This window comes from Muntiacus reevesi, chromosome 14 (genome assembly GCF_963930625.1).
Source record: "Muntiacus reevesi chromosome 14, mMunRee1.1, whole genome shotgun sequence".
Classification (NCBI taxonomy): domain Eukaryota; kingdom Metazoa; phylum Chordata; class Mammalia; order Artiodactyla; family Cervidae; genus Muntiacus; species Muntiacus reevesi.
Window position 1 is genome coordinate 16,921,666 of NC_089262.1, and position 576,716 is coordinate 17,498,381.

At 36.4% G+C, this 576,716-nt stretch overlaps 1 protein-coding gene and 1 non-coding gene across 2 annotated transcripts; one reads left to right on the forward strand and one right to left on the reverse strand.

Annotated features, from left to right (window-relative positions):
• The first annotated feature begins 63,106 nt into the window (after positions 1-63,106).
• Positions 63,107-63,179, forward strand: TRNAC-ACA (transfer RNA cysteine (anticodon ACA)). The gene has a single exon. It is a non-coding gene; the product is annotated as a tRNA-Cys (tRNA).
• Positions 63,180-72,118: 8,939 nt separating this feature from the next.
• CDH18 (cadherin 18) lies at positions 72,119-448,994 on the reverse strand. The gene is made up of 11 exons (XM_065905363.1): positions 448,767-448,994; positions 352,262-352,556; positions 325,906-326,025; positions 209,919-210,086; positions 180,898-181,085; positions 163,204-163,457; positions 148,695-148,831; positions 123,733-123,854; positions 106,184-106,301; positions 82,747-82,998; positions 72,119-73,014 (listed from the first exon to the last, which is right to left on the reverse strand). The coding sequence occupies exons 1-11, from the start codon at positions 448,992-448,994 to the stop codon at positions 72,524-72,526; spliced, it is 2,373 nt and encodes a 790-aa protein (XP_065761435.1). The 3' UTR covers positions 72,119-72,523.
• Between the last annotated feature and the right edge of the window lie 127,722 nt (positions 448,995-576,716).

Here is a 576,716-nt window from a genome sequence, read left to right on the forward strand (position 1 = left end):
TTTAAGTTTGAAAATTAAAAAAAGTTGAAACAAAAGAAACTGTATCAACCTAAAAATATCAGAGAAAGGAAGAGAACATTGGTGAATACAAAATTTAAAAATAAAAATTCTAAGTAAATCAAACAACAACATGAATGTAATATTGTCTATTATAAATATACATTAGATGCAGGTTTGTCCAGTGACTCAGCAGTAAATAAACTGTCTGCAATGCAGGAAAGGCAGGAGACACTAGTTCGATCCTTGGGTTGGGAAGATCCCCCAGGGGAGGGGGTGGCATTCCACTCCAGTACTCTGACCACAAAATCCCATGGACAGAGGAGCCTGGTGGGCTCTGGTCCCTGGGGTTGCAAAGACTCAGACACAATGGAAGTCACTGAGCATGCATGTGCATGTACAGACATATGTATGCATGTGTCTTTATCTAATCTAGGCAGAGAATCTAAGAGTGACTTACACATTTATGAGTCCAGTTCAGTTCAGTTGCTCACTTGTGTCTGATCCTTGCAACCTCATGGACTGAAGCACACCAGGCTTTCCTGTCCATCACCAATTCCCAGAGCTTGCTCAAAATCAAGTCCATCGAGTTGATGCCATCTACCCATCTCATGCTCTGTCATCCCATTCTCCTCCTGCTTTCAATCTTTCCCAGCATCAGGGTCTTTTCCAATGAGACAGTTCTTCTCATCAGGTGGCCAAAGTATTGGAGCTTCAGCTTCAGCATCAGTCCTTATAATGAATATTCAGGACTGATTTCCTTTAGGATGGACTGGTTTGATCTCCTAGCTGTCCAATGGACTCTCAAGAGTCTTCTCCAACACCACAGTTCAAAAGCATCAATTCTTTGGCCCTCAGCTTTCTTTATGGTCCAACTCTCACATCCATACATGACTACCAGAAAAACCATACCTTTGACTAGATGGACCTTTGTTGGCAAAGTAATGTCTCTGCTTTTTAATATGCTGTGTAGGTTTCTTACAGTTTTCTCCCAAGGAGCAGTCAGTCAGGTTAGTTGCTCAGCTGTGTCTGACTCTTCGAGACCCCACGGACTGTAGTACACCAGGCTTCCTGCCCATCAAGTGTCTTTTAATTTCCTGGCTGCAATCACCATTTGCAGTGATTTTGGAGCCCAAGAAAATAAAGTCTGTCACTGTTTCCATTGTTTCTACATGTATTTGCCACAAAGTGATGAAACCAGATGCCATGATTTTAGTTTTTGAATGTTGAGTTTTAAACCAGATTTTTCACTCTCCTCTTTCACATTCATCAAGAAGTTCTTTAGTTCCTCTTAGCTTTCTGCCATAAAGGTGGTGTCATCTGCATATCTGAGGTTATTGATATTTCTCCCTGCATTCTTGATTCCAACTTTTGCTTCATCCAGTCTGACATTTTACATAATGTACTCTGCATATAAATTAAATAAGCAGGGTGACAATATACAGCCTTGATGTACTCCTTTCCCAATTTAGAACAAGTCCATAGTTCCATGTCCAGTTCTAACTGTTGCTTTATAAGAGTACCAGCTCAAATGGCTTTCTACTGAATAATTCTCTTCTACTTTAAATCATAGGATCTAAAGGAAAGTAGCTCAGGATGTTTTATATCATGAGAAATCTTTCTTTTTCCATATTTTTCTCTCAGAGTCTTTTTCTTTCTTGGGCATTTTTTAATTTCTTACCTAGTCTCATTTGTTGGTGTTCTCTCTCTTTCTATTAATCTACACTAATACACCCACACACTTATGCACAGATATATTTAGAAGCACATGTTTAGTATTTCAGACATTTCTTTACAATGGTAGTTTTTAGTAAAAGCCTATAAGGGTCATGATCTTTTAATCCTGATTTTAAAAATTAAAGATAGCAAACCATAAATTTAGCAAAATAAAAGTCAAATAAAAATCAATCTTTGGAATATATAAATCCTAAATAGAATAATAAAGATAATTTATATTTCATTTATTATTTTATTAATAACAAGCATAATATTAAGAAAATCAGATACTTTTAGTGATACAAGTGTGCCTTGTATAGTATCATGATATTATTATTTGTATTAATTTAAAAAATTATTTAAAAGAATTTATAACCTATATTGAAGCAATATTTCACCTATATTAAGATAACCTATTTATTGTACAACTAATAAAAATCTCCAATGATTTTAGTTAATGCTAAAACATATTGAATAAATTTCAAAATCCACAACTATAAACAACAAACAAGGGAACAAATCAAAAGACTAATAATAGAAGCTACTTCCTTAAGGTGACAAAATATAATTGTCCCAAAATAACAACAAATGCTCCTCCTCGTGATGAAATGCTAGTAACATTACCTTTGAAAGTGAGAATAAATAAACTTGCTTATGATCATCACCCCGTTTTCTTTTGTTAAATTCACCATATGTAAGGAGCAATACATAAAAGTAGGAACTGTGGCAATAATGTTTAAGAAATATTAGTTTTTACAGAAATAGAGATCCAGATATAGAAAACAAATGTGTGGATACCAAAGGGGGGAAGATGGGGAGAAGTGGGATGAACTGGGAGATGGGGATCAACATATATAAACTACAGATACTACGTATAAAATATAGCTATCTAATGAGAACCTACTGTGCAGCTCAGGGACCTGTACTCAGTGCTCCGTGATGATCCAAGTGGAATAGAAAATTTTTTAAAAAAGGAGATATATGTATACATAGAGCTGATTCACCTTGCTGTATAGTAGAAATTAACACAACAGTGTAAAATATGTATGCGTCAATAAAAATTACTTTTGAAAAAAGAATCATTTGTTTTCAAATATATCAGAAAATGCAGTTAGAGGACAAACTGAATGGATTGTTCCACTGAAAGTAGCAACTTAAAAATTAGAATACCTAGATGTGATCCCAAAAAGAAATGATAAGGATTTTTATGAAGGCAATTGTAGTTCTTCAATGTAAGTGGTAATCTTGTGTGTTTGTACATGTGTGTGTACGTGTGTGTGTGCGTATGTGTGTAGAGCCGGGAGAGAGAGAGAGAAAACACCAACAATTTGATTGAGAAAGAAAATTAAAGAATGTCCAAAAAAGAAAAATATTGCAAGAGAAAGATGTGTACAAAGAAAAAAGAAAACAGAGAAGAGAGCGAGAGAGAACATGAAAGAAAGGGGTGGAAGGAAGGTGGGTAGGCAGTATTATGAAAAAATGGCAGGGAAGGTTCATGACTGGACAGATTCTGAAAATAAGATCTCTTCAATTGATAGAAGAGTTTTATATATTATTTGCAATAATATTCTGAATTTTGCAAATTTTGATATGGGTGCATCAATTTTTACAATTCAGAGACTTGAAAATTTTGTCAAATGCATTAAAGAGTAATTATATAAAATAAAATAAAAATAAATAAAACACAGCATAAACATAAGTCAAAAGACCTGAGTAGTGAGACTTACTTTAGTACATACATGAGAGGAAATCAGAAGATTGTAGGAATTTATAGGATGTGGTGTTTACTTAGACAAACATTCTCTGAATGGTGGGCCAGGTTTTGCTCTAGTTACATATTTAACTCACATAAGGAGGCAGAGGTGGAAATGAGTTTTCCTGGGTGGGTGTTTTCACCCAGAGCTGAAGACATTATTAAGTATAAACACATAAACACAGCTTCTCATCTGAAGCATCAGTTGGAGTTAATTTGGTTTATGACCATGCTTGAGAGAAATGACAGTCTTCAAATAGAGATTAGATGCACCATAATGAGTAATTTAATACTTTCTAGGAGGACTTTAGTCCCCATTTGTATTACAGGCAGGTTCTGTTTTCAAAGTTGTATGCAAGATATTTGTAAACAAGTTACTCCCACCCAGCTGGGACATTTGTAGGTACTTCGATGCTATGAAGGAAAGGGTATGTCTGTTCTCTAACTTCTCATAAAATGATCTCACATTGCTATACATATTAACAAATCTTCTAAACTTTGTGGAATAATTCTAAACCTCAGAAAATATACAAATCTGAAATTATCACTGAGCAAAGCTATTCAATACTGACTTTGAAGGAAGAGGAATAAGATCAGTTCTTATATTTCAAACCATTCAAAATGCTTGATGTCGAAGAATAGCATCTATTTGAGAAAATCCTGGCCAGGGTGGTATTGGACTTGTCTCTCCATTGCCTCTCTTCATTCATATCCATTTGTAGGGCCTATTTAATCTGTGCTCCACATTCTTTAAAGTACTTGTGTTAATGTGCCTTCATGAGAAATTGATCCCTTATGACATATTCTTAGCAGCTTTTGACAAAACAGGAAAACAAAACTAAGCCAGACAATGATGACCTCTGAATGAGTTTCAAAGGTAAGGAGAAAAGTGGGGGGAAAAAGTGGAGGGAAAATGAGCAGTGGAAATTACTTCAGAAATTTTATATTTGAAATATCCAGAGGGTATTGGAAATGTCACAGACAAAGAAGCCCTGTGACTCATTAGTGGGATCTGCTTGGAGTTCATGATTCAATGTCAGCACGTGTGAGTCATTGTTTTCCACTTTGTTTATTGGTTCTAAAATAACATATTGTGGGTCATTGTGAGGATGATTAAGATATTTTACACATGGCAAATTAAAGGGACTACTAATTTTAAAACCACTGAAAATGGAATCATAGTGTATTACAGAGATTGTTGCATTTTGAGATGCAAGGCCTAACAGAGAAAATTAATGTCAAAATCCTCCATTCTGATTTTTATTATTATTTAGAAAATCATTCTTCACTCTGTTGAATAAGAAAAGGCAACTTTTAAAAAAATACTTTAACTCCTCAGATATTGTTCAGGTTTGAATCCATGTTTCCACCTGCACCTTTAGGCTCTGAGTTCTGTGAAACGCTACTCTTCTGCAAATGCCTGTACTGAAAATGAATCCTCTCTCTTATTCATTTTGGTTTCTTAGAGCAAATGCTACAGGGAAGAGAGAGAGAAAAAAATCAGGAGAGTGACGAGTGTAGAAGGAGCTTAATGAAGGACCACAGAGGGTGGGAAGAGAGGTTAGCACTGAAACGAGAGGCAGGAGCAATTTGCCCCATTGCACTTGGCCTGAGGAAAGTCTTGCTAATTTTTCTTGTGACCAAGCAAATAGTTAGAAATGGACATGGAACAGCAGACTGATTCCAAATTGGGAAAGGAGTACATCAAGGCTGTATATTGTTACCCTGCTTATTTAACTTACATGCAGAGTACATCATGAGAAATTCTGGACTGGATAAAGCACAAGCTAGGATCAAAATTGAAATGAGAAATATCAATAACTTCAGATATGCAGATAACACGACTGCTAGGGCAGAAAGTGAAGAAGAACTAAAGAGCATCTTGATGAAAGTGAAAGAGGAGGGTGAAAAAGTTGGCCTAAAACTCAACATTCAGAAAACTAAGACCATAGCATCTGGTCCCATCACTTCATGGCAAATAGATGGGGAAAAAGTGGAAATAGTGAGAGACTTTATTTTGGGGGTCTCCAAAATCACTGCAGATGGTGACTGCAGCCACAAAATTAAAAGACGCTTGTTCCTTGGAAGGAAAGTTATGACCAACATAGACAGCATATTAAAAAGCAGAGACATTACTTTTCCAACAAAGGCCTGTCTAGTCAAGGCTATGGTTTCTCCAGTAGTCATGTATGGGTATGAGAGATGGACTATAAAGAAAACTGAGCACCAAAGAATTGATGCTTTTGAACTGTGGTGTTCAAAAGAAGACTTTTGAGAGCCCCTTGGACTGCAAGGAGATCCAACCAGTCCATTCTAAAGGAAATCGGTCCTGAATATTCATTGGAAGGACTGATAGTGAAGCTGAAACTCCAATGCTTTGGCTACCTGATGAGAAGAACTGACTCCTTGGGAAAGACTCTGATGCTGGAAAAGATTGAAGGCGGAAGGAGAAGGGGACTACAGAGGATGAGATGGTTGGATGGCATCACCGACTCAATGGACACGAGTTTGAGTAAACTCCGGTAGTTGGTGATGGACAGGGAAGTCTGGGTGCTGCAGTCCAGGGGGTCGCAAAGAGTTGGTCACGACTGAGCGACTGAACTGAACTGAAGCAAACTGACAGTGTGTTTGCCATGGGGACCCAGGTTTTTACTATGTATAGTGTTCAAAAATACACAGCCATTATTAAAAGTGATAAAGAGAAATTTAAAAAAGTTTCTGTATATGTAGTCTACTTGGAGAAACTGAAAATAATAACACCACCTCTAAATTGAGTTATAAGTAAAATTGAGTCTTGGCTGTTCTTTAGTCGCTAAGTCCTGTCCAACTCTTTGTGACCCCATGGATGTAGCCCACACGATTGATCTTGTGAAGATCATAAAACATATAATGGCATATTTGATGTGATAAATATAAAGAGCTGACAGAAAGTGAAATTATACAACTCTAGTTTATGCCTCCATTTTTAAGTTAAGGAAATCAACCCTGAATACTAACTGGAAGGACTGATGATGAAAGCTCCAATGCTTTGGCCACCTGATACAAATGGCTGACTCATTGGCCAAGTCCTCATGCTGGGAAAGATTGAAGGCAGGAAGAGATGGGGATGACAGAGGATGAGATGTTTGGATGGCATCACAGATTAAATGGACATAAACCTCGTTGAACAAACTCTGGAAGAAAGTGAGGGACTGGGAGGCCTGGCATGCTGCAGTCCACAGGGTGGCAAAGAGTTAGACATGACTTAGCAACTGAACAAGAAGAAGTAAGAAAAATGATATTCCATATATAAAAAAATAAATGAATGCAATGCAGATGATGGAACCACAGCTTATGGCCACCTGTGTTTTATGTGTGTTTGTGTGTGTCACTGCATATGGTCTGCTTCTCTATAGAATGTATTGTACAGGACTCATTGGTAAAGACCCTGCAGTGATTTTAGAGACCTAGAAAATAAAATCTTTCACTGCTCCCCCTCTTACCATCTATTTGTCATGAAATAATGGGACCGGATGCTGTGATCTTAGTTTTCTGAATGTTGAGGTTCAAGCCAGCTTTTTCACTCTCTTCTTTCCATCCTCCTCAAGAGGCTCTTTAGTTCCTCTTCATCTTTTGTCATTAGAGTGGTATCATCTGCATATCTCTGTTTATTGATATTTTTCCTGGTTATCTTGATTCCAGCTAGTGATTCATCCAGCCTGGCATTTTGCATAATGTACTCTGAATATAAGCTAAATAAACCGGGTGACAATATACAGCCTTATTAAGCTCCTTTTCCAATTTTGAACCAGTTAGTTTTTCCATGTCCAGTTCAAACTGTTGCTGGAAATTTACCAATTTTTAAAAACATAGTTAAGATAATTTTATAGTCTTATAGTAAAGGTTATATAATGAAGAATATTTTTTACTAAATATTAAGCAAATTAAAAATTATTTCAATAGTAGTAAAAAGTTTTTTAAAATGATACAGGATGAAGAATTCAAAATTAGATGCTAGGTTGCATGTAGATTTAATTTATAACATGATGGCATTTCATTTCTATTAGAATAGTACTTTTGCTGAAAAAAATGCTATACATCTGAAAAAAATGTGTTTAAAATTTTATTTCATATTGCAGAGAGATGAATGCAAATTGTATGAATGGCTAAACACTTTTAAAAGAATCAAAGATAAAGATTAAATGTTAATGAAATAAAAGCATGCCTTCAGTTCAGTTCAGTCGCTCAGTCGTGTCCAGCTCTTTGCGACCCTATGAATCACAGCACGCCAGGCCTCCCTGTCCATCACCAACTCCCAGAGTTTACTCAAACTCATGCACATCGAGTTGGTGACGCCATCCAGCCATCTCATCCTCTGTCGTCCCCTTCTCCTCCTGCCCCCAATCCCTCCCAGCATCAGGGTCTTTTCCAATGAGTCAACTCTTCACATGAGGTGGTCAAAGTATTGGAGCTTCCGCTTCAGCATCAGTCCTTCCAGTGAACACCTAATCTCCTTTAGGATGGACTGGTTGGATTTCTTTGCAGTCCAAGCGACCCTCAAGAGTCTTCTCCAACACCACAGTTCAGAAGCATCAATTTTTCAGCACTCAGCTTTTCTCACAGTCCAACTCTCATATCCGTACATGACCACTGGAAAAACCATAGCCTTGACTAGATGGACCTTTGTTGACAAAGTAATGTCTCTGCTTTTTAATATGCTATCTATTAGGGAATGCAAAATTTAGAAATAAGAGAATAAACCCAGACACAATCAAATATATATTTGACTATATAAAATACATTTTTGACTATATAAAATTTGACTAAATACAAAGTATACTATATGTAGCTTCAAAGAAAGGTGATTAGCAAATATTTAATAGAAATAAATATTGATAATTTATATTGTCCAAATACCTGCTATGAATTAAGAGAAAAGATTAAAATGGCAAAGCATTTAAATATCCAAGGTAATCCCCAAGCTCCCAGTAGACCACAGAAAAATTAGCCAATATTAGAGGTTTCCCTTGTGTCTCAGATGGTAAAGAACCTGCCTGTAATGCAGGGACCTGGGTTTGATCCTTTGGCTGGAAAGATCCCCTGGAGAAGGGACTGGCTACCCACTCTAGTAGTCTTGTCTGGAAAACTCTGTGGAGAAAGAAGCCTGGCAGGCTATAGTCCATTTGTTGCAAAGAGTCAGACATGACTGAGAGACTAACACTCAATATTAGAGGCTGTAAAAGAAATTAAATAAAAGAAAAAAATGTAATAGACTTTTTGTCATTTGAAAAAATTGAATAAACTTCAGCAGTTTTTGCAAGAATATTAGGAAAGCAGCATTCTCACATACTGCTATTAGAACTGTGCATTGGTAAAGTGGTTCTTTAAAGCAATCTGATGATAGCTATTAAGCTTAAAATATAAATCCTTTGCTTGCTTCCCAGGTGGTGCAGTTGGTAAAGAATCTGCCTGCCAGTGTAGGAGATGCAAGAGACTCAGGTTTGATCCCTGGGTTGGGAATATCCCATGGAGTAGGAAATGGCAAACTACTCCATTATTTCTGCCTGGAAAATTACATGAGTGGAGGAGCCTGGCAGGCTACAGTCCATGGGGTCACAAAAAGTCAGACACAACTGAAGCGACTGAGCATGCGTAAATCCGTTACTCAAAAATCCCACTTTATATAAGAATCTAAAGATATTAAAATATCACTGCATAAAAAATATACAGTGGTTATTTTGGCATCTTTCGTAGCATGAGAAACCTGGGAACTTTTGGAATATCCATCAACAAGAAGTGGTTAAGTAAACTGGGGTCCTTCTTAAAGGTGAAAATTATTCAGGTTTTAAAAATTATATTGGCAGGAGGCTTAGAAGCATTTTCACGATGTTTTGTTAAGTAAGAAATATAAGAAAAAATAATGTAGAATGATACTATGTTCATTTCCAAATCTCCATTTACAGAGAACTGTTGAAATTGCTTACCAAAAATATAATGGCTTGAGTGGGGGAGAGTGTAAATTATGAAAGATGATAATTTTGGTGGTTCAGTGGTAAAGACTCTGCCTGCCAATGCAGGAGACATGGGTTCAATCCCTGATCCAGGAAGATCCCACATGCTAAGGAACAACAAAACCTGGGTGCCACAGCTATTGAGCCTGTGCTTAGAGCCCAAGAGCCACATCTACTGAGCCCAAGTACCGCATCTACTAAAGCCCATGCACCCTAGGGCCTGCGCTTCACAACAAGAGAAATCACCGCAATGAGAAGCCTGCACACTGCGACTAGAGAGTAACCCCCACTTCCTGCAACTGGAGAAAAGCTCAGGCAGCAATGAAGACCCAGTATAGCTAGAAACAAATAAGTAATAAAAATAAAATTTTAAAAATTTAGAAAGAGATAATAGAGTAATTGATTGCCTATCATTATGAAGTTCCAATAAATGTTAAAAATGCAATAATTTTATGAAAGTATTATAAATATAGAAACAATGTGTACTGAACATTGTCATTGACAAATGAAATGGTTGACCACACAGAATGAAACGCTACATCATTTTCTGAATGCATTTCTGCTATTTCAAAGCAGTTTTGTATAATAGGATCACAAGTAAGTAATAACTGTGAAATGCAAAGTGTGATGTGTTTCTGTCTTCAAGAAGGATGGAAGGGTTCCATTATAGCCTCTCAACACTTAAATGCCACGAAGGCAACTGTAGACAGGAAACCACATCTATTAATTATCCAAACCTTGAAGAGGTAGCTAATATTCTGTGAAACTTACTAATCCATTATGTTAATAAAATACAGAAATATAGGGATAAAATTTCACAGGGAAGTTTTGAATTGGCTTAATACTGGAATGTGACATTACAGGGCTGCTTCTCAGGTGGCACTAGTGGTAAAGAACTTGTCTGCCAATGCAGGAGATATAAGAGATGTGGGTTTGATCCCTGGGTTGGAAAGATCTGTAGGAGAAGGGCATGACAACCCACTTCAGTATTCTTGCTGGAGAATCCCATGGGCAGAGGAACCTGGCAGGCTACAGTCCATAGTGTTGCAAAGAGCTGGAAACAACTGAAGCAACTTATCATACACACATCATGCAACACTGGAAGGTGACATTACAGGATTAGAGTGATGGATGAGTACTGTAGGGAAGATTGGACAGAGTTAGAACAGGAGGTTGTGGGTCCACACAAAGTAGGTTTGCTCAGCGTGAATACTTGTAATATAGATTTGTTGAAATCAGAGCAGTTTGTGGAAGGCACTTTTCCCAGATCATGTTTTTGCTGTCATTGGAAAACACTTTCAGCATATCCTGAAAAATGACCCATGGCAGAGCACATCTCACATGTCGGTTGTTACTGGAGTGTACATAGATGAGCAGAGCAGCAAACTGCACATAGGACTCTGCCCAGTGGATTTTCCCACATCGCAATCCTCTTTCCACCTTCCTTGGCAAGCCCTTGTATCCAAATGCTTTGATTCAGAAGTTAAAATTTGTGAGTTTCTGCTTTGTTAGATTTCCATTTCTTAAAACTTTTATTGGTGTATGGTTACTTTTTACAACAGTATTTTAGTTTGTGCTATACAACAAAGTGAATCAACTATATGGACACATATATCCCCTCCCTCTTAGACCTTCTTGCCACCCTCTAGCCCACCCCTCTAGGTGATTGCAGAGCATGGAGCTGAGCTTCCTGTGCTAGAAAGCAGTTTCCCACTAGCTGACTGTTTTACTCATGGTGATGTGTATATGTCAGTCCCAACCTCCCAACTCATCTCATCTCTTACCTTCTCCTCCATATCCACAAGTCTATTCTGTCTGTGCATGAGACTTTGATTCCCATCAAGACTTTGGCTCTCACCAGCAATAACATTTGTTGTCTTCCAGAACACATTTCTCTATGATTTCTAATGCTGATAACACTTTGTTTCTCAAATGTTTATGGACATTTCAATAGAAACAGAGTCAGAGACATGGGATTGAAGAGTTTGTCTTCACATTTTTACCAAGCGTTATCTTCAACTCCAGAACTGTGAGTGAATAGATTTTTGCCTTTTTTTTTTTTCAAGCCAGCAAGTTTGTGGTAATTGTTTATAGTGACCACCAAAAATAAATAGAGGTGATAAGTTAGAAATAGATAGCTTTGACTCAGATGAACAAACAGGCTTGAAAGAATGGGTTCCTATTCCTTCTAAGGGAGATTGTCAAAACAGCATTAGCTAACTAAAACAATATCAAGTGCAAACACAATCTGGACATTATCAGTATATAAACAGGGCAAATTCCATTTTGTGGCAATGACAAGATGTTTCATTGCTAGAGTTGATGCTGGAATCTTGGCAAAGATAAGAACATTTTCACGTGTAGGTGTAATGTGAAGTAGTATTCATGCCAGTTGCTAAGATTTTGGTTCAAGGAAAATGCTTCAGGGAGAAAGATTTATCGTCTCATAAGATATCCGAATTTATTAGTCCAAATGAATTTAGAATGATTATTCTGCCTCCCAGGCTGATAATTTTCCTGCAAACAAAATCACAGCAGAGGCTTTTTCATAAGTGAATATTGACACCACAAATGCAAGTTTTAAGATACAAGATTAAGCCCAGAAAAAGAAACCACAGACTCCTGAGTCTGAGGTTATCAATTTGTATTCATATTGAAGACTGCTGCTTGACAGCTGATAGCTAGGAAGGGCAGTGAGACTACAAGACTGTGACTTCTCATATTGACAAAAATCTGTTAATGTAGCCAGAGTACATAGGGATTGTTCAACCCATGTCTCACCTTGTTGAACTGTCTTCAGCTGAATTTTTCACATCAGCTACTGCCAATGTGTGCCTCAATCATGCATTGAATTTGTGAAACTCAACGGCTTACATTTAGATCATTGCTCTTTTAGTCATTTGTGTTATTCAAGTATATTTCTGGCTCTCCATCTTCCATGTGCATGGTCAGATTATACTTCCTTTCACTTTTGAAGTTTCATTTGACTAGGGGATTTGTTCTGACAAATGAAAGGTCAGCAGAAGTGCCTGGTATATTTTCCAGAAGGCACCTTGAGAAGCCTCTATTGAGTTGCCATGATTCCATTTTCCTACCTATGAAATCAAGGATGCATGGAGTGTTAGGCACCCTGAGACTTGGTCCTTTAGGAATGAAGAGGTGAAGCAAAACCCCAAACTAACCTTAAAGGAAATGTGTGAGAAAGAAAAGAATAATAGGCTATTTTTTAATCCACTGAGACTCTGAGTTTGTTTACTGCAGCAAAATAACATAACATGTTTAATAATTCACACTGTCAAACATTTTAATTTTTGGTTTTAAGCTATGATTCTAGATTAATAAAATTATTTTACTTACAATCTTATAATTGCACTCAGAAAATATTCACTTCATATGCATATTCTGTTTTCAATCACATTCTATTTAATGAAATCATGGCTTATTTTTAATTATCTGTTGAATATGATTAAATCTTCATATTTTTATAGGGTCCTCAAAAATTAAAGGTGAAGCTTTGGAAATGCTTTCTTGAAATCAGTAGCACCATGCCTTTTAAAATTGTTCACATCGATTCTCCAGCTTTAATGAAAGCAAAATATTAACTTTGTTCCAAGTAGCATACCTTTAGTTGGAGGTAAGGTTTTGTAAAACTGCTTTTTATTTCATGCATTGTATCATACATTAGTGATATCAAAATAAATAACTTCTGGCTTACATTTATTTTTTTATTTTATCTGTCTCTGTTTCTCTCTTCATACAAACAACAAACAGACACACACACATACACACACACCCAGGAACATACGTACTCACATATACATATATATTTATATAGATGGGTTCCCATATCTGATCGAAATATTATAAAAAGGAATCATAATGATGAAGTTCATCCCCCACTTGTTCACTATTTGATGTCAGTGTATATTGCCCAGAGCATCGAACAGGACAGAAAGAAAGGAGGAGGAAAGAGGGAAGGGAAGAGGTGAGAGATGGTGGGAGGCATGAAGAACTAGCTTGAATTCAATCAGTTACAGTTCAGAAAAAAAGTAGGGTGGAAAGAAGATAGCTTGAGTTTGCCCAGGAAGATTTCATTTGACACATGCACATATATTTTTTCAAAGTTTTTACTACTTTCTTTAAGTTATTCAACTGTAGTTAGATTCAAATTACACAACCTCTTAGATGATTTTAAAGACTCAGGACTGGCATTTTTGTGAATGTGCTATGGTGTGACAAATTGGATTTTACAAATAAATTAACCCTTTTCGATTCAGTCACATTCACACAAGTTTTTAATGAAGTGAAGTTAGAGAAAGGTTATCCTGACAAATTTCACCCTTATATAAATTCAAGCATTGCATGCAAAGGTAACCAAATAAAGGATATGGGCCAAATATTAAAAATCCTGCACAATTTCTTGATTGTAAAATCATTTTGACATTTTGACCTCCATTTTTTAAAATTTACCAAACAACCAGCCAATATCTTCTGCCTCTAGCTATGTGCATGCAGGCTAAGTTGCTTCAGTCATTTTGACTTTTGTGACCCTATGGACTATAGCCCACCAGCCAGGCTCCTCTGTCCATGGGAATTCTTGAGGCAAAAATACTTGGATTGCCATGCCCTCCTCCAGGGGAATCTTCCTGACCCAGGGATCAAACTCATGTCTCTTGTCTTCTGCATTGGCAAGTCTTCTTTATGAATAGGGCCATCTGGGAATCCCACATCTACCTATACTATAATGAAATAATATACACTGATTAAGTGGTAACATAAATAATGTACATTGAGTAACTGATGACTTAAAGAGATATATCTGTAACTAAACATCTGTTGGTGCTCTTTTAAAACATTGAAAAATAATTGTGTTTTTTTTTAATTCAAGAATACATAATTCTTCAGGCTGTATGGTACTGTTTTGAACTAAAAGTTACAAATAAGGTGGAACAGACAATATTATTTGTGTACTGAACTTCTAGTCTAGAATAACTGAGTGATAGTAATCACCATGGTCATACAAAAAAATAAATTTTTTTTAAAAACATGAGAAATGTTCTTTTTTGAAATATCAAGACATAATATATTATTCATCTGTAGGGGAAAATTCTGATTCTCACAAATTGAAGCTCATTTCAAATTTTGACAAATGTATGTCATACATTATGTATTTCTAAATTATTTCAAGTCATTCTTCAATCCAAATGAAATGATATGCATTTTTAAAAATCCTATTCTTGAAAAATAAAATTATCATGTTTAAATCTAAAATTTTATATGCTAAGGTTTAAAAATAAAACTTATATTTTCACTGAATAAAAGTATGATGGCACATTTACTAAATGTTATCTAAGATAGCCTCCTATTCATACTGTGATTCAAGATGCTTTACATTTAGCATGATTTCTTGAAGCGATTACACAAAGTTGTATGGAGGGCTGTCTTATTCTACTTTAGAAATGTGTAGCAATTTGTTCTTTGTATACAAACAAAATTTAATTATTTGAATTAGTGCTTTGTGGTTTGCATTTACATGGCTGATGCAAAAATCGCTATTTCTCCTTTTTCAATACTCAGATTTCCAATATGACTTTGTCCATACTTAATAGATCATTGCTCATGTTTCTATTTTTCAAATTCCCTGCTTCATTTTGTTTTAGGTACATCTTTTATAGAGAAAAATAATCAGATTTCTGATGTATTCAATCTGAACTAAAATTCAATAGGTGAATTAAACACGTGTAAATTTATTGAGATGACAATACATATGTTTGATCTTAGTTCCTTTTAAACTTTCATACTATGTTTTACATTTTTATGATATTTTTAATGATATTTTTCTAAATGAACATTTAAAAAAATAGACTTTCTCAGACAAAAGAAAATTTAGAAAGCCAGAAGAATTCATTTTAAGAAGACTTGAACTAAATTATAAAAGATATTACAGACAATTCTTCAGGAAGAAAACATGTGATACCAGATAGAAATTATTAGCCCTGAGGAGTCTTAAAAATGAGTAAACATAGACTACATATTTTCTTATCTTTAGGTCTATGAAAATAATCGACTGTCTAAACAAAAAGAAATAGCGATGCTTTGTGTGACATGTAACATATGCAGACATAAACATGAATGAGTGCAATGATTGGAAGAGAAAATGAAAGTTTACAATTGTAAGCTCCTTAAGCTAAATATGAGGTGCCATATCATTTGAAGTCAGACTGTGCCAAAGAAGGGAGATAGCAAAACTCAAGAACATTGATTTAAAAAAAAAAAAAAAATCTTGAGTAGAAAAGTCAAGCATGGTATGAAATCACACACACACACACACACACACACATACGCACACACAAAGGAGAATAACGGTAAAGGGACAAGCATGTGAAATGCTGCAAATACTTTAATTAATGTGAAGAATAAAAGTTGATATTAAGATTTAGCAGTGAGGAAGTTATTGGCAACCTAGCTTAGAATCATTTAATGCACTAGTGGAGATAATTTTCGGAGTAGAGTGATTTGAAGAACAAATGTAAGGTAGGTATATACTATCCTTTTCATTTCAGTTCAGTTCAGTCGCTCAGTCGTGTCCGACTCTTTGCGACCCCATGAATCGCACCACACCAGGCCTCCCTGTCCATCACCAACTCCCGGAGTTTACTCAAACTCATGTCCATTGAGTCAGTGATGCCATCCAGCCATCTCATCCTCTGTCGTCCCCTTCTCCTCCTGCCCCCAATCCCTCCCAGCATCAGGGTCTTTTCCAATGAGTCAACACTTCGCATGAGGTGGCCAAAGTATTGGAGTTTCAGCTTCAGCATCAGTCCTTCCAATGAACACCCAGGACTGATCTCCTTTAGGATGGACTGGTTGGATCTCCTTGCAGTCCAAGGGACTCTCCAGAGTCTTCTCCAACACCACAGTTCAACCCTTTTAAGAAACTGTAAAAGCTTTAAAGGAGAAAAAAGAGACTGGGAATTACAGTGAGATGAATTGGAATAAAATAAAGTTTAATTCTTTTTGTTCTGATACGATGAAAGAGAGTAAGAATAATGAACGGATTGAAGGTGATAAGGAAATAGAAAATACAGTATACAAAACAGAAGCCAATCAACATTTTGCCTCAGTGGTAAAGAATTCTCCTGCCAATGAAGGAGCTGCAGAAGACATGGGTTCAATCCCTGGGCTGGGAAGATCCTCTGGAGGAGGACATGGCAACCACTTCAGCATTCTTGCCTGGGCAATCCTATGGATAGAGGAGCCTGGCAGCCCCCAGTCCATGATGTCACAGAGTCAGATATGACTGAACATCTAAGCACTAAGCATTGCAGCACAAAGAGAGGGCTAATTTCATAGAAAGAGAAGCAGGCACAACTGATTGTGGATAAAAACGTGAGGTTTTTGTTTGCTTCTTTTTCTTTTCTTTCTTTCTTTCTTTTTTTTTTTTTTTTGTTGCATAGGTGTTGAAAAGATAACAGTTTTATTAGTGAGATGATGGATGGAAGTATTCATGTGAACAGGATGGTAAGTTCACACAGAAGAGCAGAATCCACCTTCTACAAAGAATGAAGGGTCCAAATTGATAACCCAGGACTTGATACATTTTAAAGAGATACCAAGGAAGATTAGAGAAAGTAGGTGTATAGAAGGAAAGAGTCATTTGAGACTAAGGCAGATTGAATAAAAATCTCCTATAAAATGAATCAATGTATGAAGCCTCATTCACATATAAATAACATGCAACTATTTTCTTCCCTGGTGGCTCAGATGGTAAAGAATCTGCCTGCAATGTGGGAGACCTGGGTTTGATATCCAGGTTGGGAAGATAACCTGGAGAAGGGAATGGTAATCCACTTCAGTATTCTTGCCTGAAGAATGCCATGGACAGGATATCCTGGCAGGCTACAGTCCTTGGGGTTGCAAAGAGATGACATGACTGAGCGACTAATACTTTTCATATATAAATAAATGCAACTATTTTATTCTCTACTTATGATACATTACCTTATTAGCCATAACCAGCAATAAGCAGCAAAAAAGTTAGATTTTAAAGCAATAAATAATGATAACTTCATTATAACATTTATCTCAAAGGTTTGCTTCATGTGTAATAATATTACTTTAGTATCGCATAGTTTACAGATGAAGCCATAAAGTAAAATGAAGTCTTTCACTCGGAAAAAAGTAAACAAGCTGTATCTCACAGAACTTAAGGAACAGATAGCCCTCTATGGCCACCATTTTGTAGTATTCTCCAATAAACTGTAAGAAAGCATTAAGGGAAACTTTTGAAATCCTAGTTTTACTAATTGTTATCTTTGTTAGAAATATGTTACTCAAATACTCTTTACTTTTCTAACTTGTAAGGTAATATCTATGTGGCAAAGCTACTGTCAAGAAAAAAAAATAACTCACATAGGACTCTGGGCAAAGAATGGATTCTAAATGAAGAATAATTTTTTGCTCATTCCTTTATAGAAATAATTTAAGTTAATTTTTTTTTCTTCTTTTTACAGAACTCAGTTTCATTGTAACAATTTAGTACTGAAAATAACAACACAGAGGAGAGAAAGAGAAAACTTATTAGATAGAAATGGGTCCCTTTTATCTCCCTCTGAAGTGTTCCACAACTATATTTTCTTTAATGTAATGTAATCAAAGAAAGGCTATTAGCGATTTGAAATTTTGGCAATGTTATTTTGTATATGAGAAGCTTCTTGGATCAAAGTATTAAATGAAGATAGTGATGCAGATTCTTTTTTTCCTTGGCTAAAGAAAATAACTCAGAACCATTTCTCTGCATCTGAGAAGGTCCTTTGAAGACATGTATGTGCACCATTAAAATAAAATCATTTACGGATTAAGTATCACATTCTAATACCCACTTTGTAGAACTCATTAGAGCAGTTTAAATTGTTTACTTCTCATCACATCCATGCATGTCCTTAATCTTTATCCTGGGACTCCTGCTTCAGCTTTTGTTCTTTCTAGCAATATCATTAGTGGATGTCATGCTAAGATCTCTGGCAGAGTGTGACAAGGAGCAGAGCTACAAACACTTAAAGGGAGCCAGCATTTCAAAAATCAGCAAAATATCAAAAAGTAACATTCTTTGCATTTTGGCAGTACAGAATATAAGACCTAAACTTACCAAAACTCTTACAAGGATATATCATTTTGAGCACTGTATTTAAAACAAGTTTCCTCCTAGGTGTTCCTGTTTATCAATAGACAAATAATTAGGAGACTTAGGTAATACTGGAAAAATGTGCTAGCATGTTTTCATAATTTAAAATACTAAAAAATAAGCCAATAAAAATTAAAAAAAAATAAAAGCAATGACTCTAAAGATAAAAATCATTAAGTCTGCTTTAATTATAGAACTGTTTTATAATTTATATTTGAATTTAATGTAATGAAGCTGAAACTCCAATATTTTGGCCACCTAATGTGAAGAGTTAACTCATTTGAAAAGACCCTGATGTTGGGAAAGATTGAAGGCAGGAGGAGAAAGGGACAATAGATGAGATGGCATCACCTACTCAATGGACATGAGCTTGGGTAAACTCTGGGAGTTAGTGATGGACAGAGAGGCCTGGCGTGCTGCGGTTCATGGGGTCGCAAAGAATCGGACATGACTGGGCGACTGAACTGAACTGAACTGAGCCATTTACTTTTAGAAACGTTAAATTATGCAGTTGACAAAACCTGTATTTAAGTATTGATTCTACCATTAAATAACTGTACAATATAGGTATCATTTCACCTAATTTCAATTAACTCAGTAATAAGATGTTAATATATAATTATCAATGTCATTACAAAATATGAAAAGTGTTAAATAAAGCTTTGCAAACTATAAGAATATTTACACACATTTTTGCTGTGCTATGCTCAGTCATGTCCAACTCTTTGCAGCCGTATGGACTGTAAGCCTGCCAGGCTCCTCTGTCCATGGAATTCTTCAGGTAAGAATTCTGGAGTGGGTTGCCATTCCTTTCTACAAGGGACCTTCCTGAACCAGGATTGTACTCAAGTCTCCTGAATTGCAGGCTGTTTCTTACTGTCTGAACCAGCAGGAAAGCACTACACATATTGTTAGTAGTAATACTATTAAACATGCAGCAATATTCTGCTTGCTAAAGTATATGTGGAATAAATAATACATGTCAGTCTTTAAAGCAAAAGATACCAATTCAACTAGTCAGGTAAAGGGATATCATAGATAAACAATTAATAGCAATTAATAAATCAAGCAAAAGACTTGGAATTCAAAGCAAATATCAAACCAAGTTACAAATACTGGATGTAAAGTACAAAGAAGTACACAGTGTGAGGATGTTAGAATTAGGGACCAAAGTGAGAATGAGACCAGTAGAAAATCTAAGAATGGGATGAACTGTCCTCCTCTGATGAATTTTAAATTCTTCCATTTCTCTGAAAGGAGAATGAACCCAACAATGAAAGTGGAACTGAAGTGCATTTAAATGATATGGAAATAAAAGTCATGTACAGACGGATCAGTCATAGAGTCCATGTTCATACATAGACCAATAAGTTGAGAGATGAGGCATTTTGGCAAGGAAAAGGAAACATTATTTGGAAATCCAGCAGATCCAAAGTTGATGATGGACTACTGTCTCAAAGAATCATCATACCCACGTTAGAATCCAGACTTCTTTTATACTAAAAGGGGAGGGGAGTAGTTGGTTTCTGTAGACTTCTTGGTGCTGGAATCCTTTGCTTTTTCAGCCATCCACATAGGTCTGGTCACAATCTTGCTGTAAACCTCTAATAAGAGGCAGTCACTATTTTCTATTCTATAATGTTTGATCTTTATTTGAATGGAAAAGTGTTATGCCTTTCAAGGTTAAGCAGGAGAAGCAGAGGACTGAGAGAGTACTATATGAATATTTCAGGTCATGGCAACTTTCTTTTACAAAAGGTCCAGAGTTAGCATGACTAAGCACAGAACACAAAGATTAAAGTTAAAGGAATAGATCCAATATGGTATCAGATTTGTTCTTCTCTGTCACAGATACTTAAAATAATAGTCAAGTTAATAGTGTCTTTTCTTAATATTAAAATAAATCTTTATCTTTTAATTAAAATATAATCTTTGCCCAATGCCAATTTTTGGTTTTCCATCAAATAATATCAAAGAGTGATAACACAGAGCATCTTAATAAGAGCAGTTTGAACTTCTTAGTTTGGATGAACACCAGTAATGTAGTGAGGCTCTGGGCCTCCTTGAGGAAGAACCTGTGAATATTGATTCCCTTGTTGCTAATAAAACAGATTTGTGAATTCCTATAAACAGATCCTGAGTATTCTAAGTAGGAACCAAGAGATTAAAAAATTAGAAGACTATGGTGGTCAGTAGGCCCTAGCATGTCTGTCACTAATGCCCACCTCCTGATATCCATAGTCTTGTCTATTCCCCTTGAGTCTGGGCTGCTTTATAGCTAATAAAATATAGCAGAAATGGCATCATGCAACTTCTGATATTAGGCTATAAAAATCCATTGTTTCATCTCGGTTTGTCTTTCTCATTGTCTTTTGGATTGTTTGCCCTGCTGGGAGCTAATTGCCATGTTGCGGGATAGTTTGCTGCCATGTCGTGAACAGCCCTGTGAAGGCACCCAGGTAACAAAAGACTGAAGCCAGCCCACACTCTTAACGGTAATCTTAGTGGCAGATAATTTCCCTGCAGTTAATGTCTCGGGGAGATCCACATCACCCGCCAGCAGTTTAACTACAAAAGCATAAGGGACCTTGAGCCACAGGAAACCGACCAACTGATGCCTGGATTCTCACTCTCAGAGCTGCTGCTGTCTTAAGTTGCTACTAAATTGTGAGATGATTTTTTATGGAGCAATAGATAGGCAATATAAACTTCAAGTAAAACAAAGATGGTTTTGATTTGTCAATTTAGGTGAAACTATGCTGATTTTCTTTTTGTTATTCTTCTTAACTTTCACTCATGAGCTCTCTGAAAAATAACTAGTGATTATGGGAACTTGTACAATGTAGTAGAGTTCTAACATCATTAGAGGACCAGAGGCTGTGCATGAGGGAAAGCAGCGACTAGAGACAAGCAGGAAAGTGTCTCCAATAAGACAGGGAAAACAACTTATGCCACACTAGAGGCTCTATGGCAGACATTATTCTCTGAGAATACATCTTGATATGCAAGAAGCCTTATATACCTCTTGGCTTATCCTTACAAACTCAGATTTACGTTAAGATTATTAGGTTAAATTGAGTTTTCATACCATTCATAGGGTTCTCAAGGCAAGAATGCTGAAGCAGCTTGCCATTCCCTTCTGGACAACCACAGTGGTGTGGCCACTCACCTAGAGCAAAAATTCCTGGAATGTGAAGTCAGGTGGGTCTTAAGAAGCATCACTATGGACAAAGCTAGTGGAGGTGATGAAATTACAGTTGAGCTAGTTCAAATCCTCCAAGATGATGCTGTTAAAGCGCTGAACTCAATATGTCAGCAAATTTGTAAAACTCAGCAGTATCCACAAGACTGCAGAAGGTCAGTTTTCATTCCAATCTCAAAGAAGGGAAATGCCAAAGAATGTTCAAACTACCAGAAAATTGCACTCATTTCATATGCTAGCAAGGTAATGCTTAAAATCCTCCAAGCTAGGCTTCAACGGTATGTGAACTGAGAACTTCCACATGCAAAAATTAGATTTAGAAAAGGCAGAGGAACCAGAAATCAAATTGTCAACATCTGCTGGATCATAGCAAAAGCAAGGTAATTCTAGGAAAACAACTACTTCTGCTTCTTTGACTATGCTAAAGACTTTGACTGTGTGGATCACAAGCTGTGGATAATTCTTAATGAGATATGAATACCACACCACCTTACTTGCCTTCTGAGAAACCTGTATGCAGATCAAGAAACAGCAGTTAAAACGAGACATGAAACAATGTGTGCATGCTAAGTCACTTCAGTCATGTCCAACTCTTTGCGATGGCATAGACTGTAGTCTGCCAGGCTCCTCTGTCCGTGGGATTCTCCAGGCAAGAACACTGGAGTGTGTTGCCATTCCCTTCTTCAGGGAATCTTCCCAACCCAGGGATCAAGCCTGTGTCTACTGCATCTCCTGTATTGCAGGTAGATTCTTTACCACTTAGCCACTGGGGAAGGCCATGAAACAAGGGACTGGTTCAAAATTGGGAAAGCAGCACATTAAGTTTGTATATTGTCACCCTGCTTATTTAATTTGTATGCAGAGTACATAATCTGAAATGTCCGGCCAGATGAATAACAAACTGGAATCGGGATTTTCAGAAGAAATATCAATAATCTCAGACATGCAGATGACACCACTCTTATGGCAGAAAGTGAAGAAGAGTGAAAGAGTCTCTTGATGAAGGTGAAAGAGGAGAGTGAAAAAGTTGGCTTAAAACTGAACATTCAGAAAACTAAGATCATGGCATCTGGTCTCATCTCTTCATGGCAATTAGATGGGGAAACAGTGGAAACAGTGACAGATTTTATTTTCTTGGGTTTCAAAATCACTGCAGACTGTGACTGCAGCAATGAAGTTAAAAGGTGCTTGCTCCTTGGAAGAAAAGAAAGTGAAGTCGCTCAGTTGTGTACGACTCTTTGTGACCCCACCAGGCTCCTCCATCCATGGGGTTTTCCAGGCAAAAATACTGGAGTGGGTTGCGATTTCCTTCTCCAGGAGATCTTCCTGACCCAGGGATTGAACACAGGTCTCCTGCATTGTAGGCAGACGCTTTACCTTCTGAGCCACCAGAGAAGGATCTTGGAAGAAAAGCTATGACAAACTTAGACTGTGTATTAAAAAGCAAAGACATCACTTTGCCAACAAAGGTCCATATAGTCAAAGCTATTATTTATCCTTTAGTCATGTACAGATGTGAGAATTGAACCATAAAGAAGACTTCAGCGCTGAAGAATGGATGCTTTTGAACTTGGTGCTAGAAAAGACTATTGAGAGTCCCGTGGGCAGGAAGAAGTTGAAACCAGTCAGTTTTAAAGGAAATGAACATTGTATGTTCTTTGGAAGAATTGATGCTGAAGCTGAAACTCCAATACTTTGACTATCTGATGCAAAGAGCTGACCTTGGTAAAGACCCTGATGCTGGAAAGACTGGGGGCAGGAGGAGAAGGGGGCAACAGAGGATGAGATGGATGGATGGCATCATTGACTCAATGGGTGAGTTTGAGCAAACTCAGGGAGATAGTGAAGGACAGGGAAGTCTGGAGTGTTGCAGTCCATGGGGTCACAAAGTGTTGAATATTACTGAGTGTCTGAACATCAGCAACAAGGTTAAATTAATATTGCCAACCAAAATGTAAAAGTGATTCATAAAACTCTTTATCCTCAGGGTTACTTTTTTTAAGTTTTCTCTTGATAACTTTTTCCAAAAATTGGCTGAAGTTTTACCATTTAAATGCAATCGTAGTATCTTTCAAGAGTACTGATTCAAGTTCAACATATGAAATAATATAAAAATCTCTTCTTGTACCATATTATGTTAATACTTTCTGCTTACTAATTATCATTATTTTCAGCTTTGTTTTGAAAAAAAATATTGCTTTATATTACTCCTGTCAAAGTGAAAAAATGTAAGAATAAGGAAATTTTGAAAATCTACATATCAGCTCTCACAGAGTTACAGAATATCAGTGCTGGATAGGAATTTCCAAGGCCACTTCTGACAAGGAACACTTATAAGATGTTGGGGAGCAATATTTCTGTATATTTTGGATAACTCTGCTGATGATCACTTCTAAGTAAGTAATGCATTTCATCATTATAATGCTGTGATTTCCAATCACTAAAATCTTCTTTGTAATTTTTAGTTGGAAACTGTTTCTGTAAAACTTGTCTATTTTCAAAAAGAGGGTAATTAGGTCTATTCTCTTTTCTTTACTTTTGGCTTCAGATATTTAAGATAAGACTTATTTTGAATACTTTTTCTACAAGTAAAATTGCAGTACTAGGAACTGAGAAAAATATTGTTCCCAAGAGTTGGTGACCACTGGAGATTTATCAAATTTTTGTCACTACATTACACTTTCAACAATGATAAGTCTTTTCAGTTAGATAGGTTCTGTTTCTGAACACACTGTTGGCACATAATAGTTCTGACAAATAAGTTTGCCCAGGTATGTTTTACATGAATCACCATTGAGAAAACTTATAGTGTTCTTGAGCATGGGCAGTTTGTTTAAAAATTATAAATGTATCTCTTATAGATAACATGGTTATCACTTGAGTTCAGTCGCTCAGTTATGTCTGACTCTTTGTGACCACATGGACTGCAGTGTGCCAGGCCTCCCAGTCCATCACCAACTCCTGAAGCTTGCTCAAACTCATGTCCATCAAGAAGGTGATGCCATCCAACCATCTCATCCTCCGTCATCCCCTTCTCCTAAAACCATCAATCTTTCTCAGCATCAGGGTCTTTTCCAAGGAGTCAATTCTTTGTATCAGGTGGCCAGAGTATTGGAGTTTCAGCTTCAACATCAGTCCTTCCAATGAATATTCAGGACTGATTTCCTTTAGAATGGACTGGTTTGATTTCCTTGCAGTCCAACAGACTTTGAAGAGTCTTCTCCAATACCCATGATTGAAAATCATTAATTATTTGGTGCTCAACATTCTTTATAGTCCAACTCTCATGTACATATTTGACTACTGGAAAAATCATAGCATTGACTAGATGGACATTTGTCAGTAAAGTAATATCTCTGTTTTTTAATATGCTGTCTAAGTTTGTCACAGCTTTGTTTTCAAGGAGCAAGCATCTTTTAATTTCATGGCAGTCACCATCTGCAGTGATTTTGGAGCCCGAGAAAATAAAATCTCTCACTGGTTCCACTGTTTCCCCATCTATTTGCCATGAAATGATGGGACTGGATGCCATGATCTTAGTTTTCTGAATGTTGAGCTTTAAGCCAACTTTTTCACTCTCCTCTTTCACTTTCATCAAGAGGCTCTTTAGTTCTTCTTCACTTTCTGCCATAAGGGTGGTGTCATTAGCTTATCTGAGGTTATTGATATTTCTCCCAGCAATCTTGATTCCAGCTTGTGCTTCATCCAGTCCACCATTTCACATGATGTACTTTGTGTATAAGTTAAATAAGTAAAGTGACAATATACAGCCTTGATGTACACCTTTCTCAATATGGAACCAGTCTGTTGTTCTATGTCCAGTTCTAACTGTGCTTCTTGACCTGCGCATAGATTTCTCAGGAGGCAAGTGGGGTAGTCTGGTATTCCCATCGCTTTAAGAATTTTCCACAGATATTTTTGTGATCTACACAGTCAAAAGCTTTGGCATAGTCGATAAAAGAAGTAGATATTTTTCTGTAACTCTCTTGCTTTTTCTATGACCCAGCAGAGGTTGGCAATTTGATCTCTAGTTCCTCTGTCTTTTCCGAATCCAGCTTGAACATCTGAAAGTTTACGGTTCATGTACTGTTATAACATGGCTATAGATTCACATTAAGACGTGAAATCTGAGATTATACAAATCAGTACTCAGATTAAGCTCATAATACATCCCTGAAAGCTTTCAGCCATTAGTATCATCATTCACAAAGGAAGAAAAATATACAGTAGAGACAAAGACAGTCTCTTCAGCAAATGGTGCTGGCAAAACCGGTAAATTGCATGAAAAGAATGAAATTAGAATACCTCTTAACACCATACACAGAAAATAAACTCTAAATGGATTAAAGAACTAAATTTAGGACCAGAAAGTATAAAACTCTTAAAGGAAAACATAAGTAGAACTCTCTCTGACATAAACAACAGCAAGATTCTCCATGACTCACCTCCTAGAATAATGGAAATAAAAGCAATAATAAACAAATAGACATAACATAAAACAAACTAGCAAACATAAAACCTTTTTCACAACAAAGGAAACTGTAAGAAAGGTGAAAAGACAACTCATACAATGGAAGAAATTCATAACAAATGAAATAGCTGACAAAGAATTAATATACAAGCAGCTTATGCAGTTCAATCCCAGAAAAGAAAAATTAAAAAATTAAAAAGTGGGCAGAAGACCTAAACAGGCATTTCTCCAAAGTAGACATACAGATAGCTAATAAACACGTAAAAAGTTCAACATCACTCATTATTAGAGGAATGCAAATAAAAACTACATGACGTACCATCTCACTCTGGTCAGAATGGCCATCATCCAAAAGTCTATCAACAATAAGTGTTGGAGAGGGTATGGAAAAAAGGGAACCCTGTTACACGATTGGTGGGAATGCAAAATGATATAATCACTATGGAGAAAAATATGGAGATTCGCTGAAAAACTAGGAATAAAGCCACCATATGGCTCAGAAATCCCATTACTGTGCATGTAACCTGAGAAAAGCAGAACTGAAAAAGACACATCAATGTTCATTGCATCACTATTTACAAGAGCTAGGACATAGAAGCAAGCTAGATATCCATCGACAGATGAATGGATAATGAAACTGTGGTACATATACATAATGGAATACTACTCAGCTATAAAAAGGAAACCATTTGAGTCAATTTTACTGAGGTGGATGAACCTAGAGCCTGTTACAAAGTGAAGTAAGTCAGAAAGAGAAAGACAATATTGTATATTAATGTATATCTATGGAATATAGAAAGATAGTACTGATGATCTTTCTTGCAGGGCAGCAAAGGAGACAGTTATTTTGGACACAGTGGAATAAGGAGAGGGTGGGATAATATGAGAGATTAGCACTGAAACATAGATATTACCATCTGTAAAATAGATTGCCAGTGGGAGGTGACGTATGACATAGGGGACCAAAACTAGTGCTCTGTGACAACCTAAGGAGTTGGATAGGGAGAGAGGTGGGAGGGGAGCTCAAGAGGAAGGGGGTATACGTATACTTAATGATGATTCATGTTCATATATGGCAAAACTGTCACAATATTGTAAAGTATTTATCATCTATAAAAATTTTAAATAAAATTATCATTCAAAGTATAGTTGAAAATCTTAGGTGACATCCATGCCACAGTCTGTGGCTATTTATTCATAATTAATCCCTTTTTCTGATGATTTAAGTGTACAACCCATTCAAGTTTGAATATACTATCTGTCTTGTTTACTTTTCAGTTGAAGACCCTGAAATCATACAAGGGCAAACAAATGCCTACCCAGAATTGCACCCTGCAAGAATATCAGCTTCTTTCTTCAGGTAACTTTCATTATATCTCTTTCTTCATGTGGCAACAAAACTAGAAGACTCGCAGAATAAAATTCAATAGAGAATCATCAGATAGTAGTCTTGAAAGTAAAATTATGAGGCTCTAATTGCATAGTAAGACAAGGAAGTCAGCTTGCAAATCAGTGGGGTTACTATTAAAGGGGGTGTAAATGAAGTTCTTACACATAAAAGGGAAATTGCAAATAGACTAAATAGAGTTCTCTCAATTGCTTGGCCTGTGGAAAATGTCAGGGAAATTCTTACACATTGATCAGTTCCTGAAATGGGCAATTAGCAATATTATACTGATGGGTGACATGCTTTTGTCAGTAATTTATATTTCAACATGCATTAATCATTTATGTACTAAGTATGCTAAAATGCTCTTATCAAGTCATCAACTCTTTTTTGAAAATGTGTAATTCATATTGTCTATTACTTGATATCAGATTTGACAACTAGAAGAAAATTCATTTAGATTATTTTTATTCCATCTCTGAGAGTTGAAATGTCATAGATGATGTGATCTGATTTCAAGATGAAAATGTAGTTCTGGAGAAATGATAAATATTATTTCATTTAGAAATGACAAATAAATGTCATTCTTTGTCATGAATCATATGATTACTTCTTGATTCTTCAATCATTTGAATCATACACAAAATCATCGTCAGTTCAGTTCAGTCACTCAGTCGTGTCCAACTCTTTGTGACCCCATGGACTGCAGCACACTAGGCTTCTCTGTACATCACCAAATCCCAGAGCTGACTCAAATTCATGTCCTAGTACAGCCACTATGGAAAACAGTGTGGAGATTTCTTTAAAAACTGGAAATAGAACTGCCATATGACCCAGCAATCCCACTTCTGGGCATACACACCGAGGAAACCAGATCTGAAAGAGACACATGCACCCCAATGTTCATCGCAGCACTGTTTATAATAGCCAGGACATGGAAGCAACCTAGATGCCCATCAGCAGACGAATGGATGAGGAAGCTGTGGTACATATACACCATGGAATATTACTCAGCCGTTAAAAAGAATTCATTTGAATCAGTTCTAATGAGATGGATGAAACTGGAGCCCATTATACAGAGTGAAGTAAGCCAGAAAGATAAAGAACATTACAGCATACTAACACATATATATGGAATTTAGAAAGATGGTAACGATAACCCTATATGTAAAACAGAAAAAGAGACACAGAAGTACAGAACAGACTTTTGAACTCTGTGGGAGAAGGTGAGGGTGGGATGTTTCAAAAGAACAGCATGTATATTATCTATGGTGAAACAGATCACTAGCCCAGGTGAGATGCATGAGACGAGTGCTCGGGCCTGGTGCACTGGGAGGACCCAGAGGAGTTGGGTGGAGAGGGAGGTGGGAGGGGGGATCGGGACGGGGAATACGTGTAACTCTATGGCCGATTCGTGACAATGTATGACAAAACCCACTGAAATATTGTGAAGTAAATGGCCTCCAACTAATAAAATAAAATTTTAAAAAAAAATTAAAAAAAAAAAAATTTCACGTCCATTGAGTCAATGATGTCATCCAACCATCTCATCCTTTGTTGTCCGCTTCTTCTCCTGCCTTCAATCTTTCCCAGCATCAGGGTCTTTTCCAATGTGTCAGCTCTTTGCATCAGGTGTCCAAAGTATTGGAGTTTCAGCTTCAGCATCAGTCCTTCCAATGAATATTCAGGTCTGATTTCTTTTAGGATAGACAGATTTGATCTCCTTGCTGTCCAAGGGACTAGATGATGGGAATGGATGCCATGACCTTAGTTTTTTGAATGTTGAGTTTTTAAACCAGTTTTTTCACTCTCCTATTTCATTTTCATCAAGAGACTCTTTAGTTCTTCTTTGCTTTCTGTCATAAGGGTGGTGTCCTCTGTGTATCTGAGGTTATTGATATTTCTCCCAGCAATTTTGATTCCAGCTTGTGCTTCATCACATGATGTATTCTGCATAAAAGTTAAATAAGCAGGGTAACATTATACAGCCTTGACTTAGTCCTTTCCCGATTTGGAATCACTCTGTTGTCCTATGTCCAGTTCTAACTGTTGTTTCTTGACCTGCATACAGATTTCTCAGGAGGCAGATAAGGTGGTCTGGTATTCCCATCTCTTTAAGAATTTTCCACAGTTTGTTGTGACAAATGGTCATGCTGCCGCTGCTAAGTCACTTCAGTCGTGTCCGACTCTGTGCGACCCCATTCCTGGGATTCTCCAGGCAAGAATACTGGAGTGGGTTGCCATTTCCTTCTCCAATGCATAAAAGTGAAAAGTGAAAGTGAAGTCATTCAGTCATGTCCAACTCTTTGCGACCCCATGAACTGCAGTCTACCAGGCTCCTCCATCCATGGAATTTTCCAGGCAAGAGTACTGGAGTGGGGTGCCATTGCCTTCTCTGACAAATGGTCATACTTTTTGATAAAAAGAAATAAATGTCAAATTCTTTGTTCCCAATATAATTCTTATAGGATATGTATTCATTTTTATGTTTTCCAGGTAAAATGCATGTGAGATTTGCAATAAAAGTAATCAGTGTTACTGATGGGCATGGATATGCACTGAATTTTCCTGTTGAGAGACATTTTTTAAAAAAGATTTTATTATCTGAACCATCTTTAAATACTTTATTGAATTTGTTACAAAATTTCTTTGTTTGTTTGTTTTTTAACATTTTGGTTTCTTGGCCATGAGGCACTTGAGATTCTCCCCAACAGGGACCAAACCTACACAGAAAGACAAAGTCCCAACCTCTGGATGCCAGGGAAGTCTTGAGAGACAATTCTTAATGGATATCTTGCATTTCTGAAAATCTTGTGAAGAAACTTTGATATGAGTTTCCAGATTATTTATTTCAAGGCTGTTTGCATAGCAGCCTTGAAATATAGAGTACCTCCTTCTGAAACAGAGGATATATTTTTGTTTCCTGATCAAGATAACAAATAATGCTTCTCTCCAGGGAAATGATGGGCAGGTTTGCTCCTAGTACCCTAATAAATTGGGGATTTCCTAAACCTGGGGATCATTCAGCTGTGACTCAATCCCACATCCTGCATTGGCAGGCGAGTTCTTTACCACTGACACCACCTGGGAAGCCCGGCCGCAGATATAGTTTTAAGAAATAATCTAATTAATTTTCTCTTCTAAAGCCTGAGGAATATTATTACAGGTTTTTGAGAAGAAAACAATGGGACTGAAAATGTAGCAACATCGTAGCCAGGAACAAATAATAAATGCTATCTTTTGATCTTATGACATCTGATGGTTTATCTTCATATCCCCTGCATTTTAAAAATAGCTCTATAAATTCAGGTAATGTACATGGAAAAGTTGTTTAATACATATCACCACCAAGGGATTCATGAGTACTTCTACAACTTACAGGGTATTTTGAAATTATTTAGTGCTATTATCAGAACTATGCTACTTCTTGAAATAAATGATATTTATAAGTGAAATGTATTGCTAGAAAATAATGTATATTAAATAATAAACAAATGAATGAGAGTATAATATTACTTACTATTTTGAAATGAATGACAGTGTGAACACTATATTTTAAAACTAGTGTGATATAAGTAAAACAGCACTTGGATTTGTTTCTTAATCTTTATGTAGAAAATTTAGAAAATAAGAAAGCATTGAAAGTAAGAGATCTGTAAATTTATACAAGCAACAAGTTAACCCTTGGAAAATAGAGGAGGGAAAAGTTATCATAAAAGAAATAAATAAAATACAAAAAATAGAATATGGAGGTAAGGGGAAAGGTAGACAAAGAAGTGGAAAAGAAAGAATAAGGAGAAACCAAATTTAGTTCTTTCAAAGGAGTAATAAGATTTTAAAACTTTAAGACAAATTAAAAAATATAGTTGAAACAAATAATTTGAGGAATATAGTGGCACAGTTGGTAAAGAACCCTGCCTATCAGTGCAGGAGACATAAAAGAAGATGGTTCGATCCCTGGTCAGGAAGATCCCTGGAGGGCATGGCAACCCACTCCCATACTCACGCATAGCAAATCCTCTGGACAGAGGAGACTGGTGGGCTACAGTCCATAGGGTTGCACAGAAGTATAATAATATGCCCGAGTTAAACTACTCATAAAGATAGCTAATAACTGTACTCAGGCCTGCCTAATTTTAAATCATATGCTTACTTATAACAATCTTCATGATGTCGTTGTTCTTATTTTTATCCATAAGTGGTAAGCAATTCCATGTGTGTTTTATTTTTCTGTGTGTTTAAAGATTCTACAATCCTGATAATTACTTTTCAAATATGTTTGGGGTATTTTTCACAATGTTTTCATATTAAAATATCTACTTACAGACTCTTGTCTTACACAAGTTGAAAATACTTTTCAAATTGAAACATAAACTAGATAGTTTGATAATTTCCATGGTCAGTTAACTGCTTCTTGCTCTGAACAGTTTTTGAAAGCATTAGGGAACCTTTACTAAGAATCAAATACAATTCTAATATCATCATTAATATAAAATTTTGAGAAGTAGATAAGATTTATGCATCTATCTACCTCAGATAATTTTAATTTTTTGTTATAACCTAAGAATCACATTAATAATATAATATTACCTTTAGTATGTATTGATCTTTCTTTGCTTTCTGTCTGTAGGACTGGCATGGAGTTGTATGATTCAGCATAGATCCCTTACAGTATTTCTATAAAGTAAAAATCATGAATCAGGATTCTTAGGAATAGTCCATTAAAAAATCAGGAAATCAAATGATATACAAGTAAAATAAGAGATAGGTTTTCTTTCCTGTAGACATCTCCTTAAGCTTGGCAGTCACAGGTGAAACTGAGATATCACCACTCACCTGATGATTTCAATTATTTTCTGACTGACAATGCCTGAGAAAAATAGCTACTCTTACTGCCTCATTCTATTACAATAGTGCAACTGTATAAATTGAACATGTGGATTGCTTTTCTATTTTTAGCTGTTTTTAGGTTAGCGGCTGTGCCAAAGAGGGGTGCATTCATATTTTCTTTTGGAATGAGATAAAGACAGTTGATTTTTACATATGCCCCTTGATGATTTGCCAGAGTGTGTAAGTTCAATCATTTTTGTTCCTTTTGGAGAGGCAGGTAAATAAAAAGTCTATCTAAAGTCATCTAAGAGATTAGAAAAAAAGTATTTGAAATTTTCCAGGCTTAACATTCCATTGTGGCTTGTATTTTTTATTTTCTTTCTTACATTTATGTAAGAATCTTTAGATTCAATGATGGATATTTGGAAATACCAGCTTGAAAACAGCATTCTTATACTCCCTTTAATATGGGGATTTAAGGTTCATTTTAATGTTTTTCCTTATGGAGCTAACCCATGAGTATTTGCTGAGGAAATCTGTTAAGTACTCCCAGGGTCCACTACTGTGATATGGTTGAATAACAGTCTACTCTGAGAAGTAATAGTTAGACCCTCCAGCTCTCATAAGAGGATTCAGTCAGTCATGCAACAAATATTTATTGAGTATGGACCATATGTCAGACACACCATTCAGCAGGATTATATCAGCAAGTAAATAGACAAAATAGACAAAAATAGACAAAAAATATTTGCCCTTGTGAAGCCTATCAGTAGGGTTACAGAAAGTTAAAACAAAACACAGGGTCTTGAAACACAAAAAAACTTAACTTCCGGTATTTCCCAAAGCTCATATCCTCAAAACAACAACATAATATTCATCAAAAACATGGTAAAGAGAGATAATGTATGTTTTAATTTACTAAAGTGAAAGTGTTAGTTACTGCATCGAGTCAGACTCTTTGCGACCCCATGGATGTAACCTGCTAGGTTCCTCTTGTCCGTGGGACTTCCCAAGCAAGAATATGGAGTGGAGTACCATTTCCTCCATCACGGATCTTCCTGACCCAGGGATTGAACCTGGCTCTCCTGCATTGCAGGCAGATTCTTCACCCTGTGAGCCGCCAGGATGAGTCCACTAGTTTGCCAGGACCACCACAGAGGAGGCGGTTTGCACATCAGAAATGAACTATCTCACATACTTGAAATCTAGAAGCATGAGATCAAGGTGTTAGCAGGGTTGGTTTCTTGCTGGTAAAACTATCACTCCATCTGCCTCAGCGGTCACATGGAGACAACTGTGTCTCCTCACCTTGCCTTCCCTATGTGTATCTCCCTGTCCAAATCTCTCCTTCTTAGGACACCAGTCACAGTGGACTAGAGTCCACCCTGAGGACATCATTTTAATTTGACTGATTTTTCCTGCAAAGACTCTATTTCAAAATAAGTTTACATCCTGAGTTACTGAGTTTTGGAAGTTCAACATGAATTTTCTGGGATACTTATAACTCATAACCATGTTGGCAGAAGAATATCTAGATTAAGGATTAAGACAAATTAGCAGGCTTGTGTGGGCTTCTCTGAGAGCTCAGTTGGTAAAGAGTCAGGCTTGTGTACCTGATTTATATAAAATGCCATCTTTCACATCTTTTGCTCCAACTATAAAAAATAACTTTTGACTTTGTGGTATTATTCTATACTGAGGGATTTTAGACAAAAAATATACAAATCTTTCTCATATTTACTACAAGAGGTTTATGGGTTAGTTACTAATTATACAATAATGTCTAGAGATGCAACGGAGGTTCCACCTAAGACACTATTTAGATATCTCAGTATTAAGAATAATTGTCATGTTAAATATTTGACTAATATTTTTTGCTTATGAAAATATAACTTAACAGCCAGTGGTGATTTTTGTCCTTTAGTTTGAATTTTGGAAACTACAATTATTTAATTGATTTGATGCTGAATTTTTTTCCCATAATATATTAGCCATGCATTACCATTTCTGTCTTTGTTCCACTGATGTCTTCTTTCATTGGTTCCTATTTGTTGAATTACTGTTAACCTGATATAGTGTATGTATTTTGCATAATGTTTTTCTCTATTTGGTAGTGCTAGTGGTAAAGAACCTGACTGCTAAAGCAGGAGACATAAGAAATGTGAGTTTGATCCCTGGGTCAGGAAGATTTCCTGGAAGAAAACATGGCAACCCACTCCAGTGTTCTTGCCCAGAGAACCCCATGGACAGAGGAGCCTGGTGGGCTATGGTCCACAGGGTCACAAAGAGTTGGGTCACGCCTGAGCTGAGAGTAGCGGTAGTGTTGGCCATGTATTACCATTTCTGTCTTTATTTCATTGATATCTTCCTTCATTGATTCTTATGTGTTGAACTGTTGTTAACTTGATATAGTGTGTGTATTTCGCATAATGCTTTATCTCTATTTGAAAAAAATGGTTTGTAAGCAATTATTCTAAATATAATCATCACTGAACTTGTCATATGAGTAATAGATAATGTTTTACTTTTATTAATATGTGAGAAGAAACATGTTTTTCACTCATAATTTAGGTCTATTATCAAAACTTTGATAAACATTTTTTATTCTATGATTGTTTTTCTGTGTTAAATGTTTTTCACTCATTGCTGAAATATGCCATTTATGTCCCAAATTTTTTCATGGCTTGGTTTACTATTAATACAAATATGTCTTTTATGAGGACTGTGCTGAAACATATTTCTGTTTCCTTTTCAATGTAAGATATCAGAGGAGTGTTGTTAATTGAAAACTACCTCCATTTAATTCACGGAACCATTTTTTCCAATAGTTTCCACCTTGCTTTATACCATTCAAGATCAATGAGTTCAATTCCTCTATCATTCAAAATCATTATAGTTGTCTACACATGTGAGTTAGAAGTATTTAAAAACATCACGACAGACTATTTCTCAAACTAACAAGTACCGAGAAGGATACAATAGATACAAGCGTTAGCTTCTACTTGTGTTCTGCTTTTTATTTTAAATGACATAAACCCAAACTCAAAATTATATAATTACAGTCACATGAATGGACATTACTAGAGTAGACCAGAACCTAAACAGTAAATTCCAACAATTATGAATATCCTAAATATATTCTTTTGTTTAAATTAACTTTTTTTTTCAAATGAGAAACTAAAATACACTGAATGTTCATTGTAAAAACAATAAAGTTGTTTCTAGAACAGAAATTGTATTCCTTGTCTTCCTTCTTGTTTTTCTGCAAGCAGTTTCAGTTCAGTTCAGCCGCTCAGTCATATCCAACTCTTTGGGACCCCATGGACTGCAGCACACCAGGCTTTCTTGTCCATCACCATCTTCTGTAGCTTGCTTAAACTCATGCCCATCAAGGTGGCGATGCCTTCCAACCATCTTATCCTCTGGTGTCCCCATTTCCTCCTGCCTTCAGTCTTTCCCAGCATCAGGGTCTTTTCTAAGGAGTCAGTTCTTCCCATCAAGTGGCTAACGTATTGTAGCTTCAGCTTCAGCATCAGTCCTTCCAATTAATATTCAAGACTGATTCACTTTTGAATTGACAGGTGTGATCTCCTTGCAGTCCAGGGGACTCTCAGGAGTCTTTTCCGACACCACAGTTCAAAAGCATCAATTCTTAGGATACTTAAATATTAAGCTTTATATTTCTTGCATTTATTTGTTTATATGTATTGGAATTTAAGTGTCTATGTAAATAGCTATATGCGTGAGTGTCTCTATTTTTTTTCATAATGGTAGTAGTATAGAACTACTAATTGGTTTTTCAAGGAACAATATGGCATCTTGGTGAATATCTCGTTTCAAAATATTCAGGCAAAACTACTTTTTTTTTTTTTATCTGCTTCATAGTTTCACTATCTTCTTGTTTAAGAGAGACTTGTTTTAAACAGCATCTACCCTGATTATGCTTTCTTAGATTTTTGATTGTCATATAATCAAAACAAATATTTTTTAGGGCTCTCTTGATCTATTCACTCCAATCATTTCCTACTCAATATTGATTGTGCTTTTACTATATAATATTCTTCCCTTGGATTTCCCTGTTGAGGCTGACAGTAAAGAATCTGCCTGCAATGCAAGAGACCTGGGTTTGAATGTTTGGGTCGGGAAGCTCCCTTGGAGAAGGAAATGGCTACCCACTCCAGTATTCTTGCCTAGAGAATTCCATGGGTTATAGTCCATGGGTTCACAAAGAATTGGACACAGCTGAGTGACTAACACACATGACACATACTTTCCTTATTGTTACTATTCTCTTTGCCTATTTTATTCTTGATCTAACAAGTGGTTTTAAAATGTCTATGCCTCCTTCATTTCTAAAATGTGATAGACTTTTTAAAAATATTTATCAGAATGTGAAATTAAATAATGATCATACCTGTCAAGAAAATATTTTAGTAACTTTTACTTCCAAATCCTCATAGAACTTTTTCAGGTGTTAATATAGTTATTACATTTGTAAACTATTTGCAAATTATTATATTTGTAAGCTAAAATTATATTTTAAATTTATTCTCTTTAATTCTTAGATTACAGTTTAAACTCAAATTGTATAATTTCATTATGTTTAACTGAAAATACTCCAGTTTTGTTCACTGAAATGTTTCTGCCTCTCTGTTAAGGTCTTTTCTGATTTACTGTTATAGTGACTAGGTTTCAACCCCCACCTCAATAATTTTCCTCACCCAGTCAGTTATGTTTTCTTGGTCCTTCCATGTATGAAATATTTTTCTTTGCCCTTCTCACATATGATAGAATAGAATACCACACATGACATCTTTATGAAAGAGATTTTTGCTGACTGGGCAAAATTAACTGGCAGTAGAGTCTAGAGAAGGAAATTTATTGTACAGGAGAAAACAGGTTATCTAGGTATGATAGAAGAAATAAAATGAATTAATATAGTGGATTCAGGAAAACTGGAAAAGTCAACAAAATCTTAACCAGAAAAGTGATAAATGTAACACAATGAAATAAATTCACAAAAGCACAAAGTAGGAGAAAAGACAGACTACCCCAGTTTCATCTTGAATTTGTTAGGCAATCTAGGGACTCAAGATTTTCAGGTAGAACCATACATGTACTCCCCACTCTTAATGGCATATTATAAAAAAGGGGGGGTCAAATGCATTATGCATATACTTACAGTAATTTATATTGATCTATCATTCCATTTTCAGTTGAGAAAACTGAAGTTTGGAAATTATTTAGCAGCTATCCTAAGTTACACATGTGAATAGAGCACCAGCTATTCAAAGCAACAGTTCATTTGAAAAGGCAGAAATAAACATTGCTTTCCACAAGGTCAAATAATACAGTTTCAAATAAATGCTAACTTTCCATACTTCTGCTGAAAAGACAACATTTGATGAGAAATCTCTCAAATCACCCAGGAAGATCAGTAGCTTACTGAAGAGTTGGAAGTTGGGGAAAATACTGCTATTAAAGAAAAGTAGCAATGTGTGATATAACATCAAACAAAATATAAAAGCTTGCTTGAAACAACCTGTTTCAAAATAAGAGATGTTCGTGAAACTCTGCCTCTGGCTCAAAGAATTGCTTGAGGAAAAGTGTGGTGATGAAAAGCTATGTTCTCTACTCCTTCAGTTCTGTAAGGAAGGCTCAGAGAGTTCAAAAGTGAAGCAAAGCCATTCTTAACAGAGGTTTGAATCAAGGAGGATGTCATAGGTACTTGGATGCAATCCCCTATTCCCACCATCCTTTCTTCAATGAAAGTCTTTTATGGATGATACAGATTCGAGGTGAGGAGGTTGGTGAACACTGCATCAAAAGGCTTCAAACGTAATACACTTGCTAATAACGTTCCAAATCTTGCCAGCCAAAGAAGCAACTTCAGGAGACTGTAATAAACACATGATTCATAACAAGTAATCATTTTCATGTAGACATGCTACTATTCTTATTTATCAGTATACATAAAACCATTGAGAAGGACGTAAGATTTACTTAACTGTTTACACAACTAGTTAAACATATGTGCGTGCATGTGTTGTTGCTTCAGTTATTTCTGACTCTTTGCAATCCCATGGACTGTAGACCACCAGGTTCCTCTGTCCATGGAATTTTCCAAGCATGAAAACTGTAATAGGTTGCCATGCCCTCCTCCAGGGGGTCTTCCCAACCCAGGGACTGAACCTGCATCTCTTAAGGATAGTTTGATGTGATTAATGGTTAAAATAGTGAACTGTAGGGCTTAGGTCTTTAGCGGGGATTTTGGTGTGGGGAGAGCTGGTATGAAAAGTGTCTGCATTTGGTAGCTAAGCCATGTCTGACTCTTTACTACCCCATGGACTGTAGCTTGCAAAGTTCCTCTGTCCATGGGACTTCCCAGGTAAGAATACTAGAGCAGGCTGCCATTTCCTTCTCCAGGGGATCTTTCTGATCCAGGGATTGAACACCCATCTCCTGCATTGGCAGGCAGGTTCCTTAACACTGAGCTACCCCGGGAGGATGATGTGAGTAGTAGTTTATTTTCATGCTTTTTTTAAAAAAAATTCTAAATCAGATCCTGCTCAGTCAAGAAATGCCTCATTCCTACCGAAGAAGGAATTAAATTATTTCACAATTCAGGAAAGTTCAAGAATACAGAAGAAAAGTCAAGAGTGAAAGAAAAGGAGTTCAGGAGAAGAGCCATAGAAAAAAGTAACTGCCACCCAAAAAGAGAAACCCCATGTTTTATAGAATGCAGTTTCTCAAATACCAGTAAGATGTGTGCTATAGAAAATGTTAATAAAAATTCACTGATTGAGCAAGTAAGGATGGAAAAAATTCAGTGACTAAGGTCTCAAATCCTGACGTCAATTCTGATGGAGATGGCTGCTGGAGGGAGTATTAAAGAGTGGAAGAGAAGTCGATCAATGCAATCCAGAATGACTAAAAAGGAGGAAAACACACATACCTAATCAACATATCACTTTGAAAATAGGTTTTGATACATCTCCATATAGAAGGCTTGGGCTTTAGATTCAACCTACTTTACTATACCTGATGTACAATTTTATTTTTGTTTTATCTTGTTTTAGTAATCTCTATATGTCTTCCATGATTTCTTTTCCTTATAAAACCCCTTGATTTATCTGTTCTACACATAAGTATTGAGCATTTATTATCCACTTGAAAGAATAATTCTAACTTCTTTGTATAATAGACCAAAATTTATTATTTTATTAAGATTTTTATTAAGATTCTAATGCCCAGGATGAGAAAACTTTAGTAATATCCTTGAGGAGGTGTTATCTTAAACATTTTACTTCTGTTCCCGTGGATAATATATTTATAGCATTTGAAAATCCCAGTTTAAGAGATACTGGAAGCATTTTCTCTCATTTTAGATACTCAAGAACTTAACTAAATTTCAGAAGCATCCACAAAGTAAAATCCATGAGTGACCTCTCAATATGCTTTAAATCCTAATAAGTTTTAAAATCCTAAATGAATGCCTGGCAAAGGATGCTGTGTAGTCATTTTAATAAGATGATTCTAATGCCTTTGGTTTTTTTTTTCCCCCCTCAATATAAAGTCCCAAATAGAAGTAAACCATTTCCTCCAGCATAATGGGATAAAAACACTATCTTTTTAACTGCTCTGTGCTTTAAACTGACGGAAAATGTTAGTCTCTAACATGTAATTTGACATTTTTTTCATACTTTTGCAGCATTGAAAAGTAGCTGGGTCTAAATGTATATGGTTTGTTTTGCTTTGTAGATTTGCTAGACAAAATATTGCTTATTCAAAATGGAAGCAAATTTGACAGTGATGTCTAAGCCACCATCAGTTAAGCTGTGGTTAAACAAAGTCACTGATCTCAAAAGAGAGAAATCTGAGGAGTCATAGTGTTAGAAAACAATCATGTAAATGGATAGAGCAGAAACAAAAGGTAAACTGATTGGAATCATGTTATAGGTAGTAGGGTGGTTTGGGAGTGGAGAAGAAATAATGAGTAAGATGTGAGCAGACACATTTTATTAGAGCCTTAGGTGCAACATGGTAAACTTATGGATCCTGAACTTTTATTTACTCATTTTTTTTTTCCTAAAAGGTTCTCTGCATATTAGCAACAATAGCACAACTTATAAAAATAATTTACCATTACTGGATATTTTATCAAATGGGTCAGCTAGATGAGAAGCTATTTTACCCTAAAATAGCCTCCAACTAAAACATCTAGGAAAAGTAACTCACTGTGGATTTGCCAACATCCTTTCTGCCTATCAGAAATCTGTTTCTGTGTCAGAAATCTGATACACTCTTAAGTGAAAGAGTGCCAGTAATGGGTATGTCTGAAATACACCATTTGATCCTCTTAGAAATATTTCTGACATTATTTATGACAAATAATAATTGTTTTGCTCATTTTGGAATGATAGAAGCATATTGTAGCTTTTGCTTTTAAACTCCTATAACCCACGTGTGACTTTTGTCTTACTAGATCGACAGAATGGAGGTAGTTCTGAAGAAAATGCATCCTGCAAACTGAATCTCTGGAATTCTAAAAAGGTTTATTGGAAAATTTAGTTAAATTCAATAGATTGTTGTTGGAACAACTGGTTTGAAATTCAGCTTTATGAATATGAGCTATTTATGATTCTGATTAGATTTTTTTCAAATAAAGCCCATCCGTTTGAATAAGATCAATTTCAAAAGCTGGAAAACTGGCTGAGCATTACTCTGAAAGTCTTGAAAATGTATTTTTTTTTTCCTTCTAAATTTGGTGGTGCCATTTGGAGTTTTACACTTGATATTCTGTAAAGTAAAATTGAAACATCTTTAACCATCTGGTAGTTTTGTGGATAATTTAGCATATATCCACTTGTGGCAGTTTATTTCAAAGTGGTTCCCATTAAATACTGATCTTTAAGTATTGGAACTCCATTTTTAAGTACAAATTGTTGTAATTATGTATCTCTAGTTGTTCGTAGGCTTTACTATAATTGAGGTAATTACCGTCAATAAAAAGATAATTTGAGACTCTTTATCATTATGGAATTGCTGCTGCCTACATGTGGTGGATAAAATATGGTTAACCAGTAGTTCCCCAGTTGCTGGAACCACAGTGCTATTTGGGAGAAATACACAGAGTTGGCTTTTTTTTTTTTGCCCCCCCAGGTTTTACTCAGTTTAAATTTGCTTTCTTCCTGGGGGAAAGGAAACAAAAACAAAAAAATCTTCCAGGCTTTATAAATCCTCAAATCCTTTGATAATTCTGATAGTATATGGTAATTCTGAGACTACACCCAAAAAGTTCTAGTGAGATCATTCACAAGTAGGAGATGCCACTGTGACATGCATACTCATTTCTAGAGTAAAAATATTGAAAAATAAAAAGCAACAGAAACACATTTGTAATATTAGCTAAATAACTTCAAGAGGTTATATTTTTTCTTTAATACAGAGGGTTCAAAATTGGCAAAAGAGTACAACAAGCCTGTATGTGTCGGCTTGCTTATTTAACTTCTCTGCAGAACACATCATGCAAAATGCCAGGCTGGATGACTCAAAAGTTGGAATCAAGACTGCAAGAAGAAATCAATAACCTCAGATATGCAGATAACACCACTCTAATGGCAGAAAGCAAAGAGGAACTCAAAAGCAACTTGATGAGGGTGAAAGGGGAAAGTGAAAAAGCTGGTTTAACACTCAACACTGAAAAAATGAAATCATGGCATCCGGTCTCATCAAACAGATGAGGGAAAAAGTGGAAACAGGGGCAGATTTTATTTTCTTGGACTCCAAAATCACTGCAGACTGTGACCACAGTCCCAAAATTAAAAGATACTTGCCGTTTGGAAGAAAAGCTATGACAAACCTAGACAGCATGTTTAAAAGCAGAGACATCACTTTGCTGACAAATGTCCATATAGTCAAAGCTATGGTTTTTCCTGTAATCAAGTATGGATGTGAGACCTGGATCATAAAGAAGACTAGGTGCTGAAGAACTGAGGCGTTTGAATTATGGTGCTGAGGAAAGTGAAAGTCACTAAGTCATGTCTGACTCTTTTCGCACCTCATGGACTATACAGTCCATGGACTCTCCAGACTAGAATATTGGTGTGGGTAGTCTTTCCCTTCTCTAGGGGGTCTTCCCAACCCAGAGATTGAACCCAGGTCTCCTGCATTGCAGGTGGATTCTTTACCAGCTAAGCCACCAGGGAAGCCCCAGAATACTGGAGTGGGTAGCTTATCCCTTCTCCAGCAGATCTTCCCAACCCAGGAATGGAACCAGGATCTCCTCCATTGCTGGTGAATTCTTTACCAGTTGAGCTACCAGGAAAGGGAGAATCTTGAAAGTCCCTTGGACTGCAAGGAGAACAAACCAGTCAATCCTAAAGGAAATCAACCCTGAATATTCACTGGAAGGACTGATGCTAAATCTGAAGCTCCAATCCTTTGGCCATCTGTTACCAATAACTGACTCTGGAGAAGCTCCTGATGCTGGGAAAGATTACAGGCAGGATGAGAAGGGGACGACAAAGGATGAGGTGGTTGGATGGCATCACCAACTCAACAGGCAAGAGTTTGAGCAAACTCCAGGAGATAGTGAAGGACAGGGAATCTTCGTGTGCTGCAGTTCATGAGGTTGCCAAAAGTCAGACATGAATTAGCAAATGAACAAACATACAGAGGGAATTATCCAAGGAAATGATCGCTTCATTTTGAATTGCTCTAGCAGTCTAGCATAGTGGAGAGTAGAACCTAAAGCACAGGTTAAAAATGATGTCAAAGAAGGCTGAGATAAATTTCTTCAGGTGATATTAGTTATTGCTGTTTAGTTACTAGGCAATATCTCCTGCACTGGCAGGAGGATTCTTTTTCACTGAGCAACCAGGGGAAGAATTCCACATGGGAGCAGGAACATGGATTTGGTACCAGAATCACAGTGCATCTTCCTTGTAGCAAGGATGGCTAAGGGAAATGATGGACATTAAAACTCATTACTGTTATACCAAACACACAGCAAACGGTGAAGATATTTGGATGACTCCTTCACATTTAATTTTTAGTACCAGTATCTCAGTTGGTAAAGAATGTGCCTGCAATGCAGGAGACCCGGGTTCAATCCCTGGGTTAGGAAGATCCCTTGGAGAAGGGAAAGGCTACCCACTCCAGTATTCTGGCCTGGAGAACTCCATGGGGGTCACAAAAAGTCAGATACAACTGAGTGACTTTCACTTTCACTTTTTACTCTATTTTAAAGTGTTTTTCTGCAATGATGGTACCTGTTTTAACCAACTTTTTGAAAACATCAAGTAATAAATGTGTGTGTTCTGCTTATGGTTAAATTTAAAAATGAAGGAACATTAAAAATCAGCCTTGTTCTAAAGGCAAGATGCTAATTTAAGTTAATTGATGTGTTTGGTAATTTCTATGCTGAGGTCCATCACAGAAGTTGAACAGTTCCTCATTATAGAAAGAACATAATTACCTGAATTTTTCAAATGTCAAGTTCAGGGAATAATTTCTGCCAAAAAGCAGAGCAGAGTAAAAAGTATTTGATGAAGTATATTCACAATTTGGCCATGAACAGACTAATAGTAAGTTATGTGGTCTCATTAGGTCACAGTTGGTTTTTGTTTTTGTTTTTCTTTAATATGATGCTGAAACCCATGCTACAATCCTTAAAACACAAAGAAACTAACTCATGCTGTCTTCTTTGCAAAAAATTTGCCTAAATTGTGAATTAAGGACTGACCTGTAATTCACATTGTAATTCTAAGTTAGCAAGCATTTATTATTTTGCTTTCGCAGGAGACGGAGATGTAAGAGACACAGGTTCAATCCCTGGTTCAGGAAGATCCCCTGGGGAAGGAAATGGCAACTCACTCCAATATTCTTGCCTGGAAAATCCCATGGATAGAAGAGCCTGGTGGGTACAGCCTATGGGATCTCAAAGGATCAGATGCCAATGAAGTGACTTAGCATGTATGCAAGGGAAATACTGAACACATGTAGTTTTAGCCTTCCACTAAGCCAGAAATCCAAGTCTCAAACCTCACCTTTGCCAAGATAAAGATGCAGGATATGGGAATTTTTTTATCTAAATATTAACACCTAACTGATCAAATTTAATGAGGATTAGGTGACATCATCTTCCTATGTTATCTAGCACTTTACTTGTTTTTCTGAATGCAGACTGTTTCAAATGTCCCATCTAAACAGTAACATTTACAAATACATTTTGGGACAAGATTATTTACTGTCCTGGGCTTTCCTGGTGGTTCAGACAGTAAAGAATCCACCTGCAGTGCGGGAGACCTGGGTTCGATTCCTGGGTCAGGAAGATCCCCTCTAGAAGAGAAAGGCTACCCACCTCAGGATTCTTGCCTGGAGAATTCCAGGGACAGAGGATCTTGGTGAGTTGCACCCATGGTGTCACAGAGTCAGACACAACTGAGCAACTTTCCCTCTCACACACACTACTTACTGTCTTAGGATGGTGCATTTCTGTCATTCTGTCCCATTTGAAACACTTAGAGAAGGAGGCTGCCTTCCAACACTGGGAGCCAGGGCTGAGCTCTGCCAAAACTGAAACCCCACAGTTACAGTGCCACGGAGTTTAGCATTCTTTAACTGGGGCCAGTAGACTTATGGCTACTTTCTTTCATCACAGTGCTACCATTCAGAAATATTCAATTAATCAGATGTGTAAAGCAAATAAATATATATCAAAATGTCCAAGGCATAAAACATAATATGTTTAGGTATGAGACCTATAAAACAGGCACTGGCACATATATTAGTTATATTCACCTGGGACTAAATCTAAAATACCTAAGATACAGTCTGAGTTATTAATGTTTCGCAGACTTGAGAATGAAACTCAGTTGTGAAGTACACATGTAAACACAGAACATGCAATCATTTATCCAATAGCTAACTGAGGCCTACCTAAAAACTGTACACATTTTTGTTTAAGTGTGAAAAACGAGTTGACTTCCTGTAGAAGGGAACATCTGTGCTGAAAACAACAGCAACATACTCCCAGTTGAGAAACAGTAAGCCCTTCATTAGTGCAATCAAGGTAAATCAAGGGAAGACTGTGTTCAGCTCTCTCCTTATTAAAAGTTATGTATTGCATGTTATTAAATAGCTCTGTTGAATGTTCTCATGGAAGAATTTGTCAATATTTTTCATGTTCCTGTTTGTTCACATACTCCTTACATTTTTACACACTTCCCATGACTAGCATGGAAAGTTTGGGAAAGTCTCTTTGGAATTAAGGAGTTCTGAGAAAATTTATATAGAATTCTCCAATTGGCACATAAAGTTTAGTTTATTGCTCTTGTAATGCAGTCAAGATGTTGAATTTGGAAGGTTAGTAAGCATCACTTATTACTTCAAGGAGTTACACTTGACATTGGGTGGCACAGATGGCAACAAGCAATTAATCATTTCCTGGCCTAATTTAAAAAATACACATGGCTTTATTTAAAATGGAGAACTGACAAGGACCTGCCGTAGAGCACAGGGAACTCTGTTCAATGTTATGTGGCAGCATGAATAGGAGGGGGTTGGGGGAAGAATGGATACATGTATACGCATGACTGAGTCCCTTTCCTGTACATCTGAAACTATCACTATAACAAACATTAACATTGTTAATAGGCTATACCCCATACAAAAAAAAAGTTTAAGATTAAAAAAATTAAAAAGTAGTCATAGATACAAAAAAAATCACAAACAAATTATGGCAAAATAAACTCAAAATTTCAGAACATATTAATAGGTTTTAGCATGTAGGAATCACCGACAAAATGCCTGTACCTAACTAGGGAGTGCAAACACTTGCTCATTAATAGGTTTTAGCATGTAGGAATCACAGACAAAATACTAGGGAGTGCAAACACTTACTCAGAAAAGTTAGTTTCAGGAAATATGGAAATGGGCATGCTAATGAAAGAACTAAAGTTTCCAGGTATACATCCTTAGGAATATCCATTCTCTTTCATGATGACAATGATTAAATGCTAAAAATAATACACCTTAAATTGAGTGAAATCAGATAAGAAAATGAAAAATGAAAAAAACTATTAAATATTTAATTTTTGAGGTGTGTACAACTTAGTACATGCCACAACTCCACTTTACAGATGAATACAGATGAATACAGATGAATCCATAATACTGAGTCACGTCACACTATACAGCTTCTCATTCGGGATACAGCACTTCATACAGTCTCCTCACTTGTTTTCAGTCTGATACTTGTTCACTGTATTATGCCACTTTCACATCATTGCTTATTTGACAAGATACTATCAGTTATTAGACATTCAGTCATTCATATCATGCAGCTGCTATTTATATTTGGAAGCTAGTTCAGTTCAGTTTAGCCCCTCAGTTGTATCTGACCTTGTGACCCAACAGACTGTAGCATGCCAGGCTTCCTTGTCCATCACCAATTCCTGGGGCTCACTCAAATTCATGTCCGTCGAGTTGGTGATGCCATTCAACCATGTCATCCTCTGTTGTCCCTTTTCCCTGCCTTCAATATTTCCCAGCATCAGGGTCTTTTCCAATGAGTCAGTTCTTCGAATCAGTTAGGCAAAGTATTGGAGCTTCAACATCAGTCCTTCCAATGCATATTCAGGACTGATCTCCTTCAGGACTGACTTGTTTGATCTCCTTGGAAGCTAAGTTACATTTATATTGAATTAATGACACAGGGAACGGAGTCCTTAATATGAGAATAAAAACATTTTTCTCTAGCCCAATCCCTATTATATATATTTTTTATTCCTGACTTTCAGTTTCCTCTCTTGTAAAATTGGAAAAAAATAATGCAATCAAAGATAATTTTACAAGTTGTAATGGCCTAGACTAAGTTTATCCTTAGCCATAATGAGGTTTGCTATAATGATTATACCACATTTCTTAAGACCAGATATGCCAATGTATTAAAAAAAATTAATGAAAAGGTAGTTGTAGTACTGGAAAGGCAAATGAATGATGCAATATTGTGAGACATCTTTAACACACACATCTATGACAATGTTAATGAATTGAATTAAATATGAGTCTACACACAATTCCAAAAGACATAACACTTCTCATTGTACACTACCACTCAAATTTCATAAAATGAAATATCATTTTCCTTCAGAATGGTCATTTTCCAACACTTGTGGATTAATATTGTCACTATCTCCCTGGGGACACATAAAATGACATCTCATATAAGTTTGACTTCTTTCGGCAGGAAGCCAAGTTTCTTATTCTGTCATTTTTCAAGTGCCTTCAATTTCATTCTACAAATGCTTATGGAGCATCAGCTAACCATGATGAGTGACTGTTTTTAAATGAAATTAGCATTGGTTGACAAGGGATTACTTTCTCTCTTCTCCGTATAATGTGGTGATTTAGTACTTATTCTAAAGGTTAGATCTTAAAAATGAAATGGAATACTATTTAGTGATATTATTTTCCATTGGTAATGGAGACATTACTTATTCTATGTAAAATGTTAAGTCCTGAAATATCTGACTTCTTTAGCTTAGATTATGTTTCTGCTAACTATGCAATTCAACTTTAGTAGAGAATTTTGGCATTTTGACTCTAATAATGACTTAAAAGATATGCACATATATCAAAACTTATCAAAATAAATAATTTAAACATGTGAACTTTATTTTATGTTAATTGTGTATGCTCAGTTGCTCAGTCATGTCTGATTCTTTGTGGCCCCATGGATTGTAGCCCACCAGGCTCCTGTGTCCATCCATGGAATTCTCCAGACAAGAATACTGGAGTGGGTAGCCATTCCCTTTTCCAGGGGATCTTTCTGACCCAGGGATTGAACCCCATTCTCCTACATTGCAGGCAGATTTTTTACCATTTGGGCCAACAGGGAAGCTCCACTGATTTATGTTAATTATGCTTTGATAAAATGGTGTTTTTAAACAAATTCTATAGCCATCTGGAACATGTGAATTTAAGATTCTCATGATAGTTATGTTGGTGTTGGTCAATCATGAAGTCCTGTCTGATTCTTTGCGACTCCATTGACTGCAGCAGACCAGGCTTCCCTGTCCTTCACTATCTCCTGGAATTTGCTCAAACTCATGTCCACTGAGTTAGTGATGACATCCAACATAGTCATTGTTAGAGGAAAACAAAGCAAAGCAAACAAACAAAAACCAGAACATTGCAATTTATTTTGCTTTACCCTCAGTGATTTATTTGGGGCTTCCCATGGGGGTCAGTGGGTAAAGAACCTGCCTTCGATGCAGGAGACACCTGAGATGTTGGTATGATTCCTGGGTCAGGAAGATCCCCTGGAAGACGGCACAGTAACCCAGTCTGGCATTCTTCTCTGGAGAATCCCATGAACAAAGGATCCTGGCAGGCTACCGTCCCTAGGTCGAAATAGTCAAACATGACTTAAGCGACTGAGCAGAGCACAGTACAAGTGATTTCTTTAATTAATAGAATATCTGGAGATGCTATAAACATACATTAGACCACCTTGTAAACCTAAAATGATTCACACATGGTATCATATTACTTATGCCTATTATGAAGAAAAGGAAGCATGGCATATACTTGTGCATTTTCCTGAATTTTAAGTTTGGGAGATTATCCAGATCTACATCATAACTTGTTGAGAGCAACACAGTATCAAGACACAATCTTTTAGTGTAAGTCCTGTCCAACTCTTTTCCCACCCCGTGGACTGTAACCTGCCAGGCTCCTCTGTCCATGGGATGCTCCAGGCAAGAATACTGGAATAGGCTGCCATGTCCTCCTCCAGAGGATCTTCCTGACCCAGGGATCAAACTTGCATTTCCTGCATTCACAAGCAGGTTCTTTACCACTGATCCACCAGGAAAACCCTTATATGCTCTAAATGAATCCTAAAAGGTTCTATTTTTTCAATAAAGAAAACTATTGCCTTAATGAATTTATTGGTTCACAGAATTCTTTTCAATATATATATTGAAAGCACTGCATCTCTTGCACTCAGATAAACACTCCCACATATCCATGGAATATTTAAAAGAATATTTATCAGACCATTCAGTTATAATATTTTGAATATTTAAACATTAAAGTCATATTTCCAGATTATAACATAATAAATTACTAATATAATAATAAAAATGTGACCTAAAATATTAAATACTTAGAAGTTAAAAACACATAACTAAGTAATTCTATTAATTATTTTAAAAATGGATGAATGTACTAATGCACTTATTTCTATGGTTTAGCAGGGATTTGTGGTTGATAATTATAGGGAATTCTAGTTCTGCGTGTGTGTATGTGTGGGCACATATTTTCAGCCAGGAAAGAAACTAAGTGGATAAAATAAGAGGAGGTTCAAAGCTGAGCCTGCACCTTCCTTTTGGGAAAACAAAATTTATGTAGATTCTTAAGCAAAGAGAGTACTCCCAAGAGAAGTGTGAACTATGATAAGAATTTTCCCTGTGAAGTGATAGTAGTTAACTGCTGCAAACTCAAATTGCTTCATGACCCCTGAATATCCTCACTAAATGAACGTTCCACTAAAGAACAGAAGCAAGTGATGGCAATGAATATATTTTCAAGATAAAAATGATTGAACAGAGTTGACTATTACCTTTTCACTTACTTTTTTTTTAATTTCAGGTTTAATATAATAACAACTGCTCTATGTGTGTGTGTTTGAGATATATCTAGTATGATTGGTTACTAGCCTTTAGAGAATTGTTCTGAAATAAGAACTTTAAAAGAAGAGTATAGAAATGCAAACCAATTCTCTTTCTGGCAGCAAGGGAATATGATGTGTTAAAAAACAAAAATGTTTCTTTGTGGAAACCACTTCATATATTCGACAAAATAAAAAGACATACTTTTAAGACACCACTGAGCAGACAAATATATAAAGTGAATCTTCGCAGCTTCCAAACAATGAAAAAGCATGAATCCACAAAGGAAAACAAGTTGTCTAGCCGGCAGTGGTCCCAAGGGTTTTCTGACCCAGAAATTGGATGATAGGGAGACAAGACAAAAGGCTTATGGGCTCATAAAAGTGGGGACTTCAGATTAGAAATCTCCTCATAGGCTAGGAGCAAGAAAAGTCAAACATCAGTGAAAGTGAGAATTATAAAAATCACACTAGGAAAGGAGATGGAGAGAAGAACAGTCCATCACAGTTGGGGTCTGGATCTAAGAGGTCAAAGTGAGATAAACAATTTTCCTCTAAGAACTGATAAACACATTCTAGCCATGAAAGAAGGCTGAAAAAGGACTTCAAATACAGGTGTTATCAGATTATTTAGCTTGAGATAGTTGATGGTAATTTTAGTATTGGATAAGATAGCAACAACAAAAATCTCCCCTTAATCTACACATTCTAGTGTTTTATTAATTCATATGAATCACATCAAAGTCAGAGTTTGCCATAGAAACAATCATTTATTTTACTTACAAATCTGTAATTTGGGCAGAATTTATGATGAGAGCTTGTTTTCTCTAATCTTCATATATCACCAGGGTCACCTGGAAGACTAGAATTCTGAAAATTTTAAAAAATACTAGTGAAATAGATGCAATCAATATGTTAAACTAAACTAAAGGGTTGAGGAAATGCATGATAATAGAATGTGTATATTGAAAATGATCGGATTTCTCAATCTCAGCCTCCACATATGAAAATTTTTGAACTCACTCTTCCTGTCCGACTGGTTCCAAATAGGAAAAGGAGTATGTCAAGGCTGTATATTATCACCCTGCTTATTTAACTTATATGCAGAGTACATAATGAGAAAAGTTGGACTGGAAGAAGCACAAGCTGGGATCAAGATTGCCGGGAGAAATATCAATAACCTCAGATATGCAGATGACACCACCCTTATGGCAGAAAGTGAAGAGGAACTAAAAAGCTTCTTGATGAAAGTGAAGGAGGAGAGTGAAAAAGTTGGCTTAAAACTCAACATTCAGAAAACTAAGATCATGGCATCTGGTCCCATCACTTCATAGGAAATAGATGGGGAAATAGTGGAAACAGTGTCAGACTTTATTTTTGGGGGTTCCAAAATCATGGCAGATAGTGGTTGCAGCCATGAATTTAAAAGATGCTTACTCCTTGGAAGGAAGGTTATGACCAACCTGGAGAGCATATTTAAGAGCAGAGACATTCCTTTGATAACAAAGGTCCTTATAGTCAAGGCTATGGTTTTTCCAATAGTCATGTATGGATGGGAGAGTTGGATGGTGAAGAAAGCTGAGTGCCAAAGAATTGATGCTTTTGAACTGTGGTGTTGGAGAAGACTTTTGAGAGTCCCTTGGACTGTAAGGAGATCCAGCCAGTCCATCCCAAGAAGATCAGTCCTGGGTGTTCATTGGAAGAACTGATGCTGAAGCTGAAACTCCAATACTTTGGTCACCTCATGCGAAGAGTTGACTCATTGGAAAAGACCCTGATGCTGGGAGGGATTGGAGGCAGGAGGAGAAGGGGACGATGGAGGATGAGATGGCTGGATGGCATCACTGACTCGATGGACATGGGTTTGGGTAGACTCTGGGAGTTTGTGGTGGACAGGGAGGCCTGGTGTGCTGCGATTCATGGGGTCACAAAGAGTTGGACACGACTGAGCAACTGAACTGAACTGGACTGATTCGTATCCTTCCAAGAAGAAAAAAAAAAAAACACTCAGTAAATTAAAAATCAATTAATTTTTGGACCTATGAGAGAAATGAGGCCTTAGGAAAAAACTACCACACAGAAATCTAGAAAGAAATGCAAATACAGAGAATAACAGCCAAGATTTGCTCACCTATATCAGAGGTCACTGGACTCAAACCTTAGTAAGAATGGTTAAATGGTAACTTTGACAAATTCTTTGAATTCATTCTGGACTCTGGTGAGCGTGAAAAAATTCCTGGTACTGAGTTTGAGGGGGTCCACAATGTTGTGTTTTATTTACAGGAAATCCATCATATTCTTGATAGAAGTGCCAAGAAAGATTTCTTCCTGGCTCTGGCAAGGTGAGGAGAAATAAACAGATTATATTCCATGTAACAAGGCAAAAAAATAAAAAATGGCCAGGAGCTGGCTGTGGCTTAGATCATGAACTCCATATTGCAAAATTCATACTTAAATTGAAGTAAGGAGGGACAACCACTGGACCATTCAGGTATGACCTAAATTAAATACATTATGATTATACAGTGGACATGACAAATAGACTCAAGAGATTAGAGATTAGATCTGATAGAGTGCCTGAAGAATTATGGACAGGGGTTTCTAACATTGTACGGAAGTGGTGATCAAAACTATCATCAGGAAAAAGAAACAAAAAAATGTTCTCTGAGGAGATCTTACAAATAACTGAGAAAAGAAGAGAAGCAAAAGGAAAAGGAGAAAAGGAAAGATATATTCATCTGAATGCAGATTTCCAAAGAATAACAAGGAGAGATACGAAAGCCTTCCTCAGTGATCAATGCAAAGAAATAGAGGAAAACAACAGAATGGGGAAGACTAGCAATCTGTTAAAAAAATAATTGGAGATAACAAGGAAATATTTCAAGCAAAGATGGGCACAATAAAGGATAAAAACAGTGTGAAACTAAAAGAAGCAGAAGCTATTAAGAAGAGGTGGGAGGAGTACACAGAACTGTACAAAAAGATCTTAATGACCCAGTTAACCACGATGCTCACTCATCTAGAGCCAGATATCTTGGAGTGTGAAATCAAGTGGGCCTTAGGAAGCATCTCTATGAACAAAGCTAGTGGAAGTGATGGAATTCCAACTGAGGTTTTTCAAATTCTAAATGATGATGCTGTTAAAATGTTGCAGTCAACATGCCAGCAAATTTGAGAAACTCATCAGAGGCCACAGGACTAGAGAAGGTCAGTTTTCATTCCAATCCCAAAGAAAGGCAATGCCAAAGAATGCTCAAATTCCCACACAATTGTACTCATCACACATGCTAGGGAAGTAATGCTTAAAATTCTCCAAGCTAGGCTTCAAAAGTATATGGATAAAGAAATTCCAGATGTTCAAGCTGGATGTAGAAAAGGCAGAGGAATTAAAGATCAGATGGCCAACATCTGTTGGATCACAGCAAAAGCAAGAGAATTCTAGAAAAAAATATCTACTTCTGCTTCATTGACTACACTAAAGCCTTTTACATTGTGAATCCCAACAAACTGTGGAAAATTCTTAAAGAGATGGGAGTACCAGACTACCTGACTGCCTCTTGAGAAATCTGTATGCAGGACAAGAAGCAACAGTTTGAATGGACATGGGACAACAGACTGCTTCCAAATTGGGAAAGGAGTACGACAAGGCTCTATATTGTCACTCTGCTTATTAAACTTATATGTAGAACACATTATGCAAAATTCTGGGCTGGATGAAGCACAAACTGGAATCAAGATTGCCAGGAGGAATATCAATAACCTCAGATATGCAGATGTCACCACCCTTATGGCAGAAAGTGAAGAGGAATTAAAGAGCCTCTTGATGAAAGTGAAAGAGAGTAAAAAAGATGGCTTAAAACTAAAAACAAAGATCATGGTGTCTGGTCTCATCATATCATGGTAAATAGATGGGGAAACAGTGAAAAAAAAAGTTACAGACTTTAATTTCTTGGACTCCAAAATGACTGAAGATGGTGTCTGCAGCCATAAAATTAAAAGACACTTTGGCCAACTGATGCGATGTACTGACTCATTGGAAAAGACCCTGATGCTGGGAAAGATTGCAGGCCGGATGAGAAGGGGATGGCAGAGGATGAGATGGTTGGATGGTATCACCGCTTCGATGGAGGTGAGTTTGAGCAAATTCCGGGAGATAGTGAAGGACAGGGAAGCCTGGTTTGCTGCAGTCCATGGGGTCTCAAAGAGTCAGACAGGACTGAGCGACCTACCACCACCACCAACAGGGAAACAGGGAAAGGCTTCATCAGAGTATTATTCAACTTAAATTATTCATCTCCAGGGTTAGACTTAAGAGAGGGGTTAAGCTGAGAAGCATTTGTGAAAAAAATCACATCTTAAGAAACCCAGGAAACTGCATAGATTGAATCATGGGATTATATGGCATTTCCCCTTCCACACTCCTTATCACCATATCAACATGGCTACCATATATTACAACCAAAACAGTGGATTAGAACCAAAAGAGCTGCAAGGAACAGACCATTTGAAGGGGAATTCAGGACATCAGGAAAGACAAAAACAAGGACAACAAAAGATTTTTAATTCTCTGGCATATGCCTGTATTACAAACATTAAACAGTGTCCAAATTCTAACTAGAAGATCGTAAAGCCTCAAATTGTACATAAGCCCCACTTACCCAATTAACCATATCTAACTTCCAAGAAGTTACTAGACATATTAAAAGACAAGGACAAAATACAGTCTGAAGAGACCAAGAAAGCATCAGAACTGAAGATGACTGTTTTCAGAATATAAAATAATTGTAATTAATATGTTAAAGGCACTAATGCAAAAAATAGAGAATACACAAGAAAAGAAAAATGATGTAAGCTGAGAGAAAGCCATGGATATTATATGGATAATAGAGGAATATTGTAAACAGCTCAACAAATTAGATGAAATGAGCAGTTTCTTGAAAGTTAAACAACTGAAAGTGACACAAGGAGAAGCAAATAATTTCAACAGAAATTTAATCAATATTTAATAACCATCCAAAAAAGAAAGAACCAGATCCAGATGGTTTCACTAGTGAGTTCTACTGAACACTTGGGGACTAAATGATAGCGCTTGTTGACAATCTGTTTCAAAAAACAGTAGCAGTGGGAACATTTCAGAACATATTTTATGAGGCCTTATTACCTTAACACCAAAACCAGATATTGCAAGGAAGGAAAACTAGACTAGCATCTCTCATAAACATAAATACAAAATTCTTCACCAAAAATTAGCAAATTGAATCTAGCATGTTATATGTAATACTGTAATATAATTCTGTCATTAATTATCCAGAGTCAGCACAGACTCAAGCTAAAGGGCACAGTTTCCACCAAGACTGCTCTCAATTCCCACACTGACCACAAGTTCAGAGGTTCCCACAACATCTATCCTTCTGACCAAATGGCTGAAAATTCTAGGGTCCCTATAACTTGATCAGATTTTATAGTTTAGCAGTAGGACCAGCCAAATGAAGAGACCTACAGGAAGTCTAGGAGGATCTCAAATGTGTAGCCATTACACATCACATCATTCTCCTATTGAATCAGAATGTATCACCCTTCTGACCTATCCATGTGCCTACCAATCAGAGAGCTCAAATAGTTTGATGTCCAGATGTTGGAACTCACTGTGTGTCTAGTGTAGAGGACAGGGAAACCTAGCGTGCTGCAGGCCATGGGGTCCCAAAGAGTCAGACAGGGGTTAATGACTGAACAACAACAATAGTGTATGTACAATTGATTGAATTAATGTCTCAGAGGCTCTGTTATGTATCAAGGTATAAGGTGCTTTTAAATGAGACTAGCATTTAAGTTCGGAGAAGGCAATGGCACCCCACTCCAGTACTCTTGCCTGGAAAATCCCATGGACAGAGGAGCCTAGTGGGCTACAGTCCATGGGGTAGCTAAGAGCTGGACACAACTGATGGACTTTACTTTCACTTTTTACTTTCCTGCACTGGAGAAGGAAATGGTAACCCACTCCAGTGTTCTTGCCTGGAGAATCCCGGGGACGGTAGAGCCTGCTGGGCTGCCGTCTATGGGGTCGCACAGAGTCGGACACGACTGAAGCGACTTAGCAGCAGCAGCAGCAGCAGCAGCATTTAAGTTGGTGAACTTTGAGTAGGTAGATATCCCTCCACAATGTGAGTGATCTCATCCAATCAGCTAAAGACCCAAGTAGAATAGCATCAACAAAAAAAACAGCCTTCTAGAATAAAAGAGTTCTTCAGCAGAATGTCTTTGGGCTTCACCTGGGCCATAGGCTCTCTCGACTCTACAACTTGCCACCCACATGTCTCAGATGTTGGACTGGCTACCATCCACAATTGATTAAGTCAATCCCTTATAGTAAACATACATATACATATACATGTGCATTGGGCTTCCCAGGTGACATAGTGGTACAGAATCTACCTGCCAGAGCAGGAGACACAGGAGATGCAGGTTTGATCCCTGGGTCAGGAAGATCCCTTGGAGGAGGAAATGGCAACCCACTCCATTATTCTTGCCTGGAAAATCCAGTGGGCAGAGGAAACTGGTGGGCTACAGCCCACAGGGTTGCAAAGAGTTTGACATGTCTGATGTCCAGATATTGGGACTCACTATGTGTCTAGTGTAGAGGACAGGGAAGCCTAGCGTACATACATATATTTGTGTGTATGACTTAGCACACATGCACGTATTTATATGCACATCCTATTGGTTCTGCTTCTCTAAAGAACTCTAATACACCCATTTATGATAAATACCCTCAGCAAGCTAGGAATACTTAGGAACTTTCTCGACTTAATGAAAAATATCTATAACAAAACTCTCAGTGTAGCATAGATAATAGTGAAAAATTGGACATTTTTCCTCAAAAAACAAGGCAAGCTTGCAGAAAATAATTAGCCTAGTAAACCTAAAACTGCTTTCCTTACAAAGGCCTGCTTATGATTTGGCCCTTAGCTGGCATTTGAAAATTTAGATTTTAGGAGACTTCCCATTTCCCCTGAGAATCATGGTTTATGATACCTAAATGTGCAAAAGCTATGTTTTTTTTTTTTTTTTTAAACATCTCCTTTACGTCTGAGTATCTGAATTTTTGACCTATGTAGGTAGAGGATGTGTATGTGACAAGTTTCCAATGAGTACCTTGGGCATTGAACTCTAAAGCACTGCAATAGCCAGTGATGTTTCATACCTTTTCTTGCATCAAGATGAGGCATGGTACCAGGTCTCACCAAATAGTTTGTGTGTGAATCAGTCTGTCTTTCATGGGCATCTGGGGAAGAGGGTCCAGCATTTGTCTCCAAAACCTAGGGTATATCAGAGATATAAAATGAAAGGTGACTGGATTCATGGACCATTAGTTGGGGTAGACACAACTACATTTAAGGAACACTTACTTAGACTTTACTAGAGCAAGAAATAAACTTCTATTCTGATACCAATGTCATTTGGACTCTTGTCTGTAACAGTATATAGTATTGCTCTAATAAATACAGATAGAACAGTGATAGGGTGGGAGAGAGATTTGTATCTTGAAAAGATAATATTAGAAAATAAGAAAATCTGAATTTAAATTATTAGGTATCAAACTTAAAATGCTCAGTAAACATCAATTTACTGATGTAAATTATAGAGTAAACATCTGACTCTTTGCAATCCCATGGACTATACAGTCCATAGAATTCTCCAGGCTAGAATACTGGAGTGGGCAGCTGTTCCCTTCTCCAGTAGATCTTCCCAACCCAGGGACTGGACCCACTGCAGGCAGATTCTTTACCAGCTGAGCTAGCAGAGAAGTGCAAACATTAGTTAATAAAGTCAAATAAGCCAGAAGGAGTTTTAAAGAGCATAAAGTGGGAGCAGAAATTAAGTAATGAAAAGGAAACACTATAGAAAGAAATATGAAAATTCAAACTATTCATTAAAAGTTGAAAAAATTCAAGTTTGATAAAAGGAAAATAACAGAGTAAGAAATATTTTAAAATAAAAAGGAGATAAATGCATATTCAGGAATAATTTTAAAGATAATAAGATAATTTGAAAAATCTTAAAATTTCAAAACTTCTTTAAAAAGATAAATATCTAGAAAAGTGTAGCTTTATTAAAACTACCTCAAGAATTTAAAAATTGAATATTTCTATATCATTAAACAATTGAGTCAAGAATTAAGTCTTACTCTTTTCCAACATCCCCTCCCCCCACTATAGGCACAGATAATTTTGAGGATGACTTCTACCAGGTTTCCTAAGAACAGGTGTCCCCAATCTAATATAGAGTATTTCAGAAAATAAAAAATAAGATTAAGTCCCTGATTTTTATTTGCATTCTAAAATAACCTTGACACCACAATTAGAAAAGGCAATTTGTGAAATTAAAATAGTAAGCAAATTTCATTCATGAACATAGATATAGAAAACAATCAAAGTAGTAGCAAATCAATTCCATCATCTTTCATAAGACATACAATTTGCATCTCTTTTAGAAAGTTTATTAACATTAAGAAACTGCCAGTGAGCAGACTAGAGGAGGAGAACTCACATCCTGCTGATGATCATCTAGCAGGATCCTCTTTACTGGTGAAAATGAAAAAGCAAAAGTGAAGCCATTCAGTCGTGTCTGACTCTTTGCAAACCCATGGACTGTAGCCAGCCAGGCTCCTCCGTCCATGTGATTTTCCAGGCAAGAATACTGGTGAGCACCCCTATTAAAAGCGGCTCTTAGTGTCTTGTATGCATAAGTCTCCCTGAGTTGACAAGAACAGCCTGTCTGGGAGATTCCTGAAAATGTTTCCCTGAGCACCAAATCACAAATACCAGAGCACAAAAGCCAGGAACACTGGCTTCAAATATGGCATCATTTATGGTCCAGAAACATCCCCCACATCAGGATTGAGGACAGTAATTTCGGCCAATGATAAAATATATGCTTTCAGAAACATATATTAGTAACAGAAAATCAAAGAAGAAATTATCCTTCAATTTAAATGTTTCAAAAAGACAGAAATATAGATCAATGGAATAGAATAGAAAGCCCAGAGATAAATCCACGAACCTATGGACACCTCATCTTTGACAAAGGAGGCAAGGATATACAATGGAAAAAAGACAATCTTTTTAACAAGTGGTGCTGGGAAAACTGGTCAACCACTTGTAAAAGAATGAAACTAGAACACTTTCTAACACCATACACAAAAATAAACTCAAAATGGATTAAAGATCTAAATGTAAGACCAGAAACTATAAAACTCCTAGAGGAGAACATAGGCAAAACACTCTCCGACATAAATCACAGCAAGATCTTCTATGACCCACCTCCCAGAATATTGGAAATAAAAGCAAAAATAAACAAATGGGACCTAATGAAAATTAAAAGCTTTTGCACAACAAAGGAAACTATAAGTAAGGTGAAAAGACAGCCCTCAGATTGGGAGAAAATAATAACAAATGAGGAAACAGACAAAGGATTAATCTCAAAAATATACAAGCAACTCCTGAAGCTCAATTCCAGAAAAATAAACGACCCAATCAAAAAATGGGCCAACGAACTAAACAGACATTTCTCCAAAGAAGACATACAGATGGCTAACAAACACATGAAAAGATGCTCAACATCACTCATCATCAGAGAAATGCAAATCAAAACCACAATGAGGTACCATTACACGCCAGTCAGGATGGCTGCTATCCAAAAGTCTACAAGCAATAAATGCTGGAGAGGGTGTGGAGAAAAGGGAACCCTCTTACACTGTTGGTGGGAATGCAAACTAGTACAGCCACTATGGAAAACAGTGTGGAGATTTCTTAAAAAACTGGAAATAGAACTGCCGTATGACCCAGCAATACCACTTCTAGGCATACACACTGAGGAATCCAGATCTGAAAGAGACACATGCACCCCAATGTTCATTGCAGCACTGTTTATAATAGCCAGGACATGGAAGCAACCCAGATGCCCATCAGCAGATGAATGGATAAGGAAGCTGTGGTACATATACACCATGGAATATTACTCAGCCGTTAAAAAGAATTCATTTGAATCAGTTCTAATGAGATGGATGAAACTGGAGCCCATTATACAGAGTGAAGTAAGCCAGAAAGATAAAGAACATTACAGCATACTAACACATATATACGGAATTTAGATAGATGGTGGCGATAACCCTATATGCAAAACAGAAAAAGAGACACAGAAGTACAGAACAGACTTTTGAACTCTGGGGGAGAACGTGAGGGTGGGATGTTTTGAAAGAACAGCATGTATATTATCTATGGTGAAACGGACCACCAGCCCAGGTGTGATACATGAGTCAAGTGCTCGGGCCTGGTGCACTGGGAGGACCCTGAGGAGTCGGGTGGGGAGGGAGGTGGGAGGGGGGATCGGGATGGGGAATACGTGTAACTATATGGGTGATTCATGTCAATGTATGACAAAACCCACTGAAATGTTGTAAAGTGATTGGCCTCCAACTAATAAAATAATATTAAAAAAAAAAAATACATATTGCTGAAGTTATAATGATATATAATGCTCAGACTGTCTGACTCTTTGTGGCCCTGCGGCATGGATTGTAGCCCGTTATGCTCCTCTGTCCATGGAATTTTCCAAGCAAGAATATTGGAGTGGGTTGGTACTTCCTACTCCAGGGGATCTTCTCAACCCAGGGACAGAAACTGCATCCCTTGAGCCTCCTGCATTGGCAGGAGGATTCTTTACCATTAGTGCCACCATTATAAGAGAAAAAAAATCAGGATAGTGACTACCTCTTGGAGGGCAGAAGATAATGTAATTGGGCATATCCTCCTGGGAAACTTTAAAAAGACTATATTATTTCTTTTTCTTTATTCATACATATATAAATGATTGTTTATAAAATTGATGTATATTTCATGACTAAAATGTAAGTCATGAACTATTAAATCTGACTTTCCTCAATGACAACGTACTATTTCCCCCTTGTAGACAGTCTCTTTCTTGTTCTGTAATGATTGCATCAACTCAACATTCAGTAGCATTCATGCTCTAGCGTACTTGACTCTTTTGTAAAGTGAAACTACAAATATATGCATCTGGTAACTTCAGGGAGCCCCACTCAAATCTGGGAGCTCAGGGTACTATAGGGGCTCTATCAATATCACAAAACTCCGTTAATGCACAACGATTATTAAACCCCCAGCTAAAAGAAACAGGGGCTTCCCTGGTGACTCAGATGGTAAAGAATCCACCTGTAATGTGGGAGACCTGGATTTGATCCCTTGGTTGAGAAGATTCCCTGAAGGAGGGCACTACCCACTCCAGTATTCTTGCCTGGAGAATCCGAACGGACAGAGGAGCGTGGCAGGCTGCAGTATATGGAGTCACAAAAAGTCAGGTCCGTATAGTCAAAGCTATGGTTTTTCCAGTAGTCATGTAAGGATGTGAGAGTTAGACAGTAAAGAAAGCTGAGCACCAAAGAATTGATGCTTTCGAGCTGTGGTGTTGGAGAAGACTCCAGAGAGTCCGTTGGACTGCAAGGAGATCCAACCAGTCCATCCTAAAGGAGATCGTCCTGAATATTCATTGGAAGGACTGGTGCTGAAGCTGAAACTCCAATCCTTTTGCCATTTGATGCAAAGAACTGACTCCTTAGAAAAGACCCTGATGCTGGGCAAGATTGGATGGCATCACCAACTCAAAACATGAGTTTGAATAAACTCCGGGTGTTGGTGATGAACAGAGAAACCTGGCATGCTGCAGTCCATGGGGTCGCAAAGAGTCAGACTCAACAGAGTGAATGAACTGAACTGGCCAGTAGCATTTTATAAAACAATCTCTGTTTACTTTCCTTTCCCAACAGTTAGGCTCTGTTCTGTTATAAGCAATATTATAAAAATGTTTATTTTGGATATTAAAAAAATTCATTTCCCTCTAATTTTTTCTTCTTCAAGATATTGAGTGCAACCTGGCTAGGTTGTTTGTTGGTCCTCTTAAGAAAAACAAACACATACACACTGGTAAAGAAATGATTAAATGTGCCAGGGAGTAACACTCTTGGGATCTGTATAATTTCACCAACACTGACAAAATTTGGGGTACATCGTTTTTGTTTATTTTTTGGAACTTCTTCAATGGTCTTTTTGTGCAAAGGCTGAAAGGAAATTTGAGAGGACAACTCTTTAAGTAACTGACAGAATAATATGTAGCTATGGATGTAGACTTCAGGGGAATCTACAGAGTCCTAGATGTTAAATTTGTTTGCTGAAACAAAACAATATTTGGTAGAGAAAATGGGAATGTTGTAGAATTCTATTATTGACTCACCTAGGGATTTCTACCCTGTCAGTGAACAAGAAGAATACACTGACATTTAACAGAAAGGCTGGTATGTGATTAGGATATTGAGAAGAGCAGAAATTTTCTCAAAATGTATTATTGTTTCCAGTAAGTCCTTTTTTAATACTATTAAATTGTTGTGTACTAATAAAGTTTACTGATGAAAACTTCCTCAAAAGAAAGCTATGTTTTATTGAAACAAGTGTATCTTTTCCTATATGTGAAATATTTTTTATTGTCTAGCAGGTGAAGGATGAGTCTCTAGAAATATCATTTTTACTTTGTTTAATACTTCCTAAAACTGTAGCATTTTCTTTGGTTGAAATTGGAGAATAGATTCCATTATCTATTGGAGATATGATTCTATCACAATTGATAACTTTTCAATTAAAATTAACACCCTGGTATTTTGGGGTTGTGGATAAATTGGAAGATAAAGAGTTTGGAGGAAATGCCAAGTTGTTTTTTTTTTTCCTCTAGATCCTGCATCCTATCTATTCTATTTAAGAATTTCCAAGCACTAGATAACATTTGAGTGTTTATTATATTTGGTTGTTTATTAATTATTAAATATGATTTCCCTGATGGCTCAGATGGTAAAGCGTCTGCCTACAATGCAGGAGACCTAGGTTCGATCCCTGGGTCAGGAAGATCTCCTGGAGATGGAAATGGCAACCTACTCCAATACTCTTGCCTGAAAAATCCTATGGACAGAGGAGCCTGGTACACTACAGTTCATGGGGTCACAAAGAGTCAGACACGACTGAAAATCACTTCACTTCACTTTTCAATTATTATATAATAATGCTATGCTATTATCTATGATAGGGTTCCTGTAATTTTTAAATGAAAAGTGCCCCCAGATATCATAGAAGTGTTTTCTTAGTCATGAAAATTGTGCTTCATGGCTATGCTAATGAGTTTTGTTTCTCTTGAATTTTTGGAGTTTTTATGAACCTCCAAATATCCTTGCTGTAAATATTTCAATTATATCTCTTCCCCCAAATCACAAAAAATACTTTTATTATTTTTGAAATAAGTATATCAACAAGAGAAACTGATTTTTATTTTAAAAATATTCTGAAACACAGAAGTAAAGAGTAAGTATAATTTATAACACAATTCTAACTTATTCAATTCAGTTCAGTTCAGTTGCTCAGTTATGTCCAACTCTTTGCGACATGCTTTCCTGTCCATCACCAACTCCCGGAGCTTTCACAAACTCATGTCCATCAAGTTGGTGATGTCATCCAGTCATCTCATCCTCTGTTGTCCCCTTCTCCTGCCTTCAATCTTTCCCAGCATCAGGGTCTTTTCTAATGAGCTAGTTCTTTGCATCAGGTGGTCAACTAAATTATTAATCTTATATTTAGAGTTTTATGTACTAAAGTTATTAAAGGAACTCTAAGACACACAGTGATACAGAGATTGCAATTTTCTTTGTCCTCTGTATGGTGAAAAGAAGGCTTCAATGTACTAGATAGAGTAGAATGGTCCTTTACTTTGCCTGCTTGGATGGGGACTATATCATCGTGCTTAGTATGTATGGAAACTTTGTACCTGTGATATATAGCCTATGTCACAATTTTCTGAGGCCAGAAGTTGAGTTGAGGGAACAAAATGAAACCATAATAAAATTACTCAATTTGTCAAGAACTTTACTCATTTCTGTGTTTCAAACACTAGATTGCATCTGATATGCATGGCAATTCTGTGAGGTAAATATAAAGATATTATTTCTAATTTAAATCAAAGAAGAATTGAAACCATGTTTAAATTGACATTTAAATTTACAAAATTAGAGTCACAGATTCCTGACATATTTTAAATCCTAGATTTCAAACCCTAATTTTTTTCCCATGTTTAACCTAGGTATACATATTTTCTGTTAAAATTTTCCCGTTTCATGTTTTAATACAAAATATTGATTACAAATCAGGAAAGTTGAGTTGTGACCCTTTTTTCCAAGTTATTTACCCAATCAGGTTTTTCATTTCCCTGGATTGCTCATTCTCTCAAACTAAATCCGAGACAGCTGAGGAAAGGCAGGACAGTGAATTTAAGTCTGGGCAGTGAAGTGATAGGGCTTCCCTGGTGGTTCAGTGGTAAAGAATCTGCCTGCCAACACAGGAGACCTAGGTTCGATCCCTGGGTCAGGAAGATCTGCTGCAGTGTTCTTGCCCGGGAAATCCCATGACAGAGGAGCCTGGCGGGCTACAGTCGATGGGTTGCAAAGAATTGGACATGACTTAAGTACTGAACAACAACAGCGAAAACAAACAAAAGAAAAAGATCAATGTTGATAAGAGGCAGGCAAAGAATGCTAATCTTTCCATACTTTGGAAATCATATTCTGAGGGGAATTTATTGAAACACAACTTGAAAGAAGTTTAACCTAAACTAGAAAATATTACTAAAAGTAAATTTCAATTAAGTATTTTATTGATATGCTAACTTCCATGTATTGTTATTGTAGAATCAATGCAAAATTATGTGCAACTGAAGAGAAAAACTACACTTAAGTGATGAAATTTGGGAGCCTTATTTATAGTGTTAGTTTTCCTGAAAAAAACAGTTTTCTAAAATTTCTTCAAAGTAATGGAAAAGGTATTCATAAAATTACACTGAATTTTTAAAAAAAATTATACTTTAAACTTCTAAAATATGACATTAAAAATGTTTTTAAAGGAGAAAGCACTATTTCAATTTCATTTTTAATTTCAGTGGTTTATGAAATGGATCATCCAAACCATTTGAAATATTTGAGACACATTCATATGAACAAAAAAATGACTTTCTCTCCAGCTATCTTTGAAAGAATGAAGACAGGATGACGTCCAGGAGATTGGAAATACACAGTACTAGCTATAAGAGCTAAAAATCCAAACCACATCATGGAAGGGAACCTCAGGCTCACAGGAAAGTGACTGTCACAGACTATTTTTCTGAATGCAATTTTCTTTTATTACTTTTTGGTGAGGAAGAGCATGATTAGTGACAGAGGGAAAGAAAATGTGATGAAACTCTAAACCTTGAAAACAGCATGATAACTGCCTTCTATTTCTGAAAAACATTTTCTTGAATTCATTCTGAAAAATACATGAGATATAGAAATTGCTCAAATATAGCTTTTCAAGGGTTGTTTTCAAAAAGCAAGCAAATGTGAAAGACAAAAAAAAGTGAGAAACAAGATTTAAAAGTGGGAATTTCTAAGAAGTCTACCTTTATCATTGCATCTTCATGCTTATTATCATGATCACTTTTTGGAAACAAATTCAAATGGAATCTTTAATATAGTGAAACACTAAATCACGTGACATATTTTGTGTTAAGTATTAAAAGTAACTCGTGTAATTTTAGTAAGGCATCAATTTGGTCTTTGGTTTTCAGATATTATTTCTTTTCAGTCCAGAAATATTTTTACACCTAAAAAAATGACTATAGAGTTTGGACACATTTATCCAGTTAAGAAAAAAATATTGTTCTTAAAAGTATCTCCTTTGCCTTCTTTCAAACTTATCTTTATTACAATGAATGAATTTATAAAATTAAATGACTCCAACAATTAAACCCTGAAATGTATATAATCTATGACTTTTTTTAACCTTCTTAAGATATGTTTTTAAAATCTTTTGGAAACAATTACAATAGTCTAATGGTCATCCCTGGTGGCTCAGAAAAATAGTCTAATATTCTTTCTGTATGTACATGACTCAATGGTCTTTCTTTAAGATGTCTTTACAAGAATAAACCTGGAATCCAGGAGACTGCCTGCAACCAGGAGACATGGGTTCAGTCCCTGAGATGGGAAGATCTCTTGGAGAAGGAAATGACGACCCATTCCAGTATTCTTGCCTGGAAAATTCCATGGACAGAGGAACCTCGAGGGCTACAATCCATAGGGTCACAAGAGTCAGACACAACTTCGTGACGAAACCACCACCAACTAAACCACCACTGAATGGTAGACATTAATGTAGGATTGAGTTTTTTAAAAAAGATGTTTGGCCACAGTCATTTTTCTCTTTAGGAAAACAAAACAAAACTCACTGACATTGATTAAAGCATAAATGACATTGGGTTGTCTTAAACCTAAATGTAACTTCTAATATCTTATCTCTAATGTGCCGCATGAGTCCTCTATTCCACACGAAATGATATAGCTTTGGACAATCATTTAAGTGGCTCACTCTGCACTTGTATCATTCTCCATGTCCTGTAGAAAACCTCAAGATTGTACTCCACTGACATAGTTTTCATGTGACCCTTCAACCTTTCCTGGCATATATATGAGTCTATCTAAGAACTTTTGCCACTTTTTGCTTTCTATTTATTTATAGCTTTTTATGTGTAACTCTTAACTCTCAAGCAAGACTTTTATTTCATTGGTAACACCTACCACCAAAACACTTTTCTTTATATCTTTCACAGTGCCTGAAATAGTATCTTAGGTATAATGCATGTTTAGAAGAGCTTACTCAATAAATCACAATGTTAGATTATACGAACTCCTGCTTGAAACTAAGGCACTTGAAGTGGCACTGGAAAATGGCAATAAATGCTTTAGAATAAGAATTTGATGTATTTTGACACAAGAAAAATTGCCTTGATAAGATCATTAGGGTGACAGTAACTATCATAGCCATTTATTTATCTCCTAAGGTAATATTGTTGGGTAATAAGACAAAGCCATATGAGGAATCCACTTTTACCTCTAAATGGCACATGCCTTTCTCACAGCATATCATTTCAAGAGTCTGAATTCCTATCCCATTCACTTTCACTTTGCTTTAAAAACAAATTATTTTGGTTTGATGCCTCTGTAATGTTGAAGGGCAAAAATCCTTCATTTCCATAGACTCAGCAAAGTGGATAAATGTAACCATGCTTCAATATCCTAAAAGTTTTTTTGCATCGATGCCTCAAAGAAGAACATACTTTTTATTTCTTATTACAACAAAAATAACACAAAACAAAAACAAATTCCTCACTACATCACACATTGGTATAAGCCGAGGGCAGAATACGTCTTTCAACATGTTAAAAACTGTTGTTATTAGTGTCTTCATTTTAAAATGCTGAATTTGTAACCTGAAGAAAAGAGTGGGTTCTGTGCTACTTTTGTCTTCAAATGATGGTGAACTACTTTTGACTGTTGGGTTTATAATTTCTAATCTTTTATTTAAAAAAAATTACCTTCTGCAGATGATGTAGAAAATAAAAGCTGAAGTGGTTTTGTTTTCTTCAGATAATATTTAATTTGCCTTTAATCCTAAAGGATAAAAAAGAGAGAGAATTTAAATTTGAGTCACATATCTTTCAGGAACAGTTCTGGGATTTGTTCTATTCTTGAAAGTGAAAGCCAAGTATATTAATTGAATGTTACCATACCTTGAAGCTAAGTACAATTTGAGTTTGAAAAATGGGACTCTTGCCTCTTTCCAGAATGATCAGCTTTAGAGTTTTGCTTTGTTGAATAACTAATCAAGCACTGCCCACACTAAAAAGCAGATGAAGGCTTAATCCAAAAGTATTGGATCTCATGAATTCACCTCCTCACTGGGATGAGTTGCCTTTTTTTTTTTTTTTTTAAATATAATGTTATTTATTTTAAATAATGTTATTTTAAAAAAATAATGTTATTTCTGTATGTCTGGTGTACCTATATTCACACTCATTTAATCAGGATACTTTTTGATGGTTGCTGACATGAACAAGTCTACCTGAATTTCTGTGTGTATTACCTGTATATTCAGCTAAACCAAAAGGGAAATGGACCTAACTATGGATCTAGGTCCACAGGAACAAATAAAATAATGACTAATCACTTATGTAACTTTCAGCATTGCTGAAAATGATTTAGTACATTGCCCTTCTTTGATCCAGACTTCTACACTGTAGTACACTAAGAATCTAAGCCAAAGCACTTATTTGTATTTAATTGCCACAGTGTGTGCATTAAATCATCATTTCTAAAATTTTGATTTATCATTATTTGATAATTTTTTTTGCTCTGTGAAATCACTTCTGTGAATCAGCTTCAATCATGGCCAGTACTGAAGCTTAGGCTGAGGCTACATATAAAATAAAAGCTCCCCCCAAAAAAAATGTTCCTTAACTTCTTACTGAATTTTCCATATACTGGGTACTTAAATTTTGTATGCATATCATATTTAAATCATATCAATAGCTAAGTCACTATTTTGAGTAGTCTTTTATCTAAGTATTCTTCATGAAGACATATATGGATGCACATGTGTATGTGATTGTGTGGTTACATGAAGATCATTTCCCAGCATATTTTCCTTCTTATACTTAATAATGGAAAAGGCATAACTTTATATAGAACTTCATCTTAGGACAGTTTCCTCTTCAATTTCCACTTTGAATCTATATATGTTCACATTTATCATAGAAATAATTTAAAGTGATCAGTCTTTGGTAAAGCCTGCAAGACCTACATTTGCACAAAGGTAATTTGGAAAATATAGATTTTAATAAGAAAGACATTGAATAAAAAATAACAGTTTGTATTTCCTCTAACTTAGCAGCCACCACATTGTATAAGATCTGTCTGTGGAAAATTCTTTTATTGGAAATAAGTAAATTGATTTCAAAGTTATATTTTAACTAGATATATATAAATATCAATCAAGGTTTACTGATTATATGCTGAGACACATTAGTGATTCCGTGGTGGAATCCATAAGGAATCACATAGCCTATAGCTGATTATCTGAGCCTAGAGAGGGCTCAAAGTATGTTCAAACTCTTTGCTCACTGAACTACCTGAGAATTATTTTCAAACACTGATAAGTTGAATAAAGAATAAAGTATTAAGTGTGGTGGCTCAGGTGGTAAAGAATTCACCTACAATGCAGGAGACCTTGGTTCTATTCCTTGGTTGGGAAGATTCCCTGGAAAAGGAAATGGCTACCCAATCCAATATCTCTGCTTGGAGAATTCCATGGACAGAGGAGCCTGGAAGACTGCAATCCATGGGGTCACAAGGAGTCAGACCCAACTGAGTCCTAAATGACTCAGTTCATTGGCAGAACATTTTTAAATACTTTGGCCACGTCATTCAAAGAACCATCTCATTGAAGAAGACTCTGAGGCTGGGAAAGATTGAAGGCAAAAGGAGCAAAGGGCAGTAAAGGATAAGATGATTAGCATCACCAACTCAATGGACATGAGTAAACTCCAGGAGATGGTGAAGGACAGGGAAGCCTGGTGTGCTGCAGTCCATAGGGTGGCAAAGAGTTGAACATGGCTTAGCAACTGAACAACACCACTTGTTTTTCAGACTCAAAGTAGCACAGTAAAAAATATGAGACCCAATCCATACTTATAATAGTTATATAATTGCCTCATTTTAGAATTTATATAAAAATTATATTTTGAATGCTTGCCTTAACAAAATTCTGAAATAAATCAACAACAGAACATATAAATTAATAATACAGAAGCTCCATTTTGCCTCTATATGAGATTTAATATCAGGGGCTGAGAAACAATCCATTATCATTCTAATGTGTGATTAAAAATGGATGAACCTGGGTGTTTTCCCACAAAATCAGAGGAATACTTCCAGTACTCACAACCATGTAGAGGACCTTGGCTTTTAAGTTTGAATAGTTTGCCTTATACACACATTCTCATCTTTCAAGCCTTTATCTGTAAAGTTGCCAAATGAATATTAAAAAACAAAAGAAGCAAAAAAACTGTGAATAGTTTATCAAAATTATAAATCCAAAAGCCTATTCGACTTCCAAAACCTGGTTTCCCTGGTCCTCTTTGCATAGGAAAGTCCAAACACCAGTATTCACAGTTGTTCTTCAAAGATGTACCCTTCTGTCAGGGTGAGTATAGTCCAGCATTTACATAACCAGTATGGATCTCCAGAGGTTGTTCCCCAAAGCCCCTGAGTGTCTCTTTCAATTTAACTCTATACTGGAATGTATACCACTATGAGATTAAAAAATGATCAAGCAGCATCTGGAAAGCTAAAATGTTGTAAAACACTTAAATTACATTTTATTCCTCAAGTTTCAAACACAAATTGAGAAATATTCAAATTAAATTTACTTACTTCCCGTACTTAAAAACTGAAAAATAATAATAGCACAGGGCAGTTGTGAACAGAGGTAAAATTCAAAATTTTGCAAATGAGTAGAATCAGACAGAAAATGTCCTATAACTTTTGAGGATTCTCGATTATAATGACCTAAAGAGCAAAGGAAAACTTGCCCTTGAAGTAAATTTTAATTTGAGGACTTCAAAATTCCAATTAATCTGAAATACAGATATATTCAATTTTTAGAATAGGCTCATTATGTTATAAATTTTTATTTCACAACCAATATCAACAACAGCAAATTGTTATCTAAGTAATTTAGGGGGAAAAATTCCAATAAATTCTAAAAAAATAAGATTAGATCAGAAAAAAATCAGATTATTAGGGAAAATATTAAAAGAATTGAACTTTTATATATTAAGTTAGCAATTGCTTTACTGTTGACAGTTTTATTAAATTCTCCTAAGAAAATGTATTATTTCATTTACAAAGTATGTAACTATGTAATTATGAACCAATAGAATTAGAAAATTAGTGTCTGTGAGCCTTTACATAACAAACTACTTTGCAATTGGGAAAACATTTTTATAGATGCTTATTGATCTTCATATAAACTGTAAGATAGGCAGGAAAGTCTTTGCCATCTCTGTTTTCTAGTTTGGGACCCTAAAATTCAGTGATATTAAGAGTCATGTCTGAGAATAATAAGTGTGAACCTCCAATTTTTTGCTACTAGACCTCCATATTTTTTGTAAGTCCCAAACATAAAAGTCTAATCAGATAGTGAGATGGGGGGGGGGGGGGAGTCTGAGCCTCTGTGAGGAATAAAGGCAAGTCAATCAAAAGTCTATGAAGTCTATGTAAATTAGAGGATAATCTTTTCAGACTACATAGTTATCATGTAAGGTACACTTTTTTTTTAATGACTGCCATGTTAAAAATAAGCAAATTACACAAGTATAAACCAATTATGAAATTTTTGACAACCAATTTGAGGTACAAGAATGATCAGAATTGTTGATGTAAATGTCCTAAAAACAAATGGAAAAGAAAAAGAATAGAGTTCCTTAATGTTTTGTACAGGATAAGTTTTATAGTTTGCTTTTTTTTAAATAAAATCTTTCCCTGACATATCAGATGGTCTGAGTATATCTTAAAACATTCATTCGATCCACTTAAAAAAGGGGGTTCTCCTGTTAAAGGGGCACAGGCAGGACAGAGACCATTGTCTCCATGATTCAGAGCAGTGCACGACTGGTGCACAGAAGTTGCATACATCATAGTGCAAGCAGCAAATCCCCATGCTCCATCAATTCCATATGGAGAAAAGAAGTGGGGAGGGCAAAGAAAAATGGTACGTACAAGTCCATGAAGGAGTGGCCTGGTAGGTTGGAAATGCTTCCTGTCCTTTCAAGAAGACAAAGCTAATGAGCTGTGTCATAACAATAGGGTGTGGATCTCAAGTCCACCCAAAAAGGTGGAAAAAGGTCATGATTACCTTCACCACCACATGAGTATCAGTGTACCACCCCTAGAAATCAGAGTCATAAGTGATTTGGAAACTTTCTGTTTAGTTTTGATTTTGAAAAGAAATCACAAAATATTGAAATAAATATCATTGTTTGGCTTAATTCAGGTATTCTTCATTAAACAGTACACAGACTTTATTGAGCGATTGAAAATATACACAAGGAACAATAGCTTTTTCTCTGATTTTTTCTTTTTTTTTTTTTTAATTTGACTTTCTTCCCTTTAAATAACCCAGTTTCAATCATGAAAAGGGCACTTGTTTCTACAGTAGCTGTGCTCTGCTTGTTCAGTTCCAAGTACTGTTTCCAAGCTTCTTCCTTGCCATTGCTGAGGTTACATCACCATTTGCTCAGGAAGCAAATTCTAGAAGGTTGCAAGGATTGACCCCCTAAGTTGTTCTTTCAGATTCTGTTTCTCCATAGAGTTCAGCTAATTTTTTAAACTCGGGCCCCCAGTCTCCAAGGTACTGATAATCCTGGTCTGATTGAGTAGTTGCTGAATCCAGGGAGCTGATGGATCCAGCTTCTGATCTCTGACCCTCGTAGGCGTAAGTCTGCAGAGAGTCATAAGGAGGGACGCTGGGATCTAGGTCGGCTTCCGCTAGTCTTTGCTTAATAAACTCCTGAACATCTATGCTTTCCAGGGTGGACAATGTCTGGTGCCTGGGGGTAAGTTTCACTTCCGGTCTGATATCTCTGCGGTACTTGAGCTCCTCTGCAGCAGATGGATTCCTCAAGGCGGTGATGTCAAAGGCCTCTGTGTCTTCCTCGCCGCCCCCTTCATCATCGTAGGTGACCACATTCTCCCGCACATCCTCCTCTGAAATGATCAGGGGCTCTTTTTTGCTGCGTCTCAGAGTGATGAAAAGTACAACAATCGCTAAGCAAAAACAGAAAGAGGATAAAGAGTTAGAAAAAAGAACCTTCTTGGAGATTGGACATCAGCAATTTCCAACCATTCTCATCAGCTATGTTTCATTAGGGCTTACACTGTGATCTCTGCACTCTCTGAATACCACCACAAGAATTTTTAATATCCCGAAGGATGTAGAAAATGATTATCCGTACAAAACAATGGGAATCGTTGATCTTCTGGTGAACGCCATGATTTTCTCATTTGCCAGGCTATGCTTTCAGGATTCCTGACTTGTGATCAAGTCTAACCACTCATTGTTTACACTGAGGGGAATAGATGATGGAAAAGCAATATGAAATTCTGACTGGAAAAATAATTGTGCATGGGGGGGTCAATCTATAGATGTTAATTCATCTAAAGATGCATACACTAAAAGCAGGGTATTTTAAGTTTTTGTAAAACAGGAAGAAGGAGCCCCTATCTTTAACCCTTTCTTTTTGATTCTGTGTAGAAATAAAAGCAGGAATATTTTAGATGGTTCATCTCTTTTTGTTCATTATCCTTTAGAATGATATTATCAGGCATTAATTATTGCTTTTAAATATTAGATTGCAAAATGTCATTTATATGATCATATAGAAATATTTCCATTTACACAATGCTCTTTACATAATATTTTTATTTAATGCTCAAAATAGAGCTGGGATTTCCTCATTTTTAAAATGAAGAAAATGAGACTCAGGAAAAAATTACCTGAGTAAATACTGTGTAACTCTGGGTCATACAAATGGTGGGTGGAAAAGCTTGGACTCTAGTTTATGACTTTTCACACTAAAGGTGATGATGTTTCCATTGCCATATTCAACTTTAGTATTTTAAAAATATAGAACATGAAAAAATACTTCAGTATTTTAAAAATATAGAACTGAATGACCTGTAGGATGTGTGTCTTAGGAAAATTTTTCCACATACAGTGAATATTTTCTTATTACCAGTAATGTTGTAGCTACTGGGTAAATTGATAGAAATTCATCTTAGGTATTTTACTTTGGTTGTTCTTTCATCACTTTCAAATTATTCAATTGGATGGCATTAAACCATTACTAAACAGAATTATCTCATTTCTACTTTTTTTTGTTAGGTCCAGTGTCTTTTACTTCATCTCTACAGACTGTTTTCTTCTTGGTTAGCTGATATTCTACATTTTATTATAACAATTATTAGGTTCACTATTATTTTAAATATCACAATATGATAATCAGAGAAGTATATTCAAATGGAATGCAGGGTCACTAGATTTAACAAATAATTCAGGACACCCAACTAAATGTGAATTTGAGATGGGTAACAACAACAAAAATATACTATATGTATAACGTGAGATGAAACAACAAAAATACATGTATATATACATGTATATACACATATACATATACATGTATATGTGTATACATAAATGACATATATTGTGTAGTGTGTGTATATATACACATACATATATATGTATATATAATCAATTATGTCCAAAGCAATATGGATATATTTTATGGAAACATTAAAATATATATATATATAATATGGATTTATCTCACTATTATGCATGGGGGCATATTTTTGCTTAAAATTTAAGTATGAAAGTGAAAGTGTTAGGCGCTCAGTTGTTTCTGTTTGTGACCCCATGGACTGTAGCTTGCCAGGCTCCTCTGTCCATGGGATTCTCCAGGCAAGAATATTGGAGTGGGTTGCCATTCCCTTCTCCAGGGAATCTTTCTGACCCAGGGATCAAATCTGGGTCTCCTGCATTGCAGGCAGATTCTTTACTGTCCAAACAATCAGGGGATATATATATATATAAATACAACTTTATATATATTTTTATATACATGTATATATATAGATACAGATATATACATAACTATGTTTTGTTCAATATATCTGAAGATGTGTAAGTGCATATATTTACACACATGCATAAACACCTACAGATCTATAATTTTATACAAATTTCACACTTCTATGCTGTATTTTGTCTATTTATCTATTTATTTATATATATATATTACTATATTTTATTTGGATATCCTGATTATATGTAAGCTTTAATAAATGATCATAAAGCAAACAAATACCAGGTTAGCTATCCTTTGATAAAGAACATACCTGACACACTATAAACAACTCCTTCTATACCTCTCTTCTCCTCTAAAAAGAAACTTCTATTCTTCATTTTGTTATTACTTCCTTGCTTGTCTTCATATAGTTTAACCCCTTTTTATGATAGCCCTAAACTTGATAATTGTTGCTTCATTTGAACTATATATCATAGTGTGTACATACTTTGAAGTCTTGAAAATATGGACAGGAAAAGGAATAGGTATTCAAGCCAGAAGTGGATAGAATAATTACGAGAGGGAGGTCTACCATATGTGGAAAGAGAGGGCCACAATACTGGGAGGAATCTAATTTTGCAAAGAGGCAGGTGGAAGACTGTGGGAATAAAGAAAAAAAGAAAAGACAAAACATCTTTACGGAGTGTCAAGGAATCATCTGGAAATGTAAGGAGTAAAAAGTTACTGACTGGGTAATGTGAAAATGCAATGTGGAAATTAGAATTGACATGGTAAAGCTTTGATCACTGTGTTTGGAAGGGCGTGATCACAGAAAAGGCTGGAAATGAAATGCAGATTCTACATATGACCTGGCTTCATAAATGCTCTGTTACAGAATACAATATGTTTCTATTCACATGACTTATTTTTGCTGAATGCCATCAGTAAGTATTTGGTATCTCACTATTTATTTTAGTGTAAATTCAGCCTATAGCTTTTAAACTCAGTAGCCCAAGCAGAATCCTCAGGTAACATACTTCATTCTATCCAGAGGCTTATATTTATCATCCACCATATATTCCTGCTCATCATTATAGTTAATTGAGGAGGCTGTTCTAGATTAAAACATCTATTGATAGTTCTACACACTGCCTAATTTATTATAATAAAACTTCTTAGTAGTTTCAAAAAATCAAGCTATTTTTCTTTATGTTGAAATGGTTGATGATGGATGCCAAGGGACTTAATGTGATGTATAACAGGGAGAATGTGATCAATACTATTACCAAAGTGTGGGGGTAATATACATCCCTTACTAATGCTAGTATTCTATTTGCCTAATGAAACATACTTGATAATGCTGGATTTATTGTCATGATAGCTTCTAGTTGCTTAAAAAGCTATCCCTGACTTATATGGGTTGATTCAAAATAATAGATGCTAGTTAAATTTGAATGTACAGTTTTACATCTATTTCTTTCTAGGCAAAGAGAGTTACTTGCCAGTGACAAATGATCCCTAGATTTGTTGCAAACCTATTTATTATAAAGATCAATATATAATTAGCCATACAATCTGGGACACTTTTTAAGGGTGGAAAGGGACTTCACTTATAATGACACCAGAGTATCAGGACAAATAGGGACATACAGTCCCTTTGAAAGTGACAGGGTGCGTCTCAGTCTTGTCTGACTCTTTGTTGACCTGATGAACTGTAGCTTGTCAGGCTCCTCTGTCCATGGAATTCTCCAGGCAAGAATACTGCTGTAGGTAGCCACCCCCTTCTCCGGGAGATCTTCCCCACCCAGGGATCGAACCCAGGTCTCCTGAATTACAGGAAGATTCTTTACCGTCTGAGCCAAACCGATCTAATTAGCGTGAAACCGTCATGTGTGCGTGCTCAGCCGCTTCAGTCACGTCCAACTCTGTGAGACACTATGAACGATAGCCCACCAGGCTCCTCCGTCCATGGGGATTCTCCAGGCAAAAATACTGGAGTGGGCTGCCAAGCCCTCCTCCAGGGGATCTTCCCCACCCGGGGATCTTCCCCACATCTCTTTATGTCTCCTGCATTGGCAGGCGGGTTCTTTAGCACTAGCGCCACTTGGGATAGTCAATGACAATTTAAAATCAACTCAAAGAAGAATGTGGATACAAAGAATGTGGAAGGTACATTCCTAATGACTTTCTTTACACTCATGTTTGTTTAGTAGATGTTTCTGGAGCAGATGGCACACAGCAGATACTCCATAAACAATCCTTTTGTGGATGAACAAAAGAATGATTTTTCTGAGATGACAGTGTGACACTGGGTTAATTGAGTCTTCATGAATAGTAATTGTCTCACTAGGAAAATAATTTTTAAATACTTTAAAAAATCAGCTTACTGTTTCTATAAATTCCAAACACCTAATTTTGCTTGAAAGTATTTCTTAAAGTTTGAAAAACAAAGTGCTTCCCCAAAATCACAAGGCCAAATTTATTTAAAGAGAATGAAGATAATAATCATGCATATATACTTGACAGTTAAACCCAATTTTAAAACTGACAGGCAAGTAATATATTTGAATTAGTCCCTCACAGTATATCAAACTATTGATGTATAACAGGGAGGACTTCTTTCAGTGGTTCTTCTGAGAAAATATACTATGATAGAGCCATGGAGTTGTTAAAAAAGAGAAAGAGAGATACAGAGCTTGTCCTCTGTTCAAAATTACATTATAAATGATTTCTGGTATTTTGAAGTTTAGTTATATGAACTGAAATGAAATGAATAAGTTGTAGCATTTTTAGATGTCTTTATTCTGATGAATATTTTATTCTTGGTTAGTGTATTTCTTTTTCTTTTCTTCTCATTAAGTGTGACCAGGATTTTAAACCTATATGATTCATTTCATTTAAGAAAATAAAAATGAATTCACTCTATCATCATTTTATTCATTAAGAGATTCAAATTTGTGGAAACAGTTTTCTCTTTGTTTTCTTCTATATTATATTTACTTACTCATATAATTTTTCCAGTACCCAGAGTACAAAGGGGCTTTGAATTTTCATGATTTAACTGACATACAACTTACATTTGAAAAAATTATGTATTGACTCCTAACATACCCCCCAAATACTTTTCATAGCAGATATTTTTACCCCTAAATATCACTTGATTCTTTTTTTGTATCATCATATGTTTGTACTAAATTTGGTAGGATGAAGTGGCTCAAGTCAGGGAGATTATTTTTATTAGCTTCTGTAGCCATAATTGGTAATGACACTTCTCACTGCAAATTATATTTTCACACCCAGGGGAATCCATAAAGTCATTCACAATAACTCTGAGGGCAAACAGGTTTGACACTTATCTTCTCATCAATTTCACTTCCTCTCCTAGCCCCTCACTCTCCTCTCACCACATCCACCTTGATTCCCATGCAGGAGGAAATTTACATCCCCAAATAGGAGCAAACTACTTGGTGACTTCATCTAAGTCAGCTGATTATATGCGATGTGTGGACTATGAAGGTAGCTGGAAGAAGTCCGTCTTAGATCCTGATTAAATGATCTCTTGCCCTGGTTTGCTCTGCCCACAGTTCTGGACCTTGACAATTAATGGAGTGGGTTGGGAAAAAGATGTCAGATGCCCAGGAGAGGAAGGGAATTCCAACAACCCCATCCTCTAGCACCAAACCTATTGCATCATGATGGCAAACTGTAAATTGTTGCCTATACGTTCCTTAAAAGGGATCTGAAAAGTTAATCCTGACAAAACATAACTCATAAGGTGCACATTTGGCACTTAAAGTTAGACTCTTTGGTTTTCAAGCACCATTTTCTAGTAATCAATGTATACATAGATGGAGTCTAACCAAACTGCAAAATATTGAATAATATTTAGCCTATAAAACATAAATAAGCAACACAAAATTTTACAGATGACTATAAGGTTATTCTAGCTGAAACTTCATTTTCATAGGTTCAGAAATAGAAGCAAAGAGACTTTGTGGATCTTAAGATCACACAGTTAATTAGTGGCAAAACTAGGGTTGAATTTCCACAGTCACAGTCATGTTCACAAAGAGCTACTAAGTGAAACATTTCAGTATCAAAATATTAGTTTCATGATTTATTTAGCTGTTGAAGTTGAATGCAAATTCAGAATTACAAGTTCTAAAATAAAGTATTGGTACCTCTGATATTGTTGATATTTTTCTTGCAGACTATGAACTCAATATTTCAAAATTACAAATGTCTACGTTTAATGTTTGTGAGCCAGATATTTTCTGAATAACAATATATGCCCTTACATGCCATGAAAAATATAAATTACATTATAAATAATGATTGCTTAAGCCCAAGCTTAAGAAATTCTGCAACTTTTGAATTATAGTGTAAAGACATTTGATTTTCAATAAAAATTGAAGGAGCGAACATATCAAATGTAACCTTTGTTTCATTAGCCCTGATGTATAGCATAATTTTTAGAAATGTTCTCTTATTTACCTCAAAGGGGGAAAAAACATTTTTATAAAGTCAATTAAAGGAATGTATTGTTTCATGAAATAATAAAATGTTGTTTTATGTAATATAGGGGCTTCTCTGATAGCTCAGATGGTAACGCGTCCTCCTGTAATGTAGGAGACCCCAGCTTAAGTCCTGGGTCGGGAAGGTCCGCTGGAGAAGGGATAGGCCACCCACTCTAGTATTCTTGGGCTTCCCTTGTGGCTCAGCTGGTAAAGAATATTATATTATGTAATATACCTAAATGTACCTTACATTGATATCTGTCAGTTTTAAAGGTTTTAGTCTTAGTGTGCAAAATAATTCTCTGATGATAAATGAAAGTAAAAGCCAAAGGTAACAGGCTTCCACCAACTGAAATATCTTTCAGAATAAGGACTTGGAAGAACGTATATTAATGTCAGAGTGTTTTTTTTTTTTTTTTTCTTTAATTGAAGCATAGTTGACTTACGAAAAGTCACTGAGTTCTATTCTTTGTAGTTTCAGTTAAGATATCTAGAGGATTCAATGTTTGTAGCTGTTTATTCTTTGGGGTTTTTTTTGGTTGTTGGTTTTGAAAAATACCATATGATATCACTTATATGTGGAATATAAAATATGGCACAAATGGCCCTATCTACAAAACAGAAACAGACTCACAGACATGGAGAACAGACTTGTGGTTATCCAGAGAGAGAGGATTGGGGGAGAAGGTGAGAGAGGAGTTTGAATTAGGAGACATAAACTATTATATATAGGATGGATAAAGCACAGGGTCCTACTGTATAGCACAGGGAATAATATCCTATGATAAATCATAATGGAAGAGAATATGAAAAAAAAAATACATGTGTATAACTGTCACAGCATTTCATATCAACTATACTTAAAAAACTTAAAGAAAAAAGAAAAAAAATCTGATTTTCCTGGTTGCCTTCATCACCATGCTTCTACTACAAAAGACTATACTACAGTGAAATAGCTCTTGTTATGAAGAGTCAAACCTCCATGCTCCAAATTGTCAAGTGCAATTGACACTTTTTGTTGCTCAATTTACTCAACTTTTAGGCAGTTTTTGCATGGTTGAATGCTCTGTCCTTCTTGATACACTGATTTTCTTTGATTTTAGGATCTCACTCTTACTAATTCTGTTCCTTCTTCTGTGATTTCTGCTTTGTTCTCTCTGGTATTTCATCCTTCTCGACTTGGTGATCACACTGGAGTTTATCACAGCTCAGTCCTGGTCTATCCTTTCTCTCTTCATAGTCTCTGGATGTGGTGACATCAACAAAATGCATTTCTAGTGTCCCCCAGCTCTGGGAAGATCAGGGAAGATCTTAAAGATCCACATTTAGCAAGAGATGAAAAGTCTTTGATATTGTTCTAACTCAGCTGCATATCTAGTTTATCCAAGATTGTTTGTTGCTTGTTTGTTTTCTGTAATTTTTGGCTATTATACTCAGCCTTTGGATACTTGTTTCTAGAAAAAACACCATATCATAAATATTAAATGTTTGCTTACTGACCTGAAATAATTAACACTGCAAGGTTCAAATGGAATCTCAGGTACTTCCAATACACATTCAGTGAAGAATTTGGGAAATATTTTCATCCTGTGATTTGCATCCTGTTACCCAATATCTCCTTCGATTTCCCCTAAAGCATCTTGATATTATCAAGCTTTCTTCACTTCCACTCTGAGTGAGAGTGAAAGTGAAAGTCGCTCAGTCCTGTCCCACTCTTTGCGACCCTATGGACTATACAGTCCTTGGAATTCTCCAGGCCAGAATACTGAAGTGGGTAACCTTTCCCTCCTCGAAAGGATCTTCCCAACCCAGGGATCAATCCCAGGTCTCCCACATTGCAGGCAGATTCTTTACCAGCTGAGCCACGAGGGAATGTGCTGGTTCAAATTATGCTGTGTCTGAGTGAGACAAATGCATCATATTCCTAACTGTTTTGCCTACCTGCTCTCTTGTCATCATGAGATCTGTTATCCACTTCATTCATAGCTGTCTTTTTTAAGCATACAAGTTTTATGATGGGACACACTTACTTTAAACTTCTCCTTACACTCCTAAAACAAAACCCACCATTTTTTTTTTTTTTTTTTCATTTTACTCCATCCTTTCTACTCAGTCTCATGTCACCTTGATCTCCACTCCTCTGTACAGGTAATTTGTCTTCTAATCCAGGAACAAAACAAGGGACATTCCTTGCAAGAATATCTCTGTCTCACCAAAGTATGCATTTTGTTTGTTTTTCTTACATATGCACATAAGAACAGAGAACAGAGCAAAATATATAGCTGCTATGAGAAAGCTAGAGGGTGAAGATACACTGGAAACATATATATGTACCCATTTAAACTCTAAATCAAAACATTCTTTGCATCTACCTTTCTTATAAAAAAAATCTGAATTTGCTGTCTCACTTTGTATAGTAATTCTAAAAAGTTTATAGTAATATTGGCTTCAAACGCAGTTGGTAAGATTTTGCCTTATCAAAGATAACATAAAACTCGAGAAATTATTTTCTTTTACAATCAAATGTAATGCAAGGAATAAACTAAAATACATTAGTTTTAATTTAATAATAATATCTGATATCGCTGAGACCAAAAATTATTTTAGACTTAGTCCTTTTTTTTTTTTTTTCATCTTTATTTTTTTTTATTTTATTTTATTTTATTTTTTAAATATTATTTTATTAGTTGGAGGCCAATCACTTTACAACATTTCAGTGGGTTTTGTCATACATTGACATGAATCAGCCATATAGTTACAATTCAACTGAGGTTGATGACCAACTAATATTTTAGGCTGATAAAAGTTTCTACAGGACACTTATTCTCTTTATTTAGTGGTCAGATTCATTGTAAATAATGTCCCTTTTGTTCTTTGAAATAAATTGGAAAAGCCCTTTCAGTATGGGATTCAGAATACTTAATACCAATTCTTTCTAAAGTGGATCTTTTCTAAAAAGATTTTGCTTATCCTATCTTTTCTTCTCACATTTCAATTCTTTCATCACATTCGAACCAAATTATTTCAAGATTAATTATGGTATCAAGAAAGTTATTTAATGGGAAGACCCGGAGGGATCGGGTAGAGAGAGAGGTGGGAGGGGGGATTGGGATGGGGAATACATGTAGATCCATGGCTAATTCATGTCAATGTATGACAAAAACCACTACAATATTGTAAAGTAATTAGCCTCCAATTAATAAAAATAAGTAAAAAAAAAAAAAAAAAAAGAAAGGAAGTTATTTAAAAGAAAATCAGTGCAGTCAAGCTGTGGTATTACATAAAGCATTCCTAGCTCTAAAGTCTTGTCGAAATGACTCTGTCTCTGCATGCCTCTGCCTCTGTTTTTGAACACACCACTGCAGGGTACACTCGGAATGGCCATCATCCCTTAGGATTTAGTGACTTACCTAGGAGAATGACCACACACAGAAGGATAGCGATTAAGGCTCCTGTACTCAAACCAGCCGAGGACAGGAAGGCTTCGGCATGGCAGGTCCGCACGCGCCCATCTCTCTCGCACGCACAAACCCTGATGGTGAGGGTGCTGCTGCTGCTGAGAGAGGGGATCCCACCGTCAGACACCATAATGGGCAGATAATACACATCCTGAACACTTCGACTAAATCTCCTCCGCCTGGTCAGAATGCTGGCTGTGTTATCTATGACAGACACAAGCAGAACAAAATGTACTCAGTAAAGCCGCCGTCAAAGAGTCACATCGCCTTTAATGGATAACATGGGTATGTGTATTTTTTTTTTCTTTTATGAAATGGAGAAAGGAATGTGAAGCGAGGTTACTAACCAGTTACTAAAACTGGTTATTAAATGGAGAAAACTATGTGAAAAATAAGGCCTGGACTAAAGGGGAGAGGAAATAGTGGATGACAGATGAGGTAGAAGCAATAAGCATTTGGGGTGTGTGCACATTTTAGCCAAAGAATTGAAAGGGATTCCCGGACACCAAACTGTGGGGTGAGCCCGTGTCCCTATCCCAAACCTGGTGACTCTGATAGAAACAGATATCTATATTTTTAGCAAACTTCAAGTGAGGTTAATATACAAAAATGTTTAAGAACCATTAGAACAGGTAATATATTTAAGGAGACACCAGATAAATCGATACATTGTTTTACACTTGTGATCTGAAGAACTTTTGTTATAGTAGGAACACCATGGGAAAGTAAATGATGAATAAAATAGTTAATTCCATTTTTATGTGCTTTTTTAAAATGCCATATGCTATGGTAAATAATTGCATGATGGCTTTTGATCAATGCATACAACCGTAAAAGGGAGAGGATGCCAAATTCCTTACATTTTAGGGAAATTCATTTTTATTAGGAATAATACTTTTAAAATGAATAACCTGAGTCCCATGGGGTAAAATGCCCCAAATCACAGAGCCAGAAAATAAACAAGCTACACCCCAATACATTCTAGAACCTGCTCAAAACCAGGATGCCATACTGACGCTTCACCAGTTCACTTGCAGTTCATGTTGATGGCCTTGGATGCACTTAGGACATGTTTATTTCAGCATTGTTATTTCTCCTTCTGCATCTATTAGCTAAAAGATCCTTTAGGTGCACATTCACATGTGCTGTTCAGAACTCCTACATGGAGTGACTCATTACCTGAACTGTTGGTTGCTACCTGGCCCAAGGTCACATCCTTCTGGAGCAGCACATAATCAATGACTCATTAATGCAAGGTTATAAAGATCAAGTCACTTCTGTTAAATGCAGAAAACCTTGAAGGACAAGCTTAGTTCCAGCTTTCCCGTAGGGTCAGCTATAGACATGTTCAAATTTTATGGTCGCTCAATTGCTCACTCTGCCCTTTCTTCCACTCTCACTGTGATCCACAGCTGCTGATCATGAAGGAAGACTGTAAGAAGCATCCTGTCCTCTAAGCTCCAGTCCAGAGCCTGCTTCCCAGAGAATCCAACCTCTGGCTACAGTTGTCAATTAGTTATTTTTCACTAAAAAGTTAGTAAATTGTTAGATAATTACTTCTAAGAATTCTTTTTCTCATATCAATTTCTATTATTCAGAAAATTGGAATTCTATTACTTATGGATATGCTTATGATAATCTTGATATAACACCCTATAGATATATTTTTGATAGTATATTGCCAAACTAATCCAAGAGACAGATAATATTTCAAATATTCAATGGAATACAGAAAATAAAACATATGAGTTATTTATATATGTAAAATTTACATATAGATCTATATGAGTATATACATTTATATGAGTTGTTGAAGGTATGTTATAGAATATAAATAACCTAATAAGTTACTATAAGTATTTTCTTACTTGGAAGAAGAGAAATTTAAAGAAAAGCGTATTGTCTACTCTGAAGCAGGTTTCAGAATGATGAAAAAAAGAGGATAAATTGCATCATATGTGTTTTTAAGAGTAAAACCATCACAGGTACACTCTCAGAAACCCAGATCTTTGATTAAGCACATCTATCAGGTGTAGAATGTTGCATAGTGATAATATAAAATTGCCTCTATTCACAATTCCTTAGTCTAAGGAAAAGGTATGAACAGATACAGACACAAACATGTTTGAGGATCTCACAGTCAGTCCTCTGAAGAAAATATGGAAGACACTGGTCCCTAGTCCCAAGAAACCTCATAATGTGTGGAATGACATGATAACATATAAGGGTAGATGGGGACTCCCCTTTAGGACTCTAGGCTTGTGTCCACTTTACATTCTGCATCTGGTAGCATGTTCTTTATCAAGATAATTATTGGAAATACAATCAGAAACATGATGAGAAAGGAGAAGAAAACCAGAATACGTTTCTAGGGCACTTGAAGTTCTCAAATGGAAAGCTGTCAGACATGGAGACATGACAATATTCTTTCATTTTCCCAGCTGAAGTTCTGACTTTTGAAAAGAAAGAGGATTCAGAAAGCAGAAGTTTCCTACCTAGAAAGGCTTAGAATAGCAGAATAATGAGCTCTTGACAAGGGATATTGTGCTCCTCTCTCAACCTGTAGAAAATGTACTTGGCAGTAGGCTCACTGAACTTGACAAGCAAATTTTGAACTAAAATGAAAGAGATAAGAAGGTACATCTATATCTACATACATATAAATATATATGAGAACAAACTTTATCTCACATAAATTGCAATATTACATGATGAGTAATGCCTCTAAACTTGAAATATAATATGTAAAAAATAAACCAGTCCCAAGTATTGGGACTTCCCTGGTGGTCTAATAGATGAGACTCCTGGTGCTTCCACTGTTAGAGGCACAGGTTTGATCCCTGGTTTGGGAGCTAAGATCCCACACACCTCGTGATGCAGCCATTAAAAAAAAAAAAAGAATTATTACAGAAAGTCTTGAATAACTTTAAAGCAGACAAAAATTAATATGAATTGAATAAATGGAAACCATACCAGGATGTTAAATCTGTAAATAAGAAGTATTAATTTTCAATGCCAAATAAAGGATAATCTCTAATAATGTGTACTCAAGATTGGTTCTTAATTCTAATTCTTAGGAATTTGGATGAAGACAGAGAATAATAGAATGGTTGGAAGCCAAGCTAATATAGCTAACCCTGGATTAGGATTCAAGGAGATTTTGAACAGCTAGCTAGCACAAAGAACTCAAACTAATAAGACAGAAAATAAAGATGCATATTAGATGTAAACTTTGACGGGTATCATATGGGAGAGAACTCGAGTACCATCTTTTGTCTTCAAATACATACAAATACATATCTGAATGCACTAATGAAGCAATACATCTGAAGCAGTCTCAGAAGCATTCAGTAAAGTTGTGGAATTTCTATGCAATTCTTTATTGGGGATATTCCATTAAATACTGTCCATAAGTTTGGATCTACTATCTTAAAACTGATGTTTTAACTCAATTTTAAAGTCTTTGACTGTGATAAAATATTTAGAAACATATGTCATATGAAGAATCTTTGAAACAAAGAGTGTCAGAATTCTACATGTCTTGTATGAGTTTAGGTGCCCAAAATGTCTTGGAAATTTTCCAGAAAATTTTGAGAAGTTCTCGGAGTAATTATTGTCTTTCTGAATGTAATCCTGACATTCCCAGCAACTATATTTCAATGCAATGTCAAAAAAAATATCCTAAATGTGTTTTAATATTTCAAAAAAGATGACAGTACATTATTTATTTTGTCATATATTCCATTTCTTGTTCAGAAAAGGGTGTGCACACATATAGGAAGAACCAGGGAGACTGCCATGCAAATATATAATAGCTGACTCAAGTAGATATTTATAAATATCATTGTGATGACTGTGAAGTAATTGAAACTTGAAGTCCTTTTTTACAAAAATAATAACTTATTGTTGCAGCTATAAGAAGTCTAGGGATTTTATAATTGATAATTTTGGAAGGATCTTTCACACAAGTTATTTATAGTAAAATGTAAGGTTGGATAGGAATAACTCCAACCTTTATATTTCTACAGGGACAGAAGGCTACAGAATACAATAGTATAATACAAAAAGCAAAGTGCTTCCAAAATTCAGATAAATTGTCTTGAATCAGTAGTATGTGCTCTACTATCGCTTTGGTCAACATCTTGAACGATCTTGAATGTTTCTGATCTTTGTGCTACTTTCATAAACTGTACTACATAAACTGTACTACAGTTTATGTTAAAATGAGGCATGCTTTTAAAATACTCCCAAGGGCAACAAATGTCTTTTATTAAAGTCCTAAATTACCTTTTATCTTAGAAAGTATTAAATCCATGCGTTCCTCAAAACTCTTGTTATTAGGTGCCCATACACTCCCTGACATTTCAACTGGTTCCTGATTTGATCATGCAGGGATAAAGATAAACTTTATCTCAAGCATAGCCAAGCAGACAATTAAAGTGTTATTTCCAAATCTATTACAATAGCAGAAAAGTTTGAGATCTTCAGATGTATCTCTTTAATTGAACTAAACTTTATTTCCTTTTTTTTTAATCTGAAGAAAACACTAGGAGATAGAACCTTAATTTCCACCAGAGAGATAAATATGCATGGCTTCATTTCATTTTCATTTTTATCTGGTCTTCCAGCAGCACTAAGATCCATTCATAATTTAACTATTATCAGAGTCCATGCAGGAAACAATGCTCTTTTGCTTTCCTGCAAAATACCCTTCCACATAACAGGTACGTGGTAAATAATGATTTGAACTACACTTGGCAGGAAATTGTCTTCTGCTATAGTTTCCTTATTATGTTATGCATTAAGAAATTAAAACCAAAATGAACTAATCTATCTTGATCTCCTCATGGTCTCTGCTTAAGCGTCAGTCTTATTCTTCTCCTGTTTCCTGACTTCCCATTCTTTTAATCCTAGAATTGCCCTAATCTCAGTTTTTGAGACTCTGGGTTCTGCCCATTCATTTAAATTTGTAAACATCCTCCTGGCCTCACTGTGTTTCTGCCAAACCACAAAACTCTGATCCAATATGTCATTATGTTCCTATTTGCACCCTGGAATGTCACCCTTTTCACCATCTGCCACACTCCTTCTTGATAGCTTTTAAATCCCCGATAAACACAACCATCCACTGTCTAAAGATTCAGCTTTCAAATTCACAAATAATGCTGTTAAATAGTTACAACCATCATAAATGACCCTAACAAGTATAGAGGGTAACACTATGTTCTCAATGGAGATGAGTAATCAGTTTATTAAAATTCATATTTCATCAGATGCCATAGAGTAGCTATTCTAAGCTTATTTTGCCATTTTCTCTTGAGCCTCAGTCCCCCATGCACAGCGGGAAAACATCTATTTCTGAAAAGAAGCTCCTATCTATTATCAACATATTAAAACCACATTTGAAAACTGCTCAACCCTTCACTGCTACTAATAATGTCTATCTATATATACAAGACTCTGTATACTATTCGCTTTAAAAAGAACGTGAATACATATGAAACAAAAATATGAATCTTGTAGAATATCAGCAAATTTGCTCATGAAAAGCACATATAAATTTGCATAAGAGTGTTAACTTAGGTGAATAGGGTGGTAAAGAAGAAAAACAGGAGTTTTTTAAAATAGAAACCTGAATCTAAAATAATTCATAAGCCTGTCACAAGAATATAACTGCAGAAACTGTAGGAGTACAGATAAGAGCAGCAGTTTATCCACTGCCCCCAAAAGGAATCTGAATTGCAGCAGAAAACCTGTAGTCAATATTTATCACATACCTTTAAATTATAGTAGGAAATGAATGAATCAAGTATTCTACAATAAATTATGTTTGGACTTGGTATTTATAAACACTGAAGGACACTGTTAAGATGAATTCTTAGAGTGCTTGAAAAAGTGAACACATAATCCTGTTTAAGAATTATTTAAGATTCTATGTTTCAAGTTTCCTCTGCCTTAAGGCAGAGAGTAGAGTTGACGACTCCTGCAGCATTTTTGTGATTCTGAGCAAGGAAGGAATTAAGGCAAGAGTGTAACCTACATTTTCACAACAGGAAAGCAAAGCAAAGTGGTGCAGAATAGCAAAATCAGTCATATTTTTATTGCTTAGAATATGTGTCAGCTGTTTTTTGCTTTGTTTTGTTTTCCTTTTTTTTTTTTTTTGCTGATACTGTGAGTAGGTGTATAAGACAGTGATAAGGTGTGGGTTGACAAATTCATATACATACATGTATGAGTATATATACATATATGTATATATATATATGAAAGTAAAAGAAATCAACAGAGGTTAAAATCACTAAGGAGAGAACAAAAGCATATTTTTCTATCTAGAGCAGAAGATTCATTAAATCTTCTGTAAGTTACCCTTTCCCATTTTAGAGTCATGGTGGCTTACAGACTGTTTGCCTTCTCGTTAGTCAAGATTTGAGTCTCTCCCTTCCTATGAAGAATAGTGTGATTCTGCCAAGTGTGACTGAGTTAAGACTGAGACTCGACCAGGAGGAGAAAGGAAATTCGTAGCTGAAGAAAAACAATGTGTCTTGAGTGTCAGCCTCATCACTGATGGTAGTGACTCTGGGCGCAGCTGCGCCCACATCCACTAGAGGATGTTTGAGGCATCATTTGCAACTATATTCTCAGGACAGACTGTGCATGTGCTATTTTATTTAGGAATGGGAGGAAACGCTAAATGGTCTCTTGAAGTCCTGCGGATAAAAACAGAATTTTAAATGGTTATAATCTGTAGAGAAATTAAGCATATTACAACACCAGCTGTGAGTTCTCATTTGAAGGACAAAATAAATGATGGGAATATTGACTGCTTGGGATCTGACAACGCCGAAGAAGTGCAAAATAAACATAAAATCTCTTATGGTTTCCAATATGTATCAAAGTAAATAACTGCATTTCACTACCAGTGGAGTGTGAAATCTGAAAGAAAATGCCCCAAAAGATATTTTCTTCACAGCTCCTAGTCAAATTTGAAAACATCACATCTTAAAATCAATGCAATGTAAACTTAGATATTCTTTATCAAACCCAAACAGCCACAAGGAAAAACAGTGTTTTCTGAAAATAATATTAAGTATTTTGCTAAAAATGATAAAATTTATAAATAATATAACCTTCACTTTTAGAAGTAATACTATAAAGAAACAATAAAATGTAATAAAACCAAGGAGGGAAAGTCTTCAAGATTCTGCAACAAGCTGAAAATGACAGTCTACAGAATCTTCCATTTAACATAATTTAAAGTGGTCATTTTCATTGCAGTTTATTCATTATGTTAAAAAGAATGTGCTATTTGAAGTCATTCATTTTTAAAGAATGGAAGCATCTACAGAAGTGGGAAACATATATCTAAAGAAGATAACCTAGAGAGAAATATGAGTAACAGATGTTTTTGATAGTAAATTATCAATAAAAAGTAAGATAAAAATTTCAGTCTCAAAGGCACATGAAGTGTGATTTAGCAAACTGAATATAGAGATACAAATATACACATAGTTAAAATGATCTTTTCTCGACTAAAATCTGTAAGATTTACAAATGCACTTGATAATTGGAATTAAGCCTAGGAATTAGTCTGGCAAATCTCCTTGCATCAAATAAAGCCTAGTCTTCCCAGAGGCAATATAAAGATCATGAAGCAGAAAAGACTTGTAGACTAAGGATGATTTTATATTGGTGGATTAGGCTACACTTTGCTACTACAAGATGAATGAACAGAAGCATTGTATGTTCAGACCTCTGGGGTAAGCCTAGAATCGTAGATTTTAAGACATTATGGCTATGGTTCATTTGCTACAGATACTTAGTTAAGAAGCTGAAATTATACAGTGGATTATTTTTTTAAATGTCAAAAAGAAAAGTTTACCTATCACAATTTAAAGAGAAGATGGTTGTAGGAAAAACTACATTTTAATCAGAAAACATATCATACTTTCATTGTTGTTTTAAGGTAATAAAACTTTTAAATTCTAACTTAAAAACTATCATCTGAATTCCTATTTTTCATTTAAACTAAAATTGTGCTATTACTAGTATATTAGTTAATGATAAAAATAAGGTCATTATCAAACAATGTATTTACATTATACTTTTTGCTGTATATGTTGTCAAAAAAATAAAAATCCATCACTTGGGCTATTTTCCAAATCAGTTTTTTTGTTTTTCTTTTTTAATAACTAATCAGTCATAACTTTCCAGATAAATATTGAAGACTCTTGTTTAATAAAATTTTTTCTATCTATCACAATTTGGTACTAGAGCAACTAAAGAATTAATGGCAGAATATCTTGTCTATTTTGGGGGGCACAAAATACAGCACAGAGTTTCATGCTTAGTGTTTTTAAGAGCGAATTAAAATGCACATGTGTTTGCTTTGTCATCTCTCTGGCTAAATTCTGAAGACTAAAGTCACATTCTGTCATCTCTATGCTGTCTTCATTCCCCATATCATTGAAAAGTATTCTCTAATCCGCTCCAGCTAGGGGAACAAGGCTCCATTCTATAAAGGCAAATCATGTTCCACTTCTTTTAATGATAGGACTTCCAGTCATCCCTCTAAAGAAACTCACATCTCACTGCCTTGAGCTGTGAGTTACATTTCATAACATTGTTATTTTCCTAGGTAGGTGGAGAGTCCTTTGAAAGCAGGAGCTGTGTGTTTTATTTTCTTGCATTCTAAACAGCCTATATCACTGCCTCAAACACATCACAGTGCCTTGAAGACTGAATGGCAGGAGGGAAAAAAACAACAACAGCAATGCTAACTTAAGAGCTGATTATAGAATTTCTTTTAGAAGAAAACATCCTAAAAAAGAGAGCAAGAATGGTGGTGATTAGTAATACAGTGTGAGGTTGGAAAAGAACATGCTGGTCAGGCCAGTGTAAAGTGTCAGGGGTGGGGATAAGGCTGTGTGTGTGTGTGTGTGTGTGTATTTCAGGCATTTTTCTATATTTTTAACTCTATGCAATACCTGAGTACTTTCTTACTGAAAATATTCAAAGTGTGTTGAAAAACATATCTTAAAAAGTATTCTATTTTCCAGCATAATAAATTATTACTTTTCCATGTAAATGTATGTGGCACTTAAATAATTTCTATTTGATATTTAATCATATATATTTTTGTTTTATACTGTCTTTACTTTTTCAGAAATTAATTTTTATATCATGTTCATTTGGCTGTTGCAGTTGCAAATATTTTATCAATAGGATTTTACTATGATTGACAAATAGTTTTTATATTTTCTGAGGCATTCAGCATTTTAAAATACCCTTCCTTAACTGTCACATGAGCATTATCTTAGATAGGAAGAGATGTATTTGATTGTAGTTCTCTTTTTGAAATGTTACCAAAAGAAAGTCCCTGAACTATTAGCTTGTAATTTTGCAAATGAGTATTTCAGCATCATTTAATCTGTTTACAATTTAAATCCATTGTCTGGAAATTTGTAAAATTATTTCTTATCTCTTAAGTTAGGGAATTTCTCTGGGATTATATACATAATTTTTTATCTTAAACCCATATATACCTTCACATACATTCCTTCAGATATTTCATTGTTATTTTCCATGTATTTATTTATTTAATTCTTAGTTATTTTCAATGTGCCCTTTAAAACATGTAGCATTTTGTACATGATCTCAAATTCTTTATATTTTGATCCCTCTTCACAAAAATGAAATAGGAATAACTGTCTTGGTATCTCCGTTTGATGAAAGAGGAAACTGAGGCACGCAGCCCAAGAACATGGCTATGTCCTCACACATAATTATTTAGCAGAAGAAGCAGTTTTCAATTTGAGGCAACCTGTTTCCTGAGTAGAGCTCTGAAACATTCTTCTATGTTGCTTCCTTCACCTTCTTTTTCTTTTTTTAATTTAACAGTTTTTAAAAAATCTAAAATATCCTCTGTGTCTGGCTCTCCGGTAGCAGTTGAGTGAGTGAGTGAATGTCACTCTGCTGTGTCCAACTCTTTGTGACCCCATGGGCTGCCACCCGCTTGGCTCCTTCCTCTGTTCACGGAAGGTCTCCAGGCAAGAACACTGGAGTGGGTAGCTATTCTCTTCTCAAAGGGATCTTGCTGACCCAGGGACTGAACCCAGGTCTCCTGCATCGCAGTTAGGAATATATTAACAGCAGCAAATAAGTCAGACAAAAATCCCTCCTTCACAGAACTTATCATCTAAATGGAGAGAGCTCACATGCTGGAAGTACTATAATGAAGGAGGTGCAGGGTATCAAACAACCACAGGTGTCATTTAAAGACATGAACCTGCTTTGGCATCACTGCTGGGTGTTGATTGTTGGGTGAATAATGTGCTGGCCAACTTGCTCTTTGGGGCATTGAATTTTTCCAGAGTTAGGATTCTGAGTATGGGTGGAGAGAGTGCTCCCAAGACTGACAAAAAGGGGGAAGTGACTGGAGGTCAGTAGGTGACAGGAACCAAGAGACATGGCAAAATGTCACAAGGCTCAAAGGGGCAGAGAGAAGGTACCCATGGACACTGACTCCACACATACTGCTGAAAACTAAATTAGTAAAAAGGAAGCAACAGCTGCCCAAGAGAAGCTGGCTTTCTCTATCACATTTCAATATTTTTTTTTGGCTCTGTCCTTCCACCTGCACGACCCTGCAGTGTTCTGTGATCATCCACTTAGGGAGGTCCTTCAAGCTGATTCCCAGGGATTGCTCCAATAGGGTAAAATTTATTGGGTACAATTGGGCCAGTACTTAATTTTTTTTGGAACACTGCCTCGGAGGTGATTTTTCAGGATCCATTCAGAGGTTTAGTTTATTTAGCAGTACATGTGATCCTGGTAAAGAGTTGTTTTGTTTTGTTTAATATGATTTTTGACATAATTTTTAAGCTATAATTTCCTTCATCTGTTATCCATTTCAGATATCTGCTAAGCTGGGTTGCTCTTTCCCTGCACTCTGTTACCCTACCTTTGGTAAAAGTTTGGGCTTTGAGTACATAACAGGTATAGGGGAGTAACACAGGGAAAACAAGAGCCAGAGAAATAGGAGAAAACTGGTTAAATTGGTGAACGGCACAAAGAGTAACAATGTTGTATGGTCTACTCTCATAACCAGAATTTTTGCAGAGATTCTTGGTTTTTCTCAGTACATAGGATGGGATTCTGAACCAGTTTTAATCATATTTTAAAGAACAAATATCTCTCCAATATTAATGAACAGCCAGGCTGCCAGCATCTTAATGATAACTAATGAACTGTGTCCTTTCTTCTAAGCCCAGTTTATAACCCAACTCTTTAATGAAACTAGCCAAATGGTTCTTGTGATATAAAACACAGTCTGGATAAAATAGTAGTTTTTGACTAATCAATAACTAAGAGAAAAACCTGAAATCTTCAAAGACATTTCTGTTTAATGACACTAAAAAGTTGCTGAGGCAAGGTAAGTAGAGGGATGAGATGCTTGAGAGGGCAAAAATGGGTGGAGCTAAACTGTGGATTACAATGTAATTGATTATACAAGGAGCTAACAAGAGGCTGGGATACCAAGCTAGGGACAGAGAAAGAACTTTTAGAAGTCTCCTGGGCCTACAGTCATACTGAAAATTGCGGGGTCTTAACAGGGCTGATACTCCCTAAAGACATTTGTTACATTGAAATTTTAAATTGCAAGTTAAATTGAAAGTTTAGTAGAGATTTAAAACTATACGTGAAAAAGCAGAAAGAGACTCATTATTTTTATCCCCCCACCATCTCTTCCTGTTGAACAGACAATGATTAATGAAGGGGACAGAGGTGAAGGCCCCAGTAAACAAAAAATCTTAGTTGAAAGCCCTAGAGGGTCACGCCTTAGGGATGAGAATAAATCAAAAACAGAGTGAATTTCAAGAAAACTGCATATTAGCCTTGACTTAGTTCAACCCTGATTGGATTAATGTACATTGCATCAGTTCATTCACTCAGTCATGTCTGACTTTTTGCGACCCCATAGACTGCAGCACACCAGGCCTCCCTGTCCATCACTGACTGCCAGAGCCTAATCAAATTCATGCCCATTGAGTCAGTGATACCATCCAACCATCTCATCCTCTGTCGTCCCCTTTGCCTCCCACCTTCAAACTTTCCCAGCATCAGGGTCTTTTCCACTGAGTCATTTCTTCTCATCAAGTGGCCAAAGTATTGGAGTTTCAGCTTCAACATCTGTCCTTCCAATGAATATTCAGGACTGGTTTCCTTTAGGATGGACTGGTTGGTCCCCCTTGCAGTCCAAGGTACTCTCAAGAGTCTTTTCCAACACCACAGTTCAAAAGCGTCAATTTTTCAGGGCTCAGCTTTCTTTATACTCGAACTCTCACATCCACACATGACTAATAGAAAATCCATAGCCTTAAATAGACAGACATTTGCTGGCAAAGTAATGTCTCTGTTTATTAATATGCTGTCTAGGTTGGTCATAACTTTTCTCCCAAGGAGAAAGAGTCTTATAATTTCATAACTGCAGTCACCACCTGAAGTGATTTTGGAGCCCAGAAAAATAAAATCTGCCACAATTTCCACTGTTTCTCAATCTATTTGCAATGAAGTGATGGGACTGGATGCCATGATCTTAGTTTTCTGAATGTTGTGCTTTAAGTCAACTTTTTCACTCTCCTCTTTCACTTTCATCAAGAGGCTCTTTAGTTCTTCTTCACTTTCTGCCATAAAGGTGGTGTCATATGCGTATCTGAGGTTTTTGATATTTCTCTGGCAATCTTGATCCCAGCTTGTGCTTCATCTAGTCCAGTGTTTCTCATGATGTACTCTGCATATAAGTTAAATAAGCAGGGTGACAACATACAGCCTTGATGTACTCCTTTTCCATGTCCAGTTTTAACTGTTGCTTCCTGACCTGCATACAGATTTCTCAGGAGGCAGGTCAGGTGGTCTGGTATTCCCACCTCTTTCAGAATTTTCCAGAGTTTATTGTGATCCATACAGTCAAAGGCTTTGGCATAGTCAATAAAGCAGAAATAGAAGTTTTTCTGGAACTCCTTTCCTTTTTCAATGATCCAGCAGATGTTGGCAATTTGATCTCTGGTTCCTCTGCCTTTTATAAATCCAGCTTGAACATCTGGAAGTTCGTGGTTCACATATTGTTGAAGCTTGGCTTGGAGAATTTTGAACATTACTTTACTAACATGTGAGATGAGTGTAATTGTGTGGTACTTTGAGCATTCTTTGGGATTGCCTTTCTTTGGAACTGGAATGCAGAAAACTGACCTTTTCCAGTCCTGTAGCCACTGCTGAGTTTTCCAAATTTGCTGGCATATTGAATGCAGCACTTTCACGGCATCATCATTGAGGATTTGAAATAGCTCAACTGGAATTCCATCACTTCCACTAGCTTTGTTCTTTGTGATGCTTCCTAAGGCCCACTTGACTTCACATTCCAGGATGTCTGGCTCTAGGTGAGTGATCCCGCCATTGTGATTATCTGGATCATGAAGATCTTTTTTGTACAGTTCTTCTGTGTGTTCCTGCCACCTCTTCTTAATATCTTCTGCTTCTGTTAGGTCCATACCATTTCTGTCCTTATTGAGCACATCTTGGCATGAAATATTCCTTGGTATCTCTAATTTTCTTGAAGAGATCTCTAGTCTTTCCCATTCTATTGTTTTCCTCTATTACTTCGCACTGATCACTGAGGAATGCTATCTTATCTCTCTTTGCTATTCTTTGGAAAACTGTATTCAAATGGATATATCTTTCCTTTTCTCCTTTGCTTTTGGCTTCTCTTCTTACCACAGCTATTTGTAAGGCCTCCTCAGACAGCCACTTTGTTTTTTTGCATTTGTTTTTCTTGGGGATGGTCTTGCCTCCTGTCTCCTGTACAATGACGTGAACCTCCATCAATAGTTCTTCAGGCACTCTGTCTATCAGATCTAGTCCCATAAATCTATTGCTTACTCCCACTGTATAGTCATAAGGGATTTGATTTAGGTCACACCTGAATGGTCTAGTGGTTTTCCCTACTTTCTTCAATTTAAGTCTGAATTTGGCAATAAGGAGTTCATGATCTGAGCCACAATCAGCTCCCGGTCTTGTTTTTGCTGACTGTATAGAGCTTCTCCATCTTTGGTTGCAAAGAATATAATCAATCTGATTTTGGTGTTGACCATCTGGTGATGTCCAGAGTCTACACAGAAGATGTGTAGAGTCTTCTCTTGTGTTGTTGGAAGAGGATGTTTACTATGACCAGTGTGTTCTCTTGGCAAAATTTTATTAGCATTTGTGCTGCATCATTCTGTACTCTAAGGCCAAATTTGCCTGTTACTCCAGGTGTTTCTTGACTTCCTATTTTTGCATTCCAGGCACCTATAATGAAAAGGACATCTTTTTTGGGTGTTAGTTCTAAAAGGTCTTGTAGGTCTTCATAGAACCATTCAACTTCAGCTTCTTCAGCATTACTGGTTGGGGCATAAACTTGGATTGCTGTGATATTGAATAGTTTGCATTGGAAACGAATAGAGATCATTCTGTCATTTTTGAGACTGCATCCAAGTACTGCGTTTCAGACTCTGTTGTTGACTATTATGGCTACTCTATTTCTTCTAAGGGATTCCTGCCCATAGTAGTAGATGTAATGGTAATCTGAGTTAAATTCACCCATTCCATTTCATTTTAGTTCACTGATTCCTAAGATGTTGATGTTCACTCCTGCCATCTCCTGTTTGACCACTTCCAATTTGCCTTGATTCATGGACCTAACATTCCAGGTTCCTATGCAATATTGCTCTTTACAGCATCGGATCTTGCTTCCATCACCAGTCACATCAACAACTGGGTGTTGTTTTTGCTTTGTCTCCATCTCTTTATTCCTTTTGGAGTTATTTCTCCACTGATCTCCAGTAGCAAATTGGCACCTAATTGATGGGGGAGTTCATCTTTCAGTGTCATATCTTTTTTCCCTTTCATAGTGATCATGGGGTTCTTAAGGCAAGAATACTGAAGTGGTTTGCCATTCCCTTCTCCACTGGACCACATTTTGTTAGAACTCTCCACCATGATCCATCTGTCTTAGGTGGCCCTACATGGCATGGCTCATAGTTTCATTGAGTTAGACAAGGCTGTGGTCCATGTGATTAGACTGGTTAGTTATCTTTGATTGTGCTTTTCAGGTATCTGCCCTCTGATGGAGAATGACAAGAGGCTTATGGAGTGGTGAGCGGTGGCTGCAAGGCACTGGACAGGCCGTGTGGAGATACCCCATGTCCAAGGTCAGAGAAACCCCAGTAAGATGGTAGGCACTGGAGTGGCTGTGAGAAGATACCCCACATCCAAGGGCAAAGGAGAGACCTCTGCAAGATGGTAGATGGGGCAAATTCTCATTTAGAATCAAACCCATTCCCGCCAGAGATGTTCAGAGGATTCAAATAAACCTTGTGCACACCAGGACCCAGGGACCCCCACAGAGACTTAAGACAGAACTGTGTTTGAGCATCTCCTATGGAGGTATGGGTCAGTGGAGGTACGAGTCTGCTGCAGGGATGCAGGCTGTGGGTGCAACAGACCTGGGTATGCCATAAGCCCTCTTGGAGGAGGTTGCCATTACCCCACCATAGAGCTGCCAGAATTTACACAGGACTGGGAAATAGACTCTCAGAGGGCGGCACAACAGAACCTTGTGCACCAGGACCCAGAAAACAGGAGCAGTGACCCCACAGGAGACTGCCCAGACTTGCCTGTGGGTATCCAGGAGTCTCCGGGGGGGTGTGGGTCCGTGGTGGCCTGCTGCAGGGTTGGGGGCACTGAAGCTAGCAGGACATGCATGGGATCTTTTGAGGGAAGTCACTGTTATTTTCATTTACCTCCACCGTAGTTTGGCCCCAGGTAAATAGCAGGGAGGGAACCCAGCTCTACCCAGCAACAGAAAATTAGATTAGCCATTTACTGAGCATGGCCCCGCCAATCAGAACAAGGCCCAGTTTCCCCCTCAGTCAGTCTCTCCCACCCGGAAGCTTCCATATGTACAGGCATAGTCCCTTTAGTCTTGGTTTGCTTTACTGTGTTTTGCAGACACTGTGTTTGTTTAAAAAATTGAAGTTTTTCGACAACCTTGTGTCACACAAGTCTATTGGCACTATTTTTCCAACACCCTTTGCTCACTTCCGGTCTCTGTGTCACATCTTGGTAATTCTCACAATATTTCAAACTTTTTCATTATTAGTATATTTGTTATGGTGATCTGTGATCAGGGGTCTTTGATGTTACTATTGCAAAAAATATTACGACTCACTAATTACTCAGATGGTGATTATTGTTTTTTAGCAATAAAATATTTTAATGAAATTATGTATATTTTTTAGACATAACATTATTTCATACTTCCCTGGTGGCTCAGACGGTAAAGCATCTGTCTGCAATGTGGGAGACCAGGGCTTGATCCCTGGGTTGGGAAGATCCCTGGAGAAGGAAATGGCAGCGCACTCCAGTACTCTCGCCTGGAGAATTCCATGGACAGAGGAGCCTGGTGGGTTACAGTCCATGGGGACGCAAAGAGTTGGACACGACTGAGGGACTTTCACTTTCTTTCTTTCATACTTAATAGATTAAGTAAAATGTACACACCATTTTTATATACATAGGAAAAAAACCATGGGACTCGTTTTATTATAATTGCTTTATTGTGGTGGATAGGAACTGAACCCATGATGTCTCTGTGGTTCACCAGTAATAATGTCCCTCTCTAATTACTCATTCAATAAAATGACAAACTCTCTCTGAAGAAATTTATTACCACTTGAGATTCTTCTAGGTTTAGACATTATGTGTGAAACCCAACTAAAAATGACAAGGGACTAACAAACCAAACCATAATACCTCAGTCCTGTCTCCCCAGTCTCCTTGATGAAAAACAAAAAACCTATCACTTCATTGAGAAAGTAGAGTTAGTTAACAATGATTCTAAAATCATTAAGATTAATATGTTCAAGAAAATAGAAAGAAAACAAAAGAAATGATAGAGAATTTCACTAGAGATCTACATCTCTGTAAAATAAAATAAACAAATGAAAAATACATGGCTATCACCCAAAGCCAAGTGAATGGACCTCATTTTCTCTGATGAGAGATCTGCACCCTTGAGTAGCATATTAGCTTCACGTTAATGTTTTCTACCAATATATTCTTAGCATATGTCATAGAGAATAATAATAATAATAAAAAGATTCTCTAAACAACAAAATTTCCACATACCTTTGGATGGGACATTAAGAAGACATCTTTTCACTAATGTTCAAATCAATTTGCAGATTTCATATCAATGAGGAATAAAACATAGGGCAAGAAACATCTAACAAAGATGGCAAAGATATGGAACAACATGAAACATTATCTTGAATTTAAATATTTATCAAGCAGACCTGGGCTGTAAATTGGAGAATTTCATCAGGGCATAGATTGAGGAAGATCTTTTTAGTTGATATGAGAAAGTTAGTTATGATTCCAGGCAGGAATATTATTAAGTAATCTATATTATCTTGCAGTTCAGCTTTCATTGTGGTCAAGGGAAGAAGCTGAGAGTTTCTCAAGCTCTCTCTTTAAGGATGAATTTAAAACATAAGAGCAGGAATTTAAAGTTGAGGAAAATAAAAAACAAACCAAAAAAACCAAAAACAAGTCCAAGGTATCAGTTACTGAAATCATCCAAAAATCTCTAAAACAAAGGGAAATGGGGGAGCTGACTTTTCATCTATCAGTGGCTAGCAATGTGTTTAGTCAAGACTTCCATCTTTGAAATGGGTGCCTCTTTGAAGTGGATCCTGTCAATCAATCAAATTTTAGTCAGTTAGTTGCATTACAAAAAGAAGAAAAGAAGAAAGAAAAGACAGCTGTCAGGGCTCATATTGCCTTCATATTTTTATAATTGGAGAAGGAAATGGCAAGCCACTCTAGTACTCTTGCCTGGAGAATACCATGGACACAGAAGCCTGGAAGGCTACAGTCCATGGGATTCAAGAGTCAGACATGACCTAATGACTAAACCACCACCATACTTAACTTTCAAATTAACATGGGAATTTTAGTGTTTTGATTTACTAATTGCATTAATACATTATTTTTCTGCTTTTAAACAAATATTTTCAGTAGCATTGCTTTTGATAATTGTGAACTTCATCATTATTTATTGGACATTTTCCTCATGATCTAGAAGATTTCTTGTTAATTTGTTTGACTTGTTTTTATCATTTTAAATTTACCAATGCTATTTATTCATATTTTTCATATAAGAAATGTGGATATTTGGGGCTTTAATTTGTGTTCCAGAATTTGTCAATATGTCTTATTGTTTCTTAAGACATTTCTATGGGTGCTTTCGACTTTTCATAGAGACAATTGCATCCCATTTGCTAACAATGATAATCTTGTGTTTTGTTTCTATTTATTATTGTTCTTTAGTTTTTGATTTCTCTTTTTGTACTGAGAGGAACATTCAGTACAATGCTGATTAGCTAATTTCAATTAGTAGTGATTGAAAGTATCCTAAGATCAAAACAACTGCCAGTTGGATGAACTCATATGTAACTGCTAACTCTAAGAAATGCAGGTAAACACAGGAATGTGTTTTAAGAAAAGAAGTTTGTGATTTGTTTTATTCTTCAGCAATAGCTCAATATTTCTACCTTTTTATATAAAACTTCCTATCACATTTTGAATTTGATATTTGTCTTGTAAGCAGCATATAACACTATATTTTTAAAATATAATAAATATCTTTAAGGATGATATTTAATCTGAGTGTGACTATCATATATTTGAACTACTTTCTACACAAAATATTGTCATTGTTTCTATTTGAATCTTTTCTTCTACTTTCTGACCTCTGTTCTATTGATAAAGTAAGATTGATTAGCTTTTTCAAAACTGTTTTCTTTGGAAATTACAGATTCTTATTCTATTAATTTAGTGTTAACTCTTCAAATTTCTTTGTTAGAAATCTAATATCAATTATAAGCCTTTTTTGTCTATTATTTCTTGTAGAGATCATGAAGGCAAAGATTAATATAATATTTGTCAAAATATCAGTAGCTAAAAATAAATATCTTATTTTCTTATACACTGGAAAAAGACTTTACTTACTGTCCTCCCTTTATTCCTGATAGTTTACCACTGTTAACTAAAGATAGAAAAGGTTGATAATGGAAATTTTTTTCCTTTAGCAATTTGATTATATAATTGCTATCATTTCTGTCATATAGTTTTTCTAACAGGAATCTATGTTAGAGCTGAGCAAATTATTATTACTTTTAATGTATCCATCCATTTCTTTTAATATTTTTTATCTTTATCTTTAAGGTTTAGCACTTTTAAATTGGCATATTTAAGTATATAATTGAATTTCTACTTCTTTCATCATGAGGATCCACATATTTTTAACTTTAAAAAATTGCTGTACAATTTAATCTATCTATATATTGCTTGTTGATGTAATTTATTTCTAATTCTTCTGAATAGATTATATTCCATATCTAAGTGTTCTCACAGTATTTTAAAATTTTGACCTATCCGAACTTAGCTTGAATTAATGGATTTTCCACCTGGCTTGTTAAATCTCTCTTTGTGTCCAGTCTAAAAGTAATGATGTTAATTTTTCTTTGTATTGTTCTCTCTTTTGATCTGTATGTGTGCTTGTATGTATACATATATATATGTGTTCACACATAATTAAATTTTAAATATATGGATAATGTATATATATGCTCAGTGTGTGTATATATATATATATTTATATAATTAAATATAAATTTATAATATAGCTTTGTATACATTTTATATATTTAATACCTATATTTTAATATATATCTTATGGATATATGATATACTGGAGAAGGAAATGGCAGCCCACTCCTGTTTTCTTGCCTGTAGAATCCCATGGACAGAGGAGCTCGATGGTCTATAGTCCATGGGGGTGCAAGAATCAGATATGACTTAGCAACTGAGCACGCATGCATGCATACATGATATATACATGTGCATAGTATATATAAAATGAAAGTTTAACATCTGCTTATAGGTTTATACAGTTATGTATATAACACTATATATATATTTTCATATAACTTTATATGTTTTTTATCTATGAGAAAACTATAGCTTTATTTTGATAAAGATTTTTAAATTATATTTATGCAAAAATTTATTTGTCTCATTTCATATAACTTCTTAGTCTTTGTCAGAAGATGCTACTATTTTTTAAATTTTTAAAATGCCAAACATTAAAACATTAATATTCACTTTTTCTGTTCATTTATATATTTTGCATTATTCAGAGTTAATTCATTTTCTCATTATCTTATTATCTATTGACTATCTTAATATTTTGATTTTCAGACTTATCAATATAATATGCATTTCTCTGTGTCTAACTTTTGAAACAGCTTTTTCTCTGCAGTAACTCTTTGCCATAAAACAGTTTTGGAGATGCCACTAAACTGATGACTTCCTGATCACTCATCCTGACTTGGAGGATCTGTCTGCTTTCTGTTGTTCCTCTCAGCTACAAGCAGTGGGCACAGAAAAATAATGGTATTAATTTTTTCTTCAAGATGTCTCTGTCTTCTGATGGCATATAAATGTGTACTAACTCACAGAATGCAATGCTCAAGCTGTAGGCCTAGATTTGGCGACTCTTACTTTCTTTGTTTTTGTTCTGGTTGTTGTCCTGAGAGCTGTTTATATACCCACGAATATATATATATATATATATATATATATATATTCATTTTGGTATGGGTATTCTAAGACTCTTGAGAGTCCCTTGGACTGCAAGGAGATCAATTCAGTAAATCCTAAGGGAAGTTAACCCTGAATATTCATTGGAAGAACTGTCACTGAACCTGAAGCTCCAATGCTTTGGACGCATGATGGGAAGAGCTGACTCATTGGAAAAGATCTAGTGCTGGGAAAGTTTGAAGGCGGTAGGAGAAGAGAGAGACAGAAGTTGAGATGGTTAGAGAGCATTACCTACTCAATGTACATGAAACTGAGCAAACTCCAGGACATAGTGGGGGACAGAGGAGTCTGGCAGGCTACAGTCCACAGGGTCACAAAGAGCTGGACATGACTTAGCTACCGTCCTGTCCAATTCTTTGTGAGCCCATGGACTATACAGTCCATGGAATTCTCCAGGCCAGAATACTGGAGTGAGTGGCTGTTCCCTTCTCCAGGGGATCTTCCCAATACAGGGATCAAACCCAGCTCTCCCGCATTGCAGGTGGATTCTTTCCCAGCTGAGCCACAAGGGAAGCCCACAATAAATCCCATATTAAATTTCATCTTTATAAATTATTATACATAACTGTTTTCAGTTTGGAGGAAAAAGTCATCTTAACTCTAATACTTTGACACAAAGTGTCATTTATTCCCCAATGCTACAAAGTAAATAATTCAAACCACAACTTAATAGATGTAAGAATAGGTTGAGAGAAGTTGGGTGGCTTGTCTAATCTAGCATAAACAAAACTGTTTGCTCAAGCACATGTATTTATTGCTGTATTAGCATTTCTTCTTTTTTTTTCCTTCAGAATTTTGTTGCTTTTTTATCCAAAGTAAATTATTGGTGCTATTTATAATTTCATCAACTCCCAAATATGTTTAAAAAAATTAAATCCATTTAAAAATAAATTACATCTTTACCCCTACACAACTGTCTGTAGGTATCACATATTTGATATGGTATAGATGATTTAAAACATTAATATACATGGTTAAAATAAATGTTAAAACATTTACATTGGCATAAATATTTCATAAGTGTGTATATATTTGAGGGGGGTTTCTTCAGTGTGAATTAAAAGGACTGGTAACATTGTCAAATACCTGAACTGAGATCTTTTGAATATATTCATTAATTAAATTGAAAAATGTCAGATGTAATAATCTTGAATAAAGGACTTTTAATCACTAATGTGGGTTTAAAGAAGTAAAACTCTCTTGTTTTTCTAAAATACTTTGGGGATTATTTAGGTTAAATAGCTTGACTATAACACATCATTAAATCTAAGTCAATTTTTATTTATATCATCACCCTAAAATTACTTTTAAAATGTATAATAAAATGTTATTGGAATGGAAAAATTCAACTGAAATATAAATATGCTTCCTAAATATGGATTTCTAAACATGGTAATTTCAATCTACTAAGGCAGAAAGTTTAATGCTCTCTAAATATGCAATTATTTGAATATGAACAATATGAATTTATTTTTACATATTTAGCATAGTTAATTATAATAAATACATTTGGGATTTTTGGGTGAGATGTACATATGTAAACAAATATACAACAGTCAATTAATATGATTTGTCATACACAAACATGGATAAGAATGTATTGCCATAAGTAGAGCTGACCACAGGGATATTGTAAATGAGAACAACACACAAGTTTGGTATTTTTGGATGAATTTTGCAACAGCCACATGCACAATTTAATATCCCTATTATAATAACTTAAAGAAGCTTGGGGTAATGGTAACTGTTCACTGGGTTGTCAGGGATTTCTTTTGAATTTGAAAATGTTTCTCCATGAAGACTACAGAGAAGAAGTCAACTGTTTACTCCAAAATGTTATGTGTCATTGTTTCTTTCACGTGATTCAGAGGCAATTGTTAAATCCTAAATAATAGCATATTCAGATAAATGTGATCAAAAACAGTTATGACAAGAAAGTTGATGCCAATCAGAACACTGTATATATTGAATAACTTGCTGCTTCCCTTCCATACAGAAGAATAAATTTTATCCAACAAGGGAATCTAAATCTTGGTAAATCTTCTCTAGTTATAATGGTGTTATTTTTCTCCCACACAATAGAGAAAGTTAAACAAAAATAATTCAAAAAATTCCACAATGTTCTGTAATTATGCATATGTATCTACCCATATTTTAGAAAAGGAGTCATAATAACAAGAGGAAATATAATTTGTACATCACATCCTGATAGCCTGGCTAATGCAAGATGATTTCAAACATCACATTTCCTTTCCTAACTGTCCCTAGGACCTATTTTTCATTTTTCCTAATTTAAATTTTTCTACCTCGTAGCAGTTTTAGCAGCTCTCATAAACATGTTTGTCAGCTAAGATTTCTCTTAAAATTTGCCCAAGAGCATATTACGTGCACATTTCTTGTTTAAAGGGATGCTTCTGAATAAACTCAATGGAAGTTATTTGTACATATGGCTCAATTTTAAATACAAGCTATTCACAGATCATAACACATTAACGTCAAACTGACTTTGAATGTTGATTTGCAAGCTGTTCATGGGTTGATCAGAATCGAGCAAAACTGCTCAGCCCTACTCCATATCAAGTCAAAGCAGATATCACAAAGATAAAAAAATATATGAATGCATGTTCACCTTCATTATCTTTCAGAGTGAAGTTTGGGTTTATAGACAGATGTTCATCAAGAAAGAAATTAAACCTTGGTCCATTGGCAAAATCGTCTTTATCAGTGGCACTGATGGTATGAATAACCTAAAGAAAAAACAAAATTAACAGTAAATTTAATTTAGCTCTTCCCTTGATTTCAATTATAACATTTCAATATCCAACGTGAGTGTTTTCAAATTCTTATTCTAATGACAGAATTAACTAATTTGCTCTCCCTTGCATTAGACTTTAAGAAATGTAGTATGGCATGCTTTACAATCATTCACAATTTTTTTTTTTCTGGAATGGCACAAATATTTAATGTGTGTGTGTGTTTTCCTTTATTACCCACAGTACCTTGGGACCAATTAATTGTAAGGCTTTGTGCGAACACCTGTTTGGGGAGACATGAAGTATTGTTTGTACAAATACAAATATCCCAGTGTTGATGTAGAACAGCCTTTCAGTACATGTTGGGCTCAGTCAGTAAACACAAAGGCACTAGAGTCATAATTTTTGTTTCAGGAGACCTTTGAGATCATGATCTAGACCCTGAATTTTAGAGACGAGGACTCTGAGTCCCAAAAGGAATGTGATGTGCCTCAAATCTGTAAAACAGTGACAGAAGTAAAACTAAACCACTCAGAGCTTTACGATATATTTTTCATCTCTGGTGGTTGAGAGAAAGCAATGCCATAATTTGGACTTTATGCACTTTAAGGAACAGAGAAAGTTAGAATACATAAATACAATAGTCCAGGTAGCTTAAAAGCAATACACACATTCCAATATTTATACTCATCACAACCTTTAAAAACAATATTTGAAACAAATAAAATATTTTCCTTATGAAAAAAAATAGTATCCTAAAGCTTAGGTATCCTTGTTGCAGTGTTTCTGTAGAGAAACTGAAAAAGACAGAGGGGAAGTAGAGCCAGAAAAATAGTATTTTCTGCATGTGAAATATAGTACATGCATTTCAAAAACTGACATGGTTACTAAGAATATTTTACCCATTTTCATTCACACCATTTCAATATTTTACAAGTGAAACAAACCACCAATATGCATCAGAATTAAAAGATAAATTCCTCGCCAAGTACTGAGCCCAATATTTGCGAGGGAGAAGCAGAGAAATATTGAAGTAGTGAGAATGAGTGGTCATCGAAGTAGTGAGAATGAGTGGTCAGGAGAAGTAGGACCAAGAGGATGTGCTTTCACAAAGTGAAAGAACTTTGAAGAAAGGACTTCAAGATACAGAAGTGATTTACTTCCTCCATATAGTTCCAAGGGTCACTCCTTATATTCTTTTCCATCACCACTCAGCCCGTATTTTCTCAGCAAGAGATCCTGGTAAGAGCCCCCCACCCCCCCAAACACACACACACATATTCTATCCTTCTTCTCTTCATTATTTCACTCCATATTACCGTATCATTTATATATGAACTGAACATTTACAAAATTGCTGATTTTTTTTCCCCTCACTTGAAGTACAACTAGTCTCTAGACAGAATTTTGTTGTTGTTGTTATTGCCTTCTGACTATAAATACAATACATTTATGAATAATCAGAAGGAAATGTGATGATTTTTCTCAAGTGCAGGAAAAGTTCTATAGTTTATTGTTGATGTTTGGTCCTGTCATGTCTGACGCTTTGCAACTCCACTGACTGTAGCACGCCAGGCTTCCCTGTCCTTCACCACCTCCCAGAGTTGCTCAAACTAATGTTCATTGAGTCAGGGATGCCATCCAACTATCTCATCCTCTGTTGCCCGCTTCTGCTCCTTCCCTCAATCTTTCCCAGCATCAGGGTCTTTTTCAATGAGTTGGCTCTTTGCATCAGGTGGCCAACATATTGGAGCTTCAGTTTAAGCATCAATCCTTACAGTGAATATTCAAGGTTAATTTCCTTTAGGATCGACTGGTTTGATCTCCTTGATTACCAAGAGACTTTCAAAATTCTTATCCAGCACCACAATTAGAAAACATCAATTCTTCAGAGCTCAACCTACTTTATAAAGGTAGAGCTCTCACATCCATACATGACTACTGGAAATGCCATAGCTTTGACTATATGGACCTTTGTCTTCAAAGTAATGTCTCTATTTTTTATTTTGTCTCTGCTTTTTAACAGACTGTGTAGGTTTGTCATAGTTTTTCCTCCGAGGAGCAAACATCTTTTTATTTTGTAGCTGCCATCACATTCACTGTCCATACTGATTTTTGAGTGCAAAAAAATAAATTTGGTCGCTGTTTCCATTGTTTCCCCATCTATTTGCCATGAAGTGATAGGACCGAATGCCATGAACTTAGTTTTTTGAATGTTGAGTTTTAAGTCAGCTTTTTCGCTCTCCTCTTTCACCCTCATCAAGAGACCTTCCCTCTTTGCTTTTTGTCATTAGAGTGGTATCATTTGCATATCTGAAGTTATTGGTATTTCTCCCGGCAAGCTTACTTCCTGTTTGTGCTTCATCCAGCCCAGATTTCACTTGATGTATTCTGCATATAGGTTAAATAAGCAGGGTGACAATATACAGCCTTGATGTACTCCTTTCCCAATTTGGAACCAGTGCATTGTTCCATGTCCAGTTCTAACTGGTCCTTCTTGACTGGCATACAGATTTCTTAGGAGGCAGGTCAGGAGGTCTGGTATTTCCATCTCTTTAAGAATTTTCCACAGTTCGTTGTTATCCACACAGTTAAAGACTTTAGTGTAGTCAAGTTTAGTTTAGAATGTGCAGATTCTAAAAACACAATTGCAGTTTCTACACATTAGTTACTTAGTATCAAGCAGAAATAAAACATCACATTTTCAGGGATAGGTAAAACAAATATAGTCAACCCTTCATATCCATGGTTCTGAGTCTGTGATTCAACCACCATGGACCAAAAGTGTTTTTAAAAACTTCAGAAACTTCCAAAAAGTGAAACTTGAAACTGCCATGCACTGGCAACTATTTAGATTGTCTTTATGTTGTAATTACAACTATTTACACAATATATACATTGTATCATATATTGTAATTATCAGAGACGATTTTAAAATATATAGAAGGATATGCGAAATTTATATACAAATACTACACCATTGATATAAAGGATTTAAGCAATTATGGATTTTGGTATCCCAGGGGGAGAAGGGGGATGTTGGAATCAGTTGCCCACAGAAATTGTATAAATTTCTGGGGACAGCTGTGTAAATTTTTTAAGAGGAGAAATAAATGTTTCCCCACCCCTATTCTTCATTCATTATGATTCTTAGATGGGCAATATTATTTCCTCAATGTTACCTCATAATTAGCTGACATACTTGCAAGTTTATCTCTTATCTTAGAAAGCAATTTTGTAGGGAGTTGGTAAAGAACAATTAACTTAAATAAACTGAGCTGTTATATGTTTATTGGTAATACTTCTTTGAAACAATTTTCTCCTTTCAAAGTTAATTTATAAGTTTTTTAAATTTTTAAAATATTTTTACAAACATGACCCAATTCAATTTGTTAAACATTGGTATAATTCATATTATAGTATATTTATGCTTTTTTCTATTAATTTTAAAATATAAATCTTCCCATTTTTATTCAGGTAATTTCAAATCTCAGTTTACCAGGATGTTCACATAGAACAAATTTGTTTTCCTCAGAAAGGGTTCAAGGTCTCATCTACATAATAAATGATAATTTGGTTCACACATTTTGCTTAAGAGTGAACCATACATCTTGAACTTCTGTAGAATTGCTGGACATGCATCTATACTTAAATATTTTTCCATAATACTTTTGAAAGATGCTTCCAAAAACCTAGTATGTTGGTCTTTTTTTAACCTAGCACTCCTAGATATTCTCTTGATGAGAGAAAGCATGTTTAGTTTCTCTATTGGTTATTTTATTATTAACTTTTTCTCTTTCAATAGGAAATGAGATTTCCATTTGTTTCCTTAGACATTTTTAGAAAACATACTTGAAAGTTATCCATGATTCTGATTTTTAGGAGATTTAAACTTCTGGCAGATATCTAGATAATTGTTATATCACTTTTATCAATATTTTCCACACTTTTCTCAGACTTACTGATTTATCTACTCTGTGCTACCTGTGTGCTTTCTGTTTGTGCAACTGGTTGGTGATGTACGATCCATAAAAATTTACTTTCTGACTCTCATACCTTCTAACTGAACTCAAATGTTTTCTTATCACTTGCACATTATATATTAAGTGTGTAAAGTGTTTGATTACTTTGAAAGACCTGAGATTTACTCTAACAAAAGGAGAAAAATTCAAATTGATGAGTTGTATTTATAAATACTTACTATAATTTTTTGATAGTGCCCATGAATAAGGATACACTTTTGATAGAAACTAATTAAAACCAATTTTATATTTCTTTTATTAAATAAATGTATCCTCTTGTTTGGGTTTCTCTAGTGGTTCAGATGGCAAAAATTCTGCCTGTAGTACAAGTAGACCTAGGTTCAATCCCCTGGGATAGGAAATGGCTAACCACTCCTGTTTTTGTCTGGAGAATTCCATGGACAGAGGATCCTGGTGGGCTATGGTCCATGGGGTCGCAAAGAGGTGGACACGACAGAGCAACAAACACTTTCACTTTCAATCCCCTTGTTTACATATGTTTAAAACATATTAAATCTATTACTTCTAGAGTAATTTATTAGGAAAAATAGTGCCAGAAATTTATACAAATAACATAGTTTTCTATTTGGGAAATGTGCTAACTCCATTTTAAACTTAAATAAAAATGAAGAAAAAAATCTATGGAATGCATTGCATATTCTTTAAATTAATTGAGTTTGCTTTACAATGTGATCTTAAATGATCATTGAAAATAATACCAACTTTTGTTACTTAGTTAAAGTTTAACTTTGACAAGAAGTTTTACTATTAATAATTGGATATTTTGTAGGCAGAAGTTGGTGTTATGTAATGAAATATTTTCTTTTATATGTTATATTTTCTAAGTTTACTTCTAAAAAGAAAAAATACAGAGGAAAAGTTCAATATGAATAAGATAGAAAGAATTCCCTTTGCTATTTTTCAAAATTTCTAGTTATTGGCATGTCTTAAGTATTTTGAATTTACTCTACTTTGAGGAGTGATTTAAAATTTCATGCATGCATGATTTTCTTTTTAATAATTTTTCATAAAACATACACAAAATATTTTTCCAGAGCAAGAAAATATATTAACTCAGAGAAATATATTGTTGAAATTTATATTGATACCTGACTTGACCAGAACTCTACTATTACATGTGTTTTGAACCTCTGCTTTCAGAAAAGACTAGTCTCTGTCATAGCCACATGCTGTTATATTTAAATGCACAACATCCATAATAGAAGTGCCTGCAATTCTAAAAGCAATTGTCACAGAAAGGGGAACTGTTGCAATACAAATACACTTAGGAAAACCTATTTCACAAATCATTATTTGAATAGTTTCATATTCCAACTCTGCCTCAAAATATATAGTTTCTCCAGAAATGCTACAACACTAAGATTAAGTGAACCAAAGACTGTAAAATTAAATAACAGAAAGATTAACATTTTTCTGTATAATGGGTTACTCATAGAACTGAATGGGTAGTGATTTGTTTAAATACAGGTGTAACAAACAATACTTTAAACATGATGTTTTTATCCCCTCAATGAAGTCTAAATTCATTCTGGTAAAAGAATTGGAAAAACCTCAGACACAATAAAGAATTATTTCCTTAGAGTGACAATTAAAATCATGTGATACTGTGATACTAAAGATAGCAATTGTATTAAGTGTGAATATAGTACTTAAAGAATGCAAAGAAATCACATAACTTAATTAAAATATATTAGAACATAATCCTCAATGGTGAAAAATTGAAAGCATTTCCGCTAAGGTCAGGAAAAAGACAAGGGTGCCCACTCTCACCACTACTATTCAACATAGTTTTGGAAGTTTTGGCCACAGCAATCAGAGCAGAAAAAGAAATAAAAGGAATACAGATTGGAAAAGAAGAGGTAAAACTCTCACCATTTGCAGATGACATGATCCTCTACATAGAAAACCCTAAAGACTTCACAAGAAAATTACTAGAGCTAATAAATGAATATAGTAAAATCAATGAATATAGTATTTACAGGATATAAAATTAACAGAAATCCCTTGCATTCCTACTCCTATACACTGAGAAAACAGAAAGAAAAATTAAGGAAACAAGTCCATTCACCACTGCAAAAAAAGAATAAAGTACTTAGGAATATATCTACCTAAAGAATCAAAAGACCTATATGTAGAAAACTATAAAACACTGGTGAAAAAAATCAAAGAGGACACAAACAGATGGAGAAATATACCATGTTCATGGATTGCAAGAATCAATCGAGTGAAAATGAGTACACTATCCAAAGCAATCTATAGATTCAAAGCAATCCCTATAAAGCTAAAAACAGTATTTTTCACACAACTAGAAAAAAGTAATCTCACAATTTGTATGGAAATACAAAAAAGTTTGAATAGCCAAAGCAATCTTGAGAAAGAATGGAACTGGAGGAATCAACCTGCCGGACTTCAGGCTCTACTACAAAGCCACAGTCATCAAGACAGTATGGTAATGGCACAAAGAAATATAGATCAGTGGAACAAAATAGAAAGCCCAGAGATAAATCCATGCACCTATGGACACCTTATCTTTGACAAAGGAGGCAAGGATATACAATGGAGAAAAGACAATCTCTTTAACAAGTGGTGCTGGGCAAACTGGTCAACCACTTGTAAAAGAATGAAACTAGAACACTTTCTAACACCATACACAAAAATAAACTCAAAGTGGATTAAAGATCTAAATGTAAGACCAGAAGCTACAAAACTCCTAGAGGAAAACATAGGAAAAACACTGTCCGACATAAATCACAGCAGGATTCTCTATGACCCACCTCCTAGAATATTGGAAATAAAAGCAAAAATAAACAAATGGGACCTAATTAAACTTAAAAGCTTTTGCACAACAAAGGAAACTATAAGCAAGGTGAAAAGAGATCCTTCAGAATGGGAGAAAATAATAGCAAATGAAGCAACTGACAAAGAGTTAATCCCAAAAATATATAAGCAACTCCTGCAGCTCAATTCCAGAAAAATAAATGACCCAATCAAAAAATGGGCCAAAGAACTAAACAGACATTTCTCCAAAGAAGACATACAGATGGCTAACAAACACATGAAAAGATGCTCAACATCACTCATTATCAGAGAAATGCAAATCAGAACCACAATGAGGTACCATTTTACGCTAGTCAGATGGTTGCTATCCAAAAGTCTACAAGCAATAAATGCTGGAGAGGGTGTGGAGAAAGCGGACCCCTCTTATACTGTTGGTGGGAATGCAAACTAGTAAAACCACTATGGAGAACAATGTGGAGATTCCTTAAAAAACTGGAAATAGAACTGCCATATGACACAGCAATCACACTACTGGGAATACACACTGAGGAAGTTAGAATTGAGAGAGACAAGTGTACCCCAATGTTCATCACAGAACTATTTATAATAGCCAGGATATGCAAACAACCTAGATGTCCATCAGCAGACGAATGGATAAGAAAACTGTGGTACATATACACAATGGAATATTAACCATTTAAAAGAATATATTTGAATCAGTTCTAATGAGGTGGATGAAACTTGAGCCTATTATACAGAGTGAAGTAAGCCAGAAAGAAAAACACCAATACAGTATACTTACGCATATATATGGATTTTAGAAAGATGGTAATGATAACCCTATATGCGAGACTGCAAAAGACACAGATGTATAGAACAGTCTTTTGGACTCTGTGGTAGAGGGAGAGGGGGGGATGATTTGGAAGAATGACATTGAAACATGTATATTATCATATGTGAAACGAATCGCCAGTCCAGGTTTGATGCATGAGACAGGGTGCTTGGGGCTGGTACACTGGGATGACCCAGAGGGATGGGATGGGGAGGGCGGTGGGAAGGGGGTTCAGGATGGGGAACACATGTATACCCGTGGCAGATTCATGTCAATGTATGGAAAAACCACTACATATTGTAAAGTAATTAGCCTCCAATTAAAATAAATAAATTTATATTAAAAATATTAGAACTTTGGGGTGTCAAGTCTAGCAATTACTTCTCAAAAATAATAACAGTTATATGAAGAAAAAGGGCTTCCCAGGTGGCACTAGAGCTAAAGAACATGACAGCCAATGCAGGAGACATGAGATGCAGGCTCAATCCCAGGTTGGGAAGATCCCCTGGAGAAGGAAATGGCAACCCACTCCAGTATTCTTGCCTGGAGAAAACCATGGACAGAGGAACCTGGAGGGCTACAGTCCAAAGGGTTGCAAAGAGTTGGACACGATTGAAGCGACTTAACACACATATGAAGAAAAGATAAATATATAAATTGTTGATGGGATTCACAAAAGAAAGAATTTGCCATAAATTTAGTCATCTCTAAAAAACAGAATAGCTTTTCTTTAAGGAGAACGTTGCTCAGCTTCTTAGTTGTGTGTGACAATTTGCGACCCCATGAACAGCAGCAGGCCAGGCTTCCTTGTCCTTCCCCACCAGGCTTCCCTGTCCCTCAGCATCTCCCAGGGCTTGCTCACACTCATGTCCATTGACTCGGTGAAGCCATCCAAACATCTTGTTCTCTGTCATCCCCTTCTCCTCTTGCCCTCAATCTTTCCCAGCATCAGGGTCTTTTCCAATGAGTCGGCTCCACATCAGGTGGCCAAAGTATTGGAGCTTCAGCTTCAGCATCAGTCCTTCCAATGAATATTCAGGGCTGTTTTCCTGAGGATTTACTAGCTTGATCTCCGTGGAGTCCAAGGGACTCTCAAGAGTCTTCTACAACACCACAGTTCAAAAGCATCTATTCTTTGGCGCTCAGCCTTCTTTATGGTGGAACTGTCACATCAATACATGACTACTGGAAAAACCAAAGCTTTGACTACATAGACTTTTTCCGGCAAAGTATGATGTCTCTGCTTTTTAATACCCTGTCTAGGTTTGTCATTAATTTTCTTCCAAGGGCAAGCATCTTTTAATTTCATGGCTGCAGTCACTGTCTGCAGTGATTTTGGAACCCAAGAAAATAAAGTCTGTCACTGTTCCCATTCTTTCCCCATTTCTTTGCCATGAAGTGATGGGATTGGATGCCATGATCTTTGTTTTTGGAATATTGAGTTTTAAGCCAGCTTTCTCTCTCCTCTTTCAACTTAATCAAGAGGCTCTTTAGATCCACTGTGCTTTCTCCCATTAGGGTGGTGTTGTCTGCATATCTGAGGTTACTGATATTTTTCCCCACAGTCCCGATTCCAGCTTGGACTTTATCCATCCTGAATTTCACATGATATACTCTGCATATAAGTTGAAAAAGCAGGGTGACAATATACAGCCTTGATGTACTCCTTTCCCCAATTTTGAATTAGGCCTTAATCCCATATCTGGTCCTAACTGTTGACCTGCATACAGATTTCTCGTGAGGCAGGTAAGGTGGTCTGGTATTCCCATATCTTTAACATTTTCCCACAGTTTGTTATGAACCACACAGTCAAAAGCTTTAGGGCAATCAATGAAGCATAAGTGGATGTTTTTTCTGTAATTTTCATACTTTTTTGATGATCCAGTGGATGTTGGCAATTCAATCTCTGGTTCCTCTGCCTTTTCTAAATCTTGCTTGCACATCTGTAAGCTCTCAGTTCACATACAGTTGAAGCTTAGCTTGGAGGATTTTGAGTATGACCTTGCTAGCATGTGAAATGAGTGCAATTGTGAGGTAGATTGAACACTCTTTTGCATTGCCTTTCCGTGGGGTTGGAATGGAAACTGACCTTTCCCAGTCCTGTGGTCACTGCTGAGTTGTCCAATCTGCTGGCATATTGAGTGAAGCACTTTCACAGCAATATCTTTGAGGACTTGAAATAGCTCAATTGGAATTCCATCACCTCCACTGTTTTTTTTTCCACAGAGATAGGCCCACTTGACTTTGCACTCCAAGATGTCTGACTCTAAGTGAGTGGTGATCACACCATCATGTTTATCCAGGTCATTAAGATCTTTTTTGTATAGTTCTTTTGTGTATTCTTGCCATCTCTTCTTAATGTCTTCTGCCTCAGTTAGGTTCATACATATTCGGTGCTTTATTAAGGTATTTCATATTTAAACAGAGAAGGCAATAGCACCCCACTCCAGTGCTCTTGCCTGGAAAATTCCATGGATGGCGGAACTTGGTAGGCTGCAGTCCATGGGGTCGCTAAGAGTCAGACGTGGCTGACCAACTTCACATGCATTTTTCACTTTCATGCATTGGAGAAGGAAATGGCAACCCACTCCAGTGTTCTTGCCTGAAGAATCACAGGGATATGGGAGCCTGGTGGGCTTCTGTCTATGGGGTTGCACAGAGTTGGACATGACTGAAGCAACTTAGCAGCAGCAGCATATATAAAGGAATTTGAATCTTATCTAGGCCTATACTAATAGAATCCCAACTGTTTGAATTCTATAGATATTTGGATTCTAGAGATGAAGAGAGCATTTGCCAACAAACACATAAAATCATTTATTAAAAAGGCTACTGAGTTTGCGTGGTCAGTGTGGACAGTGAAACAGCAGGACTCAGGATAACAAACAACGTGACATGAGAGTGGCATGACTAGTGATAATGTCTGAGTGAATGAACTCATGAGCAATTAGTGGACAACATGAGAGGTCAATGGAAAATCTCAAGGTCCTATGCCAGTATGAAGAGAGTTCAAGCCAGAAGACAGACTGGCATTTCTGATTACAGAGAACACATATATATCCACAGGGAAAGCATTAACAGATCTAAGATCAAGGGCTGAGTATCTTCAGCTCTAAAATTCAGTGATTTCACTTACAAATACAAAGCTGGAACTTATGAGCTGCTCCTAATACAAGATCACATTTATCCTTGAAGTTTTGAAATTACCTTTAAGTAAAAGTTATTAATTAATTAAAACAAAATTCAAAAAAGAAATAATCCAAATGAAAACACCTACAAATAGGTGATGATTTTGACTCCTTATGTCACATGTCAAATGATTCAAGTTAGAATTCTCTGAATTACCTAGGAGCCAAAAAAACTAAGATTCAGTGGAGGAAAGGTCTTATGCTTACTAAAAGATGTAATTTATAGATGAGGCAATTGAAACTAAGAAAAGCAATACTTATAGATATTTTATGTTCTTAAGGTGATATTAAATGGCATAGTATTTTAAGTTTCATTTTCTAATCATTTCAGATATAGAGAAAAAGTAGAAATAAATTTATATTGACCCTATGTTTAACAGAATTATCAATGTCATTCACAAATTCAGTTGGACTTCCTAGGTGACTCAGTGGTAAAGAATCTGTCTACCACAGCAGGAGATGTGGGCTTGCTCTCTGGGTCATAAGATCCCTTAGAAATTGAAATGGCTACCCACTCCAGTATTCTTGCCTAGGAAATGCCATGGACAGAGGAGCCTGGTGGGCTATAGTCCATGGGGTCACAAACAATAGCAACGTAGTAGTATTACCACTACTATTAGTAGCAATGTTATTAATAATGAGTATTTAACTTTATCAAAATATTTGGCTTCATCTATCAAAATGAGTTTTAATTTTTCTCCTTTCCAGTTTAAAGTATTATTTTTTCTGGATTCTCTTTGACAATATTTTGTCTATAATATTTCTATGTTCATGAAAGAGAATATAATTCAAACTATAATCTTCAAAGTTTTGATTTCAAACTTTTGTCATCAGTATAAAATGAGTAAAAAAACTGAATTTTTTCTTTTTTGATATAGTATATGTTGATTATAATTCCACTGAAATAGTTTCAATTTTTATTACTTCATTGGCTCATGCTTATTTAGAAATGACTAAAATTTTGGTGGAATTTTTCTAATAATATTTTTGAATTAGTGTTTAACATTATTTTATTGTAATAAAATGAAGTCAATTATTGACAATTACTAAAACTTGCTTAGTGGTGCTGAATATGGAAAATTTTTGGTCAATATTTATGTAAAATTTTAACCAATGCAATTTAAATTTGTTCACTGCAATATTCTGTATGTATTAAACAGTAAAGCTTGGTTAATTGTGGTGCTCAAACTTTTAGCTTAATACTTACTAAAATTTTATGTTATCATTCTATCAGTTTCTCATAAAAGCATACTAAAACACATAATATAATAATAGGCTTGTATATTTTTCTTTATTTGTCTATCCATTTTTGCTTTACTTATTTTGAAGAAATTTTGATAAGTATATAAAATTTAAAATTGTTTCTATCTATTGCATTGACCCTTTTTATCCCAATAAGTGTGCTTCTGTATATTACTAATATTTCCTGGGATAATTTGTATCTTAGTATATGTGTGTATGTGTAGTTGGGTGAGTATATATGTGGCAATTATGCAAGTAACTCCATGATTTTTCTTTCAAGCTTTTTATTATATTGACTATGTATCTCATAAACAACATTAAATTGACATTTTTTCTTACCTATTATGAGAATAGATATTTTTAAAGTATTTTGGCTATGTTATTTTAATATAAATGCTGAAATATACTTCTTAAGTTTACATTATTTAATTTTTTTTTTTTTACATCATGAGAAAAACTGGGCTGGATGAAGCACAAGCTGGAATCAAGATTGCTGCGAGAAATATCAACAACCTCAGATATGCAGATGACACCATCCTTATGGCAGAAAGTGAAGAACTGAAGAGTCTCTTGATGAAAGTGAAAGAGGAGAGTGAAAAAGTTGGCTTAAAGCTCAACATTCAGAAAACTAAGATCATGGCATCTGGTCCCATCACTTCCTGGCAAATAGATGGGGAAACAGTGATTGACTTTATTTTGGGGGGCTCCAAAATCACTGCAGATGGAGATTGCAGCCATGAAATTAAAAGATGCTTTCTCCTTGGAAGAAAAGTTATGACCAAACTAGATAGCATATTAAAAAGCAAAGACATTACTTTGCCAAGAAAGGTCTGTCTAGTCAAAGCTATGGGTTTTCCAGTAGTCATGTATGGATGTGAGAGTTGGACTATAAAGAAAGCTGAGAGCAAAAGTATTGATGCCTTTGAACTGTGGTATTGGAGAAGTCTCTGAAAGTCCCTTGGACTGCAAGGAGATCCAACCAGTCCATCCTAAAGACAATCAGTCTTGAATATTCATTGGAATGACTGATGCTGAAGCTGAAACTCCAAAACCCTGGCCACCTGATGCGAAGAAGAACTGACTCATTGGGAAAGACCCCAATGCTGGGAAAGACTGAAGGCAGGAGGAGAAGGGAACGACAGAGGATGAGATGGCTGGATGGCGTCACCGACTCACTGGACATGAGTTTGAATAAACTCTGGGAGTTGATGATGGACAGGAGGCCTGGCATGCTGCAGTCCATAAGGTCGCAAAAAGTCAGACACGGCTAAGTGACTAAACTGAACTGGACTCATTCTATATTTATTATCTTATTTTTTTTTTTTTTAAATTGCCATGATTCTACCTACCTATTATAATTTTATGTACTAAACCTTTCCCTTTTATTTTGCCTATCTTTTGTTAAAAAATAAAACTATATCTCAAGAGCAAATATGAAAATTTGTCACTTTAACTTTCAGCTTTAAAAAATTCACAGAATTTTCTGGATTGTTTTGGAAATATTAAATTGGTTATAGATTTCATATTTTATTAGAATTACATCCTATTTTTGAATATTCCCTTCTATAATCCTTTAAAATAGATCCTATATAAAAATCATTTTCCTCTACCTTTGTATTGTAAAATATGAAGAAATAAAAATAAAGCCACATGCAATAATATTGTCAGTGAGCAAATTATTTAAACAAATGAATATTTTAATTAATTTCAGATCAGTTCAGTTGCTCAGCCGTGTCCAATTATCTGTGACCCCATGAACCGCAGCATGCCAGGCCTCCCTGTCTATCACCAACACTCAAAGTTTACTCAAACTCATGTCCACTTAGTGGGTGATGCCATCTTTTCTAGTGAGTCAGTTCTTTGCATCAGTTGACCAAAGTATTGGAATTTCAGCTTCAATATCAGTCCTTCCAATGAATATTCAGGACTTAATTCCTTTAGGATGGACTGGTTGGAACTTCTTCCTGTCCAAAGGACTCACAATAGTCTTCTCCAATAGAACAGTTCAAAAGCATCAATTCTTCAGTGCTCAGCTTTTTTTATAGTCCAGCTCTCACATCCATACATGACTACTGGTAAAATCATTGCTTTGACTAGATGGACATTTGTTAGTCAAGAAATGTCTCTGCTCTTTATTATGCTGTCTAGATTGGTCATAACTTTTCTTCCAAGGAACAAGTGTCTTTTAATTTAATGGTTGCAGTCACCATCTACAGTGATTTTTGGAGCCCATGAAGTGATGAGACCTGATGCCATGATCTTAATTTTATGAAAGCTGAGTTTTAAGTCAACTTTTTATCTCTCCTCTTCACTTTCATAAAGAGGCTCTTTAGTCCTTAAATTTTAATTAATGTAATAAGGATAAAAAAAAAACTTTAAAATCACTTTATTTAGGAATATTTTAAATTCTAATTTCTATTATGTTGTTGGTTACACAGACTTTTACCATTTCGTCACTTAAAGTTACAGTTTTCATTCTTGACACATACAATCTATTATAATTTAGAAGTTTATCAATTACCCCAAATTTAAAGTGTTTTAAAGGGGCTATTTACTTACCAATAATTTAACATTACCAATATAATTACAAATTGCTTTGATCTTTAAGAATTCTTGCCACTTCAAACTGCCTATTTGATTACCTTCCCTTCTCCCCCTCAAAAAAAAAAAAAAAAGAAAGAAATCATTAGTATGCTTATTATGGTAAGAAACTTTCTCTCTCTCTCTCTTTTTTTTTTTTTGGTCTAAATATGAACTCTTGTTATCGTTATTTTTGAGGAACATTTTTGGGAGAAAAAGAATTTATGGTTACCAGATATGATCTTCTGGCTCTTGGGAATTATCTTCCCTTAGGGAGGGATTTTATTCTTCCTGATTAAATAATCAGCTTTTAAAATTGTCCTTTAGAAAGTTTTGAGTATTCTTTTTATATTGTACATGCTAATCCTTCATTGGATAAATGGTTTACAAATATATTTTTTCATTCTATGATTTTACTTCTCATCCTCTTAACAGTCTTTCAGAAAACAGAAATGCTTAATTTTGATCAAGTCAAATTTACTGACTTTTCAATTATGCTTTTGATGTCATCTTAAGACCTCTGCCTGGCATTACATTCATTTTTTTCTTAACAGTATAATGCTCTTTTCTCTTGATATTTTAAGTTTAACTTTATTTTTGAAATTTTATTTCAATTTATCTAGGTAAAATTATTTTTATAAACAGTTGCTCAGTTTTTTGTTTTTCTCTGTTTCTTGAATTCTTGACTTGGATGTTTGTCAACAGTATGGAAAATTTTACAGTCATGATCACCTCAAATATTACTTATGCCCAGTTTTCTTTTTTAATATCCTTCTGAGAATTGATTAATTTGTATATTAGATCTGCATGTTCTATATTTTTCTTATTCTTATTTATACTTTCTACCTTCTTGTCTTTCCATTCTTTAACATGAATATTTTAATCTAATCTAATTTGCAGTTCTCTACTTGTACTATTTTCTCATCAGCTATGTCTAATCTGATACTATTACCAAAACTGAAATCCCATATTAAATGACTTTTTTTAAATCTAAATTTTCTATTTGAATGTTTATCATTTTCCTATTCAATTGTATTTGTATAATATATGCTAATAAAATAATTTTAGGATGTGTGAATCCATTCCTAGCACTATTAAAGTGTGATTTGGTAAGTAAATAATTTTATATATGTACCACAAAACTCTGTTTTTTTTTTCACATGGTAAAGTGGGGAAAAAAAAATTTAAGCAACAGAAGTGATAATCTTAATATATTGCTAAGAGTAAAACAGATAACCTGTTAATACCTAAAAGTAATATAATTTTTAATCATTTTGTTCTCACTCATATTTTCTAACTTTCCTGTGAGAAATAGACATGAGAAAACTTTATGTAAGCTCTATACAGAGTCCTGCATTTATATGTATGTGAATATCTCCCCTGGAGATATTAAAAACATATAAGCAATGATTATTTTAACAAGCCATACCTGACTGTCCTCACACACAAATACACAAGCCAGTGTTTCTCACAACCATAATTGTATCACAAGTTTCAAAGTGATTTAAAATAATTTTGTATGATATATTTATTCTGGTTTACCAAAGACAGTAGCTATCTGACTGAACTAGACCCAGACCATTTTCACTTCTCTTGATTCATGTGACAGACAGACTTCAAGGTGTCCATCATGGAATCCATGCCTCCTTGTGATCCCTTTTCTTGAATTCTAGGTGTGTCTTGTTTCTTGCTTTTGACCAACAGAATATGGAAATAGGATATATCACTCTGGTAACACTACATTACATTGTATGAAACTGTCAGACTCTTCAGAAAGACTCTCTACTTATTTGAAGTGGCCATATTGGGAAAGCCTATATGACCAAAAAACAAACAAACAAACAAACCAAAAAAACAGACACAAAAGGAACAACAAACAAGCAAAAACAACTGTGGAGGCATCTCAGAACTCTGGGGAACACTGAAACTCTCAGGTCTGCAGTTGAAAGTAGCTGAATGTTACCAACGTGAGCAGGGAAGAGTTCTCCCAGTCTCAGGGAAGAACACAACTTGATTCCATCTTGTGATACCCCCACAGAGGCTGAGCTAAGCTGTGAGCAGAATTCTGACCTGCAGAAAATATGGGCTGCTAAATAGGGGTTTGAAGTTGCTAAGTTTGTGTAATTTGTTACACAGCGGAGAAGACAGAGGCACATCCCCTTCCCATAGCTCACTTGCTTTATGGGCATCAATGACATTGGTCTCCCTATGGAATCACCATGCTCCTTTAACTGGCTGCCACACTACATCCAAACTCATGTTCCATGTTCCAGTTCTTCTGTCCATCCTTCATTCTCCCTACCTCCTCAAAACATATACATTCTTCATGTTGAAACCTAATCACCTTCTAGTATCAATATTACTCAATGGCCACTGTAAGCTGCTCCCACATTCCCCCCAAAATAGACCAGGCCATTTTCTTCTCCCCACTCTAGTTTATAAGCTTCATCAGGGCAGGAAAGTTCACTGTTTCCTCCTCACTTAATACAGGACTGTATGCAAATCATTCAGTATAATTCTACTGGCATAAAAAATACATGAATGAAGGAGTTCATTTGTTGAATTGCATTTGTGATCCAGAGAACATTTATTTTCTGTGGTTCTCAAGAAATCTATTTGGTACTTAAAGCTTTATAAAATTTTTTGTACTAAGCACAAAAATAACACTGAGGGATTTTTGAGGATTATACCTAAGAATAATAGAAACAGAGCTGCTTACTTTTCACCCATTCAAATTATTTGGAAGGAAACAATTAACTTACCTGACCAGGCTTAGAATTTTCACAGACAACAATATCATATTCCCTGGCAAGCTCGGGTGGATTGTCATTGACATCCAGAACTCTAATACCCACTGTGACATGGCTCAGCAAGCTCGGATTGTCTGCAAAACACATAGGGATGCATTCAGTATTTTCATGCACACTTTAAGAGACTTAGTTTAAAACCAATCTCCTTAATACTGTAGCTTGTCACTAGCCCACATGCTGCCGCAGGACTTTTGGCAAAAGACAACTTTATGAAGGCACTCTTTGTTAGAACTCATTAACTTACAGAAAAATGAAAAATGAACACCGTGGCATGACATGAATGCTAAAATGATACTTTGTCATATCAAGGAAATTACATGTTATTCAGGAACTGGAGTGGGAGAAAGTTGTCAGAACTCACTGTATGCTGTCAAAGTCCAAGGGATGAACAATTGGTTTTATCATTAATCTAAGAAAAGCACAGTAGTTGGAAAAAAATAAGATAATCTTTAAAACGTTCAAGGTTTCAAGTCTAAATCAACTTGGAGAAAATAAAGTTCTTTACACAAGGATAAAATTCTTTTTACAGGACAATCTATGCAGTCTGTAGTGTCAAATCATACTTGGGGAAAAATAAAGAATAATTTAAATTAGAATTTAGCATAGAATTCATATAAAACCCTGATTAAATATCAAAATATTAGAGCTACTATTTTAAAATATTTCTAAAGTGCAGTCTTACCATTTTTCAGTAAGTTTATTAGTTATGAGATATAACAAAAGAAATGTTTAGTTTATTTTATATGTCAAAGCTAAAAATATAGAATTCATAATGGAAAAATAATGAAAAGGCAAAAACAAAACATATTAGGAAAAAAAGAATCAAAACACATATACAGAAATATTAAAGAAAATGAATGTTTAAGTGATCCATTATTTATTACACATGACATAGGTGCTTTTAAAAATGTAGGAAATCAGAATGCTACTACAATAACTAAAGAAGATAAATTTTAGGTTAAAAATATTTTTCAAAGATAAAAAATCAGTCCTAGATAATTTCACTTAAAGAAAAAGATATCTTCAATCTTATAAATCTTTTCTCGAGAAGAGAAAGGATGAAATATGCTACAACTTGTTCTCTGTGGCCAGTAAAGTTTTACTATCACTATCAGATACTCCCACTCATGAAAGGTATTATCTGTCAGTGGATTAAACAATATAATACCAAACTCATTCCATTGGTATGTAAAAGAAAACTGTTACTTGTTTAGTTCCAGGAAATGTTTCTTAGTTCATCATTAAAGGAACAAAACAAAGAAGGAAGGAGAGAGAGAGAGAAGAAATTGGGGAAATTTTTTAAAAAAATATAAAAGTTATCTAAAAGTCAAAGCATTAAAGGAGGAAGAAAAAATACAGAGATACTTCTCTTAACATACATAGCAAAAAGTAAGATATAAAATGTAATATCCATACATTCTAAACAAACAAACAAACAAAAAATGGACCTTAGGACGCATCACTATGAACAAAGCTAGTGGAGGTGATGGAATTTCAGCTTAGCCTGTTCCAAAACCTAAATGATGTTGCTGTTAAAGTGCTGCACTCAATATGTCAGCAAATTTGGAAAACTCAGCAGTGGTCACAGGACTGGAAAAAGTCAGTTTTCATTCCAGTTCCAAATAAGGAAATACCGAAGATTGTTCAAACTACAGCAAAATAGCACTCATTTCATATGCTAGCGAAGTAATGTTCAAAATTTTCCAATCTAGACTTTGCCTATATGTGAACTGAGAACTTCCAGATATACAAGCTGGATTCAGAAAAGGCAGAGGTCCAAATGTCAAATTGTCAACATCTGCTGGATCATAGAAAAAGCAAGAAAATTCCAGAAAAGAAAAAAAAAAACACCTACTTCTGTTTTATTGACTATGCTAAAGCCTTTGACTGGGTAGATCACAACAAATTGTGGAAAATTTTTAAACAGACGGGAATATCAGACCACCTTATCTGCCGCCTGAGGAACCTGTATTCAGGTCAAGAAGCAACAGTTAGAATGGACATAGCCATGAAATTAAAAGACACTTGCTTCTTGGAAGAAAAGAAGTGACACACCTAGGCAGCATACTAAAAAGCAGAGACATCATTTCGCCTACAAAAGTCTATATATTCAAAGTTATGGTTTTCCCGGAAGCCATGTCAGATGTGAGAGCTGGACAATAAAAAGGCTGAATGCTGAAGAATTGATACCTTCAAAATGTGGTGCTGGAGAAGACTCTTGAGAGTCCCTTGGACAGCAAGGTGACCCAACCAGTCAATCCTAAAGGAAATCAGCCCTGAATATTCATTGGAAGGATTGATGCTGAAGATGAAGCTCCAATATTTTGGTCACCTGATGAAAAAAACTGACCCATTGGAAAAGAGCCTGATGCTGGGAAAGATTGAAGGCAGGAGGAGAAGTGGATGACAGAGGATGAGATTGTTGGATGGCATCACTGACTCAATGAACATGAATTTGAGCAAACTCAGGGATATGGTGAAGGACAGGGAAGCTTGGTGTGCCACAGTCCATGGGATTGCAAAGATTTGGACATGACTAAGTGACTATAAAACAACAATGAATCAAGGACCCTAGGATCAAACCTGTGTCTCCTGCACTGGCATGCAGGTTCTTTACCATGGAGCCACCAAGGAAACCTAAATATACAGAAAAAAGTTATAAAATATTAAAATTAATATAGTGTATGAATAGCTTAATATAATGACCAATAGAATAGGCACTTATTTTTGTCAATGTACAATAAAAGATAATGGGGTGCTGATGTGTCATATTAGTCAACTTCATATTATAAAGACAATTAGATCTATGAAATTAAAGTAATCTCAATGTTGATTAAAATATTTGCTTATTTAGAGTGACTTATTATGAAAAAGGGGCTTCCCAAGTGGCATAGTGATGAAGAATCCACCTGCTAATGCAGGAGACACAGGAGATGTGTGTCTGATCCCTGGATTGGGAAGATATCCTGGAGTAGGAAATTGCAACCCACTCCAGTATTCTTGCCTGGAGAATCACATGGACTGAGGAGCCTGGAGGGCTATAGTCCATGGGGTCAAAAAACAGTTGGATACAACTTACTGACTAAACAACAACAAAGCTAGAAGTCTGTATATTTAACTCAATATCAACAAAGAAGATATTGCAAAGCATAATAATAAATATATTTTATATCACTGTACTCAAGAATTAATAGTATTAAGAAGGTTATCCTCAACAATATACTACTTCATTTTGCAATGAATTATTTAGTTTTGCATGTGTTTTTTTTTTCATCTTTACAAAATACTACAATTTTAAATGCAGTCTTCTGAGATATGTCTGAAAATTATATTTCAATCAACATTTGGTTCCTAAGATTTTAACTATTGCTGTAGCTCTGCTGCTATTCATCCTAAAGGAAATCAATCCTGAATATTCATTGGAAGTACTGATGCTGAAGCTGAAACTCCAATACTTTGGCTAGTTGATGTGAAGAACTGACTCATTTGAAAAGACCCTGACACTGGGAAAAATTGAAGACAGGAGGACAAGGGGAGGGCAAAGGATGAGATGATTGGATGGCGTCACTGACTCAATGGACATGAGTTTGAGTAAACTCTGGGAGTTGTTGATGGACAGGGAGGCCTGGCATGCTGCAGTCCATGGGGTCGCAAAGATTTGGACATGATTGAGCGACTGAACTGAACTGATGATATAAACTAACCACAGTTATTGCATCTATTCAGACTTTGTTGGAAAGAGTCAGACACAACTGAGCAACTAACACGGTAACACATTATGAAAAAACGGCATTGCTAAGCTTTTGTGGAAGCTGATATTGATCATACTTGATCTTTTTATAATTTTAAAAGTATAAAAGAATATTCAGTATGAATTTTCATTTTGCAAATTACCAAAGTGAAACTGACACATTTTAAATGGCTTATCTTGGCAAAGTCAGGGTTATGAATTACTTCTCAGACCTTATATATATGTGCTAGTTTATTCCTATAGTTCACAACCGGATATTTGTTCACTTTTAAGAGCAGACAAAAGAAATCTGTTCTAGAAATCTGAGGCAAGAATAATATCATTAGTTTGAATCATTGGTATCAGCAGCCTTAAATTGCATCAAAATTCTCTGCTCCTTATCTGAATGAGAAGAACTAGATGTTATCTTGCTGTATCAGAAAAATGTTTTCAGGAAAGACATGTATCCCAATGTTCACTGCAGCACTATTTACAGTAGTTAGTACATGGAAGCAACCTAGATGTCCATCAGCAGATGAATGGATAAAGAAGCTGTGGTACATATATACAATGGAATACTACTCAGTCATAAAAATGAATACATCTGAATTTGTTCTAATGAGGTTGATGAAACTAGAGCCCATTATACAGAGTGAAGTAAGTCAGTAAGAGAAATACAAATATTGTATACTCTCTCTCTCTCTCTCCCCCTCTGTCTCTCTCCCTCTCTCTCTCTCTCTCACACACACACACAAACACATACACACACACATATATATATATATATGGAATCTGAGAGATGGTACCGATGAATTTATTTTCAGGGCAGCAATGTAGAAAGAGACATAGAAAACAGACCTATGAACAAGGTGGGAAGAGAGGAGGGAGAAGGGGAGATGTATGGAGACAGCAACATAGAAATTTATAACACCATGTGTAAAACAGATAGCCAACGGGAATTTCGTGCAGGACTCAGAGAACTCTAACAGGGGCTGAAACAGGCTGAAGTCTGGGGTGGGGAGGCAGATGGGAGGGAGGTTGGAGAGGGAAGGGACAAGGGTGTATGTATGGCTGATTCTTGATGTGTGACAGAAAACCACAAAATGCTGTGAAGTAATTATCCTTCAATTTAAAAAAAAATTAAAAAGTTTTTAGGAAAGCATTCTGGGAAGACTGTGTCTTGAGGAAAGACTAGAATAAAAGAAGGACTAAGCATTTGACTGTTTTCAAATATCACCTTCTCACTGCCCGACCTCTGCATTGCTCGTGCTGTCCTCTGGAATTGGCATAGCCTTGCCCATACTCCGCACTCGGGCACAGGAAACTAAATCCTCCTGGATGGAAACAGACTCTCTCCATGTTTCTCTAATGTTATATATTGTATCTCCAGTGTACAATTACTATTCTATCACTTAAGGATTAAATGTACAGAGCTGGGATCAAACAGATACTTATTTGTATGTAGGTGTACTATCATTTTCTGTTCCCTAGGGAAAAGAATCTAACCTTATTGTGGATGTAACCAGTGATCTGTAGGGCATGCATTGTCAGGGGAATCTCAAGGGATACTGATGAAGAGTCATGAAAAACCGTCTCAGAGTAAACTTAATTCCAACACTGATGCAAATTGAATAATTGCTATTTCCTAAAAGTAGGATGGTGTATAAAAACTATAATTTCAGATAATTAGAGTGGAAAACTCATTATAGCTTTGTAGCCAATTGTGGCTTACCTACACTCATTCTAGTATTTCTGCTCAATAATGAAATTAGCTAAATCTATATTAGTAAATTAGCAAGCTCCTTTGGTATTTTTTTTTTAATTTCCCTCAGTCCTACGGTTAGTATTCTGTTCTTTGAATGTCAATCACTTTATCTATAAATGCAGACATATTTTTATGTGTGAGAAGTATTTTGTTATGGTAAAAACTGGATAATGTCCCAGGAATTCTTAATGCAACATTTCTGTTATTGCTACTATTAATTTCAGGCTCATGCTGCATTTCTAAAAATAAGTGTTCATTCCTTTTGATGGCACAGTAAATAAAAATATGCTGTCTTCAGACAACTTATTCAGTAGGAGCCACTTTCCAGAACCCTTAAGGAATATGAACTTTGGAAAGTTATTTGTTATTTCTATAACTTAATTATTTAATCATAAACAGGAGTTAGAATGGTGCTATGGGCCAAACTGTACTTTTCAGACACAATTAAGGAAGTTATGTAAACTTTAAAACACTGAGACTAGGAGACAGCAGAATATTGAATTTAATCCTTTCCAAAAAAAAAAAAAAGGGGGGGGGGCACACTGACAATCCTATTCATGTGATTTTCAGTAGAAACTATACTATGCAAAAATCATCCAGGCTTTATGCAATAACAAGGTAACAAGCTGGATGAATCACAAACTGGAATCAAGATTGCCAGCGGAGAAATAACAACAACCTCTGATATGCAGATAATACAACTCTAAGGCAGAAAGCAAAGAGGAACTAAACTACCTCTTAATGAGGGTGAAAGAGGAGAATGAAAAAGCTGACTTAACATTCAACATTAAAAAAAAAAAAACTAAGATCATGACATAGGGTCCCATCACTTCATGGTAAATAGATGGGGAAAAAGTGGAAACAGTGACAGATTTTATTTTCTTGGCTCTGAAATCACTGTAGATGGTGACTGTAGTCATGAAATTAAAAGATGCTAGCTCCTTGGAACAAAAGTTATGACAAACCTAGATAGCATACTAAAAAGCAAAGATATCACTTTGCCAACAAATGTCCATATATAGCCAAAGCTATGATTTTTCCAGTAGTCATGTATGGATATGAGGAGATGACCCATAAAGAAGGCTTAGCACCAAAGAATTGATGCATTCAAATTGTGGTGCTGGAGAAGAATTTTCAGAGTCCCTTGTACAGCAAGGAAATCAATCCTGTCAATTCTAAATGAAATTAACCCTGAATATTCATTGGAAGAATTTATGATGAAGCTCCAGTACTTTGGCCACCTGATGTGAAGAGCAGACTCATTGAAAAAGACCCTGATGCTGGGAAAGACTGAACAGAGGAAGAGAAGGGGCCATCAGATGATGAGCTGGTCAGATGGCATAACAGATTCAATAGACATGAGTTTGAGCAAACTCCATGAGATAGTGAAGGGCAGGGAAGCCTGGCATGCTGCAGTTCATGGGGTCACAAAAAGTCAGACACGACTTAGTGACTCAACAACAACAACCCAATCTTCTATACTTTTAGATTGTATTTATATGAAATTCTAGAAGTGGCAGAAATAAATGACAATATTGCTACCTCTGAGGGGTGAAGGGTAAGAGAATTCACTGTAGAGGAGAACTTATCTGAGGTTACAGAAATGTTCAGTAGCTTGATAAGGATGTGATTACCATGGAAGTGTGCATTTGAAAGCCCATTGAAATGTGACAAGATCTGTACAACCTAGGACATTTCAACATTAGCCACATTAAAAACAAAAAACAAAACTCTTAGTTAAGGAGAATAGAATTCTCATACATCCTAGAGAGAATCTGATTATGATTACTAACATACAGTTGATTATGGACATTTACTTAAGTAAGTTTCATATAAAATCAATCACAGTTAAGAGAGTTTAATGAATGTATTGTAACAGGTCTCCAGTTAAAAATTGCTTTTAAAATGTTGATAGAGGTACTTGAATAATTTATCATTGTATACAAAAAATTTTAAAAATGCATTTCAATTTTTTCATCTGCATGCTACTTTCTAGTGGTTTCCAAAATGTAATTTTGTCTCAAGCCCCATGAAGATATAACAAGTAATGACAGATACTGATTTAGCACATAATTCATTCATATTTATGGTAATTATAAGAGCTGTCACTTGTTACGACACCATATGCCAGATACTAGGTAAAGGTATACTTCATTTAATTCATAGTCTAATCCTTTGACTGACCGCTCAGAAGCGTGGCCGTGAGGAGCTACCCCTCGCCCAAGGTCAGGGACGGCGACCATGAGCGCCAGGCTGCGACAGCACAGGAGCGGCCAAGAGGAGCTTCCCCACATCCGAGGCCAGGGGCGGCGGCCAAGAGGATCAACCCCACGTCGGAGGAGTAGCGGGTGTGCCGGCTCAGGAGGGCTGAGAGGAGCTACTCCACCTTCAGGGACAGGAGGATCGACCTCCTCCAAGGTAAGGAGCAGAGGCTGCGCTTTGCTGGAGCAGTCGTGAAGAGATACCCCACGTCCAAGGTAAGAGAAACCCAAGTAAGAAGGTCGGTGTTGCAATAGGGCATCAGAGGGCAGACTCACTGAAGCCATAATCATAGAAAACTAGCCAATCTGATCACACGGACCGCAGCCTTGTCTAACTCAATGAAACTAAGCCATGCCTTGTGGGGCCACCCAAGACGGACGAGTCATGGTGGAGAGGTCTGATAGAATGTGGTCCACTGGAGAAGGGAATAGAAACCACTTCAGGATTCTTGCCTTGAGAACCCCATGAACAGTATTAGAAAGCAAAATGATAGGATACTGAAAGATGAACTCCCCAGGTTGGTAGGTGCCCAATATGCTACTGGAGATCAGTGGAGAAATAACTCCAGAAAGAATGAAGGGATGGAGCCAAAGCAAAAACAATACCCAGTTGTGGATGGGACTGGTGATAGAAGCAAAGTCCGATGCTGTAAGAGCAATATTGCATAGGAACCTGGAATGTTAGGTCCATGAATCAAGGCAAATTGGAAATGGTCAAACAGGAGATGGCAGGAGTGAACATCAACATTTTAGGAATCAGTGAACTAAAATGGAATGGAATGGGTGAATTTAACTCAGATGACCATTACATCTACTACTGTTTACAAGAATCCCTTAGAAAAAATGGAGTAGCCATGATGGTCAACAAAAGAGTCTGAAATGCAGTACTTGGATGCAATCTCAAAAATGACAGAATGATTTCTGTTCATTTCCAAGGCAAACCATTCAGTATCATGGTAATTCAAGCCTATGCCCCAACCAGTAATGCTGAAGAAGCTGAAGTTGAACAGTTCTTTGAAGACCTACAGGACCTTTTAGAACTAACATCCAAAAAAGACGTCCTTTTCATTATAGGGGACTGGAATGCAAAAGTAGGAAGTCAAGAAACACCTGGAGTAACAGGCAAATTTGGCCTTGGAGTACGGAATGAAGCAAGGCAAAGGCTAATAGAGTTTTGCCAAGAGAACGCACTGGTCATAGCAAACACCCTCTTGCAACAACAAAAGAGAGGATTCTACACATGGACGTCATGAGGTGATCAACACCAAAATGAGATTGATTATATTCTTTGCAACCAAAGAGGGAGAAGTTCTATACAGTCAGCAAAAACAAGACCGGGAGCTGATTGTGGCTCAGATCATGAACTCCTTATTGCCAAATTCAGACTTAAATTGAAGAAAGTAGGGAAAACCACTAGACCATTCAGGTGTGACCTAAATCAAATCCCTTATGACTATACAGTGGGAGTGAGCAATAGATTTATGGGACTAGATCTGATAGACAGAGTGCCTGATGAACTATGGATGGAAGTTCGTGACATTGTACAGGAGACTGGGATCAAGACCATCCCCATGGAAAAGAAATGCAAAAAAGCAAAATGGTTGTCTGAGGAGGCCTTACAAATAGCTGTGAAAAGAAGAAAAGCAAAAAACAAAGGAGAAAAGGAAAGATATTCCCATTTGAATGCAGAGCTCCAAAGAATAGAAAGGAGAGATAAAAAAGTCTTCCTCGGTGATCAATGCAAAGAAATAGAGGAAAACAACAGAATGGGAAAGACTAGAGATATCTTCAAGAAAATTAGAGATACCAAGGGAACATTTCATGCAGAGATGGGCACAATAAAGGACAGAAGTGGTATGGACCTAACAGAAGCAGAAGATATCAAGAAGAGGTGGTAAGAATACACAGAAGACCTATACAAAAAAGATCTTCATGACCCAGATAACCACCATGATGATTCACCCAGAACCAGACATGCTGGAATGTGAAGTCAAGGGGGCTTTAGGAAGAATCTCTACTAACAAAGTCAGTGGCGATGATAGAATTCCAGTTGATCTAGCTCAAATCTTAAAAGATGATGCTGTGAAAGTTCTGCACTCAATATGCCAGCAAATATGGGAAATTCAACAGTGGCCACAGGACTAGAAAAGGTCAGTTATCATTCCAATCCCTAAGAAAGACAATGCCAAAAAATGTTCAAACTGCTGCATGATTGCATTCATCTCACACACTAGCAAAGTCATGCTCAAAATTCTCCAAGGCAGGCTTCAACAGTATAGTATGTGAACCGTGAAATTCCAGATATTCAAACTGGATTTAGAAAAGGCAGAGGAACCAGAGATCAAATTGCCAACATCCATTGGATCATCAAAAAAGCAAAATGATTTCAGAAAAACATCTACTTCTGCTTTATTGACTATGCCAAAGCCTTTGACTGTGTGGATCAAAACAAACTGTGGAAAATTCTGAAAGAGATGGGAATACCAGACCACCTGACCTGCCTCCTGAGAAATCTGGGTGCAGGTTAAGAAGCAACAGATAGAACTTGATAAGGAACAACAGACTGGTTCCAAATCAGGAAAGGAGTATGTCAAGGCTGTATGTTATCACCCTGCTTATTTAACTTATATGCAGAGTACATCATTCAAAATGCTGGGCTGGATGAAGCACAAGCTGGAATCAAAATTGCTAGTAGAAATATGAATAACTTCAGATATGCAGATGTCACCACTCTCATGGCAGAAAGTGAAGAAGAACTAAAGAACCTCTTGATGAAAGTGAAAGAGGAGAGTGAAAACGTTGGCTTAAAGCTCAACATTCAGAAAACTAAGATCATGGCATCTGGTCCCATCACTTAATGGCAAATAGATGGGGAAAAATGGAAACAGTGACAGAATTTATTTTCTTTGGCTCCAAAATCACTGCAGATGGTGACTGCAGCCATGACATTAAGAGACACTTGCTTCTTGGAAGAAAATCTCTGACAAACCTAGACAGCATATTAAAAAGCAAAGACATTAATTTGCCAACAAAATTTCCTCTAGTGAAAGCTATGGTTTTTCCAGTAGTCATGTATGGATATGAGAGTTGGACTATAAGGAAAGCTGAGCGCTGAAGAATTGATGCTTTTGAACTTAGTGTTGGATGAGACTTTTGAGAGTCTCTTGGACTGCAAAGAGATTCAACTAGTCAATTCTAAAGGAAGTCAGTGCTGAATATTCGTTGGAAGGACTGACGCTGAAGTTGAAGCTCCAATACTTTGGTCATCTCATGCGAAGAACTGACTCATTTGAAAAGACTCTGATGCTTGGAAAGATTGAACGCAGGAGGAGAAGGAGACAGCAGAGGATGAGATGGTTGGATGGCATCACCGACTCGATGCCAGGAGTTTGAGTAAGTTTGGGAGTTGGTGATAGACAGGGAGGCCTGGGGCACTGCAGTCCTTGGGGTCACAAAGAATCCAACATGACTGAGCTACTGAAGTGAATTGAACAGAAGTGTCTGATGAATTGGACATGCAGCATCACAGAAAGAGAAGAGCCAGATATGACTTTGGGTAATATACATAGAAACTGAAGTATATGATCATCAGTTTTACATGGATAAGGTCTCTTACAGAGAAGACTTTAAATTTTTAGGAAATTAGATTTTGAGGAAAAGATTTATTTGATTTATGTCAAGTTTGAGACCTCTTAACTGAAGATATTAGGATACCTAATGTATTCAGGGATAAAGTGACCAAGCTGCCACAGACTTAAAGTCAAGAGTCATCAATATGTAGATGCTACAAAAGTCTATATGACTGAATGACATTATTTGGCCAGTAATTCAAGAAAAGTCTGAGATCTGAAAATCAAGATACACCACAATTCAGTGAATGGAAAGATGAAGAATTGGTGAAGGAGTAAGAATGTAGTTTCCTTTAGCTAAAGAAAGAGCTTGTTTTGAAGAACTTGTCAATTGTGCCAAATGCTACAAATACTTGAGCAAACGGATGTATGAGAATTATACTTGGTCTTCTGCCATATGAAGGACAAGAGTAATTTTGTGATGTAACAAAGATAAAAGTCTTTTTAGAGTGAGTTTTAAAGAGCCTGAGAGAAGAGAAAAGGCAGATTGTGAATATAAACAATTCTTTCAAGGAGTTTTTCATTCAAGGGAACGAAATACTAGAGTTGTACCTGGAGGGAAACTAGATCAAGATAGGTTTTCAGGTTTTGGTTGCTGGAGTTGATTTTATTTTCAGATAGAAAATAAAGCCTGTTTTTGAGGATAGGGGGAATATGTACCAGATAAAGAAACATAAATATACAGGGAAAAGGAGACTTTGTTAATAGTGCAATGTCTCAGTGAGCAAGGAGGGACCAGATTCAGAGCACACATAGAGAAGTGGCAGTAAGCATGACATGGAGAGTTTATTCACAGTACTGACTGGAGCCAGGTTTATGGAGATTATTGCATATAATACTGGGTAGGTTGGTAGATATGATAGAAGGAAAACATGCAAACTCTCTTCTAATTGGTCTTATTTGATGTCATTCAAGAACCAAGAATATCTGATGCATATAAAGAAATTGGAAGAACTATTAAAAATTGTGGCAAGAGGAAAACTGTAAATTTATATTTGTTGTTGCTCAGTCACTAAGTCATGTCTGACTCTTTGAAGCCCCATGGACTACAGCATGTCAGGCTTTCCTGTCCTTCACCATCTCCCAGAGTTTGCTCAAACTCATGTCCATTGAGTTGGTGATTTTATCTAACCATCTCATCCTCTGCTGCACCCTTCTCTTGCCTTCAATCTTTCCCAGCATCAGGGTCTTTGCCAATGAGTCAGCTCTTCACATCAGGTGACCAAAGTACTGGAACTTCAGCTTCAGCTTCAGCATCAGTCCTTCCAATGAATAGTCACAGTTGATTTCCTTTAGGATTGACTGGTTTGGTCTCCTTGCAGTCCAAGGGATTCTCAAGTGTCTTCTTCAGCACCACAGTTTGAAAGCATTGATTCTTCAGAGCTCAGCCTCCATTATGGTCCAACTCTCATATCCCTATATGACTATTGGATAAACCATAGCTTTGACTATATAGACTTTTGTAAGAAAAATACATATTTAGCAGGATATATATAATTGCTTTAGTTACTTGAGTTTCTCTTGAATAAACTAATATGCTCTACTTCTTTTAGAATTTGATACTGAGTTTGGGATAGTGCAATTAGTAATGTCTCAGTGTATTGACATATTGGGTAAGCAATAACACAAATAAAATGTATTAAATGTTATAATTGCTTGATGAGCCTCCTCCTTATATGTAGAACCCAAGAGATTTGAATGGAACTGACCACAAGTGAAGATAAAAATATGAACCTTGAAAGTCCTGAGCCAATACAAACAATTCCATACCTTTTGTCATACTAAACAGCTAAATTATGGGCAGATTTCATGTACTAAATACAGTTTTTAAAGAAAGTGAATGGAGATTAGTTTATAAATAAATTAAAGCAGCATCTTATTATCCAAAGTGACAATTTATTGCACTCTGAATGAGGCTGAGTGTGTACCAACTTAAGGTGGCATTCACCCTATTAACATACTAAAAGTTGACATAGTACTAGTTGCTTATTACTATTATATAGCAACCTTAAGTCAAAATATGATGAAAGAGAATGCAGGAAAAAAAAATGCAGGAAAAAAAATACAAAGAGATGGAGAAAAGAATCCTGATAAAGGTAAGTCTGAAGCTCAATTTATTTATGAAATATTCAGATAAATGAGTCAAAAAATTTATTTTGTCTTAGAAAAAAATTGAACTACTTTTTGATATTTTGCAATAATCTATCATATGGCTATAGGTAGCTAATACACTGACCCATGCATGTATAAATAAAAATTTCAGAAAAGTATTTTATTGTATTATTTTTGATCATTGGTTAAAAGCAATGCCAATTTTTTTGTGTGTTATCCTCTCTGTAGGCTAAGGTATAAGGTCTCATTATGAACCTTTTTGTGAAAAGGAAATTGCTAATATGAACACACTGTGGGAGACAACTTTATGTATCAAAATAAACACATTTACAATAACAAAAGAATGTGAAGTAACCAAAGGGACTTAAAACCACCCACTCTTCAGTAACAAGGTTTTATGTTGTTAGCTGCAGCTGCTAACAAAAATTAACTTCAGATTAAAAGGAAACAAGGAATGAGTTCATAAAATCTAAATTTAACTTCCATCGCCTGCAGTTAACAATTGTACTAAATTTGAAATTTGTGGATCCTAATCTTTGAATATGTTTGCTTAAGAATTGAGGAGAAAAACAAGAAAGAGTCAACGAATAAAAAACAGGTATACATTGGTTTCTGGACTGCAATTATGTAGATAATGTGAGAGAAATGTGAAATAGGAAGCTGAGGCAAATTTTCCTATCAATGCACAAAACATGAAAGTGCTTTTGTTGTTGCTTAAACTGTGAACTCTGGAGACAGCAGAAACTTTTGAACTCATTAGATATGTGAGTAAATAAGCATCTCCCTGAATTTGACTCCTTTGGAAATAGCATCATCTTGCAAGCAATTAATAAAAAAGAGTCCCATTTTGGTATATTGATCAGGTAAAATGAAGTCTCACATTTGATGAACAGAACAAGCAGAAATAGAATATTTAAGGTAAACTGGGAAATGTACAGTGATCATTGCAATGTGTAGTGACTGATGTATGTAGTTGTTGGGTAATTAAGGTAGGCTGAGAAATGAAGACAGATAGTATTCATGAACTTAACAAAATTTTATTAACCCGGTTCTATGTGTCAGGGAATTTATTAAGAATTTGGGAATACTCTAATAAACAAAGATAAAATAGACCTGATTCTTAGATTTGAGATGTTCACAAAGTAGTATAGTGAAAATATTACAATAAAATATAAGTGGTATATTTAAGACCATGAGAGTATAAGCGATGAACATTATTCTAAGGTCTACATAGAGTACAGAAGATAAGGAGCTATAAAATATACCTGAGAAGTTGAGAAAAATTTCAAAGAATTTGTGACTTTTGAAATAGTTCTTGAAAGAAAATAGTTGTTTGTGAAGCAGCAGAAAATGAGAAGAAATCTTTAAGAGATGAAAGAATTATAAAACTATTGAAAGGACATGGCCTAATTGAGGGTCTGTGGCTAAAAGTGTGATATATATTTTTCAGAGGATTAAGCTGACAGCAGACCAAATATTATAAACAAAAGTCACATAACAAGAGCAAAATTCTGTAAGGCAATTATCTTCCAATAAAAAATAAATTAAAAAAAAAGAGAAAGCCACAAGGGGGAATAAAAGCCACATATGCCCTACATGAAGTTTATTTCTCCATCAGGATGTGTGTATGTATATGAGTGAGTGTGTGCATGTGGGTATGCCCATGAGAGTAGTTCTTGATAGAACCATGATATAAATCAAATTATTATATACAACAGTGCTTCTTGAATTTAATTTACATTAGAATCACATAGGTCACCGATTCTCAAACATTAGCATGCATGAAAATCATCTAGAAGGCCTGATAAAACCCAGGACACTGGGCCAATTTCTAATTCATGGAGGGCCCAGACATTTGGTCAAACATCATTCTGTGTGATTTTGTGAGGTCGTCTTTGAATAAGACTAGCATTTAAATTGTGAGACTTGAGTAAAGCAGATTGTTCCCATAATGTGAGTGGGCTTCGTCCAATCAGTTGAAGACCTGAATAGAACCAAAGGCTGACTTTCCCTCTAATAAGAGAGAATTCTCTTGCCTGATGACCTTTGAGGCACTGGTTCTTCCTGGTTCTGGCAAGAAGGTGTGACCTAGGACAGGGGATCTGAGGATTTTAGACTTGCAACCTCCATAGCTGCATGAGCCAACATTAACCAATCCTCATAATAAAAATCCTTTTTGGTTCTGATGGAGAAGGAAATGGCAAACCAGTCCAGTAGGCTTGCCTGGGAAATCCCATGGACAGAGGAGCCTGGCGGACTATAGTCCAAGGAGTCACAAGGGTCAGACAGGACTTAGCAACTAAACAACAAAATGAAAACCCCAGAGTTCCCAAATAGTGACCTTTATATTCAGCATCTTCATAGACTTACTTAACATACTTGGTTGCCTTATGGCCATCAGAATTCTTTCATGCCCACCTATGTTTAGTTTGCTTCCTGATATTTGTGGCTTGCTTCAACAACTCCCAACTTACTGTGACATTAGAATGACATTTTGGTGCCTTAATTCTACTTTATTAAAATTTAATGGGGGTAAATAGCATACTTACTTAATACATTATTAGGCTTCTTTTGTGGCTCAGCTGGTAAAGAATCTGCCTGCAATGCAGGAGACCTGGGTTCGATCCCTGGGTTGGGAAGATGCCCTGGAGAAGGGAAAAGATCCCCACTCCAGTATTTGGCCTGGAGAATTCCATGGACTGTATAGTCCATGGGGTCGCAAAGAGTCAGACACGACTGAGCGACTTTCACTTTGGTTCTGAATCCTCTTGGTTCTGTTTCTCTATGCTGTGCATAGTCACTCAGTCACGCCTGACCCTGAGACCCCATGAACTATAGCCTGCCAGACTCCTCTGTCCATGGCGATTCTCCAGGCAAGAATACTGGAGTGGGGTTGCCATTTATACCCTCCTCCAGGGGATCTTCTCAAGCCAGGGATAGAACCCAGGTCTCCTGCATTGGAGGCAGACTATTTACCTTCTGAGCCACTAGTTTGAGAGCAGAATGCAGGCTAACCTTTACTCATCCTTCATCTCAAGACTCAATCCAAGCATTGTACTCTCTATGAAATCCTAACTGGTCCTCACAAAGACATTAAGCCACCATGTTTTCATGTTTCTCTAGTCCCTAAAAAAAACTTATCCTCACAGTAATTATCCATAATGCAATTATTCAGCTACCTTGTCTTTTGCATTAGACTCTTAAATTCCTCAAAGACAAAATAATCCCTTTATATGATTAGCCCCTAAAATACTACACTCACTAGCAGGTATCATTTATTACTGCACTCTGAGTGAGTCAGTTAATGTATTCTTTAGAACACAGATGATAGAGTACACCATTCCAAAGTACTGGAATGGCAGCCAAGGAAGTAGAACACTCTAAGAGGAAAGAGGATGATTAATACAGTCAGATATCACAAAGAAATCAGGGAGATAAGAAATGAAGACTACTCATTGGACTCAGCTATTATGAAGTGATGAACACAGTGGTGTTTCTGAAAAGCAGTTAGAATAAAAATATACATTATCCTGAACTGAGGCATTAACAAGGAAATGGAGGGAGATGAGAGCTAGTCATTTGAAAAAACATGTTAAGAACTACTTATTGAGTGCCTACTAGTGCCTTTATTTTACTGAGGAGTCATATAAAAGGAAAAGTAAGCCATGGCACACAAGTTAGAAAGAATATTTATTATCCTATAAAAGAATTCTCTCAAATTTTACAGACATTTTAGGGTGAAGGGACACAGAATTCTAAAGAGTCCAGAATACGATTCCTGTCCCTTGATTATTCAACTAGACGTTAATTTGGGTCCTGTTGTGAAGGACCCAACCAAGTGAAAATTCACTGAAAGCAGAGACTTTCTCCAGATAGTGCCAGAAGAGACAACTAAAGAGATTCAAACCTAAGAAGGACTTGACACACTATTGCTTGCTTGAAGAAAAAATTCAGGCAGCTTCTAAAAGGAGAAAGCTCTCCCAGCTAAGAGCCAGGAAAAAAAAAAAATGTAGCCCTCACACCTACATCCTCAGTAATGTGGATTCTGCCAATGAGGAGAATGAGCATGAAATCAGATTCTTCCCTGAAGCCTTTAGACAAGAGACCAGCCCAGCTGCCACACAACTTCAGTCTTTCCAGATTTAAAGCAGAGGACTCAGTTGAACCCTCCTGGACTTCTGACCTACAGAAATCATGTGACTATTTGTTACACATCAACAGAAAAGTAGTAGAAGTTACCAAATAGTTCTATTATGGATTACATTGCTAGCTGTAACAGAAATGTTCCCCAGGTATTTATCAAGAAAGTCCTCTTCCCTGAGAACTGTGATAAGTGATAATGAGACACCACTTTCTATTCTCCCGACCAAAGACATATATGCTGAACTTATTTGATTCCTAGTGTATTCTTTAAGATGGTGAAAATAATCTTATCTCACAGAATGAATTTTCAAAATAATAAAATAAATCTCAACCAGTTAAAATACCTGACGAGTACTTGGGTTCAATGAACATCAGCTGACATAGAATGAACAGAGATCTAGGAACCAAAATATTCAGATTTGACGAGTCTCTCTCTTTCTTTCTTTCTTTTTTTTTTTTTTACAAAGCAAGAATAACATCTGTTTTTTCTATTTCACAGGGATTTTTTTAGAATGGCATGACTGTAAAGTACAACATACCAATGAAAATAGCTGTCATTCATGTTTAGCCACAGCAGTAAGCTGTTACTGAAGCTGAAGCTCCAATACTTCTGGTCACCTCTTTGAGGTCAAGAGCCATCTCACTGGAAAAGACCCTGATGCTGGGAAAGATTAAGGGCACATGGAGTTGGGGCGACAGGATGAAATGATTAGATAGCACCACGAACTCAGTGGACATGAATTTGAGAAAACTCTGGGAGATAGTGGAGGACAGTATTAAATGGTTGGATGGCATCACTGACTTAATGGACATGAGTTTGGGAAAGCTCTCGGAGGTGGTGAGGGGATGTCTGGCATGTTGCAGTCCATGGGATCACAAAGAGTCAGACACAACGTAGGGACTGAACAACAACAAGTTAAAGATAATCAAAGACCAGACCCAAGATTCCTGCCTTTCTTACATGACTGGGCAACTGAATAATCTCTGTGACCTAAAAACCACAGGATGAAAGAAGGCAGATCAAAGAGCATGCATTGCATTGACAATTGCATTGCATCTGGGCCCCACCTGCATGCTCAAAAGATGCCCAGCTGTGGCACCCTCAACCTTCTCACGGTCTTCTAGTATAAGGTCTGTTCACCGGAAGAAAGGGGAAACATTTTTGGAGTTGTTGTTCTTGTTGTTGTTTTTCTTTCTTTTGCACAAAGGTGCTTTGCTCCTGTTCTCTCTTAAATCAGGTGCATTGCTCCATCTGCCCAGAGGAAGAACCTTTCTCTTGCTTCCACAAGGCCCTCTGTAGTGGTTAGACTATTTTAAAGCATTAACTTCTAATTATAATTCCAGAGAGCATCAGTCTCCTCAAAACTGTTACATTAAGATTTTTAAAAATATGATTTCTGCTCTTGAAAGACAATGTCAAGAGAATGAGGAGATATGACAAAGTTTGGGAGAAAATATTTGCAAAAAACACATCTGATAAATTAGTTATCCAAAAAAAATGCCAAGAATTCTTAAAATTAAATGTTAAGAAAACAAACAACATGATTAAAAAAATGGGCCAAAGATCTTAATAAATACTTCACCAGAGAAAACATACACATGGCAAAACTCTTTGAAAAGATGCCCCACAGATTCATGTCAATGTATCACAAAACCCACTGCAATGTTGTGAAGTAATTAGCCTCCAACTAATAAAAATAAATGAAAAAAAAAAAAAGAAAGAAAAAATGCAAGTTAAAACAATATGCCACTATGTATCTATTGGAGTGGTGCAAATCCAGGGAATAATGACAACACCAAATGCTAGTTAGGATGTGGAACAATCATTCATATCTGGTGGGTATTCAAAATGGCATAGGTACTTCATAAGACACTATCAGTTTCTTACAAAATTAAACATACTCTTACCATATGATCCAGGGATTGCAAAGTTTGGTATTTACCCAAAGGAGTTGAAAACCTCTGTCCACCCAAAACCTACACCCGTATATTTATAGCAGCATTCTTTCATAATTACCAAAATTTGGAGACAACCAAGATGTTTTTCAGTAGATGGGTAAACAAATTGGTGCAGGCTGACAATTTCATATTATTGAGTGCAAAAAGAAATGTGCTATCAAGGCAGGAATAAACATGGAAGATTTGAACAGACTTCAATCTATATTGCTAAGTGAAAGAAGCCAATCTAAAAGTCCACATACAGTATGATGCCAACTATATGATGTTCTGGAAAAGGCAAAACTATGGAGTCATAAAAAGATAGGTGGTTACCAGGGGTAGAGATGGGGAGAGATGAACAGATGGAGCACAGAACATTTTAGTGCTCTATATGATATTACATTAGTGGGTATATGCATTATGCATTTGTCCAAAACAATAGAATAATAAGAGCTAACCCTACAGAAAACTATACACATTGGTTGATTATGATGTGTCAATGCAGGCTTATCTGTTGTAACAAATGCATCACTCTGGTGGAGGATATTGATAGTGGAGGAAGCTAGGCATCTGTAGGTGCAGAAAATACAAAGGAAATCGTTGTCCATTTCTCTGAAGTTTGATAAACCTAAAATTCACTAAAAAAAAGTATAGGCTTTTAAAAAATCCTGTTTAAAAAGTATCTAAAATGAAATATGCCAGAAAATACTTTTATGACATAGCTCCTGTTAATGCTTACAAACAATCGCATGTGGAAGAGCTCCCAGCTCTATTTAATACGCACTTAGGCCAAGCCATCAACGAGTGAATGTGCACTTTTCTAAACACAGTCTCCCAGTATGGCTATAAAATCTTAACTAGGGCTCATTCTTTCTACATACCTGTTTATGATTAGGATTAAATTATATTTTAGTAATGCTCATTGAGATGTCTCTAAGGCTTCTTTATTACCATCTATAAAATTCAGGATATTACGATTTACTGTACTGTTTTACTTAGTAGATGTGTATTAACTCATTTCCCATATGAAATACTAGCAATTAGTAAAAAAAAAAAAAAAAAAAAAAAGGAAAGTAAGTACATACCTAAGTTGTTACTTTAGTAAAAATTAACATTTCCTTTGGTTTCCTTTGGTAATGACTGCAAATAATATAATTTTCATGATACATTTGAATTCATGTATATTTACAAAGTAGTTCTGTCTTGATGCAAACATTATTTGGGTTGAGATGAGATTTAGCTGAACTAAAGTAAAGTTTCTGATCAAACTACCTCTGGAGTTGAAATTGATGCTATTTTAAAATATGTCCTTATTATTTCTGACAAGCAAGTATTCTCTCCAGGGATTCTCCCCTTCCATCTTCTATACATGGAGCCTTATTGCAGGAATAACTATACAATATTTTTGGAAACTTTTCAATGTCTCCATAGCATCTACTTCAATTTATCAATCCATGTATTCCTTTATTTTAAAACTAATTTTAAATGAGGCTTTATCATGTGGCAATTATTTTATTGTTCTTGGTAAGTAAGCACATGCAATTCTAGAACTATTCTGACCATTTTGAAAATGAAAATTAACCAGAATTATAACAAATGATTCCACTCATGTATTATTTATAATACTCATTTAAAAGTAATTAGTGAATCCTTATTTTCAAAGAGAAATATTACATTGAAAAAACGATCTAAATGGAAACTACTTGAGTTGATTTTTCAGATGCAACACATGAAAAACTCAGGTAGAATAGAAAAGACTGGAGCAGCTTTATTGTTTTGTGATACAAGACATTGTAAAAGTGCAAAAACCACAGTGAGCTATCACCTCACAGCTAATAGAATGATCATGATCAAAAAAGTACGGAATAGTAAATATTGGTAACAATATAGAATAACGAGGACACTCATACAGTGCTGCTGTGAATGTAAAATGTGGTCACTTTGGAAAACAGTCTGGCAATTCATCCAAGATTTAGACATAGTTTTATATGATTCTGCAATCCCACTCCTAGGTATATACCCAAGAGAAATGAAAAGTCATTCACACAAAAGTATCTATATCAATGCTTATGATAGCATTCTTCAAATTAGGCAAAAAGTGGAAACAACACAAATGTCTGTCAAGTGGTGAATGGGCACATAAAATACAGTATATTCAAACAATGGAAAGATTTTAGCAGTAAGGAAGAATGAAACACTGATCCATGCTACAATGTAGATGAACTTTGAAAATAACACACTACGTGAAGTCAGCCAGTCACAAAGGACTAGATGTTATATGATTGTTTTATATGAGATGTCAATTAAAGGAAAAACTATTGCTGGAGAATGAATGTATTTTTCTCCCCCAAATTCAGAGTGAAACACTCACGAGGGAGATTAGATCTCTTATAAAAGAGATCCCAGAGAGATCCCTTGCTCTTGCACCATGTGAGAACACCACTAGAAGACAGCCATCTATGAACCAGAAAGTGTGTTCTCACCAGACACCAAATCAGTTGGTCCCTTGATCTTGGACTTCTAGCCTCCAGAACTGTGAGAAATAAGTGTTTGCTTTTTAAAGCACTAGGTTTATGATACACTCTTATAGCAGCCTAAACAGACTAAGACATCTATAAAAAACAGACACTAGAGGAGTGGCTCCTTGGATTGAGGCGTGGGCAAGAGGGATTAGAGAGTGATGACTAAGGACACAGGATTTCTTTCTGAAGTAGTCAATGTATTCTAAAATCCATTGTGACAGTTGATGGATAACTGAATGTACTAACAGTCATTAGACTATACACTATACAAAGGTAAATCATAGGGTATGTAAAGTATTTCTAAATGAAGCTTGAATATTTTTTTAAAAATTTCTTATATCTTCTGAGGGCATAAGAAAGAGAGAGTGTAATTTCATTTTATATAAGAGAGTTCCAGAGAAACATCTACTTCTGCTTTATTGACTATGAAAAAGACTTTGACTGTGCAGTTCACAATAAATTGTGGGAATTATGAAAGAGATGGGAATACCAGACCACCTGACCTGCCTCCTGAGAAATCTGTATGCAGGTCAGGAAGCAACAGTTAGAACTGGACATGGAACAACAGACTGGTTCCAAAGAGGAAAAGGATTACACCAAGGCTGTATATTGTCACCATGCTTATTTAACTTATACGCAGAGTACATCATGAGAAATGCTGGGCTGGAGGAAGCAAAAGCTGGAATCTAGATTGTTGGGAGAAATATGAATAACCTCAGATATGCAGATGACACCACCCTTATGGCAGAAAGTGAAGAAGAACTAAAAAGTGTCTTGATGAAAGTGAAAGAGGAGAGTGAAAAAGTTGGCTTAAAGCTCAACATTTCAGAAAACTAAGATCATGGCAACCAGTCCCATCAATTCATGGCAAATAGATGGGGAAACAGTGGAAATAGTGGCAGCCTTTATTTTTGGGGCTCCAAAATCACTGCAGATGGTGACTGAAACCATGAAATTAAAAGAAACTTACTCCTTGGAAGGAAAATTATGACCAACCTAGATAGCATATTAAAAAGCAGAGACATTACTTTGCCAACTAAAGTTCGTCTAGTCAAGGCTATGGTTTTTCCAGTGGTTATGTATGGATGTGAGAGGTGGACTATAAAGAAAGCTGAGTGCTGAAAAATTGAGTGGTATTGGATGAGACCCTTGAGAGTCCCTTGGACTGCAAGGAGATCCAACCAGTCCGTGCTAAAGGAAATCAGTCCTGAATATTCATTGGAAGGACTGATGTTAAAGCAGAAACTCCAATCCTTTGGCCACCTGATGCAAAGAGCTGACACATTTGAAAAGACCCTGATGCTGGGAAAGATTGAAGGCAGGAGGAGAAGGGGACGACAGAGGATGTGATGGTTGGATGGCATCACCGACTCAATGGACACGAGTTTGGGTAAACTCTGGGAGCTGGTGATGGACAGGAAGGCCTGGTGTGCTGTGGTCCATGGGGTCACAAAGAGTCGGACACGACTGAGCAACTGAACTGAACTGAATTCTATTTTCCAATATGAAGTATTCTTGCATTTTAATATTTATAGTTATTTTATGAATATACTGACATCTTTTAAAAGGCGTTGTAAGTTGGGCTTCCCAGGTGTCACTAGTGGTAAAGAAACCACCTGCCAATGCAGGATATGCAACAGATGCAGGTTTGATCCCTGTGTTGGGAAGATTCCCCAGAGAAGGAAATGACAACCCACTCCAGTATTCTTGCCTGGGAAATCCCATGGAAGAGAAACCTGGCAGGCTACAGTTCATGGGGTCACAAAGAGTCAGACACGACTGAATGCACACACACACACATGATATATACAATACTGGGCTTCCCTGGTGACTCAGATGGTAAAGAATCTGCCTGAAATGCAGGAGACTCTACAATTCAGGAGATGCAGTTTCATTCCCTGAGTCAGGAAGATCCCCTGGAGAAGGGAATGACATCCCACTTCAGTATTCTTACTTGGAAAATTCCTTGGACTGAGGAGTCTGGGGGGCTATAGTTCATGGGGTCACAAAAAGTCCAACATGATGGATCAACTGATGCTTTCACTTTCATTTTTCATGTATCATAGTAAACGTGGGGCAGTCTGTACCTTTGGACTCTTTCTCAACATGTAAATACATACTTCATTTTCTTGACAGCAGATCCATTTTCCTAGAGCTTTATTCTAATTTCATTCGAAAACATTTATGCACATCTTTTTGAACTTTGAGATAATTGTTGATATTTTTACTTTTTTTATAATGTGGTTATTTAGCACAATGTGATGTTCTGGATGAGGATCGAACAATGGGCTTCCTCAGTTGTATGGTGGTGTACATTTGTTAAAAATGACTTAGACCTGCCTGTTGAAATACCAAGAGTTATTCTTTCACTGTAAAATATCTAAGGGTCAATTGAAGCCTGAAGAAAGGTGTTGTATTAATAAAATTATTCAAGTAAAATATTAAATTTTCTTTTCTTCTCTTTATTTTCCTAACTGCTTCACTGTATATGAAGCATTCTTCTACTTAAGTAAGGCATAAGCACATGACAGAGCAAGTCTGACAATTAAGAAGAGAATTAGATATCTTGACTGAGTGATGCAGACTAAGTACTCTGTGATATCAATTTTCTACCATTATGCAGAGATTACAGTAAAGGAAAAGATATAAGATTTACTAATCACATCTGACAATGAGTAATTGTCAGCACCTAGCGCTCTGCTAAGTGCATAAATAAATAAAAATCATGAAAGCCCTGATCTGGAGAAAATCTTAGCCTAAGTCTTCATGTTTAAGTGACATCTTCGCTATGGTACATAAAGTAAAGAAGTTTACCATTTTCTGAAGCAGCAACTGTGATGTTGTACCATGGAGTTTCTTCTCTATCAAGAACCTTGGTAGTTTTAATGGTTCCAGTGTTGGCATCAATGTTAAAAAATCTATCATCTTCAGCATTGTAGTCAATGAAGTATCTAAAGGAAAAAAGAAAAAGGATACATCTTTAACCTGGTGCTATAATAAAGAAAACTGAACCAAGGGAGGCATTATACTATTATACTCAAATATTGAAATGTGCATTTTTACTTTCTGTATTTGGCCCTTCATTTTGCCCATTCATTTTATATCTGCATGGACTGATGTTAATTATTTTCCTGTCAGTCCTTAATTAATATCTAATTCAATTACTAATTCAAAAATTTAAAAAACAAAACTTTAAACTCCATGAGTAGAATAGGAGGTAGTAGATGGCAAAACCACAGTAATTAATAAGGGAAAGATTAAAAAAAAATCACTGTCTCTATGAAGTTCATAGTACATTGGAAAAAAATGAACCTTTAATAAAACTTCTAATTGCTGTATGTACATTTTTTTTTAGGATAACAGATGTCAGGGATTAATTTATCTTAGAATTTCATCATAGCTGAGGCTTGAAGATATATACAAAATGAAAACCAAAACATTTTCATTAATAACCATCATGTCCGCATCACCGAGCACCTTGTTTAGCTAAATAATGATAAAATAAATAAACAGGAAGTAGGTTGCATTATCGGCCACAAATCTTCCCTCACTAGTTCATGTAATTTTGCAGGGTTCTCTTCCATTAGGTTTGGCCTCCAGCTAACTTGGGCAATAGAATGAGTTGAAAGTGATGGTGTCCGGTTGCATATCTGGGTCTACGTTTCCTCTTATGCTCTGCCACTGCCAGAGAACAGCATGCCAGGACTAGTCTACCAGTCCCCAGAAGAAAGATGAGCGCCACGGGGAGAGTTGTCAGGTTCCCTCCTAGAGCAGAGCTACCTAATAAACGAGCAGATGCAGGATTGAATGTCCTGGAGGTAGCACAGTTGGCAAACACAAGCCAGCCAAGTTCAGCCGACCCTCAAGTTAACTCACAGACACATACAATGTGGTTATACATGACGTTTCTCCATGGCCTTGAGTTTGGGGGTTTTACATTATTCAGCAATGTTTAATTAACATAAATATAAATAAAAAACATAGTCAACAATCATCACATGTTCTCAAAATGTTCCAAACTATTCCTAAATAGATTTAAGGAGAGAATGTTTTCTTTTCTCCTTAAACCTCTAATACATCTTCCCTCTCATCCATGTTAGCTTAAGTGACATTTCATCAACACCTGAAGAGAAAAGAGATGAACTACTATGTGAAAAGTACAAGGGGAAAAGTACTTGGATATAATAGACTAAAGTCAAAGATCGAAATGAAAGAAAAAGCTTCATGGGTTGAAAAACAAATAGATGCGTTAATGTAACCGGCAGAATGAATGAAGTGGATGGCTAGGGCATAGGACAAGCAAGCCCTGTAGCACATGATAAACGTTGTCTTTAATTTTTGTTTATTTTTTTAAATGAAAGAAATGGGAAAACATTCTAAACAAAGGAAATAGATTTATTTAGATTCTGGAAAAATTATAGTGGTTACTTTGAATCAGACTGTAGAATATTTTAAGAAAATTCAGAAAAGAAATGATGTCATCATGGACAAATGTGAAAAAATAGAAGGAAATGGAACGATACAGGAAATAGTGCTATAAGCTGGCTACAAACTATAAAGCTTTCTGTTGGAGTGGTATCAGTATAAAGAAGAAATTACAAATGACTCAATCGTTCTGTTGTTTCTTTGTATTTGACCCAGCATGTAATTGATAAGCCCATTCATGGCGCTGGATAAATGTTGGTCCTTTAATGGACCAGAACCTGGTGGTCTGGAGAGTAAGAGAGAGAAGAGGCTGATGTCCCCTGGTTTACGCGGGAAGCCAATAGAGTCCTATTCTCAGGGCTGCACGGAGGCACCGGGCGCCCTCTCGAGGGGGTGAAGGCACAGTGCGCCTTCTGCAGAGGGTCTTAGGAGCCCGGGCAAGAAAGTGAGCTCAGCGGGCCTCTGCGCTCCAAGGAATTAGCCTGAAATAGAGAGAGAGAGAAAGAATAGAAAGAAAGACATGGGGACCCAGGCTCTGATGGAGCAAAGGTTTTTTAATCAACATGGCGTGGGCATATATACTGTAGTTATTCTCAGCAAAGATGAAGATTAAAATTCCAGACTTACAAAACACAAGGTGATCCCTATCAAAGAGAGAGTTGCAAACAATCACCTTTTACCCTATGGCTCATAAAAAGGAAGAGGGTACTTATCACCGTAATGAGAAATGCCTGGATTCCTCAGCCCTGGGAAAGGCATGCGTCTCCTCTTAATTCCTGGAACCCTCAGGCCCTTATTAATTCCTGAATTAATAAGGGCCTGAGGGTTCCTGACAGATCCAAAACAGCACACGGGAAGCCTCTTGTTAAATGCTTCCTGACAGATGAAGAGTTAGGGGAGAGAATTCCCTTTGGGAAAAAAGAGTGGGAGAAATCAATGATTTTGGCATATTATGTCTGAGATGCCAAAAAAAAAAAAAGTGTGGAATAAAACCTAGAAAATTGGAAATGATTGTAGAGTTCAAATATGAATTTTGAATAAACAGGAAACATAAACTTGAGTTAAATCAGTCTAAATGTAAGATAATGAGAACAATCTCATCTGGGAGAGAATTGTTAGGAAAACAGGAACTGGAAGACTGAGCAGTAAAGTTCCCAGTCTTTTAAGTCTAAAGGAGTCCAGCCTTTGAATAGAAGGTATCAGAGAAAGGAGAACAGCCCTGGGGAGAAGGAAAACTGAGAGTAAAGATGCACAGAAGTCAGGAAAGGAGGGCTTTAAGTGGACAGATGAGCTGTCCACTTCTATTAAGAAGCTGAATAGAAATGCAAAGGCTGAACTGGATTTGGCAGGATGGACATCACTGGTTAACTTGAAAAGAGTAATTTCAATAAAATACGAAAGGATGGAAGTTTTACTGCAGTGGATTCAAAAGTATTGAATGTAAATACATGAAGCTCATGAGTTGTGACAGTTTCTTGGATAGCATTACCTAAAATGAAGATATAAAACATGGTGTCTTATGTCATCAGAGAAGAGGGTTCAACAAATTATTTTTTTCGGATACAGGAAATATTAAGTACTGTCTTTGCTGAAGAGAATGATAATTTGTAAGGAGAGGAATATCTAAAAAGATGAAATTCATGAGAAGGTGAACAGACTGGTTTCCAGAGTACAAATATAGGGATTTCTATTGAAAGTAACAGAGAAACTTCTTCCATTTTAACATGAAGAAAATCTCAAAAGATAGGTGATTGTGGTAACGGAAATATTGCAAACTTCATCATACTTTCTAGGACAGAGTACAATTGAAATACAACCCATGCCTAGCATAGGCATACTCTTTTAACAGGGTACCTAAAATAAATTGCTAAGGTATAAATATCATAAAAACCTATGGACACATATACATAAACATGGTAGAAGGCAGTACCACAGAGACCCAGGCTATAGAACATCCCAAGAAATCTAGGATCTCACTAAGTGAAAATAACATCAGAAAATAACAGAATAAATCACCTGAAACTGTATGATCAACACAAGGAATTGGCCATTTTGGGTATCGATGGTTCTAATAGCAATCTGTTACTTAAAGGAAATTCAACATGCAAAATCAATTTAAACATGAAAAGATAAAGTTACAAAAGAAATCTGATTGAAAGAAACATTAGATCCAGACTCCATAGAAAAGTGCTTAAGAGAGATATCACTGGGTTTTCCCAAAGCATTAGGCCATGGCGAGTTGACACTGATTTACTTTCTCTGACTTGAGTTCATATCACAAAAATATCTTCTCATAACGTCCTTCCCCAGAGGCCTGATGTCAAGGATGAGTGAGGATGAAGAAGGCTGAATTGCTAAGGAGATGTGAGCAATCTTGTCACATGAAAAGAATAACATCCTTAAAATGTAATCAGTTGGCAATCTGGTTATTACATCATCTAAAGTAACCTGTCTTCAAGAAATTTTCCATTTTGGGTCACTTTAAGAACAACAGCTACTGGATTTGAAAGTTGGATCTGAAATTGAAAATATTATTCAACCTCAATGTTTCCTGCAGCAACTATCAGCAAAGTTCAGATTGCATTGTTATCAGTACACCTCTATGAAATATAGCAGGACAAGCCCCATTTTAGAAATCTGATCACTTTACAACTGTCAGTCTGGAAGAAAGTGTGTTTTCTTCTGCTTATAAGCTGAATTAAGACTCTGAAAATATGTAGTCCCTTTATCAGAACAATCTCCTCTCTTTTAGGCTCTTCACACAGAGCTTACTAACAATAAGTGCTAGAAATAGTGGTTAAGCACTTTTAGAATAAATACATTTTTTATCTGAAATTTAAAAAAAAAATAGCTAACCTATGTTTTTAAATGGCAGGTATAATGCGAGGCATGTATCCCAGATTAATGGTATTTACTTCTTGGTTTTCTATGTGACCTAATTCTCTTGGAAATCTACAACATACAGGCTAGAACTCAGACAGGTGCTTGGAGCCAAAGAATCTTATCCATGGGGTTTCATTTGAATTTTGACTCAAGTAGAGAATAGTTCTACTTAACTACCCTTGGATTTCTACCCAGCCATAGTGATAAAAAGTCAGAAAAGGGAAAACAGAAATGTAACAGAAAAGAACTATGCAAAATTATTTTGGAATGTTATAAGTGGAATCATTCAATGTTAATTATTTAAAATTAAGAAGTGACTCAGGTCCCTAAAACAGTCGGATGTGACTGAGTGACTAACACTTTCACTTTCATAAAACCTGAGGGATTAGAATTTTGAGATTCTTTTGCTTCCCTGATAGCTCAGTTGGTAAAGAATCTGCCTGCAGTGTAGGAGACCCCGGTTTGATTCCTCGGTTGGGAAGATTCTCTGGAGAAGGGATAGGCCACCCACTCCAGTATTCTTGGGGTTCCCTTGTGTCTCAGCTGGTAAAGAATCCACCTGCAATGTGGGAGACCTGGGTTTGATCCCTGGGTTGGGAAGATACGGAAAGGCTATTCCAGCATTCTGGCCTGGAGAATTCCAAGGTCCATGGGGTTGCAAAGAGACACAACTGAGTGACTTTCACTTTCAGTTTACACAGTGTCACACTAGAGAAGTAAGAACTTACTTTAAAACAAAATATTCTTTGGTAAGAAATGAATAATGATTCAATAGTATCACTAAATAAACTAATAAGAGAACGCTTTAGAGAGAGATTAGAGGTGGTTGGTGGGGAAAATTCAACTCACAGTGCATTTCTGCATAGGTTGATTCTTGAAGATAAATAGAGAGTTGAGAAAAATGACAAGGGGGTTTACCCAAAACAAATTTCCCAATTTTCAGATATAGTGGTGGTTTAGTCATTCAGTCACATCACAGTCATGCGACCCCATATACTGTAGCCTGCCAGGCTCTTTTGTCGGTAGTATTTTCCAGGCAAGAATACTGGAGCAGTTGCCATTTCCTTATCCAAGGGATCTTCCTGACACAGGGAGCAAATCCACATCTCCTGCATCTCCCGCATTGGCAGGCAGATTCTTCACCACTAGTGCCATCTCGGAGGCCCATTTTCAGATATCATAGAGGTACATCGTCTACATTCTTTTCCTCAGTGCTTAACAAGCTGTAGATTCTGGCCTAGATTCATGCACAATGTAAATATGAAATTTATGGAAATTTGTTCCTAAAATAGATCTAGCACATGAGTTAAAATGGCATGAGTAGTGCTAAGAGAATGAACAAGCTTCCCAGGTGGCTCAGTGGTCAAGAATCTGCCTGCCAACACCTGCCGATGTCAGAGACACAGACTCCTGATGTTACCCTTTATACATATTCCCAATATTATGTTTTGGAGAAGGCAATGGCAACCCACTCCAGTACTCTTGCCTGGAAAATCCCATGGACCCTTTATACATATTACCAATATTATGTTTAAAATTTGTCAGAATAATTCCAGAACAGACTTTATTTTTCACAGCATGTGTTTAGTTTACACCTCTCTTTCACTGAGAGGTTGCTGCTGCTGCTGCTAAGTCGCTTCAGGCGTGTCCAACTCTGGGCGACCCCATAGCTGGCAGCCCACCAGGCTCCCCCATCGCTGGGATTCTCCAGGTGAGAACACTGGAGTTTGTTGCCATTTCCTTCTCCAATGTGTGAAAGTGAAAAGTGAAAGTGAAGTCATTTAGTCGTGTCCAACTCTTAGCGATCCCATGGACTGCAGCCTACCAGGCTCCTCTGGTAGGCTCCTCTGGTAGAAAAGGACAAATGTATGCTTTTTACAGTATTTTATTTAGCTTATATTTCTGGAATTAATTTTAGGGTGTAATACAATTATGATTTTTTTATCACTCACTTTTTTTACACTTCAGTTTGAATTTAAGAAAAATGCAGTTTGTGGTACATCTAGCTGACACTTTGGGCAAATCCACAGGTATATGTAGCAAAAACAGTTAGTTTGGCTGTTCATGTGAGAGTTAGTTAGGGAGGGAATGCTTAGGCAGTTTCAAGGGCTACTCTGATATGATGATTGCATGTGTGCATGCTAAGTCACTTCAGTCTTGTTGACTTTTTGCAGCCCTGTTGACTGTAGCCCTCCAGGCTCCTCTGCCAAGGGGATTCTCCAGGCAAGAATAATCGAGTAGGTTGCAATTACCTCCTTCAGCGGATCTTCCCAACCCAGGGATTGAACCTGTGTGTCTTATGTCTCCTGCATTGGCAGAAGAGCTCTTTACCATCAGTGCCATCTGGGAAACCTGATATGATGATTGTATGTGTGTGCTTAGTCATTCAGTCGTGTCCAACTCTTGCAACCCCATAGACTGTAGTCTGCCAGGCTCCTCTGTCCATGGGATTCTCCATGCAAGAATACTGTAGTGGGTTGCCATTTCCTTCTCCAAATCACATTATAACTCAACCACCACTATAAGTTCACTGTATCCTTCATGAACTAGGTATCAGGATGATCTCTATGCTAAATGCTACTTAGGAAGTTATATGATCAATGGTCAACTAGATGTTGCCTCTGAGGGATTGGTGATCTCCTAGCTATAGACCAGAGGAAGTGCAATCAACTTTGTGCTGTCTCAGATTTGTCCAGTAGTTCCTTAGAGTGCTTTAAGTGTTCAATTCCACATTTGATCCATGTCTAATTCCATGGTGGCTGAGAAATGGGTCCGTTTAACACTTCCAAAGTTGTGTGTGTTTATAAACCTAGGTTATCATTTTTATTCTTACTACTACTCTGTTCTTTGGCCACCTGATGTGAAGTGCTAACTCATTTGAAAAGACCCTGATGTTGGGAAAGATTGAGGGTAGGAGGAGAAGGGGATGACAGAGGATGGGGTGGTTGGATGGCATCACTGACTTGACGGACATGGGTTTGGGTGGACTCCGGGAGTTGGTGATGGACAGGGAGGCTTGGTGTGCTGCAGTTCATGGGGTCACAAATAGTCAGACCCAACTGAGTGTGAACTGAACTGAACTGATTCTCTGTTCTGCCATTCAATATATGTGCCTTCATATTTCTAGTAAATACATTTGAATGTGATGAGCAAAGTGGAAAGAAAATGCATTGCATTCAAATATGATAAAATTTTATTGTTAGAATTTCTGGGCAAACAAATAGGTAAACAAGTTATGGCCATAGGAAGCAGTCAACCTCAATAACGATTATCTTTGTTCAAGAATTTTCTTCAACAGAAGCTACTTTAAACAAATTACTGAGTTCATAATTTGGCACTCAATTTCCTTTTGATTATATAGGCATAGATTCAAAATAATTATTAATCATGTTAAAGTACATTAGAAAAGTTATTTTTCACTTCAATAACAAAATTTCAGTCCTCAGAGGCACTTATTATTTTCATTACAGTCTGTCCATTTCACCGTAAAAATTAATTTAAAACTTGTGTAATGGAAATCTATTTTTACAGTGATGTATCTGAAGAAATATCAGTTGGATAAAATAATAGAAGATGTCTTTCCATTGTCATACTTCTGATACTTGTACATAGAGAATGTGAGTGGTAAAGCCAATATACTTGAGATCTTGCCTCCCAAACAGATGTTTTCATAAGTTTTACTGACCATGATCAATAGACGGGATAAAGTGTAATCAATATACACCCTGTAGGATATTATAGCAGCTTAGACTCATCTTTAATTTAACAAAAAGTCACACATCTGCAGTATAGCTCAGATTCATTAAAAAAAATTTAAGATTCCCTTAGCTCACTTTGGGGATGCAATTTATTTCACAAGTCATGCATCCAGAAAATAATCTTTCCAAAAGAAAAAAAATAGAACTTACAGATCATTTGTCACTTGATAGTGTACTGTGCTTAATAAAATGGGCAGCACATATAGCACATAGCTATTTTAGAAAGCTTTTTAACTTCCTGAACTGAAACCTTGATCCAACAAAACAATAGCACCTAAAGAAGTGAAATCTTTGCACAAAAAATAAGTTTCCATCTGTTATGTATGCCTTTAAGTAACTAAGATTTTAAAAATTCCAGTAATCTCAAGTTCTGGAAATGATCTGACACCATTTTAAGCATTGTCTTCTTTCTTTATAAAATTCACAAGAAAGCTGTCTCTATGTTTTAGTCTCCAGTCAGTAGACTAATGGACATCACTAAGCAAGGATTTGGGTATTCATTCCAGAACTAAATGAATTATACATGCCCAACCGGAACTTAGATTCTCCTTCTGGTGTCAAGACTCTGATTGGGAGTGGTTAACACCACATGCTAAGCTATTTGGTAAATCTGAGCCCCAAATTTAAAAATGTTCAGAGATCTTCTGTGTCTTTATTGAAGCATGGTAGAAAGGATCGCATTTTATCCAGTCTCTATGAGTTGTCAGTTGTGTGACTGGGAGCTGATGACTCAGCCATGTTAGTCTACGATCTCTTCATCTCTATAAGAACAGATTTGACTTGGACATCTTTAGGTCTCTTTACATTTGCAAATGCCATAGTCACATGTAATTTAGGAGTAAAGTTATTGGTTTCTCTAAATGTACCAACTCGGCTATATGTAATGTGTTGAATCACAAAACAGGAGTCAAAGAGAAACACCTCCAGTCTTAATGGAAGCAGCTTTCTATCTGCACTCAGTTTGCATGAAATATCCTTAACGAGTTATCTTCTTTGTATCAGAAAACTATGACAGTTTTTATAAGGGAATATTAAGACTTTCTATTAAAGGCTTAATTACAATATTGACTTTCACTAAATTTTTATAAATAGATTTGATCTACAGAATAAAAACTCACTTAACTATGAGCATATTTTGAAACATATTTTCTGAGTATTCTTGCCTTCTTTTCATACGTTTGAATCCTATATTCAAGTTTTTTAATCAAATTTTTACTTTATTTTTCAAGTTTGCTATATGACCTTGTCATCATTTTGAAATATCTATTTTTTCGTTGTTAATTTAATGAGGTATTTCTAACTGCCATCTCCTGATGAGCTATATGAAAATCTCAGGAATGTGTAAGAAATTGAGCACTCTAATAAGGATGCAGTGAACATACTTGAAGCATTTTTTCTCTGAGGCTACAATTAAACTCAAAATCAACTAAGTAAACACTCCTAATGCTCTGCAACTATTCTTTTTCTAAAGATATTTTAGAAAGTTTTTTTTTAATTTGGCAACTATCTCCAAACCTGATCACAATTTCATTTCTTATTTTAGCATATAAATTGGCTAAACAATTACACAAGATATTTAACATTTTTTTTTCTGATGGCTTAAAGTTATTATACAAAGAAAATATTAAAATATTACCAATAAGTATAAATAAATAAATTCAGATTATAAATCAAAGTAGAAAAGGGGCAGATTTACTCATATAAACCCACACTAAAGCTCTTCACTGGATAAGAATTATTAATTGAGGACTTCAGTAATTTTCTTTACATTTCAGTAAATCAAGTTACATGTCTTTGATTTTACAATATGGAGAAACTCTAAAATTAAGAAGTTTTTTTCATGAGATGCTAGAGTTAGAAATAGAACTCTCTTCAGCATCTCTTTTCTCCAGAGTTTGAAAGACATCTGAACATAAAACATTCGTTTCCAACTACATGACATTTGACTTCTATAATGCAGTTTACACTGTTATTATTTGAAATGTATGAGAGGAGGTTTGGGGTTTTAAAAAACAGGGTTTTTTTTAGTGAAGCCAAACTGAATTTAAATTCTGGATCTGACACTTTATCATTATGTAAACTTGGCCAAATTCCCTGTCTGCCCCTTGACTATAGAATGGGACTAATACTGCAGCCTCATTAGGTTTGTTACAAAAATTGGGGGCATGTTATTACAACCCCCTGGACCACAGATAGCAAGCAATAGTCACATGATGCAGGATCACATTTCCAGAAAGCTCTCTAGCTTCTCTTGTGCATCATAGGAGTGCTCATATGTCAGTAGCTACTGAGGAAATTCCTGAATTCCATTTGCAATATGCCAGCAAGTGAGCACAACCTTTTAAAATAAAGATTTCTTCACTTTTGGTAAATAGCCCAGTTCTGATTTTTATTTTTGAGAGAGTTGGTGATATTGCTGCAAATTGCACATCCTTGTTTTGAGTTAAAAGAGAAAAAGCGGGACATGGTCTGCTCTTAAAAATCTGAAGAATCTCTTACTAACAGTTTAGAAAATCGAAATACAAAAGACAAGTCAGGAAGCTTTTCACAAATGCCTGTAAGGCTAAAACTCCCTTTCATTATCAATTCTACAGACTTGGAGTTAATTGCGTTTCAGGGCACATGGCAAGGTACATCTTTTCAGTATGCACTTCCTTAATTAGTACAAACATTTGGTCCCTGGGAAAGGTAGAAGAATAAGGATTGCTTTTGTATTTGTTAATGTTTTCTGTTTTTTATTCCCTGTTAGCACCTAGAGGCCCATGTGAATGACACATTTTTATTAAAATCAAGAACAAATATTATGTAAATTATGCCCCCAAACACCAGCTATGCACTCTGATTATTTTAAGACAGCTTCGGAAGGATTCATTTTAGCTGTCTAACCAAAACAAAGCAGAAAGAAAAATGTACATTCTAATGGATCTGTGCTTCTCAATATCTGCATTTAAAGACATATACCCATCACTTTTGCATAACAACAACTGGGCATATGTGTGTAACATACCCAGTGTTCAATTAAATGCCCTCAGTAATATAGAGCAACTACAGAGGCAAAGAGCACTATAAATGGAACAATTATATATAAATAATTTTTGCTAAATAAAATGTCTATGTTGAAACATTCATTTGAATATGCATATATGTGAAACACACATTCTGGTATGCATTGCCCCAAAATATTTTTCAACATTTTCCATGAGTATAATTAGCACCCCAATTTTGCCAGCATACTACCCAGTTTGGTTTATTCTGTGTGAGGGTTTTATGACCTCAGCACTATTGATATTCTGGATCAGAAAATTCTTTGTTGTGGGGACTTGCTTTTGAGTTGTAAGATGTTCAGGACCAGCCCTGACCTCTGCCTGCAAATGAGAATAATATTCCTCCCTCAGTTGTGACAATCAAACACTTCTTCAGACATTGCCAAATGTCCCCAGGTAGGGGGGATCTTTGAGGCTTCCCAGGTGGCTCAGTGATAAAGAAACTTCCTGCCAATGCAAGAGACACAGATTTCATCCCAGGGTCAGGAAGATTCCCTAGAGAAGGAAATGGAAAACACTCCGGTATTCTTGCCTGCGAAATCCCATGGACAGAGGAGCCCAGTGGACTAGTCTATGGGGTTTCAAAGGAATCGGATTCGACACGACTTAGTAACTAAATAAAAAAAGCGGGGATTTTGCCCTTGGATGACTACTGTTCTATGTGGAATCAGTGATTTTTTTATTTGTTTGTTTATTGGGATATACAGAAGCAACACTGAGAGAAAGTCTGTCACTGACCTCAATTTTTCCTCCTTGGCCTATCTTTTGGGAACATACATTCCTCCCTTCATAGCATTTTGACATTTTGAAAATCCGTTATTATTTATTTTGAAATGTACATCTTCCTATTGCTGTGTTTATTAAACTCACTCATGCATCTCTGATTTCTCTTTTTCCCCCACTGACATTGCTGTCAGTATAAATTTCCAAGATGTTAGCTTAGTGCAAAGCGTTTGTACAATCTCTCTTGAGCTCTTTTTACAATCTCATTATTTGCCATTCTCACACAGGTAACCTAAGCTCCTTGTGTACACAACAAACTGCAGTTATTTTCCCTATTCTTCGCCTGTCTAATCCTTAACCTGAGTTTTGAACCTCAATTCAATCTTCCTCAACTCATTCCCTCTAGAAGATATTAGGCACACTTGTTCCCTGCATTTGTATTAGATCTTTGTTCTCTCTCTCCACTGGACTTCAAGCTGCTCTGTGTGTGTGTGTTTAATTTCTTTATCATGAGGAATATTGTAATATTTGCATATGATACAGTGCTTTAGATATCACTTTAAAGTCCACATACCTCCTGTTGCTTTTAACTATAAATATAGAATGTATCCTTGATATCAAGCTTTAGTTTTAAAAAGAAAGTCTTACCCGTGTTTATCAAATATTTTCACATCAGACTCATAGCATGAAACATTTTTATTCTCAAAAGATGTTAGCTCCTTTAGGTAAATGACCACTGATTTGTAAGTATCCTTTATAATGCTTGGAGAAGGAAATGGCAACCCACTCCAGTAGCCTTGCCTGGAGAATCTGACGGACAGAGGAGCCTGGTGGGCTGCAGTCCATGGGGTCGTAAAGAGTCGGGCATGACTGAGCGACTAACGCTTATACACTTTATAATGCTAGCTTTTAATGTAGTTAGCTTTAAAGACACATTTTGCTTATGAAATGCATATGGCCTTCTACGGAATGATGAAACATAGTGGGCTTTCCTGTTTTTGGACAAATAAGCACATCAACTTATGCTTGCAACCCTTAATTAAAGATCAATGTTCACAACTGAGTTCATTCATTTTGTTTTGTATACTTTGCCTATCCTGCTTCTAGCAATGTTGAGTTCTTGCTCTCAGTGTGACAGAAGGGTTATCAACTAAAAGAAGGATGATTTTTCTACATTCACAAATGAAACAGAATTGTTTGATACATAACTTTGTGCTCTGAACATTGCTTCTCTCCATGTGTGAGTGTTCTGGTCATTTCTTTTAAACTTAAGAACAATCATTCTTATATAACAGGAAATTGAACCCATTTACAAAGGTTTCATAGATTCTGAGGAGACTATTTATCATACTAGCTTTGTTAAAATACATGAGAACTAAAGAGAGTGAGAATATAACCTTGATTGGAAAAAGCAGACAGATTTGTTAAGGATTTCAGACCTTCTAGGGTCTTAGAATTATCCAAGGGTATATATACAAGATAACTAAAGAGTTTTATATATTTACATAGTTCTTTGATTTTTATCATAATTAAGATACAAATCTTTCTGATTATGCAAAGAAAGCTTTAATTATCTCTATGCATGACATGCCACAATAATGTTAGTGACCACTAACTGTGTTAAGTACTTTCTGTCAATATAATTTAATTCTGTCAACATATTCATGCAACATTATTATTTCTTATTTATTTACTTGATATTGAGAGTTAGCGAGGTTCAATGACTGTATAACGTTACACAGCTAGTAAATCAGGTCACCAGAATTCTCACATTGGTCTTCCTGTCATTAGAGGTGAGTCACTAACCTGCCTTAAGTTCCAGGAGTTGGTGATGGGCAGGGAAGCCTGGTGGGCTGCAGTCCATGGGGTCACATAGAGTCGGACACGACTGAGCGACTGAACTGTACTAAACTGAACCTGCCTTGGACAAGTTAGCATTTATTAAGTGGCTATTAGGTGCAGGCCACTTGTCTTGGAACTTAAAGCACATTGCTTGATAAATAATCATAATAACTCTGAGAGATAGATATTAGTGTTCTACTTTTAGAAATAAGGGTAGATAATTCCCTAAAGGCTTACCACATCATGACGGAACAAGGACTCAGAGATGAATGCTATTCCCAAACGCTCACCTTTTTTTCACTGTATTTATATTTCCTATTACTAAGATACCAAAGAGTTTCAATTCTGTACTTATATATCCCTCTATAAATTTTTCCAGTCAATAATGCCCTCATCTATTATCAAATGAAAAAAAAAAATCATCTGTGCGGTCACCAGTATATTCATAAAGATAGCTGTATGTATGCTAAATTTGACAGAAACCCATCTGTTATTTACTCAGTGAATGAAACAGCTGATACTATCATTGAATTGCATTAATGGAAAATAACATGGAAAATAAACATTTTAAATATTATTTATCCATTTAAAATTATTGTCAGAGACAATAAAATCTTTATATGTCTAAAAGGAGAAAGTATACCATACCTTACTAAGCTATTAGCACTGTCAGGATCTTGGGCCAAAACTGTGCCAACAACTGTCCCGATCTTGGCATTTTCATAGACTTCCATGACATAGGAAGGCATGGAAAATAGTGGTGGTTCATCTACATCCCCGACAATGATCTTCAGCATGGTAGCATCTTTAAAAGGACCCAAGTGAGAAAAACGAAAATCAAGGTGCGTATTGGCTCCTTCTATGTTGAGGGTATATGACTTCTTTTTCTCATAGTTCAGCGGCTGTGGGGAAAAAATAAGATTTCCAATATTAAGGCTCCCATCACTTTTCAAACAAACATATCCTTTTCCATTTTTGAAACAAGCAAGCATGGATATGTTTAGGTCTATCTATTCATTCATAAATAAACTATAAAGTTTGTCTTAGCAGTAATATCTAAAGCAGAAATCACGGAAACTCAAGTCTGAAACAATAGTGATTTTTCACAGCCATAAATATGATGATAGTTAGGGACAAAAGAGTATTTCCCCCAGCTAAGCTAATATTGCTTTCTGGGGAATCTCTTCAAGCAACTGTTTCCTATCTCCTCTTTGACTTAAATCACTAATTTTTAAAATATTTGCTGTGTGCATGTTCAGTGTATCAGTTGTGTCCATCTCTTTGTGACCCCATAGACTGGAACCCACCAGGCTCCTCTGTCCATGGGATTGTCCCAGTAAGAATACTGGAGTGTGTTGCCATTTCCACCTCCAGGGGATCTCCCCAACCCTGGGAGGGAACTTGCATCTTTTGCATTGCAGGTGTATTCTTTGCTTCTGAACCAATGGGGAAATGTTTGCTAACAATCTGCTAAATTGAAAAAGTACATTTTGCTTTGCTTTGTACTTAATCTATCTTGTACCATTGGTTTTTATCTATCATCATCTTATTTTTACCTTGCTAGTCTTAAACTTGGTATCTTATTTTAAAATCTGATAAATGTTTAAGCTTTCAATGGCATTATCTTGAAATTTTAACAAAAGGTTTTATACAGACTTCTAAAGTTCATTTTTATGGTTTTAATTGTAATCATTTACTTTTTTTTTTGCTTGTAATACCTTTTCATATATTTATTTTGGTTTTCATTTCCTTTATTATGATATTTTGATCAACTTTGTTTTTTCAGTTGTAGTATTCTGCTTGTTTATACCATTTGTCTTTTTAGCTTTGAATCGACATTAATAGTTTCTCTGTATCTTTCTAGTTATTTTTTCTTATTTAAAAAAATCATCCAGATAATATTTATGTATCTTCTATTAATATATTTATCAGGAGCCATGAATTTGACTTCACATACAATAAGGAAGAAGTAGATCAATCTTGGTGTTTTGTCCAAGAGAATACATGGTTTGTTATAGGATACAAAATAGTAGACACATATTCATAGCCCTGGACACTTAGTGATATGTGACATTATAGGCATTATGAACAGCAGCCTACTCCAATATTCTTGTCTGGAAAAGCACATGGACACAGGAGCCTTGTGGGCTACAGTCCCTGGGGTTGCAAAGAGTAGGGCATGACTTAGCAACTAAACATCAACATCAGGCATTATGAAAATAATAAGGATGCAGACTTAAGAAACAAGAGTGTACGAGTCAGTAGGTAGTATTTCCAAGAGGATGTACCTTTATGGGTACTGACTGAAACATTTGAAAGTGTTAAACATGAGGGACATAACAGGTTCTGTGATCCAAAATGTGCTTAGTTATAGGATTAATCTTGCTGAAAGTCTCCATGGTGATGTTATTGCAGGCAATGCAGAGATCAACCTTATATTTTGAGCCTGCAGATTAACATCTATGAGAAAAAAAAAAAAAACTATAAATATGTTTCCACCCCTATTTCTGCAACTGATTTTGCAGTAGTCTGCTTCAATCTTGCAGTCTTCTTTCCTGGCAGCATCAGAGAATGATCATTCCCTAGGGTGGACATCAGATATTTTCATTTACCCTAAGGCCCAAGGAGAAGCTATAGAGTATATTTAATGGGATTTTAAAAACAGAAAGTCAGTCCTACTGATGATTATTTCTCTTATCTCTTCTGAGTTGCCTTGAAAAATTGGCCTTCCCAGGGTTGGAGATTATATAGAAGGAAAAACAAACATTTAAAAGGACACTTGGTCCTTGGGAGAAAAGCTATGACAAAACTACACAACATATTAAAAAGCAGAGACATTACTTTGCTGACAAAGGTCTGAATAGTCAAAGCTATGGTTTTTCCCTTGGTCATGTATGGATGTGAGAGTTGGGCCATAAAGAAAGCTGAGTGCCAGATAATGGATGCTTTTGAACTGTGGTGTTAGAGAAGATTCTTGAGAGTACCTCGGACTACAAGGAGATCCAACCAGTCAATCCTAAAGGAGATCAGTCCTGCATATTCATTGGAAGACTCATGCTGAAACTCCAATAGTTTGGCCACCTGATGTGAAGAACTGGCTCATTTGAAAAGACGCTGATGCTGGGAAAGACTGAAGGCAGGAGGAGAGGGGGACAAGAAAGGATCAGATGACTGGATGGCATCACCGACTCGAGTAAACTCCAGGAGTTGGTGATGGACAGGGAAGCCTGATGTGCTGCAGTCCATGGGGTCGCAAAGAGTCAGACACAACTGAGTGACTGAACTGAACTAATTGAACTTCCAAACAAAAGTTGGTCCTAATAACAACCAAGAACAAATAATACTTCTCAGGGAGATAGATAAGAAAACAAAGTGTTTATAGGACAAAATAAAATATTAAAAATGTTAAAAACTCAAATTCTTAAATGTGAACCATATATACAATACATACATATTTATATATGACAAAATATTATGCATTTCAGATTTATATATTTTAAAGAAGAGAAACCAAAGTATCACTGGAAGGGCTGATGCTGAAGCTCCAAAGCGTTGGCCACTTGGTGCAAAGTGTTGGCTCATTGGAAAAGACCCTGATGCTGGGAAAGATTGAAGGCAGGAGAAGGGGATGACAGAGAACAAGATGGTTGGGTGGCATCATCGACTCAATGGACATGAGTTTGAGCATACTCCAGGAGATAGTAAAGGACAGGGAAGCCTGGCATGTTGCAGTCCATGGGGTTGCAAAGAATAAGACACAGCTGAGTCACAGAGCAACAATTTTAAAGAAAGGCTAATTGATCTGTAGTTTATGACCCACAGAGTGGGAGTCATTTCCTTCTCAGAGAATTGAAGCTAGAAATGAATTGCCAATATATCTAACATCCATCTTGTTTTGGGACTTGCATGACTTTTAGTTGGACTCACAGATTCACTGCACTTTTCTTTCCTTGACTCCTTTCTCCTTAACATTAGTAAGTAAGAATCTGTTTTGGAGTAATTCAATAAGTTTCATTCAAATTTAAATGACCTCTCCTCAAAATGGTACAATTGCTGCCTATCAAGAATTAGGTGCATGGATATGGTCCCCTTGGCACAGAAGAGCAGAGACTGTCAGAATACAGATATTTGGCTCATGGAGAGCAATACCTTTGACATGTTTACTACTTGTTGAAAATCAGTGTAACTCTTTAGACTTAACCCACTGCATCTGGTAGACTTTATAATGACTAAGGTTCACTGAGAGTCAGAGAGACTTTCAATGCAACGCATGGAGATAATTTTAGCCACCTCTGTCCCATCAGATATTATTACCAAGGTGTGCATCCAATACAATAGGCATATCTCTTTCCATTTTTAGCAGATCCCCTGACAAGTCAGATGTCATTCATCTTAACACTGGCCTACCTTCTGCTAAGGTACAAGTTGTTTATGGGAACACATGGTTTCATGTTTATGATTATCTCACATATATTTAAGTACCCCAAGAAAGAGATAATCATTTTAAAGGACTTGTCTGTCAGGTCTGGCAGATGGATGGATAGGACCCATCTCAAGTCACTATGGAAAGAGAGAATATTTTGGATCAGGACAAAATTTCAGAAGCACATGAATTAATAACACACATAGAAATAGTTTTAGTAACCTTATTTATAAAGAAAACACTGCAGTGCTAAATTGCAAATTAGAGAAAATGGAAATAAATTATACTTTTTGAGGATTTCTTTTGCAGGATTATGTATACAAAATAAAGTATGTTAATTGTTGGTTTTGTATTAAAACAAAGAATATACAATAGTATATAGAGAAATAATTAGGATTATAATTTTTTTCCATTTACTGTAAATTCTGGTAATGCTGTCCAAGTATGTATTATTCACACACTGTAAACAGATCACTCAGTAATTTCCTAGTAATCTTTTGTTCTCAAGAAATTAGTTAGAACTCTGTCTAGGGATTTCATTTTTCATAGTTACAAGATTTTTATTTTTATTATGTGAAAGTAGTCTGTCAAAAACAATAGACCAAGAACAGTGAAATCTATTCACCTAATACCTAGTTTTGATTAAAAGATGAAGGAAAAAAATTTAAAAACATACTCAGTTTATAAAAATACCAAAGAAAGAAAAAAAATGCATGTTTAGCTGAGAATATACAAAACACACACATGTCCTATCTTAAAAACAAAACAGCAACCCCCAACCCCCAAAAATGGATACAGAACAAATTTATATGTGTGAGGCATAGTAGGAAATTGATTAGGGCAATTATAGAACCAGAGATTGTTTATGAGCATAATAAATGGATTTTTCTAACTATACTATGTTAAAATTTCAACTGCTCATGCCTGCAGTTTTGGGGGGCAGGATTTTGACATTTGAATTGGACAGAAGATTAAAACAATCAACCCTTTTGAGACACTTGGCAACTCTTGGAAAGATGAGCCTCTAGTTTTTGATAATGTTCACTATTATTTACTCGTAGATTTTGCCTCAAGATATTTGGTGTGTCTATAATTTGCATACAGTTTATCCCACCTGACAAAATGTCAGACCCATGCCAAGTTTCTTTTTTCTTTCTTTTCAAAACTGTAAGTCTGGATTACTAGTTCAGTATTTAAGATGAGAAGCAGGTAAGTCTAAGGGAAAGGTGTTCTACTGGAGATTACGAACATAATCTTAATATTTAAGGAGAAATATTCCAGGAACTCTATCAGACTCTGTTTTCTTTTTTATTTTTTTGCCTTGGCCTTAATTCCCTGAATTGGTCTTCGTTATGGTACAAGTTTTTAGAGTCAGAAACCAAAGCTTCATCATCACTGATGCCCACAGTTAACAAATGTGTTCATTGGAAGGACTGATGCTGAAGCTGAAGTTTTGATACTTTGGCCACCTGATGCGAAGAACTGGCTCATCTGAAAAGACCCTGATGCTGGGAAAGATTAAAGGCAGAAAGAGAAGGGGACGACAGAGGATGAGATGACTGGATGGCATCACCGACTCAATGGACATGAGTTTGAGCAAACTCCGGGAGTTGGTGACGGACAGGGAAAGTTGGCATGCTGCAGTCCATGGAGTTGCAAAGAGTTGGACACAACTGAGCGACTGAACTGAACTGAACTGATGACTATTATTGACAAATTGAGTAAATTAAAGTAATTTTAATATCATATGTATCAATTACCAAATAGGATATACTTATACCAGGAAACTGTCATTTATGAAATGAGAAATTAACTAGCTAACTTTAATTTTTTTTTTCAGGGTTCTTATTATTTATTTATTTATTTATTTATTTTATTAGTTGGAGGCCAATTACTTCACAACATTTCAGTGGGTTTTGTCATACATTAACACGAATCAGCCATAGAGTTATACGTATTCCCCATCCCGATCACCCCTCCCACCCCCCCCTCCACCCGACTCCTCTGGGTCCTCCCAGTGCACCAGGCCCGAGCACTCGTCTCATGCATCTCACCCGGGCTAGTGATCTGTTTCACCATAGATAATATACATGCTGTTCTTTTGAAACATCCCACCCTCACCTTCTTCCACAGAGTTCAAAAGTCTGTTCTGTACTTCTGTGTCTCTTTTTCTGTTTTGCATATAGGGTTATCGTTACCATCTTTCTAAATTCCATATATATGTGTTAGTATGCTGTAATGTTCTTTATCTTTCTGGCTTACTTCACTCTGTACCTACACTGAAACCAACCACCACCCAAGAGCCAACAAGTTATAGAGCAAGACATACCATGCAAATTCCCCAGCAACGCAGGAACATAGCCCTGAAAGTCAACATACAGACTGCCCAAAGTCACACCTAACACATAGACCCATCTCAAAACTCATTACTGGGCACTCCATTGCTCTTCAAAGAGAAGAAATCAAGTTCCACGCTCCAGAACACTGACACAAGCTTCCCTAACCAGGAAACCTTGACAAGCCAACCGTCCAACCCCACCCACTGGGTAAAAACTCCACAATAAAAAGGAACCACAGACCTCCAGAATACAGAAAGCCCATTCCAGACACAGCAATCTAAACAAGATGAAAAGGCAGAGAAATACCCAACAGGTAAAGGAACATGACAAGTGCCCACCAACTCAAACAAAAGAGGATGAGATAGGGAATCTCTCTGAAAAAGAATTTAGAATAATGATAATAAAAATGATCCAAAATCTTGAAAACAAAATGGAGTTACAGATAAATAGCCTGGAGACAAAGATTGAAAAGATGCAAGAAATGTTTAATAAAGACCTAGAAGAAATAAAAGAGAGTCAATTAAAAGTGAATAATGCAATGAATGAGATCAAAAACACTCTGGAGGGAACCAAGAGTAGAATAACTGAGACAGAAGATAGGATAAGTGAGGTAGAAGATAGAATGGTGGAAATAAATGAAGCAGAGAGGAAAAAAGAAAAAAGGATCAAAAGAAATGAGGACAACCTCAGGGACCGACCTCTGGGACAATGTGAAACATCTCAACATTCGAATCATAGGAGTCCCAGAAGAAGAAGACAAAAAGAAAGGCCATGAGAAAATACTCTAGGAGATAATAGCTGAAAACTTCCCTAAAATGGGGAAGGAAATAGCCACCCAAGTCCAAGAAATCCAGAGAGTCCCAAATAGGATAAACCCAAGGCGAAACACTCCAAGACACATATTAATCAAATTAACAAAGATCAAACACAAAGAACAGATACTAAAAGCAGCAAGGGAGAAATAACTTTAATTTTTTAAATTTTAGTATTTTATCTAGCTATGCTAAATATGATACAATCATGATAATCATAATCAGTAATCAGATATACTGCTGCTGCTGCTGCTGCTGCTGCTAAATCACTTCAGTCTTGTCCGACTCTGTGCGACCCCATAGACGGCAGCCCACCAGGCTCCCCCATCCCTGGGATTCTCCAGGCAAGAGCACTGGAGTGGGTTGCCATTTCCTTCTCCAATGCATGAAAGTGAAAAGTGAAATTGAAGTCGCTCAGTCGTGTCTGACTCAGGCAAGAGTACTGGAGTAGGGTGCCATTGCCTTCTCCGAATGAAATATACGATCAATATATAATTACCAACAACTATAACAAGGATATGTATTGGCATATCTTTGATATTTATTTATATCCTTGCTACTGCTGCTGCTAAGTCGCTTCAGTTTTGTCCAACTCTGTGTGACCCCATAGACGGCAGCCCATCAGGTTCCTCTGTCCCTGGGATTCTCCAGGCAAGAATGCTGGAGTGGTGTTGCCACTTCCTTCTCTGTAATATCCTTGATATCCTAATATAATTGATTTTCTGACACTGAACCATTTCTGGAATAAGTCAACTTGTGATGTGTTTTGTTTTACTAGAATGGTTCTATAGGTGACAAGACGTTGCTTAATATTTGTATTAGTTTATTAGTTTTTGTATAAATGCATTGCATTAGTTGCTGTGGGCTGCCATAACAGTAAACACTGGGTGGTTTAAAACAGCAAAAATGTATTTTCTTGCAGTTCTGGGGACGTGGCAGTCTGAAATTTGGCAGTGCTCGGGTTTATAGGGCCTATAAATTGTCTCTCACAAATCGTTTTCCAGTTTCTGTGACTGCCCTGGCACATCTGGGAAAGAAGACACCCCAGCACAGATGGGAATCCAGTTTGCATTCTAATTCAACCACCTGAGGGATTTGCCTCTAAGTTTGGAGTTAGAAACTCTTATCTTTATAGCTGCTAGCTATTGGGTCATAAAGTTAAACGGAAACATAGAAAACTTCAGATGACTCATGCAACAACTATTGTGGTCAGATCATGTTATGTATTCACCAGTATAATATTTCCTCATTTTTACTGCTCAAAATTGTCTGTGATCTCCATATATGAAGGACACTTCAATTGGATATAAAGACTGGGACTCACGTTTACTTTCCTGAGTATATGGGAAGTATTCGTGCATGCTTAAAACAAATCTCCCATGAAAATGCTTCCCAGACTGTCCTCCACCTTTGAAAAATTGGTCCTCTTTTATCTGAGTGCTTATAACAACTTAAATAAACCTATACAATTAACATTTGACATCGTGTATTATAACAATGTATCATGTCTACTCAGCTTCCTCTAAGAGAGAATATTATCTAATTCATCTTCACATTTTAGTTATCTGGCATAATTCCTGGTACATGGTGGGTGATTAATAGCCTCCCTCAATTTCAAATATAGCTGTGTTTAGAGTATGGAAAAGTGCTATTTTATGGTTTACATTTGAAGGATAAAAATTCTATGTTATTTTTAAAACATGAAGTTAATTCCTACGTGTGAACTAAACAACTAACATATATTAACTCATTTAATGATCACAACTCTTGTGAGTTACAATTGTTACCATTTACAAATAAAGAGAACAAAGTACAGAAAAGTCAAGAAACTTATTAAGGAGCAATAGCCTATCAGTGATATACTTGGGATTTGAACTCAGGCAGTGGGAACTCTACAGGCTTTGCTCTTAAGCACTGTGATAGTGTGCCTGAAATCTAATTAGCATAAAAAGGGTGTAATATAACATTCCAACTAACAAAGAACAGATTTTTCAGTTCAGTTCACTCAGTCGTGTCTGATTCTTTGTGACCCCATGGACTGCAGCCGCCTGGAGTTTACTCAGACTCATGTCCATCGAGTCGGTGATGCCATCCAGCCATCTCATCCTCTGTCGTCCCCATCTCCTCCTGCCTTCAGTCTTTCCCAGCAAAGGGTCTTTTCTTTCTTTCTTTTTTTTTTTTTTTTTAAATTTTATTTTATTAGTTGGAGGCCAATTACTTCACAACATTTCAGTGGGTTTTGTCATACATTGACACGAATCAGCCATTGAGTTACACGTATTCCCCATCCCGATCCCCCCTCCCACCTCCCTCTCCACCCAATTCCTCTGGGTCTTCCCAGTGCACCAGGCCCGAGCACTCGTCTCATGCATCTCACCCGGGCTAGTGATCTGTTTCACCATAGATAATATACATGCTGTTCTTTTGAAACATCCCACCCTCACCTTCTCCCACAGAGTTCAAAAGTCTGTTCTGTACTTCTGTGTCTCTTTTTCTGTTTTGCATATAGGGTTATCGTTACCATCTTTCTAAATTCCATATATATGTGTTAGTATGCTGTAATGTTCTTTATCTTTCTGGCTTACTTCACTCTGTATAATGGGCTCCTCAAATGAGTCAATTCTTTGCATCAAGTGGCCAAAGTATTGGAGTTTCAGTTTCAGCTTTAGCATCACTCCTTCCAATGAATATTCAGGACTGATTTCCTTTAGCATGGACTGGTTGATTCTCCTTGCAGTCCAAGGGATTCTCAAAAGTCTTCTCTAACACCACAGATCAAAAGCATCAATTCTTCGGTGCTCAGCTTTCTTTATAGTCCAACTCTCACATCCATACATCACTACTGGAGAGACCATAGCTTTGACTAGACAGACCTTTGTTGGCAAAGTAATGTCTTTGCTTTTCATTTGGTCAAGCTTTCCTTCCAAGGAGCAAGTGTCTTTTAATTTCATGGCTGCAGTCACCATCTGCAGTGATTTTGGAGCCCCCCAAAATAAAGTCTGTCACTGTTTCTACTTTTTCCCCATCTTTTTGCCATGAAGTGATAGGAAAATAGGTCACGATCTTAGTTTTCTGAATGTTGAGCTTTAAGCCAACTTTTTCACTCTCCTCTTTCACTTTCATCAAGAGGCTCTTTAGCTCTTCTTCACTTTCTGCCAGATTTTTAGTGGAATAAAATTTCTTCACTATTAAAGGATACATTCTTGTCTCTTTGCAAGTATTTATAATCACATTGAACATGAATTATTAACTTCATTAATTTTAACTTCATTAATTCTGGCTACCAAAACTCAGTACTTTTATAATTCCTTAATTAAGACTCACAAAGCCAAAAACTGAAATACTTGAAATTCTTTCCATGCAAAATCTATCACCCCTGTGACAGTTAGAGCTGTTTATTCTGGTGTAATTCTAACTTCCCCAGGCAGTGAGGCTTCTCTTACTTTTCTTTAGTTAAGTAACTAAAGAATGTTCTAATGCAGTTCTAATGCAGTTCAATGTTCTAATGCAGTTCACTGTCCCTGATTGGTTCCAATTTTCATCTTAAGTTTTCATTTCTTAATTTTATCCTATTACTCCTAGTAATTACTTTCACATATCATTGCTCTTTCTTACTTATAAAATCAAACTTTTCCCTCTTTAATAAGAACACATTTCATATTCCTGTAGATAAGTTATCATCTTCCCCATCAATCATTTTCTAGCCAGCTCTACATATTTGGAATGTTTTAATTATTTCTCATTAATCACTTCTACTATTCATTAAATCATACTAATATATTCCTCCTCTGGAACTATGCAACCATCATAAATAGATGGATACCAAAAACAGCATTTAGCCAAGTTGCTCTAAGACTGACTTCTTCTTGGAGTCCAAGAAGTTCCTAAAATTCTGTTTTCCTATGTAATAAAAGTAACTCATAGGATCTCTCGTTGATCCAGTTATTAAATTGCATCATGATCCATGTGTTCCATCATGGAAATGGGATGGTAATAATGAGATTGATACCAATATTTTAATTAAAAAAAAGGAACTTCAGTTGTGCAAAATAAGGCCAAATCCTGGAATTTTCTGAAAAAAAAAAGCATATTCTATTATTTTATTAAATAAAATGGTATAAATGATATATAGTATAAAATTAAAAAAAATACAAGGTACCCAGTTGCAAAAAAATAAAATGTGCACCAACTACTGTGGATAGAGCTATACATACACAGAACACACATTAGATACACGTTCTTGGAAATTATCAGTATGTCGGCACTGTGTTCAGTTGCTCATTCATGTCCAACTCTTTGTGACCCCATGGACTATAGCCCACCAGGTTCCTCTGTCCATGAGATTTTTCAGTATATTTATAATGAATTAATTAGAATAGGTTCTTTCTACTCTATTAGATCTAGCAGATTTAAGAATGATATAGAATTGCTGGAGTTTCACTCGTGGTTCAGATGATCAAGAATCTGACTGCAATGCTGGCGCATGCCATGCACGCTAAGTCGCCTCAGTCCTGTCGGACTCTATGCAACCGTATGGCCTGTAGCCTGCCAGTCTTCTCTGTCCATGGGATTCTCCGGGTAAGAATACTAGAATGGATTACTGTGCCCTCCTCCAGGGAGTCTTCGTGACCTAGGGATCAAACCTGCATCTCTTAGATCTCCTGCATTTGTAGGCAGGTTCTTTACCACTAGCAATGCCAAAGATCCAGGTTCCTCTCTGGGTAAGGAAGATCCCCTGGAGAGGGAAAAGGCAACCCACTGCCGTATTCTGGCCTGTGAAATCCCATGAGCAGAGGAGCCTGGTCAGCTACAGTCCATGGCATCGCAGAGAGTCTAACACGGCTGAGAGATTAACACTTGCGCATTGAAAAACTAGAGAAATGCTTACCCTGATAGCTAAAACAGAGAAGATAAGTCAAAGAAGGAGATTTGTGAGTGGAACCTACCTAGAAATGTTACGCTACAAAGACAAAACTAGAATTTTGATAAAAACCCTTACAGAAGACAGAGGAAGAAGTAGATTGCCAAAAGCCATGAATGAGAGTTCATGCTGTGCTGTGTCCAACTCTGCCACCCCATTGACTGTACTCTGCCAGGTTCCTCTATCCATAGGGTTTCCCAGGCAAGAATACTGGAGTGGTTGCCATTTCCTCCTCCAGGAGATCTTCCCAACCCAGGGATCCAACCGAGGTCTCCCGCATTGCAGGAAGACTCTGCCATCTGAGCCACCAGGGTGTTTATGCATGCGATACCAAAGGGGAAGAGGGGTGAGCAGGGATCAATTAGGAAGATGGCATTAATATATACACACTACTATGTATAGCTAGGTAACCAACAAGGACCTACTTTATAGCACAGGTAACTATGCTCAATATTTTGCAATATCCTCTGAGGGAAAAATCCGCAGACGAGATACATGTAGATAGATATATAGATCTATCTATCTAACTGTCTATAGAAATCACTGTGCTGTACCTCTGAGACCAATCTGACATTGTAAATCAGCTCTGCTTCAATGAGAAAATATTGATATCATTCACAAAAGTATACATAGGATGTGCTATTCCTTATGTGATTATAGGGGATTTAGGTAACTTGAAATAAAGGAAGGCAGTAAGGTAAGCTCATGGAGTTTTCTGGAAAGTGTAATTAATATTCAGTGCAAATAGAGGAAGAAAGAAAGAAAAGAAGAAATACAGGTAGTGAAGTATCACTGTGCTCATTAGCTAGGCACAATTTAGAGGACTAGTTTACTTCATTTCATCTCTCTGTAACAATCACTTTGTAGCACATTAAAAGTAAGAAAACTGAAGATTAGAGATTTGTGAAAATGTCAGATATCTCTTACATGGAAAGACCAAAATTTATTTTTCATCCAACAGTAAAGATGGTATTTTCCACTGACTAAAAAACCAAGTTTAAGATTTTGGGCTTAAAATAATAGGCATTGTTTTTGCAATTAGGTATACTTGAAGAAGAAAAGTGGTACTACAGACACTGTTTGCCAGAAGTCATAAAAGGAAACTGGGCTGCAGCCTTGAGTTAAAACAAACAAACCAAAAAGTGGAATAACGTCTATAAAGAAGGCAAATCGACATAGGGACCACAAGAACTGAATCTTAGAGAGGCTGCTACAAAGCATTTCCCTGGTCACAGAGGTTTATGTCACAGGAAGGAATGCATCAACTTGCATTCATCCCTATCTTTTTCCCCTTTCCACCCAGTCAGGGTCCATTAAACAAGGAATGAAAGTTATCAAAGTGTATTTACAATGTACTGCACCATGGACCAGTGAATTCAACTTGGCAATTTTCTGATGAAGGCACGATATAGAAAGAATGTGCAGATGCTCCTGCAAACTGATTTATAGAGCAGGGCTGATTCTGATCTTTGGGAAGATTAGCTGTTCTGCCTTGCTGGCTAAAGTGAGCTGCCTTAGAGATTAAATAAGGAACAAGTTCTAAAGGACTGTTTTATCTATTTCCTGCCATCTGTATGAGTGCCTCTTGAAGGTTAAAGTCCACAAAATTATATAGCTTAATTTTCAAATTGCAATAGTTTATGACATTATATATATATATATATATATAGCAATGGAATAATTCTAAAATGGATAATCCTAATCTGAAGGATTAAGGAATTTTTGATAAATGCACCCATTGGATTTTAGAGGAAGCATAGACTGTATTAAAAAGAAATCCAGGAAAAAAGTGAAAGATGATTTGGACTCATTAAATATTAAGGTTATTTTTAGTATTAACATTATCACTTAATACAATTACAGCACTTATCTTGAAAATACCTATTACGCATGTGCATGTGTGTATGCAATATAGAATAGGGAATGTTAGTTATATATAGGTGTGCACACATGCACATATATGATTTTGGCTTCATTTTTCACAAGCAACTTAAAATTAATTGAGGCCATGAAGGGTGATAAGATCCCTATTGTTCTTAATCACACAATATATACTTGTATTTTATATCATGTGTGTATTCACACCATCCACCACTTCCCTCATGTTTTGTAAACATAATAAAACTTCCTACTTTATACAGACAATAGTTCTCAATTGGCAAGGATCCTTTGTTTCCCATTCCCCCACATATATTCCAGCTAGATCACTGCAAACTTATCTGCAAACATTAAATTCTCCCTCCTATTTGATTCTATCAAAGAAGGAGGCATATTATTATAGATTCTTTCTTTCCGTCTGTAATCAAGATCTCAAACAGGGTCATCTCTACCTCAGAGCACCTTTTTAATTCAATTACCCTCTCTTTAGTATCCTCAGTTTCTTGTCTCTTGATTTTTTATACATCTGCTGATGACTATCCACTCATCCGTCAACATGCTTTCCATCTCCCAACTTGTAAAAAATCTTCATTTTATGATGTTCTCATTGATTTGCCTCCCTGGCTTTACTACAAAGCTTCTCAAAGAGGACAGTGTGTTTAAACTTTTTTCTCCCATTTCTTTGCCTCCCATACACGATCTCTACACTACAGTAAATTTGTTCTTCTCTTCATTGTAGCAAATTGTGTTTCCTTTCAAGTAGGTAATACAAGTAACTTTTGAGATTCTAAAGAGACAAACTCCTGAGACAAATTTTCTGTCATCAATTTCTGTTGTTTTAGTCAGTAAGTCATGTCTGACTTTCTTGCAACCCCATGGATGGCAGCCTGCCAGGCTCCTCTGTTCATCGGATTTTCCAAGCAAGAATACTGGAGTCAGTCGTCATTTCCTTCAACAGAGGATCTTCCTGACACAGGAATCGAACCATATCTCCTGCATTGGCTGGTGGATTCTTTACCCCTGAGCCACCAGGAAAGCCCACACAACATTCTAGTTAGCTTTAAAGGATGATAAAGGCGTGCCTGCGTGCTCAGTCGCTCATTCGTGTCCAACTGAATCTTTACAACCCCATGGACTGTGGCCCGCCAGACTCCTCCGTCCATGGAATTTTCCAGGCAAGAATACTGGAGTGGGTTGCTATTTTCTATTGCAAGGGATCTTCCCAACCCAAGGATCATACCTGAGTCTCCTGTGACTCCTGCATTGACAGGTGTTTTCTTTACCACTCAACCACCAGAGAAGCTTCATAACCAGTTTACCAGCTCAATAAAGATTTGGGAATAAGCTCTTAAAACCCTTCCTGACACAGAGGAAGCACTCAACAAATGTGATGTTACTATCTATAGTGATGAAAATGAGATGCAGATGGTGAGCTGAATTAACTTTTAAAATCCTAAATGGTTTCATAGATCTAGAATCCTTCATATTTTTAATGACTATATTCCTCCTATTCAGCCTCCTTTGGGAATTTGCACTGATAAAATTCTCTTCTGTATTTTGATATTTTCTTCAAAGACTCTATTTCTTTCCTGCCTTCTGCTTGTTTTTTAAATGCGAGTGTTCCCTAGGGTTTCAGATTCATCTTTCAGAAAGAATTATTCATTCACTTATCTGAACTTATTTGAGTGGAGAAGCCATCCAAGGAATGAAAAGCAGACATTCCTTGTTTCATTTTTCAGTCTATAGTATTGTGTTGGCCCAAAAGTCCATTTGAGTTTTTCTTAACATTTCACAGAAAGCCCCAAACAAACTTTTTCTGGTGAATTCAATATATTCATTCATTATGCTAGTGCTTATTGAATGCCTATTCAATGTCAGAAAACATCCTAGACATTGGGAATGCAACAACAAATTGAAAGACAACCTCATTCTCTTGTAGCTTATATTAAAAATTCATTCGAAATAGAGACATCAAATGAGACCTTGTCACTTCCTGCTTAGATAGCTTCAGTGTTACCCAATAGTTCTCCATTGGGTAAAATTTAACAAAATTCTGTGTGCTTTCGTATGAACTAGCTTCTTCACCCTCTCTGCTCCAGAATCAAGGATGTTCTTTAGGGTCCTCACTGTGCCACATTCCACCCCACTCAGGTTCTCGTTATGTTTTCTTTCCTCGTCCTTTAATTTTCTCACCTAATTACCTCCTAAGTATGTTTTAGTTCTCTGTTCAACCACTGCTAACTAATCAGACAGGATTAAACACCCTAGATTTTGCCTTCCCAATAGCACTGTTTTACTCTCTGTCATAGATCACTTTTTATTATCCATCTAAGAATGCATGTGATATTTGATCGGTATCTCTCCACTTCCATAGGTGGGAAGCTCTATGTAGGCTGAGACTGACTTTTGCTCTGCTCAGGCTTTCCTGGCTCATGTAGAACACAATTACTAGCACATAAGAGACACTTAAAACTCAATATTTTTTAAAATAAAGATATGTGAATTGACTCTTTTTATCAACATTTTTTTATCCAAGTTTGACAATTTCAAAAAGATTAAAATGAGAAGATATTTAGATGAAGAATCAATATTATATATAGACCAGTGATGACTATTTCCTAAGTATTTGCACACTTTAAGCTCTGCTTCTCAGGCCCCTTTTGTGACATACAAAAGACATATTAATCTTCAATTTTAAATCAGTATAAAATTATGATTATTAGAAGAATAAATGAGATTTTACATAGTGCAAAGATAAATATATATACAAACACACACAGATAACTAGATAGATAGATAGATAATATAATAAATGACAACTATATTCAAATAGATAAATAGAGGATTGATAGACTGACAGACTGATTGATTCACTTCACTGTTCGGTGTGTATGCTCAGTTGCTCAGCCATGTCTGACTCTTTGTGACCCCATGGACTCTGGCCTGCCCGGCTCCCTTGTCCATGGGGCTTCTGGGGCAAGAATACTGGAATGGGTTGCCATGCCCTCTTCCAAGGGATCTTCTCAATTGAGGAATAGAACCCAGGTTTCCCACACTGCAGATTCTTTACCGTTTGAGCCATCAGAATATAATTTTTCAGTCTTTGTTCTCAACATACTATACAGTAGAATCATCCAGAGTACTTGTTAAAAAGACTAATTCCTCACTCCCAGCTTTTCTGAATCAAAATATAATGAAGGTAAGGCCTAGGGACTTGCGTGTTACTAGATTTTCAAGCTGAAATTGTTAAACATTTAAACACTGAGACATACTGCTTTAGAAGTTGCATTTAAATTCTCCTTTGCTAACTGCCTGTGTTCTACTGCATTCTTACAAAGGCATGAGCATAGTATTCTCTTAAAAGCAAAAGGCAATAGATTTAATCTGGTGACAAATTCTTAGGAATAAAATAGAATGAGGGTAATGAGAAGGTAAATGACTTCACTAAAAGGTCCATGACCATCTAGCAGGAAAGTCTTATAATGCTACTTTGATTAGCATAACGTAAAATAATGATATTAATAGAACTGGAATTCACAGTAACTATGTTATCTGAAAACAAAAATAAAGGAATACATTCATAGTGTATTCTACATCTGACCTTCCCACCATACTAAAACATAGGGCTTCCCCGGTGGCTCAGACAGTAAAGAATCTGCCTGCAGAAAGATCCCTTGGAGGAGGAAATGGCAACCCACTCCAGTATTCTTGACTGGAGAATCCCATGGATGGAGAAGCCTGGTGGGCTATAGTCCATGGGGTCGTGGAGTTGGACACAACTCAGCAACTGACACTTAAGAAATGATTTAAACAGTTAGACATAATCATAATTAAAATGTTATTACATATTAAAGAGGAGATACTTTGTCATTTTAATGACTTGAAAATATACATTATTAATATCTTGCCAAACTTGCATTCATGGACAAATGAGTGAATTGCCTAGCTCACTAACAGTAATTTTTTTACCTTTTTTAAGGAAAGGATCCCTTCTCTTGTCTCTTTGTCAGTGGAAATGGAGAATATGCCAACACCATCACCATTAATGATGGAGTATGTCATGTCCGCATTTGAGCCAGTGTCTGCATCATTTGCCTTGATTTTCCCAACAGCTGAACCAACTTGAGCTGACTCAGGAACGTACAGCTGATAGTGCTCTGAAAAAATATTTTATATTAAAATTATTTGATATAATAATGGTCATAAAACAATCATTTCATAAGAAGACACTGAAATATTTAGGCCACACATCTATTTATGTTTACATCTATTTCATCAATGCTCACATTTCCCTATAGGCACTTATGAAATAGATAATAAGCATGATGTACATGTTGTCACCAATTGTTTTATTACAAAGTTAGACACATCTATTACAGTAATTTATTTATTATATAAAGCTCCAAATAACTATATAAATAACAGAAACCTTTAATTAAAATGTAATTTTATAAAAATTTCAACCAAGATTAAATTAATGAGATTTCATACTATACATAAATACAATTAGGCCATATAGATAGGTGAATGTGAAGCATCTATAAAAATAACTTCTGAGTTAATAATTTTTTTAGTTTTGGTATGATATTTCATTTTTTAGTTAGTGCATCTGTAAGTGTGTGGAGTATTCTAATTTTCTTCTAAAGGTAAAATTGCATGCTTTAAAGTGCTAAATGTTGTTGTTCAGTCATTAAGTCATGTTCAACTCTTTGAGACTCCATGGACTACAGCATGCCAGGCTTCCCTGTCCTTCAGTATCCCCCAGAGATTGCTCAAGTTCATGTCCATTGAATTGGTGATGCCTTCCAACCATCTCATTCTCTGTCAATCATTCTCCTCCTGACCTCAATCTTTCCCACCATCGGGGTCTAATCCAATGAGTTGGCTCAATGCATCACATGGCCAAAGTACTGGAGCTTTAACTTCAGCATCAGTCCTTTCAATGAATATTTAGGGTTGATTCCATTTAGATTGACTGGTTTGGTCTGCCCAACAGGCTCTTGCTGTCCAACAGGCTCTCAAGAGTCTTTTCCAGCACCTACATGAAGATACTGAAAATTGCCTTTTATGTGTGAGTCTGTTTGTGTCTGTTTGTTATTCAACAAAGATTTTTTTCAGTTCTATACATTTGTTTACACTATACTTGACTTCAAATATTATTTTTTAGTTCAACAGCCCTCACCAACATAACAGTTCATGAGTAGAGCACCTTCTGTGAAACATGATCTCCTGATCTTAATCATGTGCTTTGACCAGGATCTGTCAGATTGCTAAAGGCACCATATTCCTCTTAACAAAGTTATTTGACCTGGGAAAAGCATGAGATCCACATTTTTATAGGACTCCACCATTCCTCTCAGTTGATGGATGCAAGAATAGGCAGGTGATTCACAATGATTTACAAGGAGATTCCATTCCCCAAAATGTTCAAACTGGAGCTCATCTCTCTTCTCTCTGATACATTGAAAGAGGCTTCTGACAATGTGTGTGCTTCCAAAATTCATGTTGGCATAGCTAATCTAAGGTCTGTAATAATTTTTTAGAATCCTTAAAAATGTTACAATATTCCTGAAAGTGAAAGTGTCAGTCACTTGGTCATATCTGACTCTTTGCAACCCCGTGGACTGTAGCCTGCCAGGCTCCTCTGTCCATGGGATTTTCCAGGCAATAATACTGAAGTGGGAGCCATTCCCTTCTCCAGAAGATCTTCCTGACCCAGGGATTGAAACTGAGTCTCCGGTTTTGCATACACATTTTCTTTACCATCTGAGCCACCAGGGAAGCCCCAGGAAGCTACATATAAAATAGAACACTGTTCTGATGAAAAACATATAGAAAAGTTGCAAAATAAATTAGAACCTATTGCCCAAAACTTTTTGAGATAGGCTAGAAAGTCAACTTCCTGGTTGTGAAAGACTGTGAGTTCCAGGTATACTATAACTTTCCATAATTCAATAAGTCACCTAAAGGACTTTTGGCTTGTGAAAATTAGGGTGATGACACTTGTAAAAAAAAAAAAAAAAGAGTCTTTATACACAGAGATAAATAAGTAAATCACAGAATTATTATGATGGTATTATTACAAAGCACATTGTTTTAACAAAGGAAGTTGAAAAAATAGTACCAGTGGGTCATAAAAGAGGTATGGCTCAGAAAACCCTTAGGCAGAATCAAGAGGAAGCCTATCCTGGAAGAAGATGATTCAGTGCAAAGGAAGAAAGGATATTTGCTGCTAGATGGATCTTTGTTGACAAATAATGTCTCTGCTTTTTAATATGCTATCTAGATTGGTCATAACTTTTCTTACAAGGAGCAAGTGTCTTTTAATTTCATGGCTGCAGTCACCATTTGCAGTGATATCAATGCCCTTAAGTAATTGCCTTTCCTCAAATGTTGGCTAAATATGTGGACTCACTTCTAGTAAATTGAACACAGCAAAATTAATGAGGTATTACTTCCGAGATAAGGTTATGAAAGTGCTGTGGTTTCTTTCATGAGTACTATTTCTCAAGTTCCCTTAGATTGCTTCCCTGGGGGAAACTGTCTATGATGTTGTATTGAAGCCCTATGGAGTGTACCATATGACACGCGACTGAAAACTGGCAACAATGATGTCAGTAAGCTGGAAGCAAAAACCATCCCTGCCTCCCCCAGGAAAGTTTCTGAATAAGATCACAACCTCTGCTGCCAAACATACTGGGATCTAATAAACCTGATCCTGAAGCACCCAGCTAAGTCAAACCTAGATTCCTGATCTCCAGAAATCATGAGGTAATAAATATTGGTTGTTTAAACTCCTCACTTGGATGATTTGCAATACAGCAATAGATCATTCATATACACCAGCCTTGTAGTTGTCAGTGATTTGACAAATACAAGGGATCCTGTTTAGTTCCTTCCTTTCTGCGGTGCTTTGCATAATGTTTGGGGAAATTAAAAGCAAAATTGAGACAAAAATCCAAACAAGCAAACAAAAACATGATAAGCAGTTATTCTTGGAGCAAAGTTTTCAAATGCCTTTTAATCCCCCAATTTTATTTTGTAAAGAAATAAATTATTGCCCTTATAGCCAGTGCTGAAGGTGAAATACTTATAATCAAATTCTCAGCTCATCCTCCTAGACAGTCGTCCCCAACTTTTTTAGCACCAGACACCCATTTCATGGAAAACAATTTTTCCATGGACTGGTGATGGAGGTTGGTTTGGGGATGATTCAAGCATTTTACATTTATGGAGCACCTGATTTCTAATGCTGCTGCTTCTCTGGCAGGAGGCACTGGTTGTCTAGCCAGAGTTTGGGGACCCCTGGGTTAAAAGATACCATGAAGTAGGTGCTTCCTTAGTCATGTCTAACTCTTTGCAACCCCGTGGACTGTATTCTGCCAAGCTCTTCTTTCCATGGGATTCCTAGGCAAGAATACTGGAGAGGGTTGCCATTTCCTCCTCCAGAGGATCTTCCCAACCCAGGGACTGAACACATGCTGCCTGCTGCTCCTGCATTGCAGACAAACTCTTTACCACTGAGCCACCTTGGAAGCCCCTAGAAGACACCATACATTCAGTAATTACACTCTTTGCTTTTTTTTTTTTTTTACCAAATGGAGTTGAAAATTTCTTTCCACATAAAGACCTACACATGGACTTTTACAGCAGCTTTATTCATCACAGAAAGAACTTGGAAATCATCATTTATTTTTGCTTTTATTGTCTATGTTTTGTGCCATAATCAAGAAATTTTTGCCAAGACCGATGTCAAGAGTCCTTTTCCCTCTGTTGTTCAACGGGTGTAAAATTTCGATCATACTTTCTCTTGTGTGTGCTCAATCATGTATGATTCTTTGGGGCCAGATGAGTTGTATCCCATGATGTTCCCCTGCCCACAGGATTAGCCCAGCTGGAGTGGGTTGTCATTTCCACTTCAGAGGATCTTCCTGAGGCAGGGATTGAACCTGTGTCTCCTGCATTTTCTGGTGGATTCTTTACCCCTGAGCCACTCGGGAAGCTACTCAATTATATTAGATGATTTAATAATTCTAGAGACCTGCTGCATGACATAGTGCCTACAGTTAACAGCGTAATATTGTGTACTTCAAAATATGGAACTACAGCAGACTAAAAGAGTTCTGCACAGTGAAGCAGATAATCGACAGAATTAAAAGGCAATGCAGAGGATGCATGGAAATATTTTCAAGCTTCCAAAATATATAAATAACTCCTACAACTCAAGCAAAACAAAAACAGAAACAATAATGATTAGAAAAATGCACAAATGATTTGAGCAGACATTTCTCCAAAAAAAGACATAAAAATAGGCAACAGGTATATGAAAATATGCTCAACATCATTAATATCAGGGAAATGCAAATTAACACTTTAGTGAGAGGTAACCTCAAATATGTTAAACTGGCTCTTGTTGGCAAAACAGAAAATAAAAAGTGTTGGCATGGTTTTGGAGAAATTGAAATCCTTGGACACTCTTGGTAGGAAAGTAAAATGGTGTAGCAGCTATGTAAAAGAGTATGGAGCTCCTTGAAAAGAGTAAAAATAGAACTACAACATGATCCAGAAATCCTACTTCAGAGTACATAGTCCAAGAAATTGAAATGACAATCTCAAAGAGATGCCTGTGTCTTTATGATATCTGCAGCATTATTCACAATGGCCAAGATAACAGAAACAACCCATGTCTATTTTATTCATAAGTGAATAAAAATAATGAATAAAGAAATTGTCCAACATGATAAAATTATCAGCAATTTGGGAAACAGAACTATTGAATGTATATATGTGTATGTATATGATACATATGAATGTATATGTGTGTGTATGATATTCTAGTGAGATAATTATAGAATTCATAGAAGAGAAAATTTAAAATAAAACAGAGATATTATGATAAATGGATATGAACTCAATGAACTTTAGATGTCTCTGACAACAAAGATCACTAAGAATATAAAAATAAAGTTACTAGGATTTAAATAATTTCTTTTTTTTTTTAATTTTTTTAATTTTTCATTTATTTTTATTAGTTGGAAATAATTTCAGGGAAACCAAGGTCTTTGGGATCCAGATGCTTTTAGATAGAAAGCATATTCTAAAAGGAGCCCAGGGCACTTCATGCTCAAATATTTTAATAATATTTCTGTTTTAACATTAATATTCACACGTTCCTTTGAAATTTTAATCCTAAATATATTTTTGAGGTTTAATCACATTTTAAGATACTATGATTAACCTTGGGAGAAAATATCTAAAATTATTCTAAAATAACAAAAGATTTTAGAGAAAACTTTACACACTACTTATAACAAAATCATGCAATGATCAATTATGAAGACATATAGCATGCAGAGTCACCTTTAAGAATTCTAACAACTGAGAGTCAACAGTCCAAAAATAATTAGGTTATTTTCATCTTTGAATAATAATGATAATACACGAATTTTCATTTACCTATTATTTTATGAAAATTGGAATTCCCTTTAGGAGTAAAAACATTTGGGAGAATCTTTAAAGGATATAGTTCAAACGTATTTAGTAATCTTTGACCTGAGGTCTAAAGTTTTGACTTTCCTATTCATGATATAATCCAATCACATGGAAAGAGTCAGTTTATGATTTAGAAAGAAATGCACTCTTATTTAAATAAGATTAGCAAAGGCCAAAACTCTCAGAATCTTGGTACACACGGTAAATGATCTCTTGCCTTTCTGTGTTATTTTTACTCGGTAATTGCTCTCTCTGGGAAAAAGAAAAAAGATCTTATCTTGGATAATTTTACAGTACAGTCTAATCAGCATTTCTACAGTTGCCAAAAAGCTCCCTCAGTGTACTCTGCTTGAGTTCACAAAAAGGTTACATATTGTACGAGTGTTATTCAACTTTCAAGAGGAGTAAGGAGGACTAAAAAAAAAATACATTGAGATTTTATTTCTCACAGACACATAAACACACACACACAAACATATCATACGGATTGTGTTTTTTGACTATCATCATGTATATATAAGCTTGAGAGAAAGAGATCATGTATTCATTTTACAGAAATAAATTTTATAATTGGGTTCATAAGGACAGACACAAATTTAAAACAACAGACTTGGTTCTTAATTCTCCCTGTTGAAATTAAGGGGAGAGGTTTCTTTTTCCCCCAGCTTCCTTTCTTCTCTTGGAGCATTTACAAGAGAAAACTTGTCATGTGTATGACCATGTATGTGAAATATTTATATATGTATTGCATAGTTAGAAAATATTTACTTTAAAATCTCATAATGCCATAGATACAATCATAGATCTAGTTGATATAACAAAGGGATTGATTTAAAAAATATCTTTTATAGAATAGCTTATACATTAAAAAAAATCCCAATCATTTAACATAATTTTTTAAATGAAGAAATTTATTTTACACATTATTTGGTATATAAAACAGCCAATTTGTTCTTTATCAGTAGCTTGGCTTTTGTAAAAAATAGTCATATTTGATAATAATGCTGTTCCAGTACACTCATAATTCATAAGTTGGTTGTCATATACACAAGCTACAACAGAACAGCCCTGGCTATTGTTTTGATAGTCATCAGTTATGGAGGGATATGCTGTCTGAATTGTGTGGCAATAAAGAATCACTTAAAAAAAATCTTTCATAGCAAAGCAAATTTTTGTTTTGTTTAAGGCCGAAGTATTTAATGACTTGCAAAAATGTGATGCAAAAGCTGTCCCAAACTAACCAGAGTGTCCAAATTTGAACCACTACATGTGAGGAGATGAGCTATAGTTTGATGAAAATTACAAGCAGCCAGCCTACTTAATGCTGTGAGATAAACTCTTTTCCTGCATCCATAATTTTTGGATGTATTTTGGTCTTTATAATACACAAGTATCACAAGAATATGTTTAAATCTGGGTGGTGTTTTAATATTAAAACATGTTGAGCTGTTTTAATCTGAGTTTCTTTTTTTCCCAGTGATGAAAATTTTCTTTCCAAACATTCATTTTTTTGTTGTTGTTTTTGAAGGGATGTTTACATTCATAGATTTTCCTCTCTGTCCTCTCCTGCATATAAAATACTATGTGCTTATTATATAAAGATTTTTCATTTTTCATTTTTTTCATTTTTATATTTATATTCATTTATATAATTGTTTTCATTTGAGCATTGGTTATTTTGATTTTTATTGCCTTCAAGTTGATCTTTATTAAGCATTTTCAGTTTTCTAGAACTCCTAATTTATTTCCTACATCTCCTTTTACACAACATCAGGTTACTGAACAAAAATGTAGTTATATCAGAAACTTCAAGCCTTCCTTACTTATTATGTTGAAACAATTTCTGTTTATATTTTATTAAAAATGATGATTAACGTTCAAACAAGAAGATTTGTTGCCTATACTTGGTTAATCTTCAGATCTCTGGACATCTGTAATATCACCTTCTCTTTTATTATAGTAATTGGATATACTCCTAACTTTTATGATTTTGTAATACAAAAGGCTTTTTAAAATCTTCTAATATCATCAATTATATATAATTATTATGAGTATTATGTTACATAAAATACAAAGCAATTTATATTTTCCCTATGTTTATATCTTTTGCGTAAAGAAATGTAATACTTATGTAGTAATATTGATCAATCACTTTATCTATAATGTCTTTTTTTTAATCTTCCCCTTTTCTAATGCCATAAAATAACCTAAAGTTTCCTTTAAAGTATAAGTAGCATATGTCTTTAATCACTTTCGTAAACCTTCAAGATGTTGAGTTATCTACTTTTACAAGGATGGCCACTGAGGCCTGTGCCTTTCATTATCTGATGTGTATTTTATCTGTAACTCCAACTCTGACATATACCAAGTCCTGGGGTACACATTATATGGCTTCCTAAGGGCTTCACAAAGTCCACTGGATCTACTTTTCTTTTTTTTAATTTTTTTTAATTTTTTAATTTTTCAGTGGGTTTTGTCATACATTGATATGAATCAGCCATAGAGTTACACATATTCCCCATCCCGATCCCCCCTCCCACCTCCCTCTCCACCCGACTCCTCTGGGTCCTCCCAGCCCACCAGGCCCGAGCACTTGACTCATGCATCCCACCTGGGCTGGTGGTCTGTTTCACCATAGATAATATACATGCTGTTCTTTCGAAACATCCCACCTTCACCTTCTCCCACAGAGTTCAAAACTCTGTTCTGTACTTCTGCATCTCTTCTTCTGCCCTGCATATAGGGCCATCGTTACCATCTTTCTCAATTTCGTATATATGTGTTAGTATGCTGGAATGTTCTTTATCTTTCTGGCTTACTTCACTCTGTATAATGGGCTCCAGTTTCATCCATCTCATTAGAACTGATTCAAATGAATTCTTTTTAATGACTGAGTAATATTCCATAGTGTATATGTACCACAGCTTCCTTATCCATTCATCTGCTGATGGGCATCTAGGTTGCTTCCATGTCCTGGCTATTATAAACAGTGCTGCGATGAACATTGGGGTGCACGTGTCTCTTTCAGATCTGGATTCCTCAGTGTGTATGCCCAGAAGTGGGATTGCTGGGTCATATGGCAGTTCTATCTCCAGTTTTTTAAGGAATCTCCACACTGTTCTCCATAGCAGCTGTACTAGTTTGCATTCCCACCAACAGTGTAAGAGGGTTCCCTTTTCTCCACACCCTCGCCAGCATTTATTGCTTGTAGACTTTTGGATAGCAGCCATCCTGACTGGCGTGTAGTGGTACCTCATTGAGGTTTTGATTTGCATTTCTCTGATAATGAGTGATGTTGAGCATTTTTGCATGTGTTTGTTAGCCACCTGTATGTCTTCTTTGGAGAAATGTCTGTTTAGTTCTTTAGCCCATTTTTTGATTGGGTCATTTATTTTTCTGGAATTGAGCTTCAGGAGTTGCTTGTATATTTTTTGAGATTAATCCTTTGTCTGTTTCCTCATTTGCTATTATTTTCTCCCAATCTGTGGGCTGTCTTTTCACCTTGCTTATAGTTTCCTTTGTGGTGCAAAAGCTTTTAAGTTTCATTAGGTCTCATTTGTTTATTTTTGCTTTTATTTCCAATATTCTGGGAGATGGGTCATAGAAGATCTTGCTGTGATTTATGTCGGAGAGTGTTTTGCCTATGTTCTCCTCTAGGAGTTTTATAGTTTCTGGTCTTACATTTAGATCTTTAATCCATTTTGAGTTTATTTTTGTGTATGGTGTTAGAAAGTGTTCTAGTTTCATTCTTTTACAAGTGGTTGACCAGTTTTCCCAGCACCACTTGTTAAAGAGATTGCAAACAGAATCCAACAACATACTAAAAAATCATACACCATGACCAAGTGGGCTTTATCCCAGGAATGCAAGGATTCTTTAATATCTGCAAATCAATCAATGTAATACACCACATTAACAAATTGGAAGATAAAAACCATATGATTATCTCAATAGATGCAGAGAAAGCCTTTGACAAAATTCAACACTCATTTATGATTAAAACTCTCCAGAAAGCAGGAATAGAAGGAACATGCCTCAACATAATAAAAGGTATATATGACAAACCCACAGCAAACATCACCCTCAATGGTGAAAAATTGAAAGCATTTCCCCTGAAATCAGGAACAAGACAAGGGTGCCCACTCTCACCACTACTATTCAACATAGTGTTGGAAGTTTTGGCCACAGCAGAGCAGAAAAAGACGTAAAAGGAATCCAGATAGGAAAAGAAGAAGTGAAACTCTCGCTGTTTGCAGATGACATGATCCTCTACATAGAAAACCCTAAAGACTCTTCCAGAAAATTACTAGAGCTAATCAATGAATATAGTAAAGTTGCAGGATATAAAGTTAACACACAGAAATCCCTTGCATTCCTATATACTAACAATGAAAAAACAGAAAGAGAAATCAAGGAAACAATACCATTCACCATTGCAACAAAAAGAATAAAATACTTAGGAGTATATTTACCTAAAGAAACAAAAGACCTGTACATAGAAAACTATAAAACACTGATGAAAGAAATCAAAGAGGACACAAACAGATGGAGAAACATACCGTGTTCATGGATTGGAAGAATCAATATTTTCAAAATGGCTATTCTACCCAAAGCAATCTATAGATTCAATGCAATCCCTATCAAGCTACCAATGGTATTTTTCACAGAAATAGAACAAATAAATTCACAATTTGTATGGAAATACAAAAAAACCTCGAATAGCCAAAGTAATCTTGAGAAAGAAGAATGGAACTGGAGGAATCAACCTGCCTGACTTCAGACTCTACTACAAAGCCACAGTCATCAAGAGAGTATGGTACTGGCACAAAGACAGAAATATAGATCAATGGAACAGAATAGAAAGCCCAGAGATAAATCCACGCACCTATGGACACCTTATCTTTGACAAAGGAGGCAAGGATATACAATGGATCTACTTTTCAAACCAAGTGGATGTTGATATCTGTTTTATCAACTCCCCTTCAATTATTTTCCCTTAAAAGTTCTTAATTATTTATGAATATATACCCTTTCACTTAAAGTTTTGGATCAATCTAGATTGTTGACTTATTCACTAAATGTCACTTACCTTGTGCCAGAATAATTTCAGGTACTGTGCATATGTGCTAAGTCACTTCAGTTGTGTCTAACTCTTTGCAACACCATGGACTGTAGCCTGGCAGGCTCCTCTGTCCATGGGGTACTCCAGACAAGAAAACTGGAGTGGGTTGCCATGCCCTCCTCCAGGGAACTTCCTCACCCAGGAACTGAACCCACATCCCTTAAGCCTCAGTTCTTTACCACTAGTACCACCTGGGAAGTCCCAGTTTCAAGTAGTAAGTATACAGTAAACAAAACACCAAAATCCTCATCCTTTTGGAGTGCACATTCTTATGGGAAAGATATACGATAAAACTCTATAGTATATTATGAAGTGATAATGCTAAAGATAACAGATTTTTATTATCTGTTTATATGTTGATTAATCACCAAAATATCTCAGACAACAGCAAATATTTAATTCTACCTTGCGTAGTATAAGAACTATGACTAAGTTACAGCTGCTGGGTTAGTCTCTGTTCAAAGTGAATTTTCATTCCAGAATATGAGCTGAAAAGATAGTCATCAGGAAGGCCAAGATAAGGAACAAAGGATGCAACCACTGAAGGGCATTTAAAGTGCCATGTGGCATGTCTATTCATCTTCAGTTGGCAAAACAGACTTTGACCCGAAGTTAAGTAGCAGGAGCATATACACCATTTATAGGAAAACATGATAAGGGAGGGAAAGAAATAAATGATTGTGAAAAAGTAATATAACCTGTACACAGTCTACTCTCTGAACTCAAATAACTCTTCAGTTTACTCTCTAGACTCTAAGGAACTACGTGTTGCTTAGAGTTAAAAAGTACTTAACAGTTCCCTGACATTCCCAAATCTCTTTAAATGAAGTACCAGTCTTGATTTTAAGATCTTTCGATATAATCATATACAACATAGCTTTTCTTGTTCCAGAGACCACTGAGTTAGGACACATTATTTGCCCACCACAAATTCAACATATAATTGGGGATAAATAAAGACAAAATTATTGAAATAAAAATCCAATTTAGATGGAAAAAAAAATGTTAGTGGCTCACAGAAATTCAAAAATGATTCTATGCAATCATTACAAGGGTTTCTGTCCTTAAGACTTTGAGGCTAATTTATTTGTTGAACTCTTTACATTTACATTTTAGCCATAAAAGTCATGAAATTTTGGTTTCTTCCTCTTCTTTTTCACGTCTATTACAAAATATACTGGTATTTTTTCCCCCTGAGCTCATTTCTTTTTTGTAATATCTTATCAAATACAGCCAATAGCAATCAACTCATAGACATTCTCATTTAAAATCTCTTCTCCTAAAGCCATGGGTATATTAGGTACATTTTCTGCCTTCCAAGTTATTCTAGGAAAATATTTATCAAAGCAAAATACAGTCACTTTATAGCATCTTATAAGCATTACTTAGTGCTTTGATCTTCTTCAAACACAAATCCACATATTTTGTTGTTGTTTTGCCTTAGTCAAATTAATTGATGAATCCTAAATTCAATGGGAGAATAACTTACACTAATAGGAAAGTATGGCAGAGACAGGAAGAGAACATGTAAATCTACCAGGGCAGGTAAGAGAGATTCCAAGTATTTGAGGATAGGAAGTCAGTAAAATACTATTACAAACAATTCCCTGAGGAAGTGAGACAAATGAGAATGAATGTTGTGTAATGATTGCAATCCCTGACCCAAACATCTTAAGTAGTTTGTCAATGAGTTTGAATAATGAACTCATCGAATGCATTTTTTATTTTAATGCATCTTCATATCATCTTTTTAAAATGCAATTTAGCATGTTAATGGTTCTCTGAGAAACAGTTTTTCCTCTTTCTCCTCAATTTGGAAGCCACTTCTCTATCGTTCTTTGTACTCTACTTTTGTTGACAAGTTCATGGTAAGTTAATTACTTTCTTTTTGGCTTTGGAATTCTAAACTTCACCATAGCACATCTAGGTGATAATAATTTTGACCCTGTTTGGAGTTTCTTACAATTTTTTTATCTAAGGATCCATGTCTGTATTTATTCTTGAAAAATCTTAGTCTAGGGTTTTGTTTGTTTGTTTTTTAATACTGCCTCACCATTTTCTTTGGTGTCTTCATATGAAAGTCCTTTGATTATTTTCCTTTGGCACATAATGATTTCTCTCTCTCTAATCTTGAGCCTCTCAGATGAATTCTGGCTAATTTTCTTCAAATATGTCTTCCAGTTTACTTTCTCTGTGTCTAGTTGTGTCTAATTCTTTTCCTTAATTTGCTTGAGTTCTTAACATCAATGCCTGTGCTCTGTCTTCTGTTGATTGACAGGTGCAGTTTTTCCTCCCCCTTTTTTTTAAAAATTTCAGAGCAAACCCTGGTTTCATGCCATACACCTAGCTCTAGTAACATCTCACTGAATTCCTGGGATTATATACTCCCTCTTTTCTCCATGGCTCACAAGCTAAGATGCCAAGCCAGATCCTGCCTTACAGTGGCTCTGAGCTCCCACAAAACAACTTGAAAATTTCTCACTTGAAGTACCAATGCACTCACACTACTGTGACCACATGAAAATATGAAGTCTACTGAGGGAAAACTTACATCAGTGGCAGAATGCACATAAACTCCTAAATTCTTATTATTCCAGAGTATCACATTTAGGCTTTACAGAACTCTACAACAGATCTCTGGTAGAAAGAAACTCCCACATGTTCTTTATATTTTCAAGGTCAGAAGACAGCACGACAATACCTAGGCAAATATGCAAGAGTATATTCTCCCTAGCAGAAGAAGTGGCTGTATTGGAAAAAAAGGAGTCTCTGAGTTCTATAGCTAATGAGAGCTTAGAGATTCTAGGACTAACTCATATATATTGAATTGTTTCTGTTTTCTTTTTTTTAAACAATGAAATTAATGTTCAGATTGTCTGCCACTTTTTTCCTTCATTCCTCTAAATTTAGGTTCCTTTTTATAGTAGCTACTTAACTACTGTAAAAGCAAAATATCAATAATTTATATACTACATTTATTTTCCTGTAAAGATCATGAAGGTTGGTTCACCCCTAGCAGTTATAAGATATAGCTCAGCAGTGGCCATTGGACTGGGAAAGGTAAGTTTTCATTCCAACCCCAAAGAAGGGCAATGCCAAAGAATGTTCAAACTACCATACAATTACACTTATTTCACATGCTAGCAAGGTATGCTCAAAATCCTTCAAGCTAGGCTCCAGTACATGAATGGAAAATCTCCAGATGTATAAGCTGGACTGAAGAAAAGGCAGAGGAACCAGAGATCAAATTATCAACATCTGTTGGACTGTTGAAAAAGCAAGAGAAATTCAGAAAAGCATCTACTTCTGCTTCATTGACTATGCTAAAACCTTTGACATGTGGATCACAACAAACAGTGAAAAATTCTTAAGAGATGGGAAAATCAGACCACCATACCTGCCTCCTAAGAAATCTGTTTGCAGGTCAAGAAGCAACAGTTAGAACCAGACATGAAACAACGAACTGTTTCAATATTGGGAAAAGAGTATGTCAAGGCTGCATATTGTCACCTTGCATATTTACTTTATATGCAGAGTCAGTTCAGTTCAGTCACTCAGTCATGTCCGACTCTTTGTGACCCCATGAACTGTAGCATGACAGGCCTCCCTGTCCATCACCCACTCCCAGAGTCTACCTAAGAGTACATCATGCAAAATGTGTAGATGGATGAATCATAAGTTGGAATCAAGATTGCCAGGAGAAATATTAACAGACTCAGATATGCAAACGATGCTACATAATGGCAGAAAGTTAAGAACTAAAGAGCCTCTTGATGAAGGGGAAAGAGGAGAGTGAAAAAGCTGGCTTAAAACCCAACATTTGAAAAACTAAGATTATGGCATCCAGTCCTATCACTTCATGGCAAACAGATGGGGAAAATTGGAAACAGTGACAAACTTTATTTTTGTGGGCTCCAAGATCACTGTGGACAGTAACTGCTGCCATGAAATTAAAAGACGCTAGCTCCTTGGAAGAAAAGGATGACAAACCTAGACAGCATGTTAAAAAGCAGAGACATCAGTTTGCCAATAAAGATTGATATAGTAAAAGCTATGGTTTCTCCAGTAGTCATGTATGGGAGTATGAGTTGGACCCTAAGGAAGGCTGAGCACAAAAGAATTGATGCTTTTGCATTGTGGTGTTGGAGAAGACTCTTGAGAGTCCCCTGCACTGAAAGGAGGTCAAATCAGTCAATTCCAAAGGAAATCAATCCTGAATGCACTGATATTCAAGCTGGAGCTCCAGTATTTCGGTAGCCTGATGCAAAAAGCCAACTCAGTGGGAAATACTGTGTCTGATGCTGTTCCCAGATTAAGGGTACCCAGATTAAGGGTAGGATGAGAAGGGAACAACATAGAATGAGATGGTTAGATGGCATCACCTAATCAATGGATAAAACTTTGCACAAACTCTAAAATTTTTCTTAATGAAATGTCTGTTACACCAAATGTCTACTATACAATCTGTAGCATTTCTGATGCCTTAAATTATTTTATGGTAGAATTTATTCATTTTTAAGAAAATTAAATACATTGGCACACTTAAGATTATTCCTGGATATGAAGTTTAGACTGGCTGAACTATGAGGTGGCAGAATGTGCATTATTGGATTTTAGGTACCATATTATTTATAGCACATTAGTAATGTCCTTTTCTCTTAGTTTGAATATATGTGTATTATTTCTAAGTAATGATCTGCCTCATTAGAAAGTTTTAAAGATACCTTTAAATAACATTACCAATTTTGATGCTGACTACATAATTTTACATGACATAGAGATACAGATATCATTTCATATTTTATTTCTGAATGTGCCATAATTTCATATGTCATATGTGATCCTTTTCAAATAATTTCTTAGAGTTTATCATAAAATGCTAATGATTAGCTGAAGCACATTTAAGAAAGGAAGAGTTGATGGGAATAACAAAAAAGAGCATTTGATTCATTGAAGCTTGTCCCTTTTAATACTCTTTTTTCCCAGGATAGTCTTGATACTAATTGCTTTTTAAAAGACTTTGTGTCTATGCTTCAATAACTTTGCAAGGTGAGCAAATAAGTTATTCCCTAAGATTAAGCCCATGCCCTAGCCTGTAGGAACTGCAATCAACTAATCATTACATTTATGCAAACTAATTAATATTTTATTACATGAATAATATTGACTTAGGAAAGTGACTACCTTAAATATATATTATATATATATATATATATATATTTATTTATAGAAGATTTTGAGAGACAGGAAGCTGATTGACATGTAAGTGGTTAAGATATTGTGATATATGACTTACCAGGATATGTGACATTATAAATTAACCTGAGAGTTTTAAAATCTCTAAATTAACTTGCATATACAGTATACATATGCATATACAGTATACATTAGAAATGCTAATTTCAAATTAAAAACAGAAAAAAAGACTTTCCTGAATCTAAGACACTTTTATTGAATAATAATCATTAAACATTATGTTAAGCTCTGCATACAATATTTTTAATATATGAATAATATAAATGACTAATTCTACAGCTATTTGAATTCCATACATTAGAAGGATAATTGACCTACATCAGAATATTCACTGTAATCAGGAATAATATCTTTAAAATTGCTTAGCCTACTTCTTCATTATCATGTGTCAACATGCACTGTTGCAAAACCGGTTCTCCTGTACAAAATGTGTTTTTCTTCAAAACAATGATACAATGGGGACACTTTTCTTTTTAACATCCCCTCATTTATAATCATAAACATGATTCATAAAAAAAGCTAAAAGAATGTTTAGAACTTCCCTGGCAGTCCAATGGTAAAGAACCTGCCTTCTAATGCAGGAGATATGAGTTTGATCCCTGGTTGGGGAGCTAAGACCCACATGCCAAAGGGCAACTAAGCCAGCGAATTACAACTACAGAAGACTGCACACAACACAGTAAAAAAAAAAGCGAACTTATAAACACTAACTGAAAACCTTTCCTACTTTTTCCCAGTGTTCAATGAAGAATTAGAAATTTATTTGTAAAGACTCTAAGAAATACATGCCCGTGACCATGAACATATATACCTATACAAGATAGACAGAACAAGTAAAAATGAATAAGCAAATAAATCAGTCTACAACTCTGTCACAGTATACAGTCAAACAGACCAAAAACAAATCATAAAATAATTGACATGTTATAACTGATCATTTTCCACTTATGTAATTTCAAATTATTCAAAAATATACAACTTCAAAATTAAAATAATTCCACAAATTTATTAAATTTGGCTGTTACCTTGTCTGAGAAACTGTTCTCTTCAGGTATATGTATCTTGTTTAATAGAATAAATATATAATAAAATATCTTTTGCAATTCTTTATATATTAAATCATAACATAGATAAATATATTTTGTCTTTAAAAGGGTTGAATGAAAAACTATTTTTAATAGATTCCCAACTTTCTTTCAAAATGTATACTTTCAATTTAGCTAGGTTAAATATCAAATTGATATACTACTTTTCCAAGTACTTTCCATGACCTTTCAACTTAAACAAGTGGAGTGGTATTTCCAATCTGGATTTGATGGAATGGTATATATCTAACTATGCTGTTGGCTTAGCTGCTCAGTCATGTGTCTGACCCTTTGCAACCCATGGACTATAGCTCATCAGGCGCCTTTGTCCATGGGGATTCTCCAGGCAACAAAACTGGAGTGGGTTGCCATGCCCTCTTCCAGGGGATCTTCCCAACCCAGGGATCAAACCCAGGTCTCCCTCATTGCAGGTGGATTCTTTACCGTCTGAGTCACAAGGGAAGCCCATATCTGACTATCTCTCCCATCAAAAATACAAGTCTACAAGCTGCACAATGTACATAGAATGACTGTCATTGAAAAGCATTTAGTGCAGGAAGGTCCGGATGAGGTATAGTCCTTGAGGGAAAGGAAGCACACGAGATTAGTTTTACATTCTCAGAGACTCAGGGCATTTTTCAACATAATGTGCTAAAGAGAAGAACCTAACAGAAATTATGTACTTTGTGAGACCAAGGTTTGGATTAAAGGTCTGCCATAGTAGCTGAAAGGAGAATGAAGACACAAATAAGAAACTGTAGAGAAATGAACCCCAAAGACTGAATGTCTTTCCTTATGATAATTATAGATATATGCACTACATTTGCACATGTAGAGACTCAAAGAAACTGAAATAAAGCAAAGCTGGAAGACATAAAGAGCTACACAGATATTTCAGAAGGTATGAGGCACCAGGAATCAGATTTAGTAAATGCTTTTGACTCCAGCTGATATTAGAGAAAAATTAGTTCTTAGGATTAAGAGCATGTTTCCCAGGAATAAGGGAAAAGATGAAATTTATCAGTTATAGCAAAGTTTAACTGTGCTAGTATGGAGTAGTAATTCTATATTATATAAAACTCTGTATGAATTGCTTAAATTTGTAAATTTGAGCAAATTCAGGGAGATAGTGACAGACAGGGAAGCCTGGCATGTTGCAGCCTGTGGAGTTGCAATGAGTCGGACATGACTGAGCAACTGTATGACAACAACATACTCTAAATTTAATCTACAAGAAAATAGCATATCTCTGTGGAAAAGAGTGACATAATCAGGAACTTCTCCAGTTGCTTACATACAATGTTCAACCAATAATAATAAGATACACTTGAAAATGAAATATGACTAAAATCGAAAAGGAACCAGTCAGTAAAATGACCCATAGATGATGTTGATTTTAGAATTATTAGGAAAGGATTTTTAAATACCTAAGATGAACGCTTAATAACATAAAGAAAACTACTAATGACTATAGAAGTAAAATAGAAAATAAATAATAAATACCACCAGAAAGATAAATTATAATTGCCTTAAAGCACAAATCTTTAACTAACAAGAAAATGGCAATTCCATATAAGGCTAAGTATGAGACAAAAGTAGTGAAACTCAAAGAGGCTCAGGAGTTTAAAGTTGTTCCATTATTTCAAGTGATAAATTATATCTTAAGGTGGAATGAAATAAACTGTAATATCTAAAGCAAACATTAAAGAAAACAGAAGAAAGTAAAATTTTAAAAAAATTGATGGAGGATAAAATGAACAAAATTATATATGTGAATAATTCATAGAAAGTAAGGAAGGAGAGAATAGAAAAAAACAAACAAAAGAAACAAGTACAAAGATAAAGACTTAAATAGAAATGTATCAGTAATTATTTATAAATGTATCAGTAAACTATTTAGGCAGTTAGAATAGGATAAAAGAGTTCAAAATAGTGTTGGTTAAAAGACAAAGGAAGGGAAAAGTCCATGAAAATAGAACAAAGGAAGGTCCAAGGATCAGAGTGAGACCCTCGAATGAAACAAACAGCCCTCCTGGCTAGCCCAACTCATAGAGGGCAGGCTCAGAGGGAAGAGAAAAAAAAAAAACATATTAAAAGAGGAGTCAAAATTGAGCCACTTGCCTCTTTTGGGTTGGCCCGCTTTCATGCCTTGAGGATTTTTCCTTTGCTTGCCAAATAAAACTGAGCTGTAACTGAGCAGTAACACTGGTCTGCCATTTCAAATTTTTGTTGTGGTGAGACAGAACTGAGGAAATCACACACTCCCCCAACATAAGTTAAAAGTAAACAACAAAATGTGAAGCCAGATTAAAACAAATGAAAAAAAAACTTAGTTTATGGCTTACATAAAACATTTTAAAAGTAAGAAAATATACTGAATAAGGAAAATAATGAAAAATATTATTCCATCCAACTGTTAAATTAAAAAAAGGGAAAGAAAAATCTTGAATAATTATATTAATATCAGTTAAACTGGACTTTAAGTTAAAAATCATTGTTAAAGAGAGATGCTTCAAAAGGAAATATTTTCAAACTAAGAGGAGGACATCATGCCTTAAATCTGGGTACATCCAGTAACATGATTTCAAACTATATTTAACCAAAATGAAAAGAAATAATCAAAAATTTAAAAATAAATGGAAAAATCCAGTATTTTAATGGGATACATTAACATACATCTCTCACTCTCTGACAAACAAAATTTCTGTTTGGCTATAGAAAATTGGAATGACATATTGAATAAACCTACCACCCTGGGGAGTTCATCTTTCACCCAAAAAAGATGAAATTTTCATTTCTGGGGAATGGAATGCAAAAGTAACAGGTCAATAAATACCAGGAGTAACAGGCAAATTTGGTCTTGGAGTACAGAATGAAACAGAGCGAAGGGTAACAGAATTTTGTGAAGAAAACTTAACTGATCATAGCAAAAACCCTCTTCCGATAATACAAGAGAAGACTCTACACATGGACTTCACCAGATTGCCACTACTGAAATCGGATTGATTATAATCTCTGTAGCCAAAGATGGATAAGCTATACAGTCAGCAAAAAAAAAAAAAAAAAAAAAAAAAAACCACTGGGAGCTGACTGTGGCTCAGATCATGAACTCCTTATTGCCAAATTCAGACTTAACTTTAAGAAAGTAGGGGAAACCACTAGACCATTCAGGTATGACCTAAATCCAACTGCTTACAACTATATGGTGGAAGTGACAAATAGATTCAAGGGATTAGATCTGAAAGAGTGCCTGAAGAACTATGGAAGGAGATTCGTGACATTGTATAGGAGGCAGAGATCAAGACCATCCCCAAGAAAAAGAAATGCAAAAAGGCCAAATGATTGTCTGAGAAGACCTTACAAACAACTATGAAAAGAAGAGAGGCAGGAGGCAAAAGGCAAAGGAGAAAAGGAAAAATATACCCATTTAAATGCAGAGTTCCAAAGAGCAGCACGGAGAGATAAGAAAGCCTTCCTCAGTAATTAGTGTAAAGAAATAGAGGAAAACAATAGAATGGGAAAGACTAGAGATCTCTTCAAGAAAATTAGAGATACCAAGGGAAAATTTCATGGAAAGATGGGCACAATAAAGGACAGAAATGGTATGGATATAACAGAAAAAGAAGATATTAAGAAGATATTAAGAGGAAAGAATACACAGAAGACTATACAAAAAAGATCTGTACAACCCAGATGATCATGATGGTGTGATCACTCACCTAAAGCCAGACATCTTGGAATGTGAAGTCAAGTGGGCCTTAGGAAGAATCACTACAAACAAAGCTAGTGGAGATGATGGAATTCTAGTTGAGTTATTTCAAATCCTGAAAGATGACTCTGTGAAAGTGCTGCACTCAATATGCCAGCAAATTTTGAAAACTCAGCAGTGGCCACAGGTCAGTTTTCATTCCAATCCCAAAGAAAGGCAATGTCGAAGAGTGCTCAAACTACTGCACAGTTATACTCATCTCACGCAATAACAAGTAATACTCAAATTCTCCAAGCCAGTCTTCAACAGGACATGAACTGTGAAATTCCAGATGTTCAAACTGGATTTAGAAAAGGGAGAGGAACCAGAGATCAAATTGCCAACATCTGTTGGATCATCAATAAAGCAAGAGCGTTCCAGAAACACGTCTATCTCTGCTTTATTGACTATGCCAAAGACGAAGAATTGATGCTTTTGAAGTGTGGTGTTGGAGAAGACCCCTGAGTGTCTGTTGGACTGCAAGGAGATCCAACCTGTCCATCCTAATGGAAATCCGTCCTGAATATCCATTGGAAGGTCTGATCCTGAAGCTGAAACTCCAATCCTTTGACCACCTGATGTGAAGAACTGATTCATTTGAAAAGAGTGATGCTGGGAAGGACTGAAGGTGGGAGGAGAAGGGAATAACACAGGATGAGATGGTTGGATGGCATCACCGATTCAATGGACATGAATTCGAGTAAACTCCGGAAGTTGGTGATGGACAGGAAGGCCTGCCGTGCTACAGTCCATTGGGTCACAAAAAGTCAGACTGGACTGAGTGACTGAACTGACTAAACAGATTGAGTAAACCTGAATTAATTTATATATGTAGAAAATTAACCATGAAGTTGGTTCACCTTCTTTTAAATCAACTACATGTTGATATTTAAGGAAACTCTCAAGAAGTTTCAAAATACATGTCTTAGCCATAATAAAATAAATTACATATTTTTTCTAAAGTATATGAGAAAAACTTCCACTTGCTGGTAATTAAAACATACACTTCACATTCTGATAGATCAAGGGGAAGCTTGGTTGCTTCTTTCACAACTGTTTCAAAAAAATATTAATGTTGAATTCATCATACGTCATTTATATTTGTTTTCATAAAAACTAAACTAATTAAAAAATTATACTTCACTGAAATATTTTGCTCTTGACAAAGATCATATCAGTATTAATGTATTCATCAGTATTATTTTCTTTTTCACTAACATTAAAATTTACCCATATCAGTTACAATTTTATAATTAGAATTGTGGGAAATGCTGCCATCTATTGAACTTTTCAGACTTGATACTCCCAACATTACATTTCACTATATCAACTGGACTCACAAGGGGACCACTTAACAACTTGGCAATCATTTCAAGTTCTTAGGGGAGTTTTGTTAAATAATCAAATTTCTACTCTTTTATTGTGATTATTTGACATGCATTATTCTTCTTTCCCTAGATTGGTTACTTACTCTAAAAGTTCAATTCAGTTCAGTCACTCAGTCGTGTCTGACTCTTTGCGACCCCATGAATCACAGAATGCCAGGCTTCCCTATCCATTACCAACTCCCAGAGTTTACACAAACTCATGTCCATTGTGTCAGGGATGCCATCCAACCATCTGATCCTCTTTCACCCCTTCTCCTCCTGCCCTCAATCTTTCCCACCATCAGGATCTTTTCAAATGAGTCAGCTCTTCGCATCAGGTAGCCAAAGTATTGGAGTGTCAGCTTCAACATCAGTCCTTCCGATGAACACCCAGGACTGATCTCCTTCAGGATGGACTGGTTGGATTTCCTTGCAGTCCAAGGGACTCTCAAGAGTCTTTTCCAACACCACAGTTCCAAAGCATCAATTCTTTGGTGCTCAGCTTTCTTCATGGTCCAACTCTCACATCCATACATGACTACTGGAAAAACCATATCCTTGACTAGACGGACCTCTGTTGACAACGTAATGTCTCTGTTTTTTAATATGCTGTCTAGGTTGGTCATAACTTTGCTTCCAAGGAGTAAGTGTCTTTTAATTTCATGTCTGCAATCACCATCTGCAGTTATTTTGGAGCCCCCAAAAATAAAGTCAGCCACTGTTTCCTACTGTTTCCCCATCTATTTCCCATGAGGTGACGGGACAGGATGCTATGATCTTGGTTTTCTGAATGGTGAGGTTTAAGCCAACTTTTTCACTCTCCTCTTTCACTTTCATCAAGAGGCTCTTTAGTTCTTCTTCACTTTCTGCATATCTGAGAGGTGTTACCTCCATATAACAGATATGCACCACCAAAGGTGGTGTTATCTGCATATCTGAGGTTACTGATATTTCTCCCGACAATCTTGCTTCCAGCTTGTGCTTCAAAGCGGTGACTGCACGGCAGAGGAGTGGCCGAGAGGAGATACTCCATGTCCAAGGTAAGGAGCAGAGGCTGTGCTTTGCAGGAGCAGCCGTGAAGAGATACCCCACATCCAAGGTAAGAGAAATCCAAGTAAGACAGTAGGCACTAAGAGAAGGCATCAGAGGGCAGACAGACTGAAACCACAATCACAGAAAAGTAACCAATCTGATCATAGGACCACAGCCTTGTCTGACTCAATGAAACTAAGTCATTTGTGTGGGGCCACCCAAGATGGTCGGGTCATGGTAGAGAGGTCTGACAGAATGTGGTCCACTGGAGAAGCGAATGGCAAACCACTTCAGTATTCTTGCCTTGAGAACCCCATGAACAGTATGAGAAGGCAAAAAGATAGGACACTGAAAGATGAACTCCCCAGGTCGGTAGGTGCCCAAAGGCTACTGGAGATCAGTGAAGAAATAACTCCAGAAAGAATGAGGGGATGGAGCAAAAGCAAAAACTCTATAAGGGCAACTCTCAAAATACAGCTCCCTTTAGGGCTCAAGCTTACTTTATAAACTTTCAAGTTCATAAGGCATTGATATTTATATGCATATTCTTTACACAGAATAGTAGACTTCAGTGATTTTAACCTGCCTGAGTATAAATGTAAAAATGACTAGAATACAGTTAAAATCAGAGAAGGAAATGGCAAAAATCTTAAAAAGTAGAACAAATTCCTTTCAATAGGAATTTATACCTTGAGATATTTTTTTTCTAAAGAAGAACTGGGCAACTTTTGTGTCCGTGGAATAAGGATTCAAGCCAAAGATATATTGATTTGTTCTCTTACACTGAGAGTCTTGCAAGTAGCTCCCATTCCTAATACTTTCCTGCCCACATACAGGCATTACTGGAATTGAGCAGGGGCTGTGCCCTTGGTTGTATATGTACCTTTGAGTCTCTTGTTTGCCCCTATAACCTCCCTGACACTCACAGGCAGCCTGCTTTCACCTGGACTTTTGCTTGTCTTGTATTCCAGGCCACTGAGTTTGTATCTCCCTAGAGCAGAGTCTTTGTAAAGCAGATTATTAGTCTAGTTCCCTCTGTAACTCTCAAATGCTTACTAAAACCTATGCAGCTTAAATTAAGATAAAGTAGAGAGACCTCGAGTTTGTCATATAGAGTGAAGTAAGCCAGAAAAAGAAAAACAAATATATTAACACACACATATGGAATCTAGAAAAATTGTACACATGAACCTATTTGCAGGGCAGGAATAGAGAAGCAGATGTATCGGACATACGGACATGGGATGGGGGTGAATTGGGAGAGTAGGATTGACATATATACAATACCACATGTAAAATAAATAGCTAGTGGGAACCTGATCAGTAGCACAGGGAGCTCGGCTCAGTGCTCTGTGACATCCTAGTGAGGTGGGACGGGGTGGCGGATGGCAGGGAGTCTCAAATGGGTGGGCACAGCAGAAACCAACAGAACACTGTAAAGTGATTATACTCTAATTTAGAAAAGATCCAGTGATAGCTTTAAATTGAGATATAAGAGGTAAGAAATTGAGGCCATGGTAAATTAATAGAAGAAAGAAAAATGCAATGTTAAAAATGTGTGCCAGATATTTACACTAGAGTCAGTCACAGTCTTGCTGTAACATGGCTTTCACAGCTGAAGGGGGAAAAAAATATCAGAAGAAATGTAAAACAAACAAACAAGAACATCTTAAGAGAAACAATTAGATTTCTGGGTCTATTTAATGAGTGGATAAGATCTTTATAGGATTTGAACTGTGTGTAGATTTGTGCATTTCGTGGTGCTTTATGTATGCAAGTCTTCATAATACATATCATTTTTTTTTCTTCAAGCAATTTGCAAAGTTTCCCAATATATAGCTTGTCATTTTTGTTTTCATTTGATGAGTTCTAATGCTTTTGGGAAAATTAAAGAATGATGCAAGCTCCTCTTCTTGTGGTGACACCAAATCATTCTGAGAGCAGCAATGTGTTTAGAGCAGTATGGGTGCAAAATAAAATATCTTTTAAAGAAATCAGAGTGTGAAGTTATGGGTGGGTACTGCCTGTTTCAAAACACTAACAGCACATCACCATGTGGCAGGATTGACAGTTGTCAGTCTTTCTGAGGAGACTGAAGATATGTAGATCCCATTAGTGATTAATGTAATGAGTTCACTCAAAGAGTATTCATTTATTCTTTGTCAAGTTAAACAACTGATTCACTATGAACTGATGCTTCAGCAACAATCATAGATCAGAATAAAGTTAGGGATATATTTTTCTTTATTCATCACCATTTTCTGATTTTCTGGTGATTTCTAAAATCAGTTTTAATGGACTTGTCAGGTTAAAATCAGTTTATTGAGCCCCATGCATAAATTTTTCACTCTATTATAATAAGGGTTATAATATTCATATACATCTTAAAAATAGTGTTGGTAGAATCTACTTAAATAACATAGGTTGAAAATGAGGTTGGTGTTGTAATTATAACAAAGTTTATATTCAGCTTAATTCAGGACTCATTAACTCTTTAAAAAAAAAATCTTTGAACTTTAGTCTCTGGTGGCTCAGTAGTAAAGATTCTGCTTGCAATGCAGGAGACCTGGGAGATGCAAGTTCGATCCCTGGATCAGGAAGATCCTCTGGAGAAGGATATGAAACCCACTCCAATATTTTTGACTGGGAAATCCCACGGGCAGAGGAAGGAGGCAGGCTATAATCCATGGGGTCGCAAAAGAGTCGGACATGACGTAGTGACTAAATCAACCAACCAAATCCTTATTCTATAAAAGGGTTTTGCTGTTGTTTAGCCCAACACTTTGCCACCCTGTTGACTGCAGCATACCAGGCTCCCCTGTCCTTCACTATCCCCAAGAGTCTGATCAACTCACGTCCATTGAATTGATGATGCCATCCAACAATCTCATCTTCATCCTTCTCCTCTGGCCTTCAATCTTTCCCAGCATCAAGGTCTTTTCCAATGAGTTGGCTCTTTACATAAAGTTGGCCAAAGTTTCGGATCTTCAGCATCAGTCTTTATGATGAATATTCAAGGTTAATTTCCTTTAAGATTGACCTGTTTGAGCTCCTTGCCATCCAAGGGACTCTCAAGAGTCTTCTCCAGCACCACAGTTCAAAAGCATCAATCCTTCAGCACTCAGGCTTCTTTATAGTCCCACTTTCATACCCGTACATGACTACTGGAAAACCATACCTTTAACAATATGGACTTTTGTCAGTAAAGTGACATCTCTGCTTTTTAATATGCTGTCTAAGCTTATCATAGCTTTTCTTCCAAGGAGCAAGCATCTTTTAATTTCACGGCTGCAGTCACCATCCGATTACACTTGTCTCATAATGAAATATGTGTATATGCATATTGTGTGGAATAAGGGATTAAATGAATACAAAAATACACTGCAATTTTGTAAAATGACTTGGAATTTAATTATACTTAATAGTTTAATAATATGGACTTATCTATGACCTATAATTTTCTTTCAAACATGTTTTCTTCATAGAGCAAAAACCACTTGAAAGAACCAAGTCACATAATCTCGTCCTTAGAATTGATATTTTAAAGGAACTTTGCCTAATCATGAATTCAACTTGCATGTCTTTATCCATGGTCTTTTAACAACAGTAGTTTGACAGAGTATTTAAATTCAGCTCATTTACTCGTTCATTTCATAGCCATTTATCCAGGGTTGGGCACCAATGTAAGCACTTAATGATATAAAGACAAATCAAGCATCATTCTTCCTTAGAGGGACTCACAGAGTAGGGAAGATATGCACCTATGGAGACAAATATAGCAGAAAAGCACATGGGAAAGAGCCATGTTACAGAAACCAAGGGTTAATTAACTGCCTGCTAATTCTGTGGTGGAGTTCAGAGAAACTTTTAAGAGGGCTTTTAAACAAAGAAATGTGGTAGTCCTGCTGGCTCAGATGGTAAAGTATCTGCCTTCAATACAGGAGACCCAGGTTTGAACTCAGGTTTGGGAAGATCCCCTGGAGAAGCGAATGACAACCCAACCCAGTATTCTTGCCTGGAGAATTCCATGGACAGAGGAGCCTGGAGGGCTACAGTTCATGGGGCCACAAAGAGCCAGACACAACTGAGTGACTATCACAAACAAAGGAATGTGAGTGAAAAATTCTAGACTGATTTAAGGATGTGCAAACTCTAGCTGTGTTTTCGGAACAGGCAGTATTCCATTGTGTACTGAGAGCAATACTGAGAAATAAGGCTGGGTAAGCCTTTCATACTGACTTGTGGAGAGCAGTTGTTGACTTGCCACACTGTCTGCTTTGTTAAAGAGTTTATTTTCTTCCCCACCCCAGATTTATTGAAGCTGAATTATATTCCTTGGATTATAAACACAAACAGACAAAATATTTTACCTCTGAAATTTCTGATGTCCTTAAAATTCATCATTATTTACCAATAACCATCAAAATTGCCCATTACTTGTTTTTTATTTCAAATATGCCTCTGCAAATTTTTCTAAAAACCACTGCTGCAGCAACTTCTCCGTAACTTTTTGATGATATTTGCTAAGTTGTTTTTTCAAAGACGAACCTAGCAGGTCTTTAAAAAAATATTGGAGTTGCTTTAAAATATTATGCTATTTTCTGCTTTACAATAAAGTGAATCATCCATACACATACTTATATCCCTCTTTTCTATATTTCCTTTCTACTTAGGTCACCACAAAGCATTGAGTAGACTTCCTCATCCTATAAAGTAGGTTCTCATCAGCTATCTATTTTATACACAGCATCAATAATATATGTCATTCCCAATCTCCCAACTCACCTGCCCCCTCTTTTTCCTTTGATGTCCATATGTTTGTTCTCTACATCTGGGTCTCTATTTCTGTTTTGCAAATAGGTTAATCTGTACTATTTTTCCAGATTCCATACATTTGCACTAATAGTTTTCTCTTTTTGACTTACTTCACTCTGTCTTTTACACTTTTTAAACATCATGTGTAAGAAGGACAGCTCCCCTCAGGATTTTTAAGATAATTAATGGTTATCCTATAAAATGCTACCCACTGCTTCTGTCACATTAGAAATACTCAAATGTGTTCCCTTCTCTTTCTGAAGGTGCCGTAAACAGTATTTCATTCTGAACTCACAGAACTGATACTCTCTCCTTGAATCCCCTGATGGGCTCTCCACTCACAAGGTTCATATTCTACTCTGAGACTGCAGTTTACTATATTTGCTATACCTTGCCATTGGATGGTGTGCTTCTGTGTGTATGTGAAGAACATTCATTCCTAATATGATGAATTAAAAAAGAAATTCATCCCACAAAGAGTACATATTCAATAGTTTTGCAAGAGTAGAATGTCCATATCAAAATGTTTATTCTGAATACCTCCAGGAATTCCTTAGTAATACATAAATACTTCAGCAAATACAAAGTATCATTTCTTAGTACTACTATCTCATTTTTAGTATTTAACTGTGATGTCAATTGAAATGGATATCTTTAACACAGTGACACCTATCTACCAAGTTCAGGAGACAACAGATGGAGTGATTTCTTTAGTCTTGTGTATAAAAGGAATATTGTACAAACACAATCTTTCCATTCAAGAGAATAGTCACATATCATTATATGTCCAAGTACAGTTGACCCTTGAACAATGTGGGAGTTAGGAGCATCCAACCTCTACACTGTCCATACATATAACTTATAGTCAGCCCTCTGTAGCCAGGTTCCTCAGTATCTGCAGATGTACCCGACCACTGATCTGGTCATGTAGTCTTGTAGAACTTACTACTGAGAAAAACGAATAAGTGGACTCTTGCATCTCAAGTCCATATTGTTCAAGGCTTAGCTGTATTTCAGTTTGTTTTACAGAAATAAATAGTGATAAGTGCAGATCAAAAGAAACATGTACTTACTCTGAGGAAACCTTGGGGGGTTGTCATTGACATCTGTCAGGGTGATGTTGACTGTGGTGGATCCTGAAAGCCCTCCAACTTGTCCAGCCATGTCTTTGGCTTGAATGACCACTGAGTAATGTTCTCTGGCTTCTCTGTCCATGTTATGTAAGGCAGTTCTAATAACTCCTGTAATACATGTTTTAAACAAAATAGCATGGATTATACATTAAATGAAATGCAACATAGCCATATATCTCTATTTTCATTTTAAGAAAAGTAGGTCTTTTAATGTGTTTATTGGAATATAATTGTTCAACAATGTTGTTAGTTTGTGCTGCTCAGTGTCATGAATCTGCCATATGTATACATTCATCCCCTCCTTCTTGAGACTCCTTTTTTGGTCCCCAATTCCACCCATTTGGTTCATCACAGAGCACCGAGATGAGCTCTCTGAGTGATACAGGAGCTTCCCACTAGCTAACTATTTTACATACGGTAGCATATATATGTTAATGTTAGTTTCTCAATAATCCTCCCTCTCGGTCCCCCACTGTGTCCACAAGTCCACTCTCAATGTCTGCACCTCTATTCCTGCTCTATGAATAGGTTCATCTGTACCAATGGCACCCCACTCCAGTACTCCTGCCTAGAAAATCCCATGGACGGAGGAGCCTGGTAGGCTGCAGTCCGTGGGGTCGCTACGAGTTGAACACAACTGAGAGACTTCACTTTCACTTTTCACTTTCATGCATTGGAGGAGGAAATGGCACCCCAATTCCAGTGTTCTTGCCTGGAGAATCCCAGGGATGGGGGAGCCTGGTGGGCTGCCATCTAGGGGTCGCACAGAGTTGGATATGAGTGAAGCGACTTAGCAGCAGCAGCAACAGTACCATTAAGAAAAGTAGTTTTAACTGAAATGCTTTTGAGAGAAAGTCAGGCTTTTGAGACAAACAATACCTGCCAATGTTATTAAAACTGGCTCATGGAAATATTTGTTTAAAACCATAGGTCCTAAGGGAATCTATAGATAACAAGGGACAAATGAAGATATCCCATCTCTTGGCGGTCCTTGGGGTGACAGGCCCATAAGAGGTAGACCTGCAGTCCTTGCTCTTTCCTTCTGCTGGTGATGTGAATATTTCATGACTTGTGCTTATCCTAAGTGTCAGCTCAGATGATTTGAGCAGAGGTTAATTTTTCTCCTTACACAACAATTTACATAGTTTTCCGACAGGGTTGTCAAATTTTGATGATGAAAGCATTGGCAGAGTGTAGACACTTGAAAAAGATTATAGGCAGGTAGTACTTTAACATTTATCAAGACTAAGAAACTGACTACTTTTGGTCAGGAAATAGCAACTATAATAAAAACCAGATCTAAGTACATGAGCAAAATATAGAAAGTGAGATTGTTTGAAAAATTATATGTAAAGTCACATTCTTTGTCTTGCAGTGACATGTAATATGCTTTGTTTGCGGTGACATTCAATAGAGATACAAATGTTATATGTCATATGTAATTATGTGTAGGTAAACACACCACATACAGATACACACACACACACACACACACACACACACACACACACACACATCTCTGTCAATAGAGCCTTACATTTAAAACTGAAACAAATTTTCCAGTGGGTCATGTTTATATAAGAACTACCAAATATGTCTTCAGTTCAGTTCAGTTCGGTTGCTTAGTCTAGACAGAATCTTTGCAATCGCATGGTCTTCAGTATGCCAGGACTCCCTGTCCATCACCAACTCCTGTAATTTACTCAAACTCATGTCCATTGAGTTGGTGATGACATCCAACCATCTCATCCTCTGCCATTCCCCTCTTCTCCTGCCTTCAATCTTTCCCAGCATCAAGGTCTTTCCAAGTGAGTCAGTCCTTCGCATCAAGTGGCCAAAGGATTGGAGTTTCAGCTTCAGAATCAGTTCTTCTGATGAATATTCAGTTCGGATTTCCTTTAGGATGGACTGCTTAGATCTCCATGCAGTCCAAGGGACTCTTGAGTCTTCTCCAACACCACAGTTCAAAAGCATTAATTATTCGGTGGCCAGCTTTCTTTATGGCTGTTAGCAAAGTAATGTCTCTGCTTTTAAATGTGCTGTCTATGTTGGTCATAACTTTTCTTCCAAGGAGCAAGCATCTTTTAATTTCTTTGCTACAGTCAACTTCTGCAGTGATTTTGGAGTCCCCAAAATAAAGTCTCTCACTGTTTCCATTGTTTCCCCATCTATTTACCATGAAGTGATATGACCAGATGCCATGATCTTAGTTTTCTGAATGTTGAGCTTTAAGTTAACTTTCTCACTCTCCTCTTTCACTTTCATCAAGAGGCTCATTAGTTCTTCTTTGTTTTCTGCCATAAGGGTGGTGTCATCTGCATATCTGAGGTTAAAGATATGTTTCCCAGCAATCTTGATTCCAGCTTGTGCTTCTTCCAGCCCAGCGTTTCTCATGATGAACTCTGCGTATAAGTTAAATAAGCAGGGTGACAATATACAGCATTGACGTGTTCCTTTTCCTATTTGGAACCAGTCTGTTGTTCCGTGTCCAGTTCTAACTGATGCTTCATACAGTTTTCTCAAGAGGCAGGTCAGGTGGTCTGATATTCTCATCTCTTGAAGAATTGTCCACAGTTTGTTGTGATCCTCACCATCAAAGGCTTTGGCATAGCCAATAAATCAGAAATATATGTTTTTCTGTCTTGGTTTTTTGATGATCCAGTGAAGAGGTGGCAAGAATACACAGAGCAACTATACAAAAAAGATCTTCATGACCCAGATAATCATGATGGTGTGATCATTCACCTAGAGCCAGATATCCTGGAATGCAAAGTCAAGTGGGCCTTTGGAAGCATCACTATGAACATAGCTAGTAGAGGTGATGGAATTCCAGTTGAGCTATTTCAAATCCTAAAAGATGATGCTGTGAAAGTGCTGCACTCAATATGCCAGCAAATTTGGAAAATGCAGCAGTGGCCCCAGGACTGGAAAAGGTCAGTTTTCATTCCAATCCCAAAGAAAGGCATTGCCAAAGAATGCTCAAAACTACCGCACAATTGCACTCATCTCACACACTAGTAAAGTAATGCTCAAAATTCTCCAACCCAGGCTTCAACAATACATGAAACATGAAGTTCCAGATGATCAAGCTGGTTTTAGAAAAGGCAAAGGAATCAGAGATCAAATTGCCAACATCCACTGGATCATTGAAAAAGCAAGAGTTCCAGAATATAGGACACTTAACCGCTGTTTGTTTGTTTTTTTACTGACTTGATTGCACATGTAATGACTTTGAGTGAGAGCCACAGGCCCCAGGAGAATAGATCTCCAACTTCTAATATTTGTGGACATATAATGGAGAAAGTTTAGGAGAACTCTCCTGAAGCTAAATAGGAATGAAAATATTCATATCAAAAGGAATTATATTAATATGATAATAAATGATTCATCTAATCCATGCATATGAAAAAGCCTCAAGCATTCTTATTAAAAAGAACATTGTTTCTTCACATATAATAATTATGTAAGAAAAAAGTTAATTGATGCAGAGGGGAACAAGTTAAGATTTCATGGAAACATTTAATGAAAGAAATTTATACTTTCTAATATTAAAAAAAAAAAAAGATGCTGTTCTAAAAAAAAAAAAAAAGGGACTTACCTCTGATATGTAGAAGTATGAGATCACTCACCATGATATTTTACAATGAAATCATTGCAATAATATTTGTATAATACACAGATATGAAAATAAAATCATTTTTTAAATGTATTTATTTTTTCATTGAAGGATAATTGCTGTACAGAATATTGTATTGTTCTGTCAAACAAAAGCATGAATCAGCCATAGGCGTACACACATGACCTCCCTCTCGAACTTCCCTCCCATCTATCACTAAAGTGAGAGATATTTTATGCAATCTGAATGTCGTTCATTTAAAAGGATCAAAGAAGAACAATTAACACAAATTCTGTTTTATACCACAGACTTTAATAATTTCATTATCTTCTTTCTTTTATAATAGTGCCACTGTGACATGAAATGAGAAGAAATTTGTCAAAGAAATTTTCTTATGGAAAGAAAACAGCATATCTAGAATTGACACATCTATCTCGGAAATGATTGTCCAAGGAATCACTTAAACACTCAGTTCTCTTGAGAATGGCTCAATTGCATGTACTTAGCTATGACCTCATCTGAAGGCACACAGGTTACTGGGCAAATTGCCATAGCCACATGATCCCCTTATATAATAATATGATTCCAACATATAGCCAAGATGTTCCTGAGTAGGGTAGTCTAGAACATAGCTGGTGCACATTTACTTTAGTTATTTCCTTTTCAGTAGCACTTTATTTTTTTAGAGTAGTTTTAGGTCCACAGTAAAATTAAGAAAATACAGTTATCACGTACCCTTTTTCTCCAGACTCTACATCACCTCCCGAACTAGCCACATTCTGTACTAAAATAATTCATTTGTTACAACTGATAAACCCACATTATTAGCACATCATTATCACCCAAAGTATATAATTTACATTAGAGATGGCTCTTGGTGTTGCATATTCTATGGGTTTGGATCCATTCATCACAGTATAACATAGAATACTTTAACTGCCCTAAAAAAATCCTTTCTTTTCCACCTATTCATCCCTCCCTCCTCTCAGCCTTTGGCAATCACTGATCATTTTACTGTCTCCATAATTTTGCTTTTTCCAAAATGTCATACAATTGGAACCATACAATGTGCAATCTTTTCAGATTGGCCTCTTCAATTAGTAATGGGCATTTAAGGATCCTCCATGTCTATCCATGGCTCAATAGTTCCTTTCTTTCTAAAACTGTTGAGTGTGCTCAGTAATGTCTGACTCTTTGCAGACCCATGGACTGTAGCCCACCAGGTTCCTCTGTCTTTGGGATTTTACAGGAAAGAATACTGGAGTGGATTGCAATGTTCTTTTCTAGCTTTCATCTATAAACTATAAACTAGGTTTGTCAATACTTATAAAAATGTCTGAAATTTTCTTGGTATCCCACTGAATGCATTGATAAGGTTGAGCAGAATTAACATCTTGACAATATTGAGTCTTGCCTATCCATGCACATAACATATATCTCCATTTATTTACTTCTTATTTGTTTCTTTATTGAGAGTTTTATAGTTTTCCTCATATAGATTTCATACCTTTTATTGTTAAATTTACCCCCAAGTATCTCTTTTAAGGGGACGCGCATCTAGTCCCATCACTTCATGGGAAATAGATGGGGAAACAATGGAAGCAGTGTCAGACTTTATTTTTTTGGGCTCCAAAATCACTGCAGATGGTGACTGCAGCCATGAAATTAAGACACTTACTCCTTGGAAGCAAAGTTATGACCAACCTAGACAGCATATTAAAAAGCAGAGACATTACTTTGCCAACAAAGGTTCATCTAGTCAAGGCTATGGTTTTTCCAGTGATCATGTATGGATGTGAGAGTTGGACAGTGAAGAAAGCTGAGCACCGAAAAATTGATGCTTTTGAAGTGTGGTGTTGGAGAAGACTCTTGAGAGTCCCTTGGACTGCAAGGAGATCCAACCAGTCCATCCTGAAGGAGATCAGTCCTGGGTGTTCATTGGAAGGACTGATGAAACTGAAACTCCAATACTTTGGCCACCTCATGTGAAGAGTTGACTCATTGGAAAAGACTCTAATGCTGGGAGGGATTGGGGGTAGGAGGAGAAGGGGACAACAGAGGATGAGATGGCTGGATGGCATCACCGACTCGATGGACATGAGTTTGAGTAATCTCCGGGAGTTGGTGATGGACAAGAATCCCTGGCATGCTGCGATTCATGGGGTCGCAAAGAGTCGGACACGACTGAGCGACTGAACTGAACTGAACTGAATCTAAATGGTATTGTATTTTTAAATCAAAGTCTATTTCTTTATTGCTGGTAAATAGAAAAGAGGTTGCCTTTTATATATCAACCTTATATCCTGAAACCTTTCTCTCTAAAGACTGCGTTCTTGGACATAGCTCCCACCCTGGGAAATGTTGGCAGAACATTTATTCCAAGGGCAGAGACGGGGTTGAGGAGCTTCTCATTACCTGGGTTCAGCTTCCTAGTCAATTGGCATTCGTGTTCTCTGAATGACCTCCCCTGACATTATTAACAACTGCTAAAGGTGATTCCAGTGTAGGTAGGTCAAAAGTATTAAAAGTCACAATTAGAAAGATGAAATTCTGCCATTGTTTTCATACGTTTCTTCATTTTTTATCACCATCTGTCATATCAATAAAATATATGTGGAGATACACACATGAACACAACCAACAATATTCAATTATAATAAACATTTTTCAAAACTATGAAGCCTAAACTCCTGTACAAGACTAGGATAAACTATATTTGTATAGACCAAATAAGAACTGATATTTTGTTTTTTTGTTTGGCTTTTCTATCAGGTATCCATGGACCCAGTAATTGTATTTTAACTTATTTTTTTTTTCTTTCAAATAAACATAACAATAAAGACTTATTACCTGGCCTTTTAATTTGGTAAAATTGTGAAGAAAACAATGCAGAGTAGCTAAATTGATCACCTTAAATTAGTGCAGTGTTTGCATAAGAACAAAGGAACCACTCCTCTTTTCAATATATGCTAGGTAACTAGTATTAGCATATTTTGAATGTTCCTCTGATAAGCTTCACTAGCAATGTTTACTTCAAAATTTTTAACAGAAATTGTTGCCTTTTATTCACCTGTGAAGTTGTGTTGAATCAACAGAAAGTGATTACCTTTGTATCATTTTGTTTTGTTTCTTATTACTTTCCAGGTAAACGATCACGGATGCCCCATTGCCTGTAAATTACCTTCTGACTACCACTTCCCAATCACCTTGATATGTAGGGGCTCGTAACTGGGAATGACTCTTGCTGAATACAAGCTCATAACATTGAAACTCATCTGCAGTTATAAACATTACTCACTGAACCTGACTCACTAGACCACCATATGTTTTTTTCCTTGACTGATGATATTCATATAGAGCAATAGATCCTCCAAAATGGTTTCTTGTATTTTAGCCACTAAAAAGAATTTAAAATGGAAATATACAAATCTAGTTTATTAGGTAATACCTCAGAAGACTGAAAACTAAAATCTCTAAAAGGGTGGAACAAATAAACAGTAATGACATTCAAATTGTTAAAAACATTTTCAAGTATATATATGCATTTATAAGAAGAGCTGGTAAATGTTCTTCCATTTCTTAACTATATATATTCATTTTGGCTCAGTTGCTTATTTTCTTTCTTAATTTTTTCAATTTTTCATTCATTTGTTTGAACTCTCTTATATAAATATGTAATGCGTATGACAAGATATTGGTCTGTGTAAGAGTGTGTTCAGCCATGTCTGATTTTTAGTGACCCAATGACTTTTTCCATGGAATTTTCCAGGTAAGAATACTAGACTAGGTTGCCACTTCCTACTCCATGGGATCTTCCTGACCCAAGGATCAAACCCACATCTCCCGCATTGACAGGTGGAAATTCTTTCCCACTGCACTTCCTAGGAAGCCCCCAAACATATTGGAGTCCTACTGTTTTTCTAATGGGGCACAAGGGTTACTTAAAAACAAAATTATGTGAAGTTAAAATGATAATGCAACTTTAAGGACACCATTCTAGACCTACTGAATGAAAATTTAGGGAAGTGGGCCCACTATCAGTATTTGTAACAAATCTCTTCTGTGGTTCCCATGAATGATCTAATCTGAGATATTCACCTGTAGTTGAGGACATGTGATATCTGGTCTCCAACTGCTCATATTTCATTGGAGTATCTGATCATTTAAAACAATTAGGAAAACACTAAGAGGTTTATAAATATTTAAAAGTTTCATTAACTAGTTTCTACACAATGATACTTAACATCTTGCAGTAATAATTCATCCTTCCAACTGCCTGATTATGATGATCTAGGTACCTGGGAGATTTTTTATGTTAGCTAATGAAGTACTATTTGTTTCAACATTTAGTATTACTATATGGTATTTTTATTCAACTACACATTATGAATTTCCCCTACTGATTTTGTGAAGATAATGTGACTTTCATAAGTTCCTGTCTACACTGAACTCATAAACACTGAAACATTAAATCATCACCACAGTTTCAGAAATCTGTTTTCTTCATTCACCACCAATTCAATGTATATTGAATGTCTCTGCTCTATTTAAAATGTGGGCTACATGGACATTAAGGATAGAGATTATGATTTTAGAAAGTGATGATTAGAGTGTTTACTGACAGGGAAATAAATATAAAAATATGGAAAGTTAAGTGTTAGTCACTCAGTCGTGTCCAACTCTTTCAAACCTGTAAGCCCGCCAGGCTTCTCTGTACATGAACTTCTCCAGGCAAGAATACTGGAGTGGGTAGCCATTCCCTTCTCCAGGGAATCTTCCCATCCCAGGGACTGAACTTAGGTCTCCTGAATTGCAGGAGGATTCTTTACCATCTGAGTCATTAGGGAAGCCCCAACACCACAAATAGATTTTGTTAAATGAACAGGCAAAACCCAGACTTTGAAGGTGGTAGTTATCCATATGCATGAACATGATAAAGGAGTACTTTATGGGACAACAACAAGTTTGTAGGATGTAGAAAGAAGAATGGAGAAGCAAGGAACTCTTGGAAAGGGGATTTGTGAAAGAAAGAGACAGGGTGGAGTTTGGGGTGTTGGATAGATGAGAGAGAGAGACAGGGAGGATGAGAGGAGAGGAGGAGGTAGAGAGAGGAACAGAATTATTAAAACAGGTATTAACCTCTCTATGGATTTGGGGGCACAGATCAGACCGATCCAAAGAACAAAGGGGCAGATACAGAATGTACATGGATGTATTGACAAGATTGGCTCCATTGGAAAATTACTGTGGGTAATAGCAGAGATTTAGGTACTCATTAATACTCTGAATATTTCTATGGTTTGTTCCTCAGGTGACTGAAAGTTTGAAAAGCTCTGCTGCCACTCCTATGGAAAGTCATCACTGTCTAAACGCCATTTCTGGTCAGTTGTCAGAGGTTGCGGTTCAGCAGATACATGGTTATATCTACAGCTTAGCACATTTCAGACTCTAAACTAATTTAATAACTAACTAAACTTCAGAACTTTATTTATATTTTCATTATGTGATACATTTTATTTTGAAAGAAAATTTATATTATATGCAACACTGGCATCTCAGAATTAAAAATAAGCATTTTTAGCTTCAAGCTATGACTCATGGAATTAATCAACATAAATTCAGGAATGTAGACATTTTTATGATTTAACAGGAAGATTCAATTTTTCCTCTTCTACATGTTTTTTCTTCCTACCCTCAAAATTGATGATGAAGCACTTTATTCCTGGTGAGGAGAAAAGAATGGTGAGTTTATATGTTTTGAGTATGAACTGTGATTCAGGCACTGTCTTCAGATATATTATTTTTCCCCGTGTTTTTCATGGGAGAGAAAGCTCAAAGTTTAAGTAACGCTCTCCAGATGAGAAATCAGCAGAAGCCAAAATGTAAACAAGGGCTTCCTGACAGAATGCCACAGTGCTATTAGTCCAAGTAATGAAGTCCTCAGACCTTATGGGCCCTTAGGAGAGGCTTGTGATATTGTGAAAGAAAGAGACAGGGTGGAGTTTGGGGTGGTGGATAGATGAGAGAGAGAGACAGGGAGGATGAGAGGAGAGGAGGAGGTAGAGAGAAGAACAGAATTATAAAAACAGGTATTAACCTCTCTATGGATTTGGGGGCACAGATCAGACCGATCCAAAGAGAAGGTAGTTGTGTTTATGCATCATTAAATATGCCTCTGACCTAGAAGGTTTTATTTCCATGTTTCTTTCTTTCTCTCTTTTTATCTTTTTGCATTTGCTTATTGCTTATATCTATTTCTAGTGTTTCAATGTGATCTACAATTTCAAAAGACCTGTCTTTCTGTGTTGTGTGTGTGTGTGTGTGTGTGTGTGTGTGTATGTGTGCATGTATGCTTAGTCGCTCAGTCATGTTTGACTCTTTGAAATCCCATGAACTGTAGCCGGTCAGGCTCCTCTGTCCATGGACTTTTCTAGGCAAGAATATTGGAGTGGATTGCCATTTCCTACTCCAGGGGATCTTCCCAGCTGAGGGATCAAACTTGTATCTCTTATGTCTCCTGCACTGGCAGGTGGATTCTTTATTACTATGCCATCTGGGAAGCCCCAGTGTTTCTTGCCAATATATTTAATAACCACACTGATAATCATAGCTTTTCCAGGGCATTTGTGAAGACCAAATATTATATGGACTTTTAGACTTTCAGCTTAACTACTCCATTCAGAAAAAAATGTACTGCAACAGCATTGTAGGGAGAAAATAAAGCATAAGCTTCAAAAAAAAAAAAAAAAACTTATCTGGGGGATGAAATTCCAATGGTGATGATGTTGCTGATAATAGAACTATTGACAGTTATTTAGTATTTATTGAGCATAATGAGGAATGCTTTAGGTTAAATCACTAATCCTCACACTAAATCCTCACATCGACTGACTATGGAAGTTATTTATATTATCCCCTTATTTTAATCAAAGAGGGATTTCAAGAACAGAAAGGTTAAGAAGATTGCCCAAGACAGATGGGTATGATAGAGTCAGTATTTAATCTATGCAATTAGAATTCAGAGTCTGCTGTCATGATTATTACCTTCTGAGCTTCTGATTCCTTGTGAGTAAATTGAGGAAAATACTGCCAAAGAGCCTGAAATTGATTTTGGGAGAATGTCTTCATCTTGATAGTATGGTATCAGAAAAATAAAAATTGATTTCTTTTGATCAGTTTAGGTTCTAGCAGCACTGGAATCAAAGTTCTTACTATAATCAAGAAGAGGTCAGAAAGATGATAGATAACCGTAGGTTATGAAAGCGTTAAATGTTCTGTCACGTCTGACTCTTTGCAATCCCATGGAATGTAGCCTGCCAGGCTCCTATGACCATGGGGTTCTCTAGCCAAGAATACCAGGGTGGGTAGACATTTCCTTCTCCAGGAGATCTTCTAGACCCAGGGATCAAACCTGGGTCTCATGCATTGAGGCTTCCCTGGTGTCTCACACGGAAAAGAATCTGCCTGCAATGAAGGAGAACTGGGTTTGATCCTTGGGGATGATCAAGGGAGAAGGATATGGCTACCCACTCCAGTGACCTTACATGGAAAATTCCATGGACAGAGGTGCCTGGTGGGCTACAGTCCATGGGGTAGCAAAGAGTCAGACACAACTAAGTGACTAACACTTTCACTTTCAACTATAGGTAACCAAATCATCTTGCTTTAAAAGCTGAGGGTTCAGGATTTTGTCCAAGAGAATAAACAGTGAGAAACTTAGAAACCTGAGATTTATCTTGATGCAAGTGATCATTAGCTGGTTATGGTCTTTTTGCAGCATATCAAATACCAACGCCATTATCCATGGCTGATCTATGACTGCTTTGACCAATATAGTACAGTAGAAGTGACAGTATATCAATTTCTTCCCTGGACTTCAGAGGACTGGAAGCTTCTGCATTAGTATATATGAGCTCTGAGCCTTTAGGTAAGTGGTCTAATTACCGTGTTAGAGGCCACATAGAGATACACTGAGATGGAATGTGCTTTGGTGCATCTGAGACCAGTTCCACAACTCTTCTCACTGAAGCACCGGGCATATGAGTGGACTCATTTTCGAATGATTCCACTTGCCAGATGAATGCTACCAGGTAACCAAGTTAGAGTCACATGGATCAAGAACTTGTCAGATTTTTGCTCAACTACTTTCCTTCCAAAATCACTGTTGTTTTGAAAGGTCTTTGTTGGGGAAGTTTGCAATGACATTCATATTTGGAGTACGCACACAGAGAAACAGATAAATATGTGCACGCACACACACATACATACACACACACATATATATTCAGAGACAAATACATATACACGTATATACATTCATAAATACATATGAATAAACACACACACATGTTTATTCCTCACAAGGAAATAAAAGATGGTTGGCTTTTTAAATTTACCCCTAACACCATTAAATCTAGACTATACATTTCCAGCAAGATATCTATCAGCAAGTAACACAGATCTTGAGAAGCTGAATGTTGGGAGTGGGGTGTTGATTAGTATTCCCCACACTGAGTTGAAAGTCTTTCTTTAAAGCAGGCGTGTATCTGTGTCTATGCCAGGTGATGTAGTTTGTTTCCCTCCTCTGAAGCTGTAAACAACAGTATACGTTTTCACGTGCTCTTCCCTTCAATAGCTCTCATATTGCCAGGTCCAATAGATAATGTTTGTTTTCATCTCATCAGCAGCAAATTGGCCACAGTGTACTGTTCTTACCTTTCCCAAAGACTCCATTTGCCTCTCTCTCTTATGTTTCATATTGTCATCCCACAAATTTCCTTATTGTCATTATCCAAATTTATTTATAGTTTTTTGGCAACTGCTCATTCTTTTCCACTAGAATAAAAGCTTCACAAAGCCAAAGATTTTTGTTTTTTGTATTTCCATTGCTGTACCCTCATTGCCTAAAACAATCCCTGGTCCACAGTTGTTCTCAATGAATATTTGTTAAATGAATGAAGTGCCACAAAACCCACAAGAATTCATCATAGTGTTGAGTTTTGTTTTAGAATAAAATTAACATTAGGTTCTAAAATAAATAAGTTACTACATTCCATTTATTTTCTTTGGATATAAAATCTGTTATCTGTAATAAAGTACCACAAACTGGGTGGCTTAAAATGAGTTTATTATCTCATAGTTCTGGAAACTAAAAGGTCTGATATCAAGGTTTTGGTAGGACTGGTTTCTCCTGAGGGCTGTGAGAGATGGATCTCTTCCAGATCTCTCTCTTTGGCTTGTAGATGACTATTTTCATGCCCACATCACATTCTCTCTGTATTTTCAAATCATCTTTCCTCTGCAGTATCTCCATGTCTACACTTCTCCTTTTTATAAGGAAATCAGTCATATTGCATTAAGGGTCACCCTATGGTGCTCAATTGCTCAATCATATCCTACTCTTTGCAACCCCATGTACTGTAGCCTGTCAGGTTCCTCTGTTCATGGAATCTTCCAGGCAAGAATACTAGAATGGGTTGACAGTTACTACTCCAGGGGATTGTCCCAACACATGGATCAAACTCACATCTCATTCATCTCCTATATTGGCAGGTGGATTCTTTACAACTATAAATTCATTTTAGCTTGATTTACTCTTCAAAGACCCCATCTCCAAATAAGGTCACACTATCAGATCCTGGGTTAGGAATTCAACCTGTGAATTGGGGGTGGGGGATACATTGATCCATGACCCTAAATAAAATAATTCAGTTCAGTTCAGCCACTCCCTCAGTCATATCTGACTCTTTGCAACCCCATGGATTGCAGCTTACCAGGCCTCCCTGTCCATCACCAACTCCAGGAGCTAGGTCAAACTCATGTCCATCAAGTCAGTGATGCCATCCAACCATTTCATCCTCTGTCATCCCCTTCTCTTCCTGCCTTCAATCTTTCCCAGCATCAGGGTCTTTTTAAATGAGTCAGTTCTTTGCATCAGGTGGCCAAAGTATTAGAGTTTCAGATTCAGCATCAGTCCTTCCAGTGAATATTCAGGACTGATTTCCTTTAGGATGGACTGGTTGGATCTCCTTGCAGTCCAAGGGACTCTCAAGAGTCTTCAACACCACTGGTCAAAAGCATCAGTTCTTCAGTGCTCAGCTTTCTTTATGGTCCAACTCTCACATTAATACATGACTACTGGAAGAAACATAGCTTCGACCAGGAGGACCTTTGTCAGCAAAGCAATGTCTCTGTTTTTTAATATGCTGTCTAGGTTGGTCATAGCTTTTCTTCCAAAAGGAGCAAGTATCTTTTAATTTCATGGCTGAAGTCACTATCTGCAGTTATTTGGGGCTCAAATAAAACCTTGTGTGCACTAGGACTCAAAGACCCCCGCAGAGACTGAGCCATATCTGTCTTTGAGTATTTGAGTATCTCCTATGGAGATACTGGCCTTTTGCAGGGACAGGGGCTCTGGATACAGCTGATTTGGGTCACACAGCATGTGGCATAAGCCCTCTTGGAGGAGGTCACCATTAACCTCACGATAGAGCCACTGAGCAGATGACCCACAAACTGCAGAACAATTATACCAAATAAGTTCTTGCACTGTTAAGAAAGCCCTAGGACCCACAATAGATTTTCCAACTTGGGGATCTGGCAAATGGACTGAGATCCCCAGGGAATTTGACTTTGGAGGTCAGTGGGATTTGATTACAGAACTTCCACAGGAGTGGGAAAACAGACTCTTGGAGCACACAAACAAAACCTTTGCACACCAGGACCCAGGAGAAAGGAAAAGTGACCTGACAGGAGACTGACCCAGACTTCCCTGTAATTGTTCAGGAGTCTCTGGCAGAGGCTTGGGTAGACAGTGGCCTGCTGCAGGGTCAAGGGTACTGAATACAACAGTGTGTGCACAAGACCTTTTGAAGGAGGTCACCATTATTTTCATTACTCCCACCTTATTTTGTCTCAGGTCAAACAACAGGGTGAGAACACAGCCCCACCCATCAACAGAAAATTGGATTAAAGATTTACTGAGCATGTCCCTCCCCACCAAAATAAGACCCAGTTTCCCCAACAGTCAGTCTCTCCCATCAGGAAGCTTCCATAAGCTTCTTATCCTTATCCCTCAGAGGGCAGACAGAATGAAGATCACAGTCACAGAAAATTAATCAAACCGATTGCATAGACTACAGCCTTATCTAACTCAATGAAACTATGTGCCATGCTGTAGGTGGTGTAGGGCCACCCAAGACAGACGGGTCATGGTGGAGAGTTCTGACAAAACAGGGTCCACTGGAGAAGGGGATGGCAAACCACTTCAGTATTCTTGCCTTGAGAGCCCATGAACAGTATGAAAAGTAAAATAGTGAATTGCACCAAGGAAAAAATGAATGCATACTGAATATGTGAGATTTTTGAGCCTATGTTAGGGAAACTCTTTAAGTAAATTTGTAAGGGCTAGTTTGACCAAAAAGGAACTGGTGAAGGCATCCTGAGAAAAAAACACAAAATACAAAAAAAAAAAAAAAAAAAAAAAGTGAAAGAATATGTCACAGAAAAGATGGAGATGAAGAAAGACTTCTGTGTATGTAGTCTCAGAGATCGAAGAAGATGGATTATATAAATGTATGATCATAAGAGTGGCTGTGAATTCCCTTATCAAGTGAGCTTAAAAGATTCATTTCTCATTCATTCCTTCAAACAGTAGTTATAGGGTGCCTACTAAAATGTAGATACAGTCCTAAGAGTAGACAAAATTACTGCCCTCACAGAGCTTACATTCTAGAGAAAATAGAGTAGGGGGAAGAAAAGAAAACTACAACAAGATAACTACCTACATGATTCAGAGCAGATTTCCTGGGGGGTGAGTGGAGAAATGAAGCATTTGGTTAGAAGTTACAGTTTTAATTGAACCTGAACTTTCCCCACTGGTTACTTGAGGTAAACCGGGGCTTACCCCAGGGCTATAGTGGAGCAGATTTACCATCATTTTGGACTTCCCTTGTAGCTAAACTGGGAAAGAATCTGCCTGCAATTCAGGAGGCCTGGGTTCAGTCCCTACGCTGGGAAGATCCTCTGGAGAAGGAAATGGTAACCCACTCCAGTATTCTAGTCTGGAGAATCCCATGGACAGAGGAGCCTTGTAGGCTACAGTCCATGGGGTCACTAGAATCAGATAAGACATAGCATCTAAACCACCACAGTTTTAATTAGGACTGTAATACTGAGGTGCTGGAGTTAGCTAGTACTGACTCAGAACTGAGTTGATTGTTAAAATTTCTAGAATTTGGACAGCTGATTAGTAAATATAGCCCTTGCTAAGACATTAATTATATAAATTTATATAGTAACATCATATCTTTAAAAAAAAATCTGGAATCTTATCACTGTCTAAGTTATCTATTATATTTTACTTTTACTTATGCTCTTGATGTTAATTATGCTTATTTTATCTAAGTGGTAGAAATACTATAGAATTAAGTATTGCTGTTCATCCTTTCTCCAGAATATGTTCAGTGGTATCACCTGGGTATCTTGAATCATTGGCAGATGGAAATACTTTTATGAAAGTCAGCAAGTGCCGACTAAATCAAGGTTGAATCTATTTGGTTAGTGATATCTAAACTCAAGAAAGTAAAAGAGAAGGAATAAATAAAGAATATTAAACTCAAATGTGTAGTCATTACATGAGAATAACACAAAGTCTGAAGAAAATACTAACCTAACTAATGAAATCTATTGTTCAATTTAGCAGAAAAAAAAAAATGGTGGCTCATATAATTGATTTAAAAAATGAAGTTTTTTACAAACATATATTATCTACAAGTTAAAGCAAACAAAAATATTAACCAACACCAAAGCCAGAACCTAAAATTCATTTGTCAATGACCTGAGAAACTTCTTGCTGAATCAGATAGCAATCAAGCATTTATTTGCAGTGGGGTTTCATCAATATCCATTGGATTGTGGCAATAAGTTGTGTGTGGATGCAAGGGTTTGGCAAAAATCAATGCTAGCATTCTGTAAGAATTAATAAATTATGTGGAATTTATAAAAATGTGTACATTATAGTTGTTTGTAAATTGGGTGCTATATATCTATTTTACCAATGATATTTATAATAAATATGTATACTCATGTATATGCTTATATACATGCTTACATATTTTTGGTTGCTAAATATTTACTAGCACATGACTGATGGCTGGTGTTAAGTGGATTTGACAGAAAAAAGTTTCAGGGGAAAAGAGTCACACGTACAAATGTCCTAATGTGGTTGCTTTTCTAGCTTGTTTAACTGAAATCTGTGAAGGCAACATCTCTACAGCAAAAAGAACAAGAAAAAGAGATGAGATCAGAATGACACCATGGACCATATCATTTACAAGCATGTAAGTTATTGTAGAGTTTTTGATTTGGTGACAAAAGAGACGGGAAGCCATTGGCAGGTTTTCAGCAAAGAGTGATGTGATCTGACATATTTTAACATGATTGCAAGAATTCCCTGGTGATCTAGAAGTCAGAACTCCACGTTCCCACTGCTGAGGGTCTGGGTTTAATCCCTGGCCAGGGATCTAAAAAGCTGAGCTGTTGTTGTTTAGTCACTAAGTTGTGTTTGACTCTTTTTAGACCCAGAGTAGCTCTAGGCTCCACTGTCCCAGAGATTTACAGGCAAGAATACTGGAGTGGGTTGCCATTTCCGACTCCAGGAGATCTTCCCTACCTAGGGATCGAAACTGCGTCTCCTGCATTGGCAGGCAGATTCCTTACCGCTAAGCCACTAGGGAAGCCCCAAGAAGCTGTGTGCAGGGCCTTAAAAAAATTATGCTTTGGCTGCTGTGTTGGGAATAGACTAGGTAGAATTAAGGAAAGAGGTTAAGAGATAATAAAGTTTTGTTTTGTTTTGTTTTTTTAAACAGAAGCAAGGAGATGTTTCTGGAAGACAGTGCTTGCTGATGAAATAGATGCGCTGTATCAAAGAAAACAGAAATGGAGTGTGATCCAAGGTTTTGCCCTGAGGCGTAGAAGAGTGTGAAAAGAACTCTTTGGGGGAGGTGGATGAAGTTACAGAAAGCAGTTTTTAACGAACGGACTCTGTGATAAGTATCTTCAATCCCCCAGACAGAGATGTTCGGTTGATATACAGTAAGCTGGTGTTCGGGGGCTTTCCTGATAGCTCAGTTGGTAAAGAATCCGCCTGCAATGCAGGAGACCCCAGTTCGGTTCCTGGGTCAGGAATCGAAGAACCCTTCTCCGCTGGAGAAGGGAATAGCTACCCATTCCAGTATTCTGGGGCTTCCCTTGTTGATCAGCTGGTAAAGAATCTGTCTGCAATGCAGGAGACCTGGGTTCGATCCCTGAGTTGGGAAGATCCCCTGGAGAAGGGAAAGGCTACCCACTCCAGTATTCTGGCCTGGAGAATTCCATGGACTGTATAGTTCATGGGGTCACAAAGAGTCGGAACAAGACTGAGCAACTTTCACTTTCACATTCCGACTCTCATTGTGATGTGTTAAGCATAAAGATAGTATCAAAAGCCATTAAGACTGATGATGAACGTTGCCACATGCCAGTGAGTTTAGGAGAAAAGGTAGAAGCAACACAAAAGCAGTGATCATTGTGAAAGGGAGAAAACCAAGAGGGTGTGGCATCCTGGAAAAAGTATTTCAAGGAAGAGAAAGGCATCCAGTGTGGCCAATGCTGTGGCTAAGTCGAGTACAATGTCAGGTACATCATAATGTGCAATGTGACAGCGAGATCTAAACTCAACAGTAGATATGAAATGAAGAAAAGGATATATGAGGCAGTTTGGAGTGCATTTGTAAGGACCAGATGATTGATGGAGAGTAGGGTGGGAGGGAAAGGAAATGATTCACATGGTGCTCAGGCTTTTAGCTTAAAAACTTGACCAGCGGGGGGAAGCCCTTTACAAGATGAGGAGTGTAAGACAAAGATCAGTGAAGAGAGTTAATTCACGGTTATTTTGACTTTTATGTGCTTGAGAGCTATCTGTGTGAAAAATACTAGTTGAACACATGGCGTTTGTAGAAAGGTCTAGGTTGGTGAATGAAGATAATTATGATACTTATAAAGAGATGGATGGATATAAACTCACTCTTGCCCAACATAATGAAGAGAGTGCCACTTATAATTAATGGCTTAAATTGCTCTCTACTGAATCTTTATTCCTTGTATCCTGTATTAATCTTAAAAATTATCAGTCATGACAGAAAGTTTACTTAAAAGGCAAGTGAGATAAAATCAATGTATCTAGCCGTTAGTGAATATAAAACAATAAATAACTATTTTGACTGAAAATGTCATGACTTTTTTCCATCTGTAAAATGACTACTGGATGGACGTAATTACCTGAATTACTCCTATATGTTATATAATCAGAGAGGACTATAACAACTTGACTACACTGAATTTTCCTCAGGAAAATTTGAAGGATTTTTCTTACACAATATAAAGATTATTTTAAGACACTTAGAAAAGTAGGCTACGTGCCCCAAAATGGGAAGAAAAAGGATTTACAGAAAACAATAATATAAGAAAGGGGAAGTAGATTTAATACTTTTTTAGTCACTAAGTTAAACTGTCTATCCATATCCTTCTTCAGTCATTATTAATTAGCTATCAATGTGGTCCTTCTTTTGTCAAGCTATATCCCACAAGATATCTGGCAACTAGAACTAGTAAAAAATATTTGGAAATCTGCCCCATTGAAGCTTTATATTCTTAATTCTTACATTAATACTTACTTAATTCTTAATTCTTACATTCCCTAAAGTAGCATACAGGCTTAATTAGAATCACTGTTTTGGGTTTTGTGCATATCTATGTGTTCTGTTGTTGTTTTGAAGTTGCACATGCTTGTGTTCTGTGAGCTGGACCAGGTTCTTACAGCTTGGGAGTGGCTACTTTCTAATTTTCCTAGTAAGGTCTTTTTTATTTTTTTCACTGAAGCACTTGCCATTCAACACGTTCTCATTTTGTTTCTTAGTAGGACAACCAGGCAGAAAGAACCTAAGGCAGGCTATGACGCAAGTAGAACAAATACTGTGTTAATTAATGTAATATACTGGAAGATTGAATGTGACAGTCTGGTTTGCTGGAAATATTTGAGACTACTTCACATAGCTATTTAGAATTTGAAGAATGAGTTATATTAGAGAACAAGAAAATAATCAGACAGGATTATGGAACAAGGATTGAACTAGGAAAAACATTAACATAGCAAATAATGGTGAGGAAGGAAGGCTAAATGAGGCATTGATTTAGTTATTTACAGACTTTTTCTATTAAAATAAACCCAGAAATCATATTGCTTTTGTTGATTTAGCACTTTTCACTGCTTATTTTAACGCTGTTCACTCTTACAGTTCCAGAGAACCTATAAATGTCTCCCTAGTACCTCAAGTGCCATTTATCAAAGTTACTGCCTGAACTCACCAAGCAAGGGTTTATACATCTTGCTTTGCAGTATTTCCCTTTCAAAAGTAATTCTGAAAGAAATTAGCTAAGCAGTACCAAATGTGAGTAGAGGTGAGTCAAAAGCCTGAGATATTTCATGCATATGGACAATTGAGAAGGTTATTAAGGGGAGTTCTGACATGTTTTGACATCAATTCAGAAGAAGTAGCATAATATATATATGTAATTCTTTTCAGTTTTATTCCATTTAGCCATTTGAGATGCAAACATCCTCAATTTGTCCATTTTTGCATTGCTTTGTAACAGAAATTTGTTTACAGGAGACTTTAATTTAAAACATGCATTTTTACTTCTTAATTTCTCCTTTGTGGAACCTTTGGCAAGGTCACTGAATCAGCCATTTCTCAAACTCTGAGGCTATTTTAAAGCAGGCTGGGTCAAGAGATTTTACTACATACCACGAAAGTGTTCAGAGCTTTTTTGAAGGGCTTATGAACTGTCTTAAGAAACTTATTCAAATTTTATTCACAAAAACTGAAGATAATATTGTCTCTTTGAAACACTGAAAAAATATAGCTAACTATCATCCAATACTACATTTAAAAATCATTGAGAGGTAATAGGTAGCACACACTATTACCATCATTAAAATGTATATTTGGAATGAACTGTTTTAAAAATATCTCTTATTCAGCCATAAGAAAATAATAAAACCTTATGATTTGTGATAACATAGATGGATACTGAGAATGTTTTGCTGAGATAAGTTAGACAGAGAAAGGCAAATACTGTACGACCTCAAATATATGTATGTGGAGCATAAATAAATATCCCTCCCCCCAAAGAAAATCCTCAGATACAGAGAATAAGATGCAGGGTGTTGAGGGCTAGGTGGTGGGCAAAATGGGTGAAGGGAATCAAAAGGTACAAACCTCTAGTTATAAAATAAATAAGTCATGGGGATATAAGGTACAACATGGTAATTATAGTTAACAATCTTACTTTGCCAACAAAGGTCTGTCTAGTCAAGGCTATAGTTTTTCCAGTAGTCATGTATGGATGTGAGATTTGGACTATAAAGAAAGCTGAGCACCGAAGAATTGATGCTTGAAGTGCGGTGTTGGAGAAGACTCTTGAGAGTCCCTTGGACTGCAAGGAGATCCAACCAGTTCACCCTAAAGGAGATCAGTCCTGGGTGTTCATTGGAAGGACTAATGTTGAAGCTGAAACTCCAATACTTTGGCCACCTGATGTGAAGAGCTGACTCATTTGAGAAGACCTTGATGCTGGGAAAGATTGAGGGTGCGAGGAGAGGGGACGACAAAGGATGAGATGGTGGATGGCATCACTGACTCAATGGACACGAGTTTGAGTGGATTCTGGGAGTTGGTGATGGACAGGGAGGCCTGGCATGTTGCAGTTCATGGGGTCACAAAGAGTCAGACACGCCTGTGTGACTGAACTGAACTGAACTGAATCCTGTATGGCATATTTGAAAGTTTCTAACAGAGTAGAGAGAGTTCTCATCACAAGAAAAAAAAATTGCAACTATGTACAGTGACAGCTGTTAGACTTATTGAGATGATCATTTTGTAATACATACAAATGTTGAATCATCTTGTACACCTGAAACTAATATGTCAATTATATTTCAATACAAGTAAAAATATCTCTTATCCTACATTAATATTTTGAAGGATTTACTGTATCTTTTTTCTCTTTTAAACTCAATTTTTTCATCATTAATTGCATGCTTGAACCACTGAGATTTTCCATTAGCTACATTTGCAGACTGTTCACAAAAATGGCACATTATGGCAATATATGGTTTAAGGCCTAGGGATCCAGAGCCTTTTGCCTAAATCTTGGTTCCACCATTTTTTTTTTTTTTTTTTTTTTTTTTGGTCTATTTCCTCAGCTGCACATGGAAACACTAATACTACATATTTTACTTGATTAATGTGAAATTACATTAGTTAATTCATGAAAACATTTAGAAAAGTACATATCACATAGAGATGCTAAATAAAGGTATCATCTGCTTTGACAGCATTTCTGTTTTTCCATTTTATTCAAAATGGCTTTATATTTTTTCAAGCCAAATGTGCAAGTCAGAAGCTTTAAAAAACTGAATTGTTCTCTATTTTTTTCCCTAGTGAATTTAGAATGGTGAGCTATTTGCATAGGTATCAGCAACAGCTCAATCTGTAATTGCAGAATTTTGCATTTTTTTGTTTGTAATTTCAATTAGAAATGCATTTTCTAATCATATTTTCTACAGGTTGACTGCTCCAAATTTTTCTCTTCCAAATACACAATTTGCTGTTGTTCAGTCATCCAGTCATGTCCAACTCTGCATCCCATGGACTGCAACACTCCAGGCTTGCCTATTCTCCACTATCTCCTGGAGCTTGCTCAAACTCATGCCCATAGAGTCAGTGATGCTATCCAACCATCTTGTCCTTTGTCATCCCCTTTTCCTCTTGTCTTCAATCTTTCCCAGCATCAGGGTCTTTTCCAGTGAGTTGACTCTACACGTCAGGTTCTCAAATTATTGGAGCTTCAGAATCAGTTCTTCCAGTGAATATTCAGAGTTGATTCCCTTTAGGATTGAGTGGTTTGATCTTTTTTCAATCCAAGTGACTCTCAATAGTCTTCTTCAACACCACAATTAGAAAACATCAATTCTGTAGTGCTCAGCCTTCTTTATGGTTCAACTCTCACATCCATACATGACTACTGGGAAAACCATAGCTTGGACTATACGGATTTTTGTAGGTATAGTAATGTCTCTGCTTTTTAACATAGTGTCTAAGTTAGTAATAGCTTTTCTTCCAAGTAGTAAAGCTTCTTTTAATTTCATGACTGCAGTCACCATTCATGGTGATTTTGGAGCCCAAGTCATTGTTTCCATTTTTTCCCAATCTATTTGCCATGAAGTGAGTGACTGGATGCCATGATCTTAATTGTTTGAATGCTGAGTTTTAAGCCAGCTTTTTCACTCTCTTCTTTCACCTCCATCAAGAGGCTCTTTAGTTCCTCTTTACATCCCGACATGTGGTGTCATCTGAATATCTGAGATTATTGACACTTCTCCCAGCAATCTTAATTCTGGCTTGTGCTTCATCTAGCCCAGGATTCTGCATGATTTACTCTGCATAGAAGTTAAGTAAGCAGGGTGATAATATACAGCCTTGACATACTCCTTTCCCAATTTGGAACCAGTCCATTGTTACATGTCTGGTTATAACTGTTGCATCTTGACCTGTATACAGATTTTGCAAGAGGCAAGTAAGGTGGTCTGGTATTCCCATCTGGTTAAGAATACTCCACAGTTTGTTGTGATTCACACGGTCAATGAAGCAGAAGTAGATGTTTTTCTGGAATTCTCTTGCTTTTTCTATGATCTAATGGATTTGGCAACTTGATCTCTGGTTTCTATGTCTTTTCTAAATTCAACTTGAACATATGGAAGTTATCTGTTCATGCACTGTTGAAGCCTTTCTTGGAGGATTTTGAGAATTACCTTGTTAGCATGTGATATGAATGCAACTGTGCAGTAGTTTGAGCATTCCTTGGCATTGCCTTTCTTTAGAATTGGAATGAAAAGTGACCTTTCCAGGTCCTGTAGCCACTGCTGAGTTCCCCTTATTTGCTGGCTTATTGAGTGCAGCACTTTCACAGGGTCATATTTTAGGATGAAATAGCTCAACTAGAATACCAACACCACCACTAGCTTTGTTCATAGTTATGTTTCCTAAGGCCCACTTGACTTCACATTCCAGCATGTCTGACTGTAGGTGAGTCATCACACCATTGCGGTTTTCTGGGTCATTAAGATCTTTTTTGCATAGTTCTTCTGTGTATTTGTGCCACCTCTTCTTAAATATCTTCTGCTTCTGTTGGGTCCATATCATTTTTCTCCTTTACTGTGCCCATCTTTGCATGAAATATTCCATAAATATACAATTACTTTCCCTTCACTCTTTCTAATTCTCTTCCTGCTGATTCTAAAGCATCTGTGCTACTCCCAAAGCCAAGATTGTCTCTTAAAAAAAAAAAAAAAAAAAAACCTTCCTGAAATCCTAGTTATATTAGCAAGCTTTTACTATATGCTATTATGATGGTCATTATCTTTTTTTTTTTTTTTTGATGGTCATTATCTTTCAGTATATGCGTGTGGGTGTCTTCGATGCTCACTCATGTCTGCCTCTTTTTGACTCCATAGACTCTAGCCCACTGTGCTCCTCTGTTCATGGGATTTCCCAGACAAGAATGCTGAAGCAGGTTGCCATTCCTTCTCCAGGGGACCTTCCTGACTCAGGGATTGATCCCACATCTCCTGCATTGCAGGCAGATTCCTACCATCTGAGCCACCAGAAGCACCTCACTATGTGTATATATACATAATTATGAAATCTTTACATGTGCTATGAATATGGTAAATGTAACCTTGCAGTTATTTCACATAATAATCCTTGTGATCCCAGTTCCTACTTATCAAGGCTTAAATTTATAAAAATTGCTTTCCATCTTTTCTCTTTACCTGGGCACCATCATTTAGGTGAAGAGGATGAACTTTGCTGCTGGTATGCCTCCAGCCCTATGTTCTGTAGGTGCATGTCTTCCACTAAAACATCACACCCATGTTTTTGCATGCATTCTCCAAATTCCTGCTGTCTCTCTCTGCTTCACTGCAGGTTGCAAAGGTTGCTTTGACTGCTAGAGACCTCTAAGTAGAGAAGACAGTGTGATGTTGTAAGTAGTGGCCCATGCAGTGTATTCATTTACACTGCATTATTACTTAACTAGCTCCTTACTGTAAATGAAGACAATCACAAAATTTCTGTATATCTGGGTCCCTGTAATGTCTCTCTTCTCTACAGTAGATTTAATATAAACTGTCTTCAGATTTTACTTTGCAGGCCTGTCATTAAATGGAAGTAATAAGGAAGCAAAGACATCAGCCTAATTTCCATATGTCAACAGGTATTAAACACAGTCCATTTCCTTCAATTGCATTTTACATGTTAAAAGAACCAAATTCTGACAAATTGGAAATCACCGAAATAATTCAGTTACTTTGTATAATGAAGTAATTAATTCTGTGAGGGTTGACTGCATTATCACATATTAAGTGTTCAGAATACAAAGGGGTACAGCAAACAGTCCCAAAAAGCATGTGCTTATAGATTAAAGCGAATGACCTTTTTATTGATGTTATATAACCAAGTTAGTTTAGCCTGGATTATATCAAATATTTTTTAAAATTTATTTAGAGAATGAGGCAGTGAGGGATGGGACTATCTGCTAACTAATATTTAAATTATTTGCCAGCTAATAGATAGGCTGTGGTGAGAAATGAGTGAGCTCTTGGATGGAATTATGCTGCTCCAGTAACTTCTCACTTGTCTTTTGGAAACATTAGTCAAATTCAAGACAAATTCCTTTTCCCTGAAGCATACTTGTAATATCATGTGGGAATTTACATTAAACTTCCTATTCTTCTCTTGGCTAACATTATATCAGGCTATTTCTGCAGAACTTTTTTTTTAGTGTGTGAATGAAAAAGCTGAAATAACTATATTTTGATATACAACAATTTTGTTGTTATTGCTTAGTCGCTTAACTTGTGTGACTCTTTGAAACCCCATGGACTGTAGCCTGCCTGGCTACAGTCCATGGGATTTTTCCAAGCAAGAATACTATAGTGGATTGACATTTCCTTCTCCAGGGGATCTTCCCAACCCAGGGATCTAACCCAAGTCTCCTGCATTAACAGGTGGGTTATTTACCACTGAGACACCCGGGAAACCCTAATACTGTTATTTAAGAGAACAAACTGATGATTCTTTCCATTCCCACACTAGAAATAGAGACAGTACTGAAAATACTGTATAGATTAAGAAATAGGCTCTGCAGATGGGCCAATGGAATTCAATTCCTATTCTCACTAATGAACACTGTGCCTTTAAGAAAATCCCTTCTTTATCACTCAGTTTCCTCCTTTGGAACATATGGGTCATGAGTTCTCATCTTGTCATGAAACTATTATAATGATTAAATAAAGTAGAATGTGCACAGCATGCAAAACTGTGCAGAAAAGCACCAGCAAAATCACACGGAAAAATTAGCATTGTTATCGTTTTTATATAGTACCATGTGTCAGGAAAACCAGATAATATAGTTAGTTTGGTGGGAAATACTCTCTCAAAGAATATGTTAGCTGAACATTGTTCTCACAATTCTTATAGCATTTCAAAATCATGTAACTTAGTCTAATTTTCTACTCCATATAGTCCTATGAAGTGGCCAGACACAATATTTATACATTACTCTTAATTTATTGAGGAGGAGAAAGGCACAAAATGCCAAATAACTCATCCAGATTAGCTGGTACATGTTTAGGTATGTTTTACTGATCACTGATGCCAGATTTGCTTTCCCAGAGCAATGAATGTAGTATTCTTATATAGAACTGGAATTGCCTATGGGAGTTCCTTATATTTTACTGTAGGCAGCTTTTTTGACATAAGTATTTACTTGATAACTTTATTGATGATTGATCATTATGTGATTTTGATCATTATGTAATCCTTAAATTACATGAAATAAAAATTTACATATATACATATGAAAAATCCACAAATTGTCTTTTTGTGGTTTAATTTTAAAGTCAAAGGTGTTGCTATTGAGAATTATTTTGGAACCATGGCTCTGACTGTAAATAATCTGCCTGCAATGTGGTTGATGTAGGTTTCATCCCTGGGATGGGAAGAGCCCCTGGAGAAGGGAATGGCTATCCACTCTAGTATTCTTGCCTGGAGAATTCCACGGGCAGAAGAGTCTGGGGGCCTACAGTCCATGGGGTCACAAAGTTAAAAGGACTCAACTGAGAGACTAACACTTTGAATTTCTTGGAAGACCAGAAGAAATATGAAATGATTGCTTTGGAAACCCTTAATGAAAAATCCTTCATCTTCTTAAACGGCATTTGATGGTTAGAAGTATAAGTAGCAACTTAATGCTAAATCTAATTAATAAGTGGTTAAATTAAATGAACATGATATGTTTGGGCCAAAAAATAAAAATAAAAAGAAGGTATAAATCCTGAGAAAGCAGACTGTATGTAGGCATCTATCTGTCTGTCTGTCTTCTGTTTTACTTTTCTGTTTTCCATTCCAAACTGTCTTTGAATATGGTTTTGCAAAGGTATGTTTAACAAGCTTGACATGATTGTACAGAATATAATTCTCCAAAGTGGTTGCCTTCAAGAGTTACAATCATTTTTATGTGCTTTGGCAGAGGGAAAAATAGACATTCCCATTAATTTTCAGTCAAAATGTATATTTATTATAGGTGATGGCAGCAAAAGAATGTTTCCTAAAAGTAAATTGGGATTTTTCTCTTAGTAAAGTGCCAATGAATTGTGAAATATTACCCATAAAACCACTATTTGCTGAAATAGGCTTGGTTCAATCGATGATTTTCAATTACTAAGTTAAAAAGCCCTCCCTTGATTTTTGTATAGTCTGATTCACTTAGGGCAATAAATATCACAGAAAAGGATTATAAGCTGTTGATTTACAAATATACCTGGTTTTGAAGCTTAATTAATAAATATTATTCAACTTTTTAATAGTTCAAATGCCATAAACAAACATATTTCCAATTAAATGTGTGATATTTTTAATTCAAATGATTTTGTAGTGAAAATATTTTAATTTATCTCTCTGTTCATAAATGTTTTGTTCACATGATGTACCTTGAGGGCATGAAGAAATTTATTTATGATTTAAGTTTTAATTATTTTACTTTTAAAACATTTGACTAGTAATCTTCAGCTACACTGTTACTTCTAAAGTCTAAGATGTTATCAATATAAATTAAATTCAAACTAATATTTTCATTTATATTGTAAATAATACAAACTCTGTATATAAAATTGTGGAATCAGCATAGTCATTACTTCTAAAAATCCACTACTCTGTATTCTGTGCACTCCTTTATTTTTTGTCTGGATTTTTTCATACTATGTTCTAGTTATTCACATATTAGTATATTATTCAGATAGTAAAAACAAGGGGAAAAAAAACCAACTGAAATCATGACAATGTTCATTTTTAGCCAAATCTCTGCTCCTATTGACATTTTATAAGTGTGTATTTTCTTTTGTATCTTATTTCACTAACTATGAATTTACCTTTTTTAAGCAATATGACTCAGCCAGAAATGACAGAATAAATGCCATCGCCTCTCAAGCAAAACTGAGAGAAAAGACTGAATCAAAACCATCTGTGCCTCTTTCCTTAATGGAGTTTTGCTCCTCTGGGGAAAACTAAGGTAGAGGCTTTGGGAATCTACAAATTGCAGGCAGATTTTTATCCTCTTCAGATTGGACATACTAATATCCAAGCTGACACCCAGACCCCTTATTTAATACCATACCTTGTTTTGTTCTAGTCTGCACACTTCTAACCCCTTTGTTCTGATTGCTCTTCTTATTCTATAGCAGTTACCAGCTTCTAACATTCTACGTAATTTTATTTTTATAACATTTTTATTGTTCATTGTCTGTTCTCTCTTCACCACCCTCAACAACTAGAATGGAAGCCCTGTGGTCATGGTTTGGAAAACAAAATGATAGGAAAATTCTTAGGGATGAAGTGTATATTTTCCTTCCTAATATGTGACATGTTTCACAGGAAACACAAAAACACCATCTATGCTTTCCTTCACCCACATACCCAAATGAGTAAGGGCCATAAGAGATGAAAGCAATATGTTCAAAACTTGTTTCTTGCGCTGTGTATCTAAGTCATTCTGAGTCACTTATGTCTGGAAGCCCAGGCCTAGCAAAGCCACAATAAACAGAAAGCAGACAACTCATTAGAGACTGCTCTTCGTTTTTCCATGCAGTGGAGTTCAAGGTTCTCTGACACTGGATTACAGCTAAGAAGTTATTATTATTATTCATGATCTAGTTGTTATTAGACCCTTATTGTTATATATGACCTAATTATTCCATGGAAGTTGTAATAAGCTAGATACTGAAATACTTATTTTCTTTATGTGGATCCTCCAAAGAATTACAAAAATTTTTTAAAATAGAAAAAAATTAATATGTGAAAATAGGAACACAGTGGACAGAATGCCTGTTTCCTTTGTTAAGGTTTGGTATGGCCCCAATAGCATCTTGGCTTTTCTAAGTCTGCTGAACCTCTGAAATAATAATGCCATGTTACATCACACCAGCTTTCAATTTCTGATCTTGGCAAGGAATCGCAATAGCTTCTAGATGAATAGTGTGTAGCCCCAAGGAGAAGTCATCCACACTTGAGACAACTGCAGGCTGGCTTAGCATACTGGCTAAGAGCCTGTTCTCTAAAATGAGAATGCACAGGTTTGTCACAGGCTTTATCACTTAATTCTTTATGACTGTGGACAAATTACTTAACCTCTTTGTCCTTCAGTTTCCTAATCTGTAAAATAAGATAATAGCAGTACCTTTTTCATAGTATTACTGACAGGATGAGATGAGATGAGACATAGAAAAGACTTAGAACAGTGCTTCCATGTGGTAACTACTCAATAAATGTTATCCATTGTTATGGTTGTTTTTAAAGATATAAGCAATCAGTTTGTGAAGACAAATAATGCAGGGTACGAAACACAAAGTCACTCACTATGAATAATTTACTGAGTGGTTAGAAAAGACCTTTATGAAAGGTGAGAGCTAAATTGAGGGAGGGGATGACTCACACATTTTGTTTTTTAAAACTTTTCAGGCAGAACTGAAAGTAAATGCACACCATGCAAAGTGAGAGGGAGCTGGAGGAGTCCAGAACATTAGTACAAAGTGTGGCTGGATCAGAGTTCATAAAGGAATCAGAGCAGAGAGGAAGACAATGTTAAATCAGGGAAGGCCCTACAGGCCCTCAAAAGGGTATGGTCTTCCATTTTGCAGGAAGCACTGGACGGTTTTGGTAGGGAAGGTAGAGGACTCTACCTGGATAGGCTGAGCTGTGACATCAACTTCAAGGATTTATTTCTTGTTCACATTCCACGTCCATGGATATAGGTCAGCTACGGCTTTCCTCTGTGTCCTTCCATTCCGGGTACCATGCTGAACAACCATGCCCCAAGGCAGGCAGGAAGAGCAAGAAAGATGGATTTACTTCTGCCGAGAACTGACCCAGATCACTGCATTGACATCAAATTACTCCCCAAGTCACTATGACGTCAGGATGTGTACTCTTTCTCCTAAGAATCCCAATGTAACAGGTGTAGAGAATACATACCCAAGAAAAAGGAATAATCAGGTGATTGTAAAGAGTAATATTTTTTAAGTTAGCATGATTGAGTGAGTTTTAAAAGGACACGTCAGTGGTTGTTTGCTGGAGAATGCATTATATGGGAACAAGAAAAGAATTGGGAGATGAGTGTGAAAGAGCAAAAGTTGCTCACTTGTGTCCAACTCTTTGTGGCCCCGTGGATTGTAGCCCAACAGGCTCCTCTGTCCATGGAATTCTCCAGGCAAGAATACTGGAGTGGGTGTCCATTAGATCAGATGATATTGAGGTTTTATATATAAAATGATAATGCCTCTTTCTAAGATACAAGAAATAAAGGAGAAATGAAGTGATTGAATTGAGGATGTAAATTGAAAGTAGAGTTGATGGCATTTGCTGATGGATGGGGTATAAGGTGTGGGAGAAAGGAAAAACTCAGGATGACTTTCTGCTTTGCTGTTGTTTGCTGTGAACAACCAAAAGAATGAATTTGTCATTTACTGAGACGGAGAAACTGAAATATAAATTAAAATGTGGCCTATATGAGAAAAAATACATTAAAAAAACCACAAAATTTATTCCTGAATTTAAATTAAAAATTTAGTAGCAATAAAATTCAGCATCAGCACTGAAAAATTTAAATTAAAAAAAATGATGTAGAAAGCATCTTGAAACTTTCTCACAGAGAAGAGCAAAAAAAGGAGAGAATAACAGAAAAGCCAATTTAGGGGATAGATTCCAGCATGGAATAAATGGCAACAAAGTCATTAAAATGATAAAATATAACACATGCAATGATCAAAGATAGAAGAAAGGGTGGGGTCAAAAAGACAGATGAGGATAAGGTCACGGAGTAAAGTTTCTGACTAAAAGATAACAAGTTTTCAGATCAAACATACTCATGGTTAAGAATGAGAATTAATAATAAAAGGGAGTAGCATTGAACAGCACTGATGCAAGGATTTTTTTTTTTTTTCAATTTCAAGGTTAATTGCAGATTTGGGCATATTTACACCCCAACGCCCAAGAAAAGAAGTGTGGTCTCACAAGATAAAGTTAGAGGAGTTACGGTTTTCACTGACATTCCTAACTGAAGGGCAAGAAATGCATAATTTTGAATCCCTTAGGCAATTAGAGATTGATGCAATTTAAGAAAGGCTTTTGTAGTGAGTCCCAGAGGCCAGCCCCGAGCAGGCAGAAACAATTTAGAAGCAGCAATCTCCTCACTGCAGCAATACTTACACAGGGAACAGTTTCAAGAAATTGGATGGCCAGTGTGCCTGAAGGCCTCGGCCAGCTCACCCAAGCCCCGGATGGCCCATTGAGCACTTCATCTGCTACTGCATCCTCTTCTGCTAGCTTTGCATTGATGGTGACATTCCATCAGGAAACTGGAGGGTTCAGCCATCATTTTTGAAAACCCTAAGTTCACTAATAAGCATAAGTAAGAAAATCAGTAAAGTATTCTTAGTTAGGTTTAACTGTGGATTCTTATGGTTTAAGTGTTCATTTATAATTGAGAATATCTGAAACTCCAAATATTCAAAAACAGAGCTATGCAGGCAGGAAAAAAATGATATGATATACTTTAAAGATATTTGAGAATAGAACTATCAAGCTATCCATTGGCATAGAGTCTTGATTACAAGAACCAGATCTAAACAGATCTCAGCTTGTACACGTGCATGTCTTATATGTTCAATGTCAATAAAATGGGAAGAAATTCTGGAATGTCTCATAAATAGTTAAATATTACTCATACATTTCCAATTTTATTTTGCTACTTATTTTCAGAGTCAACTTTTGAACCAAATTCCAGTCTCTGCCTTATTAAGTCTTCCTCTTTTGTCTTTCATCCATTAGCTATTCAACTGGTGCTCACATCATTTTACCCTTGAAATCTCTCTCTTTGATGATGAATTATTTTATAATCAGATGTTGATTTCTCCCAATAATTCTAATGATGAATTAAAGAAAGAAAAAGCTTCGTTTTGAATTTACATAGCACTTTTAGTTTATGACTCCAAATCTTCTCTTATTCCTCACAATAAATAAAATTTTGTACATGGAGGGATATGTTTCAATTTAAATTAGTATATATATATATATGTATATATGTATATTTATTTATGTATAATGAAAAGTTTTGCCTTATATATTATTAATGTGTTAGCATAGTTTGCTTACTCTTACAGAAAGGAAAATTTTACGGCAGAAGCTAAATAAAGAATTCATTATGAATTACTACTTACCTCTACCTTGGGATACCTCCTTAATCTACACATTTGTTTAAGAGTTTTCCATTAAGGCAGGAAGAAACAGTACATGGCATGGAAATCTATAAACCACTTGTCCTGACCCACACATTAAAAAATCCACATAATAAATCCTAACACTGAATCAGCTTCTTAGAAATCTATGAGGATCCATATAGTAAAACCCTTGTTTAGCAATAGGTTTGAAATTGTAAAACAACCAAGTTTTCCAACTAAGATTCAGTCAAAATTAACACTAACTGATATATATGAAGCCCTCTTTTATTTTACCCCTTATATTTTATATACAATATATTATATACTTCCTAAGCCAATGTGGGAAGAATGAATAAATGAAGGAAATATTTTCCAGATAATATTACAGGAACAAAGTTGCCAAAACATATTTCTGGATTTTTTTTTTTAAGTATTTCAATAGAATTGCTTGTCAAAGGCACTTTTTTCCATAGCTAGCTGTATATCTAAAAATATACTTAAAATATTGAGACATAAAGACCCGGCCCTCAGCATCAGCATCATAAAATTCAGAGGTCAGCCATAGCTCATCAGAAGCAGCAACAGAAGAACTTAAGTTCTATCAAAAATTGTGTTAAAAGAAAAAAGAAATCTTTTACCAGAGAGAGGATTTGATCTAAAAGACTCCAAAATGAGGATTCATTGTGAGTCTCATCAAAATGATAAAACAGAACTCTCTCCCACCTCCCTACTCTGCTAAATACACTTAGGAAGCAAGCTAACAGCATCAACTTGCATTTCTGTTTTTATTTAAAGTGATGCATATCTACAGTTAGCAGATATAATAAAAAAGAATTATGGGTCGTCAGGATTATTTTGTGAAAACTAAAAGTCAACTGAAAGAACTTCAGAATCAGGAATAGGGTTAGCACTCTATCTTGCTCTTTTATTACCTCTGTGAATTTACCTAATCTCTCAAAACAGCAGTTCTCTCATATAAGAATGGGAAAAATAAGAATAAGCTACAGTTTTTTGAAGTTTAATTAACTTATATGATGTTCTCTGTAGAGTTATAAAACTTACCTGGGATTAAGTAAGCCCTTAATAAGTAGTAACTACCAATGCTATTCATATTACTGCTAACATTTTATACACATTTTGTGCTGAGTTACTTCAGTTGTGTCCGTCTCTGTGTGACCTTATGGACTGCAGCCTGCCAGGCTCCTCTGTCCATGGGATTCTCCAGGCAAGAATACTGAAGTGGATTGCCATGCCCTCCTCCAGGGGATTTTCCCGAACCCAGGGATTGAACCTGCATCTCTTACATCTCCTGCATCAGCAGGCAGGTTTTTTACCACCAGTGCCACAAGGGAAGCCCCATAATAAAAGATATCGACCTTTTATTTGGTATGATATACCATTAATTCTATTATTTACACTTCATTTCACATATAACATTTTTATTACCTTCACATGTTGGTGGAAGATAATCATTAGCATATGATTTTCTTTTTTTTTAAATTATAATTTATTACAAGATATTGAGTGTAGTTCCCTGTACATGCATGCCTGCTCAGGAATGTCCAACTCTTTGCAACCCCATAGACTGTAGTCTGTCAGGCTGCTCTGTTTATGGTATTCTCCAGGCAAGAATCCAGGAGTGGGTTGCCATTTCCTACTCCAACAGTTCCCAATTTATCCCTCCCCCACATATATCCTATTCTTATAGAGCAAAACTCAAAAAAATATATAAATAATGTCATTTTTTTCTAAATTAGTCTACAAAGTTGATGTAATTGTATTTGATTAAAATATCAACAGAAATTTTTTTTTTTTTTTAACCCAATAAGCTGATGTTAAAGCTTAAGTAAAGCAAGTAGATGGAAATAGCCAGGAAAGTTCTAAAAAATATAGAAGATCAGATGTGAGGTGTAGACTAGTCTTGTCAGTATTTATAAGCTGTAGTAAGCAGAGAAATTCACTAAGAGAGCAGGGCTTTCTGTAGAAGTCATTTTAGTGGCAATTTTTATGTTATTAGCAGTATCTATTTAATTTACTACTTCCTGAGGACAGACCTCCAGTATCCTTGTCTGCAAAATTCCATGGGCAGAGAAGCCTGATGGGCCACCATCCATGGGGTTTCAGAGTGAGACACAACAGAGCGTGCATGCATGGCAGATCTAGTGCAATGACAGAAATTTGTGGGAGGTCACATGGCAGGATAGAGAGATTTAGCTCAGAGAGATAGCTGGAAAAAAAACAAAAAACAGAAAGTGCCTTTAAGGAAATCACTACTTAGAATTGCCTCTGAGACTAATTTTTATGACAAAGAAGATGTTAGTCAGGCTTAAAAAATGGTGGAAGGAGTCAGGCAGTGATACTGATATTTAATAAAGAGATATGGAGACATCACATTTTTGAGGAAATACTGGAGCAAAGGGAGTTTATGCAGTGATGATAAACATGACCCTTCAAAGGCAAAATAAGAGATCACAAAAGGGTCTGATACATGTTATTAAAAAAAAAAAAAAACAAAGAAGGAAAGAAAAGAACAGCCTTTATTCTGAAGATGTTGGTGGAGCTGAGATATATGAAGCAAAAACTGAAATGACTGGATTCTAATTTTTTTGAATATTAGTACCAGGCTGGAGAAAGTGTTGCATATAGACTGATAATTCTGAGACCACATGTGGCAAAACCATTCAGAACAACAATGATGGCATAATGGTATATGAGCTAAGGGACTATTGGTGTGGCCGAGGAGGGACACATTATATACATATATTATTAAGGTGGGAAATAAATGTTTTCTTTGTGCTGTGTTCAGCTGCTATCATGTTGGACTCTTTGCGACCCCATGGATTGTAGCCCACCAGGCTCCTGTGTCCCTGGGGATTCTCCAGGCAAGAATACCAGAGTGGGTTGCCATGCCCTCCTCCAGAGGATTGTCCCCAAACAGGGATCAAACCCAGGTCTCCTATATTGCAGGCAGATTGTTTACCATCTGAACCACCAAAGTTTTCTTTAAGTTTAGATAAAATGAAGTATTTCTTTACAAGGGGCGTTACTAGATATGGAAATGGTTTCATGCCTTTGAACACTGGCGTTTTGATTGAACCTGATTTGGCTTGTAATGAGAAACCAACCTATTTTTATCCCCACCTTTACATCTGCTTTGTGGTCTAATCCTTCTTTTAATGCTCCAGGATAAAACTGTAGACAAGCCCTCAAGCTTCTCAGGCACTCCATTTAACATACAATATAAATAGTTCCTTGCTTCTGCATAAACATTCCAGACAGGATATTCATTATATAACAGCAATCTAATTCAGACCATAAGACCCAAAACATGGATCTGCTCAAGCCCTGCCAGCCTCTGGTGGGAGAGGAACTAGTTGGTTCCTTCTTTAGGTATCTTTTTTGAACTACTCCTTACTTAGCTGCAATTTTTTTAATGTTTTTAAAAATTGCTATTGGAGTATAGTTACTTTAAAATGTTATGTTAGTTTCTGCTTTTTAGCAAAATGAATTAGCTATAGTATACATATTTCCCCTCCTTTTTGGATTTCCTTCCGATTTAGGTCACTATAGAGCAGAAACAACACCCGTTGTGGATGTGACTGGTGATGGAAGTAAAGTCCAATGCTGTAAACAGCAATATTGCATAGGAACTTGGAATGTTAGGTCCAGGAATCAAGGCAAATTGGAAGTGGTCAAACAGGAGACGGCAAGAGTGAATGTCGACACTTTAGGAATCAGTGAACTAAAATGGACTGGAATGGGTGAATTTAACTCAGATGACCACTATATTTACTACTGTGGCCAAGAATTCCTTAAAAGAAATGGAGTAACCATCATAGTCAACAAAAGAGTCTGAAATGTAGTACTTGGATGCAATCTCAAAATTGACAGAATGATCTCTGTTCCTTTCCAAGGCAAATCACTCAATATAACAGTAATCCAAATCTATCCTCTGACCAGTAATGCTGAAGAAGCTGAAGCTGAATGGTTCTATGAAGACCTACAAGACTTTCCAGAACAAACACCCAAAACTGATGTCCTTTTCATTATATGGGACTGGAATGCAAAATTAGGAAGTCAAGAGATACCTGGAGTAACAGGCAAATTTGGCTTTGGAGAACAAAACAAAGCAGGGCAAAGGCTGACAGAGTTTTGCCAAGAAAATGCACAGGTCATAGCAAAGACCTTCTTCCAACAACACAAGAGAAGACTCCACAAGGACATCATCAGATGGTGAATACTGACATCAGATTGATTATATTTTGCAGCCAAAGACAGAGAAGCTCTATACAATCAGCAAAAACAAGATCAGGAGCTGACTGTGGCTCAGATCATGAACTCCTTATTGTCAAATTCAGACTTAAATTGAAGAAAGCAGGGAAAACCAATAGATCACTCAGTTATGACCTAAATCAGATCTCTTACGATTATACAGTGGAAGTTACAAATAGATTCAAGGAATTAGATATGATAGACAGAGTGCCTAAGGAACTATGGACTGAGGTTCATGACATTGTATTGGAGGCAGTGATCAAGACCATCCCCAAGAAAAAGAAAGGCAAAAAGACAAAATGGTTGTCTGAGGAGGCCTTACAAAGAGTTGAGAAAAGAAGAGAGGCTAAAGGCAAAGGAGAAAAGGAAAGATATACCCATTTGAATGCAGAGTTCCAAAAAATAGCAAGGAGGGATAAGAAAGCCTTCCTCAGTGATCAATGCAAAGAAATAGAGGAAAAAAATAGAATGGGAAAGACTAGAGATCTCTTCAAGAAAATTAGAAATACCAAGGGACTATTTGATGCAAAGATGAGTACAATAAAGGACAGAAATGGTATGGACCTAACAGAAGAACATATTAAGATGAAGTGGCAAGAATACATAGAAGAACTATACAGAAAAGATCTTCAAGACCCAAATAATCATGATGGTGTGATCACTCACCTAGAGCCAGACATCCTGGAATGCAAATTCAAGTGGTCTTAGGAAACATCACTGTGAACAAAGCTAGTGGAGGTAACCGAATCCAGCTGAGCTATTTCAAATCCTAAAAGATGATGCTGTGAAAGTGCTGCACTCAATATGCCAGCAAATTTGGAAAAGTCTGTAGTGGCCACAGGACTGGAAAAGGTCAGCTTTCATTCCAATCCCAAAGAAAGGCAATGCCAAAGAATGTTCAAACTACCGCACAATTGCACTCATCTCACATGATAGCAAAGTAACGCTCAAAATTCTCCAAGCCAGGTTTCAACAGTACATGAACCACGAACTTCCAGATGTTCAAGCTGGATTTAGAAAAGGCAGAGGAACCAGAGATCAAATTTCTAACTTCCACTGGATCATGAAAAAAGCAAGAGAGCTCCAGAAAAGCATCTACTTCTCCTTTATTGACTACTCTAAAGCCTTTGACTGTGTGGATCACAACAAACTGTGGAAAACTCTTCAAGAGATGGGAACACCAGACTACCTGACCTGCCTCCTGAGAAATCTGTATGCAGGTCAAAAAGCAACAATTAGAACTGAACATGGAACAACAGACTGGTTCCAAATTGGGAAAGGAGGACGTCAAGGCTGCATATTGTGACTCTGCTTATTTAACTTATATGCAGAGTACATCATGTGAAATTCCAGGCTGGATGAAGCACAAGCTGGAGTAAAAATCACCAGGAGAAACATCAATAACATCAGATATGCACATGACACCACCCTTATGGCAGAAAGTGAAGAAGAACTAAAGAGCATCTTGATGAAAGTGAAAGAGGAGAGTGAAAAGGTTGGCTTTCTGTGGGGCACATTCATCTTGCTAGAAGTATAGACTTGGCTTTCTCTCTCTGCCGCCTTAGCTATATTTTTGTAGCCTCTCCTGCTGGCCCCTGCGGTCCTCAAGTCCCAGTGAACACATGGCACACACTTGCTGTGCTTACCTTCAAACCTCCTTGACTTGGCTTAAGATGAAGATAAGAATTCCATGTCTTTGCCCAAGACGGGGCTGGCAGAAGTGGTTGATGGGCAGGATGCTTCAAATTTTCTATGAAGGTCCTATCTGCCACATTTTTGACCATTACCTCTCTTAGCGGAGGCAGGTGCTTGACTGTTTAATGTTCCCCAAAGGACACTTGAGTCATTCCTTTGGGAAATAATGATAGACATCTCCTACTTCTCCTCAGAGGGAGATGAAATGGCCCTATTGTTTTTCTTCCTCAGCCTTTCTTAGAGTCCTCAGCGGAATTGTTAAAATAATAGGAGAGGCTAACTTGCAATCTGTTACACAGGCCTTTAAAAATAGAATGTGTGTATTTTAATCTTGGTTTTGATTCACATGAGGGTTTTTTTGGAGATGGTGGAGGCATATGTGAGAGGAGGAATAGAAGTTACCAAACATTTCTAATGTTCCGGGGCTTTTGATCTTGCGCAGCTTAAAAAAACTCCCCCTTACATCCTATGTATTTGAAAATACTTTATAATATTTAAATTACATGTGTACATATGAAATTAATCACAGGCATATCTCATCCTCGTGTGCTTTGATTTCTTGGACTTCTTAGATATAAAGACTTGTGGCAACCCTGAGTAGAGCAAGTCGACGGATGTCATTTTTCCAAAAGGGTCTGCTCTCTTCATGTCCCTGTGTCATATTTAGTAATTCACACACCATTTAAAACTTTTTGTTATTATTATACTTGCTATGCTGCTCTGAGATCTTTAATTTTACCTCTACAACTCACTGAGGGGCTTTCCTGTTAGCTCAGTGGTAAAGAATCTGGCTGTAATTCTGGAAATGCTGGTGTGATCTCTGAGCCAGGAACATCCTCTGGAGAAGGAATTGGCAACCTACTCCAATATTCTTGCTTGGAGAATTCCATGGACAGAGGAGACTGGAAGGCTACAGTCCATGGGGTCACAAAGAGTTGGACGTGACTTAGCAACTAAACAACAATATAACTCACTGAAGGCTTAGAAGATGATTAGCATTTTTAGCAATTAAAAAGGATTTTTAAATTAAAGTGAAAGTGAAGTCACTCCATCGTATCTGACTCTTTGTGACCCTGTGGACTGTAGCCTACCAGGCTCCTCAGTCCATGGGATTTTCCAAGCAAGAGTACTGGGGTGGTTGCCATTTCCTTCTCCAGGGGATCTTCCCGACCCAGGGATTGAACCTGGGTCTCCCACATTGTAGGCAGATGCTTTGCCATCTGAGACACTAGGGGAGTCCCTTATTTTAAATTAAGGTTTAAACATTTTTTAGACATGATGCTATTTCACACTTGTTGTTGTCCAGTCACTAAGCTGTGTCCAGCTCTTTGCGACCCCATGGACTGAAGCACATCAGGCCTCCTCTTTCACCGTCTCTCAGAGTTTGCTGAAACTCACGTCCCTTGCGTTGAGGATGCCACCCAACCTCTGTAGGGCCTTGCGTTGAGGATGCCACCCAACCTCAGTAGGGCCTCTGTCGCCACCTACTGTTTCTGCCCTCAGTCCTTCCCAGCATCAGGGCCTTTTTAAACTACACTACACTGTAAATACGATTTTTATGTATACTGTAGTTTACTGTGGTATTTGTTTTATTGTTGTTGTCTGAAACTGAACCCTCAATATCTCTGATGTATGCCTGTACATGTATATGTGCATACATAAATGTCAATATACATGTATGTGTATATATGTTTCAGTGTAAAATATACAAAAACGTGTGTGTGTGCATGCTCAGAGTCTCTTCACTTGGGTTCAACTCTTTGTGAACCTGTGGACTGAAGCCCATGAGGCTCCTCTGTTCATGGGATTTTCCAGGCAAGAATACTGGAATGAGTTACCATTTCTCCTCCAGGGAATCTTTCTGATCCAGGGATCAAACGCATATCTCTTGCATCTCCTGCACTGAAGGCGGATTCTTTACCGCTGAGCCACTGGGGAGGCCCATACAAAACATATGCCTATGTACGCCACACTCCCTTATGTATTATATACCTCACACATTCTCTGTGAACTTACACCTCACAAACATTCTGGGAAGGTCGCAAGCTGTATATTAGTTACTCAAGAAGAAGTCCATGCAGTCTTCCAAAATCAGCCTCTGTATTTGATAACTATATGCATTTTTATATTATAAATGCTAAAGTTGATGCCTAAGGTAATACATATATTTCTAAATAAGAGAGTGTCTCTAAATTGTCTTTTTCTTAAACTGAGTTTTAATTAAGGTTTTTGGAGTACATTACTTTATCTTTTAATATATTTGCTAATGTTTAAATCTTGCTATATTTAAGTATATTAATATATATTTAATTAATATTAAACATATTTAATCTTGTTAATTTAAGTCAACATTTCCTTTCTTATATATTTAATCAAATAATTCTCTTTAAAGCATCTATATGTGAGCAATGGCAGTTGGAGATATCATATTAATTAAGTACCACAATAGATATTGCCTTTCAGACTATCCTCCCCCTTATTTGATATGAACCTTTTAAACTGCAGGAAAAAGTGACAAACCCCAGAGCTCTGTTATGTGATTGAGAGAATCAGTTATCCCAGTGTCACTGGAAGCAAAATCAATTCATGTGTTCTGTCATCCTTAGAAAGTACTCTCTAACATGCTGTCAGCAATAAATTTTACAGGATTTCCCCAAAGTCAATTGCTCCTTCTATTTGGGATTACGATGAAAGCAAATTGATTCTTCCCATACATAGAAGAAGCACAAGAGAAGACATACTTTTAGTGGACTGACTTATTTATATATTTATTTTTACTGACAGATTTCTCCTGGCTCACTAATGTAAGGTCCTTAGTAATTGAAATTCTGACTGTGAAATATATTCAGGCATAACCAACAGGAATGCAATTTCCCTTAAAGCTACCTTCATGCAAGTAGGCAGGAAATTTATTTTTGAGTAACTTATCTCTGAGTATATTAAAAAAAAAAAAAAAGGCAACTCTCTCTAACATTTTAACTGCAATTAATGCCAGGATATAATATTTAATTTTAATTTACTATATCTCCCATAATCTAGTGATGATCACATTTTTATTTTTCTTTGATTGAATGACAGCATTTTAAACCTTTTAATAAACTTTTTAAGTAACATATTTTTAAATAGACAAGGTATGTTAAAACCAAGCTAAAACCACTTTTAAACAAAACTACAGGTGGATCATGCTGCCATTTGAACAAGTTCTATTGATGCTGACTATAAGGAAAGTGTGGAGACAGGCATACATTTTCTCCCTCCTTTGGGACAGTATATATATACAGCTGAAATTAAGAGAATTATTTCAAGTCGATTAGAATTTGCTGAAAATACATAATGACTCAGTGCTAAAGAATCCACCTGCCAATGCAGGACAAACAAGTTCAATTCCTGAGTCAGGAAGATCTCCTGGAACGATCTTTCCTTTCTGGAGAAGGAAATGGCAACCCACTCCAGTATTCTCACCTGGGAAATTTCATGGAGAGGGAGCCTGGCAGGCATAGTTCATGGGGTCGCAAAAAAGTTGACATGACTTAGCAATTCAACAACAACCACAAAGATATATAAATGCGTAAACTGCCAGGCTGGAATGACTAAATGTTAACAAGGAAGAAAAAGAACAAGCAATCAAACAAAAACAGAATCTGATGAAATATTAATTTCTGTTGACAAATATTCACATGCCAGCTGACCACTTTTGATATTTGTACAGAAAATAACAAATGGAATTAATTTCTGTACATATTAGGGAGTCCCCAGTGCTAGGTCAGGTTCCAAGCAGAACACCAGTACCTCAACTAAAGATGCTGGAGTGACATCAGCAAGACTAAGACATCATCATAGACAGCATCCATCCTCAACAACAAAGATTTGGCATCCATCCTCAGACAAAAATGCCTTAGTGGGAGCTATGGGGTCCACATCATGTGCCAAAGGACCTGGGAGGAGTCTCACCTACCCGTGCTTGGCGGAATAGGCACACAGACCTCAGTCACAACTGTGGGTCGGGTCCTACAATTGCAGGGAATTGGCTCCAGCCCCTGTCAGCACCTGTCTTGGGAGGCCCTGGGAGAAGGTCTTATACAATCACCCATGGCTGAGAGTCTAAATCAAGGTTTCCAGCAAAGAAGTTCTAGTACATCACTGGGATAAAAACACCTGGGACTGAATACATTGAAGGGGGTAAAAGGGGCTCTTTGACTTTACCTGGTTCATTCCCTTCCCTGAGGTGGCCCAACTGACTGCCAAGTGAGACCTTTTTAAGACCTGAGTTACCCTTGGGGGGAAGTGAGAGCAGGTGGGTAAATGCCTGGTTGTCCCAGCGGTGCAGGACTTAGCAAAAGAAGCCCAAGCATCTCTCGCCTCTCCTGGTGCACTGAGAAGTGAGCTCTATGAGTGGGGGCGCTGGAAAAGGCCTAGAAAGCAGCAAGGGGGACCATCAAAGAGCATTCAAGGGACATGGATCCCACCAACGGTATCACAGCCTCCATCAAGAGGCAGTCCACGAGCCTCTGAGGATGCCCCGCCTCCTGGTTCCCTCACATGGCTCGCAGGCACTCCCATCATGATACGCCACTCACCCCTCTACTCACCCCATCCTGTGGCTGGCTCTCTGTGCGCACGCATAAAACTGTCCTTTGGCAAATGGCTGTTGACCACTTGCAGAAAGTCAGCCTGACTATGTGGTCCAGGAAGAGATCACAGAGCTTAACTTTAGGGCACTCTGGAGAAAGCAAAGAGAGGCTGTCAGCGCTTGCCCTTAAGTGTTGCATGATTAAGGGAAGACATACAAATCTAAGAAGGCTGCCACAAGAGGGAGCAAGAAATTGTGAAGCAGACATAGCCACAGAAAGTCTGTAAAAGCCTCAGCATCCCTACCAGGGCTGGTAGAGGATATTTCTCTCCCAAAGTCAGTCCTTAGAGACCAGAAAGTGTTAGTTGCTCATTTGTGTCCAACTCTTCAGGACCCCATGGACTGTAGCCTGCCAAGTTCCTCTGTTCATAGAATTCTCCAGGCAAGAAGACTAGAGTGGGTTGCATTTCCTTTTTTCAGGGAGTCTTCCTGACACAGGGATTGAACCTGGGTCTCCTGCATTGCAGGTGGAGTCTTTACCAGCCGAGCCACCACGAAAATCCTTAAAGATTGGAGGAGGTAGTTATTACTGCATATGCAAAGACAGCATCTCAAGACTTCAAGAAATCGAAAAAATCAAGGAACCTTGGCTCCACTCATGGACCACAATTATTGTCCCTAAATACATCAACATAGAATGAAAAATAAAAGAAAATGCAGAAAGGTAGCTTAATGAAACTAGGAATATAATATCTGAATAAAATGAGAAGTTTAACAAGGAGATTTCATCAGAAACGAACTTCTGGAGCTAAAAATGAATAGATTAAATGAAAAATGAAATAGAGAAAAATCAACAACAGAAGAGATCAATAGGAATTTTAAAAATCTGTGAATTAGAGGACAAGAACTTTGAATTTGTCCAGTAAGAGGAGAACAAAAGAAAAAGAATGGACAAGTGAAAGTGGAAGTGATGTACTGAATAACCTCAAAAAGAAACAACCATCAAAGTATTGGAGACTTAAAAGGAGATGACAAATAGAAGGGGGAGGAAAACTTTTTAAGTAAATAAAGGGTGAGAACTTCTCAAATGTATGGAGAGGTCTGCATATCCAAGTTTAGAAAGGTCATGGGTCACCAAAAAATGCAAGTTAGAGATTTTTTTCAAGACACACTATAATAAAATATGATTAAAAATGAAAAGCAAGGAGAATCTTAAGAAAAAGAAAGAATTTATAATTCAAAAGAAAATATCATAAGACTAGCAACAGATTTCTCACATCATGCTTCAGGCCATGAGAGAATAGGATATGGGGTCAACATTTAAAATATCAAGGAATTCATACAACTCAATAGCAAAAAAAAAAAAAAAATCTAAATGAGAAAGGTGAGACATTCTTCTAAAGAAGACATGTAAATAGTCATCAGGTATGTGGAAAGATGTGTAACATCACTAATCATCAAAAATGCAAATTAAACCCACAGTAATATATCACCTCATATCTGTGAGAATCGCTATCACCAACAAGACAAAAGATAACAAGCAACTGATGCGGATGTGGATTAAAGGGAAATCTTATGCACCGTTGATGGGAATATATTGTGGAACAGTATGAAATTTCCTCAAAAAAAATCAAAAGGGAACAACCAACAATTTCAACTTCTGAATTTCAACAAATTCTACAATTTCAAAGACCCAACAATTTCACTTCTGGGTATATATCCAAGTGAAATTAAATCAGGATCTCAGGAAATATCTACACCCCCATGTTTGAGACAACATGATTCACAATAGTCAAAAAATGGAAACAATACATCTACCTACAGATGAATACATAAAGAAGATGTGATATGTATATACACATGAACACAGTGGAGTATTATTCAACCATGAGAAAGAAGGAAATTCTGACATTTGTGCAAATAGGGCTGAAACTTGGGGACATTATATTATACTAAGTGAAACAAGCTAGATAGACAAGACAAATACTTCATGGTATCATGTTCTTGTAAAGTCTAAAAACACCAAACTCATAGAAACAGAGAGTAGAAGGGTGTTTGCCAGAAAATGGTAGGTGGTGGGAGGTTGTGTGGGAAGATGTCAGTCAAAAGGGTACCAGATTCCCTCTTATAAGGTTAATATATCTGGAGATCTAATGTACAGCATGGTGACTATAGTTAACAATATGGTAATATATATTTAACTGTTGCTAAGACAGTAGATTTTGAGTGATTTCACCACAAAAATGAAATGATAACTATTTGAAATGATGAAGTTATTAACTAACCCATCTGTAGTTATCATTTATTAGTATGAGAATCAAGGCATCACATTGTACATATTACACTTTACAAAATGTTATATGTCAATTATATCAATAAAGTTAAAAAATGGTAGATACCAATTTAACCTGTGTGTGGCTATTTATTCATATACAACTATCTTAGAGCAAGTAGTGTTAAGATGATTCAGTTCAGTTCAGTCAGTTCAGTCGCTCAGTCGTGTCCGACTCTTTGCGACCCCATGAATCGCAGCACGCCAGGCCTCCCTGTGCATCACAAACTCCCGGAGTTTACTCAAACACATGTCCATCGAGTTGGTGATGCCATCGAAACATCTCATCCTCTGTCGTCCTCTTCTCCTCCTGCCCCCAATCCCTCCCAGCATCAGGGTCTTTTCCAATGAGTCAGCTCTTCGCATAAGATGGCCAAAGGATTGGAGTTTCAGCTTCAGCATCAGTCCTTCCAATGAACACCCAGGGCTGATCTCCTTTAGGATGGACTGGTTGGATCTCCTTGCAGTCCAGGGAACTCTCAAGAGTCTTCTCCAACACCACAGTTCAAAAGCATCAATTTTTCAACGCTCAGCTTTCTTCACAGTCCAACTCTCACATCCATACATGACCACTGGAAAAACCATAGCCTTGACCATATGAACCTTTGTTGGCAAAATAATGTCTCTGCTTTTTAATATGCTATCTAGGTTGGTCATAACTTTCCTTCCAAGGAGTAAGCGTCTTTTAATTTCATGGCTGCAATCACCATCTGCAGTGACTTTGGAGCCCCCAAAATTAAAGTCTAACACTGTTTCCACTGTCTCCCCATCTATTTGCCATGAAGTGATGGGACCAGATGCCATGATCTTAGTTTTCTGAATGTTAAACTTTAAGTCAACTTTTTCACTCTCCTCTTTCACTTTCATCAAGAGGCTTTTTAGTTCCTCTTGCTTTCTGCCATAAGGGTGGTGTCATCTGCATATCTGAGGTTATTGATATTTCTCCTGGCAATCTTGATTCCAGCTTGAGCTTCTTCCAGCCCAGCATTTCTCATGATGTACTCTGCATATAAGTTAAATAAGCAGTGTGACAATATCCAGCCTTGACACACTCCTTTTCCTATGTGGAACCAGTCTGTTGTTCCATGTCCAGTTCTAGCTATTGCTTCCTGACCTGCATATAGGTTTCTCAAGAGGCAAGTCAGGTGATCTGGTATACCGTCTCTTTCAGAATTTCCTACAGTTTATTGTGATCCACACAGTCGAAGGTTTTGGTGTAGTCAATAAAGCAGAAATAGATGTTTTTCTGGAACTTTCTTGCTTTTTCGATGATCCAGCGAATATTGGCAATTTGATCTCTAGTTCCTCTGCCTTTTTCTAAAACCAGCTTGAACATCTGTAAGTTCACAGTTCACGTATTGCTGAAGCCTGGCTTGGAGAATTACAATAACAGAAATATAAACAACAGCCTTCCAACGAATATTCAGCCTTCTTTATGTGATACATCAGTGCATGACTACTGGAAAGACCATAGCTTTGGCTATATGGACTTTTGTCCACAAAGTGTCAGTCATGTCCAACTCTTTGTGACCCCCTGGACTGTAACCCACCAGGCTCCTCTGCCCATGGGGATTTCCCAGGCAAGAATACTGGAGTGGGTTGCCATTTCCTTCTCCAGGGGATCATCCCAATCCAGGGATCAAACCAGAGTCTCCTGCGTTAACATGTTTCAAGCAGAGCCTTTCCCTCTGAGCCACCAGGGACGCCCCACTGACAGGTATAGTTATAGTGAAAGTAGAGTTGTGAAGTTGAGAAAGATTTGATAAAAGAGATATTTTGTTGCTGGAGTTGAAGAGCACGGGGGCATCCTCAGTGGAGAGACCTGGGAGCAGCCGCTTGGGGATGAGAGTCTCCACCTCCAACTCAGAGCAGCAAGAAAACTGGGATCTCAGTTCTACAAAAGCTTGGGACTATATTCTGCCAACAAGCTGAAAGAACTCCCCCACAGAGCCCCAGAATCTCAGGATAAAAATAAAAACTGAATCAGCTAACACCTTGATTTCAGCCTGTGAGACTCCCAGCAGACAATCTGGTGTAGCCCACCTGAAAAACTGTGACAATATAGTGCTACTATTTCAAGCCTCTTAGTTTGTGGTGATTTGTTAAACAGCTGTAGAAACTAATGCTAACAGAGGGGAATGAAAACAAACCTCATTTCCTGTGGGAGGGCCAAAAAATTCAAACACAAACCAAAACATTGGGAATTGTGATAAGCATATTGACTACATAATTATCCTTTAGGCTTTGAAAGAAAAGTTACTATTATATTTGCATATCTACTTAAGTTTGAAAAGTACTTATTTTCTAATCTTTTAAACTTCTGTTTCCTTTCTAATTTCCAATTAAATAACCCAAACATATATTTTAGAATCAGAAAAGAATTGACGTTCGTGGACAAATTTTATTTCTTAAAGTACTTTTATAAAAAAAGGCAAAGACTGTTAACTTATAGCATCCTTTAATCTATTTGCTGACCAAAAAAGAAATAAGCTACATATTTGAAAGGTAGTTCATGAAACAGGATATTTCTTTTAAAATAAAATAATATTAAAGTTTCTTCTACATTTTTACTTCCCTGGTAGCTCAGACTATAAAGAATCTGCCTGCAATATGTGAGACCCAAATTCATTCTCTGGGTTGGGAAGATCCCCTGGAGAAGGGAATGGCAATCCACTCCAGTATACTTGCCTAGACAATTTCACGGGCAGAGCAGCTTAGTGGGAAACAGTTCGGGGGGTCCCAAAGAGTCTGACGTGACTGAGTGGCTAACACTTCTACATTTTACTTATTTCCCTTTCAGTAAGACTAGTGAGAGAATAGACTTAAAAATTTAATTGGTAAAGTGAGATTCAAATACAACACCTTATGTTAGTCATTACATTTTTGGAAATACTTTATAAAACATGATAAAAATATCATAAAATACACGATGACCTATAGGTAGAATGGAGGTTGAAAGAGAAGGGTTTTATCAAGCATAATGCCATAGTTTGGAGATGAGAAGGATTTTGCAAGGAGAAATAAGAACTTTCTAGGAACCTGACTCACATACACTCAAGCACAGATGGATAGTGAGTAGTGAACTTGTCCTCCGCTGTGAGTCGAGTTTAGGGACCATCTAATGGTTGATGTGGGGCTTCTTGGTGGTGCTAGTGGTAAATTACTCACCTGCTAATGCAGGAGATGTAAGAGACCCAGGTTCGATCCCTGGGTTGGAGAGATCCCCTGGAGAAAAAAATGGCAACCCACTCCAGTATTCATGCCTGTGAAATCCCATGGACAGAGGAGCCCAGAGGGCTACAGTCCAGGGGGTCACAAAGAGTCAGATATGGCTCAGCATCTAAACACACCTAATGGTTGACATTCCCCATCCCACCCCACTTCCTTTAATTTTTATAAAATAAGTTTTATTGGAGTATAGACGCTTTACAACGTTGTGTTGTTTCTACTGTACAGCAGAATGAGTCAGCCAATCACGTACATATATCTCCACCTCTGTGAATCTTCTTCCCATTCAGGTAACCACAGAGCATTAAGTAAAGCTCCCTGAACTATACAATGTGCTAAGTCATTCAGCTGTGCCTGGCTTTCTGTAAACCTATGGACTGCAGCCTGCCGGACTCCTTTGTCCTTGGGGTGCTCTAGTCATGAAAACTGGAGTGGATTGTGATGCCCTCCTCCGGGTGATCTTCCCAACCCAGGGATCAAACCCATGTCTCCTATCTCCTGCATTGGCAGGCAGGTTGTTCCTAGTGCCACCTAAGAAGCCTGTGCTATACAATGTGTGTTATTGTTCATTCGTCAGTTGTGTCCAACTCTTTGCTACCCCATGGGCTGCAACACGCAGGCCTCCATGGCCCTCACAATCTACTGAAGCTTGCTCGAACTCATGTCCACTGAGTCAGAGATGCCATCCAACTATCTCATCCTCTGTTGTCCCCTTCTTATCCTGCCTTCAATCTTTTCCAGTATCAGGGTCTTTTCCAGTGAGTCAGCTCTTCGCATCAGGTGGCAAAAGTTTTGGAGCTTCATTCAGCCTCAGTATCAGTCCCTACAGTGAATATTCAGGATTGATTTCCTTAAAGATTGATTGGTTTGATCTCCTTCCAGTCCAAGGGACTCTCAAGAGTCTTCTCCAACACCACAATTCAAGAGCATCAATGCTTCTGTGCTTAGCCTTCTTTATAGTTCAACTCTCACATCCATATGTGTCTACTGGAAAAACAATAGCTTTGACTAGACAGATCTTTGTTGGCAAAGTAATGTCTATTTAATATACTGTCAGGGTTTGTCATAGTTTTCCTTCTAAGGAGCAAGCATCTCTTAATTTCATGGCTGTAGTCACCATTTGCAGTGATTTTGCAACCCAAGAAAATAAAGTTTGCCACTGTTTGCATTGTTTCCCCATCTACTTGCCATGAAGTGATAGGACCAAGATGCCATGATCTTTATTTTTTTTAATATTGAGCTTTTGTTGTTGTTTTATTTTGTTTTTGATGCATAACGTAACCACATTTATTTAAGAATGTACTCCAATATCAAATGGCAAAGTTCAACAATGCAAAACCACAATTACTTTTGCACCAACATAATAGCTGGATATTCAGAGTGAGTATGATAGTCACCCTAGACAAGTTTGATACACTCTGGGAGTTGGTGATGGACAGGGAGGCCTGGCATGCTGCGATTCATGGGCTTGCAAAGAGTCAGACATGACTGAGTGACTGAACTGAATTGAGACGTGTCCATCTCAGGTTTAAGGTCCTTGGGGAACCAGGGAAGGCAGGTTCAGAGGGTTTGGGGAGCAGGGGTTTACTCAGTTATTTATTTTTAAGCTTGTAAATTCAGGTGATTCAACACTCAAAAGACACAAGTGAGTGAATAATGAAACATCTACCTTCTGTTATGGTTCCCTTCTACTCAAGCAACTGGTGTTAGCAGTTTCATATGTATGGCTGCTTAGTTTTCCATCCAATGAATATGTGGACATGACAAGCTCTCAGTTGATGAATATCAAGTTGCTTCTAATCTTTTGCTAATACAGCTGTGGTGCAATGAATAACCTTTTATATATTTCATATATATATATATTTCATATATATATATATTTCATATATATATATATATTTCATATATATATTAATAAATCTATGAAATAAATTCATAAGTAAAAATTTGGGGTTAAAGGATATATTAATTTGTAATTTTAATAGATTTTGTCAGCTGTCTTCCATAGAAATACCACTATATACTTTCCTCAATAATATATGAGGACTTCCAGTTTCACATGTAGGGAGCTTAGAAGTCACCACTCCATCCTAACAATGAGTAAAAAGCTGACAGATTGAAAAATAGAACACTGAGGACACAAGATCAGAAAGACAATTGAATATAGGGAGTCACAGTTTATCAGAGCAGACTCCTGCCTAAGCAGAAAATGAATCAGAAACCAGTGTCAGGGTAGGAGAACCTGAACTGTAATTGTGAATTGCTGGAGCCTCAACATGGGCAAGTCTGAGAGTTAAAAAACTCCAGGGAGCAGAGTCATAGTGGAGCATGCACAGTGTTGTTCAACCAAGAGTGCAACTAATGTTCCCACAGCAAATATCTGAGAAAAAGCCCTTCATGCTTCCAGCATAAGGATGGAAAAAGGAACCAGTTTGAAATATGCCATATCATTCTGTTATTTTTGTCAAGACCTTCCATCAGGGAAAACTGTTTAACCAGAGCCTAATCTGCTGAGATATTATCAGAGCCTACTGGGGGCGGGGATAAGGAGGGAAGGGAAATGCTCAACTTCAGTTCCCTCTAGCCATTCTGCCTCACCCAAGAGGGGAGGAAAAAACAGAGATTCTCATGAAATTTACAGTCCAGTGGCATAGGCTCACTGGAAGACTGAGACCTAATCACAGGACTGTGTTTCCCCTCCCCTGAGGCCTTACGAGCATGGTTCTAAAAGTCTCTTTACAACAGTTCCTTTTACCTAGCATATCATGTCAGGTTATCAAGAAAAAATTACAAGGTATACTAAATGTCACAAAACACAATGTGAACCATAGAGCTAGAATCAGAATGAAGTATGTAAGCAGAGAGATTTAACCCTGAGAAAGATCCAAAAATAAATACTGAAGATCAAAAACACTATAACAGAAATGACAAATGCCTTTAATCAACTTAACAGTGCATTAGACATGACCAAAGAGATCATCTTTGAGCTTGAGGATATAGCAATGGAAGCTTCTAAAACTGCAAAGAAAAGAGAAAAACCTGCAAAAACAGAACAGAATATCCAAGGACTGTAGTAAAACCACAGAAGCTATAATGTATGTGTGATGGGAATATTAGGAGAATAAAGAGAAAGTACAAGAGGACATATTGAAAATAATAAAGACCAATAATTTCCCCAAATTTATGTCAGACACCAAATCACAGATCCAAAAACTCAAATAACATCAAGCAGGATGAATGTCAAGAAACTTTTTTTTTTTAAATGAATCATAGAAACATCAAAGATAAAGAAAAAATTCTGAAAGAAACCAGAGTAGGGGAAAAAACATTAATTATATCCAACTTCTCCTAAGAAACCAAACAAGCAAAAAGAAGTAGAAAGGAATACTTGAAGCATTAAGAGCAAAAAATAACAACTTAGAATTCTGTACCCAACAAAAATGCAGAAATACTATATCAGACAAACAAAAATTGAGAAATTTTCTCCTAGTAGATCTGCACTACAAAAAGAAAAGTTAAAGAAGTTCTTTAGAGAGAAGAAAAATCAGGTAGGGCAGAAATTCAGATCTACATTAAGAAAGAGAGATCATCAGAGAAGGAATATCAGTTTAGTTCAGTTCAGTTGCTCAATTGTGTCTGACTCTTTGCGACCCCATGAACTGCAGCATGCCAGGCCTCCCTGTCCATCACCAACTCCTGGAGTTCACACAAACCCATGTCCACTGAGTCAGTGATGCCATCTAACCATTTCATCCTCTGTCGTCCCCTTCTCTTCCTGCCCTCAGTCTTTCCCAGCATCAGGGTCTTTTCAAATGAGTCAACTCTTTGCATCAGGTGGCCAAAGGATTGGAGTTTCAGCTTCAGCATCAGTCCTTCCAATAAACACCCAGGGCTGATTTTTAGGAAGGACTAGTTGGATTTCCTTGCAGTCCAAGGGACTCTCAAGAGTCTTCTCCAACACCACAGTTCAAAAGCATCAATTCTTTGGCACTCAGCTTTCTTTATACTCCAACTCTCACATCCATACATGACTACTGGAAAAACCATAGCCTTGACTAGATGGGCCTTTGTTGGCAAAGTAATGCCTCTGCTTTTTAATATGCTATCTAGGTTGGTCATAACTTTCCTTCCAAGGAGTAAATGTCTTTTAATTTCATGGCTGCAATCACCATCTACAGCGATTTTGGAGCCCAGAAAAATAAAGTTGGCCACTGTTTCCACTGTCTCCCCATCTATTTGCAATGAAGTGATAGGACCAAATGCCATGATCTTAGTTTTCTGAATGTTGAGCTTTAAGCCATATGGAATACTTTAAATTTTTTCTTTTTCTTCATTGATGTAATAGGAAAAAATTTGTTCAAAATAATACCAACAATGTGTTTAGTTATGTGTGTGTGTGTCCATGCTTATGTATAAGTACAATGAATAACAAAATGATACAAAAGATAGGAGGGGGAATCAGGATTGTTTTGTTATGGTACTCCCACTACCTATGAAGTGTTTACAGTATTGTTTGAAAGTGGACTTAGATGTAAATATATATTCCAAACTCAAAAGCAATCATGAAAACCAAAATTTTTAAGTATAACTGATGTGCTAAGAAAGAAAAAAGACCACATTCCTTGTGGTCTAGTGGTTAGGACTCCACACTCTCACTGCTAGGGCCTGAGTTCAATCCCTGGTCAGGGAACTAAGATCCCACAAGCTGTACAGTGCAGCCAGAGAGAGAGAGAATGGAATCATATGAAATACCCAATTAAGACAATATATGAGAATACCTCTGTTTTTCCACATTCTCACAAAATGGTATCATATTCCTTTTTTTTGAGGTGGGGGGGGGTCACTGTAAGGAAACAATACCACAGTGTTGAGTTTTAAGTTAACATTTTTCACTCTCCTCTTTCACCTTCATCAAGAGGCTCTTTAGTTTCTCTTACTTTCTTCCATAAGGATGTTGTCTTCTGCATATCTGTGGCTACTGATATTTCTCCTGGCAATCTGTATACAGTGTGTATGTGTGTGTTAAGTTGATTCAGTTGTGTCCGTTTGTAATCCTATGGACTGTAGTCCACCAGGCTCTCTGTCCATGGGATTCTCCAGGCCAGAATACTGGAGTGGGTTGTCATTTCCTACTCCAAGGGATCTTCCTGACCCAGGGATCAAACCCATGTCTTCAGTGTCTCCAACAGTGGCAGGCGAGTTCTTTACCTCTAGCACCACCTACAATAGGTTCTGATTTTAGAAGCTAGAGCAAGACTGCATGTTTGTGTGAAGCAAAACCTAGAGAGGATGATACAAGTAAGCTTTTACATTTACTTCACCTGAAGAGGACAAAATAATTCATGATAAGCATGCCTCAACTCAAATTCATGTTTTTTGAGACTCCAATGCCCATTGGGTAATTGAAAATATGTGGGAGCTAATAAAATGCAGTCACTGCTTTGACTTACTTTTTTCACTTTTTTTCCCCCACTGTTTTAAAATAAATTGACTTTTTAAAAACAAACAATTTACAGATGTTTTAAATGCTTTAAAATCTCATAAAAGGGAGTATGTTCTTATTAAAAACTGGCCTTTCTTTTACACATGAAAATATATCTAAGTACATACCCAGAATGTTCAAGATGCTATTCTGTGTTTAGAATTTATCTTGACATTCTGGCATTTATTTCAAGCTAGCCTATGCCACTAATTTGAACAGCAGTGCTGATGAAATGCCGCATAGATATTTTGAGGGAATAAAGAAGAACAAATGGGTCATCTAGTGTTCCAATGTACTGTTTCTTACTGTGGGTGAAAGTGAAAATGCTAGTTGTTCAGTCCTGTCTGACTCTTTGAGACACCATGGTCTGTCTGTGGGATTCTGTAGGAAGAATACTAGAGTGGATTGCTGTTACCTTCTCCAGGGGATCTTCCTGACTCACAGATTGAACTCCTGCATTGCAGGTAGATTCTTTACCACTTCGGCCAAAAGTAGTTGTTTACCAGAAGTTACTGTGTGTAGTAGAGGGAAATATCACCATATAAGAATTCTTGCTGTGAGTTTATGTTTCAGTTCCATAGATATGTAGTTTTATTGCCTGAAAACTACATAATTGCACAGCTTGTATTATCTGCACACTTTACTTCTAGAAGTTTAGGGTGGCCTAGGTGCGAAGTCATGTCTAACTCTTGCAAACCCATGCAAGCTTGGGGTCTGCCATCCTGTTTAATAAAACATTTAAAATGTCTTTTCTATTATGCATCTATTCCACCTTTCCTATACAATTTAGAGTAGTGTGATTAGCTGTAATAGCATCCTATTTTATCTGTCCTATTTGTCACTATCCATGCATTTCTTATGAGTTTTTGTTTTACGCCTAACATGTAGAGTGGCACGTAGAGTGCATGAAATTAATGTGAAATGTGAAGGAAAAAAAAGGATTTAAAATTATAGCATAACGCACCTATACTTTCACTTCCAAAATGAATAAAATACTATGTATGTAAGAATAATCAGTAGGTAGGCTTATATGGTTGTACAATTTTAAAAACAATGCAAAATGAACAAAGACAACTTGGGGAAATAGGTGAAAAATTAGGGGAATGAATTTATCTACTATAATTCCCTATCTTATTACAACACTGGTGAGAAAAGGTCACATAAAACTCTGAAAATTACACTAAAGCTGGAAATTGCACTACTCAGCTAACAGTTTTCAGGGATCTTTTTTTGGTAGATATTTAAATATTACAATAATGCAACTGTGTGTTAAAACTAACAAAATTAATGTTTTCAAAATAATTTCCTTTTATATGGTTAATGACCATTTGGGCATTTGGGAGAACTTTCAAATAATGACAGAAATTTATCAGGGGAAAATTCCTTAGTGAGGAAATAAAATGATTTTATCTTCTGCAAAAGGTAAGTGAAAGGAGAGTGAAAAAGCTGGCTTAAAGCTCAACACTCAAAAAAAAAAAAAAAAAAAAAAAAAGATCATGGCATCTGGTCCCATCAGTTCAGTTCAGTTCAGTTCAGTTGCTCAGTCGTGTCCAACACTTTTCAACCCCATGAATCGCAGCATGCCAGGCCAACCTGTCCATCACCAACTCCCGGAGTTTACTCAAACTCATGCCCATCAAGTCGGTGATGCCATCCAGCCATCTCATCCTCTGTTGTTCCCTACTCCTCCTGCCCCCCAATCTCTCCCAGCCTCAGGGTCTTTTCCAATGAGTCAGCTCTTCGCATCAGGTGGCCAAAGGATTGGAATTTCAACTTCAGCATCAGTCCTTTCAATGAACACCCAGAGCTGATCTCCTTTAGGATGGACTGGTTGGATCTCCTTGCAGTCCAATCACTTCATGGCAAATAGATGGTGAAACAATGGAAACAGTGACAGACGTTATTTTCTTGGGCTCCAAAATTACTGCAGATGGTGACTGCAGCCATGATATTAAAAGACACTTGTTGCTTTGAAGAAAAGCTATGACCAACCTAGACAACATATTAAAAAGCAGAGGAATTACCTTGTCAACAAAGGTCCATCTAACCAAAGCTATGGTTTTTCCAGTAGTCATGTATTGGACCATAAAGAAGGATAAGCACCAAAGAACTGATGCTTTCAAACTGTGGGAGGCACTGGGGAGATAGGAGCTGTGGGGTCAGGGTCACAAATCTCAGATTTGCTGACTTATTCTTGGAAAAGCAAGAAAAGGCTATGTGTCTGTATGTATAGGGCAGTGTCACACTCCACACTTCAGAAAGCACTCTTTTCATGCCTTTGCTGTTAACATGAGGCAATGATTACTAGGATATTTTGCTCCATTGTGCTTTTTTCTTCTTTTTTTTACTTATTTTTTTAAAGTTACTCATGAAATGAAAATGAAGCACTATTTTTTCCACAGTTTGCTGTGATCCACACAGTCAAAGGCTATGGCATAGTCAATAAAGCAGAAGTAGATGTTTTTCTGGAATTCTCTTGCTTTTTCATAGATTAAACGGATGTTGGCAATTTGATCTCTGGTTTCTCTGCCTTTTCTAAATCCAGTTTATATATCTGGAAGTTCTCAGTTCATGTACTGTTGAAGCCTCATTTGGAGAATTTTGAGCATTATTTTGCTAGCATGTGAAATGAGTTCAACTGTGCATTAGCTTGAACATTCTTTGGCATTGCCTTTCTTTGGGATTGGAATGAAAACTGACCTTTTCCAATCCTGTGGCCACTGCTGAGTTTTCCAAATTTGCTGGCATATTGAGAGCAGCACTTTCACAGCATCATCTTTTAGGACTTGAAATAGCTCTGCTGGAATTCCATCACCTCCACTAACTTTGTTTGTAGTGATGCTTCCTAAGGCCCACCTGACTACACATTCCAGGATGTCTGGCTCTAGGTGAGTGATCACACCATCATAATTATCTGGGCCATGAAGATCGTTTTTGGTACAGTTCTTCTGTGTATTCTTGTCACTCCTTTTTAAAATACATTCTGCTTCTGTTAGGTCCATACCATTTCTTTCGTTTATTGTGCCCATCTTTGCATGAAATGTTCCCTTGGTATCTCTAATTTTCTTGAAGAGATCTCTAGTCTTTCCCATTCTATTGTTTTCCTCAATTTCTTTGCATTGATCACTGAGGAAGGCTTTCTTTTCTTTCCTTGCTTTTCTTTGAAACTCTGCACTCATATGGCTACATCTTTCCTTTTCTCCTTTGCCTTTAGCTTCTATTTTTTGCAGCTATTTGTAAAGCCTCCTCAGACAATCATTTTGCATTTTTGCATTTCTTTTTCTTGGGGATGGTCTTGATCACTGCCTCCTGTACAATGTCATGAACCTCCATCCATAGCTCTTCAGGCACTCTGTCTATCAGATCTAATCCCTTGAATCTATTTGTCCCTTCTACTGTATAATCATAAGAAATTTGATTTAGGTCATACCTGAATTGAATAAAGTAGGGAAAACCACTAGATCATTCAAGTATGACCTAAATCAAGCCTCTTACATTACATACTAAACACATTAATAAGCTTTGCACTGAGTAAACCTAATAAACTCCAATTCTCAATTTATTTGACCAGTGAACATTTTTTAAATGTATTCATTTTGAATGAGTGTATTAATATTTCACATGAAATATTTTGAGAGTTGAAATTCTGTCACAGGATGGAATTCTTTCTTAGAGTTTTTCTTTAGCTTTGAATAGCAGAAATGTTCAAAACAAAAGAAAATGTTAGATACTCCAGTATTCCTAACTTTTGAACATAGTTCTCTAGTGAGGGGAAAAAAAATCAACATTTAGAAGTTATAAGTATTTTAATTAATATATTGACAAGCATATTTCCTGAAATGGATTCTACAAAATTAATGTCAAACAGTAGAATAAAATTTTCAAGAAATTGTATGCAATAATTTTGAAGAAGTATGTTTATTTCTGTGAGGCAATGTGTATTCAGCAACAAGTAAGGGCTTGTTAATCAAATTACAAAATATCCAGGGATCTAAAGAAAATATATAATGGCTTTGATCATAATGTTTTTTACATGATCACTCTATTAGCCTTCAATTAAAAAAGAAAAAAAGCCATCCAGAGAAATTAATCTTTGGGGACACTCAAAATATCCTAAATTTATCTCCCATGATCAAATTTTCTTATGGTAAAATTAGCATGAGACTCAAGATAAATTTTTAGCAGCATTTAGATGCCCTTTAGAGCATGCATCAGACTTGAAAGTTTATTTTTGTATTTGTGATGAATACATTGATACAAATAGAAAACTGATCAAATGTGTATACTATGTAAAATTGAAAAAAAAAAAAAAAAACTCTAGGTTCATTAAATCAAATTCCAGTCTAGGTAGAAATCTTTACTATATATGAAAGGATGAAAAATAATGTGAAATTCTAAACCTAAGTATTAAAAAATAAACTGCATATTTTAAAGTCAGCCCCAATATATGTGCAAAGATATTAAGAATGCTTATTTAAATATATGTTCAAAGTGAGTCTCATCTATTATGTGTTCATGAAAAAGCATGATGCCAGCATAGGTTGCCTTGAAATAAGCTAACATTTTTTTACCATATGTGTGAGACACAATATTGTACCCTTCAGACACTAAATCAGTTAATTCTCAAATCAAACCATTATCTCCAGTTTACAGCTCTTAAAACCAAGGTAAGAAAAATTTCTGTATTTTTCCTTGAGCATGACAATTATATCAGTTTTATATTTTCTGTATATCCATATGTAGAAGAATATATGACATAAACTTGGATATCATAAATATGTTTGGAAAATGAATGGCCTGAGGAAATCTAGGCATGAGCAAGAAGACCTTCATAGGTTAGGCAACAACCATAAGTAATAATTGGAAGAATGTTTCCATAAAAATTTTCTTAATGTATTTCTAAAGATAAACATTAAAAAAGAAGAAAAGCTTAGAAATATATTGTCATTTTGGAATGTTGCAGAAAAAATTTATACAAAATTATTTTATTAATAGTAATTACTACTCATATTTACATTGTGTTATGAGGTATACATTAAAATATTATATAAACTATCTCAAAAATAAATGAAAACAATTATAGGCATCTTTAATTATTACTTTTGTTTTCTAGAGTAAAAAAATTTTATACATAAGTAATAAACTGGGGAATGAATTGTCAAATACTCTAATATATCAATATTTATATTTATTGACTAAAAGGACCTAAATTTAAAATTCTTAATATTCATATAGGCTTCCCAGGTGGCACTAGTGGTAAAGAACCTGCCTGCCAATGCAGGAGACATAAGAGATGAGGGTTCGATCCCTGGGTTGGGAAGATCCCCTGGAGGAGGAAATGGCAATCCACTCCAGTATTCGTGTCTGGAGAATTCCATGGACAGAGGAGCTGGTGGGCTATAGTTCATAGGGTTGCAAAGAGTCAGACAAGACTGAAGCAACTTAGCATGCATACAACATTCATATAGCTGCTATGTGCTCAATGTTTTTCTTTGCAGGATGGAAGACTAAAAAACACCTGATAATGTATTAACTGCTTCTTACCAGCAACTTTCAGTTATATTGGTTATGCAATGGCATACATGAATACAATTCTGCACTCCTGATTAAGTCAGTATAGGTTTTCTTTTTTTTTTTTTTTTCTTCCAATTATTTTCATAAGTTGGAGGCTAATTACTTTACAATATTGTAGTGGGTTTTGCCATATAGTGACATGAATCAGCCATGGATTTAAACGTATTCCCCATCCTGATTCCCCCTCCCACCTCCCTCACCACCCCATCCCTCTGGGTCTTCCCAGTGCACCAGCCCTGAGCACTTGTCTCATGCATCCAACCTGGGCTGGTGATCTGTTTCACCCTTGATAGTATACATGTTTTGATGCTGTTCTCTCAAAACATCCCACCCTCGCCTTCTCCCACAGAGTCCAAAATTCTGTTCTGTACATTTGTGTCTCTTTTTCTGCTTTGCATATAGGGTTATTGTTACCATCTTTCTAAATTCCATATATATGCATTAGTATACTGTATTGGTCTTTATCTTTCTGGCTTACTTCACTCTGTATAATGGGCTCCAGTTTCATCCATCTCATTAGAACAGATTCAAATGAATTCTTTTTAATGGCTGAGTAATATTCCATGGTGTATAGGTACCACAGCTTCCTTATCCATTTGTCTGCTGATGGGCATCTAGGTTGCTTCCATGTCCTGGCTATTATAAACAGTGCTGTTATGAACATTGGGGTGCACGTGTCTCTTTCAGATCTGGTTTCCTCGGTGTGTATGCCCAGAAGTAGGACTGCTGGGTCATACGGCAGTTCTATTTCCAGTTTTTTAAGAAATCTCCACACTGTTCCCCAGAGCGGCTGTACTAGTTTGCATTCCCACCAATAGTGTAAGTTCCCTTTTCTCCACACCCTCTCCAGCATTTATTGCTTGTAGACTTTTGGATAGCAGCCATCATGACTGGCATGTAATGGTACCTCATTGTGGTTTTGATTTGCATTTCTCTGGTAATGAGTGACGTTGAGCATATTTTCATGTGTTTGTTAGCCATCTGTATGTCTTCTTTGAAGAAATGTCTGTTTAGTTCTTGGGCCCATTTTTTGATTGGGCCATTTATTTTTCTGGAATTGAGCTGCAGGAGTTGCTTGTATATTTTTTGAGATTAATCCTTTGTCTGTTGCTTCATTTGCTATTATTTTCTCCCAATCTGAGGGCTGTCTTTTCACCTTGCTTATAGTTTCCTTTGTTGTGCAAAAGCTTTTAAGTTTAATTAGGTCCCATTTGTTTATTTTCGCTTTTATTTCCAATATTCTGGGAGGTGGGTCATAGAGGATCCTGCTGTGATTTATGTCGGAGAGTGTTTTGCCTATGTTCTCCTCTAGGAGTTATATAGTTTCTGGTCTTACATTTAGATCTTTAATCCATTTTGAGTTTATTTTCATGGATTGGAAGAATCAATATTGTCAAAATGACTATACTACCCAAAGCAACTATAGATTCAATGCAATCCCTATCAAGCTACCAACAGTATTCTTCACAGAACTAGAACAAATAATTTTCCAATTTGTATGGAAATACAAAAAAAAACCTCGAATAGCCAAAGTAATCTTGAGAAAGAAGAATGGAACTGGAGGAATCAACCTGCCTGACTTCAGGTTCTACTCTAAAGCCACAGTCATCAAGACAGTATGGTACTGGCACAAAGACAGAAATATAGATCAATGGAACAGAATAGAAAGTCCAGAGACAAATTCAAGAACCTATGGACACCTTATCTTCGGCAAAGGAGGCAAGGATATACAATGGAAAAAAGACAACCTCTTTAACAAGTGGTTCTGAGAAAACTGGTCAACCACTTGTAAAAGAATGAAACTAGAACACTCTCTAACAATATAGGCAAATTATTTTGATCTTTAAATTGTAGCAGCTCAGAAAATATGTAAGTTATGAATGGAAAGGGGGAATGGATCAGGATATGAACATGATAAAATAGGTACTCTTCTGAAAATAGGAAATATTTGCACGTGGAAATGCAGTATTGGATTAGGAAATAGTGATAAAGTTAACCTAAGAAAGAAGTGTGATTATACAATAGAAAGAGCTATCATTATGGCAGTGACAGTTTAAATAATGTCTTGATATTATAGAACTTGGGCATCCCAGGTAGCACTAGAGGTAAATGACCTGCCTGACAATGTAGGAGATTTAAGAGACTCCGTTTGATCCCTGTGTCAGGAAGATCTCCTGGAGGAGGGCATGGCAATCCATTCCAGTCTCCTTGCCTGGAGAATCCCATGGACAGAGGAGCCTGGAGGGCTACAGTCCATAGGATGGCAAAAGAGTCAGACATGACTGAGGTGACTTAGCCATTATAAAACTTAAGATTTTAAATAACTTATAATAAGGTATTGGGGCAGAATGTGTGATACATAGAGCAGTGATTTTATGAACATTTCATTTTCTGCAGGATGGACTGACAAAAAGGTATTTAAATTCAGGTTGAATGTTTTTTAGACTACTAAAAAAAGCTAAGAAAAATCTAATAATGACCATTAAAATATCTAAAACAAAGATTATTCATCATGTTTTTCAGGAAAAATGATGTTTTGATGACCTATCCTAAATGACAAATGGGAAGGAATAATCAAACATATTTTTCAGGGTCTGCTCTAGGAAAATAGATGAAATAATCAGACATCATACTTGGAAGAACACATGATTAAAAATGATTCCTGTTGTATTTAAACCTGTAGAATTTGTGGCATCAGAAAAAAATTGTAACCTGGCACCCCACTCCAGTACTCTTGCCTGGAAACTCCTATGGACAGAGGAGCCTGGTAGGCTACAGTCCATGGGGTCGCTAAGAGTTGGACACGACTGAGTGACTCACTCTCACTTTTCACTTTCATGCATTGGAGAAGGAAATGACAACCCACTCCAGTATTCTTGCCTGGAGAATCCCAGGGACAGAGAAGCCTGGTGGGCTGCTGTCTATGGGGCCGCACAGAGTCGGACACGACTGATGTGACTTAGCAGCAGCAGCAGCAAAAATTTAAAAAAAAAAATGGTTTGTAAGCAGATAGAAATAGTTAAAAGTCAATTTTCCCAAAATCTTATGATTTAAATTAATCTCCCAAAAGCAAATTGTTTTTTAGTAAAATGTTTTGCATCTAAAGAGAACGAGAATATTGCAATGTCACAAAAAAACTGCAATACGAATGGGGGAAGACATAAAGAAATAAGAGCACAACTGGGAAAGAGGAAGGAGATTAAGAATTTACACAGACCATTACATTTAATGAAAGAGTTATTTGTGTTCTTATCTAAGCTTGTGTTGGAGGATAGGGGAAAATATGCAAAAAGAGGGAGAAATGAATCAAATACAAATGAAAATGTTGCACGAACGGGGCCCCTTCCAGGGCCCAAAACTGGGCTCTTATCTAATACTCGGAAATGAATTGTCCGAGGAGACACATGTGCTGACAAAGCAAGAGATTTTATTGGGAAAGGGCGCCCGGGTGGAGAGCAGGAGGGTAAGGGAACCCAGGAGAACTTCTCTGTCACATGGCTTCCAGTCTCTGGTTTTATGATGATGGGATTAGTTTCTGGGTTGTCTTTAGCCAATCATTCTGACCCAGAGTCCTTCCTCTGGTGCATGCCATGTTCAGCCAAGATGGATGCCAGAGAGGATTCTTGGAGGTAGTTGGACATGTGGTGTCTCCTGTGGATCTTTCCCAAACTCTTCCAGTTGGTGGTGGCTTATTAGTTCCGTGTTCCTTACCAGGACCTCCTGTCATAAAACAACTTACTCAGATGGTTACTATGGTGTCTGACCAGGGTGTGTGATTTCAATTAGTGCGCTTCCCCTAACAACTCAATATATGCACCCCAATGTTTACCGCAGTACTGTTTACAATAGCCAGGACATGGATGCAACCTAAATGTCCATCAACAGAGGAATAAGTAAAGAAGACACGTACATATACACAATGGAATATTAAAAAGGAAAGAAACTGTGCCACCTGCAGAGACATGGAAGAACCTAGGGACTCATAAACAGTAAAGTAAGTCAGAGAGAGAAAACCAAATATTGTTTAATATTGCTTACATGTGGAATCTAAAAAAAGGTACACATGAACTTATCTACAAAACAGAAATAGAGTTACAGATGTAGAAAACAAATTTTTGATTACCAGAGGGTAAGGGGGTGAGGGATAAATTAGGAGATTGGGACACATAGCTATATATAAAATAGATAACTAATCAGGAGTTACTGAAGCACAGGGAATTCTTCTCAATACTCTGCAATGGAATATATGGGGAAATAATCTATAAACAGTGGGTATGTGTATAACTAATTCATATCTTTGTGCATGTAGAACTAACAACATTGTAAATCAACTATCAGTTCAGTTCAGTCGCTCAGTTGTATCCGATTCTTTGTGATCCCATGGACCACAGCATGCCAGGCCTCCCTGTCCATCATCAACACCTGGAGTTCACCCAAACTCATGTACATTGAGTCAATGATGCCATCCAACCATCACACCCTCTGTTGTCCCCTTCTCCGCATGCCTTCAATCTTTCCCAGCATCAGGGTCTTTTCAAACGGGTCAGCTCTTTGTATCAGGTAGCTAAAGGATTGGAGTTTCAACTTCAGCATCAGTCCTTCCAAGGAACGTTTAGGACTGATCTTTAGGATGGATTGGGTGGATCTCCTTGCAATTCAAGAAACTCTCAAGAGTCTCATCCAACACTGCAGTTCAAAAGCATCAATTCTTAAGTGCTCAGTTTTCTTTATAGTCCAACTCTCACATCCATACATGACCACTGGAAAAACCATAGCCTTGACTAGATGGACCTTTGCTGGCAACATAATGACTCTACTTTTTCATATGCTGTCTAGGTTGGTCATAATTTTCCTTCCAAGGAGTAAGTGTCTCTTAATTTCAAGGCTGCAGTCACCATCTGCAGTGATTTTGGAGCCCCAAAAATAAACTCACCACTGTTTCCATTGTTTCCCCATCTATTTGCCATAAAGCGATGGGATCGGATGCCATGATCTTAGTTTTCTGAATGTTAAGCTTTAAACCAACTTTTTCACTCTCCTCTTTCACTTTCATTAAGAGGCTCTGTCATTTTTCTTCACTTTCTGCCATAAGGGTGGTATCATCTGCATATTAGAGGTTATTGATATTTCTCCCAGCAATCTTGATTCCAGCTTGTGCTTCATCCAGTCCAGCATTTCTCATGATGTATTCTGCATATAAGTTAAATAAGCAGGGTGACAATATACAGCGTTGACGTATTCCTTTTCCTATTTGGAACCAGTCTGCTGTTCCATGTCCAGTTCTAACTGTTGCTTCCTGATCTGCATACAGATTTCTCAAGAGGCAGGTCAGGTAGTCTGGTATTCCCATCTCTTTCAGAATTTTCCACAGTTTATTGTGATCCACACAGTCAAAGCCTTTGGCATAGTCAATAAAGCAAAAGTAGATGTTTTTCTGGAGCTCTCTTGCTAACAATGGTTGCTAATTCTGAGTGGCACAAACCTCTGTTATTTCTGTTCAGTCACTAAGTCATGTACAACTCTTTGCAACCCCATGGACTGCGTCACGTTAGACTTCCCTTTCCTTCACTACCTCCTAGAGTTAGATACAGATATAGAAGTCATATCAAAGTAATTAAACAGACTATTAAGCATTATTTATCACAGATAAGGTGGGCTTCCCTGGTGACTCAGACAGTAAAGAATCTGCCTCCAGTGTAGGAGACCCAGATTCCATCCCTGGGTCAGGAAAATACCCTGGAGAAGGGAATGGCTACCCACACCAGTATTCTTGCCTGGAGAATTCCAAGGACAGATGAACCTGGCAGACTACAGTCCTAGGGTCACAGAGTCAGATATGACTAACTAACACAACAACAGCAATAACAACATATATCATATATAGTAATATTTGCATTTTAAGCAATGGTTACATTTATACATGTATTTACATTTTTTTCAAAGGATCTAAATATATTTTTACTCAAATGTCCTATTTAAGAAAGCTGTTATATATATATATATATATATATATCCTCAAGGTTTTTTTTTTTATCCTCGTTTATGAACTATTTTAATCTTGTATTAAAATCCAAATGATATTTGTTCTCATCTTAATGTGGCTGATGTACCAAACAAATGCCATTTACAATAAGAATCTACTTTTGATGCTACAGCACCATTTTAGTTGTAATTTTTGCTTCCTGTGTGATATGTCATGTGATAGTCTCATGACAAAAAGAACGATTAAACATATTTTGGGGTATTTAGTTTTACCAACAATAATAAAGGTAATCAAAAATTATAAAATACTCTTTCACTTTCTCCTAAAATTATGGTTGGTTTATTGATTTTTTGATATAAAGACAAGGACCTTCTTAATGCAAAAGTACAAATTTGAATACTTAAAATGAGGCAAATTATCTGAAATGACTGCCTGAGTAGTAACAAATTAAAAACTTTTATATGCTATTACAGTTTTTCCTATCCATTTTTGAATGAAATAACGCTAGAATATTCTTTATGAATCTATGTTTATGGCCTTTGAATGCGTTTATGAAAGCATCTGAATATGTACTGTTAACTTTTCAGACAGACTTTCAAGTTATCATAAAGTTCTCATTAATATTCTATTAGTTTCTATGATTCTCATTAGCTTCAAAAAAACAAATAAGAAGATAATGACCTTCCACTTATTTTAAGTGTTTTTTCTATTCTTCTAGAGCATTAGACCACTATCATAAAAGAACTGCTATAGTAATTTAAAATGTAAATGGTATCCATTTAATTAATAAGAGATAACTGTCTATCCAGAATGGCTGCAGAGAATTAAAGTGACTATTATATAAGATAATAAAAGACTTATCAGCTTAGCTCAGTTCTGAATAAAATAAGTGAAAGTCAAAGAGCTCAGCGTGGTTTAAAAGATGTATGAATGAAAGAGATATTTTTAAAATAATTGAACATAGTCTTGTAATGAATGATGTTTTCTGACTGTCATTTTAAAATAAGAAATGAAGGTCACTACATGGTTAGTATGTTCCCTAACTAGATGACACCTCAGTCTTGAAACATTCATATCAGGAAAAACATGTTTCCTTGTAGTTACCCTACATTCATATAAATACATATTTATGCATCAATCTCAATTACTTTAAAAACTAATATATTTTGTTGTGTTAAACTATAATTGTCTGTGAGGCTATATTTAAATAGGAATAAAATAATATAGAAAAACACTGAAATACTAAATATGATTTCATTTCCAGCCAGTTTTTCACAATGTTTTGAAAATAACACACTGTGTTTATATAGATATCCAAAGAGTAAAATTAATTTTCAGAACAGAATATTATACCAAGCTTGGTCTGTGCATTCTTTATAATGGTCACTTTGCCTGAGAAAAGGAAAGGAAAATATATATTACTGGAAAATTCAGTAGACTTCAATAACATATGTATAGATGTATGTACATGTATGTATATGTATAGAGAGAGGTATTTTCATATAAGACACAAAGAGTCAGAATTGATTTAGTGGCTGAATAGCAACATAAGTATATCTACATATGTATATTTATCTATTTAACAATCTGTCTATCAAGGGAGAGGCTGAGGGAAGAGAGGGAGAGTCCAGCATAATGAGATCCTAGAATAAGAATCACTGAAGATGGTGACTGCAGCCATGAAATTAAAAGATACTCCTTGGAAGGAAAGTTATGACCAACCTAGACAGCATATTAAAAAGCAGAGACATTACTTTGCCAACAAAGGTCCGTCTAGTCAAGGCTATGGTTTTTCCAGTAGTCATGTATGGATGTGAGAGCTGGACTATAAAGAAAACTGAGCACCAAAGAATTGATGCTTTTGAACTGTGGTGTTGGAGAAGACTCTTGAGAGCCTCTTGGACTGCAAGGAGATCCAACCAGTCCATCCTAAAGGAGATCAGTCCTGGGTGTTCATTGGAAGGACTGATGCTGAAGCTGAAACTCTAATCCTTTGGCCATCTGATGCAAACAGCTGACTCATTTGAAAAGACCCTGATGCTGGGAAAGATTGAAGGCATGCGGAGAAGGGGACAACCGAGGATGAGATGGTTGGATGGCATCACTGACTCAATGTACATGAGTTTGGGTGAACTCCAGGAGTTTGTGATGCACAAGGAGGCCTGGCATGCTGTGGTCCATGGGGTCACAAAGAATCGGACACGACTGAGCGACTGAACTGAACTGAGAATAAGAAAGGCAAGGGAAAAAAACAGAAATGATTTTACCTGTGTATTCATTATTCAGTAAATATTTGCCCAATGCCATACCTTAGGAGTCTCCAACCTCTGGGGTCTAATGTCTGATGATCTGAAGTGGTGCTGATGAAATAATAATAGAAATAGCCTGCACAATGAGTGTAATACACTTGAATCATCCCCAAACCATTCTACCACCCCTGGTCAGTGGAGAAATTGTCTTCTATGAAACCAATCCCTGGTGCCAAAAAGGATGGGACCACTGATGTACCTTGTATAAGTAAAATATAATGGCTAACAACAACAACAACAACCAAAACCAAAACAATCAATTCCTATCTTCTGGATCATAGTGTCTTAGCGTATGTGGGGTCTGAGTGTGGCTTGAGAATGTGCGTATCTAGTGAGTTCTCAGGCAAGGCTGATTCTTCTGGTCCAGTATTTTCTGAAGTACTGAAGTGGGGACCTGAGCACAGTTGGAAGCCACCTTTGAAATGAGATTGGAAAGAAAAGTGGGAGTAAGCTAGGGAAAGAGGGTAGGGACGGATTCCTCCATAGGTCTGGAGAACAAAACTCACAGAGGAAATTATGCTTTCAGTATAGATATTTTAAGTGATAGCAAATTCTGTTAGTGAGAAGAGGAAAGCACATTAACACACACACACACACACACACACACACACACACACACACAGTATTATCTGCATACATTTTAAGGAATATAAACACTTATTATGAGGGAGGGTGAAAAAAATGAAAGTCAAAAGTTTGTGTTACTGCACTGAAGGATGGTCAGATGTGTGACTAAAGATTGAATTAAATATTTGAACCCAGACAGGCTTTTGTGACATTTAGGACAATTTCAACTTTTGTTTCTAAGGACTGGAAGATATTGAAGAACTGTAAGTAGGATTATAACATGGTAAGATATACATTAAGAAGCTCATTCTTGCTCTGTGTGAATATGAAGAAGTCCATGGCTGGGGTGAAAATAGCAATATTTACAAGAAGTTTCAAGATATTCATATATTTTTTGAAGCTCCATGCAGAAGTTTTGCTCATTATGTGAGAGTATCCAGGAAGCAAACATAGGAAAGGGCAGACCAGTTGGGGCACTTTGTAGCACTTTTGAGGAAAATGACAAATGGTAACTAATGTATCACTGATGAGAATAAAGAAGAGTTGACAGTATCAAAGTATATTGCAGAGAAGTTATCAAAATTCCATAAAGATAGATTGACTGTAAAGAGATGAAATAAACGGAGATTTCTAGAAGAATGTCTAAGTTACTATCTGGCTAAGCCAAATGAGTGAGTGGAGAGAGAAGAAAAGAAACAGAACATTTATAAGTAGATAAAACAGGTTGTAGTGCTAGTGTATGTCTAAGTAGAAATACCTGACATGTACTTAAATACACCAGTTTGAAATTCATTTGAGATTTATGAGCAAAGGGTAAAGTTTTACATTAAACTTTTACATTAAAGTTTTGTATTAAAAAAAGAAGGGTAAATTATTTTACTCATGCAATTTATCAATGTAAGAAGCAGACAAAGTTCAGGGACTGAACAGTCAGTCAAAGAGAAAGCTGTTAAGAATTAATGTGCTTTCAGGTCACAACTTTCTGTGCTTGTTTCAGCAGATCTAAGATTTAACCTTGCTTATTTACTTAGGAGATCTTTTTAACATCCTAATATTTTGTTGGAGTACTGAAAGGTTAACATCAGGTTAGCTGTGCTTTTCACATCTGATTCCTCTGTGGTCCCATTCAGAATTATGAAAGAGGGCAAAGTTTGCCTGATGAAAATTGGTGAAGCTTATGTTCTAAATGTTAGGTTGCATAATGTTGACATGAGATCTTGTCAAATAATCTTTTAAGTACCTTGATTTATATTTAAGTAACTCAATTTCAAGATTTGTCTTGGTGTATAACAGAATATTATATGATATATAAACAATCATAACAGAGAACAAGAATAAAGTGTGGAACAGAGTCAAGGCAGAAGAATCATGTGTACAATGGAGAAACCTAATTTTTAAACCTAAATGCAGGTAAATGGAAACATATTTGCGTCTAGCTCAATTCCAGAGGCAGGTCAAGAGCATGACTTGAACAGATCCTAATGCACATACATGATGACTGCTTTATATCACAGAGTCACCACTGAGGAGGGAAGAATCTCGGTATATAGAAACAATTCCTGCATATTTTGCAGTAAACACAGCCAGATAAAGAATTATTGTATATTATACTCCTAGGTTTTCCCCAATCAAAAATGAAACAATATGGTATTTTGGGAAAGACTGAGAAATACAAAACATTTGTTAAGAACTCAGAACTTCAACAAAGCCACTGGAGAATCTGATTCCACAGTTGCATTGAGATACACACAAAAAAACCCTTAGGCTGATAGAACAGCAACATCAAGACTAGTAGAAGACTAGCCTGCAGAATTTGAACCACATATTCACTACTGACAACCCATGTGTCCTTTGGGAAATATTCACTTTCCTGCGCTCCAGTTTACACATCTATAAAATTCAAATAAAATTGTAGCATTTATATTTATTTATAGCTTATACCATGACATTTAGCAGCATTTATATATTTATCATTATATTTATATCTATTTATAACTGATATGCAGAATATATCATGGGAAATGCAGGGCTGGATGAATCACAAGCTAGAATCAAGATTTCCAGAAGAAATACCAACAACCTCAGATATGCAGATGATAGCACTTTAATGGCAGAAAACAAAGAGGGACTAAAGGGCCTCTTGAGGAAGGTAAAAGAGGAGAGTGAAAAAGCTAGCTTAAAGCTCACCATTCAAAAAATGAAGAAAAAGGCATCCAATCTCATCACTTCATGGCAAAACGATGGGGTAAATGTGGAAACGTTAGCAGAATTTATATCTTGGACTCCAAAATCACTGTGGATAGTGACTGAAGCCACAAAACCAAAAAACAAACAAACAAAAAAACACTTGCTCCTTGGAAGAAAAGCTATGACAAACATAGACAGCATATTAAAAAGCAGACATTACTCTGCTGACAAAGATCCATATAGTCAAATCTATGGCTTCTCTAGCAATCAAGTATGGATGTGAGAATTGAACCATAAAGAAGGTTGAGTGCTGAAGAATTGATGTTTTCAAACTGTAGTGCTGGAGAAGATTCTTGAAAGCCCCTTAGGCTGCAAAGCAATCAAACTAGTCCATTCTAAAGGAAATCAACCCTGAATATTCATTGGAAGGACTGATGCTGAAACTCCAATATTTGGCCACCTAATGCCAAGTGCTAACTTATTTGCAAAGACCCTGATGCTGGGAAAGATTGAGGGCAGGAGGAGAAGAGGTGAGAGAGGATAAGATGGTTGGATGGCATCACTGACTCAGTGGACATGAGCTTAAGTGAGCTCAGGGAGATAGTCAAGGACAGAGAAGCCTGGAGTGCTGCAGTTCATGGGGTTGCAAAGGGTGTGACACAACTTAGTAACTGAACAACAAAAACAGCAGCATTTATAAAATTGTTGTGGGAATTATGTGAATGCACGTGAAAGAATGCTTACTAAATAAATGATTATTCCTTTTACTCAGAGGATTGGACAACTTCTCTCACGTTATCCTACTGAAGGCTTTCGTATCAAGAAGGTTCTTTAAAAAAAAAACTATATAACTCTTCATTTTCTCTGAAATAAAGTGATCCATGCTCACCATTTTTCTCTATATGATTCCCATAAGCATTTTTTAAAATTGGAGTATAGTTGACTTAAAACATTGTGTTAGTTTCTGTTGCACAGTAAAGTCATGCAGTTATAAGTTCACATGTATCTTCTCTTTTTTAGATTCGTTTCCCACTATAGGCCATTACAGAGTATTGAGTACAGTTTCCTGGACTGGAACGGGTGAATTAAACTCAGATGACCATTATATCTACTACTGTGGGCAGGAATCCCTTAGAAGAAATGGAGTAGCCATCATGGTCAACAAGACACTGAAATGCAGTACTTGGATGAAATCTCAAAAATGACAGAATTGTCTCTGTTCGTTTCCAAGGCAAACCATTCAATATCATGGTAACCCAAGACTATGCCCCAACCAGTAACACTGAAGAAGCTGAAGTTGAACAGTTCTATGAAGACCTACAAGACCTTTTACAACTAACACCCAAAAAAAGATGTCCTTTTCATTATAGGGGACTGGAATGCAAAAGTAGGAAGTCAAGAAACATCTGGAGTAACAGGCAAATTTGGCCTTGGAGTATGGAATGAAGTAGGGCAAAGGCTAATAGAGTTTTACCAAGAGAACGCACTGGTCATAGTAAACACCCTCTTCCAACAACACAAGAGAAGATTCTACAGGTGGACATCACCAAATGTCAATACCAAAATCAGATTGATTATATTCTTTGCAGCCATGATGGAGAAGCTCTATACAGTCAGCAAAAACAAGACTGGGAGCTGACTGTGGCTCGGATCATGAACTCCTTATTGCCAAATTCAGACTTAAGTTGAAGAAAGTAGGGAAAACCACTAGACCATTCAGGTATGACCTAAATCAAATCACTTACAACTATACAGTGGAAGTGACAAATAGATTTAAGGGACTAGACTGATAGACAGAGTGCCTGATGAACAATGGACAGAGGTTCGTAACATTGTACAGGAGACAGGGAGCAAGACCATCCCCATGGAAAAGAAATGCAAAAAAGCAAAATGGCTGTCTGAGGAGGCCTTATAAATAGCTGTGAAAAGAAGAGAAGTGAAAAGCAAAGGAGAAAAGAAAAGATATTCCCATTTGAATGCAGAATTCCAAAGAATAGCAAAGAGAGATAAGAAAGCCTTCCTTGGTGATCAATGCAAAGAAATAGAGGAAAACAACAGAATGGGAAAGATTAGAGATCTCTTCAAGAAAATTAGAGATACCAAGGGAACATTTCATGAAAAGATGGGTTCGATAAAGGACAGAAATGGTATGGACCTAACAGAAGAAGAAGATATTAAGAAGAGGTGGCAAGAATACACAGAAGAATGTACAAAAAAGATCTTCACCACCCAGATAATCATGATGGTGTGATCACTCACCTAAAGCCAGACATCCTGGAAGTCATCCTGTGAAGTCAAGTGGGCCTACAAACAAAGCTAGTGGAGGGGATGGAATTCCAGTTGAGCTATTTCACATCCTGAAAGATGACGCCGTGAAAGTGTTGCACTCAATATGCCAGCAAATTTGGAAAACTCAGCAGTGGCCACAGGACTGAAAAAGGTCAATTTTCATTCCAACCCAAAGAAAGGCAATCCCAAAGAATGCTCAAACTACCATACAATTGCACTCAATCTGTTTTTAGAAAAGGCAGAGGAACCAGAGATCAAATTGCCAACATCCTCTGGATCATCGAAAAAGCAAGAGAGTTCCAGAAAAACATCTATTTCTTCTTTATTGACTATGCTAAAGCCTTTGACTCTGTGGATCACAATAACCTGTGAAAAATTCTGAAGGAGATGGGAATACCAGACCACCTGACTTGCCTGTTGAGAAACCTATATTCAGGTCAGGAAGCAACAGCTAGAACTGGACATGGAACAATAGACTGGTTCCAAATAGGAAATGGAGTGTGTTAAGGCTATATGTTGTCACCCTGCTTATTTAAATTATATGCAGAGTACATCATGAGAAACGCTGGGCTGGAAGAAACACAAGCTGGAATCAAGATTGCTGGGAGAAATATCAATAACCTCAGATATGCAGATGAGACCAACCTTATGGCAGGAAGCGAAGAGGAACTAAAAAGTCTCTTGATGAAAGTGAAAGAGGAGAGTGAAAAAGTTGGCTTAAAGCGCAACATTCAGAAAACTAAGATCATGGCATTGGGTCCCATCTCTTCATGGGAAACAGATGGGGAAACAGTGGAAACAGTGTCAGACTTCATTTTTTGGGGCTCCAAAATCACTGCAGATGGTGACTGCAGCCATAAAATTAAAAGACACTTACTCCTTGGAAGGAAAGTTATGACCAACCTAGACAGCATATTAAAAAGCAGAGACATTACTTTGCCAACAAAGGTCCATTTAATCAAGGCTATGGTTTTTCCAGTAGTCATGAATGGGTGTTAGAGTTGGACTGTGAAGAAAGCTGAGCACTGAAAAATTGATGCTCTTGAACTGTGGTGATGGAGAAGACTCTTGAGAGCCCTTTGGATTGCAAGGAAATCCAACCAGTCCATCCTAAAGGAGATCAGGCCTGAGTGTTCATTGGAAGGACTGATTCTAAAGTTGAACTTCCAATACTTTGGCCACCTCATGTGAAGAGTTGACTCATTGGAAAGACCCTGATGCTGGGAGAGATTGGGGGCAGGAGAAGAAGGGGACGACAGAGGATGAGATGGCTGGATGGCATCACCGACTCAATGGACATGAGTTTGTGTAAACTCCGGGAGTTGGTGACAGACAAGGAGGCCTGGCATGCTGTGATTCATGGGGCTGCAATGAGTGGGACATGACTGAGGGACTGAACTGAACTGAAGTGATAGTTATGTCATATTTATAGTCTTAAAATTTTATTGATGACAGTTCAGTTCAGTTCAGTCCCTCAGTCGTGTCCAACTCTTTGTGACCTTAGGGAGTGCAGCACGACAGACTTCCTTGCCCATCACCAACTCTCAGAGCTTTTTCAAACTCATGTCCATTGAGTCGGTGATACCATCCAACCATCTCATCCTCTGTCATCCCCGTCTCCTCCTTCCTTTAATCTTTCCCAATGTCAGAGTCTTTTCCAATGAGTCGGCTCTTTGCATCAGGTGGCCAAAGTATTGGAGCGTCGGCATCAGTCCTTCCAATGAATATTCAAGGTTGATTTCCTTTAGGATTGACTGATTGGATCTCCTTGTAGTCCAAGAGACTCTCAAAAGTCTACTCCAAAGTCCTTATTAGTTATCTGTTTTATATATAGTAATGTGTACATGTCAGTTCCAATTTCCCGGTTTATCTCTTCCCTTACCTTCCACCTCTGGTGATGATAAGCTTGTTTGTTACATCTGTGACTCAATTTATGTTTTGAAAATAAGTTCATTTGTATCATTAATTAATTTAGCTTTCACACATAGGTGATATCATATAATATTTATCTTTTTCTGTCTGACTGACTTCACTTTGTAAGATAATCTCTAGGTACATCCATGACACTATAAATGGCAATTTTTCATCCTTTTTTTATGACTATGTAATGATTCCTATAACCATTGTATTCCTTAGAAATTTTAATAAAAGACCAATTAACTAGCACAGTTTTCTTTACAGGTTGATTGTGTCAATCCCCTTAAAGTTCAAGAGAGTTTCCTTTGAAAGACCAATCCCAATAGTAACACAATAATAGTGGGAGACTTTAATACCCCACTCACAACTATGGATAGATCAACTAAACAGAAAATCAACAAGGAAACACAAACCTTAAATGATACAATGGACCAGCTAGACCTAATTGATATCTATAGGACATTTCACCCCAAAACAATCAACTTCACCTTTTTCTCAAGTGCACACGGAACCTTCTCCAGAATAGATCACATCCTGGGCCATAAATCTGGTCTTGGAAAATTCAAAAAAATTGAAATCATTCCAGTCATCTTTTCTGACCACAGTGCAGTAAGATTAGATCTCAATTACAGGAAAAAAATTGTTAAAAATTCCAACATATGGAGGCTAAATAACACGCTTCTGAATAACCAACAAATCATAGAAGAAATAAAAAAAGAAATCAAAGTATGTATAGAAATGAATGAAAATGAAAACACAACAACCCAAAACCTATGGGACACTGTAAAAGCAGTGCTAAGGGGAAGGTTCATAGCATTACAGGCGCACATCAAGAAACAAGAAAAAAGCCAAATAAATAACCTAACTCTACACCTAAAGCAATTAGAGAAGGAAGAAATGAAGAACCCCAGGGTTAGCAGAAGGAAAGAAATCTTAAAAATTAAGGCAGAAATAAATGCAAAAGAAACTAAAGAGACAATAGCAAAAATCAACAAAGCTAAAAGCTGGTTTTTTGAAAAAATAAACAAAATTGACAAACCATTAGCAGGACTCATTAAGAAACAAAGAGAAAAGAATCAAATTAACAAAATAAGAAATGAAAAGGGTGAGATCACAACAGATAACACTGAAATCCAAAGGATCATAAGAGACTACTACCAGCAGCTCTATGCCAATAAAATGGACAACTTGGATGAAATGGACAAATTCTTAGAAAAGTATAACTTTCCAAAACTGAACCAGGAAGAAATAGAAGATCTTAATAGACCCATCACAAGCAAGGAAATCGAAACTGTAATCAAAAATCTTCCAGCAAACAAAAGCCCAGGACCAGATGGCTTCACAGCTGAATTCTACCAAAAATTTAGAGAAGAGCTAACACCTATCTTACTCAAACTCTTCCAGAAAATTGCAGAAGAAGGTAAACTTCCAAACTCATTCTATGAGGGCACCATCACCCTAATTCCAAAACCAGACAAAGATGCCACAAAAAAAAGAAAACTACAGGCCAATATCACTGATGAACATAGATGCAAAAATCCTTAACAAAATTCTAGCAAACAGAATCCAACAACATATTAAAAAAATCATACACCATGACCAAGTGGGCTTTATCCCAGGAATGCAAGGATTCTTTAATATCCACAAATCAATCAACGTAATACACCACATTAACAAATTGAAAGATAAAAACCATATGATTATCTCAATAGATGCAGAGAAAGCCTTTGACAAAATTCAACACTCATTTATGATTAAAACTCTCCAGAAAGCAGGAATAGAAGGAACATGCCTCAACATAATAAAAACTATATATGACAAACCCACAGCAAACATCACCTTCAATGGTGAAAAATTGAAAGCATTTCCTCTGAAATCAGGAACAAGACAAGGATGCCCACTCTCACCACTACTATTCAACATAGTGTTGGAAGTTTTGGCCACAGCAATCAGAGCAGAAAAAGACGTAAAAGGAATCCAGATAGGAAAAGAAGAAGTGAAACTCTCGCTGTTTGCAGATGACATGATCCTCTACATAGAAAACCCTAAAGACTCTTCCAGAAAATTACTAGAGCTAATCAATGAATATAGTAAAGTTGCAGGATATAAAATTAACACAGAGAAATCCCTTGCATTCCTATATACTAACAATGAAAAAACAGAAAGAGAAATTAAGGAAACAATACCATTCACCATTGCAACAAAAAGAATAAAATACTTAGGAGTATATCTACCTAAAGAAACAGAAGACCTATACATAGAAAACTATAAAACACTGATGAAAGAAATCAAAGAGGACACAAACAGATGGAGAAACATACCGTGTTCACGGATTGGAAGAATCAATATTGTCAAAATGGCTATTCTACCCAAAGCAATCTATAGATTCAATGCAATCCCTATCAAGCTATCAACGGTATTTTTCACAGAACTAAAACAAATAATTTCACAATTTGTATGGAAATACAAAAAACCTCGAATAGCCAAAGTATTCTTGAGAAAGAAGAATGGAACTGGAGGAATCAACCTGCCTGACTTCAGACTCTACCACAAAGCCACAGTCATCAAGACTGTATGGTACTGGCACAAAGACAGAAATATAGATCAATGGAACAGAATAGAAAGCCCAGAAATAAATCTACGAACCTATGGACAGCTTATCTTTGACAAAGGAGGCAAGGATATACAATGGAAAAAAGACAATCTCTTTAACAAGTGGTGCTGGGAAAACTGGTCAACCACTTGTAAAAGAATGAAACTAGAACACTTCCTAACACCATACACAAATATAAACTCAAAATGGATTAAAGATCTAAATGTAAGACCAGAAACTATGAAACTCCTAGAGGAGAACATAGGCAAAACACTCTCCGACATAAATCACAGCAAGATCTTCTATGACCCACCTCCCAGAATATTGGAAATAAAAGCAAAAATAAACAAATGGGACCTAATGAAAATTAAAAGCTTTTGCACAACAAAGGAAACTATAAGTAAGGTGAAAAGACAGCCCTCAGATTGGGAGAAAATAATAGCAAATGAGGAAACAGACAAAGGATTAATCTCAAAAATATACAAGCAACTCCTGAAGCTCAATTCCAGAAAAATAAACGATCCAATCGAAAAATGGGCCAAAGAACTAAACAGACATTTCTCCAAAGAAGACATACAGATGGCTAACAAACACATGAAAAGATGCTCAACATCACTCATTATCAGAGAAATGCAAATCAAAACCACAATGAGGTACCATTACACGCCAGTCAGCATGGCTGCTATCCAAAAGTCTACAAGCAATAAATGCTGGAGAGGGTGTGGAGAAAAGGGAACCCTCTTACACTGTTGGTGGGAATGCAAACTAGTACAGCCACTATGGAAAACAGTGTGGAGATTTTTTAAAAAACTGGAAATAGAACTGCCATATGACCCAGCAATTCCACTGTTGGGCATACACACTGAAGAATCCAGATCTGAAAGAGACACGTGCACCCCAATGTTCATTGCAGCACTGTTTATAATAGCCAGGACATGGAAGCAACCTAGATGCCCATCAGCAGATGAATGGATAAGGAAGCTGTGGTACATATACACCATGGAATATTACTCAGCCGTTAAAAAGAATTCATTTGAATCAGTTCTAATGAGATGGATGAAACTGGAACCCATTATACAGAGTGAAGTAAGCCAGAAAGATAAAGAACATTACAGCATACTAACACATATATATGGAATTTAGATAGATGGTAGCGATAACCCTATATGCAAAACAGAAAAAGAGACACAGAAGTACAGAACAGACTTTTGAACTCTGGGGGAGAACGTGAGGGTGGGATGTTTTGAAAGAACAGCATGTATATTATCTATGGTGAAACAGACCACCACCCCAGGTGGGATGCATGAGTCAAGTGCTCGGGCCTGGTGCAGTGGGAGGACCCTGAGGAGTCGGGTGGAGAGGGAGGTGGGAGGGGCGATCGGGATGGGGAATACGTGTAACTCTATGACTGATACATGTCAATGTATGACAAAACCCACTGAAATGTTGTGAAGTGATTGGCCTCCAACTAATAAAATAATATTTTTTAAAAAATAAAAAAAAAAGAAAGACCAATCCCATAGGAATAGTGAAGTGAGTGAAAAAAAATTAATATGATAAAAATATAGGTGTTATCTTACAGAAAGACAAGAAGCTATAAGCAATATTCTGTCAAAACTTGTATTAAAAACCAAAAGTATAACATTATTGGGAATGGGGTTATTGTCAATGATAATACTGGATGGTCATATTTTTTTATAATCTGTTGGTCAGGGAGTATTTTAACAGCCAAGGTTTTTAGACTGAAATCCTATTATTTTAGACAATATACAATAAAGACAAAGACAATATACAATATACAATTTAAACAATATACAATAAACCCTATTATTTTAGACAATATACAACACAGTTATTTTCAGAAATGACTTTTCTTGAAATAAATGAGAAATTTCTTTAGATAATCCTTATCCATATTCTGCCAAGAATAGTAATGGTTTATTTTATTTAACATTAAACAGTACTCAGCCACTCTAGTGAAATAATTTTTCCAATATGAGATGCTAAGGAAACAAGAGCTGGTCTATAGATGGCTGTCCTTTCACTGTGCTCTGCTCTTTCCTCTTCGTTTTGCTTCTTCTTAGACTGCTAGGAATTGTTAGACATTCTCAGGTTCAGTATCATTAGATCAAATATCAGAAGCCAAAAGATTATCAAGGAGTAACATTGTATCACTCAATTCCGAAATATTTTAAAAGCCATAATAATCTTTTGAAGTAGTTATTTACATTTCTAGCTATTTATTTTAGCAATTAAACTATATTTGCTTGATAAAACCAGGTGATTACAACATAGATATGCTTTAGTTCTCTATTATATCTAGAATTGTGGAAATTTTAAGTCTTTAAAATTTCTTTATATGAACCCATATAATCCAGAATTTAGGGAAGAAATATAAGTTCTCATATACTTATTGTGGCTGTTCATTGGAGAAGTGAAAGTCACTCAATCCTGTCCAACTCTTTGTGATCTCACGGACTATACAGTCCATGGAATTCTCTAGGTCAGGATGCTAGAGTGGTAGTCTTTCCCTTCTCCAGGGGATCTTCCCAACCCAGGGATCAAACCCAGGTCTCCCTCATTGCAGATGGATTCTTTACCAACTGAGCCACAAGGAAAGTCAGAAGTTCATTGGAAAATGTATCTAAATATCTCTAAAAATGCATTACTGAAATATTTCTTTATATTAATTCATATAACTTCAATCAGTTTTCTGTATTCTATGTTTTCATTGCTTTATAAACCTATCTTACTGCTGTAATTGGCATAAGAATGTTTAAAACACTACGACGGTTTCTGCACAACGATCTCTACAATTATTGGGCTGGCCAAAACTTTTGTTTGAGTTTTCCTATAACATGAAAAGCCCAAATGAACTTCTTGGCTAACCCAATATAAAGATATGTCACCGTTACAATAAAGTGTGAGAGAGCTGCTGATATAATCTCTATTTAGGAGACTTGGCCAAGTTTCATACAGACAAACAGGGTCCAGGCAGTCTGACCTCTCAATCATTATACAAATCACACCTTTAACAAAGAAACTCATTTACACAAATCAAATTTCACAAGATCCTCACAAACTGATTAGGAATGAAGAGGGAAAAGAACAATTTTCCAGATTACAGCTTCTATGTATTTTTCTGACATGGCAGCAGAAGAGATAATATTAAACTCATAAGTTTGCATCGCAGTGAATTTGGTAAGGAGCAGAGGGCTCAACTTAATAGGCAGAAAATAAGACATGCCCCTCTCAAGGATTTGCAAACTGGAGAGCTCAGCACATTTAAAAGTTGACTTTGCAAAATAAAGTAACTATGTAAAAACTGAATTTCACTTAAGGATTTAATTTAAAAAAATCCAAACACTGTTGCAAAAAATTCAAAGAAAGAGAATAAAAAAGAAAGAACATTGGTAGGTGCTCACTCATAATTTAAAATCTTGACTTCTATAACAAGCCAGCTCTTTGTTCTTTATCTACCTTTTTTTTTTTTTTTTCCAATAGTGTTTAGGATTGTTTTTTTCCATTCCTGACCCCCCTCCCCCCAGTGGAGGTTTCTGTCACTTGTATCTGAATGTCTTCACTTTAACTGCACTTTCTGATGTTGCCTTGGTTGTTTGGAGCTTCCAGAATCAGCCTGTGTATCTTTCAAAGTTATCGCCCCAGTAAGGCAGCATCACTCATATCTCCATGAGGTCCCTCTTCCAGGCTTCTGAGACAACAATAGCACCCAGACACTGCTTCTTCCTCTGAGACCTGCCTCCCCATTCCAGGGTACCATAGTTACCTGGGTCTCTTTCTCTAAACTTTTATGTTCCACTGACTCCTATCTCTCTTTTTGTTACCCAGCCCTAGATGGGGAGAGGTAGAGAGTGGTTACTTCCTACAGTTACTAACTGAGAGTTATTCAGAGTCCTTTTCTTTCTTTCTTTCTTTTTTTTGTCTTTATTGTTCTTTAACACATATTTGAAAGATTTCTGACCTCATTTCTTCTCTGTTAAAATAACTGGCAGAATAACTTCTTTTTTGAGAAGATAATGAACTATAAATTGATAATATCAAATTTCATTATACAAGCAGGATATGAGGTGTTAGTTTTATCAAGCCCTCTTGAGCAGTATTATGTTAACTCAATTGATAGGTGAAAGGATTGTAATTTTAAAAATAAAAAAGCATAAAGTATTTTATTACTACAGAAGTTACTTATATATATTTATTACTTGTCATATCTTCCAGTACTTTAATGCTTAGAAAGCTGTTTCTGTTTTAGATATTTGAACAATAGTCATATATATTTCTTCTATTTTATAAAGTTCTCCTTTTCATATACATGTGACCCTTCAGTTCTTTGAGGATTTGCTGTTGATCATTAATCACTTTTTGGAAAATGAGAAAAACTTAGCCTGACATTGCAGCTTAAAGAAATGTTTATATTTTCTTAACAGTTATACATACACTGTATTCTACAAAATCAGAAATTGTACTATAGTAGTTGAACAATATTTTTCATATATTGTTCTCCTAGTATATGCTGGGTCCTTTAGAAATGTGACTGCTATTATATCCATGTGGCCACTTCTATAGCTCCACGTATGTCCATACAGCTTTAATACCAGTGATGCGGTTTTGCTTTTCTTTTATTATACATCTGTGATTGTTCTGTGTGAGGGTGGGGTTGGGGGAGAAAAGATAGTAGAATTTCATACTAGTTAATAGCATGGGCTTTTGAATGCTAGAGATTGTTTTAGAATGCCAGTTTTCAATCTTGCTAGATTATGATTTTAACAGGTCATTTAAACTCTAAATCTTCATTTCTTTAACAATAATCTGATCATTATCTCATAAAGTTTCTATTAATATTAAATGAAATTAGTGTTTAGTAATGATGTGGGAATATTTTAGGAACACAACAGGTGGTAGCTATTAAAATTATTTTTCATTTTTGGAACTCATTCAGCTTGATCTTCCACATCTCTACTCAAAGTATATCATCTGTAAGAAGATCATCCAGATATACAAACTGACTAAAACTTTACTTGGACACATTTTCTAATCTGCCTCAAGGAGGGTTCAAATTTCCTCCCTCTGAGCATTTTCCACTGCTTAACTATAGCTTAATTTAGGTGCATGCACATTCAGTCATGTCCCAATCTTCAATCCCTTGGACTGTTTGCCCACCAAACTCCTCTGTCCATGGATTTTTTTTCAGGGAAGAATCCTGGAGTGGCTTGCCATTTCCTTCTCCAGAGGATCTTCCCAACTCAGAGATCGTGCCCATATCCCCTGTGTCACCCTGCATTGTCAGGAGGATTCTTTACCTCTGAGCCACCTGGAAAGCCCACTATTGCTTAAACCACTCTGCATTTCATTTGTGGAATGCCTGCATCCCTAAGTAGCCTTGAGCTCCCAAGAGCTGAGAGTAGCACATTGTGAATGAGGGAGGAAGGAGAAAGTAGTGGCTAAGATCTAGAGAGCTATTTTATACTTCTGTTATCATTTCCTTCTCTATCAACTTCACTGTGCCAAAACTTTACTAGTTTTCTTTTTTTTTTTTTTTTAGATCATTTTCACTTATATGTGAGAAACTCTCCCAATTACTTCTGGAATAATTATAAATCCATGGTCTATAGCTTTTACTTACCAGGAAAAACTAAGAAAGAAAAATAGCTGACATTTTATACAGATGTCAGTTTATAATTGCAAAAATACTGTTAAATATGTAATTTTACACAAAAATAGCAACAAATGAGTCTGTAAACATATTTTTCTACCAAGGAAATAATAAGTGATACATGGAAATATTATTTAAATATATATTTTTTTATTTTCTGTATCAAATCACCGGTGAATCATTTATTTTTGTAAATGGAAATTTGTACCTCTTAATCTCCTTCACTTGTTCCTCTCATCCCACCACCCAGTGTATTAATGCATATGAATAAATATATATTGTGTGTGTACATGCTATGTAGCTTTAATCGTATTTGTCTCTTTTGGGGCCCCATGAACTTTAGCCCACCAGGCTGATTTATCCATGTAATTCTCCAGGGAAGAATACTGGAGGGGATTGCCATGACCTCCTCAAAGGATCTTCCCGACCCAGAGACTGAATTCATCTCTTAAGTCTCCTGCATTGGCAAATGGGTTCTTTACCACTAGTGCCACCTGTGGAGACTCAAATATATATTAATAAAGGCATTATTTAAAAATGTTGAGAAAAAAGACAACTTCATTAATGAATGAATGAAATGTTTTAATATAATAAAATATAAGTATATTCAGCTATAAATTTAATTACATGTATTATATATATTCAGATATACCCATTTGAATGCAGAGTTCTAAAGAATATCAAGGAGAAATAAGAAAGCCTTCCTCAGTGATCAACGCAATGAAATAGAGGAAAACAATAGAGTGGGAAAGACTATAGATCTCTTCAAGAAAATTAGAGATACCAAAGGAACATTTCATACAAAGATGGGCACAATAAAGGACAGAAATGGTATGGACCTAACAGAAGCAGAAGATATTAAGAAGAAGTGACAACAATACAAAGAACTATAGAAAAAAAGATCTTCATGACCCAGATAACCACAATGGTGTGATCACTCACCTAGAGCCAGACATCCTGGACTGTGAAGTCAAATGGGCCGTAGGAAGAATCACTACGAACAAAGCTAGTGGAGGGGATGGAATTCCAGTTGAGCTAATTCAAATTCTAAAAGATGCTGCTGTTAAAGTGATGCATTTAAAATGCCAGCAAACTGGGAAAACTCAGCTGTGGCCATACGACTGGAAAAGGTCAGTTTTCATTCCAATCCTTAAGAAAGGCAATGCCAAAAAATATTCAAACTAATGCACGATTGCACTCATCTCACACACTAGCAAAGTAATGCTCAAAATTCTCCATGTTAGCCTTCAACAGTACATGAACCATGAATTTCCAGATGTTCAAGTTGGCTATAGGAAAGGCAGAGGAACCAGAGATCAAATTGCCAACATCTTTTGGATCTAAAACAAAGCAAGAGAAATTCCAGAAAAAAAACATCTACTTCTGTTTTATTGACTATGCCAAAGTTTTTGACTGTGTGGATCACAACAAACTGTGGAAAACTTTTAAAGAGATGGGAATACCAGATCATCTTACTTGTCTATTGAGAAATCTGTATGCAGGTCAAGAAACAACAGTTAGAACCAGACATGGACCAATGGACTGGTTCCAAATTGGGAAAAGAGTACCACAAGGCTGTATATTGTCATCCTGCTTATTTAACTTATATGCAGAATACATCATGCAAAATTCTGGGCTGAATGAACCATAAACTGGAGTCAAGATTGCAGGGAGAAATATCAATAACCTCAGAAATGCAGATGATACCACCCTTATGGCAGAAAGTGAAGTAGAACTAAAGAGCCTCTTGATGAAAGTGAAAGTGGAGAGTGAAAAAGTTAGCTTAAAGCTCAACATTCAGAAAACTAAGATCATGGCATTCAATTCCATCACTTCATGGCAAATAGATGAGGAATCAATGTAAGCAGTGAGAGCCTTTATTTCTTGGGCTCCAAAATTACTGCAGATGGTGACTGAAGCAATGGAATTAAAAGATGTTTGCTCCTTGGAAGAAAAACTATGACCAATTTAGACAGGATATTAAAAAAACAGAGACATTACTTTTCCGACAAAGGCCTGTCTAGTCAAAGCTATGGGTTTTCCAGTAGTCATCTATGGGTGTGAGAGTCAGACCATAAAGAAAGCTGACAGCTGAAGAATTGATGCCTTTGAACTGTGGTGTTGGAGAAGACTCTTGAGAGTCCCTTGGACTGAAAGGATATCAAATCAGTCCATCCTAAAGGAAATCAGTCCTGAATAGTCATTGGAAGGACTGATGCTGAAGCTGAAACTCCAATTCTTTGGCCACCTGATGTGAAGAACTGACTCATTGAAAAAGACCCTGATGCTGGGAAACATTGAAGGCAGGAAGAGAAGGGGATGACAGAGGATAAGATGGTTGAATGGCATCACTGACTCCATGGACACGAGGTTGAGCAATTCTCCAGTAGTTGGTGATGGACAGGGAGGCCTGGCATGCTGCAGTTCATGGGGTCACAAAGAGTTGGACACGGCTGAGTGACTGAACTGAACTGATGTTCACAAGAATAATCAAAATCTCTAGAAATATGCAAATTATAGCTTTTTCTAGATGGGAAAAATAACCAGAAAGTTGTCAATTACTTAGTAAATTACAAATTAGGAACCTAGTGAAAATTGTTTATACCTCCTAAATGCTTAAAAAATACAATACTGCAGTAAATATAGCACTTTTCCTTGGAAAAAACCTGATGTTTGTACATGAAAGTGGGTGTTGGAAGAGTTGCAATTTGATTACTGTGAAGTGATGAAGAGAGGGTTCTCTGAAATCAGATGGGAAAGTTGTAGCACCTGATGTGGGTATGGAGTTCATTATAAATGCGGTGAGGTGGCCGGTAGATGTCTGCAAAGTGCATATGTGCACCTTTTGTGTATTCAGTTGGATGCAGTATTTTGTATTCACCTAGTGTTTCTTGTGGATAAAATAGTGCACATGTGTTAGTTGCTTAGTCATGTCCGACTCTTTGCAATCCCATGGACTGTAGCCTGCCAGGCCCCTTTGTCCATGGAATTCTCCAGGCAAGAACATTGGAGTTGGTTGCCATTTCCTTCTCTAAAAATAATGCATAAATACATGCAGAATTGGTATTATGTGAAAATTACCACATTGGAATACATTTGTGTCTAGAAAATAAGCTTTATAGCAGAATTCACTGTATTTCAAATTCACTAAATCACAGTCATCATCCTTGTTTCCAAAAATAATAGGGGGCTTAAAATTGCAGCCAGAAAAATCATAAATGTTTTCTCCACCAAGAACACCCAATCAAGAATCACCTCCAGTTAGAGATAAGAATCTGTGGAGAAAATTGTTGGTGGATTAAAAGTATTATAACAAAAAATGAAGAAAAATAAATTGTACTATTTTTCTAGAAAATAATATGTATTTAATTAAGCCATTATTACAGATAAATTAAGCAAACTGGTACTAATTTAATTTGGAAAAAAATGGAAGGCTTTGTCCATTTCAGTTCATCAAAGACAATTCATCTAAGATTGAAAAGTGATTCAATATCCACAAAAGGAGACTTTCCCGGTAGTTCAGTTGGTAAAGAATTTGCCTGCAACGCAGGAGACCCCTGTTCAATTCCTTGGTCTGGAAGACCCTCAGGAAGGATAGCAATTGCCCACTCCAGTATTCTTGGGCTTTTCTGGTAGCTCAGATGTAAAGAATCTGCCTACAATGTGGAAGACATGGGGTCCATCCCTGGTTTGGGAAGATGCTGTGGAGGAGGTCATGGCAACCCAGTCCAATATTCTTGTCTGGAGAATCCCCATGGACAAAGGATCCTGGTGATCCTGATGGGCTCATGGACAGAGGTCCATGGGGTCACAAAGAGTCAGACACGACTGACAGACTAAGCACACACACATACATAAAAGTCACTTCTGTGTTAATACAATTTGGTTAAGGGAAGAGATTATACCTGTAATATCAAAAGTTGATGATTATATGATCTCAAGTATTGCAGATTCTAAGTTTGTATCTACATCATTGAACTACAGACTGCTTTATTAATCACTGGTATAAAATTCATTGAAAATAGAAAATGTTCAAAGAAGCAAGGGCACTATAAAGCATCTGAACCATCTTGAAGTTCAGAGAGTGTTTATAAGCAACATTTTTTTAAAAAGCAAGTTTCAAAACATAAAATTATTGCAATAACAATTTTACTTGTTTTTTAAATTCATACTAACTCTAAAACTCTACCTTCAGAATCAGTAAAAGGTAAACCATATTTTTTAATTTCAAGCAATAAATATTCTTAGAAATTGTGTAAGATAATTTAAATCAACTTTATAATTTAAAAAATTTTTTTAAAAGTTAAAATTTTTGAAACCATATAAAGTGCATTTTTCTTGGGATTTCTAATTGGAAAACTTTTTATTATTTCCACATAATTAGTAATCTGTTCCTCCCTCCATATTCATTATTGGTATCTCAATTCAGCATTTTATTTAAATCTTTCCCAAACTATAATTTTGTTTCAAAATATTGGTCATATGTAATTAAAAATATCATTGGTTGATGTCTCTAGGAAATGTTACCAGGAAAGTTGAAGCTGAGAAATCTGGGTCAAATTTTGGTTCAATTTTTTTCTAATCCAGTTCACATTTTAGACAGTTGCCTATTTTAATTTTTTGCACACTTTGCATTTATAAGCATGTGCATACACACAGATTAACAAAAATTGACACACAAATACAACTCAGTTTTTAGGACTGAGAATGAATTTCACATCAGGAGACTGGTAAGCCCAGTCTCCTCAATATGTAAGGGTGCAGTTAATTTTTTCAGGCTATTCTTTCAAGCTGTGCATTCTCCCCACAACTGTCTGCTATTTTAAATTCTATACTGAGCAATGGTGACTGAACAGTATAGAGAGGGTAACCAAGACTCTCTTAAGGAAACAGTAAAATATTTTATAATAAATAAAATTAAATAATGGAAAGTGATAACCAAAAGTACCTTATCCATATGCCCATCATTTTGATTTTGTAGCTTATGTGGCAAGAATATTAACAAATTATTGGGACATACTTTAAAGCAGATATAGAGAGTTTTAAAGAAGACAAAATGAGAACTTTCATAAATATCAATAGATATTTACTATTCTTGAATCCATATTTCACTAGCTTAGCAACCATATTGAGGAAAGAGATGCCCCTCTCCCCATATGGTGAGCAACTGGAGTTCATTTTCTGTGGATAGGAGCTCTAAAATATCAGTAGCTGGGCAATTGAGAGAGAAGGCTGGGCCCTGTCCAGATTAGAGGCCACATATTTCTCACTCTCAAAGTCAAGGGAACTTTCCCAACTAGAAAGCTGCTTAGAGGTCCAAAGGAGAGTGATGTCAAGTCTACCCATAGAGCTCTGTGCTGGAGTCCATCTTGATTGACACATGTGCGCGCACACACACACACACACACACACACACACACACACACACACATACCTGGGAGGACCCTGAGAGATACCAAACACAGACTCAGAATCAGACAAATCAAAATGATTGGCCAAAGGAAACCCAGAAGAAATGCCCCATAAAAGTGATTTAAACTACTCTGAGGGTGCTACTCTCTCTCTGAGTCTGCCCATGTGTCTATCTATACATATTATACTTTTTCCTCCTAATAAACACTTACTTCCCTACCTGCTGTCTTTGTGGGAATTCTTTTCTGCAAAGCCAAAGGGACAGGGCCTAGTCACTGACCACTGGTCTAGTGCTTAGGACTGACTCTCTGACTGACGTGACCTGACCTCAGTCTCTGGCTGGGAACTGAAATCCAGTGACTTCAAGCCACTACAGGCCAAGTTCACCCCAGATCAATATTGCTGTAATATCCAATACATAGATTCTTGAGTTAATTTATAATGAATCTCTTTATGTGCATGAGTATGGTTGGGGGGGTGGTAATATTTACCTTTATTTCTATTGCCTACTGGAGTCTCTGACACTTTGTGGGAGATGATCGTTAGTGACTGTTTATTGAATGCTAATATTTGTTGAATAAATGAATGACAAGGTCAACTATGTACAGTGGAGGACATAATGTAATAAAGTCAGAAGACTCAGGTAACACTTCAAGAAGGATATCTAGAAGAGAAATTATATCAAGGGAAAAGAGGACTTCCCTGAAAACAACAACAAAAAAAAATAGAAGACAATGGTGCCAGTGGTAAAGAACCCATTTGTCAATGCAAGAGATATAAAAGACACAGGTTCAATCCCTGGGTCAGGAAGATCCCCTGGAGAAGGATGGCGGACACACTCCAGTATTCTTGCCTGGAGAATCGCCATGGACAGAGGAGCCTGGCAGGCTACAGTCCCTGGGGTCACAGAGTCACAGTCAACTGAAGCGACTTAGCACAACAATGCCTGGTAGTCCAGTAGATAAGAATCTGCCTGCTAATCCTGGAGACCTGGGTTCAATCCCTGGTCCAGGAAGATTCCATATGCCATAGGTCAACTAGGCCTATGTGCCACAACTACTGAAGCCCATGGACCTAAAGCTCATGCTCCACAGCAAGAGAAGGGTCTCCAGTAAGAAGCCATACACTGAAACTAGAGAGTTATCTCTACTCTCTGCAAATAGAGAAAGCCCTTGTGCAGCAACAAAGACCCAGTAGAGCCAAAAATATGAATAAAGAAAGAAAGAAAATTTTAAAAAAGAAGAGGAAAGGCATTCTTGCTATATTTGGGAACAGTGTATAATAGCACTTAGGACAGAACCTGAAACAGAGCAAGCCTCAGGTAATTTGTACTGATTGAACCCAGAGCCTCGTCCTTTATTCCACTTGATTGCCTGTGGTACAAGAAAATACCTCTTTCCTAGTGTGTGCACACACACTCATGCATGCATGTGTGAAATGGACGGGTGATAGAATTATAGCTTCAGGGCTGTGTGTGTGTACACAGAACAGTGCTGCAATTTGCTAGAAGGATACACTCATAATTATTTTCTTTTTCTGCATTGACCTTCTGTCTCCAAACTAATGATTTTTCTATTGAACAAGTGCACATTAGGGGCATAAATTGTGGTCATGTTGTATGTTTGCTATAAAAGATACTTTTAAAAATATCACCGCAGTGTTAACTCTAAGGATACAAGGCTCTTCCTTGTTAAATATCATCTTGCTATTCAAAAAGGGACCAAATGAGCGATCACTGATGTGCTTATATAACAGAAATAGCTTGTCTACTCCCTGTAAAATTTAGGATATACTGAAAGCCTAAAAATGTGACACATTTTTCCCCCTGACAATCAGTTATACAAATAGTCATAAAATTGCAATTATTGCTCCTTCCTTGACAATAACACATGGGTTTGCCCATGACACAGGTTTTCTCATGGCAATCAGCATCCTGGGGCTGTAATCAGGAACAAGTTAGTGCTCCCTCAATTGACATTTTGAATAACTTCAACTCTAAGAATCAAAGTCAGAATTTATTGCAAGTGTCATGTAGAGCTACCTTTAACTTCAAATGCAGCCAAAGTTGAATTTTCTTATGTGAGGCAGATAAACACCTTGAAGAAGTGAATTCACCGTCAACATCACCAATCAAAAGCTCTAACACAACCTCAAACATAGAAGTCAAAATGGGGTTGACTGCACAGCTGTTTACCTGCGGTCAAATAGGAGTACCTATTTCCACACATTTATTTAGAACATACATTGCAGCACTGCCTTAATGCAATTTAATGATGTGATAATATAATTCCTTAGAGCACATAAAGCTATACATGTGTGTGATCCTGCATGTGTGTCCATGTGTGTAAGATTTTTAATATCCACATCTATCCCTACAGCAAATGAAGACAGGCATTTTTATTCCCATTTCAAAGGCAAGAAAATTGAAGTTGAGGGTCAAGAACTGATTTAATTGGTCACATGAGGAGTGTATGCCAGAGAAGAAATACAACCCTATCATTGGAATATAGGCTCACTTATGTAAAATCTGTTTCTCAGAGCTCACCAGTCATTTTGTTTTTTCTTTTTTTCAGATCATGTCTGGATTTCAAAGAACATGCCTTGTTACATCTCATTCAAACAACTGTCTCTGTAAATTGGAGGTCTGGAAGCAAATGAAAACCTAGAATTTTGATTGGAATTTGAGGGAGTTTTGCTAACCAGTATAGTTTTACATATCCCCACAGAAAATACTAATTACTAAAGCAAATCAATTGCTTTATTTCATAGATTTCAAAAATTAGGTAACTGTGTTTCAGTTAACTGTAGAATTTTCATCCATGGGGAAACCATATTCTTAGTTCATTATAAATATCTTATGGAGCAAATAAGTCTCATTGCTCCTTTGTTATGATATAAAAATGGTTTAATAGGCTATGGTAGTCATGATTCCATAGAATTTAATTAATTTTTAATAAACACCATTAACTTAAGTGTAGATTTTTCCATCTCTCTAAAGCTTTCATGTAAATCATCCTCTAAACACTATTTTTAAAACTTGTATCTTGATTTTGAGGTTAAAATATATTTATGATAAACTTAGAAGGAATTTTAAGTGTCAATGTACTCTATGGGCAAAGATATGCTACACAGAATGCAGGCATATGGCATAATCAACATAAACTTTAGTGACAGAGAGCTGAATTTTTCAAAATGTTGTCACCACTGACAACATTTTTCAGTTGAATCCGGTTTTGAATATGATTTATCCTCTACAAAGAGATCACAGGAGACACCCAGTTGTTCTCAATAAGACTGAACATATTTACTATTTATAAAGTGACTTCAAATAAGATTGAACATATTTGTCTCATTCTACAGGGAATATATGATGGACATTGTTAATTTAAATAATTCTGAACGCCAGTTTGGAAGTTTTGTTTTTGTTTCCTGGTAATATTTTTTGAAAATCAGAGAAGGAAGACGCTGTCAGCAAGTTAGACCCTGAATTTATTCCATTAACAGAATAAATTAAAGGAACAAAAGTTAACATTTTAGAGTCTTGCACATACAGGGCAAGCAAGAAATACTGACTGAATGAATGATTTCGTTGAAATGAAACTTATGAGTGATTTTGCTTTTATTCAAGTTAGAGAAATAATTGGAAGTTTTAGTTGAAACAAGCATTATTTTTAAAATGAAGAAAATATTCAGGAAAGTAGAAAATAACACTTGTTTTATGTTCAAAAAATGCTCTAGGTGATTCCTGACTTTACAAAGAGAAATTAAATCTCATATAATTTATTGGAATGAGAATGATCAGCTATAGGTCAATCTCAGTTCCATATTTCATGTAATTCAAGTTAATAGGACATAAAGTTGATACATTATTTAAATTGTATCCCAAATGTAAAATTGTGTATTAAATATGTATCCATTTTGACTGTAGGCATATTGGTTATCTTAAGTGGTTTATATCTGAGTTCTTAATGTATCACTTTAAAAATTCTATTCTCCTAGTCAGGGCATTAACAATCTATAAAACATAGCTCATCTTATTGAAGGTTTATTTACAAATATGACAATATCTTCTTATGATACTATGGAAAATCATCAGAAGAAAACTGACACAGTGGTATGAATGGTTACTCCTGAGAAAAGGCCCTAGATTGAAGATAGTGGTTTTTGGTGTTGCACATGTCTAATCTGACTCAATAAATAATAAGATATTTTCAAAAGTTATCTTTAAATATTTATATGTTTTAAATTATGACATGAGTCAAAAATAACCATAAATCCAAAGTCATTTTTTGAGGAGAATATTGTAAATAGAAAGCAGTATAGTAAAAATGGAAGTAGGCATAATTTCCATCCATGAAAAATTTGAACAGTTTTTGATAACTGTGAAATTAAAATAACAATGTATCTATATAAACAATAATTATTGGAAAAGAGGGGAGAGGGAAAGACAGAAAATTCTAAATGTGTATGTCTCAATGTTTTTTGAAGGGTTCATGAGAGGTGATTGTACCCTTTGGACTTTAGAGGGGTGCTCACCAACTAGGGTTTGACTTGAAGGTGAAATATCAGAACATGATCAGGAAATGAATGTTCTTAGAATAGGATATGATCATAGTTTCCATCATATATATTCCTTAGGACAGTCATGTCAGTCTGTTTATCTTCCGTTAGGGTTCCAAACATAATTAAGTCTACTCTACAGAAGTTCCAGAATAAGTGAGACCTTCTCCTTTTCAACAATTGCAGAGTAGAACACTAACTGCACTCTAATAAACATTCCCTCTGTCCTGAAATACTGCATGAGTTCTATCCCACCTGATAACCTTTGTTTTTAAAATATATAAATATTTCAGTGTTCAGAGATTTTAGTTAACAGGTTAATTCAGCCTCTATTCAGTACAGATGTATGTATGTATGCATGGGCATATTCACTGATTATGCACATATCTTCAATTTCTTAACACACTCATGTTTTGTATTGGACTCTATATTCTCACTGATGTTGTCTTACTCAAATCCTGCACATGGGTCTGTGAAAGCCTAAATGACATTTCCAAATTATACTGCCAAAAAAATAAGTAAAATCAGGATCCAGACCTTGGTTTGCTGACTCCAAGTCTTTCCACTAAGGAGCACACTCCATATCCTGGAGATATACCTTATATATTTGTTGAAATATAGTTGATTTACAAAGGTGTGTTAATTTCTGCTATGTAGAACACTGACTCGGGTATACATATATATTCTTTTTCTATTTGTTTCCATTCCAGGATATTGAACATAGTTCCCTGGTCTATATAGCAGGACCTTGTTCATACATTCTATATGTAATGGCTTGCATCTGGTAACCTGAAACTCCCAGTCCATTTCTCCCCTACCTTCCCCTATCTTGGTAACCACAAGTCTGTTCTCTATGTGAGTGAATCTACCTCTGTTTTGTAAAGATAGGTTAATTTGCCCCATATTGTAGATTCCACATATGAGCGATAGCATATGGTATTTGTCTTTCTCTTTCTGACTTACTTCACTTAGTATGATAATCTTTAGTTGCATCTATGTTGCTGCAATGGTATTATTTCTTTTTTTTTTTTTTATAGGTGAGTAGTATCTGTTGCTGGAGAAGGAGATAGCAACCCACTCCAGCGTTCCTGCCTGGAGAATTCCATGGAGAGAGGAGCCTGGTGGGCTACAGTCCATGTGGTCACAAACGGTCAGACATGGCTGAGTGATTAACACAGCACAACAACCATCTGCTGTATATAGGCACCATGTCTTCCTTATCCATTCATCTATTGTGGGACAATCAGGTTGCTTCTGGGTCTTGGCTATTGTGAGCGGTGCTGCTATGAACATATGAGCTGCATGCACTTTTTGTATTAATTGTGTTCTTGATATATGCCCAGGAGAGGGACTGCTGAATTATATGGTCATTCTATTTTAAGATTTCTGAGGAACTCCCATACTGTTTTCCATAGTGGCTACACCAACTTCCAGTGTAGGAAGATTTCCTTTTCTCCACATCCTCTCCAGCATTTATTATATTTGTAGACCATTTCGTGATGGTCATTCTGACTCATGTTAGGTGGTACGTTATGGCAGTTTTTATTTGCCTTTCTCTAATAATTAGCGGTACTGAACATTTTTTCATGTGTCTATTGGCCATCTGTATATTTTCTTTGGAGAAAATTCTAGGTCTTCTACCCATTTCTCAATTGAGTTGTTTGTGTTTTATTGTTGAGTTGTATGAGTTGTTCATATATTTTGGAAATTAAGCACTTTTCAGTCACATCATTTTCAAATATTTTCTCCCATTTTGTAGGCTTTTTTTTGTTTGTTTGTTTGTTTGCTTTTTAATGGTTTTCTTTGATATGTAAAAGCTGGTAAATTTGATTAGGCCCTGTTGGTTTAGTTTTTTAGTCTATATCTATTGCCTTGGCAGACTGATCTTAAAAAAAAACCATTGGTAAAATTTATGTCAGAGTATGCCTTGTCTATGATTTCTTCTAGAAGTTTTATAGTGTCTTGTTTTATATTTAAGTCTTTAAGCCATTATGAGTTGTTTTTTTTTTTTTTTCTCCATTTATTTTTATTAGTTGGAGGCTAATTACTTTACAATATTGTAGAGTTTTTGCCATACATTGACACGAATCAGCCATTATGAGTTTATTTTTGTGTATGTTGTGGGACTATATTTTAATTATAATCTAACTTCATTGATTTGCATGAGCTGTTCAACTTTCCCAGCACGACTTTCTGAAAAAACCATTTTTTCCCCATTGTATATTCTTGCCTTCTTTGTGGAAGATTAATTGACCAGAGGTTTATGCATTTATTTCTTGATTCTACATTCTGTTTTATTAATCTATATGTCTATTTCTGTGTCATTACCATGCTGTTTTGATCACTCTAGGTTTGCAGTGTTTTCTGAAGTCTCAGAGGGTTACACCTCCTGCTTTGTTCTTTTTCTTCAGGATTGTTTTGCAATTCTGGGTCTTTATGTTTCTGTCTATATTTTAGAATTATTGGTACTAGTTCTGTGGAAAATGTCATGGCTAATTTGATAGGGATCACATTAAAACTGTAGATTGCTTTGGGTAGTATTGCCATTTAAACAATATTATTTCAATCTGACAGCATGAAATATGATTTTATTTTTTTGAATCATCTTTAATGTCCTTTCTTGATGTTTATGGTTCTCAGCATATAAGTCTTTCACCTTCTTACTCAGGTTTATTTCTAAGTATTTTAATTTTTGGTGCAATTTTAAAAGATATTGCTTGTTTATAGTCTCTTTCTGCTATTTCATGGTTAGTATAAAGAAATACAATTGATTTCTTTATATTAATCTCATATCCTATCTTGCTGAATTCATTTAGCAGCTCCAGGACTTTTTGTGTGGAATCCCTAGGGTTTCTATATAGAGTATCATGTCATCTGCATATAGTGACAATTTTACTTCTGCCTTTCCAATTAGAAACACTTTCTCTTGTCTGACTGCTGTGGCTACTTCTTCCTTTTTCTTCAGTCTTTTGGAAGAATTTGAGAGGGATTAGCAAAATTTTTCTTTATATTTTGTATGAAGATAAGTTTTTAGACCAAAAACATTTTGCATGTTAAATTTGTTCTAGGTATTAATTGATGTACTCTTACAACAATTTTTCCGGGAGATATCTCTGTCCTATTTACCTCTGAAAAAAAGATATTTTTTTTTTTCCTAAAGCAGTCATTAAATTGTGCTCCATCAAAATTATTTAGCTTCTGAGTGTATAATACTGCACAACTTATCCTATGAATGGGAGTTACAAATCAAACTCCACTTGCTTGCTTAGAGCACCTTTGCTGCACTTGCATGGAGCAAACAACACCAGTGATATTCAATGGAACATGTATAAACAATTGGAAAATTGTTATCAAAGGTAAGAAACATTTTAAAGAGATGAGGAAATTAAATTTAAAGCAACAGATATTTGTTTCCTTTTTATGGTAAAATATGCATAACATAAAGTGGCAATAGACATGTTCTAGACACTTATAATGTCGTTTGCTAGGAGGTGTGAATAAACAAAAGCAGGATAGGTATGTTTCTTTCAAGAATAATATAGTGTATTCATATACAGAATATAAAATATAAATAATAACTACATTCATCAAAATGGATATATAAATCATAACTGCAAGCAAATATTAGGAGTTATCCAGGATATTGGGAATGTATTTCCTCTCATCTCTAAAGTAGTCATATAAAGTACTCACTGGTTTGTTCATTTTAAAGATGATAAAATAGAGGCTCAGAGAGGATAAATTACTTTTCTGAAGGCACCACCATTAACACTTTCCACTGTGTCATGCTACTTTTCATATATAAATATAGTTATTGTAAGTCATGATTTGATTGCAGTAGCCCACAATTATGGTATACTGGAATAGTTCATTGAGAATGCGATGACAAAAGAAATGAAAAATTTTAGCATTCATGTATCAGTAAGTTATTCTTATTGAGTGTTCTATCCTTCTACCTTACACACCAATGCTTTCTCTCTTTCATCCACTGAGAATGACCATTTTTAATTTCCCCAAAGAGAATACATTATAAATATGAGTACTAAAATATGTTGAGGCAACATAAAGATTGAGAACTGCAGCTACAGATAAAAGGCTATACACTTAAGCAGTGACCTCACTCCTGGGCATATGCCTAGAGAAAAACCATAATTCAAAAAGATACATGTACCTCAATGTTCATAGCAGCACTGTTTACAGTAGTCAGGGCATGGAAGCAACCTAAATGTTCACTGACAAAGAAATGGATAAAGAAGTGGTACATATATACAGTGCAATATTACTTATCCATAGAAGGGGGGGAAATGGGCCATTTGTAAATCTGAGTGAATCTAGAGCATGCCATACAAAGTAAAGTAAAACATAAAGAGAAAAACAAACATCATATATTAATGCACGAATGTGAAATCTAGAAAAATGGTACAGATAATCTTATCTGCAAAGCAGAAATAGAGACACAGATGTAGGGAACAAATATATTGATAATGAGGGAGAAAGGAGGGTGATGGGAGGAAACGGGAGATGGGGATTGACACATACAGTCCTGATGAAAAGTGAAAATGAAAGTCACTCAGTCGTGTCTGACTCTTTGTGACCCCAAGGTCTATATAGTCCCTGGAATTCTCCAGGTCAGAATACTGGAGTGGGTGCCCTTTTCCTTCTCTAGGGGATCTTCCCAACTCAGGGATCAAACCAGGTCTCCTGTATTGCAGGTCAATTCTTGACCAGCTGGGCCACAAGAGAAGCCCAAGCATCCTGGACTGATATCATGTATAAGATAGGTAAATAATGAGAACATACTCTGTAATACAGGGAACTTTACTTAATGCACTCTGGCGACCTGAATGGGAAGGAAATCCAAAAGAGAGGGGGTATATGCATATGGATGGCTGATATATTTTACTGTACGGCAGAAAGTAAGACAATATTGTAAAGCAACTATACTCCAACAAATATTACTTTTCAAAAAGAAGTATTGAGAAGAGAACAATTAATTTTGAAAATCAAATTGGTTTCCATGAGTCACTCCACTTGCATGGCTCTTAAGTAAACTGAGAAGCCCAAAGCATTAATATTATTGATTTTATTTACATGTGGTTATCAAGTGCCTTAAACAAAGAACTATTCCTTTGGGTCAATCACCCCTATCAACCAGCTACATCTAGCAGTCAATCAAGCAGTCAGCTGGAGAGAGCTGTTCACCAGTGTTTGGAAGGACTGGAGGGATGTAAACAACAAGGAACCATCTTGGCAGGCATACTACTGTCCCCGGATTTGTTTTCAAGAGGTGCTGTCAGAGGGAACTGAGCATTTTGAGTATGTAGGGGCTATGTCAGTAAAACCACAAGTCAAACTAAGAATGATCAGCTAGCAGAGGAAATGCCACCTATAATGCATCATAAACATTTATTCACACAATGAATATATGAATAAGTGATTCAAGAATGTGGAACAAACTTCAGTTGTTGATGATAATTGTGTCTGATGCTGACACACACACACATATATAATATTTCTACTAATTATGCCATAATTTCTAATATGTATAATATTATCAGTAGATAGATAGTAGAGAGCTTTTCAAAACTGTTTGTGCTTTCATTTGCTTTTATTTTAGTTTGCATACAGTTTCTTCACAGCGAAGGATTGGGACCACAAAGCCCTCATGTCTTAACACCAAACTTACTACTGTTTTGGATGAATGCTTCACAAACTAGGGATGACAGTCTCTGATGAGTCTTCTGCAAACACGGGTGTGCCCACAGGAAAGCTTGTCCATCAGTACTTTTTGGTGGATTCCCAGAGCTGTGCATGTATTCCTGTACCTGATCTTTCCCAATAGGAAGGGCTTTTATTATTTTTCTCCCAAGAAAAGTGCATGGGTTTTGTTGAGATGATAGCAGTTTCTTTACAATTCTCATTCTGTGAAACTCTTTGGTTAACATCAGATTGAGAGAAAAAATTACAAAATCCTTTGTAAAGAAAATCAAATGAAATTTTACTGACTAAAGTGGAGCAATCCAGTGAGGGGAAAAAGAAAAAAGTGAAGAAGGAAACAAGCAAGGATCAAGAAATACAAAGAGGACAAATAATGATTGTAGTGAGTAAATTACTATTAGCAGAAATAACTGGTAGTAGATACAGAAGGGGATGAGAAATGTTGCTAAGATAATAAAAGGTCTAAGTCATGCATATTTGGGGAAATATTTCATTAACAAAATGGGAAATGTATATGTTTTAAAAGAAGGCTAACACATATCTGTGTGAGAAAAGGACAATTTCTTCTCTTAAAAATTTTCTGTCTTCTCTTTTCTTCTCTTTTGTATGTGTGTATGTGTCTTGGACTGTAAGGAGATTCAGCTATTCCATCCTAAAGGAAATCATTCATTGGAAGGACTGATGCTGAAGCTGAACCTCCAATACTTTGGTCACCTGATGCAAACAACTGACTCAATGGAAAAGACGCTGATGCTGGGAAAATTTGAAGGCAGGAGGAGAAGGGGACAACAGAGGATGAGATGGCTGGATAGCATCACGGACTTGCTGGACATGAGTTTGAGCAAGCTTCAGGAGTTGGTGATGGACAGGGAAGCCTGGCGTGCTGCAGTCCATGGGGTCACAACGACTCAGACACGACTGAGCGACTGAACTGATTGATTGTGGTCTGCATGCACTCTGTTGTGTCCAACTCTTTGTGACTCCATGAACTGTAGCCCACTAGGCTGCTCTGTCCATTCGATTTCCCAGGCAAGAATACTGGGGTGGGTAGTCATTCCCTTCATCAGAGAATGTTTCCAACCCAGGGATCAACCTACATCTTCTCTTAGAAGAAAACAATCCATACCGTACTGTTACTTGGAGAAGGGGTAAACCTCCTTGTAGGAGTCAGGTGAACAAAAGTGTAAAAAAAAAAAAAAGTCTGTATTTATCTGCATAATTAAAAAATTCCAGTTCTGTGGAACATTCAAAGGTGTTGAGAAGATATAAACAAACAAACAAACAAAATGGCTCAAAGAGTGAAGGGCTTCTTTGAAATAGAATGGCAGCTGAAATTTCCAATGAGACAGATTGATGAAGAATATGGAATATTTATTTTTCTGTTTCAAGTTGGTTTATTTTTCATGAGTCATAATTACCTCCCACACTTCCTCAACCTTCAAAAAATTCTAGTTCCTCCAGGATCCTATGTTAGCAGATTTTGGGTAATGAAGGAGTGGTGATTTTGTTCTCCAGTAGAAGTAGACTGAAGACAGTAGCCTTAAGAGCTAAAATTGGAATTAGGACCTAGAAATCAGAGAAGAGGCTTCTTTCCTGCTACTATTTGAAACTTCAGAAGAATACTGGGGACAGCAGTTTTCTTCCCACCCTGCAGGGGATGGCAGCTTTAGCCATTTATTTAACATTTAAAAGAGAGGCTTACTGAAAAAGGTTGGAAGAATTAGGTACATAAGATCAAAGGAAAAGAAAATGAGAGAAAGGAAAAAAACATAAAAAAAAATGAATATTAAAGACCATAACTTAATTATTCTTTTCTGATCCAGATGTTCAACTTGTCTAAATTCAATAAGTGAAAGAGAAGAACCTTTCGGAAAAATAAAATAATTATGTTAAATTATGGTAATAACATAAAATGAGAGTTACATTAGAAACCCTGGTTATTTTGGAAACCACACTTCATGAATCATATTTCTATAAATACGGTGTTGTCATGTACTTGTCACATGACACGCAAATCATTTGTGCATTTTTGTGCATAGTTGCTCAGCTGTGTCTGATTCTTTGCAACCTCCTGGACTGAAGCCAGCCAGTTTTCTCTGTCCATAGGATTTTCCCAGCAAGCACACCAAAGAAGCTGTCATTTCCTCCTCCAGGGGACCTTCCTGACCCAGGGATCGAGCCTGTGTTTCCTTAAGTTCCTGCGTTGGCAGGTGGATTCTCTACCACTGAGCCACCTGGGAATCCTGCTGGGATTCTTATGGAAGACATAGAGATGAGTCATGGAAATTACCAAGGAGTTTCAGCTTTAGGAATTCATTTTTCTTTTTTTTTTTTCTTTTTTTTTTTTTTTCATTTTACTTTTTATTTTTATTTTTATTTTTTTTTAATATTATTTTATTAGTTGGAGGCCAATCACTTTACAACATTTCAGTGGGTTTTGTCATACATTGATATGAATCAGCCATAGAGTTACACGTATTCCCCTTCCCGATCCCCCCTCCCACCCCCCCCTCCACCCGACTCCTCAGGGTCCTCCCAGTGCACCAGGCCCGAGCACTCGTCTCATGCATCCCACCTGGGCTGGTGATCTGATTCACCATAGATAATATGCATGCTGTTCTTTCGAAACATCCCACCCTCACGTTCTCCCCCAGATAAAGAACATTACAGTATACTAACACATATATACGGAATTTAGATAGATGGTGGTGATAACCCTATATGCAAAACAGAAAAAGAGACACAGAAGTACAGAACAGACTTTTAGACTTAGGAATTCATTTTTCAACTATATAGATGTAAAATGAGTTTTCATTTCTCAGGAATAATTTTCTCCATTATCTTGCAAATCACTAATGCTTTTTTTATGATGATGCCCTCAAAGTCTTGGTCATCTAACAGCAGTTACATACTCATTTCCTGCCGTTCCTTTGAAAAGGATCATAAACTAGAAGGTTACCTGACTGACAGGAATAGAAAAATAAAAATAAAAAGATGTTTATAGAAGACCAAAGATGGGTCAAATGTTAGAAAGTATAATAAAAATGATAATAATTACAAAAAAGTCAAATTTGTAATTTTTTTTAACGAATTACATGATGCTCAGTCATGTCCAACTCTTTGTGACCCCATGGATTATACAGTCCATGGAATTTTCCAGGCCAGAATATTGGAGTGGACAGCCTTTCCCTTCTCCAGGAGGATCTTCCCAACCCAGGGATTGAACCCAGGACTCCCACATTGCAGGCGGATTCTTTACCAGTTAACCACAAAGAAAGTCAAGTATAGTGGAGTGGGTAGCCTATGCCCTCTCCAGTGTATCTCCCCAACCCAGGAATCGAACTGGGGTCTCCTGCATTGCAGGCAGATTCTTTACCAACTGAACTATCAGGGAAGCCCTATAATTACCAAAAAAAAAAAAAAAAAAAAAATCAAATTTCTAATAAAAATAGATCATTTTTCTACCAAACTTTTATAAACTTATAGTTAAAATTAGATAATATATTTCCTCAGTAAAGATATTGGAAACTTATTTCCAAGAATAAGGCACTATGTGGGATCTGGTTTGGAGAACAACAAAAACATGGTCATGTCCACACATTAAAAGAGCTGGCATGATATCATTTATATGTAAAATTTAAAAGCACAAAATTTGTAAAAGACAGGGAGTAAAGCGGTGGTTACTGGGATGGGGGAGCTGAGGGGATAAGAGTGATGATCTTTAAGAGTACAAACTTATTCCAAGTAATAAATAAGCCCTAGAGAATTCAATACCCAGGATACTGAATATAGATACTATAGCACCATATTTATGTAATGTGACAAACATCACTGCATTGCATTCATATTAAAATAGGTAAATGTATCAAAGTGACACAATGTATATCTTTAACTTACACAGTTTTACATCTCAAATTTATTAGATTTATAAAAAGGGAATTCTCAAAGTAGAGGAAAAGTAATACGTGAGCAGAAGTTATATTTTTCATGTTTTATGAGATCTACAAAGACGGAATGTAAAGATCAAAGAAGTTAGTTTTGACTAAAAACTACAGGGAACCAACCAGAATTGGAGGAGTCTGCCTTGGAAGGACTAGCCTGAAGGGAATAATAGTCTCACTCGAAAAAAATGCACATATCATACTTGGCTGAAATACAGAGGTTGATGGTTGATAGATACATAGATAGACAGACAGACAGATGATAGAAATAATATTATCCTAAGGTAGTCTAGATTCCATTTTAATATCTAAGATATTTGATTGGGGGAAATCTTAAGGAAGTCAATGGAATGGTAGTATATTTCTGGGGAATGAACAGCCTCTTAGAATAAATATAAATATATGGATGAAAATTGAATTGCTTGGTGATCGTACTCCACAGATGATGCTTATTTAGGTTCACAGACTAAACAAAACAACTGGAATACTTTCTGTCAACCATCTATTCAATGTTCAAAAATTAATTACCATGGAGCTAATAGGACTCGAGATACCAATATACTAATTTCTGACCTTTTCTGCAACTACTGAGAAGCAGGATACACAGAGTGAAGTACAAAAAAAGATAAAGCTGTGTGATTTTTTTTTTTAAACCAGGAAGGAATGGTATAAAACATGCTATAATTAACCAACACTGATTCCTATCATTTCCTATCATTTACATTTTATAGTTAATGAGATTATTTTTCTCCCTTCCTGGTAATAGCTGGTAAATTTTGTTACAAGAAGTTAATATTTGTGAAAAAAGCATATTCATTTCATTTCTTTGTCGGCTTGTTTAGCTTTATTTAAGTTTAATTTACATACCGTACCGTGAAATTTACTTAAGTGTTCAATTTAAGCCAGTTCAATTATATAGATCCATCTAAGGCTATAACAAACAGTTCAACTGACTAACACAGAACACTAATCTATGACTTTTTTCGTGAGAACTATACAGAAAGCAATTCAACTGAACAGATATTATTAATTTTAGTCATGTCAATAGGGCATGAAGATATCGTTGCTAGTGAGGAGAATTATCAGATATCTATAGTGTCTTTAAAATACTTTGCGACTTCAAGATGATAGTAATTTTTTTTTTCAAATATGCATTCCCAGTGGAGTGTAAAAGAAAACTACCTTTGGTTCCATTCTCTGATCTCATAAATATCAGCAATTAGTATAACTTTTGATATTTAACTTAAGTCAGCATGACAAATTTCCTTTTCCAGTTTAGCACTGGTCCTCACACTGTAAAATGGCTACTCATATACAGAGAACGATGTGCTCTCTGTGGATCATGGATTTTGGATTGAGAGGAATAAAAGTCATCTCGGGGAGCCTGCTCTACACCTCCCTGGGCAGTGCATTGGGCTGTCAAGGTGATTTATCATCCTGCAAAGCACATTTCACAATGATCCAGCTACCAGCGTTGTATGTGCCTGTACATAAAAATAACCTAACCAGAGTGAATACCCTGCCAGCCTTTTGCTCAGCCATCTTTTGCATGTGAATTTACTTGTGTGCTAGTTGCATGATCACAAAATAGCTACTGTACTGCCAGCAATTAGATACGTGCTTAAATCTAGAAGACTGAAAGAGGAACCCCTGGCACATGTATAGAGATATCAAACCTTCCTAGAACCTCCTGGTGGTCTTTTCTTTTTGCCTCACTGACCAGAACCGGGTCACAGAAGCTGAAGGCAGGCTGGGAAATGTAACTTTTTAACTGAGTTATGTCGCTATCCTGAGAAAATCAGGATTCTGATAGGATCAGCAAAATAAGAAATTAATATTGAGTGGACAACCACTTGTGTCTACCATAGTGCATTAACTATTTCTTAAATGCTATATAAGTGGAATTCATGTGTTGTTAAATACCATATAGTCTGCTGAAATTCAGGAACTATTTAGAATTCTTCCCTATAGAAGACAAAGTGGGACAATATTTCTTTCAGTAATTTGATAATATAGCACAGTTTTGAATGAGTATATTATATTTTTCTCTAAGAGAAAAATATTTTCTAGCATTAGGATTGCAAAATAATATTTTGGGGCATTATATACTCAATCATAGCAAAATGATTTGAAAATATATCTAGAATAATTTGTACACGCTTATTATTATATGACTTAGGAATGTTACAAAGGAAAAAAATGATAAAAAATATTATACTGCGGAATAGTCTATGTTCTGTAGATATTGTGAAGCATAATTTAAACATTTTAATTTCTTAGTTATTAATAAATATAGAATATTTCATTGGGAAAAAACTATATTCAAGTATGTTTTCTTATAGATTTTAATTGAGCTTCCCATGTGGCACTAGTGGTAAAGAACCTGCCTGTGAATGCAGGAGACGTAAGTGATGCAGTTCGATCCCTGAGTCAGGAAGATCCCCTGGAGGAGGGCATGGCAACCCATTTCAATATTCCTTCCTGGAGAATCCCATGTACATAGGAGCCTGGAAGGCTACAATCCATAGGGTCACAAAGAGGCAGACAAGACTGAAGCAACCTAGTCAGTGCACATAAAATATTTAAGAGGCTTTACATCTTTTATCCAAGCATACATAATACCTTCCTACAAACATTTTATTTGTTCATTTGTGAAATGAGGTAAATTTGAAGTTAAATATTGAGATTAAATAGGATGAGAATTGTTGATGTATTTAATTACATCATGCAGACTGAAGAATACTTTAAATTGTTTTCAGTTACATCCTAGGAACATTACTGAGGCCCTCCACTAAGTGCTTTATTTTTTAAAAATAGCTGATTGATTTCTGCTATAAGAAGTTAAGAAAAGGTCATTTTTGAGAATCAAATCTATTGTTGGTTAAGACCTATGTGTTAGTGATAATTATTTCACAGAAAGCACACCACTTTGCCTCATCTAGAGATACTATTCTGAGTTGGAACAGTCATATCTAAAGTTAAAAGACTAGGTATTTTGTCTAACTTATTCCTCTTATAATTGTTGTTCAGTCACCTAGTCACGACCGGCTCTTCATGACCTCATGGACTGCAGCACACCAGGCTTCCCCATTCCTTACAATCTCCTGGAGTTTGCCCAAGTTCCTGTCCATTGCATCAGTGATATCATCCAACCATCTCAACCTCTGTCATCCCCTTCTCCTTCTGCCTTCAATCTTTCCCAGCATCATTATCCTTTTCAGTGAGTCAGCTCTTCACAGTAGGTGGCCAGAGTATTGGAGATTCAGCTTCACCATCAGTCCTTCTAATGAATATTCAGGGCTGATTTCCTTTAAGATTGCCTGGTTTGATCTCCTTGCTGTCCTCTCCAGCACCACAATTGGAAAGCATCAATTCTTCAGCTCTCTGCCTTCTTTATGGTCCATCTCTCACAACCGCGCATGACTACTGGAAAGACCATGGCTTTAACTACACAGACCTTTGTCGGCAAAGTGATGCCTTTGTTTTTTAACACACTGTCTAGGTTTGTCATAACCTTCCTGCCAAGAAGCACTCAACTTCTAATTTCAAGGCTGCAGTCACCATCTGCTGTGATTTTAGGGCCCAAGAAGAGGAAGTTTGTCACTGTTTCCACCATTTCCCATTCTACTTGCCATGAAGTAATGGGACCAGATACAATGATCTTACATTTTGTTTTAAACATTTAGTTTTAAGCTGGCTTTTTCACTCCTCCCTTCACCCTCATCAAGAGATTCTTTAGTTTCTCTCCACTTTCTGGCATTAGAGTGGTATCATCTGCATATCTGAGGTTGTCGATATTTTTCCTGGCCACCTTGATTTGAACTTATAACTCATCCAGCCTGGTGTTTCACATTATGTGTTCTGCGTATAAGTTAAATAAACAGGGTGGCGATAAATAGGCATGTCATACTTCTTTCTCAATCCTGAACCACTCACTTTTTCCATACATGGTTCTAACTGTTCCTTCTTGACCGGCATACTGGTTTCTCAGAAGACAGGTAAAATAGAATGGTACTCCCATCTCTTGAAGAGTTTTCCACAGTTTGTTGTGACCCACACAGTCAAGGGCTTTTTAGCACAGTTAATGACACAGAGGTAGATGTTTTGTTTTGGTTTGTTTTGGAATTCCCTTGTTTTCTCTATGATACAGCAAAAGCTGGCAATTTGATCTTTGATTCCTCTGCCTTTTCTAAACCCAGCTCGAAGATCTGAAAATTCTCAGTTCACACAATGCTGAAGCCTAGCATACAGGATTTTGAGCATAAATTTACTAGCATGGGAGATGAGTGCAACTGTCCGGTGGTTTGAATATTTTTTAATAATGCCCTTCTTGGCAATTGAGATAAAGATTGACCTTTTTCAGTCCTGTGACCACTGCTGGGTCTTCCAAATTTGTTGTCATATTGAGTGAAGCACTTTGATAGTATCATCTTTTAAGAATTTGAATAGCTCTGCTGGAATCCCATTGCCTCCACTAGCTTTTCTGGCAGCAGTTCTTCCTAAGGCCCACCTGACTTCACACTCCAGAATGTCTGGCTCTGGGTGATTAACCACACAATCCCGATTATTTGGGTCATTAAGATCCTTTTTGTACTTATTCTTTCCATCTTTTGTGTTCTTTCCATCTTTTGTGTTCTTTCCATCTCATCTTGAGCCCTTCTGCTACTATTAGGTCTTTACCACTTCTGTCCTGTACTGTGCAGATCTTTGGATGAAACTTTCCTTTGATATTTCCAATTTTCTTGAAGAGATTTCTATCCTGTTCTGAGAGGTCTTTCCCCTTCTGCTGTTTTTCTCTAATTCTTTGCATAGCTAAAAGACTAGTTATTTTGCCTAACTCATTTCTCTTTAAATTATCATTCCGCATTTTCTAAAAGTACATTTCTTCTATTAATAATATTCATAGAAATAACTTCCTTTGAAATTTGGGAAAGAAATTTAAAGACATGAAATTTAATAGTGGAACACTCACTTTTCAGAATTTTGTATAGTTATTTGGAGTAAAAAAAAAAATCTTCCTCATGAAATCATTTTTTTCTGTTTTAGATAAGACTAAAATTCATTACAGTAAGCTATGTAGTAATTTTGGAAAATCTTCTCAATATTAAAGATAGCAAAATGACAGAACTTTACCGAGTAATGACACTTTTCCAGTGTCTGGATTAACTGAGAGCATTGCATTACTTTCCTCGCTGGAATAGGCATTATCATTATCGGCATATAGATATAAGTAAATGGGAGCATAAAATTTAAGTAGACTGATCAATTTACTATGATACTAAGTATATCCTAGGATTTGACCAGGAAGTATCTCCAAGAAATTTGGGAATAAACTTTGATATTTTGGAAAACAAATAAATATGTGTTACTTCTCAATAAAAACTAAACTATAAGATAATTATTTTATTTTTTCATAGAAAGGCCAATTACATCTTTTTTTTTTTTTTTTGAGCATACTGCGTGACATGTGAGATCTCAGTTACCTGACCAGGGAACGAACTTGCATTCCCTGCATTGGAAGCACAGAGTCTTAACTACTGGAAAGCCAGTATGTCCCTTTTCCTTTATTAAATTTACAATAATGCCTTTTAAAAATAAATGATGATATTATTTGTGCCTTCAGAACCAATAGCCATCACTAGGTGTAGTAGTGCATTTTATTTGATGTCAACTGCTTTGTTCTCTGTGGAATGAATGTCATTAATTCAGAAAGGTTTGACTGACAAGAGATTTGAAACCCAATGTCTGTCCTTTTTTAATATCATATCACAGAAACGTTCAAGTACAAAAATAAGCTAGAAGTGTTGAAAAAAATCTAGTATGCTCTATGTATATAATTAAAAGGTAGTCTTTCCAGTCTTTCTACTGCATACCTGAAAAATTAGAAGTAGCATTTATCAACAGCAATGTTTAAAGTAACTATATTTTCTAATTAAATATTCATTATAATAAGAAAAAAATAAATATTGAATGAAAATGATTCACAATTTAAAGTATAACTGAACTATATTATACTGCATAAATGTCTCAATAGTCTTTATTTTAGGTGTGTGGTGAAAAACCACTGTAAATACCATTTATGCAGACTCCATCGTTAACAATCACTGATTTATGGTTCATGTTAATAGTCAAAAGAGCTGATAGTCACCATTGCTAGCACTGTAAGCAACTGTGGATAAAACTTAAATTGGATTTTATAAACTACATATCCCTGTTTTCCCTGATTTCAGATTTTAATCCAGGTTTTCATGTTTCCTAAATTGACCATAAGGAAGATTCAACACATTTCTCGGTGAACAGGCACAGACATAATTTAATATATATGTACCAGCTTTTAAAAAAAGCAAGAAATAATTCATAAGTTGTTGACTATGAAACAGCTGGTGGAAAAAATCAAGTGACTACTAACACTATGACTATTTAGAGATGTTCATTCTCAATTAAAAACCTCATATCTGCCCTTTGTGAATCCTTCATTCTAAGACCCCAGAAAGAGATGTGGTAGATTCTTGGTTTTGTCTTTGATCTAAGTCAAGGGAACTAAACTTTTTGGAGCAACTCAATTACCAAGCTTCTGCGACGACCACCTGACATAAATTTCATACTTTGTGAAAATGTAAAGAATCTTTGAACATATTGATTTATTTTTAATGTAGTTGGCATTACATTAACTTGAATAGGAATGATATTTGAGTTGTGTTAATAAACAAGTCACAGTCACAGTCAGACCAGGAACTGACTGTGGCACAGACCAAGAACTCCTTATTGCCAAATTCAGACTTAAATTGAAGAAAGTAGGGAAAACCACTAGACCATTTAGGTATGAACTAAATCAAATCCATTACCATTATACAGTGTAAATGAAAAATAGATTCCAGGGATTAGATCTGATAGACATAGTGCCTGAAAAACTGGAAGGAGGTTACTGACACTGTAAAGGAGGTAGGGATCAAGACAGTCTCCCAAAGAAAAGAAATGCAAAAAGGCAAAACAGATGTCTGAGGAGGTCTTGCAAATAGATGTGAATAGAAGAGAAGTGAAAGGCAAAGGAGAAAAGCAAAGATATACCCATTTGAATGCAAAGTTCCAAAGAATAGCAAGGTTTGATTAAAAAAGTCTTCCTCAGTGATCAATGCAAAGAAACAGAGGAAAACAATAGAATTGGAAAGTCTAGAGATCTCTAAAGAAAATGAGAGATACCAAGGGAATATTTTATGCAAAGGTGGGCACAATAAAGGACAGAAATGGTATGAACCTAGCAGAAGCAGAAGATAGTAAGAGGTGGCAGCAATACACAGACGGACTAAATAAAAAGATTCTTCACCACCCAGATAATCACGATGGTGTGATCACTCACCTAGAGCCAGACATCCTGGAATGAGAAGTCAAGTGGGCCTTAGAAAGCATCACTATGAACAAAGCTAGTGGAGGTGATGGAATTCCAGTTGAGCTATTTCAAATCCTAAAAGATGAAGCTGTGAAAGTGCTGCACTCAATATGCCAGAAAATTTGGAAAACTCAGCAGTGGTCACAGGACTGGAAAAGGTCAGTTTTCATTCCAATCCCTAAGAAAGGCAATGCCAAAGAATGCTCAAACTACCACACGATGGCATTCTTCTCACACAGTAGTAAAGTAATGCTCAAAGTTCTGCAAGTCAGACTTCAACAGTATGTGAACTGTGAACTTCCAGATGTTTAAGCTGGAATTAGAAACGGCAGAGGAACCAGAGATCAAATTGCCAACATCCTCTGGATCATCAAAAAAACAAGAGAGTTCCAGAAAAACATCTATTTCTGCTTTATTGACTATGCCAAAGTCTTTGACTGTGTGGATCACAACAAACTGTGAAAATTCTTCAAGAGATGGGAATACAAGACCACCTGACCTGCTTCCTGAGAAATCTGTATGCAGGTCAGGAAGCAACAGTTAGAACTGAACATGGAACAACAGACTGGTTCCAAATAGGGAAAGGAGTATGTCAAAGCTGTATATTGTCACCATGCTTATTTAACTTATATGCAGAGTACATCATGAGAAACGATGAGCTAGATGAAGTGGAATCAAGAGTGCTGGGGGAAATATCAATAACTTCAGATATGCAGATAATATCACCCTTATGGCAGAATGTTGAGAAATGCTAAAGAGCCTCTTGATGAAAATGAAAGAGGAGAGTGAAAAAGTTGTCTTAAAACTCAACATTCAAAAAACTGAGATCATGGCACCTTGTCCCATCACTTCATGGCAAGTAGATTGGGAAACAGTGGAAACAGTGACAGGCTTTATTTTTTTCTGGGGCTCCAAAATCACTGCAGATGGTGACTGCAGCTTGGAAGAAAAGTTATGACCAATCTAGACAGCATATTAAAAAGCAGAGACATTACTTTGTCAACAAAGGTCCATTTAGTAAAAACTATGGTTTTTCCAGTAGCCATGTGTGGATGTGAGAGATGGACTATAAAGAATGCTGAGCACCGAAGAATTGATACCTTTGAACTGTGGTGTTGGAGAAGACTCTTGAGAGTCCCTTGGACTGCAAGGAGATGCAAGCAGTCCATCCTAAAGGAGATCAGTCCTGAATATTCATTGGAAGGATTGATGCTGAAGCTGAAACTCCAAAACTTTGGCCACCTGATGTGAAGAACTGACTCATTTGAAAAGAAGCTGATTCTGGGAACAACTGAAGGCAGAAGGAGAAGGGGACAACAGGGAATGAGATGGTTGGATGGCATCACTGACTCAATGGACATGAGTTTGAGAAAACTCCGGGAGTTGGCAATGGACAGGGAGACCTGGCGTGCTGCAGTCCATGTGGTTGCAAAGAGGCGGATATAACTGAGCAACTGAACTGAGCTGAACTGAATAAACAAGCACTAGCCAAAATTTCTCTTGACTTTAGTTCTCTGAGGACTTAATATGGCTTTCTTACTCAGCTGCCTTCTTCATAATACTCAGTTTAGGATTAGTAGTTTTCATAAGCATTAAAACAGTTCCTGGTGTAATAACTCTAAAAATTTTCTTTGCTAAATTAAAATGAAAATGTTTAAGTAGAATGCTTCCCTTGTAGTTCAGTCAGTAAAGAATCTGCCTGCAATGCAGTCGACCTGGGTTCAACTCCTGGGCTGGGAAGATCCCCTGGAGAAGGAAATGGCAACCCACTCCAGTATTCTTGCCTGGAGAATCCCACGGACAAAGGAGCCTGGCAGGCTGCAGTCCATGGGGTTGCAAGAGTCTGACACAACTTAGTGACTATACCACCACCACCCTCATAAATGGGGCTTTTCCGGTGGCTCATCAATAAAGAATCCTCCTGAAATGCAGGAGACGTGGGTTCAATATCTGGGTTGGGAAGATCCTTTGGAGAAGGAAATGGCTACCCACTTCAGTATTGTTTCCTGGGAAATCCCATGGACAGAGGAGCCTAGCAGGCTACAGTCCATGGGGTGGCAAAGAGTCAGACTTGGTTTAGCACTGAAAAAGCAACATCTTCATAAAGCCTACCCTAACACAATTTCTACATATTTGGAGAAGGAAATGGCAACCCACTCCAGTGTTGTTGCCTAAAGAATCCTGGGGACAGAGGAGCCTGGTGGGTACACAGGGTTGCACAGAGTCAGACATTACTAAAGCGACTTAGCAGCAGCAGCAGCTACATATATGTGGGCAGAAATATTTTATGTTTTTTACAATTCATTGTCATCTCAGTTAATTTTTCAGTTTTCTGATCTTTCAAACAGTAGTTAATGTTAAATCAATCATTAAGAAGTATTCTCCTGTTGTTGTTCCACATTAAGCAAGCATTATGAAATAACAAAAACAAAACTTATTTGAAGCAATAAATTATTCACAGGATTTATGTTTCATCATATTGATTAACGAGATTCCAGTAGAAAACAATGCATACCTTATTAAACAAATCATGTATAGTATAATAATTCAAGAGCCACGAATCTTAACCATAAGCACTCACAGCTTTATTTGAATACAAAAGTTCTGCTGCATTATAATTAGTCTTCTTTGAAAGGACTAGAAATGTCGCTCAGTCGTGTCTGACTCTGTGACCCCATGGACTACATAGTCCAAGGAATTCTCCAGGCCAGAATATCGGTATGGGTAAGCCTTTCCCTTCTCCAGGGAATCTTCCCAACCCAGGGATCCAACTCAGGTCTCCCTCATTGCAGGCAGATTGCTTACCTGCTGAGTTACCAGGGAAGCCGATATACCTTTTAACACAATGGAAATAAGACAATCCAAAGTCCTGATCTTAACCATAAGCACTCACAACTCTATTTGAATACAAAAGTTCAGCTGCATTATAATTATTCTTCTTCAAATGGACTAACCTGAAATGTCATAGCCATGCCAAATGAGAAGATAGAATTAAAGTATTACTATTAAACTACATTTTAAAGTAACTACTCATCCAATTTTCTTATGTAACATCTCATTTATAACAACTGATTCCTTACTTTTAAGTATGTTTGTATGTGTTTTATTCCAGTTATTTAAGGCACAATTTCCACTAAATTCATTAGTTCTGAGGATGTTTAATTGCATTATAATAGATCTCTTAAGCTTAAATTACCAAAACGTCTTAGCTTTGAAGAGAACACTCAGCATTTTGTTTTATAATCCCTCTTAGCACTTTGTACAGACAACCAGTGCAAGAGATTTGCATATTTAAACAATCTTGATAGCAGAAGACATATCCATAGACTTCCCTGATGCTTCAACCAATACAATATTGAAATTAAAACATATCAATATGGAGGCATACATTTCATTCAATAAAACATTTTGCTTAAATAAAAGAGCAAAAATTATAGGAGCAAAGATTATTTCAATAGAGCAGAACCTTAATAACAGCCTATTTATATTTCAGATAATCATTTTTGTTTCCTGAGGACTTAATTAATCCATAATAAATATGTACAACCAAATGTAATTTTTATTTGAATTTTGTGTTTGATATACTTGGTTCACTAAAAAACAAGCAACAGAAGAGTTCAACACTGGTCACTTTTTATCCACATTGGCCTGCTTTCTTTGTCCAAAGTAAATATGCACACACACAGACACACACATACACCCATATACATACCTGCATATACTCACACCAACACATGCAGACATTCAGACAGATATTCAGATATGCACAAGCACACAGAATTATTATTTGGTTTTAAAGAAGTTCAAGTGTGTGGTAAGTTTTAAAACCCATATAAGATGTCTATAGTCTAGCAATATTCTATTAAGTAATTATTTATGTATAAATAAACATTCGGCTCCCTAAAAGGACAGTTAATTGAATAAACTGTATATGTGCACGTGCATACATGCATGCATGTGTGTTTGTGTGTGTGTAAGCCTCAGATGAGGGAACTGGAACATCGTCTCCTTGATTCTTTCCTCCAGGAAGATGCATATTTAAAGTAAGAAATACGCATCTTTTATATATAAAACAATCAAAATAGTTATTGGGAAATTGCCACAAAATGAGAAACACTACTGTCAAATCATGAGTTGGCTTAAGAATGTTTATCACTACATGTCAATCATATTACAATACAGGCATGCATTAAGTCAACATGCTGTACCCCTTTAACTACACAGCATCACACTTCAAATATATCTCAGTAAAAAATATTTTCTGTCAATTCTGAAGTAGCCTATCAGAACAACATATATATATATATATATATATATATATAATTTTTGTCCCAGAATTTTGATTACTAGGCTGGTAAACATTTTTATTTCTAAATATTTAGTAATACCTTGGTACTATTAACATAAGTGCTTGCATGCTCACTCTAGGTCACATTATATTATCTATTTTTATTATATCCCATTTTTTATTTATCTCATTTATTTTATAATAATAATGTACATAATATGTGGATATATACATAGGTATATATGTGCAATTCTTCATTTACATATCTGTCTTTACACCTTCTTCACTGTTTTCTTCCTAAATTATGGGGACTTAAAGGGCTAAGACAGTGTGTCTGAGGTCTCCTCCTGGCCAGTGTAGTTTGTGTTGGAGCACCCCAGGGGAAGAAAGAAGGCACCTTCCTATGAACAAGACGATGACAATCCTCCTAGAAATCTAATGGCATTCACTACTGTAGTAAGCTTGTCCATGGCATCTCTTCAGTTACTGTACCTCACCATCTGAGACAAAGGTTAATAAACTGCAATGTGCACTTACTGAGCAGTGTTCCCTGAAAAGCGTGTTGTATGCTATGCAATTGTATGATGATAAGGAGATATTTATGACCAAATATTACCCCTGCATTAGTTATCTGGCACTGACCTTTACTTAAAGATCCCACATGTTAACTAGATTCAGAATGACTCTCACATTACCAGAAAGGATCCAGGAAGCTGCTGGAACATCTTAGACCTCTCTCTGGCCTATCTATATCTCCTGATTATGTATATTCTTGAAACTGTTTATTCAACTTGAACCATTTCATACTGAACATTTGGCTACTTTTAAAAAATGGGTTTATATTTATCTTTAGCCAAATTTCTATTCATAAACTCTTTGTTGATAAGACCATGAGTTTTTGTGGTTTATAGATTATGCTGCCAGAACATAGTCTTACACTGAATTATTGAGTGTCCTTCATTACCATTTTGGCATCACATAATATAATATGATATGACTATTTTGGCTACAAAAAAGAGAAGAAATAGAGAAGAATTCATACATTTTTTTAACAAATGCTTACATGTCTTTGGCTTTATTCTCAGTTAATTTCATTTACATAACACACTACTTTAAGACTGAAGTGTTATGTAATCTCTGTTTTAAACAGCATTTATTTAAATGTCACAGAAAATGCAAAAGTGAAAAGTTTTTACTGGTATAGGTATAAATGATGGATAATCAGGTATTGAGGAGGACAGTTAATTTATCTTCAATTATTTAATCACACTGTCCTGGAAAACCTAAGGGCATTTTTAAAGTTCTAAAATAACAATGTCTAATGTAGAAGAGCACACAGACATGAAGATACTGCTTTCTTTTTTGCAGCATGCATCTGTACATCAATTATCCATAAAAGTACTAACCTGTTTTAGGGTCTACGGAAAAGTAGGGCTGTCCCTGGAGAATACTGTAAACCACTCGAGCACTGTTCCCATAGGTAGGGTCATCTGCATCAGTCGCTGTCACCTGTAGAACAGAGGTACCTGTGTATTCAGGAAAACAAATGATTAAGCACATGATTAATTTGTACCCAGAAAAAAATGTTTATGCTGAAACATCTGTGGAAAGTGTTAATGTCTTATATTTCTTAGATCATCCTTCAAACATAATCCTCGCTTTCTTTCTGTGCAACCAGTTGTTCTAAATGAGAGCCCAGGATGGAGCATTGGGTTTCAGTTATTTTAATATGATTCTTTATGTGATGATACCATTATGAAGGGTATCATTAACCTTCATGTAATCAGGGTAGGTTGGGTCAATTCTCAAGAATCAAATTGGTGTTAACTTGCAGGGGAGGGGGATAAAATCAAAAGTGTTTTGTGGGTGTACAGTTGAGTCTTGAACAATGCTGGGGTTACTGACAATTTTTAATTTTAATAATTCAGTCAATGATTTAGGTCCAACACATCTATAAAGAGTCTCATACCTGCTTAACTACAAAGTTTTTACTTCCATGTTGAAATTCAGATACAACTTTAAGTAAAACTAGTTCTGTACCTTCAAAGGATCCTAGAAATAGATCCTTTGAAGGGACAGAACTGGTTAATATAGAATTCCAAGTTCATCTGACAATCCTTATTAGCAGATCATAAATATACAGTTGGCCCTCCATATATATGATTGCTCATATATATGATTGAGGGCAGGAGAAGGGGGTGAGAGGATGAGATGGTTGGATAGCATCACTGACTAAATGAACATGAGTTTGAGCAAACTCCAGGAGACAGTGAAGGACAGGGAAGCCTGGAGTGCTTCAGTCCATGGAGTTGCAAAGAGTGGGACATGACCGAGAGGCTGAACAACAACAGTACTTGGTTCTACATCCATGGATGTAACCAACTGCTGATCGTGTTCTATGTGCTGATCTGCAGGGGTTGAATTTCTGGATATGGGACCATGGCTATGGATATTGAGGGCCAACTAAAGGACCTGAGCATGTACAGGTGTCCATGGCAGTGCTGGAACCAATTCCCTTCAGATACTGAGGGATAACTGTATATATAGACTTTTAATAAAATGCCACGATTTTGGCCTCTAAATAGAATTTTTACATTGAGATGCTAAGTAAAAATATAACTAGCAATTATGCACACTCAGAAGAAAAAGACTGTTATATACATAAAAGAAACTTTTAACTGTGGATAATAAAACATAATAGTGACACCAAATTCTAGTGAGAAATTAGGCCACTCACACAAAGCTGGTGGAAATGTAAATTTAGCAAATTCTTAAATAAACATACATTTACCATGTAGCAGCAACAAATTGTACACTTGGACATTTATGCTAAGGTCATGAAAATATATGTTCACATAAAAACCTGTTTTAAAAATATTCAGAGATATTATTCTTAGTTGCACCAGACTGGAACACAGCTCAGATACCCTGCAATGGGAAAATGATTAAACAAACTATGCTACAGTATGATTGAGGAATACTACTCAACAATAACAAAGAACAGAATATTGATATAAAAATCAACTTGGATAAATCTTCAGGAAATTATGCCTAGAGGGTGGAAAAAGACAACCCCCAAAGGCTATTTACTGTATGATTCCTTTTATTTAACATTCTTGAAGTGATGCAATTTTAGAAATGGATGACAGATTAGTAGTTGCTAGAATCTGGGGGAGAAGGAGTGGAAAGGTGTGGGTTTGGTTATAAAAGGGTAACATGAGGGATCCTGATAAAGCTGCTACTGTTCATTATTTTGATTACGGATATACAAGAACTAAACACATGCATAACACACAGGTAAAACTAGGGAAATGTAAGTAAGATTGGTAAGTCATTTCAATAACATGGTTATGATATTGCTTAATAGTTTTGCAGGATGATAGCATTGGGTAAAATGGGTAAAGATATAAGAAATCTATTTCTCATGACAGCATGTGAATCTATGATCTCAAATTTTAAAGGTTTAAAAATATATCTTCTTGCTTCACTGCTAGTCCATTCTTAGCCCTATTTGGACTTGGATGTGTAAGATATATATATATATATATATATTTTTTTTTTTTTTTTTACTATAGCACTACAGTGACCGGCTTGATAAATTTTCCAGAGCTATTCACATGTAGATGATGTCTTCCATCATTAAGTATAATTACTACTGTGGAACATTAAAGACTTTTGCTGTGAGTTTCAACATGTGCTCAGTACCTATATTCATCTCTTCAAATTGGTCAGAGAAAACCAGTAGGTAGGTATTTATTCAAAACATTGGTATAGGAGGGAGGTATTTTCATTTAGTACCGCCTTAAATTGCAGAAATTAAAATCTATAGCAAGTACCTGGGTCAGACTCTAAAAAGGTAAAAAGCCCATACTGTGTCCAAAATATTGCAAAATTATAACAGCCAAATCTTTGATCTTATAGGAAAAATAGTGATCATACTGGACATATAGGAATTATTTAAAACTAGGAGTCAGGAAAAAAAAAGAAGTATAGATAGAAAGCAGCAAAATAATGGCTACCTTTTAAGAAAACACACTTACAAAATTTTCAGGTTTTAAAACTTGCTGTGGCCTTACAATACTGATTTAGGTCTAAATGATGTTAATGTCTTAAAAGCAGCCCCAAAGGAACCATTCCATTGAAAAAACTGATTAAGGCAAATTTTTCAAGATTATACCTGATTTACTGTGATAGGCTGGACCACCACAGGAAAGAAAAAGAGTGTTCTGCTCGGCTTGAGCTGTCTTTAAAAGCTCAGGCTTGTGAGGTGAAAGCTGAGATGTATGAATGGAATGACAGGTGAGAGAACAATGAGAAAAGGAGAAAGAAAAGAAAGAAAAGCAGCCTGATGGTGTTGAATAAGTGATGGTTGAAAGTACCAAAAAAAAAAAGAAGTGGGCAGAGCAGAAAAGAGATCCAGAGGAGTGCAAGAAAACATATTAACTCTCTATCCTAATTCAAAAAATACGGCAATTATCAACCACAGACACCTCAGAACAGTTGGTCTCATGGGTTTCGGGCAATCCTAGTTGTGCATAAAGCAAAGGACGGTAAACGTCCTCTATCATTGTTCTTTGGTGGCATCTGAAGGTAGCAGGCTGCCACTTCGCGTAAACAGATTGCTGGTTGAGGGAACATAGGTATATGTACAGCACAGCTCAACCAAAAGTCAGCCTGCCCTGAACACATCAAGAGTAGAATTAAATAGCAGGGGTCAAAATTAAATCCTGAGTTTACTCAATTGTTCAAAGATTCCCTACCAAGAGGTCTTAGACCAAAAGGAAAACATATACTTTTATTTTCTTATTTATTTGGATGTTTGATTGGAGCATTTAAAGAACTATTGTTACTTTTGGAAGTTTTTTTTTTTTTTTTTAATATATAAAGAATAAAAACATAGACTGCTTTAGTGTGTATGTGTTATGAGTTGATTGATTTTCCCTCTAAATTCATATGTTACATTTTTAAACTCTAGTTGCTTAAATGGTGGAAATGGTGATGCTCCATCGTGTCTCTTTGAGACACTACAGACTATAGCCAGCCAGGCCCCTCTGTCCATGGAATTTTCCAGGCAAGAATACTGGAGTGGGCTGCCATTTCCTACTCCAGGGGAAATCTTCCAACCCAAGAATCAAATCCATGCTGTTGCCTCTCCTGAGCTGGCAGGCAGATTCTTTACAACTAGCACCACCTGGGAACCATATAAAACTGAACCACATAAATATTTCCCCTACTTCCTTCATAACATTTCAGAAAATGAACTGAGACAGTTTTTTGTCTTAGTCATCAGCTCTCTTTTTTTCACAATAGATTGCTCACCTGGGCAAGGAGCTTGCTTATCAGGCAGCAGTTTATTTATCATGGTTCACTTTACCCAGTCTCTCTCCATCTGTCTCTGGCCTGCATGAACGCTCAGTCATGTCTGACTCTGTGACCCCATGGACTTTGTAACTCGCCAGGCTCCTCTGTCCATAGGATTCTCCAGGCAGGAATACTGGAGTGGAGTGCCATTTCCTACCCTGGGGGATCTTTCTGATCCAGGGATCCAACCTATATCTCTCTCACCTCAGGTATTGACAGGCAGATTCTTTCCCACTGTGCCATTTAATAGGTGAAATAGGGTCACTATAGATGTAATTAAGATGAAGTCATACTGCAACATTTGGGCTACTGATCTAGTATGACTGCTGTCCTTATAAAAATAAGACACTTGGAAAAGATGGATACACGCACACACACACACGAGAAGTACATTATGTGAAGATGAAGGCAGAGATCAAGATGATATTTCCATAGGACAAGGTAAGTCAGATTGCCAACACAGAACTAGAAGCTGGAGGTGGAGGCTTAAAAAGACTGTCCCCCATTCTTTAAGAGGGAATATGGCCCTGCTAATAACACCTAGACTGTAGACATCTAACTTCAGGAACTGTATAACAGAAAATGTTTAGTTTTTAAGTTTGTGGTCCTTTGGTTTAGCAGGCCTAGCAAACTGATGCATTGTGGTAAAGCTGCAGTGGGAGGAAAGGACATTTATTCTCAGAATTTGCAGTTGTTCTTTAACTGACTCTGGATAAGAGTCTGAAGTTAAAAGCCAAGAAAAAATGATAATATCCTCTTTGATGTCAGATACATCATAAATGAGATACAATCAAAAGTTAATTCCACAAATAGACAGAATTAGGTAGAAATGAATGTTATTTGATTTTTTGAAATATTAGGCATTACTAGTGATCCAACTTTTGGCCTAAGTAAATTAATTAGCTATATTGGTTATTTTAAAGAAGACTTTTTATTCCTGGTCGAAAAGTTTAAATGAAAAAAAAAAATCCTTATTTTATATCTATGTCTGAGAAAAGTATTCCACGTTGGACCATTCAATTCCTTTGTTCATGCTATCGGCCCTAACTGTATACATAATAGAAAAGGATTATTATCCTCTACAGTGTTAGATCTCCAAAGAAAAATATGGGAAGTGATACCTAGAAGCCCATTATTCTACTAGAATATTAAAATAAGTATCTAATTTTCTCTGGAAATTATTATATGAGCTTGGTCAACAGATATTAAACTCACAGTCCCTTCCCTAAATAACTGGCTTCCAATCAAAGAAAACTTTAAAAAGTGCTACATAAGTGTCTTTCATTTTTACAACTATTTTCATTAAAAGCAATAACCACAGAAACATTGCATTTTAAAGTTTCATTGGCTATTTAGTGTACTATTTATTTTATTTTCACATTAAATATTTCCTACAGTGCACACTTAGGTAATCCCATGCTAGGGATTATAGCCTCTCAGTTGATTTTTGAAACAAAGCTGAAAAGATTCAAGTACATAAAAAAGCTTTCAAGATCTCTTTTCTACAATAGAATTCAAGTCTTGCTTCCTTTGGGGACTGCCCTGTGCCGTTCTTTTCATGTGGTCTCCTCTTGTACTGCCGTTTTATAAATAGCACACATTTTGTAACATTACATATCAATGAGAAACAGAGTGGACTTTCCCAAAAGCCTCTAAAGACCAATTTGAAATATTTAATAAGGCATTTTAATACCAAGCAAATATTCTCTGAGATTGCAAATCGTTATGCATGACTTGTCAGAGCTCACAGCTCTGTTAACATCTCAAGTGAATTAACATTGAGCAAGAACTTTGAGTAAAAATAAGCTGGAGATTTATGAAGGCGGAGAGTAGCTCTCTGAAGGAATCTCTCAGGGCTTAATTCTCAGAAGATTTTTTTCCAGGGACTGTGAAAAAGTAATAATCATCAAGATACAACTTAAATTTCATTCTACACAGGAGGACTGTAATTTCAACAACGGAGAAATAACATAGTATTCCAGTCATTGTGTAATTTTATAAAGCTTTGAGTAGTCACCCAAGAGTCACTGGATTAAAAAAAAAAAATCCTCTCTAAGTACACTTATGAAACATCTGGGTAACAAAGCAAAATTCACTAGTCTAATTACATATTTTTAGTCATGGCTATTGCTAGTTTTTGTATAGTCTCTTGTTTTTAAGATATTTTAGTGATTGGCTGATTTTTTTAAAAGTTTTTGTTGAATGTGCTACAATATTTCTGTTTTATGATTTGGCTGTTTGGCCAGGGGGCATGTAGGACCTTAACTCCCTGGCCAAGGATTGAAACTCTACCCTCTGCATTGGAAGGTGAAATCTTAACCACTGGACTTCCAGGGAAGTAGCTTGTACTTCAAGTAGAGATTCAATTATATTTGGTTAGATCCTTTTTATGGAACTACCTAATGTGAGATTTGATATTACTCAAGTAAACTTTTAATCATATACCATAAATGAAAAAAAAATAAGGAAATAATATGTATATAGTGCCAAGAATGTGGGATCCCTTTGCTATATGTCATTTAATATAACAATAAGATGTATCTATTGAGAAAATTACATCCAATGCCATTTTACAGATGGGAACGTTGAGGTTCATAAAGGTAATATAGTTGACAATTTGAAAAGGCAGAATTCAAGCTGGTATTACTGTTTTCTTATGTGATATTCTTTTCCATATTTCATTGCCCCCTCCAGTCATGGGTGGATATAGTTACAATAATTAGTTGATAATATCTAGTTGATAATACAATATCTAGTTGATAATAGTTATAATATCTTCTACCTTTTTCTTGTCTGTTTGCTTGGTGGAATTTAATGGCTGTCCAGATGCATCTACTTAAAGAGAGGCAGCATTATACCACACCCTCACCCCTACCCAAACCATAGTCAAAGTCCAAGTCAGTAAATATGTTTTCTCAGGTGAAGGTGCACGTAGAATAATTAAGAAGACGCAACCTCCAGGTACCAGCAACAATGTTATTGTCTTCTGTAGCCTTACAGAATGCTCACAATTCTCTTGATTTCTGTACAGAGTAAATGATTGCAGTAAAAAGTGACTAGACTGCCATAATCCCATCAGCTTTATGTGTCTTCTAATGCATCTGCATGATGTGCTCACATTACTTTCCTACCCTGTCCTGCTCTACAGAAATCTGACCTCCATCATTAATTAGTATTTCCCATGTTTGTGCATTAAAGCATAACTGCTGGGCTCAGGGAACACCACCCTCCCAGCGTAGCTTCACTCCTTCAGTGGTGGTCTCACAGTCCACTATTTGGTTTTCGCTTCTCTTACCATTTTCTTAACTTGTTCCACCAATTCAGTCCCTTTTATTGAGCTAAGTGACAGTGCATCTGATTTTTCCTGATTAAAATCTAATGCAAACAGAAGGTATTGACAGGTTTTTCCCCAACTACCTTTCATTTCTTTTCTGAATAATGACAATACAAAATATGATGATTAGGTTCTGTATTTGACTCTTCTATAGTTACTACTTTCAAATAGGAATCTAGGTAGGGGTGTGTGTGTGTGTGTGTGTGTGTGTGTGTGTGTATGTTTACATTCAATAACTAGAAATTACTTAACATATTGGAATCTGACAAATACATCATTTGGAGAGCTGCCTGTGTGTGTGTTCTCAGTCATGTCCAACTCTTTCTGACCCCATGGACTGTATCCTTCCAGGCTCCTCTATCCATGGAATTTTCCAGCAAGAATACTGAAGCAGGTTGCCATTTCCTTCTCCAGAGGATCTTCCCAACCCAGGGATCGAACCTGCATTTCCTGTGTCTCCTGCATTGGCAGGCGGATTCTTTACAACTGTGCCACCTGGGAAGCCTAGAAAGCTGCCTTCTGTGTGCAGAATAGACTTTAGGATAGAATGCTTTTTAACCTGGAGGAAAATGCATACGTATATATAGTTTGTCTGTTTATCTATTTAAGTAGCACATAACACTTCAATACTTAATTCCCTCGTTTAGCATATATGATAATGACGTCCATTTCATTTGCTGATTTTATATCAACTTCTCATCAAAAATTAAATTTGTATCTATAAGTTGCTTTAATTTCTACTCAGGAAAAGAATTTCATTTAAAAATAAAAGTTGTTAACAAATTCAGCATTATTCTGAATAATACCTTATATTTCAGCTAAATTTTCATTCAATAAAAACAAGAGAAAAAATAAAATAAAAACCAATAAACAACAAAACATCTACTACAGACTAGAATACCAGAGGCAGAATTATTTTGTCCTTCTTTGCTCACCAAAAATTGGTAATAATACTTCAGAAGAGTTTAATAAAAGATAATATACATGCTCTTACTATATATTATGTATATGTACATATTTAAAGTTGACATTGATTTCAATTATTGAGGAAATAACTCCAATTTATTTTTTACCAGTTAGCTGAAAAATTTATTTTAAACATTACAATAGCCCAGTGTATATATTTTACAATAACCAAAAATAAAATGCAACAATATAGATATACAATTAAAATCCTCCTTAATGAGTGCTAAGTTGCTTCAGTTATGCCTGACTCTTTGTAACCCTATGGACTCTTGCCCCCAGGCTCCTCTCTCCACGGGGATTCTCCAGGCAAGAGTGGGTTGCCATGCCCTCCTCCATGGGATCTTCCCAACCCAGGGACTGAAACTGCATCTCTTTTGTCTCTTACATAAGAGACATGTATATATATATGAAGACTGAAGATTAGACCTGGTGGTAGACACTTATTAAATGCTGCTTGGAATTACCAACTTTTCTGTGACTCTGTCAGTTGCTATCTCAGTAGCTGCTTTAATCACACAACAAAGCAGTTCCCAAACAGGTGCTCTTACACCTCTTTACTGAATGAAAAATACAGAAAATTCCTGCTCAATCAATCTCTTATTATTAACTGCATTTATCTTACAGAATACCTTGAAGAAGTCAAATATGATCTTAGTAAGAAAAATACAACTCCTTTAACCACTCCCCTTAAGAAAAGCAATGTTAGAAATGTCTTACATGTCTTTTATAACTGTCTCAACTCATTCAAAGGTCTATCTTGTAGTTGTGTACATATTAAATAGAACCCTATACAACTTTTTCTGTAATAACAGAACATGTCATGGACATTCCCACGCCAGCTAGGTAAATACAATTTTCATAGTCATATGAAATTCCATACTGTTTACTGATGTGCATTTAGATTTTTCTAGTTGAGTTTCTTTTTTGTTTCTGATAGCAGCTTACCACAGACAACTGGGTAAAACAAAGAGTATATATTCTTATATTTGTGTTTGCTTCTCCTTCGTCATGTATGCATTTCATTCTGTGATAAACTTCCATAGAAGGAGCACAAATTTTCCAATATTCCATAGTGCTATGTGAAACAGCAGCGGAAGATTTAATGAGACCATTTAGTCAGACTTACACTAATGAACACATCAGTGAGAATGGGGAAACATTCCATTGTGATGGCCTCAGGTAAATGGAATCATAGCTTATATGGTTCCTTTGCCAACTATTGTTCAGTGTGCTACCAAAAATTCAATACTAATTTTCTTCCATGAAGAGGCTCAATAGCAAAGTCAGATGAGGATTGGTTTGCTAAAATTTAATAGCAGATTTCTACCAGAGTCCAGATCAAGATAGCAAAGGATAAAAATCCTGAGCTCACCTTCTCCGACAGACGAACTAAAATTACAGTTACATGTAAAACAACTGTCTTCCCAGGTGGCTCAGTGGTAGAGAATCTGCCTGCCAAGCAGGAGAGGGCAGTTCAATCCCTGGGGTGGGAAGATCCCCTGGAGAAGGACCTGGAAGCCCACTCCAGTACTCTTGTTTGAAAAACCCCATAGACAGAGGAGCCTAGTGGCCTACAGTCCATGAGGTCACCAGGAGTCAAACACAGCCTAGCTACTAAACTACCACCACCACCATAGAACAACTATCTTTGAGAAAAACCTGAAGACTAGCTCAGTTGGTAAAGAATCCTCCTGCGATGCAGGAGACACCAGTTTGATTACTGGGTCGGGAAGATCCACTGGAGAAGGGATAGGCTACCCACTCCAGGATACTTGGACTTCCCTTGTGGCTCAGCTGGTAAAGAATCGGCCTGCAATGTGAGAGACCTGGGTTCAATCCCTGGGTTGGGAAGATTCCCTGGAGAAGGGAAAGGCTACCCACCCCAGTATTCTGGCCTGGAGAATCCCATGGACTATATAGTCCATAGGGTCGCAAAGAGTCGGACACGACTGAGCGACTTTCACTTTCACTGAAGCCTAGCAGAACAGATTTCCTACAATTAAAGATTTCAGAAAAGTCCACAATGAGATCATAGGAGGGATAGAGATGCAATCTAGTCAAATCTACACCCCGGTGCGGCAGTCCACAAGTGAGAGGAATATCACGACTTCATAAACGTTCCTGAGGCATGAGCCCATAGTGTGCGCCCCAGTCTGGGAGATGTTCATGGAGAAGATAGGCCTTCATAATGTCTGGATTTGAAAACCAGTGGGGCTTACGTCTAGGACAGCCAGAGGAAACTGAAACAATACAAACTCACCCCAAGTCCTAGCGCAGAGGCAGCAGCTTAAAATGTTCCTGGGTCACATGAGGAGGAGATTCATTGACTAATTTTAGGACATGTACTGAGAAGGTATGGAGGAGGTGGAACTTTCTCCAGGGACAGAGATGCTGGTGGGCATTTTTATTTTTTAAACTCTCCTTTCATCTAGCTGGGCCAGCACTGGTGGGCACCCTCTCTGGCACTCTCCACTAAACTAGTTAGCATCATGGACCTTGCTCTTGTGTTCCCCTGTGGACTGACACCACCACCCCTCCAAAGTACTCCTCACTCTACCCCACCAAGTGTGTGTCTCCAGCTCTGCCAAACTTTCCAAAACAGCTCGCACTGCGTGGTCCAGCCTAGCACACCAGCAACTGTCGTGAGGCCTCGTGGCCAGTCACGGTGGGGCCAGTCCCACGCATCACCACCCTGGCGGCAGTGGTGATAAGAGGGGCGATGCAGCTCTCAGTCAGCCCATCTGGGGGTCAATACCACCCAACAGCATGCCTACAGAAGTCATGACTGGGTCTCACAAACAGCCAGGCAAACTAAAATGGAAAAACAATTTTCTAAAGTCTAGCAGATCCAGCAAAAGCAGGTCAAAGAGGGAAGTTTTTATCAATAAAGATCTATCTCGGGAAGCAAGAAAAAATCTCAAATAAACCACCTAACCTTACACCTACAGGAACTAGAAGAAGAAAAATAAAGCCCAAAGTTAGAAGAAGGAAGAAAACATTCAGATCAGAGAAGAAATAAATGAAATATAGACTAGAAAAACAATAGAAAATATCAGTGAAACTAAGGCCTGATTCTTTGAAAAGATGAAGAAAATTGATAAACATTTAGCCAGACCCATCAAGGAAAAAAATAAAAAGAAAACACCCAAATAAAAAAAAAAAACAAAAAACAGAGAAAAGGAGACACTACAACCAATACCACAGGGATAGAAAGCATCATAAGAGAATATTATAAGTTATAAATCAACAAATTGAACAACTCTGAAGATAAATTCCAACAAATATGCAATCTTCCAAGACTGAATCAAGAAAACTACAAAATACGAACAAGCTAAACACTAATAACAAAATTGAATTGTTAATAATAAAAAAAAAATCAACAAAAGTCCAGGACCAGATAGTTTCACAGATAAATTATACCAAACATGCAAAGAAAAATTAATGTCTATCATTCTTAAACTATTCCAAAAAATTGAAGATGAAGGAATGTTTCTGAACTCATTGTACTAGGTCAACATCACCCTGACACCAAAGTCAGAGAAGAAAACTATAACACAAACATACACACAAATATAGACCAATATCACTGATTAACATAGGTGCAAAAATCCTCAGCAGAATAAGCAAATCAAATTCAACAATACATTAAAAAGGTCATATATTGTGATCAAGTGGGATTTATTCCAGGAACACAAACATGGTTCAATATTTGAAAATCAGTTAAAGTGATAAGCCACATTAACACTTTGGAGAGTAAAAATCAAATAAGTAGATGCAGAAAAGGCATTTAAAAAATTCAACATTACTTCATTTTTAAAAAACCTGAACAAAGTACATGTAAAGAGAATATACCTCAACATAATAAAGGGCACAAAATGTTTTAAAAATAAAAGGTAGACCATTTAGCTTATGAAAGCATAAAAGGTCTAGACTGATCTTCACAGAGTTCTCTCCATACCAGGTTATGAGACCAAGAAAATATTTTCCATTTATTAAGATAGGAAATGAAATTTATCTGAGAGAAACTCAGTGGATCACAAAAGGACTTGCAATTAAGACCAAGAACAGGCAACCATGACCATCATGGACTGAGACCTGAAAACCAGTGGGAATAAAGTCACCTCGTAGACAAGAGCAGAAATCTATGTGGTCACTGTGGCTTCTCTAGCCTTGGTCACTGTATAATCACTGTATGCCCGCTTTCTGGGCACTGGGTATTTATTCTGGACCTCTTTGCTGGGCATTTTCTCCATACCTCATGCTGAACCTTCTTTGTATACCTGAACGATGAACATACACCAAACTCCTGATCACTATGCCTTTACTCTATAGCTGATTACTATTCTTTCACTATATACCCAACACCTAGAAAATAGCAAAACCACACCAAAGTATCTCGAAAAAGAAAGCTGAGTTTCAAAATAAAATTAGAAATCAAATTCAATTAAAGGTGAGGTTAAATGTACTGCACATGAGTTTTTAGAATGAAATTTCAGCATTATATGTCCTAATACTATAATTTCACACTTGAAATATTTTTATTTTATAATATTCCATAGTAATTTCCATTTATGAACTTTTATTAAAATATAGGGGCAATAGAAGAGACTAATTAATATTACAGGTGGTAATTGAGTAGTGGCCAGTGTTTAACATGAGATTTTTTGTTTTGGTGAATTTCTCCAGAAAGGAAAGAATGAAGAAAGGAGAGGAAGAAAAACAATAAAGTGGCCATAATTATGATACATTTATATTAATAAATATTTTAAAAATATCACATGGAATAATAACTCTTCATATTCCATATAAAGACAAATTATAATGTTTTATAGAGGTGAAGAGCTATTATTCCATGTGATATTTTTTCTGTATTTTTATCACATAAACATATTTATTAATTTCCTTGTTAAAATTATTCTTAACATTTGGAAACATTTACTAACATTTTATAAAAATGTATCATAATTATGGCCACTACTCTACTTTTGCTGTATTCTATTACTGTAAATCACTTTATTGGGGAATTCCAAATCTAGTCTATGTTCATAAAAAGTAAATGGAGAAACAAAGGAATCTGAAGCAGCATAAAATGCAATCTAGTAGATTATATCAATAATTGGATAAAAGTGAGAAAATAAATTGGTTTTTGGGTCTTTCTTGAAACACAAGAGCAATTATTTATAGGAAAATAAAGTGAATAATTGCTCCATAAAGTAATAAAACTTTTTTTTAACCAGATATCAGAACAATGATGTTCTAAACATTAAGGTGGTTTATTTTTACAGACTCTTTTCTCCAGACATAAGTGTAGGTAGACAAGACTGACATGTAATTATTCAATAAATATTCACAGAGCATTGTTTCAAGTGACTTACAGTAATAGAATACAGCAAAAGTAGAGCAGTGGAAGTTCTGAGCCTTGTCTTCAAAAACATTTGAGGCTTCTGCTCTCACTCTCCTGAAATGCTACCTTAGGAATAAATATGAAGCATTTCCCACTACACAGGTTGCCTTTTCTTTTTGTTGATGGTTTCCTTCGCTCTGCAAAAACCTTTTAAAGCCTCACTTGTTTATTTATGCTTTTGGTGTCAAATTGAAAAATCCATTACTAAGATTAATGTCAAGTTTACCCACTATGTGTTCTTCTAGGAGTTTCTTGGTTGTGTCTCATATTCAACTTGTCTTTAATTCATTTCGAGTTGATTTTTGTGTTTGATGTAAGACAGGGATTCAGTCTTGCATATAGCTATTCAGTTTTCCTGACACCATTTATTGAAGAGACTATACTTTGCCTCACTATATATTCTTAGTTCTTTTGTCAACAATTCATCAACCACATATGAATGGGTACTTCTGAGCTCTTTATTCTGTTCCATTGATCCATGTGTCTGTTTTTATGCCAATGCTGTGCTGTTTTGATCACTACAGCTTTATAATAGAGTTTGAAGTCAGGAGTGTGATGCCTCTACATTTATTCTTTCTCATGATTGCTTTGGTTACTTGGAGCCTCTTGAGGAGCCATACAAATTTTAGGATTGTTTTTTCTATTTCTATGGAAATAATATTGAGGTTTCCATAGAGATTTTGTTAAATCTGTAGATTAGGAAGTATGGACATTTTAACAAAATTCTTACAAATCTATGAAAGTGGAATATTTTTCCATTTATTTGGTCTCCTTCAATTTCTTTCTTCAATGTCTTATAATTTTCATTGTACAGATCTTTGACCTCCTCTAGTATATTTAATCCTAAATATTTTATTCTTTTTGATGTTATTTTAAATGGAATGCTTTTCTTAATTTCTCTTTATAATGTAAAATGAATGATATTCTGAGCCATAAATTCTGGTGTGGTTTGTTACAAAGGAAAAGCTAACTGATACAGAGGAAAAGTTATGAGAAGGAAGAAGGAAAATTTTCTCCAATACATGGTTCATCACTTTTTCTATGTGATTGTTCATATTCACTCTGATCTACATGTGGAATTGTAATGTCAGCTTCACTTTACTGAAATTATCTTATCCTGAAGTTATGCCCCAGGGTAATAATTTTAAAGTGGCTACTAGAATCCTGGCAGATATCCAGGTGAAGCTCCCAAGATGTTTGGGCAGAACTAAATCAGTTCCCCAACAAGCAGCACAATAAAATAAGCACAGCTGGTGTCTCTTCTTGTTGCTTTGCAACAGAGAACACAGCTGCAAATGGAAATAGGTCTGGGGTTTAGAGATTGGAAGGGAACAAAAAAACATGAAAAGGATTAGAGATGTTTTACTACATCTACAAAGACAAGGGACCTTACAGAATATAAGGGTCATGTGGTAAAATTTAATATCCTCTCCTTATATGCCAAATTAAGTTTTAGTACTCCACTGAATTAGAGTTCATAAATTTCATATTCATAATTTTATAAAATATTTTGTTCTCCCTCCAATGAACTAAAAACAATTATTCCTATAATGTGTTACAATTTTAAAATGCTTTCAAGTAAGGTTTATTATTGTATATTTTATTAGCATACAGAAGAGAATAGGTAGACATTTATTTATTTCCTTATAGATACATTTCTGTGAAAAGCAAAGATGTAAAAATTACTTCCAAGATTTTGATCTGGTATGGTTTTCTTTGAAACAATTTCTATGTATAACGCATATTTTAAATTTAAGGTGGTTACAATGCAACAAAATTAATGCTTTAAACTTTGTTCTAAAATCTTCTGATTCCAGGCAAAATTAAGACCAGAATTGCAGAAATGTGGGTATGCTTACATAAAAAAGAGACAAAATTATGTTTTGTTTTTAAAGAGATTTACCAATACACACAATTTTTTAAAAAAAGACCCTTATTAGTTTTGTGATAATAATATATGCTATTGTAATATCACTAAATATCTTAAAATAGATGCCATTCCATCTGAGAATGGCAAAACCATTTACAAATGATTTATCCATCCTCTCTTCATTTCTCAAAGCCACTCATGAATCTGAACACTGACTCCAAAAACAAGAATAGTTTCACCTCATGTCTTTTCCCCTCTTTATTTGCTATGACAATCAGTAATATTAACTTTTAATCATTTCATATTTTTTAGGACTCAGTTCTGAGCAACTAGACTTTTAATAAACTTATAGAAAATCAAACTAAAGAAGTGCTTCTATAGAGTAATGGGTCGGAAATGATAAAATCATCAAGACTGGAATGATAATAAACCATATACCACACAAAAAAAGAACAAAAATATGTTAAATGTGTACTGATAAAATGCATACAAGTCTCATCATAGTCCTCTCAGGTTAATTTTCCCTCTATGGTATTGTAATGTCATTCTGTCCACATAAGATCATTTTGTTGAAGCCAACCACATTTTTAGATAAGTTTAAGAGAAAGCAAAATGATAGCCAATAGCTTACTAGACACCCATCATAATCCAAAGTGTCCTTTTCTAAATCAATGCTATAAAAACAGGCAGTTTTTTTTTTTTTTTTTTTAATGAGAACCACAATGACTCTCATATAACCACATTGTTACTCTTTCTATAAGCACAAATACTTTAACTTTATGCAGTGGTTTTCCTCGCTATTTTCATAAAGGTATCTATTCAAATATGACAACTAACATCTAAACATGAAAACTGCTTACTCGGCAGATAGAATTGGTTTTGGTCACAAGTATATAGCATGAGCATTTTAACACTATGGAATTTTCTTTGGCAAGTATTATTTCTTATTAAGTATTATTTCTCCCATTCATGTTTCTACTTTGAAATTGTTTCATTTTTTTATCTTGCATGTTTCTTAGGAGAGTGATTCTCAGCTGTGAGCAATTTTGGTCTCCAGAGATCTTCGGGCAATATCTGAAGATATCACAGTATGGCAGCAAGAGGAGAGATGCTATTGGAATCTAACCAGTAGGGAGACCAGGGATGCTGCTAAATAAACACCCTGCAATGCACAGGACAGCCCCCTACAACAAAGAACTACCCAGTCCAGAATGTTAGTGGCATTGCTGAAAAACCCTGTTTGGGGAGGATATGATTCCCTGGATAATAGCTGAAATTACATGGTGTATGTAAATGCAAGAGATAAAGAAAAACCTTATATTAGAACATGCATCAAAAAGCACTTCAGTTTATTTTGCATCTTTCTTTATTAAAATATCCAGAACGTCAAGACTTTGTCTGCTGATTATTACTCACTGACAAGACATATACAACCAAATCATGCTTTTCTCACAGGCAATACAACACACAGCAATTACTGGGAGGGCTCCACAACTATTTCTTAGCACTGTGGATATACAAGAAACAACAACCTGATAAAAACGTACATGCATGAGAGGTCCCTGGAGCTGCTTTCTCTTGCCTCCTCTGTTTTCTCAGAGAACATTTTCCAAAGCTCTACAGGGAACCCGTCAGTTGCATGATGATTCTGCTTATTCCTCCTTAACCACACAGACACACACAGATACACACACACACAGACACAGACACACAGACACACACTCTAAGCTATATAACTCTGCAGGGAAGGGAGAGCAATGTTTTTAATCATGTGTCCTTTATGCAAAATGCATTTTTTTTCCTCCTCATCTAAGCCTAAAAAAAAAAAGTTCATGTTTTATGTAAGATTCAGAGGATATCTTCTCTGTCAGCAAGCAGGGCTCTCATTCCAACTGTACTATACCTCTATTTTTTGCTTATCAAACACCATATTGAAAATTTGTTTACACATCTGCAACCTGCTCAAATGTAGGCACTTGTTTTTTTTACTGTTTTATTACTAGCCCATGTCACAGTTCTAAGCATACTCAGTGCCTTCCCCCTCTCTTCTTATTAGAAGAATTAGACAGCTTAAAGAATAAAGTTTTTTTTAAGGACTGGATGATCCAAAGCTCAATTAATGTGCATAAGGTAAAAATAATGATCTTATTAGGCACCTTCTATTGTGAAAATTTTGTTGTCAACTATCCCACTCTTGTAAGCTATTATTAGTATTGGAAATTGATATAGCTTTAAATGTGAATGCTATTATTTTTTATGATCACATATCACTTTTTATCATTATTTCATAAATAACATATATATGTACATATATCAGTTTAATAAAGAAGAATCATGACATACTTCTGTTATACCAAATAAAACTGCAGCTTTCTTTTTGGAAGTAATCGCTTTCACTGACATGTGTGGTCTACATATATTTCTGTGTGCATTCATATTCAGGAACACATATTCATTAAAGAAAAAAAAAGATGCTATTCCACACAGATTTCTGAAAACTTTCTCACTAAAATACACTGGATCTTTGAATGTCAGCATACACAGTTTGAATTCACTCATTTCAAGCCTGCCTAGGGTACCACTGTATGAATAATTTGAGAACTTCACTGTACTTTAAGTATGTTTTCTATTTTTCACCTCTGTGAGCAATACTACAATGGGCAACTTTCAACATACGACTTTAGATATCCATGTCAGTTTATCTATAAAAGAGTTTTCTAAAAAAAAATAAAGTCTTCTATAATAAACATATGTTCTTTTAAAAATTTTGATAGATATTGCCAAACTACCCTCCAAAAAACTATGGAAATCAACATTCCTGTTAATAGTTCTGCAACATTAATAATTTTGTGAATTATCAAATTTGCATATGGGATAGCTAAACATTGCTATCTCTTTCTCCTTTGTGGTTTTTAAATTACTAGTGAAATTTGAAATGTTTTAATATAATTAACATTTGTTTTCCTATGAATCTCCTGCTAATGTAATTTCCCCATGCTCATTTGATTGCAATGCATTTTTCTTATTATTGAAACAGCTCCTTTTGTTGTATTTAGTTGCTCATTCGTGTCTGACTCTGTGTGACCCCACAGACTGTAGAGCCCACCAGACTTTTCTGTCCATGGGGATTCTCCAAGCGAGAATGCTAACGTGCGCTGTCATGCCCTCCTCCAGGGGATCTTCCCAACCCAGGGATCGAACCCAGTTCTCCCACATTGTAGGGGAATTCTTAACCCTCTGAGATACCAGGGAAGCCCAAAACAGTTTCTTATGTAATGAAAATTAGTACTTTGTCTGCCCTATGTGTTTGTATTTTAGTTTATTATCTTTCATCTTATTAGAATTAACATAATTATTTGAAATCTTTTTTTTAACTGTATATTCACTTAAATTCATATCTTATTTCTTACTGAATATTGGATTCATATCTTACATTAAAAATCCTCCATTACATTTGTTTGTTTTACTTTTAAGTGGTTGCATTTTTATAAGCATATTGAATGTTTCAGTTTTATATACCTTAAAATGAAGTCACTCAGTCGTGTCTGACTCTTTAAGACCCTACGGGCTGCAGCCTACCAGGTTCCTCTGCCCATGGGATTTTCCAGGCAAGAGTACTGGAGTGGGGTGCCATTTTCTTCTCCAGGAAATCTTCCTGACCGGGGGACTGAACCCGGGTCTTCCGCATTGTAGGCAGACACTTTACCGTCTGAGCCACCAGGGAAGTCCTATATACCTTAATTACGGGTTTATTTACCATTTATATTGTTCTTAAGTGTTGGAGAAAACACTGTTTCACATCACCCAACACTGTAACCATGCCTGGTCTGAACTCCACTCCTTTGCTCAGTTCATACTGATACTTTCCACTCCAGAAAGTGGCCCTGGATTATTCCATCACCTCACTGTCCACACCATCTTGGTTATCAAGATTTTTCAGCTACCTGGAGCTTTTTCTTTCTCCATACTATATCTGATGTATGTATTTTGGGGTTGTTAGAGGGATTTGTATAAAAAAGCGTTCCCTTATTGGACCCCCTAGAGATTAGATTCTGGTATAAATGAATAGCTATCCCTTAATTTCCAGGCAATATTGGATGAATTTTCCTTTGTATGGTATGTTGATGTTGTTTAGTCACTAAGTCATGTGTGACTCTTTGTAACCCCACGGACTGTAGGCTCCTCCATCCATGGGATTTCCCAGGCAAGAATACTGGAGTGGGTTTCCATTTTCTTCTCCAGGGTATATTCCCAACCCAGGGATGGTCACCATCACAAAATGCTCTCTCTTGAACAAGAGGAACATTGAAATAATATCAAATCTATTCCAATGAATTTAAAAAGGGACCCTTACTTCTAGCCCAGTAAATTGTATGGATCCTGGAACACAATTTTCCTTGTTATAAATATTCCACAAATAGCTTGATCTAGATTTTGTGTTTCTGTAACTGTATTGAAAATGGGAACTCAAAAGCTGAAGCTTAGATTAAAAAAAAAAAAAGCTGAAGCTTAGACATCTTTTCCATTTGCACTTCTTACTAATCCTGTGATCTATGGAAAATTAATTAATTCTGTATTATTAGCTTTATCCTCTGTAAAACAAGAATAATTTGTAATGCTGACCTCAGGATGATACAAGCATGGAATTATTACAAACGACATGCAGTGTCAGACACATAGTAATTGCTCAATAAATATTCCTTGGAGTTGTGTTCAATGATCCTTATCACAACTGCTGTGACATCATGTGGCCTCAGACTTCAACAAAACTAACTGGATATTTTATAGTAATTAACTTTTGATTTTCTGCAAATCTCAAAGTCAACATTCAAAATCTCAGTCTCTTTTGATCCACTGATCAAAACTTTATGGAGTCAATCAGTTCTGTAGTTGATAGGAAGCAAGATTTAGTTATCTGAAATCAACTATTAGCTTCACCATGGACAGACAGAAAAACTGCTGCCCCAGCAAAATCATCTAGCATCACAATTACACAGTAGAGATAGTAAAGAAGCATGGTTTTATGTATCATTCCCAAATCAAGCAGCTTAATACAACTATGTTGTATTAACAACATCATTGTTATGTGATGCTAAAATCTTCCTTGCCATTCCTTTGTATTCAGTATTAGATTCAATTATTCGGTTACTGGGCTATGTGCAGGGTTTAGTTGCTCAGTTGTGTCTGACTCTTTGCGACCCCATGGGCAGCAGCCCGCCAGGCTCCTGGATTCATGTTAAAACCGAGAAATTGTCTGAGTACAATTCAGACTGAATGCAGCTGCGTGCATCTGAAATCCAACTCGATAACATAAAAAGACGAGATTTACTTTCTTAAGAAAGCTCTTGGGATTCACAGACTAGGTCTGGAGTATCAGTTCTGAGATGGATCATCCTTCCGGGCCCTTTTATCTTTCTGATCCATCTCACTTAGCAACAGGCTTTCATCTTTATGGTTGCAAGTGGCTGGTGTATTTTGAGACCACATCTGATTTAGACAACAAGGAAAATGGCAATGGGTAAAATACCCATGCCAGATGTGTCTTTTTGGCAAAAAGCCTGTATCTTTCCTGAAAATTCCACCTACTGGCCTCCACTTAACATCCTACTATTTAGAATTACTTCACATGGTCATTTTCAGGTGAAAAAAAAAATAGTAATAAATGAACATTTAATTCTGCATAGTGTCAACCTGAGCAAACTGTAGGGAAAGAGAGGCTGAATATTACATAACTAACATCATTTACTTAAAGGCAAGAAGCATAATTCTATTGTTTGTGACAAATGGCATATTCTTTAAATTGTCATTTTTAATTAGAAGATAATTACTTGACAGTATTGTGATGGTTTCTGCCACACATCAGCATGATTTAGCATTCATATGTCCCCTATCTCTTGAACCTCCCTCCTACCTCCCTCCCCATCCCACCCATCTAGGTTGTCAAAGAGTGCCAGCTTTGGGTGATCAGCATCAAACAGCAAATCCCCACTGAGTATTTTACATCAAACAGCAAATCCCCACTGAGTATTTTACATATGACAATATATATATGTTTCAATACTACTCTCTCAAATCACCCCACCCTCTCCTTGCAGCAAATGCCATGTCTATCAAGAGTATTAGAGAATAACACTCTCTTCTAATTGTTCCTCCTGCCTCCAAGTTTATTCCTTAAAACCTCTTACATTAGAGGTTGGCAAACTTTCCCTGTAACAGGCAACATAGGAAATGTTGCAGACTCTGGGAGCCATAATGTTGGCTGCAAATACAGCTCTGCTACCACAGTGCCTAGACAATCACTTAAATGAATGGGTACAGACTTGTTCTAGTAAAATTTTGTTTACAAAAACAGATAGTGAGAACCTACTGCATAGCACAGTGGACAAAAAGAAGGTGGAATCTGTTTGGAAAACAAATATTAAGCTAGTCTTAAAAAATTCACTGCAATATACATTAGGTACACACATGTACTATTTGATTTCACTTTTACGAGGTACCTAGAATTGTCAAATTCATAGAGTCAGAAAGTACATTGGTAGATGCCAGGGGCTGGGTGCAGGAGTCAGGCGGGCGAATGGGGAATTAGTGTCTAACGAGGACAGGGCTCCAGTTTTGCCTCTGTGCTTGTCTGACTCTTTGTGATCCCTGGGACTGTAGCCCTCCAGGCTCCTCTGTCCATAGGGTTTCCCAGGCAAGAAGGGGAAGCCCCCAGGAGGGGGCTGTCATTACCTCCTCCAGCAGATCTTCCCTACTCAGGGATCGAACCCTCGTTTCTCGTGTCTCTTGCATTGCTAGGTGTGCATTCTTTACCACGGTGCTACCTGGGAAGCCCCGCGTTCCAGTTTAGGAGGGCAATAAAGTCAAGGGATGCATGATGGTGAGTGCTGCACGATGATGTGAGTGTATTTATTGCCTCTGAACTGTACAATTAAATATGGCTAAAATAGCGTGTTTTATATTATGTGACTTTTACTACAACAAAATAGAAACAAACAAACAAAAACAGCAGGCTGGATTTGTGTCCACTGTCATGGTTTGCTGGTTCCTCTTGTACCATATTACTAGCTATTTTGTGGTTGTCTTTGTGTATTTGTTTATTTCTAAAATCAGAGGCAGTGTAAATATCACTTATTCTTAAGCCCACAATGTAAAGCGAATTCTTTACTATGCTAACATCCATATCACTTTCTATATGCTCATATTACAATGTGCAGTAGATGCTATTATGATGTTTTATGTGTTTATTTTCCTACGATGAGTTCTAAAACACACACATACACACACAACATGATTTCCAATATTCAGCCTATGGTTTGCCATACTGTTTCAACAGAAATCACGCCTGGACCCACAGTACAAGACAGGCTGAAAGCCTACTCTGCTTTGTCCTTTTTCTCCGGTACTTTCAGGCATTAAATTTTCTCCTTCAACCAGGCTTGTTTCTATAAAAGAACTTAAAAATATAGTTGATCTTGGAACAGTTTGGGGATTCCAGACACCAACTTCCCTCCTGGAGTCAAAATCCATACGTAACTTGTTGCAGTTGGCCCTCGTATAGAAGGTTCCTATAAAGGGGATTTGCACAGTTCACACCTGCGTTGCTCAAGGGTCAGCTATTCTAGTATTGCTCATTCCTACCCTTCTCTCCAAGTCTTAGATGAGGGCGGAAATGCTTTGGCTTGCTCCTAAGTCCCTCAGCCTTTGCTGCAATGATTTCTTTAGGCTTTATAATTCCTTAAAAGCCCAGCGTCATTCAACACGCTCACGTGTACTCACTTAGCTTTACCTGTGTTCAGACACAGGTATATATTTTAGGTTGCACTTATAATAACTTTTTTCTCTCATTTTTATTTTCTTTGGCTTTTTGATCTCTGTTTTGATTGACTTTAACTATTTTCTATGTCAACTATTTTCCCAAGCATTTCTCTAGATAAAGTGGGAGGATGATATGAACTACCCTGGTGGTTCAATGGTTAAAACTTCATATTTCCAGTGTAGGAGATGTGGGTTTGATCCCTGGTCAGGGAACTAAGATCACCCATGCTGTGTGGTGCGGCCAAAAACATTCTTAAAAAGGTAGAAGGAAGATATACTTTCTGGATTCCTTTCTACATATTTCTTTCATGCTAACAGATATATCATGTTTTTGATTGCGTGAAGGATTTGGTGTTCAGTCTTTTCTCTAAAAGCTGATAATGGTATTAAATTATTAACCACAATCCAGTATTTCAAGTGACAAATATGATGTGAAAATATCTTTTCCTAGTAAGTAACTTTTAAAAATCTGAAGTCTATATAATTTTCTCTTCATTCATAGATTTTAGGAAAACTTTGCCAGCATCCACCTACGTTTGATTCTTTCCTAATTAACCCTTCCTGAAATTCAGAAAGTCTATTCAACTTGTAAATTCTGTATATTCTTCACCTAAAGGTTAAAAAAAAAGAAAAGTTACTGTTCCTCTCCTTCATCTGCTGTTTCTTGCATTCTGGGAACATATGTTATTCCCACACTATGTCTAGTTAATATATCCTCTAAGTCTCATCTCTTTCTCACAATTTCCATATATTTGTAATTTTGTTCTCTGAGTTTTAGCTCCTTCTTCCAGTCTTGGAAGTTCTTAAGTTCCAGGGGACCAATTTGGGTCTTATCAGTGTCCATGTGTGCCTCAAGGTGCTATTGATTTCGGTTGTTTACTTATTGTAGAAAACAAGGCTTTGAGTTACAGGAATCTCTCAGCAGTGTCCTTAAAACACTAGAGCTCGGATTACCTAGCGTTCAACTCTCTTTTTGGTAATGGCTGTTGGGCCTGATTTCCGCTCTGGTGCTCTGCCCCCAGAGTGACCCTCAGTTTCCAGCGCTCCCTGGGGTCCTTACGTGGCCCCTGGCCTTCCAGCGGCACTCTCACAAGTGATGGAGTCACAGGGCTCTTTGCTCTGTAAGGAGATGATCGGCAACTGTGCTGTCAGTCCCTTGACAAGGCTCCAGAAGAAAGTCTGTTCTGGACTTTTTACACAAACTTTCTCCTGCCAGAAATAATGGTGGTGAGTCTCAGCTTTGTGTGTGGGTGTGGGTGGGTGGGGGCGTATTCCTTGCAGCTTGTGGGATCTTTAAGATCACCAACCAGCGACAGACCTTAAGCTCTTGGTAATGAAAGTGTGGAGTTCTAATGACTGGGCGGCCAGGGAATTTTCTTCAACTTTCTTAAGAGACCCACGAGCCCGAGTGTCTTCGGGGCCTTTCCCCCGGCTCTCTGAGACCAGACCCTGCATTCTACTCTGGTCTCTGGGGAATCCATTTAGCAATTGCTTTCTCCCCCGAGATTCTGTTTAAGAAGGAAAACTGACTCGCTCTTTCTAACCTGATTCCCCCACAGCTTAAGGAGCTATCTGTTTATCTCAGGAGAATTAAAGTAGACTGGATTTGGGAAAACAAAAGAAACTGCAACCTCCCATTAAAAAACCTTATATATATGAGACAAAGGATGTTAACAAAACAAATTGCAGTAATAATCTCACCACAGATGTAAGTTAAGCCATCATGTTGTTCATCTTCAATTCATAAATGCTGCATATCAATTATATCTCAATAAAATTGTAAATACTTTCCAAATTTAAATATATATATATATATATATATATATATCCATTTACACAGTGTTTTAAGTAGTGACTATAATAACCTAATTCAATATCATATATATAAACTTTAGTATATAAAATATTAACTCAAAATATATCTTCTAAATCCAAACAGGACCTCATAGAGGTAATGAAAATATTTTTGTCATAGTTGAACTTTATTTTAATTATATTTAGGAAATTCATCTTAGATAAAAATAAAATAAAATAGCTAGACTTCAGAAGTAACCAGAAGATTGGAAATCTCTATCAGGATTTATGAAATACAGTGTAAGCTCTGTATTCAGGAGACTGGGGTCAATTTCTTCATGGCAATTCAGGAAAGCACTTGGGAAAATTACTTATATACTGTATACCAGTTTGTATAGCTTTAATGTGGCATTTTGGAGAAAGCAGTGGCACCCCACTCCAGTGCTCTTGCCTGAGAAATCCCATGGATGGAGGAGCCTGGTAGGCTGTGGGCCATGGGGTCACTAAGAGTTGGACACGACTGAGCGACTTCACTTTCACTTTTTACTTTCATGCATTGGAGAAGGAAATGGCAACCCACTCCAGTGTTCTTGCCTGGAGAATCCCAGGGACGGCGGAGACTGGTGGGCTGACGTCTATGGGGTCACACAGAGTCAAACATGACTAAAGTGACTTAGCAGCAGCAGCAGCAATGTGGCATTTAAAATATTTCACAGGGTCATCATATATTTTAAAATAAAGGATGCAAATGCTTAGGGGTATCTGCAGATTTTACTGATTAATGTAACTACTGCTTGTACTATCAGTACTATTATAATTTGATCATAACTTGAAAGTTGAAAAGACATAGCAATAGATTTCCAACTTTATACTGTATGTATTGATACAAACTGTCACTGATTGTGTTGGTATGGTTAAAAAAAAAAAAAAACACCAATTAAGCAAGAATTGCAAATATTTTCTCATGTATGAATGGTTTTTCCTTGAGATCCAGATGTTACTTATACTAACAACTTCAAATATTTGTTTTAATAAATACTAGAACAGTTAGCAGAAATGTTCTTGAAAACTTTAGGCCATAGGAAATTATTAAAATATTTGGAATTTCTTCAAATTTCTTCACATCCCCCAAAATATATAAATATTAGTCTTCAAAATATTATTTTTAGATCTTCAAAGATACATTAACTTCCAAAATATAAAAATGATTTATCTTACCCATATCTGACATTTCAGGCACAGTTACAATGTACGGTCCATCTGTGAACTTTGGAGCATTGTCATTGATATCTTGCACTTTGATGATAAACTCGGATTCAGGCTCAAGGGGCTTGTTTGTTCGTCTGTCAATAGCCTGAGCATGAAGTACATAGTGGGTCTTCTGCTCCCTGTCTAGGCTTTTTGTTGAGTGGATGTCACCCGTGGTATCATCAATGATAAAAATAGTCCCAGCACCTTCTCCAGTAAGGATGTACTTGACAGACCCATCACCTTTGTCAGAATTGGAGTGCAGCTGTAGACAAAGATGGAAAATTTTAATATAATATTATATCCAACCTCACATGGTATTCTCTGAAAATTGCCTATCTATAATTTAATACTTATTTTGGTTATGACATTTTTCTTCTCTCCAATGTACCAGGTATTGCTAAAATCATGTTTATCTGCAGTTTTTCTCTACTTGGCATAAAAAGGGATATTTTATTATATTCTGAAAGATTTAATTATTGAAGAAAAATTAATAAGCAATACTTAAAAGAATAACCCTTGCTGTCATTCTACTAAATCAATGTTTTTCTACCTATATAGAATAGAATTGTAAAAGAAACTACCAGTAAATCACAGTTGTCTTCCATATTTCCACAGGGAATTAAAAAAAAAAAGATTTAACTGCTTGCCATCATATTTATTATTAAAATTACAAAATACTACAGTAAAAGTTGAGATTCAAATTATTTATTAAAATTTCCACTAAATGGACACTTATTTATCACAGAAACGTTAATTTTATACTTTGGAAAAACAAATATCTTCCAGATTGTTAAACTAGAAAAAACAAACAAACAAACTTGTGATGGAATGTTTTCTTTCTTGAAAAATTATGAAACTTTACACTCAAAATTTAAATGGCAGTGATAGATTTAATCAGTAAAGTAGGCCCTGATTTTTAATTGAGATACACTAAGAAATCTCATTTATAAAACTAAAATGATTGAATTGTCTTTGAATAGACATTAGAGGGGTAATATTTCAGCAGACATCTTCAATAAGAAAGATAAATAATGTACATTAAGGCAATTAAAAATCTTTTTATCATTTAAATATTAGCAAATGCTTTTAAACTGCATATACTTCACACAATGTCTGGCTGTAACATTAACATCAAAGTTCAGTTAATATTTCTATGAATAGCATTGCTATATTTCTAGCTAAGAACATCCACAGTATTTTCTTAAATCTCAAACACATACTTGAAAAACTGTTTCTCCCAAGAGATCTGAACAGTTATCCTTCACATGAAACCTTTTTGGTCACATAGCCTCAACTACTCACCTTTTGCACATTTCTGACACTCTGAAACAGTGAAAATATATAACCTTGTTCACATAGCATTTTGGTTTCTAGCCAAAGTAAAAATTTTCAAGGTTTCTGTTAAAGTCTCTGAACTCTTAGAAGACATTTTTAAAGATAAAATATAGAAAAAAGATAATAAAAGGAAAGGACTGCTTCAATGGGAAAATGAAGGGATCTGAAACATAAATAACAGTACATCAGGAAAAATTGTACTTATTTCTTGAAAATACATAAGTCATAATGTTAAAATTTTGATAGGCATCACTCGGCTAGATTCAACAAATTAAATCATTTCCAAACTGATTTTTTGGAGTTTTTTTAAAAAGGAGTAAAACTACACTAGCAGAATATGAAAAACACAGCTTTCAAAGATTCACACTTCATTAGTAAATTAACTACTAAAAGAAGCAGTAGAATGAGTTGTGTGGAGACAGTTGTACATATGCATGAAAATGAATTTATTCATTTATTTATGTCTCTTTACATCATTTTAGCACCTACAAAAAGAGATTTATCATTTATGCATCAGATGTCTACAAAATATCGATTTACCAGTCTGCTTCATATCCTCCAATTTTGCATCTATCCATGACCAAAACAGCAAAATAAAGGACCAAATTCACTGAACAAATGCTTCTGAAAGCTTTTCTGGAACATGCATGTTATTAAAATAACAAAAGGTATAGTCATTTTAATAGTTATTGCTGTATTGTATATGAATAATAAATCTATATATAATAAATATGACTAATTAAAAACACTGACAAAAAGGGTTAAACCTTCTAACAACTAACTATTGAAAGATATGACAATGGTGAAAATTGACTCTTGAGGATATTACCACATACTATTATATTTTTAGAGTGGTTAATTTGAAATTATTTAGTTTTGGATGAAAGGTTCACACTATAGTTAACTATATGTATTTTTTGGAAAGGCATATGGACATAGACCAGCAACAGAAGTATGTAAAAGAAGTAGTAAAGTTGTCAATCTAAAGCATCTGTTAAAAATTCATATGCTCTATGCTTTATATGGATTATGATAAATAATTCAATTAAAGATAAATGCCAGCAAATTTATGGCTTTAGATTTTAACACTTGAATCTGACTCCACATTTATAAAGTTTTGAGAATTAATATAGCACTTAGAATAAATGTTTCAGAAGTTATGTCTAACTAGATAGTAAATGTGCAGTGTGTGCTAAGTTATTTTAGTCGTGTCTTATTCCTTGGGACCCTATGGACTGTAATTCACCAGGCTCCTCTGTCCATGGGCTTCTCCAGGCAAGGAAACTGGAGTGGGATGCCATACCCTTCTCTAGGGGATGTTAATGACCCAGGGATAAAGCTTGCGTCTCTTAGTCTCCTGCACTGGCAGGTGGGTTCTTCACCGCTAGTACCACCTAGGAAGCCCCCACAATGTGCAGTAGTCAGTGAATTATAACTTCAGTTCAGTTCAGTCACTCAGTCATGTCTGACTCTTTGCAACCCCATGGACTGCCACAGGCCAGGCTTCCCTGTCCATCACCAACTCCTGGAACTTGCTCAAACTCATGTCCACTGAGTTGGTGACGCCATCCAACCATCTCATCCTCTGTCGTCCCCTTCTCCTCCCACCTTCAAACTTTCCCAGCATCAGGGTCTTTTCCAAGGAGTCAGTTCTTTGCATCAGGTGGCCAAACTATTGGAGTTTCAGCTTCCGCATTAGTCCTTCCAAAGAATATTCAGGATTGACTTCCTTACTTTGAAGTATTGATATTGTACAACACAGTCAAAGGTACATTGAAATACTATTATAATGCATTTAGATTACATAAGTTGTTGCTAATATTTATCTTGAGTGTTTTAGTTTTTTTTAAATTTTTTTTTAGTATAGTTGATTTACAATGCCATGTTAGTTTCAGTTGCATACCCAAGTGAATCAGTTTTATATATACATATGTGTGTGTGTATTTATATATATATGTATATGTACATATATAGCCCCTCTTTTTAAAATTCTATTCACATCTAGGCCATTACAGATTATTGAGTAGAGTTCCCCGTGCTATACAGTAGGTTCCTTCTAGTTATCTATTTTATATATAGTAGTGTATGTCGATTCCACTCTCCTAATTTATCCCTCCCCTGTTTATTCCCTGGAAAACATAAATTTGCTTTCTATATCTATAACTCTATTTCTGCTTTGTAAATAGATATAGCTTGAGTGTTTTACTAATGGAGATGACTATTTACTCAATGGATTTTTAAAATTTCTCATCTGGCCTTAATATGATAGTTTCCATGTAACACTAATGGAAACCCATCACAGTAGTAGTAGGTCAATCAATAAATACTTTACAAGACTATGATGAGAATTATTTGTGAAACAACAAAGTGATCCACCCTCAGGATTGCCTCTTTTCTATTCAACCTGTTCTTAAAAATTTGTTTGTGTTTACAACATACACTCCAACAGAGATTAGGGGAAACACTAACGAGTAGGTTTTAAGATTCTGGAAGAACACAGGTTTTATATTAGGTTTTATAAGGAAAAAATGATGAATGAGTAAATGAATGAATATTTTGAATGAAATGGATGAAAAATAATGAGTGTAAAGAGGTAGAAATCTTAAGACATGGAGAGAAAGCTCTTAGATACAGATGATCAGGTTACACAGATAATCAGAATAGAAATGTGTTATCTTTTAGGGTGGGCAGCAATGAGACATCAAATGAAAGGAACTGGGAAAAGAGTCATAAAGTAGGAATGCTCTGGATGCTTCACTGGTGGCTCAGATGGTAAAGAGTCTGCCTGCAGTGCAGGAGACCTGAGTTTGATCCCTGGGTTGGGAAGATCCCCTGGAGAAGGCAATTGGAGCTCACTCTAGCATTCTTACCTGGAAAATTCCATGGACAGGGGACTCTGGCAGGCTACAGTCCATGGGATCATAAAGAATTTTATATGACTGAGCAGCTACAACTTTTTTGAAATATTGCATTTTAAGTTTAGCTAGCTACTGTATTGAGAGATTTCCATATTTTTTCCATTAAGATATTTTTAAAAAAATGGAAAATAAAGTTGATTTTAGTCACACATAGCTCAGTAATCATACAAAGAGAATAGTAGAAGGGTCTTACATAACCCATAGTGATAGGAATATACTTAGAGAATCATGAGATTTTGCAAAGTGAGTGATATTTTTATGCTAAAAGAGAGCTATTATACTGTCCTAAAGCAAGAATAAAATATCCTTGTGTATCTGATCACATAGTTACATAGAGTTAACCAGTTGTTCTTTAAAGAACAGCAAAAGGAGGTGAAGGAAGAAAGAAAAGAAAATACAATCACCCAATTGAAGCAAAATGAACTCTTGTCTTGTATTCCTTTAATAAATTGTCTCTTCCTTGGTGTTAAGGAGTAACCTATAGTACTTAGAAAGCTAACATGACTCACATGAATTTCTCTTAGAAAACTATTTATTCACCCTGGACCACATTTGATTGGGACCTAAAAATTTATAACTTTCTTCTTAATGCAGAATTCCTCACTGAGATAATATTTTATCCTTTGGGGAAAAATAACTTTAAAAGGTTAAGAAGATAGTGTCAGAGCAATTAATTTTGAAAGTGGCTTCTAGTTAGAACTTCAAGCTATGTTATAAAGATACTCCACTGACTTAAAATGTGATATTTTGGACTATGTAATTTATGCATTTTTATGAATAGGAAGTTTGTATTTACAATGTTCCAGTAGAAATCAGAAAGAGTCAGATATATTATACAGTGATTTTATTATAATCATTTTTCCAGCACATAAAATACAGATGATATAATGTTAGAGCTTTGTGAGGATCATAGCAAAGATATGTCATTAAAACTTACTATGCATCTCTCATTTCAGGAGATGCTATATTTTAAACCATAAGCAGATAAAACAAAAATCAATTGAACTCTTAATAAGTAATTGATGCAAAGAAAAAACATATCAAATATGTTTTTACCATACATATTAATTACTATTGGTAATTAACACATCAGTCTCTTCATGCAACAACACCACCAAAAAAAGAATATAATCATCAGACTTAATCATGCCCCAAGTCATATGTAAAAAGTTATGCTAAATGCAGTATCAGTAAAGTATTTTGTTCAACCACAAAGCTAGTGTTAATCAATTAAAAGGTTAAGAAATTAGATGAGGGTAAGAAAATAAGGATTGCATTCATTTAACTAGAAACATCCAAGGTCCTTGCATACATGCAAAGGTTTCATGATTGAATTTTACTTTCTAGCTTTTAACTGTTTTATTGGTATTCTTAGAGGAGAAAACTAGTAAATGAAAAAGAAGAGGAGGAAAGGAGCAAAAAGGAACACATGTTTTAACTATTATATCCCCTCCCCCCGAATCTCAGATCAGGGGTATTAACTGCAAAATATCTCTACAGTTTGAAGTTGTCAGAATCCCATGCCCATCAGCTCTACTTCAGAGAGATTCATTCATCGTGTCAAATATTTGGCCACTGCAGAATACACTCATGGGTTGAGAATTTCACTGTTAATCGCTGTGTAGCCTCAATAAGTGACCAATTGATTAGAACTAAAGTGAGAAACATAAGGCGCCAGAAGACATGTTCCCTATTTGAGTTAATGTCTTCTTTTATTTCTAATCAATATCTAGTTGAGAACTGCAATGCTTAAAATGGGTAACCAGCCATGACTTACTGTATAGCACAGGGAACTTTGCTCAATGTTATGTGCCAGCCTGGATGGGAAGGAAGTTTGGAGGAGAATGGATACGTGTATATGCATGCCTGAGACCCTTCCATGTCTACCTGAAAGTATCATAACATTGTTAATCAGGTAGGTTGTTACTGTTTAGTCACCGAGTTGTACCTGACTCTTTGTGACTCCATGGACTGACTGTAGCCCACCAGGTTCCTCTGTCCATGGGGTTTTCCAGGCAAGAATACTAGACTTGGTTGCCACTTCCTTCTCCAGGAGATCTACCCAAACCAGGGATAGAACACATGTCTCCTCCACAGGCAGGTGGATTCTTTACCACTGAGCCTTCTGGGAAGCCCCATTAATCAGTTATACTCCAATAAAAATGAAAAGTTAAAAAAATAAAAAGATCTAGTTGAGAAAGGGGTGGCTCTGTCATCTGCTTTAAAAAAAAAAAAACTCAAGGTATATAAAAATTAATACAATTCCATAATATTACCCACCTAAACCACTGCTCACACTCTCAAATGTGTTATGATTTCATCCCCATTTAAACTACTCATTTTAGCACCTTTTTATCAGGAAAGAAAACAGCAATTGTATATAGAAGTGAGGGAGGAAAAAGATAATGGAAGTGTGAATGACTTCGCTCCTTTGGAAATGTCATCTGACAATAAAATCTAAGATTATTGTTTGATCCATCAGTCATTTTTGGGGTTTTTTTCATTAGAGAAAAAGAACACAACTTTTTGTTTATTTAGTTTTTTAATATCCACCATGGATCAGTCATGGTCCTCAGTACTTAAATCTATCACTGAACAAGAAGGCAGAGATTTCTGTTTAGGTAGTGCCTACATTCATTCCACTGGGGAAAAGCAGACACTAAGCAGAACACATGACCACATACAATATGCAAGAATCACACTTAAAAAGGAGAGAGAGAAAAAGTAAAGAAGTAATATCAGAAGAGATCAGGTGGTACACAGAAGTCATGATATTAAAGTGACATTAAATTTGGTAGGTGGATTATTTGTCCTTCAACATGTGTCTTTATTCTGGGAAACTCTGAGTATGTTGCTTTTCAAGAAAAATAATTTCACAAATATAATTGAATTTGAGGTCTTTTGAGATAAAGAAATACCCTTAATTTCTTCTTCTTTTTTTTTTTTTTTTCTGGGCTCTCTAATCTTTTTTTTTATTTTTTATTTTTCAGTGGGTTTTGTCATACATTGATATGAATCAGCCATAGAGTTACACGAATTCCCCATCCCGGTCTCCCATCCCACCTCCCTTTCCACCCGATTCGCTCCTTAATTTCTTTAGATTGGACTAATCTGACATGTGGTGGGAGGAATCCATTCTAGGTAGGTGAGAGAGAGAGGGAGAAATGGAAGTGTGAGGAGTATTCAGTGCCTCATTGCCGGGTTTGAAATTTAAGAGTCTTTGTTGAAGTCCCAAGTAACGTCTCTACCGCTGCTGCTGCTAAGTCGCTTCAGTCGTGTCCAACTCTATGCAACCCCATAGACGGCAGCCCACCAGGCTCCTCTGTCCATGGGATTTCCCAGGCAAGAGTACTGGAGTGGGTTGCTGTTTCCTTCTCCAGTAATGTTTCTAGAAGCAGGAAACTCCAAGAAAAGGTATTCTTCCCCAGAGCCTACAGAAGGAATGAAGCTCTGCCTAAGCCTTGATTTTAGTGTTGTGGGAATTATACTGACCTTCTGACTTTCGTGCTTCCCTTGTGGCTCAGTAGTCAAGAAGCTGCCTGCTATGCGGGAGATGGGCGTTCGATCTCTGGGTTGGGAAGAACCCCTGGAGAAGGGAAGGGCTACCCACTCTAGGATTCTGGCCTAGAGAATTCCATGGACTATCCAGAGTTGGGGTAGCAAAGAGTCGGACAGGACTGAGACTTTCACTTTCACTTTGACTTTAGGAAAAAATCTGTGTTGTTTTAAGCCCCTAATGAGGGAGTTCATTCTTAGGTAGGTTGATAAAGAGTCCAAGGAGGAAAAAAGGGACAAACTTTTTTTTCCCCCACATTCCTTTGTCTTATTTACATAAGACATATTTTTTCTTAAGCTCGGAACTGTTATGCAATCTATTTCTTCTAAGATTAACTTTCTTTAAGCCCAAAGCTAATGATCACACAACAAAACAACACAACTTCAAGGATATGTTTTTCCTTTAAGCTCTGTACTAATGATTATATAACAACATACCTTGCTCAAGATATGTTTCTCCTTCTTAACAGGTGCCTTCTGACTAATCCTGTAATCTTAAAATGTATGTTTTGGAGTGGGTCTTGTTAGACCATTCTATTGTTAGTAACCAATTGAAAAAGTATATAAGGCCTTGATAAGACTAGCAAGTGGGGTACTCTCTGCCCCCTTCTGATGTCTACATCAGAAGCTTTCTCTGCCCCTTTTTCACTGCAATAAATCTTCTGCCACACGAAGCTCTGAGCAACTGAAGCCATATCTTTGGTTCCAAAATGAAATTCTGTCTTTCAGAGATCTTGAATCTGACATTGTTCACCATAAGCTATCATTAGTTTGGTGGTGATTTGTTAATAGCACAATGAGAAGTTAATAAAGGAGTCAGGTAAGGCATATTAAAAAGGTGATATTTTAGCAATTCTGAAAGAAGGAAAGGGAGATGTCTGAATGCATATTTCAAGGAAGGGTATTCCAGGCAGGGCAACAAAGAATGAAAGCACCAAATAGGAATATTACTAGCACGTTCCAGAAACCAGGAGGTGGCCAGTGTGACCAGAGAAGCACAGGCAGGAGGAGTGGTGGAGAAGAGATCAGAGAATCAATTGGAAGTGAGATCATGAAGGGCAATCGAATGACATGTGGAGAAACTGGATGGTTAAGACAGTAGAGTGTCAATGTTCATCTCAAAAGGATCCTGCTGGCTTCATTATTGAGAATAGGAAACAGGAACCAAAGTGAAAGCTAGGATAACTAATAGAAAGCTACTGCGCTAACAAGATGACTGATGATAACAGCACAGACCAAGGGTAGTAGTGAAGATGGTAAAAAATGGTGCGATCATGAACATATTTTTAAAGTGAAGTAAACATCACCAAAATAAAAATAATAAGGCAAAAACAAAATAAGCAAGTAGGGCTTTATCAAATGGAAAAACTTCTGCACAGTAAACAAAACTATCCACGAAATGAAGAGGTAATCTAGGGAATATTAGGAAGTATTTGCAAATTGTATCTTTGGTAAGGTGTTAACATCCAAAATGTCCAAAGGGCTAATACAACTCAACAGAGAAAAAGAAACCAATCCATTTCAAAAATGGCCAGAGGAACTGAAGATATATTTTCCGAAGATGACATACAAATGCCCAACAAATATATAAAAAGGTATTCAGTGTCACTTAATAATTAGGGAAATATAAATTAAAAATACAGTGAAATATTACCTCACATCTATTAGAACAGCTATCATCAAAAAGACGAGTGATAAGTATTGGTGAGAATGTGGAGAAAAAGAAGCACTTTAGCACCATTGGGGGGGAATATAGTTTGTTACACTCACTATAGAAAACAGTATAGCTTCCTCAAAAATTAAATATAGAACTCCCATATGATCTAGCAATTATGATTCTGGGTATATATATAAACATATATATATATAAAGCAAATGAAACTGAATCTTGACGATATATTGACAATCCTAAATTCACGGCAGTTTCATTCACAATACCTGAGATACTAAACAAATATTGTTTGATATCACTTATATGTAAGATCTAAAGAAACTGAAGTCAGAGAAACAGACTAGAGTGGTAGCTACCAGAAACTGAGCAGTTAGGGAAAAGAGATGTTGGTCAAAGAGTACAAACCTCCATTGATAAAATGAATACAGTTTAGAGAGTCTAAGGAATGACATAGTGATTATAACTAATAATAGCCTATTAATACTTGAAAGATACTAAAAGAATAGATCTCACATGTTCTCACCACAGAAAGGAAATGATAATTATATGACAGAATGGAGGATTTAGCTAAGGATATGGTGGTGATGGTTTTCTGATAAACAATTGTATAAAATAACAAGCTGTATACCTACAACTTCGGAGAAGGCAATGGCAACCCACTCCAGTACTCTTGCCTGGAAAATCCCATGGACGGAGGAGCCTGGTAGACTGCAGTCCATGGGGTGGCGAAGAGTTGGACATGACTGAGCGACTTCACTTTCACTTTTCACTTTCCTGCATTGGAGAAGGAACTGGCAACACACTCCAGTGTTCTTGCCTGGAGAATCCAAGGGATGGAGGAGCCTGGTGGGCTGCCATCTATGGGGTCGCACAGAGTCAGACACGACTGAAGCGACTTAGTAGCAGCAGCAGCAGCACCATACCTACAACTTATGAAATGTCATATGTCAATTATTTCAGTAGTGCTGGAAAGAATGAAAGAAAGTGAAAGAGCAGATGTTTCCTAAAAAAAGAGAAAGAGAGAGAATATGGGGTAAAAGTGAATGGAGAAGTGAAGCACAGATGTTAGGTCTTTAGCTATAGTTACTAAAAGCAAGAAGTTGCAATCAACCAAGAGATGGATTATAGTCCATGGACTTCTCTAGGCCAGAAAACTGGAGTGAGTAGCCTTTCCCTTCTCCAGGGGATCTTCCCAACCTAGGGATCGAACCCAGGTCTCCTGCATTGCAGGCCAATTCTTTACCAGCTCAGCCACAAGGGAAGCCCAAGAATACTGGAGTGGGTAGCCTATTCTTACTCCAGTACATCCTCCCGACCATAGAGAAAAATAAATAAATAAATAAAAATGGAAGGACTGATGGACTGAAACCCATAGGGTTTTGAAATTCAAAAGGCAGAGGAACCAGAAACATATCAACAAAGAGAAATCAGTAAAGCTTGTTAGTGTCTGGGGGTTGGGGAAAATTAGGCACCTATGTATAAGGATAGCTATAAGAAGTAATAATTATTGACTATCTTAGAGGAAAAAAAATATCTTAAGATTCAGCTGGAGGGAGATTGTTTTATAAATTATGAATTATCATTAAAATAAAAATATGGAAAATTAGCTTTGAAGAACTATCCATAATTTATTTTTAATGGAGAGAAATCATATTGTGGGATAATATGCAAGATAACATCTTATTTAGATAAAAAGTATAAATAAAAACAAAATAATAAATATAATATATTTCAGTTTATTAACATAGAAAATTAAAGAAAAATATAATTCAGGTATCTTACACTTGAGGGAAGTCAGAAAAAGAAGTTACACTGCCATAAGCTAGTCAATTTTCTTTATATATCTTTCAGTTTTAATTTATTGAATGAGTATCCATTACTTTTTAGTATAAATGTCACTGCTATTATTAAACAAGGATTCTGAGTTTTATTTAGGCCAATTATGTGGAAAAATCATAATACACTCTAGCCCTTTCTCAAAATAGTAAGAATCATTAGAAAATCTCAGGTACCACTTCATCTCCATGAATAGCCTCTAATCTTTGTTTGATTCTCATTTTAAGATGCTTAAGAATTTGATCTTTCTTCTGACCATGCCTCAGGGTGTGAAATTCTGTCCTGAATTTAGCCACATTTCTCAGGCTATTGCACTGAGCTACTCAGGTGTGGACTTCCCTGGTGGCTCAGACAGTAAAGAATCTGCCTGCAATGTGGGAGACCTGGGTTCGATCCCTGGGTTGGGAAGATCCCCTGGAGGAGGGCATGGCAACCCACTCAAGTACTCTTGCCTGGAGAATCTCCATGGACAGAGGGGCCTGATGGGCTATAGTCCACGGGGTCACAAAGAGTCAGACACTACTGAGGGACAAAGCACAGCCCAGTATTGCTAGGTAAAGCTTTCTCATAACTGCCTGCATGTCTTGTTCACCTTTAAATTTTGGGATATGTATCCTCCCATCTCGTAGGCTCCTCACCTAACCTCTATAATTTCTGTCTCTGTATTTAGCTCTCCCTCTGGCCTTATGTTTATTCAAAGTTAAAAACCATTTGATGTAAATAAATGGAAAAAAAATGCAACCCCACAATGTATATGTACCAAACTGTATGCTGAGGCAAATGATATAGAGTCTACCATTATGCATGTTTTTAGTGCAGTGAGCAAGAAAGATCATCAGACTCACATAGTACTCAATATTTTAACAGAGACATGAGTTGAAACTACCTTTCTCTTGTTGGGACATTTCTCAAAGGAAAAAGCAATGACTCTCAATTTATAGGTATATTTCTCCATTTCTATAAAATGATGACAGTTTTTCAAGATTTAAAAAAAAAATTCTCATCAAGCTTTTATTTAATCATTTGCATTCTGCATTTAACCTTATCACTCAACAGAAATTGTTCTAAGATCAGCAAACATTATTGAATATTGTTTATTGTTATTTAAACAATTTATTTTATTGTTATAAAATTTATTGTTATTGAATATGTTACTGAATAACATATGTTTAAGGAAAGGGCCAATTTAAGAACATGATAACACAACACAAGAGCCAGTGAAAACTCTGAAATATTAGGCATTCACTCTGGAAATGCAAAAGTAGGAATAGTGAAGTTTTTTTAATGGAACACATTGTGGATCGAGGATTGATGAGGAAGACAATATAAGCTGTCTTGGTATTTTTCTGTGCTGGAATATGGAGTTATTGCGCTTGAGCTAAGCTCATATAATCTGCATGTTGAAATAAAAACTGCAGTCTTAGTTGTGCACACATTTTCCTCATAGTCAGGCTTGCTAAGGATAGAAATGTTATTCAGAAATTTTTGAACAATAAAATCCAAGTTGCTCAGTTACAAGCTTGAACTCATTCTGTTTCTCCTCTTGTGTTTATCATCAGATTGAATAACAAGAGCTGACCTACTCTCCTGTCACTCAGAATGAATTTTATGTGTTAATGTTGACTTCTTTCTTCATTTCTCCTCATTTGAACTTTCTAAAAGCTTTTGATTCCATCTCCTTAAAATCTCTCACCCCCCTTCTCTACATCACAGTTACTACTGAGTAATTCACGCTCTCATATTCTTTTATATTTTTGCTGTTATCCCCAAGTGCTCTCATGATCTCTTTCTGATCTATTCACATTGTATTCGCAGTATAGTTCAGTGTATAGTTCAGTGTAACAATTCAGATCAAGTCTGAATTTGATCATTTTCTGCATAAACCACTTGAGAGGGCCCCACAGCCTTCAGCTGGAATGCCCCTCCATTTGGCTTTCATTGGTGTATCCAACCTGATCTTTTCTCACGTCACCATGGACACAGAATTTCAGCCAAACTCAGGTAGATAACCTGCCTCCAAAAACGTCAGACTGTCCATGCTAGATCCATTTCAAACTGGACATTTTCTATTTGTCTACCCAGAGATTAGTAGTTTCTTATGTTTTGTGAAGTTTCTTTTAATTTTCCATCCAAATAAACTGCCATTCCTTTGTGATTCCAAGAACCCTTTGCTTACATGTCATTCAGCACTCATCACTTTTTTTTCAATGACGTTCCCCACTTTATTTGACTCTCATTGAGGGCAAGAGCCACATTTCACTCATTTTTAAGTTTCCAGTACCCAATATATCTTTTTTCAATGAATATCATTAAAGAATGAAATATTATTGATATTTTCATAAATAAGTTCCTTATATGTTACAATATATCAAATAGGATATAAAGAAATTACAAAGTTACAAAAGAAAGTCAAGATATTAAAATAATGCCAAGAGGAAAGTTGGTTTAATAGGGAGGAATGACAAGATCTAAAAGTGTACAGTGGAGAGGTAAATACTTTCAAAAACACTTAAAGAATCAACTTAAACAACTGACTATTTAAAGCAAGATTAATAACACTGTAAGATGGGTTTTATAAGGCTATTTGACTAAACAGTATGACAGAAGTAGAAGTAAATTGAATGGGTAGGTTAATGTCATTATACTGTTGTAAAACAAAGTATGTGACTCACCATCCAGTTCTACAAGGATTAAGTCATTTGCCACTACAGTCGCTGATGGACACCGCATCCTGAAAGGAACTCAGGATTAAAAACAGGGTGAGGCATTCTGTGCTTTGGAAAAACAGGCCCCTTAGATAGTTAGATGCATATGTCAGGAAGAATTTTACTGAACTCAGATTTTTGCACCTCTTCATATATTGAAAATCATGAAAACTTTACCTGAGATATCTGTTCTTTGTTAATTCATGCATCAGATTGGCAAAGATCAAAATATTTAACAAGTAGAATACTAAAGAGACAAAAAATTTCTATTAATTAAAGAGGGTCAATTGGTACAGCATATTTTTTTTAATATTTAGAGTATAACTGATTTGCAATGTTGTGTTAGCTTCAGATGTACAGAAAAGTGACTGTTATACATACACATATCCGCTCTTTTTTTAGATTTTTTCTTCATATAGGTGATTATAGAGTATTAAGTAGAGTTCCTTTTGGTATACAGTAGATCCTTTCAGTTACTTCTTTTATAAAGTAGTATGTATGTGTTGTCAATTACAAATTGAAGCATGCCATCTACTTCTAAGGGATTAAATCGTGTGTTGATGCAGCTGTTGATTTTCAACACCCCCTGAAAGCAGTTCAGGGTGGATAGCAAGAATGAGGCACTCTGTACTCTGGGAAAAACCAGCATAATCGGTCCTCAGATAGCTATTTTCAGGAGAAGATTTGATAAGCCCAATTCTTGGATCTCCTCATATCTAGAAAATTACTAAAATCATCAATGTTAATGTCTTCTCCTTGCTACTAGCAGTAAACATCACAAGACTAGCAGAAAACTTCTGTAAAAATATATATGCTTAATTACATGTACTCCCCCTTCACCAAAATCACATATATACTTACTTCTTCCCTATCTCTTTGGAGCAGTGTCTCAGAGCTATCTGAAATGCTGTCCCCCGGGTTATAGCCTTCATTTTGCCCCAAACGAAACTTAAATCACAACTTTCATGTGGTGCATATTTTAAAGACATCAGTATCAATTCCAGTCTTCCAATTTATCCCTTTCCCCTATTCAGTCAGTTCAGTTCAGTTCAATTGCTCAGTTGTGTCTGACTCTTTGCGATCCCATGAATCGCAGCACGCCAGTCCTCCCTGTCCACCACCAACACCCGGGGTTTACTCAAACGCATGCCCATCGAGTCAGTGATGCCGTCCAGCCATCTCCTATTGCTGCTGCTGCTAAGTCACTTCAGTCGTGTCCGACTCTGTGCGACCCCATAGACGGCAGCCCACCAGGCTCCCCCGTCCCTGGGATTCTCCAGGCAAGAACACTGGAGTGGGTTGCCATTTCCTTCTCCAGCGCATAAAAGTGAAAAGTGAAAGTGAAGTCACTTAGCGGAGACCGACTCTTAGCTACCCCATGGACTGCAGCCCACCAGGCTCCTCCGTCCATGGGATTTTCCAGGCAAGAGGACTGGAGTGGGGTGCTATCGCCTTCTCTGCCATCTCCTATTAGGTCCGGTCAAATTGCCAACATCTGCTGGATCATCAAAAAACCAAGATAGTTTCAGGAAAATATCTATTTCTATTTTATTGACTACGCCAAAGCCCTGTACTGTGTGGATCACAATAAACTGGAAAATTCTGAAGGAGATGGCAATACCAGCGCTGCCTCTTGAGAAACCTGTATGCAGGTCAGGAAGCAACAGTTACAACTGGACATGGGACAACAGACTGGTTCCCAATAGGAAAAGGAGTACCTCAAGGCTGTACATGGTCACCCTGCTTATTTAACTTATGTGCAGTGTACATCATGAGAAACGCTGGGCTGGAAGAAGCACAAGCTGGAATCAAGACTGCCGGGAGAAATATCAATAACCTCAGATATTCAGATAACACCACCCTTATATAAAAATATAACAAAAGCAGAGCAAATGTAAACAATGAAATCTATACATTATACCTGAAAAAATTAAAATATCCAAATTATTTGTGAATATGAAAATTTAATATTGTTGTGCTGATGTGCTCAGTCGTGTCTGACTCTGCGACCCCATGGACTGTAGCCCACCAGGCTCCTCTGTCCACAGAATTTTCTAGGCAATAATACTGGAGTGGGTTGCCATTTCCTTCTCCATTAATATTGCTAATCATGCAATATTTATTTATTTTAATCTTTACCAAAATCTTGTTTTTCTTAGAAGATGAGTCATTCATAAAATTCATATGGAAATGTAGGGTAACCTTAACCTAAATAGCCAAAACAATACTGTTAAAAAAAAAAACAAAGTAAGAAAATTGGATGTACTAGACTTCAAAACTTAACACAAAACTACAATATACAAGAATATATGTGAATGATGTGGAGAGACATATAGATCAGTGGAATAGAAATGTAAGCCAAGTTCCAAAATAAACCTTTACATTTAGGGTCAATTGATGCTCAATATATGTGTATGCAGATATTTTAATGGAGGAAGGAACATTCTTTCAGACAAATTTGGAAGGACTACGGATGCAAAAAAAAAAAAAATGAAATTTCCTTCCAGTCTCACATCACATATAAAAACCAAGTCAAAGTGAATTAAAAAACAAACAAGCAAACAAACCAAAAAAAACTAAAACTAAGACCAAAATTTGGAAAACTCTTAATGTAAAACTGAGGCAATAAATTCTGTAACATTGGGGTAATCAATATCTTCTAGCTATGGCACTAAAATCAAAAGGAACCAAACAACAACAAAAAAAGAGAATATATCAACATTAAAATATCTGCTACATCAAAGCATATCATCAAGAAAGTGAAAATAAACTCACAGATTGAGAGAAATATTTGAAAACCATTAATCCAATTAGAATTTAGTGTCTAAAATTTATAAATGACAGAAAACTCAGCAATAAAAAAATAGTTCAACTGAAAACTGTACAAAAAGCTTAATAAACATTTCTCAAAAGAAGATATATGAATAGCTAGTAATTATACAAAAAGATGATCAACATCATTAGTCATTAGAGAATGAAAATTAAAACTACAATGAGCTGATATTTCATACCCACTTGGATGGCTAAAATTTTAGTAAGATATAAAATACAATTATAAGCAAGGATGTAGAGAAATTAGAATGCTCATACATTGATGACAGAATTGTAAAATGATGTCATTTTGAAAAATATTTAACAACTCTTCAATGTGTTATACATATACTTAATATGGGCTAGTAATACTAGTTGAGGTATGTACCCAAGAGAAATGAAAACAAATTTCAAACAATCTCTAAACAAATATTATTGCTATAGACTGGGGGTCAGAGGAGAAAAGGAGAGTGGCTCCTAATGAGTATAAGGTTTCTTTTTAGGGGTGATGCAAGTATTCTGGAGTTAGAGAGTTGTGATGGTTGTGCACATTTGCATATATATTAAGAGACAAAGAATTGCACATTTTCATAAGGATGGATATTATATTTTGTGAATATCACAATAAAAACTAATAAACTACATAAATGTACTAAATACAGCAACTAAAAGGCAGAAATTTTAGATGAAATTAAAAAAAATAAGACCCAGCTACATGCTGTCTGCACTAATGTACTTTAAATGAAAATACATAAAAAGGCTGAGAGGAAAAACAATATACAGGCTAATTATAAGTATATAAAAGCAAAGCTTAGAAATATCAGACAAATTATACTTCAATACAAAGTGTATTACAAGAGACAAAAGAGAGCGCTTCATGATTCATCAAGAGCAAATAAAAAATCCAAAATATGCATAAACCTAATTAAAGAACACAAAAACTCATGCAGCAAAAATTGACATAATTAACAGGAGGAATAGGGTAATACAATTAAAGGTGGTATATTTAACATCTCACTCTCAATAATTGATATACCAAATACACAAAATTACAAAGGAGAGAGAAAACTTTGATTGTGCCATCAATCAAGCTAACCAAACTGACTACAAAACACTGCTTGAAAACTGTATAAAACATATTCTTGTCAAGCTGACAAGGAATGCTCTCCAAGAGAGGATCATATGCTTGATTATATAAGTAACAATACATTTCAAAAGGATATAAACTTATAGATTATGCTAAGTGATAAAAATGGAAAAAATACAAATGAATGAAAATAGCTTATAGAGAAACAAATATTTGGAGTTGAATAACAGATCTCTAAATAAACCAGAAGTCAAAAGATTTAATATGGCAAATATATGGGACTATATCATGATAAAAAAAACTCTTATACAATAAATAAAACTATCAACAAAATGCAAAATCCACCTACTGAATGGGATAATGTATTTGCAAACTATTCAATATATACCTAATAAGCGTTTGATATCCAAAATACATAAATAACTCATTCTATTTAACATAAAAAACCCCACTTATTAAAAAGTGGGCAGAGGCTCTGAATAGACATTTTTTCAAAGAAGACATAGAGATGCTCAACAGGCAAACAGAAAGATGTTCAATATCACTAAACATCAGGTAAACAGAAGTCAAAACCACAATGAGATACCACCTCACACCTGTAAGCATAATTCTGATCAAAAACACAAGTATTCGCAAGAATTAGAAAGTGGAAACCTCATGCCTTGGTAGGAATGGAAATTGGAGCAACCACTATGAAAAACAATATAGAAGTTCCTCAAAAAATTAAAAATGGAACTATCATGTGTTCCAGCTTTTCCAAACCTGGGTATTTATCTGAAGAAAGTGAAAACACTAATTTAAAAAGATGTATGCAACCCTATGTTATCAGTATTATTTATAACTGCCAGGTTATGGAAACAATCCAAATGCCAATCTATTGATGAATGGATAAAGGAGATGTGGTCTATATACATATGCACAAAGGAATATTAGTCATAAAAAAAGAGAATGAAATCTTGTCATGGGAAGCAACGGGGATGGACTTGAAGTCCATTATTATGCTAAGCGAAATAAACGAGACCGAACGAAACAAATACTGCATGATTTCACTATATGTGGAATATAAAAAATAAATCAAATAAACAAAAATAACAAAACAGAAGCAGATTTGTAGATACAGAGAACAAACGTGTGGCTGCCAGAGGGGAAATGGTGAATGAAGGAAAGAAGAAAAGATGAGGGAGGAGGATTAAGAAGCATAAATTTCTACCTGCGAAATAAATGAGCCACAAGTATAAAATCTACACTGTGGGGAATAGGGTCACTAACTATGTAATATATTTGTGTGATGACATATAACTAGAGTCATCATGATGAATATTGCGAAATGTATAGGACTATTGAACCACTATGTGCATACTAGGAACTAACATAGTGTTGAAAGTTAATTATATTTCAGGGAAAATTTTTTTAAAAAGCGAAATCTGAATGCTGTACTTATTCATTGTTGTTCAGTCACGGCCAGTTCTTTGCAGTCGCAAGAATGGCAGCATGCCAGGCTTCTCCATCCTACAGTATCTCCTAGGGTTTGCTCAAACTCATGTCCATCGAGTCTGTGATGCCATCCAATCATCTCATCCTCTGTTGCCCCCTTCTCCTCCTGCTCTGATTCTTTGCCAGCCTCAGGGTCTATTCCAGTGAGTTGACTCTTCACATCATGTGGGCAAAGTATTGGAGCTTCAGCTTCAGCACCAGTCTTTCCAGTGAATATTCAGGGTTGATTTCCTTTAGGATGGACTGCTTTGATCTCCTTGCTGTCCAAGGGACTCTTAAGAGTCTTCTACAACACCACAGTTTTGAAAGCATTAATTCTTTGGTGTTAAGCCTTCTTTATGGTACAGCTCTCACATCTGTACATGACCACTGGCAAAACCATAGCTTTGACTAGACGGACCTTTGTTGGCAAAGTGACAGCTCTGCTTTTTATTAGACTGTCTAGGTTTGCCATAGCTTTTCTTCCAAGGGGCAAGTGTCTTTTAATTTTGTGGCTACCATCACTGTTTGCAATGATTTTGGAACCCAAGAAAATAGTCTTTACTGTTTCCATTTTTTCCCCTATATATTTACTTGCCATGAAGTAATGAGACTGGATGCCATGATCTTACTATTTTGAATGTTGAGTTTTAAGGCAGATTTTTCCTTCTCCTCTTTCACTTTCATCAAGAAAGTCTTTAGTTCCTCTTCACTTTTGGCCAATAGGGTGGTGTCCTGTGCTGTACATATATAGTGTGGTATACCAATTATATCTCAGTAAAACTAGAAGAAAAACAGGAGCACTAACAAAGTGTTGATGAAAATATAAGGAAAACACAATATATTGAAAAGTAGGGGATACAGCTAAAGCCAAGTTTTGAGAGAAATGTATGGTTTAATATATAGGAATACAAGTGATTTCTGTGTATTGATTTTGTACTCTGCGACTTTACTAAATTCACTGATCAACTCTAGCAATTTTCTGATAGTATCTTAGGGTGTTCTATGCACAGCATCATATGTTTTGCAAATAGTGAGAGTTTTACACCTTCCTTTTCAATCTGGATTCCTTTTATTTATTTATTTATTCTTCTCTGATTGCCATAGCTAGGGCTTCCAAAACTATGTTGAATAATAGTGGTGAGAGTGGGCACCCTTGTCTTGTTTCTGATCTTAGAGGGAATGAGAAATATATGGTTTAAATGTATATACAACTGACACTTGAACAACATGGAGATCAGGGGTACTGACTCTCCACATAGTTGAAAATTCACAGATAACTTTACAGTTGGTCTTTCATATCCATGATCCTACATCTATAGATTCAGCTATGTGTTATGTATACTATGCTATAGTATTTATTGAAAAAAAAAAATCTATGTATAAATGGACCTATCAGATTCAAACCCATGTTGTTCAAGGATCAATTGCATTTAGAAAGTGCCCAAAAACAGTGATTTAAATTTTTACATCAAGAAGATAGAAAAAAAAAAAAAAGAAAGAAAATTAAACTTTAGGAATATAGAGTAAAAAAGCAAAAAAATACAGTCAAGAGAAGACATTAAAAAAGAAAAAAGACAAATGACTATTTTAAAAGCCAAAATTTAGTTATTGCAAAAATTTCTTAAATCTATAAAATCTTATCAAGACAAAAAAAAAGTAAAATAAAGGAAAAAAGAATTTACCAATAGCAGGAATATCTAAAGAATCCCATGACAGATAACACAAGCATTAAAATGTCAATAAGGAAAAAAAATAAGCTTTTGCCAAAAATGTTAGCTCATTTAAAATGGACAAATTTCTTAAAAGCACAATTCATCAAAACTGAATAAAAGTAGGAAAGAAAAAGTAAATAGCTTATTATATTTTAAAGCAATTGTTTTTATAATCTACATCATTGCCATAAAGAACACAGACTAATACTTTTGATAAGCTAAACCACATCATTCTTTACTGAGGGAACCCATACTGCACATTTTGTTGTTGGATGTTTACTAGAATTTGTAGCCTATACCCAGTTTGTGCCAGCAGCATTTTCCCCCAGTCTCTAGACATTTCCAAATGTCACCTGAGAAGCAAAATTCCCACCAGTTGAGAACATCTGCTTGAGCCACAGTTTCACCAGTGAATGTTTTTAAACATTTAGGCAAGAGAAAATGCAAAATGGCATAGCCCCTTCCAGAAAATAGAGATTGCTACCAAATATATTCCATGAAAGCAATATTATTGTGATATCAAACCAGGAAGTTATGAGTTCAATATCCTTTATAAAAATACATGTACTATGCCTCATTACATATTAATTAGCAAATCCAATACAAACTTACATGAAATGAATAGCATGCCATGATAAAGTGAAGTCTATCATGTTATTTAAAAAGTTTTACACTCAAAATCAAACAATGAAATTAACCACTTTAACCTAATTAAGAAGAATAATTATATGGTTATCTTATTAATGCATAAAAGGCATTTAATAGAAGTCAATGTACATTCATGACACACTCAACATATGAGACATACAAGGAAACTCTCAACCTCATGATCTGCACTTACAGAGGTAAAACTAACCATCAGACTTGGTTATGAAAGACAAATATCCAAAAGCCTTTCCTGCTAGGATTAAGAAGAAAGTAACTACATGTATTTGTACTACTTATATTCAGAACTGTACTGAAAGCTTTAGACATTACAATAAAACTAAAGAAAAATATGAGAAAAATTATACAGATTAAAAATAAGTAAACCTCCCTGTACCCACAGATAATATGCTCATCACTCTGTAAAATACAAAGGAATTTTTGTATATAGACACACACAAACACACAGAGTAACTACATTTTGGTAACTTTAACAAAGTCAGAGCATTCAAGGACAATATTTTAAAACTGAATGCATTTTTATACACTAGCAATAAGCAAAATTAAGGCATTTATAAAACCACTAAACATGAAAAGGCTAAATATTTAAGGATAAATTTTTAAAAAGATATATGAGATCTCCTTCCTGAAAACTACAAATTACTGCTAATTTTTAAAATCAAAATAAAAAGTTCTAGCATATCCATAGATTGAAAGTTGTCTATTAACTGTCATTTTTTTTCTAAAATTATTCTATAGGGTATATGAAATTCTAATCAATACTACCATAGCCTTTTTTTCTTTCTTTTTTTTTTAGAAATTGACAAGCAGATTCTTAAAAAGAAAAATGGAGATGACCAACGACTTATGATAGTCAAAGTAGCTTTGGAAAAGAGAAATATAATCTAATTGGGAGATTCTGAGAAAGTTAACTTAAAGGTTGATAAGGAGTCCAAGCCTAAGGTCCCTTTAAGGAGGAGGTGAACATTCTTTTTCTTTTTTTTTTTTCCACATTCTTTTGTCTTAGATACAAAGGCCTTGTAGGCAAGAGTATCTCTTGTTCAAGGACATGGTGTTTTTTGTGGTTTTTTTTTTTGAGCTCAAAATGTATATTATGAGAGAAGATCTGGGTAAAAGTCCCACAGCCTTGAGCTCTTGATTAACCCATTCCTTCTGACTAATCTTGTGCTAATGTTATCCCGGGATGTATGTTACAGGAAAGGGTCTAGGCAAAAACCTTCACAGCCTTGAGGGGTTTTTTTTGTTTGTTCGTTTTGTTTTTTCTATTATCAACAGCTGGCAGAAAGTTATATAGTTCCCTGCTTAAAACTAGCAAGGCAGTTAATATTTCTACCCCCTTCTGATGTCTAAGTCAGAAGCTTTTTAATAAAATCTCTACTACACGAAGTTCTGAGTGACTGAGACTGCTTTTGGTCCCAGAGATAAATATTCTCATTCTCCTTTGGAGACCACGAATCATGCGGAACACTGTAAATTTTCATCTATCATCTTGGGGACTCATCTGGGATCCCAAGACAATGTGTAAGCTATCAGTTACCACTATTTGATTTCAGGCCTCAAGACAAAAATACATTGGTGTAAATAGATATACAGATTAAAGGGACAGTATAGAGAGTCAAAGAATAGACCCTACATATATATTTATGAGAATCTTAATTTCAACAAAGGTTATAACATCATAATTTAATGAAAAGTATAATTTAACACGGATATTTCTTCAAAAATTCAAGGAAAAGAAGCTGATGGATGTCCAAAATTCTAATAGCAAGATTTCAGCTAAGAGAACAACCCATCTCACACACATTCTAACTTTAGTACAAGAGGAAGGATGACGTAGTCTGAGGAAAAGAGAATCCTGAGGGTAGTATCACAAAAAATAATAATAATAATTCTGACACCTCAAGACCTAATTAAGGAATTTCTAATATTTGCCTGAAAAAATTTCAAGTTTGCTATGGATCAGTAACTCCTTTGCATCTCCAACTTTTTTCTTGCTAAATCTGTATTAGTTTTCTTATGCCTTTCCCATCCCTGTGTGTGTGGTGGGCAAATGACATCTTTAGATTTTTATAGGATGGGAAACCAAGAGACATTGTACCGGAGGATACGTACTTACAGATCCAAAGAACCTCATCTATAGCTGGACTTGAACTGGATGATGAAATTCTGGATGTTGAGCTAACACTATAATAGGATGGTCCTTGTTGGGACCTTGGGTGGAAATGAGTGTACTTTGTAGGAGAAACACACATCACTGGGGCATCAGAGAGCAGACTGTAGCAGGCAGTTAATGGAATGACCCATAGTAATTACAATCTCCTGCGTTTACACACTTATATAATTCTCATCCTGAAGTATAAGTGGGACATAGTAAGCCTTTCAAGTAGATAAAAGTGATCAGATGTCATTTTGAAAAATATTTATAAAAAGACTGGTTTGTGTCATACATGTCCATTCTTGCCATGCATAACTCTTTGTTACCTTCTCTCTTTCTTACAGTTGTAAGGATAGCATGCGATCATGTATGAGAATCCACACAGAAAACTCATGTGGCAAAAAGCTGACATTTCTGGCCAGTAGACACCATGGACCTGAAGTCTGCTAGCAGACATGTGAATGAACTTGGATGTGGATTTTCCACAAACTTTTCCCTTCAGATAACTGCAACCTCAGCAGACAACCTGATCATAGCCTTATGGAAGATTTTGAGTCAGAGGCACCCAGAGAAGCTAAGCCTGAATTCCTGACTTGCAGAAACTATAATCATTCTCTGTCATTTATAAGCCACCGAGTCCTCGGGAAATAATTAATCCACTAGTAAAGCATAAGGGTGTATATCAAAATAGTGTGCTGAATAAAATGATCCAAACACAAAAAAGAACATTTTTTTCCCACTTGTATAAAAGTATAGACATGACTGAAGTGACTTAGCACACATAGACTAGATAAAACTAAGTTATTTTAGACAGATGAGTGGTTGTCAGGATGAGATGTGCAAATGACTGAGTACAATATTTTCATTATCTTGACAAGAATGGTTCAGAGAGTTTTCAAAGGACTTCAAAGTAGGAATTTATTATATGCCCATTAATTTCATGTAAAGTGTACTTTTTTAATATTAACAATTATAAAAATGTATTAAGCATCAAGAATATACTGCAATGGTTACTACACAAATCATAATTATTGACATAGCATCCCCGCCATTGACCTTACAATCTCAAATGAAATACAACGATGCAGTGAGCTTACCTCAAAATGTCCTTAACCTGTGTGTGCCCAGTCACCATTCTTAACAACCCCATAGACTGTAACCTGCCAGGGTTCTTGTCCATGGGGTTTTTCAGGCAAGAATATTATATTGTGTTGCCATGTACTCCTCCAGGGAATCTTCCTGACCCAGGGATCGGAGCTACATCTCCTGAATTGCAGACAGATTCTTCACCACTGAGCCATCAGTGAAGCTCACCCTCAACTTATTAAATGGTTATTTTAGCAAATGAATGAGGTAAAATGACCTGTTATTTCAGGTGCAATGTTAATAAAGCTTTGAAAATGATTAATTTCATGTGTGCTCAGCTATTTCTCTCAATTATATTAGTCTTGGCAAAAAAAAAAAAAAAAAAGAACACTTAGAAATTTGGTGAGAAAAATAATCTCAAATTGTCTTGAAGAACTTAAAGCTTGAAAATAAAATGTCTATCTTCAAAAGTAAAAGTTTACAATTTCTCTATAGCTTACTAGATAAAGAAATGTACAGATTATTTTTCCATTCTGCATTCTCCTTGTGGAATATATTTAGAGAATCTTCCTTTAAAATGTTGCTCCTAAGTTCTTGTAAAGCTATGGTCCTAACACTAATTAATTAGTATCTGGAGTCAACTTTAGCGTGATAGAACTTACTGTTACACGTTTTTCCTACAAACAATAAGAAACTATATTTATCTGACACTTACTATACCCTCCAAATGTCCATGTCCTATTAATGTTGGTGGCTCAGTTGGTAAAGGATCCGCCTGCAATGTGGGAGACCTGGGTTCGATCCCTGGGTTGGGAAGATCTCCTGGAGAGGGGAAAGGTTACCCACTCCAGTATTTTGGCCTGGAGAATTCCATGACTGTATAGTCCAGGGGATCACAAAGAGTTGGACACAACTGAATGACTTTCACTTCACATGAAAAAAAAAAAAATTTGCTGATGTAAAAATCTTAGGGGAAGATAGTCCTGAATTATCCCTATGTGCCCAACGCAACAAGTGTTCTTAAAGGAAAGAAGCAGGAGAGTCAGATAAATATATGATGACAGAAGCAGAAGTCAGTGAGAGAGAGACACGTGGAGAGAAATAGTTGAAGATGTTTTACGGCTTGGCTTAAATATCTCAGAATGGGCTACAAGCCAAGGGAAGCAGGCAGCTTCTCAAAGCTTAAAAAGAAACAGATTTTCCCCTGAAGGCTCCAAAAGGAATGCAGCCATATTGCTACCTTGATTTTAAGACTTGTGATTTTCAGAACTGTGAAATAATAAATATGTGTTATTTAACCACTAAAGTTTGTGATAATTTGTTACAGCAGTGGTAGGAAAATTATACCACTGCATGTGTCACATATCCTGTTAAAAGATTAACATATATTTTCTTATGGTATTTTTTTTTATTTTAAAAATTTATTTATTTTAATTGGAGGACAATCACTTCACAACACTGTGGTGGCCCCTACCACTCATCAACACGGAGCAACCACAGGTGCACATGGTTTCAGCAACCATCCTGAAACCCCTCCCACCTCCTTCCCCACCCCATCCCTCTGGATTGTCCCAGATCGGTGGCCTACTTCACGCATTGAAGTTGCACTGGTCAGCTATTTTACATATGGTGATATACATAGTTCAATGCTATTCTCTTGTATCATCCCACCCTCACCTTCTCCCACATGATTCAACAGTCTGTTCTTTACATCTGTGTCTCCTTACTGCCGTGTATATAGCATCGCCGTTACCACCATTCCAAAGACCATATATACGTGTTAATATACTGTATTGGTGTTTCTCTTTCTGACTTACTTCACTCTGTATTAGAGGCTCCAGTTTCATCCACCTCATCAGAACTGACTCAAATGTGTTCGTTTTTATAGCTGAGTAATATTCCATGGTGTATATGTACCACAACTTCCTTATCCATTCATCTGCTGATGGGCATCTAGGTTCCTTCCATGTTCTAGCTATTGTAAACAGTGCTGCGATGAACATAGGGGTGCTTGTGTCCGTTTCAATTCTGGTTTCCTTGGTGTGTATGTCCAGCAGTGAGATTGCTGGGTCATATGGCAGTGCTATTTCCAGTTTTTTAAAGGAATTTCCACACTGTTCTCCATAGTGGCTGTGCAAGTTTGCACTCCCACCAACAGTGGAAGAGGTTCCCTCTTCTCCACACCCTCTCCAGCATTTATTATTTGCAGACTTTTTGATGGCAGCCATTCTGACCTGTGTGAGATGATACCTCATTGTGGTTTTGATTTGCATTTCTCTAATAATGAGTGATATTGAGCATCTTTTCATGTGTTTATTAGCCATCTGTATGTCTTCTTTGGAGAAATGTCTGTTTAATTCTTTGGCCAACTTTTTGATTGGGTTGTTTGTTTTTCTGGTATAGAGCTGTAAGAGCTGCTTGTATATTTTGCTTCATTTGTTATTATTTTCTCCCATTCTGAAGGCTGTCTTTTCACCTTGCTTATAGTTTCTTTTGTTGTGCAAAATCTTTTAAGTTTAATTGGGTCCTATTTGTTTATTTATTTTTTTTATCTTATTTCCATTACTCTGGAAGGTGGGTCATAGAAGATCTTGCTGTGATTTATGTCAGACAGTGTTCTGCCTATGTTTTCCTCCAAGAGATTTATAGTTTCTGATCTTACGTTTAGATCTTTAATATATTGTCAGTTTATTTTTGTGTATGGTGTTAGTGTTCTAGTTTCATTCTTTAACATGTGTTGACCAGTTTTCCCCCCACCACTTGTTAAAGAGGTTGCCTTATCTCCACTGTATATTTTTGCCTCCTTTGTCAAAGATGAGGTGTACACAGATGCATGGATTTAACTCTAGGCTTTCTATTTTGTTCCATTGATCTATATTTTCTTATAGTATCTTGAGTTAAATATTATTACCTCCATGTTTTTTAATAAATAAACTGAATATTGCTGCTGTTAGTTGATCTGCCCAAAACTACAAAGCTATTAAGTAAGATAATTTAAACATATTGACTTCAGAACTTGTACTCTTACACTATAATAGCCCCAAAATTACTTTACACACACACACACACACACACACACACAGTGAAAAAGTCTAAATGTCCTAAACTATATATACATTTTCACATCTTCTGCAATAGTCATACACTAAATATAAAATTTAAGTTTAAACATTAGTTATACAGCTCCTCTTAAATAAATGTAAACAGTCAAAGGCTGATGAATTGCTGCACAATATTTCTATTATATTTTTCTTCTGATATGCTGTATACTTTATATAGATCACATATATATACATGACTGGAGGGTACATTAAAGTGATCTCTTGTGTATATGTTATATGTCAGCAGTTATATATTGAATACTTACTAAGCCCCAACTAATGGACTATAAAGGACCAGGCAATATAAAAAAGTGCAAACTCAAGGACAAATAAAATGGCATCCATGCCTAAGTTCCAGTGTCTACAAGACAAGATCAGATTGGATCTGAAAAGGTTGGTAGGGCTCAGATTCTTCAAGGATGTCAAGGAGTTTAAAGACTTTTATTGAAAAGAGAAAACCTAAGCAAATATGTTGACCTTGAAAGGTAGGTATATACACACGTGTGTGTGTGTGTGTGTGTGTGTGTGTGTGTGTGTGTGTGTGTGTGGTTGCATGCTCAGTCATCTCTGACACTTTGTGACTCTATGGACTATATAGCATGACATGGATGGTAATTAAATCCAGCAAACAGGTAAGAAAGCCAAAAATACTTCTAAACCCGTGAAAATAAATCAATATTTAAGGAAAAAGCAGGCAAACACTCACCCTCCTCTGCACACACATATATATTAAAAGAAAAAGAAAGAAATTCCTAGAGCATTTTGTGAAACGCTTACTTTATTTAACAAGATCCAGAGTATAAACCGTTGGGAGATACTGCTGGTATTCAAGGACCCCTTCGGAACAAGAATTTAGGATGCGAGGGAGGTGATGAGAAGCTAAGCAGGCAAATGAATATATTTCAGAACCCAACATCCAGGGCTCAAAATCATCAGAATCTCTGGGCACCAGAAAGGTAGTCAGAGCCAAGGCGGCAGATGCTGGAAGGCAGGGCAGGAACAGCAGTAGACTGGAGAAGTCAGAAGCCAGAGGGCCGAGGATTCAGACTGCAACAACTGGGCTGTGAAGATGAAGTTGACTGGAATGGATTCTGTACCAGCTCCCTGACAAAATTCCAGGGAGCGAGTTGAGTTGAAGCAGTCCAGGGACAGGAGAAGATGAGACAGGTGCACGTGCTCTGTAGAAGAAAGGTTCGCTTTCTTCTGCACTACCCAGGAACACTACCCAGTGAGACTAAGGAAGTATTCACAACAAATACATACAAAGGCATCTGGACGAGCACAAATGAAAAATGAAGCTGAGAAGCAGCTGAATTTTAAAGATCAAAACCTGCAGATGTACAATCAGACAAGATAAAGATTATACTGAACACAAAATGATTATAGGAATAAAGGAGTTAATTACAAAGATGCTTGAATAACAAGAAACCACTAGGAATGAACAGATATTTAAAAACATACTATCTGTAAATTAAAAAATAGTGAAGGAATCAAAGTCTTAGTGGATTAATTAACTGGGGTGGTTCTTTGGTTAAAAACTCTGCCTGTAATGCAGGACACACATTTTTTTTTTTTTTTTTTTTTTTTTAGTTGGAGGCAAACTACTTCACAACATTTCAGTGGGTTTTGTCATACATTGACATGAATCAGCCATGGAGTTACACGTATTCCCCATCCTGATCCCCCCTCCCACCTCCCTCTCCACCCGACTCCTCTGGGTCCTCCCAGTGCACCAGGCCGGAGCACTTGTCTCATGCATCCCACCTGGGCTGGTGATCTGTTTCACCATAGATAATATACACGCTGTTCTTTTGAAACATCTCACCCTCACCTTCTCCCACAGAGTTCAAAAGTCTGTTCTGTACATCTGTGTCTCTTTTTCTGTTTTGCATATAGGGTTATCATTACCATCTTTCTAAATTCCATATATACGTGTTAGTATGCTGTACTGTTCTTTATCTTTCTGGCTTACTTCACTCAGGACACACAGATTTGATTCCTGGGTTGGAAAGATTCCCTGGAGGAGGGCACAGCAACCCACTCCAGTATTCTTGCCTGGAGAATCCCAGGGACAGAGGAGCCTAGCAGGCTACAGTCCATGTGGTCACAAAGAGTCGGACACAACTGAAGTCACTTAGCATGCATGCAGGGATGGAGAAGGGAGGAGGTAAGGGGAAATTCACACATGGCACAATGATAATACTATGCTCAAATTAAAATGGAAGAAAATGGAGTAATGAGTATTGTCATATATTGTCCATGAGATATTTTAGAAAATGAGAAAATTTAGAACAAGTAGGATATATTTACATTAAGTAAGCACATAGACGTTACTCTTACATAGTAATGACAAGCTGTTATTCTTCTTCAGGATTAAGTGACAAATTAAAATATGACTATATAAGTGGGTGCTTACAGGCTATGATATCCTTCCAGTACTGAACAATGGAAATATTCTGTAGTTTCCATTCTCTCACCGAAAAAGTATAAGCAATAACAAAAATCAAGATAATCATAAAGTGTCATGAGATGCCAGTAAAGTATGTATCATAATGCCTAGTAACAAAAAAAATTCCCTCCAAAGTAGATGGTATTAATAAAATATTATATAACATATCATAGTCATCCCTTACCATCCACAGGGGATTGGCTCTAGGACTCACCTCACATATCAAAATCCACAGAAAACACATCCCAGAGTCAGGCCCTCCTATCTGTGGCTTCACAGACCTAAATTCAACCAACCATGGATGTTAAACACAGTACAGCATCCACAGTTGCTTGAATCTTCTCCTGAGGATGTGGAGGGCCTGACTGTGTATTTGTTGAAAAGAATCCATATGGCAGTAGACCTGAACAGCTCAAATATGCATTGTTCAAGGGTCAACTGTACTTAAATATTCACTAGTTTCTACCCAAGTGTTGAAAAAAATGCAAGTATTAAATCATAAACAGGTTTATTTGGAAATCTTTGCTTTTATTCTATGTAATGCAAATTAAAAGTGTGAAAAAGAATAAAAGAAACCTCATTTAAAATGGAGTTGTGTGTTCACCTGTACCATTTTTCTAGATTCCACATATATGTGTTAAGATGCAATATTTGTTTTTCACTTTCTGAGTTTCTTCACTCCATACTGTAGGTTCATTCACATCTCTAACAATGGGCCAGTTTCATTCTTTTTTATGGCTGAGTAATATTTCATTGTATAGACACACTGCATCTTTTTATCCATTCATCTGTCAGTGGACACCAGGTGGAAAGAGGAGAGTGGCACAAACTGGGAGACTAGGGTTGATGTATTTACACTACCATGTATAAAATAGATAGCCAGTAGGAACCTGCTATAAAACACAGGAAGCTCGGCCCTGTGTTCTGTGATGACCTAGAGTAGTGGGGTTGGGGTGGGGAAGGGAAGTCCAAGAGAGAGGGGATAGTTAGGGGAAACTAATACAACATCATAAAGCAATCGTACACCAGTTTAAAAAATAAAATGGAATCATGTGTGTTCTAGGGAACTCTCTCCAACACATCACACTACAACTTGCAGATCCCATCAGGAAAAATCAAGCAGTTGCCTGCTTGCCTGCAGCCAATGAAGACCCATGACAGTCCGCCCCAAGATCTCTCTTTCCTGCATAAACATAGCCCCTCTCTTCTGTTCATAGACCAGCCTATGTTTCAACAGAGTCTGCTTGTCCCAAATTGCAGTTCTCTGCTATTCCCAAGTGAACTAATTTTGCTGGTAAAATAACAGGCCATTTGATTTTAAGTGGACATAGAGGTTCACTTAAAACCAATGATTTTAATGGTTTAAAATTTAAATTAAAATTTAAAATCAGGAACCAATGATTGCCTGAACCGAGTTTCCCACTTGAACACTTGGTGCTCTCAGTATATTCGTGGTCTTTTTTCCTTTCCGCTTGGTCAGTGTCTCATTAGGTTTGAGCTCCCTCCTTTTGTTTGAGCTCTGATTTTACTCATGATCTGTTTAAAGGTTTCATCTTTTCTGATGAGTACTCATTTGTTCTTTTTGAACCTCTAGTTTTGACTCATGGGATCGCAATCTGCTAATTTCACTCAGGAGAATTCTCCTTCTGGAAATCTGGCCAGTTTTATTTTTAAAACCTTAGCTCCTTCCTCTTGCACATTTTTAAATTAATTGGACCAACCTACCCCGAAATAACTTAAAGCTCTAATGGCCATTATGGGGAAAGTGTGAGCTCCCCAAACTTTTCATAAAACCAAATTAGAAGACTGCAGCTCTAAAATAAAATCAGCTGAAAGGGAAGCCTATTTCAATCGGTATTTTGAGGCTTTCTAAGCCTATACAGGGCTCTAGAATGGCCTCTTTAAGAAATCCATTTCTAAATTAACTGACATCAACAGACAATTGAAAGAAAATAAAGCAAAGCAAAAAGTCTAAGGCCTCTTTTTCTCCTCCTCCATCCTCAAATTTCCATCCTCACATCTTGCATACTCTGCCTCTCTCCTAACTTCTCCCTGCTCTCAATTTCTCTGAACCCATTAGAGCCTGACCCTTTAAAACACCCTGTGAGGATTGTAATACTAAAATCTCAGGTCTTCTGATCCAAGCCAAAGTAGAAGTCATACTCTTAGGTGTTTGTTTGAATAACTGAGGTTCCCCATAGATATGCCAAGAAACTTAACATTTAAACTCACCAATCAGGTGAGAATAATACCAGCAGTTCATATGCACCCTGGTGAAGGACAAGCCCAATACTACTAAAACTGCTAATAGGAATAGTCATTAGGAAATGACAACCCACTCCAGGATTCTCACCTGGAAATTTTCATGGAGAAAGGAGCCTGGCAGACTATAGTCCATGGGGTTGCAGAGAGTCGGACAAAACTGATCATCATACATATATACTGAAATCTCTCTGAACCTGCAAAGGGAAGACCAGCACCAATCCTTGTCAAATGATTGGGCTCAGCAGTCACAGCCTCACTTCACCTGGAAATCCCTGGGACTTTCCCAAAACTTGCTGACAGAAGTAAGATTCAGGCTTATCCCTAGAGGTCCAGTGAGCCCATAAATGACTAATATACCCAACTCCAAATTATTTTTGAGGTAAATTCTGGCTTTGCTTCAGGTTCTGGATCCACTCATGTAGCCTTCAACTCACTGTTCTGTAAATGGCTGAAACTAAATCTTTCCCATCTAGTTAGAAGGACCAGAATAAAATGGGAAACAATATCCCCTCCAGCTTGACTTAATAGAGCAAATTGACTCACCCACACCCTGGAGGATTCAACTCAAAGGAAGACTATTAAAATCCTTAATTTTAAACTGCAGTAAGTAGAGATTTCCAAACAAAATCAAATCCCTCTTGGTGTTTGTTATTATTGCAGAAAGTCATTGGGAAAAAGACTGTTACAAACTTAACTTTGTCCCAGGTAGTTTCTGATCTCTAGTCAACCTTTCCAAATGCCCTCTTAATTCCCTATTATAGAACTCTGGGGCTTCCCAGATAGCTCAGTTGCTGAAGAATCTGCCTGCAATGCAGGAGACACAGTTCAATTCCTAGGCTGGGAAAATCCTCTGGAGCAGGGATAGGCTACCCATTCCAGTATTCTTGGGTTTCCCTGGTAGCTCAGCTGGTAAAAAGTCCACCTGCAAAGTGGGAGACCTGGGTTCCATCCCTAGGTTGAGAAGATCGCCTGGAGAAGGGAACAGTTACTCACTCCAGTATTATGGCCTAGAGAATTCCACAGACTATATAGTTCATGGGGTCACAGAGTCAGACATGACTGAATGACTTTCACATAAAACTCTGAGGAACTATAGATATTTCCCCAATCTTTCCTCTTAACTAGCTAGGAGGAACAACTCTCCAGGTGGGAATGAAACTCTCTTTGTCCTTTATGACACCAAAGCTGCACTCTTGGTGCTCAACCCTACTGCTATTCAATGGTCCCTGACTTGGGTACTAACATGATCTATAATCTTTAACAGGTTCATGCACATGTGTGTGCTCAGTCATGTCCGACTCTTTGTGACCCCAAGGACTGTAGATCTCCAGGTCCACCGGATTCTCCAGGCAAGAAAACCAGAATGCATTTGCCATTTCCTCCCCTGGGGGATCTTCCCTACCCAAGGATTGATCACACATCTCCTACATCTCCTGCATTGGCAGGTGGCTTCTTTACCACTGAGCCACCTGGGAAACCCTTTATTTATTTTTTTAAACAGTTTCCTATATTTATCCTATTCCCTTTGCTTTAGACACTCTGAGAAATATTCATCCTTTTCTCCTTAGTTTCTCTGTCCCTGTTTGTTTATTGGGCCAAGATTTCTTAGGCAGAAATCAAAGCCAGAATTGCTTTCTCATAAAAGCAGAGAGAATTCTGGAAATTGATAGTTGAAAGCAAGATATTCAGCAAGATGAATCAAATAATCCCTAAACCTATTTTATTTGTTCTGTCTCGACAGTAGAGCTAATTTTAAAGATGCATGCTAAATTGCTTCAGTAGTGTTCAATTCTTTGTGACCCTATGGACTGTAGCCCACCAGGCTCCTCTGTCCATGGGGATTCTCCAGTAAGAATACTGGAGGGGGTTACCATGCCCTTCTCCAGGGAATTTTCCTGATCCTGGGAAGCCCAATTTTATGTCTCCTGCATAATTCTGTCTCTTCTATACTGGAAGACACTCACTTTATTGGTAAAATAAATGGTTCTTTTGCTAAACTCAATAAAAATGATATAGGTTCAAAGGCTAAAGGCTGTGAATTTTGGGTAAGTTAGCCAATATAAATAGAATTCAAATGCACTGCTATGTTGGTACAGATTATATCTAAATAAACTAAGACAACCAATAGCAGAAAGAGTCCCATGGGTTGGCTTGGCCTCATTGAGTTTAGCTAACAGGTACTGTCCCTAAATTAGGGACTAAATTGTTGGCATTATTGCAGGTTAATTTGAATGAAATAGTATTGAGATGAGTTATATTCCTCTTTGATTAAAGAATAAATACAGAGATGGGTAATCACCAAATATCATATAGCTCTAAGTTGTCTTGAAGACTGATCTTTAATTTCTCATAAATTTCAAAAGTAAAGTAGGTTTATATTTGATGTTATTCAAAATCCTTGGGTCCTCATGAAGATTAGGAAAAGTAATAAAATGAATAAAATTTTATCCAGACTAAGGAAAAAGAGGGCAAAAATGATCAATATCAGGAATGACAGTTTATTTAAATTCTACAAATAGTAAAAAGATAATATGAACAACACCCAAAAAATATGTTCTTTTCATTACAGGGGAGAGGAATGCAAAAGTAGGAAATCAGGAAACACCTGGAGTAACAGGGAAATTTGCCTTTGAGTACAGAATGAAGCAGGGCAGAGGCTAATAGAGTTTTGCCAAGAGGACACACTGGTCATAGCAAACACCCTCTTCCAACAACACAAGAGAAGACTACACATTGACATCACCAGATGGCCAACACTGAAATCAGATTGATTATTTTCTTTGCAGCTGAAGATGGAGAAGCTCTATACAGTCAGCAAAAATAAGACTAAGAGCTGACTGTGACTCAGACCATGAACTCCTTATCACCAAATTCAAACTTAAATTGAAGAAACTGGGGGAAACCACTAGACCATTCAAGTATGACCTAAAATAAATCCCTTATGATTATACAGTGGAAGTGAGAAATAGATTTGAGGGACTAGAGCTGATTGAGTGCCGAATGAACTATGGATAGAGGTTTGTGGCATTGTATGGGAGACAGGGATCAAGATCATCTCCAAGAAAAAGAAATGCAAAAAAATCAAAATGGTTGTCTGAGGAGGCCTCACAAATAGCTGTGAAAAGAAGAGAAGGGAAAAGCAAAGGAGAAAAGGAAAGATATATCCATTTGAATGCAAAGTTCCAAAGAAGAGCAAGGAGAGATAAGAAAGTCTTCCTCAGTAACCAGTGAAAAGAAATAGAGGAAAAGAATAGAAGGGAAAGACTAGAGATCTCTTTAAGAAAATGAGAGATACCAAGGGAACATTTCATGCAAAGATGGGCTCAGTAAAGGACAGATGGTATGGACCTAATAGAAGCAGAAGATATAAAGAAGAGGTGGCAAGAATACACAGAAGAACTGTACAAAAAAGATCTTCACGACCCAGATGATCATGATGGTGTGATCACTTACCTAGAGCCAGACATCCTGGAATGTGAAGTCACGTGGGCCTTAGGAAGCATCACTATGAACAAAGCTAGTGGAGGTGATGGAATTGTAGATGAGCTATTTCAAATCCTAAAAGATGATGCTGTGAAAGTGTTGCACTCAACATGCCAGCAAATTTGGAAAACTCAGCATTGGTCACACGACTGGAAAAGGTCAGTTTGCATTCCAATCCCAAAGAAAGACAATGCCAAAGGATGCTCAAACTAAAGCACAACTGCACTCATCTCACATAGTAGTAAAGTATGCTCAAAATACTCCAAGCCAGGCTTCAGCAATACGTGAACCATGAATTTCCAGATGTTCAAGCTGGTTTCAGAAAAGGCAGAGGATCCAGAGTTCAAGTTGCCAACATCTGCTGGATCATCAAAAAAGTAAGAGAGTTCCAGAAAAACATCTGTTTCTGCTTTATTGCTTATGCCAAAGCCTTTGACTGTGGGATCATAATAAACTGTGGAAAATTCTGAAAGAGATGGGAATACCAGACCACCTGACCTACCTCTTGAGAAATCTGTATGCAGGTAAGGAAGCTGAAGTTACAACTGGACATGGAAAAACAGACTGGTTCCAAATTGGAAAAGGAGTATGTCAAGGTTGTATATTGTCACTCAGCTTATTTAACTTATATACAGAGTACATCATGAGAAATGCTGGGCTGGATGAAGCACAAGCTGGAATCAAGATTGACAGGAGAAATATCCATAACCTCAGATATACAAAATGACATCACTCTTATGCCAGAAATTGAAGAACTGAAGAGCCTCTTGATGAAAGTGAAAGAGGAAAGTGAAAAGTTGGCTTAAAGCTCAACATTCAGAAAACTAAGATCATGGGATTTGGTCCCATCACTTCATGGCAAATATATGGGGAAACAATGGAAACAGTAGCTGACTTTATTTTGGGGGGTCAAAAATCACCACAGATGGTGACTGCAGCCATGAAATTAAAAGACACTTACTCCTTGGAAGGAAAGTTATGACCAACCTAGACAGCATACTAAAAAGCAAAACCATTACTTTGCCAACAAAGGTCTGTCTAGTCAAGGCTATGGTTTTTCCAGTAGTCATGAATGGATATGGGAGTTAGACTACAAAGAAAGCTGAGCACCAAAGAATTGATGCTTTTGAACTGTGGTGTTGGAGAATACCCTTGAGAGTAACTTGGGCTGCAAGGAGATCCAACCAGTCCATCCTAAAGGAGATCTGTCCTGAGTGATTATTGGAAGGACTGATGTTGAAGCTGAAACTCCAATAGTGGCCACCTGATGCAAAGAGCTGACTCATTTGAAAAGACCGTGATGCTGGGAAAGATTGAAGGTTTGAGGAGAAGGGGATGACAGAGAATGAGATGGTTGTTTGGCATCACTGATTCAATGGACGTGAGTTTGAGTAAACTCCAGGAGTTGGTGATGGACAGGGAGGCCTGGCAAGCTACCATCCATGGGGTCGCAAAGTGTCGGACACGACTGAGTGATGAACTGAACTGAACTGAATGTGAACAATTTTATTTCAATAAATTCAACTGCTTAAATGAAGTTAGAAAATTCCTTGAAGATACAAATTATCATATCTCACTCAAAAAGACTGATAAAACAAATATCCCAGTACCTATTTAAAAATTGAAATTGTAGTTAAAACTTTTCCCAAAACAGAAACTTCTTCAGGCTAAGAGGGTTTTATTGGTAAATTCAATCAAAGTTTTTTTTTTCTTTTTTTTTTAAGCCATTCTACCTAAACACTTCCTGAAAATTGAAAAGGATGAATTAAAATACTTTTGACATCATTCTGTAATTCCACCTGATTCCAAAATAAGACAAAAATATTACAACAGGGCTACAAGTAAATATCCCTCAAGAATACAGATACATTCTGAAGAAATATTAGCAAATCAAATCCAGTGATGCATGAAAATGCTAAGGCATTATGACCAAATTGAGAGTATCACAAGAGTGCAGTGCAGTTTAACATTTGAGAAAATGAATGCAATTTGCCATATTAATCTGAAAATAACAACAATAAGAAAAACACAAACATTTCAATAGACAAAACACTGGCAAAATCCAATACACATTACTGTCAAAACAAAGCAAATAACAATAAAACAAAACCTACTGGCAAACTAAAACAGAAAGATGCATATTAAACTTCTCAAGGTCATCTAGGAAAAACATCTAACACTTCCTGATTGAAAATGAAATACGGAACACTTTCCTGCCTAACATTAGGTACATAACAGAAGGGTATTATATCATCATCTTAACAGTTATTGGAAGTTTTACCCTAAAAAATATTTCAAAAAAAGATAAATAAAGTTCTCTGGATTAGAGAGAAAAACAAGTAAAATTGTGAATTCACAGACATTGTTTCTATCTATGTAAAAACTCCTTTGAATCTACAAAAATGTTAGAACATATGTTTCTACACAGTTTACATCAGGAGTTTTTACATAGATAATAATAATGTCTGTGAATTCACAATTTTACTTTTTTCTCTCAGTACACAAAAATCAATTTTATATCTTTATACAAGCTAACAATAACTAAAATAAAAATATTATTTGAATAGCATAAAACTATTGTATAGGAAAAATGTTTAAAATATATGAAGTACATGTACATTATTAAGAGAAATTACATGTGACAAAGAAAAAGTAAATAGAATCTGATTAAAAGGAGAAATAACTGTATATGGGTCAGAAGACTCGATATTTTTAAGTTGTCTAGCCTACAAAATTAATTCATAGGTTTGAGATAATCTCATTCAAACTCCCAGGAGGCTTTTGTTTTTCTATAAACCAACAACTGTTTCTAAATTTCATATGGCAATACAAAGAACTGAGAACAACTAAAATCATATTGAAAAAAAAAAACCAATTGGAGAGTTAACATTATTCCATTACAAGACTAATTATAAAGGTTTCATACTCAAGACAGTGAGATATTGCACAAATACAGATAGATACATTAGTGAAAAGCAACAGTGAGATCCTGAATAGATCCATAAATATATGGCCAATTGATTTTCAACAAACATGCAAAAGTAATGCAGGGGAGAATTGATATTCTTTTCAGCAAATGAGGCAGGAACTATTGATGTACATGCATAATTAAGTAAACTTCCTTCCATAACTCACATATATAAACAAATTAACTCAGAATAGACACAGTGTCAATACTCATGGTGAATCTAAAACTGTAAAACTTTGGGAAAATATTAAAAACAAAAAAACTTTGTGACCTTCAGTTAGGAAAAGAAAACAATCATTTTGATATCACAACCAAAGCATGATCCATTCAGGAGTATATTGATAACCTGAACTTCATCAAAGTTTTTAAAATTACTCTTTGAATGATACTGTTAAGAGAATTAAGAGACAAGTTGTATACTGGGTGAAATTGTGTATGTCTCATAATTCATAAAGGACCTTTCTCCAAAATATTTAAGAAACTAAATCAATAGTAATAAATAACCTATAAAACATAGAAGTAAAATATATGACCAAACAATTCACCAGAGGAGATGGAATATAAGTACGAGAGAACACACTTAAGATTATTGGCCATTAGAGGAATTCAACTAAACTACCATGAGATAGCACAACAAATGTCCGTAATCATAATAAATACTGATCATGCCAAATGTTGATAAGGATGCCAAGGAACAGTGAGATCCACCTACATTACTGGAATGGCGCAGTTGCCCGTTTCTTAGAAAAATTAACAAACAGCTGCTCTGTGATCCAGCTTTGACACTCTTTTAAGTATTTTTCCAAGAGGAAGGAAAGCATGTGTCCACATAAAGATATGTCCATACATGTTCTTGGCAGTTCATTTGTTATAGCCAAAAACATGATATAGCTCAAGTTTCTCTCCATTAACTGGTGGAAGAAGAAACATATCATGTTATATACACACTGTCAAATCATTTGCAGCAAGAACAAACAAAAACAAAAATTATAACTATTTATATATACTAGAACATGAATAAATTTCAAAGCAACTATTCTGCTTAAAAGAAATCAACCCCCCTGGGCCTCTCATAGTGTGGCATGCCAGATCATATTGGCCCCAAACCATTGCCTGGCCTGTGCCATGTACTGCGGGCACTAAAGTGGGTTACACAGTGGAAAAAAAGAAACCAGCCAAAATAAAGCACTTCCTTCATGATGCTATTTATACCAAACACAGGAAAATGCAATTTATCTACCGTAAATATGGGGCAGGTGAGAAGGATTCTCAAGTAGCATAAGGAAAGTCTGGGGTGGTGGATATCCTGATTTTTGTATTGTTTATTTGTGAGACAAACCTTGCAAATAACATGCTTAACTGAGCTTATCACATGTCACTTACACCTTGACAAAATGCAAAAGAGCAACAGAAGTGTCCATGAGGTGATAAACTCCTCATATTCAAAAAATACTATGTGACCAACACCTTGATAATCAATCATTCATCCATCTATTTAATCAGTCAGTTTCCCCATTCTTTTATTTATTTATTCATACATTTAATAATCACACATTTGGTATTTATTTATCCATTCAAAAATATTTTTGAAAGTTCTCTCTGAAGTTACCTATTTTCTGAGCATATGATATTGAACACAGAAGCAAAATCTAGGTTAATGTTAGCTATTCACACTTAAAAGCAAATATGAGATTACATAACAGTAGTCATTTTTTGAGTAACTTCTATTCCAGACTCTGTAATATCTAGTAGTAAGCCAAAAAAAGGTCTGTATAATCAAAGTCATGGTTTTTCAAGTAGTCATGTACATACATGAGAGTTGGACTGTAAAGAAGGATGAAGAATTGATTCTTTCAAACTATGGAGCCGGATAAGACTCTTGAGGGTCCCTTGGACTGCAAGGAGATCAAACCAGTCAGTCCTAAAGTAAATCGACCCTGAAGATTCATTGGGAGGACTGACGCTAAAGTTAAAGTTCCAATATTTGGCCACCTGGTGTGAAAAGGCGACTCATTGGACAAGACCCTGATGCTGGGAAAGACTGAGGGCAGGAGGAGAAGGGGGAGACAGAGGATGAAATGGCTGGTTGGCATCACTGACTCAAGGGACATGAGTTTTAGCAAGCTCTGGGAGATAGTGAAGGACAGGGAAGCCTGGCGTGCTGTAGTTCAGGCAGTCACAAAGAGTCCAACATGATTTGGCAATGGAAAAACAACAAAAGGTATTATTATTCATAGTTGAACCTGTGTGAGACTGGCTTTGCCTGGGAATCCTCTGGTTTTACTGCCTGCCAGTCTTGAAGCAGAGTCAGAAAACCCTCTCTATAAAGAAGTACCTGACTTCAGTGTACAGAGTCAAACTCATACGCACTTTTGAATAGAAACACAAAAGACAGTACATACAACTAAACACAGAAACAAAAATATTTTCCCCCTGATTCCCTTAAGTCCATTTTGGACTCTGCAGCCAATAGGATACTGTTTTCTCTTACCAGTATCTTGTCTGCAGCCAGTGGATTTTAGGGAACAGCCCAGTTGGTCTTTTTCTACTTGTATTGTGTCAAGATCCTTCCTCTTTCCACTGAACCGAGGGCCATCTTCTACTGCTCACAAAGCATATTCAGTACTTTTTTTCAAAACTTTTGTCTCTGCATATACAAAAGCTGTTCTCACTTTTGGCTGGGAACAATACTTAAAGTTCATATTTTACAGTAATTTTAATATATATGGGCATACATTAACAGTCATTTTATGAGGTAGGCATTACACCATTTAATAGAGAGGAAACTAAGACTATGGAAAGTTAATCTGACCCAAGTAAGGCAACAAGTAAATAGTTAAGACAGATTCATACCAAGGCTTATGCAATACCAAAATCCATGACCTTAACACTCACAGGAGTATAATCACCATAAAAAAGTTTAACGATGCCGTCGGTTATTTTCATTATCACATCACTACTATAAATTTGTTTTTACCTTTTTTTGTCTAATGTGGGAACCTAGTAACAGAAGATTAAGAAACTTACTTAAAGTCATTATTTTGAGTAGCAAATAAATTACTTTAACAGAGATAAACTACAATACCAGAGCAATTCTTTGTCTTATTGAGTCCACAGCTAGGCAACCTGTTTCTAGCACGGCAATGCTGCCATCCTCAATTCATGTCTGGGTTCAAAATCCTCATTTCTGCATTCACATTTCCCAGCCAAAAGAGAAAAGAAAGAGCAACTGAGAAACGTGCATGTGTTTTTCTGCTTAAGAGTCTGTAGGAAAGATGCACACACCACTTGGACTAACATCCAATATACTAAAACATAATCATGGCCAAAGAATGATGATTAAGATACCCCTTAGCTGGCAGAAATATGTTTTAAGAGGGACATTTTTATCATTGAAATGTGCAACAGGCAATCAGACATTAGGGTACAACCATCAGTCTATCTGCATCATCATATAGCCAAAAATGTGTGGCTCACAGAATTGAACACATTGATTTCAAAACCAGAGTACTTTTTGACTCACAATATGACAATGACTACAAAGTTTATTTCTGTGCACGGCATACCAATATCTGGAAGATTCCATATAAACATGGTAACTTATGAATTATACATATGACAAGAACTCAGGCATTTTTAGGAAAGATATAGAAGGGGACTGTTAATGTCTCTTCTTATATAATTTTCTTAATAAATGTAACCTTCTTGGCAGCTTACCAGTTTAAGAGGTGGGAATGGGGCAGTATCTGTTAAGTACTATATAATGGTCTCCCTCTAGAAAGGACCTTTTGGAGTGTGCATTTGACATTTGAAAGTAAGATCAGGAGGGTAAGGTTTCATGTCTCCAACTCTGCCTTAACCTCAATCCCTAAGCTTTCTTAAAAAATTTATTTATTTACTTTACAATATTATATTGGTTTTGCCATACATTGACTTGAATCTGCCATGGGTGTACATGTGTTCCCCATCCTGAGCCCTCCTCCCACCTCCCTCCCCATCCCATCCCTCTGGGTCATCCCAGTGCACCAGCCCTGAGCACCCTGTCTCATGCATCAAACCTGGACTGATAATCGATTTCACATATGGTACTATACATGTTTCAATGCTATTCTCTCAAATCATCCCATCCTCGCCCTCTCCCACAGAGCCCAAAAGACTGTTCAATACATCTGTGTCTCTTTTGCTGTCTCACATACAGGGTTATCGTTACTATCTTTCTAAATTCCATATATATGCATTAGTATACTGTTTCAGTGTTTTTGTTTCTGGTTTACTTCACTCTGTATAATGGGCTCCAGTTTCATCCATCTCATTAGAACTGATTCAAATGAATTCTTTTTAACGGCTGAGTAATATTCCATTGTGTATATGTACCACAGTCTTCTTATCCATTCGTCTGCTGATGGATATCTAGGCTGCTTCCATGTCCTGGCTATTATAAACAGTGCTGCGATGAACATTGGGGTGCACGTGTCTCTTTCAGATCTGGATTCCTCCGTGTGTATGCCCAGCAGTGGGATTGCTGGGTCATATGGCAGTTCTATTTGAAGTTCTCTTTTCCTAGCAACTGGGAACCTTCACTCTCATAGAGTGGAAATCTGAGTCAGTGGGAATTACCTGGAAGCTGCTGCTTTATAATCACTAAGGTAGGAAGGTAAGAGTTGCATTTCTTCACTATGTCTAAGGTATCACTTATTCATGTACCCTGGTATCTACTATTCAGTAAATACTATCACCATCATCACCTGCCTTCTAACTGTCAATGTGTAAATGTAGCTTTTATTTTTAACCATGAAAGCTTTCCATGTATTCATGAATAACTGACACTTTCACAAATACAGAATATTTTCATCATTTAACTGAATATAGCTACAGATGCCAAGTTCACCTGCTATATTAGGTCTGAAGGTTAATTGTATATGGTTAATGTCTAAGTTTTTGTCAATAAACAGTGACAATGATTCCCTATGATGCCAGTAATTTTCATGATGCAATTTTTGCATTCTTCATGAAACAACAATGTCTCATTTTCATGAACTACTTTTGTTCTAATTTCTTCAATACATTAAAGTATGTTATCACTCAATATTCTACATTAATTTTCACAACATATCTAAATATTTTTGTTTAGCTTACAAATTTTAAAAAATCTGTCTTGAAAACTCCAGCCTTATACTGCTTGTAGATACATTTCCCCCTCCCCCTTGGTTATCTAATCTACCAAATAGCAGAACATTACAAACTGGTCCATGCCAATATTTTTTTTTTCATTTCTGCTTCAATATCCTCCCTGAAGAGTGAAATGATTTTCCATCACTAGCAGCAAACTCACTGGAGACAAATTTACTTATATTCTCTGTAGACTTATTGTGAATTATATGTTTATTTCTATATGGCCACACTTTTCTAGATTGTTAATAATGCCTCCTAAATTAAAATATGGGCTATAGTTACCTTCAACTCAGATTTTCCACTGACTTTGGACAAAGGTTTGGTCATGGGAACCGTAATGGCACAAGTGTTGAGAAACTTACACTTTTTATAAGAGAACAAATGCTTTCAGTGATCAAATTAGGGCTTTTGAGTGCTTTTCTTATTGAATGATATGGAATTAAATCAAGCAAATTAAAGATTTAAAATGCCTTTAAAAAGAAAATGTGTTATTCCAAGGCACATAGCAGAAAAGTGTTTAAAATTGACAGATGAGAGGAAAAATAGCTACCATTAACTCTATAGAAGCTACTGAAAAATAGAACTGTATCTATGACCTAAAACTTTCATGAAGAATTAATTATGACCACTATTTTTTTAAAGCAATAAAAAGATAATGTGAGCAGTACCAAAATTCTCTAAAACAAGGCTCTGTATAATTGCCAAGGGGACTGGTGGATTTACTGCTGTTGTTCACTTGCTAAGTAGTGTCTGACTTTTTCTTGAACCCATGGCCTGCAGCACTCCCAGCTCCTCTGTATTCCACTGTCTCCCAGAGTTTACTCAGATTCGCATCCATCAAGTCAGTGATGCTATCTGACCATCTCATGCTCTGTTGTCCCTCTTCTTTTGCTTTCAGTCTTTCCCATCATCAGCGTCTTTTTCAGTGAGTCAGCTCTTCACACCAGGTAGCCAAAGTATTGGAGCTTCAGCTTCAGCCTTAGTCCTTCCAATGAACCATCAGAGTTGATTTCCTTTAGGACTGACTGGTTTGACCTTGCAGTCCAAGGACTCTCAGGAGTCTTCTCCAGCACAATTTGAAAGCATCAATTTTCTGGCGTTCAGCCGTTTTTATGGTCTGACTCTCACATCAGTACATGACTACTGGAAAAATAATAGCTTTGAATACACAAACCTTTAAAGTGATGTCTTTGGTTTTTACAGACTTATGAATATATTTTAACTAATTGTTGGGTTATTTATCTTTAACTCATAAAATTAGGTTTTACTGAAACTGCTTTAAGATAATGTCTTACAGAGTGAAAAATTATTATTAAATGATTTAATAACTTCACATTTTTCAACATTAGAGTTTCTATCATATAAATTAAGAACTCATAATAGACTTAGTCCTGAGAGAAATGTAGGTGAAAATGGAAAACACATGTGAGCAGAATCTTTCCTCTTAAATGAAAAGTGAGAAGTAGCATTAAATTATCCACATCTGTAAGTTTTGGGGTATTTTCTGTATGTTTTCACTACATCTCAGGCATCCTACATTAATGAACACTGACAGCAAACCTCTACTAACAAGAAAAGGTATTTCTCTTTAACATTAAAATCAGCTAAGTTATTTTCTGCAAAGAAAATATATATTATGGCCTAAAATCTGTTTTCATTTCAAGTATTATGACTTTCCTGGTGGCTCAAATGGTAAAGAATCTGCCTGTAATGTGGGAGAATAGTGTTTGATCCCTGGGTTGAGAAGATCCTAGGGAGAAGAGAATGGCAACTCGCTCCAATATTCTTGCCTGGAAAATTCCATGGGCAGAGGAGACTGGCAGGCTCTTCCATGGGTTCACAAAGAAGACTGAGTGATTAACATTTGATAACTTAGAGGAAACATTAGTGAATTGGAAGGTGAAAGAATGATTACAGTCAAAGCTATGGTCTTTCCAGTAGTCATTTACAGATGTGAGAGTTGGACCCTAAAGACCGTTGAACACCAGAAAATGGATGCTTTCAAATTGTGGTGCTGGAGAAGATCCCCTTGGACTGCAAGGAGATCAGACCAGTCAATCCCAAAGGAAATCAACCCTGAATATTCATTTGAAAGACTGATACTGAAGCTGAAGCTCCAGTATTTGTGGCCACCTGATACAAAGAGCAGACTCACTGGAAAAGACCCTGATGCTTGGAAAGATGGAAGGCAAAGGGAGAAGGGGGCAGAAGAGAATGAGATGGTTTGATAGCATCACCAAAACTCAACGGACATGAATTTGAGCAAATTCCAGGAGAAACTGAAGGACAGGGATGCCTGGTGTGCTGTAGTCCACAGGTAGCAGTCTAACACCACTTAGGATGCCCTCACACACATCAAGGAACAATGTATCAATATTTGTTTGCATAAAGTACTAGTGTTCAATTTCAGTAAATGCCCCTCTTTTCTTGAGAGAAGTTCAGTATTTTCCATAGTCTGAGACTTGTGAACATGACATATTATTCACAAATGTCAAATTATTTGAATAAACATTCTTTGTTGCTCTAAGCTGCACTGATTTTGTCTCTGCCTAATTAATATGGACACATACTGATAAAACTTTTTTTGAAAATTTTGCTGGTTTATGTATTAGAATTATAAATTAATCTGCACGCTCCCATACAAAGCACTAAGGCAGGAGTCAACAGTGGAAAGAACATGAGCTTCCGTGCACATCCTGACTCCACCATTTATTAGTAAGGCACACTTATATAAGAAGTCTCTTAATTTCTCTGAAATGGATTCTATAGAGAGCTATGGATATGGAATTAATGGACCAGAAGAAATAAAATCTTGAAAGCCACAAATTTATATTGATAAATATCATATACATACGATTGTATCATTACAGCTTTCAAAGAGTGAGGGGAGATGGAACACGCCTAGATTTTAAATCATCATACTTCACAACCCATGAGCACTGACTGCCACTCTTACATTCCAAACTAAATACCATTTCAATTAGGAGTCTCTGGATGATGAAGACAAACACTTCTTTTATCAATGGATGCTCACTTAGCAGATGGGGCTACATGCACTTCTGTCATCTCTGCTCCTTCCCTCTGCCTCCTCCAATACTTTTAGAAATATTTCCATTTCATTTGCTGAGTATCTTATCTCCATATATCATGATGACCTTGGGAAAATGTGTAATGTCATGACACTGAGTGCAAATGATTAAAACTTACTTGAATTATACAAGAAGACATTTACTAGGGGATTTTATAATGATACACTTTTTTGTGATTAATGTGCTTTTCATGCATTTTACATTATTTTTACATTACTAATATTAAAATATTCTGTACTATTTGTTAAGTACCTACTCTTTGACAGATATAATCTGGTGTCCTTTACATACAATAACCATACAGGTAGCTATTATTTTCTTCACTTTATAGAGAAGTAAAAACATATTTCTGGGGTTGTATTAAATAAGGTTACTCATTTATTCATTCAATATTTACTTAAATTATGTGCCAGTGCATAATACGGTGCAAGTTTTTTTTAACAAATTTGTTTTTTTAAATGCATATCCTGTATTTAGTAAAGATTACAATATCTTTAAATGTAAAATAATATACACATGAAGTATATTTGAATGTACATTTTTCAGGAGTGTTAGAATTTTCCAAAATTTATAGGTCAGACAATAATTAGGAATAATGCAGAAAGGTCATTGATTTTCATTCTCCACAAACTAGCAATTCAGCTTACAATTTTCTGACAAAGGAACTCATATGTAGATGTATAACAGAAATTCAAATATTTAGGGAGTTGTGGGCTGTAATTGGTAGACACTGTGGATTTAGTGACATCTAATGATTCTTCATCAGTAATCACAAAATAATTATATAGTGCCAATTTAAATATTTTATATTTTAGCACTCATAAGTGAATTATGTAGTTGAGGTTAAAAATAATTAAATTAAGGTGAAACTGTTTTTAGGTATAGGAAAATGCATACCTTGATCAACAGGTTTAGAGGAAAGTGCATAAAATTAACATCTTCTGGAGGGCTAAATGTCTGGCATATAAAATATGATGATGAAATGTTTGTAAATAAATATTTTGATCTTGAGTGATGGAGCAAATCCATATGCTATTTGACAAGACAGAGGACATAAAATAGTTTTATATTCTTTAGGAATCAAGAGAATAAAATATAGTGCAATATTTCTCTCACTTATTTTCAAACATAACCATGCATCAATATATGTATATAACATGTCACATGTATAGCACTTTTCAAATATACTTTGTGATCTTTTTATCTATTTTAGATCTCTAGGAAATATTTTGTATACATCTTTAATAACCAAATATCTCTCTTCAACTTGAATTATTTATTTTTGTAATTGAAAGAGAAACTAGTAATTACAACTATACATTTGTGCAGGAATCCCTGGTAGCTCAGCAGTAAAGAATCTGCCTGCAATGCAGGAGACGTGGGTTCGATACCTGGGTCAGGAAGATACACTGGAGAAGGAAATGACAACCTACTCCAGTATTCTTGCCTGGGGAAATTCCATGGACAGAGGTGGCTGGCAGGCTACAGTCAAAGGGGTCGCAAAAGTTGGTGTCCACTTAGCGATTAAACCACCACCACTACATATGTATGTGCATAATTAATTTATATGCAATATATAATGCATATTATCTGTTATATACACAATGTATATGAGTTAATATATATGAAGCTCATTTCATGCTTTTAAAATGTGTTTAGATATGTAAACTGCATAGTTTATATATATAGATAAGTAGTATATTTAAAGATATATTCAATATTATATACATATATAGGGAGAATGTACTTAGTTAAAATTATGTTCTTATGCTTACTTAATTTTTTAGGATGAAACACCAAAGATGCATACAAAGGTAAAGATAATGATCACCTTTGAATTTGCTGTTCAATTTTAACAAATGAAATGTCTTACCATATACATCAGCAATCTTTTTTATGAGTGATTTATACTTCCTGAATCTAAATATAGTCAGCCTTCTTATGAGTGTTTTATGATTTTTTCTCTATAAACACATATGTATCCATAAGTGAAATATAGTAATTTTTTCTCATGCTCAAATATTCTTATAAAGCAACATCATTCTCCATATACCTTCCTGTAACTAGAAATTTTCAGTTATCATTATTTTCTGACAATTTGTCTTGTTGAGACAATAAATAAGATTAGTTGATATTAATAGGCCTTTTATATAATATGGCAGGTCTTTTATAGAGTATTCCATCACACAAAATTGCCACATTTTTAAATCTTTCTCTCTTGCTTTAGATTGTTTCCATTCTTTTTTTTTTTTTTTTTTTTTTAAGCTATTTAACAATGCTCGAAAGCACCCAGTTGCACTTGAAGCAAGGACAATTTCTTTCCCTGGCGAGCCTGAATTTGATGCCCGCCACCAGAGAAGCTTATAGGAATGGCTTCTGAACACCCACCCAGTTGAAATCATGTGCTGAGTTCCCTCCTTGGATCAGACACTGAACTGTGAGGATCACGTGATGAATCAGACATGGGGCCTTAAGGAAAATATAGTGTAATAAAAGATGAGTAAGAGAGCTGGCACAGTGGTAAAGAATCTGCCTGCCAATGCAGGAGAAGCAAGAGAGGCAGGTTCGATCCCTGGGCCAGAAAGATCCCCTGGAGGAGGAAATGCCAACCTGCTCCGGTATTCTTGCCTGGAAAATTCCATGGACAAATGAGCCTAGTGGGCTACAGTCCATAATGTTACAGAGTAGGACACGATTGACCAAATGGACATACACACAAGAGAGAGAGAGTTGAAGAGATGAACAGGGCATCATCAAGGCTCAAAGAGGGACTGATGATATATTCACAATATCCAAGATACAGAGACAACCTGTGTTCATCAATCAATGGATGAAGGAATGAAGATTATGTCATATACGTATGTATATATACACATATACATGTATATATATGCATGTATACATATACTTTCTTTTCTTTTTCCATTAGGAGAAAGAATAAAATCATGCATTTGCAGTAATATGGATAAAACTTGAAGGCATTGTTCTAAGGAAATAAATCACGCAGAGAAAGACAAAATGTACAATATCATTTATATGTGAAATCTAAAACAGCTGAACTCATAGGAACAGAGAGTAGTAGATGATGGCTTGAGAATGGGGGAAATAGGGAGATGTTTTTCAAAGAACATGAAGTTTCATGACATGGGATAAATAAATTCCAGAGTTCTAAAGTAACTATTGCTAATAATACTGAAATATATATTTGAAATTTATTGAGAATAGATCTAAAATGTTCTCACCATAAAAACAGAAATGGTAATTATGTGAAGTGATGGATGTGTTGGTCAACACTATGGTGACCATCTTATTGTAATATATCAATGTGTCAAATCAATATTTTGCACACCTTAAACTCACACAATATTATATGTCATAAACTGGAAATAGAACTGCCATATGACCCAGTAATCCCACTCCTGGGCATACACACCGAGGAAACTAGATCTGAAAGAGACACGTGCACCCCAATGTTCATCGTAGCACTGTTTATAATAGCCAGGACATGGAAGCAGCCTAGATGCCCATCAGCAGACGAATGGATAAGGAAGCTGTGGTACATATACACAATGGAATATTACTCAGCCAATAAAAAGAATTCATTTGAATCAGTTCTAATGAGATGGATGAAACTGGAGCCCATTATAAAGAATGAAGTAAGCCAGAAAGATAAAGACCAATACAGTATACTAATGCATATATATGGAATTTAAAAAGATGGTAATGATAACCCTATATGCAAAACAGAAAAAGAAACACAGATGTATAGAACAGACTTTTGGACTCTGTGGGAGAAGGTGAGGATGGGATGTTCTGAAAAAACAGCATTGAAACAAGTATACTATCAAGGGTGAAACAGATCACCAGCCCAGGTTGGATTCATGAGACAAGCGCTCAGGGCTGGTGCACTGGGAAGATCCAGAGGGATGGGATGGGGAGGGCGGTGGGAGGGGGGATCGGGATGGGGAACACATGTAAATCCATGGCTGATTCATGTCAATGTATGACAAAACCCACTACAATATTGTAAAGTAATTAGCCTCCAACTATTAAAAATAAATGAAAATATAAAAACAAATAAAGTTGGAAAAAAGAGAAACTGACGACCAAAAATATATTAATATTTTATATTGATAATTTAATACTTATATTAGAATAACAGTATTTATTATATCATAATAAATTGATGCATACTAATAAATTAATATGATATATTAATATTTGTACATTTAATCTGTTCACACATGACTTTTCCTTCCAAATGTGTTACAACAAAGGAGAATCTTTAACTTTATGATATACTGCCAAAAGTGACAACTAAAGTGCTTCTCAATTTACATTCCTTATATTTAACCTAACAAAACATGATAATTCCATTTATCAGACTTTTGACAAAACTATCTATTGTACAATTTTGTGTTAAGTATGAAAAAATATGAAGGACTTTAGTATTACGAGGTCATATTTACTTTTCCCCCTCTATGGTCACCATCTATGTGATAAAAGTGGCTTCTCCTTTTTGATTTGTATTTTAAACTTTGCAACTACTGTTCCACTGCAGCACTTTTATTTTTCTTTGAATATCCTTTTTTTTTCCCTTTCCACCAGCCATCAGAGATCTTAAACTATGAAATTAACAATTTTAAAAATTAAAGCTCTCTGCCAAATTATAGAACTTAGGTGGGTGTGACTTCCCATAACTTCCCAAGACTTATATAATATAATTCTGCACAGCCTCACTATCCTAATTTTCTATCAGTTCACACCTCCCTTGCAAGAAACTTCCTATCTCAAGACTTTTGCATGTTCTACTGGTACACTTGCAATACTCTCATGAAATGTATGACTCCCTGTCCACCATCAGGTCATGTACCAAGGTCATCTATTAGTGAATTCCTCTCTGACCAATGGAATTAAACATAGCACCACTGACCCTAGAACTCTGTGTCTCTCTACCTTGCTTTATATTTTTCCATGTCAACTACCATTACATGTCACACTATTCTTGCTAGAGTAGTTACAGTAGTAACAAAATATAGGATGCCTTTATGAAACTTACATTAGACTAGGTGTGCTTCTGTTTCCTGCTGAAGCAACCACGGCAAGAACAGTGCTTGGTTAGTGCTCATAGAGTATGCCATAAGTTAAAATTTTCCAAATGACTGAATGTGTCCAGCTTTCATAACTGAGTGATCACATATGGCATTTTTCAATTTGGGGAACATAAAGTTTATTGCATATTTAGCATAGTTCCTGGCATGTAGCAACCTCTTAATATAACACATATATTTAATAAATAACCATGAAAAGGTACAAGTTTTTGGAGTAATATGCATTTATATCAGAACATGTTGACACCAAAGAACTTTTAAAAAAGTAAAGTGAGGATATCCAGGTAACTAATGAGTACAAACAGGAATTAACCTTAGATTGCTGTTAAGAAATGGCCCTGGGCTCTAAGTATTCATATTTGGGAAAAGATTTTCTAAATTTCTTCCATTATGCCATCTCACTTCTTCCTGTATTTCCTGGGTTTTACCTGGGTACATGATTATCTAGGCAAAGTCTGAAAGAAGTAGGTCCTCAACACTGTTATCTCAAGACTCAGCATTATAAGGTCGCCAGCTTATCCTAGGCTGAATGACCCAAGAGAACTGGGAGGAAATTGCACAGTTATGCTGACCTGGCCTCGGAAATCACACAGCATCACCCTCACCACTATTAGTCATAAGTGAGTCACTGAGGCCACCTGAGAATTAAGACTGAGTCACTGAGGCCAGCATAACATCAAACTGAGTGAGTCACCAAAGACACCCTAGAATCATCTCTTAAAGAACATCCAAGTACTGTCAGACTTATTTTAGAACTTCCATAGTCACAATTTGGGTGTACATATATGTATTTGTTGTTGTTATTGCTATTTTGCCTGTTTACTTATTTTCTGGCTTACTATTCCATTAACTCAGAGAGAATATTTTTCGTTGTCACTGTGTTATCTCCAACTTCCATCAGAACATATAATGAAGCACAGAATGGTAATCACTGCATATGGATTTAGGGACTAAATGAAACAGAAATATTACTACTTGACTTTGTTCATCTATAAAATGCAGACTAGAGATATCATAGTGTTACATAGTCAACAAACAGAAATCGTGTTTACATGAAGATTAAATGAGTTGATACATGTAACAAATGTGTGTGTATACACATATTAAGACATTAGCCTGGGCCATAGCTTTACTACATGGTAGTTATTGTAAAAATCATTAAACTCCAAAACTGTTTGATATAGTGAGTGCTGAATAAAATTTTGTTGTATTACTGGACTACTAAGAGACATGGAAATTAGGCCAAATATTGAACGCAAACAGCAGCAGGAATGCTCCTTTGGAAACAAGAAGCAGGTGTTGTGTCTGAAATTGACAGTTCATGGAGGGAGTAGTGAGGAATAAAATCTTACCTGGACTTTCCAAGTTTAATTATTAAAATTATTGTTATCATCAATTATAACATGAAATGTTGAAAGTGAGAAATATCATTGTTCTCAACCCTCATGCCACCTTTTTTTTTTTGATCCAAGTCACATCTTTTATTTTTTTCCGCAAGTCACTGCAGCTAAGTTAAATAAGCCAAACACAGAAGAAGAAATACTACATGCTTCCATTTAGATGAGAAATTTAAAACTGGCAAATTCACAGAAGCAGAGAGGAGAATAGTAGTTACCAGGAGTGGGGATGTGAGGGGGCACAGGGAAGTATTGGTCAAAGGTACAAAGATTGAATTATCCAAAGTGAACAAGTCCTAGAGATTTACCATATAGCATCATGTCTAAAGTTAACAATAAACATATGCTGAAAAAATTGCTAAGAAGGTAGGTTTTAAGTACACTTATCATACACACAAAAATACATAAAGAGGTCTTGAGGAAACTTCTGGAACTGGTGTGTTAAGTTTATGGCATTGCTTATGGTATACTTATTTCCAGTCTCTGAAAATTGTATACATTAAATGTGTACCACTTTTTGTATGCCCCTTAGAAGTCAATGAAAGTGTGAAACAGTTAGTTGCTCAGTCATATGCGACTCTTTATGATCCCATGGATTGTAGCCCGCCAAGCCCCTCTGTCCATGGAATTCACCAGGCAAGAATACTGGAGTGGGTTGCCATTTCTTTCTCCAACAAACCAAAAAAGTGGTTTTAATAAAGATACTGAAGGTATGAAAATTTTTACATCAGTTGGTGTTGTTCAATCGCTCAATCATGTCTGACTCTTTGCAACAAGACTGCAGCACACGAGGCTTCACTGTCCTTCACATCTCCCAGAGCTTGCTCAAACTCATGCCCACTAAGTTGGTGTTGCCAATGAGTGCATTGCCAATGGGTAGGTGATGCCAATGGGCAGGTTTTATATCAATACTCAAATTAAATATGAAAACAACATATCAAATCTGCTTCAAGAAGAAACAGAAAGATATTTTAAAAAGAAACATTTAAATCTGAAATCCTTGTGTTCATGCTCAGTTGCTCAGTCGTGTTCAGCTGTTTGTGATCCTATGGACTGCAAACAGAGCCAACCAGCCCATCCTAAAAGAAATCAGCCCTGAATGTTCATTGGAAAGACTGATGCGGAAGCTGAACCTCCAATACTTTGGCTACCTAATGCAAAAAACTGACTCCTTTGAAAAGACCCTGATGCTGGGAAAGATTGAAGACAGGAGGAGAAGGGGATGACAGAGGATGAGATGGTTGGATGGCATCACCAACTCGATGGATATGAGTTTGAGCAAGCTCTGGGAGTTGATGGACAGGGAAGCCTGGTGTGTTGCAGTTGCAAAGAGTTGCAAAGAGTTGGACACTACTGAGCAACTGAACTGAACTGAACTGATGCCACGTTATTAATATTAATAAAAGCTTTGAGGACTCAGCATTGGTACAATATCTTTTCTCTCCAAATATATATATATATATATGCATATGTATAAATAATAAGTAATTATGTAATATATTATGCATTAATAACATATAATTATGTAAATATGCAATTGGAGAAGGAAATGGCAACCCACTCTAGTATTCTTGCCTGGAGAATCCCCACGGACAGAGGATCCTGTCAGGCTATAGTCCACGGGGTTGTAAAGAGTTGGACACAACTAAGTGGCTAACACACACACACATAACACTATATATATGTATATATATATATATATATATATATATATATATATATATATATGTAATAGAGCTTCCCTTGTGGCTCAGCTGGTAAAGAATCCACTCACAAAGCGGGAGACCTGGTTTCGATCCCTGGGTTGGAAGATCCCCTGGAGAAGGGAAAAGTTCCCCACTCCAGGATTCTATCCTGGAGAATTCCATGGACCTTATAGACCATAGGGTTGCAAAGAGTCAGATGTGACTGAGTGACTTTCACATTACATGTAATATATAAATTCTATATATTTATGAATCCAAATAAAAATATCGGATTTTCACATGAAAATATAAAGACCTAAATCACCTAAAACATTTGGGAAAAAGGAAAGAACAAATTTGAGGTTCTTGGAAATCAAGACCACCTGATTTCTAGATTTAATTTTAAACTGCACTAATGATATATATGTCAATGAATTAGCATAAGAGAGTTCATAAAAAGACACACAAGTGTTCACTTAATTTAGACGAAGTTAATAGAGAAGATCTTCCTTAAACAAGTGATGACATAACAACTAGATATTTGTCAAGGAAAAAACTGAACAAAACCTGATACAAAACTAAATTCAAACTGGATCATAATTTTAAAAAGCAAAAACATCAACAATATAAAAAATATATGGCTAAATTTTGGGTTTTATAAGTCAAATAATTCTGAGAACACACCCCCCTAAAAAAAGTAAAACCACTAGCCACATAAACAAAATTATATATGAATTAGATGTTATCAAATTTAAAAATCTTCTCTTCAGATGAAAATATAAACATCATCCTAAGAGAAAATATTTTATTTTATTTATTTATTTTGAGAAAATATTTTAAATGTTTACATCTTACATAAGATCTTTTATGCAGAGTATATCAAGGATTTTTGTAATTCAAAATAACAAGGCAAACCTCCTAACAAAAATAAGCAAAATATGTGAATAGTCCTTTTATAAAAGATATATACAAAATGTGTACCAGAAAAGATGGCAGTGAAGAAATTATCACCACAATGGCATATTTCATCACACATATTAACAGAGTTAATATAAAATATTGGCAATTCCACATGAGGATGCAGAACAATAAGAATTGTACTACCTCACTGTGAGAATGTAAAGTGTTCAACCTTTTAGAAAATAGTTTGTTATAAAGTTATAAAGTTAGACATACACTTATGATATGACTTAGAAATGTCACTTTGCTCAAAGGAAAGCCATATGTCCACAAGGACATATGTATGACCATAGCAGCTATATTCATATGGGCTCAAACTAGAATCAACCCAAATGCTCGTTAGCAGGTGAATTGATAAAAACGATAATATATTCATAAATGGGCACAAATAACAACAGGGATACAATGAGGAAAACTGAGTTAAATAATCTCAACACAACAGAGTATACATATCATGATTTCATTTATATGACATCCTAGAATACGAAAACATTTAGGACTTCCTTCGTAGCTCAGTCAGTAAAGAATATGCCTGCAATGCAGGAGACCGGGGTTCGATCCCTGGGTCGGGAAGATCCCCTGGAGAAGGAAATGGCAACCCACCCCAGTATTCTTGCCTGGAGAAGCCCATGGACACTCTACAAGTGTCCTCTACACTCTACACTCTACAGTCTACAAGATCGCAAAGAGTTGGCCATGATTGAGTGACTAAATGACTAGAATAGAAAAAAAAAAAGAATCTATAGTGACAGAAATCAGGTCAGTGCTTTTCGGGCAGAAGGGAGAAAGACATTTGCGAAGGTAGAAAATATCTCTCATACTTCGCAGGTAGTGAAGTGGTAAAGGATCTGCCTGCCAATGCAGAAGACACAAGAGCTGTGGGTTCAATCCCTGAGTTGGGAAGATGCCCTGGGGTAGGAAATGGCATCCTACTCCAGGATTTTTGCCTAGAAAATCTCATAGACAGAGGAGCACGGTGGTCTACAGTCCATGAGGGATTGTTAACAGCCAGGTAGGACAGCACACACATACACACACAAAATGAAATATTAATATAATGTAGGCCACAAATGCAATACTCATATTAATCACTTAGAAAGTATAAGAAACAAATTAATTTCATTTTAACAATACAGTCACTATATCTTATTATACCTAAAATGTTATCTCTTTCTGCAATCAAAATTTTTTTAAATTATTAACTTGATAAGTTACAGTGTTTTTTATTTTTTTTTTTTATTTTTTTATTTTTTTTTAATTTTTTTATTTTTCAGTGGGTTTTGTTATACATTGATGTGAATCAGCCATAGAGTTACACGAATTCCCCATCCCAGTGTTTTTTAAACATCAAATTTTTAAAAATCTGATACATATTTTATATTACAGAATATTTCAATTTGAACTAGCAACACCAGCTGTTCAGTTGACACCTGTGGCTAGAGTTTTGAACATGCAGCTCTGTTCTTCAGAGGGGTATAAACATCCATCAAAATTTATTGATCTTTATTATTAACTATGTGAGTATCATTTATACAAACTGTGTAGCAATTATCAGAAAGTGGATAAAACATTGTGATATTTGATACCATTGAAAAACTAGAAGGAAAAATGTCCAGTGGAATAGAATAAAGATACATATGAGAGAAAATTTAAACTTTGAAAATGGAATTTCAAATCAGTGGTGGAGGGGATGATAGCTGCTCAAAATTAGTGTCAAATAAATAAATGTTCCTTCCATGGAAAAATACACCTAAGATTCTTCAAAAAATACTCAAAATAGAATTCCACTGAATTAAAACTTTTAAAATAAATATTAAGGAGCTAAAAGAGATACTGAAGGTTTGGAACTGATCTTTTAGAAGTAATCTGCACTCTCTAAAGAAAATAAAGGAAAATATTGATGATGATCCCATATTACTAAATACCTTTACATTAATAACAAGTATGACTGAAATAGATAAAAAAATAAGCTGAGGGATAAAAACCATAGATTTCACTTCTAAATGGTAGATTTATTTTATTTAATAACTATTTAAATTATATAATTTGTATATAATTATATAAATGTAATACACTTAATAATTCTAAGAGATAAAAAGACATTTAAGTATATAGAAACATGGCAGATGATTCAGGAAGAATAAATATAAATAAATCATGGGGGTATAATGTACAGCAAGGTGAGTATACTTTATACTGTATCACATATTTGAATTAATGCTTTTGAGCTGTGGTGTTGAAGAAGACTCTTCCGAATCCCTTGCAGTCTAAGGAGATCCAACCAGTCCATCCTAAAGGAAATCACCCCTGAATATTCATTGGAAGGACTGATGCTGAAGCTCCAATACTTTGGCCACCTGATGTGAAGAACTGACTCATTGGAAAATATCCTGATGCTGGGAAAGATTGAAGGCAGGAGGAGAAGGGGATAACAGAGGATAAGATGGTTGGATGGCATCACTGGCTCAATGGACATGACTTTGAGCAAGCTCCAGGAGCTGGTGATGGACAGGGAAGCCTGGAGTGCTACAGTCCATGGGGTCACAAAGAGTCGGACACGACTGAACAACTGAACTGAACTGAAATGATTAATATCACTAGACATCATGAGGCTAAATTAACAAGAACAAAAAGTTCAATAACTTGCCCGAGGTCACACAATTAGTCAATTGTTCTTGTGTAAAAGACATGACTCCTGAATCTGTACTCTCAAAATCACTGACTCCTGTCATAGGTCATAATACAATGTTTGCCATTTAGGAAGTATCAATTGAAAACAAAATTAAACAAAAGGTCAGTTACAATATTGGGTATACAATGAGGTTCAATGCAACATTCTGTATAATAAAGAATCATTGAAAACAAACACAATGTTGAATAATAGGTAACTCGCTAGAAAAATTATGGTATATTTGAAAGTGCAATATTATCTAGCAATTAAGAATGCTATTATTTCAATGTATTAATAATTACTGATGGAAACTTATATACATTTTCAAATGTAAGGGCAGGAATGATCCTATTTTTCTCAACAGAAGTATATATCATAGGTACAGAAAAAGCTCAACAATGCTACAAAAAATGTTAATGGAATATTTTTACAATATAATATAAAGAGTAATTTCAAAATGAGTTTTTAATTAATTTTTTAAAATGATTGTCTGCATTTTCAATTTTCCTACAATGAATATTTATTACTTGTGAAATAATAAATGAATAAAAATAAATAACTTGTGAAATATGAATAATCATTATAACAGCCATAGCATCATCTTACATATACACTGTGATCTTTTTTTCAGTAAAGTTCAGGAATTCAGCAATAATAAACATTCAATTCTGTTTTCATATTTCAAAAAAGCAGTATGAAATACAGTGACGCATGGGATGTACACTTGGCACATTTATAAGTAGAGAACTGTTTTTAAACATTATAATTTGGAATGAATTCAAAAGAGAAAATTGTAAAGCATTCAGAGATTGTCAAACAGTGTTTCTTTTTTTTAATGACCATACCATGACCACAACAATAAAAACAATGAAAAAAAAACTTTAGGTCCCAGCTTTTCACGGTACACTTTTAAGAATATGAATATATTAGTCTAGAGTAATAAATTAAGGAAAACAAAAAAGAAAAGTCAATAAAACCTGTGCTAAAAATAATGCAACAGGCCCTCAATTATTTCTAAATTAAAATGGCCCTGCCATTTCAACATTGATGCAAAAATGTCAACATGACAGACTTCTTAGTATGAAACTGACTGCTTTCTTCAGTCTCCAATATTGCTATATAACACATTAGTTTACTTTGTATTTGATTTTGGACAAACAGAGTAATCGCTTCACCTGATATTTTAAAGCAGATCTATTAAAGAGAGAGCAACATTTTCTGGTTTGTTAGTGAGCTTTGAGATTGCTTTATCAGAGTGGTTCTATTGTTTATAGAAGATATTGACCTGTATTTCCAACCAGAGTACAGATCCCCTGTAGATGGGGTCTGAATTGATCCCTTCCATTCTTACTCTCTTTGAGTAATAAATACAAACGGGAGTAGGACTGGGAAATGTAGATGCTGAGGGGGTACCTCGACAGAAAGAAAGTGAGAATTTTTGTGGGTAACTAGCTAATTCTGGCATACACCTTTCACAGATCTAAGATTTTTTCACCTTGGACTGACCTCCTTGAGAGATTTTTTTCTTTTTTTGCATATACCAAATTAGTATGGTATGTGGCAAAGCTTAAATATTTTGTTTGATGAATAACTGAATCCTGGAATGAAAAAGAGCATTATTCTGATTAGTTGTCAAAATTATGGGTATCTGTCTACTACTGCTTACTCTGATTTGGGTAGACACCAATTGAGATCATTGGAAAATATCAGATTACTGCCTAGTGCAACTTGAAGCTATAGGCTTTCAAAAACTCAATATTTATTCAATGGCAGAATTGTAATTACTTTTTTGCATGTTTATCTCACAGAGAAATTTATAGTCACATCTAGGGCAATTTTTAAAAATAAGCATGCTACACAATAGTATGTAGAATTAATTGCCATCAACAAAAAATAGGCACTAAAATCAAATTTATACAAAAAGTTTTCTTTTTTTTAATTTAAGGAATAAATAATGAGGAAGAAAACATTTTATCACTAAATTGTGTAAACAGAACCACAAGGCTAATTTTTTCCCTCTGTTATCTTTTTATATTTATAACCCTGAAAGCACAATCTCTCAGTATAATTAGAAACAGCAACATTAAATGCTAAAACAAAAAAGAAAAAAAAATCTGTGAAATACTGAAACAGTTATAAAATCTGAATTAGCAAGCCAGTGATAGCGTTTTTAAAGTACACGTATATAAAATATAAACTATATCTTGAGGCAAATGTTTCTAGAATTTTTAAAATATTCTGAGAAATAATTTGTAGGGTAAGCAATAGTAAACGATGGAAGAACAATTTTAATTTTCAAAATAGACAAATATCTTCCTTAAGAAAAACCAACAGAGTGAAAAATGCATAGTTTTATAAATGCAAATTGTGATGAGTATTATGATAATAACACATAATGTTTGCTAAGTTTCACAGTGTTAACAGACAGAATAATCTAAGAAAGAGTAGTCATAGAATATTATAGTTCCCAATGATAGAAATAACTAAGAAAAACAAACCTAAGATTGTAGAGAGGAATCTCTCATGCATGAGATAGTTATAACTTCTGAAAAGTTCAAATCTCATCCAACACACATTAAATTTATCTCAACTACTCTCCATGTATTTGGCCTCTGCTATTTTTATTTTTTAAATTTCACTACAATCTTTTTTGTCCCAATATGGAGATTATTGTATCACTTTAAAAAGATATGATGCTCTCTGGTGATTCAAGAGGCAAAAATGCTAAAGTCTTTCTTCAAATAACACAGAAAAGAGCAAAATTCTAATACATCCATTGCCAGATAATCGAAATATAGCATATTTTATAAACTATTATTTTAAATTCACTGATGCAATTAATCTGGTGTTTTTACAACAGTAAAATTATAAACACTGATTTTGCATATTTAAGAAAATACCTTGTATGTTTTCTGAAAGGATTTCATCAGTATAGTTGAAAATCAAAACAATGTATTACATACAAAAATATTGGTATCAGAGACTTCCATACATTATATTATTAACATTTAAAAGTAAAAATGTATCTATACTGTGATATTCTACTTTGTATTTCATCATATTTTGTATTTTAACAGTATTTTCTGTTCTTTTTCTGATTGCTACTTAAAATAACTTATTCCAAATTCCTGAATGATACCTCCACTGGATAATGACAATGCCTGTTGCCTGTAAGTGTGAAATAAAGCTAAAAATGAAAAAAAAGCAAATGAAGAGATCTAAGATCATGTGACGAAACAGAAAAGATGAAAGTCTAACATGAGACTTTCAAAAAACAAACAAATATCTACCATGAGAGGAGAGAAAGAGCAAGTAAAACAGCAAAAATCAGACACAGAAGTTCAAGGTAAAGTGACAAATTAAGTGAATTTAAAGATATCTCCAAAGCATCCAATGAATAGTAGTAACTTCCACTAAAATTATTCTTAAAACCAATATAAAACTTGTATTTCCAAAGTTAGGTCAGATAAGCAATATTTATTTTATTGGATGAAGCACTTAGTAATATTTACCAGTTTGTGGAATTTGTCTCTCTCTTGCTCCTTTGCATTCTCATTGAATTTCTGCCACTCACTGCCTATAATTAACTAATGGGAATGGAAAAACTGTTAAATTGTGCTTACCAGTTTGCTTATAATAAGTATGGGGAAAGCAGCAGAAAAACTGAACCTTTTTGTTATTTTCAAAACCTCAAAAATTCTGTTACTTTCTGGATGCTGAAAACTGGTAACCAAGCAACTATAGCAGAAGCTGGAATGTGTCTACTTTAGACACATAGATCTTTCAAGAAATCTATAACTGAGACAATCTGAGATTAAAAGGGAGATCTCATTCTTCCAAAAGACTTGAAATTTATGTCAGTTAATTCATCTATATTATGAGTCTCCATGATAAAAATAAAATCTTCATTTCAAGTGCATAATGAGAAAGAAACCGAAATAAATACATATAACTGGTAGAATGTGTTGTTCTTCAAACATTTTAACCTAAGAATATATTCTGGGTAAAGTTCTAAATTCTCACTTGATGTGAAATGCATGTTGCTATTTTACCAGAGTTCATATCCTTTCAAACTTACACCAAGCATCTCCACCTTGCTCACTGCATTGGCTTTAGAAAAATGAACCTCCTACCAGATTACACATTAGTGCTTTGTAATTGAAAAGGCACTTAAGTGACATAAGACATATAATCTTGTACAATCAAATATGAACACTATTCAATGCAATATGCGGGATCATGCACCTCCTTCACAGTATGACTCTAACTTCTGATGTATTTTGTGCTTCAGTCACTAAGTTATGTCCATCACTTTGTGACCCATGGACTGTAATCCACCAGCTCCTCTGTTTTCTTAACTTGTATGCCAAGTACATCATCCAAAACGCCAGGCTGGATGAATCACAAGCTGAAATCAAGATTGCTGGAAGAATTACAAACAATCTCAGATATGCAGATGGTAACAGCCTAATGGCAGAAAAGGAAGAGGAACTAAAGAGCCTCTTGATGAGGGTGAAGGAGGAGAGTGAAAAAGCTGGCTTAAAACTCAACATTCAAAAAATGAAGATCATGGCATCAGGTCCCATCACCTCAAGGCAAATAGATGTGGGGAAAGTGAAAATAGTGACAGATTTTATTTTGCTGGGCTCCAAAATCACTATGGATGGTGACTGTAGCCACAAAATTAAAAGACACTTGCTCCTTGGGAGAAAATCTATGACAAACCTAGACAGCATATAAAAAAGAGGAGACATCATTTTGCCGACAAAAGTTCTTCTACTCAAAGCTATGGTTTTTCAGTAGACATGTACAGATGTGACTGTTGGACCATAGAGAAGGCTGAGCGCCAAAGAATTGATGGTTTTGAATTGTGATTACAGAGAAGATTCTTGAAGGTCTCTTGGGCCACAAGGAGATAAAACCTGTCAATACTATAGGAAATCAACCCTGAATATTATTAAGAAGGACTGATGCTGAAGCTCCAATTCTTTGGCCATCTGATGCAAAGAGCTGACTTGTGGGAAAAGATTCTGATGCTGGGCAAGACTGAGGGCAAGAGAAGGGGACGACAGAGATTGAGATGGTTGGATGGCATCACCAACTTAATGGCCATGAGTTTGAGCAAACTCTAGGAGATAGTGAAGAACAGGGAAGCCTGGCATGCTGCAGTCCGTGGGATCGCACAGACAAAATATAGCAACTGAACAACAAGACTCCTCTGTCCATCAGATTCTCCAGGCAAGAATACTGGAGTGGGTTGCCATTTCCTCCTCAAGGGATCTTCCCAACCCAGGAATCTAACACACGTCTCTTGCGCCTCCTGCATTGGTAGGTAGATTCTCTTACCACTGCGCCACCTGGTATTTCAGTCTCCATGTGAAATCATGACTTGTTGTTAATGGAGAAGTTTAAACTCTGTGGAATCTATTTGATATTTACAATTTGATATTTACATCTTGGCACTAACCGTGGCCTTTCTCTCCTGCCTCCCTACACTGGGGTTTTGACTGTTTCTTGCCTGCTTGGCTAATGATAAGAGTGTCAATCAGTTAGCAATCAAGGATAAAAGCCACCTAGATCTGAACCACGTGCGTCATCTTCTCTGCCTCCCAGTGTTTTGAGTGAGCTCTGGTATCTAAGGGAGTGGTCTGGACCTCTCGCACATTAAAAGGAGAGCTTGTTTCCCCCATTAAGCATGGTGATTACAAATATTAATCTCTCAGGATTCTGAAGCCAGACCACATCTTCAAATACTGACTATTCTAACTGCTGATGATAGGATCTTGGCAAAGTTACTTAACTCACTGCATTTCAGTTATTTCATCTCTAAAGTGAAAACAATGATCCTACCTTCTTTAGAGTGTTGCAATGAGGTCAACAGGAGTTAGTGACGTATAAAGCATTTAGAATAATACTTGACATTAATAATTACTTGAAAAATATTAGACACTGTAATTGTGTATAAATAATACATTTATAATTGCAGCTCATTTATGTTCTTCTGTAGTCAATTAAGATGTCAATTAGAAGTTGTCAACTCAGTAGTCAATAAGAAAGCAAAAGACTGAGGGGAATTTAAAAAGAAACAACTTTGCAACTTCTTATATGCAAAATACAGTAAAACTGCTCAGAATGTATATTTTTAAATGTTTTGTAAAAAAATTAAATTAAAAAAGCATGAGAACCAAAGAAAGCTAACAGAAGGAGAGGAAGAGAGGACAAAAATTTGGGTTATATTGTGTTTTGCTTTTTTTTTTGGTAAATCTGTGAAAAATGTTTAAAATTTTAAAAGAAAATATATATAAAGTTTTACATATAATGTTTACAAAAATCTTACATACAATATATGCACATATTGAATACACACAAGTGTTACTAAGGTATACTGTATAACAGATATGTTATATATACGGATGTGTATGTCTATTATGTTTATGCACAATATATGCAATTGTAAAATACACTGGCATATAGATATACATAGTATATAAATATTTTTGCAATTGCTATTATTGCTTATTATTTTTACTAATGTTGCTACTTAACAATAGTAGATAGAACTATGAAAAGCGGTCCTCAGGAAAATACCAATTCTAAGACAATAAGTTCAGCAGTTGAAGGAATGGGAAAAGGCCAGCCAATATGTGCTTTTTCTGAAATTTTCCCATATGTTCACTTGGAAGGAATTTATATTGTTCTTCTCTCATTACTAAACAAGCTTCAGAATCTTAATAACACCTCTCATATTTTTTACTGTAATCAAAAAGATGTTACTTATGTTCTATGATCCTTTTAACATACTACCAAATTCAGTTGCTAATATTTTGTTAAGAGATTTTGTATCCCAGTTCATTGACTGTAAATTTACTTGCTTATGGAGTCCCTCTGTTAATGGTATCAGTTTGGTGCTGGCTTCGTACAAAGAGTTTGGGATGCAAGGATGATTCAACATAGGTAAATCAATCAGTGTGATGCACCTCATTAACAGAATGAGAATCACTTGATCATCAATAGATGCAGATAAAAGCACACTTGGCAAAATTATATATCATTAGCATTATTATTATGACTCTTCTATATATGTAAAATATATACCATACCAAAAATGTCAACAACACCAAGTAATAGCACCATTTTGGGTCAACCAGATAGCCGATTTTTCATTGGCTGAATATCTGATCAGAACATCTCTATTATGCTTAAATCTTCTTTACTCTCTTCCCAAGCATCCCTGATTTTCCAAAGATCTACTCTTAAACTTCTCTAGTTACTATAAGAGATAAGAACAATGGAAACCAGGAGACCAGACTTATGCAGAAGCAGAAGCTCCAATCCTTGTGCCACCTGATGTGAAGAGCTGACTCATTGGAAAAGACCCTTCTCCAGCTGGGGAAGACTGAAGGCTGGAGAAGGGGATGACAGAGGATGAGGTGGTTGGATGCCATCATTGACTCGACAGACATGAGTTTGAACAAGCTCCGCAGGAAAGTGAAGGGTAGGGAAGCCTGGCATGCTGCAGTTCATTGGGTCACAAAGAGTCAGACATGACTTAGCAACTGAAAAACAACAAATGTTCCAATTCTGGTTCTTCCTTTTACACTATGTGTGATTTCTAAAAATGGTCTTCCTCCAGCTTTCCTTTATTCAATGATTATAGACGATTATCGACTATAAACCAATTCTTGGCCCTCTGCTGCATCCAGAGGTACATGGTGAATAAAAGAAACATTGTACCCTTAAGAAGTTTAGAACCTAATGATAAAGCCAGCTATTAATACAGTGATAATTAAAATTAAGGCATTCCAATTTGGTAAGTTATAAAATTGAACAATAGAAGTAGCTGTGAGAGGAGACAAAAAGCAAGGGTAGCTGAGCGTTCTCCAGGAGGAGTAGCAACAGACAATTCTGGGAATCCACCCAGAGGTCAGATCATGCCATTCTTTCTGTGTTACAGATCTGGGATTTAATTTAAATGCCCTAAGAAGCCACAGAAGGATTCTAAACCCTAGAATGATGGGACCAGATTTCTGTTTGTAAAGGATCCCTGTGGCAGCCTGACTGGGAAGAATTTGGATGGCACCAGAAAGAGAAGCGGGTACCAATTAGGTGGCTACTGCAGTATTTAAGGTGAGAGACAATGGCAGAATAAATTAGAGAGGAGCAGAGCGGAATGAAGAGAACCAGACAGATGTGAGCTTCATTTTAGATAAGGAGCTGACAGGACTCACTAACAGACTGGGCTGAGGGAGAGGTGAGTGTGAAAGAGGTGTCAAGAATGATTCTCAGGTGTCTTGCTTCAACACTGGAGCAGATGGAGGTGTAATTACTGAACAGAGGATTCTGCAGGGAAATGAAGGATGAACTGATGGGAGGAGAGAGACTCAGAGTTGAATTCTGTACCGTTAATTTTTGAGATGCCAGGAAAGCCTGAAAATGTATATGTTAAATGTATGTTACCTACAGGAATCTGATGCTCAGTAAGGAGGGTGCAGTTAGGAATGTTAATCGCTATATCATCACCAATGTCTCATTCGAAAATGAAGGTGGCACTGTGTGAGGCAATAAACATGAACATGTACAAAATGCCAGGCACATAACCCTGGGCAGAGACAGTGGGTGTGTGAGTCTACGGATACTCCTGCACCTTCAAACATACATACATGGGCTTTCCAGGTGGCGCTAGTGGTAAGGAATCTGTCTGCTAATTCAGGAGATGCAAGAGACTTGAGTTCAATCCCTGGATCAGGAAGACTCCCTGGAGTAGGAAGTGGCAGCCTACTCCAGTATCCTTGCCTGGAGAACCCCATGGAGCCTGGTAGGCTACAGTCCACGAGGCCACAAAGAGTTGTACACGACTGAGCCACTGAGCACACATGCATGTATGCATGCATACAAGCATGTGTACTTATATATGTGAGGTTCAACATACGTTTAGTAGGGGCAGAAAAATAACTACCTTAATAAAAGTTGCATTCTTTGTTTTTTATATTCAAAATAAGATATATACTGCACAAATAATATTTATATTATGTGAAAACGCATCGGTGATGTTGGTTAAGTTGCTAAGTCATGTCTGACTCTTGCGTCCCCATGAACTGGAGCCCACCAGGCTCCTCTGTCCATGAGATTTATCAGGTGAGAATACGAGAGTGGGTTGCCATCTCGTATCTTTCCTTAAACAACTCCCCGGATAAGCTAGCCACTCAGCCTCACTCAGGAGAAGGCAATGGCACCCCACTCCAGTACTCTTGCCTGGAGAATCCCATGGATGGAGGAGCCTGGTAGGCTGCAGTTCATGGGGTCGCTACAAGTCGGATATGCCTGAGCGACTTCACTTTCACTTTTCACTTTCATGCACTGGAGAAGGAAGTGGCAACCCACTCCAGTGATCTTGCCTGGAGAATCCCAAGGATGGGGAAGCCTGGTGGGCTGCCGTCTATGGGGTCGCACAGAGTCAGACACGACTGAAGCGACTTAGCAGCCGCAGCAGCAGCAGCGTCACTCAGCAGAGGTAACTGGCAGAGTTATCACTCAAATCTTGTGGCTGCACATGACAGAATTTCTGTTTCACAGGAACAAAAACACAGTTCCAATCCCAACTGGCTTCCAGTTACAGAATTCTGAAAGTAATTATCTGACACAGCAGAAGCCAAACAGTGCTCTATTTTTATTTTTCATTTCAAACTCTGAATGTGAATCAGATTCTCACCAGAAATGTGACAGAAACAGGAGGGGAAGAAATAGATTTACTTATTCATTTACAGCAGTCAAAGCAGAGTCAGTACTCTGAAAAATTCAGCAAGACGTTCCCCACTTTTCCACAGCCCTTGTTCCGTCACATTATTTTGTGGGGTTCTACATCAGACTACTTTGCAGGAACATTACGGAATGTGAATGTGTACACTTCTTTTTAACCACATAAGACAGGTAAACAGTAGTTTGTTAGGCATGATTATTTGGTTTCTAAACTTTAGTTAATGGGACCTAAAGATAGTTTTCTGTCCCAGGTTTTTTATTTATTTATTTAGAAATACAATGCACCCCTTGTTCATTTTTTTATTCATTTTTGGCCATCTGGCACGCAAGATTTTAATTCACCCATCAGTGATCAAACTAATGCCCCCCTGCAATGGAAACACTGACTCTGAACCACTGAACCACTAGGGATGTCCAGATCATGGACTTTTTAGAAATATTGTCACTAAACCAAGACAAATTGGGTCACAACTGCATAATGAAATAGAACTTTATTTGTTAAATATCTACAAAATATGTACATCAGTAATTTATTTTATGAGTTTTATATAATTGAATGTAATGCACTGAGTGTCTTAAGTCATTTTAGTAATATAATTGGGACAGCATAAAAAATGAGTATTTGCTGTCCCAGAGCTAAGGTGATATTAAAATTCATCAACAGGGATTTCCCTGGTGGTCCAGTGGTTGAGAATTCACCTGCAAATTCAGGGTATATAGGTTTGATCCCTGGTCTGGGAGGATCCCACACAACAGGAAGCGTCTAAGTCAGTGCTCCACAACTATTGAAACCCATGCACGTAGAGTCTGTGCTCTGAAACAAGGAAAGCCATTGCAGTGAGGAGCGCATGCATCACAACTAGACAGTAGTCCCTGCTCGCTGCAACTAGAGAAAGCCTGTGCACAGCAATGAAGACCCAGCACAGCCAAATAAATGATTTTTAAAAATAGATGTTTGGCTCTCAATATTAAAAAAAGAATTCATCACCAAAGGTTCCCTGTTTTATTTTGGGAAAGAACGTGTAAACCAGACCACACAGGGTTAAAACAGAAGCATGGCTGACTCAGAACAATCCTAGTTGTTTTTACCTGTTGTATTCATTGTGAATTTTGCTGTTATCAAGAACAGGAAAATAAAGGATTTATTGAGTGAAAGCTAAAGTTAATATGAGAAGAGAGCAGACATAATTTGTCTGTATTTTAGCCTTTAAAGAGAGAGAGAGCGAGAGTAAAACAAATGAAAACCAGAATCTTGGTGCTGTATTCTTGAAAGTCAGAAGGGGGTCTGAGGGAGCAGGTTATAGGAAGAGGTTTGATAACCCAACTCTGACCTGGATGCATTCTGGAAGGTGGTAAAGCTTCACTGTAGTACATTTCGGGGAAAAGGACTAAACGTAATTCTGCACACTTGAAAAGCAATCACCTAAATGGGAAATGTGTCGGGAAGATCCCCTGGAGACGGGAATGGCAACCCACTCCAGTATTCTTGCTTGGAGAATCACATGGACAGTGGAGCCCAGTCTCAGAGAGCTGGACACGACTGAGTGCCTAACACTTTCACTTTCAAATAGGAAATGGTAAGTTTGGGAATACCTTATCCCCTATCTTAAATACGTTCCAGTTGGACACTACAACTGGAAACATGGCCCAGATTCAAACATTTATATCCTTGGAAAACATTTGAATATTTATGTATGACAACAAAATCTCTCTCAAAATCCAAATGGAATTATCGAGATTCAGCCACAAACCAATGGATTCTGGTTTTTTTGAAATGGTGCTTTCAACGACAGTACATCATGAAATAGGCTTCACTATAAGTAAAGCGGACTTCATAGTATATGTTAATGGCATTTACCACTTTAAAAAGACATCCATGAAACACTGACAGAACAAATTGATAAGTAAGGTATCAGTCGGTCAGTTCAGTTGTTCAGTTGTGTCCGACTCTTTGTGACCCCATGGACTGTAGCACGCCAGGCTTCCCTCTGCATCACCCATTCCCAGAGCCTACTCAAACTCATGTCCATTGCATCGGTGATGCCATCCAACCATCTCATCCTCTGTCGTCCCCTTCCCCTCCCACCTTCAATCTTTCCCAGGATCAGGGTCTTTTCAGTTGAGCCAGTTATTCGCATCAGGTGGCCAAAGTATTGGAGTTTCAGCTTCAGTATCAGTCCTTCCAATGAATATTCAGGACTGATTTCCTTTAGAATGGACTAGTTGGATCTCCTTGCAGTCCAAGGGACTCTCAAGAGTCTCCTGCAACACCACAGTTCAAAAGCATCAATTCTTTGGCACTCAGCTTTCTTTAGAGTCCAACTTTTACATCCATACATAACTACTGGAAAAACCATGGCTTTGACAAGACAGACCTTTGTTGGTAAAGTAATGTCTCTGCTTTTTAATATGCTGTCTAGATTTGTCAGAGCTTTTCTTCCAAGGAGCAAGTGTCTCTTAATTTCATGGCTGCAGTTACCATCTGCTGTGATTCTGGAGACCCCCAAAAATAAAGTCTCTCACTGTTTTCATTGTTTCCCCATCTATTTGCCATGAAGTGATGGGACCAGATGCCATGATCTTAGTTTTCTGAATGTTGAGTTTTAAGCCAACTTTTTCACTCTCCTCTTTCACTTTTATCAAGAGGGTCTATACTTCTTCTTCGCTTTCTGCCATAAGGGTGGTGTCATCTGTGTATCTGAGGTCATTGATATTTCCCCTGGAAATCTTGGTTCCAGCTCATGCTTCATCCAATCTGGCATTTCGCATGATGTGCTCGGCATATAAGTTAAATAAGCAGGATGACAATATGCAGCTTTGACATACTCCTTTCCCTATTTGGAACCAGTCTGCTGTTCCATGCCATTTCCAGTTATAACTGTTGCTTCTTGACCTGCCTACAGATTTATCAGGAGGCAGTCAGTTTATAACCATCTCTTTAAGAATTTTCCACAGTGTGTTGTGATCCACACAGTCAAAGACTTTGGCGTAGTCAATAAAACAGAAGTAGATTTTTTCTGAAACTCTCTTGCTTTTCTGATGATCCAGTGTATGTTGGCAATTTGATCTCTGGTTCTGGCAATTTGATCTCTGGTAAGGTATTCACACTGATAAATAAAGTGATTTGATGTATAAAAAGTATATTAGACTTCTAGTACAGAAAAGGTGGTATATACCTAACTTTCTTATTACTGCCACATAAGCACAAGTATTGACCCTGAAACTGGCACAGAGGACAATCATCAGTGAATCTGAAAGGAGGAGAGCTTGTCCATAACGCTAGGTCTGGAAGAACAGGTTAGAGTTTGTATCCTCCTTGTACCCTCCAACCGAAGAGGAGAAAGATATCCGACCTGCTGTTTCCTGACTCCCAACCCTGAGAACAGAAGATACTTGGTAGGCTTAATTCTCCCCTGGATCAAACAGAAGTCCCTATGACCACATCAAGTAAGCAGACAACTCTGTTAAAGAGGACTACTTGGGAGAGCCATCAAGGATAAATAACCAAAAGGAAGCACTCTGCTTTCTTACAGAATGTGAGACTTCCCTTTTCCACCAAGAACTACTGAGACAGGAGGCAAAGTTGCTGGCGAGACCCACTACTAGCTGGTCTGGTCCAGGAGACCTCTTTGACTTCATGGTCATGAGATTCTCCATCCCTGTCCAAGGATGCAGAGGAAGCTGGGGGTCATGGGTAGGGGAATTCTACCACACTACTCTATTAAGAGACACACTCAGCAGACTGACCTATGACAAACTCATTTACCCTCACAAGAGCACTATTTGGGAAATTTGGGAACCCAGGAACTTCAGATAAGCTAAGCAGACCAAAATAATATCACAAAGACACAGAACATTTACGGCCATTTGAACCATAGTCCATAAAATTAATCCAAAATCCACATGCTAAACCTAAACTATGTGGCTGACTATTTAAATATCCCCTGGAGAAGAAATGCTACCCACTCCAGTACTCTGGCCTGGATAATTCCATGGACTGTATAGTTCATGGGGTCACAAAGAGTTGGACACGACTAAGTGACTTTCACTTTCACATGTTTAAATAGATCTCAGAGTCCCCTATAATTATAGGAAAACAAATATCTTAGAAATAATATAAGCTCACCCATTATACCAAGAATTAAGAAAATCACAACTTGAATAATGAAAGGCAATCAACTGCTGCCAATACAAAGATGAATCAAGTGTTGGAATGACCTGACAAGGATTTTAAAGGAGCTTTTATAAAAATGCTTCAGTATAACATTACAAATTATCTTGAAACAAATCATTAATAAAAAAGAAGAAAAATTGATAATCTTAGAAAAGGAAAAGAAGTTACCTTAAAAATTGGCCAAATGGAAATTATATAATTTCACAATACAATAACAGGAGAGAAAAAGAAAAAAAAAATCACTGTATAGGCATAATAGTAGAGTAGAGATGACAGTAGACAGAATCAATTAACATGAGGACACAATGAAATTTACTCAGTCTGAAAAACAGGGGAAATTGTCTGGAAAAAAGAATAAACAGTGCTTCAGGGGCCCAAGGGACAATAACAAAATAATAAGTAGGTAAATTACTAGAAATTCTAGGAGGAGAGGTACAAGGACAGAAGGTGGAGGAATTAAGAAGAAATAATGACGGAAAACTTCCCAGATTTGGTTAAAAACACACCCAACATATCTAAGAAGCTGAAAAAACCCCAGACAAGTTAAAGGCAAAGAAATCCACACTATGATTAATTATATTTAACCTACTGAAGATAAGAGATAAAAAGTTTTGTAAGCAACCAGAGAGAAATGATTCATTGTTTATAGAGAAAAAATAAATAAATAAATATATGACAATGGATTTCTCCTGTGAAATAAGGGAGACTAGATAGAAGTGGTACAGTATTTTGAAAGTTTGAAAGAAAAGCACAGTCAGCTAGGAACTCAACATTGCAGAAATATCCTTCAAGAATGAAAGGAAATAAAAACATCCTCAGATGAAGGAAAAATCAAAAGAATCTGTTGGCATTAGACCTAATCTTGCAGATTGGCTGAGCTTCCCTCATAGCTCAGTTGGTAAAGAATCCTCTTGCAGTACAGTGACCTTGATTTGACTCCTGGGTCGGAAGATCCCCTGGAGAAAGGATAGGCTACCCACTCCAGTATTCCTGGGCTTCCCTTGTGGCTCAGCTGGCAATGAATCCACCTACAATGTGGCAGACTGGGTTCAATCCTTGGGTTGGGAAGATCCCCTAGAGAAGAGAAAGGCTACCATAGAGAAAACACATTGAACAATGGAATACTGTAAGCTGCATATAAAAAACTCAATTCAAATTCAATGATATATGCAGATTTTGAACATAAATGGGAGAGACATTCAATGAAATCATTATTTTATTTTTAAAAAATGAGTGGCAATCTTAATATCTGATCAAATAGGCTTTATAACAAAGGAAAGGACTACAGAAAACACAATGATAAACATAATGATAAAAGGACCAATCCATCAGGAAGGCATTACATTCTAAATAGGTATGCACAAATAACTTCAAAATATATGAAAGAAAAGCTGATAGAGTTGAAAGGAGAAATAGACAAATCCACAAATATATTTGGGAACTTCAACACCCTCTTCTCATCAACTGACAGAATTAGAGACAGAAAACAAGAACTGATACATATGTGAACTAAAGGAAAAAGCAAAAGGATCTGATTGGCTAATATAGAATACTATTTTTAAATAAGATTATAAAATGAAAAAAAAAATGTTTTTCAAGAACCCATGGAATGTTCACCAAGATAAATCATATCATGGGCCATAAAACAAAACTCAAATATTAAAAAAAATTATATATGTGTCATCTGATTTTAATGGAATAAAATTAAAAATGAATAACAGAGACATCTCTAAATACATGGAATTTTAAAAGACATTTTAAAAATATCCATGGCTCAAAGATAAAGTCTCAAAGGAAATAAGAAATATATTTATAACTGAATAAAAACAAAGTATACCATATCAAAATATGTGGAACACAACTAAATTTGGTGCTAGAAGGAAATTTATAGCTATATGTTTATATTAGAAATGAGATAAGGCCTCATATCAATGACTTAAGTTCTTATTTCAACACCTAGGAAAAAAATGAAATACAAATTCAAGTACATAGTAGGCAGGAAGCAATAAAGATAGGAGCATAAGTCAATAAAATTGAAAACAAGAAAAAAAATTGGTGAAACAAAATTCTGATTCTTCGAAATATCAGTTAAATTGATAAACCTCTAGGAAGACTGATAAATAAAAAAAAAAAGGAAGAAGACAAAAATCACTAATTCAGTATCAAAGATGGAACAATACTACAGATATCACAGCCTTTAAAAAGATACTTTGGGGATCCTGAATAAAAACTTCATGCTCATATATTTGAAACATTAAAAGAAACAGATCAATTCCTTGAAAACAACAAAAACCCACAGTGAAAAAGATCATTTGAATTGTCTATAACCATCAAAGAAACTGCATTTACAATTAAAAGTTCCAGATGGTAGTACTACGTTGGAAGTTTAATTTTCACTGGATAATTCTGTGAAATATTTAATATCAATATTAATGTCAATGTTATAAAATATCTTTCAGGAAATATAAGAAGAGGGAATATTTCCTAAGTAATTTAATAAGCCAATATGGCTCTGATGTCAAAACAAAAGTAATATGAACATAAACAATCTACCAATCAATATCTCTCAACATATCAAATGCAATGATCCTCAACAAAACACTAATAAATTTAATCATCAATGTATAAAAGGATGAAAAGGTCCAGGCATGCAATAATTCAGGTATTCGAGGCTAGTTCAACTTTTGAAAATCAATAAATGTAGCCCACCATGTAAAGGCAAAAACACGGTCATATCAACAGATGCAGAAAAGCATCTGGCAAGCTCCAACCATCTATTCATGATAAAAACTCCCAGCAAATTTGAAATGGTGCTTCTGAGGTGGCACTAGTGGAAAAGAATCCATCTTCCAATGGAGGAGACCCAGGAGATGCAAGTCTGATCCATGGGTTTGGAAGATCCCCTGGAGGAGGAAATGACACCTCACTCCCATACTTTTGCTTGGGAAATTTCATGGATGGAGGAGACTAGTGGGCTACAGTCCATGGGGGTCACAAAGATGAGTTTTTCAGGTAGTAATTACAGATGTGAGAGTTGGACCATATAGAAGGTTGAGCCCTGAAGAATTGATGCTTTTGAATTGTGCTGCTGGAGAAGACTCTTGAGAGTCCCATGGACAAAAAGGAGATCAAACCAGTCAATCCTAAAGGAAATCAACCCTGAATATTCATTGGAAGGACTGGTGCTGAAGCTGAAGCTCCAATTCTTTGTCCACCTGATACGTATGAAGAGCCTACTCATTGGAAAAGACTCAATGTTGGGAAAGATTGAAGGCAAAAGGAGAAGGGGGTGACTGAAGCTGAGTTGGTTGGGTAGCATCACCAACTCAATGAACATAAGTTTGAGCAAACTCTGGAGATAGCAAAGGACAGGGAAACCTAGCATGCTGCAGTTCATGGGATCACAGAATCAGACACAACCTAGCAACTGAACAAAAAAGTTAGAAATAGAGAGGCATTAACTCAACTTGATAATCATCTGTATAATAAACCTACAATCACCATCATATTCATATCATGAATACTTTTCCACTAAGATAAGAAACCGGGCAAAAATGTCATCTACTACTCTTATTCAACATAGCATTTTATGTTCTAGCCAGTTCAGCATTAAGGCAAGAAAAGGAAATAAAAATGCATACAGATCAAAGAGTAGAATTAAAATTTTCCCTGTTTGTAGAGGACATCATTATATATGCAGAAAAATCTATAAAATAAATAATGGAATAAAAAAAAAGCTCTAGAATAAGTGAGTTTAGCAAGTTTGCAAGATAGAAGATGAACAAACACAAATCAACAGTAATAATGAATATGCAGAAATTAAAATTAAAACACAATACCATTTATAATCACTCCAAAGATTTTCCAAAGAAAATCCCAAATTGAATAAATTACATAATAATAAAGTGTGCACAAGGTGTTTTCTGTATCATATGCTGAAAATTGCAAAATGCCAAAGAAAGAAATCAAAGACTACATAAATGAGGCTATCATGTTCATGAATTGGAATGCTTAACATAGTAAAATGCACAGATGTTAATTAAATTATACAATTTGGATGTTCAGATAAATACATTATAACACATACAAGAAATGATGTTATTATTAAAAGTCACGAAAATGGGGAGAATATATTGTTATCACATAGCATTAGTGAACACAACTATTTGCTGATATCAAAATGTGGATCAATACCTTCATTACTTCATTACTATCCCAGGGGATTTTTTCCCCCTCTGGTCTAAGATCTAACATAATGGAGATCAATGAAGTCATTATGTTAAAAATTGGTGACTATATAGTTGGCTTTGATAACAACATTGGTGTTACATGTATCTTTAGCACATTTGTATAGCCCCAATATTTAGCTCATGTAAAGTCTGCAAATCACCTATCATTTTCAAGGAACATGACAGCACAAGCAATACATATTTTCCTTTATGTGAGGTTTCCTAAAGTATTCCTTCTCAAGATGGGGGTTCGAGATAAAATGTTTTATTTCTTCTTCTTGGAGTCTCATTAAACTATAAAAAGTATTTAAAAATTGAAATATTTTGCAAATTAATGATGGTAAGTTTTGCTCCCAGCAGAAAAGACATTTCAGTAAGCTCCTCAAAGATAAATTATGAATGAAACAGTGATGGGTAAAATAGAAAGACAAAGGAAATTATATCCTTAAACATGTGTGGAAGGGATTGCCATGCAGGATTTTGCCTTGTCTTGCATTATTTCTTCAAAAGCTTAGGAGTCAAAAATGCCAAGTATAATGGAGGCTGGGAATGAGATTGAAAAACTAAGTGTTATTTTTTTAAGAAAAACTTAAATTAAGATGTCTGAGACAACTAACACAGGGAGATAGTAATGAAATTAGCTCAAACTCTTATCATGTATCTCAATGTTCTGAAGACAATGGTAGGTTTTCTATATCTTCACTCTAAAAGGTAGAAAGTAATTATAGCCTATCTAGAGTTAGCAAGAGATGGAATAAACATGTCAGTATTTTACATATTTTAAAAAGACAACTTAGGGAATAAAAATAATTAATGAAAAAGTATGAGAAAAGGGGAAAAGGAGGTAGGGTGATTAAACAAGCAGACCCTCATATTCTATAGCAGGAAATCAAGATAAAGTCCAGTCATGTTAAAATAAAAGAACTAAAATATCATGGGTTGTTTTTTACCTGTAAGAAAAGCTGTGAGAAGGAAATGGAAGGGGAAAAGAGAAATATCAAATTTGTGATAGTTTTTTGTCTTTTCCCCCATCTGCATGTATTATGTATATATATCTGTATAAATAAAGGTGTTTGAAAACATATACATAGAGAAAAAAATACTTTACCTCATTTATCAATAGATATTAAAAGAGGAGTTATTCAAGACCATGAGATTAAGCACATATATGTTACATTAAGATAATCATTATCTTACAGATATCTATTATTAAAGTAGCAATTTCTAACACAAAGATCCTTGTCATTTTACTCAAGGTATCTTCATGTATCACTAGTAAAGTGAACCTAAAGACAAGTGGCTCTAAAAGATACTTAATTTAGGACCATTTTGGTAGCTTGAAAAATAGATATCAGAGTTCTATTTTCAGATTTCCTGACTTATTCAATTGGATGCACAGGCTGAACTTGAGGATCTTTAAAAGCTTCCCATGTAACTCTAATACTCAAATAAAGTTGAAAACTAAGGTATCTACCTTGTGAATACTTGTCTCCTGGTAATATATACCCAATCAAAAGCTTTGCTTTTAATGCATTAACCCAACTGTAGCATTTTCTGTATCTTCATTCTTGTTATTTTAACATTTCTTACAGACACAAAGAGAAATGCAGCTGCAAAATGCAGAATAGAAATCACTTCTATGCATATTAACAGCTCTCTAGAGAGAGTCTTTAATCCCCCACAGCTGCACTGTACTGATGCTCCACCCCCCAAACATAAATATTTACTTAGTGGTATTGGTGCTGATAATTGATGTGCAATTAGATATTATTTTACCCTTCCTCATCTCAATGTTTATAAAAATAGTAATAAAACTGAAAGATGCTCATCATCAATTTAATTCAATGGAATAATAATAACAGGGTTCAAAGAACAACAGCGGCAATGCCTGGAGAAGAAAGAAAGCATAAGGCCATAACGTAAGTCATATTTAAGAGGGAAATGTAATTTCAAGTGAAATATATATGTCTCTCCTACAGCACTTGCTCTCTGCTTAGCATCCTCTTACTTTAATTAAAAGTAGTTTATATTGCTTTGAATACTACAGATGTATTTAATAGTTCTCATAATTTTGAAATAACAATAGAAGGAACCCATGCATGCAAAGGAGCTAATGAACTGAACAAGCAATTACTGAGCATACATGGTGTTCCAGAACAAGTTTATGAATCACTATTTTTAGCTTTACACACACACATACACAATAATACAAGAGACATACACAACATTGGATGTTAAGTAAATTCAAAAAAAGAAAGAGTGATCTGCAATTTTTCTGAGTCTCTATTTAAAAAAAAAGATGAATGATATTTGATATAGCTTGGTGACATACTAGGTAAAATAATATACTGAAGTAAAACAAAAGTCAAATATATGAAACTTTTCCACACAGTTAAGAATTATATTAAACTATATGCCTGGCATGTGTCAGTATATCTTTTAGGCAACCCCATCTTATTTTGAAAGAATTGACACCCTGTTATAAGACTTTGGTAGAAGATAGTGCAGCCTCAATTATGGAAACTTCCAGAACAAGACTCCGCATCTTCCCCACTTGGGCAGCTAGACCACCGGCAGTTAACTTATGCTGAAGCAACATATGCTCTCTTGTCTGGAGCTTTGAAATGTGACCAGCTGACACAAATACCAAAGGACAGATTTGCTATTTATTATTTGTGGCCATGTTATCAAAAACAGTATCAGAAGTGTCAGTGGCAATCTTCTGACTTGTTTCTGGGCTATCAACCCGGCTTCATTTACAGCTACTCAACCTCTCTTGGTTCCTGCTTTATTTCAACACTGACTCACTGGCCTTTCTGCCAATTCCATAATCTAGCCAACATCCATCTGGAAAGTTACTTTCATGCTGAAGTTAGTCATATTCTGTTGCAGTCAAGAAAGTGACTTACTAAATCATGCCTCTGAGTGCAAAACCTACTCACACCTCCACACATACAAATAATGCGAACAATAACAAATTATTCTGATGCTTGAAACAAAAGGAAAGAGACCCGGGCTTGATCCTCACAGTCTTCATAACCATCTTTACATATTAGAATCAAACTTTTAGATCCACAGTGTCATTCTGTGGATGTCATTGTCTGCCTATAACTTTATGTGACATTCACAGACTCGTTGTTCAGTCGCTCAGTCGTGTCTGACTCTTTGTGACCCCACGGACTACAGAATGCCAGGCCTTCCTGTCCTTCACTCTCTCCCAAAGCTTGCTCAGACTCATGTCCACTGAGTTGGTGATGTCATCCAATCATCTGATCCTCTGTTGTCCCCTTCTCCTGTCTTCTATCTTTCCCAGCATCAGGGTCTTTTCTAAGGAGTTGGCTTTTCATATTAGGTGGCCAAAGTTTCAGCATCAGTCCTTCCAGTGAATATTCAGGGTTGATTTCCTTTAGAACTGACTGGTTTGATCTCTTTGAAGTTCAAGGGGCTCTCAAAAGTTGTCTCCAAAATCACAGACTCATACATTTGTATATATTATGTATGTGGGGCTAGATTCCCTACCTATTATTCTATCTGTCCATCCAATACTAGAGCCAAAAACTATAAGTAGCTATTGAAATTGATAAAACAAACATTCAGAACCTTAATTGCAATAGCCAAAACTCAAATGTTCAAATGCCAATTAAAAGGAAGCTAGTGGGTCACTTTTTTTTTTTTTTCTGAAACAAACTTGTTTTTTAGTTAGGCTAGTAGCTTCCAAAATGGCAGTGTAGATATAAAACAGGACTATAACTACAGAAAGTTCAACTAGACAGTGCTGGTCTAAACACATAATGATAATCCAACTTTCCCTATGGTTAAATCAGAAATCTAGGCTTCAGCTATTCAACACAGGTTGATTATCATTAATTCAGCATGTGCTTGAACAGCAGTCCAATAAGACTCAAAGAAAGTATGCCTTCACCATAAAATGACTATCTTATTTTATGTTTTATATATATTTTGTTTGTTAACCAATGTAGTTTTCTTTTTTTTCAACAAGACTCTCATTGTTTGAGAAATTAGTATCTAGACATCGGAGTTTTTAAAGGACAGACCCTAAAATGTGGATTTGAAAAATATTTGGGCACTTGAAACCATCTAGCTGCAAGCAAATAAATCCTTTATTTTTATTTTTTTTATAACAGAACATAGAAACTGATTGAACTGTTGCCTACAAATTTGGGACTTGGGCTTCTCATGCTTTCCGAGTTTGCAGCTGTAGGCAATTGGCTAGGATCCTAATCGCACCATTTGTATCACTGATTGCTTGCTTGCCTGGAGTCTGTTCTACTCTTCAGGTATGAAGTTAGTAAATCACTTCCCATTATTAAACTAGTTTCAGATAGCTTCCTCAACAGCCAGCAGGACATTACTAACCAACACAAACATTGTGTCGATCACTAGGCAGATGAGAACAGTTCAGGATGAGCAGCATATTGAGGAACACCTAAATTTTTAGATGCTCTGGATTACTAATTGCTAGCAAGCAACAATTAGAAGGGCTGAGGAAGATGAATAGTTCTATTACAAATAAGTAAAGAAGGCATCGTGTTAAAAAGGGTAAGTTGCTCAGTCATGTCCGACTCTTTGTTACCCCATGAACTAGAGCTCGCCAGGCTCCTCTGTCCAGAGCATTTTTCAGGGAAGAACACTGGAGTGGGTTGCCATTTCCTTCTCCAGGGGATCTTCTTGACCCAGGGATCGAATCCAGGTCTCTGAGACACCAAGGAAACCCCTCAAAGACTCCACAGGTTCATATTCAATCACAGCCTCCTGTATCACTATTCAATACTCTTGAATATGAGTCAAGCTACTGTAAATAGTAAGGTTCTTCAGAGAAAATGGTGGCTCAGACAGTAAAGAATATGCCTGCAATAAGTGAGACCTGGGTTTGATCCCTGGGTTGGGAAGATCCCCTGGAGAAGGGAACTCCTAACCACTCCAGTATACTTGCCTGGAGAATTCCATGGACAGAGAAGCCTGACAGGCTACAGTAGACGGGATTACAAAGAGTGGGACAAAACTGAGTCACTTTCAGATTCTCTTCCACTTTTCAGAGAAAATAGCTTCCTGGGTAAAACAAATAGCTGTAGAAAATGTAAGTCCCAATTTTAAAATATTTATTGTTATCACTTTCTTTTTAAAGCCACTTTACTGAGGTATGATTAAAAACAGAACACTATATATATTTATACATGTATATGGCTCGATGAGTTTGGAGATGAGTATACAACCGGGGCTTCCCTGGTGGCTCAGAAGTTAAAGCGTCTACCTGCAATGCGGGAGAGCTGGGTTCGATCCCTGGGTCAGGAAGATCCCCTGGAGAAGGAAATGGCAACCCACTCCAGCATTCTTGCCTGGAGAATCCCATGGACAGAGGAGCCTGGTGGGCTACAGTCCATGGGGTTGCAAAGAGTCAGACACAACTGAGTGACTTCACTTCACTTCACTTCATACAACTATCGCCCAATCTATGCCATAAACATAAACATAAACATCACCTCTAAAAGTTTTCTCCTGCCCTCTCTTGTTGTTATTTGTGATAAGAACACAACATAAACTCTACCCTCTTAGCAATCTTTTAAGTATACAATACAGTGCTACTGTATTCTCACTCATGCTTCAAATTTTGTTGATCACTTGCTCCTTGAGATTTTCTCCTTATTTATTGACTCTGATTCCATTTCTATTCTATTGCTTATAAGTCCTTTGTTGAATTTTATCTGCAAACTCTTTATGCAGACCTAGTTTTCTCTTTTCCATCATAACTTTTTACACTACAGATTTACATTCTGAGCCAGGAGTCGATGTACATTTCTCTAAATTTTTATGCATGACTTCAATCACCAATAGTCTACATCCTTCCCCCAGCTCTGCATCTCTCCATAATTTCCCATCTGCATAGCCACAAAGCACCCAGGATACAGACTCTCCAAACCTAGCTCCATCACCCTCACTTCCAGATATAATTCTCCTCCTTTACTCGCTAGCATGCATGCTAAGTCACTACAGTCACGTCCGACTCTGTGATCCTATGGACTGTAGTACACCAGGCTCCTCTGACCATGGGATTCTCTGGGGAAGAATACTGGAGTGGCTTTCCATGCCCTTCTCCAGGGGATCTTCCCAACTGAGGGATCAAACCTGTGTCTCTAATGTCTCCTGCACTGGCAAGCATGTTCTTTACCACTAGCGCCAACCAGGAAACCCCTCTCTAGAATCCCTCCACAATTTAAGAAGCTTGCTCAACATCTTCAAATGGCCCTTTCTCATCCTCACTGGATGAAAAATCTTATCAATTTTATATTCTAAAGTTTAAAAGAAGCTTTAATCTATTTACTCCCTTCAATTCTTTTGAAATGTACAAGTTCAAGTCTAGATTTGTGCAATGGTGCATTGCACATTTGTGCAATATCCTCTCTGCCTTTGAACTTGTTCTGTATGTCTCATGTCACTTCACATTTGAAAATCCTTCAATTAATTCCCAAACACCTGGAGGTGAACTACCACCTCTCCTTTGAGTCTTATACAAAGACTGGTCCTCAGTGGCCTGTCATACTGTCTAGCTTCATCTCCAATCCCACTTTGCAGCATGTGATTTGTGCTCCAGCTGCTGTACTTGCATGCCATTAATTATTACCTCGATTCTTTTGGTACGGCATTCCTGCCATTCCAGAGCAGGTCTCTCTTAACCAATGTATTTCACCTGTCTCATTTTCCATTGCTAGCAACAGATTAGTTCAAGCTGTCACTCTTCTGAGGAGCCTTCCCTAAACTGATATGAGTCAAGTATATTTCTCCTCCCCTAGAACCATCATCCCCTATGTTTAGCACTGCTATAGCATCATTAACACTGTGATGCCATCCCTTGTTCTCAAAATCACCTCCTCTTCTTGCCTTCATTAATTATGGAGATTGTATATTTCATTAGTATAATCTCCACATCTAGCACAGCATATGACATGCTGTTAGTTTCTTTTAACAGTTGAATTTATGTTGAAACAGTAACTTTCAAAGTGAAACAGGATTCCTGTAATCATCTTATTCATTCACTTCTTTGATATGCATAATAAAGCCTTGTTCTGAAAGTCTGGATTTACTCAGGTCAAAAGATAACATAGTATAAAATCAAGGTTACCTGTCCAATTGTTCCCTCCCCTGTTTCCTGTTACTTATATATATATATGTGTGTTACAAGTATGCCTCAGTTGTTGCCTTGAGCCAGTAATACATTATATGGTTCATAAGTATAAGATCCCTTAAATCATTATGGAACAGAAAATAAGCCAACTATCACCCTCTTTTTTATGATGTATTAGCTGCTTTATAGAAACTAACATACTTTTGATTGTTCTGATATGCTTCCCTGTGATTCTGTTGCTCATATAGAAGAGTGACTGTGTGTGTTAGTTCATCAGTTGTGTCCGACTCTTTGTAACCACATGGACTATAGTCCATCAGGCTCCTCTGTCCATGGGATTCTCCAGGCCAGAATACTGGAGTGGGTAGCCTTTCCCTTCTCCAAGGGATCTTCCCAACCCAGGGATCAAACCCAGGTCTCCCACATTGCAAGTGTATTCTTTACCAGCTGAGCCACAAGGGAAGCCCAGAAGAGTGATTGTTTAGCAATAAATGTCAAATATATTGATGCCATGTCCTTTTCTTCTTAAAGTCAACAGTGTCTTCACATTTCTCTAAATATGAAGTCCACAGTTATTTACCCAAGAGACACTGTAATATCTATGCCTTCTTGTGTCTAATCTCATCTCTCTAGTGCTCATTCCCTAAATTGGAATTAGCCAGTCTTTCTTGGAAGAAGAATGCAATCAAACACAGATTACTTCAAATATCAAGAGCTTTATATGTGTTACTCCTTCACCATGGACACTGCCCCAAGCTCAAAAGTCACATATAAGCATATGTGATGGTCAATTTGGTGGGATTAGTCCTGGTTTATTTTTAGATACTGGCCTGTTCTTCCCCAGAGAGTTCTTCCCTCACCCCCAATCTAGGTTTAACATTACACTCAAGTACAACATTCTTTAACAATCCTCATCACATTTTATAGCTGAATATTTATTTATATGAATGTTGCCTTAATGTCAATGTCTCCCATAATACTTGCATCATTCACCACTATATAAACAATGCCTAGCATGGTGACCAGAACTGAGGACGTATTTGATAACTTTTGAATGAATATTACCTAGTCTTCAGCCTTTGTCAAAATAAACTCAGCTGACAAATATCATATGATATTGCTTGTATATGGAAAAAAGGGTACCATGAACTTAACAAAACAGAGTCACAGAGGTAGAAAATAAAGTTATGGTTACTGGTGGTAAGTAGGGGGATAAATTTGAAGATTGGGATTAACATATACACACTACTATACATAAATTGGGGCTTCCCTTATAGCTCAGTTGGTAATTAATCCACGTGCAATGCAGGAGACCCCAGTTCAATTCCTGGGTCAGGAAGATCTGCCGAAGAAGGGACAGGCTACCCATCCAGTATTCTTGGCTTTTGCTTGCCAAGGGAAAGGATCAGCTGGTAAAGAATCCACCTGCAATGTGGGAGACGTAGGTTTGATCCCTGGGTTGGGAGGATCCCCTGGAGAAAGAAAAGGCTACCCATTCCAGTATTCCAGCCTGGAGAATTCCATGGACTATACAGTCCATGGGGTCGCAAAGAGTTGGACATGACTGAGCGACTTTCACTTCACTTCATACATAAATTAGATAACTAATGCTGCTAAGTCACTTCAGTTGTGTCCAACTCTGTGCAACCCCATCCCTGGGATTCTCCAGGCAAGAACGCTGGAGTGGGTTGCCATTTCCTTCGCCAATGCATAAAAGTGAAAAGTGAAAGTGAAGTCGCTCAGTCATGTCCGACTCTTCGCTATCCCATGGATTGCAGCCTACCAGGCTCCTCCGTCCATGGGATTTTCCAGGCAAGAGTACTGGAGTGGTATAACTAATAAGGACCTACTATTCAGCACAGGGATCTCTAATACTCTTACAGCCTAGAAGAGAAAAGAATTTATAAAAAAGTGTGTATAACTGATTCACTTTGCTCTATACCTGAAACTAACACAATATTGCAAATCAACTATTCTCCATTAAACATTATAAAAAATAAAACTAAAATAAAGTTATGGTTATAAATAATGAAAACCAAAGACTATGATAAGTTACTATATTTTAATGATTTATATTTTATATTATTTTATCTTTTATTGTAGAATAGGACTGCGTACTGTATACCTTTCTAATGTCTATAAATATAGTGACAAACAAGCCAAAAAAGGAAACAATCCTAGAGAAAAAAAAAAAGGATGCCATTTCACTTTGTGATTCTTGGAACAAATGACTGGTATTTTCTTTATGAAATTTAGAAAAAGTAAAAACTGGATGTATTTGAAGACCCTCTAGGCTTAACTTCCAACTAAATACTTTTGTTATAGGAGGTCTGATACAATTAACTGTTCACTGGATTTTAAAAAAATTGATAAAATTATGGAACAGATTTCCTGAGAATAATACCTATGTTGAAAATGATAAATTTTCTTAGGGCCAATATGTGTTGAAAGAAAACAGTCCATAGTTAATTATGAAGTGTGATAGATTTTTCAGAATGTATATAACTATTTTTTCATATTTTGGAGAATATTTAGATTTCCATTTTTACTTCTGCATGAAAATATTGAATCATGGTAAAAGAATACTATATATATATAATAGTATTCTTTTACCAAACCTGCAGTAAAATGGCAAAGTTAATAAAGACATCTCTTACTATAAACAATTGTAAATGTAAAGTGCAATATAACTGAGATACAAACATCCACTGTAATTCACTAAATTGTAATTCAGTGAAAGGTAATTTACTGGAGAAAGGAAGGAAGAGATTTTCACAAGGAAAGTCATTTCCAACTGGCAGATAGTCAGATGACTTTGGGGGAAATTAAACCGGATACAGGCCATGAGCACCAAGATTAAATTTTCCATCTCCTGAAGATTAGAAACTATGACTTTCAGTCCCATCAAGGTATAAAATTAGAAAGGAGATGCATGAACAAAGCAAGACTACTTGAAAATAAACTCTATGAAATGAAAATTGGACTATCTACCCACTAGCTTAAAAAAAACAGCAAGGAAGCTTATGGTTGGTTAACAGCTCTTGGTAGAAAAATAACAATTCCTGTGATAAACTGAAATTCAAACTAGCAACTAGAAGAAAGGTATACAAGATTTATTTTTGTGCTGCTAGTGTTCTTTCATTGTTGTTTTCATTAAAAATATGGATATGAATCAATAGTTAAAAATTAAAAGTTAATATGTATTTAACTGAACCTCTTCTGTAAACCTGAAATTAACATGATGTTATAAATCAATTATATTTTACTTAACAAAAAGTAAACAAATTAAAAACAAAAATAAAACGTATTAAGATTTATGAAACCAACAGGTTGTCAGCAAACAAAAAAATAAATGACTCTCTATGGATCTCCCTCAAGTTATATTTTAGAGTAATTCCATCAAAATCCTCATTTCCACTTTTCACATACTATTGAAGACAAGTGAATATAAAATTTTTAAAGGCATACCATGATCAAATTTCCATGACAGTGGATAGACAAAATAAGTATGCAAATTAACCAAGCAGAAATGAATAATATAATTTGATCAAGATTTTTAAATAGTTGGTTTGCAATATTTAATACTTAAGAGAAAAAACTGGTCAAAATGAAAATACAAGGTATATATAAAAAGGAGAAAAGGAACCAATGTAAAGCAAAAATTTTAAAATATGTTCAAGCTAATATTCATATTTAAGTCAAGTGGTTGTTGCTCAGTCATGTCCGACTCTTTGCAACCCCATGGACTGCAGCCTGCCAGGCTCCTCTGTCCATGGAATTCTCCAGGAAAGAATATTAAAGTGGGTTTCGGTTTCCTTCTTCAGAGGATCTTTGCAATCCAGAGATCAAACCCGGATCTCCTGCATTGCAGGCAGATTCTCTACCATCTGAGCCACGATTTAAATAAAAAAATATATTAATACTCAACTATTCAACTTGGTTGAAGAAAGTATTAGAATCCTAAAAGTGAATATGAGAAAAATTATATCAAATGGAAGTTTCAGAATGAAACAATAAATGAGGGAGAAGAAAATTCAAAGAAATAATGGATGCTGTATTTCTATAAAGTATAAAAATCCTAATAATTACACAAAAAAATATTGATTTCAGTCTACTATGGGTTGAATTTTAAACCAATAAAATCCACATGATGATGTTCTAATCCCAGTACGTTATTGAGACAGAGTTTTTATAGAGGTAATGTCCTAAAGAAAAAAGGAAATCTGGACACAGATACTCATGTAGTGAGAACATCATGTAAACATGAAGACAGCAATCTACAAGCCAGGAAGAAAGGCTTGGTAAAAATCCTTCCATCATAAAAATGAAGTCCTCATTATAACTTCCGGAGAAGGCAACTGCAACCTAATCTAATACTCTTGCCTGGAAAATCCCATGGAAGGAGGAGCCTGGTAGGCTGCAGTCCATGGGGTCTCTAAGAGTCGGACACGACTGAGCGACTTCACTTTCATTTTTCACTTTCATGCATTGGAGAAGGAAATGGCAACCCACTCCAGTGTTCTTGCCTGGAGAATCCCAGGGACGGCGGAGCCTGGTGGGCTGCCATCTATGGGGTCGCACAGAGTCGGACACGACTGAAGTGACTTAGCAGCAGCAGCATTATAATTTTAAGAGACCCTTGGCCATTTTGCCTTTGTGGGCCTTTTTCTTTTCTCAATTAGAATGATAAATTCTATTTGCAATTATATTGATATAAAGACTAATAGAGACAATTATATTCATTTTCATATTTTATTCTGATCTGAAAGTATATTAAGACATTTTCCTGAACTCTTTCAGTATTTGTGGCTATAATGATTTTGCCATCTTAAACTAATAGACATTGGAGCAGAGGTGAAAAATGTGTCTAGACATTGCCAAATGCCCCCGAGGGTTAAAGTCACTTTTGGTTTAGCACCACTGATATACTCAAAAACACATACACACATATTAACATACAGGTGGGTATGTTTGTATAGTAACATCAAGTGTACATGGTGAACAAATTCATAGATTGTGCCCATGGTACTGCTTTATATTGATGATGTTTAAAAATTTTCCAGCACGGCATTAAGAAACACGATATATAATAAGTGCTAATGCTATTAATTTCAGCATTTTTATTGTTGAACAATAAAACATATTGTCACTTTTCTCTAAAACTAAAGTGAAACTTAGTGAAATCTGATTTCTTTTAAAAAAGATATAATAGGTTCTATATCATTACAAATTAAATGAAGTATATGCCAAATCAAATTTCTCTTTTGTGCACCCAATTTCTTTTAGGACCGGACCTAAATAGTTAAATTTCCATGATGGTTATTGAGAAATTTCTAAATCCATATGCACATGCACACCATGAGTTAATTTCACATGACATCATGTCATCACATTGCCACCTATACAAAATTAAAATGTCATGTTTTGATATAAAAAGTTTTCCATTTCAAAGAAGTTATGGTAAAAAAAATTTCATAAAATAATCATCTTGATAATAAGATGACATTCGGAACCTTTTCTTACTGTTCGTTTAATTTTTAATTCAGAGTTCATGATAACATTAAAGCTCTTTTTTTTTCTGTAAATCCTGAACCTTCCCATTCCTTTTTACATGATTTATTCTCTCTTGAACCTCAAAGTCATGTATTTAATTTGAAGTCACAGTACTTCATATTAAAAGAGATTTGAAGGCTCTCTTTTTAAAGACAGAAAAAATAGAGAGTAATGGAAGTAATGGTGATGATGAGAGGGGAATTTCATGCACTATATACTAGAAACTGATTTTCATTAAAGAATTAGATATCTTACAATTTGTTCTTTGGCACTGCCATAACTAATCCCCCTTCCCATGAAGAGATCACTTAACTGATTCAAGCATCGTTGGTTTCCATTATTTGAGGAATTTGACAAGATGATTTCTTAATTCCTTTATGACACCAGAATTCCTTTCTTACTGTCTATATGCTTGCTGTGGTTGTTTTTTGCTTTGTTTTGTTTTAATAAAGCAAGTTGAGAATAATTGCCTAGAGTCTACACTTTATTCACACACACTACCATTGTTTAGTCACTAAGCTGTGTCAGACTTTTTTGCAACCCCATGGACTGTAGCCCGCCAGGCACCTCTGTCCACGGGATTTCCCAGGCAAAAATGCTGGAGTGGATTGCCAGTTGCTCCCCAGGAGATCTTCTGACCCAGGGATCAAACTTGTGTCTCCTGCATTGGCTGGTGGATTTTTTACCACTGACTCACACACACAGGGCATGGGTAAAGAGGGGATTGAGAGGTATAATTTTAGTAACTATATTCTTTATAGAAGCAAGCAATAGTTTCTACATGATACAGTTTTTTATCTGGAAAAAAATGTTAACAGTCATAAGAACATAAACTATAAAATGAAGAGAAGTGAATAAGGGGAATGTAATATATTCATTCATCCTGAAAAAAGTCTAGTTTCATTAACTTTTATTATCAAAGACATGTTTAATGTTAACAAGGCCCAAATCCTAATGTTATATTGCTAATAGATTAGATATCTTAGCCTAAAACATGCTAATACGGAGGAACAGTTTTTGGTCTTACCTTTAATTTGGTTGATTCTATTCTATTTTATCATATGTTTTATCCTATTCTCTTTAACTACCAGATAATACAATATAGATAATATACACTTAAAGATACACTGAAGTAATAAACATAGCGTCTTTTATCTCTCATATAAGAATTTTTGGCCAGTTAAAGAAGTCATCTTTAATATTTTTAAAGCAAAAATTTTCATATTACACATGTAATACATATTTTCTATGTATTTATGGAGCAGAATACCTAGCTTATCACAAGCAATTATCACTTGAAATCCATGAAGCTCACTGTCAGTGGTTGTATAGTAACAAACATTATTTCCAATATGTGCCCTTAGTTAAATTCTAACAGTTACACATATTTAAATACCCCTAGACTATACCAGGAAGAGTCCGTATACTTTCAACTACAACCTGCACACTAATTATTCTATTGGTAAATATGAGACATATATGAAATACAGTCAATAGCTAGTGAACAAAATATGATATCATATGCATTCTAAATTATAGTTTTTGATCTCTAAAGCAAAGAATTCTACTTTTACACCATGTTTTTTATTCCATAAGCAACATTTTCTAAAATATGTGATAAACTATAGATATTAAGACATGAAGAATGCATTTTTAATCTCCTGGCACTAATTCTGAACACTAATATTTCCAACTTCAGAAAAATTCAAATCAAATAAAAGTGTAGTTTCAATTAAAGGAATGCCAAAAATGATCAAATTAAAATAATACATTTCTATAAAGCAAAACTTATAAACAAAGTCGAAGGATAAATTGCAACTGTTAAAAAACATTATTGGTAATATTGCTGACAAAGATTTATTGCATCTATTATGTAATCATTGACTAGTACTGATAAGTTTAAAAGAGTAACAAAAGGACCTAAAGAGTCAGTTAGTAAAAAAAGGAATATTCATGTCCCCTCAACTACAAAAATGTGATCAATTTCATTTATAATAAGACAAACGTATATTGGAAGTACATAGAGATGCAATTTTTCACTTATTTACAGAATTCCAAGTCTTACAATCCCATTTGTTGGCATTGCTATAGAGAAATAAATATTCTCACACATCACTGACAGAGGTGTAAAGTATACTACCACCTATGGAAGAGGATAGGTAACATCTACCAAAATTAAAGATTTTTTAATTTTTAAATCAGAATTCCACTCTGGAAACCTTTCCCTTCAGGGACATCTATATCTTTGCTAAATGATGTGCATACAAAGACATTCATTACAGTACTGCCTGCAATGCAACTAAACAATAGCAATAACAACAAAAATGCCAACAGCTAATAAACATTCATTAAAATAACCTTGGGAGAGGGCATGCCAGTGAAAGAGGTGAACTTAAAGACTTCTGCAAATTCACACTTCCATAAAAGAAATGTTTGATGACAGAGATTTTTGTTTCAATAATTTCAAATAATTATCACAACCATTAACAGGACTACAAAAGGCTATACTTTATAGAGCCCGTTCCAGTGAATTACCACATTTGAGCATTACAATAGGCACTGAGATAGAGTTCTGTGTAAATGAAGATGAAACGGCCCCATAACCTGCTTCCAGAGTGTTCACAGTCTACTAGGTGAGGCAGGAACCTTGAAAAGGGGTTCCAAATATTCTCTGTAAATGGTCATTAGTAAATACTTTAGACTTTGTGGCTCTTACTTTCTTTCACTGCTTCTCGATTTTGCCATCATAGCTAGAAAACAGCTACATACAATACATAAATGTGAATCTAGTTGTATTACAAAAAGACATCATTTTTAGAAACTGAATTTGGTTCCATGCTATTTCCATGTATCACCAATAATACTTAAAATTTTCAATAGTTATTATTATTATCTATTATGCAAGTAACACCAGCACAACCACAGACAGTGGTTTAACTGACCCACAATCTAAACTATAAACCAAACTTTATAACACACTTGAATTAGAAATAGAAAACAGCATTTCTCAGTGTTACATGTAAGGAAATAGAAACGGAGGAAATCAAAGACACTCACCAGTTGTAATACAGATAAAAAGAAAAGAAACCCTAACTCAGACTCTGCTGTTTACTTAGTAATTCTCATTATCTCATGAAAGCAATCAGTCTACCCTAATGATGGGTGTAATACATGGCCTGCATTTTAGGATGTGTGTGATATTTTATATAAAATTAAATTCTTAGTTATAATGGGATTCATTTAGCTCTGTTCAAATTTTGAAAAATAAAAGATGATGATCTATATTAGCTATTATATAATTTTTGGAAAAGAGAGAACACTTTTGTTGTAAAGCTATAATTACATTACCATATAGGTGTTTTGTTTTTTTTTTCTGGGAAGAAAGGACTTACTTACTAACAAATGTGCTATTATAGCTTCCTGACCCTAAACTTTCAAGTATTTTAAAAGATCTTTAACAAATCAATGAGTTCAAATCCAAGATATATATATATAGATATATATAGATACATAGACACACACTACACACAATAATTTTGGTATTTAATCTCTCATGACTTTTACATTCTGAAAAACATATGAACTGTCAATTACGTATACTGTATATATGTATAATTGCATATATTTAAAATGTAGATGTTGTATACATAATATATGTGTGTATATATATATATATATTTACCATTAGAAATGTCCTTAGCATTATTAAAAAAGAAAAAAAAAAAACTCTTATTAGTGAGTAATGTGTATTGCCCAATGTCAATAAAATAAGTTCCCTAGTAATAAATCCAATCATTGGTATGAAAACTCAAAGAAAATTTTAAAAATTATAAAAGAAGTTGGTAAGTATCAAACAGTTTGGCTTGAGCTCTTACGAGCAGTTTCAGATGTTCTGTAATGTGAAATATAATAATAGATATACAAAATTATAATCCAGAGCTTAAGGATGATGGAAACAAACTGATAATGTAGGGAATATGTTAATAACAGAACTGTATTGTATGATTATTATTTTATTTTTATTGACAAAAATCCTGCAGACATTTCTGTGATAGAGAGGGGTAAAGGAGATCATTTTCAGATCTTTGGATGTGTTCCCTTCTCATGCTCATAGAAACTGTAATGATTTTATCTTCTATTCAGGAACACTTTGAAAACATATGGTTGATTCATTATGAATGTATTTATATGTATGTAATAATGTATTTATTTTATTTAAATATAAATTATTTTCTCTAATAAAAATAATGGGGCTGGAGCACATTATTATAAGTACATATGTGTTGTTGGACATTGAAAGTCATTTTTTTTTTTTTTCAATTTTCACAATCATGTATGTATGTATATATGTTTGTGGGGGGGTGATGTATGAGGGGAATGAGCCTATACAATCAAGTTAGAATTGCTCACAAAGGCAGATGAATATTGAGAAAGAAGATTATGAGTAAAGGGATACAAGTCAGATAGAGAATAAGAGGACCATACCTAAAGGGTGTGACCCTTTAATTTGTCTGTTAATACTAGCAGAATGAACCCTGATTTCTGCAGAACCTTCACAAAGGAACAGTTTCCCAGCTCTCACCACCTCCTGGTGGCTAACAAGCTCTCAACCATATGTTCACTGGTACCCAAGCCCAGAAAGATTATTTGTAACTAAACTACTGATTGAGATTTCATCTTTCACTAAAACTAGGTAAACCATCAAAAACTGAGAAGCTATCTGATCTTTCTCTTCTTCTTTCTAGCAAATTTGATTTTGATTTTTAATTAAACTAAAATGACAAAGAAAAACCAACAAAATATTTTTAATAACATATATATATATATTTTCTTTTGGAATACACCAAAAAAGAAACACGTTTCTGTTACTTTCCCTGCCCCCCTCCTTTTCAAGGAGTGAAAGGGTTATAGAAAAAAGATTTTGAAGTTCATAACAAAAATAACTCTACAGTAATTCATTATATTATGTTTTTACTTTCAGTATACTCATTTTCATTTACTTTATGGAATACATCATAGGGAAAACACGTAGGATAAAGATAAGGGGTTTTTCTTCTTGTTTTGATATGCACATCAGAGAATGATAGAGTTGTTCCAGATCATTTTGTGCTTCATATTCTGACTCCATAGCTCCTGCCTTGAATGGAAAATACAGCTGCAACCCAGATCCTGTTGGATGAGGGGCGGAACAGATGGTTGTGCTCCTGCACTGCCTACACATTAGGGAAGCACCCTGGCTTTGGATGGAGTACTATTTTTTTTTTTTTTTTTTTTTTTTTTAGCACTAACAGTGCTAAAGTGGAAATAAATAGTCAAGCAGGGAGATAGAAGTCACAGAGCCTGTAGTCATGGAGGTTCTACTGCTGCGCTTGCTTCTTTTCCCATAGGTACTGAACCAGCCTAAGTGTGGCTGCTTGCCAGCCATCAGTAATTTATCAGAAGACGGTCTCCCCACTTCCCATGCTCTTCTTTACCCTGGAGCCTTGATGACACATGCTTAAACTGCCCCTTATTACTGAGCGCACAATTTCCTAGAGGATTTGACCAGCCATTAAATTGTCTTGTCTGTATGTCTGGGAGAAAGGAACGTTGGTCTGAAGTTCCCGATCATTTTATCAAATTCATTCTTTGGGGATTTTAACCAAACCTGTACATTGAGTATATATTTAATTTATATTTAAAATATATTACTATGTGTATGGAAATTAATTTGGGGGTTTGATAAAATATCCATGTGCTTTAAATGCTGACAAATTCAAGTACAGCCTTTATAACAATTAACAAAAATATATTAGAAGTCATAGAGTTTCTTAGCTTTAAGTACAACAGCAGTAGATTAAAAAAAGAATCTGTAAATATCAATGTGCCAAGAAATGACATGGTGAATTCTAATATGCCTTCACGGTACTAAAGACAAAATTACTGAATTGTGTCTACATTTTTGTGTAGAATTATGTCTACAATTGTGTTTATTGAAAAGTGTTTACATTTTACATGAGAGAACACAAAGAGTGATATGCTGGTAAAGAAAATTCAGTCTAGTACATGCGAACTGATGTTTAAGGAGATGTGCCATGCTTGGCAACGTTCGTATTTTATAATCATTATTTCAAAATGTTCAGAATAAGAAATAACATTCTATAACATAATTCACTTGAAGTTGCATATCTCTTCAAATCCATCTCCAGCTCCACCCTCATCTTACCCCTCAATTTCCCAGGAGAGGAAAAAACAAACAATAAACAAAAACTTACTTTTCCAACATACTGTGGATCTGGTCCCATATGTTCTTCTAAAACAAAGAACTGATTCCAAACCCATCCCCTTTTAGGACGGTGGTGGACTTCGGTTTCACCTTCGATGTGTTTGGTTTGGTTTCTGGTCCCCTTGATGGAGCTGTGGTGAGTGGCCCCATAACACCTCTGCACAAAGCAGAGACAAACGAGGACTGGGCAGATGCAGGAGGTGCTCGTAATTTTCATTGTAAGAGAACTTTCCAGTTCACAGCCTTCTTGCTTTTCCTTGTCAGCTACAATCGCCTAGTGAGCATTCGAGAGAGAGGCCAAAGCATCTTCTGGAAGGACAGTCCGAAGAAACTTGTTTAGCATGTCCATGATTTAACAGCCCATCAGGGAAAGGTCAGGCTACATTTACATCCTGAAACACTTAGAGGACCAAAGCCGTAGTTGTGTGTTTCTAAGTCTTCACAGCTGGTGAACAGGGGCAACCATTTTCTACCTGATAGAAAGAAAGAAAATTATATACATTACAAAACATGCCAATTTTAAGTATTTGCTCAGAATACAAATTATACTGTTTTTCAGGGTGATGCTGATAGACGAAGAATACACGCAAGTTCTTTTGGAAATAAACATAAGCATACACAGTCATGCTTAAGTTTGCAGATGGTATTTTTACATGGACATACATCTTTGTATTTTAAATCTCAACTTTACACACACACACATATATATATGTATATATTTAATTATTCAAAACAACAGAAATGCAGTCTTAGAGAGCTTAAAAATTGACCATGAATATGTGCCTTACAAAATGTGATCCGTTAGGGACTCCACAGTAAGTGCAAATTTTTAATTTTGTTTCTGTGTTTATTTTGCTTTTGTTAGATGTAATACAACTTAATATATAGATCAATCACCTATTACGTATGACTCACAGAACTTCACAGAATATTCCCTCAGGTTGAAAATTTTTCACAAACTATCACAGCAATCAAGTAGGTACTTACAATCTTTAGTAAGCAAAATAGAAGAAAGAAAACGGCTGAAAAAAATATATATGCTATTGAAAGTCACTCCACATCTGGGATAAGATTAGTGCAACTGAACAAGTAAGAATATCAGTGACTGAATTCTAGCTTGCTTAGATTTTAGTAGGCCTGGAGATGATGCTCTAGAACATGGTCTTCACCTTCAGGCAAGAGAGATTCAAGCTTAGAATGACACTACATAATTCTAGCAGTAATGCAAAGAGAGGTACAATATAAGTGGGAAAAGATGGTGGCAAAAAGAACAGAGGGGGAAATACTTTGCCTTTCAAATAAGGAATGCTGAGGACTTGAAATTAAAAGGAATGAAATCAAAAGATGTTTGCTCCTTGGAAGAAAAGCTCTGACCAACCTAGACAGCATATTTAAATGCAGAGACATTACTTTACCAACAAAAGTCCATCTGGTCAAAGCTATGGTTTTCCCAGTAGTCATGGATGGATGTGAGAGTTAGACTATAAAGAAAGCTGAACTGTGGTGTTGGAGAAGACTCTTGAGGATCCCCTGGATTACAAAGAGATCCAACAGTCAATCCTAAAGGAAATCAGTCTTGAATATTCATTGGCAAGACTGATGCTGAACCTGAAACTCTAATACTTTGGCCACCGGATGCAAAGAACCACCTCACTGGAAGACTCTGATGCTGGGAAAGATTGAAAGTGGGAGGCGAAGGGGATGACAGAGGATGAGATGGTTGGATGGCATAACCAATGCAATAGACATGAGTTTGAGTAAGCTTTGTGAGTTGGTGATGGAAAGAGAAGCCTGGTGTGCTACAGTCCATGGGGTTGCAGTCAGACATGACTGAGCAACTAAACTGAACCGAACTGAGGACTTGAACTTTGGTTTTAGTACAACTAGACAATAAAGTAAAACTTCAGAAACATTTTGGAAAACAAAAGACAGGATTTGGGATCAAAAAGTTTGAGTAAAATTATTAGCTTATTGAAACCACATAAAACTGTATAGCATATTTTGCTCTATTTATATATATGTGTGTGTTTCAACATGTATTTAGAAAAAAAAATTATTTACTCAAGATTATAGCTATTCCATGGAATTTATGGCAGAAAGTGAAGAGGAACTAAAGAGCCTCTTGATGAAAGTGAAAGAAGAGAGTGCAAAAGTTGGCTTAAAGCTCAACATTCAGAAAACTAAGATCATGGCATCTGGTCCCATCACTTCATGGCAAATAGAAGGAGAAACAGTGGAAACAGTGTCAGACTTTATTTTTTGGGGCTCCAAAATCACTGCAGATGGTGGCCATGAAATTAAAAGATGCTTACTCCTTGGAAGGAAAGTTATGACCAACCTAGATAGCATATTAAAAAGCAGAGACATTACTTTGCCTGCAAAGGTTCATCTGGTCAAGGCTATGGTTTTTCCAGTGGTCATGTATGGATGTGAGAGTTGGACTGTGAGGAAAGCTGAGCGCCGAAGAATTGATGCTTTTGAACTGTGGTGTTGGAGAAGACTCTTGAGAGTCCCTTGGACTGCAAGGAGAGCCAACCAGTCCATCCTAAAGGAGATCAGTCCGGGGTATTCATTGGAAGGACTGATGCTAAAGCTGAAACTCCAATCCTTTGGCCACCTCATGTGAAGAGTTGACCTATTGGAAAAGACCCTGATGCTGGGAGGGATTGGGGGCAGGAGGAGAAGGGGATGCCAGAGGATGAGATGGCTGGATGGCATCACCGACTTGATGGACATGAGTTTGAGTAAACTCCAGGAGTTTTTGATGGACAGGGAAGCCTGGGATACTGCTATTCATGGGGCCACAGAGCCAGACACAACTGAACGACTGAACTGAACTGAACTGAATAGTTATTCCATCTAGTAAAAAACATTAGATGTATCACTTTCTCACTCCATAAAGTTCACCTTTGCAAATCAGAGCAAACCAATATGTAGATCTAAATGAATTACAAGGTGGTTGACATAAAAATACAAATGATTTAAAAAACTGAGTATAAATACTCAATCATGGCATAATTATTTTTCTCAATTGGGAAAAATGTTGACACTAAGTAGGGGGATGAAACAAATTACAAGACCCAGAGCAAGGTACTTTTCTTTATCCGTGTCTCCCACCATGGGCTTCTCTGGTGGCTCAGATAGTAAAAGAACCCGCCTGCGTGGAGACCTGGGTTTTATCCCTGGGATGTGGAGATCCCCTTGAGGAGGGCAAAGAGTCAAACACAACTGAGTGACTAAGCACACATATCTCTTCCCATAATTAGAGTTAATAAAAATTCTTACTTCACCAATTGTGCAAGAATTATACTGAATTTGAATTGAAATTTTATTTTAGTTGCTGCTGCTGCTGCTAAGTCACTTCAATCATGTCCGACTCTGTGCGACCCCATAGATGGCAGCCCACCAGGCTCCTCCATCCCTGGGGTTCTCGGGGCAAGAATGCTGGAGTGGGTGGCCATTTCCTTCTCCAGTGCATGCATGCATGCTAAGTCGCTTCAGTCGTATCTGAATCTATGCGACCCTATGGAGAGCAGCCCACCAGGCTCCTCTGTCCAGTTGCTAGAAAACATAAATTGAAATCTGCAATATTCTCAAAGGCAAAGACACATTTTGATTGATTTAAATTAAAATGACTCAAAAACGCTTCTAAAACATTAAAAAAAAAAAGAGTAAATACCATTCTAACTCCAACATGGTAAGAGCAATGAAAAGAAAGTCCAAAAACAGAGATTTTCTCTTTTTTTTTTTGACAACTTATTTACAATGTGAGCCCACATGAAACATCTAATTTTGAGTCTCAGTTTTCTCATTTGTGACTTGAATAATTTATTTGAATAGTCTTCCAGTTTATCTAATAAATTATTTGAATCAGTTTTATTTTTAATTTACAAAAAGTTTCCTAATTTGGGGGACTTCTCTGATGATCCAGTGGCTACGACTCCACACTCCCACTGCAGGGCATCTGGGTTCCATCCTTGGTCAGGGAACTAGATCCTACATGCCATAACTAAGCTCCAGTGCAGTGAAATAAATAAATATATTTTTTAAAAACTTTCTTAATTTCCAACTCATGAATCTCAAAAAAGAGACTTTCTTCTTAGAAGTCATGTTGACTAATATATAGAAGGTGTTGCTTTCTTAATGTCTTCACACCATTTGGTGTGATTTTTAAATGAAATTAACATCTTTGCCCTTTATGCCAAGTTGCTTAACAAAGCATAATTCATGAGTAGAAGGTGAAGAAAGTGGCTTTTGCAAGGCATTACAGATACATAGAATGAGTGATTTCTTTGCAATAATTATCTTGTATGGCATCCCCAAAGTATATAAATGCAATTTAATGTACCTATGTATTATTTGTTTCTGAATCTCTATTATGACAATTAGAAGAAGCAGTAAGTGAGGCCCCATGGAACAAAAGAGCAAATGTAAACATCACGACTGTACTTGTGAAAGTAACTTCATTTACTACATAATGAGAGGGCAGAAATCCAAATGTGAAAATTGTCTGTTCTATTTCAAGAAATCCACCCCTGTATAGCTTAGAATTAAAATGCAAATAATAATAAATAAACCACTGGTTGAAAACAACACAATAGAAATACCTACAGCCATTTGCTATTTTGTTGTTGCTTTCTACCTAAGCAGCATTCAAACACCTTTCCTACTTGCCTGGAACTCCCCAGTATATGAAATGTGATCAACAGAACCCTAAGCGTAACACCTGAAGGGACAGGATCTCTTAGTTAGGACTTGCATCAATGGCATGCACATATTAATGACAGGCTTCAATACCCTGGAGCAGATGATTGATGGATGTAGGGATAGATGAGGCATTTTTCACAGCAGTGGTAAATGATTTAAGGGCCAGATGCAGTCATGGTGAACTTAGAGGCCCTGATGGTAAGAGTTTGGTGGCCGCTGCATGAATTAAGGGTCACTTCGGCTGTGTAGTTTCAGTGGCGAGTATCTGACGTTTCTTCTTACTGCCTAACTTCTACTGGTTCCTGTGTGGTGGGGTGCCTTAGTTGCTCAGCTGTGTCCGACTCTTTATGACCCCATGGGCTGTAGCCCAGCAGGCTTCTCTGTCTGTGGGGATTTCCCAGGCAAGAATACTGGAGTGGGTTATCATGCCCTCCTCCAGGGAATCTTCCCAACCCAGGGATCGAACCCAGGTCTCCCGTGCTGCAGGCCGATTCTTTACCATTTGAGTCACCGGCTAAGCCCATGAATAGAGGAATGGGTAGCCTATCCCTTCTCTAGGGGATCTTCCCAAATCAGGAATCGAACGGGGGTCTTCTGCATTGCAGGCAGATTCTTTACCAGTTGAGCTATTAGGGGAGTCCCTATTGGCTCCCACTTCTTGCCAAAACTGATTTTTAAGGCCTTGCACCAGTTTTGATGGCTACATAATATTCTTCCAATAAACTGTTTTTGTTGCTTTCCTTGGTCAGAGTTGGTTTTTGCTGTTTGATAATGAAAACATTCTCTGATAAATGCCATAACACTGTCAGAATCCTCTAAACATGAATACAGCATTACCTGCACTAATGTGACATGCGGACTTCTTTCCCCACTGCAGTGTCTAATTGAGGTGATTCAACACTGCCTCCAGAAACTAGTACCCTTGCTTCCATAACTACTCTTTCTTCTGTAGTGAAGTTACTGTACTGAGTCATGACCTCTGTACTGAGTCATGACCTCAAATGCTCATTCTGTAGAAAACTATTTATGAGCAGTTTATTCTCAAAGCTTCACATCTGTCATTTAAGAATAAAAACTTTCATTGAACCATCTTTAAGCATGCTTAGCTAAATATTTGAATTTATGATTTAATCGCTGAGTATCATTTAAGACTTTTCTTATGCTGACTTTTGTGAGCATCACCCAAGATTCAATAATGGGCCATTTACAGATTTTAAATATAATCATTCCATCAAAGGGCTTGGGGGAAGAACCATTCTCAAAGAAAAATACTATCACATTTATTCCACATGTACTGCTTTTAACTTGGGCCTTTGACTGGATTTTCTTTCCTGTTCATTCTCAATTTATAAATCTGGAAAACCAAAGACGTCTAGAGAATACTTCTGTTTACATTTTTTTTAAGAAGATTTCTTTGCTCTTTTTCTTGTTATGAAAATGTCTGTAAAATATACACTGTCAACTTTATTTTATGAATGCATCTTTCTATTTTCTGTATGTGTGGAGTGATGTAAGATACTATTTCAAATGTTCAAAAACCCTAGAATTATAATTGCTACCAAATTCTAAGCTTTAGCATCACATATTACTAGCAGTAATTGATCTCAATTTGCACGTTTAAGGAGAAAATGTCAAAGAAGATAAAGAATGATGGAAAGTTCATAACTTTTGGATTTTTTTCTTTGCAAATATACAAGGACATCTTACATGAAGAAACACAGTTTAATGCTAATTTGATGTCCAGTGGACAGAAGGGGGTCCTCTCAGCTGTCAAACCTGCAAACCCATTGAATGAGAAGGCTCTTCTTCATAAGAATGTGGCGCATCTTGAACATGATGTAACTTATCTTTTCAATGGTAAATTATTAAAATCCATACTTCCAGGCAGATTTAAACATAAGGAAATTTATATTTGAATTCTGGGGTGCTTATATAAAGCAAAAGTTACAAAAACTGAACAAAACCTAGTTTCAGTTTGATAAAAATAAATGTACCACTATCTATCTTTGTGTATGTGTATTTATATGCACATATGTATTTACTTACCTATCTACATTCAGGATATTGTGTTCTCTGCGTGCTTAGTCGCTCAGTCATGCCCAACTCTTGTGATACCATAGGTTGTAGCCTGCCAGACTCCTCTGTCCATGGGGTTCTCCAGGCAGGAATACTGGAGTGGGTAGCTATTTGCTTCTCCAGGGGATCTTCCCAACCCAGGAATTGAACCTGGGTCTCCTGCACTGCATATGGATTTTAAACAGGCTGAGCTACAACCTTAAGTTATCTGTTGGGTTGGTATTTACAGGCAAAACAGCTGCTGCTGGTAAGATGCATTCTCAGATGTATATCTGACCCTGGAACTGTTGTTTCTTTCATTTTCAGAACGAGGGATGAATAATATCGGTAGCATTCTCTTCTAAGCCTAGTTCTTAATTGCCATTGATACTGGCTTCTGGATTTTGGTTTTACCTACCTGTCCTCTAGAAATGGCAATCCACTCCAGTATTCTTGCCTGGAAAATCCCATGGACAGAGGAGCCTGGCAGACTACATTCAATGGGATTGCATAGTGCCTGACATGACTTAACAACTAAACCATCACTGCCATTTTTAATTGTACTATTTTTTCCATTAGTGTTTTAATCTTCCTTAATTGATGTTATCTGATTAATAATTAATTTTACTTGTCTCTTTAAGTGTCAACTTAAACAGCTCTTGTTTATAGTTAAAATGCAAATACTCATAGATCACGTGACATTATAGAGAACTTCACCTAAATTAGTTGCAAGTTTTATTTCTAGGTTGGCTCCCAAATCAATATTTTCAATTTCATTCTGTCCATTTCAGGACATAGTCCTTCACAGTACCAAGATTTGCATACGATAGACTGCATTTACTTAAAGCATATATATTTATTTTATATTTAAAATATGTGTATTTCAGAGGTAAAGAACAGACTTTTGGCTCAGTGGGAGAAAGAGAGGGTGGCATGATTTAAAGAATAGCACTGGAACATGTATTACCATAGGTAAAACAGATAACCAGTGAGAGTTTGATGTATGACACCAGGCACCCAAATGATTGGGACAACCTGGAGGGATAGGGTGGGGAGGGAGGTGGGAGGGTCTTTCAGGATGGAGGGGACACATGTATGCCTATCGTCAATTCATGTTGATGCTTGGCAAAAAAAGATCACAATATTGTAAAGTAATTATCCTCCAATTGAATAAATAGATTGAAAAAATAAAATATGTATATTTAATTTTAAAATGTACACCCATGGTTGATTCATGTCAACGTATGGCAAAAACCACTACAATATTTTAAAGTAATTAGCCTCCAATTAAAATAAATAAATTAATTAAAAAATAAAAATTAAAAAAATAATAAATAAATAAAATTTGCTTCTCTGGTGGCTCAGGTGATAAAGAATCTGCCTGCAGTGTAGGAGGCCTGGGTTCAATCCCTGGGTTGGGAAGATCTCCTGGAGAAGGGAATGGCAACTCACTTTAGTATTCCTGTCTGGAGAATTCCATGGACAGAGGAGCTTGGCGTGGTGCAATTCATGGGGTCACAAACAGGCAGACATGACTAAGGATACAAATATAAAATACATTTTGAATAGTCTTAAAATGTGAAATATTAATTTAAGTTTCATAGAGATGGTGATAAACCCACTATGCACTTGCAGGCATTACTTTTTGACATGGTTAATTCAATTTTCTTTGCCATAAAAGCCTTATTCCCCAAACCCCATTTCGTAAAATCTATCCTCTGTGGCCTGGATTAAAGGGTTCTTCTTTATAAAGACTTCTCTATTTGAGGAAACAATTCTCTTTGGGTCTTTTGTGTTTCTGCACATTTTCTGAGCAAGAGGCATTGACAGCTTTGCTTCATTCTATTTTTTCATGGATGTTATATAGCAAACAGTCTTGGAAGAGACAGAACCTTCTTTGGGGGAAGCAGGTAGATTTATTTTCTGACAATTATAAAGATCATGTCTTTATCTAGGTAAAAGGTTGGAGAGGTGTGTTACTAGATCCTTTAGAAGACAGGGGATCACAAAATTCAGGGGTCCTTATTTGTGACCCAAATATACTATGTGTGCAGTATATATCTGGCTGCTTCCTGTTACCCCGTGGCATGCAAGGACAATGGAGATCCATGCTTTCTGCTGTGCTGTAATAATGCCTTTGATCCAGATCTCCCTGTGTTCTGCCAGCATCTATAAAACTGTGGCAACCTAACTTATTAACTTGTAAATACAGTAACATCTCAAATTCTTCACTTGAAAGTCAAGATATCATAGTTTAATGTAATCACTTGCTTCTCTGAATTTCTATACCATTTATCTAATTCTTTCTTACTTTTGCAAACCACTATTCTATTTTTTATGTAGGTACTATTTAATTTTTCCTTTGAATCAGATTTTTTATAGGTCTCACACCATGTTTTATGTATTTTCCATCTCCTATATTGGCTAGTGAAGTACCTTACATATTGTAGCCAATAAGTAATTATTTGTTGAGTGAAGGAATAAATACATGGGAAACAGACAAATTAGTTCAGGGTTTGTTTAGCAAGAGTGGTGTTAAAATTCCAAGTTTCAACTTAGAACATTTAATTGTAATAATGTGTTACAAAAGAAAAATAATATTTTTTAAAAGTGTGCTATGATGTGGTCGACATAGTTTGTTTCTTACTTAAAACTTGTCACAATCAAGGAAGTGAAAGTACTGTACTGGATAACAAAGTTTCATTTCATCAATCAAATCCTGATTTCTCACTAAGTTAACCAGAGGAAATTAAGGAAGTCATTTAAATATGGAACTAAAAGTGCATGAGTAAACTTTGCAAAGGCATATACTCTGTTCCACTATGAGCAATATTTTATTCACTATATATATATATATCAAATACATATATGAACATTCCTACTATATTGGCATACACAATACCTATATACCTATTGGAGATCATTCGCATTGTTACTATTCTTCTGTCTCAAGATACACTTTGTTATTTTTAAATTAATGCAAACATGTTTATGTAGGGCTTTATTATTTCATACATTCCAGAAATTATGCGTAGAAGTAGGAAGAGCAATGTCCTGAAAGGATATGCATAAGTAAAATGATAATCGCAATATTGTTTGATTTGGCTGCAACAGTTAATATCATAGAATTATTCCCAGTTTTCAGGTTGCTGATTCTAATCTTCGTAATACCTAGCAAAGTTACTCAAAAAATTAGAAAACAATGATAGAAGAAAGAAAATGGTATCCAATGCAATATTTCCTTGCTTATCTGTATTTGTCAGAGTGATGAATATTTTGAATTTATTCACATTTTCAAAAAGTACTTCTACCTGTCATACTAGTTTTTGTGTTTTATGTTCTTGAGTGTGTGTATGCATTTCATATAATAGGATTTCATAAAATACATTTTAAAATGATTATTTGGCTTGATTTAAAGTATCAGAAAAATACTAAAGGAATCCTACTGGCACAGTGGCTTCACTATCTCAGATTTAAGTCCCTTAACTTCACTTCCCTAGGAAAAAATGACTACATTTCTTAGCTTCATTTGTAGCTGAGTATGGTCCAATTCCCTGAATTCTAGCCAATGGAATATAGGGACAAGTACTCTGTTAACTTTCCAGGAAATTTCCCTAGAAGGCTGTTGATCTATTCTACCCAGTGCCTCCATCTCGCTACTAGAATCCTGAATGTGATGTCTGGAGCCCCCAATTGGATCATGAAAATGAGTGCCATAGCCTAGAGACAGAGGGACCAAGGAACTTTATCCCAGAACACTGAAGAGGAAACTGCCATGTGAGCCCTGGGCTGCCTCTCTGAGCTCAGTTAAGAGAGAAAGCATTTCAGTCTGTAAAGCCATGGCTATTTCGTGTTTCTGTTACACAGAGCTGACCATAACTCTGATTTAACAGCTATTGAGCTGAAACGGTGTGTTCTCCATGGCTTTGGAGATGAAGGAGGGTTTGGGAAATAAAATACAGAGGAAGGAGATAAAGGAAAGGAAAATAAGAATAAAAGCACGAGAAGATGATGCATGAGAGTCTATTCTAAATGCCAGAGAACTTATTTTTTGGTGGAAATCTTCTCTGCATTTTTTAATCACAAATGTGAAAATGTGCAGGTCTTGATTTTCACTGTTTTTCCTCTGAAGTTAGAAGGCATATCTTATGCCTTCACTGTCATTCCCAGCACATAGCCCTAGATAGAAGGAGTGACATAGGGCTCCCTCAACACCTCTCCCTTTGAAATCTACCCTCCAGCTATATTTCATCTCCTTGAACTCCTGCTTGAAATTCCTTCATGCCTTTGCTTCACCTGCAGAATAGGAAAAAAAAAAAAAAAAAACACCTCACAAGAAATTCTTGACTTGCCAATATCTAACACAGTTCCACGTCTCTTCCCATCTTTACTGTCTGCCCTGGAAAACCTACAACCCATCCATATTTTATCATACTCACCATCTCATGGTGGCCCAGCAGTAAAGAATCTGTCTGCAGTGCAAAAGATGCAAGAGACCTGGATTTGATCCCGGGTTGGGAAGATTCCTCTCAGGAGGAAATGGCAACACACTCCAGTACTCTTCCCTGGAAAATCCCATGGACAGAGGAGTCTGGAGGGCTACAGTCCATGGGGTCACAATAGTCAGGCATGACTTAGTGACTAAACCACCATCTCCTGACTAGGCTGCACTCCCGCTAGCCTTTATGCCTCTGTAAGTGCTGTCTCTTCTAAATGAAAAGTCCATGGCATTGTTTTAATAACCAGCAAACCACCAGCTCCCAAGAGAGTTTTCAGAGACCATCAGCATGTCCCCAAGGTCTCCTGTTCTCTTGATAGTCATGAGAGTTCAGAATTTGCCACTCCAAAATATGCCACTCAGGCATACAGGTTAAGTTAAAGGCACTCGAAAATCACCAGATGCGAAAAGCATACCCTGACTTGCCTAAAAGCAGGAGCTAAAACTCAAATAGAAGAGACACCCTCTTTAATATAGAAGAAAAGAAACATTCTCACCAAATTGGAGACCAAGAGAAATCTGTATAAAGAAACCTTTCTAAATTAACTCATAGCTTTCTAGTCACTTCTCTACCTACTTCACTAAGTTGCCCAAGCAGCTTTTGCCTTGTCACTTTTTCAGAACTTGCTACTCTTTGTCCAATTGAGCATATAAATACCGACTCAAACTGCTGCTTTGGATCTTAATTTCCTTAAGAGGACTCCCATGTCACACATACACACACACGAAAACCAAACCTTATGTTAAATAAATGTGTATGCTTTTCTCTTATTAATTGGTCTTAGAGCCCCAGTCAAGAATCTAAAAGGTAAATGGAAAAAATGTTTTTCTACCCCTAGAGTCTTATTAGTCATATTTATTACATGACTTACACATTTCTGGTCTTCCAAAAAATACTAGAACCTCCTATTAGGAGCAAGCAGTCAAGACTCAGTTGAGTCAATGAACAAAAAACCAAATGAACAAACGAAGCCAGGTTTGTGCTTCTAGCAGTTTTGAGTGTCCCATGTACTACTCATGTGTCTTTAGCCCAATCTCTCCAATAACTCACGAAAGCTCTGTGAGAATTAATCAAAGCTGTGAACACAGTCAAGAGTACCCAGAAGACTCAGTCAAAATCTACCACCACTTCTGGGAAAAATAAAGTATATGAAAAAAAAAAAAAAAAAAAAAAAAAGTATATGATTCGGTAGCACTTTCCTTATATGATATAATACATGTAATGTGCATGTATTACTGGAATCATTTGCTCTGATTCAGATAACAAGGAAATATTTTAATTATAATTTGGATTTTATATTTTGGGAAAAGAAATTAAAGCTAAATACTAAGAAACAAGAGTGCTTGCATACTGACTTGAGAATGAATATTTAATACATGTGGACCTTTTCTTAGAGCTCTGGTTTTCTATTCATACAATATATGGTATATGTGTAATTTTTTAAAAAAGCTTCCCATATGTTCTGAAAAACTTTTTTGAAAGCACATATTCTATAAAGTAACTACATAAATGCTTCAAATTGATGCACACCCAAAAAGATACTTAATGATGGGTATAACAAACTGACAATGAAACTGAAAGAATTTAACTTTACTCTAGTATATTTTCTTCAACCATTTGCACAGTAAACTGGCTTATCTTTTCTAATAAAAGTAGGACTATGAGCCTCTCTTCTTTGGAATATTTCAATGTCTTTAATTTATATGAACATTTGTTGCTTTAATTAAAATACAGTATACAACATCTTGATTCCAGTTTGTAAGAAAATAATGTCAAATTTTTTAGCATGCCATATATACATCAAAGTTTCTTGTAAAATATGGACTAAAATGAACTTTGAGTTTAAAACTGCATGACACATAGCTTTCTTTAGAAAATATAAATGTATAGGAGCCACAATATTGCTTAACTCTGAGATATTACACTTTTAAGTAGTGAGAAAATGTGATAAAATGTCCTGAACAGAAAAAGACGTGTGCTAGGCTTATATATATATATATATACATAAGATCTTATGTTCAGAGGGTCTGATAATTAAAATAGCTTATATTTCTATTCAGGTTCATATATACCTTCTCAGTCATAATCTTACCAATACAGCCAACTTTTACATCAAATTATAAGCCTGTTATATCTATTAGGTGACAATTGATAGTTGTTTAGTCGCTAAGTCGTGTCTGACTCTTTCGGGACCCGGTGGACTGTAGCCCTCCAGACCGTCTGTCCATGGGATTTCCCAGGCAAGAATACTGGAGTGGGTTGCCATTTCCTTCTTCAGGGGACCTTCCCAACCCAGAGATCAGCCCACAGCTCCTGCCTTGGCAGGGGGGCTCTTCACTGCTGAGCCACCAGGGAAGGTTTGGAGACACTTTAACCCAAGACTACCCCATATCTGCATGTGTGCTGGTCTCAGCGGAGATTCACAGTCTCCAACCCTAAATGGTTCTGTGTTCCTTTATCCTCTTGCATGCCATAAATCATGTAATCCATACAACTTTTCTAATTATAACTCAATTGTCAGTTTTATCACCCTACACTTAAACTGCTTAACAGAGCAAGAAGGCACTTTCTCATAAGTCATACTCCCTAAAACTCTATAATCTCTATGCTTAATTATAGTAGTTTGAATGTACGATGCTTGCCCACATACTTTCGGAAGCTTAACAACTTTAGCACTCAAAAATTGTATATGCATCCTTTAAACACTAGCAGTATTCACTCTCTGTCTCCTCAAGTTGCAATTCTTACCACTGTTAGGCACTTCCTTTTCTCTGCACCCACACATAACACAGTGCAAACAACTTTTCTTTGACTATAAAAATTTATCACATCTTCTTGTTTCTTCACACTAGACTGTCAACTTTCAAAAACAAGATGGATATGCACTTTCATTTCTCAAATATTTGGAGCAGGGTGGGCATAAAGAAACAGGATTAAATGAATTTCCAAATCATATGATGACAGATAGCAACTTAATCTGTTGCTGTTGTTGTTGTTCAATTGTTAAATCATGTATGACTCTGCCACCCCATGGTCTGTGGCATGCCCAGAGTTTGCTCAAATTCATGTTCATTGTGTCTGTTTGTAATCAGTAAAAAGTTTTAATCAACTTTCAATACATAAAAATTACTGTACTGTGGTTTTGCAGGATAGCAAAATTTAAATATTGAAACTGAAGATAGTCCATAAAGCAACCAGAGACTGATAAGATGAATAGAATATATATAAATAAGCTCAAATTCCACACTGCTGAAAAGAATTGTGTGCTACATTATAATGCACAAGTTTATTCTCATATTCTTTATTATTTGATTTTCACAGTAATCCTGTAAGGTAACTGGAAAGTGATAAGGTATTTAAAAATGTGTGAATAACATGCAAAAAGAATTGAGATGAGAAACAGCATCCTCCATATTTGAAAGAGTTAAGGAAGTTTTATGAGAGGATACCATTTCATGTAGGTTTCAAGGGTTTTACTTAAGGATTTTGATTTTAAATATTAAATTCATTTAATCAGTCATTTATTTTATTTAATATTCAGCAAAGATATTGACTTTTCATTACTAGTCACTGCTCTAAAGTTGGATACGTTAATTTACTATAAAAGATTGTGATTATATTATGCTTAAAAAGTAAGCAAATACACCAATAGTTTTTAGATATAAATATATACTATGGCAGGAAAACCACATGAAAAAAAAACAGGGTGTTTTAAGGCAAGTGAGTTTAAAAAGTTTAGGCAAGAAGTTTGAAATGAGTGGTCAGAAAGAAAGCCTCTCCTGTGGGCCTAATATTTGAGAATAGATCTGAATCACTCAAAAAAGAAAAAAAAGGGAAAAATCATTCCAGACCAAGAAATCAGTGGACATCAAGGTCCTTAGTTGGAGATGCGCTTACAGTGAACAAAAATGTGAAAGCCAACTGTGCTCAAAGTTAGAGGAGCTGAGGCTGGAAAGAAGTGAGCTACCACATCAGAGAGAAGCTACCACATGACAGAAGGAAGAGCACTAGGAGCCTTTAAGATACTGAACTTCTTAGATCTATTTATTTATCTTTAGCTTTCTGAGGCAGGGTACACCTGTCATTAAGAACACAGGGCTTATTATTATTGTAAAGCACGCAAACACGAGCTCTCCCTCTTATCAAATTTTAACCATATAGTATTGTTCCTGTAGGTACAATATTATACAGAGTTCTAGAACTTTCCATTTTTCATGACTGAAACCTTTTAGCCGTCAGACAACAACTTTCCATTTCCCCCTCCTCAAGCCCCTGACATCCTCCATTCCATTCTTTTTTCTCCTCCCCCGCCCCACCCCGGATTTGTCTGACTGTTTTGAAAAGTGAAAAATGGAAAGTCTCTTGCTAAGTCATGTCCTATTCTTTGTGACCCCATGGACTGTAGCCCACCAGACTTCTCTCTCCCTGGAATTCCCCAGCTAAGAATACTGGATTGGGTTGCCAGTCTCCCAATCTCCTCCAAGGGATATGTCCAACCCAGGGATCAAACCTGCACCTTCTGCATTCGCAGATGGGTTCTTTACCACTGAGTCACCAGGGAGAAACCTTTCATAACAAGAGTTTGTTTCCACCTCTTGGTTATTGTGAATAATGCTGCAGTCAATATGGAAATGCACCTATCTCTTCCTGATAGTGTTTCCATTTCTGTTGGACATATACCCAGAAAGGAGACTGCTATATCATATAGGGGTTCTACTTTTAATTTTTTGAGAAATCTGCATATTTTTCTCAACAGCACCTGGACCAATTTACATGCCCAGATGTTCATAAGGGGCCCCTTTCTCCACTCTTTGCCAACACTGATTATTTCTTGACATTTGATAACAACCATTCAAACAGGTGTGAAGTGATATTTCACTCTGGTTTTGATTTGCATTCTCTGATGATTAAGGACGTTGAGCACTTTTTAATATGCCTGTTGACCATCTGTATGTTTTCTTTGGAAAAAATGTCTATTCAGTTTCTCTGCCCATTTTTTAAATTTGATTATTTTGCTAGATTTTTGTGTTTTTAAAATATATTTTGGATATTAAAGCTTTATCAGATATATAATTTTCAAATATATTTTCTCATTCCACTTATGACCTTTTCATTTTGCTGTAAGCTGTTCAGAAATTTTTCAGCTTGATGCAGTCTCACTTGTTTATTTGTACTTTTGCTGCCTTTACTTGTGATGTCATATCCCCCCAAAAAAAATAAAATAAAATCCTTGCCAAGAATGATGTCAAGGAGTTTACCTGGTATGTCTTCTCCTAGGAGGTTTGTAGTTTAGGTATTACATTTAGGTCTTTAAGTCATTTGAGTTGATGCTCTGTATGGTGCAAGACAAAGGTCCAAGTTCATTGTTTTCTTGTGCATATTCAGTTCTCCCTGCACAATTTGTTAAGGAGACTACCTTTTCTCCAATGTGCATCTTTGGTACTCTGGAAGATTAGCTGAGTTTATTTTTGCATTTTCAAATCTGTCCCATTGGACTATATATCTGTCTTTATGTAAGGACTATGCTATTTTGATTAGTATTGCTTTGTAACATTTTGAATCAGATAATGTGATGCCGCCAGCTCTGTTCTTTGTCACGACTATTTAGTCTTCTTTCTCAAGACTGTTTCATCTTCTTTCTTAAGACTGTTTGTCAGAATTCATTTTAATTCCATATGAATTTTAGGATTATTCTTCCCATTTGTGTAAAAAAAATTATATTTGGATTTTGATAGCAATTGCATTCCAGGTGGCACTAGTGATAATGAACCTGCCTGCCTATGCAAACAACATAAGACACACGGGTCTGATCTCTGAGTCGGGAAGATCCCCTGGAGGAGGGCATGGCAACTCACTCCAGTATTCTTGCCTGGAAAATCTCACGGACAGAAGAGCCTGAAAAGCTATAGTCCATAGGGTCTCAAAGAGTCAGACACAATTGAAACGACTTAGCATACACAGTGATTGCATTGAACCTATAGATTGCTTTAGGTGGTATGGACATTTTAATAGTATTAAGACAATACTAATTAACAATTTAATTATTTTATTTAATTTATATTAAATAACATATTTTATATATTAAATTTGTATATAAATAACAATTTAATATTAATTAACAATATTAATCAAATGTATGAATGTGGCACATCTTTCCAGTTTGTGTCTAATTTTCCTTCAGGAGTGTTTTATAGTTTTCAATGTAGAAGTCTTTCATCTCTTTGGTTAAACTTATTCCTAAATATCTTATTCTTTTTGATGCTATTTTATGTAAGAGAGTTTTCTTAAATTCCTTTCTAGATTGCTCCTTTTTGGTATATGACAGTGCAACCGATTTCTGTAGGTTGATTTTTTATTCTTCAACTGTTAACTTTGATTTTTAGTTCCAACAGTTTTGCTTTTTTTTTTTGTCCCTCCCAGTGGCATCTTCAGGTTTTTCTATATATAAGATCATGTCATTTATGATTAGAGAAAATTTCATGTTTTCCTTTGTAATTTGGGTGTCTTTTTCTGGCCTAGTTGCTCTGACTAGGACTTCCAGTACTAAGTTGAACAGATATGGTGACAGTGGGCAGTATCTTGGGTCCTGTCAAGATTCCAGTACAGAAGACAGGGGCCATTCTCCTAAGCAGTGCTCTAAAAAATTTAGAAAGAAAGACATATGGTCTAGTCTTTTCTGACCTTCCCCAGAGAGAAGCCAGGAGGTTACAGCTTCCTCCCAATTGCATGGGGCTATTCCAGGAGGAGGGATTATGGTGAAAGGGTGCCACAAGTTTTCCAACTGACCTTTATATATCTGGCTTAACACTTGGAATTCAGGAGCCTTGTTTTCTGAATTTCTCATAAAGGGAGTTTTTCTGTATATTGCTGTTGAATCAGAGTCTACTTGAGAAAGAGAAAGATCTTGGGTGTCCTATTCTGCCGTCTTGCTGACACCCCTCAGGACATTTGATATTTTGCTAATTGAAATGAAAAGATATCGGAACATTTTGAGGAATATGTAAAATCAACTAAAGTAAAAGAACAATCTAGCATTCATGGGGAGAATGGAATATGAGGAAACCAGCAGGACTAAAAAATGAGTCTGAAACCTACTCCAGAGAGCAGACTAAAGATGATAGTAGCTCCCTCAGAAAAACTAAAAAAATAGATAATCCAGCATATTTGAATCCATATGCTAGATAGCATATGATCCAGCAAGCCCACTCCTGGGCATATATCCAGACAAAGCTATAATTCAAAAAGCTACATGCACCCTATGTTCACAGCAACACTGTTTACAATAGCCAAGACATAGAAAGAACCTAAATGTCCATCCCTGGATGAATGGATAAAGAAAATGTGGCATACAGCCATAAAGGAATAGTACTCAGTTATAACAAAAGTAAACAATGCCATCTGTGGCAACATGGATGCAACTAGAGATTATTATACTAGTGAAATAAGCCAGAAAGAGAAAGACAAATTCTATATGATATCACTTATATGTGGAATCTAAAATATGACACCAATGAACCTATCTCTGAAACAGAAACACAATGATGGGCATAGAGAACAAATTGGTGGTTACCAGGGGGAGCTGGCTGGGGGAGCCATGGAGAAGGCAGTTGGGGTTAGCTTTTTATAGAGAGAGTGGACACAAAACAAGGTCCCTCTGCATACCACAGAGAGCTATGATCAGTATCTTATGATAAACCATAAGGGAAAAGAATATTAAAAAAGAATGCACATATATGTATAACTGAATCACTTTGAAGTACAGCAGTAACTAACACTACATTTTAAATCAGCTATACTTCAATTTTAAAAAAATATTTAAAAGAAGAAAAAATAAAACAGATAAAATACTCCCTTAAAAAAATTAAAGATGAGAGTAGCTAAGAATAAGGTACTAGCAAAGAGGGCATAAAGATAGACAGATAGATAGATAAGCTAGCTATGTTTCAGACTTTATGATTGTTGGAAGAGAAGATAAAATTTGAGAAGAATTAAAAGTGGTAGAGAATAACAAGGAGGGGATGACATTTTTTGTCTGTAAACTTAGTATCTGCTACCTATGAGTCATCGAAACGATGAGGCATCTAAACTAAACTAGTATGTAGCTCAGTGGAGAGATCAAGACTTAAGGCATTAGCACAAGGGTCAGCACGATATGAAGGTAAGTTAAAGCCACTGAATAATAAAATCATGTTGGAAGAAATTAAAATGGATAAGAGCATGCAGCAGAGGTCTCCATATCGGGTGTTCAATATTTAGAGTTAAAATCAGAAGATTAGAAGCCTGTATAAGAAATGGGGGAAATATGCACGGTGATGGGAGTGGTGGCAGGGGGCAGAACCCTAGAACCCTAGAGTATAAAGCATTTTAGAGGAGGAAGAATTACACAACTATTTAAAATAATATCTTTATGGAAGACCCAGACATCATCAACCGACCTTAATAATAAATTTAAGTACATATTTCTACCTTGACATTAAATTCTATATTCATAAAATTTACATTAATAAAGTACAGAAATTATCATCTTAAATATAGCTACTACTATGCTATATAGTACTATAGAATGGGCTATATGTTAAAGCCATTACCTAATTAAATTGCTTCATGATCATCTTCTAGTTGAAGATACTAAGCCTCAGAATAGCTTACTTGAGAAATGAGATTTGAAACCAGTTCTATTTGAGTTCAACATCGTCCTCTAACATTGGATTAAAATAGATATAGGTCCAAATCTTTATGCTTCTGTCTTTTAGCCTTTGGCCCTTGAAATGAGAATTATGCAACATTTCAAAGCTTCAGTTTCCTGGCTGTTGAATGAGTAGGACAGTAGGACCTATTTCATAAATTGTAGTTAGTATTATATGAGCCAAAAGACGATAAAGCACTGAGACCTCTTTCTAATTCATAATAAACCCTTGAAATGTGTTACCAATGTTATCATTTTTTCTTATACAGATATCCCATTGAAGCATTTGACTCACATTTATTTTTATTACATGTTACTTTTTCTATCCCCAAAAAATTAAATATAAAGATAAGGAAGGCTTTTTCTTTTTTATATCTAGCATACTGTCCTAAAATTAAACAGTAAATGTATGCAGTCTGATACTCAACTACACACAATGTTTAGGATAAAAGTAAGTTTTCTCACATTTTATTTATATATATATATGTATCTACTGACTTAGAAAAATGAAAGTGATACATATTCAAGAGTCTTCTAATAGCTTCAATAAGATAAGATGCTTATAGTTTAAATGGATCTGATTCTCCTATCCTTGCAAATGAGGATGAACTCGAGGAACAAGTTCTACATAGGTGGGTTTGCCTTTAATGGTAGTAAAATTTTCTTTTGAGATGTTGATTTACAGTAAATAAAAGCACATAGGGAAATTAGGAAGACTTTCATCATCTATACTGTTATTGATCTCTCAAACCTTTAAGAGAAAAATTAACCCTAATATTTTTGAAACATTGCTAAATGTTCAATTATTAATAGGATAAGATGCATAAAATATTTATTTTTTTGAGGGAGCTTAGGAAGGAGGAGCCTGGTAGGCTACAGTCCACGGGGTCGCAAGGAGTGGGACACGACTGAGCAACTTCACTTCACTTTCACGTTACATTTACTATCAGAAATCTCAGAGTTCTTATCTGCAATTTGGTGTTCATACGCCTAGGTATTGCATTTGTCTGTGTATGCTGCTTTATAGCTTTTAGCAATTAGAGAATTAAGCAGATAATATGTTTGCATAATAAAATCATTCAAGAGACAAAATATAAGGAAGGGTCCCCTAATTGGAATAAAGTCCCTGTGGTCATGCCAGTTAATTCCTGTTGGTTACTACAGTATAACTTTGCTGAACTATAGTGAAAATAAAACAACAAAACTGTATAAAGTTCTCCAGAGTATTATTAGATAACTCACTGATAGGTTTACATGGAGAACTTACCACATTGCTAATATAATTGCTATCTTGTGGCCCCTTAAAAATACTTTTTAACTGATACATCTTTACTGGAAATATTTAGAAGATGTTTACATACATGTTCCAAATAATTAAAAGCCTATTCTCCAGGTCTACGTTTTTATCCTGGAGGCATTTATGATGATGATGATTTTATTATTTGCTCTTATTATAAAAGTTTTATCTTCTTAAGGTAAGAAAATAAATGAATAAAAACAGTACAACTGGGTATAAATAAATAAAAAAAAAAAACAGCAAAAACAAAACACTAACCCCTCCCCAAAAAACCCCTCTTCCTTCTCTTGTTTCTAAATTCTACTTTCCATATATATAAAAATTAATATCCATATATAGTCCTGAAGATAAATCATAATAATTAATAGCTATAGCATCATAGGATAAATCAAAGAAGAAAACTAAGCTGATTTTTTATACTGAATTATGCTATATTAATACTTTATAATGCTTTTTACCCAAATAAGCAATGTAGTCGATGTTTACTATAGCCCTAATATTTTTATCTATCACATATCAGAATTATAAGAGCACTCACTCATTAATTTAAATACTTGCTTCACATACAAATACTGAAGTCTTGAAAAGAATATGCTTTTTCAAATCAGGAGACAACAATCACTTTTCTTTCCAAAGATGTAAAATCTTAAAGAAAAAATTAGGCTTTTGGTTTATTGGTTGATAGAATATTCTATACTACTGATTAAAAAAATAATCTGTTTATGCCATGTATCTTTATTAGCATGGTTTTGCAAATGTAGTTAACTAAGCTCATTCAAGATACGGTTAAATGAGAAACAAAGGATCGTCTATACTTTTTTTTACCCACATCATGTTGAATTTGTAAATTATCCAAACAGATAGCAAATTTTCATGACGCACCTCGTCCTTAGACTATCGGGATTAAACAACTGGTAGTCTCAAAAAGCAAGGGCTTTGAAATCAGGGTGATTTGAATTTGAGTCTTGGCTCTGCCATTCATCATTAGTAAACTAGATTAACTAAGAAAGCTAATCGTTCACTAGATTCTGAGTTCACCTGCTTGAAGTGAGTATAAAAACAATGTTCAGTATGAATAATACAATTTGTATAGTATATGATACTATAGAATTAGTATACAAGATCATATCTCCAAGAGTTTGGCATGTAGAAATCTCTCAACCATAATTAGTAACACTATTACTATTGCCAGTAAAACGATGATCACTCTTTTGGGGAGAAAAACCGGTTGTGAAACATCTGCCTGAAGGGCTGTACGGTGTGGATTTACATGTGAGCACATGTAAATACATCCAAATAGGAGGGATATGTGTTCTTGTGGTTCTTTTGTTTCACATTTGCTCTAATGACTGCATTGAAACTGATATATTCTCTAATTCTCATTGTCTGTCTTAGAATGTAACCTTCTGGTACTATTCAGTTCATGCGTAAGAGGAGAGAAATAGAGAGAGGAGCTGTCTGGTGTTTACTCTTATAAGGACAGTAATTCCATCAGCTCACTACCATGACCTCACTTAAGCTTAATGACTTCTTGGCTCCTAATACAGCCACACTGATGGTTGGGGCCTCAACATGTGAATTTGGGGAAACACTAAGGCTCACTCCTTAACAACATTCAATACCTAGAATCTAAATTATACATAAAAGGTTTCCAATAACTATTGGAATTAACCAAAGGACTTTCCAAGAGCTGCATGGAAGGGGGCAGAGGCAAGGAACAGAACTGTCCACAGAGACTGCAGAAACAAGCGGAATCATTAGCAGTGAGTCTCAGACAAAATTAACACTTGGAGGATGAGGATGCACAGCCTGGAGTAACACTTTATTTTCCACAGGACCTTGACTGGAGGAAGAAAATGTCAGGTTGGTAGAAAAATCCCTTCTGGACTCAGAATGGCTCAGTAAAGCAGTGGAGGCAGGGAAGCACCCAGAATAATACAAAAAGCAGACTTTCTGAGAGTAATCTGTCTCCAGGGAGAACTGACATCTTAATCTTGATAAGTGTATAAATACTGTAAATACCATAAATACTGTATCAGGCTCTAATGCGGGAAACCTCTTTATTCTTTCCCTACATGAACTCTTTAAAAAAAAATGTTTACAAAACAAATTATATAATGAATGCTGTAGAGGGTGCAGAGACAAGTGAACCTCCCTACACTGTTGGTGGGAATGTAAGATGGTGTAACCACTATGGAAAACAGTAGAGAGGCTCCTCAGAAAACGAAAAATAGAATTACTACATGATCCAGAATCCCAGGTATATTCTGGGCATATACCTGGACAAAACTATAACTCAAAAGACACATGCAGTGTCCAAAGTCTGTTGCACACACACGGGGGAAGAAGAGAGTGGGGCAAACTGAGAGAGTAGCAAGAAAGCAGCATCGGCATACATACACTGCCATTTGTAAAATAACTAGCTGGTGGGAGGCTGAAGTATAGGCATAGGAAGCTCAACCCAGTGGGTGCTCTGGGGCAACCTGCAGGCATGGGTTGGGGTGGGATGTAGAGGGGAGGTTCAGGAGGAAGGGACCATATATATACTAATGGCTAATTCAAGTATTTATGTGCAGAAGCCAACACAATATTGTAAAGCAATTATCCTTTGATTAAAAAAAAAAAAAATCCATGCCCTGCTACATTCATAGCAACACTATTCACAACAGCCAAAACATGGAAAGTATATAAAAGTTCACTGACAAATGAATGGATACATATAGAGTACATGTATACAATGCAATACTACTCAGCCATAAAAAGTAATGAAATAACGCCGTCTGCAACATGGATTCAATTAGAGGTTATCATGCTAAATGAATTAAGTCAGAAAGAGAATGTGATGTAACTTATATCTAGAAACAAAAATATGGCACAAGTGAATCTATCTACAAACAGAAACTGACTCACAGACATAAAAATCAGGTAGAGTGCCAAGGTAGGGTGAGGAGGGAGTGGAGTGGACTGGGAGTTCGGGGTTGGTAGATGCAAACTATTATATTTAGAATGGATAAAAAACAAGGTCCTACTATATAACACAAGGAACTCTACCCAAACCATAATGGGAAATAATATAAAATAAGTATATATGTATATATAAATATAGCTGGATCACTTTGCCGTACAGCAGAGACTGGCACAACATTGAAATCAACTACACTTCAATAAGAAACCAAGTAAAATAAAAACTAAAGGAAACAGTTTATAAAAATTAAAAATACATGGCCTGAACATAACAAGCAGATGAGGTAAAATGCTCCATCATCCCATCTCCTCAAACTGGCCAAGGGACATAATGGACAATTCCCAGGAAGAAAACATAAGAAAGCTTTCAAATGTGTTAAGAAAATTATCTACCTCACTTATAATAAGAGACATGGGAAATAAAATTATGAAACTACATTGACATCCAATTTCCCACTCATTAGACTGTAAAAAATAAATCCAAGTGTTGCTAACTTCTTTGGTAAGACTGTGGGAGGAGGTGTGCACTCTGACACATTGCTTATGGTTATATAAAAACAGGCTTATCCTTTTCAGGATAAGCATCAGTTTCTACAAAAATTATTAAGCTGATTTTTGACTAATAAATTCACTCTAGTAATTTGTCCTATAAATTGTTAAAACATGTCACTTAAAATTGAAAAGAAGAATAAAGGGGAGTCAGCAGATTCTTTTCCTGCTGTATGAAGAACACTTTGTATCAGACTTAATCACATACCCAGGAAATGATCTGTGTAAAACATATGCAGTTGTTTAACACCATGGTAAAAGGAAATGTTTCCTTACAATGAAAGTTCACCTGCTAACATGTACTCATTAATGTCTCTGTACAGATGACTAGTTGAGGGATTATGAGAGGTCTCTGCAATGTAATACTATGTATCTCCTCATGTATTTATATGGAAAAATGTCCAAGATATATTGGAAAAGGAGGAAGATTTCAGAATAGTGTGTATAGTGTGCCATTGCCTCTTTTAAAAATGAAATAAGACATGCTTCTATATTTACTTCCTCATGCAATTCTTTGAAAAAATATGTGATGAATTACAGTACTTCCTATTTGGAGAAGAGTGGAGACCAGGTGGAATGTAGTGGATAAAAAGGACATTTTCTTGTGTATGTTTTATTTTTCCTTTTTATGTTAAGCTATATAAAGACATTATCTAGAAAAATTTAATAAACATTGCAGTAATACAGATGCTCGGTAAATCCCCATGTTTCTGTCAACCATTCACATGAGCAGATAATTCTAAACCAATGACAGCAAATGGAGCATCTGGATCTAGAGGTAGTGTGCAGCTCCCAGCTGTGCTTGAGCCTCAAAATGCAATGTTTTCCAGTAGTAATGTTTTAATAATTACCATCCATTTTAGCTACAACAGATAAAAAATGAATGTTGATTTAATGCCACTAAGATAAGAGCTTTTAGTGGCAATAAATCAACATTTCAGGGAACATTTCATGCAAAGATAGGCACAATAAAGGATGTGAATGGTATGAACCTAACAGAAGCAGAAGATATTAAGAAGAGGTGGCAAGAATATACAGAAGAATTCCACACAAAAAAGATCTCAATGACCCTGATAACCATGATGGAGTGATCACTCACCTAGAGCCAGACATCCTGGAGGGTGAAGTCAAATGGGCCTTATCACTATGAAAAAAGGTAGTAGAGGTGATGGGATTCCAGCTGAGCTATTTCAAATCCTAATAGTTGATGTTGTTAAAGTGATGCACTCAATATGCCAGCAAACTACGAAAACTCAGCAGTGGTCACAGGACTGGAAAAGTTCAGTTTAATTCCAATCCCAAAGAAGGGCAATACCAAAAAATGCTCAAACTACCACACAATTGCACTCATTTTACATGTTAGCATGCTAAGGTCATGCTGAAAATCTTCCAAGTTAGGCTTCAATAGTATGTGAACCAATAATTTCCAGAGGTTCAAGCTTGATCTTAAAAAGGCAGAGGAACCAGAGATCATGATTCGTTGGATCACAGAAAGAGCAAGAGAGTTCCAGAAAAACATCTATTTCTGCTGTATTGACTACAACAAAACCTTTGACTGTGTGAATCACAACAAACTGTCAATCAGACAGTTCAGTCACTCAGTTGTGTTTGCCACTCTTTGCGACTCCATGGACTGCATCATGCCAGGCTTCCCTAGCCATCCCATTCCCAGTTTCCACAACAAACTGTGGAACATTCTTAAAGAGATGGGAGTACCAGACCACCTCAAATACAACCTGAGAAAACTGTATGCAGGTCAAGAAGTGACAGAACTGAACATGGAACAAAGGACTGGTTCAACATTGGGAAAGGAATGCATCAAGGCTATATATTGTCACCCTGCTTATTTAACTTATACACAGAGTACATCATGCAAGATGCCAGGCTGGATGAAGCACAAGCTGGGATCCAGATTGCCAGAAAATATGGTAATAACCTCAGATATGCAGATGACACCAGTCTTATGGCAGAAAGTGAAGAGGAATCAAAGAACATCTTGATGAAGGTGAAAGTGAATAGTGAAAAAGCTGGCTTAAAACTCAATGTTCAGAAAATAAAGATCATGGCATCTGGTCCCATCACTTCATGGCATGCAGATGGGGAAACAATGGAAACAGATAAAGACTTTACTTTCCTGGACTCCAAAATCACCAGAAATGATGACTACTGCTGTGAAATTAAAAGATGCTTATTCCCTGGAAGAAAAACTATGATAAGCCTGTACAGTGTATTCAAAACCAGAGACATTACTTTGTGGACAAAGATCCATATAGCTGAAGCTATGGTTTTTCTAGTAGTTATGTATGGATGTGAGTATTGGACCATAAAGAAGGCTGACTGACAAAGAATTGAAGTTTTCGAATTGTGGTGCTGGAGAAGAGACTTGAGAGTCCTATGGACTGCAAGGAGATCAATCCAGCCAATCCTAAAGGAACTCAACCCCAAATATTCATTGGAAGAACTGATACTGAAGCTGAAGCTACAGTTCTTTGGCCACCTAATGGGAAGAGCTGACTCACTGGAAAATATACTGATGTTGGGAAAAATAGAAGGCAGGAAGAGAAGGGAATGACAGAGGACAAGAAGGATGGATGGTATCACCGATTCAATGTACACGAGTTTGAAAAGCTCTGGGAGATGATGAAGAACAGAGAAGCCTAGCATGCTGCAGTCCGTGGGGTTGCAAAGAGCTGGTCACTTCTGAGCCACTGAACAACAGCCGGAAAAAAAAAAAAAAAGAAGAAGAAGAAGAGCTTACCAACTAGTATGTAGATTAAGAAGTTGTCATATTTGGGATGCCAGATTTAAACAAGAAAAAAAAAAAAAAACGTAAACCACTACCTTATTTAAGATATTTTCAAGGTGACTTTTTATTGAGGTTTATCCTAAAAATGATTATTATGTAAATTATTCTTTTAGTATCTTTGTAATATGTTGGCTTAGTATATTTATACTACTTATAAATTATTATTGCAATATTGAAATTAAAAATTAGAGGAGAAAATGGCAACCTGCTCCAGTATCCTTGCCAGTATAGCCCCATGGACAGAGGAGCTGGGTGGGCTACAATCCATGGTGTTTCAAAGAGTCAGACATGACTGAGTTATGGAGCAAACATGCACACAATTAAAAATAAACATTCATTTAAGACAAGATTGGAAAGACATGTAAAATTTAATAACTTTGTTTAGAATTTGGTTACAGGATTTTTTATCTATTTTCAAAATTTCTTCAATGCAGTTATGTTTATTCTATAAAAATGTATCAAGACAAATTAATAAGTGAGACTTCACTTAAGACACTATATTTTCATGTTATTTTAGGAAAATATTCTAATTCAGTTCCAGTAAATTTTAAAGTCAATTTTGCAAATTTTACATCTGATTTTTTTTAAAATTTTATATTGGAGTATAGCTGATTAGTAATGATGTGATAGTTTCATGTAAGACAGAAAAGGGACTGAGCCATACATATACAAGTATCCCTTCTTCCCCAAGCTCCCCTCCCATCCAGGCTCTCACATAACATTGAGTAGAGATTCCTGGGCTCTACTGTCCTTGTTAGTTATCCATCTTAAATATAGCAGTGTGTACATTTTGAGGGCTTCGCAGGTAGTAGCAGTGGTAAAGAACCTTCCTGCCAATGCAAGAGACATAAGAGATGTGGGTTCAATCCCCAGGTCTGGAAGATTCCCTGGAGGAGGGCATGACAACCCACTCCAGTTCTTGCCTGGAGAATCCCATGGACAGAAGAGCTTGGTGGGCTACAGTCCATAGGGTTGCAAAGAGTCAGATATGACTGAAGCAACTGAGCATGCATGCATGTACATGTAGGTCTCAAACTTCAAAATGATTTTTAGACAAAAAGAAGGATTTAAGATGATAGTGGGGGAAGCAAAGCTATTCTTTTCTTTATCGGAAGGCACTGCACTTGCTGAGGTAGTGCCAAAAGAATAACAGCAAAAGACTTTCTAATAGTCTGAAGTGTTCACTTTCTTTTAATAAACATGCTAAATGAATTGTTCATGTCTTAGAATTTGGGTATTTAAATCACATTCTGTACACAAATAGCATCAGTTTCAACTAGGAGCTGACTAGATTATAAATTGGCTTGATGATTGATCTTGATGAAAACTAAAAACTGGTTCCATTTGAAATTAGGGCTAAGATTTTATTTCAATTTACATAAATTTGTGATATAAAAACTAATTTAAGAAGCATTATTTCATAATATAAAACTATCATAATATAAAAAAAATAGATGTACTCTACTATAGAATGCTATTAAAATCTTTGCACAGAGAGAACCTAGATTCTTAGCAGCTAAGGGTCTCAGTGCCTCTCACACTTCTTGTTAAACCAGCAAATAGTAGTAATTGTTTCCCATTTGACAGCCAGATTCTGGTTATGAATTAGCTAGATGTTGGAAGAGGTAAGGGGCTTCTCTGATGGCTCAAGTGGTAAAGAATCTGCTTGTAATGCAGAAGACTCAGGAGATGTGTGTTCTATCCTTGGGTCAGGAAGATGCCCTGGAGGAGGAAATGAACCTTGGACTGGAGATAGTGAGAAGGGGTCAGATTTTGGATATATTTTGAAGGTCAAGCCAAGAGAACTCATTGATAAATTATAAAATGGACAGTTAAAAAAATAAAAAGAGGGAACTCTAAGATAAATCCAATATCTTTCAGCTAAACAACTGGAAATGTCATGTTCACATTTACAAAATGTTTACATTTACTGGAAAATGTCTAAGAAGGCAAGAGTTTTTAATGGTGTGTGGGAGGAAATATTAAAATATCAGTTTGCTACCTTTGGGCCTTCCCTGGTGGTTCAGATGGCAAAAAATGTGCCTGCAATGTGGGAGACCTGGGTTCAATACCTGGGTCAGAAAGATCCCCTGGAGAAGGAAATGGCTACCCACTCCAATATTCTTGCCTGGACAGAGGAACTGGGCAGGCTACCATCTACTGGATCACAGAATCATACATGTCTGAGCAACTAGCACACTTTCCACCTTTAGAATTGTGGTGCCTATTTGATCAGCTCTTGGCAATGATTAATGAGCAGAAAGGTGTTCAAGCTAAGAGTTCTGGGTTGTGGATCATCAGAATAAAGAAGATAATTGAATCCCAGGTGATGCCAGTGGTAAAGAACCCTCTTGCCAGTGCAGGAGATGTAGGAGACAAAGGGTCGATCCCTGGGTCAGCAAGATTCCCTGGAGGAGGGCATAGCAACCCATGCCAGTATTCTTGCCTGGAGAATTCCATGGACAGAGGAGCCTGGCGGGCTACAGTCCATAGGGTTGCAAAGAGTCGGACACAACTAAAGCGACTTAGCATGCACTCACACAAGCTGAACAACATCATCCATGGAATAAGTATACATAGGAATGGGTCCCAGGAACTAACCCTTGGATCCATCAATATTTAGATGAAAATGAAATTGAACAGTACCATCAAAGAAGCTGGAGGAGGAGACACTAGTGAGGTAAGAAGAAATGTGTAGAATGTGGTGGCCAAAAAGCCCTGGGAAGAGCATGTCCCTGGAAGAAAAGAACACTATTCAAATGCTGATATTAATCTGAGACATTATTACTACCTAGTTAAAAGGAAATAAATAATAGAATCATTCAAAATAATCAAAATTTTAGAATAAATCTTTTTCTAGGTACTGAGAAAGTATCTGATGATGTCAGGGATCACAAAGTCTTTTGTATTGTATTATCTCAAACATACAACTTTATGTACATAGAAGAAGAAAGCTGTGAAATAAATTTAAATTTTACTTATTCATATTTTACGGAAAGCCAAGAAAAATTTAAACATAAAAATCTCTGCCCTTTGGCATCCTCTCTCCCCTCTCCCTGCATTGTGTGTCTGCTTTATGCATCATCCAAACCTTCCCATCAGCAAGAATACCCACTTTAAATGAAAAGTAACATTCTCCCAACACCAACAAGACAACTCCTCAAATATAGCATTCCTTCTTCATCTTGTAAGGAGACATCATGATGCCACTTAGATTTGAATTATGTAAAGTGTCAATAAAACATCATTTGATGTACAGATGCATATGTATATATACAGATAAATGTATATGTATATACTTGCATGGGCTTCCCAGGTGGTGCTAGTGGTAAAGAGACTGCTTGCCAATGCAGGAGACTTTAGAGATGCAGGCCTGATCCCTGGGTCAAGAAGATCCCCTGGAGGAGGGCACAACAACCCGCTTCAGTATTCTTTCCAGCAGAATCCAATGGACAGAGGAGCCTGATGGGTTATGGTCCATATGGTCACAAAGAGTCGGACATGACTAAAGCGACTTAGCACAGGTATCACAGCATAGCTGTCTACATTTACTAAATGTATACAACTCTGCCTTCTCTTCCAATGGGTGGAACAGTTCTCAGAGCTTTCTGAGATACTCTTCCCAGACTATAGTCCTCAAACCCCTGGCTTGTTCTGAGTTATCCATGGTTCCAGAACATTTCTATTTTTAAGGGAATTCATTTATTTAATTCACTTATATATTCATTCATTTGGAGAAGAAAACAGCAACCCATTCCAGTATTCTTGCTGGAAAATTCCATGGACAGAGGATCCTAGTGGCCTAGTCCAAGCGGTCGCAGAAGTGGGATATGACTTAGTGACTAAGCCACCACCGTTCATTTAACATACCAGAATCTGCTTGGTGCCTGTGTGTTCTTTATCTCAACACCACATCCTAACTTTACTCCCTAAGCTCACATCATTTAATAGTCTCTTGGGTGGCTGGTTGGTACTTCAGTGTCTCAGGCAGAGTGGTGTAAATGGAACAAAAATCCGAAGTTGACAGACAGAAAATGAGCCCTAATGTTGGGGCCAGTGTGAATAAAGCAAGAGAGACTCCATCTTGAAGCCTGTCATCCGTCTTAAAGACAAGATATGAACTGGGCACGAACCTTGCCCAAGAATGAGGAAATCGTTGCTAATGAAAACCAGGTCTCCTGAAGACTTCCCTCCCTACAATGACAAATGGAGATTGTAGTTGAGGTCAGGTTGCCCGTGTTAGATTAATGTTACATGAAGACATCCCCTCCTTGGTGTATAATCACTGCCCCCCCCCCCCACCTCAGTTGTTTGTTCTCCTAGCACCTATTTGTTAAAAAACTCAGTCATATACAACAAAGAGGTTGCTAACATATAACCAGTCATGTAAGGGGGTATAAAACTGGGCCTCTCAGAAATATCTAGGGTCCTTGTTGGGAACGGATTCCCTTTGGACCCGCTGGTGTAATAAACTCTACTCCACTGTCTTCAGCGTCCTCTGAGGTGTGTTTTGCGATTATGGATTCCACAACACTGCCACTTAACAGATGTAACTTTGAGAAACTTAACCTATTTCTAACAGCTTTCCTAATGCAGGATTTGCTACATAATGGCAGGGCCCAGTGTAAATGAAAATGGAACCAGTGGGTATTTTAAAATGTACCTGTGATTTTTGCTTTTATTAAGGTCTGTGAAGTTGATAGATCAGGAGATGACTGCCTCTGAAGAAAATAAATTACTGTATTTAAGAGTGGGAAAATAGTAGCTCAGATGGTAAAGAATTGACCTGCAATGCAGGAGACCTGGGTTCAAGCCCTTTGTTCAAGATTCCCTGGCTATCCATTCCAGTATTCTTGCCTGGAGAATTCCATGGATAGAGGAGCCTGGAGGGCTACAGTCCATGGGGTGGTAAAGAGTTGGGCATGACTGAATGACTAACACTTTCACAACACACAGGATGAGAGGAGAGAATGCAGAGGCTGAGGGGTGGGTGAGAGAGAAGAAGGGCAGGGAACTGCCAGAAAGGCTTTACGGTGGTTTTCTAGAGAAATAATGGGTGAAACAGGGCAAATAGGCTGAGTAGGTTTGCTTTGAAAAGATGCAGCAGATTTCTAGTTGAAGAATTCACCCCAGGGTGATTTAGGCAAGAGAATCAATAACTCCCTGCATTAGAAGAACTAGATTAGGCAAGTGGGGGAGGGGAGGTGGTGAACTGGGTTTTTGTTCATTTTGCACATGAAAAGCAGAGAGTCCTTATCTTTCTTTAAGAATGCACTGACCTTGGGAGGGGCAGTCCTTTTTTCCCATCTCAAGGTCCAAATTATCAAAACATCAGACAAAGAGACTGCAGTGAATACAGTGGGGAAGGCAATCTCCATTCCCAACCCACTGCAGATTCTCCAAGGATTTCCCCCTTTTCCAAACAAAGAAGAGGTCTTGCAAAAAACTCTTCCTCTTCGATCTCTCTTCTGAGATACAGCTGCCTGGATTGGAGGCGCTGAGGAGATCCGAGTCTCTTCTCAAATAGCCCTTCTATGACACTGAGCCACAGAAAGAAAGGCCACTGCCATGTGCTCCTCCCAGGATGCATGTGGTGAGCCTGACTCCAAACCTTCCTGGACCCAGGCTCCCACTGGGACAGAGGGCAACAACAAAGTTGTCCTTCCTCTATCTACACATACAACTGCGTCACTGCCCTAGGAAGTGGCAGCCAGAGTCTGAGGATGGAAAAGAGGGTTATTAAGCCTGGTGGGACCAGGATGATCAGAGACAAGGAAGTAGCCAACCACCAATCAAGGAGCCAAAAATATGGGGACACAAAATTAGAGATACCAAGGGCACATTTCATGCAAAGATGGGCACAATAAAGGACAGAAATGTTATGGACCTAACAGAAGCAGAAGATATTAAGAAGAGGTGGCAAGAACACACAGAAAACTGTTAGTTAGAATAGGGAAAAGGAGTCCAAAATGGCGGTGGCTAAAAGACAGGGAAGGGAAAAGCCTGCGAAAATAGAACAGAGGAAGGTCAAAGGAAGTTCCAAGGACTGGAGAGAGGACTTCAGGTAGAACAGCACTCCTGGCCAAGCCCAATTTGCATAGGGCAGGCCCAGAGGGAAGAAGAAAACATATAAATAGAGGAGTCAAAGGGCACTCTCTCTCTCTCTCTCTCTCTCTCTCTAACTCCCCCCCTCCCTCCCACGCATAAGTACGCTCTTTCTCTCTCTCTCTCCACCCACCCCCCCCCTACACCCACACTGGCACACTCCTCCACTCTCTTCTCTTCTTCGACGATGGATTCTCCTGCTATCTTCTAAAAAAAATAGAGCTGTAACACTGAGTTGTCTAAGAGCTATGACACGGTTTGTCCAAGACCCAAGAGCTGTGATACACCAAGAACTTTAATGTCCGTCACTCCATATCTTTGTTGTGATGAGACAAAGAACCAAGGAGCACACACCCTTACCAGCCACCAAGTAAAACAACTCCTAAATGAGAAAGGCCATTTATGGATGTCTGATCAAAGAATCCTCAGATATCAAGTAATGCTGATGGAAAATCCAGAACTCACTATATCCCTTTGTGAGGTTCTTAACCCAGCTACCCTCCTGCCTACCCCCGAGGGCTCTCTCCCCTTTCACTCTTGTCTAGAAGCTTGGACCACTGGACAAAACCCCGAGAGGAATTGTCAGAAGATCCTCTGACCAATCCAGAGGAAATCTGGTACACTGATGGAAGCAGTTTTGCTTTAGATGGAAAAAGAAGAGCCGGATATGCAGTAGTCTCGCATTTTGAGAAAATAGAGGCTAAGACTCTGTCACCAGGTACTTCAGTCCAATTAGCTGAGTTCATAGCCCTGACCTGAGCTCTAGAGCTGGGAAAAGGAAAAAGAATAGCTATTTACAATGACTGCAAGTATGCCTTTCTGATGCTACATGCACATGAGGCTATTTGGAAAGAAAGGGGCCACTTGACCACCCAAAGATCCTCAATCAAATATGGTGATCAAATTCTTAGACTCTTGGAAGCAGTCCATCTGCCCACTGAGGTTTCAGTCTCCCTTTGTAAAGGACAGCAATAAGGGAGCACAGAAGTGGCACGAGGGAACCAAGCAGCCGATCAGACAGCAAAGAGAGCAGAGTTACAGAACCATGACCTAATAGGGGTTGCCACCCTAGCCAGAAACTCCTTCATATACTGAAGGTGAGACTCTTAAAGCTAAGAGTGAGGGCTTTCAAGAAGATCATATCAGGTGGTTCCAAAAGGAGGGACTCCTTTTTCTGCGTGGGAACCTCCAATGGAAGTTGGTTAACTCCTTACATGCCACCACTCATTTAGGAGAAAAGGCCCTCCAACGATTATAGAAAGGTCCTTCAGAGGAACAGACTTCCAAACAACTATAAGACAAGTGGTCCCACTTGCCAATTAAACAGCCCCCAAGGAGCTTGAAGATCCCAGCTGGCCCAGCCTGTCCAACGATGTGGGACCTATCCAGGAGAGGACTGGCAGGTGGACTTCACCCAGATGCCAGTTTCTCAAGGGTATAAATACCTATTAGTCATGATAGATACATTCACAGGATTGATTAAAGGCTTTCCTACCCAGATTGAGAAGGCTGAGGAGGTGGTAAGAAAAAAAAAAAAAAAAAAAAAAAAAAACTACTCCATGAAATAATTCCAAGACTTGGTCTGCCCAGGTCATTACAAAGTGACAATGGGACATCATTTATTTCTGAAGTCACCCAAGGGGTTTCTAAAACATTGGGCATTATTTATTATCTCCTTTGTGCCTGGAGGCCTCAGTCTTCAGGAAAAGTAGAAAGAGCCAACCAATTCTTAAAATCAGCAATAAAAAAGATAACCCAGGAGACCTCCCTGGGATGGAAAGAGGCTTTACCAATAGCTCTCCTCTGCACCCATATTGCCCCTAAGGAACAGGTCAGTCTTAGTCCTTACGAAATGCAATATGGGAGACCTTTTGTTTATGTCAAGAACCCCTCCTAGATCCAGAGGTTCAGACCCTGCAGTCTTATACCATGGCCATTAGGCAATTCCAACAGGATATATGCTTGTGGGGTATGAACCAGGACCCAAAAGACTCTAAGGAGTCACCACTATATGCTCCAGGGACTCAAGTCCTAGTTAAAGTCTGGAAAGATGGGTCCCCAAAGGCTCAACTCCAGCCCACAGGGAAGGGCCCCTACCCTGTAATACTTCCTACCCTCACAGTAGTCAAGGTACCAGGACATGACTCCTGGATTCACTACTCACGAGTCAAACCATGGAAGAAAACTGAAGAGGACACTCAGTACACCTGTGAGCCTCTAGGAGATCGCAGATAACTATTTAGAATTACAAATGAGTGTCATTCTAATGAACACCCCCAAAATCTGATTTCAGGGGATAAGATGCCACAGGATAGCTCTGAAGAGCCAACACAGCTTGACAGAGATTGTACTCCAAAACAGACAGGAGATAGATCTTCTGATCCCTGATTAAGGAGGGATGTGAGCCATCCTGGTGATGTGAATTTAGAATTGGCTAATGCCCCTACTAGTCCTTGCTATGCCATATTGATACTGCTTATGATTGTTCCATACATTATCAATTGTCTAGCCTGTTTTGTCTCTTCTCAGGTCAACAAGCTACAACATATGATGTCAGTTCAACAAAGATACAAAACTACAGCCGACCATGGAAAATATCACTCACCCTTAGATGGACACTGCTATGAGGACTCTGAGGCTTAGACTAGCAAGAGGGGGAGGCCCAATATCCCTCACCATCCCAGTTCAGCAGGAGGTAGCCAGAAAGACCTTGACGCTCCAAATTCCCCAAAAATTGGGCCTCCCATCTATTGAGGGGGGAATGTTAGGTAGTTAGAATAGGGGAAAGGAGTCCAAAATGGCGGTGGCTAAAAGACAAGGAAGGGAAAAGTCCTCAAAAAAGGAATAGAGGAAGGTCAAAGGAAGGTCCGAGGACCGGAGTGAGGACTTCAGGTAGAACAGTGCTCCTGTCTAAGCCCAATTTGCATAGGACAGGCCCAGGGGGAAGAAAAAAACATATAAAAAGAGGAGGCAAAGGACTCTCACTCTATTTCTCTCCCACGTGATGGGTGCTCTGCTCTTTGCATCTTTGGATTGACGTGCCCTCATGCCTCAAAGATGGATTTTCCTGCTATCTTCTAAATAAAATAGAGTTGTAACACTGAGCTATAACACTGATTTCTCTAAGAGCTATAACACGGTCCGTTAGAGACCTGAGAGCTATGACCCGCCGGGGTGGGGGGGGAGCTTTAATGTCCATCACTCCAAATCTTTATTGTGACAAGACAAAGAACAGAGGAGCATACACTCTCCTGACAAAATTATACAAAAAAGATCTTCATGACCCATATAACCACAATGGTGTGATCACTCACCTAGAGCCAGACATCCTAGAATGTGAAGTCAAGTGGACCTTCGGAAGCATCACTATGAACAAAGCTAGTGGAGGTGATGGAATTCCGGTTGAACTATTTCAAATCCTAAAAGATGATGCTATGAAAGTGCTGCACTCAATATGCCAGCAAATTTGGGAAACTCAGCAGTGGGGAAAGGACTGGAAAAGGTCAGTTTTCATCCTAATCCCAAAGAAAGGTAATGCCAAAGAATGTTCAAACGACCACACAATTGCACTCATCTCACCCACTACCAAAATAATGCTCAAAATTCTCCAAGCCAGGCTTCAACAGTACGTGGACTGTGAACTACGCTGGATTTAGAAAAGGCAGAGGAACCAGAGATCAAATTGCCAACATCTGCTGAATCATTGATAAAGTAGCAGAGTTCTAGAAAAACATCTACCTTTGCTTTATTGACTATGCCAAAGCCTTTGACTGTGTGACTCACAAGAAATTGTGAAAAATTCTTAAAGAGATGGGAATACCAGACCACCTGACGTGCCTGCTGAGAAATCTGTACGTGGGTCAAGAAGCAACAGTTAGAACTGAACATGGAACAACAGACTGGTTACAAATCGGGAAAGGAGAATGTCAAGGGTGTATATTATCACCCTGCTTATTTACTTTATATGCAGAGTATATCATGAGACGTGCTCGGCTGGATGAAGCACAAGATGGAATCAAGGTTGCTGGGAGAATTATCAATAACCTCATATATGCAGATGACACCACCCTTATGACAGTAAGCAAAGAACTAAAGAGCCTCTTGATGAAAGTGAAGGAGGAGAGTGAAAAAGTTGACTTAAAGCTCAACATTCAGAAAACTAAGATCATGGCATCTGGTCCCATCACTTCATGGGAAATAGATGGGGAGACAATGCAAGCAGTGAGAGACTATTTACTTGGGCTCCAAACTCACTGCAGATGGTGACTGCAGCCATGAAATTAAAAGATTCTTGCTTCTTGGAAGAAAAGCTACGACCAACCCAAACAGCATACTAAAAAGCAGAGACATTACTTTGTCAGTAAAGGTCCCTCTAGTCAAAACTTTGGTTTTCCAGTAGTCATGTATGGATGTAAGAATTGGACTATAAAGAAAACGGAGCACCAATGAATTTATCCTTTTGAACTGTGGTGTTGGAGAAGACGTTTAAGAGTCCCTTGGACTGAAAGATCCAACCAGTCCATCCTAAAGGGAATAAGTCCTAAATATTCATTTGAAGGACTGATACTGAAGCTGAAACTCCAATACTTTAGCCACCTGATATGAAGAACCGACTCATTGGAAAAGACCCTGATGCTGGGAAAGATTGGAGGCAAGAGGAGAAGGGGATGACAGAGCATGAGAAGGTTGGATGGCATCACTGACTCAATGGACATGAGTTTGAGCAAGCTCCAGGAGTTGGTGATGGACAGGGAAGGCTGGTGTTCTGCAGTCCATGCAGTCATGAAGAGTCTGACACGACTGAGCGACTGAACTGACTGACTGACTGGAGGAGGTGGGATCTGGTGTGATGCTGAAGCAGGAAGGAATTAGGCAGGGCACAGTCTTTAAGAATGACATAGCCCAAGGACACTCATGACGTAAACTGGTGAGAATCAAATAGAACCTGGATGGTGGAGGAGTCGACTTTCAACAAAACTTGAGCTCACTGTGACACAGCAGGGAGCTAAATGACAAACCACAGGCACCATGACAGTTTCAAGGTCAACTAAAAAAAATCAAAAACTGGTGGTGGTGGTTTAGTCGCTAAGTCATGTCGAACTCTTGCAATCCCTTGAACTGTAGCCCACTAGGCTTCTGTATCCACAGGATTCTCCAGGCAAGAATACTGGACTGGGTTACCATTTCCTTCTCCAGAGGATCTTCCTGAGCTAGGGATCAAACCCCAGTCTCCTGCACTGCAGGCAAATGGGCGTTGGCCCAATTCCTGGAATTCCCCACCTCTTCCTCCTAATTCTTAGAATACTCCTCCCACTTATTAACCTATGAAACTGACAACACCTATTCTGATGCTGCTGTGACCTGAGATGGCCCACACTCTATCTGTAAATATGCTTCTCTCTAAATAAATTTCTGTGTGTGTAAATGCTAAGTCACTTCAGTTGTGACTAACTCTGTGGGACCCTATGGGCTGTAGCCAGGCTTCTCTATCCATGAGATTCTCCAGGCAAGAATACTGGAGTGGGTTGCCATGCCTTCCTGCAAGAGATCTTCCCAACTCAGGGACCGAACCCGAGTCTCTTAGGTCTCCTGCATTGGCAGGCAGTTTCTTTACCACTAGCATGACCAGGGAAGCCCCTACTTCTCAGCTGTCACTTTTTGTCTCACTAAGTTCTTTCTGCAAGAAGACATCAAGAAACTGAACCTCATTAAGTCCTGAGATCAGGTGTATGATCTCAGTTAAAAGACTGTGGGTTCAAGTCCCAATCTGAGTTACAAGGTTTCAGTGTGATATTCCAAGTCCCAGTGGGTACGTTATTGTCCCATTTGACTTCACTTAGAAAACACAAACTCTAAGTTGACATTCACAAGAATTTCACAGAGCATTAATCCCCCAGTGCAAGCCCCTTCTGAACACAGGGCATGACTGCTCTGGTTGCACACTCCTGAAATCGGCTCTAGATCTATGAAATGAATTTTAAAGTCATATTTCACATCCTCCGTATGTGCTTCACTTCAGCCCTGTCTGAGTCTTTGTGACCCCAAGGACTATAGTCTGCCAGGTTCCCCTGTACATGGAATTCTCCAGGAAAGAATACTGGAGTGGGTAGCCATTTCCTCCTCCAGGAGATCTTCCCGAACCAGGGATCAAACCCGAGTCTCCTGCAGCTCCTGTATTGCAAACAGATTCTTTACTGCTGAGCTATTCTGGCTCTTGTGTGGCAACCAGCTATGGATGCTTAGCATATACCCTATTTTTTTTTTTTTTTTTTTAATCCCAGGATATCTTGTTAATTTTGCACACAGATACTAAGGGAACCAACTCAGCCATTCTGGCATGCACAAAATTTGAAGTGCCAGGGTATGAACAATCAAAGAGGAAATGCTAACTGGTAGGCAAATATTCCTATTTGGGGGCCCCTGGGCAGCTGAGTCAGAAGCACTTTCTCCACAATCCCTCAGCACCCAGATGGATCAAGCCTTAGCTGTCCACAGTGAGCATCTCCAGAGGACAAGGTGTGCTCGCTCTCCATCCTCTCTGGGTCTTTTGTCCACAGATCACATATGTTCCTTAGGATGTCATCACAAAATAAACCATCTCCTTGCAAACCGTTAAATAAAGACACTTGTTTTTTTCCTGCAAGAACTCTGAATAAGACTCTAAGTGTATGAATTATTTTGCAGGATGCATGAGATAATATATGCAAAATACCAAACACGGGACCTGGCCAATTACAGCTCCTTAGTGTCTTTGAGTTCTTGATCTTCTCTCTTTATTTGAAAAGCCGCTTGATGTATAATCTACAGCCAGATGTCCAAAATGTAGCTTTTGTTACTTAAACAAAAACGAAAACTCAATCTCTATTTCAATATTGAATTTAGTCAAATCCTAAGGAATTCTGTCTATGCAAATGAAAGCTGTCTTTTCTGGATTTCTGGATTTTATCCTTTTCAGGGTGACAGGTGGAGGTGGTGGAGGAGGACTGAGTGTCAGGGAGGGACAACCATCTTGGCTTGTTCCAACAGAGAATCCTATGGTCTCAGTGGGTCTCTGACCTTTCCTCTCAGGGGACTACTCATGTCCTCAATGTCTCTGAATGCTCACCAGTATCTCAGGGTTACCTCTTTGCTCCTTTCAAGGAGGTGGGAAAATTGGGATCATCTCTGACATCACCCTGGCTGCTCAGATGGTAAAGAATCTGCCTGTAATTCGGGAGACCCTGACTGTAATGGGGAGATCCCTGGAGAAGGGAATGGCAACCCACTCCAGTATTCTTGCCTGGAGAATTCCATGGACAGAGGAGCCTGGCATGCTACAGTCCATGGGGTTGCAAAAGAGCTAGACACAACTGAGTGACTAATGCACACACAGGCACACACAAACACACACACACACACAGACACACACACACACACACACACACACACTGACGTCAGTGAAGGGCCACAGGAGGTGGGGGAGAGTGGGTTTGACTCGCATCCTTTTTGTCACATTTACATTCTACTGTCACTAAGGCATGTTGGTATTTAATAGAAACAGAACTTATTTCCCCAGGATTCAACCAGGAAACAGGGTAGGTCCCCTCTGTCTTTGAGCTCCATCTTTCCTAGACCATGTTCACAGATAACACAGATCATAACAACTTTTCAGTTAGTTAGTGTTAGTTGCTCAGTCATGTCTGACTCTTTGCGACCTCAAGGACTGGAACCTACCAGGCTCCTCTGTCCATGGGATTCTCCAGGCAAGAATACTGGAGCGGGTTGCCAACTTCACATTTCCTCATTTGCTTTTCTCCCTTCCACAGCCAGAGACATCTTTGCCAAATCTGGGTATGTGGGAAAACAAAACCAAAACCTTTTTCACTGTTTAAGGCATAAACTTATGGATTAGAGTTCTCCAGTTTTGCTCTCAAAAACAGAAACCAAGTCTCTTAAAATACATAAGGCATTTTCTCTCCACAAAATGAACTATGCCTTGAGGCGTTTCTATAATAAAACTCAGAGCAATCAGGGTGGAATGGGGATTGTGCGTGAAGAACACATAATCAGTATAATCAAATTATTATCCTGTCAAGAAGGAAATGTGTTCTTACAAACCTCAGCGTAGAGGAAAAGCCAGCAGGCATTTAGTGACTGCTCAGTTCAGCCTGGATAGGGAGAAAGGCAGTCTTCTGCCTGAGGGCACCGGGAGGGGAAGGAGCACAGAAGCAGTAGGATACTCAAGAAAGCTTTGTCCAATAAGGACCCAAAGGAGGAGAGTACCTCAGGTGCAAGTCGAGATCAATGAAACACAAGAGCGTGAAGAACCTATCCGGTATCAAGTCATCAGAGCAGCATTTGAGGTGCCAGAGGAGGGACTTCCCTGATGACCCAGGGGCTAAGGCTCCAAGCTCCCAATGCAGACCAGCTGGCTGGACCTCTGGTTAAGAAACTAGACTCCACAAGCTGCAACTAAGAGTTCACACGCCATAAGTAAAGATCCTGCCTGCTGCAACTAGGACAAGGTGAAGCCAAATAAAGAAAAATAAATATTGGGGAAAAAAAGATGCCAGTGGAAAGATGCAGGGAAGAACCTATTATGCTTGGTGCTGGATTTCTCAGTAAGGTAGCCACATCCCAGTTTGCCCTGGAAGATCTCATTTTATCCTTGTCATCCTGACAGGAGTATGAGTTTTTATACTTTTCATACTTCAAAGTGTCTGGGTTTGGGTAGTGACTTACAGAGTCTTTCTACTCTATAGAAAATCCAAGCAAGTACAGAGCACATAAAAAGGACACTCTTAGACAACACTCCACCATCCCCTTGAAGAAAACATTTCCATGATGTAATTTGATACATAATAATTCTTAACATGTATTGAAATTGATATCATAGAAAAATTCAGATCTGTACTTCATGTCACTCACTTGACTCACTTACATTTTGTTTTTAATAGTAACACATAGGACTAGTTAGGAGGAAGTAAATAATCTCCTGTTCATAATCTAACCCTGCCAGGAATATATCTAACAGAAAATTTGGTTGGATTGAATGTGATTAAATATACAGATATATATATATATATATATATATATATATATATATATATATGAAAGTAAAGAAACATAAAATGAAGTGAGAAAAAAAGATTTAATATCTACATAAACATCTATTTATTAAGTCATCATTTTACATCTTCTGGAAACTTCCTGATGTTATTAATAGCATATTACTCTATCAACGTGATTTATTTCCATACCAGAAGTCTGGTCTTATATATCAGACACTAAACATATATATATATATATATGTGTGTGTGTGTACATACATATAATACATAGATATGTGTATTATATATATACACACATATGTGGAAATATATATAAATGATATAGCTAAAACATATTCACTGGTTACAAATAATCAGTTTATCTAAATATATATTTAGAGTGTGCTATATTATTTATTTTATAGATTATTATATGTCAAGTAGTATTGGAGGAACAAACATTAATGAGAAATTAACACCATCTTCTATCTCTGGGTAGATCCAGCTCTTGGGTTTTATTTACGATTACTTTGACATTGACCCAAGTGGAGAGAACTAGAGGAGACAGGAGGATTAATATTTTAACAAGCAGAAAATCTACTTTCAGAGATATATTACAAAAATCTGTCAGAATCCAAGCTTTCAGACGTGAGAACTAGATATACACACACACATAAGACTAACTTTTCTGGACTTTATTCTGGGGTTATATCACTTATCCATAGTACACTGATGTAAACAAAACTATAGGGCAATGTCAGGCAGAAAGCTAACACCTTATGAAAAATATGCATGTCACATGACTAGAATCTTCTAATGGAAACAGCTTGAAGAAGAACAAAGTGAGAAAATTCCTCCAACACAAAAATATATGCTCATTTCCATAAAATGATCCCTATCTCCATCAACATTCCTCCCTAATACCCAATCTTGGAGGCCCGAATCTAAAAAGGGGATAATGACTGCACCTCAGCCCTTTCAGTCAAATAGTGAGGGTTCATATCAGGTACCGTTGGGACTGCAGGTATGGAGCGGAAAAAGAAGAAATAAGAGGGACAAGAGTGGGGTAAAGATAGAAATGGATTAAACTGGATTTTGAATTTAGTAATCTCTACCAGACTTAAAGAAAGGTCTTGCAACTGTAAGTGACCAGAAAAATTCTGATATAAGAACAAACATCATTAAGGGATAACAAAATTAGAAATGACAAAGCTGTTGTGAAGGCAATATATGGTGGAAGTAACACAATATTTTTTTTTAAGTGATGTTTGTTTGGTTTATTGCGCTATGCCATTTACACACTGGTATGCATTCTTCAGGCTTCCCTGGTAGCTCATCTGGTAAAAAATCCATCTGCAATGCAGGAGACCCCAATTCAATTCCTGGGTCAGGAAGATCCCCTGGAGAAGGGATAGGCTACCCACGCCAGGATTCTTGGACTTCCCTGGTGGCTCAGACAGTAAAGAACGTGCCTGCAATGCAGGAGACCTGGGTTCAATACCTGGATTGGGAAGATCCCCTGCAGGAGGGCATGGCAACCCACTTCAGTATTCTTGCCTGGAGAATCTGATGGACAGAGGAGCCTGGTGGGCTACAGTCCATGGGGTCGCAAAAAGTTAAATAACGACTGAGTGACTAAGCATCACATAGCACATGCATTTTTCAGCACATTTTGAAAATAAACAGGAAATTAATTCATTAAGTAAGCACAGGCATTAAAGCTTAGTTGTAATAGTTACCAAGTTGGGCCTGACTCTTTGGGACTCCATGGAGCTGCACCCTGCAAGGTCCCCCTGTCCACATGATTTCCCAGGCAAGAATACTGTAGTGGGTTGCCATTTCCTTCTCCAGGGGATCTGTCTGACCCGGAATCAAGCCTGTGTCTCTTGCATTGGCAGGCAGATTCTTTACCACTGAGTCACCTCAGAAGTACTGAAAACTTACTACTGTCACCCTATTTTTAAGGAGTAAACACAGCATCATGCCAATTAAAAAAAAATTATCTGTGTAGTGGGAATTACAAGATATGTTTTGGATCTTTCATTAATACTTTACCCGAGGCAATCATGGTAGGTCGTATCCTTGACCATTCCGTGTTGCTTTCATTCTATGTAAACTGGAGGATCAATGGTTAATCATGAGCAACTTACAATTTCACCTGTTTCGATGATCCACCCAAATGAATATTTAGGGCCACTTTTGATTATAATTACAATGTACAAAGAGAGTTATTCTTTATCTTCTCAGTGAAAAACTATCACTTTTCCTTTGTAACATATATATTTCCTCTGATTTTAATGGTAATAACTGTATCCATAATTGCTAAAATAAAGCTTTCAATCTCACTTAATGACTTTCTGTCCTTAGAGGAGGCCATGGAGGTTAAACAAAATAATCCATTTTAGAAGCTACAAAAGTAATTTGCATATAAATATATGACATTATTGGACTTCCCAGGTGGTGGTGCTTCCCAGGTAAAGAACCCACCTGCCAATGCAGTAGACATAAGATAGGATGGCTTGATCCTGGCTCTGGAAGATCTGCTGGAAGAGGAGGAATACTAGGTCCAATCCAGAATTTTTGCCTGGAGAATTTCATGGACAGAGGAGCCTGGCAGGTTACACTCCATGGAGTCATAGAGTTTGATACAACTGAAGCCCCTTAGCATGTCCATATGACATTAGTGTTATTGTAGTGTTGTCGCTCAGTCGTGTCCGATTCTTTGTGATTCCACAGATGGTAGCCTGCCAGGCTCCTCTGTCCATGGAATTCTCCAGGCCAAAATACTGGAGTGGGTAGCCTTTACCTTCTCCAGGGGATCTTCCCAACCCAGGGATCAAACCCATATCTCCCACATTGCAGGCGGATTCTTTACCAGCTGAGACAAAAGGGAAGCCCAAGAATAGTGAATTGGGCAGCCTATCCCTTCTCCTGCGGATCTTCCCGACCCAGGAAGCAAACCAGGGTCTCCTGCATTGCAGGCGGATTCTTTACCAACTGAGCTATCAGGGAACTGTGATTAGTCAAAACTATATTTACATTATGCAGATCAAGGTGTTTGAAGTTGCTGATAGGAAGTTCCATCTAAACTCACATTTCTAGATAACTCTGCTATACAGTCTCCCCAGTTTTTAATGGGCAAATAAATACCTGACCACTTTTCATATTGATTGACATTGATTGACATGATTTGCTAAAGTAAGTAACATATCAGTATTGCTATTTAGAGTTAAAATAAGTGTTAATTTTTTTACATTGAATTTTTCATGTGGGAGAGTCCTTCTTCATACTTTAAACAGTGCACAAAATATTTTATAATTATGCTCCAGTATTCTAAATCAAGTTTACAGGTTTGTATGTGCCTTTTGATAAATTAAATGAAACACCAATATTAGTAACACAAAAATATGTTTTCCTACAAGCATGTGAAATCCTCAGTAGTTAAGTATGTCAGTTTTTTGATAACCAATACACATCATACTCTGAGAGTTGGTTTCATAACTCTGTGAAGAATGTCAACATTATTTCAGTCCCTTAGAGTTTGTGTGTGTGTGCATACTCAGTTGCTCAGCCATATCTGATTCTTTGCAACTCCATAGGCTATAACCCACCAGACTCTTCTGTCCATGGGATTTTTCAGGCAAGTATACTGCAGTGGGTTGCCACTTCCTTCTGCATTTGCAGGTGGATTCCTTACCACTGAGCCACCTGGGAAGCCCTAGTAGTTGTCAAAAGAGCCAGCAGATTTTCACTGTCTAAATAAATGTAATTAGTGGTAGATGGAGGTATATTTTGTTGCTTTTAAACTTTGTATACTTTATGCTATTCTGATGTGATTTAGGAGAAAGAGGTTTTTCTAGATATTCAAAAATTAGAGGTTGATATTTTTTTAACCTATAATATATTTTTCCTGAGTATGTTTACCATCTCCTTTTGGTGATATAAGATTTTTAGCTAGGGTAAATTTTGATTTTCCTGTATGATATTCTGTTAGCTCAGCTTTGGAATGTTGCAGTGTTATAAAATTCTGAGACCTCCTCAGATGTGCATACAAAATGACATTTCTTCAAATAAGGTCACATCTTCCCCTACCATGTTTATGTTTACACTGTGCTAGAAGTCTAGGCACAAAGTGAAAACCATTCATCACTTCTAGCTTCAAGATTAGTGACTCAAAATGCTTGAATGCTCAGGCAGATACAGTAAAACAAATACACAATGTGAGTATGGACTCTGGTAAGCTACATGTGACACAGACCAATAGATCAGCCCACTGTTTCCTGTGTAAATCTGGAAATAAGGTTAGACAGCAATATGCATCCATGGGTCAGACTGATCCCTGACTCACCACAGGTTTATTATCAACATTTCACATTTTAGAAAGCTTTCCTTTGTATGCTTCTTTCACAGAGCACTAAATTTCATTTTTGGGGCTCATGATTGCTACTATTATTATTAATTTCCTCCCCAATATTATTTTCTTTAGCTGACATTTATTGATCATTATATTATATGCAGGGTACTAAACACTCGGCATCAACTGTTTCTCCTTGCCTTTATCAAAGTCTTGCGAGATGAGTACTAAGACATCATTCCACAGACTTGGCGAGGTTAAGCCACTCACCCAAGCTCTGTAATTTGTGAGAGAAGGAACTGTCATTCTAGCTCAGGATCACATGGCTCAAAAAGTCAAAAACTAGGTTCTGAAACTTTTTCTTAATTTTTTTTAATTGCGGTAAATGTCACATACTAGAAAACACACTGCTTTAAACCATATGTAACTGTACAGTTCAGAAGCACCAAGTGTAGTCACATTGTTGTGAACTCTCCTCAGCATCCATCTCCCAGATTTCTCACCTTCCAAAGCTAAAACTCTTGCTCCCATTAAACACTAACTCCCCTGGCATCTACCAATCTACTTTCTGACTATGAATTTGACTATTCTAGGTTCCTCATGAAAGTGGAATCAAACAATACTTGTCTGCAACTACTGCATATTGAAATGCATTTTTAAGGTTAACTTAATACACGTCTTACAAACAGCTGGTACCCAACGCTGATAAGTAAGACAGCATGTTTGTATTCTCAGAACCTAAAGCACTGCTGGTATACAATGGGCATGCAGTAAATATTGCAATAACTAATGAAGATCTGGTGCCATGCCTGGTTTAGCTTAACACTTCTGTAGTTCGGTTCATATAACACTCTGATGATTATTTTCTATCTGTTCATAAAGTAATCACATTTTTATATCTATAAAACTCTGTTTAAGACCTCTTCAGTTTCTCACCACAAAGACAATATAACTCAAGGAAGGGAAACAGAGCATAACCATTGAATGTTGACTCAAGAAAATCTGGATTCCAAACTCATTTCTAGGACATAATGTATTCTAGGACATAAAGCATAAATATGTTTTGTAACCTCTTTACATTTACAATATGAGAAGTTACTATATTGGGTTTTTATAAAAGTAAAAGGAGCTCAGACATATGTTACAGAAATTTTGCCCCCAATTAGAAACTGGTGAGCTAAGTCCTTTTGGTTATTGGAACGTTTCTTATTTTCATGGAGTATATTTGAATAATCCATTACTTTTTTGATTCCCACCCTATATCGTAAGGGCTTCCCTGATGGCTCAGTGAGTAAAGAATCCTCCTACAATGCAGGAGACACAGGAGATGCAGGCCTGATCCATGAGTTGGGAAGATCCCCTGAAGGAGGGCAGGACAACCCACTCCAGTACTGTAGCCTGGAGAATCTCCATGGACAGAGGAGCCTGGCAGGCTACAGTTTAAAGGGTCATAAAGAGTCATGTGTTTAAATGTCTTATTCAAATATAAATAGAACAGTATATTATAGCTGATTAAGAGCCTCTACTGAGATTCTATTGGCAGGTAAAGTCATTCTTCAACTGTATTAATGCATTCGAGTAGAACTCAGAAGCTCCCTGTGGCAGACAGACCCTCAGGTAAGCCCTTTGGGTCATGCACTTATATCATCTTTTTCCCTGCAATACAGGCACAATCTGTGACTTGCTTCTAGGCAATAAATTATGACAAACGTTCATTTACATGGTAAAAGTTAAAGGATTTTTCAAATTTAATTGAAGTCCCTAATCAGTTGGATGCTTTCTAATTGAAGTCTCTTGAGAGTCCCTTGGACTGCAAGGGGATCAAGCCAATAAATCCTAAAGGAAATCAACCCTGACTGTTCATTGGAAGGACTGTTGCTGAAGCTGAAGCTCCAATACTTTGGCCACCTGATGAGAAGAGTCTACTCATTGGAAAAGAGTGAAGGTAAAAAGAGAAGGGGGTGGCAGAGGACGAGATGGTCAAATAGCATTACTGACTCAAAGGACATGAATTTGAGCAAACTCCAGGAGATAGTGGAGGACAGGGGAGCCAGGCATGCCACAATCCATAGGGTTGCAAAGCATCAGACATGACTTAGTGACTGAACAACAACAAAAATCAATTCATGAGGTAATCAAAAGGGAGATAAGCCTGAGTGGGCCTGTTTTTAATCAAATAAAAGGAGAGGCAGGACCCTCGTGAGGTTAGAAAACTATTCAACTGACTTTGAAGAAATAAGCCATGCATTTCTACATCCAAAGGAAAATGAATTCTGCCAATGACTTGAATGAGCTTGCAAGCAGATTCTTTCCCAGTCAAGCTTTCCAGTGAGAATGCTTTAACTTGACTGGTAACTTGACTTCAGTGTTTTGAGACCCTGAGACCTAGTTAAGTGGTGCCTGACCTCTTCTGCACAGAAACTAACAGCTAATACATAAGTTTGATAAGTGCCTAAAAGCATTGATTAGTTACACAGAAATAGAAAATTACTACATGCCCTCTCCCACAAGTACACAGGTCCAGAGTAACTCCCTGGAGGTAAGTCATATTTCTGTATTACAGCTTCCCTCTGCCATGGACCTGCTAGCTTCCAAAGACATGACCACATATCTGAAAGAACTGAATGGATGTGGATTCATTAAAGGACAAACTTTTCAAAAAAAAAAACAAAAGCAGAAAACATGAGGGGGACATCTGTCTCGGGTACTTAAGGTGAGGACTAATTTTTATGTTTCTGGAGAGAAGCGGTCATTCTAATATTTACTTATTATTTATGCATTAATTTATTTGCTTGTTCATTTCTTATTTTCTATGTATTTAGCCATGCTGGGCCTTAGTTGAAGCACACAGATCTTCAATCTTTGTTGCAGCCTGTGGGACCTTCAGTTGAGCCATGTGGGATCTAGTTCCCAGACCAGGAATCAACTCGGGCCCCTTGCATAGGGATCACAGAGTCTTAGCCACTGGACTGCCAGGGAAGTCCCAGAAGAGGTCGTTCAGGTCATAGGTCACAGTAGATTTTGATTATCAATCCAAGTATCATGTTACTCCATAGGAATTTAGAGGAAAAGCCCATGTGTATAGATGCAGAGGACTTAGAATTTAAGCAGTAATTCTGTTAAAACCAAACACACACAGCCTCAGCATGCCTCAGAGAAAAGGAAAATCTTTCTTCTCATCTTAAAATACCATCAGTCCTGATCTACTTATCTCATTGAAAATCTACACTGGACATGTATAAGGCATAACTCATCAGTGTTGGTAGCAGCAAAGAGAATTAAAGCACTCCAGTTCGCAGGCATAGTCACTGACACACTCCTTTGGGAACACAGAATTTTCAGAGTTCTCAGGGACACAGGATACCTTGAGATGACTGTATCACGTTCAACTTTACTTCACATCCAGCAGTAAGATGTTTGTGTTCTAGGTGATAGAGTCTCACAGGTGCAGATCTCTAGCATCTGTCACTGTGGGATATGGGCTGAGGATGCAGTTATGGGCACACTGAGAAATCCCAGATATATTTTATATGTGCAATCATTCCAGAATCTGAACTTCCTGTTCAAAATATGGATGGAACCTCTGCAACTGAGGGTTGTATGTAAATGTAATTACACATGTACTTAGCAACTTGAGACGCCAGAAGAATATCTGAGTTCACACACCATAAAATACAACAAAACAAAATTGAAATGGGAACACCGTGGGAATTTGCCATATGACTCAGGGAGCTCAAACTGATGCTCTGTGACAAGCTAGAGGAGCGTGATAGGGTGGGACAGAGGTTCAAGAGGGAGGGTACATATCTATACTTACCGCTGATGCATGTTGATATTTGGCAGAAACCAACAGAATATTGTAAAACAATTATCCTTCAGTTAAAAATAAATAAATTTAAAAAACAGAATGATCAATAAAAGGAGACATAGGAAAAACAAAATGTCAAAACCAAAATCTTTCAGAAAATGTTATCCGAAATGGCTACATGTTTCCTGATAGCTGACCAAAATTTGAAGACAAGGACTTAAAAAGCCTTTGGGTACCCAAGTTCAAAAGGATGCATTTTAACTTTTTGTATTCATAGTTTCAAAATAGAAACAAATTATTTTCCTGATACAAAACTCTGAAATAATTATTTTTAATTTGCATAAAAATATGATGCAATGCACAGTTTATAAACGAGTGGATATTCTAGGGCATAGTCTCACTCAGAAGCATGTCATTTTTCCAATGCAATGGCATGAATTATAATTTACTTCTAAATATTAAAGCACTTAGAGATTTCACTTAAAAATGCAAGTTTTTAACTTCTTTCAAAAAACTTGGAGATCTGTTGAAATTTGACGTCTACTCAGTTTGTTAACAGTCTCTATAAGATGATAGATGCTCACTTTAAAGTGTCCCATCATCTCCAGGTTATCATAGTCTTCTCCACTGAACTTGCCTTCCCATCCAGCCATAATTGCTCAAGTTATGCCTGCTGCCTTTAGGCTACTGAGTTTGGGATCTTTTAATGACTTTAATTATATCTTCCACATCTTTATGAAAATACAACAAAGCATTCTACATGTTTCTATAGTAACAATCCCAATGTAACTAACCATACTTTCCTTTTAATCTTAGCTCAAATAAAGACAAAAGTAAAATATTTCTCAATCAGATAGTCTATATTTACTGTTATAGTTAACAGAATAGCTTTCTTTCTGTGTCTTGATCGTTCCTTTAGATTTGTTCCATATTATCTATATATTTATAGACTTTCCAGAGGAAAAGGGCAGATTTGATATAAAGAGAAATAAAAGCATACTTTTTGAATTGAATTTATTATATATATATATATGTGTATATATATATGTATTTTAGATTATGTATCTGCTTACCAAATACCTGCAAGACCTTCTCTGCTGTCATTTATTTACAGGGATATTTATCTTAATAATGTGCACAGGACATAATGCAGGTAAAAAAGCTGCACTCAGTTCTTACATGCTTGAATATTTACTGTTGTAATTTAGAAAGATGCTCTGGACAAGATAGGGTGGGGAGGGGTGTGTATTCTCTAATATATCGTAACCTCCCCTAGAGGATCTCATTAGACCAGTGATACTCAACCTTTAGCTCCCATCAGAATCACCCAGAAGGCTTGTTAAAAACAGATTGCTGGTGGAGCCTGAGACTTCTTGTCTAATGAGTTCACAGGTGATCCTGAACATCTGTCCATCAGAGAAATATCATCTGATAGCCATTATATCCAACTATAATTCTCTTAAGGCAGATGTGTGTCATTTATTATTGAATTCCCCTTAAATCACACCATTTCTCACATGTGGGAGATGTTTAATGCATAACTATTGAAGGAATTTAGGGTTTGGCATTATGACATAATATTATTTGGCTAATAGGGTTTGATGGGGCCTCAATTAGCAAGAGGTTCAACTACAGAAAGAGAAATGCATTACGTCATTTGTCAATTTTGCTTTTTTCTAGTGTAACTGGGGAATCCCAGGATAGAACTTGAAAATATATTGTGCTTTTTCTTTCTTGAAGGATGTGTGTATATATATTCACATATATATATGTATATATGTATGTATAATCATAATTTTGTTTCTTTTTAAAGGCAAGTAATCAAAATAGATTTAGATAGATACATTAGGTTGTTAAATCAAGGAGGAAGAATATGTTTAACTTTTAATTTATTTGATATATGTAAATATATTTCACCTCCTTATATTTTTAAAACTTTCCAGTCAAATGATAGTTTTGAATTACTTTCATTGAAAAAACATCATGAAAATACATTTTTCCTATTAACTCTTCATTTTATCCCTTAGTAAAATAAATTTTTTAAAAAGAACAATACTGTATTTTTATCTTCATTCTAATTCAGACTTTGTCCCAACTTCAACAAGGCAGCTAAAATTAAAGTTATCTCTTACAGTGTTTATTGCTTCCAGGCAGGTAAACAACAGGCTTATGTTTACCAACAGTTTCTCTTTCCTCCTTGACATTCAGCTGTGTTACATCTCTTTCCTTTCTCTAAGATCTTGCCAAAGCTGTATGGCTGAACACGGTAAAACCTACACCTAGGCCTGGCCCATGAGAGATGTCAAAAGCATTCTACATCCTTAGAGTAGGGTAAGACAGTCAATAAGGAAGGACCCTGGTCTCAGAATCAGTGTGGAACAGAATTACCTTTAGTCCCAACTTATTTTTATTTGAGCCAAATATACACTTCTACTTTGTTAACCTACTAACATTGTGGGGTCTGTCTATTCAAGCTACTAGTATTCCTCCAACCAATATCAACATTAGTATTAGCAGCTTGCAGTTGGGTCCTGCATCGTGTTATGAGTAGCAATTTTTTTTTTCAAATTATCATCTGTGATAACTTATAAGGCCGACAGTATGCTAAGGGACAAATCAATTGAACTCTGATGGCTATTAATGACTGTGCAGTGAAAGAAGCCACCTACCGATGCAGGAGACATAGGTTCGATCCCTGGATCAGGAAGATCCATTGCAGAAGGGAATGGCTACATGGACAGAGGAGCCTGGTGGGCTACAGTCCATGGGGTCACCAAGACAGACACTTTCACTTTTCATGAAAATACTATGAGAATGACATTATCACAGTATTTCTTTGTATTTAAGCAGAAAGAGACAAAAGGAAACAGAGAGAATCCAAAGTTTTAAAAGTGTATAAAAGCTGACTGCAATGTGGACCCCAACAACTGAAAGGTAGATTTGAAAATACTTTGAGTTAAAAAAAAAGAAGAAGAAGAAACACTTGTTAAGGAGTGTCAGTTAAACAGATTGATGTTGTTTGAACAATTAGATTAAGAATTTCACCTCTACACTCAACTCTGATTCTAGATCACCTCTAGATCTGAGAAGGGAAGGGGCATAGAGGTGAGGTGTAAGGAAAGAAAAGAGAGTTTAAATTTTGTCTGGGTAATAGTTTTCTGTTACTGACATATGGAAATAATTACAATCGATAAGAAGTCTGCCAGTTTTTGAGGAAACCTTACTGTTAAAGAAACAAAGAGCTCAGAATGTTTTGTGACTTTGAGACTCAAATCAACCTTTGGTAGTAGGTTGTGAGAGGAATTCCTCAGGTGAAGAGATGAGCTCATCAGTGTCTGCTTCAGATGAAGATAGGAAAGAAGGAGGAGAAGGAAATGTCATTTATAAAGGCTTCCCTAGTGGCTCAGATGGTAAAGAATTGACCTGCAATGCAGGAGACTCAGGTTCAATCCCTGGGTAGGGAAGATCTCCCAGAGAAGGGAATGGCAACCCACTCCAGTATTCTTGCCTGGAGAATTACATGGACAGAGGAGCCTGGCAGGCTACAGTCCATAGAGTTACAAAGAGTCAGACACAACGGAGAGACTAACACTTTCATTTTCAATGCATGATTAAAGGACTTCCTAGGTGGCTCAGCAGTAAAGAATTCACCTGCCATTACAGAAGACGCAGGTTTGATCCCTGGGTTGGGGGGATACTCTAGAGAAGGGAATAGCTACTCACTCCATTGCTCGTGCCTGGGAAATCCTGTGGACAAAGGAGCCTCGTGGGCTACAACCCAAAGGGTTGCAAAGAGTCAGAGAAAGACTGTGCAACTAAGCACATACATATGATTGAAAGCGGGGGAAATCATCAGCCTCACCTTTCACTACTATGACAGCAATACTGGGACTGTCTTTCTAGGTAACAGTACCATACATTATACCTCAGTGTTGTAATGGGTACATGCTTTGATTGAGCAATAGTAGTTGTGGATTCTTTTCCAAAGAAGAAACATTTAAACAAATTATACAACAATATAAACAGAAGGAATTTCATGGTAGTGGAGTTGATAAGGACACAAAAGAGTAAATTGAAAGGGACTAAACCTAACTGCATCATGAAAAACGCTGGACTGGAAGAAACGCAAGCTGGAATCGAGATTGCAGGGAGAAATACCAATAACCTCATATATGCAGATGACACCACCCTTATGGCAGAAAGTGAAGATGAACTAAAAAGCCTCTTGATGAAAGTGAAGGAGGAGAGTGAAAAAGTTGGCTTAAAGTTCAACATTCAGAAAACTAAGATCACGGCATCTGGTCCCATCATTTCATGGGGAATAGATGGGGAGACATTGGCAACAGTGTCAGACTTTATTTTTTGGGCTCCAAAATCACTGCAGATGGTGATTGCAGCCATGAAATTAAAAGACACTTATTCCTTGGAAGGAAAGTTATGACCAACCTAGATAGCATATTAAAAAGCACAGACATTACTTTGCCAACAAAGGTCCGTCTGTCAAGGCTATGGTTTTTCCAGTGGTCATGTATGGATGTGAGAGTTGGACTGTGAAGAAAGCTGAGTGCCGAAGAATTGATTCTTTTGAACTGTGGTGTTGGAGAAGACTCTTGAGAGTCCCTTGGACTGCAAGGAGATCCAACCAGTACAACCTTAAGGAGATCAGTCCTGGGTGTTCATTGGAAGGACTGATGCTGAAGCTGAAACTCCAATCCTTTGGCCACCTCATGCGAAGAGTTGACTCATTGGAAAAGACCCTGATGCTGGGAGGGATTGGGGGCAGGAGCAGAAGGGGATGACAGAGGATGAGATGGCTGGATGGCATCATCGACTCAATGGAGATGAGTTTGAGTAAACTCGGGAGTTGGTGATGGACAGGGAGGCCTGGCGTGCTGCGATTCATGGGGTCGCAAAGAGTCGGACACGACTGAGCGACTGAACTGAACTGAACTGAAACCTAACTGCTTCACAGCATGTGTCCGCAAAGGAATACAATGAAGCTACTGACATTATTTTGTATATTTCCTTTTTATTTTTCAATTAACTTGTCCAAAACTGCTTATGTGCAGTTTGTAGTAGCACAGACTGAAGAAATAGATAACTCCCTTTCCTTTTGGAACACTATAGCCTTGATGTAAGACCTAGAACAAGTAAATAGACTAATGCTGATAATCCCAACAGGAGATTTCACTGTCAAATGAAGTCCCGAAGTAGGAAATTAGGAGCATGGTTTCTGGTTTAAGAAGCAAGTGTTGGTGGATATATTCTGCTACCTACTTCATATGAAATCTAGGACAAGATGCTTTCCTGGAAATGAAAATATTAATTACTCTCAAAATCATCTTGTATACCTTTATAATGCATGCAAATTGTTGCATACAGTATCTGACAGAAAATTATTAATAAGGTTGTTATCATGAGGATTAATTACCACTTTCATTACTGACATGAAAACACTATATACTCATTTCTTAGGTGTATAAAGGTGGTTATCAAGCACTGTGTAAAGTATACTTCTATTTTTGGAAACTAAGGTGGATAGGATGGATAAAAGGACATTTTCCAAAATATTCTTCTTTTGTATTGGAAATTTGGGAGGATTTCAACTTAAGAAGTATAATTTTAATTGTTAAATTTATCAATAATTGCCAATGTCTATGAAAAAGAGAGAAAAATAGAGAATCAAAATTTAACTAGATTGTTAATATGCTTTAAATACACAAAATGGCAATGCTTCAACCACAGTTCCATGACATACTAATTACAGATACTTATATAGTGAACTTATGTGTCATAAAATGTCACAACAGAAAAATGGAACATGGAAAAATATTACAAAGAACTCAGGCAACAAAGTTTTCATACTGCCTATACCATGGTCCCATTATTGGAAGAAAGAAGTATGAATATTGCAATACTTTCCAAGTTATTTCTGTCAATGACAGAAAGGAAAAAGTTTTTAGACCCAACCAGTAATGAGTTACTGTGAGACATATTATATTAATTCTCTCATTTAGCTTTGCAGTTATTCAAAGAAGAAGATATAAAATACACACATTTTATCCATGAAAATTAAAAAAAAAAAATCAAGGCTCAGAAATATTGAGACACTTAGCTACAATTATATCTCTTATAAGTACAGCAGATGTAATAAATAAGAACTTATCTTATTTAAGGATCTATGATAAATATTGTCTTGCACCTAAAAAAAAATATAAAAACATTTCTTGTGGCATAATGTAGGAATTAAAGTTTAATTCCCCCAAAACAAATTCTCTCTTTGAATTTTCAAATTATCTAAAATTTTAAATAAGTACTGTCAAAAATCTGATAAAATGAAAAATTATGTCTCCAGTTTATTACTCTGAATCATTTCTTCATGCATTCAAATATCCACCATTATATGTATTCTCATTTTGATAAACTAAAAAAATAGAAACTTGGATATGATATCAAAATTCCTTTTGGGATCAACTGATAACATTCTAATTTAATCTTTTTAACTAAAATTGGTTTATTTGGCTCAATACATTAATACTTTAATCTAAGCAGAGTCAACTGGAAAAAATATATATATCTATCAGGTGCAACATTGTAAAGAGAGATTTTTAATAGGGTAGGAAGAATGTCCTATTTGAAAAATTGTGTGAATTCTTAACGTAAGAAGACTTTTAACTCTTTAAAAATGTACCAACTAGCTTAACCCAAGTGGAAGATTATCAAAAACTGATCTCATAACAATTGACATATTTGTAAGTATAATGATGAAATGGAAAAAAGATGGGCCTAAAAGTTCCAAGTTACTATTTAAAACTCAGTTCTGCCATTTATTAACTGTGTGATAGTGGGTTAATGTCTTGAAATATCTGTTTTGCTATTTACTCAGTTGTTATAAAATCGTAAATCTAGAACATGGGATTGTTGTTGAGTGTTAGTAAAACAGCAGATATAAAGTATTTACTGTAAATACTGGAGCAATGCTGTGGCTGCAGGAAACATTTGGTAAATGGTAGCTGAAGCATTCAGAAAAAAAACAGAATATTAAACTTTTTAAAAGGTGATGGAATATGTGTGCATCGGAGAGAGATCAGACAGATGTTTAAGAAATTTATTTGATTTGTTCGATTAGATGTTTATTTTAAAAAACCTAGTTGGAGCTCCTTGTTTGGGTCTGAATGATAGTCTCTTTTCAGTGTTTGATTTGACTTCATGCTGATTTACATCTTACATAAAGATTTAAAGACTTATTTGTAAATTTTAAGAGCAGATATTTATCTATTTACCCTCATAGCTCAGTCGGTAAAGAATCTGCCTGCAACACAGGAGACCTGGGTTCCATCCCTGGGTGGGAAAGATCCCCTGGAGAGGGAATTGGCAACCCACTCCAGTATTCTTGCCTGGGAAATCCATGGACAGGGAGACTGGCAGGTTACAGTCGATGAGGCCGCAAGAGTCTGACACTACTTAGCGACTAAATCACCACCAAAGCAATACTATAAATTGTTTGCTTGGAGCCCCATTACTTGGAGCCCCATGTTCTACCAAGTGAGTAAATGAAAATAATCCACATAAAACCAAATCCTAAGGCATAGCCTTAGGGAGTGTCAAAGGGGCAAATTTTGGGAAAGTGAAACAAATTGTCTCCTTCAGATTAATTTCTATGTATATTTCTATCTCTTTTCTACTCCTTAATTGTCCTATGAACCACTTAATCTCTATTCTGTAGAAACAAGAGATGAAATAATTCAGAAGTTAAAAGAAAGAAAAGGAAAAAAAAAAAAAAAAAAACAAACAGGCCATCACAAGCAGAACCTTTGCTATATTAGGCACTTAAATATATTAAATTATATTTTATTTAATTTAGGCTCCCAAACAACAAATAACATCCACACATTACTGAGGTGAATGCAAATTGAGTAATTTTAAACAAGAAGAAGCATTTTTAGAAGCCCTAAAATGAAGAGTAATTACACTCATTTAGGTAACCATCAAATCTATAGGATTCAGCTTTCAAGTGAATTAAGCATTGAAGAAGGACAGATTTATTTGACAATTTGTTGAAGAGCTCCTCTGAATTGCAATATTTTTGGTTGATATGCATGTGTACAAGACCAACTACTTTGAAAATGAAGTGCTGTGAAAAATGTCAAGAGATCAATTTGGTGTAATCACTGCTCTGGACTTAAGCACCATGGTATGAAGTACAGTAAATTATTGAAGTGTCTCATTCTGAAGGGCACATTAAATAGCATTTAATTATATCTGTTCAAAACATGAAGGCATTTCTAATGCAATATCCAAAATGTCTAAAATTAGAATGAAAAATCTGTTTGAAACATTTGTATGCTCACAGAGAGACACTAAGACTCTCAGAATTTCCCAAATAAAAATTCCATTAACTCTCAAAAGAAATATTTCCTATTTAGTGGCTTATCTATTGCTAATCTTACCTCTAAATTCTTATTGACTATGCTTGCTCTAATTGTTGACATCTCAAACAATTTCTATTTACTCTTACTTAGCGTGATGCCTATAGCCCTGCAGGGAGCCCCTTTGAATTCACACACTTAATTACTTTCTTCTCTCCAGGGAAGTGTTATTCTGGCAAAGGCAGAGGGGAAGAGTTTATTAAATGATGCCATAAACTAGACAGTAATATTATAGAAGAGATGTGTATACGAGGAGAGGCCAGAAGAAATAGCAAGAAAAATTATCCAAAACTTGGAAATAAGGCAACAGGAAGATGGCATGTCCTATCAAAGCCTTATTTTAATAGAGTGTTCAAAAATTATCTAAATATCTAGAATATCTCTTCATCTTATAGATTCTCTACTGCTGATTAAAGGTCAATATTCTGTATGTTACAAGAAAACATGGAGTTTTTTTTTATCAGATCAAATTCAAACAGTCATCCATTAGAAAAGATAATATCAGAGGTTATCATTCTGAAGTTTTATATCTAGTCAAGGAATCTTTTTTCAGTCCAATATTCAATTTTTAAATGCTGATAAATACCCAAAGCTTCAAGTGGTCTTTGATTCACCTTTGTTTTTCCACTGTATTCCTCATTGATGAGCTTAATCAAGTTTTATACATGCGCATTTTATATTATACGATAGTCAAGGTGGACTGAACCCTAGCAAGCAAATGAAGATGAATAAATTTTTGGTATTGATGAAACTAAACTGGTATACTCTTCCTACTTAGTAATATATCAAATATCTAAATTTAGGAGATGCCATATCCTAAGGTGGTTATTAAAATCCTTTATGACACATCATCATTGTGACTACCTATTTTTTTTAATCTCCTTCCATTAATACATGATTAAGTTTTACGTGAAATTCACCTTCAGTTCAGTTCAGTCGCTCAGTCATGTCCGACTCTTTGCGAACCCATGAATCGCAGCATGTCAGGCCTCCCTTACGTGAGTCATAATATTTTACTCACTTGTGAGAAAATAATTGCACATTCAAAAGTGAAGCACACAATTTTGTTGTTGTTCTTTTGAATATGTTTCATGAATTCACTTTGATAATATTTTAGGAATATCTCATTATTTTCCATCCTCCATTGTACATAACACTAGCATAGGTGCACATTCATTAATAAATATATTTTCATGACAAAATGTATGCATAAAGTATAAACCAACTTCTCTTGTGTATGTTCTATTTCAAAAGTTACATCAAAATTTAATTTTCATAGGATAATTAAGTAAAGTAACCCTTCCAAGATAAAGAAACTCATATATATTTAAAATGTCTTATGTATTTTGATTACTTTATGAACTAGAATGATACGTTGGATTATTGATATAAAGGGATAAGTAGACATTATATACTAAACATACAAAATGCAAAGATTCATTTCATAGTTTCACTTCAATTTCAAAAATAGTTTGTATCTTAACTCCCAAAATATTAATGCTTTGAGAGCAAGGCATCAATATATACTCACTTTGATAAAAGTGAAGATAAAACATGGAAATAAGTAACAAAAAATTTTCATTATTATGTAATCTTGCAATCTTAGAAATAAAGCCCTATGACAATTCCAGAAGAAAATATACATATTCATAATTATGGAGGAGATTTTTATTATATATAAGCCCTCTTTACTAAAGGAAAGAAGGGAAAAGTGTGAAATTTGACTCAACGATATCATTGGATGCATTTTATTATCTTTATAAAACTACAAGCATTTATTTACTTAGTGTTTTCAAATTGATAATAGTAGTAACATGTTGGTGAATGCATTTAATCCTAAAAAGCAACTGGGTGCTTGGATTCTTTGATTTTCAAGGTAGTTTAACCTTTAAGTACAAAAGACAAACAATAACAACAAAAAACTATAAACATGCTGTGCTCACAAAACACTTCAGATGGCCCAAAATGCACATTCTAGAGCCCCAATCTAGACTTACAGAATCACAGTCTTTGGGCATGGTCTGAAACTACACTCTAAATAAGCTCTTCAGCTGATTCTTATGAACATTTGGAATCTAAGGTTTGAAAACTAATGTTTGCAGTTGTTGGTCTTGACCAATGAACTAAAAAATTACTTAAAGTGAGGTTTGAGATCTTATTGTGGAAAATTCTGCTACATTGTTAAAGTGTTCAAGGATATTTAAAAAAAAAAAAGCAGTTTATACTCTAAAACCATGTCATGGGCATTGAGGACATCACATAATGACCATCTACTACACCAACAAATTCCTCATTTTTTCCCTTAGCTATTTAAAATTTATTTGATTTCTAAGTCTGACTTTGGCACTTATATCTCTTAAGATTTAGACCAAGGGTTATAGATGTTTTGTCCAGTATTACATTTTCAAAGCTATTTATTTTCAAAGTTAAATATGTTTATTTCTTGTCAGAATTTACAGGAATTTTACTATGTCTAATTAGAGACAAGATCCATAAAGACTGACACAGACATCTAGGTACCATTATTACTCAAATTATTGTCTTGGAATCAATCATTTTTGTCTGTTTCACAATGTTGCATAACTTTTAAAAACTTCACTTTTATATGGCCAATATATTTTTATATAAAGATTGCAATTTGAATATTAACTAGGGTTTGAAAATACCATATGAACTGGAATCTTAAAAATTACAGGTTTAATATTCAGTTTTTAAGATCAAAAATACATTGCAACTATTTTACTTCTAAATGCAAAAATACATATCAGCCTGTAGTTATATGAGACTAAATTGGTGAATTTACTGAAGGAATGTGCTTATTCTTTAAAATATTAAAGTAATTATACTGCTTAGCATTATGCTATGTCATTATAATATATAGTATTAAGCTATTGTTTATGTCATCATTGTTTAAATTTCATTTGACTTTCTGAGACATGATTCAAGGAATACAAATTGTTCTACATGTTTTATAGTCCATCAAGTGTTTATTTTCTTTTCAATATGTGATTATTTTTATGTGCAGTAAAGCATGGGTTGTCAGCTGAATATGTTGAAATGTATAATCTCTAAGCCTTTTATGGAGAATTCTGCAAATAGCACATCTTTTCCTATATATTTACAACTGACAGTCAATGGGAAGTTAAAATTATAGTTACAGTTGGAGGCCATGTTCTACTAAAAACTCAGAATAAATTCTGTCACAAGGTTGCCTGCTTCACATTATCCCTTGTTATAAAAAGATTGTTAACAAAATAGTTTTCACTCAATGTTTTATGATTTTAGCAGTTGAGCTGCTGAAGTAAACTTAAGACCTATTAATGGAACAGAGACCAATGAAAGGAAAATTAAGCAGTCCTGAAAAATTAGAAAATTAGAAAAGTTGTTAAATACTGCCTAACATAGCAACTGTGTTTTCCTTTAAGGATAGTTCTTATTTTAACCTGACATTTCATTTTCTTTCTTACTACTGGGAGATCCTATACAAAATATTAAAATCATAACAACATAAATAAGGCCATCTAGAGAGAACTACGGAAAAGGCAATGGCACCCTACTCCAGTACTCTTGCCTGGAAAATCCCGTGGACAGAGAAGCCTGGTGGGCTGCAGTCCATGGGGTCGCTGCGAGTTGGACTGAGTGGCTTTGCTTTCACTTCTCACTTTCATGCACTGGAGAAGGAAGTGGCAACCGACTCCAGTGTTCTTGCCTGGAGAATCCCAGGGACGGGGGAGCCTGGTGGGCTGCCGTCTATGGGGTCGCACAGAATTGGACACGACTGAAGCGACTTAGCAGCAGCAGCAGTAGAGAACTAAGCCCATTGCATATGATTAATAATTTATATGAGTTAATGACATATACATAAGATCAAAAGAAGATACATGGGAAAGGAATAATGTAAATAAAAAAGAAGATCTATAGGAAAGGAATAATGTAAATAAACCATTCACATAATTTAAAAAAACACCTATGACAACTTTCTGTTTAATAGAACATTATCTGTGTTAGTGACTTTATATGTTATTTTGTCATTTCATTGTCAATTCAAAGGAGAGAGGGCTGGTATGCGCAAAACTGATAAAGGTGATCAAAAGGCACAAATTTTAGTTATAAAATAAGTCCTGGGAATGAAATGTACAACATGGTGACTAAATAATAATGTATTGTATATTTGAAACTTGCTGACAGAGTAGATCTTAAAAGTTCTCATCACAAGAAAAAGATTTGTCAAGTGTGATGATGAATGTTAACTAGACCTTGTGATAATCACTTTGTAGTTTATATAAATATTGAATCATTATGTCATATACCTCAAACTAATATAATGTTATATGCCACCTGTATCTCAAACTTTAAAAAAATAAAACTTACAGATGCTATTTTTAGAAATGAATATAAACCTAATTCCCATATTTGACAAAATTATAGACGAAACAGCAAAAACAAGCCCAAACTCACACTTGGAAAAAGATTTATGTAAGTAAAAGTCTAGCAGAGGCAAACCAAGAATACTGACCCCAATACCAAGGTTCTGAGGTAGCTCACCATTTAAAAAGGAAGGAAGGGAAAAAGAAGGAAGGAAGAATGGAGAGAAAGAGGAATGGAGGAAGGGGGGAAGTGGGAGGGGAGGAGAGGAGAGGGAGTTATTCTCAGGAAGTTTCATTAAGAAATTTCAAACTTTTTTGGATTCTAACACCTTTCTCCTCTACCCCCCCCCCGCTCCTCCTCCCGCCCCCCCCAACAGATTTTTACCACTAAAGCAGTTCAGTGTAACTAAATATAGCACTCCAACGGTATTGATCATCATCATTTATAGACAACTGACCATTAAAGCAAACTGAGAGGACCACAAAAAAAAAGTAAATAAAGAAAGAAAGGATGCTATATAATGATAGGCATCCTTGGGGGGCTCAGGCTCAGATGGTAAAGAATCTGCCTGTAATGCAGGAGACCAGTGTTCGATCCCTGGGTCGGGAATATTCCCTACCCACTCCAGTATTCTTGCCTGGTGAATTCCATGGATAGAGGAGCCTGGCAGGCTACAGCCCACAGAGCTGCAGAGTCAGACAAAACTGAGCGACTATCGCCCGCTCATATAATGATAAAGAAGATAAAGACAACAAGATGATGTCACACTTGTCACCATGTACGCACCCGGTGTAGAAGCACCTAGATACATAAAACAAGTACTAAGAGAAATACAGGGAGAGACTGCCAGGACCACAGTAAGAGTAGGACACTTTAACAGCCCACTGACACCAAAAACCAGATCCTCCAGACAGAAAATCAGCAAGGCAACAGAGATCTTAACTGACACAACAGGACAGTTCGACTTGATTGATAAATAGTCCACTACACCCAAAATAAGACGGAATACATATTCTTTCTGAGTGTACATGGAACATACTCTAGGACAGGCTATGTATTAGGACATGAAACAAATCTCAATAGATTTAAAGGATAGACATTATTTTAAGCATCTTTTCTGACTACAGCATGAAAGTAGATCTAAACCACAGAATCAGAAATGAGGGGGGAAAATGCTTACATGGAGGCTAAACAGCAAGCTACTAAAAACCAGTGGGTTAAAGATGAAATCAAAGAGGGAATTTAAAAATACTTCAGAACAAACAAAAATGAGAAAATAGCCATACAAAACCTCTGGGATGCAGCAAAAGCAGTCCTAAGAGAGAAGTTTATAGCAATATAGGCCCTCCTCAAAAACAAGAAAAATTCCAAATAAACAATCTAATATACCACCTAAAATAATTAGAAAAAGAACAAACAAAATGCATGGTTAGCCTAAGGAAAGAAATATCAATAATAAAGATCAGAGAAGAAATGGAGATTTTAAAAGCAATAGAAATGAATTAGTAACCAACAGCTAGGTCTATGGCCATACCACCCTGAATGCGCCCGATCTCGTCTGATCTCGGAAGCTAAGCAGGGTCGGGCCTGGTTAGTACTTGGATGGGAGTAACCAACAGCTAGGTTTTTGAAAGGATAGACAAAATCAACAATGCTCTGGCCAGGCTCACCAAGAAGAGAAGACCTAAATAAGACCTAAATAAGACCTAAATTTCATGAGAAATGAAAGAGGAGAAATAGCAACTGATAGAGCATAAATTAAAAAAAATTTTCATTAGAACATTATGAATAGTTATATGCCAACAAAATGGACAACCTAAAAGAAATGGACAAGTTCCTAGAAGCATGAAGCCTGCCAAAAACTAATCGAAACAGTTAATTTGAATAGACCAACTGCTTGAAGTGAAATAGACTCTGTATTTAAAAACAAACAAAAATCCAAACAAAAAAAAACCAACAACCACCAAAGAAATAAAAAGCTTCTTGCAAACAAAAACCCAGAACCAGGTGGCTTCACTAGGGGATTCTATCAAACATAGAAAGAACTTATACCTATCCTTCTCAAACTTTTCCAAAAGACTGAAGAGGAGGAAGTGACCCTAACGTCATTCTATGATCCTACTGCTACACTGATATCAAAGTCAGACAAAGACACTAACAAAATAGAAAATTACAGACCACTATCTCTGAAAAACACAGATGTAAAAATCCTCAACAAAATATTAGCAAATCGAATCTAACAATTTATAAAAAGTAGTATCATACACCTTGAGCAAGTTGGATTAATTTCAGGATCACAAGGGTGATGCAACATATGCAAACCAGATAATGTGATATACCACATCAACAAAAGAAAAGATGAAAACCCACATGATCATCTCAATAGATGCAGGAAAGATATTTTTAAAAGATTAAGCATCCATTCATGATAAAAACTCTTACCAAAATGGGTAGAGCATAGAGAGAATATATCTCAATGTAATAAAAGCTACTTATGACAAGCCCACAGCCAACATATTACTAAACAGGAAAAATCTTTGAGCCTTCCTGCCAAATTCTGGAGCAACACAAGGATGCCCATTATGTTCTATTCAGTCCATCCCAAAGAAGATTAGTCCTGGGCATTCATTGGAAGGACTGATATGAAGCTGAAATTCCAATACTTTGGCCACCTGACAGGAAGAGCTGACTAATTTGAAAAGACCCTGACACTGGGAAAGATTGAGGGCAGGAGGAGAAGGGGATGACAGAGGATGAGATGGCTGGATGGCATCACTGACTCAATGGAAATGAGTTTGGATAAACTCCAGGAGTTGACAATGGACAGGGAGGCCTGGAGTGCTGTGGTTCATGGGGTTACAAAGAGTAGGACACGACTGAGCGACTGAACTGAACTGCACTGAACAACCTACTACTGGAAGTCCTAGCCACAGCAATCAGAGAAGAAAAAGGAATATAAGGTATCCAAATCAGAAAAGAAGAGGTAAAATTGTCATTATATTCAGGTAATGTGATACTCTTCTAGAAAACCCTAAAGACTCCACACAAAAACTATTAGAACTTATAAACTAATTGGCAAATCACCAGGATGCACAATTAATATACAAAAATTAGTTTAATTCTTTAAACTAACAATAAAACATAAGATAAAAAACTGTTTTAAAATTGAATCAAAGAAAAATAGAGAAAGAAAAACAACTAGGAATAAATCTGATGAAGGAAGTGAAAAAATTACACTTGATGAGTTCTACCAAATAATGATGAAGGAATTCAAAGCTGTTACAAGGAAATGGAAAGAACAATATTTCATGCTCTTGGATTTGAAGAATTAGTACTGTTAAAATGGCCATATTACCCAAAGCAATCTACATACTTAATGAGATCCCTGTCAGATTACCCATGACATTTTTCCCAGAACTTGAACAAATTATCCTAAATTTCAGGGAACCACAGAATGATGACCCAGAATTGCCAAAGCAGTCCTAAGAAAAAAGAACAATACTAGATGCATAGCCCTTACAAGACTTCAGACAATAGCCAAAGATTTAGTAATAAAAATAGCAAATAAAAATAGCAAATAAAAAATAGCAAAAATAGTTTTGTACTGGCACAAAAACAGACATATAGATCAATGGAACAGAATAGGACATCAGAAACAAATCCATGCACCTATGGTCAACTAAAATTCAACAAAGGAGGCAAGAATACACAATGGAGACAAGATGGTCTTTTTAGAAAGTGGTGTTGGGAAATTTGGACAACCACATGTAAACACAAAAGGCTAGAACACTCTCATACCACACACAAACATAAACTCAAAATGGCATAAAGACTTAAATACAAAATATGACACAATAAAACTCACAAAAGAGAATATAGGCAAAACATTCTCTGACATAAATTATACCAGTGTTTTCTTAGGTCAGTCACCTAAGTCAATAGAATAAAAGTAAAAATAAACAAACAAAACCTAATCAAACTTAAACATTTTGCACAGCAAAAGAAGACATAAAACAAAAAGACAACTTACAGGTTGGGAGAACATATTTGCAAATGATGCAACTAACAAAGGCTTAATTTCTAAAATACACAAATAGCTCATACAACTCAATCAAAAAATGGACAAAAGACCTAAGCAGACATTTATCCAAAAAAGACACACAGATGACCAATAGTCACAAGGAAAGATGCTCAACATTGCTACTTATTAGTGAAATACAAATCAGTGAGGTACCACCTCATACCAGTAAGAGTGACCATTGTCAAAAAGTACACAAATAACAAATTCTAGAGAGTGTAGAGAAAAGGGAAGCCTCCTACACTACTGCTAGGACTCTAAATTGGTGTAGCCACTATGGAAAACACTATGGAGGTTCCTTGGGCTTCTCTTGTGGCTCAGCTGATAAAGAATCTGCCCACAGTGCAGGAGACCTGGGTTCGGTCCCTGGGTTGAGAAGGTCCCCTGGAGAAGGGAAAGGCTACCCACTCCACTATTCTGGCCTAGAGAATTCCATAGACTATATAGTCCATGCGGTCGCAAAGAGTCGGACACGACTGAGTGACTTTTGCTTACTCGCTTACTTACGGAGGTTCCTTAAAAAAAAACTAACAGTAGTTCCTTAAAAAATAAATAAATAAGTAAACTAATAGTAGAGCTATCATATGATATAAAAATCCTACTCCTGGGCATAAACCAAGGAAACTCTAATTTGAAAGGATGCATTCACCTCAGTGTTCATAGCAGTGCTACTTAGAGTAGTCAAGACATGGAAACAGCCTAAATGTCATTAACTCCTTAACAGATGAATGGATAAAGAAGATGTGATACACACACACACACACACACACACACACACACACACACACACACACACACATATGGGACTATCACTCAGGTATAGAAAGAATAAACTAATGAATACTGAGATAAGAATCAATTTGCTATAAACCTGAAACACTACATTATAAATCAACTATGCTTCAATAAAATAAATAAAATCAAACTGGGGAAAGGAATAATTTTCAATAATGATACTCTACACTATCAAGACATTGCGCATTTTTCGTGTGTGATTTTGATGCTCTGAGATATAATTGCTCAAATAAAATATCACTAAAGAGTTATACATGTATACTGCGATTCTGCCTTCTTTTCCTACCTTCTACAATATTATAAGTGAACAAAGAAGTTATAACTCAGTGAATGAACTCTGGTGCTAGAAAATGTAAATTCTAGCTCTATCCTCACGTGCCTCTCTTCTGGAGATCAACTGGCTTAGTCTCCACTTCCTTCATGTTTACTTGTAAAATGTATATAAACACAGTATGTGCTTTGGAAGGTTGTTGTGAACATTAATCAGAATGGCATCCAGCTCATTATAAGTGCTTGTTAAAGTACTAGTTATCATGAAACAAATTAGAATTTTATATGAAGGATGGCTAAGAAGGACACTGAATCTGTCCTTTTATACACTTTTATGAGTCCAAGAAAGATACAGAATTCAAATCATTATTGACCTTAACTGATGGATTTTAACTAATGCTGATGCTGGGACAGATTGAGGGCAGGAGGAGAAGGGAACAACAGAGGATGAGATGGTTGAATGGCATTACCAACTCGATGGACATGGGTGTGGGTGGACTCCGGGAGTTGGTGATGGACAGCGAGGCCTGACGTGCTGCGATTCATGGGATCACAAAGAGTCGGACACAACTGAGCGGCTGAACTGAACTGATGAGTCCAAGAAAGATATAGAATTTGAATCATTATTGACCTTAACTAGATTAAATACCATATTAGGTTGTACCTTAGAGTAAAGCGTGACAGTTAGGAAAACACACTAACATTCATTAATTTGTAACTGCCAAACAAAGATAGCATTTCAACACCAAGAGAAAGGGTTCTGGCATTAGAATGCATGCACCCATGATAAGTCACTGGAGTCATGTCCAGCTGTTTGCAACCCTGTGAACTGTATAGCCCACCAAACTCTTCTGTCCATGGGATTCCGCAGACAAGAATACAGGAGTGGGTTGCCATGCCTAATCCAGGGGATCATCCTGACCCAGGGATCAAAACCCCTGTCTCCTGCAGCTCCTGCACTGCAGGTGGATTCTTTAACACTGAACCACCAGGGAAAGCCTGGCATTAGAATCACTGAGTTCATATTCTATCCCTCTACTGACTAGATGTGCTATCTTAAGCTAGTAATACTACTGTCCAAGTTTCTGTACCTATAACATGGAAACAAGTTGGAACTTAACTCATAGATCTGTTGTGAGTTAATCTGTGTAAAACAAGTACAAAATAACCTGAGATGCAGTGAATGTGCAATGAAAGAAATATTCTATTGAAAGTGTTATTGTTATAAGTAGTTATAAATAATTTCATATTATCTCATGTCTTCTTCAAAACCATCTCCCAGTAATTGTGTGAGGTAGTTACTGAACCATCCAACAGATGAAAAAAAAAAAAAAAATATATATATATATATATATATATATGGTTTAGAAAGCTATAACTGATTCAACTGGAATTTGAACTTGAGTCTACTTGGTCCCCAAGATATCCTCCTTCCAGCACATCTGTAAATTTTGTTCTGGATGCTGGAGACTCTCTCAAGGCATCTGGAAGATCAAAATATTTCTATAAAATGTTACCTTTCTTTTATGCTTTCATTACCTCTTGAGTGTACAGTGGAGGTTTTCAGACTACAACATGTGATACTGCAACAGATTGAAAACATAAAGAGGTATGTGAAAATGACTTAGCCTCTATTAAGTCAGACATTTAAGAAATCTGCAAAAATGTGAAACAATGCCACTCTTTTTACTCTTCTTTGGTTTTTGAAAGTATAGTTATCTTTCATAAAATTGGTGATATCCTAATATGCAATGAATTATTATTTTATAGAAATAAATATTTTATAATTTCTGTTAATTTCTTATATGGAAAATACTGGTAGATATAATTCATGTGAATAATAGCATTGAGGCATCAATAAATTAAGACTGGATGAGAACAAAATGTTTGAGAACCATGCTATCTGCCATTTAGCAAGTGTAAGAGATATTTCAATTAATTCTTCCAATCATGTATTTCTTCCCAAAAGAAAGAAATATCAACATTGCTAATTCACATACCTTGGTTGAAGACTCTAATTATTACACAATTTAATAGTCACTACTGAAGACTGGGTCCAAGACAGGTACCTGAATCAAGTTGGCTAAACATATTATCTCCTGGGAATCTAGAATGCAGACTCTGATTGATGAAGTATATTAGGTGACTGCAAGTAGTTAAAGTGAAAATTGACCTAATATATGATCTAACATCAGTGGTGTGGTGAACTAAAGTGACCCACAAGCAGCAAAATTATGCAGAAGTGAAACTACTAATAGCGTGACTAAGCAAGAAAAAAAGGGCTTCCCTGGTGGCTCAGCTGGTAAAGAATCCTCCTACAATGTGGGAGACCTGGGTTCCATCCCTGGGTTGGGAAGAACCCACCAAGAAGGGAAAGGCTACCCAGAACAGTATTCTGGCCTGGAGAATTCCACAGACTGTATAGTCCATGGGGTCACAACGAGTCGGACACGACTGAGCGACTTTCACTTTCACAAGCAAAAAAAGCTAGCTGGCATAAAGGACCAAAATGATGGAGAGGTCATGGAGAGAGAAAGAGGGACAAGAGGGAATCATTACAGCTGCCAGAGAGGAAGAAGCAACCTTGACCGCTAACACCCAGTTCTAGTCTCCATGGACCAGTTCAACTTCATTTCTGATTTAGGATGTTTTTAAGAGTGGCTTTGTTTCCTTGCAACCAGTCTTTCTATTTTAGATATTTGCAATAGTTTGAAACTATATCCATTTCTGTAGTACATTTTCATGGAATACAACACACATGTAGCATGGCATATACACTGTAAAAATACATACTGATGATATTTACAAAGTAAAAGTGTTTTTGTAATCACCACCTAGTTCAAAAATTAGAACATTTCTAATGTTACCAATGGCTTGCACATGTCCCCTTATCATCAATTTTCTACCAAAAAGTAATCTTTAACTTTTATCTGTGTAGATTTCCTTGTTTACATATGAACTTGATATACTTTAATGGTATAAGATGCTAACTTCTGTGTGAGGTTTCTTTTACTTAAAAAAAAATATATATATATATATGTTTTATATCAACATATATATGATTCTTTCACTTCATAATGTATAGCAGTAGTTCAATCATTTCAATGTTATACAGTATTACTGTGATATAATATAAATATATATATATATATGCCAATCTTTATTCATACTGCTATTAATGCACTCACACTGCTTCTATATTGAAGGCTATAGTGAATGTCATTATAAACATACATGTCTCATCTTTATATATAAATCCTATTGGTTTTGTTTCTGAAGAAACAAGGCTTATAAGGGAATATTTTTAATATGTTACCAATAAATATGGTTAAATACTCTATCTGATAAAATAAATCTCTCATCTCTCTAGTTTGCTATGGATTTTACTATGAATTAATATTAAATTTCATTTAATTTTTAACTATTGAAAAAAAACATAACATTTTTCTCATATAATCTATAAAAATATTGACATTCATTGAGTTTCAAATTTAACCAGCCATGTTTATTTGAAACAAACTCAATCTTGCTATTTTTATATGTCATTTGATTCAATTTGATACAAGTTTTAGAATTTTGGCATTCACATTTAAAGAAGAAATTGGCTTATGTTTTCCTTTTGCTGTAATATAATTGATGTGTGGCCTCAATAAAGTATTCTTACTTTTCTATTCTTTAGGGAAATTTATCTCAAAGTGTTGCTAGTTAAAGTTTCAATATTTGGAAGCATTCACAACTGTTGCCAATGGGCCTAGGAGTTTCTTATGAGAAGATTTTAATGATACCTATTGTTTTGACAAACTTCAAACTTTAAAGTTTATATTGGGGTATAGCCAATTAGCAATGTTGTGGTAGTTTCAGAACAGTCCCTTCAGATGAGAAGGGACTCAGCCATACATATACACGTATCCATTCTCCCCTAAACCCTCCATCCCATGGTATCAAAAATATCTCTAAGATTAAAAAAAAAAATTACTCTGATTTTAACATGCACACATAAAACATAGATTTTAATAAAAATGAATGTGAGACAAACAGACTGTCCAAAAACAAATTACTTGTCATATCATATATATGACATATCCATATATATGGACATATATATATATGGGAGCCATCTACGAGTCTTTGAAAGATGTATTGCTATATCAATTTCCATTTACTGCTGTAACAAATTATCATACATTTGATGACTTAAAACACTACATGATTATTATTTAACAGTTCTGGAGATAAGGAGCCCAAAGTCACTCTTACCAGCTAAAATCAATTTATTAGCAAAGCTATATTCGTCCTAGAAAGTGGGGAAAATCTGCTCCCTTGGTTTCTCCAGCTGCTAGAAGCTTCCTGAATTCCTTGGTTTGTGGCATCTTCCTCCGTCTCAAGATTCATTGCTCCAACCTCTGTTTCTACTATCACATCTTCTGACTTTGATATTTCTGTCTTACGTGGACCTGTATGATTAAATCAGTCCCAACTGAATATTACAGGATATTCTCCCCATTTTAAGATTCTTAAACACACTTCTAAAGTCTTATACGCTATATGGGCTTCCCTGGAAGCTCACATTGTAAAGAATCTGCCTGCAATGCGGTAGACTTGGGTTCTAAACATGGGTCAGGAAGATCCCCTGGAGAAGGGAATGGCAACCCACTCCAGTATTCTTGCCTGGAGAATCCTGTGGACAGAAGCTGGCAGGCTACAGTCCATGGGGTCACAAAGAGTTGGACATGACAGAGTAACACAGGCTAACACATAGAGACACACACAAACACACGCTCAACATAGTAATGCGTTTACACATGCAGGGATTAGAACACGGGCATCTTTGGAAAACACTGTTCAGCCTCCAATGATGTACTTGTTAAATATATAAATGTTCAGAGGCTAAGCTCAGTTCAAAGGGAGTTGCCTCACTAAGAAATCATCGTTTTGACATTACACTGAAAATGTCACCATCTCACATTAATCAAATTCAGCATAGTGTTAGTCCGGAGCACTGATTTATGTACTTAAAATATTGTGTAAATTACAAGGCTTTTTTTTTTTTCCAGAATAACTACTATAGTCCTTTCTTAGAGATGTATCTATACAAAACCAGTTTAAAAATCATAATTTCTGAGAAAGTGTGGAATCAGATTTATTTAAATATTAAATAAGATTTAATAAATAAATAAATATTATAAATAAATAAATAAATATTTAAAAAGATTTATTCACATGAGAGAAAGCTTTACTATTAATGGAAAAACAGTGAACCATCTATTTTCACAAAAGAGGAGAGCACCCTTAATTAGACCACAGTGCATGCTAAGTCACCTCACTCATGCCTGACTCTTTGAGACCCCATGGACTGTGGTCTGCCAGGCTCCTCTGTACATGGGATTCTCCAGCGAAGAATACTGGAGTGTGTCGTTGTGCCATCTGCCAGGGGATCTTTCTGACCCAAGGATAGAACCTGTGTCCCTTATATCTCCTGCATTGGTTGGAAGGTTCTTTATCACTAGTGCCACCTAGGAAGCCCAAGACCACAGTAGCCAAGCTTACAGAAGATTCTTTCTGCCTCCTGAATTTCTGACGTGGTCACTGGCAGACACTGCATTTGAAATCTGCTCTCTGCATCATTCTCTTACCAATTCCTCTTTTAAATCATAGTCTTCAATATGTTAGTGCCTACCGGGCCATGAACCCTTCTATCTCATTAAAGTGACAGTACAGTTTCATTATGAGACGTGTGATTTTTATTGTTTCCCTTTGTTATGGGATTCTCTGGTAGCTCAGTTAGTAAAGAATCCACCTGCAGTGTGGGAGACCTGGGTTCGATCCCTGGTTTGGGAAGCTCCCCTGGAGAAGGGAAAGGCTACCCATTTTAGTTTTCTGACCAGGAGAATTCCATGGACTGTAGAGTTCATGGGGTCGCAAAGAGTTGGACACGACTGAGTGACTTTCACTTTCTTTTCACTATCCTTTATAATGGCAATATAATTTCTTTTTTTTTTTTTCAGAATTCTTCGCTGGAATGACAGAGGAATCTGGGTGGGTCTGAAGGATAGGCGGGAACTTTCCTGAATCAAAGATACAGGATCAGGAGCATAATCCCAATTTATGAAGAATGTTCATAAAAACTAAAGACATCTGATCTGAATCAGTATGGGTTTAAGTCAATGTTATACATACAAATGAAAAATGATAAACATAACACTGAAAAATACTATAATTCTAAAACTTAGAATAGGGAAGAATTCACAAAACAACTTATTCAAGCTTCCCTCATCGAAAATGAAATTCCCTGTATTACATTCCCTCTAACACTGGCTGGCTTATATTTGGCAGAAGGATGATAGAGAAGATTTTAGCATCAGACTCGTGTGAGGTTCATAGAACCTTTGGATTTCTCCCAAAGCTCAGATGCTTTGTTTTCAGAACAGAAATATCAGCTTCGGAAAAGATAAAACTCCAGCCTGGGCAGATGTGATCTCCTTATTGTATTTAAACTTGCTTTCTACTATAATTGACTCACACATTCACCAAGAGAATGGGATGTAATTATACATTTCATTTTTAAAAGGGTTTCCTAGGTGCAAAGTAGGAGAGAGGGACTCTTAGTAAGGGGGGAGAAAGAAAATGAGTTGCCACAGATGAAATGCCTTAAAGGGCACTGCTCTGCTAACATTTTATTTGACTGTTTCCAGCTGACTTCTGTCTCAGTAGCACTTTGTGGGAAATGAGCATGAATAAAAAATTCACAATTCGGTAGATATAAGAGTGTATAACTGAAAGTGTTAGTTGCTCAAGAATACTGGAGCGGATAGCCATTCCCTTCTCCAAGGGATCTTCTTGCCCCAGGGTTCAAATGTATCGCCTACATTCCAGGCAGATTCTTTACCATCTGAACCACCCTAAGAGAAGGACACCTTCTCTTAATTCTAGCACTTTGTGGGAAATCAGGTTGAGCAGAAAATGCACATTGAGTAATTATCACAGAGTATATTCTGCAAAATAAAAGCTAGATTTAATTTGTGCATTTGAGATAATAGTCAATAAAGAAGGATTAACTCTAACCAAAAGTTAGAAGATACAGCCTGACTCATTTTAGACACTGCTAAAAATAATCATAGAACTATAATTCTGCTTACTTAGAGATACAAGGGACAAGAGTAGCTTTAGAGTCTTGTAGTTAGTATTAGTTTGGGCTTCCCAGATGGTGCTAGTGGTAAAGAACCATCCTGCTGATGCAGGAGATGTAAAAGATGTGGGTTCGATCCCTGAGTCGGGAAGATCCCCTGGAGGAGGGCATGGCAACCCACTCCAGTATTCTTGCCTGGAGAATCCCATGTACAGAGGAACCTGATGGGCTATAGTCCACGGGTCACAAAGAATCGGACACAATTGAAGCTACGCTGCACACACACACGAAGTTAATATTAGTTCACCCTTAGTAAGGAAATATAGTGCTGTGATACACAGTATCACTACTTTCTGGCATATTTCAATGGTAAATAATAATAAAATTTACATGTACTTTCTCAGGATGTAAAGTGGTTGAAAACAAACATCTGGGAAGGGCACGTTCTTTGTAATGCTATTATACTTAACAATGGTCAATTATATCGCCTTAAATTCCCAACAGAATCGACCATTTGAGCTAGGATATTGTCTGAAATGATCTATGACCTCCACGCATCTTCTCTCCTGGTATTTATGTACCCGTGTATTTCCTTCCAACACTGAGCAGGGTCAAGCTGTATAAACAGTAAAGATACTGTAGAAATTATGGAATGTGACTTTCAAGAAAACTTCTACCTTATGTTCTCTTGCATTACCCACTAAGGCAAGTCAACTACTGCATCATGCCAACACTCCAGCAAAAGTTCAGACAGGAAGCAACTGTGGCCTCCAGCCAAGCACTAGCAGGGAGCAGATGAGCATGTTTCAGACACAGTCAAGATTTCAGAAGATGGTAGTCCCTGCCAGCATTTCTTGAAGGCGATCTCATCAGAGAATCTGAGCCAAACCACATAATTTAGTTGCTCTTGATTTTTCAACACACAAAAATTACGTGAGGTATTAAGTATTGATATGTATTGTTATTTAAGCTGTTAACATTTGGAGTTATTTGTTTTTAGCAATTTGAATTTGATAACATAATTTTTGTAAATATTCATGTAAATTATGGTAATCTGTTCATGGAGTCAGTACCTTAGTGAGAAAATTCTTCTCTGAGTAGCCCTTGCAAGAATCCACATTATTCCTAGATACCACAAATGACTGAATCCCACAGGAGTACTTTAAAGAGTTTAACTATATATCTTGGGCCACACAGACTGACATAATTTAATAATGATTATTTAAAAGTATCCTGAGTTTATAAGCAAAGACAGAGGAAGGGAACAAAGTAAGTGATTAAATAGTTAATCCCACTAGGGGATTGTAAGTAGAAAAATGCAAGAGACCCCTGGAAGTTAATGATTACTCCAGAAAGCACATTTACTTAACCATGAAACCAAGCAGACTTGCTTAGCAACAAAATCCTGCAAAAGAAGAATGAGACATGCTGCAAACAATAGACAATGGTGGCATGAGACCCACATCCTGCCCAATGAGCTCAGTAAGTTAATGACCCCTAGGATATGCGCTCTGCATAATAATTAATGGAAAGGTGATCATTGTACGGAGACCTGCAATGATTTTTACAGTCTAGCTTGACCATAAAGGGAGAAAAAAGCTCCCCTGCCTAACCTGGAGGAGGAGCTGATGATAGAAGCATGATGTCTACTCAAGAATGAAGAAGAAAGAGGTCTTTTCCCCCTCCCCACTTCTCCTTTGATTGTAAAACTGTAGCCCACGAAGTTCTCAGAGTGAGGCACCCTCTCCTCCACCTGCTTGCAAGCTTCACAAGCATCGTATTCTAATAAATCACTTCTTGGCTATCACTTTGCCTCTTGCTGAATTCTTTCTGTGCTGAGACATAAAGGGCCAGGGTTCCTTGGAGCCCCCGGAAACATCACCTAACAATTTCACCAGTACACTCACACATGTGCATGCATGCATGCGCACGTGCGCGCGCACACACACACACACACACACACACACACACACATTATTTAAGTCTCACATTACAAGTTCATGGAAAAATGAGCAAGAGGACAAATGTAAAAAAACTGTTGTTTAGTTGCAAAGTCATGTCCAATTCTTTTGGGAACCCGGGGACTGTAACCCACCATGTTCCTCTGTCCATGGGATTTCCCAGGCAAAAATGCTGGAGTGGGTTGCCATTTCCTTCTCCAGGGGATCTTCCCAACCCAGGCATCACAGCTGTGTCCTCTGCATTGGTAGGCAGACTCTTTACCACCGAGCCACCAGGGAAGCCCAACCCAAAGGAACTTCAGTCTTGATTATTCTAGTTAGAAAACAGAAAATATTCATGGCAAAGAATTTACCTGCAGTGTGGGAGGCCTGGGTTCGATCCCCAGTTGGGAAGATCCACTGGAGAAGGGAAAGGCTCCCCACTCCAGTATTCTGGCCTGGAGAATTCCATGCATTTTATAGCTCATGGGGTTGCAAAGAGTTTGATGACTGAGCGACTTTCACTTTGTTGAACTTATAATCCTTCAACACATGCTTGGCTGAGTTCTGTTTCAGGGAGTTTATAATGTTGAAATTTAGTAAGGAATGACTTGTAGTTAAAACACATTTATTTAGCCTCTTTGTACTTTTAATTCATTATTTCAGATTGAAAACCTCTATAATAAGGGTCAGAGGCGAAAAAATACTCTCTTATTTTACAGAAGAAACTAGAATCATGAAGTTTTCATTTAGTGTTGTATAACTATTATTTGAAATTTCTTGTATTTTTAAAAATGATTTTGAAATAGACTACTTGTACTGATTATGGGGAAAGATTTTATCTTTATTTTTATAAGAAGAGAGATGCAAGGACTCTCTAAGTAATAATCATCCTAAAGCATATTAATACAAAACTCAGAAATCACTAAGGGAAATCCACTGACATGTTCAAACTGGATTTATTTAATTTTTACTGAAAAAAAAATTACTAACTACTTTTTTGAAGTGAAAGAATGATAGATCTCAATGTATGCACATAAAATTATAAATTAGTAACTAACACATATATGATTATTAAATGAAACTGGTTTTATATGAATATAGGTAATAGTTTTAAGACACTTTAATAAAGTATATTTTATGTCTGTTTATTATTCCAATTACCTATTTAATATGAAAAATAGATATATTAAAAACAACATAGTATTAAGAAAAATTACAAAATATTAAGTCTCTAGGATTAAGTACATGGCTTGCTGTTAAGTCGCTAAATAGTATGTGAATCTGACTGTTTGCGACCCCATGGACTATAGCCTGCCTGGCTCCTGTGTCTATGGGATTTCCTAGGCAAGAATACTGGAGTGGGTTGCCATTCCCTTCTCCAGGGGATTTTCCTGACCCAGGCATCAAACCTGTGTCTCCTTCTGGCAGGTAGATTTTTTACCACTGAGCCACCTGGGAAGCCTGGTAACACCCACAAAAAACGAGATAGGGAATTCAACACGTATAACTTGAGTTTTTTTATTATTAAAACACAAATGTTTAAATTCTCAAATGGTAACTTATTTTTTATACTTACTATGGAGGTATTATTCATTATTAGAGAAAATTAAGAAACCGTATATGCATTGTCAGCTGTAAAAAGTTTTGAATTTTTTTTGTGTATTGTACATTTTCAAAATGAATTCCCATTTCTTTTCACAACTGTTCATACAAACACTCAGGAGCTAGAAAGTCAGTAACATTTGACCTCTGAATATTTCTATCTTCTCTCAGACTTGCCCAATACTAGTAAACACCAAAAAGCAATTTATCACTATGTCACACTTGCCTGAAGAATTTCTTAGGGGCTCAAGAAGAATGATGAGGTTAGTCTTTTAGCCCTGAAAGTTCCTGAAGGTTATTTTTTCTCTTTGATGTGCACATATAATTCTGTCTTTGTTGAAGATTTGCTTCTGGATCTTTGTTCTCATTAACAACATTGAGGCTTAGGTTAACCCATTTAACATCCTCATTTTAATGGACACAGGTCAGTTTGTCCATTTACACATCATTCTTTGCAGTATATATTTCAGTTTCAGTCTAGATTATATTCACTTTCAGAGTAGAGGCATGCCAGTTGAACTTATGGGAAACATATAACAGAAGTGGCAACTGGAGAATAAAAAGGAGATTCTCCCAGAGAAGGAATTTTATTTGCAATGGATAGATTTTTCACAGAATATCATGCAAACTCATACCCACCCCACCCCCCAAAAAGCAATGTCTGTTTTCAGGGAATCTAAGGAAATTTATTGGGAAAAGAAGCCATAAATGCTGAACTTGATCTTATTAAGGTCATGATTTTTATCATGCTTCCCAGGTGGTGCTAGTGGTAAAGAATCCATCTGCCAATGCAGTAAAATAAGAAACACAGGTTCGATCCCTGGGTCGGGAAGATGCCCTGGAGAAGGAAATGGCAATCCATTCCAATATTCTTGCCTGGAGAATTTCACGGACACAGGAGCCTGGTGGGCTACAGTCCATGGGGCTGCAAAGAGTTGGACATGACTGAGCAACTTAGCACACAATATCTAAGGAAAATATTACATATATTTGAATTTCTCTCTGCTCTAAAACCACAAATGTGAAGAGGCCCAAGATTTTAAATGATAGAGTTCTAAACCTCCAGCAGTTCCAAACAACCTGGTAATTACATTCCTGGGCACTGATCCCAGAGAAATGCAACTTATGTTCACACAAATAAATACCCGTAAACACATGTTGTTAGCAGGGATGCTTGTTATAGACTAGAACTGGAAAACAACACAGATTTCTTTAAACGGGTGAATTGTTACACTACCTATAGTACATTCATAGCATCGAAAACTCTTCAGTCATAAGGACAGGCTATTGATAAACACGACACTTGCATTAATCGCTAGGAAAGTAAACTAAATGAAAAAAGCCAATTCCCAAAGTCATACAGTATATGATTCCACTCATATACCATTATCAAAATGAGAAAAACAGAGAGATGGAGAACAGATTTAGTAGTTGTCACAGATTAGGGAGAGGGCTTGTAATGGATGAGACAGAGGCAGAGTTGTTTCACTAAGAACTATTAAGAAAAAAAAAATAGAATATTTTTCATGACTTTAGGATATGCAGAGTTATTTTAAACACAACACACACAAGTTATTTATAAGAAATATATTAAACAAAATACATTAAAATTAAGAAACAGAAGATGTCATTTAAAAAACACCATTAAGAGAATGAAAAGACAATCCAGTGTGGAAGAATATTTGCCATGTAGTATGTTATAAATTACTCCTATATAAAGAGTTTCTACAAAATAAATAAAAAGCCACTATGAAAAAAGAAACAGGCAGAAACAGAATGTATTCATGAGAGAGCATATCCAAATGACCAATGAGTATTAAATGATTAAATTATACACATAATGATCCAGTAATTTCACTTGTATTTATACATCTAATAAAAATGAGTACATATATTCACCCAAAGATACATACACATGATAAGAGCAATATGAGTCATAAAATTCTAAACTCGAAACAACACAAATGTTATTTTGTGCTTAAATAATAAAATGCTTATATAATTAAGTTTTTGCTAATATTATAGGGCAAAAACTACAAAATAATTACAATTATCTATATTATCATGAATAAATCACTCAAAAAGAACATACAAGGGAAAAACTACATGGAATACATAATAATCAATTATATTTCTACAAATTTTAAAATACAGTAAATTAGGTCATGGAATTAAAAGTTAGGAACTAGTTATCTTGAAGAGGGTGGGCAGTGCTTAGTAGGAGCAGAACATTATTTTGGTATTTTGATGCAGTTATTTTTCTTTTCATTTCAATCTTTGTGAAGGGAACAGGAGTGAGTTTATATGCAATTAAAGTTCATTGAGCTGGGTACTTAAGATTTTTGCTCTTTTCTCTCTCAATCACTGTTGCTATTGTAAAATAAAATTATATATATAATTTAATATTTAATATATATTAAATTATATATATAATTTAATATTTAATTTAGATATTAAATTATATATATAATTTAATATTTAATATATATATATATAATTTAATATAAAGTTTGGTATCTATATATGTAAATTTATAAATATATAAATTTAAAAATAACATGCCATTTTTCTGTGCTTTCTCTTCTAGATGAACTTTAGTGTCAGAAAACATATAAAAGAGATAGCACTAAATTTATAGGCTCCAGAATTGTTTTTATCCTTGTTATTCTATGTAATAGCATTCAGAAATATGCTATATATTTGTACTTATTCATTATTTAATCCTTTCTGAAAAGTTTTTTAGATTTCCTTTTCTTTTTAATATGTAACGCAAATTTTTCATGAGATGACTTTAATTTTACATGTATATCGATCACTGTTGCTATTGTAAGAGAAAATGTTTTAATTTTTAACATTTTCTAATTGATTAATAATAAAATGTAAGAAATATATTCCCAATTTCAGAATATACTCTATAAAACCAATCAAGGAGTATATAAATGCAGGGTTTTATACAGATTCATCCTAGAGCTGCTAACTGAAAATTTAGGGAAAATGATAGCTAATAAAAGGTTGCTTAAATAAAATGGGTACAGCCCATTTTATGAGCCAGTAAAAATGATGTGATGTATGAACATTTAATTATGTGGAAAATGAGGAGAAATCATTGCTACATGAAATAGCATGTTATAAATGCTATGTGTGGGGTGAGTCAAATTACATAATTGAATAAAATCTGAATGGACACATACTAATTATTGACAATAGTAGTATATTACTGTTGTGATTATGATCACTGTTATTTAATTCCTTTTACCTGTTCTCCTGAGTTTAAAAATATACACTTCAGTACAGGGGTCTCTTGGAGGATCAATTCCAGGTTACCTCTCAGATATCAAATTCCTCAGATGCTCAAGTCTCTTATATAAAACGGTGTGTTTGTGTATAACCCATCCACACCCTCCTGAACACTTTAAATCATCTCTGGATAACTTATAGTAACTACTACAATGTAAATACTGGTTAAATGGTCACCAGTGTGCAGCTAATTCAAGTTTTGTTTTTTGGAGCTTTCTGGAAAGCTGTTTTTCCAAATATTTTCCAGTTGTGGTTGGTTGAATCTGAGGATGCAGAACTCGTGGATTCAAAGGGCCAACTGTACTGATTTTACAGGCAATTATTTTTTAGTGCAAGTATGCCTTTTCTTCCTCTGAGAATAATACATTCATTAAATATCAGTAAAATCTTCCAAAAATTTCATCTGAGTAAGTGGAGGAATCAAAACAGACTCTCAAAGCAGATTAAAAATCCTGACTTGGTATTTATGAACCTGTGCCTTCAGAAATTGACTTAACTCCTGGAAGACAATTTCGTCTATAAAATTTGTAAAATAACCTTATAAGATTTGCTGAGTATACTATTATTTCATCTTAAATAAATGATAGTTATATGATTACTGTTATTATTATTAATACACTGGAGAACCCCTTGGGCATTATATTTTGATTCACTGCTGATCATTTTCTCTAATTACAAACCAACACATCATATTTCTAAAAGTAGAAATTTTACTTTGTTCTTATATAATTACTTTTTCAACTGTTTCTCATTTAAGAAAGTAGAAATTTATAAACTTACAACAAAATACATAATTATGCGTTTTTATTTTTGTTACTTTATCATTTTAGTCCATTCATTTCAAGAAATCTTTCTTCATCTTAACTTGAGCCAGACTAATTATCCTTCAAATTATCTACTTATATTTGAATCCCTTACATTAATTGTATCAGAAGCAAAGTAAGCTTCTGAGATAAATGTTAAATCTGATGTGTTTAATTTCAAGTTTCAGGAAATCTGGACTTCTTATTGAATTTGGAGCAAATAATTATTCATGTATGAAGTAGTAAGTGTTTGATATATAATCAACATTTTAAAAATTCATATAAAAAACATTACAATATTTATGAAACCTAAACTCAGAATGTTTCACCTGATATAATTTAAAATGGTAGATGCAGATAATTTATAAATAAAGTGTTAGACTCAATAAATCTGTTTTGACATTTTCTGTAGCTAATATTATGGCATTTTGTAAAATAAATAGTAACTGGCCATTATCACTCAATCATTGAATAAGTATTTTTTTTAACATTTTAAACATATGGTGTTTAAAGCATAAAATAATTTATGTCTGCATGCCAGTATCTCAACTAAAAGGCAAATAACATGTGAATTATTTTAAATAATTAGTCTCTGTCTCGAAATAATATCATGATACTCTAATTTTTAACACATATATCATTGCCTCACAACATGAATAGTTCATTCATCATAGCATTAATTCATTTCTAGTCCTTATCTAGGTGGCTGAAACACTTTAAAAGAATGATTATGGTGTTGCTGACTAATTTGGGTTGGTGTTCCCTAGGATATATTTCATGGTATATTGTATTTCCTCCATAAATGTAAATAACACCAATTTGCAAGCAGCACTTTTTATATATCCCCTTTATTACATCCTATTTTGGCCACAGTTACTGAGCAACATGGGGACTGATCTATTTCCTGAGAAGAAAATAAACTATCCACGTTGTGAATGTTAACTGACACATTAACAGGGGAGAAAAATCTCTTTTGTGGACCCCCGGAGTATCTTTGACATAGCAAGAATGAACTCACAATGGAACTGAAGTCCATGCCGAAGTATAAAGAGAAGAGAAAATGGCCTACAACTCAACATATGCATTTTCAGCTTCGAATAGTAGTAATTATCCCCCAAAGGAAAACAAAGAAAGCAGTGGGCCTCCTCACACCATACTTATTTTGTTTGGATTGCTGAATGCATTATATATTTCCTGCCCAACCTGTATAGAGAGGGAGGGTAGATACATCTGCTAGGAGTCATACAGACTGATGGTAACTGGAGATAATGTCTGTCTTCTGTTACAATAATTGCTTCAATGAAGGGAAATTAAAAATATTGACCAAAGAAAGGCATTCTGTTTTGCCAGATTTTTTTTCCCTCAAAGCCAATGTAAATGGTGACTATTATGGACAGATAATAACATATGCATTTTTTCTTGTTTTTGCCATTTCACCTACCAGTCACCTTTGACATCATATTTCTAGTGCCGTAATAATTAAAAATGACATTCATCAAAGAGTTCCAAGATAACTGAAATATGTGTGTGTGTGTGCCATGTCACTTCAGTCATGTCCAACTCTTAGCGACCCCATGGACTGTAACCCTCCGGGATTTTTGTCCATGGTATTCTTCAGACAAGAATACTGGAGTGGGCTGCCACTCCTTCTCCAGGGAATCTTCCTGACTCGGGGATTGAATCCTCTTCTTTTGTCTTCTGCATCGGCAGGCAGGTGGTTCTTTACCACTAGTGCCGCCTGGGAAACCCTAACTGGAAACAAACAAACAAAACCAAAATGAAATGTAGGAAACTTTTTTTTTTTTTTTGCTTGTTTTATTTATTTAAGTAACTGAGATGCTTCCTAAAAGGTTGTAGAGCTGCTGACTGATGGATCTTATTAGTCTACTGGGATAGATGCTGTCATATGCTATCTTCTGTCAATACATGTAGAAAACACCAATTTCTCTTCTCCATACTACTATGATTTTCATTGGGTGTTTAATAAAGCTGAAGTTTCTGAGGTGAGGAGATGTGCCTGAAATAACAACCTAGGGTTGAGGCAAACCGGAGCCAGGCTGTGAACTTGAGTCTGACCAACTGACATCAAAAATTGTTCTTATGCAGTGCACTGATCTGCCTCTTAGCATAAATGTTCAATTTAATAACTAGATGTGAATATTTTTATTTCATTTTGCACTTGAAACATGCTCTCAAGCAAGCATATTTTAATATTAGATTCTGTGTTAGCATTCAGGGCTGATAAAATATAATTAAATTTACCACTCTAGATGATTGTCCTTAAGCCACTGCTGACTTGGAAAAAAGGAACATCTCAGCTCAGATGGAAAGAGGTCATACAACTAACCACTGGTTGCCAGTGTCTTCAACGTGCATAAACAGTGCACTGTATTAGAAAGAGCTGTTAATAATCTGGAAAGGCATGAATAAATTTCAGAATTACAAAAAATATATTTCAATATTCCTCAACTATTAGAAAGCAAGGTTGCTAAAATTATATGAATTTATTTTAGAAGCATATATTTTTACTGTAGAAAATATTAATGTTCTCTAAAACTATTTTAGATTCAGGTGTGTCTACATTTGTCTTAGTATGCAACTAGCATATACAATAAATATAAATTTTTCTTCTGACTTCTCATAGTACACACATAACTTTAGATTAAGATTATGGAAGATGTTTATACCATTGGAGAACATTTGCAATTAAAGTTTTTATGTGTAAACCTAAGATTCATTGTTACTGTTCTAATTAGAACATATTAGAAAATATGGACAGTCTTGCTTTGAAATGTATAAGCACTTGATTTTCACCTTCCATTGAACATTTAACCACATTATTTCTGCTAGCTTTTATTCCCATCAAAATAAGTTAAATGAGTGATCAGGTATTTCTAGCAATTTTTATAATGATAGTAAATAAGCCTTGTGCACCAAGATCTTTTTATTTCCTTATCAAGAAGAGCAGAATGCGAAGAAAAGACTAGCCTACATTGTTGCTAAGATACATCATTGAGAAATACTAAAGGCAAATTTGTATTAGTAGACCATTTCTGATTAACTCTTCCTTATCTGCATTCAGAGACTTTAAAGCAAATGTATCAAGTTGCTAAGTATAGGATGTTATCTTGAGTATAAAATATAATATATTGCTTTTAAATTTTGAATAAGTTGCTGAAAATTATATCTATGAAGCTCAAGAAAGTAATCCTTGAATCAAATGAATTTACTAAGCAAATTAAAGCAAAATACAATGATATAATTGTATAGCAATTCATTTTGAAAATATGTTTTTCCTAATTTTTTATATCAATTGGCTATAGTAAAGAAACAAAAAAAATAATCAGAAACCACAGCACAGCAAACATCAGTAAAATATATTTATCATCATGAATTCTTAACTTTATAATGTTATTACAATTTTTAAAATGCTATAATTCCTAACCAAAAGGCAAAGTGTACTGTGTTCAATCTACAGAAGTGGGTAGAGCAAATAGGATTTCTCAACATATATAGCTGTGGATTTCTTTTCTTTCTTTTTTTTTTAATGGAGCTGTACTGGTATTTTTAAGAGCCTGTTAGGGGAAGGTTGACACAATGACCAGTAAGAGTCTATCTTTGAATTAATGGACAATTTTGAGCAGCAATTACTCTCTCTTTAAATTACAGGCATACAATGGTAGACAAACCACTGTTAATTAATCATTAATCATTAAACATTGAAATTTTCCTTTTTCACTGAACTCTATTTATAAAGTGATGTATCACTATACTTTATTTACCACCTTCAGACAGCTCATGTATATGATAGCTTAGAGAGCTAAAGAGATAGGTTGACATGGGCAGATGATTGTCAGTTTTTGGTAAGTTGTTACTTTATTTGTCATTGCTCTGGTCAAAACATCAATATATTTATATTCCCAAATATTCTATCTTTAATAATTGATCTTGCAAGATTCAATATTAACATTAAAGTTTTGCAGTAGGTGTGTTGTCAAGATAGAGAATGTCTCATTAATATTTATGGTTACCAGAATTATCTTTAATATGGCAAACAATCATTTTATATATTTTCTCTATATATAGATATAAATGTAGACATGCACATGGATAAATTTAGTTTAATAAGTTAAAAATTTGTCTTGAGGTACTTTGCATGAAACTTTAAACTTTTAACATATATTCCCTGGTGGCTCAGATCTGCCTGCAAAGATCTGGTGGCAAAGAATCTGCCTGCAATGCAGGAGACCCATATTCGATCCCTGGGTTGGGAAGATCCCCTGGAGAAGGGAATGGCCAACCATTCCAGTATTCTTGCCTGGGGAATTCCATGTACAGAGGAGCCTGGCAAGCTTCAGTCCCAGGGTTGCAAAGAATAGGACACAGCTGAGAGGACTCACACTTTTTAATTCATTTAAACTTAATGGGAAGAATAAAGAGAGAGAATTTACTTGAAGATATTTTTTTTTAATTATGAGACTAGTATTGTTAATGCCTGTGGATCAACTTTATAGTCTTGTGAAGTCCCTGCTGTCATAGAGTTTATAGTTTCATTAATTATTTTTCCATCTCATATCACTAGATAAAGAACTATTGACACCCAGTTTTCATTTTTTATCATTAACTGTTCTTTAATTAATGAACACTTTTTTCCACTAGCTCTAGGGGACTATTAAATTGAAGTTTAATTCTGAAAACACACATTGTTGAGTATAGTAATGACTAAGAGAAAAAATACATAGTTTGCTAAATCTTATATATATGTGTATTAGTTTCAGAATGTATTTGCTCAAAAATACAAGTAGTATTATTAAGGATGAATAGTCTTAGTGCTTGGAGAAGGCAATGGCACCCCACTCCAGTGGTTGTTTTTTTTTTTTTTTTTTTAATTTTATTTTATTAGTTGGAGGCCAATTACTTCACAACATTTCAGTGGGTTTTGTCATACATTGACACGAATCAGCCATAGAGTTACACGTATTCCCCATCCCGATCCCCCCTCCCACCTCCCTCTCCACCCGACTCCTCTGGGTCTTCCCAGACCACCAGGCCCGAGCACATGACTCATGCATCCCACCTGGGCTGATGGTCTGTTTCACCATAGATAATATACATGCTGTTCTTTTGAAACATCCCACCCTCACCTTCTCCCACAGAGTTCAAAAGTCTGTTCTGTACTTCTGTGTCTCTTTTTCTGTTTTGCATGTAGGGTTATCATTACCATCTTTCTAAATTCCATATATATGTGTTAGTATGCTGTAATGTTCTTTATCTTTCTGGCTTACTTCACTCTGTATAATGGGCTCCAGTTTCATCCATCTCATTAGAACCGATTCAAATGAATTCTTTTTAACGGCTGAGTAATATTCCATGGTGTATATGTACCACAGCTTCCTTATCCATTCGTCTGCTGATGGGCATCTAGGCTGCTTCCATGTCCTGGCTATTATAAACAGTGCTGCGATGAACATTGGGGTGCACGTGTCTCTTTCAGATCTGGTTTCCTCGGTGTGTATGCCCAGAAGTGGGATTGCTGGGTCATATGGCAGTTCTATTTCCAGTTTTTTAAGAAATCTCCACACTATTTTCCATAGTGGCTGTACTAGTTTGCATTCCCACCAACAGTGTAAGAGGGTTCCCTTTTCTCCGCACCCTCTCCAGCATTTATTGCTTGTAGACTTTTGGATAGCAGCCATCCTGACTGGCGTGTAATGGTACCTCATTGTGGTTTTGATTTGCATTTCTCTAATAATCCACCCCAGTGCTCTTGCCTGGAAAATCCCATGGATGGAGGAGCCTGGTGGGCTGCAGTCCATGGGGTCGCGAAGAGTCAGACATGACTGAGTGTGACTTCACTTTCACTTTTCACTTCCATGCATTGGAGAAGGGAATGGCAACCCACTCCAGTGTTCTTGCCTGGAGAATCCCAGGGATGGGGGAACCTGGTGGGCTCCTGTCTGTGGGGTCACACAGAGTCAGACACGACTGCAGGGACTTAGCAGCATTCTTAGTGCTTATGTCTTGAGTTTCTAATTGTTTGGAAAAAAAGAGTAACAATTGCAATAAACATTATATAAATTTGTTGCTCAATTTTTTTAGGTTCTCTGCCAGCCACCATTTTTCATAATTCATGAGTCCTGTTTATTTTATTTTATTTATTTATTTATTTTGAGTCCTGTTTATTTTAATACAGTTGTTTCATGGCCTGAGATCCAGTTGCTTTGTGCTGACATTTCCCATTACCTAACAAACTTTTCATAAAAGGTTTAAAAAAGTATATAGAAACAAAGAAGTTATCAAGTCTTTTAGCTTACCTAAAGCTAGTATTGACTAATTCTTTTTGATAAAGATGAACAGGAAATGTTCTAAAACTTGCTATTATACTAAACTGCAAATCATAAACATACTTAGAACTTCTGTAAATTTATTTTAAATATGTTATAGTTCTAATATACTCTTTCCTTGTTCTATGTCAAATGTTTTTAAGGAACAATTAATGAAAATAAAGAATTAGAAGTCATTTCCAAATTGCGACCAGGTTATGCTCTGCAAGTTCATTTGTAAAGCCACTGTTAAAATTTGGAACATATTTCCCCATAAAACCTGGGTGATGAATGTGGTTAGGACACAAAGCCAACCTGCAAGATTCTACCTAAATCAAAATGTAATTAAAATGTACCATCAGTATCATTACAGAACCTGGCCATTATTTATCCAGCTGCTTCTTTGGGAAACAGTTTCCAATTTCTAACTTTGAAATTAGAGTACTTGAGCTTCATCTGTCTTCTTCATATCTCAAATTGTTTGCACAATTTTACTTGCCTTTCTCCAGCCCCAGCACACAGAAGCTTCCTCTTCAGTTATATAAATTGAGGTCTTTTATCAGTATAGAGAAACATCTCTCAGTGAGAAACCATTTGCAGTTACAAGATCTTCATAAATCCTATAGTTATCTCTCAAGTTTGCCTTTAATGCTGCATTCTATTTTGTGGTCCTTTTGTGTTTCTGCATTTTTCAAGAAAGCAGACCCTCAACTGTCATTATTCAAAGGAATTAAAGACTCCCTCCACAATACATTTTTTTTTATAAATTCAGGAAAGCAATTCAATACCTAGATCATAATCAGAGTAAGTCTTTGGGTATCAAAATATGTAGAATTGATCATAGGAATATATTTTAAGATAACAAATTGAAAAATTGTTTCTTCAGATGGGGAAAGCAAGTCAAAAAGCAGTGCTCAATTGGATAAATAGCCAATTAACTCATATACAGCTGGGGTAAAACATAGACCAGTGATGTTGTGTCACCATCTGAAAATTTACCTGAAAATTTAGTATAAAAAATCTGGGGACTTTTTCCCTCTATTAATATTTTCCTAAAATAGATGTATATACTTATAACTTCAAGTACCTGCCCAGATTCTCAGCTCTAATAAGTTTTGACAATTTGAGATCACACCTATAAATCCTTCTCCTTTTCTATATGTTGTTAGATTATTCCCTTTATGGAGTAGTCTTTCACATGAAATGGGACCATTAAATTATCTAGCACAAAAAGCAATTTGAGAATCAGGTGTTTCGATTGTCTTATTCAGCAAGTAACAAAAAGAAAAAAATACTTAGGACAAATAACTTTTTCTGGATCACAGTCCATTTGATCAGTGTGCAGTTTGAAAGGAACTCACTGTCTTTTCTGCAGTAATGGGAGGGATGAGGACATCCTTTGTTTCTTAGAGACAAGCATACTCTTTTACAGATGCTTGACTGAATGCTGCCCAGGTATTGCAAAATTCTATTCAAATGATTTAAATACATGGTCCTTCAAAACAAACAACCTACCCTCCGACCATCACCACCACCCCCTGCCCCCCGCATCAGTTCAGCTCAGTCCAGTCGCTCAGTCATGTCCGACTCTTTGCGACCCCATGAGTCACAGCACGCCAGGCCTCCCTGTCCATCAGCAACTCCCGGAGTTTACTTAAACTCATCTCCATTGAGTCAGTGATGCCATCCAGCCATCTCATCCTCTGTTATCCCCTTCTCCTCCTGCCCCCAATCCCTCTCAGTCTCAGGGTCTTTTCCAATGAGTCAACTCTTCACATGAGGTGGCCAAAGTATTAGAGTTTCAGCTTCAGCATCAGTCCTTCCAATGAACACCCAGGACTGATCTCCTTTAGGATGGACTGGTTGGATCTCCTTGCAGTCCAAGGGACTCTCAAGAGTCTTCTCCAACACCACAGTTCAAAAGCAACAATTTTTTGGAGCTCAGCTTTCTTCACAGTCCAACTCTCACATCCATACATGACTGCTGGAAAAGCCATAGCCTTGACTAGATGGACCTTTGTTGGCAAAGTAATATATCTGCTTTTTAATATGCTATCTAGGTTGTTCATAACTTTCCTTCCAAGGAGTAAGCGTCTGTTAATTTCATGACTGCAGTCACCATCTGCAGTGATTTTAGAGCCCAGAATAATAAAGTCTGACACTGTTTCCACTGTTTCCCGATCTATTTGCCATGAAGTGATGGGACCAGATGCCATACACACACACAAATAATATAAACTTTGCTTGAATTATAAAAAAAAAAAAATAACATGAGGGTAGAAGCTCCTGGTTACATCTTGAAAATTTTTCTAATGTGTCATTATTTTGAGCATCAACTATCGAAATAGTGTTATATGTTGCTCTGTTTATAATAGGGCTTCCCTGGTGGCTTAGATGGTAAAGAATCTGCCAGAAATACAGGAGACCCAGGTTTGATCCCTGGATCGGGTAGACCCATTAGTATCTGGAGTAGGAAATGACAAACTATTTCAATATTTTTGGACAAAGGAGAAATCTGTGGACAAAGGAACCTGGGAGGCTAGAGTCAGACATGGCTGAGCAACTAACAACACTGTTTATAATAATAAGACATATACACTTTTGTTTTTAATCTACATTTTATAAACTACTTAGAAACTAGGAGTTTTTTTTTTAAAAAAAAAAGCATACTCTCTTCTCAGCATTATTTGGAAGGGAGTAGAGAGAAAGGATGCTATTCCAAGTGTAAAGTTAAGCACTGCCAAAATAAAAATTCTAACCTCCAGATGTTAGAAATTCTGAAGCTATAAACCTTATGATAATACTTTCCCCTTTACTTTTAACTGAAAAATGTCTAATATTTAATCATGATGTGGAGATGTTTTACATCCTATGTTTGGATTCGTAGCTATTTTTCAGCTTCTCTAATTTTTATGCAGGTTTGGAAGATATATTTTTTGTTTTTCAGGTGCTAAGCCATGTCTGACATTTTATGACCCCATGGACTGCAGTATACCAGGCTTCCCTGTCCTTCACTATCTCCAGGAGTTTGCTTAAACTCATGTCCATTGAGTCAGTGATGCCATCCAATCATCTAAACTTCTGTTATCCCCTTCTCCTCTTGCCCTCAATCTTCCCAAATTATCATTGGGTAAAGCTGTTATGAAGAGATACTCAAATTATTTCAGTTAAGTTCTTAATTTCCTCGATGTTGCATATTTTAACAAAAAAATAAATTACTTAAAATAATAGTAAATATTAACAAAGATAAAATTATAATATATACTATCTATTTACGGGCAAGAGGAGAAGGAGGCGGCAGAGGATGAGATGGTTGGATAACATCACCAACGCAATGGACATGAGTTTGAGCAAACTTCAGGCAATGGTAAAGGACAGGGAAGACTAGTGTTCTCCATTTCATGGGGTCACAGAGTTGGACAAGACTGGGAGACTAAACAACATACTATTTATTATTTTCTGTAGGCTCATCTGCTTGAGTAACACAGGATGCTTTATAACAGTAAACATCAGAACTACTCTGCAAGATAGAAAGTAATAAATCCTGGATTTAAGGAAGGGAAACTAAAGTTGAGGGACAGAGTAACATCTGTGTCATCTGGGCATCCAGCCAGTGATGTCACCAAATTCTGTATTCTTCCTACATATATTAGCTTTCCTCTAACTTCATAGGTTAAGACAACAATTATGATCTCTTCCAATTTCTAAGGACCAGGAATTTGGGATTGAATCATCTGGGTGATTTTTAGCTCAGGGTCTCTCTCAAGATGACATTTGGCTGGGCCTCCATTCATCTCAAGGCTTGACTGGGGCTGGGGAATCCACTTCCATGGTCACACACAGAGTCATTTGCAGGCTTTGATTCTTCTCTGTGTGTTGGACTGAGGTCCCCAGAATATTGACACATGGGCTTCTCTTTAAGGCGACTTATACCATGACAGCTGAATTCCCTAAGAATGAATGGTCCAGGAGGGACGGATAGAGAAGGAAGAAAGACCCAGAATGAAAGCTGCAGTCTTGTCACGATCTCTGAAATGATATGTCATCAATCTCACCATATTCTATTATTAGACCTCAGTCACTAAGACTAGCCTACACTCAAGGAGTGGGAAATCAATCTCCGTCATCTTGATAAGGAACCACTAGAAAAAGTGTGGTTCTATTTTTTAAACCACCATACAACTCTTGTAGACTGTTTCCATCTCTGTTTTGTCACATGTAAAGTACCACATTTTTTTTTATGGAGGATTATGAATATAAAGTTGAAGTCAGAAATCTCCTGATTCTACCCTGTTAATGTATCAGTTAACCTTCACAACGTGGATAGTTTATTTTCTTCTCAGGAAATAAATCAATCCTCATGTTGCTCAGTAACTGTGGCCAAAATAGGATGTAATAAGAGGGAAATATAAAAAGTGCTGCTTGCAAATTGGTGTAATTTACATTTATTGAAAAAATACAATATAGCATGAAATATATACTAGTGAACTAGAACCCAAATTAGTCAGTAACACCATCACCATCCTTTTAAAGTGTTTCAGCTACCTACACAAAGCAACTCTGTACAGGTTTAGATTACCCCAGAGTGCAAACAAACACATTTTCCTTATGGACACAGCGGCGGGAGCCTGTGCTCCATTAAGCTCTGTAATATGAACTGACGTGGTGGGGATTTATGTGCTTTTCCTATCTTTAGAATTTGACTCACTGTTGCATTCTTGTATGTATGTTCACTTATTATGGATTCACAAATGGATATGGTCAGAGATTATTTCTAGGCAATCAATCGATACTCCTTTACTTGTATTAATAATTAATTAAACTTTGTAAGCATGGTGGGAAGGAAACTGGGAGACAAAATAAGTATTCTAAGAATGTGCTGTACTACAAAAGTCAAGTAAAAGTACAAATATACCTGAAGGTGCTACATGATATAATAATTTATTCAAAAATATTATATTTAAGCAACATCCACTAAGTGCCCTAAAAATTGGAAGTAGAAAATGCATCAAATAGCGAAAGACCCAGCTCTTTGTTATCTCAAGCCAAGATGGTGGGGTGAGGATAGATACTAATCAAATAACCATGTAACCAATTATTACCCTAAAATACTCTAAATTCTAGAAAGAAGGCCTGGGAGAAGATATCTACCCAGAAACAGAAATGATTATCTAAACTGATACATAGGTAGCTACTCAGCAAACAGACTAGAAGCAGGGGCAAATTTCCAGGCAGAAGACAGAGCAACTTCAAATACCTGCAGGCATAAAGAGACTGAAACATCATTGTGGCTGCCTCCTGAAAGAGCACGTGGTGGGGGAGGGGTGAATCAGTTGGGAATAGAAACTGGAGACCTAAGTGGGTGTGAGCTCCAGATGAAACTCTGAATTCTTATCCCAAAAGAGAGAGACACCACGGAAAGGAATTTGGTAGCTGAGAGTCATGATTAGATTTGCATTTTTTTTTTTTTTTTTAATCTTACAAAAAGGAATAGGGAGGGGATTGAGTCCGGATAAAGCAAGATAGTAATTTGAACAAGGCTGCTGCTGGTGAACACAGAGAAGGGTTAGTATATTCGTTATGGACTAAATGTTTGTGTGCCTCCAAAATTCACCCCTTAAAGCCTTAACTCCAATTGTAATAATACTTGGAAGTGAGACTTCAGGATATAAATGGTTTAGATGAGATCAGGAGGATGGGGCCCTCATGATGAGATTAGAGTTGCTATAAGAGGAAGAGACAGATACCAGAGTTTGCTTGGTCTCTTGACTTGTGAGGATACAGTGAGAAGGCAGATGTCTATAATCCAGGAGGGCTCTGATCAGGAACGGAGTCTGTGGCTCTTTGATTATAGACATCCCAGTCACCGGAGCTTTAAGAAGTAAATATCTATTGTTTCAGCTACTGAATCTATAATATGTTTTTATAGGAACCTGAGCTAAAACAATAGTCATAGAAGAGGTGAACTGAATATATAGGAAGAAGGAGTGAGTTGTCAATGTTATTTTTAGATGATATGATTCAGCAGTAGATACCACAAAGGAAGAAAGTCAAGGAAGAGCTTCTGTTTAGGTTGGGGTGGGGGGGGGGGCAGTCCTCAGGCAGTAACTACACACTCAGATGGAGTAGAACTCGAGCTGTCTTTGAAGTTTTAAGTTGGTAGGGTCATCTAAGCAGCTAGACTTACAGCCCTGGAAATCAGAGATGGCATCTGGGTTAGAGATACTCTTTGGGAGTCATTGATTCTAGATAAATAAAGGCATGTGTGAAAACGTTCATGAAGGGAACACAAAGTAAGAAAAAAAGACCAAGGACTGCCTAGCTGTTAAAGACCAACAATGTTTAAAAGCTTTGTATTCAAAGGAACAGCTGTCGGGCAAGGGGTGAGGGAGGGTTCATTGCAGCAACTTCATATCCATTTTTCTTGAAGGAAGAGACAAACACGTGGGTGTCTGAGCCTCTGAGAGATGGAGGGATAAGAAAACTGTAGAGTATGGACTTGGTCAACAGAGGAGGACATGGTCATCTTAAATAGAATCACCATTGTGCAGGTAGGAGGCCAGATATAAACTGGAGTAGGGAAGGGATAGTGTCAAACACAGAATAAAATTAAATGATTTCTGACCGAACCTCATTTAAAGATCATGTTCTGGCTTTTCTGTCAATGTTCCCCTTCATTCCAGAGATGTTATCCCACATACAAGTGAGGAAAGAAATGCATTATTTTGCTAATAACCAATCTGTGTTATGAATTCACAGGCAGCAGATGTGATGGAAAAAGAACATCCTTGAGTGGAAGAATGATGGAAAATGGTGTGAAGATGCACTTGTCTGTGCTGACTCTGAAGAACTAGAGGCATCAAGGAGAGTGTGGTGGGTGAGAGGCTGACTAACAGTGCTCAGGGTTCCAGTGCGCAAGGCCAGGAGGACAGACATTTCCGACAATAAGAAGACACTGAGGCAGGAGAATTCCTCAAAGGGAAGACTGAACCCTGAGCCTGAGGAAGAAAAGAGCAGCCAAAGGGTTTTAGACTTTCTTAGAGTGAGAAACCTTTGAAACATTTGGTCAGGCAAGTGGAAGGAAGAAAATGAGCATTTTAAAGAAAACCAGTTTCTTTTGGAAAGAAGGAACTGAGTGAAATGATAGAAAAGAGGCACAGGTTTCTTAAAGGCAAAAATTGATGTACGGAGTACACAAGATGCTTCTATATTTTATACTGGAAGAGAATCAGGTTTTCATTTTATTAGTCATGATTACAAGGATGTGTAAAAATGTGAATAATTGAAATGAAATAGCAGGATTAAAGGGAAGCCTAATGCTTGTCATTCTCCATATGAAAATTCTGATTCTAGAAAGAGGAAAAAATAAAAATGCATCCACTGAAATAATTGCCACTTATGTTTTTGAGAAAGGATTATGAGAAAGAGAGGAAGGCAGGGACATAAAAGAGGGAAAGAAAGAGATAAACAAAGATTAAACTTGCAACAGAAGAATAAGAAAGACTTTTGTTGAAAATACTAATGATTTGCCAGGATTCTGGATTTTCAGTGTCCTTGATTTTGCACAGACTCTGGTCATTAAAAGAGTTCAAAACACAATAACAAAAAACCAATGACAAAAGAAAACAAGCAAACCAAAAAGCCTTCTATTATGTCAGCAATATGGATCTGAAATTACAGAATTGGTGTCAATGGCAGTGAGAAAAGCTATGAGGAAGTTAGGAGTATGTGCCTATAGAATTAGAAAGTAATTCTCAAGAGGTATTTAAACATAGATAGATTAAAAATGATGCCCATCTAAAAGCAACTGGATGCTGAGCTAAGACAGAGAGGAGTTCAGTCCAGTTCAGTAGCTCAGTCATATCTGACTCTTTGACACCCCATGGACTGCAGCACGCCAGGCCTCCCTGTCCATCACCAACTCCCAGAGCTTACTCAAACTCATGTCTATTGAGTCAGTGATGCCATCCAACCATCGCATCCTCTGTCATCCCGTTCTCCTCTCGCCTTCAATCATTCCCAGCATCGGGGTCTTTTCAAATGAGTGAGAGAGGAGACCAACAATATAAATCTGAAATTATAGAGAAGCAGCTGACTTAACATGTTCAGTTTTTTTTTGCCCATTCCAGTACAAGGAAACTATGCCATCACCGTCGTTGATGGCTATTCTTGCTCCTGAATTAGATTAGGAGTTTGTCAATTTAGAGTAGGTATGGTGAATGAACTGATTGGGCTGGGGAAGGAATAGAAAAAAAAAAAAAAAAAAAGAAAAATCAAAACAAAACTACTTGCAAATGTACTGGAAAAAAGTAGGGTAGGAAATGGCACAGGGACAACTTAAACCTGTCAAAATATAGTTCTCAAAATACCGAGAACACTTCTATCATATAATAGATTGTAAAACTGTGTCAAAATTTACTTAACTCAGGAATGATGGAAAGAAACAGATGACTAAATCAATTCAAAAGAGATGCAAAATAACATGGAATTGTATAGTTTGAAGGGAAAAAAGGAATACTGTGACACACTTATACAGTTTTAGACAAATGTAAAATATGTGGTCCCGAATCAATTATATAAAGCTATGTACTCTACCCAGTCATGCCTTATGCTCCCTGTAAGAAAATGCAATTATCATGATATTAGTATGTTTGCTTACTTTCATATTTATATATTTTAATCCATCTAAATATATCTACAGGCACAGTACTAAATCTGGCATTTTTTGTGTGTGATTTGTTGTTGTCAAAAGCAGTTGACAACATAGATAGCTAGCCAGTATGACAGTGGAGAGTATCAGAAACAATAAAAGCAATTTGAATTTCATGCTTATTTCAGCATATAAGAATACAGGATTCTTTAGGGTTCAGGAAACACTTTTTGCCACAAGAAACAACAAATAGCAAGTCAATATCTCATAATAGCTGGAAAGAAACAATGACGCACACAAACACAGTCCCATTTTCTGCCAACAATGAACACTACAGTAGTTGAAGTTGGTCACTTAATTTTTTTTCATGGTAATATTGCTGAAATTAGTTTTTCCCTATTACAGTCTTAATTGCTCTTTTTTCCCTATTTGAAGGAACTAATAAAAATCACTTATATGACCTACATAATAGAGTTCCACAAGGAAAGAAGCATCTGTTCCTATTAGGACAGTAAATATCCTCTTAGAAAATTAGTGGTAGAGAAGAGCCTTGATGCTGCTCTAAAACATACTTTGTCTTAAGGAAAAAATAAAAACTGGCATTTTTTTTTTCACCCAAGCCTGCCTTTGACTTCCTAGTCACTTTAGGGACTCCTTTATTTTCTTTTGAAAATTCCACTGGTCTTTCCCATCATATCTTAATTATTTCTATTTTCTTTCCCTCCATCCATCCCTCATTAGAATTTTAGGATTAGAGTTTTGGAGAGATTGGGATTGACATATGTTTACTACTATGTATAAAATAGATGGCTAATGAGAACCTACTGTGTAGCACAGAAAACTATACTCAGTGCTCTGTCATGACCTAAATGGGAAAGAAATCCAAAAAAAGAGGGGATATAAGTATACGTATAACTGATTCACTTTGCTGTACAGTGGAATCTAACACAACACTGTAAAGCAACTACAAGGATGCGCTCAGTTACTTAAGTCATGCCTGACTCTGTTCCACTCTAAAGCAACTATGCACGCATGCTCAGCTGCTTCACCCTCCTCCGACACCGCGCGACCCTACCAGCTGTAGCCTACTAACCTCCTCAGCCCATGGGAGTCTCCAGGCAAGAACACTGGAGTGGGTTGCCTACCCTCCTCCAGGGGATCTTCCCCACCTAGGGATTGAATCTGCGTCTCCTGCATTGCCAGCAGATCCTTTAACCTCTGAGCCCCTGGGGAAGTCCAAAGCAATTATACTGCAATAAAAATTAATTAAAAAAAAAAAAGAATTGTGAATTTATTTTTCTACAAAGTCTGAGGCCCCAGGCTGCTTCCCTTCCATCTGCACAAGATCCACTTCATTTGCCCTCTTTCCTTTTTAGCAACTAAACTTGATCTGTTTGGGAGCTCAAATTGCCCAAAATATTGTCCTCCCTTCCTGCCCTTTTTGTTTCCCAAGTTTTGTTCCTGGAACTGTCAAATGGCAAATACCACAGTCTTTTAAAAATGTGATAACTTCTGTCAAAATTGAAGCTGAAACTTTTAGTCTTTCTTATTAATGGGTCTGATGGTGGTTGTCAATGGTAAAATGAAATTCAAATTGGGAGGGGAAGGGTCTCAGCCTCTGGCCATGGAAAGAGGCTACTTAAGTTGTGCCAAGGGAAAAGGGAATCAAGGCTGATCTGTGTGGGCTACACAGTTCCAATTTTATTTTTTATTTTTATTATTTTTTTTTTTTTAAATATTATTTTATTAGTTGGAGGCCAATCACTTTACAACATTTCAGTGGGTTTTGTCATACATTGACATGAATCAGCCATATAGTTACACGTATTCCCCATCCCGATCCCCCCTCCCACCTCCCTCCCCACCCGACTCCTGCTGTGAGTTCCCAGATTATTTTCTAAATTGTTATAGTCACAGAATATACAAATTACTGAATACCAGTGATAGAGCTTTACCAATGTAGCATAAACTCTCTCTCAGATGAATTATCCTCTATTTAACATCCTTAAGAGTGGTATTTAATATTTGATGGGGCACTTCAAACTTTCACTGTTTCCCACTGCAGCCTACGCCATTTCCATTGGGGTGGCACTATTTATAGATATCCCAGATCTGCTTTTAATAACATCCACCCTAATAACATTTGAAAAATTGAACCTATTTTTCATTTCAATTATTTTAAGACAGTTGACATGATTATATGAATTATTTCATCCATATGTGCATATGGTTTATATATACATAGCCATGTATATATGGCTACATAAATGTTATTTTCTTTTAATTTTCTTTCATGGCTTTTTCTTTTCTCGTTGGATATACTTTTAATCAAAGGAGACATTATTTAACTGTCTGAACAAACACCTAGATTGTAGTTAGGGTTTAATAAGCATCTATTCCCTATTTTTTCTATGAACAATATTTTTGTTTTTGACATTCATTAAGCTTACAAGTAATAAAATGTCTTGATTTTACTCCACAAATCACTCTTTCCATACATTAATCTTGTGAATGATTTTATAGATGCATCCATCCTTCCCTTGTGGCTTAGCTGGTAAAGAATCTACCTGCAATGTGGGAGACCTGGGTTCGATCCCTGGGTTAGGAAGATTCCCTGGAGAAGGGAAAGGCTACCCACTCCAGTATTCTGGCCTGGAGAATTCCATGGGGTCGCAAAGAGTCAGACATGACTGAGCAACTTTCACTCACTCACTCCATGTTAAATCCTTCAAGTTGCTCAGGCTAATGTATTGGAGGGAGGGGGCCTTGAATAATCTCTCTCTCATATCATCCATTAGCTTCCTAACTATTCTCCTGCTTTCACTGTGTCCAGCCTGGTCTAATCTTCACAGAGCAGCACAGGGATCCCTTTAAATCCTAAAGATCACTCCTCAGCTGAAAACCATCAGAAGCCAAATGTCCTTTCTGCTGGCCCACTGGGCGGTACAGGGTCTCAGTTTCAGTAACTTTGCTGACTTTCTGTCTTGCTGCAATCCCCACCACACTCTCCACGTTCACCACGCACACTTCCTTATTCATCCTGGGACTCAGATTAATGTTCCTTCTCTTAAGCCCCACTTTAGGTCTTCCTCTTTTGAAAAAAATTATTTTTGGATAACCACATGAATTATTTCTTCCTCTGGTCCAAACTCTTACTCAATACCTATCTTCTTAGTGAGATACCTCTTGACTCCAGTATTTAACAGTTCAGCCTGCAGTTCCAGAGTCACCACTGGACTAATTCTCTTCCCCCATAATCTTCACATTTCATCCATGCACTATCACTTTCAAAATAGTGTATGGTATGTTCATTGTTATTTTCTGTTTCTTTCAGGTAGAAAAGCAGACTCACAGTTCATGAATGTAGGGACCACTGTCCCTACATATCCCTGATGTGATCTAACTCCCTGACATAGTGTCTGAAGTTTAGACAAACAATAGCTGGTTTGTTTTGTTTTTATAATCCAGATTTCACATTTATTCTTATAAATTTTATTTTGGTTAAGTTCTTGGAGTCATTAAAGTTTGTGTAGGGAATATGATTTTTTGACCTTATCATCCAATATATAAGACAAACCTAGCAACCTTGTTTAATTTGTATATTTTACATACAGAAATTTGCTGCTAAGAATTCTGTTTCTCACAGTATAGAGCTGTGTACCACGCTCATTTTAATCAAGATGGCACTGTTCCTATAAACAAATTTTTATGAATATTCTGTTAAAATAAAATATTTATTGATCAGTGCAATCACAGTCCACATTTCCTTAAAATATCCCCAAATTATTTTGAGAAAATCCATCAGCTGCATGACTGAATTCAATGTGTATTATGTTTGCATTTTAATTTAATTTTAATAGGCCCATGGTAACATCTGTTTTTCAGTTTGATACAACTGAATCATAGTGGCATCTAACAATTATCACTGCTTTTATTTTTAAGAGCTCACAAATGCACTGGGCATTAAGAAAAAAAAACAAAAAACAAAAACTTTTGAAACACAGTGACTAGGATTCACTTTATGTGCTTTAGAAAACAGGGAATCTTATGTCAAATTCTGGGATTTTTTTAATTTTCATTTTTTCATCATTATTTGCATGCTTTTCTCATTCATTCATTCAGTCAGTCATTCAGTTTCCCTCTCATAGATTAATAAGAGCCAATGGATACAAATGCACATTAATATACATCAGATTAAGGCAAGAACTTAGTATTATAAGTGCTTCCAAGGAAAGGTCTTATATTATTTATAGTCACATTTCTTAATTATCCGAAAATTGTACAAGTAGGTAATCTAAAAACACTAACTGAACTATAATACATCACATAATATGATCAACATTCCATTTTTATTATTTATCTCTTTATTGCAACTCAACAAATTTGAATGAAGCCTCTATGATAGGCAACTACTAACAGACATTAATCCTTGGGAAGCTGAGAAAGAGAAGTAGATGTGAAAGAAAGACTAGTATGAGAAATTCTTTAGGAGCTTACAATTGTATAGGAAAGTAGGCAGTAGCATTACTCTAGCATCATCTTTCAAAAACAGAGAACTTTATATACTAAAGAAAAGTGTGTATGTCTGAGGGCACACATACATTCTGTCAGAATATGCTGCTGTCACCCTGACTGCCTGATTTTAAAAATTACAACTTCAGAAAATTAATAACTTCCAATGTGTCAAAGGTTTGGCTGTTGCTAGTTGAAACACTCCTAGACACTGTGAATCCACATCCATCCTTAAACATGATTCAGAATTGACTGATTAGATATTATTGCAATCCTTCATCAGAGTTAAATACTTCATATATAAGAATTAAGGGTTTAAAACTCTGTTATCTTACACAAAATCTTTGAAATAATTCATGTCACAATGATTTCTCTGTAAAATAACTAATATAATCTATCATGACATGCTTACATTTTACTCTAATGTATCAAGACTCATAGTCATATATTATCACACAGATACCAGGACTGGGATGAAGATGATGGAACAGAAGGACATGGAGCTCACCTCCTCCCGCAAACACAGACATCATATTTGGTTGCTTAGCTGTGCATTAACAACTGCACTATAATGCCTCCCCTGAAATATCAACTCCCCCCAAAATGATGGGAAATGAAAAATTTTTATGATTAAATAATTGAGCTGTGAAGTTTTAGTTCTTCTCTTTTTTACAATTACTTGATCAAAATCAGATCATTCCTTTAAAAAGTTTAAAAATACCTCAAAAATATTATTAGTTAGGTTTCTGTCTGTGTGGTAGGCCAGTTATCCTACTTAAATTTTTGCAGATGTTAAATGGTTTGCTGGAAAATAAGACATTCATTTCTACTTTAACTATATGACTGAAGTTTTGATGCAATATGAGAAGGAAAAAAATGGTTATATGAATATAAAGATCATTACAAAGTATGGACTTACTACTGATACTCTGGATTATGTTTTCTAACACAGAAATGGAAACAAACAAAGAAGTGAAAGAAGAAATAGGCCTACCAAGGAGGAAGCATGTTGAAGTGCTTCTATGGCAATTATCTTCCCTTTTCTAATACATTGAGAGAATTAGCTGTTACTATATTATAAGGGAACAATAAGACTCTTTTGAATGCAGAGTTCCAAAGAAAAGCAAGGAGAGATAAGAAAGCCTTCCTCAGTGATCAATGCAAAGAAAGAGAGGAAAATAATGTAATGGGAAAGACGAGAGATCTCTCCAAGAAAAGTAAAGATACAAAGGGAACATTTCATGCAAAGATGGGCACAGTAGAGGACAAAAATTGTATGGACCTAACAGAAGCAGAAGATATTAAGAAGAGGTGGCAAGAATACACAGAAGAACTATACAAAAAAAGATCTTCATTACCCAGATAACCACGATGGCCAGACATCATGGAATGTAAGGTCAAGTGGGCCTTAGGAAGCATCACTATGAACAAAGCTAGTGGAGGTAATGGAATTCAAGGTGAGCTATTTCAAATCCTAAAAGATGATGATATGAAAGTGCTGCACTCAATATGCCAGTAAATTTTGAAAACTCAGCAGTGGCCCCAGGACTGGAAAAGGTCAGTTTTCATTCCAATCCCAAAGAAAGGCAATGCCAAATAATGTTCAAACTAACACACAATTGCATTCATCTCACACGCTAACAAAGTAATACTCAAAATTCTCCAAGCCAGGCTTCAATAGTATGTGAACTGTGAACTTCCAGATGTTCAAGTTGGATTTAGAAAAGGCAGAGGAACCAGGGATCAAATTGTCAATATCTGTTGGATCATCAAAAAAGCAAGAGAGTTTCAGAAAAATATCTATTTCTGCTTTATTGACTATGCCAAAGCCTTTGACTGCGTGGATTACCACAAACTGTGGAAAATTCTTCAAGCGATGGGAATTCAAGACCACCTTACCTGCCTCCTGAGAAATCTGTGTGTAGGTCAAGAAGCAACAGTTAGAACTGGACATTGAACAGCAGACTGGTTCCAAATCGGGAAAGGAGTACGTCAAGGCTGTATATTGTCACCCTCCTTATGTAACTTATATTCAGAGTACATCATGTGAAATGCCAGGCTGGATGAAGCACAAGCTGGAATCAAGATTGCTGGGAGAAATATCAATAACCTCAGATATGCAGATGACACCACCCTTATGGCAGGAAGCAAAGAAGAACTAAAGAGGTTTTTGATGAGAGTGAAAGAGGAGAGTGAAAAAGTTGGTTTAAAACTTAACACTCAGAAAACTAAGATCATGGCATCCAGTCCCATCACTTCATGGCAAATACATGGGGAAACAATGGAAATAGTTAGAGACTTTATTTTTGGGGGCTCTAAAATGACTGCAGATGGTGACTGCAGCCAAGAAATTAAAAGACGCTTGCTCCTTGGAAGAAATGCTATGACCAACCTAGATAGCATATTAAAAAGAGGAGACAGGATGTTGCCAACAGAGGTCTATCAAGTCAAAGCTATGGTTTTTCCAGTAGTCATGTAGAGGTGTGAGATTTGGACTATAAAGAAATCTGAGTGCCAAAGAATTGATATGTTTGAACTGTGGTGTTAGAGAAGACTCTTGAGAGTTCCTTGGACTGCAAGGAGATCAAACTAGTCCATCCTAAGGGAAATCAGTCCTAAATATTCATTGGAAGGACTGAGGCTGAAGCTGAAACTCCAATACTCGGCCACCTGATGCAAAGAACTGACTCATTGGAAAAGGGTCAGGCAGGAGGAGAAGGGGACGACAGAAGATGAGATGGTTGGATGGCATCACCAACTTGATGGACATGAATTTGAGCAACCTTCAAGAATTGGTGATGGGCAGAGAGTCGTGGCAAGCTGCAGTCCATGGGGTTGCAAAGAGTTGGACAGGACTGAGCGAATGAACTGATATTGGTAACTTATTTCTATTACATTCAGAGAATAGCTGTTACTATATTATAAGGAAACAATAAGGCTTAATAGAAAATACTGTGTTAGCAAATCACTTTATGATTCTATTGATAGTTTCCCAAAACTCATTCTAAAGTAATTACAGACACAAAATCAGAAAATATTTTCTATATACACCATGATATCTGCAAGTACCATACTGTAACTCTTTGGTTAAATATCTTGCTGTTTTTGAAATTTTAAAGTTATGATTCATGATATCCTATTGAAAATCCAATTTTCTCTTTGATCTTCATTAGATAATTGAAATATCAAGAACTGCAAGCAAACTAATAATTTAATTTAAACCATTTTGAATATGCAGAAATCGAAAGAGATGAGAATTCATTGAGTACCAGGGAACAAGTACAGCTTATATACTGGATATTAAAAGGTATGTTTTGGATCCAGCAACAGAGTGGACCCAGCTGTCACTACCACCGTTTCCTGTAAAATCACCGTTCATCCAGGGTGTATTCACAGAAGTTTGTCTTTCTCAAATAATACATATTAGACAAGATATATAGCCATACTTTTCTCATCTCTGAACTTACATGGCAGAGAACAATGCAAACACATACACACACAATCATAAGGGGATTTAGTGCAAGACTAACATATCATTTCAAAACAGTGGGGAAAAAAAGATAAATCACTTCAAAATATTTCTACGACAATTGGTTAGTCATCAGAATAAGGTTACTACTTCAAGCATGATACAAAAATAAATTCTGTAGAGACCAAAAATTTTGTTGTTGTATAGTCGCTGAGTCATGTCCAACTCTTATGACCACATGGACTGTAACCTGTCAGGCTCTTCTGTCAATGGGATTTTCCAAGCAAGAACACAGGAATGGGTTGTATTTCCTTCTCCAGGGGACCCTTCCAACTCAGGGATTGAACCCATCTCTGTGTCCTGCATCGGCATGTGGATTCTTTACCACTGGGCCATCAGTCCAAACAAAAATTTACACATATATAGAAAGTGCACTTGACAAAACAACAGGAGAAATTTTTGTAGCTTAAAATCAGAAATAACATAACAATTATAAACTCAAAAATACAAATGAAAATGCTGATAAATCCAAGTATATAAAAAATAAATACGCATAAAAGCAACAACAATATAAAACAAAAGAAAAAAATACAAACCAGAGAAACATTTGCAGCTCATCTCATGGGCAAACTGTTAATTATCTTAAAACATACAAAATTCCTGGAAAAGTAAGGAAAAAATTCAAAACTCAATGTAAAATTACACAAAGAATACAAATATTTCACCACAAAATACATGCGCAATCTTATGAAAAGCCATGGAACCTCAGTCATCATTAGAATAACTCATAATTAAAATTACAGGAGATTTTACATTTATTAAACTGTCAAATATAAATTTTAAAAACTATGCTGGTAATAAAGTATGAACTCTAGCAGAGCGTGGAGGACAGGGAAGCCTGGCATGCTGCAATCCATCGGATCTTGAAGAATCAGACATGAATGAGCGACTGAACAACAACAAAATATGAAGAGAAAAATTCTCATATAAAAATTCCTCAGTTTTACATGGAACACTGCTCAGTGTTGTGTGCCAGCCTGGATTGGAGTGGGATTTGAGGGAGAAATAGATACATGCATTTGCATGGCTGAGTCTCCTTGCTGTTCACCTAAATCTACTACAACACTGTTAATCAGCTTTACCCCAATACAAAATATTTTTGGTATTAAAAAAATTAAAATAGATGTAAAAGAAATTCGTCAGTCTTAATTTTTAATACAAGAAATACAAGTAGATATGGTCCATACAATGAAAAATTCTTTAGAAACTTTAATATGTTTTAGAAGTAAAAAAAGTTCCTAAAACCATAACATTTGGAAATGACTGACTAGAGTAAAGGAAGACCCATCGTATTTATCTCTGGATCTTGTTAAGGACAAAGATAACACCAATGACAGGTCATTTTTAGGAGTGTGTAGGTAGAAGGGGTGGATGATGGGAGTATTACTGAAATAACTGTTTTATAAATGAACTATTTTTCTCTCAGTGAATTGTCACAACTAGTCTCACTTTGCAAGAAGAGTGTGTGTGTGTGTGTGTGTGTGTGTGTGTGTGTTTCAGAATAATTAATCTCATTTGTCTAATATAAAACTGCCAGTGGATATAGCTCAACAGGGGAGTATAAACAAAAACATTTTTTGTTCTGTTCATTTTTCATGTGTATTCTTCCTTAGCTCGGTCAACTGAAGCATATTAATACTTCTCTCCATCAAGCTGTGATATGGTTAAATGAGCTTGAAATTACTACAAAATGGTGCTTTTAAAAAATAGTTGAAATGTTCACAAATGCTAAATTTAAAAGCACCAAGCTTTTTTCAATTAGAGAATTTTGTGGCTATTACTGGAGACCAAGCCTGTCATAAGAATCAAATGCTATCACTCAGCTTAGTATTATATCTTTGATCCTGGCAGATCTATGTTTTTGGCATAAAAATCAAGCCAAACTGCCTCCCTTTGTCTGTTCACAAGATCCTTGTTGACTTGTGATGGAAAAAAAAAAATGCAAAATCACTGAGATGCTACATACTACTTTGGTGAATTACTTTTCATCTTACTTCTATACCTGGGAATTGTTCTTTCATCCCGGAGAAATCTGTTTAAACTCTTCAAACTCCCTATGTTTAATTTTACTAGCCTTTGAAACATTTATTCTTCTAAAGAATACATGAATAATTATTAAGGAATCAAAAATTTGAGCAAAAAAAAGTGTTATACATCTTTTTCTTTGTATCATTAAAAATATCCAAGATGCTCCTGCCTTGTGAGATAGTTTTAGAAGAATAAAAAATCAATTTACCCAAATTAATTATAAATTGTTATATGTTGAGCCATTGGTAAGCTGCTGCTGTTTAGTCACTAAGCCGTGTCCAACTCTTTGAGACCCATGGATTGTAACCCACTTGACTTCTCTGTCCATGGAATTTTCCAGGTAAGAATACTGGAGTGGGTTGCCATTTCCTCTTCCAGGGGATCTTCCCGGCCCAGGGATCGAACCTGCGTTTCTGGTGTCTCTGATATCTCTTGCACTGGAAGGTGACTTCTTTACTACTGAGCCATCTTGGTAACTCTATTGGCAATCTATCCTTTTTCATTTTTTATTTAGATGGGTGGCAGTTTTAATATGAGTTCTGTTGTAGTTCGTCACTAGAAAAGTACTCCTCATTTGGCTCTGGATAGACTGTGGTTGCTTTGACTAATAGGGTACAGCGGAAGTGACATGCAAGTCTAGTTCTGAGAAGCCTAAGATACTTCCTGTCTGTTCTTTGAGTCCTGTAATGTCATATAAATCCTTAGACTGCCCCGTCGTAAGGAAGCCCAAGGCACATGACAAAGTGCAGGCATTCCAACTGACTCAAGGCCCAAGTGAAACCAGCCTATGATTCTAGACTCTGGATTCTAATGAAAATCTAAGACTACAGTTATGAAAAAGCTGGATCGTCTTTGCTCCCTATCCTTCTTTATCATGTATCTCCAACTCAGCTCAAAGAATTGAACTGGATAGTATATAAACTGACAATGAAGTTATTTGTAAAGCCCTAAGAAGGGGACAACAGAGGATGAGGTGGTTAGATGTCATCACCGACTCAATGGACATGAGTTTGGGTAAACTCCGGGAGTTGGTGATGGACAGGAAGGCCTGGTGTGCTGCGATTCATGGGGTTGCAGAGTTGGACATGACTGAGCGACTGAACTGAAATATTGTGCACAAAACTCTTTAAAAATCTGAAACCATACTTAAAAGATGTCCTATTCTATCACAATGTAGTCTTCTCAAAAGGACAGCTTGGGAAAACTTCAGCTTTAGAGTGCTGAAATTCCAGTAAGTGCCTAAAGCTGTTGTTCACCTCTGGTGGAAACGTGGCTGAAGATCAAATGCCGCAGCAGCCCCCAGTCATCCACAGGAGCCGTAAGAGTTGAGTTTCATGCTGAACAAGCAAGAAGAGTGTGTTTTACAATGCAACTCTAAAATGATTATTTTTGGGGCCGTTGCCATAGTGGCTTTGCATTTTATTGTATGGAGTCTAACTTACACACACTGAGTGAAGCTGTGAATACAATGTCTTTTCAATCATGAATTTGTAACACTTATCAACAGTAAGCATTAACAGTAAGCCAGCTTCCTTTGTATCTCAGATGGTAAAGAATCTGCCTGCATTTCAGGAGACCTGGGTTTGCTACCAGGGTGGGGAAGATCCCATGGAGAAGGGAATGGCAACCCACTCCAGTATTCTTGCCTGAAAAATCCATGGACAGAGGAGCCTGGTGGGCTATAATCCATGGGGTCATAAAGATTTGGACAAGACTGAGTGACTAACACTTTCACTTTCATTCACAAGTAAAAAATATCGTTAGTTGATGACAGAAACCATTACAGGAGAGGTAAGCTCCGACAGGGATGCTCTTTTGACACTGGATTCTTTTCCCTAAATCACCAATCCAGCATATATTCTCTCCTTTCTCCCCCTACTCAGGTTTACTCTCTGTTTTCAAAATATCCCCTGGCACTGTTTACTTCCCTACCCAACATTCTAAAAGTGATAGCACTTAAAATTCTATTGACTGCTGGTAAGTTGCTTCAGTCGAGTCAGACTCTGTGCGACCCCACAGACAGCCCACCAGGCTCCGCCGTCCCTGGGACTCTCAAGGCAAGAGCTTTGGAGTAGGTTGCCATTTCCTTCTCCACTATTGACTGCTAGGAATCATCTAATATAAGGTTAGAATCCAGCTAAATATAGGAAACAAGTAACATAGATGATAGCAGCTGGGTGAGCATAAGAGAACAGAGGAGGTGACTGAAGAGAACTGAGGAGCTCTTACAGAACCTAAGAATCTAAAAGCAAGCAGAGCCAACACTCCTCACCGGGAATGCATCTCGAAAACTTGCCATATGCTCTACTTGGCTCTCTCTATTCAAAATGTATTCTGCCAAAACTTGGAGAAGCTCTAGGGACTCAATAAATCTTTGCTCTTCATTTCATCTGAAAGATAACTTAAATAATTTTTAAAACTACCATAAAAATACAATGTCAAAATATATTTTATACTAAGTTACACTGTGGGCAACCATTAATTCACTGTAAATTAATTCCAAGTAAACTGACTTTTGTGCTGGCCTCAGAATAAAGCTGCTTCATCCATCCCCATTTAATTGAAAAGAATCCTGAGTTTGCTAAGTATGATCTTAAAATATCGACGACAGGTAATTAGTCACGTTTGGTAATCACAATTTTCTCAGTTTTGCAAAAATAAAATAAAGCAAAACAAAAGGATACTTTGGAGACTGAAGTTAATATAAGATAAACATTTTTGTTCATAAACCCTAGTTTCTAATTTTATTATCAGTCAAGAGTTTCATTTTTCTAATTGAATGACTATACAGATTATAGGTAATAAAATTGACTCTCAAGAATGATTTCATTTCTTTTATTTATTTTCTATACAATGAGTCTGCAAAAGACTTGATATAGCATGAGGCTTGCCTTTGTTACCAAAATGAAAATAAGTAATTCAATTTCAAAGTTTTACTTCTTTTTTTTAATATTTGTGTTTGTTTGTTTTTCTGAGGAAGAGATGTCTAGGGATTTGAAATTTTCATGGATAGGAATAAAGTTAATTCTTTTAAAATGATATAAATGTAAATTTTATTTTCAAAATAGAGAACATATGCATTAAGGCCATATTTAAACAAAGGAAGCCAATGGCTAGAACATAATCTGATCAATCTAAAAATTGTTTCATTCATTAAAGAAAAACAAATATTAAATAGATTGCTACAGGATTATTTTAGTCAATTGGCATGTTATTGGTCTTGATAGTGCTCAGAAATTTAGCTGGGAATTTTATACTGAGTACTTATTGTGCAATGACTTCTTTAGCGTATACAATAATAGCAATGACTACTAGTGATTACTGAGTGCTAATCATGTAATCATTAACTGAAGAGCTTAATTTTTCACCCTGCTTGTAGGCTAAATCAGGGACTTCCCAGGTGCCTCAGGGGTAAAGAATCCATCTGTCAATGCAGGAGACACAGGAGATTCAGGTTCCATCCCTGGGTATGGAAAACCCCCTGGAGAAGGAAATGGCAACCCACTCCAGTATTCTTGCCTGCAAAATCCCAGGGACAGAAGAGTCTGGAAAGCTACAGTTCATGGATTCAGAACAGAGCCAGATAAGACTTTGCCACTAAATAACAGCAAAGCTAAATTAACCTACTTAAGAGCTTTTATAAATGGTGGCATGTGACATGGAATTCCAAACTCAGATGCAAGACATCATTACTCAGCAGATGGCATCAGCTTCATGTTCACATTAGTTCTTACCCCACAGATGCCAAGGGATCATGTATTTGCTGCACATACATACACTTACTAAGGGACCTCAAGTTTAGAAAACTCCAGTCTTTTAAAGATTTTAATTCCTAGGAGACACTCTCAGTCTTTCCCCAGGATGGAGGCATCATCTTTATTATACTGCTCAGGACGTAAACCTCTTACATGAAGAGAGATTCAGTTTTCTCAATTTTATCTCTGATCTGTGGTTTTTATGTGGGTGTCAAAGCTTTCTTGCTCAGAATATGTAGAGAAACACAGGAGACTCAAAGAGAATTCTTTCCCCAAGCATGCTCCAGGTTGCATGCTAAACAGTTGACATGTGGTAACTTGGTTCATCCCCACAAAACTGCATAACAGATTGGACTCTTGTCCTCACTTTACAGAAAAGATTAAATAATTGCCCAAATCAAAAGGCTTGGTGGAGTACGAGTTCAAGATGGGAAGTCTCTGCAGATATTAAACTCTCAACTTATATTGACTCTTTAAATACATAAATACAGTCAATACCTTAGCAATAAAGTATTGCCTTTAACATTAAAGATACCTGATTCTGAAACACAGTATGAAGACAGATATAAGAAAAATTATTGACACATATGATTTTAGTAAAATTTTTAGTAAAATCATATGTTGATGAATACCACAGCAGGATAGCTGTTTTCTAACAAAGGATGGCAACTTTGTCAAGACTGTGTGTAAAAAGCTTTTTTCAGGAGAAAAATTACAAATCTGATATGGGTGAAGAAATGCTTAAGACATTTATCCCTAGAATACTGAATAATTTACATGATGTACACACTTTTCTATTGGGCATGTAAATATATTTTAAGCCTCTGCCCTGTCTCTGACACAGAAAACGTCATGCCTTTTCTAAAAGTCTGCTTTATTGTGAATCTGAGCCTTTGAATAGAGAATTTGGCCACTAAGCCTATAAGAGATTCAATGTCTATTAAATCCATTCTATTTTATTGTGTTTATTTGAGATGAAACTATTTATTGACACAACTTTCTTTTTGCTCATGCAGAGCTCCTAAGGACACAGCACACCAGGCCCTATGTTGCATGATTTATTTCCATGGAGAAGCTCAAGCAATACTCAAACACTGTGAGGAGGACAAAAGCTTGTCCAGATTACTTATAAAGAACCCCTGTGGCTTTCAGTGGCTGCAGTCCAAAGACACTTAGACTGAATTAAATTGTGCCCAAACATTTACAACAGATATTACTGAAACTGGATTTTACTAAATATGCTGCACACCAAGAGTTTTTTCATTTGTTTGAGTTTTTTGTTTATTTGTTTTTCTTTTTTTCAGCACTAGAAATTATTGATATAAATGAATTAATGTTGGTAAATACTTAGAGCCTCGCCTGCTGCAGTCCATGGGGTCGCAAAGAATTGAACACAACTGAGCAACTGAACAACAAATACTTAGAACAGAGCCTGGCACAGAAAACTTAATGTGAAAATGATATGAGTTTGTCAAACAAAATGAAAGATGGGCATCCTACACATGGTCAAGGCATTTACTTTTGCATTTGGTTTAGAAATTGCCAAACACTCTATAAATTTCACATGGAAAAGATGAACTTTTTTTCTGTAGAACATGGAACGGAGTATGCCCAGATACATGCTACTTGCATGCAAGTGATAGAATATTTTTTAAGGAAGAAATGAATAATGGCTAAGAATAGCAAAAGAACCAAACACTGGGAAGAGATGCAGCACTGGGCTTGGGAAGATAAGAGTCTGAAGCTGGTGTTGCAATGAGTCATCTATAAGCTGAACACAAACCTTGCCACTCAGGATCTGTTAATAAACTATTGACTATTCACTGAGCTGCCAGGCTCTGCAGAGCTCTTCCATGAGTTGCCTTGTTTAATCCTCACCACTGTCTTGTGGGTGGCGCAAGTGGTAAAAAAAAAAAAATCTGCCTGCCAATGCAGGGGACTTAAGAGATGCAGGCTCGATCCCTGGGTAGGGAAGATCTTCTGGAGAAGGGCATTGCAACCCACTCCAGTATTTTTGCCTGGAGAATCCCATGGACAGAGGAGACTGGTAGGCTACAGTCCAAAAGGTCAGACAAAGTCAGACATGACTGAAGCAACTTAGCATGCATGCACTGCCTTGTTGATGGGAATGACTCTCCCAAATGACCCCCCCACTGTATAGTAGAAGATATGTAGTTACTGGCAATTTCAGAAACTGGGTTGAAAGACAGCCCCAGTACTTTTCTTCTATTGCTTTTCAGATTTCAGTCTCACATACAACTGTTGTCCATCCTTAATGATATAATAGAAGTGAGTATCCTTCCACGCAATGGAAGTAACATTCCTTGGAATGCCATTCAACATTCTAAAAATGTTTTCTAACTTTTTATAATCAATGGGAGTTGATAGGCTGGCTAAGGTCACACACATTCATATTTTCTTTTTTTTTTTTTACACATTCATATTTTCTATGATCCATGGAAAAGAAAAAAAAGCCCTTTTCTGTCTTGTGACAGACACTCTCAAAAGTTACTGATCCTTCTCATCAGTACTTGACAACTCAAAATACAGGTCTATGAATGGAGTTATTTACACAGTTAGCTTAGTTTGGCATCAGATATAGATCTCAATAGCACGTAAATGCTCCACGCTACATATGAGCAGAGGAAGTTCCAGTACACACAGACACAACAGGTGTCAAGAAAGATGACTCATACAACTGGCTCAAACATTTTCTGTGGAAATGGGAAAAAGAGATAAGAAAGGAGATAAAGTGTTAATTGCTCAGTCGTGTACAACTCTTTGCAATCCCCATGGACTGTAGCCTTCTCCAGGCAAGAATACTGGAGAGTGTTCCCATTTCCTTTTCCAAAGAAAGGAGATATATTTGTATAAAAGGAATCCTTGAGCTTCTGTAACAAGAGGTACTGAGAGTAGAGATGAATATTTAGTTGACACCAGCCTAAAGTAGAAAGGAAGCATTACGAATGTCGTTTGGCATTTTTGGGCATTTACAATTTGCTTCCCCAAACACTTTTTAATTTTGGCATATATATGCTAGCTCTCCACAAGTACACGTAAGCTACTGTTTCAGGGAAGCTACTTTTCTATCATAACTCCACTAGAGTAGGCATGCATGAGTTGCTTGCATTCGTGTACGTGCTCAGTTGCTCAGTCATGTCCCACTCTCTGCAACCCCATGGGCTGTAGCCCGGCAGGCTCCTCTGTCCATGGGATTCTCCAGGCAAGAATGCTGGAGTGGGTTGCCATTCCTTCCTCCAGGGGATCTTCCTGACCCAGGGATTGAGCCCGCATCTCTGGTGTCTCCTGCATTATCAGGATTCTTTACCACTGAGCCACCTGGGAATCCTTACAAGTTGTTTACAAAATGAATGAATGGATGAGTCAATTAATGATCAAATGACTGTCTTGCCTAGTGCTCAGCACTGTTCTCTTCAGGTTCTCAAACTCAGAAATTGGGAATCATTCGCATGGTATATAATGTATGATTTACAAAGACCTTTAAATAAAGAAAGGTCCTGATACACCTGAGTTTTACATGCTGGTGTCTTAATGTGACAATCTTGCAGCTGAGTTTTGTAGCCTAAGCTCTACCTCTTATTTTCATTCTTCCTATAAATCTGGAATCAGCCAAACTTATTTGTATAGGTTGAATTTTCATATTACCTCCATACATGAATACACACTGTAGAATCAGAGTGACAACATAGGAATAAAAGAAAACACAAAAAGAACAGAGAGAAGGGGATACTCAAGAGTAAGAACAAGAACTGCCCCCCAATCTGTGGAAATGCGAAAGTGATAGAGAAGACCTCCCTACATTTTCTGCAGTAATGTTTCTGGTACTATAGTCTTTAACCAATTAAGGAAGAATTATGACCATTTGAGTGAGTCCATAAATCTCCTGGGGATGCTTGCGTTTGAGAAGAGAAATAAAAGGGTAAGGTAGTAAGCGCAAAGAGTTTGGAGCCACTTGATACCAAGAGGCTTAGAGCACTGGCCATGGGAAGAAACTGCATGAAAACCAATCACGACTCCACCACAAAACTCCTAAAACAGGCCTTGCTTCTATCATATCAAGATCCATCATATAGTTAAAGATCCAGCCATCATTTTTATAAAATGTTAAACAACTCAAAAACAAAACCAACAAAAAATCTAGACCTAAGGGGTTTCTCTAGTTTAATGACAGGAACAATTCAAAACACATAAAATAGACATATATCTGCAAAAGAAAAAGCTAAGAATGAAAACCATATCTGAGGATGAACATGTGATTAAGGCTTTTCATGTACTACATCTCAACAGATACTGCATACTCTAAAACTGAAATGTTAAGTAGACAAATATTATTAGACATAGCACAGCAACAAATTCAGTTGGGGTATGGCATTTAGATAAATTACATTGCTAACACTCTTACATTTAAGAATGATTTTACAATACCGTAATTCTTCACATAATGATTCCTGTTAGTTCAAATACAAGATTCTTCCATGATAATTTTATGTCTTTTCAATCTAATCTCAGTTGTGATTTCAGCTGTCAAAATAATGTCAACTTTAGTTAAAATGCTAACACATATCTACAGTCAAGTTTTATTCTCTCAGTTTTACAGGTCTGGAATGGAAGAAGAAAAAAAAACACTCCTTTCTGATGCCTCTTTTGATTCTTAACATTTTGAGGAAGACTGGGTTTTGGATCTCTTTAATTTTTTATCATCTGGGAAAAAGATTTTATGTATTCTCTTGACTTTAAGGAACAAACATATACTATTACTTCACAATTTTTTTTATCTCAAGTGTAGATCTATCCTTAAATGTTCAATTTCCAACATGTCATTTCTACAGGAATATAAAGTAATACCTTTGATTTTGATCTTTCTCACCTCACTTCCCAAGCCTGCTAATCTCACTCTCTTCCCCATCTAACTAAGCAGTGAATTTTAAACATGTAATTCCAATAAATTCCATGAGAGCAGGGACCATTTCCCTTACTGTTAAACTCTAATCCATAGGATGTGTGTGTGCTTCGTCACTCGGTAGTATCTGACTCTTTGCAATCCCATGGACGGTAGCCTGTCAAGAAAGTAGCCTGTCTTATCCATTCCTGTCCACAGAATTTTTCAGGCAACAATACTGAAGCAGGTTACCATTTCCTACTCCAGTGGATCTCCATACCCAGGGATCAAACCAGTGTCTGTTGCATCTCCTCCTGCATTGGCAGGAGAATTCTTTACCAGTGCACCAGATTTTAAAAGAATGCGCTAAAAGGATGAACAAATAAAAGAATGAATTTAAAAAAGAAAGAATGAATGATTTTAGGGATATCATTTAGATTAGAAAGGGCTCACTGTGTTGGACTATTTTTCCATCCTTTGTGATGGTGGAATAAGTCTGAGCTTATGTACAAACTTTCAAAGGCACTTCAGATTTCTACACCCAAACATCTCTCTTCCAAGGATGAGTTTTAACCCAGTGGGTGCTTCTTCCACTTTTCCTAAATGTTTTGATATATTTTGCACTAGCCTTCACTTTTTAACAGGTATTGGAAAATCATTTGCAAACAGATGGTTCCCTAAAGAATCTTTGCTAACAGTGAAGCCGGAAATGTGCCAGAGGAAATGGTTAAGCATTTTTTAACTGCCTGTTTTTACTTCCATTTCATAATAACTGAAAACGGACTTTTGCATGTACTGAGAATACACAGTATTCTGGAGAGATGCTGATTAGAGAAAATGTGACTGTGGATTTGATGTGTGGATACAGAGGAATCATAGGCGCCCCCTCAACAGCATTTGGTAGCCACACACAGGGTGCTTTTATTTACATAGGCACTGATTTTTTCTCTAAAAAAAAATGCTTAGACCATGGAGACCATGGTTTTAATTTTACTTAAGTATTTTTAACTTTGCACAGAATAATGTTAGGATCAGAAAGCTTCAGCCCCTTTAAAGTGGGTAAGTTCAGATCTTTCCTATCATATTTTATCCCAAGACCAAGGTTTTCTCTTAAAATAATCCCAAATAAGAAGTGGGGAGGGCTTTCCAGGTGGCGTTTGTGATAAAGAACCCACCTACTAACATAGGAGATATAAAAGATGTGGGTTCCATCCTTGGGTCAGGAAGATCCCCTGGAGGAGGGCATGGCAACCAACTCCCATCTTCTTGCCTGGAGAATTCCATGGACATCTCATAGACAAAGGAGCCTGGTGGGCTACAGTCCATGAGGTTGCAGAGTCGGACACAACTGAAGGGACTTAGCACAAACACATGCAAGGAGTGGGGAAGAAAACAACAGAGTCTATATTTTCATCATGAACTTAATTAGCATGTTTTCCCATGCATAAAGAACTTTGAAGACACTACTAATGTGTTTTCTGGGCCTCTGAGTAGGTCTTTATCTGTAAACAACACTTGAAGTAGAGAAGCAGAAATGACGTCGTTATGCTAGGGGGTATCCTTTTTCTCTTCTTTGCCTCCAGAAGGGAACACCCTTCAGAAAAACTTTTTAAGAGCTCTCATAGTTCATTGGCAGAGAGATATTGCTATTTAGCTCCTAAGTCGTGTCTGACTCTCTTTGCAACCCCATGAACTGCAGTCCACCAGACTCCTCTGTCCATGGGATTTTCCAGGCAAGAATATTGGAGTGGGTTGCCATTTCCTCCTCCATGGTATCTTCCCGACCCAGGGAAGGAACCTGGGTCTCCTGCATTGCAGGTGGATTCTTTCCCACTGAGCCACCTGGGGAGGCTTATGTTTTCTATAGGCATTCTTAATTAGGTTAGGCTATTTGGAGAGTATATTCAACTAAAGAAAGGAAAGAATATTAAACTATCTGCTATTCATAAACACTGAGCTAGATTTTAAGGACAATCAAGAACTCTCTATATGGATGTCTTCTCTGTGCTTGTTTCTGTTGATGATTTTTTCCCCTTCTGATTGGTTTCATTTGATTGCTTAGTCATGTCTGTTACCATTGCTATTCTAAATGATATAATTGGGAGGGTTATTATTTTCCAGTTTCTATCGATCTCATATATGTTACATAATCACTGTGATGGAAACTCGTATTTAGACGATCAACACGTACTTAGTGTGATACCACATAGTATGTCAAACCTATGACACTTTCAACTCTGTTTCTGTTATTTTAAGTCACCCCCCAAATTGCTTTTGTTCTCCAAGTCAGGCAGTTCATTCAAGTATTGCTTTAAATTTGTTTTGAGTCATTTGTTGCCTTGCTAGTTTTAAACATCTCCCCTTAGGCATAAAAACAGCAAAAGATTCTTTTCTTTTCCAGCTTTGTTTTTCAACAAGAAATTCCAGCCAAGTGAAAGTTAAAGGGCATTTCTTTTATTTTTTAAAGGAATGAATTATATATGATGTTTGTTTCTCTGGCTAAAAATTTGTACAAAATGTTGAAGAAAGCAATTGGGAAAATTCATACAGACACTCCTTTAGCCTGAACTGCTGTATGAATTTTGTTTTTAACACTGTATCAAAAAATAAAAAATAAAAAAACACTGTATCTCCTTATCTAAAAGTGTGGAAGCAATACAAAAACATTATTAATAAAAACATGCTCTACACTCCTGTTAAAAAATGGTCAAATAGCTACTTTAATCTTTTCAGTATAATGAAGTTAATCAATACTACACATATGTCACATATTGGATATTGCTCATTGGATATTTTATTAAAGAAAAAATAGGGCTCTGAAATAATATGGATGTTTGCATTTTTGGTAAAATTGTGGGATTCTTAATGGAGTCCTTGAAATTATAAATGAAATGACATAAAACCATCTTTAATAAACTCCCTATTGAAATCTCCACATATATATGCTGAGTTTACTTAGCATGTAAAAGCAAAATTCCTTTCATGTTAAAAGATTTAAAAATAAAATACAGAAGCTGTCAATTATGTCATCTTTAACACGTTACCAACGAATACAGGCATAATAATAATAATAATTGTATACAGAGACTGTGATTATTGTGATTCAATAATCAAATATATGTTTCATAGGGTAGTACTCTTAAGTATGAATAACACCATGTATGCTATTTTCAAGTAATTAAATAAACTAGAGTGGATAGCCTATCACTTCTCCAGTGGTTCTGCCTGACCCAGGAATTGAACCAGGGTCTCTTGCATTGCAGGCGGATTCTTTACCAGCTGAGCTGCCAGGGAAGCCCAAAATATATTGATATATTACTATAAAGTGATAATTCTTTGAAAACTAAAATATTAAAATAATCTTTGGATTACTTGATTAGTTTAAAACATCTTAGAAGGTTTAAAAAATAGCAAGACCAAGGTTCTAAATGTCCACAGATGGACTGTTGAGGAACAGAAATTTGAAGAATTAAGTATTAGGAAGAGTCTTTTGTAAAAATATAATCTTAGTTACAGCAAAAGTTTAGTTCTGGACATTTATTGCTCATTCACTTGTTACACAGTAGTTTTCACTCTGTTTTATAATTTCCCTTGAACACTTCCAAAGTTCTAAGAACTGACATTCTTTTTTTTTTCATTTATTTTTATTAGTTGGAGGCTAATTACTTTACAATATTGTAGTGGTTTTTGCCATACATTGACTTAAAAAGAATTTAGCATGGAAGCGTGAAGCGGGTAGTGAAGTTATGATTTATCTAAAAGTTTGATGTGCATGAGGAACATTGGCTGAATGGAGCTAAACTGAATGCTAATAACAGAAAGAGTTTGAATAATATAAGGGGCTTCCCAAGAATTCGCCTACCAATGCAGGAGACCCAAAAGACATGGGTTCAATCCCTGGGTCAGGAAGATGGCAACCCACTGCGGTAGGAAATGACAACCCACTCCACTATTATTGCCTGGAAAATTTCATGGACAGAGGGGTCTGGACAGACAGTATATAAATGCATATTAGAATACTGCTTTTTAAGTATTTTTGTTGCAAATATGATTCTATATAGCAAGACAATATGCATAAACATAAAATCATACATGCATGCACACTGACTGACACGCACACACTCCAAAACACACGCCCGTCAGACTTCAAGAAAAACATAACCAAGTGATACTGGTCTTCACTATGGACAGGGCACACTGCTTATTCTACTATATTTTACTACTTATAAGACTATTTGAGATGCTATGGTCCTGAAGAACAAGAAAGTTCCAGCAGCTTTCTACATTTAAATACTGGATACTAGACCCTAATTTGGTTAGTCACTGTTTAAAAATAACTCGATTTATAGAGCACATACCATGCAGCAGTGAAACATGGTAATGTGGAGCACCATGGAACACTACGATAAAAGGAAGAAAGAAGGCTGAGGCACTGGGGACCAAGTGATGCTCAGTTACAGACAACTTACTCTGTTGCCATGGCTTACTTTTCTTTAGGTCATTTGGACTGCATCCTTTCTGACTGAGAAATCAAATCTAGCTTAATAATTATTAGTAACGTTATTACACCCACTATCTTAGATTAAATGTTTAATAAATATGCCAAATTTCAGTAGCTACATGCATTATCATACAATGTACTCTATGTCCTAAAATATACATAATTTTATAATTCCATCTTAAGATTAGAAAAATTAAATAAAAATTAGTGAAATAAACTGCAAAAATCATTTAAAAATTAAGAATATTCCCTTCTACTATTCTTGTAGAATATATTTTTAAGATACCATATTCAATACTTTATTTTTTTTTTTACTTTAAAATATTGTATTGGTTTTGCCATACACTGACGATACTTTAGAAAATTGATTTTTCATATCATACTTTGTTTCTGAAATCATTCTCAGGGCATAGAGTGTATATCTAGGTGTTCTTAGATGGTATTGATCAAAATTTTCAGGAAAAATAAACAATCTTGTCTATTATATGCCTTTTAAATTCATAAGGATACTCTATATAAGAACATGTTCTCATAAAAAATTAACCAGTAGATAGAAAACATGAATTTGATTTTTAATGTATTTAAATGCATTTTGAGCATGCCTTCTTTATACATTTTTAAAAAGTCAGAAATAGAATTAAAATGGAGCAGCTTCTTGCTATACATCAAGAAAGTAAATTTGTAAAGATATTAATATTATTTTCAGATATAAACAAGTTCACTTAATAACTCATAATTGAAAATCATATTTTTTGAAATGAAAATCAAAATATTTGCTAGTAAAGTTTATTTGTCTTCTAAAAAGAGACTGGAACTAACATACTTTCTTTCCATCCCTGGGAGAGAATACTAATTTATATACTGAAAAGCAAAGCTGTCAAATTCAAATTATGGAATGGTATACTATTAATGATTACTTTGGTTAAATTTAGGACTATGGGAAAAAAAAACTCACAATCTCAAATTTTCCACTAATTTGTGAACTAGAAAAGAGTCCTATCCAGATAAAGAGGACTTTTAATAACACAAACTACTTATATTGCATTTTTCTATGATATACTAAATAAAAATGTATTGATTTACATCTAGTAATTTCTTCTTCTATTTATATTATATACTCCTGTTGTACTGGCAGGAAGAATAGTTCCCAGATATTTTACAAGTTTTTCTTAAAGAAAATTAAAGACACCAAGAGAACATTTCACGGAAAGATGATACAATAAAGGACTGAAACAATATGGTCATAACAGAAACAGAAGATACTAAGAAGAGGTGGCAAGAATACACAGCAGAGCCATACAAAAAATATTTTAATGACCCAGGAAACCACAATGACCAACCTAGACAGCATATTAAATAGGTTGCATATGACAAACCTAGACAGCATATTAAAAATCAGAGACATTACTTTGCCAACAAACGTCTGTCTAGCCAAAATATGGGTTTTCCAGTAGCCACATATGGATGTGAGTTGGACTATAAAGAAAGCTGAGTGCCAAAGAATTCATGTTTTTGAATTGTAGTGTTGGAAAAGGCTCTTGAGAGTCCCTTGGACAGCAAGGAGATCAAACCAGTCAATCCTAAAAGAAATTCGTCCTGTATATTCATTAGAAGGACTGAAGCTGAAGTCCAAACTCCAATACTTAGGCCACTTGATGTGAAGAATTGACTCATTAGAAAAGACCCTGATGCTGGGAAAGATTGAAGGCAGGAGGCGAAGGGGACGACAGAGGATGAGATGGTTGGATGGTATCACTGACTCAATGGACATGAGTTTGAGTAAACTCCAGGAGTTGGTGATGGACAGGGAAGCCTGGTGTGCTGCAATCTATGGGGTTGCAAAGAGTCAGACACAACTGAGGGACTAAACTGAACTGAACCACAATGGTGTTATCACTTATCTAGAGCCAGACATCCTGGAATGAGAAGTCAAATGGGCCTTAGAAAGCATCACTATGAACAAAGCTAGTGAATTCCAGCTGAGTTAATACAAATCCTAAAAGATGATGCTCTGAAAGTGCTGTACACAATATGCCAGCAAATTTGGAACCTCAGCAGTGGCCGCAGGACTGGAAAAGGTCAGTTTATTTCCAATACCAAAGAAGGGCAATGCCAAAGAATGTTCAAACTACCACACAATTGCACTCATTTAACATGCTAGCAAAGTAATGTTCAAAATCCTTCAAGTTAGGCTTTAACAGTATGTGAACTAAAAACATCCAGATGTTCAAGCTGGATTTAGAAAAGGCAGAGGAACCAGAGATCAAATTGCCAACATCTGCTGGATCATAGAAAAAGGAAGAGTATTTCAGAAAAAGCATCTACTTCTTTATTGACTATGCCAAAGCCTTTGTGGATCACAACAAACTGAAAATTCTTAAAGATATGGGAATGCCAGACCACCTTACCTGCCTCCTGTGAAACCTGTACTCAGATCAAGAAGCAACATTTAGAACCGGACATGGAACAACGGACTAATTCCAAATTGGGAAAGGAGTATAGCAAGGCTATATATTGTCACCCTGCTTATTTAACTTATATGCAGAGTACATCATGCAAAATGCTGGACTGGGTGAAGCATAAGTTGAAATCAAGACTGTGGAGAAAAGTATAGTAGCCTCAGATATGCAGATGACACTACTCTTATGGCAGAAATCGAAGAGGAACTAAACAGCCTCTTGATGATGGTGAAAGAGGAGACTGAATAAGCTAGTTTAACATTTAACATTCATAAAATGAATAATATGGTATGTGGTCCAATCACTTCATGGCAAATATATGGGGAAAGAAAGGAAACAGCAACAGAATTTATATTTTAGAGTTCCAAAATTACTCCAGACAGTGACTGAAGCCATGAAATTAAAAGACACTTGCTTCTTAGAAGAAGAGCAATGACAAGACTAGATAGCACATTAAAAAACTGAGACATTACTTTGTCTACAAACATGTGTATAGTCAAAGTTATGGTTTTTCCAGTAGTCTTGTATTGATGGGAGAGCTGGACAATAAAAACACTGAGTACCAAAGATTTGATGCCTTCAAACTATCGTGCTGTGGAAGACTTTTGCAAATACCTTGGATTGCAAGGGGATCAAACCAGTCAATCCTAAAGGAAATCAACCCTGAATATTCAGTGGAAGAACTGATGCTAAAGCTGAAGCTCTAACACTTTTGCCACCTTATGCGAAGCGCTGACTCGTTAGAAACTCCCCTGATGCTGGGAAAGATTGAAGGCAGAGAAGAAGGGGATGACAGAGGACAAGATGGTTGGATGGTAACCATGAAATTAAAAGACACTTGCTCCTTGGAAGAAAAGCTATGACCAATCTAGGCAGCATATTAAAAAGCAGAGACATTACTTTGCCAACAGAGTTCCATCTCGTCAAAGCTATGCTTTTTTCCAGTAGTCATGTATGGACGTGAGAGTTGGACTACAAGGAAAGCTGAGCACTGAAGAATTGATGCTTTTGAACTGTGGTGTTGGAGAAGGCTCTTGAGAGTCCCCTAGAGTGCAAGGAAATCCAACCAGTCAATCCTAAAACAATCAGTCCTGAATATTCATTGGAAAGACTGATGCTGAAGCTGAAACTCCAATACTTTGGCCACCTGATGCAAACAGCTGACTCACTGGAAAAGACCCTGATGCTGAGAAAGATTGAAGATAGGGAGAGAAGGGGATGAGAGAGGATGAGATGGTTGGATGGCATCACCAACTCAATGGACATGAGTTTGAGCAAGCTCTGGGAGTTGGTGATGGACATAGAAACCTGGCGTGCTGCAGTCCATGGGGTCCCAAAGAGTCGGACACAACTGAACGACTGAACTGAACTGAACTGAACCTGACTAAAGACATTACGCCATCAGATATTGTCCCCACCCCAATCTCTGCACATCAACAAGACCACTATTTTATAAGTGCCTGTCAGATTGTCTCACAACTCTTTTCATGGATGGACTTTCAGTTAGAAAAAAGAAAAAAAAAAATCAAAATTCACTATTTGGCTTGCATAGCTCTGTACAGGTGGCTCAGTGGTAAAGAACCCATCTGCCAATGCAGGAATTTCAGGTAGGTTTGATTTCTGGGTTCAGAAGATCCCCTGGAGAAGGAAATGGCAATCCACTCCAGTATTCTTGACTGGGAAGTCCCATGAACAGGGGAGACTGGTGGGCTACAGTCCATGGAGTCGCAAAAGAGTCAGACATGACTGAGTGACTTCACTTTCACTTTTCAAGACTGTTAATATCCATTCAATGGTCAGAGCTCCAACAGTACTGAAATATCAGAGGGAAACACAGCTCTTTTTGGAAGAAGAATTTGCAGAATTCAGTGAGGCCATTTCCTCTGAATTGAGTCAAACATGATTCTCCTTCAATAGATTCTCACCCTTACCTGAAGTAATCTAAGTCAGCCTCAAACTGCTTAAAACCTTGGCCCTTGAAAACAAGTACAATCTACTTCAGCCACTTAATCACTGACAGCCAAGTAAAACAAGGCTGCCATTGAGAAGTGACTCTTGGGTCCTGGATTTATAAAGTATCTTTCTTTATTTTATGAGCTACTTTTCCATAAAGTACTCAAATTTACTACAGAAGACACGTCCATTCTAAAGTTCTCGAAAGGGTGACTTTGATACTTGACTTCTGGCTTTCAATCTACCATTTTACTAATATTTTCCTGAAACAAGTCAAACCACAAGCTGAAACCTTCCAAATGGATTCCACAAGGCTGAGAGTTATCTGCCTCCTTTTGACCTGCTTTTTGCCTCCTTTGACCTGCCCTCCTTGAAGCCTGATGGACACAGATTAAGGAATAACACTTTGGTTTGATATTAGCTCAAAAGTGAGGGCAAAGTTTGAGCAGAAAGTAGATGTCAAAGCAGAAGGATGAGGCCAAGCACAGTTGCACAGGCAGTATCAAAGGAAAGCCTTGATCCTCAGGCACCAGTAAAGGCAGAAGTTGGACCAGAAATTCTTGCTACTGATGGGGATTAATTACTAGCTCCCAGCAAATTCAGGATTTGAAGATGGAACCATAAGATCCATATCACTGATGGTAAGAGTGGCTTCTGACACAATCTCTGCCAGGTAGCACTAGAGCCTCAAGACAACACAGTGCATCTCGGGCTTATTTTTAGATAACTACAAGCTTATGGTAAGGGGCAATGAACAACTGATATTTCAAATTGTAGGGTGGAGAAACTCGAGTCCCTTGCACTGCAAGAAGATCAAACCAGTTAACCCTAAAGGAAATCAATCCTGAATATTCATTGGAAGGACTGATGCTGAAGCTGAAGCTCCAATACTTTGGCCACCTGATACAAAGAGCAGACTCACTGGAAAAGACATTGAGACCGGGAAAGATTTAGAGCAGGAGGAAAAGGGGGTGACAGGATGAGATGGCTGGATGGCATTACCCCCTCAAAGGACATGAGTTTGTGCAAACTCCAAGACATAGTGAAGAATAGGGAAGCTGGGCATGCTGCAGTCTATGGAGATGCAAAATACTTGGACTTAGTGACTGAACAAAACAAGGGTAAGGAGATGCTTTTACAAGCAATAATGATACTACAATAATTTATACAGTATGTTTACATCGTCTCAGCTTATCTTTATCCTCATGAGTCCATGAAGTATACAGGGCAAGAATGATTGTAGATCTCATTTTTCAGTTATGGATTGTAAGAGTAGGGGAGGTAGCAAGCTTTGGCATGCATATTCAGTTGCTAACTTGTAAAGTTCGGGTTCAAAATGTCGTGTCGTGAATCCCAATGACATTTTCATTCCACTATACCATATCAATCTAAGTAATTCAGTTCTCCAAGTGAACTGAAAGGAAATGGAAAGCTAAATGTAATATTTCAAGGAGATATAGAACAGATCCAAACATATGAATCCAGAGATAGAGCTCAGATTGTAAATAACCAGTCTTGTCAAGATATGAAAGCCATTCCAAACTCTAAACTGAGATGTGACTTAAATGTCATATTTGAATAACAGTCCTGTGATCCATCATCTGTCACAAATTTTAAGATCCAATTTTAGAGAAAATGAAAACAAACAGATTAATCCTTTTTTCATGCCAATATACAAAAACTGTGTAATATCCTATGATTTTTTTGAGAATCAGGACCTAAAGTTTCCAGTGAATATATTTTAAAACATTTTCATTTA

Coding starts and splice junctions, on each gene's coding strand:
- CDH18 (XM_065905363.1), bottom strand. CDS start 448,994: ATGAAAATTACGAGCACCTCCTGCATCTGCCCAGTCCTCGTTTGTCTC. Junction 326,026..352,261: donor GCCTGAAATGTCAGATATGG/GTAAGATAAATC, acceptor CTGAATACACAG/GTACCTCTGTTCTACAGGTG. Junction 123,855..148,694: donor AGTTGCTGCTTCAGAAAATG/GTAAACTTCTTT, acceptor TGTGTTTTGCAG/ACAATCCGAGCTTGCTGAGC.